The 528121-nt window shown below is 35.7% G+C and overlaps 45 protein-coding genes and 2 long non-coding RNA genes across 68 annotated transcripts; 21 read left to right on the top strand and 26 right to left on the bottom strand.

Moving 5' to 3' along the window:
• Window positions 1-4870: 4870 nt before the first annotated feature.
• LOC132253649 (uncharacterized) lies at window positions 4871-5929 on the top strand. The gene is made up of 2 exons (XR_009465549.1): window positions 4871-4995; window positions 5344-5929. It is a non-coding gene; the product is annotated as an uncharacterized LOC132253649 (long non-coding RNA).
• A 1885-nt stretch (window positions 5930-7814) lies between these two features.
• LOC100261259 (probable carboxylesterase 6) lies at window positions 7815-9109 on the bottom strand. Its single transcript, XM_002278903.4, has one exon. The coding sequence runs from the start codon at window positions 8988-8990 to the stop codon at window positions 7911-7913; it is 1080 nt and encodes a 359-aa protein (XP_002278939.1). The 5' UTR covers window positions 8991-9109; the 3' UTR covers window positions 7815-7910.
• A 2210-nt stretch (window positions 9110-11319) lies between these two features.
• LOC100853244 (protein PLANT CADMIUM RESISTANCE 2) lies at window positions 11320-12799 on the bottom strand. The gene is made up of 4 exons (XM_003631139.4): window positions 12538-12799; window positions 12067-12138; window positions 11757-11969; window positions 11320-11655 (listed from the first exon to the last, which is right to left on the bottom strand). Exons 1-4 carry the CDS (start codon window positions 12797-12799, stop codon window positions 11573-11575), a joined length of 630 nt encoding a protein of 209 aa, XP_003631187.1. The 3' UTR covers window positions 11320-11572.
• Window positions 12800-15068: 2269 nt separating this feature from the next.
• On the bottom strand, window positions 15069-16208 carry LOC100853290 (protein PLANT CADMIUM RESISTANCE 7). The gene is made up of 4 exons (XM_003631140.3): window positions 15865-16208; window positions 15684-15755; window positions 15398-15592; window positions 15069-15280 (listed from the first exon to the last, which is right to left on the bottom strand). Exons 1-4 carry the CDS (start codon window positions 16169-16171, stop codon window positions 15195-15197), a joined length of 660 nt encoding a protein of 219 aa, XP_003631188.2. The 5' UTR covers window positions 16172-16208; the 3' UTR covers window positions 15069-15194.
• A 1294-nt stretch (window positions 16209-17502) lies between these two features.
• LOC100244124 (protein PLANT CADMIUM RESISTANCE 9) lies at window positions 17503-18974 on the top strand. Of its 2 annotated transcripts, XM_019220889.1 has the most exons (5): window positions 17503-17562; window positions 17715-18146; window positions 18247-18318; window positions 18397-18606; window positions 18698-18974. In XM_019220889.1, exons 2-5 carry the CDS (start codon window positions 17996-17998, stop codon window positions 18775-18777), a joined length of 513 nt encoding a protein of 170 aa, XP_019076434.1. In that variant the 5' UTR covers window positions 17503-17562; window positions 17715-17995; the 3' UTR covers window positions 18778-18974. The 2 variants fall into 2 exon arrangements, with proteins under 2 accessions (XP_019076434.1, XP_002278907.1); XM_002278871.4 differs by lacking the exon at window positions 17503-17562 and having other exon boundaries at window positions 17617-18146.
• A 1449-nt stretch (window positions 18975-20423) lies between these two features.
• On the bottom strand, window positions 20424-26401 carry LOC100249239 (transcription factor TGA2.3). The gene is made up of 11 exons (XM_059737986.1): window positions 25712-26401; window positions 25446-25546; window positions 25285-25355; window positions 24979-25191; window positions 24259-24336; window positions 24112-24171; window positions 22372-22449; window positions 22132-22189; window positions 21394-21665; window positions 21024-21269; window positions 20424-20913 (listed from the first exon to the last, which is right to left on the bottom strand). The coding sequence occupies exons 1-11, from the start codon at window positions 25774-25776 to the stop codon at window positions 20767-20769; spliced, it is 1389 nt and encodes a 462-aa protein (XP_059593969.1). The 5' UTR covers window positions 25777-26401; the 3' UTR covers window positions 20424-20766.
• Window positions 26402-31727: 5326 nt separating this feature from the next.
• On the top strand, window positions 31728-38070 carry LOC100254337 (uncharacterized). The gene is made up of 7 exons (XM_002281975.4): window positions 31728-32039; window positions 32120-32598; window positions 35871-36054; window positions 36177-36401; window positions 36525-36641; window positions 37117-37350; window positions 37765-38070. The coding sequence occupies exons 1-7, from the start codon at window positions 31980-31982 to the stop codon at window positions 37978-37980; spliced, it is 1515 nt and encodes a 504-aa protein (XP_002282011.1). The 5' UTR covers window positions 31728-31979; the 3' UTR covers window positions 37981-38070.
• Window positions 38071-40151: 2081 nt separating this feature from the next.
• Window positions 40152-42250, bottom strand: LOC100259452 (protein ASPARTIC PROTEASE IN GUARD CELL 1). The gene has a single exon (XM_002281937.5). It carries the CDS (start codon window positions 41928-41930, stop codon window positions 40455-40457), a length of 1476 nt encoding a protein of 491 aa, XP_002281973.1. The 5' UTR covers window positions 41931-42250; the 3' UTR covers window positions 40152-40454.
• An 18220-nt stretch (window positions 42251-60470) lies between these two features.
• Window positions 60471-68363, top strand: LOC100264625 (GDT1-like protein 5). 2 transcript variants are annotated; one of them, XM_002281903.5, is made up of 13 exons: window positions 60471-60854; window positions 60952-61020; window positions 62957-63016; window positions 63122-63169; window positions 64885-64973; window positions 65115-65151; window positions 65231-65278; window positions 66352-66420; window positions 66507-66551; window positions 66651-66712; window positions 67350-67422; window positions 67510-67601; window positions 68035-68363. In XM_002281903.5, the coding sequence occupies exons 1-12, from the start codon at window positions 60834-60836 to the stop codon at window positions 67579-67581; spliced, it is 693 nt and encodes a 230-aa protein (XP_002281939.1). In that variant the 5' UTR covers window positions 60471-60833; the 3' UTR covers window positions 67582-67601; window positions 68035-68363. The 2 variants fall into 2 exon arrangements, with proteins under 2 accessions (XP_002281939.1, XP_019073690.1); XM_019218145.2 differs by having other exon boundaries at window positions 60522-60854; window positions 65231-65290.
• Window positions 68364-69207: 844 nt separating this feature from the next.
• Window positions 69208-80423, bottom strand: LOC100242343 (ATP-dependent Clp protease adapter protein ClpS-like). The gene is made up of 3 exons (XM_002281848.5): window positions 80217-80423; window positions 78568-78715; window positions 69208-69664 (listed from the first exon to the last, which is right to left on the bottom strand). The coding sequence occupies exons 1-3, from the start codon at window positions 80278-80280 to the stop codon at window positions 69403-69405; spliced, it is 474 nt and encodes a 157-aa protein (XP_002281884.1). The 5' UTR covers window positions 80281-80423; the 3' UTR covers window positions 69208-69402.
• A 4398-nt stretch (window positions 80424-84821) lies between these two features.
• Window positions 84822-87741, bottom strand: LOC100247480 (lysine histidine transporter-like 6). Its single transcript, XM_002281831.4, has 8 exons — window positions 87631-87741; window positions 87372-87511; window positions 86752-87135; window positions 85737-86130; window positions 85533-85638; window positions 85361-85452; window positions 85196-85264; window positions 84822-85110 (listed from the first exon to the last, which is right to left on the bottom strand). Exons 1-8 carry the CDS (start codon window positions 87661-87663, stop codon window positions 85012-85014), a joined length of 1317 nt encoding a protein of 438 aa, XP_002281867.1. The 5' UTR covers window positions 87664-87741; the 3' UTR covers window positions 84822-85011.
• Window positions 87742-88556: 815 nt separating this feature from the next.
• On the bottom strand, window positions 88557-160006 carry LOC100259509 (mediator of RNA polymerase II transcription subunit 25). 2 transcript variants are annotated; one of them, XM_002278809.5, is made up of 15 exons: window positions 159663-160006; window positions 157724-157754; window positions 143474-143537; window positions 142669-142799; window positions 124301-124510; window positions 124140-124205; window positions 116236-116446; window positions 115010-115074; window positions 113663-114511; window positions 110907-110960; window positions 110641-110669; window positions 105443-105511; window positions 105258-105342; window positions 98217-98303; window positions 88557-89276 (listed from the first exon to the last, which is right to left on the bottom strand). In XM_002278809.5, exons 1-15 carry the CDS (start codon window positions 159758-159760, stop codon window positions 88842-88844), a joined length of 2484 nt encoding a protein of 827 aa, XP_002278845.1. In that variant the 5' UTR covers window positions 159761-160006; the 3' UTR covers window positions 88557-88841. The 2 variants fall into 2 exon arrangements, with proteins under 2 accessions (XP_002278845.1, XP_059593958.1); XM_059737975.1 differs by lacking the exon at window positions 88557-89276 and adding an exon at window positions 92211-95140.
• A 10097-nt stretch (window positions 160007-170103) lies between these two features.
• On the top strand, window positions 170104-174950 carry LOC100252587 (uncharacterized). The gene is made up of 6 exons (XM_002281782.4): window positions 170104-170440; window positions 171268-171435; window positions 171786-172047; window positions 172133-172299; window positions 172512-172661; window positions 174348-174950. Exons 1-6 carry the CDS (start codon window positions 170399-170401, stop codon window positions 174693-174695), a joined length of 1137 nt encoding a protein of 378 aa, XP_002281818.1. The 5' UTR covers window positions 170104-170398; the 3' UTR covers window positions 174696-174950.
• A 98-nt stretch (window positions 174951-175048) lies between these two features.
• On the top strand, window positions 175049-180655 carry LOC100247534 (uncharacterized). Its single transcript, XM_002281749.4, has 8 exons — window positions 175049-176289; window positions 176370-176463; window positions 176784-176909; window positions 177044-177202; window positions 178582-178700; window positions 178822-179013; window positions 179099-179189; window positions 180382-180655. Exons 1-8 carry the CDS (start codon window positions 176141-176143, stop codon window positions 180472-180474), a joined length of 1023 nt encoding a protein of 340 aa, XP_002281785.1. The 5' UTR covers window positions 175049-176140; the 3' UTR covers window positions 180475-180655.
• Window positions 180656-183197: 2542 nt separating this feature from the next.
• Window positions 183198-185501, bottom strand: LOC100257723 (transcription factor HHO3). Its single transcript, XM_003631176.4, has 5 exons — window positions 185019-185501; window positions 184662-184927; window positions 184249-184516; window positions 184054-184130; window positions 183198-183830 (listed from the first exon to the last, which is right to left on the bottom strand). The coding sequence occupies exons 1-5, from the start codon at window positions 185137-185139 to the stop codon at window positions 183474-183476; spliced, it is 1089 nt and encodes a 362-aa protein (XP_003631224.1). The 5' UTR covers window positions 185140-185501; the 3' UTR covers window positions 183198-183473.
• Window positions 185502-194832: 9331 nt separating this feature from the next.
• On the top strand, window positions 194833-196185 carry LOC100252639 (zinc finger protein WIP6). Its single transcript, XM_010649605.3, has 2 exons — window positions 194833-195332; window positions 195660-196185. Exons 1-2 carry the CDS (start codon window positions 194958-194960, stop codon window positions 196110-196112), a joined length of 828 nt encoding a protein of 275 aa, XP_010647907.1. The 5' UTR covers window positions 194833-194957; the 3' UTR covers window positions 196113-196185.
• Window positions 196186-198796: 2611 nt separating this feature from the next.
• On the bottom strand, window positions 198797-200458 carry LOC100257779 (allene oxide cyclase, chloroplastic). The gene is made up of 2 exons (XM_002278732.4): window positions 199521-200458; window positions 198797-199439 (listed from the first exon to the last, which is right to left on the bottom strand). The coding sequence occupies exons 1-2, from the start codon at window positions 199759-199761 to the stop codon at window positions 198916-198918; spliced, it is 765 nt and encodes a 254-aa protein (XP_002278768.1). The 5' UTR covers window positions 199762-200458; the 3' UTR covers window positions 198797-198915.
• Window positions 200459-200534: 76 nt separating this feature from the next.
• Window positions 200535-212110, bottom strand: LOC100262904 (methionine aminopeptidase 1B, chloroplastic). Its single transcript, XM_002278712.5, has 10 exons — window positions 211876-212110; window positions 211528-211606; window positions 210345-210582; window positions 208502-208663; window positions 208384-208425; window positions 202475-202546; window positions 202152-202231; window positions 201594-201691; window positions 200955-201002; window positions 200535-200869 (listed from the first exon to the last, which is right to left on the bottom strand). Exons 1-10 carry the CDS (start codon window positions 212015-212017, stop codon window positions 200724-200726), a joined length of 1107 nt encoding a protein of 368 aa, XP_002278748.1. The 5' UTR covers window positions 212018-212110; the 3' UTR covers window positions 200535-200723.
• Window positions 212111-213355: 1245 nt separating this feature from the next.
• On the bottom strand, window positions 213356-214821 carry LOC100262843 (AP2/ERF and B3 domain-containing transcription factor RAV1). The gene has a single exon (XM_002281673.4). It carries the CDS (start codon window positions 214773-214775, stop codon window positions 213639-213641), a length of 1137 nt encoding a protein of 378 aa, XP_002281709.2. The 5' UTR covers window positions 214776-214821; the 3' UTR covers window positions 213356-213638.
• A 7867-nt stretch (window positions 214822-222688) lies between these two features.
• LOC100267996 (Di-glucose binding protein with Leucine-rich repeat domain-like) lies at window positions 222689-239739 on the bottom strand. The gene is made up of 9 exons (XM_002281632.5): window positions 239490-239739; window positions 238375-239418; window positions 237711-237861; window positions 236970-237041; window positions 234974-235042; window positions 229073-229141; window positions 228499-228576; window positions 225106-225314; window positions 222689-223181 (listed from the first exon to the last, which is right to left on the bottom strand). Exons 1-9 carry the CDS (start codon window positions 239569-239571, stop codon window positions 223063-223065), a joined length of 1893 nt encoding a protein of 630 aa, XP_002281668.1. The 5' UTR covers window positions 239572-239739; the 3' UTR covers window positions 222689-223062.
• A 7122-nt stretch (window positions 239740-246861) lies between these two features.
• On the top strand, window positions 246862-248739 carry LOC100245676 (probable galacturonosyltransferase-like 3). Its single transcript, XM_002281622.5, has one exon. The coding sequence runs from the start codon at window positions 247162-247164 to the stop codon at window positions 248197-248199; it is 1038 nt and encodes a 345-aa protein (XP_002281658.1). The 5' UTR covers window positions 246862-247161; the 3' UTR covers window positions 248200-248739.
• Window positions 248740-263025: 14286 nt separating this feature from the next.
• Window positions 263026-266885, top strand: LOC100250816 (potassium transporter 5). Its single transcript, XM_010649633.3, has 9 exons — window positions 263026-263483; window positions 263588-263813; window positions 264071-264319; window positions 264416-264454; window positions 264578-264838; window positions 264927-264979; window positions 265092-265206; window positions 265293-265547; window positions 265627-266885. The coding sequence occupies exons 1-9, from the start codon at window positions 263304-263306 to the stop codon at window positions 266694-266696; spliced, it is 2448 nt and encodes an 815-aa protein (XP_010647935.1). The 5' UTR covers window positions 263026-263303; the 3' UTR covers window positions 266697-266885.
• A 463-nt stretch (window positions 266886-267348) lies between these two features.
• LOC100255959 (serine/threonine-protein kinase STN7, chloroplastic) lies at window positions 267349-274221 on the top strand. Its single transcript, XM_002281527.5, has 10 exons — window positions 267349-267909; window positions 268004-268090; window positions 269888-270007; window positions 270162-270260; window positions 271045-271213; window positions 271304-271397; window positions 272128-272221; window positions 272329-272385; window positions 273375-273788; window positions 273868-274221. Exons 1-10 carry the CDS (start codon window positions 267484-267486, stop codon window positions 274027-274029), a joined length of 1722 nt encoding a protein of 573 aa, XP_002281563.1. The 5' UTR covers window positions 267349-267483; the 3' UTR covers window positions 274030-274221.
• Window positions 274222-281405: 7184 nt separating this feature from the next.
• LOC100266255 (SUPPRESSOR OF GAMMA RESPONSE 1) lies at window positions 281406-289031 on the bottom strand. Of its 3 annotated transcripts, none has more exons than XM_010649657.3 (7): window positions 288978-289031; window positions 288590-288677; window positions 287316-287457; window positions 285649-285835; window positions 284891-285390; window positions 281855-282265; window positions 281406-281745 (listed from the first exon to the last, which is right to left on the bottom strand). In XM_010649657.3, the coding sequence occupies exons 2-7, from the start codon at window positions 288595-288597 to the stop codon at window positions 281692-281694; spliced, it is 1302 nt and encodes a 433-aa protein (XP_010647959.1). In that variant the 5' UTR covers window positions 288598-288677; window positions 288978-289031; the 3' UTR covers window positions 281406-281691. The 3 variants fall into 3 exon arrangements, with proteins under 3 accessions (XP_010647959.1, XP_010647968.1, XP_002281522.1); XM_010649666.3 differs by lacking the exon at window positions 288978-289031 and adding an exon at window positions 288031-288277 and having other exon boundaries at window positions 288590-288971; XM_002281486.5 differs by having other exon boundaries at window positions 288590-288998.
• A 1117-nt stretch (window positions 289032-290148) lies between these two features.
• Window positions 290149-314745, top strand: LOC100245730 (transcriptional repressor ILP1). Its single transcript, XM_059737948.1, has 6 exons — window positions 290149-291462; window positions 300405-300572; window positions 310725-311401; window positions 311738-312020; window positions 312154-312443; window positions 314032-314745. Exons 1-6 carry the CDS (start codon window positions 290266-290268, stop codon window positions 314222-314224), a joined length of 2808 nt encoding a protein of 935 aa, XP_059593931.1. The 5' UTR covers window positions 290149-290265; the 3' UTR covers window positions 314225-314745.
• A 15570-nt stretch (window positions 314746-330315) lies between these two features.
• LAR1 (leucoanthocyanidin reductase 1) lies at window positions 330316-333319 on the top strand. Its single transcript, NM_001280958.1, is given in 5 exon segments — window positions 330316-330513; window positions 330624-330764; window positions 330852-331089; window positions 332751-332954; window positions 333036-333319. Coding segments are annotated over 5 exon segments (1041 nt in total). The 3' UTR covers window positions 333296-333319.
• A 236-nt stretch (window positions 333320-333555) lies between these two features.
• On the bottom strand, window positions 333556-347837 carry LOC100249082 (uncharacterized). Of its 6 annotated transcripts, none has more exons than XM_002281355.5 (14): window positions 347422-347837; window positions 346046-346136; window positions 345794-345878; window positions 345412-345481; window positions 344235-344304; window positions 342031-342100; window positions 340760-340805; window positions 340420-340669; window positions 340125-340330; window positions 339915-339989; window positions 336033-336093; window positions 335784-335864; window positions 334083-334162; window positions 333556-333862 (listed from the first exon to the last, which is right to left on the bottom strand). In XM_002281355.5, the coding sequence occupies exons 1-14, from the start codon at window positions 347556-347558 to the stop codon at window positions 333784-333786; spliced, it is 1401 nt and encodes a 466-aa protein (XP_002281391.1). In that variant the 5' UTR covers window positions 347559-347837; the 3' UTR covers window positions 333556-333783. The 6 variants fall into 6 exon arrangements, 3 of the variants coding, with proteins under 3 accessions (XP_002281391.1, XP_019072989.1, XP_010647974.1); XM_019217444.2 differs by having other exon boundaries at window positions 333556-333989; window positions 347422-347830; XM_010649672.3 differs by having other exon boundaries at window positions 345800-345878; window positions 347422-347828.
• Window positions 347838-356395: 8558 nt separating this feature from the next.
• LOC100250878 (transcription factor bHLH30) lies at window positions 356396-360692 on the bottom strand. 3 transcript variants are annotated; one of them, XM_019217392.2, is made up of 3 exons: window positions 359077-360692; window positions 357955-358378; window positions 356396-356686 (listed from the first exon to the last, which is right to left on the bottom strand). In XM_019217392.2, exons 1-3 carry the CDS (start codon window positions 359644-359646, stop codon window positions 356682-356684), a joined length of 999 nt encoding a protein of 332 aa, XP_019072937.1. In that variant the 5' UTR covers window positions 359647-360692; the 3' UTR covers window positions 356396-356681. The 3 variants fall into 3 exon arrangements, with proteins under 3 accessions (XP_019072937.1, XP_010647981.1, XP_002278697.1); XM_010649679.3 differs by lacking the exon at window positions 356396-356686 and having other exon boundaries at window positions 356883-358378; window positions 359077-359683; window positions 359874-360692; XM_002278661.4 differs by lacking the exon at window positions 356396-356686 and having other exon boundaries at window positions 356883-358378; window positions 359077-360689.
• A 6374-nt stretch (window positions 360693-367066) lies between these two features.
• Window positions 367067-368882, bottom strand: LOC100256020 (aspartyl protease family protein 2). The gene has a single exon (XM_002278641.5). The coding sequence runs from the start codon at window positions 368683-368685 to the stop codon at window positions 367309-367311; it is 1377 nt and encodes a 458-aa protein (XP_002278677.2). The 5' UTR covers window positions 368686-368882; the 3' UTR covers window positions 367067-367308.
• Window positions 368883-390089: 21207 nt separating this feature from the next.
• LOC100261106 (transcription factor PCF5) lies at window positions 390090-391906 on the top strand. Its single transcript, XM_010649693.3, has 2 exons — window positions 390090-390241; window positions 390351-391906. The coding sequence occupies exon 2, from the start codon at window positions 390391-390393 to the stop codon at window positions 391765-391767; it is 1377 nt and encodes a 458-aa protein (XP_010647995.1). The 5' UTR covers window positions 390090-390241; window positions 390351-390390; the 3' UTR covers window positions 391768-391906.
• An 11013-nt stretch (window positions 391907-402919) lies between these two features.
• Window positions 402920-411022, bottom strand: LOC100254193 (uncharacterized). Its single transcript, XM_002281265.5, has 7 exons — window positions 410887-411022; window positions 406507-406569; window positions 406331-406410; window positions 405022-405130; window positions 404214-404373; window positions 403691-403854; window positions 402920-403611 (listed from the first exon to the last, which is right to left on the bottom strand). Exons 1-7 carry the CDS (start codon window positions 410887-410889, stop codon window positions 403249-403251), a joined length of 942 nt encoding a protein of 313 aa, XP_002281301.1. The 5' UTR covers window positions 410890-411022; the 3' UTR covers window positions 402920-403248.
• A 1452-nt stretch (window positions 411023-412474) lies between these two features.
• On the top strand, window positions 412475-413171 carry LOC104878841 (CLAVATA3/ESR (CLE)-related protein 12). Its single transcript, XM_010649700.3, has one exon. The coding sequence runs from the start codon at window positions 412583-412585 to the stop codon at window positions 412925-412927; it is 345 nt and encodes a 114-aa protein (XP_010648002.1). The 5' UTR covers window positions 412475-412582; the 3' UTR covers window positions 412928-413171.
• A 2979-nt stretch (window positions 413172-416150) lies between these two features.
• LOC100852498 (uncharacterized) lies at window positions 416151-416615 on the top strand. The gene has a single exon (XM_003631180.4). The coding sequence runs from the start codon at window positions 416151-416153 to the stop codon at window positions 416613-416615; it is 465 nt and encodes a 154-aa protein (XP_003631228.1).
• A 1634-nt stretch (window positions 416616-418249) lies between these two features.
• On the bottom strand, window positions 418250-420421 carry LOC100249149 (cationic amino acid transporter 8, vacuolar). The gene has a single exon (XM_002278570.5). The coding sequence runs from the start codon at window positions 420282-420284 to the stop codon at window positions 418569-418571; it is 1716 nt and encodes a 571-aa protein (XP_002278606.1). The 5' UTR covers window positions 420285-420421; the 3' UTR covers window positions 418250-418568.
• Window positions 420422-420597: 176 nt separating this feature from the next.
• On the top strand, window positions 420598-423769 carry LOC100254250 (uncharacterized protein At1g26090, chloroplastic). 2 transcript variants are annotated; one of them, XM_010649725.3, is made up of 7 exons: window positions 420598-421497; window positions 422026-422169; window positions 422264-422338; window positions 422475-422668; window positions 422739-422910; window positions 422992-423408; window positions 423508-423769. In XM_010649725.3, the coding sequence occupies exons 1-7, from the start codon at window positions 421306-421308 to the stop codon at window positions 423637-423639; spliced, it is 1326 nt and encodes a 441-aa protein (XP_010648027.1). In that variant the 5' UTR covers window positions 420598-421305; the 3' UTR covers window positions 423640-423769. The 2 variants fall into 2 exon arrangements, with proteins under 2 accessions (XP_010648027.1, XP_019072729.1); XM_019217184.2 differs by lacking the exons at window positions 422026-422169; window positions 422264-422338 and having other exon boundaries at window positions 420609-421497.
• Window positions 423770-424925: 1156 nt separating this feature from the next.
• LOC100259307 (protein CHUP1, chloroplastic) lies at window positions 424926-430366 on the bottom strand. The gene is made up of 9 exons (XM_002281118.5): window positions 429702-430366; window positions 429487-429578; window positions 428618-429385; window positions 426814-428187; window positions 426578-426709; window positions 426264-426445; window positions 425865-425976; window positions 425403-425546; window positions 424926-425205 (listed from the first exon to the last, which is right to left on the bottom strand). Exons 1-9 carry the CDS (start codon window positions 429808-429810, stop codon window positions 425107-425109), a joined length of 3012 nt encoding a protein of 1003 aa, XP_002281154.2. The 5' UTR covers window positions 429811-430366; the 3' UTR covers window positions 424926-425106.
• Window positions 430367-432004: 1638 nt separating this feature from the next.
• LOC100259365 (uncharacterized) lies at window positions 432005-437916 on the bottom strand. The gene is made up of 11 exons (XM_003631141.4): window positions 437492-437916; window positions 437106-437192; window positions 436746-436922; window positions 435228-435313; window positions 434466-434554; window positions 434248-434351; window positions 434053-434155; window positions 433858-433933; window positions 433610-433724; window positions 432861-433392; window positions 432005-432353 (listed from the first exon to the last, which is right to left on the bottom strand). Exons 1-11 carry the CDS (start codon window positions 437748-437750, stop codon window positions 432251-432253), a joined length of 1731 nt encoding a protein of 576 aa, XP_003631189.2. The 5' UTR covers window positions 437751-437916; the 3' UTR covers window positions 432005-432250.
• Window positions 437917-438447: 531 nt separating this feature from the next.
• On the bottom strand, window positions 438448-440464 carry LOC100264480 (probable transmembrane ascorbate ferrireductase 4). Its single transcript, XM_002281057.4, has 4 exons — window positions 440124-440464; window positions 439671-439722; window positions 439398-439594; window positions 438448-438819 (listed from the first exon to the last, which is right to left on the bottom strand). Exons 1-4 carry the CDS (start codon window positions 440277-440279, stop codon window positions 438496-438498), a joined length of 729 nt encoding a protein of 242 aa, XP_002281093.1. The 5' UTR covers window positions 440280-440464; the 3' UTR covers window positions 438448-438495.
• Window positions 440465-447006: 6542 nt separating this feature from the next.
• On the top strand, window positions 447007-448898 carry LOC100264541 (clavaminate synthase-like protein At3g21360). Its single transcript, XM_002278516.4, has 3 exons — window positions 447007-447558; window positions 447943-448196; window positions 448284-448898. The coding sequence occupies exons 1-3, from the start codon at window positions 447190-447192 to the stop codon at window positions 448627-448629; spliced, it is 969 nt and encodes a 322-aa protein (XP_002278552.1). The 5' UTR covers window positions 447007-447189; the 3' UTR covers window positions 448630-448898.
• A 1-nt stretch (window position 448899) lies between these two features.
• LOC100242198 (protein decapping 5) lies at window positions 448900-458255 on the bottom strand. 2 transcript variants are annotated; one of them, XM_059737899.1, is made up of 9 exons: window positions 457844-458190; window positions 456245-456345; window positions 455110-455181; window positions 454006-455019; window positions 451765-451824; window positions 450019-450219; window positions 449806-449916; window positions 449542-449723; window positions 448900-449227 (listed from the first exon to the last, which is right to left on the bottom strand). In XM_059737899.1, the coding sequence occupies exons 1-8, from the start codon at window positions 457986-457988 to the stop codon at window positions 449577-449579; spliced, it is 1851 nt and encodes a 616-aa protein (XP_059593882.1). In that variant the 5' UTR covers window positions 457989-458190; the 3' UTR covers window positions 448900-449227; window positions 449542-449576. The 2 variants fall into 2 exon arrangements, with proteins under 2 accessions (XP_059593882.1, XP_002281060.1); XM_002281024.5 differs by lacking the exon at window positions 448900-449227 and having other exon boundaries at window positions 449310-449723; window positions 457844-458255.
• A 2573-nt stretch (window positions 458256-460828) lies between these two features.
• LOC100242259 (nuclear matrix constituent protein 1) lies at window positions 460829-471232 on the top strand. 2 transcript variants are annotated; one of them, XM_010649745.3, is made up of 8 exons: window positions 460829-461523; window positions 462493-462702; window positions 463609-463862; window positions 463992-464262; window positions 464351-464434; window positions 467312-469434; window positions 470407-470632; window positions 470757-471232. In XM_010649745.3, exons 1-8 carry the CDS (start codon window positions 461218-461220, stop codon window positions 470979-470981), a joined length of 3699 nt encoding a protein of 1232 aa, XP_010648047.1. In that variant the 5' UTR covers window positions 460829-461217; the 3' UTR covers window positions 470982-471232. The 2 variants fall into 2 exon arrangements, with proteins under 2 accessions (XP_010648047.1, XP_059593880.1); XM_059737897.1 differs by lacking the exon at window positions 470757-471232 and having other exon boundaries at window positions 470412-470637.
• Window positions 471233-473977: 2745 nt separating this feature from the next.
• LOC100247391 (piriformospora indica-insensitive protein 2) lies at window positions 473978-477020 on the top strand. Its single transcript, XM_002278478.5, has 2 exons — window positions 473978-474746; window positions 475587-477020. The coding sequence occupies exons 1-2, from the start codon at window positions 474525-474527 to the stop codon at window positions 476814-476816; spliced, it is 1452 nt and encodes a 483-aa protein (XP_002278514.3). The 5' UTR covers window positions 473978-474524; the 3' UTR covers window positions 476817-477020.
• Window positions 477021-488607: 11587 nt separating this feature from the next.
• On the bottom strand, window positions 488608-490120 carry LOC100262757 (protein MIZU-KUSSEI 1). Its single transcript, XM_003631181.4, has one exon. It carries the CDS (start codon window positions 489704-489706, stop codon window positions 488918-488920), a length of 789 nt encoding a protein of 262 aa, XP_003631229.1. The 5' UTR covers window positions 489707-490120; the 3' UTR covers window positions 488608-488917.
• Window positions 490121-490866: 746 nt separating this feature from the next.
• Window positions 490867-499086, bottom strand: LOC100267904 (uncharacterized). 6 transcript variants are annotated; one of them, XM_010649778.3, is made up of 10 exons: window positions 498892-498909; window positions 498291-498382; window positions 497795-498202; window positions 497483-497564; window positions 496320-496395; window positions 496101-496187; window positions 495080-495216; window positions 492396-492645; window positions 492194-492257; window positions 490867-491912 (listed from the first exon to the last, which is right to left on the bottom strand). In XM_010649778.3, exons 3-10 carry the CDS (start codon window positions 498099-498101, stop codon window positions 491179-491181), a joined length of 1737 nt encoding a protein of 578 aa, XP_010648080.1. In that variant the 5' UTR covers window positions 498102-498202; window positions 498291-498382; window positions 498892-498909; the 3' UTR covers window positions 490867-491178. The 6 variants fall into 6 exon arrangements, with proteins under 6 accessions (XP_010648080.1, XP_059593869.1, XP_010648085.1 ...); XM_059737886.1 differs by lacking the exon at window positions 498892-498909 and adding an exon at window positions 498490-498871 and having other exon boundaries at window positions 497483-497555; XM_010649783.3 differs by lacking the exon at window positions 498892-498909 and adding an exon at window positions 498490-498869.
• A 1128-nt stretch (window positions 499087-500214) lies between these two features.
• LOC100250719 (nudix hydrolase 1) lies at window positions 500215-501068 on the bottom strand. Its single transcript, XM_002278360.5, has 2 exons — window positions 500900-501068; window positions 500215-500827 (listed from the first exon to the last, which is right to left on the bottom strand). The coding sequence occupies exons 1-2, from the start codon at window positions 501033-501035 to the stop codon at window positions 500535-500537; spliced, it is 429 nt and encodes a 142-aa protein (XP_002278396.1). The 5' UTR covers window positions 501036-501068; the 3' UTR covers window positions 500215-500534.
• An 8690-nt stretch (window positions 501069-509758) lies between these two features.
• On the top strand, window positions 509759-520877 carry LOC100247335 (phosphoenolpyruvate carboxylase 4). Of its 2 annotated transcripts, XM_002280806.4 has the most exons (20): window positions 509759-510306; window positions 510788-510951; window positions 511590-511704; window positions 512061-512138; window positions 512242-512310; window positions 512401-512479; window positions 512560-512636; window positions 512735-512830; window positions 513519-513660; window positions 514451-514582; window positions 515483-515556; window positions 515688-515969; window positions 516819-516944; window positions 517031-517132; window positions 517206-517352; window positions 518020-518118; window positions 518355-518443; window positions 518897-519023; window positions 519088-519294; window positions 519813-520877. In XM_002280806.4, exons 1-20 carry the CDS (start codon window positions 510151-510153, stop codon window positions 520635-520637), a joined length of 3186 nt encoding a protein of 1061 aa, XP_002280842.1. In that variant the 5' UTR covers window positions 509759-510150; the 3' UTR covers window positions 520638-520877. The 2 variants fall into 2 exon arrangements, with proteins under 2 accessions (XP_002280842.1, XP_010648132.1); XM_010649830.3 differs by lacking the exon at window positions 514451-514582 and having other exon boundaries at window positions 509877-510306.
• Window positions 520878-525090: 4213 nt separating this feature from the next.
• Window positions 525091-526482, top strand: LOC109123524 (uncharacterized). The gene is made up of 2 exons (XR_002031226.2): window positions 525091-526215; window positions 526324-526482. It is a non-coding gene; the product is annotated as an uncharacterized LOC109123524 (long non-coding RNA).
• The last annotated feature ends 1639 nt before the right edge of the window (window positions 526483-528121 follow it).

Below are 528121 nucleotides of genomic sequence, written 5' to 3'. Positions count from 1 at the left end.
CTCTATCTCATTAAAAAAATGTTATCCTACAAACCGTATAATCTTCAACAATAGTCTCTTCTATCATCTTAATGCTCATAACACTAGCTCAGCTGCTCCTATTACCAAACATCTTATATAAGTTGAAGAATATATCATAAGTTGTGGCATAAAACATGTGTTGGCCAAGTATAAAGCACTTGGTCTTTTTATCGGTCTTGTGCCACTTTTGATCTATCTCCCCTTTCTCCTGCAAAAAGTATTCATCAAAGACGATGAGAATAAGTTCCTAAGTTACCCAACTTAGTTCCTCTAATGATATTGATTATTTACATTATGAACAAACATGCATTATTAATTTGAGTATTCATATAATAAAAAAAAATATTAGCAAAAATATAGTACTTTAATTATTAACTACATTATCGCATGCTAGGTATCCTAAAAAAAATAATAATCAAACCTACTTTAGGCAAATTAATATTTTATTACTAGGTGGAACTTGGAACCCGAGGCAGAGAGGTATTTTGGTTAGACGGGGTAAGGTTAAAATATGCACAATAATGTATTCAAATACTTGGATTTTACAATAATAATAATAATAATTTAAAAAAAAACTAGAAAATAGTGAAAAAAAAAAAAAAGAAGAAGAAGAAGAAGAAGAAGACTATTTCTAATAATTCTTGTAGAAACAAATTAAAAAATTTCAAGGATTTAATCATTTTTCTAATAAATTTATTTATTTTTAAAATAAATAAGGTTCTATTTAAAAAGTGTTTTCAAAAATAGTTCTTGAGAATTATTCTCTGAAATTTTGTAAAACTAAGGTATGTTTGAAATTCTAAAATATTTTTTTTTTACCTATTTTTTATGTTTTTAAATATGTTTTGAAAACAACTTTTAGATATAATGTTTTATTTTTAATCATTAATGAAAACAATTAAAAGATATTATTGGAAATATTTTGTTTTTTTATTATCAAATATATATTTTTTTGTTTTTATATTCTAAAGAACATAAAATTACTTTAAAAATTGTTACTGAACAAAATCTAAATATAAAATCAATTAAAAGTTATGAGATTTTTTCTTTAACATTTTCTATGATATGATAATATTATAATGACCACCCCCAAACGCCCACGTGGACGCTCACGTGGCAACCTCGCACAACACTCCCCCAGGAGACACGTGGCACATCAACTCTCTATCCGGACTCCCTCAGGGGGCATACGGCACTCTCAAACCCACGGTCTGGACGATCCCCTCTCGTGTCCGAACATGTTACCCCATCTTGATCTACACTACCAGAAGCACTTTCTACGGGACCATGCTGAGTCACCTTAGACAACCTGTCACAGCCCGCATTCCGCCGCCTGTAGAGCGAAAGGACAGGAATGACAACAAGCCATCCCCGACAATGATGGCTCTACCATTACCCAGTGCCATCATGAAAAGTCAAAAAAGTCCTCCCACCATTAAAGGGGACATGGCTTCTAACACTATAAAAGGGCCTTCATGCAAGGAGAAAAGGTACACCTTCTTACACAGAAAAGGGGGAAGATTGATCATCAGAAGAAAGGCTAACAAAACCATCGGAAGGTGTGTCCGAACAATCGATCCAGACGTCTTTTGCAGGAATCATCTTTGGTTGAAAGAGATCGCTCATCAGGCTGCTGTGAGGATCCTGGTGACACGAGGCTTCAACAACTATTAGTAAAATAAAATTTTAAAGCTAAATCTAAATTTCATAATATGAATAATTAAATATACCCAATCTAATACAATTATTTAATTTATTTCTAAATTATACATTATTTAATTAAGTCTAATTTTTTTTTTTCTAAAAAAAATCAAACTAAAAAAATTAAAGAGAACACACAATTTAAAACAACTATTTAATAAATTAATATTATTAGAAAAGTTATTGATGAAAGAATGAAAAATAAACAAGATGTTGTATGTATGACAAAAATTAAATTAAATTTTAAAAATTCAAAAAATTAGATTTATCTTTATTAGAGTACAAAGTTTTTATTTGATTACTTCAGATACTTTCACACACAAGTGTATAATCATGATCTTTGATATCAATATTAATGAAAATCTTATCTTTAGAATTTATCACTCTTACTATCAAAATATTTAATCTTATCTAAAACAAAATCAATTTCTCCTTATTCCTTGACACAACCCATCTTTAGGTATCTAGTACCTTAATCAAAATGAGTTTGATTATGAAGGTTCTGGGTTTGTCGAGGTTTTCTCCTATTTAATCCTTTGAAATATTTAACAAGTAAATAAAAAATTTTAATTTTAGGGTCGTCTATAGTTTTATTTAAATATTTTAATTATAAAATATTTTTATTTTTAATAATGAAACATATAAAATTTTACTTATTTATTTAATCTTTTAAATATATAAATAATAAATTTATATGAGATAAACGGATGATAAGCACATCAATTTGACACAATTAAGTAAAGTGCTTAAATATATCATAAACCAATTGGGTCATACATAAACGAGGCTAAACAAGTTAGGTAGACATGACGTTAACCGTTGGAGTCGAGGGGTGAGAGAGATGAAGCAGTGACTTAGCAATGGCAAGTTGAGCTGCCAATCCCACGTGAAAGTGGGGTTGAGTTGGGAAGCCCACTACACCTCTACAATCTTCTATACGCTTTTCCCTCATTGTACAAAGCACTTGCCCATCTCAAATCAACTCAAACAACCTTACCAACCAACCACCATAAAAGTGTGGTTGAGAATCGAAGATGCTAAAAAATCTTCATAAATAATTTAAAAAATTGGTTTCTCGTTTCTAGATTCAAATAAGGTTTTTTTTTTTTTTTTTTTTTTTTATACAGAAATGAGTTTCGGGGTTGAAGGAGAGTTTTCCCAAGGGGGAGCCCTCCTCCCTTTGGTTGCGGAGCAGCTACTTATATGTTTCTCCTACATGAAGCTTGGGGAGGGTTTTTGACTACCTTTTTTAGTATCCAACCAACCTTTTACAACCATCGGTAACTTTGATCACCAACCGTCCAAAAAGTGGTTGCAAATTTGTTTTTAATGAAAAGCAAAAAAGTGAATTGGTAACTTTGATCACCAACTACTAAAAAAGTGGTTGCAGATTTTTAATGGAAAGTAAAAAAGTGAACTAGTGATTGAAGGTCATCTCTTGTAATTGTAGGTGTTTTTTTTAGGTAAATGTGTTTTATGCGTTTGATTATAGCTGAATGTATTTTGAATAACATGCCTTTCAATGATGTTTATTTTTGGTAGTATCAAGAATAATTTTGGAGATGTGGAAACTTGTGGATTTGCTTGATGACAGTTTGGTTTTATTATTTATGAATAGGAAAATTTTAAGGTATCCATCGGCTACTATACTGAATTTTTAAACTCAACACTTTTAAAAAAGAGCTAATAAGGAATTTAAGAAGAACAAAAAAATGGAAAAAAACTAAAATTATAGGCGTTATTTAATAATTGTTTTCAAAAACAGATTTAAAAAACAGTTTTTAAGAATACTTTTTAAAAACCATTCTCTATGTTTTATAAAATAAAAACAATAAAAAGTGTTTTTAATCTATTTTTAATATTTTAAAATATATTTTAAATTTTTATATCTAATGTTTTTATTTTTAATTATTTTATATGTTTATATAATTTTGTTATAAAATAGTTCTAAAAAAAGTGAAAATAATTAAAAATATTATTGAAAACATTCAGTTTTCTGTTTTTAATAATAAAAAATTAAAATCAATTTTTTGATTATCAAATATGTTTTTCTAATTTTTTTTTCTGGATAATAGAAAATTATTCTAAAAAATAATTGTCAAACAAACCCATATATTAGACTTTTTTTTCATACAAAATATCAACTTTTTTATATAATATCAAAAAGTTACTCAGCATCTATAACTATGAACACAAAACCAAAAAAAAAAAAACCATTAATTATAAGATACTTATAATTTACATGCCCTACATTCCATTTGTCTTGCAATTATGTTAATAATTATTAGTCTATGATACCATATGCTAGTCATATAGATTTGAGTCTCCAAGATGGACATGTAAGTTTGGGATGGATGTATAATTAATAAATGTATCAAAATATGAAATATATAAGTTAGATTTTAACGAGACAATAGGATAAATATTTTAGCTAAATTAAAGCTTTTATACAAACTCTTGGTATAATATCAACTACCATCAAAAAGCTTCATGGCATGACTAATTCAACCTTACATGTTTAGGAATTATTTTTTGGAATAATTTTTTATTCTTCAAAAAAAAAAATGGAAAACATGTTTGCTAACCAATTTTTTTTTTTTATTATACAAACATACAAAATAATTAAAAATAAAATATTAGATATAAAAATTATTTTTAAAATATATTTAAAAATATTAAAAATAGATAAAAAAATATTTTACATTTCTAAATAGACTACTATTTTACAAAAATTAAAAAATAACTTAAAAAAAACTATTTTTTAGAATTGTTTTTTAAAACAGTTACGAAAGTTACTAACTAGACTCTTATATTTTCTTAGTCGTAAATTCTCATTTATGTATTTTTCTAAACTTGAGCTCGTCTTAAATGTGAATTGGGGTATAGTCGGCCCCTTTGAATCGATTTTTATGCGGATTTGTGAAAAAGACAAAAAAAAAGAAGAAAATTTGACTTATCCAAACACTAAACAATTACAAAATAGTTTCTGTAGCGTGTACAGTAGTATAAACACCATGGGAGCCCTCCGAATATGCCATTGATTATGAAGAGTAGATGAATGGGGGTTGAGGCGCCTGTATTCTCGTGCCCTGATGCCAACCCCCTGGAGGGCCACCTATAAATACATCTCCACCCTTCATAAGGATTCATCCCAGCCCTTCCATATCCTTAAATGTTTGTTTGATCTGGAGTTGTTAATTTCCAAGAAGCATGGAACCATTAACAGCAGAAGAAGAGGAAGATGGAAAGCATTATTATTCTACAAATATTCTGGTAACTCTTCTATTATTTCATACAATTTATATCTGCTTATTTTTTCCCATGGCAAACAGGAGTTCTTGCACCGGTAAGATTGAAACCATTTCATGTATCATGTGGGAGAGAAAATCTTAAAATTAGATTCATTGGTAATTGTTTTTTAAAACAATTTTTTATTTTTAAAAGCAAGAAATATGATTTTTTAGATAATTTTTAATTATTTTTCTTTGTTTGTTAAAATTATTTTAAAAATTAATTATATAAATATAGAGAATGGTTAAAAATAAAATAATAAATATATAAATTATTTTTTAAATATATTTAAAAATATAAAAAATAAATAAAAGAAACCTGGTTTTGCAGGAAATGACTATCCAGGTTGATGTGGAACACTCATTTGAGCAAGAAACCAAGAGCCACTTCTGCCTTCCAAGGACGACGGTAGTGAGCTGTTGAAGAGCCTCGACCTCGGACCTTCATGGGGGGGCTGAGCTGTTGTGGAGCCTCAGCCTTGGACCTTTGTGGGGGCTGACCTGTTGAAGAGCCTCAACCTTGGACCTTCATGGAGGGCTAGGAGTGGCATCAGACCTTCACCACTGATTGCCGCAGTAGTGCCGTCCATCACGAGGGTTCATGTAAAAACAAACTGCTAGTACGCACAATGCTGGGAAAAAAGGCCTCGAAAATGGGACTAAGCAAAAAATAAGGTTAAGGCGTGACAATTACTATCCTTGAAGTAGATTTCCCTTCTTCGGGTATTAAACTCGGTGCAAAGGGACTGATGACCTATTTCGATAAAAGGAAAGAAAAAAAAGAATATCTCTATAAATATTCTATGTTAAAAAAAGTTTCGAGATTGTGAACACGTGGTTTAAATGTGAGAAAAAATTTTGAGATTGTGAACTCGTGGTTTAAATACGAGAAAGAACAAGAGACACTTGTATAGCAAGATGGTATGGTGAATGTTTTCTCTAGGCGTGTTTTTTTATTGAAACTTCTACTAAAACAAATATTAGACAGCATTTAAAGCTTTTGGGGTCGGGTGGCTTAATTAACATATATGCATACTGTTTGGCAAAAAATGGTTGGATCCCTCCAGGTACGTACCTTAATGAAGAAAAGTAGCTAAACGGGGGTTGACGCTCTCCTATCGTGCCCCGGGCACTCAACCACCAGGAGCAACCTTTGTCTCAGCAAAATTTGGGTGCCTTACCTCCCTTAGACTTTATAAGGATTCTTCACAAGCCTTGAAAGCTTCACAAATGAAGCCCTTAATAGGTCTTTCGTAGTTGGCAGGGAAGTACCAAAGGGGCCATGACTGTGAACTGATCCGATAACCCCTTTAATTTTCTAATTGTTTCCATGTGGGAATATCTGTTTAGTAATAAATTTGTTGACTTTTATCTTTCATCTGCCACACGTGCTTTCCAAGGACTCAGGCAACGAGCTGATCAGGAGCCTCACTCTCGACCTTCATGGGGAGCTGACTGCTGAGGTTGGCATCCAATTAACTTCACCGCTGCCTCGGTGGGTTTTGCCGCCACTACGTCACGTCAACCAAAACTGAGCGCAACTCCAACACTTAGTTGGCGCTCATATATTCTGCACTTTTGTAATAAATATTTGACCCATTAAGTACAGCTGAATGCGATAAGATATTCAATTGATTAACGCTATGCATATCAAAGAATTAAGAATCTTTTAATGTGATATGCCAACTTTAACCTTAAGGTGTTTGTTTGATGTAAAGCTACCTAAAAAGGATGAAGATTTCTTTTGAAGTTTTTTTTGAGAAATGTTAAAATCGTTTTCCAAATTAAAATTTTATTTGATAACTAAAATGGAAAACAATTTTTTCATTTTCAACAAAATGCTTTAAAATATTTTTCATTGAAACACTGATAGCACTAAAAAAATTGAAGATATCTTAAATTTGTTTTCAAAATAAATATCTTACAACTTAGATATTTTATATATGAAAGTGATAAAAAGGTGCAAGTTAAAGGATTAAAAAATAAAGATATCTTACATAAATAAAAGGGAAAGTTTTTAATGCTATATAAGTATTAACCTCTCTTTAATTTTATATACATATTTTAAAGTCATGAAAACTCATTTGAATATAAAATGAATAATATCTATATAATTGGATGTAGATTATTATAAATGGTATTAAAATCAATCTTCAAACTCAATGTGGGGATTTGTTTTACATTATGAGAGATATTTGTCTATTTAGTAAAAACACTATATAAGTTTTTCTTATAAATATATTTTAAAATCATAAAGATTCATTTGAATTTAAAATGGATAATATCTATACGATTGGATATGAGTTATTACACAATTATGAATTTTGAATTCATTTTAATTTTATTTTTTACCTATGAGAATTGAATATAGATGAATTTACCAACATCTAAAAGTGATGATGCCAAAAAAAAATCCCTGATTTAACACAACCCATTGCATCTAGTGCCAGTCGTTGTCTAATGTATGGTGCCCGTCTCTTGTTGCTTGTTGGCTCAAAAGTAGAAATAATTAGATTTGACTCCTAGTACTATAACTTTTCCACCTTTGAAAAGGCCCCATGATGTCTCTCCTAAATGCCTAATAAGTTAGAACATCCACATGGTATCCATCCCCTTTGGCCTCAACCCAGTCTCCATTACTAGCTCAGTGGTTTTCTTTTCTTTCTTTTTTCAGGAAATTTTTTTATAAATTTTTGGTACAGGAGAGAACTTTGAGACAGTATCTCCTGAGGACAGTTAGGAAGTGTTGTTAAAAATAGGTTTTATTCTTTGAGACAGAAAATAATTTTGTAACTAAGAAAATACACTGAAATCGTACTCATTGATATTCCCACTTACCAAACAGACAGGAAGTGTATGTACAAAGCGGGGCTTTATCATTGAATATGGGTTAGTTATTCAACGACAATCATGATGAGTAGGAGGGTCCAGGGGCCATCTAGTAATGAAGGAACTGATATGTGACAACATTTCTAGGGTACGAGTTTGTGCGAGGGGTGACTTATTCAGAATCTGGAATGCATGCCCTACACCTTTGTACACAACATGCTCCACCCTCTTACCCGCACTAGCCAAAGCACTGCAAAACTCTAAATTTCTGTCTCTCAATATGTCCATCTCTGAAATGCACACCATGGTGGGTAAGAGCCTCAACTCCAACAATTTAATGGACCCCTTTGACATTGGGTTGCACCATGGATGGTCACGATTTGCACCATATGGTAAGGACAACCTCCAGTATGTATCAGAGGCCGTTAAGCTCAGCACTGAGGGAGATACCATCTGCTTCTCAGAATGAGTGCGTGCCTCTCCGCCGAAGAATGGCTGTATTAGAATTGTCCCCTTGAAAACCAACGGCTTCAAGGCTGTGGCTTCGCTTGCCCTGTTAGAACCTAGCCTTAAAGACAAGTGGTGGGCAATGTTGCCACCGGCACTGTCACCGGCAAGGAAGATGCTGGAGAAGTTGCAAGCCCTAGACCACCATTCACTGGCCCCGGATACAGCTTCTTGTTTCAACCACAGAAAAGCCTTAAACCCATCTTCATAAGCTGCCGGAAGAGGGTTTTCCGGGGCCAATCGATAATTCACGGACATGATCAAGCAACCAGCTTTAGCAGCTAGCCTTGCCAGGAAGTCATGGTAGCAACTCCAAGCGGCTGAGCCAACACAGAACCCACCTCCATGGAAGTAGACGAGCAATGGGAGCTTCCCATGGCACCTAACAGCTGGCACATAAAAACGTGCCCAAATGTTTGTTAACTTGTGAATCACTATGTCTCCACAAGTCACGCCCAGGTCCGAAGGCAACAGGCTTGTCACACATGGAACGATCTGGGGTCTTTCCACGTGTCCATCTTTGTACACTCTGATGAGCCCATGGATTTCCTCAACTACAGCGCCGTGCTGGTGGCTGTCTTTGCCAACTTGTCGGCTCAAACTCGGATCCATGGTGATGGCAGCCATCCTTCTTCTTCTCATAGAGTTGATGAACCAAACTTGGGAGCTGTGGGGGTAATGCCTCCATTGAGCGTGGAGGCTGCCTTCATATAGGAGATGAAATGATAAGGCCAAGGCTGAGTGAGGGTATCAAAGGGAAGAAGGGAACATTCTATCTTTATCTGCCAAGTGGGCAATTGGGAATTCGCCACATGTCTTCACGTGGATTATGTATTGTGGAGGGGCAGGGTTTTGAATCCCATTTTTAATGCTTTTTATAACCCAGTTGTGAATGGGTCTTCTTTAATTTTTTTACTAGGCATCGTTTTTAAAAAAGTAATGTTAAATTATACATATGTTCTACTAAGGGGGGCTATAGTGGGTTGTTGTGGTGGCCTACCCCAAAAAAAATAAGCTCCAAAAAACAAAAACCAAAAAAAAACATGTCACGTTATGATGCATTATTGGTTTGAAAAACGAGTCACACCAAGCTTCTCTTTCCTTAATTCTGTGCTCGGAGTGAGACACTATAATGACGGGGTTCCACCTAAAATTAATGTGGCACAGACCAAACACAATGACGTCGGTTTTGACCATCACTTTGCTTTCTTCTTCAATATTTTATTACCCCCATTTCAATTCACGAGAACAATGAGAGTCTCTATTGTTAAAATATACCCATAAAAAATAAAAATAAAAATAACAAAAAGCCCTATCATTTCACCAACCCCACCTTTTTGTCAATTTCCATCACTATTGTTATCAACACCAACTTCCATCACACTCCATGACAAAATGTACCCTGTTAACCCGCAACTACCATCACCAAATGTAATCGGTGTGCTGTCCACTCCTTGTTACAAGACGAAAACATATATAATAAAAAAATTTGGCAGCAATGTGTATTTATCAGAGTCCGAAACAAATCACGTTGAAGCTCTATGGTCCAATTGTGGTGGCTAATTTGCTTAATAAGTGGGTGGAAGATGGCATATGCAATCATAATATGTCTGAACCACTTCAAGACATAGTGGAGCTGACAATGTTGACAATTAAAGAAACAATACATGTAAGGGAGTCAAAATACAATCGATCCAAGTTTGGGTTGCTTCCACTGACCTCTTTCCGGGCCACTATTAATCCTTTTTTCTGCAAATGTCTAGAGAGGAGCATTCCCGATTTTTGCCCCACTATAGGAACTTGTATGTGGACTTTGACAAGGCTGAGTCGTCCGTCTTGTCTCAGAAAAAACAGCTCATGGTAGCTTTCCAGTAGGGGAACCCTTTATTATTTTCAGGACATCCATGGAACCTGCCCCTAAATGGATGTATCTTTCAGAAGCAAAAAGAAATGTGGATAAAGAGTCATTTGGTCAAACATGCATGCACCTGCTTTCCTGGTTTCTTCCGTTCACATTCACAAAGTGGGTTTTCAGATGTCTGTCTATTTATAAATATTTTTATCCTTTTGGACCTAGCTTTGGTGTAGTTGTTAAATAAGAAATGCAGCTACGTACTTATACATTTAACCCTTTATGCAGAGCCTTAGCCGCAAGCTGATTGGATTTGTGGGGCAAAGAGCTTATAATAATACACAGCTCTCTTTTCTTGATTCAGCCTTTTGTTCCAGCCCATCATAATATCATCAAGAGAAAAAATAAGTGTATTTTAATTTGTAGATCCCTAGCTAATTCTTGAAATGACAAAACGTCTTCTCATGAGTAATGGATTCCCCATAAAGACAGACTAGACTGGTAGAAAATTAATAAATGAAGGGCGTTTCAGTTGGCTCATCTGCCTAGGCCAATGTTGCATCAAAAGAGGTGATCTGGGTCCTGGTAGAGGAGGGGCATGAGTAGAAATCATAGATGTGAAGAAAAAAAAACGACCCCGGGTTCCAAGTAGTGTGCAAGCTGTTTTAAAATAATATCCTTGCTAAGTCAAAACCCGAATAATTCTCTATTGGGTGGTGGGTCGATGTCATTTTTTCCTGTTTCGTATAGTATGACATTGGGAGAGATTACAAGAATATCGACATATATAGTGACTTGAAGATGGAATTCAAACCCAATCTCAAAAGATGTTACCAGTTTAACCAAGTTGCACCTTCCAAAATCCAATTACCCATCTTTGATGAAAAAAAAGTATCGAGTTCTTCTCATCGATGAGAGAGACGTGACCTGTAAAACTAGAAAATGTTGCTACCTTATAGGGCCACGTAGGAGTGATGGAAAAAAGTTTGACCTAAAACCCAAAATGGATAATGCTTCGAATCTGTAGATACTGTCATGTCATCTGCCGAAAGAAAAGTGTAGATATCGTTTAAGAACTAAATCTTACTAGTACACTACATGTGCAAATGGCCATTCGTCTTTATTCTTCGGACATTCCATCCATCTCTCTTCTCTTCTTTCTTTTGACCACCACAAGTAAGATGAAAGAGGGAATGACAATGAGGATGGAAGAATGGAATAACTTCAATTCTCAATTTGAATGTTAACTGAGAAGGCTCGCGTGTATCCTACAGTTATCCCCATCTCTACTCACTACATGAGGGTCTTGGTGTACCCGATTGATGGAGTGGATGGCTGAGGCAAGAATAGTACAATTCCACTATGCTTTACTCTATCTGGTCATGCTGCCTTCAGGCACCACTGGATTCACATCAACTCCTCCTCGCCTCTGTCTTTCCATGTTTCCATGCCATCCTATTCCATTCAGAAGTAGAAAAGAAAGACTCGAGTTAGATCGCATACACAGAAATTAAGGGAGCAAAAGATGAGTTGGGAGAAGGGAGACAGAGAAAGACCTATGGACAAGTCAAAACCACGGTTCTGTAGCTCTCTATACTCTTGACACAAAGCACATCCCTCGCACCAGCAATGGACGCAGCAATCAACACAAGGACTCTCCTCCAACAAATACTGTCCCCTCAATTTGGATCGATAAAAGCACGAGTACAAGCACGAGCAACCAGTCAAACACAATATCAGTGTGTAAAGCGCCCCACTCACTCCACATGCTGCACATCCACATCCCATTTTCAAAATGTTAAGTCCCTCCTCAACACAACAAATTACTGAAAACAATCAATCTAAACACTTTTTTTCAGAACTTACAGGTAGATCCCCTGTCGACGATTTCTGCAATTCGTCCAAATGTAACACATGGACACCAAAATGTTAAGCAACCTGCCGCAGAATACTCCCCACATTTATACAAGCCAAAAAGTACCAAAAAAAATTATGAAAAATGGCTACGAATTATGTATAACACTAGCAACCTTATTAATGTGGACACGATTAAAATTCATAAACCTAAAGATATCAATGAAGATGATATCAATATGTTATCAGTCATTGTCTTCATTACTGATTGTGAGTAAATAAAATATAGCAAGGAGTCCCATGCAGCAGGAAAACTCAAATTCTGTTCAGATTTGTAGAAGGGATATTCATAATGTAGCATCAAAGATGATTCATTCTAGATATGATATAATACTGTGGAGGGCTATATTTATACATGCAACAACACTAGTGTAGTAATTATTATCAGAAAAAACGTGAACATTTGTAAGAACAAACACTCACAACTTTTACAATCGTTGAAACAATGGCAAAGACCAGTGGACCAAGGCACTGGAGTAGAGCGGAAGCTAACAGCGGGAGGAGGGGCAGGGGTTGGAATTGGCGGATTGTATTGATTTGTGATGTTGGCTGGAAATCCAGTAGTTGGTGCAGTGTATTCATAGGAATCAAAGGGAAAGGGTGGTGGTGGCGGAGGTAGTGGAGGGGCCGATGGCTCCGAAGTTGTCGAATCTTTATGAAAATGACTTGGACCCGAAGCATACATGGCCGGAGACACAGAAAAAAGAGAGATGGAAATGGAGAGAGAATGTGTATATGGCCAAGAAAGAGTCTGATTTTGAACTCAAAAACAGTGCCATGGAACGTGTCTGTTCAATTATAAACGGTCGGACAACCGTTAATCCCGTTTCATGGTTTTTATTCATTTATTTTGGGGTGAGAATTACGTGGAATTTAGTTTTTTTTTTTTCAAATCCGTGTATTGCCAATCAAGGCATGCCACAAGGCCACATCTATGGACTTCAGCAAGCGACATTTGGGCTCGGGGTTCTAATCCTCGGGCACCACTTGGGCTTTCAATAGAGACACGAGTGAGAAAATCGACACATAATATACCTCAATTTTCTGAACACACTGATGCTCTCTCAACCGATCAAATGTAATTTGACCACTTCCTTTGTTGACGGCGACCAATTACGGTTAAATGACTGATGGTATTATCGCTTCATTTTTTTTTATGTGAAAACCCAACATGGCCTTTCTTTATTTGATAAAAATATATTTGAAAGTAAAACCCGCCTAACTATAATATCCAATCTTTGTCGCCTGATGTTAATCATATTCTCCATTTTCCGTAGTTCAATCCCTCTTTTACATCTCATTCAAATGGAAATGAAGAATATGGAATTCAAAGGAAAATGATGATTATGTAAACTAAATCAAATTATTATATTTTTTGATAGGAAGAGGAAGGTATAGTCATGATTCATAGAGGTATTTTCAATGTTTTCACTACAGGATTGATCATTACATCAGAAAAATTATCGAATCATAATTTATTGATTAAACTGATAGTCAAACCGTGATTGAATCAATAACGTCATAAATATATATTTTAATAAATCTATCTAAATTTAAACTCAAATAAAAAATTTAAAAATTAATATAAAATTAAAATAAATTACAAAAAATATAAAATTTAAAGATTTTAAACAAAATGTAGAAAATAGAAATGATTCGATTGATTGATTGGATGAATATTAAAAATATGCAACAATGCAAGAAAAAATAAAATATTAAATATTAAAAATAAAAATTTAAAATGCAACAATGGAACAGTAACTTTGCAACTCCATGTGGGAGAGGACAGTGTCCTCGTCGGTCAACAACGTCGGCTCCGACGTGCTACAAGTTGAAATTAAACAACAGGAGGAACCAACTATTGGAAGTTGGAAGCGTGGGGTAGGGCTGCTGGAGGTTCAAGGTAGAAGGCTAGGGCTGCTGGGGGATAACAAGCTTTATAGTGAGCCAAAACGACACTGTTTCGATGCCAAAAGCATTAAAACAACGTTGTTTTAATGACAAAAAAAAAAAGGGAAAAAAATTTGTTAAACCATTCAATTCAAGGTGAACCGGTCAATTCACTAGTGTCAATCTAAAGCATGGATAGTTCAAAGCACTTAATCGAATCATGATGGTGACCGATCGACGATCAGATCAATTGATTTGATCCGATTTTTTAAACCATGAGTAGTTTTTTAAACTAGATGAAATTAGATATAAGTTATTTATAAAAAAATAAAAAATAAAAAGAGTTTAAGGTATGATTTTTAACAATTGCCCTAATTTCTATTTTTGTTGTCATATTCATTATCTACTACGTAAAAAATTGAAAGAATTTTTGCAGGAAGATAGAACTTGCCAAAATCTATCCAAATAAACTATTTATCACCTTTCCAATCAAAAGTTGTAATTTCTTTGAGTTGTAGGAGCCTAATCCAAGTTGAATAACTAAAACAATTCTTCATTTCAATTAGAAGAAAAGGTTCATCTATTGCAGTAGAAAATTTGTGGGAGAGATTTGAGAGATCTGGCCCAAAACCTTCAAGCAATTTGTTACTATATTTACATTTTTAAAATATTTGTCGATGAGAATAATGAATAAATCCACATACGATTATATGAATGTTTGATAGGTTAGAATTAGCCTTGGTAAAGAGGATTTCTAGAACAAATCAATGTTATTAATCATACTAGTATAATTTATTTTACGTACATTTTAATGGACGCTTAATTTATTTTAGCAATGTCATTAAAAATAATCAATCCAATCAATACATTGATCATTATGGTTTGGATATAAGAGGATATACATATGGATGGTTTTTCCACGTTAGATTTTGTGTATTGTACAATTAAATATTTTTGTATATGGGGTTGATCAAATCTCAATCATAACGAACACATCCATTAAAAAACTTTAAAAAATCTTAATATAAATTAACTTTATTCAAGAAATCAAAAAGTGAAGCAAATACAATATAAATCAAATAAGAACAGAACGGGGAGAGCTAAAAGTATCAATTCAAGCTACCAAACAGGTACTGGATGTTGGGGGCATGCATTCTTCCAGGACATGCCAGCTTAAACAGCAACTCATTCTAGTTGATCGTTTGATTTGTTGGTGGCACCATAGTAGCTAAATCTGGCGGATTTTGACACAATTGGTTCATGTTGCCATGATATCCTGCTCATAAACGACATGCTCACATTATATGGCTGACACTAACATATAAGCGAACAGCCACTGCAGATCAATGTGCTTACTAAAATTAACCAAGGTAGGTGAAATGCAAAAGCTTACCAAGAGCAGGGTTGATCCCCCGATTCTTGAGTTCCCGATATTCTTGGCAAAGTGCACAGGGTTCAAACAAGCAGTGAACCATACAATCTGAGGCTGGGGCCTCCATTAATCCAAACCGCTGCCTCAACTTTCCTCTATAGGGCCATGATAACAGACAAGCAGCGAAAGCATAGATGATGCCACTGGTAGCACAAGCTGCAGTAAGGAAATTTAGGAAATGAAAAGTAACCAAAAATATAATAAGAAGAAAACAAAAAATCTAAGCTTGAGGGTTTGGTGAAATTACTTGTGTGGCCATTGTCCAGAACATCTGCTATTTGCCCAAAAGTAACGCAAGGGAAAATTGCGGTTGTGAGAGCTGCCACACGACAATCAACGCAAAATTAACTCTCATGCACTTCAACACCCATGTAAGAAAGTTGTCTGGGGAATAAGGAAAATTAACGCTATAAGAAGGAAAGTACTACCAATGTTCGGATCGTCCATGCAATCAAAGAGGCCGGTGCTCCAATACCCTGTAGCCGTGTTCTCATTATTAGCTTGCAGAGGAGAGACGTGTTGCAGATTGTTTTGAAATGGCGCTTGAGAGGGAATACCAACTGCATAATTTTGAGTTGTCAACGCTGGATCGCTTTGGTGGAACTGTGGAAGTGAACTAATCCCAGTTTCAGGAGGGTGGTAAGAGTGGTGGGAAGGTGAGCGAGAGGAGGCTTGGGCCGTGGCCTCAGGCTGAGAAGCGTGAGGGAGGTGAGTTTGCTCTTGGATTCTTCCCATTTTCCTCCTCACCTCTCTTCGCTTGTGTGAAATGGTGGAAGACCTGCACTTAATAATATTTAAATAGAATCAATGAATTTCTCGATCAAGAGGTCGTAAGCCTGTGGAGTGCCAACCAATAGACAAAGATATCGGCCAACATATGCGGCTTTACCCAGTCAGCCTTGAGTTGACTTTTGCAAACGACATATTTCGTTTAATTAATGCAAGTATTTTAATTCCAAATCCTAAGTCCTCGTTGCTATAGAACTCCATCCACATGTCAACCAACGAGTTGGTGAAACCATGATTATAACAACTTGTAACTTGTTAGAGTCTGACATTTAGCTCAAAAAGTGAGCTTGATTGGAAGGGGGATCCAGACAGTCAAGTTGCCAGTTGGATGCAATTGGCCTTGTCGAACCCACGAGACCACCAATTCTAGTAATAATTCTAATTGACTCACCGGCGCGATACTGTTAATAAGATCGGCTCACCCTCATTTGACGTCTCTGAGAGCTCAAATGTTTGTGACTATAGGGAAATCTGCAAATAATTCAATGTGAATGAACATGTAAGAGAGAATTGAGAATTGGAATCAGGAGCGAATTACAATTCTTGGAATTCCTTGGGCGGCCTTTTCTAAGTTGGATTCAAAAGACTCAAACAAGGTGTCAACATGATCCTAATTAGGTAGTTTGGTCCAGTTGACAATCAACCTGAATTTAATTTGAATTAAGAAATAATTAATTTTAATTTAATTCAATTTAATCTCCAACCTTAAGATACTCATACTAAACTCAATTTTAGTTTTCTAAATTGGAATTGGTCAATTGGATGATTCATATTCATTCATAATATTTTTTTTTAAAAAAAATTATATACTCATATCAAAATTTAAATAATAAATGAAATAAGAGTTCAAGATAATAATAAAGTAAAAATAAATTTATATTTTTTTAAAAAAAAAATTTATATATATATAATTCATTACATATGGTAATATAATTTATAAATGTTGTAAAAATATATATATTAAATTAGGTTTGGGTTAAGGTCAAGTTATCCAAACCTTATCCTAAACTCAACCCAAATTGATTTCAAATAGAAAGAACTTAAATCGAACTCAACTTAAATATTAAAAATGATTGTACAAATCCAGTTAAAGTTGGGATTGGATTTAGGTTAGATCGGGACAAGTAACATCTCATCTAAATTGCACCCCTAATCTGAATACCGTGCCAATTAGGTCAGATTTTGATAAACTTGTACTACTATTCAGCCAATTGGATGAAATTAAAAAAAAGGTAGTATATATACAAGACCCCCTCTCAGAAGATATGCGCGAGATTTGAGAGTGTTATAACGTCACAAGCCTCTGCTCTTTCCTGACATTTACGTTAAATTATCAGGTATTATATCCTGGCTTGTTAATTTATATTAGCATTCCATTGACCCACTAAAAATGTTCAACATCTACTATATAAACCATTATCTACGTCCCAGCTCATAATTGTGGATAGAATTATGCATTTCTTAAATAACCTCAACTACCATCACTCAGGCAGGAAGTGTCCAAGAAGATGTCCCTGATTGCGTGAAATGATTTGGTTCGGAGATGGTCAGTTCAACATTTGCAAACATATCTAACAAATAAAATAAAAATCACATTTGGTCAATTACATCTGCAAATAATGAACCAGAGTTTCCAGGCAAATCCAGCAACAGAGACACTAATATATCTAAAAGTATGATCTCCACTATATAAGAACCAAAGCCATGGCCTAGAGGGATTCAAAAATCTCCATTTTTTACTCATTATCAACACTAGTATTGGTAGCAGCAATGTATCCAAACAACTCCATTAATGCCCCCACTTCCAAATCGGCTGTGCCAGTGCCAGTGCCAGTGCCAGCGCCGGCTCCAGCTCCAAATCAGGTCCCAGAAGGACAGTGGTCTACAGGCCTCTGGGATTGTTCGGAAGATCCCTCTAACTGTAAATGCCTCATAATTCTTATATATTTTTTAAAGTCCAAATAATTTTCTCTCGATTTTTCCTTTGTTGGGGTGACAACTTAATTTAATCTCTGTTGAAGGTTTCATCACCTGCTTCTGCCCATGCATCACACTGGGGCGGGTCGCGGAGATTATCGATAGAGGGACTCCATGTAAGTAAACCAATATGTTTGTAACCCTTCAGTTGGGCTGTTTTAATCATAAACCTGTTGACCTTGTTGAATGAGCAGCGTGCAGGGTGTCTGGCCTAATCTACTACGCGCTTGGCGCGGTTGGTTGTGGATGGCTCTTTGCTGGTACCTACAGGTCCAAATTGCGGGCAATGTTTTCACTGCCAGAGGCTCCATGTGGGGATTTGCTGGTTCATTGCTGCTGCTGTGTATGTGCTCTTTGTCAAGAGTACAGAGAACTCAAGAACCGAGGTGCTGATCCCTCAATAGGTAAACACCATCAAGCCCCACTTCCTTTGGTTAATTAGCTAGACTGTGATGAGACCAGTTTGAATAGAATGCAAGGATAAAAAATTTGCAGGTTGGCAAGCCAATGTGGAAAAGTGGGATGGGGCTGGAATCAAGGTGCCCCCAATTGCTGCACCAGGCATGGCTCGTTGAGCATCTGCCGAGCCCGTGCTGAGCATAAGTGGAATCAGGATTCAATAAGTGGGGCTCTCACATGTTTGTTTTCTTTGTATCATTTGTCCATGCATGCCTCTCTCTCTCATACGGGGCTTGTACTCATTGTAAATTGTATTTCCATTTTATTTATGAAGACAATGAAATGAAAACAAGCAAAGATATATTAAACATTACCCCTTGATTTGTTGGGATGCATGATCCATCCATAAATTTAGTTTTATGAATATACCTTCTGTTTTATTGCTGTTTAACACACCCAAGTTTTAAGGGGGAAAAAAGGTGGGAGTACAAAGAGATCAGATGGAAGCGGCTCATTGCCATCTCTCTTTGATTTAAAGTAAGGTGAAAATGAAATAAATCTATCAAACAAAACGAAGCTTTGAATGTTAAACAAACCTGTCTGGTTATAACAATAGGTACAATGGTGCAGAGAGTTTTATTCTACATGAGAAGGAAAATAATTCAAAATCAACAAACAAGTGACAAATGGTGGCCCATAAATCCTGATCGTTCAAAGATAAAAGCACAAAAGTCCCATGATTTTTAAATTAGGTAATTCAGACCCCCCCACTTGGCAATCAGTTTGATTCTTCTTTTTGGTGTCTACCATAATATACCGTTTTAAAACTCAAAACAAGGCAATTATGCATGATGTCATGGCAAATGTAGTTGGTATCTTCAGTCAAAAGTATTTATTAATGGAACAATTAATAGATTTGCCATGTACTAACCTACAAAAATGGAGATATTCTTTGTATTCTGCGTCCATTTGTAGGCATTTCAAAAGACCGCATCTTGTGACCTGTCAACATTGACCACAAACAGAGCACCTTATTCAAAGTGACCCCTATATTTGGTGTGAACCAATTTCATCAAAATCCAACCACACGGGAATTTCGATCTACCATGGCCATCAATACATGCACCAGTTTTGTAGCTGAATGTGATTATGATGACGATGTTTTCTACACCGAACTCAGGAAGCAGATTTTGCTTTTGACAGATGATGAAGAATTTCCGGAAACTCAACATCCCAGTTCCGTTAGAGTGAGCAGACAAAGCGCCAAGGTGCTAACTGCTGCGGTAGAAACCAGAAGCTATTTCCGGTGGGGGGAGAGTGAGATTAGCACTAGTCCAGCACCAGCCTGGCTTATGAAGCTGTGGAGCAATGGCAGTGGGACTGGGGTGTTCATCCCTCACGTTGCCAAATCCAGAAGAGTGCCAGGTACATGCTTTTCTTTTGTCCAAGATCCGGGTGATGACTTTTAATTGATTCTGTAATGTGTTAAATTCATGGGTTCTGTGATGCCTTTGTGGGGTTTGTGCAGGGAGGTCGAACAAGGCAAGAGGGAGAGCGTACAAGTCAGTGGAGAACAAGTAAATACATTCAGAAGATTTAGATCCCTTCTTATGCAGTGAGGTAGAAGCATATTGCTGTACAAGTTCATTAATAATGGAGGTGTCCTTAGACAACCCCAAAAGTTTGGTTTGATGGAAGGATGAGTATGTCAGTGATGCAAATAGGAAACTTAAAAATCTGGGTTTACCCCACGTTTGGGAACTAAGTACATGCCCTGTAAGTAAATAAGTATCAACCAGTAATGATCTGATACTATTAAATATGTGATCAGAAGGTTTTAATTGTACTCTTAAATGCCGTAAGGACAGAACATGACCTAATTACAACATTAATGTCATATAGACTACCCTAGTAGCCTTTCAGGGACTGCCCATTAAAATACAGGGTTGTATCTGAGATGCTGAAAAATGCAGAACCATGCATGTACCAGTAGAAAATTACAACAGCGGCAGGGAGGGCGCAAAAGGGATACATGTTGGCAGTCTTCAATGCCTTTTTCGCTGTCTTTACTATCATATTACTTTTAATGGGCCATCTTCAGTAGAGTTAATCCTGCCAAATGCATAAGCTAAAATCCAAAGGCTGGAGTGATGCAGGAGATAATGTCAGTCCCTAGGGCGTGCTAACCATAAAGAGCTGAGAGCTCGCAGCCGAGACATGTAATCACTGATGACCAGAAGGGCACGAGCTGCTTGGCGTGTGGTCAAAATTCGATGCATTTGTTGCAAAGTCTGCTGCCTCAGGAGGTCAGCCTGACAAGGGGGGAAATTTACCTTTCATTATCGTCATAGAAAAGGAATTTTGCTTACAGAAAGCCAAATAAATAAATAATAAGATATGAAATCCAATGGCAAAATATTACCTGGTGAAGGAAATTTTCGAGGGTGGCCAGCTTGCCCATTGCAATTGCCATTTGGCCCATGTAATCAGCAACATTTCCCGAACCAGCAGGACCCAGAGAATTAGAGGAAAGTGTTTCTACAAGAGATTGTTGTAGTGCTTCCATTCCTTGTGATAATGCATCCTCAGCTTGCTGTGAGGACTGTTGTAGATTACATATGCCCATCAGCTGCTGATCTGTTAAAGGTTCAAGTTGGTTCCCAAGTATCTGAAACTCCAAAAATAAAATAGAAATAGATGTGAATCAACCAAAAAAACTATACATTCCTTCAGCCATTGCAGAACTGGATAAAAAAGATTCAAGGTCTAAAAGCAATAAATCTTCAAATTACCTTCAGAAGTTCAGATGATCGGAATCCACCCAACCACATGAAACATCTCTCTGCAGGCGTCTTCCACATGCCAGAAAGCATGTGAAACACATCAGATTTTGCCCCCATGCTCTTTAGCCTGAATATTTCATCATAATGTGCCATTACACCATCAACAAGAATGCGTAGTTCATTATCCCCCACATGAGAATTTACAGCTGATCTCAGGTCATTGATCAGCCGCTGATGTTCATCAAGCCAGCGAGCATAATCCATGTCAAATGCTAAAGCCCCTGAACAAAAGAAAAAAATATAATAAGGATATTCTACCTCATTATTTTAAATATTATCACCATATTTAAGGTTTAATACGCTACAAAATCTGGTTCAAATAGACAGCATATATAGCTGCAAAGAATGGCAGAGGCCCCTCTACTGTAGGTTGTCAAGCAAACTCCATGGATTAATTGACAAAATCAAAGATTCTGTTAAGTTAAAAGAGAATGGAATAAGATCGCTTCTCTTTCACTATGTTGTTTCCTTCATCTTTGCAATTTTGAGGAGTCAATGGGTATTGCTAGGAATAAAAAAGCTTTACAAAACATTCCAACTCGAGAAATAAATAATCACCCACTTGGACAGTGAATCAAACTTTTGTGGGTAAGTCATGTCCCCATACAGATAAAATCCTTTGTGTCAACTTAAAACTTGGAACTGAATCTTGCCAAGAAACACTGAACAGAACTCAAAATTGCTTACCATTTCCACCCATGGAATGACTCTGATCCCCAGAAAATCCAGTCGCAATAAAAACACCCTGCATTAAAATATGAAATTTATGGAAGGAAAGTTCTTAAACCATGCAATAGGAAGAAACAGATCAGCCTGCTTTCAGAAATATTGCATTATAGACACATGGAAAACAAAAAGAAAAGAATGACTCACAACCCCCGACCAACCAACCAACCAATCAAAGAGGATAAAATTTAAATTCTTCACCTGCTGGCGTGCTCGTTGAAGCTCTTGCTCTAACTGTGTAAGCTTGAGTTGGCTACACTCCAGCTGCTGGACATATGCCTATCCAAAACCAAAACCTATAAATGATCCAAATATGTTTCATTCATTAAATTAAGATATCACAACCCTAAGAGCAAAGGAAGTGGATCATAATTTAAAATGCAGGACCAAACCCCTGGAGGAAAGGACAAAGGCTTATTAAAAGTTCAAGGACACACCAGTTAACTATCATAGCACCAAATTTTAGTTCAATCCAAAAAGTATATTAATAATCATGGGAAACAAAGAGGAGGTAAAGAGAGGGAAATAGTAGTATAAATTATTAAAATCAGTCTTCACTTAGCATCTAAAAAATTTATGGCAAACAAACCTATTTTCCACATTTCTACTAGGCATTATGTTTTACCAATATATCCTGACAGATATGGCTAAGGAGGCACAGTCAGCCAGATTGATCGAAAACAGAGTCTGACCGAAACAACCGATCTGAGAACAAAAGGAACTCTTGAACTAACTATTAACTCAGAAATTGCAAAATCAGTGAAATGGCTACCACAAGAAGCAGTTGAACAAGACCGTTTAGTACAGAACAGGAAGCAAAATCCTATATAGTGTGCACAGCCAGCTAGAACTTTTTTGGTGGCTGGTTACTATGGATTAATGCAGCTACAGGCAAGACCAGCATTCATCATCCAATATGCTTAAGCATTTCTTCACAGAGAACTCCAGATACAGAGATTGAAGAAAACTCAATTTAAAATCAATGTCCAACTTTGAGGGCAGTGAGAGGGTAAAGTTGCATGGTGTATAGGACAAACCACTACAAAAACATTTCAAGGCATTCATTTGATGATTGTACTAAATATTTATTATTGGGACAGCTCAATTTATTGCTAGCAACCGTACGACAGATGCATCTCGTGAATTAATTTATCAACTGATCTAACTATTTGAATCACTTACCTACCTTATAAGAATTTGAATATGTAGTGGTCTCATAAAATACTTACAGAATAAAACAACACACCCCCTAGCATGACCCTTATGCTTATTACAGAGCAGAAAAAATAAAGACTAGCTAAGCTTCATATTCTGCTCCAATACCCTTTTGGCCTGTAGGGGGAGACATGTAATATCCATTCGAAAAGGAACAAATATCAAGCTCATAGATAACCAACATATTCCATTAAGAAAGTAGTCAATACAAGGTACAATGAGAAGGAAAGTGCCCAATTTCATGACAAATAAGATAGCACAATGTCTAAATCATTACTTCAAACCCAACAATAAAAAAATTCACCAATGTGATGACCAAATTTGTGCTGCCCACAGACACAAAGTTAAAACTTGACAAATATAGTCTTACCACTCAAGCTCATAATTAAGCAAAGTTGTAATAGCAAATGCACAGTATATTTTTTTCACCTCAGAACCTCAAGTAAATAGATAGGCTAACTTTCATATCATAAAATTGATCCAAATCCTTAACCCCATGCACCAGATATTCACTATATGTCTGAGCAATGGGCTTGAACTATGTGTAATTTAAGTACCAGTCTGGAACTATCTAGATAAAATTAAAAAATAGTAAGTTTGAGCTAAATATAACCAAGAAAAAATAGCAGAAGGGTAAAAGTTAGAAATTCAATTTGCAAAAAGAATCAAATAATCCCATGTTTGCTTGGGAAGAAAGCAATGACAACTAACAGAGGGATGCATTACTTTCTTCCTCAGACGACTCTTCCTTGCAGCCTCTCGATTCTGAGCCAGCCTACGAAGTGTCTGCACGTAAGTGAAAACCATATGATTCGTGTTCAAATGCAACTTAATCACACAACCATAAGCTAGAATGGTAATCATTTCAACAACCTTCTGGTCTCCAGTTTTCCCCTTGGATTGGTCCATGGAATCCACAGCTACAAGTGCTCCATGTTGGACTCCATGATACTATAATCAGGTAAGAAAATAGATATCAGAAGTTCCAGTTCAAGCACACTGGAGTGCCAAGGTTAGCAGAGACAATCACATTAATGAACAAGAGCTCACTGGCAGATTCTCGGACTCAGAAGCATAACTTATCCAATAATGAACATATCTCCACAAGATTCCTCCAATACAATAGAAATATAGGAAATATAATTCCAGTTTAAAATTTTCTGTTTGCATCTGATTTGGATGCAGCAAAACTCAAAATGGAAAAATGGATTTATTATCTAGGTCCCATCTTAACTCCAGCTTATTACCACCATTATACAACAAAGAATATTAAAAGTTAATTTCAAACCGAAAGTGCTAACGAGGAAATCTAGAAGTCAAATAGAAGATGATGAGCAAAGATATGATGGTCAACACAGGAGATTCATAAACAAGAAAGAGAGAAAGATTTAAGCCCTCGTTGATTTGCATTAAACTACAAAATTTCTTAGAGTAGACAAAATGCTATCTTAAGGCATTACAAACATAATCAGATTGTTTATGGGTTATTAGCAATGTGTAAGAATTTAGGAATGGAGTCACAGTTTTCCAAACTGACCCACCCAAAGATTCCATTGTACAATATAACAGAGCATTCGTGAAAGAAACAAACACCTGGTTTTTATCATCAGTGTCAACATCTGTGGAAGTGTCAGTCTGTTGGCTGTTGTCACCCATGCCAGACTCACCCCAGTTCTCAAAGTGCCCATTTCCCAACGAAGCTACCGTCGCCGTCGCCGTCTCAGCCGTCCCCTTTGAGAACATGAGCTGCCCTGTGTCCACCACTCCTGTTCCTGATGTTGAAACCATGTCCGACGGGCCAATGTTCTATAAAAGTACCAGCTTTTTTCATTCAATTACCACAACCCATTTTCAAATTAAAGCACAGAGACGGAGAGAAGAGTTGTTGGGTCTGAATACCGTGTTCAAGCCTCCAAAATGTAACGGAGAAACAACACCTACATTGCCCGACTTCAAGCGAAACATGGCGCCTTCAAGAAAATTAAAATAATCAAATTACAAGAAAAAATAATTACGAAATTTGCAGTAGTTAGAGCAGGTGGACGCTTTAGAGAGAATACTTGAACTTAAATCAACAGCATCGTCGTGATGAAACGCAGCGGACTGTTCAAGCTCTCCAAGATCCGGAAAACGCGTTTGATTTCGGCTACTTTCGTCGCCTCTGTATCAAACCACAGAGAGTATGAGAAATCAGACAACTTTTTCGTACTAAAAAAATAAAACCTTTCCGTAAAAAAGTTATCAACTTTTATCAACCCAAAAGCTTCCCACAACAGCCACCAAAAATCCCAAATCGATGAACAGGGAAGAAGGGAAGAAACAATACCGAAGAAAATAGTGAGGGTGGTAATACATATCGGAGGCGGTGGGAGCTGCTTTGAAGCTTTGCATTTGTTCCCTATCTACGAAAACGAAATCATAAAAGCATGATGAATGAGAAGAAGTAAAGAGCAGCAGCAAAAGGAGAAGAAAGCGCAGGGCAGAAGTAAAGTAAATCTTCTGCCATCTTCATCAACAGGATAGCGTATCAGTACGACTCCTTTTTTATAATTTTAAACTTCAGCTTTTTTATTATTACTTTCTGACTTGGGATTTTAGTTTCCCAATGCAATACTCTCTCCCACAGATCCCCATACCCCCACTCTCTGTGCTGCGTCCACTTCTTCACTTCCGAATCAAACTTCATCTCCACGAAACGCAGCGTTTTGGTGCTGTCTCCTCACTCTACTGCTGCGTGTGGAAGTAAGAAACAAGTCCTCTCCCCAACACACATTGATTCTCATTTTTTTTTCTCTCTCCCTGTCATCGTGTTTTTTATATTTATAGGGAAGGGAGACTGCGGGGAAGATGATGTGATGGTGATGAGATGTGATGGTATGAGGGGTGGGGGTTGGGGGCTGGGGGGTGTGGGGGCCTGGGGGCCGGGTTGCCGGGTGCCGGCTTGCGGTTGTTATTGGTGGCGTGTGACGGTGATGGATTAGTGATGGTTGGGAAGGAGGTGCAATGCAGGGGAGAATTGCTAGTACCGGGCCCAGATGATTCTTCTGAAAAAGGGTTTGCTTGAAAGGAACGTCGCGGCGGCCCAGGCCAGAGGCACTGCAAACCCAGATATGACGCACCCTATACGGCATGGTACACTTGGTGACGTGTCTTTTTCCTCTGGGGTTTATGTGCTCTCTGCTGCTCCTTCACCATCTCCCTCTCACGTGACCTCCTTTTCGCGTCTCACATTTACAAATTAGTGACTTGCAGCCCTACAACCTAGGAAACAAATTTTAAAATAAAAGATATTCTTATTATTTAACGGTAAAAAATCATTCAAATGGGTGGTAAATTTTTTAAAAACTTAAAATATAGCTCTATATTTAGTAATTGTCTTCTGAATTCTTCTCTAAAACAAAAAATTATGAAAATACGTTTCACTATTAAAAATTGTTTTATGTTGTTAACAATAAAAAATAAGATATTTTTGGATTATATTTTTAAGTTATTTTCAATTGTTTTTATTTGTATTGTCAAAAATATTTTAAAAAATATTCATATAAACAAAATAATTAAAAATAAAATACTATATATAAAAACTATTTTTAAGTATTTTAAAATATTTTTTTTTTTTTAAAGTTAAAAACATTTCAGATTTTTATTTTACAAAATATCAAAAACAGTTTTTTATTTTTCATAATTGTTTTCAAAAAATGGTTATTAAACAAATCAACAACTTATCAATTTCTCAAACTTTAATTAAAAAAATTAACAATTTGTTTACCATGAAGAAGAGCTTCATGTCCTAAGAAGAAATCTTAAAAGCTTAAACTTTTAATTGATTATCCAATGGTTATTGAATCCTTATTGAGTCATTAGACGGGTGTAAATAAACCCACCCATGGTCAATAAGGGAGTTAAAGAGCTTTATAAATATATGTATTCTCAAAGATATATAAGTTTGATTAGTGTTATGTCAAAAGACAAAACCAATATCTTATATTTAGGGATTTTGACCGGTAATTCATATCATTTATTTATATCTATTTTTATATCAACAAAAATATAAATAAAATAAATAAATAAATAGGATACGTACCCATCATATTTAATTTTTTTAATATTTTATTATTTTAAAATTGTAAATTATATTAAACATAAATATAACTTATAAATAAATAAATATTATCAATTTTATAAAAAAATTTATTTTATATATGTTTAAAAAGTTGAAAAAATCAATTAAAATAAATTTTATTTAATATTATATAAGATTAGATCAGGACAAAATCATAGGTAAACCCGCCCCAAGTTAAAAAAAAAAATCTCAAACCACACTCAAATTTCATTTATACTTATCTCAATCTCATTCTATAAGATTGGTACCGAAAAAACCCCATTATATTATCTTACTACTTATATTAAAAATGTGTTTGAGAGTGATTCTATAAAACGTTTATAGTATTTTTAATATTTGAATGATAAATTTTTTCAAGTATTATAAATATTAAAAGTGTTTCCTATAATCAATACCAAACAGACTCTAGGTCATAGTTGGAGTTTAACTAATTTTGAAGAAGTCAAAAACTCTTTTCCAAAATTTACAAAAACTTTTATACCAATTTCGCTAAATTTATTAAAAAAGTTTATGATTTTGAAAAACTCAAATCCTAATATGTAAATTTATTCAAATAACTAGGTACTTAAAATAATACTCAATATAAAAGTTAAGAAAATCCTATTTTATATATAAATTTTCCTTCAATATGAATTAATTTAGTGATTCTTATTATTGTGTTTGAATTCATATACGAATATAAAGTAGTAATGATTATTTATTTTCATTTTAATATTAGATAATAACAATAATGAAAATGAAAATGGGAAAAAAATTGATAATAATACTTGTACATATAATTTAAAATATTTTTTATTTTTATTTTAAAAAAACACATCTTTTAGACTTTTTTTGCTAAATAATAAAAACCTATTTGGTTGTATAATTTAAAAACAATGTTGTTTCTTGAAATAAATATTTTTTTTTTTTAATTTATAATAGTGTTTACTTGTTATTCTCTATAAATAATTTTTAAAAACAAAGAGAACTATTTTTCATTTTTTTTTTACAAAAGAAATGAATTTTAAATCAAGTGAAAACATTGTATTGAATTTGTTAATGAGTTTAATAATTTTTAAAAATAATTTGAAATATATATATTATAAAAATAATAAACATAATTTATACTTTAAATCCTTGAATAAACTTCTAATTTTTAAGAACAATTTTAAATTTAAAAAATCAATTAATTAATTATAAATTAAATTAAAAAATTTATAGTTGTGTAATTAAGTACTAAATACACCACATGTAATAAAAAATTTGACTCGTTTATGCCTTAACAAAATTAAATTTTATATATTTTTAAATTCATTTAAAAAAAAAAGTATCACCAATTATTAATTTTTACTGAAACATATCAATTATGCTTGTATGAGGATGTTAATATCCAAAACTTTATAATATTTATTAAAAAATATATTACTATTTATATTTTATTAAAAAGTATTTATTTTTTAATTTATTTGTAAATAAAAAATATTTTTTAATAAGACTTGAATTAAATTTAATTTGTATTATATAAATTGAATTTATGATTTTTTTTTTTTTACAAAATCAAATGAAAAAAATGAAAGCAACTTATCCTAATAAAATTTTTATTTTTTTATTTAAAAAAATATTTTTAATATCTTAAATTAAAATCTCACTTATAAATAAGATTTCATTTCCATTATTTTAATTTTTCACTTAATTTTTATTATCACTGGAATTATCCGGATATAAGAATAAATGAAAAGAAAAATAAAATGTTGATTCTCACTCTTCATTCAAAATATGGCCTAAAGGCCATCCCTTCTTTTGCCGAAGGACCTCAGTTTTGATGGAGACTAAAGCATGCACTCCTTTTCTTGGACGCTAGAGACTGTCAATTGGGTTTCAAAGCATTTTGGTTTACTACTTTTGGTTGAAGACTATGGCAAAAGCAACTTGGCTTACCACTTTTGGTTGAAGAATGTGGCAAAGGTCGAGGAGACCAAGCATTATCTTTTTGTCAATTGAAAAGAGGCTTTGAAGTTGTTCTTTGTAAAACATAAGGTGTTGATACTATGCATCTAACATATATTTATGATAACAAGATTAATGTGGCCTTGAAAAGATAATGTTGAAACATATTTTGTGAATGATTAAAGACAACATGTTTTTTCTATCTTATAAAATCAATGATACGTGTCAAATAATTTGGGTTTTAAACATAAAACAATAACAAATGTAATGATGATATATAGAGTAACATTAATCAATACAAGTGAAACTATGATACGATAAATAACACGTATTATTTATAAAACATTTATGTTACAAGATTTTAAAATGAACGAGAAAGATGTACATCTATTGATATTAGCAACAATTAATATAAATACCATATCGGGTACTACAAACTTGATTGGAAACCAAAAAAAAAAAAAAATTATGTTATTAAATGGAACTCTATTCCATGAAAATGATGCTTTATATTTTAGAAAATTCGAGAAAAATAGGTTAAATTTTAAACATATTAGTAGAAATAGGTATTATGTTGAAAACTATACATGAAAGAAATGCACAATATTTTTCGATTACAAACCAAAAAATTTTTAAATGCAATTTTGACATATTAAGCAGGAATTGAGAAAAATTTGAAGTGTTTTCATATGAATGAGACACTTTTTAAGATTTCTAATGAAGTTCAATCATTTTAAGTGAAAAATAATAAATTTGATCGTATTATATTTTAAAACGATATACGCATATATGTATACTTCTAATTGTATACACATAAATATTGTTTTTTTTAATTATTGTCAATTTAATAATGTAATATACACCGAATACATAAAAAAAATTATATTAAAAGAGACAAAATCAGAATATATCTTATCTAAGTTTTATATATATATATGAATTTCAATATAAAGGTTAGATCAAGATTGGTCGTAAAATCATAAAGTTATTGTCAACCTTCATATTTAACACGATACTAAACAAACAAAATTGAAACACGTCGCTTTCATTAATAGAAAATTCATACTTACGTAAGTAAGAAAAAAATATGTTTGTAAAATGATGTTCCCACACTACACTAATTTATCCTTCATCCAAGTTTTTTTTTATTTTATGTAGGACCATATATTTCAAGCAATGAAGGAAAGTTTGAAACCTTCAAGATCCAGCTTCATTGAAATTTCAGGCAACTCCCAATCAAATTAAAAATACGGTGATAATCACACATTCAAAGCAGGAAGCAGTGTGATTCAAGTTATTGACGTGGAATCCTTAGTCAAAAGTACTAGAAATGGACCACGAAAAGGAAAAGCATTTTCTCGGGAAAATGTCAATGACTCGATGGCATTAATCTAAAAGAGAAGAGTAGAATCTAAGATAAAAAAAACCCTCATGATTTGGTTACATAAAAAGCTAGCAAAACGATTTCCCCGTGACGTGACAACATCAAACCTTGCTTTTGTGCATGTATGGAACACGAGAATAGGTGCCCAAAAAAAAAAGAAGTGGATTAGGTTTGATTTTGACATGGAACCCATCCTAGATAACATCTCCAAATCTTGTTATTTTATTTGCCCTCTTTCTTAATTCATAGCAGCCAAATGGTCAAGATTATTACGCACGGTCGAGAGGAAAAAGTAAAAACTCATAGTCGGGGTGAGTCGTCGGTCGGGCAGGCGGCGCTTTTGGCTCACTGCGGTGTCGTCTTTCATGGCCTCATTCACTCATCAGTCGTCCTCCACGCGGAAACCACTATTTTCTTATGCCATGTGGAGTAATGATTGGCCCATCTGAAGTCAAAATCAGGAAAGTATTAAAAAAATTCTTAAAGCAAATTATGAATTTCTTTTTTTCTCCATGATCATTGGTCTTCTTTAACGCTTTATCTCTCCCTCTCTCACTCTCTAATTCTTTTATTTTTGATAATTAATGCCGTAAATAACTTGAGCCACAAGATTTCCATGTATTTGGCATTGCAAGCATTCACCTCGGAGGTTTCAAAATATAAATTGAGTTGGAGTGTTGACCAATAAAGTAGACTTAGAAAAATGCAAGAATGTTGATTTTTTCCTGATAAAAGCTTTAATAGTCTTTCAGAAAAAGAAATGCCCACCTTTCCTCCAACGAAAAATAAGGGAGTAATGGGCCGAGGCCCAGAACAGCATAAATTATAGTAATGTAGCCCACGGCCCATCTCGGCTAATCCGAGTCATGCCCATGCAGTTAACGCAAATCACGAGATTACGACTAAAATTTCTGAGTAAAGAACATGTACAACTATCCCGATAATACCCCCTAATCCGAACTTGTTTTTTTTTATTCATTTTCATTTTTTTTTTGAAATATATATTGAGTCTTCTTCGTAAAAGTCCAATACAATGGCCGTCTATCGCTTAGCCGTTGAGTTTCAGTTTCCGCTCCATATCGGAATTCTACATGTTCTAGTGAAAAAACCCTAGAATCTTCGACTGACCTCTCTCTTCACAGAGCCGATCGACTCAATCGCGCCATGAGCGACTCTCTGAGCCCTTCCTCAGATGATTCGGCGTCGATCGCTTCCGCAGATCAGGTAATTCATGCCCTCTAAACTCCGAAGCCATATGATCAATCTGCGTTTTCTAATGAGTTTTTTTCGGTTTGGTTGTTTAGAATGTAGGGAGAAGTCGAAGAAGCGGCGATGGTAGTCACGGTCTCGGTCGCAGTCATACAGTGACTACCGAGCCGTTGAGGCATTGGAGGGATGTGTTCTGGTTGACTGTATTTATTGTGCATTTGATCGGTTTGGGGTTGATTCTGGCGGTTCTTGGACTCAATAGGTTTAGGAAAACGGATAGGCTTAAAATTGATAGGTTCACCACCAGACTTTCTGAGAATAGTAAGGGCTTGACGGAGAATTATTGGCCGCTCTATGCTGTTGCTGGCGGAGTTGGGACGTTTCTTGGATGGGCATGGTTATTGCTGCTCGGTTCTCGTGCCAATCAAATGATGAAGGTTTCTGTCCACATTTTGACCACTTATCTTGCGGTTATTAGCGTCCTGTGTTTCTGGGGTGAACAGTTTTTCTGGGGGGTTGCTTTTGCTATTGGCGCTGCTCTGCAATTCTTGTATGTCATATCGGTTATGGATAGGTAATGATACCCACTTCTCTTGCATAATTCAATTGGGATCATGTTCTATAGAAATAGCAATATGACCATTGACTTTGTATAGTTTTTGATGGATCTCTGTTGCATCTCAGATTTCCTATAAAAATCTGAAATATCTCAATATAGTAGTGTATAGTTTATTCTTAGTTTACTTTTGGAATTAGGGAAGAAAAGGTGTTCATATGGTAGTTATCATTGTGATCCAAGTGTCAGAATTGCATGTTTCTGAATCATATCCAAAAACCCACTCTCCTTCAAACTCTATAAAACAATCACCTTAAATAGAAGTGTTCTATGCCTCTAAGGATCTTGAATTCTAAATTTCCATTAGATTATAAGAATCTGTTTTTCAGTTAATTGCAATTTCTCTAATATGTTGCAGCCCTTTGACTTTCAGGGTTATTTTGCTTCCTTTGCTTTGCTGGACTAAACTGATTCTTAACAAATTTTTACAGAGTTTATGGCGTATGGATTGGGCAAACTAATCAGATTTCTGAATTGTGTTACTTTATTATTTTATGTAATTGATTATTGATCCTGATGTGGCATCTTCTTCTGGGTGTTACTAGTTCAATCCCTAGTCATCATAAGACATCTAATCAGTTCATGTTTTGAAATTAGAACTTGAAACTTATAGGTGGAACATCAAAGCCAAAGGATTTGAGCAACAGCTTTCCTACACGCAACCTGCAACTTGAAAATTGAAAATTGCAACTGGTAATGAGCGCTTTATACCCTTTTAGATGCATCTCAAAATTCATCTAGGTGAGAAGGGGCCAGGGAGATTGTATGCTTCTAGTGTTCTTTCCTTATCTAATGTGATTTCTTATCTGTACTAGTTTTGTCTTCATTTTTCATAATTTCAAATGCAAGATACTTAAGAATAGGAGAACTTGAAAATTGTAGTGAGGCTTTGATATAAGAATTTTCACAGAGTTAGAAGCATTCAAAAATAGGAAAACTGTAAATTAGATGGAACAACCATAAAGGGTTTCCAACCTGCCTGGTTGGGTGGCTCCATACTTCCTATGTTCAGGGTTAACCCCTTTTTGGCATGTTAGTTTAAAATTTCTATTACTCATTGAAAGAAAAAAACAAACAAAGAAAGAAAAGAAACGGAAGGAAAAGGAAAAATTCTCAAAGGGGTCGGTACTTCAAGGCTTAGAATGTTAGGCAATACATAAAGCTGGTTATGATTCATGCTCAGGATATCAGTTTTATTATTCATTCTGTATTTATTGACTAAGGAAAAACAAAAGATTGCTTTCGTAGAGAGAACAGTGGGTTTAGAAAAGGAAGTTGGAGCTATTAGATATACCAACTTGATTTAGGATGGAAGTATATCTTACATGAGAAGGGCTGGAGGAGACGAAGAGGGAACTTCCCATAGAATTAGCTTGTGTCAAGGATGAGTTTTGTGCCTTATTTATTTATTTTTTGCACCATCTATGGATAAACTAGTATAGCATGTTTGGTGTAAGGACCCATGATCAATCTGTTAGTGATATAGTTTGATTCAAGTGATTATAATGCACAGCTATGCAGAGATGTTTTAGAATTAAACCTTCAGGTTGAGTAGGACTAATATATTACATTAGGTATGGCTTTTCTAATGCCAGATATCAATAGTGGGACAATGATGAGTGAAGAATCATTTTCTTTATCTGAGATAGATTTATCTTTTTATACATATACAAGGAGATAAGGAAATTTGAATCCTGTACTCTGCTGACCCACCCATTTGAGTTATGCCCTCTGTGCAAATTGGATCAATCTGTTCTTAAAAGATAAAACCGATGGCTGAAGTTGACTGGCTTTTCAATAATGTGGCCTGATCCAAAATACCAATCAAGATGAGGAAAAATTTTTAGAGATGCTTCATCAATCAAGTTGACCAGTTATACTTTTTATAAAGTGTTGGCAATTGAGAAACTTGTTCAAGAAAATGGAAATGCCCAAGGACAATCAGAAGGATGAGTGCCAGCACAGCACACAGAAAGATGGAATGAAGGAACATAGACGAATTGTCAGCAGAAGGGGAAATAATTTCTTTTAAGTTTAGAGTGATACAAAGAGTATGGATCAAGATTGAGAAGATGTGATGGCATATGGTTTTCTAGATGATACTAGATAGAACAAAAGGGTATAATATGTATTTTTGCCTTCCATTTTGTGGCCTTGCATGGTAAACACCCTACCAACAGTGGTGGAGTCAAATTTTTTGAGGGAAGGGGGATGGGTTGGCCCAATTTTTTAAAATAGTAGAAATAATTTTTTTTTCTTGCATTACTGATAATTATAAAAATTAAGCATTTATAAATAATCCTTCTGTTCATGTATTTATAATCAAACTTTCAAATTTTGAATTATAAGTACAAAAATATGATATACAAAATTAAATCATTTTAATAAAATATTATTTATTGAAAAAATCAAAGTTGTCAAATTATACACAGTTATATGCAGACTGAAAATTTTTAAAAATCGTTTTCATGAAAGTCATTTTGACAAGAAAAGTTATAGATATAGATTTTAGTAGTTTCAATAATTTAAAAATTGCTGAAAAAGCTTTAAAATGTTTTAGAAAATTCAAAAGAATTTTTTAAAAAAAATTAAAAATTTTCTAATTAGTTTTTGGTAATTTTTTTGCATCAAGAAATCCTATTAAAATTTTGAAAGATGATTATTTCACTAAAAAAACTAGGACAGGAAATTTTAGAAACAGTCTTTGTTTGTAAAATTCTAAAAGAACTTATAAGTTATAAAAGATTTTTAAAATATATATACAAAAATGCACAAATAATAAGAAAAAGTTAAATAATTGACAACATTTATCATGGATGGGTGATGGGCATCATGACAACAAAAATAAATCAGTTTGGAACATTTAAATACATTGTGAGGAACTTTAGCTTGGTGGTAACAAAGTTTGGCATGGTATAATTTTTCTCAGGTTCAGGGGAAGGGAGAGACCTGCCCTCTCAGGCCCCAGTTGCATCTGCCCTTGCCTAATGAATTCTGAACTGCTGATTCTAACTAATTTTATCTGCACAGGCATGCATGCTGGTTGCTGGTGAATGGTTCTATGGTTATTTTGCAATACAACTAGAACTGGATGCATTTCTGTTTTCTTAATTTTTTTTGTTCATGATTATGTGTTACTTGCCCTCTCAAACATATAGACACACATTCTGAGGATAGTGGAATGAGAACAATCACTCTTCTGATTTTCTCTTTGTACTCTTCTTCTATAGACTTCCATTTAGCATGCTGGTGCTCCAAAAAGCTGTGAAGTTGGTATGGAATCTCCCAGAAGTTATGAGAGTGGCATATGCATTCATGCTGGTCATGCTTTTATGGATGGCAATATGGTCTTTTGGAGCATCAGGTGTTGTGGCTTCAAGTATAGGTGATAGTGGACGCTGGTGGCTTCTTGTGGTGAGCTGGCAAGTTTTGCTCTTCATTCCTTCTGTTGTTATTGGGCCAAGAAGAGCAGGAAGGTTCCGGCAGAACTTTCCTTAGTTGATAACATTAATAAATGCTATTGTTTGCACATGCAGGTGTTCTCGGTGAGCTTATTTTGGACAGGTGCAGTCCTTTGTAATACTGTACATGTTATTGTGTCTGGAATAGTGTTTCTTGTTCTCATCCATGGTGGTCCAGAGGCTGCACCAATGCCTCCCAATTCATTGATGAAGTCTCTACGATATGCTGTGACAACATCTTTTGGCAGCATCTGCTATGGATCATTGTTTACAGCTGCAATAAGGGCATTGCGATGGGAGGTACACATGCCAGTGCTTGTTTTTCTATTAATCGGCCCACTGATTTTATCTCACATTTGATTGATGTTTGTAATATGGACTTGATTATATGGTAAGGTTTATTTATCAAATATTATCTTTCAGATTAGGGGATTCCGGTCTAAGATTGGCAACAATGAGTGTTTGCTTTGTTGTGTTGATTTCCTGTTCCATCTTGTGGAGACCCTTGTCCGGTTTTTCAACAAGTATGCCTATGTTCAGGTATCTCTTTTCCTTTGCTTTCTGCAGTCTCTTGCTTGTATCATTTTTTTAAGCACAGTAACTGTTTTATAGATTGTAGTGACATTCAATTTGTGATGGATGATTCATTCCCTTTCTTGTCTTTCCAATTAATCAGCCTTAACATTTGTATGTCAACTACTTAATTCATTGAGATTCAATCATCTTTCACTCTCTTAAAATGTCTAAGATCTGGCCTTTTTTCCATGTTATCTTCTTATAGCACTTCTTCATTTGTTGGCATAAGAGTTACATCAACCTTATGCCTTCTGGGCTCAAAGTTGCAGAGAGAGCTTAACATTATTCTCTTTCTGTTAGAAAGGATGATGATCTGTTCAATTTGCTCTTTTGATAAATAAGCTACCGCTTGAAATTTTAACAGTTGTTTCTAGCTTTGACGTTTGTCTTGAGTACTTTATTTAACTGTAGCATGTCTTGCGACAACTGTTCCCTTCAGATAGCTGTTTATGGAAAAAGCTTTAATCACTCAGCGAGGGATGCTTGGGAATTATTCCAATCAACTGGTGTTGAAGCACTCATAGCCTATGATTGTTCAGGTGCTGTGCTACTGATGGGCACCGTTCTGGGTGGGCTTATTACAGGAACTTGCTCAGGAGTCTGGACATGGTTTAGGAATAGCGACAGAGTGATTATGGTGGGATCTACTGCTATGTTGATGGGAATGATCTTGGTAAGTTTGCCTTGTTGAACTATTTTTTATTCTGCAGTAGTAGTTCCATAACTTATTTATGATTCTTATTCACTAAATCTTGCGGGAATTCTTGGATACATCCCTCTCCCCCTCCTAAGGACCTCATTCATTTAAAAGTAGGTTTCAGGATTAAAATATGAATTTGCCTGAGACCCTTAAAAAACAGCGTAATTTAAGGCATTTGATTCCAAATTTAAGAATACAATTTGTGTTACTTTATTTGCTGTTCCATTAATTGAACTGGAGCATATGCCCAATCAAAAAGTCATCTTTATGCTAGCAATACTACCGCAACTCTTGGGAGATGACTATATATAACCTCATTATTTTGTTGGGGTCTTATGAAGTTTATTTGATGCTTATTATGGGATGGGATGGAATGTACAATTGTAGGTGGGACTGGCAATGGTTGTGGTGGAAAGTGCTGTTACATCCATATACATTTGCTATGCAGAAGACCCCTTATTGATCCATAGATGGGATGCTGAGTTCTTCAACCAGATGTCAGAGACGCTGCACCAGCGTCTCCAGTATAGGAGCGCCCGGGTCAGGGAAGTATTATCTCAAAATCAGCTCGACGGCCACATCCAAGAATCAATTCCTGTGTGAATAATTATACTCTTGTTTAGAAAACGCATAATGTTTTCAATCTTAATCTATTCATCCAAAATATATGAAGAAGAGCGTTTGTCCGTTCCAGTTTTGTTTGAACTCTTCACCATTGTTATGATTTTTGTTCTTTCCCCTTTTGGCATATTATATAAAGTATTGTCCATTATTGGCACAGGAATCTGCAGCGAAAACCATAAATTAAATTTAAGAGAAATATTAATTATGTAGAAATTGTATACTATATAGTGATTTTTATTGGCAAAAAACATAGAATTACCTCTTCTTCAAAAATTTATTTACATAAGAAATATTACTAACTTACCAAAATTGCTCCAGTTGCAAATCAATCCAAATAACATTTATTAAGTGTGTATTCCATGGTATTTCTATTTGAAATACATTCAGTGAAAATATTTTTTCTAGTAATGTTTTCTTAAAAATCACATTGTAAATTATTTTTAAAAAAATATTACAAATGTAAAGAAAATATTTAGATATATTCACGATATATCGTGTACAAGAGATTATGAAAACATATTTGGTGGAGAAATAACATTCAGGTAAAAAATTTCGCCCATTTTTTTTCGATATAATGGTCAATGCGGGTCAACTCGGTCAAGTCTGCTACAGTCGGTCAAAAATGCACTACAGTGCCCTTCTCTACAGTATCTACTACAGTGCTCTTAAAATAACCCCACACAAAAGGTTTGGGTGCACGCTACCTTACCACCAGAGCAAGTTTGTCCCTTGCTCAATATAAGACAAAAAGATATATATTCAATGTTGTAAAATATTAAAAGAATATTTTAGAGAAAAAATTAATTATAATTATTTTATAATTAAATACAAAAATTTATTTTAATTGATTACCAAAAATATAAAAATTATCATAATAATTTTTTTCATAGTGTTTTTAATATCATTAATAGATTAATTAAATATTAAAAAATTGTATATATATTACAATTTATTTTATATTATTTAACATAATTGAATTAAATAAATCATGATTATAATATTAATATATATTTTAAAATTAGATATATTATAATTAAGTGTCATAATATTTGATGTAATTTAATAATAAATATATACTTATAAAATTCATATTTTTATTGATGTATATAATATTATTATTAAATATGATAAATTATATTATATATATATCAAATTCTTTAATAAAAAAAATTAAAAATATCTATTATATTTCTAAATATATTTTTATGAATTTTTTTCTAATATTTTATAAATTTTGATCAATTTTAAGCTTATTAATATTTTTTTTTAATATCCGTTAATATATCTGATATATTCATAAAATCGAAACATCAATATATCCATGATTATTGATATTTTTATTTTTGATGTCTAAAAATACTTCGAATGATAGAAAAGATATATCATATACGAAAGAAGATTTTGGCTATCTGAGGTGGGGAACGAGAAATGTCCCATCTTCTTTAATCATCAATTTGATTGTGTATAAGCTTATCTGATTTTATTAAAAGAATTTATAATTATTATTAAAAAATAAGTTGGTAAATTTTTTTTTAAAAAATTATATCACTCACCTTATGTAGAGTGATTTTATGTTAAATAAAATATTTTTTATAATATTAATATCAAATATCATCTTTTAAAAATTATTACTTTTTATTTTAATTTAACACCTAATTTAATTAGTTGTACAAGTAATCTGAAGAATTTTGCTCATCATCTCTCCTCAATGACGTATAGATACCATGTCTTCGTCTATCTTAATTTGATCAGCCATTCATTGATACATATCATAACTTTTGGATACAGACATCCATACTTATCTTCCTACTGACTGCTAATCATCCAAATTAAAATGGCATCATCAAACCTTTAAGAAACTAAAAATACTAAAGCTAAATATTAAATTAATTTGGAGAAGCACTTGAATGAAGCTATTTAAAGAAAAAAGAAAAAACCTCTTGGGTAGTGCTGGCTGGGTGAGTGGTGATGGTGGGGTTGGGGCTGTAGCACACATGCCATAAAAGGGCAGGCAACAGCTGCCATCCCAACACCAATGCTCCCCCTTCCCAAAAAGCAATCCCCCAAAAAGAGGAGGATTCACAGTAGATGGCTCTTCTATCAAAGATTCGAAAGCTGAAAACCAAACCCCTAATCATTATGCCCCCATGTAAAAAGCATTAGAATTCTAACTTAATAAAATTAGCACACGCACAAATAGACCGTAACGGTCACATTTAAACCCTTCACCGTCCGGCCAAACCCTACCCTTTGAATCTCCTGTACACATGCCATAATGACTCCACCAATCCAGCTGAGCCGGTGAGCCCGCCTCCACCATTCCCTTGCACACTTATTGTGTGGGGCCCACACCAACCTACCTTCCCATCCACTCATTACTCCAAAAAAGACAAAAGGCAAAAATAAAAATAAAGCCCCCGGGGGTAGAATCGGAATACTAAATGGCCTGATTCCTAGCACCCGTTGGGGGAGAATCCAACGAGCGAGTTGCTGAGATCGTAACTGACACGTGTCCCCTGCTGCTGCACATTCCCAATTATTGACAACGCTGAGGTGGTGGGAGCAAATGCGAAGCAAAAGGTTCCCGCTGAGTCAACCGGTATTAGGTAATTTTTAGCCGGTAATGCTAAATATTTACCATCCGGAAAGTGAAACGACACCGTTGGGACCTCCACGCTAGACCTCGATGATAGATCGTAACAAGTGTCGAACAACGCCACACCGCTAGTAGACGGTAAGTGTTGGGTGCCTCTGACGAACGAGTCGCGGAGCGAGTTGTACACGTCGCTCTGTAACCGAGTCACGGCTGTCCCCGAGTCGACTATGATTCCTCCATTTCCGCTTTCGTCCACCTCGAAAGATGATCGAGGAATCGACAGCATCTGCCCGCCGACACCGATTCCCGTCATTCCTAAGTAATAGAATGTGTCGAGCTGGTTGTTCCTGAGTAAGGGAGCAGTAACTGAGTGAGAAGGGATCGGTGAGTTGAACTCGAGGGTCGAGGCTGAGTCTGTGTCACGGTTCACGAGGCAGTAGGAGAACGAAGAAGCGTTGATTTGAGAAGGGAACGACAGCGAGCCGCCGCCGAGTCCGAGTAACCCGGCGGCGCCTACGAACAAGCCTTCGTTGTCGTGGCCACAGCCGATGGCGACATTGTTCAGTGAAGCGGAACCGTCCAGAGTAATCGTCTCAGTGGCGAAGTCTCCAACGGTGTACGATCCATCGCCGTAGGAGACCTCGTAGAGGCACGAGTCGTTCCGGCACTCGGAGACGTCGAGCGACTTGCACTGATGGGTTTCGCAAGTGAGGGGCGCGTAGGAGGAGGAAAAAGACGGCTCGAATATGGGGTCGGCTTGCTGGTAGCAGTCGGCGCAGGGTGCGCATTGTACCCAGTTGACGTCACTGCCGGTGTCGACAACCATGTAGACATGTTTGGGTGGGCTACCGATTCCGACTCGTGAGAAGTACTCACCACTTCCCTGACTCGCTCCGGAGACAAGCGGAGTCTCAAGAGCTTCAGCTTCCAGCTCTTTCTCAACTGGTTTGAGATCCGACTTGGTAATGCCCGCAATGGCCAGATCCATTCTGGTCGCCAGAGATCTGACTCGGTCTGAGTCTCGCTCGAGTCGGGCTAAAACCAGAGACTTGTAGTCTTTGTGCGAAGATTTGTGAATAGAAGTTCGCGAATGTAGAGACAGAGTCAGTGACGAAGAAGAAGAGGAAGACGGAAAACTCCGTTCTTGGTGCTGAAACTCCATTTGCTCATATTGAGGGTTCAAAGAGAGAACATTCAAGCTTTCCCGAATGGAACCAGAGACGTCGAGGACCGTAGTTCTGGGTAAGCTTAAGCGGCGAGCGTTAACAAGAGAGACACCCCAAGTGCAGAAGAAAGCAAACAAAACGCAAAGAAGAAACCCCTTTTCCGCCATTGTAGTCAGAGAGAGAAAGAGAGCGAGAGAAGTGACACTTCAGAAACGCTTGGGAATGAATGGGGTTTTATTGAAGAAGGTGGGGGGTGGTGAAGAGGTAGCGGCATTTAGAGTGATTCACGTCAGGCTTGTTGGGAGAAAACAAGAGCAGTAGGGGAGAAAAGGAGCTTTGAATGAAGGAAACAACCGGAGTGTGGTGGGTCTCATCAACATTTTATTAAGCTTACAGCCTCTCTCCAGTCTCCCCCACAGAGTAAATAATTTATTCAAACCCCCCTCTCTCCATTACATTCCATCTGCATGTTTCTTCTCTACTTGCTCCTCTTTTTTCTGCCCAATTACCATGAATGTTGGTACCGCATCATTATATTAGACTATTAGTTTAGATTAATTGTTGATTGGGCCACGCTTACATGGGTCAAATCTCCAGCTTTTTCCCAGTTTCTTTTGGGCCTGGTCAAAAAGTCCTCCCTCAACTCTTCAACTCCTCATCATCACCGTCCAACCCAACTCATGATCTTTCAAGTCACACTTCTCACTTTTAGGTCCACTCCATGGGTAGCAAACCCTCTCTCTCTCTCTCTTTCTAACTTTATTTAGGTTGAAAAGATAACTTATGAAAAATATAGTGTTGAAAGACATTTTTCAATCATAATGGTTATGATTTGTCTTGGAATTATTTTATTTGTGTGATGTTTATGTAAGTTTATACATTATTTATACGGAAGTTGATGGATGTTTATCACTCGGATTTCGGACAAATGGAAGAATATTCTTTTTCCTCTATGAATTCCGGGTTGGTGCCTCTTGCCACATGGAGAAGTAAAACAATAAAGAGGGGAGTTGGATTTGGGCCCAGGGGGGACCACGGCCACACTGCAGTGCTATTTGGGCTCAGTAAGTGAGCCATCTGAATGCACAAATTTCAAACATCCTACTAAACTAAGTAAAATAATAAAAAAGAAGCCAACAAAATTATTTGTATTAAAAAAATTGTAAAGTTTTATGATAATATTTTTTTGCATTATTATAAGATAAAATATTTATAAGATATTAATAAATTTAAAATGATTCAAATATAAATATAATCTTTTTATCGTATAAATATATGTCATATGAACCTGATCAACATATAAATGCATTTTATACGATTCATATTATTATTTATTAAATTTGATACTACATATAAATTATCAAATATTATTTTACCAAATATTAAATTTGATGTTACATATAAATTATGAAATTATAATTTTACTTTATAATTTATAAATTGTAAATTATCAAATACTAAATTTGATGTTGTATATAAGTTATAAAATTACAATTTTACTTTACCAAATATGATTATCCTTGTCCTAACAACGATCCAACTTGCAATTTGCAAATCCAAAACTCTCTCTCAAATCCCAGTCATAATTGAGGGTCGGAGAAGGAATCTGATGTTGAGTCCACTCAAATTGGCATTAGGGTCTATAAGTCACCATTTACGGGCAACCTTCTAGAGTCTGTTGATTGTGGTGAGGTAAGTGAGCCATCATTCATTTGATCTCTCATCTTATAGATTTTGAAGGAAGTCATGATTGGGTTAAACTGAAATATTTTTTCTTCTTCTTTAATCCTTATGATGGACAAGATTGATGGTTTGAAATTAAGAATTTCATAATCGGACTCGTCATACATGGTATTGAATTCATCATGGCCAATGTCGAGGTAGATACGACTCAACCAATACTTTGAACCCTGATGATGTGAGTATTTTATTGGAATAAAAAACTTTAGCATAACTTATACTTCATCAACTTTGTTGACCTTTAAGGATGATGAGGAGTACTTGTGTGGTATTTCATGCGCTTTTTTCAAACTTATAAGGACATCTTGTGAAGTCTTTTTTAATCCTCCAACATTGAAAGAGGTTACTTTCATTTATAGGTGATATTACATGATTAGATTTGGAATCCTCAAGATTTAATTGTCCAATTCATTGGTCCATCCATGTATTGGACTTCAATGGCAATATGCATTACATGTCATGTTAGTAGATGATGGTCTTAAACATGTACTACGTACTACGTGACGAGGATGAATTTAGACTCCTTTAAATAAGCAATACAAAGCTCGTCTCACAAATGGAAACTCATATCCACAAGAACACAACTCTCGTGTTCTCAACAACATGAAAAAATCATCATTAACATCAGTTTTTTCTATTACCAATTGACCAACCAAAAAGGGACACATGGCAAACAACTTATGTATAAACTCATCCATAATAGAAATAACTTTTTAAAGACACTACACGGTAAGACACGTGATATTTTGTAATTGATCATATCATGACGGAGCTCACATGACATATATTAGACATGTGGCACATTATAATTGATCCATATGAATATCACAAAATAGTACGTCAACAAAGGGTTTGGTAGAAGTAGAGAACAAAAAATGATATGTATAATTTGACCTTATCCATTTTATTTTAAATTTATAATTATTACTATGCAATTATTTACAAACTTAATGACATTTAATTAATTTATCTCTCTTTGTATTAATAAAAACTATTAGTGATAGAACAAATAACTATAATGTATATAATGAGGTATGATAATTGTAGCTTATTAATGCTTTTATTAATAAAAATTTCATCCACACTTAAAATTCACATATTCATATTTTATGATTTAATTTTAATAAATAATAATAGAAAATAGATTATATATTATAAACTATATCACTTTCTAAATCAACATGAATAAATAATAATTAAATTTCACCAATAAATAAAAATTAGATATAACAAATGAAATAAGTTCCTACAACAAATATAAAAAAATAAAATAAAATACAATCAATATTATCTCATGTCAAAATATTTAGGTATAAGTTGTTTAACAATCTTATCATGAATAATTCCTATCTTACTATCAGTGTTTCAAATATTATGACGTTGTAGACCCCTCTCGTGGACCAAGGGATCTTTTCTTTGGACCAGGAAAGCTTGGTCTCTTAGGGTGAGTTGAGCATTTCATTTCCAGGAGTGGGGGATAGTTTCCTAAGGTTAAGGGCTGCATGGGACATGTGGAAAAAAGATATCACCACCTTGCCATGGTGGTGGTTGAGAGAGAGACATCTCTGAACAAAGGAACGGGGGGAACAGGTGGAAGCAGGTAAGCAAAGAAAACAGAGGAGTACCGTGGAGCGGAAAAGGAAGCTAGCTATAGAGAGTGTCTAGAGGGAGCAGAGAGGATGGAAGAAGCTATGAGAAAAGTGATTTTTTGAGGAAAAAAAAAAAAGAGTTGTAAAGAGTGTCTAAAGGGAGCAGAGATGATGGAAGAAGCTATAAGAAAAGCGATTTTTTGAGAAAAATAAGAGTGTAGAGAGACGGTACTAGGAGCTAAGAGCCAGGCATATCGGTGCTTGAGTGAGGGGTTTTTACAATTGTATACTAGGTTGCTACTATTTTGAGGACTAGATACACTGCTCTCGGGTTCTGGCTTGCTGGGCTAAGGCTTTTTGAACAGGCTGAATCCATGGTGACTGATTTTTCTGAGAAGGAGAACTTGAAGAGTTGCATTGCTGGTGCTAGGCAGTAGTTGAACCATGTAGAGAATCCATATGAAGCTTTGGAAACAACAAAAATAGGGCTAATAGAGGATACATTTTCGAGGGACATCTAACTATATATCTCGAGCCTCAAATACCTCAATGGTTGGTGCAATCTAACATCTTGATAGCTGTTGCTACACTTTCTACCTTGAAAATCAACCAATGGTCTTTATAGAAAATAATAATATCACATGAAAATATGTTGCTAGTATGCTTTTGCAGCAATGGAAGACCATGAGTGTGAGTCTTAGATCACGGTCCATACACTCCTTCTCCGACTGCACCTCAGGGTTGATCCGGTTCCTGGCCGTCTATGTAGGCGCGGGCAACTGGTGATTCTTGATTCCGACTTGGCTCCTGAACCTGCCGATCTTCGTGGCTTTGTTGAACAAAGAGGAGAAGGAGTTTGGGCTTCGTTTGAGTGGAGGCTTGGTTTTTCCCCTGTGAAGTGGTGTTTTTCAAAGAAATACTAATGTTTTTGGAGAATGATGAGGTGAAATACGGTGGGGCCAATGTTGTTTTGTGTTGAGTGATGACTTTGTCGGTGATGAGGTGGCAAGACCATTTAGATGATATGTGGTGTCTTTTTTTTTTGTCTTGGAAAAAATGGGAATTAGAAGTTAAAAGAGAAAACTTGGAATTTTGCAAATTCCAACATTCATAGCCCACACAGCCACTAAGCAGCCACCTTGCACCCCGGGCCCCACTTTTGCATGGCCATCCTTCTAGTGCACCACCCAACGACCATATGTCGTTTTCTTAATTCTTCATCTTTTCGTGTCAAAATTTAATTTTTAAAAATTTCATTTTCAATTTTTTTTAAAATTTTAATTTACAAAACTTCTTTTTTTTCTCGAATAACTTTTCAAAATTCTAATTTTCAAATTTAATTTTTAAAAATTCTATTTTCATTTTTTTTTCAATTTTCAAATTTAATTTTCAAAACTTTAATTTCTAAATTTAATTTTCAAAATTCTAATTTTCAAAACTTCAATTTCCATACTTAATTTTCAAAACTTCAATCTTCAAATAATTTTTTAAAACTCCAATTTTCAGATAATTTTTAAAACTTCAATTTCATAATTTAATTTTTAAAATTCCTATTTTCAAAACTTCAATTTCCAGATTTAATTTTCAAAACTTCAATATTCAAATAATTTTCAAAACTTCAATTTCCAAATTTAATCTTCAAAACTTCAATTGTCAAATAATTTTCAAAACTTCAATTTCTAAATTTAATTTTCAAAATTCCAATTTTTAAAACTTTATTTTCCAGATTTAAAATTCAAAACTTCAATTTTCAAAACTTCAATTTCTAAATTTAATTCTCCAAAATTCCAAATTTTAAATAATTTTCCAATATTCCAATTTTCAAATTTAATTCTTAAGAAATCTCATTCTCAAATAATCTTCCAATATTCTAATTTTCAAAATTTTCATTTTCAAATAATTTTCCAAAATCTTAATTTTCAAATTTAATTCTTAAGAAATCCAATTCTCCAATAATTCTCCAAAATTCCAATTTTCAAAATTTTCATTTTCAAATAATTTTCCAAAATTCCAATTTTCAAAATTTTCATGTTCAAATAATTTTCCAAAATTTCAAATTTCAAACTTAATTTTTAAGAAATATCATTCTCAAATAATTCTCCAAGATTCCAATTTTCAAAATTTCCATCTTCAAATAATTTTTCAAAATTCCAATTTTCAACTTTAATTTTCAAAACTCCCATTTTCAAATATATTTTTTTAAATTCCAATTTTTAAATTTAATTTTAAGATTTCAATTTTCAAAACTCTAGTTTTCTTTCAAATAATTTTAATTTCACTTCAGTTTTCAAATATTTTTAATTCTACAATTTTTCATCATTTATTAAGGTTTTAGGTAAAAAAAAATCTCGTTTTTAATAAACTTGCTACATTTTCCTTCTGGTATGCACTTTCACAAATTTTCTTTGATTTTCAAATAATCTTTTGTTTCTCTTAATTTTAAATAAGTATGAATATGATTTTCATAATTCTAAAACAATGGAATTTGTGGAATTAATTCATACAAAATCAATTAGGCTTTGGTGGAGGCCCAACATTCATAACATTTCTTTCAAAAATAATTCAAATGAATTGCATTATTGATATTGTTTGATTTTGATTAATTTTGTGTGAGATATTTTACATCTATCATTGTGCACTAACTTTAATTCATGATAAAGATTTATTACCTGCTGTTAAGGTATGTTCTCACTCACTTTGTTTATTTATTCGTTATCATGACTTGCTTTTGATTTGTGATCATTTTGGTATTCATTGATCTCCTAATTAATTGTTATGTTTGTCTCACCTTATTTAGATGAGACCCGTTTTTAGGGACTTAAAAGGGTGCTTCAGTCTTTCGTCGTACCTTCCTAATTGGTAACTTGACTCTCGAACTTGACTTTGGTTTTCCACAGACTGTCTTTTCCAAATAAGGAGTCACACTTAGAGGGTATTTGGTACGTCGGAATAGGGAATGGAAATGCATATTTTTTTTTCTATTCCTATTTCTTAGTGGATTGAAATGAATTTGATGATTCCATTTCTAGCATTTGGATAAACTTAGGAATGCAAGATTTGAATAATTATTTTTTTCCATTCCAATGTTTGATAATAATAGGAATGGAAATGAAAAAAAAAAAATTCATAGTAATATCCTTCCATATAATTTTAAAAATAATTTTTTTATTTTAAAAAATAAATTTTGAGAGTTTTTTTGTAACTAAATAATAAGACTAAAAGTATATATATATATATATATATATATACTCAATAAATAAAAAATTAACCATAAAAAATCATATAACCAGAATGTACAAATATTCAATTATCATTTTTATTTAAAATTTGAATAATTTGTCATGCTTAAGTAGTTATAAAATTATATTATATATATATGTTAGCCCAAGGGTTCTCCTAATCAGGTTTTGATGATAACAAACCATGGTTAAATGACTAATTGGTTTAATGGTTAAGAATATTAGACATAAACTCGAAAATTCATCAAAGGACCAAATGGATACAAGATTGAGACTTTTGGAAGATTTGTGATCATAGGAAACAAATGTAAGATGAATGCATGAGTGCACTTAGGATTTTCATACCGTTTCATGCAACTTAGAAAACTTGGTATATCATTTAAAACTTCGATTTCATTAAAACCCGAGTTTTAACAAATGTATCTTAGGAAAAATGTTTTAAAATTGGCATAATAATTCACCTAAAGACCTTGCTTAAGTGTTAGAAAATAAATGAATTGAAAAAGATAGGTTTTCGGGGCCAAAAGGCTTAACTGGTCGAGGCTTTGGCCAACTGGCTCGACCGGTTGCCCTTGTCCGGTCGAGGGATGCCCTTGTCAAGCATTAAATGCTCAAACGACTAGTGAACCGGTCGACCCCTAGCTTGACTGGTCGAGGTTACCTTTTACTGTTTTTGGCTCCCAAGCTTAGAAACCTATAAATTGAGAGCTCCACTTCATTTATTGATAAGAGAACACTTGCAATCAATTGTCTACCTACCTGTTCTTGACCAAAAAACTCTAATTTATTTCTTAGTGTATTAAATCATCACTTGCATATCCTTTAGTGCACTCTTGTATGTCATCCTAGCTTTGTCTTGTATTTGAGCTATCCTTAAGCTAGGTTGAGGGATTCATTCTTGTAAAAACTGAGTGTTAAAGCCTTCAAGAGGTTTGAATCTTGAAAAGATTGTGTAAGAGTCCATTGGAGCCGGAATCCAAGTGTAAAAGATTGGATGTTTGATTGAAGCTTTAAGTTAGTGGAACCCTCACTCGGTTAGAAAATTGAGGAGAGTAGACATAGGCAAGAAAGTGTCGAACCATTATAAAACCTGAGTTTGAATTCTCTAACTCTATATCTTTATTTTTGTTTATATTGTGCTTGAACTTGTTGTGTTTGAAAAGATTTTAAAAAATCCAATTCACTCCTTCTTTTGGGTGGTTTTCCTAAGTAAGCATAATATTTATTTTCTCAATATATATATATATATATATATATATATATATATATTTATTTATTTATTTATTTATTATAATATTTAAATTCTCAAAGCTAGCAAATGTTTTTCCTATTTCCAAAAGAGGAAATAAAAGAATTCAAATTTCATTCAAAACCCTAGAAATTAGAAATTGAATTTTTTTTTCTAAATGTTGTGGAAGGTTTGATTGATTCAGTTTTGGAAAATCATTTGTTGCATAGAAGTGGATGATGAATGAGTCTCTAACTTTGCAAAAAAGATAAGTATTGAGCTTGAAGAATGAGATAAGAGGGTAAAATAGTAAATTTAGGTTATTTTATATTATCAAATGAGTTTAATGGATCAAAATACCGCCTACTTTTGATGAATTCAAATCCAACTATAAGTTGGATTTGATTTCTGCTTGAATAATTTTTTATTTCATTTATACATTCTTAACATTTATCCAAACATAGGAATAAGGGAGAAAATGAATGAGATGTCTATTCCCATTCGTATTCCCGTGTACCAAACACCCTCTTAGGGTTTTCTTTCTTATTTTGTTTTCCCTTTAAAAAATAAAACAAAAATAAATGGTGACTCTAAGTTTTTTTTTTTAAAAAAAAATCAAATTTTCACTAGATAAAAAAAGAAGTGAGTTACGCCATCGAGTAGGAATGCATAGTGCAAAAATATGGGGTCCACAAATGCATTTTTAATCCCTTTCAAAATCATTATCCTATGTGTCTTAACATATGTTTGAAATTTTATTTTATTTTATTTTATTTTTTAAAAATAAATGAGAAAAGTTAGACTTCATTCTACTGTGCATTCAGAAAACATTTTAGTTGACTTCCAAAAAAAATCAAATGTTTAACAAAATTTGGAAAGCGCTTATATAATATTTTTTTTTTTATTTTAGAAAAATCACTTGTAATGCTTATCCAAGAAGTACTAGGTGATTTTCCTAAAATTAGGATTTACTTTTATTAAAGCATTTCAAATAGAAACAACAATAAAAACACTCTTTTAAGCCATATTTGATATATGAGAATGGTGAATGAAAATGAATATTTAATTTTCCTTCATATTTTTCCTTAAATGAGAATGAATTTGGTGATTCCATGTGTTTAGAAATGTAAGCTTAAAATGATTATTTGTTTATATTTCAAAGTTTTTAGAAAAACGGGTCAAAGTTGTTTTTATTTTTTTAAAACAAAAAGAAAATAAGAATTAAAAAAAATGAATAAAATAAATTACAATATTCTTTGTCCACCACCCAATATCAATACAAAAAAAAAATAAAAAAAATCTTAAAATATGATTTATACATGTTTTTATGAATTTCTTTTAGCTTATTTAAACTTTTTTTATTAAGCAAATAGATTTCAAATCAAACAACTCTCAGTATAAAAAATGATTAATTTTGAAAAATAATTTGAAATTTAAAATCGATTTAATTAGTATTAAAAAGTCATAAAACTCAAAACTCATAAAATCAACATTAGAAAGTCGCAAACCTAAATTCATTTTGTGTTAATTATATATATATATATATATGTAATAATTTTGTGAAATGTTAGCTAGCAATAATAAGAGTCTAAAAAAAATTAAAAATAAATTTAGATATAACTTAAAATGACAACATGCTAATGAGACTACAAATGAATTAAGAATAAACTGAGATGAAACCTAAGATGATGTCTCTATGACCATAATCCAAATGAACTACGAACAAACTAGCATGGTCCTTAGACAACAAACAACCTTACTACTAATTTTTTTTATAAAAAAAATTAAATTAAATTAAATTACAAAAAAAAACCAAAAATTGAAATTGGAGCTCCAAAGATGTTATTTATTTTCCCTATCCTCCGTTCATTATTGCTATTATTAAAAAAAAAAAGAATTTGAATATATTAAGCAGAATGCTAAACAGAAGTGCCCAAATATATGGATTTGGTCAATGCCTATTTCATCCATTTAATTAATTGGGAATAGAAAGAGTGAATCCTTATGAGCTCACCGTTTAGATTTGATGACTTCATTTCATTCCACAGGGCAAAGTTTGGTGCAATAGTTCTCCAAAATATTCTAATTAAACTCAAAAAATCCCACAAAAGAAGGATATTGAGATTTGACTTTGGATTTTTAGAGACTAAATCTTTTCTAAAGTTTGGATGATAAATTATTATTATTATTATAATGGCATTGGAATAATTCATACAGTGAACAAGGACATTAAACTTAATAAAATTTCTCAAAATTTCATCAATTTAATTTTCAATCTATAAAATAAGATACTCAATTAAAAATTGATATTCCATACTTATAAATTATAAAAAAAGAAAAAAACCCTCTAAGCATAAATAAATAAAATACCTTGAATAGTGTCGTAATTTGAAATTCAAAATCGATTTAATAAGTATAAGAAAGTCATGGAACTCAAACCCGATAAAATTAACATTCACAAACCTAAATTAATTTTGAATATCGGTTATTTTTTTCATTTTACATATAATCATAATTTTGTAATATGTTTTATTAGGTTAATAAACTCTGAATTAAATAAAATTTAATGCATTAAATTGCTGATGAGTTTATTAATTTTAAAAAATAAAAGCAAAACTCAAACAGTGATTTAATAAATATAAAACATTTATAGACAAAAATTGGTTTAAAATAACTTTATTTTTCATAGAACTATATTTTTTTCGAAATGAATTTCAAATAAAGTGAGACTTTATATGGTATTTATTAATGAGTTTGATAATTTTTAAAAATAATTTGAAATTCAAAAAATATATATAATTATTACGAAAAGAAATAAACTAAACTAATATATATGAGTCACGATTTTACTATTTCTCTTGTAAACATAACCATATTATATGAATTTTTTCACCAACTAAATATATTTTAAATTAATTGGGACATAATTAATGCTTTAAATAATTTGGAATTCAAAAAATTAATTAATTAATTAATTGTAAACTAAATAAAAATGTTTAAAATCCTCTATTAGGAATGAATTCCTAAATATATACATGTTGTTAGTGCAAGGGTTCTTCTAATCATGTTTTGAAGATAACAAATCATGGTTAAGTTACTAATTGGTTTGAATTATAAAGAATTTTAGGTGTTAATTTGGAAATCCATCAAATGACCTAATGAATGCAAGATCAAGACTTTTGAAAGATCTTTTAATCATTGGAAACATAAGCAAGATGAATGCATGAGTGTACTTAGGATTTTCATATCATTCATGCATATTTGAAAACTCGGTTTATGCATTAAAGTTACATTTCCATCAAAATCCGAGTTCTATCAAATGAACCTTAGGCAAAAAGTTTCAAAATTGACATATTATTTTACCTAAAGACCTTATCTAAGTGCTAGAAGCAAAAAGACTAGAAAAAGATAGGTTTTCGGGCCAAAACTAATGAACCGGTTGAGGCATTGGCCAACATTTCAACCGGCTAAGGTACCGGTCGACCAGTTACTCCTTCCCAATCGAGGTCCGATTGAGAAAAGTAAAAACCTTATCTCTCTTCCAGAAGCCTTTCTTTCCCAGTCAAGGGATTTGCCTTCTCGGTCGAGGTCCGGTCGATGTTGGGTCAAGATTCTGTCAAGGGTAATAGTCACCTGCCAAACATTTCATGCTCCAACAACTAGTGAACCAATCGACCCCCAACTCGACCGATCGAGACTGTTTTTTGGTTTTTTGGCTTCCGATGTTATAAATTTATAAATTGAGAGCTCCACTTCATTTATGAGTAAGAGAACACCTGTATTTATTTGTTTACCTATTTGTTCTTGTCATAAAAGCTATATTTTTTTTTGGTGCATTAAATCTTCATTTGCATATTCTTTAGTACACTTTTGTGATTCGTCCTAGCCTTAAGTTGTATTTGAGCCATTGTTGAGTTAGGTTGAGAAGTTCAAATTTGTTAATTGAATGTTGAAATCTTCAAGTGAGTATAAACTTGAAAAGATTGTGTAAGAGCCCATTGGAACCGGAATCCAAGTGTAAAAAGTGATTAAAAGCTTGGTTGAAGTTTCAAGTATAAGTGAAACCCTCACTTAGGAGCTTAAGGAGGGTGGATGTAGGCAAGTAAGTGTCGAACCACTATAAATTTGAGTTTGATTTCTATAATTTTATTTCTTTATATTTGAACTTCTTGTGCTTAATTTTATTATGTTTAAAAAAATATATATTTTTTTTAACTCTAATTCACTCTCCCCCTTTTAGGTGTTTTTATCTATTTAGATTAGCCCTTTATTTTCTCACATGTAATGAAAAACTTGTTTCATTTATACCTTAAAAAATTAATTTTTTTTAACTCATTTAAAATAAAATCATATTAATGATTATTATTTTAAAATTATTGTTATTTTTTAACGAAATAAATCAATCATGCTTCTATGAGGATGTTAATATCCATATTTTTATAATATTTGTAAAAACAATATAATTTTTTATTTTGTTATAATATGACTATTTATATTTTATTAAAAACTGTTTTTTTTAGTAATCTAAAAAAAATATTTTTAATAAGATTTGAATCAAATTTAGTTTATATTATATAAATTGAATTTATAATTTTTTTTTCATAAAATCAAAATGAAAAATATTTTTAACAACAAGTTATCCAAACAAGTTTTGGTTTTGTTTTTGTTTGTTTTTTTTTTTTTATAAAAAAAATTGAAATATTTTTTAAAATAACTTGTATCAAATGAACCAAAATAACTCCTCGTATAGATCAATTGAAATTCTACTTCTAAGTATGTAGACTCATATTTTTTACGCACATCCCCACTCGACGATGAGACTCACTTTTGTGAAAAATTGATTTTCGAATTAAAGTAAGAGTTGACACTTATTTTTGTTTATTTCTAAAGGAAAAACAAAATAAAAAATAGAACTCTAAATAACTTCTTCTTTTTAAAAGAAAAAGAAAAAAGAAAAAAGAAAAACATGTTTACGAAAATTGAGTCTAGATCTAGAGGTCAATTATTTATTGGGAAAATACTATAAGGTAATGTTAAGATACAACCCTTAAAAACATAATATAATGTAATAAATCCAATATTCATTATTCATTTAATGATATTATAGGTTTGCTTTTCTCTATTATTGTTCCATGCATTATACTTTATGAGTATTTTGACCTAACATCTCTTACATTATACATGTCTTAGGTACATTATGAGTTACACGAAATATCCAACTCATAGGTTCTTTGCAAGTAGATGATTTGTTCACAATTGGTTTGTGGACTTAAGCAATCCATTTGAAGCATAGTGCACTACCTCTTAATTTGAGGGATGACTAGTCTTGGTCATTGAGATGAGGTTCGCATGTTAAGTGCACTAGTGTGTATGGTTATAAATTGGATGACCTATGGTGTGTCATGACATAAGATTATTGGCTAGTCATGGCTTTACCAAGCTGTTACAATATATTATCTCTCAATCTTGAAAGAATATTGAGTTTGTGCCAAAGTTAGTAGTGATTTTAACCTACGAATGAGATTCTAAAGTGACTATATATTCCTTATGATTTAGTTATTGTTAATGAGAGTGGACAACAATAAATATTCTTAATAGAAGCATCATGATATCTCATGGACTTTGAGACAATGTGTTCCCTTAAGTAATTCTAAGAACATATGATCATCAACTTTATGGGTTCATAGTAATTCCCTTAATGGAATTTGACATATGCTCCTTATGAACTAAAGTATGATAGTTGATTACATAATAGGAGGGTATGTAACTTAAGAATCATAGATGTAATCTTAAGAGGCTAGTAGCTTTCATCTTGTTAGATTACAAACATTAGTTAATCGGGAAACTATATACAATGGATAGCAGGTCACATACCTGAGTACTTGGTGTCTCACTATAATATGCATAAGGTATTAGAGTGTAGTTGACTTTCTATAATAAAATGTTGGGTCAACTTCAAAATTAGATTGTAAGGGAGCCAGTATCGTCCTATGGGTCCCAATGGTCCTTACTTGAACTCATATTCCTTGATGACATGGTTTATGAAAGTTGGATGAGTTTTTAGTTCACTTGTATGCATAAGGGCGTTTTTTATAATTACACAATGTTGCACATGGGTAAGTGAATGATATCTATAGACTGAGCCAATTGATTAATTGGAACCCTATTAATTTAATTAATTGATTAACAACTTTTTTTTTAGGCTAGATTAAGTGATCTAGACCCATGATGGACTTAAATCATTTAAGCCCAATATGAAGCCTATAAATACCCTTCTTAGGGGTTAAGGCTTTAGTCTTAACATTCTTTCCTTATAGTCCAGAGAGAGAAGCCTAACCTCTAACCTTGAGATCTCTACCATTTTAGTGACTAGGTTTAAAGAGGAGTCATCAAGTGGAAGATGACTGCGTTTATGAGATCTTCTACACCTATGAAGTTTTCTACATTAATAAGAATCGTTCAAGGAACATCCGAATTGCAAGTATGACACATTTTCTAGACCTTTGGTTTGTTTTTTTGTTTTTGAATACCAAAGTTTCCACAGTGCTTAGATCTAGAGAGCTTAGGATAAGATTATATGCATGCTAATGATCCAGGGCTTGAGAACAAAGCAATCTAGAGTTCCCAATAGGTAATACCTCTCTAAGCCTTAAAGAAGTCTTTTACTAAACAAGTAGAGAGAATTATGACAATTAACTAGTAAACCATAGATACCAAAAAATAAGAGAAAAAATGTACATCGAAAGACCATAGGATGAGGGCCAAATAAACAAAAAACACTCAAAGCATAACATACATATTAAAGAAATTAAACAATAAAAAATGAAGAAAGTGTATCTCAATAATGCCCAAAATAGGGGCAATGAGCTTACACAAGAGAGAATGAGTTAGTTCACAAGTATAAGAGGTGATATCATACCAAACAGAGATCAAACAATACGAGCAAGATAGATACAACTTAAATTAAAGGTCAAGGATAGCTAGACTAAAACCAAAAGGATTTGATTTACAAACACATGTAAAAATGTTAGAATAAGGTAGCAAACATGCACTTACAAAATAAAATCAATTAAAAGAATTTAAGGAGGGTCATGCTAAATGGGCTAGCTTATTTAATAAGAACAAGATGTCTAGAATGCAAATCAAGACCCGAAAAAGGCTAAAAACATTTCAAGTGAAACTAATTTAACAAGATACACAAATGGTGCAAGAATAGGATTACATGCAAGCACTCAAAAGATCGATTTATTTTAAAAGTATCAAGGTGAGATAAAAATGAAAGAATGTCTAGAACATATTCCAAGAGCATAAGGAACCTAAACATACACCATATAGTATAGATTTCATAAAACACCTTACAACTTAGAAATAGGGTTGTATAGTAAACATGCAAAGATTAAATTATTCAACAAACATAACAAATGATTTTTTAATAGGGTCAAAGCTCCCTAAGTCAATTAGGATGCGCAGAACACAAATCAAGCTTAAAAAATAATTAAAAACGAAAGAATTATGATTGATTTGCAAAAAAAATTTAGTATGTGAAATCAGGACAACGGATAAACACTTAAGAAAATTGAATTATTCAAAAAAAAAAAAAACTTGACACATTCAATATATCTAAAACATGTCCCAAGCCTAAAAAATATTTTAGAACAAACAAAAAAGTCCAACTTGCAAAAGCATTTTGAGGGTAAAAAACAAGGCAACAAGTATGTAAATTTGGAAAACATGACATGTAGGCTTAAACATTAGCTTAAGTTATTTTACATAAATAATCCCAACATCTCAACCCTCTAATGAACATGAGAAGAAACTCATAAAAGTTGGAGATAATTTTATTAATTTTGGATTTGCAATGATAGTCCATGTTTTTAATATCAAGAAAAACTGAAAATTAAGTGTTTAAAAAATGAGTGATGTTGGCTAAGGATTTGGGTCATAGTTCAACTAACTATAAGGTTCTCATTCCTTCACAACTCTCAAATGAACATGGAATTAAGTTCACATGAGGTATGGAAGGCCTAATTAACACCCAGATTAAGAGAAAAGAAAAAAAAAAGACTGAAATGTACATGAAAACATCTATTAGGGGTATACTCTTATGTGAATCCAAGGCTTGTATGCTAAGAAAAGTGGCAGCTATTAACAGTCATAAATTAACCATAATCTCCAGCCCCTAGTGACCATTAAAAGGTATTTACAAGGATTGAAAAATGGTTCTTCAAAACCAATTTAGAAAATCATTTAAAAATCACAAACGAAATGAGAACAATTATTTATATTTTTAAGCATAATGGTAAGACCAAAGTCCATAATAAGAGACTTGACCATTGACTACGGATTGACCATCAAATAGAGCTTGAAACTTAGTTAAAAAAAACTTGAAAACAAGATTTTATAGCCAGTTTCAAAAAGGAGATCAAGAAAGACCAAAAAAAAAAAAAACCTCTAAAAACCATTTCATAAGAAAATCATTTTAGCAAAACCTTAAACACATGTGGCTTTCAATTTTCATTTTTAAATCAACAAAAAACACTTTAGAAAATCATTAAAATAAAGGGAAAACTAAAGTCCGAAGGATAATCAAAACAAGGAAAACCAAAGATGATAAACTTTAATATCATATTTCAACTCAATGAGCTTCCAAAAGAAAAAGAAAAAGAAAACTAAGAAATGAGCAAAACCCAACCAAATAAAGCTTGAAAAATGATTTACACAAACAAATAAATATCTAACAAACACCCAAAATAATAAGAATGAAACAAAGTAGCATAAAACCCAAAGATGAAAAGAAAATATCCAAAATCAACCATGTGGCTTTACAACATCCACAATCCATATAATTATCATCTCAAGAATCAATAAATAGATGAAAACAAATTGAAAATAATATCAAGAAGAACCAAAAATCTCTTTTCAAGTGAAACACTTGACTTTTAGTAAGCACCAAACTTGTTCTCTAAGCCAAGTCATTTTCACATCTCTCAAACTTTCTTTTCTTTTTCATTTCTCTCGAAATTTAGGTAGTCTTTCAAGTGAAATCCTATCAAATCTCCAAACATGTTGAAACTTCATGGTCCAGCGTGTCATTAAAATCACACTATGAATCTAAAACTCATTCCAAAAGGTCTTCAAAAAGTAGTTAAAGGATCGGTGTTAAAACCGAGTAGCCAACAATCCCCCAAGGAATACAAGAATAACTAAGCAAAAAAAGATCCTATATATATACTACATAAAAGCATAAAGCGAGTGGTATTGTGTATGATTAAGACATGTAAAAGTGATATTTCATTTTTACTTGAATGTGTTTTATTGTATTTTCATCATTCCTTGAGTTATCCAAATATGAAAATGAATAAAAAAAAAAAACGATATATCGATTTATACTCATTATTTTCGGATACCAAACATGTGGTTAGCGTTTTCAATAAACTCTATAAAGCTAGTTTTCTTCATAAATTTAAAAAATATTTTATGATAGAAGCTATTTTGTTTTGCTAAGTTGATGTAAAAGCTATAAGCACTATAACAAAAATTTCCTCAAATCTGCTTTAGCAAATCATAATTTGGTTTTGCCGACAAAAACTTGACTTATCAATCACTCCAAAATTGGAAACTTCCATGAAAAACATTAATAAAAAGACGTCTCAACCAGAACTAACTCAATCTATGCTTTTGATTTTTATTGAGAAGAAATGAAAATCAACTCACTGTACCATAATATCAAATTGACACGTTAGGTTGAACTTACGTCTATCTATCTAAGATTTGACCATGTGCCAACCTAAATTTGTGTTACAGGACAGTTGGCAATTTAAATTAGGGAGAATGTATTATTTAATTGAAAATGACACGTCTAACTCCTAAATATGAATATTTGAAAAGGACACGTCAGTGCCTAATTTACGTGGATAGATCTAATTTGACATGATATCAATTTTAAGGAAGCGTTGGAAATTAATTATTAAAAATTAAGTATAAATCAATTCTTAATTATTTTAAGGAAGAAAATTTTATTTGAAAATTGAAATATGAAGAATATATTTTTTTTTTCATCCATCAAGTTATTATGTAATCATGTATCACATAAAAGTTCTTAAATAATTTTATTTTATTTTTATCAAAATATTCTAAAAAACATGTTTTTAAAATAAATTAAAATTTAATTTAATAAAAAATTTATCATTTTTTTAAGTTAACAAAACTGTTTTACATAGTAAAGAAGGTAATATTATTTTCAAAATTAGTCCGTAAGGTAGCAAGGTGTTCGATAAAATTTAATATTTATTATTTAATAACTTAAGTTGATTTTAAATTAAATTATGTTTAAGTTGTTGACTTAAAATTTATTATTTAATTTTTATTTTAAATCATAAAATTAACATATTTATGCACATAAATTATAAATAAAATAAAATAAAATAAGTCGAATAATAAATAAGATAACAAAATATATTATAGAGATAATTAAGACAAATGAGAATCAAATGATAAAACAAAGATATGTACTTAAAATAAGTTAATTAATTTTATTTATTATTTAAAATTATTTTTAATTTTAAGTTATATTATTAAATTATTTTATTAAATATATTTAATTTATTTAATAAATTAAATTAAATTATTAAATAATTATTAAATTAATTTATCAAACCCCGATTCGCTATCCATGTGCCGAAAATTTACCTTTTTAAAATTTTAATAACCGATCAAATTGGCTTGGAGATTTGTGAAATAACTTTTTTTTTTCTTTTTTTAATTTGTCTTGTCCGTCAATCGTTGCAATTTGCATTTGAATTTGAAGTTTGACTTGAAAAAAATATTTATTTTTATAGTTTAATATAATTTTTAGGGATCTTGCAATAAATTCCACACTATTATTAAAAGGAAAAAATTGATTTAAAAAGTGGTTGCCACGATAAAAAGAATGGCGCGTGGTGAGAGCATCGATCCAGGGAACAAACTTTGGTTACGAAAACCTAATCGCAACGCTGCAGAGTCCAAAAGAAGCTTTTGTTTTTATTTTGGCATTCCGACTTTATCGCGGGAATTGAAATCCACGCTCCAAACATAATAATGATATATAATCCACCTATGTACATCCTCGGCCTCTTGTATTTGCTCATCAGCCGACTCGGAAAGTTGAAGGACTCAGCCGACGAGACGACTCAGTCCTCTGACTCGACTCTGGGTCGCGGTCAGAGCCTGACACTCTCTCCTCTGATCCCTGCAACCATCTAGGGTTTCTATCTCCTCTGTGACTCAGCCAAAATGAGCCTCTCCGTAGTCCAGGTAAACAATATAAACGCTGTCGTTTTGTTTTCTTCGTTATGTTGATTTCGTTTTGCATTGTCTCTGATCATTCGTTGTCGTTGCTGCTATTAATTAGGGTTTCACCAAGTCGCTTGCTATGACCGTGCTTTCAGAAATCGGCGACAAAACCTTCTTCGCGGCCGCGGTTAGTGAGTTTTTTTTTATTATTTTCTTTTTGGTGTTTTATTCATTTATTTATTTACGGTTGGATGCTTTTGGTTATATAACTATGTTTTTTTTATCCATTTGAATGAAAAGTAAGTAATCGGAGCTGACATCGCAACGATGAAACAGTAGAATCTACAATTGTTTTGTTGCTAATATATATTTTACTTTAGATTAATCAATTGCGTTCACAATGAATTTGACCATCAGGAAGAAGTAACAAAAGGGATTATTAAAGGATTCATTGGTTGTTGTTGTGTTGAAATTATTTATTTTTCATCTATAATTTTGTTTTCTGCCTTTAAAGTTATTTCCTTGTGATCTCTGTCTCCCCTAATGGGTTTTCTCTGGTGTTTCTACTTCTTTACCTGTAAAATTATAATCCGTGTTTTAAAACAAGCATCCATACAGGCCCTAAAGTTTGCTTTTCCTCAAAGTTTGCTTTTGAATGTCTGAGAAAGGGCAGAGGGTAAATGATGGTTGTGACAAATCTGTGAGGGGAACAAGATGCCTTTCATTTTATACTGGCTATGGCTTTTGGGTATTGATTTTTTTTGTGTAAATTTTTATTCCCATTTGGACTTGAACTTGGAACCTCCCACAAACCCTCCCCATCCATTGACCACTTCAGCTAGGCCTCAAGGGCAGCTTTAAAGTATTGATTCAATCCAAATGTTCTTTATTTGTTCCGGTAAGGGTTCAACATTTTTTTTTTAAAAAGGTAAGTTTTCTTTATTGATAAGTTGGATTCCACAGGGCCCAGTCAGACAAGGATCAATTCTCCTTTGATTGTTTAAACTCCCCTCAGATCACACCTGACTTGGTTGTCCTGTTCTCTCCTTTTATTGCCATACTCATAATGCTGGCTCTGGCAGCCTTGTTTTATTGCCATATTCACAAGGCCTTTATGACTGCCCAGTGATCTTAGCAACTCATTTATGTTAGTCATACTTGTGGTGGAGCTTCTATTAAGTTTGTTGTTTTCAGCTGCTAGAACTTAGACAGTTCTCATCATAGCTATTGAAAATTCCTACAGTTTATTGGTATTTGTCACACTTCTGTTTTCTTACTAGAGTCTAAATTGAGTTGCATCAAAATTTTGAGATGACCAAGTGCTTACATGCCTGGGAGCAAAAGCTTTCTGTGGTCATTAATTATATCATATAATAACATCCAAGCCAATTAAATGTTTTTCGTAGGAAAAGAATTTCCAAATCAGGGGTCTGGCTAACACTGTCATTAACTGGATTTTGATTAAGTTTCTCAGAGATTGAGCTGGCCACTACTGCTGTGACATGATAATGATATTTGCATTACAGAAACAAGTATGAGCTGCTAGTAGTTGCTTTTGGTGACTATTTATCTTTTCCTGGGAACCCCTAAATTAATGTTATGTACATAGAGGAATTGAAATCCTGAATTGGATCAAAGGGAGTCCCAATTGAAAGAAGCTCAGAAGTAGGGGGAATTAAAGGATGAATCTCATTATTACTTAGCATTATAAAAATAAATAAAAAATCCTTAGGTTTGGTTGTGCATGTGGCATGTTGTTTTGAAGGACAACTTATTCTTTGGCTTCTTGAGGAAGATGACAGTTTTTAGTGTCAACTGAATTATGGGTCGGGAGAGGAACTTGGTATCTTCACTAAAATATGATGGGAAGTTGGGAATGAGAATGGGATCTTTTCTTTAGTATTCATCCTATTTTTTACTTGCTTTTTTTTTTTTTCTTCTTCCTCTCCTCTCCACCCCCTCCCCCCTTTTCCCCTCCTTTTTTTGGCTGCTGCTCTTCTGTTGAGATTGCTTTTATTTGCTACCATGAATAACATGCAGCATTCATGGTGCTTGGTTTCTATATCAGTGGTGTAAAAACTGACATTTCTTGTGTCATTTCACATTATAATACTTGTTTTAAGATATTGGCAATGCGTCACCCAAGGAGACTTGTCTTGTCAGGTTGCTTGGCAGCTTTAATTGTAAGTGTTCCATAAATCTATTCCTTTCATGTCTACTTGGTTTTAGGTCTGACTTTCAATTCACTTTTGGGCCTTACAATTATGCTAATTATTCATGACTTTTAGGTAATGACTATCTTTTCTGTTGTTGTTGGCTGGGCTGCTCCAAACCTGGTAAGCAATTGGCTTATGCTGTCCCTGTCTGATAACTTCTGGACAATTGATAAAATCTAGTGTGCTACATGTATTCTTTTTAACAAGGATGCAAGAAGCTCTGATCTATAATACTGATGTAAAACTGTATTTTGTTTTGGTTAGTTCTCCCATTGCTCTGCATTTTATAAGGCTACTTTTTTTTTATTCTGTTCAGATGAACAGTCAACCAATTAACTTATCTTATGTTAAGCTGAGTACCAATTTAACAGGTGATGGTGATATCCACCATGTGGTCCACTTTCCTTGACTTTAGCTCTATGAATGCCTTAAATATAATACTGCTGTAGAAAAACTGCCAGTAATGACCTTGGCTCCTTCTAGCATTCATATAACTCTGTAAACATAGGCTGTAATGCATGCTGTTTCGTTGAAATTTGTATAATTGGGAGTAAAAGTCTGTCCCTTGGCCTGAACAAGCTGTGGATAGATATTCATATTTCAAGAATACAATGTACTGAAGTGTTCAGTACTGGCAGTGATATCAGACATTTATTTTGATTCAAAAGATATTATGATGCCAATTCTTTCTTGCCTCTACTGAAGGTGGAGTTGCATTCCATCCTTTTAGGTCATGGGTTCAAAGATTGGTATAGTATTGCAAACCATCTTGTTAGTGTGAATCATTGGTGGGTGACTGAAATCAACAGCTCAGCAAGTTGACATGCTACTCTTTTGGTGCATCAGCCCAAACAAGATTCTTAAACAGCAAACAACCAGGGGAGTTGCACATTGATACTGCCACATTGAACATCTAAGTGGGCTGAACTCTAAATGTACAAAATAAAAAAGGCTCCTGCAGCAGCTCAGCTGGTCTCTCAAGATTGCAAAAATGCAATATTGTCCCCAATTTAGGTTTCTTAGTGAAATCCTTTGGTCAAGAATGCTCTAATATATATGACCTGCAACATTGGATGGGTATTCTGTTGGAACCTTAAAATCCTCTTCAGTTTAAATGAATTTGTAAACCTCAGGTAATACTTATTTTGGGAGGATTGAGACAGTTCATGCTTTAGGTTACTGGATGCCTTGCATTTGAGCCTATGACATGAAGGTTTGGCTGTCAAACAACTTGACTGAACACATGGAACCACTTTGCTGGTGCAGGACGCTGTATGATGTGGGTTACCATTAAGGACCTCGTCAATGCTAAAATTTAGCATAATTGAATGATTTTGTTATCATCTGAAAAAAGTGCTTTCTTAGGCATCTTTTCAAAAAGCATTTTTTTTTTCATTTAAAATAAGATGGTAAAATGTAACTGATCTAACTGAATTTGGCCTGTCCTAAACCTGCTCAAATTTTTTTCATTAACAGCTTTTGTAGAGTAGTTTGAACTGCCATAAACTACTTGCTGTTTGTCACAAAGTCCATGAAACCTTTTTCCAAATTTGTATTTTTTTAATAGGCATATTGCCAAATTTGTATAGGAAATAAAAAAAGGTGCATAATTGTCTGTGCTTTTCTCTAGTGGTGAATGTTGGGTTTTTGTCTATGTTAGCATTTGAGGTTTCATTCTAAACCACACAACCAAGCTTAGTAGTTACAGTCATTGGGTAAATTGGTGTGATTCAACATGTGTCCAAGTGCATGTACCTATCACATCTCAACCTCCTTGTCTTACTTTTTTGTTCTCATTTTTCTTGTATGCTAACCCTGTGAGCTCTGATATGCAGTTGTCTCGGAAATGGACTCATCACATAACCACTTTGTTGTTCTTTGGGTTTGGGCTATGGTCTTTATGGGATGGATTCAAGGAAGATGGGTAATGGTTTAACCTTTTATCTTTAACTTTTTCATTATTTTTTATTTTTTATTTGTTTTTTTTGGACTTCACTTCTCATCTTCATGCTTCAATAAGATTTATTCTGCTTGTACTGGAGGTTCATTTTGTTTCATCATACAGGGAGGCAGAAGAACTGGCTGAAGTTGAAGCAAAATTGGTTGGTTTATTTTTCATTTTTATGACATGATATATTTGCTTCATATGCTTTTCAACTCCACCTTTTTTTTTGTTATCAGAATGCTGATTGGAAAACTAATACAAGTTCAGCCAAAGGGGATAGCAAGGTAATTCAGGAGGCGAAAACAATTTAGCATGAATTTTTTCACTGCCCACTTTGATTCTTGAAATCACAATTTCATTTTTGTCTTTATTAAAGTTCAATGTTTTATATTGTATTCTAAATTTTTATGCCTTTTATGTTGTACCTATTTTGGCTGTTCCATCTTGGTTGCTGTTGTTATGCACTATTTCCATATACACCATAAGCTGCGTAGATTTATATTACGGTTGTGCAGTAATAATGCTAGAAACATATTTTTTTATACTACCCATGTGGTAGTTCCAAGTAAGGCTATATTGCATGATTGCTGAATGGATGATCTAATTGGGTAAATGTGGTGGATTGATCTCACCAATATTGTCAATGGCTTGATGTCTCTCTCAATATCTCCATGTTTGTGGACCCTTAAAACCTTGCATGTGTTACTAGTTTTTCATCTTTGGTTTCACTTTTTCCTTTTCTTCTCAAAATCTCCTCCTCCTGCAGTTGTTTTCCCATTCTAAAATTTATTTCTTATTGAATAAATAACATTTTGAAACTTGAGATTGGGCTTGAAGGCACTATTCTTGAGAAATAGGTTAGCAGACTGATCCTTGGGGATGTCTGAAGGTGTGCAGCATCTAGGACTTCTTCCCATGTCCATGCAAATCAAGAGTGTCAAGTGGGCTTAGAGATACTGCATGAGAAAAATTTAGCCACATCAATCACTGCAAGAAAAAGTTTATTTATATGCTTCATTTCCTGAATCTTTCATGTTGTCTAAAGGTTGTGGTGGGGGGGGGGGGGGGAGGTTCTTAAATCTAGAGTCAGTGTAGTTTCTTCCTGCCTGAATGCTTTTGTATTTTCTGTTTCATCAAAAATAAAAATCCTCAACGGAGTTAAGGTCATGATACAAATTATTTCTCAAACCCCCTCAGTCATGCTCAACTATGAAAGTTTAGCACATTATCTTATTGGTTCTGTACATCAGCATTTGGGTTTTTCTCATCCAAAAAATAATTATGTACCAAGTATCTGTAGTTCTAATGGATACATGATGCTTGGTGTTTTGAAGATCATCTTTTTATGTTCTTCCAGGATGATGATGAATTGAAAAAGCAGAGGCGGCCTATTCTCATGCAGTTCTTTTCACCTATTTTTTTAAAGGTTGTAATACCTATACATAATTTGGTTCCAGAACTGAGGGAGGCTCATCTATAGTATCTAATCATTTCATTATGCCCATGCTGCAGGCTTTTTCTATTACTTTCTTTGGTGAATGGGGTGACAAGAGCCAGGTAAGTATCACAGCTGAACTGTATATATCTGCATATATTCTGGGGGTAATTATCCCTGTTTCTTTGTCACTATCTTATGCTAGCATGATTGCCTTTCAGCTAGCTACTATTGGCTTGGCTGCAGATGAGAACCCAATTGGTGTGGTTCTTGGTGGAATCATGTAAGTACTACCATCTTTTGCTCTATCCAGTTGTCAGATCTTGTTATACACAGGCATACAACATATGAACACGTCTAGATGCACATATATTCATACATATGCATAATTTATGGATGATATGCTTTATATATAATGGATATATTCCTACAGTATGATCTTTCATGAAATCATTCCCTCAGATGTTTAATGTGGCTGAGGTCTTTGCAATTGTTGGGCCTCAAAATCCATGTGGTTCTGATGATCCCCACCAATCAACCAGTGCAAGTAGAGCATTAAACTGGAGATGTTTGATATCTTGTATGTATAAAGGTTCCTAAAAGATTGAAAAAATTTTCTTAACCAAAAATCATGGCTCCTTCTAGTCCAACCTAACATTTTAACAGTAGAATAATATTTTATTGGACCTTTTCCATCATTCCCTTGGAACTGTATTGAGACTTTTGTCAACTATTGGGAAGCGTGAACTGTCCAAACATTGCTTCTGCTTGATTTATGTCAGTAACTGCCTCTACATCACAATCTAGAGGATTGTTTATTATGATCCTGTGCCTTTTGCAACTACTGAGTCCTCGTGAATTTATAGTTATTTCTTTGTTTATTTTTTCCAGGTTACTGATTTGTTTTCCTTTTTTCTCAGAGGACAAGCATTGTGTACTACTGCTGCTGTCCTTGGTGGAAAGAGCTTGGCATCTCAGATATCTGAGAAATTTGTAACTACACTACTGTCTGCTTTTCATTAACAGTCAGTCTATTTTGTTAAATAATGTCTCATCAATATTGCCTTTGTCATAATGCAGGTTGCCCTCTCAGGCGGAGTTCTTTTCATTGTGTTTGGGATCCAATCCCTTCTTTCAACAGTTGAATCATGATGTCCTTAATCATGCTGAAGGTTAGTATATATCCTTGATAATTCATACAACGCATCTGTGGGAAAATGCTTACTAGAATTGTAGGATGGGATAAAATTAATGTCCTTGCATTTGCTGTAGAGTTGAGGATCACATCATCCTATCCAATTGTGGTAGGAATAAGACTTCTCACTGGGAATATTCAGAACTGATTGGGGGGCAGTTCTTGTTCTAACCTGATCCACTCAAAGTTGTTTTTTAGGTGTAGAATATATAATAGAATTTGAAAGGGACAGTGAGCAGGAGATGCACCCCATTCATCTCATACAAGGGGATCTTCACAATGATACCCCACCTCACAATACCCATGTAGCACAACTGGGTATGAGCACATATGCATATGATGCAGGATGTTGCTTACTGTGCCAAATCTCTAATGGTTACTCTGCCTTTGTGTCCATTGCTCGCATATAGGGTGTGGAAGTTGGTTCGGTGAATTGAAGAGCAAGCACAACTTGAAATTCTGAGAGTGTCTTTCATTTACCAAGTGCAAGTAATTCTAATATCCTAAAGGGCAACGCTTTGATCAGAAAAGAACTGAGACAATGAACCATATAATGTGTTACAACTTCCAAGATCACAGCTATACTGTATTATTGCCATCTTATGCTTGGCTGTTAATTTATTGCTTTTGCCTCTCTATTAATGTTGGTGTATGGAAAAATCTTTGTTGGATCTTGTTATTTCTGATGTGGATTAGATTTAAAACATCATTATAGAAGCTGATTTCACCATTTTTATTACTCTTAGGAATTTATACTATTTCAAGAAAAAGCTTATTTGAAGTTCCAATCGATAACCCCTTACTGGTTCTGTAAAGGCACAGATTTGGCTATGAGACAAATGATACTCAAGCCCAATGCTTCAAAATGAGGTAAGGGAAAAGGTCGTGTTGATGATTTTAATCAATTTCTCAAGGGTCCATTTGAACAAGGGTGTACCAATGTATTATTACCCTTCCAGGTTGCTTGTTAATGGATGTTTTTCGAATCAAATTTTGCCCTGCCATTTCACTGCAATCTATCTGGGCATGCTGGTGTCTGTTTCTGTTCAACGAAAGAAGGGAAGAAAAAAACTGATGGGGCATCAGAAACAATTTGTGTGGTAGGGTGGGGATTGGGAAAGAAAAGAAAACCACCGGAACTGATTTGATGAAGGGTGGGTTTGGGCGGCAAGAGTGAAAAAGATGTAAGAATTCCCACTTTTGCTGCACCTGCAAACTTTTAACATAAACTTGTTCACACTGAATCTAGGTCTGACTTCTGAGCTCAGACTCTGCTGCACATGGCCAAGGGCCTCTCTTTGACCTCTAACTTTTGAGTATAGGCTACGCTTATGATGTTTTGAGTGAATTACCTTTATCCACTCTTAATTTGAATTCATACATCCAAAAATCAACGGTACCGTTTTGAGATTATGGTGACAAGAATTGATATGGGTATCATCTATTTGATTTGTGGCACTTCGTTTTCACCAGTGGCAGTGAGTGGCCTTGTCCCAAATTTCATCTTAATCTTTTCATATGATTGCTTTTTCCAGGTTCTGACTGAACTTTCATTGTGTTACGTATAGAGAGAAAAAAAGGTGTGCAAAAATGAATGTGGATTGTGTAAAAAAAGAACAGGGTGCAAGCTGATTAGTAGCTATAATCGAGCCATTATTTGAAACAACTAGCATCCCCTGTCTTATCTGATCACAGGATGAGCAAGATTCATACAGATATGGCCATTACCAACTTATGTACATCTCTGATACCATGCAGACAGATCTGAATGGTGGTCTTCAGCATCCACCACTTGCAGGTTCAATGGAACTAAGAAGTCCATTTCCCCGCAGCTGCATGCAGTGGTCTTCAGCATCAGCCTGAGCACAAATAATCACCACTGACAAGCCATTGTAGTGTGCTTCTTGCATGATATTAACTGCATTATCAAGGGTCATTCCAGGGATAACCTTCATCAGTACTTGGACGACATATTCCCGCTTATTGTAATTATCATTGTGCAGTATTACACGATAGGGTGGAGCTATTTTTCTTGATTTCCTGCAGAATTTGTGTGACACTATCATTACAAGTTTTGCAAACCATCACATTCAATTATATTTCAGAAACAGAACTTAATACCTCAGAATGAGTTGAGCCAGCAGTCCATTTCAGCAGGAAATTTGAGGCAAATTCAAATTCAACCAGGTGAACCATGGAATGAACAGGGATATATTAATTACTGATAGTTATCATTTAACTTGACAGACAAGAAGGTACAGATCATTGTTCCATATCTCTAGAGTCAATTACCCCTAAAGAATTATATCATTAGGTTAAGTGTAAGGAAATATTTAAATGAGAACACATCAACATTTTCATTGAAATTATAAGACAAATTAATGGAAACTCATCTAAACTACTTGGAATTGGCGAACATTTTTTTCCGTTATTCTGCACTAGCTAGAACTATATCTAACATCAAGTCTTTGCTATCATTTTTTTCCTAACCTGGATCTACCTTCCTTTTGATCTTCCCTTGTTTTCTAACATCTTCAATCTTCCACACCACTCTGTACTGATTTTTAATGATCACTGTTCTTTGTTGTACTTGAGAAAACTCATGTTAGCTAACTTTCCTCATCATCTAGTCAATTGGTTTTAGCATCTCAGAGGTGAACTAACTTCTGACTTTACTCTTTTCATTTCACTCATCTATCTCAACATCCTTATTTCAACTACACTGTTTATTTTTCTGATCACCACTACACTGATTTCTTTTATGGGAATGTTTCCTCACGATGAGTATTTAGGGGATCCTTACCTGTCTCATAAATTTTTAGGATTGCAACTTGGGCAGGTTCAATCTAACCCAACTTAAATCCAACCTGATCTTTTACGGGCTGGAGCAACTTAATTTGTAAATTGGGTTGAGCTTGGACAAAAGAAGTGTCAACCTGAATTAAGGGTTGGCTTGGGCAACTTGACCCTAGCGCAAAACTTATTATATAAGTTGAAGAATAGGGTTTCACGGGAATAATATTCTTTCATTGAGATTATTCTTTTACAGAGTTTACAACATATACAAATCCTTCAAATTAGGAAACTAAATCACTGATTAAAAGGAAAGAATAACTCCTAACAATTACTTTCCTAAAAATACAAAGATTGATAACTAATAAATAATTTACAGCTTTACAAAGTTATTTCTTTCCATATCAATTTCGGTTTTCCAACACTCCCCCTCAAGCTGGCTTAAAGATATCTTCCATAGCCAGCTTGCCAACTAGAAAATCGAATTGCCTCTTGTGTAGTCCTTTGGTGAAGACATCAACCACTTGTTCCTTGGTAGGGATATAGGTCATACAGACCAATTTGTTGTCTATCTTTTCTTTACTGAAATGCTTGTCCACTTCCACATGTTTGGTGCGGTCATGGAGAACCTGATTGTGAGCTACTGAAATTGTTGCCTTGTTGTCATAATACAACTTCATAGGAGATGAACCTGTCATCTTTAACTCTTCCAGTAATCTTCTTCCACATAATCTCACAAATACCATGAGCTACAGCTCTAAACTCAGCCTTAGCACTACTTCTAACAACCACGTTCTATTTTTTACTTCGCCACATAACCAAGTTGCCACCTACAAGTGAACAGTACCCAGAGGTGGACCTTCGATCCACTATGCTTCCAGCCCAGTTTGCATCGGTGTAGGTTTCAATTTGTAGGTGTCCTCGTGACTTGAACAGAAGACCTCTACCTGGTGTCCCCTTTGATACCTTAGAATCCTGTAAACAACTTCAAAATGCTCTGGTCCAAGCGCATGCATAAACTGACTAACCATACTCATTGAGAATACTATGTTAGGGCGTGTATGGGATAGGTAAATCAATCTCCCAACAAGTCTCTGATAACGATCCCGATCCTTCACATTCTTGGCTTTTGTAGGTTGCAGTTTTACATTCAGCTCTATAGGTGTTTCAACAGGCTTACATCCTAACATACCTGTCTCATCAAGAAGATCAAGAACGTACTTCCGTTGATTTACAAAGATACCTTCTTTGGACCTAGCAAACTCCATCCCAAGAAAGTATTTTAATGCCTTCAGGTCCTTAATCTCAAATTCCTCAGCAAGTTTCTCTTTCAGCTTCTCTAGTTCATTGCAATCATCCCTAGTTAACACAATATCGTCAACATACACAATTAAGATGACTACTTTACCTTCATTTGCATGTTTGTAGAACATCGTGTGATTAGCTTGACTTTGAGTATATCCATAATGCTTTATTACTTTGCCAAAGCACTCAAACCAAGCTCTAGGCGACTGCTTAAGTCCGTATAAAGACTTCTTCAATTTGCACACTTTCCCAACTCCAAAACTTTCTTCAAAACCTGGTGGAGGACTCATGAACACTTCCTCCTCTAGGTCTCCATTAAGAAAGACATTTTTAACATCCAATTGGTGTAAGGGCCAATTGGAATTTACTGCAAGGGACAACAAAACTCTAATCGAGTTTATTTTAGCTACTGGGGCGAAAGTCTCTTGGTAGTCTATCCCATAGGTTTGAGTAAAACCCTTTGCCACAAGTATGACTTTGTATCTCTCAACACTTCCATCTGTTTCACTCTTTATTGTAAACACCCATTTGCACCCTACAACTTTTTTTTCCCTTGGTAAATCTACAACCTCCCAAGTGCCATTCTTTTTTAAGGCATTCATTTCCTCAAACACTGCCAATTTCCAACTCGGTTCATCTAATGCTTCTTGAATATTTCTAGGTACCACAAGTTTTGAAATATTTGTAGTGAATGCTCTATAGTTGTCTGAAAGGTTACTATAGGAGATATATTTGGCAATGGGATGTTTAGTGCAGGCTTGGGTTCCCTTTTTAAGAGCAATAGGGAGATCAAGGTCAAGGTCCTGTGTAGGAACAATTGGGGTTAATCCTAAATCGGGTTCGAGTGCAGATATTTTTGGACTTGGACCAAAGTGTGATGGTAAACTTAGATCAGTAATAGAGGAAGAAGCATGTATATGAGTAGGAATAGAAGGAGGGTTACCTGAGATATTTAGAGAGCCATTGCCCAGGGCTTTCGGTTGACCATGTGCTAGGTTGATCGGCTGGTCTTTACTTCTTCTAGGGACTTTTTTCCTTGAATAAACCACAGGCTCAAGATTGTTTCTATTTTTTTTTATTCGTAGTATTTCTTCTTCTGACAAACCAATTTCAGATTCGGATTCAGTAGGCTTAGTTTCCTTATTTTCTTTTTCAAGAGAGATATCAAGAATTACACTAGGCAAAGGTTCAACAATTTCCCAAAAATTTGGTTCCACTAATTTCTCCCTTGAAGTAAATTTTTGGTAAAATATGAGACATTTTCCATAAAGGAAACATCCATAATTGTGTAAAAACGTTTTGTAAGGGGATTAAAACATTTGTAACCCTTTTTATTAGGAGTATATCTTACAAAAACACATTTTTCTGCTCTTGAGTCTAACTTAGATCTTGACCTTTTTGGAATGTGTACATATGCAGTGCAACCAAATATTTTCAAGGGTAATTCAGAATTAATTCGAGATTCTGGAAATACCTTTTTCAAACACTCCAAAGGAGTGGTATACTGCAAAATTTTTGTAGGCATCCTGTTGATTAGATATGAAGCAGTTAATATGACATCCCCCCATAAGTATTTTGGAATATTCATGTAAAACATCATAACCCGTGCTACTTCTAACAAGTGTTTATTTTTACGTTCAGCTATTCCTTTCTGTTCAGGGGTATCAGAACACGAGGATTGATGTAAAATTCCTTTCTCATTTGAAAAGGTTTCCAAAACTTTATTAAAGTACTCGGTCCCATTATCAGATCTCAAAATACTGATTTTTGTTTGAAATTGGTTTTCAATCATTTTGTAAAATTCTTTAAAAATCCTTTCGACTTCAGATTTTTCCCTCATTAAATATACCCAACAAAGACGTGTATGGTCGTCTATAAATGTCACAAACCATTTTTTTCCTGAAATTGTGGTTACTTTTGAAGGTCCCCAAACATCACTGTGAAAAAGATAAAATGGTTTTGATGCATAGTAGGGTTTTGGAATGTAAGTTTTTCGTTGGCTCTTTGCCAATAAACAACTTTCACATTGAAATGATAAAGGATCAACCTTTTGAAATAACACTGGAAATAAATGTTTTAAATAAGAGAAACTAGGATGGCCTAATCTGCAATGCCAAACCATTATTTGATCACAAACAGAAAGAGAACTAATACTACTTAGTCCTTGAGCAATTTTATTACTAGGTAAATTATCCTCGAAATAATAGAGACCATTGATCATCCTAGCACTACCAATCGTCTTCCCCGAGCTCTGGTCCTATAAATACAATGGGATTTATAGAAGATAACACAACAATTAGAATCTCTAGATAATTTGCTAACAGACAAGAGATTACAAGTAAGTTTAGGAACATGGAGAACAGATTTAAGATTTATTCCCTTAGAGATTTTTATTAGACCTTTTCCTACAATAGGTGAGAAATTACCATCAGCTATCCGAACCTTTTTATTTGCAGGACACGGTGAATAGGATTCAAACATGTTTGAGGAATTGGTCATGTGGTCGGATGCTCCAGAATTGATTATCCATGGAGTAGATTTAAAACGACAAGATAGAGCATATAATTCATTACCTGTGTGTGCCAAAGAAACACTAGAAGTACCGGATGTCAAGTTGGATTTCAGCAGTGCAAGAAGATGCTCCTCTTGTCGTATCTCACCAAGTTTGAGGGTTAATTCAAAGATCTGTGATTGATTTCCTAAATCAGAATACATCTGATTTACATTCTCCCAAAGCTCTTGTGCTGTTGGATAGCACATGTAATTAGAGCTAATGTCTTCTTCCATAGAATTCACAAGTCATGTCATCACCATGGAATTCTCAACATCCCATATAGCATAGTTCGGATCATCCACTGCAGGAGCCTTCTTTTCACCCGTCAGGTAGCCCATCTTTCCACGTCCTCTGATGTACATCTGAACTGATTGAGACCATCTCAGAAAGTTGTCACCATTCAAGCGAATCGTGGTGATTTGGATAGAGTGAGATTCCGAGGTGGTAAGACTGATTTTTGAAGAATCAGTGATGATGGGATTGTTCAGAGAAGGTTGAGGAACAGTAGTGGACTCGTTTGAAATATCCGACATGGTTTCAGAGAACAAGGATTGAAAGAAAGGAAGAAGGAGGATTTTGGCAAGCAAATTGCTAGCTCTGATACCAAGTTGAAGAATAGGGTTTCACGGGAATAATATTCTTTCATTGAGATTATTCTTTTATAGAGTTTACAGCATATACAAATCCTTCAAATTAGGTAACTAAATCACTGATTAAAAGGAAAGAATAACTCCTAACAATTACTTTCCTAAAAATACAAAGATTGACAACTAATAAATAATTTACAGTTTTACAAAGTTATTTCTTTCCATATCAGTTTCGGTTTTCCAACAATATATCTATACATGTGTGTCTGTGTGTGTGTAAATGCATATTATTTAATAGTAATTTCATTTATATTAAGACACATTTATTGTTTTAAATGTTAGAAAATGATATAGTGTTGAGGATTTTGGTTATTTTGGTGTCATGAACAATTAATTTATCTTTCTTTTTTTTAATTTTAGTGTATTTTTGCTATTCTGTGAAAGATTGGTCATGAACTTTAAGTTACTATAAGAAAAATATAATAGAAAAATTACCCTTTCTTCTAATTGTGATGGGTTGTAAAAATGATTGTTTATGAGTTGACAAATTCTGGTAGTAGGTAAGGTGGTCTCCAAGGCCCAAAATGTCTTTGTGGAGGGTAGACAAATTCTAGATAACTTCATTAGCCCTTGTTGCTAATGAAGTCATGGATTCGATTTTTGAAGAGTAATGAGGGGGTGGTATTGTGCAAGCTTGATATAGAAAAGGCGTATGATCATGTGGACTAGTCCTTCTTGCTTTTAGTTATGGGTATGATGGGTTTTGGGGAGAAATGACTCCGGTGGATGCAGTGATGCATCTCTACAATGAGTTTTTCCATTTTGGTTAATGGGACTTCCTCAGGATTCTTCCAAAGTTCTAGAGTTTTAAGGTAGGGGGGCCCACTCTCACCGTACTTATTTGTAATTGTTATGGAGGCACTTAGCTGCATTCTAAGGAGACTTGTAAGTGGGGGTTTTTTGTCGACTTGTAAGGTGAGGGGTAGAGGCGGTAAAGGGGCTCATGTGTCCCACTTATTGTTCGTCGATGATATTTTGGTTTTTGTTGGACTTCTCAGGATTAGATGAAGTATTTAAGTTGGATTCTAATGTGGTTTGAGGCTATTTCAAGGCTGAGAATTAATTTGGATAAAAGCGAGTTAATCCCAGTAGGATGTGTGGAAAATGTGAAGGCTTTGGCTGTAGAACTTGGTTGTAAGGTCGGGAGGCTCCCCTCCTCTTATTTGGGATTGCCTTTGGGAGCTCCTTTTAAGTTCATGGCTACATGGGATGGAGTGGAAAAGAGGTTTCGAAAGAGACTGGTAATGTGGAAGAGACAATACATCTCTAAAGGTCGGAGGCTCATTTTGATTTGGAGTACTTTGGCTAGCTTGCCAATTTAGTTCATGTTTGGGCTTATTTTGCCTAGGACAATCAGATTGAGGTAAGAGCAGATTCAGAGAGATTTTTTGCGGGGAAATGGGGCTCTTGAGCTAAAACCACAACTTGTAAGATGGGCGCTTGTTTGCTTAGACAAAAGAAAAAGGGGTTTGGGGGTGAAGTGTCTTTCTTCTCTTAATAAGGTGTTTTTATGCAAATGGAATTGGAGGTTTGCAAATGAGAGAGGGGCCTTGTGGAATCAAGTGATTAGGGGAAAGTATGAGGAGAAGCAAAGGGGTGGGTATGGCATGGGGTTGTGAAAAGCAATTAGGAGGGAGTGGCATGTTGTAAGCAGTAGACTCTCCTTTATGGTGGGCAATGGTCAGAGGGCGAGATTTTGGAAGGATCGATGGTGTGGAGATTCAGCTTTTTGGGTTGCTTTTCCTACTTTGTTTGCTATAGCTACGACCAAGGATGTCTGGGTAAAAGATGTGTGGAGTTTCACTAAGGGAGTGGGGACACACATTTCTCTAGACCCTTCAATGATTAGGAAATGGATGAGGCGAACAATTTTTTATTGGGTCTCAATGGGAAGGGTGTTCAACGGGATGTGGAAGATAGGGTGCTTTGGATAGAGACTAAATGTGGGAAGTTCTCTGTTAAGTCTCTCTACAAAGCCTTAGAATCTAGTCCATCAGCCTCTTTCCCATCGATTGTCATTTGGAATTCATGTGTGCAGCCCAAAGTGAGTTTTTTTGGGTGGGAAGCAACTTAGGGGAAGACTCTTACTTTGGACCAGCTTCAGAAAAGAGGATGACCTCTAGCAAATAGATGCTACATTTTCCAAATGCATGGGGAATCGATAAATCATATCCTTTTCCACTGTGCCAAGACAAGGACTCTTTGGGCGTTGTTTTTCACTCTCTTCGGGGTGCAGTGGGTGCCGCCAGCCTTTGTTAAAATGACATTCTTGGGTTGGAATGGGTCTTTTGTGGGAAAAAAGAGAAAGAAAGTTTGGAGAGCAGACCCTTTATGTATTTTTTGGACGGTTTGGAAGGCAAGGAACTAAAGCGCGTTTGAAGATGTTATGCTGTCCATTCAAAGATTTAAGAGTTCTTTTATTTATCTTCTTTGGTCGGAGACGAAATTGTTCATAAAAGATGGTCCTTTGACTTTAGTTGGTTTCCTTGATTGGATAGGTTCTTGTTGAAGGTGGTTTTTTTTTTTTTTTGCCCCTCCGCTTTTTAAGGCTGTTTTTTGTCCCAGCCAAGGAGGGGGGGTGCTCCTATGCTGTATCTTTTTGAGTTGCTATTTTAGTGTCTCTTTTCAATACAATTTCTTCTCTTTTACTTATCAAAAAAAAAAAAAAAAAAAAAAGTGTTGAAATTTCATCTTGAACATGTAGGAAATATAACTTTTAATTTGATTGTCCACTTGGAAATGGCTTTAAAAAAATTATTTGTGTTTTTATTTTAGAGCTTTTGATTTATTTCATTGATTGTAGTATGGAGTTGTAGCTATTGCATTGATTAAGTAAATGAATGTTGTAAATTTATATGTTGACATTGATTTGCAAAGGTTCTAGAATTACAATTAAATACATGTTACTAATAGTTGATTTAAATATAAGTTTATTGGTAAAATATTTACCAAAATGGATGCTAAGCTTATGTAATCTTTATTAACCAGACCGACTCCCAACCTAATTTGAACCCAAGTTTGGAAAAATAAACTTGGGTTGGGCTTGGGTTGAACCTCAGGTTGGGTTGAGCTTGGGAAAATGAGTTTCATACATGGGTTGAACTTGGATTAACTGTCAACTTGTCCAATGTGCACATGTATACTTCCTGTGTGCTTGGTGTAGCCTTTTTTGGCTCTTTAATATATCTATTGCTCTTTTGCCTATAACAATTATTATTATTATTATTATTATTATTATTATTATTATTCTGTCCAAGTCACATCCCCTATAAATTTTTCATTTGATTTAATGGGTGTGAGTTGACCACAGTCCCACAAGACACCAGTGGGAATGACTAGCAACAATTTCTAGATTTAAATGAGATTTATTTGCAGATTTGAATTGTACCAGTAAGAATGCAACTTGTTTTGGTTCATAGTTTGGCCAACTAAAATTTATTGATACACTAATCCAGTCCAATTTTGACCATTCAATGGCATGCATAGAAATCTTGTGTCCCCTATAAATTGAACTTTAATGCCAATCTTGAGACCATAGAGCAGTATCAGTAAATTTATGGCAATGTACTCATCTTAAGTAAAGAAATTGTTTAATACCACATGGAACGCATAAACCAAAAGAGCATAAAATCCAGTGGATTTACCTTAGATCAAACTCAGATTCACGGCCAGGAGTCACTTTCTCTATGACTGGCCTTTCCAGTAAGCCTCCTTTCCCTGGTCCTGAGGCTGATATGGCCATAAGAAAGCTACGATTGGTGCATGGTCCTTTCAGAAGAGAGTGCTTATCCCCTGTTTAACATATTATCAATTTATCATCCTCTAAGAGAATCAACTTAGGATTATATTGATGATGATTTACCAAAAATAAACCAACTGACAGAAAGTTATTTAACAAGTTAGATCAAATAGATTAGGCCATTGAATGAGAAAAAGGAGCAATTAACAGGATGTTCTACTTGGATTACATGAATGCACAAAATTATGAGTAAAGCCACTTATTCATCAGTCACAAGTAAATGAGATAGTGCATTTATATTCAAGAAATTATTTAAAAGTTTCAGGGCCCTATCAAGTCTTGTGCCTAAGAAAGAAGAGGCAAAACAGACAAACATTTGAGGGTTAAAATTTAAATTGTATCAACAATTATAGTGATAGATATGACTTAATCCTGAAAACTATAATCATTTCTCCTAAAATTTAGGGGATTAATATGGTATAATTAATAATTCCTTCGAGGTGAGGAACATAACATGAGAGAAGAGAGTACCCAAAAGCAACATTACCCAAATCAAATGGATTTGTGGTTGAATGTCCAGAGAATATTCTAAAATGAGCACTAGTCGCACTTGATAAAAACAAGTGGCCATAAACAGCAACAGGTACTCCAGCAATTACCATTACCATAACTCAGTAATCTAAATGCCCATCAAATTTGGAAACTTTGGAACTCCTGATTGTAGGCAAACAACATCCCTTGTTTGAGAGAGCATTAAGAATCATAAAAGTACACAACCACAAATTTGGCCTAGCTTAGCTAATTTTGTAATCCGTTGCTTGTGTTTGGTTGGAGGGGAAATAGTTTTTGAAAAAATTTCTCCCAATTGGTTGTGACGAAAGATGAAAATTAGTCTAAATTTATAGACGATGAACATTATGAGAAATGACAGATATTTATAAACAATTCATTTTACCGACAGAAAAATTAACTGGGTCAAACTCATAATTCATTCTTCATTTGTTTCTTTCCTTGTTGTATTTTCCCTTCCTCACTTCTTTTCCTGAGAACCAAACATAGGCCTGTTTTCTTTTAAAACCTTTTTCTCTAAGCCTCCAAAATTTCGATGAATGTTTACGACCGAGCATAAGAAAAACTGATCAGGAATCTTCAATTAACTTGGGCGAAATATATTCCTTTACACCCAAAAAAATAATTACCTCACTAAAATTTCAAAGCAGACGGAGCCCATAAACAGAAAAGTAGAGGGATTTCTGATTCCAAACGAATTACTAATTCTAAGACCAACAAGTTCAATGCAGTAATATACAACAATAAAACCCTTACAGCTTCAAGATATGTGGAGCTATGAATCGAAAGTATTGGACACAGAGCATACTACACTTGGTCAACGCCCGAATCAAATCAACATTTGATATGAACATTGAAGATTGAGATTGGGCATACTGAGACTGAATTGGAGAAACAAACATCAACAGTAACAACAATCGCATATTCATTATATACATAGAAAGAGAGAGAAGGAGAAATTGAGATAGAGATGAAGAGAGATACCAGATTTGGAGTTGAAAACATGATTGGGTGAGAGAGCTAGTCTCCCACATATCGCATTCTCCATCTCTCTCTCTCTACAAAATGGTGGAGCAGTCCTCCTACCTGGTTTTTTCCCCGTTTTTCATTTTAAATAAATAAATAAATAAAACTGGTGGTTTTGTTTTCCAGAAACGGAAATCTCGCACAAAAACGACGTCGTTTTATTGTTGGCTGAATGGGTCATCTCCTTCATAGTTTCTTATTGCATTTTTGATCGGTTCTTTTTTGGAATTAGTTGCTTTATTAAAGTTAATGTTTTTATTGACTTGATAATCTTTCTTTAATTTTATTTTATTTTGGATGGGAAACAACACATGTACAACTTTTATGTTAACCATATTCTTCTTAATAGTGTGATCAATAATACCTTTGATATTATTTTAACTCTACTAAGATTATTGGAAGGAGATTAAATTTTGTTGTGCAAGTTAATGACGATTTTGTTTGTGAGAATTAGTTATTTCATTAAAATAGGTACCAAATTTATGTTATTTTACCAATATCATTTAAATTAACGATTAGTTAAGGAAATAAACATATAATGATGTTCGAACAGTAACCTTTTATCAAACGAAACTCCGATATCGTGTTGAACCATTGATTTTTCTAAATGTTAGAATTAAAAGGATTTGATATTTTATCATATATAATGTACTTTAACACATATCACGAGAAATCTAAAGTAACGTTGAATGTATGAAATGCTTTAATGATGTGTCGTTACAAGAGATAATGATTACATTTGCTTTATGGAAACCAAATCTAGGGATGGAATTTTTGTATTAGTTATTAAGTGTGTAACTTTGAGGAACAAATTTATTTGGCAAATTAAGCTAGGATGTTAAAGGACATGGGAAGATTGTTAAGCTACTACCAGACTCATTGTTACTACCACGGCACACTTTATTATTTAGATGATGTTACAAACACCATTCTTTTTTATACCAATTTTATAGCTTGATTGCATGATAAATAGTAATAGGATATAATAAAAAGTTATTCTTGTTTACTAAATACAAAGTTTTGTTTGTACCCATTATCACTTAATAATGAATTGTTTTTGCTTTACTTATAGGCTATGAAAGTGTTCATGATTAAATGGATAAAGACTATGAGAGGTCATGTTTGGTACGTAGGGATAAATAGTGATAATGAACATCTTATTCATTTTCTCATTTTTGTTGTTACTTAACTTTGAAATGAAAATAAATAATCATTTTAACTTTACATTCCTATATGCATTCAAATACAAGAATTAAAATCACAAAATTCATTATGTTTAAGGAGAAATAGGGATGAAAACAAAATATTTATTTTCATTTCTAATTCTCATGTATCAAATATGGCTTGAAAGTGTTTATGATTAGGTAGATAGAGATTGAAGACAAATAACATTTCGCAAAGTTTATAAATTATAAGTTTAATTAGTTTATTATTACCTTTCGCATCAACTCTACTTTACTTAATTTGATAAAATAGGATGTTGTACTATATTTGGTTTATTTAAAAATAAAATAAAAATAAAAAACATATTTCATCCCTTATTTTACAAATAAAAATATATTTCTTTCTAATATATTGTATCTAAAAAAATGTTAAATATATTTCATATTTGACATTATTTGAAGATCCCCAATAATTGATTTTTTAATACACAAGTTTTATTTCTTTGTTAATAATTATTATATAAATTTTTATAAATAAATACTATTACATTTTCCAAATAGAAAAAAAAAATTATGATTCATGGAATCATATGTGTAAGAGATATGAAAAAGATAATGGATATCTCTCATCCTTATCTTATCTTAACTTTAAGATAATATAAAAGGTGGGATAATGTTATCTTTATCTTATTATCAATTAAATATGGGGTAAGAGGCTTTGTATCTATCTATTGCCTTGTTTGTGTTATGTGTTCAATATATCATATAAGGTTAAAAGGGAAAGAAGCTAAGCTTAAGCTTGAAGAAGATGGACCTCAAATTTCTATTTTAGAATTCCGCTCCTTTTTCCTTTTCAATGTGAATTAGAACCTCTTGACCAATTTTAGTCCTAAGTCGAAGCATCTTGTTCATTGAAAATCACGTCTTTACAAGGAATAGGGTTTTTTTTTTTTTGGGATTTCATTTAGAATTCCCTTTGTTTCATTACTTTTAAGTGTGTGGTATAGTATAATATCAAATATAATAGTCATGTTTACTTTGGTGGAAATAAAATGAGATAGAATAAAACAAAATAATTGATATGAAAATATCTTATGTTTGATTAATAATTAAATATGATAAGTTATTCTTTCCCTTATTATATCACGTGTTAATCAAATATGAGATATAAAAGGTGGTAAATTATATTATTTAATTTTTTTCTCTTTTATATGAGATATATAATTTTAAGTTTAGATATAAGATATACATATTTTATGGATTATAATTTTTTTTAAACTATTTTTTAAAATTTTTTTATATTACTCATTTTGTAAAACAAAAAATGTTTAATAAAAAAATAAATTTGAAATTAAAAAAATAATATAAATATAGACACACACAAAATGTTTTTACATATTTAATGGATCATGGGTATTATTAAGTATTGTGTTAGGTCCATAATACTATAACCTAGGTAAGCCCAAAAAGGAGGATAAATTGGGTATATGATATCCAAACAATTTTTAACTTAAAAAAGAAGGGAAGGAATTATGCAAACTTCAATTTGTTATGATTCTACCCATTTTTGGTTTACATCTAATCTTCTTTTGCTTCAATCTCAATCCTAGAGATTTCACTATCAACAAAGTTCCTAGAGATTCCACTATTAACAAAGTTTTAAATCAAGTCTTAATCTTATATACTCGAATTCTTGGTTCCGAGAGAAGTTCCATAATTCTTTAAGAGGTATCTTACTCTTAAAAAAACCTTTTAAGTGATATTTTATATTTAAAAATTAATCAACAAAGTAAATTAAGGTAATGGATGCACTAAATGAGAATTAACAAATAGAAAGAATAATGCACTTACTTAACTCTCTTAAGACTTAATAAATGAATGAATGACAATTTGAAATCATGCTCTATAACATAAAAGAAATCTAAGAGTCATTTATAATGGTTTAGGGCATGAACTAGCCATTAGAGGCAACTAATTGTTACTCTAGTGGACAGCTTGGTCGGTCACTTAGTTAGCCATTAGACATCAAATATAGTTGCAACTTGCAAGTCACCATTGCAGTCTTATCTACACCATTGGTCGACTGCCTGATCGAGCCACCAAGTAGACTGTCCAAGCATCTTAGATTAAAAAATAAGTGTACTTGAGAGTCCCAAGCTAAATGCATTCCATGCCTTTACACCTAACGCATTTTTGAAAACCTTTTAGAGATGTAATACATTTGAATGATTCGATCAAAGGTGATAAAAGTTTATACAAAGTACTCATTTTTTTCAATAAGAAAACGAATCAACGATTTAAGTGGTGGATGTGGGTTTGATGAGATTTTGGCTTTGAAGCACAAGTTGATGAATGTATTGAGCACCAAATCTTTTTGTGGTGCACGCACACATGAATGGGTGATGATTGAGTGCCCATGTATTTAAATTCCGTCAACTTTCATTTTCACTATTTACTTTGTGTGTACCCTCAACTTGCAAAGTTTGTGCCTCCACTTTAAACTAATGATTGAATGTAAAGAAGGTCAAGTAAAATGAATCCACTTCTTTATGGATGACAAGTTCACTTCTATCCGCAGTGTGAGTAAGATTCATCAACTTTACCTGCTCTATGGATCCAATGAATCCTCCATTTACAATGACGTAACGATATAAAATCCACCTTTTTTATTCGTTATGATACTGCTTAGATAAGTTTCTGATATGACTCCTTTTTTCAGTCTTTGGAGGACCTCCTGGCTCACTCAAGAGAGAAAAACAACCACATAAGCATAGTTTCTTTTTTCCTGTCCTTTTCAAAGATGTGTAATGATTCTGCAAACATGTAGCAGCATTAATTTCTAAGTAAATCTCACATTTGTCAAGATTGATTTGATTTATTTTAGATGGATTTGTTGAATGCAAATAGGTTTCGAAGGTTGTTGAAAATTCATTTGGGTTTGAAACTTGGAACATATTTAACATTTTAAGCACAAGATACAATGAATATGTCTAAAAATTAATTCAGATTATAATCCAATAGTAATCAACCACTTCAATAGAATCTTTTTGAAAAAGTAAAGGTGTTTGAAGTTTCGATTATAATCTTTGAATATTTGTTTGATCAGGTTTAGGGGACAAAAAATTGCAAATCAAACCACGCAAATCACTTTTCATGATTAAAGAAAGTTGAACTGATTTGATCGATTTTGATTGAATTAAGTTACACCCTTAAGATCATTTTTTATAATTAAAGAAAGTCAAACTGATTTGATCGATTTTGATTGAATTAAGCTACACCCTTATTTGTGGGCATCTACATGGAAGTTATGAAGTGAGTATAGGAATTAAGTAGGGCTTAGTAGAGGAAAATAAAATGGGGTTATAGTGACAACCATAATGGCCATTCCACACAGTGTGTGTTGAAAACCAAATGAAATGGAACTTTTGATTGGACTGATTATTGTAGCATGTTGGAACTAATTAACCAGCTTTTGCAAGAACCACAAATGGTTGGAAATGGCTTCATCCCACTGGAAATTAATCCACCCAACCACTTTACAAACCATATAATATTGTTTTCCAATATTTGATCACATGAACTACCGTTCTTCATGAGTAGAAACTATATGTGGAGGCATCGATAATAATATTTCGCAAACCACCAATTGTCGACGCCAACATTATGAATACTCCGATGAATATGCTTGCCTGAAAAAATGCAGACAATATAGGTTTATATGCGTATTCTTTGAATTTTGCTCAGAAGAAAGGAAGTGTAATTTTGATTAACTACCCAATTGATTAGCCATGAAATGCTGAACATCCTTGGCTTCTTCAGTACAAGCCATATAATACTAGGAAGCTGCAATGCCCCCAAAACATCAATGAAGCTAGTTAAATTAATTTGGAATGTTAATAAGAAAATTGAGTAAAATGATAAATCGGGTGATTGGCTTACAAAATATGAAGTGGGAGCAAAACCGAATCCTCCAAAGAAACCAAGAAGATCTCCAAAGAAAGGGAAGGTGACTCCGACGAAGAGTGTAAAAGCTGCAAAATTTCAAGGCAATCAGAGGATTCCATATGGAAATTCACTGCATGCCAAGAACGGTTATACAAGACAAACTTACCAACATAAGCAGATCTAGCAATGAGTCTCAGAGCAATTCCTTGTGGGAAGTTCAATCTCTTGACCATCATCTTTTCCAGCAAGGCAAACACCGGCATTGCATAAACCTGCAAATCCTCATTTCATTGATCAGCAAATGTCTTTGCATGTATATATATATGGCATGCATGGACGTATATATAACTAACTGTAAATTAAATCATACTTGGTAGCTGCCAATGACATGGATGACCACCATTAAATTGGCAGAAGCAATGAGCCATGCAGGTCTCTTGAGTGCCATCAGCACATTGTCATCAACATCTTGCCCAAATGCCCAGTATCCAACAAAAGCTACCGGAAAATAGCAAATTGCGTTGATAAAATAGGCCCCGATTGCACCTTTCCACATGGGTATCCTTGAAGGTTTCTCAGGAGTTGACGGAATTGTGGCCTGAATTTCTAAGGCCACTGCATGGCCAGCAAATGCAAACGTGATTTGACCCAATGCATTGAAAACCCGGAACATGTAATCGCTTGGGCTTGTGTACTTGTATCCATAGTTCACGTTCTCGATTTGACCTTTACTCAAGCAACCCACCCAGGCTATAGTTGAATAACTGCAATCAGATTAACCCAACTGATTAACAGTGAAACAATAATCAATCTATGCTCAAAATTCCCCTTGCTTAATTCTATGATTTGTTTTTGGCTTTCTTCAATTCCATTAAATCATTGGCTGTGACCGTTTACATGGGTCTGACAGAGAAGATGATCTGCATAAACACATTGGACTATTACCAAAACTTATTCCATCCATCCTTTTTCCTGGGAATTATTTAAATTACCTCAAATTATTACTGAAACAAAATCATAGTGTTTTTTAACATATATAAACTAGATTCGTGGCTATTTTTGAATCACTGCCAGATTTTTTGTTTGGATTTAGGTTGACAGTTGGGAATGAAACTAGGTTCGCTTATCAGGCTTTGGACATGCACACATGAATTAGCATATTAAGAGGAATAAAATAAAAACAAAATAAGAACCCTTTTAGAAATTCCCTTCACTAGAACCATTAATTTTATACCCCACCATTTTTTTTTCTCAGTTTAAATTTCCTAGATTCCCGGCATCACTTTTCGTTAGAAGTTCATTATGCCCACTAACACAAAAAATAAATATCGCATTCGGATAGAATCTACGAGTAAACTAAAGTTGAAGAAAAAGAAAAAAGGTACCATAGTGACATTATGGCAGCCGCTAATGAAACCCCAGCAACAGAATTAAAATTTGGGAGCTGAGACAGGACGAAATGGATGGAGCCAAATATGCAAATCCAGTAGGATTGCCTGAGTCTGGTGCAGTTGCTGCAGGCGATTTCCATGAACTTCTTGAGACACTTCCCCCCAGTGACCATGTACACGATATCACACCCAACCTGTACAATTAGCTGCTGAGGCAGCACAATCCATGGCCCCAGTTTTGGCCCGAAAGCGTATCGACCAAGATCAATGTAGCGATCAAAGCGCATCCCAGGAACACATTCATGGAGTTGTATCATCCGCCACATTGTGTTCAAGGTGATGCACCAAGATACGACCAGAACCATTGCCCCTGGGCCCCTGAGATAGAGAAACACAAATTAGTTTCTATTACTTGTGGTGAACCATTCCATGCAGTTCGGTTTTTAGAGGTTGTTGGGGAGTGATTTTAGAAAGTATTTCTAAGTTTTTTTAACACTTGAAAACAACACTTTCAATAAAAATTTCAAATACTAGAAAAATAAAAAATGCTTTCTAGAATTAAGTACCAAACGACTTAGTCTAGCTTGTAGAATTGAGTTTTAGTATATATATACCATCCTAAATAAGCCATGGCATAAGGCAAGCTGAGAACTCCAGCACCAATCATGGCTGTGACAGTATGAAAAGTTGAGTACCACCATTTGGCCCGCCGAGGTGGACCTTGGTCCGTCCATTCCCCGTCTGGTCCAACTTGCTGCCATAGTTTAACAAGAATGAAGAACAAAAGGAACAAATCAAAACTACAGCAGTTTTCAAATAATCCAGTGGAAATTGTCAGAGGGGTTGCAGTGAAACAAGGATGATCACGCCCACCTTTTGAGGAAGGGGAGGAGAAGATGAAACCATCTCTGAAACTGAAGGAAGAAACAGCTCGAATGTGGGAGAAGAGTGATCATCGTCATGATGTATTTGTAGTGGGTGATGACTCAAAATCTTGGATGGAATAAAGGAGAACTAAAGAGGGAAAAAAAAAAAAAAAAAAGATGCTTCGGCTATTTCCACTAGAAATTTTTTTGCCTGACACATCGTCATGTTACAATCACTTGGGAAAATGAAGTTACGATGGTGGGACGCAATTTAAAAATGGACATGAGTTGCTAATCACCGTATACCCTCATGATTAATCAACCAAGTCAGACCATCAAGGGGTTGAAATCAGCTGTCTAGATCAATGAAACAGTAGACATACATTTCCTCTTTTGAATATAAGGAGATGGTGCGCAATTTTGGTATTCCTGACTTGCAACCAATGATGAAAGGGTTGGTTGGAGGGGTAGCATCATTGGGCTCACAATTCTCCCTTTTATATAAAGGGCAATAGTTTCCGGAGTAATGATTAAAGGGCAACATGGTCCTTATTCCCTGAAGTTGGTGGAGGGTCTTGTTCTTTTTTCCCTTGGAGGGCCCCCAGTAGCTTTGGAGGCCACTTCATACCACAAAATGAATTGATAATTTATTACCATTTTTGTTTCTACCAACGTATGCATATATTTCACTTTTCTCTTCTAATTTATTAGCATAATTTAAACCAAAAGAGAATCCTCTGTTAACATAGTCGTCATAAATACATCATAGTGAATTTGGAGGTGGGTAGCTTCTGTGTTCCATGAATAAACAAGGTCCACCACCCACAAATTGCTGTCACAAAATTTAGTTTCTAATTGCTATGTTGCTAGTAATTAGAATATGAATAGCTTGAGACACATCCATCCAACACTAACTGGTGCAAGCCTTCTTAATTTCTTAAACACGCTATTTCATTTATATAGATGTAAAAATATATTAACTAGGATACAAGATATGACCATAAATAGATGCATTTTGTCAGACATATGTCTTTCCTAAGCTCATGTACGACACTTAGACATCTCTAGCAGCTTTCTACTCTCCTTTAAAAGCTCAAATGAGGGTGTCATTGAGCAGGTTGTGACAATTTACTTTACATGAAATTACAAGGGCTAGATCATAATATAAGGTGATAATATAAGGTGATAAGTGATGGGTACTCTAATTAGTTTTTCATATTAGCCCAGAAAGGCCCCTCCAGGCATGTTTGGTGGCCCTTGTGATGACCGCCCTGGACCTTGAACAAAAGCTTGACCCATTCCTGTCCCAACCATTTGTTGCGGCTGCTGTTGCTGTTGTAGGGGCTGGTGCTGCTGCTGTGGCTGCAGTTGGGAAAGCTGGTGTTGTTGCTGCAGTTGTGGAAGCTGCTGTTGTTGCTGAAGCTGGGGAAGCTGTTGCTGTTGCTGAAGCTGGGGATGCTGCTGCTGCTGAAGCTGTTGCTGCTGCTGAAGTTGGGGAAGCTGTTGTTGTTGTTGCAGCTGTGGAAGCTGTTGCTGTTGCTGGAGCGGTGCAAGCTGTTGCTGTTGTTGCAGCAGCGGAATCTGCTGTTGTTGCAGTTGCTGATGTTGTTGCTGCTGCGAATTGGTTATCTGTGGCTTGAAAACAACCATATCCTGGTTTCACAAGAAATTGGTTTAATTGAGTTCTAAATATATGGAGAAAAGTATACTTGTATCAGTTTAGAATATAATTGAAAATTATTACATTATTCATAGCAGAGTATACATATTTATATAAAAATAATAATTTTAAAAAAGAAGAAATATAAACTTCTTAAATCAGTGCTACACATATTTGTCAGCTGTTACAAAGTGGACTAAATAAAAGAACATCCTAAAATGGTTTTAGACTAGTCAAAGATAGCTAATTAACCCCTAGAACCAAGGGTGAAATCAGTAGATGATTCCAACAATTAAGGGTGAGATCAATGACTGATTTCCTTGAGATCAGTGACTAATTTCCACCACAAGTTGCTTCTTAGTCCTTCAAGTTACTAAGTCACCTCCAACAAGGGTACAGTAGCCAGGTGTGGATCTTCTGTTAGTCATGGATCCGCCCCAATTAGCATCCATATGACCATTTTGAGAAAATAACAATGCTTTTCCCAGAGTAGCTTTTAAGTACTTCAATATTCTTTTGACTCCTTCCATGTGAGGCTCTAAATGAGAGTGCAAGAACCGACTAACCACACTTACAAAGTACGCAATATCGGGTCTAGTGTGAGAAGATTAAGCTTCCCACAAGTCTCTGGTACCTTTCTTTATTCATTGGAGCACCATCTGTAACTGCACCCAGCTTGTGGTTCAAATCAATAGGATTTTATGTAGGCTTGCATCCAAGCATAACAGTTTCCTTGAGAAGATCTAGGACATATTTCCTTTCAGGCATGTAAATCCCTTCTTTTAACTTGGCCACTTCAATTACCAAAAAATAACGCAGAGTACCTAGATCCTTAATTTCAAATTCTTTAGCCAACTTAAGCTTCAGCTTCTGAATTTCCTCTGTCATCACCTGTAATAATGATCATCTAAATAGACAATTAGTATAGCCAACTTCCTTGTGGATGATCTTCTAAAGAGAACAGTATGATCTACCTGACTTTGATGAAAACCAAACTTCAAGAGTGATTGAGCAAGTCTTTCAAACCATGGTCTAGGTGATTATTTCATGCCATATAGGGATTTTTTTAGCTTGTATTTCCTTCCATTATTCTCTCCAAAACTAGGTGGAAGGTCCATGTAGATATCCTCTTCTAGATTTCCATGTAAGAAGGTGTTCTTGACATCAAATTGTTGTAGTGGCCAGTTGTAATTAGCTGCAAGAGAGTAAAGTTCTGGTAGAGTTCATCTTTGCCACAGGGGTAAAGGTTTCTTAGTAGCCTACACCATAGGTTTGTGTGTACCCTTTGGTCACAAGTCACACCTCATATCTCTTTGCAGAACCATCTGCATTGTATTTGATTGAAAAAATCCATTTACATCTCAATGGTCATTTTCCTTTGGGTAAATCAACAATATCCTAAGTCCCATTCTTCTTTAGAGCATTCATCTCCTCATCTATAGCTTTTTTCCACTCCAGGTCAGTCCTCATCTATAACTTTCTTCCACTTCGAGTCAGCAAGGGCTTCTTCAACATTCTTTGGAACTGACTCTAAATTTATATGAGAGGTAAATGCCTTCTACCTTGCAACCCTATGATAAGAAACAAAATTTAGCAACAGGTGTTTGGTGCAACTCCTAAGACCCTTAAGCATTACTATAGGAATATCAAGATCAGTATCAAAGAGAGGAGTAGAAATTGAAGCAAGACTAGAAGGATTACCACCAGATTCAAGGGGTATAGAAACCATACCTTCATCTAAAGTTCACAATTGGTTTTGCTTTGAAGAATTAGCCCCTTCAACCAACCTAGATTGATCTTGAGGTCTTTTGATATACACTTGTATCTCCACTATCCTTTTACCATTGTGAGTAGTCTCCAAGGAATTCTCCAAGTTCTCCCCATTTTCTTGAATACTTCAAATTGGTGTTGGTAATGAAATTAACCTATTCCATGACTGATCTTCTACTCCCATTTGCTCCTAGTGAAGGTGAGTCTTTGTCTAGTATAGTTTCTATTTAAAAAAACTCACATCCATCGCAAAAAGTTTCCTTTTAGTTGGTGGATGGTAACACTTGTACCCCTTATGGGTTGAAGAATATCCAAGGAAAATGCACTTAATGGCCTTCAAGTCCATCTTAGATTTGTCTTTGTTAGGAACATGAACAAAGACACTACTTCCAAAGACTTTCTATGGTAAAGAACTAAATACGGATAGGTGAGACAACATTCTTTCAGTGTTCCAATGGGAGTTTGAAAACTGAGTACCTTTGAAGGCATCCAATTGATAAGGTAGGTTGTTGTTAAGACTACATCTCCCCATAAATGTTTCGAATATTTCTGGCAAACATTAAGGCTCAGGCTACCTCAAGAAAATGTTTGTTTTTATGTTCTGCCGCTCCATTTTGTTGGGGAGTGCCTGCACAACTTGATTGATGAATAACACCTTTTTCCAAGAAAAAATTTCCAAGTCTTTCATTTAAGTATTCCCCACCATTAACCGATCTAACAATATGTATCTTTGTGTTAAATTTCGCTTAGACCATCAAGAAAAAAATTCTAAATTGTGGCAATGGTTTGAGATTTATCCTTTAGTAAGTAGATCCAAGTAGTCTTACTGAAGTCATCAATAAAACTAAGGAACCATCTAGCACCAGAAATACAAGTCACTCTGGAGGGCCCCCAAATATCCATATGTATAACTGAGAAAGGAATTTCGCTTCTTTTACCACTAATGGGATATGACACCCTTTGCTTTTTAGCCAACTCACAAATTTTACACTTAAGTTTGGAAAAATCTAGACTGTTACCTAGATCTAGATATAATTTCCTCGTGTAATGGAAAACAAGGTGCCATAATCTTTGATGTAATAACCAGTAGTCTTCTAAGGTACCCTTTTTCTGAACTCCCTTTATTTGATGGGCTTGAGGTTGTTAAGAGAGAGAGAGAAGAAAACCTTGATTCTCATTCATTGTGTCTACTTACAATTAAGAAAATATATATATACAAGGCTAGGAGTCCTAACTACCATACATGTGACCTATATTAAAAAGGAAATATTGTACACTATAAATTCATTATATTCAACACTCCCCTTCAAGCTGGAGCATATACATCATATGCACCAAGCTTGTTACAAATGTATTTAATCCTAGGACCTCTGAGAGATTTAGTGAAGATGTCTGCTAGTTGATCATTTGAATTAACAAAACTTGTAGCAACACATCCTGACGCGATCTTCTCTCTAATGAAGTGACAGTCAACTTCAATATGTTTGGTCCTTTCATGAAAGACTGGATTGGATGCAATATGTAATGCGGCCTGGTTATTACAGATGAGTTTCATCTGTTCATCCTTTCCAAATCTCAACTCTCGTAGAAGATGTCTCAACCATATGAGTTCACATGTTGTCAAAGCCATAGCTCGATACTTAGCTTCAGCACTAGATCTGGCCACTACATCTTGTTTCTTACTCTTCCAAGATATTAGATTACCTCCAATAAAAACACAGTACCCTGAAGTGGAACGTCTATCTATGGGTGAGCCAGCCCAATCTGCATCTGTGTAACCAACAACCTGAGTATGACCTTTGTTCTCGTACAACACACCTTGGCCTGGTGTACTTTTGATATATTGAAGAATGCGGATTACGACATCCCAATGGCTATCACATGGTGACTGTAGGAATTGACTAACAACACTCACAGGAAAAGAAATGTCTGGACGAGTAATGGTGAGATAGTTCAATTTACCTACGAGCCTTCGATATCTCCTAGGGTCTCCTAAAGGCTCCCCCTGTCCTAGTACAAGTTTGACATTCGGATCCATAGGTGTGTCTATCGGTTTACAGTCTAACATACCAGTTTCTTTTAGGATGTCTAAAGCATACTTCCTTTGGGAAAGGACCACACCGGAACTGGATTGAGCTATCTCAATTCCCAATAAATACTTGAGTTTCCCCAAGTTTTTGGTCTGAAAGTGGGTAAAAAGATGTTGCTTTAGTTTCTGAATATCATCCTGATCACTGCCTGTAATGTCGATGTCGTCCACATAAACAACCAGATAAATACACTGCCCCAAGGAGTTATGATGATAGAAAACTGAATGGTCTACTATACTGCAAAGCATGTCAAACTCTTGAACAACAGAACTAAAACGGCCAAACCATGCTCGAGGAGATTGTTTCAAGCCATATAGAGAACGGCGTAACCTGCACACTAAACCAAGATCACCATGAAGGAAGGCATTTTTAATATCCAACTGATAAAGAGGCCAAGAACACATAGCAGCCATGGAGAGAAGCAAGCAGACAGAAGCAATCTTGGCAACCGGGGAGAATGTGTCACCATAATCAGAACCATAAACCTGAGTATAGCCTTTAGCAACTAAGTGGGCCTTAAGGCGATCAACCTGACCATCAGGACCAACCTTAACTGCATAGACCCAACGACAGCCAACTGTAAATTTACCAGAGGGTAAAACAACAAGATCCCAAGTGCCATTAGAGTGCAGAGCATCCATTTCATCCACCATTGCCTGTCGCCAACCTGGATGGGAAAGAGCTTCATGGGTGCTCTTTGGAAAAGAAACAAAGGATATAGCAGAAACAAAAGCAGAATAGGGTGAAGATAATCGATGATAACTCAAAAAATTGTAAATAGGATGAGGATTATGAGTAGAGCGAGTACCTTTCCGAATAGCAATGGGTAAATCATCAGGAGAAGGCAGAGCCGGGGCAGGAGAAGCCGAAGGAATAGGAAGTGAGTCAGCAGGTGCCTTAGCAAAAGGGAGAGGAGCAGCGACACGAGGGCGACGATGATAAGCCTGAAGTGGTCGAGGAGGCACAACATCAGATGGGGAGACAATAGGAAGGGGCAAGACTTTAGAAACAGAAAGAGACTCAGAAGTGGTGGAAAAGAATGGTGAGTCCTCAAAGAAAGTGACATCAGTGGAGATAAAGTATCAATGAGTCTCAAGGGAATAACAGCGATAACCCTTATGAAGTCTAGAATATCCCAAGAAGAGGCACTTCATGGCTTTGGCGGAAAGCTTGTCCTGTCCAGGAGTGAGAATATGAACAAAACAAGTACAACCAAAGACACGAGGAGGAAAGAAATAAAGTGGTTGGTCAGGGAAGAGAAGGAAATGAGGAATCTGATCATGTAAAACAGAGGAGGGCATACAATTAATTAAATAACAAGCAGTAAGAACAGCGTCCCCCCAAAAACGAAAAGGAACATTACTATGAAGAAGGATAGTATGAGTTGTCTCAACAAGATGTCGATTCTTGCGTTCAGCTACCCAATTTTGTTGAGGAGTATGAGCACAAGAAGACTGATGAAGAATCCCATTATGAGACATAAATGAAGTAAATGGAGCTGAAAAATATTCCCTGGCATTATCACTGCATAACACACGAATAGAAATATTGAACTGGGTTTAGATTTCAGCATAAAATTTCTGGAAAATAGAGAATAACTCAGCTCTATTTTTCATTAAAAATAACCAAGTACATCGAGAATAGTCATCAATGAAAGTGACAAAATACTGAAATTCTAAAGTAGAAGCAGTCTGACAAGGACCCCAAACATCAGTGTGGATAAGCTCAAAAGGAGACTTTGCCCGATTATTCAAACGCTTTGGGAACGAGACAGGAGTATGTTTCCCAAGCTGACATGACTCACACGAAAGCGACGACAAAGTGGAAAAACAAGGGACCATCTTCTCGAACTTGGAGAGATTAGGGTGGCCCAAACGACTGTGAATGAGGAGAGGAGCATCAGTGGAAATGCAAACTGTAGGAGATGAATCCGAGGTGAGGTGATAGAGGCCTTGAGACTCACGTCCTATGCCAATCGTCTTCCCCATACTCCGGTCCTGCAAGGTCACAAATTTATCAGAAAAGGTAATAGAGCAATTAAAAGTACGAGTGATTTTACTGATGGAAATAAGATTAAAAGGACATTCAGGAGTATAAAGGACAGAAGTGAGAGGTAGAGAAGGCAGAGGAAGGGTCAAACCAATACCTTTAGCTACAGTTTGAGAACCATTAGCTAAGGTAACAACAGGTAAATCAGAGGTAGTAGTAATAGAGGAGAAAAGATCCTTATTACCAGATAGGTGATCAGAAGTTCCAGAATCTAGAATCCAGGGTCCAAGAGAAGATGTGTGGGTAAGGCAGGCAGAAGCATTACCAGGCTAGGCAACAGAGGCAACAAAAGCCTGAGATGCCTGAGATGCGGAGGAGCTCGGAGGCTGAGGCAGCTGAGAATCAGAGGACTGGGCCACATGGGCAGTGCGAGGAGGCCGTCCATGTAACTGATAGCAACGATCGCGAGTGTGGCCAAGTTTGTTGCAATAGGTGCAATGAGGACGTTGGCCTCTACCTCGGTTACCACTGCGTCCTCCTCGAGAGGTAGTGTGAGAAACTAACACAGAAGAATCTGAAATGCTATCAGATGGCAAAGTCTGAGTGGACGAGATACGAAGGAGGTGAGCAAACACATCATCCAAGGACGGAACTGATGAACCACCAAGAATTTGATCGTGGACAGGCTCAAGATTCGAACGGAGGCCAATAAGAGTAAGGACCATGAAGAACTTATCAAGTTGTGTTTGTTGAGCCCCAACATCAGGAGTAAGAGGCATCACAGTCAAGAACTCCTCTTGAAGAGAGGCAATCTGGCCAATATAAGTAGATAGATCCAAGTCCTATTGGCTAATATGGACAATAGCAGAAGTCACCTTATAAAGACGCTGGATATCATTCGTGTATAATCCTTTGGCCTGAGTCCAAAATTTAAAACAAGTTTTGTAGGCCCGAAGATGAAGAAGGATCTTGGGATCAACGGATTGCCATAATACACTACATAACTGGGCATCTATCTTTCTCCACTGTACGCGCTCAACCTCAAGGATATCTGCCTCCTGTGTAACCAAGTGATCCTCATATCCTTGTCCCATAAACCAAAGTTCAACAGAGGCAGACCAAGAAAGATAATTTTCACTGCCAACCAATTTCTCCGAAGTAATCATAGGAGATTCAGATATGACAGAGGAAAAAATGGAAGTTTTAGTAGCCATATCCACTTATCTGGAGAATGAAGTATATTTGGATCGAAGAGAGCCCTAATACGGCTTCAGATGCGGTTGAAGAAGGAAAAACCGAAGAATCGCCCGTGTGAGAGACCAAATGGAAAAGAAAAACAACCGTGGCACCATCGGAAAGATAGAAGAACACTTCCCAAGGCACGTGCAGGGATTGGGGTTGAGAAAAAATAGCCGGAGGACGCCGGAAAAACTGTTCGGAGAGCCGGCGGAGGCAAAAGAACCCCAAAAGAGGCATGTGCAGGGCTCTGATACCATGTTAAGAGAGAGAGAGAAGAAAACCTTGATTCTCATTCATTGTGTCTACTTACAATTAAGAAAATATATATATACAAGGCTAACTACCATACATGTGACCTATATTAAAAAGGAAACATTGTACACTATAAATTCATTATATTCAACAGAGGTGTCTCCTTCTTGGTATCTAGGAAGGAAAGGCCATTCTTCTTCTTAGCATTGCTAACCATCCCCCCCAAAATTTGGTTATAAAAAATACAATAGTTAGAATAGAAAATTACAGCACAATTGCTGTTTTTAAGAGTTTATTAACTGAGAGCAAATTATAGAACATTTTAGGCAAATGAAGAACAGAAAAAAGAGTGATATCTGGTGATATATAGTCATTTCCTTTGCCATGAATGGTAAGAAATGAACCATTAGCAACCTAGACCTTTTGATTAATCATGTGTCATTGGCATAACAAATAAATTGAGGAGGACTAGGAAACGTTCCATTGACAAAGCCCAAAAAATCATTACAGATTATAATGTAGGAATTGGGATTTCCAAAGAAATAAAGCAGTTTGAGTCTTTGGTCATGTGATCAGTGGCTCCCGAATCAATGATCCATGAGCTTGAATTTAAAATAGTGGTTGAAAGTAGAGCCATACTAATAATTTCGGATTGAACAAATGTGTAGGAAGTAGGATTGGAGGTCACCTCATTTTTTATGGTGATCTTGTATAAAAGATCAAGTAGTTCCTCATTATTTTGAGGATTTCCTGAGCCTTGGTAGTAGCATTGGTCGAAGGAAGAGTCTTGGCTTGAAAGTGCTTTCTACCCTTTGAGACTTTGCAGGAGTTGTTTGCAGGATTATGGGTAGAAGATTGATCAGCCATATTTGCTGAATGCAAATATACATGAATTGAGATAGGAAAAATAAGACAAAGATGTCTAATAACAAGATTTTTGTGCATGACGTAGGAAGAATGACAAAGCCAGCAATGAAGGCTGGTTTGAGAAAAAAAACTGAACAAGTTACAACAGTGAAGGTTGTATATAACAGAGCAATGAAGGCTTTGATACCATATCAGTTTAGAATCCGATTGACGATTGTTACATTATCTACAATAGAGTATACATATTTCTACAAAATAATAATAATAATAATAATAATCTAAGAAAATAAAAAACATAATCTTCCTAAATCAGTGCTACACATAATCCTCCTATACAAAGTTGACTAAATTAAAGAACATCCTAAAATGATCTTAGACTGGTCAAAGATAGCTAAGCAACCCCTAGAATCAAGGGTGAAATCAGTAGATGATTTCCAATGATTAAGGATGAGATCAGTGGCTAATTTCCTTCAGATTAGTGACTCATTTCTTGGAACCACCAATCATGGGTTTCCGCATCAACAACACCACAAAGAAACAGCAGCAGGAAAAGCATAAAATAAAGAAAACTTTCTAAACTAAAAGCAACTTGTGCGTTTTGCATATGTTCACTTATAATTTGCAGGTTCCTTTTTCAGTTTTCAATAAAAAAGCCAGGTTTGCAAAATCCTATACTGTACTTATTTTCATTGGGTTCAAGATGGACTAAGTTGATGAGAATCTCACCCCAGGAAAAAGCATTCCTATCAAACGGCAGGCTTTGTCAGAAACAGAGAGCAGCAATGTCTGAGATGGTAACTGGATGACTGCACACTAGAGATAGAAAACAGGAAAGATCCAACATTAGAAAAATCTATTTGAAAAAACAGATGGATGCTTGTGTTGTTGATATTTACAAACACACTCAATAGAACCATTCAAAAATCACAAGAAACATTCTCAGATCATTAAATGAGATATTGATGATTAGGATGAAGTAAATTAGTTTCACAAGAACAAGATCATGAGAGGGAGAAAAACTATGCTATCATACTTTAAAATTAGTGACTCAAAGAAAGGTTAATTTAAGAATCTAGTAGGACTGTTATTTTATTTTTGCTATTAAATTTTATGGAATTGGCATGCATCAAGTGCTAGTGGTTAGCATTGTTTGAGATAGATATCATAAGAGCCAATATGTGAGGTTGGATTTCATTACTAGAAGACATTGGCATTGGGTAGAAAATGGTTGATTAGATAAAAGTTTATCTTCCCATGGTCAGGTTTCTGTACTGGTTGAAGGGTTCCAACTGTTTTATTGTTGATATATATATTACACATATTAGAGTTTACAAGGTCCTAGACAATGGAATCTTCTCTCACCTTACCTATTTTTTCATTCTCATGGTGATGAAGGCATTATATCAAGAGCTCCAAGGTGGGGGAGGATGAACCAGAGATTGCTCATTGTTTTTTGCTGATAATAATGCCCTGTTATCCTATGAGGTGTAGCAAGAACAACTAACTCAAGCTGGACCTTTTCGTGCTTTGAAGCAGTTTCTGGCTTAAAGGGTCAATCATGAAGAAAAGTGAAATCATCCCTGTGAGTGAGATGAAGCAGGAGGTAGAATTGGCTTAGGATTTCAGTGTAAAGTGGGTTAGCTTCCATCAACTATCTAGAAATGTTATTGGATTACCCTTTGGAGCTTATATCAATTTGAGAAACAATGGAGGAAAATTTTCCCAAAAATTTTGCTCCTAGGAAAAGACAGTCTAAGATATGTCAATTTACAGTCGTTAAAAATACCCTCTTCAACCTGTCAATATCTTACATTTTCTCATTGGTGATGTGAATATTAATTTATTGCTAATGAAGATTCAAAGATCTGTTCTATGGCATTTGAGGGATCACCAATGAGGAAATGTATACACTGGCGTTTGAGGGACAAACCCTAAACCTGACACTTTTAATAAATTCCTCTCACCCACTCCTCATAGGCTTTCACAGCTCCATTCCGTATCTGTCCCTTGATGCTCTAGAACACAAACCTCCCTCTTCCTCCCAATACTTCCCTAAAATCACCTGCTTCTAGAGGGTCTCACTCTCAATTGCAAATCTCCAACACCAGTTTCCAAGGAGTGCCTTGTTTAGAGTAAACAATTTTTTAATACCTTAGCCCCAACCCTTCTTTTCCTTACAAACTATCGACCAATTCACCAAATGAGGCCTTCTTTGAAGCACTCCTCCCCCCAATAGGAATTCCCTTTGAATCTTTTTCAGTCTTAAGCTCACCTTTCGAGGGATACAAATAAAGACAAAGCAAATTGGAAGGCTAGAAAGTGCATTCTTTACCAAATTTAATCTCCTTCAGTATTATATGTACTATCTCTTCCACATAGTGAGCCATCTCTGAAATTTTCTTCCACAACATCCTAAACATGTGAGGATTTGTAAAGAGCTCCCAATGGGAGACCCAATTAGGTGGTGGGGGGACAACCCACACCACATCTCAGTACCCTAGCCAGATCCTTAGAATCAGAAACCTCCCCTCATGGGATCAATTCACTTTTCTCCGAATTAATTTTTAAACCTGAGATTGCCTCAAAACACATGAAAACCCAACACAAGTACTACAAATACACCTTACCAAAGTCACAAAGAACCAAGTTGTCATCAGCAAATAAAGATGTGACACTTCTGTACCCTCGCCTCCCTTCCCACTGGTCAAGAATCTGCCTATAAAACTGTTGGAGATTATTACAGCTGTATACACAGCTGTAATACATAATTTTGTGTGCGTGTACAGCTGTGTGTATATTTTTGTATATAATCCCTGATTTGTAGGGATCTTTAATAGGATAGTTTTCAATTCTTTCCTTATTCCTTCTTTTCTGCTGTTTTATATAACTCTAGGGCTGTATACTTCTAAAATATAAATGAGAAATACAATTTTTCTCCACATGGTATCAAAGCATAATTAGGCTCCTTGGGATTTTTTCTTTTCAACCTTCATTGTTGAGTTGTAGTACCCTTTTTATTTCTATTTTTTATATCCCAGTTTAACAGCCTTCATTGCGATTTAAAAGGCACTCTGCTATATTTTTCTCTAAAATTACTTCTGAATTCCACCCACCATGTCTGAGATTGTTGACAACTCCAACAGCATGAATCCTCCATCAATGGCAGATTTGTTTAGAACAATGAATAAGGACACTATTTGGTGTACCTACTGCAAGAAGCCGAGACACACAAGGGACTAGTGTTGGAAACTCTATGGAAAACCTCAAACTTTGAGTAAAGATTAGGGTTTCAAGGGTAGACAACAAGGTTTGAAAGGTGGATAACAAAGAGCTCAGGCACACTTCACCAACTCTCAGATCAATGAAAACCCTTCACAAGAGAGGGTGAATTCTAGTGGTAGTGAACATACTGAGCTTAACAAGGAAAAATTTGAGAAATTGAAGAATCTCCTAGGAACCCTTGAGAGTGCTAGTGGCACTTGCTCTCTCATTCAGTCAAATAAATATTCCCCATCTCTTCTTTTATTGTCTCGGATATATCTTTCCTAGGCTCTTGCGTTATCAACTCAGGAGCTACAGAGCATATGACTCATTCCTCACAAAAGTTTAGTACTTGTAGTCCATGTCGTAGTGATAAGAAAATAGCCATTGCTAATGGCTCTCTAACCACTGTGGCTGGTCAAGGGGAAGTTCACTTGAACAAATCCATAGTTTTGAAAAAAGTGCTACATGTACCTAAGCTTTCAACCAATCTTGTTTACATTCATCGACTTACCAAAGAACTAAATTGTCACGTGATTTTTTATCCATCTCATTGTGTATTTCAGGAACAGGGTATGGGAAAGATTGGACATGCTAGGAAAAAGGATGGACTTTACTATCTTGAGTTGTCATTTGGTCAAAATAGGACTGAGAACCAAGTACCCTTATCATTCCTTTCTAAAATCCCATCCACAACAAAAAATAAGATTTGGCTTCATTATTGTTGTCTTGGACATCCGTCATTTGGTGTTCTTAAAATTATGTTTCCTTTATTGTTCAAAGGAATTGATGTAGAAAAATTACATTGTGATGTTTGTGAACTTGCAAAACATCGCCGTGCTTCTTTTCCAATTAGTAACAAAAGAGTTTCAATTCCTTTTATGTTAATTCACAGTGATATTTGGGGTCCTACCACAATTCCTAATATTTCAGGCTTTAGATGGTTTGTCTCATTTATAGATGATTGCACTCAAGTAACTTGGATCTTTTTACTCAAACAAAAATCAGATGTGGAGTGGGAATCAAGAAGTTTAGGTCTGATAATGCAAAGGATTACTTCAATCAGTCTTATCTCCTTATTTTCAAAAAGAAGGTATTATTCATGAATCCTCTTATGTTAGTACTCCCCAACAAAATGGGGTTGCCGAAAGAAAAAATGGTCATCATTTTGTTGTTACAAAAGCTTTTTTGTTCCAGAAAATTGTTCCTAAATCATGTTGGGGGAAAACAGTACTTACTGCTGCTCATCTTATAAATCGGTTGTCATATAGAGTTTTGGGGTTCAAAAGTCCAAATGAAATTTTTTCAAAATACTTCCCAAACTTTACAATGTCTAATGGTCTCATTCCAAAGGTTTTTGGTTGTGTTTCTTTTGTCCATGTCCACACTCATAACAAAGGGAACTAGATCCAAGAGCAATTAAGTGCATTTTTGTGGGTATTCATCTACTCAAAAAGATTACAAATGTTATCATCCACCCATTCGACAATTTTATGTCTCTTCCGATGTATCCTTTGTTGAACATGAAAGCTACTTCAATCATCCCTATTTGGGAGACATTATTCATGGAAGATACAAATATATAGGAGATTTTTTCTTACTAGACTTGCCCCAATCTATATATAAACCATCACAATCACAATCACAATCATCCGCATCTGAGCTTGTTTCTAAGCACTCACAAATCCCTGAATCTACAAGTCCTAACCTTAGAAATCCACCTTCAAGGAAACAAGTTCCTAGTTCTACAAGGCCAACTTTAGTTTACTCAAGGAAGAAAGCAACCATCGTTGAACCTATGCAGGTCCAAGAGTCAAAACCGACCACTTCCTATCAGGTAAATGATCCATCATTTCCCAAGATTTCTCCTGATTTTATTGATATTAGTGATCTAAATCTGCCCATTGCAGTTAGAAAAGACACAAGAACATATGCTCAACACCCTTAATATCCATTTTCCCATTTTGTATCCTATGAAAGATTGTCATCATCTCTTAGAAATTTTCTCACCAGCCTAAACACCATAGCCATACCTAAGACCTTATCTAAGGCGCTAAATAGTAAGGAGTGGAAACAAGCCATGAGGGCCAAGATGGAAGCACTTGAAAAGAATGGGACTTGAGATGTGGTTGGGTTACAATGCGAGAAGAGTTCAGTAGGGTGCAAGTGGGTGTTCATAGTAAAGTACAAAGTTGATAGTTCTCTTGAGAGATATAAAGCTAGACTTGTTGCCAAAGGCTATACCCAAACATACGAAGTGGATTACCAAGAGACTTTTGCACCAGTAGCCAAGATGAACACTATGAGAATTTTACTCTCTTTGGCTGCCCAATTTGACTGGGAATTACAACAGTTTGATGTGAAAAATATGTTACACAGAGAGCTCAAAGAAGAAATTTATATGGATCTTCCACCTAGTTTTAATATGCACTTGAAAAGGAAAAAAAACTTTGTATGGGCTAAAACAATCTCCACAGGCTTGGTTTGGAAGATTTGCCAAAGTCAAGATAATTGTTGGTTACAAACAAAGCCATGGTGACCACACCTTATTTGTTAAACACTCAGCCTCAAGATGAGCAACTGCCCTACTGGTTTATGTGGATAATATAACAGTGACTGGATATGATCTTGAAGAAAGAGAAGCATTGAAGCGGTGCTTGGCAAAAGAGTTTGAAATGAAGAAGTTTGGAAGACTAAAGTATTTTTTGCGAATTGAAGTGGCTCAATCAAAAAAGGGAATTCTTGTCTCTCAACAAAAGTATGTTCTTGACTTACTACAAGAGATAGGAAAATAGAATGTAAATTAGTTGACACATCTATTGACCTGAATCACAAGCTTGGAGAAGCAAGTGAGGATGCAATCGTAAACAAGGGTATGTACTAGAGCTTGGTTGGCAGGCTAATCTACCTCTCACATACACAACTAGACATAACCTATGCAATCAATCTAGTAAGTCAATTTATGCATAACCCAAAGGAAGTTTATCTTCAAGTTGTATACAGAATCCTACACTACTTGAAAGCAACTCCAAGGAAAGGAAATTTTGTTAAAGGAAAGCATTGAGCTATCATTGGAGGCCTATACTGATGCAGATTATGCAGGATCAGTTATTGATTGAAGATCAACTACATGATATTGCACTTTTCCTAGAGGGAACTTGGTAACTTGGAGGAGTAAAAAACAAAACGTTGTTGCAAAATCTAGTGCAGAAGCGGAGTTTCATGCAATGGCCCAAGGAATATGTGAGTTGTTTTGGCTCAAGATTATCTTGGAGGACTTGAAGACTAAGTGGGAGACACCAATGAGACTTTATTGCGACATTAAGTCGACCATCAACATTGCACATAACCCAATACAACATGACAGAATCAAGCATGTGGAAGTAAACAAACATTTTATTAAGGAGAAGTTGAACAGTGGCTTAATCTACACACCATATGTGTCCACTACAGATCAATTAGCCGATGTCTTAACGAAAGGATTAGCTAATACTCGGTTTCAAGAAATCATTATCAAGTTTGGAATGAAATGATATTTATTCACCAACTTGAGGGGGAGTGTTGGAGATTATCATAGATGTATACACAGTTGTACATCCTTCACAGTTGTAATACATAATTTTGTGTGTGTACAGCTGTGTGTGTATATTTTTGTATATAATCCCTGATTGGTAGGGATCTTTAATAGGATAGTTTCCAGTTCTTTCCTTATTCTTTCTTTTCTGTTGTTGTATCAAACTCTAGGGCTACTTTTAAAATATGAATAAGAAATACAATTTTCCTCCACAAAAGCCTCCTTCCTTAGCCCTCTTTAAGTTTCTAAATAAAATGATTTTGCTAAAATATGAACTTCTCATACATTAAATTCTTGCATGATAAACTTCTAAATAAAATGATTTTGCCAATTAGAATCAAGTTTCTACACAGCATTGAAATGTGACCATCCTGAAAGTAGTTGTGCATGATCCCCTTGGAGAGGGAAGATCAAAATCTCTGCATGGTAATACAGTTATATAACTACTATTGTTCATCCAACTGACATACACTAATATGCACCAAATTATCAATACTCTGGGGTGCCTCTTAGGGGCCAAAGGTGTGTCTGAGATGGGTTTGTTTGGTTTGGTGAAGAGAAGGAAGTGGAGAGGGAGTACTGAGATCTCAGTCCTTTCAGAAAGTTTCCTGCTCCCTTATCATACTTGTGTTTATAACTATCACTAATGTTCCAATTCTCATATCATCCTTCCCATACATTTCCATGTAACCCAGATTTTCACACTGTTAAGCAAAAAATGGAACATTTCTATTTCTACAACCATGGAAGAAAACTATGCCACTGATGTGAATAGTAACATAGAAGCAAAACTGGATAAATCAAAATAGGCAAAAATAAATAACAATAAAACAGAACACTGAGAATTGCATAGAATCAATAAGAAAATCCTCAATGGGAAAGCATTAAGCTGAAGTTATAAAAGAAGGAAGCTTAGCGTTCAGATGACTCACAAGCTTCTTTTCCTGCAGCTGCCCAAGAAATCCATGCTGGTTCATTGCTCGAAAAACTAGAAAATCTGCTTTCCCAACGTACTGCCTGATATTAAATAAAAAGAAATCAATGGAACTTAGAAATATAAGAAAGGCAGAGCATGTTTACAATTAGACGCAAAACAGGAATACTAAACAGAGAGTACTTGTTATTCATGTGGTCCTGGGATATAAGCCGTACTATTTGCATCGTCGCAGGCCAGTTTGCTGCAAGCCTGAGAAAGTGGAAGAAGCTCATGCAGTTGCATAATTCATCTTAGTAATCAATATAAAAGAGGACTTCTAGGGGATGCAAAAACCACAGCTAAGCCACACTGAGTAAAAAAGCAAGACAGTTGCACTCACTGATAGGAACTCCTATTTAAAAAATGCACCTCCATGGATTACAATTATGGAAAGCACCTTGTGAAACCTTTTTGTTAATAGTTTTTTTTTTTTTTTTTTTGATAAGTAAGAGAGAAAAACTGTATTAAAAAACCACCACAACAGCAGCTGAAAGTATACAAAGAAGAAGAAAACACCCCCGCTCCCCAGCTGGAACGAATCAGCTGCCAAGAACAGAGGTGCAAAAGGAACCCCACACTCAATGGGTTCCCACCCAATCAATAAAATCAACTAAAGTCAAAGGATCATCTTTTATGAACAATTTCATCTCCGACCAAAGGAACTCTTTAAGTCTTTGGATTGACAACACTTTTTCCTCAAATGTTATTTTGTTCCTTGCCTTCCAAACCGTCCAAAAAATACACAAAGGGCCTGCTCTCCAAACTTCCTTTCTCTTTTTTCCCACAAAAGACCCGTCCCAGCCCAAAAGCGTCGCCTTGACAGTGGCTGGCAGCATCCAAAACCTTTTTGTTAATAGTTGGAAACAACTTAGTATTTTAACAGTTATCTGGAAGTCATTCCTGACATAAATTTATGGATGCACCTTGGCTTATGATTGGGGTCAACCCCTTTGAATGAAATCAAGAGATCAGGAAAATGAGTTTTGGTAGGTGTTCTCAGCATGCACTATAGAGATTATGATAGGATGGATTATGCTGTGAGAATCTCAAAAAATAATTTCTATCAAGTACTATATAAATTTAGACTAAAATAATGTGTTAACTGTACATTCAGAGATTTCTAATCTTATACTTTCTATACTAGCTTTCATGTTTGATCCTAGTTAACCCTTTTATTACAGGGATTGATTATTCTAATTTCTATAAGCAAGGAGCAGATTTGCAGCTATCATATTTAGCTTCTTAATTTTAGGGATTTGATTATCATTATTGCTGATTGTAGGGATTTATTTTAGATTCTTCTTTGTACAGTTTTTCTCTTTTCCTATATTATATTGTACCTGTGAAGTAGATATACAGAAAAAATTTTCCCAAAATCAGCATGGTATCAGGGCCATTTCTGTGACCATTACGTCTGATCTTTTATTGCTGACATATTCCCCCCCGGCTATACTTGCTGTTTGAGTTTGCAAGTAGCCTTGCACAAAGAATCATGTCCAAATTGATGATAAAACTTTCTGGATCTGGTGCACCACCACTTATTCCTCCAATGTGACAGTTCAACATGATAACATACATGTATTAGATAACTTCTAACAAACTTAATGGGACAAGTAACTCTTTGTGGTCTCAGTTTGAAGCTGTGTATTACAGGAAATGGCAAGTTGGGATACTTGACTGGAGAAAAGAAACAGCCAGTTATTTCTAATCCTTTCTTCCTAAGGAGAATGTCATGTTGATGTCATGGCTTCTTAATTCAATGACTTCAGATATTAGTGCCACTTTTCTCCAACTTCTATAGCTCATCCTATTTGGGATTTTGAGGCTCAACCATATTTTGATGATAATGATGCTTCTCGGATTTATGAACTTAGATGTAGTGCACATGAGACTAGACAACAGGGGAAGACATTGACCAGCTAAACTTGATTTTCTCTAGCCATGTGATATGGAGTGTGTTGTGGATACAACAAAACTAAAGAAAAAAATTGAGAATGAGAGGGTCTACGATTTTCTAGTTGATCTCAACCCAAGTTCTGATAAGATCATAGTACAAATTTTAAGGCAAGATCCTCTTCCCACTCTTCATGGTGCATATATGCCTATGTTCAGCATGATGATCTTCATCAAGGTACTACACTTTCAGGTGTCCCATAAAATAGTTTAGCCTTAAAAACTGTTCAAACTTCAATGCACTAGTTATCTCTAACTCTAGGAAAGTTGGAAGCAATCAGTTTTTGCTTTGTACACACTGTAATAGTCTAAGGCATGCTCGAGAGACATGTTTCAAGCTGAAAGGATATCCAGAATGGTTTCATAGGAAGGGCTTCAACTCAAATTCCAAAGCACATCATACATCCTCTTGTACACATTCATATTCCACAGCCCAACCACAACATTCTCAAATCCAAGCAGATGAAATAAACAAGACTGCTCAGTGGTTTTCCCTAAAAGATGCTTCCTGTAATTTAGCCAATACAGGCAACCTTGGATTTGCATTAAGCACCTCTAGTCATGATTGTTACGAGTCATTTGGGATTATAAATTCAATTACTATAGATCATATGACACATGAATCTAGACTTTTTTTTCCTTCCTTTTAACACTCATCCTAGTACAAAAAATGTTAAAACAACAAATGGATCTTCTTCTACTATGATGGGTGTAGGTTTCATTCCTCTAACTTCTTCCATGTCACCCTCTACTGTCTTTCATATTCCATGTTTATCCAGTAACTTATTGTCCATTATCCAGATTACTTAAGCTCTATAGTATTCCATAACTTTCTTTGAAACTCATTGTGTCTTTTAAGATATTCTTAAGGGAGGGAAGATCAGTCTTAGTAGAGAGAGAGAAGTGATCTATACTATTTAGATATGAATTAGCAAGATTTGGATAGACAAGCAAATCAAGTAATGGGCAGGCCAACATCAAAAGAACGTATTTGATTATGGCACAAAAGGTTAGGATATCCCTCATTTAGCTATTTGTGATAGTTGTGTGTTAGCAAACATCATCAAACTTCCTTTACTTTCAAATTTAATAAAATTTCAGTGTCTTTCTCAATTATTCATAGTGATGTGTGGTGGCCCTCCTATGCTACTAATTATTCAGGTTCTAAGTGGTTTGTTTCTTTCATTGGTGAGCATTTCGAAGATCTATTTTTGAAAAAAGTGATGTTTTTCCGCCGTTAAGTCCTTTCATCAAATGGTTATTACCCAATTTAACACTAAAATACAAGTTCTACAATCTGATAATGGAGGGGAGTACTTTAACAAAATATGCTTGTTTCTATGGATGTTACTTTTGTTGAAGATTAGACTTGCTATTCAGGGAAAATTCAGATGCTTCTCTCAAGGGGGAACAAAGGTCTTGGGATGCACTAACACTACTGTTCACCAGTGTATCATTGTTTGAAACTTCTGCACCTACTTCAAGAGGATTACTTGAGCCATATAGATTGGTATATTTAAGGAAGAAGACTTGGCCAATGCAACCACCAGTTGATCAACCCAATGACCAATCAAATGCTCCTACAACGGATAATCATGGGGTAATTCCTTTTATTGAACTCTCCATTGATATTTCTATTGAAGAGTTAATTCAATTCACTCTTGAAAACCGGACTTGTCATCCTTCTAGAGCATAAAAACCACCCTCTCATTATCGTTTGGTGAATTATACTGTGAAATTCCTCATCTCTTGTTATGTCTTTACACCATTTATCCCCATCTTGTAAAATATTTGAAAATTAGTTGTCCTCTTTGTCTATTCTTAATAAGTTAAAAGAAGCTCTTGACAACCCAAAGTGGAAACCTACCATGATTGCAGAAATAGAAGCATTAAAAAAAAAAAAAAAAAAATTGATACATGGTTACAAGTGGGCATTCACAGTGAAACATAAGGTAGATGATTTTGGGGAGAGGTTCAAAGCAAAGATTGGCAGCTAAATGTTATACACAAATGTATGGGTTAGATTATCAAGAAACTTTTGCTCCAATGGAAAAAACAAATGTCATTTGAACCCTCTTATCCTTAATTGTAAACTTGGACTAGCCTCTTCAAACAAGTGATGTGAAAAATGCATTTCTTCACGGAGATCTAAAAGAAAAAGTATACATGGAATTTCCTCTTGGCTTTTCTAACCCAACAAAAGGGGATAAGGCATGTAGATAAGTAAGTCCTTGATGGACTCAAGGAATGACCTAAAGCTTAGTTAGGTAGATTTACTCATGCCATGAAGAAGTATGAATACCATCAAAGCCAGTTTGATCACACTTTTTTCTCAAACATTCACTTAAGGAAAAATAACTTTGGTGATAGGTAGTGATAGTGATGAGATGGGCAAACCAAAACATATTTGGCAGCAGAATTTGAGATCAAAGATCTTGCAGAACACATATGTTGTGGCTATACATAGGATTCTCAGGTATTTAAAATTTGCTCCAGGGAAAGGTTTGCTATTTTCTAAATATGACCATTTGAAAGTAGAGGGATATATAGATATTGATTGGGCAGGATTTGTAATAAATAGAGGAGCAACTTCAAGGTACTGCATGTTTGTGGGAGGGAATTTAGTTCAAGGTACTTCATGAAACAACCTGTTGTGGCTAGATCAAGCACTGACATAGAATTTAGAGTTATGGCCCATTTAGAAGTAGGGAGATATACAAATGTTGATTGGGTAGGATCTATAAATTAGCATATTACACAATACAAATGTAATTGTAACCATTAGCGTGCTCAATTACTTCCCATTTAGTAAAGAGAAATGGCATAACCCTCTTTGTAACAAACAGCAGTCCAAACTAGTATAAGGGTTGGTAAGTCTATCAAGTTCCTCTGAGTAAAGAATGAACTATAGTTTGAATGATCCTGGACATACTCAGAAGGACTGCAAGCACTACAACCCTCTATCAAGCAAAATGGCCCTTTTCCATACACCTTGGAGTAAAGTCAACTCAAAAACAGACCTATTGATGAGCACAACAATGGCATTGTTGAGGAGAACATGATTCTTAGAATAGTAGGCATTTCTAAAACCCACAATTGCCACCAAACCCTCTCTTTACTATCTCACATCTTAGTAAAACTAAATCAGGTCCTGGTTAAAGTCCACTAATTAATTACCAGTTAAACAGTATTTGTCACTCAAAAAAAGGTAAATCACGCTGAATATTAATCCATTTTGATAGTTATTCTCTTTCTTATTAGCAATTATGAGTTAACGATATGAATAAGTAATTACAAGAATGAAAAAAGAAAAAAAAAATTGCAATAATGATAGAAAACATTAATTTAAAGCTACTTCAAATAAGGATGATAATCCCTAGACTTACGACTCTGAAGCCGATGCGCTTCTATAACCCTGCCACAAAGAAACAATATAAAATAATATCAGCCTTTTAGGTTGGGGCTAAGTGAATCATTTATGTGGACTAAAGCTCACATCAGTATTCGTAAATTCTGAAAAAAACAGCAAATTGCAATGTGAAAGTAAGATTGAAGCATCATTATATGATAAAAACCATCATAAAAAATTAAGAAAAAAATAATGGGACACATAATTGAAACAAAATTGATTATCAGGCATGAAGAAACCTACTTCAAGTCTGGTGATGAAAACAGGCTGCCCTTGTCTCTGCCCCGATAAGTTTCCCTGCATGCATTTTGATCATACACAAAATAAATAAATAAATAAATAAGTAGATAAAAAATCAATGACTGCACACTTGCTTTACATACAAAGTGAAGAACTGAGCTATTACTCAGTTCCATGGATAATTTTGAATATATTTGCTGACACTCCAAGAAAATATAAAATAGGCATTACAGAACCATAAATTATAAAATCATAAACCATTGCTCTAAAACAAATAATCGGAAGAATTTGATCACAATAACATATGACATTCTTTTGGATATATTGTTACAACATATGCATATGAAAGATGCAGATGTGTATTACAATGTCTTGCCTATCAAAAAGAAGCCAAAAACCCTAACACATAAGGTGCATACAGAGGACTACCTAATCAGTCTGGAAAAAAAGAAAAGTAAAAAACAATAAGAAACAAACACTAAACAGCAGTTAACACTCCAATCATGCCCACATAGTTAAGAAAAGACATTTTTCCTTTCCCAAAGGCTACAAATACCACAAGAACCAAGACTTAAGGAATGTGTCACTTTATATAGCTCGATCCTTCCAAACACTCTTTGATTCCTCTCATTCCATAAAGCTCTTGATAGAGCAAGGCAAAAACTAAGGCCGTTTCACTATCTCACAATGGAGAAGAATATGATTTGCTAACTCCTCTTCTTTTGCATTAACACCACCAATTCACCAATAAATTACCTCACGTACAATATTCTTCACAATCATTTTTTCTTACCAGAACCCCCTTAGCTGGTAACTCGAAGGATTGTGTTACAACTGTAACCTTTTTTGGCAGATGATAAAGGTTTTTCTGTATTTCTTCAATGTTGAACAGCATATTAGGTTATTTTGTTTCCTTTTGCTAGATAGATCAATGGAACTGTGGTAACAATGTACATTAGTATCAAATAAAAGTGAATTCCAGTCTTTTGACATGCAAGAAATAACGAATTGATTCCAATAGAGGAGAAATTATTTAGGTGTCTCAGTTGCATCTACGCCCCAGTGCATACACCTCACCTTGAATCATCCTAACTCTCCCTTGCAGTCATTTTTTTGCCCCCCATATAAATCCAATGATTATATAGTTCTGTTGGAGAATTGGTGCAATAATTCATGTTTCTTCTGTTGTTCAATTGACTTGATTTATGTCCTGTAATTAGGATTGATTGATTATCTGATTTATTACCTATAATTAATGGCTGATTTAGTGGAGTAATTCTAGGCCTAGAACAGAGTAGTTTCCTTTCTTTTTTCCCATGATAAAACATTACAAATCGGTTGTAAATATATCTGATTAATACACAAGTATGATTCAAAAATCATTCTCTGTTTTCATAATATCAGAGCCTTTTGCTCAGTTTTTATTTTTTTATTTTTTTATTTTTTGTTCCATCTACCAGCTTCAATTTTCAGTGTTTGTCCTAATTTTTTCCAGCCCTAATTGTTGGAATTGTTTGTGTTTTCTTTCAACCTACATTGTCAGTGTTGGTACAAGGGACTGGTTCAAAACCCATTTTTTGGCGTCTATTGTTTCCTTGTTTGTGTCCTTCCCATTACAATAATCTTGTCCTATCTCCAATCAGCCCATGATAACAGAAAAATCTGATGCCTCTTCCATTACTACCCAAATAATCATAAACACTCAAAACCCAGTCCCATTCCCACGAGAATGCCAGATTATTCCAACCACATTTGAACTGAATATAGGCAATTACGTAAGTGGTCATAGTTGGTAAAAACGTAAGTGAAGAGAAAAGGGAAATTGAGCCATTTACTTGGGTAGAGATGAGTATGGAAGACCCAATGCTTGGAATGAGGAAGATTCTCATATGATGTGTTGGTTATGGAAACTCAATGTAGCCAGAGATCAGAAAAGCTTTTATGTTTCCTCTCTACATCAAGGGAGATTTGGGAGGCCGTCCATCAGACTTATTCAAGAGATGCTGCTCAAATTTATGAACAGAAGGATAGATGGGCTTCTTGTAATCATAAGCAAAATTTAACAAACATAATTCTTCTTAAGGGTGTATAGGCTTTCTTCCAATCATCTAACCTACAAGAGATCCTTTATGGAACAAGGACCCAACTAAGGAGCTCAAGGATTCCCACCTAAATGAGGCCCCAAATGAGAAAGGGAACATTGTGCAGTCCAACAACCTAACAGGGAAGCTAGCCTAAGCAAATGGTCTTAAATAACAATAACACCTAAGAAGGTGCTTCTATTTAAATTTACCTTAGGTACTGATATCCATCTAAATGCTAAAAGAATAAGCTTATCATTGCACAAATCCTCAAGTCAGCTCTGGAGAAGACTACAGTTTCATCTGTGAACTATAGGTATGGCCAATTAATAGAACTTCCACCCACCAAGAAACAGTCTAGAATGCCCCTTTTCTTGGCCCTGATCATCATTCTACTCAGCGCATGCACTACTACAGTAAAAAGAATAGAGGAAAGCAGGTCATGTTCTAAAATTAGCAGATATCCAAACCATATGATAACTACACACAACAAAAGGTGCTAGTTTGTACACTGTTACGCTCTCCTAAATCCAATAGTAATGCAAACTTGCAAAGCAAAAGCAAGATTTAAAGAAGAATGCAAATACTGAAAGTTCCATTATATGATAATTTAAATCAAGGACAAATTCTAAAACACCATCAAATCTACCATCTGCAGTTGAATTAATACCCACTTACCTCCCAGACCTTTACATATTTGGACTGTGCTGTTTGCATAGCACCTGATGTCTGCTGTGGTAAGGGCATATTAGCTGCTGCATTGTTGTTCACACCAAGAGATGGCATTCCTGGTTGCACTTGTTGAGACATTCCTGGAGTAGGAATCATTGTGCCAGTTCCAGAAGATATACCTGATGGACCAAGACCACTCATCATGTTCTGGTTCATACCAATTCCACTTTGTACCATTTGTCCTCCAGGAAGATTCCCTTGGCTCATTCCAGGTACTGTTTGGCCCATACTAACACCTCCTTGAAGATTACTCAATGGTTGAGAAATGCCAAGGTTTGAGTTTACTGACATATTAGAAGTTGCTGAAGTGAACGAACCAAGAGCTGAGTTTTGTGCAACCTGTGCAGTTCCTGCTAGTGTCCCTGATCCAGTTATTGATGAGACAGCTGACTGCCCAGATGAGAACACAGTTTGAGTGGCAGGTACAGATGATGCCATTCCACTGGATATCATATTTGACATATGCATAGCCATGGAAGTCCCACCCATTGACTGAAGTCCTATAGAAGTTCCCCCACTTAGGGCTGCAGAATGCATCACTTGCCGTGCTTGAGAGAGGTTGTTCAGAATGCTTACATTTGCTGCAGCGGGAACCACAGGACGTAAGGTCTGTGATATACCACTCACTATAGGTTTCAAATCTTGGACATTGTCACCATTTGAGATCATCTCCTGAGAAGTAGAAGATGGTGAAGAAGTCTGAAGGCTTGGAACTCCTTGAGAAGCAGCACGTGGGACAGATGGAATATGTGGAAAACCAGGTCCAGATGTGATGGAAGTTACCGTGCTTGGTTCCTGAGCAGATGTAAGAAATGTTCTTCAGTCATGACCATAAACACAATCCTAAAGATCAGAAAAATTACAATGGAGCAAACAAGATTTATTTCCATCAAAAGGCCAAGAAAGCTAAAATAAATTTATGTTAAATGCAATTGGTATAAGCATCCAGTACTGTTAAGTGTCAGATTCATTTAATTTCCAATGCTTAAGACATGGAAACATGATAAAATAATCAAACTTACCTTTCCTTGCTTTCATGCACAGTGACAAATTGAAGAGTATATCTAAGATGGAATATCCAAAATGGGTTTAAGGTTAGTTATGATGAAATAGAAATTTGTTCATTTTCTTGATTGAACATACCTGATGTCTGTTAGATACATATCATAACAATGAACATGTTAGACACATAGGTCATACCTACACTCTTTCCTTGTCATGTCCAACAGGGACTTCACAATCCTTGAAGCATTCATGTAAGGTTAAAATTAGAGAATAATTTAAGAATCTTACAACTTTTACAGTAGCAGTCGGGACAGCTCCAACAGCAATTGTTGGCCGGTTCATGATACCATTCACTGAGAAGGAAAGTAGAATGTAAGCACTCGACCAATGTAATAGATATATCAGCTGCAAAATTTAGAGTGTGGCAAATATAGAACATCTCACACATCTTACCCAGAGGATTTCCTTTTCTTCCATTTTCCAACCAAGTTATTTTTTACCATTCTAGTGTGTAAGATAATAGGGTTGTGCAAACTATTCAATTTCAAGCATTAAGAACCTTTTCTCTAAGAGAGAGAGAGAGAGAGCTGAAATTACTAAATAAAAATATCGCTAACTGATATTGATTTATTGAGAGAGTGAGAGAGAGAGAACATACCAAACAGAATGGATTACATCATCTTAATTTTGCAATAAAGTACCAGCCCAGACATGTACCTTATCATTAGCCAAACCGGAACAAGAGCATAGGATGCTCCATTCCAACAAGGAGGTTAATATTTTCAGTTGCCCAACCTATTCTTGGAACTTTCTAAAGGAGATTGTGTCACCTAAAAATTCTTAAGAGCTATAGACAGAGACTAGTCTTAGTTTTTCTTTCCAGCCATACAGTCCTAAGGGAGTAAATTAATACCTCTCTGTAATCCTACAAAATTTTCTAAACTGAAAACCCCGCATCCAACAAAATGTAATTGCTAGTGTAGGCTATTAGAGGCCAAGAATGTTACTAAAGCGTATGTCAAATTAGGAGTTGATTTTTCTTTCTACTGTCAAAACTCCATCCAAATGTAATTTCTCTTACTGGTAGGTCTGATACTGAATCTCCTGGTGTTAATGAATAGCAAATAATAAGAAACTGCTAGCACTTCCAAACACAACAAGATTCCTCCTCTGTAGCTGGTTTCAGTTCCAAACTCAACAACATTCTCTTATTACACAGAATGACAGATTTGAGGCTGGATAGAACAAGCCAAGAATTTGAGTTAACAAGTTACAGAGTTGAATGGATAGCATGCCACAGAACTTAGTCACTGATCCATCATATTGTTTTTTTTCTTTGTTATATACAAAATCCAGTTAGGCAGTTAGCCAATGCGTTATACTGGGAAAAAAGGCAAAAGAACCTAAAAAATCATACAAGTATTAATATGTACTCAATAATCAAGATGGAGTCAAATCTTTCATGCAGGGAAAGGGATTAAAAATAGATCTAAAGAGTTCAATGCATAAACAACCTGATGGAATAGAAGCAGGAGGGGCCGCTGAAACCTGAGGAACTGAAGCTATATCCATTTTTACAGGACTCTGATTTGCTGTCATATTTGAAAGTCCAGGCCGACTTAAAGCAGCACGAGCCTCCATGAAACTATCTGAGATTAGAACCAGGAAATGAGGGTTTTTAACATTATCAACTGGTGGATCTGCTACTCGGGGATTGCGCTTTCCCTACAGTGAACAAGCAATAAATTCAATAGCATGCCTTGCATTCAGTGTCCAGACATGTGTTAGTGCTTGTTTCTAAAAAATATGTGTGTGCATGAGTGTGTGTGTGTGTGTGTAAGAAGGATCATAAACACTCATAGTGGAAAAATAAACTTTAAAAAGGACTATAACAGAGGAACTTCATAAATAACATAAAAAAGAATGTGAAGACTAAGGTGGTGTTTGTTTTTTTGGCTTTTTGCTTAAAGCAATTTGTTTTCAGAATTTAGGTTTTTTGTTTTTCTACTTTTTCATGACTTATTATAAAATTTTTACTAAATAGAAAAAGCCAAAATATGTGGCTTTTTCTAAATAGAAAAAATAACATATTGGTTTTTCTTTACTTTTTAATACTTAATAGAAATAAAATACTACAAAAACAAACAACCTAATATTTAACACTATTAAGCATTAAGGTTCTTGTTGAAATAATGCCAAAGTTAGGACTTTAATTTAGGAATAAAAAAGGAGAGATCATTTAGGATATTTCCTTATGATTTAGTTTCCTAATTTTAGGAGAGAATTAAGTTAGATTGATTTTTTCTTATTCAGTCATTTGTGTATATATATGTGTATGGTGTGTACCGATTAATATCAATAAAGGAGTTCAGAAATTCTTCATGGTATCAGAGCCAGTTTTCTGAAACCCTAATCCCTTCTGGCCACCTCTTATTCAGGTCATCACTCATTCCGGCCAAATCTCTCTGGCCATATCTCAATCCGATCATCTCTCTCTCTCTCTCTCTCTCATTCCGGTCATCAGTCCCTGTTCTCAGAGCCAAGGGAGAAAACGCTTTTCGGTCAGTCGAATCGTCGTCAGAAAACACTCACCGCCGGCAACTTTTCCGGCGAACTTTCCGGCGACGGTTTTTTTTCTACACCGCAAGGAGCGCCTGGAGGAGATCTCCAATTTGTCCCAAAGCACCGGAACCAGAAACCCATCCACGCGCCGCCCACGCGCGTTTTTCCGGCCGGCGACTGCATCTCACGCGCCGGCGTGTGAGGGCGCGTGAGCCACTTTCCGGCGACGCGCTTCCTCCTCCAGGCTCGCCTGACGCCGACCAGCCACCCTTCCTACCTGTTTGTGCAATCCGAGCCCTGCACGTGCCTCTTTTGGGGTTCTTTTGCTTCCGCGGGTCCTCTGATCAGATTTTCCGGCGTCCTCCGGCTATTTTTTCTCAACTCCAGTCCCTGCACGTGCCTTGAGAAGTGTTCTTCTACCTTTCCGGTCCATGACAAAATACGGAATGGCATCATCACAAGTATCCAGCGTCACGTCACCAGAATCAGGGGGTAGATCTGAAATTCCAAACCTTGGTGGCAATGATTCCTCTCCTATTCTCGTCACAGGACACAAATTAAATGGCCATAACTATTTACAGTGGTCACAATCTGTGTTGCTGTTCATTTGCGGTAAAGGAAAGGATGAGTACCTCACTGGAGAAGCAGTCATGCCAGAAACTACAGAACCGGGTTTCAGGAAGTGGAAGATTGAAAACAGCATGATCATGTCATGGCTTATCAATTCCATGAACAATGACATAGGCGAAAATTTCTTGCTGTTTGGGACTGCAAAGGACATATGGGATGCAGCCAAAGAAACTTACTCAAGTTCTGAAAATACTTCAGAACTGTTTCAGGTTGAATCAACTCTACATGACTTCCGCCAAGGAGAGCAGTCAGTTACTCAGTATTACAACACACTCACAAGGTATTGGCAGCAACTTGACTTATTTGAGACTCACTCATGGAAATGTTCGGATGATGCAGCAACATACAGGCAAATTGTGGAACAAAAGAGACTGTTCAAGTTCTTCCTAGGACTAAACAGGGAATTGGATGATGTTAGAGGCCGAATCATGGGCATTAAACCCCTGCCAAGTCTCAGGGAGGCTTTTTCAGAGGTTAGGCGTGAAGAAAGTAGAAAGAAAGTGATGATGGGATCAAAAGAGCAACCTGCCCCAACATTGGATGCCTCTGCCCTTGCTGCTCGGTCATTTAATAGTAGTGGTGGAGATCGTCAGAAACGGGATAGGCCTTGGTGTGATTATTGTAAGAAACCAGGCCATTATAAGGAGACTTGCTGGAAGCTTCATGGCAAACCTGCTGATTGGAAACCAAAGCCACAGTTTGACAGAGATGGCAGAGCACACGTGGCTGCCAACTCTGAGAGCACATCTGTTCCCGAGCCGAGTCCATTCAACAAAGAGCAGATGGAGATGCTACAGAAATTATTAAGCCAAGTTGGCAGTGGCAGTACTACCGGTGTAGCCTTCACTGCTAATCGAGGAGGAATGAGGCCGTGGATAGTAGACACAGGTGCTTCTGATCACATGACAGGAGATGCTACCATTCTTCAAAATTACAAGCCAAGTAATGGTCATTCATCCGTCCATATTGCTGATGGTTCAAAGTCAAAAATTGCCGGGATAGGTTCTATAAAACTTACTAAAGACTTATATCTTGACTCTGTCCTCCATGTTCCAAACTTGGATTGTAATCTTTTGTCCATTAGCAAATTGGTTCATGATCTCCAATGTGTTACTAAATTCTATCCAAACTTGTGTGTTTTTCAGGACTTGAAATCGGGGAAGATGATTGGCAGTGCTGAACTGTGTTCCGGGCTCTACCTCCTTTCATGTGGCCAATTCTCAAACCAAGTCTCTCAAGCAAGTTGCGTCCAGTCTCAGAGTATGTCAGAGTCTTTCAATTCTGTGTCAAATTCTAAGGTCAATAAAGATAGTGAGATTATAATGTTACACTATCGCCTTGGTCATCCTAGCTTTGTTTACCTTGCAAAATTGTTTCCCAAATTATTTATCAATAAAAATCCAGCATCTTATCACTGTGAAATTTGTCAGTTTGCAAAGCATACTCGAACAGTATATCCTCAAATCCCATACAAACCTTCGACTGTTTTCTCTCTAGTACATAGTGATGTGTGGGGTCCCTCCCGGATAAAAAATATTTCTGGCACTCGATGGTTTGTGACATTCGTTGATGATCATACTCGGGTAACATGGGTTTTCCTTATGAAAGAAAAGTCAGAGGTTGGGCACATTTTTCAAACCTTCAATCTTATGGTTCAAAATCAATTCAATTCCAAAATACAAGTCCTCAAGTCAGATAATGCAAAGGAATACTTTACTAGTAGTCTCAGTACTTATCTTCAAAATCATGGCATTATCCACATAAGTTCTTGCGTTGACACCCCACAACAAAATGGGGTGGCCGAACGCAAGAATAGACATCTCTTGGAGGTTGCCCGGTGCCTTATGTTTTCCTCTAATGTTCCAAATTATTTCTGGGGGGAAGCTATTCTCACAGCTACCTATTTGATTAACCGTATGCCATCCAGAGTGCTTACCTTTCAATCCCCACGTCAACTTTTCTTAAAACAGTTTCCTCACACCCATGCCGCCTCTTCTGATTTACCACTCAAAGTATTTGGTTGTACGGCATTCGTTCATGTGTATCCTCAAAATCGTAGCAAATTTGCTCCTCGAGCAAATAAGTGCATTTTTCTAGGGTATTCTCCAACCCAAAAAGGGTACAAATGCTATTCTCCAACCAACAAAAGATTTTACACCACCATGGACGTCTCTTTCTTTGAACATGTCTTCTTCTATCCCAAATCTCATGTTCAGGGGGAGAGCATGAATGAACATCAAGTTTGGGAGTCTTTTCTTGAGGGTGTACCTTCTTTTCACTCAGAGTCACCAAATCCTTCCCAATTCGCGCCCACTGAGTTGTCCACACCCATGCCGCCATCAGTTCAGCCAGCCCAGCACACAAATGTTCCTTCTCCCGTGACCATCCAGTCTCCCATGCCTATTCAACCTATAGCCCCACAACTTGCTAATGAGAACTTACAAGTTTACATCAGGAGGAGGAAAAGACAAGAATTAGAGCACGGATCACAGTCAACATGTGGCCAATATATTGACTCCAATTCAAGTCTTCCTGAAGAGAACATAGGTGAGGATAGGGCTGGAGAGGTGTTAATTCCCAGCATTGATGATTCTACTTTGCCAATTGCATTGAGGAAGGGTGTTAGGAGATGTACAGATCATCCAATTGGGAATTATGTTACGTATGAAGGGTTATCACCATCTTACAGAGCATTTGCTACTTCTCTTGATGATACTCAGGTTCCCAACACAATACAAGAGGCATTAAAAATTTCAGAATGGAAGAAGGCAGTACAAGATGAGATTAATGCACTTGAGAAGAATGGGACGTGGACTATCACAGATTTGCCAGTTGGGAAGAGGCCTGTGGGGTGCAAGTGGATTTTCACCATAAAATACAAAGCAGATGGATCAGTCGAAAGATTCAAGGCTCGTTTGGTAGCTAGAGGGTTTACACAATCCTATGGGATAGACTATCAGGAGACTTTTGCTCCTGTTGCAAAACTGAACACTATCAGGATCCTTCTCTCATTGGCTGTCAATCAAGATTGGTGCTTGCAACAACTGGACATAAAAAATGTGTTTCTAAATGGGGACCTAGAAGAGGAAGTCTACATGGAAATACCACCTGGTTTCGAAGAAAGTATGGCAAAGAATCAGGTTTGCAAACTCCAAAAATCCTTGTACGGCCTTAAACAATCTCCTCGAGCCTGGTTTGATAGATTCACAAAAGCAGTCCTGAAGCTGGGCTACAAACAAGGTCAGGCTGATCATACTCTATTTGTCAAGAAGTCTCATGCCGGGAAATTGGCCATATTGATAGTCTATGTCGATGATATTATTCTATCTGGAAATGATATGGGGGAGTTACAGAATTTGAAGAAGTATTTGTCAGAAGAGTTTGAAGTTAAAGACCTTGGAAATTTGAAATATTTCCTTGGTATGGAAGTGGCTAGATCAAGGAAGGGAATCGTAGTCTCTCAAAGAAAATACATACTCGATCTTCTTAAGGAGACCGGTATGCTTGGATGCAAACCAATTGATACTCCTATGGATAGTCAGAAGAAACTTGGTATCGAGAAAGAAAGTACACCGGTAGACAGGGGGAGATATCAGCGGCTTGTCGGGCGCTTGATTTATCTCTCACACACTCGGCCAGATATTGGCTTTGCAGTGAGTGCTGTAAGTCAATTCATGCACAGCCCCACTGAGGAACACATGGAAGCAGTCTACAGGATTCTTAGATATTTAAAAATGACACCAGGGAAAGGCCTATTCTTCAGAAAGACAGAGAACCGTGACATTGAAGTATACTCAGATGCGGATTGGGCAGGAAACATCATTGACAGGCGGTCCACTTCCGGATATTGTTCTTTTGTCTGGGGAAATCTTATTACCTGGAGGAGTAAGAAGCAATCAGTTGTAGCCAGAAGTAGTGCAGAAGCTGAGTACAGAGCTCTTGCACAGGGAATCTGTGAAGGGATTTGGATAAAAAGGGTTCTTAGTGAACTGGGACAAACGAGTTCATCTCCAATTCTGATGATGTGTGATAATCAGGCAGCTATAAGCATAGCAAAGAACCCCGTGCATCATGACAGGACCAAGCATGTTGAGATTGACAGACACTTTATCACAGAGAAGGTGACTAGTGAGACGGTCAAATTAAACTATGTTCCTACCAAGCACCAAACCGCAGACATCCTCACCAAAGCTTTACCTAGGCCTAACTTCGAAGACTTAACTTGCAAGCTGGGATTATATGATATATATTCTCCAGCTTGAGGGGGAGTGTTGAAATAATGCCAAAGTTAGGACTTTAATTTAGGAATAAAAAAGGAGAGATCATTTAGGATATTTCCTTATGATTTAGTTTCCTAATTTTAGGAGAGAATTAAGCTAGATTGATTTTTTCTTATTCAGTCATTTGTGTATATATATGTGTATGGTGTGTACCGATTAATATCAATAAAGGAGTTCAGAAATTCTTCAGTTCTATTTAGAATTAAGTAAAAAAACAAACACCACCTAAATGTCATATAAGTAATAACTCTAGAGAGAGAAATCAAACCAAATGTCCAAGGTCCATTACTTTTTTATTAATAAATCAGGCATTTGATTAATAAGTCAAGCATTTTAGGATACAAATACAAACTAGGCACCACATGAAGGAACTGTCTGGAAACAACATCATAGAAGGCTTACTCATAATTAAAAATCTAGCCTTAGCCCCATAAGTATATACAACAAAATTGTGTAAATTCCCCAATGATTTTCAATTACTAATATTATGACTAGTGATCCTAAACATTAGGGAAGACTTATGCTATGTTTGGTTCCAGAAAAGTATAAACAAACAAAAAAAATGCTAAAAAAAATTATTTTCTCATGTTTAATTGTACTATGAAAAATACAAACTAAAATCATATATAATTTAAATTAGTTAGAAAACTTATGCATCTTCAAATATTAAATTTTTATATAAAATTGTTAAAATAAGTTAAATGAGTTTGAGGTAATATACAAAAATAATTTATTGACTTTAAATCTATTTTCTATTTTCCTTCACTTTTTTTTTCCTTCTACTTTTCATCTTTCTTTTCTTTCCTTTGTATTTTCCCTCAAATTTTATGAGAACCAAACAAAACCTTACTCTTTATTTTTGTGAATAAAGATGTACAACGCTTTGGATATAATATAAGGGACAAACTCTCCTTCACATGTCAGGTTGATAAGGATTATACTCTTCATTGGGTTCCAACCAAAGGTTTTAAAAATGAAATTATAACCTATGCATTCCAAAAAAACAAGGCTAGATGTTGACAACATGTCAAACCATTTCTTTTATTTTATTTTCTTTTTTCTTCTTTCTTTTCTTTTATTTCTTGATCAAGTAAATCAAGGGAGTGCCTTAGTGTGTGTGGTTGGGGATTGGAGGTTGGGTTGGGGAGTTGGGGGAGGGTAAGGGTGGGTTGGGTTGGGTTGGGGTGTGAACAGGATGGGTGCACCAAGGGGAAAGGGTAACGTCTATTTAGGGTCAAGTTGAAAGCACTGAGCATAAGAAAACAGGCATAAATATTTGAAAAGGTAAGTCACAAAAGGATAAATGTACTTTCCAAATGTTTGGCATTATGCCATCATTTGTGTGCTTAAAGCATGATCTAGAATAGTCTAATAATACAAGTCACAAGACTCACAACCCTTTCCAACATTCCCTCCTGCATCAACATTCTTTGAGGACTGATTTTTAAACTTATTTTTTTATCAAAAACAAAACCAATTCATTTCTATTAAATAGAAAGGTCAAGAAGGAAGTGCAATCCTTCTATGGTATACGAAATATGATCAAGAACAAAGAGAAAAGCTCCACAGAGAAAAGAAATATGAGTTGCACACTTGAGGAAGAAACAAAAAGAACTCCAAAAAAAAACCAAATATTTACTAATTACAATTCAAGGAGGCAAAATATCACCTACAAAAAGACTGATTTGTAATATTGCCGGTGTATGGTATGACCATCATACAGTATAACCATATAAAGCTATGAATCTGTTATTAGAACTTAATTATCATAGTCCGAGATCGCACCCAATGTTGAACAAAGCTCAAGAAAGTAATTTGTAAAATAAATATAAGTTCACATTGTGCTATGGGTACAGTTTTTACAAGAGAAATAGCAGCAATACAAACAAGTAATATTTTTCTTTGATGGATAGCACAAATAAATAATAAGCAGAACCAAATCTTACCGCATTATAAATTGATTTTAGTTTCGGAAGCTGTTTTGGACAAATGACTGACAAAGAAACAGAGCACTGCAAGGAAAGAGAAGGAAAGGCAACTGGTGACATGCAAGAAGCCAAAGAGAATGTCATCAGTAAAGTAGGAAAATAAAACCCTATATGACCACCTGAGCAAATGATTTAGCAACTGCCTCTGCATCAGAAAGACGACTTTCTGTTTGTGATTCAATGCTCTCATTCTGTTCCATGTTTTGCATTTGTGGTTGATAAACTGGTGTGGGCAAGGGATAAGGGTTATTTGCAGCTACTAGAATGCAATGTCGTTGTCCATCCACATTTTGTTGGGTTTGGCTTCCATTTGCAGCAACAGAGAACATCTGAACCATGCAAGAGAAAAATGGTAAACATTGGCTTAACATGTTCATAAGAAACATGGCTGCCAATGCCAAGCAGCTTATGTGCTTTATTGTTGTGGAGATCCTAGGATAAAACTGTTGAAATCAAAGTAAATTCTTTGTTGAGGAGATCCAAGATGGTCTCAATCTCATTACATCATTTTATGCTCGACATGGTTGTCTCTGCTTTAGAATAGGTAAACCAGTCATAAGTTTAACCAAAATCTCAATACTACATGATTATACCAAAAGCATAATAAATCATGTTGACATAATACATAAACATTTAAAACGGTGGCCTTTTAGATATTCCAAAACATGAAATCATTGCCAGTTTTCCATTGCATTTGAAGAAAGATCTGCCCTTCACAGAAACTGTAGATTTGACATGATCATGAATCATGATATAGTAATTTCATTTTCATGTTTTAGCATACACATGAGAACAAGAAATGCATAAAAACTGCAACCATCATTTTTTTTTTGATAGGCAAAAGAAAATTTTATTAAAAACACCAATCAAAAAGGTAGGACCCAACACATAAAAGGTATACAAAGAACACTAAAAGGCCAGAAATAGAAAAGGTAAATATATTAGTGCAACCCACCCAATCCACAAAATCTATCATGGATGGGCAACCATGCTCCCACACAAAATCATAACCAAAGAAAGAACATTCAGATAAAAGAATCTCTTAGTGATTGAATCAACCACTCCAAGCTTTCAGAAGTTTTTTGGTTTCCTTCCCACCAAATAATTCAGTAAAACAGAACAGACTAACCTCTATGCCTTTCTTCCATTTTTCCCAACAAAACCCCTGTGCCCTCATAAAAGCACCTCTTCCACAGTATAAGGCAGAACCAGTACCAGATTAAAAAGTGAAAATAATAAGTGCAATAAACAATGCGCTACACAATAGTGAAGGACATGATTGGTTGATTCCTCATCACTCTTGCACAATCAAGAGTGAATAGCTAGAGCCCAACCTCTTCGTTTTGGCTAGTGTAAAGTCATAGTTTTTTTTCCCAAACCAAAAACTCACCTTTGGAAAGAATCTAAAAACCTCAAACTTCTTGGACTAAAAAGGGACCTTGAGAAACCAATTTCAAAGAACTATAATAGGATTTGCAGAGAACAAATTGGGGACCCATACATGCCCATTGCCTACTAATATAAGTAAGTGAGTTAGGAGAAAGCCAAGTTCCAATTATCCTCTTGCTTATGCCTTTTTTCATTTATTCACTTTGATGTTTGATGTTCTTTTAGTGATGAAGGTTGAAGAGTTTGAAGTGGAGAAAAAGTCCTTCCAAGTAAAGTTTGAAGGTTCCAATGGGAGAACTTGGATTTCAACAACAAAAAGGAGTCGAGGGTTTGTTGTCTCAATAGGATTTGGAAAGGAGGAGGTGGAATGGTTGACGGAGCATTTGAAGAAAGCTGTGGAGTTGGAGGCTTCCAGGGGATTTATGAGAAAGATTAGGGGTAAGACTAGGACTCACTTGATGGAGATTTGTTTCAATAATAGAGGGCGTTTCATGAAAATCACAGAATTTGTCACAAAAAGGAAACCATTAATCCTTGTCGTTCCTAAGGGTGTTAAAGGCAATGGATGGGAAGCCCTTAGGATGGCGATTTCTTCAGTGCAAGTTTATTCTGATCAAGCTGGAAGAGTTTCAAAGGAGACGTTTGAAGATGCTCAGGCGAGTAAGGACATTTACAAAGGATGTTGGTCTTACGCAAAAGTGGTTGCAGAGGATGGACCTAGGAATGGAACTCGGTTGTCAGTTGGAAAATGGGCTAGAGCTGTTGTGAATGCAAAGAAAAAGCTCAAGATTGGGTTCACGTAGGAAAAGCTATTGCGAGAATGATGGGTACGAAAGGAATGGTGTCTGTAACCCCCATTTCCGCTTTCAAGGGGTGTTTCTTTGTGGATTTTGTAAGGAGTACTGAATGGTTCCAAGACCAGGGAAGATTATTAGTGAGAGGAAGGTCTATTCTCCTGAGGAGATGGTCGCCAAGAGAAAACATGGTTGTTGTTGGAAAATTCAAAAGGGGTTGGTTAGAACTAAAAGGCCTTCCTTTTCACTTGTGGGATGAAGATCAGTTGAAATTCATTATGAAGAAGTGGGGGAGGGTAACGAAGGTGGCACGGGAATCTTTGAACCTTGTAGACTTGTCGAAGGTGAAGCTGTGGGTGGAGATGCTTCCAAATGTCATGCTACCAGCGCTGCTAAAGGTAGAAGATGGGGCCTAGACATTCACAGTCACAGTTATAGTCACCGAAGAAGATGAAGATGACGACATTTTCTGGTCTAAGTCAACCCGTAGCAGGGACAAGTTGTTGAAAGCGGGAGGTTGCGTCTCCCAGTGGTCAAAGAATGCAGAGGGGCTACGCGGTAGCACTAAGGATGATGAGTGCTATAGTAGGAGGCTTCTTCCCTGGTCACGTTTTCGGTTTTCAAGTTCAAATTTGGCGTCCAAAAGGGAGAATGGCTAGGGAGGGAGTCTTCTGGGCCCAGAGGAAGGAATCATTAATGGGCCCAATAAGACCTTGGCCCAACCTGTTAGGGCCCAGATAGGGTTGAAAAATAGTGGGCTTCCTGCTGGTCCAGTGGTTATTCAAGCCCACGAGACCGTAGCGCTGTCGTCTTCAACGTCCCAGCGCGCAGGATCTTCTACAAAGGTGGCCCCACTGTTTTCACGGTCTCAAGGTCCAGTTGAAGTTAGGGCCGGTGGGGACGAGGCTTTCTCTGAAGATGATGGTTGGGCCTTTGAGAGAAAGGCCCAGTCTCTTCCCAACCCTAGCCCACCTTCAGCCACAATCGTGGGTTGTATATTAAAAGGCCCGTCGTGGTTGGGCCAAAGAAAATGAGGAACGAAGACCTCTATTAAGAAGGGTTTGTTTCGAAGGGAAGAAGATGATGCAAGGAGAAAAGGAAAAGCTCCTGAGGTTCAGACGAGAGGCTCTAAGCAGAAGGAAGAGAAGGTTGTTTCAAAGAAACTGTGGACTACCCTTTTTCATCCAAGTTTCGATCGCTGACAAGGACTTCAGAGTCGCAACGAGCCTCTTTTCCTCGGGAAGACATCGTCAGTTAGCAAAGTTAGACTATTGGAAGAGGATTCCGGGACGGGATCTCAGCTAGAACGAGGATTCAGAGCGAGTCCTCTCTTTCACTGTCAATCGGCAAGGAATCGAAAGTAGTGTTTGGGGAAAGGGACCTCGTCATCAAGAGGCGAAGCGGCTTTGCGCAATCCCCATTTTGAAGAAGACAAAGAAGGTTCTTTGGGCCAAGTGGGGTCCGATCTTCGAGATTCATCAGTCACGGATTCACCTTCTAGTCCAGAAATCAGAGGTAAAGGGCTCAACTTTGAGGGGATTTGTGAAATGTCGGGAGTGGAAAACTTGGAGGTAAGCCTGTATTCACCTTTTCAGCCACCCGAGTATTCTTCTATCCCTTCTTATGGTTTGGCACTTCCTTTGCCGAGTCCCTCCGGTCCATATCTTCCTAGTTCAGTCTCTCTTTCTCAGCCTCCCATGGAAAATCGAGTAATTTCTGATTTTTTTCCTAAAAAAGACGTTGTTGGCACTTTTTATCAAAAATATGTTGGCATTCCTGTCCGTGGTGAGGAGGAGACCCAGTTGGTGTTATCAAACCAGATGTCTTAAATAGAACACTTTTGATAACCCATTTTTTTGTTTCTTTTGAGACCCTTAAAAATATAAACAATTTTGTTCGTTCTTTTAAAACTGTTAGAACTAGAAAACACTTGTTTTTAAATTTTCGAATTCTTTTTTCAAGTTCTTTCAAAATGGGTTTAAAAAAGGAAGGTCGTTTTCGGGGAGAACCAAAAGGCAGATCAGTTTCCATTCCCCAAACTGTTAAAAAACAAAAAATTTTTACTTTATCTTTCATTGAATCTTTATCAAGGGACCTTTCTTGAGGTTTGTGCCAAGGTTTCAGACAGAAAGGAAATAGGATCTTTATTTGAATACCGTCTCTTAACCAGTTTGAGTGTTTTAACCCCAGTAAGTCTAAACTCAGCTTGTCTAAGGAGGTATCTAACCTGGTTACAGGTAGCCAGGGTGATATTATGGTCTCGGGTGAGTTCCATATAGATGGCATGTCCCCCAGGAAAATGGCTAAAGTGCGTGAGGTTTTAAGTTCTCTGGAAATTAAGGTTTATTCCAGGACGAAGAACAGATGGTCCACAGGAATTTGAGATCTGTTGGAACTGGTTTGGTGGTTAGGGTCTGTGAGTTTCTCCATGAAAATTATCAATTGGAATACTAGGGGCTTAGGATCAAGGAATAAGAGAAGGGTGGTTAAAGATTTTCTAAGCTCAAAGAATCTGGATGTTGTGATGATTCAGGAAACAAAAAAGATGAAGTGTGATAGAAGGTTTGTGGGTAGTGTCTGGACGGTCAGAAATAAGGATTGGGCTGCTATTCCGGCGTGCGGGGCTTCAGGTGGGATTTTGATTATTTGGGACTCGAAAAAACTGCATAGTGAGGAGGTGGTAATAGGATCCTTCTCGGTCTCAGTCAAGTTTGATTTGGTAGGATGCGGATCTTTTTGGATATCCACAGTTTATGACCCAAACAGCCCATCACTTAGGAAGGACTTTTGAGTGGAGCTTTTAGACATTTTTGGCCTATCTTTTCCGTTATGGTGCGTGGGCGGTGATTTTAATGTCATAAGGAGAAGTTCAGAAAAATTGGGTGATTCTAGTTTAACTTCAAGCATGAAAGACTTTGATAGTTTTATAAGAGAATGTGAATTGCTTGATCCACCTTTATGGAACGCATCATTCACTTGGTCAAACATGCAAGAGTCTCCCGTGTGTAAGAGATTAGATCGTTTCCTTGAATCAAATGAGTGGGGGCATCTCTTTCCCCAAGGCCTTCAAGAAGTTCTTCCTAGAAGGACTTCGGATCATTGGCCGATTGTTTTGGATACCAACCCGTTCAAGTGGGGCCCAACACCTTTTAGGTTTGAGAATATGTGGTTGCAACATCCTAGTTTCAAGGAGAACTTTAGAAATTGGTGGAGAGGTTTTCAAGGAAATGGGTGGGAAGGTCACAAGTTCATGAGGAGATTACAATTTGTTAAAGCCAATTTGAAAGAGTGGAATAAGGTTTCTTTTAGAGAGTTAAATGAAAGGAAAAAAAACATCCTCAATGATTTAGCCAACCTTGATGCCATTGAGCAAGTAGGGGGTCTCACTTCTGATCTTTTAGTTCAAAGCGCCTTAAGAAAGGGGGAGCTAGAGGAATTAATTTTAAGGGAAGAAATTCATTGGAGACAAAAAGTTAGGGTGAAATGGGTTAAGGAAGGGGATTGTAACTCAAAGTTTTTTCATAAAGTGGCTAATGGCAGGCGAAATAGGAAATTTATCAAGGTGTTGGAGAATGAAAGTGGCCTAGTATTGAATAATGCTAAGAGTATCACATAGGAGATTTTACTTTACTTTGAAAAGCTCTACGCGAGTCCTACTGGAGAGTCTTGGAGTATTGAAGGTTTAGATTGGTCCCCTATATCGGAAGAGAGTGCGTCTAGGTTGGACTCCCCTTTCACTGAAGAAGAGATTTCTAAGGCCATTTTTCAGTTGGATAGGGATAAGGCGTCGGGGCCTGATGGCTTTACCATTACAGTATTTCAAGATTGTTGGGATGTGATCAAGGAGGATTTAGTGAGAATGTTTGCAGAGTTTCATAGAAGCAGGATTATCAATCAAAGCACTAATGCCTTTTTCATAGTTCTGTTACCCAAAAAAAATTTGACAAAGAAAATCTCAGACTTTAAACCCATTAGCCTGATCACTAGTCTCTACAATATAATAGTCAAAGTGCTTTCAGGGCATCTAAGAGGGGTACTACATGACACCATAAATTCTACTCAAGGCGCTTTTATTCAAGAGAGACAAATTTTGGATGTGGTTCTCAGAGCCAATGAGATAGTGGATGAGAAAAGACGATCAGGAGAGGAAGGAGTCGTCTTCAAAATTGACTTTGAAAAGGCTTATGATCATGTGAGTTGGGATTTTTTGGATCACGTGTTGGAGAAGAAGGGGTCCAGTCCTAAATGGAGGAAATGGACGAGTGGTTGTTTGTCCTCAGTATCTTATGCAGTCTTGGTGAATGGAAACAATAAAGGGTGGGTTAAGGCTTCTAGAGGCTTAAGACAGGGCGACCCTTTGTCCCCTTTTTTGTTTACTTTAGTCCCAGATGTACTGAGCAAGATGCTATTGAGAGCAGAGGAAAGAAATTTGTTTGAGGGTTTCAGGGTGGGCAGGAACAGAACTAGGGTGACCCATTTGCAATTCGCAGATGATACCATTTTCTTTTCTAACGCTAGGGAGGAAGATTTGCAGACTCTCAAGAGTCTTTTGTTAGTGTTTGGGCATATTTTTGGGCTCAAGGTCAACCTGAACAAGAGTAATATTTATGGCATCAATCTTGATCAGAATCATCTTTCTAGGTTGGCTGAGTTGCTTGATTGCAAGGTTTCTGGTTGGCCTATACTCTATCTGGGTCTCCTTTTGGGAGGGAATCCCAAGGCCTGTGGCTTTTAGAATCCAATGATTGAGAGAATCTCAAGAAGATTAGATGGGTGGCAAAAGGCTTATTTATCTTTTGGAAGAAGGATAACTCTTATCCAATCTTGCCTCACCTACATGCCCTGTTACTTCCTCTCTTTATTTAAGATACCTGCTTCTGTGGCTGCAAAAATTGAGAGGTTGCAAAGGGATTTTTTATGGTCAGGGATTGAGGAAGGTAAAAGAGATCATCTAGTTAGTTAGGATGTAGTGTGTAATCCGAAGGCAAAAGGGGGATTGGGATTTGGGAAGATTTCTCTAAGGAATCTCACTCTCTTAGGGAAATGGTTGTGGAGGTACCCTAGAGAGGGTTCAGCTCTATGGCATCAAGTCATCTTAAGCATTTATGGTTCTCACTCTAATGGTTGGGATGCTAACACTTTAATCAAATGGTCACATCGTTGTCCTTGGAAGGCTATTGTACAAGTCTTTGAGGAGTTTTCCATGTTTACTCGATTTGTGGTAGGAAATAAGGAAATAATTTGATTCTGGGAAGATTTGTGGTGGGGGGACCAATCTTTGGGATCCCAATATCCAAGACTATTTAGAGTAGTCTTGGATAAAAATATTCCTATCTCTTCAATTCTCGGTCCTAATCGTCCTTTCTCTTGGAACTTTAATTTTCGCCGTAACCTTTCAGATTCTGAGATAGAAGATTTAGAAGGCCTCATGCGATTCTATCACCTTCGGTTTCAGATACCATATCCTAACCTTTATCTTCTTCAGGGCTTTTTTCAGTCAAATCTTTCTTTCTAGCCTTATCCCATTTTTCTGGTTCTCCTCCGGTTTTTTCTTTTAAGTTCGTGTGGAATTCTCAAGTCCCTTTCAAAGTGAAGTACTTTGTCTGGTTAGTGGCACACAAGAAGGTAAATACTAATGACATGCTACAATTGAGAAGACCCTACAAAGCTTTTAGCCCTGATATTTGTATTCTATGCATGACGTATGGGGAATCCGCAAATCATTATTTCCTACATTGCTCTTTGACGATGGGGATGTGGCACAGATTATTTCAATTAGCCAAGATGGATTAGGTCCCCCCGATGAGCATCTTTGACATGATGTCTATCAAATTTAATGGATTTGGTTCATCTAAGAAGGGGAGGGGGATAGTTTTGTGGCAAGCTGCAAGCATCGCTTTAATTTGGGTTGTGTGGCGGGAAAGAATCACGAGGATTTTTTAGAATAAAGCAAGGAATTCAAAGAATCTTTGGGATTCTATTTTTTTCCTTGCTTCTCTTTGGGCTTTCTGCTCCAAGGTTTTTAAGGGGACTCCCCTTAATGTGATACAACTTGACTGGTTAGCGGTGTGTAATTCCCAAGGATTAGTCTAATCTAGAGTGCTAGCTTGTTTTTCGATGTACTTTCTTGTTTTTGTTTACTTGTAGTTTAGTTTTCTTTGGTGGGAGGATTTCTCATCCTTCTCTTGTACTTTTTTCGTTCAATATATCTCTTTGTCGTTTCCTATCAAAAAAAAATAATAGGATTTGTAGAGAAACTTCCATCCTAATTAAATCTCAAACCAACCTGTACTTACAATCTCTTCAAATCATCGTGTCTTGAATCAGTCACTTCCACCATTCCTACCTTTCAATCTTGAAATTTTCCATTAAAAAAAAAAAGTGGGCAAAGGCAGCGGGCAAGGGGTTAGGGGGCTTGGGGGGTGGTGTTATGGACCTCCAATGCCTAACAACACCCACTTCCTTCCAAACTTCCACTGGCCAAGCATCCTTAGAATTGGCAATGCAGTACAAGGGAAGATAAGAGGAACTCAAAATAGAATCACCACATCACAAGCCATGCCAAATATGTTTTCATCTCTACTTCAAATCCAGTCCGCATGAAACTCTATCCACACTCTACTAATGGTTTTCCACAATTCCACCCTTTACTCTTCCCTCCCTTCACAAGAACACCACCCACACATCCCTAAGATAATCTGTCTCCACAACCTATTGCTCTTCACAACGAACCTCCAACACTATTTTCTAAAAAGGGACTTGTTGAGAAAAGATAAGTTTCTAATGCCTAAGCCACCCCTACTCTTACCCAAGCAAACAATCAACCAATTTACTAAATGAAGTTTCTTCTCCATGGACCACTCCTCTAAAGGATACCCCTTTGAATTTTTTCTTAGCTTAAACATAAGCTTCTTGGAATGACAAAAAGGGACATGAAGTAGATAGTCAAGCAAGACAGCATACTCTTTAGAAAGGTTAATCTTCCACACTTAGAGAGATACTGCCATTTCAAAAAAAGCAACATCTTATGAAATGTCTCCTCCACTACATCTCAAACCAAATAATACTAAAAGGAAGCACCTAATAGGAGGACTAAATAGGCAATTTTCCAACCCCAAATCCCAACAGGAAGACTAACTCTTCTAAATTAGGAACCTCGCATACTAAGATTAATTCACTTTTCTCCAACTTGATGCTTAACCCCAATACCACCTCATACCAAAGAAGAGACCACCTCAAGTAGATTAATTGCTCCATGGAAGCCTAACAAAAGAGAAGCCAGTCACCAACAAAAAGTACATGGAATGTCTTTTTTCCCTCTCACCCATAACCCATGCCTTTCCTCCTTAAAACCTAAGATAAAACACTTATCCCCTGCCTTAGCAAGCAAGCAACTCAAAGCCTTTAACTCCAATACAAAAATACAAGGGGAGTAAGGATCACCTTGTCTCAAACCCCTAGAGCTTCAACCAAAGTCAATAGCAGACCTTGTCTCTAAAACAAATAATCTCACTATAACAATGAAGAATTTATAAATCGAATCCACCTTTGGCCAAAACCATGGTATCCAACACTAACAAAACAAAATTTACAATTAACACAATTGTAGATTTTTTTCAATGTCCAATTTGCATGTCACCCTTCCTCTCAAGTTCTTCAGTCTTCAAATTTATAGCTTCATTTGTTATCAAAGTCGCAATCATAATTTGTCTAACTTCAACAAAATCATTATTAGACTCGATACCACTTTTACACTCTACCTTTTTCAATATGTTTGTAAACACTTTTGCCATAATTTCATACAGACCCCTCCTACAAGATCATAGGTTTAAATCTTTTGAGTATTCCACTCTCCCCCTTTCAGGAATAAACACAAAGAAGGTAAAATTAAGACTTCAGTTAAAAAGCCCTTGACTCATAGAACTGTTTATTCAAACCCAACACCTTACCTTAGCAAATTCCCTACAGCTTTGCCAAAATGCCAAAATGAAACCATCAAAAGCAAGAGCTATATCCTCATCTAAACTAACTAACACTACAAATATCTCCTCCTTAGCCAAAAACACTTTAAAAACCAAGGAATCAACCTTATCCAAAGATCTGAAAGTGATCCCTCCAGAAAAGGCCTCCACTTACAAGAATCTAAGAATAGGAGTTTGAAGAGAGACAGAGAGAGAGAGCCAAACAGAATTCACCTTTAATCTTTCAATAACACTTCTTTTTCAATAAGCATTCATTGTCAATAAAAGAACTTTGTATTTCCATCCCCTTTTGATCGTAATTCTCTAGATTTTTGCCTCCAAGAAATTTCCTCAAAATTAGCCAATATTTGAAATCATCCATAGTGAACAATCTTACCTCCATCTCTTCTTAAGAAAAAGCCCTTTCCTTTCCTCCTCATCCCATTTCCCAATTTGTTCCAAAGCTTTAGTCTTGTGCCTCACCACATTCCTAAAAACCCTTTTATTCCACACCTTCAAGTTTTCCCTCAGAGCTTTCAATTTGGAGACCAAAATAAAATGCTTGTCTCCCTTACATCATAGCTCATCCACCAGTTGTTCACCAAATCCTTAAAACTATCGACCTTAAGCCACATGTTTCAAAGAAAAATGGAGTTCTTCCTTTTCTTTCCCCAACCCGACTAGCAAAACAAGACCATGATCTAAGACAAGTGTAGGCCACAAATATTGTGCTAATTAGAGAAGTAGTCATCCAAATCAATGAACATGTAAAAATTATCCCTTTTCTCATATATTTTATCTATCTACAGACGAGCTCTTTTTATAGGCTAGTTACAAAAAAATGTAAAAAATTGAAACATACAAAATAGGAAACTAAGGTCGTGTTTGTTTTTTTTACTTGATTCCAAATAGAAATTAAAGTTAAATAGTGTTTAATAGTGTTAAGTATTAGGTTGTTTATTTTTGTAATATTTTATTTCTATTAAGTATTAAAAAGTAAAGAAAAACCAACATGTTACTTTTTTCATTTAGAAAAAGCCAAATATTTTGGCTTTTTCTATTCACCCAAAAATTTATAATAGTCATGAAAAAGTAGATGGCAAAAAGCTAAAAAATAAAACACCCTCTAAATATGTATAGATGGACATATAACATCCTAATCAATTTTTCATTCGAGTCCCACAAAATCTGGAACTAAAAAATAAGAAATGGATTCATCCATGATATGATTCTCCACATGCATAAACAAGAACACCAAAAGAATCAAATCCAAGTCCCTCCTTAACCCACCCTACCATTAACACCTAAGCCAAGGCCTAAGGAACAAGAGAAATAAATCTTAAACAAGAGGAAGATCCAATATTTGATGAAAAAGGAATTATCCACCCAATCATAAATACAATGTTGTGTTGAGTTTGGTATTATGATAAAATCTGTAGGGAGATTAGAACATCTTAAGGCCCTTTAAAATGTGCAGTAGTTTTCTCCCAAAAGAACAAATTAAAAACAAATTCAGGAAAACGCCTGACACTGGAACATGAATAACTTGGCACATACACTAAGTATCAACCATTATCCTCATTGCCTAAAGTATGGCTCAATATCACTATTGTATGGTCCTGTCTAAAGAGAATAGCCTTCAATAGAACACAAGATTTGGGAACTATGCCATCTTAGCAAATCTGCTAAATTTTGACCTTATCATCTTCATTCAAACCTTACACCAGTTGTTTTGTGCTAGTTTTTTTTTTATATATAGCTTTCAGCGGCCATGAAGGTGTTCGAAATCAATGGGCATTCTCTCTGTCTCGCCCTCTTCACTGACGTCTCGAACTCCAATTAGCTGGAGATACTGAGATGTCTGCTAAAAGAGGAGGCAAATGCTGGTTTGCAATGGACTCAAAGTCCTTTGGAATTTCTGTGGAGGCGTATGGGGAGAGACTTAAGGGAATCATTGTGGAAAGGAGCAGAGGTTTTACTTCGTGGATCAGGTTTGGAAACCTCAGTTTGTGTTGTTTGTTGGAAGGAGTGGAGGCTTGCTACAGGGGTGTTATTGTGCAGGGTTTTGTTAAAAGTTGGGAAGATGGAGGAAGGAGGTTTAAGTTGGAAAGTCGTGCAAATGAGGCAAGTAGGTTCTTATTGTGCTTTGTGGTTGACTCGGAATCAAAGAGATATTGTTTAGTGTTTCCAGAAGGAAAAGGTATTTTGGGAGGATTGGTCTTGTTGGCTAAAAAGCTTCGCTTCCTTGGAGTTTTCACTCGGGATGAGCCCAAGGGAACTGTTGCTTCCTATGGAACGGGGAGTACAGATGGGGGGAATCTGAGGGGAAAGCCAAAAAATCCTATGTTGATGTGGTGAAAACAAGAGTGAAAAAGTTAGGGGAAGCAATGTGGTTACAGTTGGGGGAGAAAAATATTCTAAGGGAAAGGGAGTTAATGGACCGGTGCTTGGTTGGGAGATGGGGACAGTCTCCAGTGTTGGATCCAGATATGCCCGCTCTTGAAAGTTGGGCGAGATCCCTGTGGAATATTAAAGGAGGGGTGAAGTTTGCGAGGCTGGGGGGGCCTCTCTTGCTAATCAAATTTGAGAATAAAGAAGAGGCAGATAAGGTGCTTTTAAGAGGACACCGATGGTTCAAGGAATTGATCCTGCACTTGGATAGGTGGGACCCAAATGTGGGGTGTCCTCAAAATGGCAAGAGAGCCAAGAGTGTTTGGGTGAGAGTAGTGGGCTTACCGTTGCATTTTTGGAATCAGGAAGTTTTTAGAAAAATCGAAGACTGTTGCGGGGGGTTTGTCGCAGTGGATGAAGACACTGCTAACTTTAAGGAACTACAATGGGCCAGATTATTAGTGAAATCTGAAGGTTTAGAGTGGTCGAGCTCCTTGCAAGTAGTAGTTGGGTCTTTTTGTTATGTTTTCCAGCTATGGTGGGAGGTGAAACTAGGGTTGTCGGAAGTGGTTCTGGTGATCAGAAACGAGAAGGGTAAGGAGCAGGAGGTTAAGGATGACGGAGAAGGAGATTCACGCGTTGGATTCAAAATGGAGAAGGTACAAACGCATAGGGAACCTGCAAAAGTGGTTGAGTCGTGCAAAGTTGGTGAAGGGGGATGCAGAAAGGAAGTTGAGTCCTCTGGTACTGTGTCAGAAACAGTAGCAGAGGCCGATGGGACAGAAGGAGGCCAGCGACCAGTTTGGGGAAAGAGTTCTTGTTTCGGGCTTGGAAAAAAACTTCCGTTGGGTCGGCAAAGGGAGTCGAGGTGGGAGAGAGGGCCCGCTGAGGAAGGCCAAGTGTTTGAAGTCTTTAAAGACTTAGTGGAGTTGGTTCGGCCCATGATGGAGCCTTCTAAAGGCCCGATGGAGGTGGGACAACCCAACTTGGAGAATTTAAAAGGAGTTAAGGCTTGTGATGGGAATATCTGCGTTTGGGGAGAGCAAGGGGGGGAATTGTTTGGTCCCCAGCTAGGGTCGCTTCGTCCAGCCTTTAATCTCTCAGTAATCACCGACGAAGCGTTGATAAAGGAGGCTTCCAGGTATTCTAATCAATTCTCTTGTTCTTTGTTTTCATTGGGGAAGCGGAAAATCTCTCTTTCTTCTACTCCTTCTGGGCGGGACGGGGAAGGTGTTGCCATTGCCAAGGTTTCCGATCGGGGCAGTGGTTCAAAAGTCGTAGGGGGAGCTGTTATGGGCCCGTTAAGGATGATATTGGCAGATGGGAAGGAGGTCGAGGTCTCGGATTTGGCGGGTAAGGAGTCTAGGACTTCCGAGGAGGCGTCAGAGGGGGTTTCGGAAAGGGTCTCCCAAGAGGAGAGGGTCGAAGAGGGGAAACTGTGTTGGCATTCTAGTAGCATGGCTAAGTTTAGCCACTATCTTGGAACGTCGACGGAGGGCTTCGAAGGGGAAATTTTGTTTTTGCTTAAAAGAACGAAAAAAAGGAAACTTCAAAAAGAAAAGTTGAATGGTAGAAAAAGGAAAAAATTGGAGTCGTCAAAATTCAAAAGAGAATTGAGAAAGTTGGAATGGACAGTGAACTATCTTGGAGGAGGACGAGAAGAGGGGGAAGTACAAGCAGATCTAAATGAAGCTCCGACTACTTACTTGGAATGTAAGAGGGGCCAATAATTGCGATAAGAGGAAGGTAATCAAAGCTTTGATAAAGAAGAATAGGGTGGATCTGGTTTGCTTACAGGAAACCAAGATTCAGGAAATGTCAATGGGCATTATCCGTAGTTTAGAAGTGGGAAGATTCCTTGAATAGGGAGCTATAGATTCAAGGGGTGCAGCCGGAGGTATAGTGGTATTTTGGGGTAACAGGGTGTTGGATTTGGTTGACCTTCAAAAAGGATTGTTCTCTATTTCTTGCATTTTTAAGAGCTGCGAGGATGGTTTCATATGGACGTTTACAGGGGTTTATGGCCCAACATTGAAGAGTAACAGGGAGAGTTTTTGGGAGGAGTTGGGGGCCATTAAGGGGCTTTGGAATGGGTCGTGGTATGTTGCAGGGGATTTTAATGCCATTCTAAGTCCGGAAGAGCGCAGCAAAAGAGGGAGCTTGAATTCAAACATGAGAAGGTTCTCAGAAGTTATAGAAGATCCAAAGTTAAAGGATCTGTCTATGGTTGGGGGCCCTTTTACTTGGATTAGAGGGGTGAATAAGCAGTTTTTTTCAAGGTTGGATCGTTTTTTGGTTAATAAGGGGTGGGACAGTCATTTTGGTGATGCAAGGCAGTTTGTTCTACCAAGATTGGTGTTCGATCACTTTCCGCTTCTTCTAGACGAAGGGGGCCTGAGAAAAGGTCCTTCCACGTTTAGATTTGAGAATATGTGGCTAAAAGTGGAAGGTGTTAAGGACCTGTTGAAGTATTGGTGGGAGGAAGGTAGCTTCAGTGGATCACCAAGTTTTATCTTGGCTGAAAAACTAAAATTTCTAAAGGTTAAGCTGAAGGAGTGGAACAGAAACACCTTTGGTAGGGTTGAATATAAAAAGAATTTGGCTTTGGAGCAGATAGAGTTTTGGGATGCCAAGGAGAAAATTAGCAGACTGTCATTGGAAGAGCTGGAAGCTAGAAATGAAGCGAGGGAAGACTATAAAAAATGGGTCTTACTTGAAGAAATCACGTTGAGGCAAAAATCTAGGGAAGTTTGGCTGAAAGAGGGGGATAGAAATACCGGTTTTTTCCACAAGATGGTCAATGCTCACAGGAGGAGGAATAATGTGGACAGAATTAAGATTAATGGAGCCTGGCTTACAAAGGAGAATGGAATTAGGGAAAGGATTGCCAATACTTTTAGGTTGTTGTTGTCCGATCCGGGGGAATGGCGCCCTTCTGTTTCCGGGCTACAGTTTGAGACTTTGGAGCCTTTGGACACTAGTGCTTTGGAGACTTCGTTTACACCGCTTACGGAAGAGGAGGTCTTCGATGCACTATTGGGTTGTAATGGGGATAAAGCCCCGGGGCCAGATGGATTCTTTATGGCCTTTTGGCAACTTGCTTGGGATTTCATGAAGGCTGATGTGATGTGTTTTTTCAAGGAATTTTATGAAAATGGCAAATTTGTTAAAAGCCTAAATGCAACTTTTATGGTCCAAATTCCAAAAAAAAAAAAACAAGGGTTGAAGCCTTAGAGGATTTTAGGCCTATAAGCTTGGTGGGAAGCTTGTACAAGTGGCTAGCCAAGGTCTTAGCCAATAGGCTAAAAAAGGTGGTTGGAAAGGTGGTCTCCAAGGCTCAAGGGGCGTTTGTGGAAGGTAGACAAATCCTAGATGCAGTGTTGATAGCTAATGAAGCCATTGATTCGGTCCTCAAGAATAATGAGAGTGGCATTTTGTGCAAACTGGATATAAAGAAGGCGTATGAAATGTGGACTGGACTTTTATTCTCACAGTTATGCAAAAAATGGGTTTTGAGAAAAAATGGATCAGGTGGATTAAGTGGTGTATATCCACTGCAAGTTTCTCCGTGTTGGTTAATGGAACCCCTACGGGCTTCTTCCAAAGCTCCAAGGGTTTGAGACAGGACGATCCTCTTTCCCCTTATCTCTTTGTGATAGTTATGGAGGTCTTTAATGTTTTTCTCAAAAGGGCTATAGAGGGAGGTTTCTTATTGGGTTGTAAGGTGAAGGGTAGGAGTGAAGAAGGGGTCCTAATTTCCCACTTGTTGTTTACTGATGATACACTGGTGTTCTATAAACCTTCACAAGATTAATTGACTTATCTCAGTTGGTTACTTATGTGGTTTGAGGCCGTTTCGGGATTGAGAATAAATTTGGAAAAAAATGAACTCATTCCGATAGGGAGGGTAGAGAATATGGATGATCTTGCTTGGGAATTTGGTTGTAGATTGGGTAGTCTTCCAACCAACTATTTGGAGATGCCCTTGGGTGCTCCTTTTAAGTCAGTTACAGTTTGGGATGGTGTGGAAGAGCGCTTCCAAAGAAAGTTAGCCATGTGGAAGAGACAATATCTATCCAAAGGAGGGAGGGTGACTCTTATTCGAAGCACGTAATCGAATTTACCCATCTATCTAATGTCATTATTGTGCTTACCAAGCTCAATCAGACGAAGATTAGAGAAAATCCAAAGGGACTTCCTTTGGGGTGGGGGCAATTTGGAGCGAAAGCCTCATTTAGTAAGATTGGAGTTGGTGTGTTTAAGTAGGAAGAAAGGAGGTTTGGGGGTCAAATGTCTTTCCTTTCTCAACAAGGCTCTTCTTGCTAAATGGAATTGGCGTTTCGCAAATGAGAGAGAGGCTTTGTGGAATCAAGTGATTAAAGGGAAGTATGGAGAAGATAGAGGGGGTTGGTGCTCTCGGGAAGTGAGAGAGGCTCATGGTATGGGGTTGTGGAAAGGAATAAGGATGGATTGGAAGTTGGTGAGCGATAGGATGGTTTTCATTGGAGGGTGAGATTTTGGAGGGATAGATGGTGCGGGGATTCTCCTTTGTGTATATCCTTTCCTTCTCTCTTTGCTTTGACTGTTGAGAAGGAAGCGTGGGTGGTAGATATTTGGGACCCCTTGGCTGAGGGGGGTTAGAACCCTTGTTTTTTAAGAGCTTTCAATGATTGGGAGGTAGAGGAGGCGGAAAGATTTTTGGAGAGGCTACATGGTAAGAGAGTTATTGAGGATGTGGAGGATATGGTGTACTAGACTGAAACTAAGAGTGGTAAATTCTCGGTCAAGTCTCTCTATGTAGCCCTTGAAGTGGGTGGTTCATCTCTGTTTCCTTCAAGATATATTTGGAATGTGAATGTGCAGCCCAAGATTAGTTTCTTTGCATGGGAGGCTACGTGGGGAAAAACCTTAACCTTGGATATGGTCCAGAAAAGAGGACGGGCATTAGCAAATAGATGCTTTATATGTCTTGAGAAAGAGGAGACCATAAACCATCTTCTCCTTCATTGTTCAAGAACAAGGGTGTTATGGGATCTACTTTTTACTTTATTTGGGGTGTCTTGGGTATTGTCTTCTTCAATTAGAGAGACCCTTCTAAGCTGGAATGGTTTTTTCGTGGGCAAAAAACGCAAGAAGGCGTGGAGAGCTGCTCCTCTTCACATTTTCTGGACGGTTTGAAAGGCGAGGAATAGATTGGCTTTCAAGGATGATATGTTGTCAATTCAGCGACTAAAACACTCTTTTATCCTTTCTTTTTGGTCCTAGACTAAGTTGTTCATAGATGATTGCCCTCTAACTATAGCTAATTTTATTGATTGGTTGGGCTCTAAGTAGGATTGTGGTGTTGGGCTATCTTTGTTTTTTGGCCTTGTTGAAGGCGGGTGTATAGGTATTGTATACCTTGAGTCGCTTTTTTAGCGTCTCTTTTATATATGAAATCTTATTTACTTATCAAAAAAAAAAAAAAGAGCATAGTATATTGAAGTTAGTAAAATAAGTACAGAGAAGGATGAGAGATCCTCCAAAAAGTACACAAAAAGAAAGCAAGAACCTCCAATTTTAAGAATCCATACAGCTATGATGTTCCACAACCTATTCCCTATGATGGTTTGGATTCAACCATGCTAATTCTGTTTTGTGCTAGTTTTCCAGGGGAAAATCTGCTAATAATTTAAGGCAGCTAATAACCTGATGCAACCCACCTTTCCCTAGGTTTTAAACCAGTAAAGCAGCCAGAAATCATACAGCAATCCTAGAGTCAAAATAAAGCCTATCAATTTCAGCTTCCTATCCAGAATTTTGGGAAGTGCTTCAAATAGAAAGAAAAAATAAAGTAGACAATTATAAAGCACATATAATACAAGAATAAATCAGCATCACACAAATATCACTAAACTGAAGGCTGAAAATATCAAAACACAGGTTGAACATAGAATAATCAACATTTCAGACCATCAGAGCTTCAGCAAGCCCTTCTGCAATTGCAGCATCATTGAAACCACCACCAGCAAAGGGTAAAGCAGACAGCCACTGCAAGAAAAGATCAACATCTCTTGTCCAACCACTTCGTTGTACTAAGCAACCTGCATAAAAGAGGGAGAATGAAAAGACAATATTTTAGTTAGTTGATTACATTTTGTAAACTTAGATTAGGCAGCAATATACATTCACCATCTATGTTGCTACAGCAACAAATAATGAGATAATTAAAAAAAAAAACTTACTGCAATTATAAGTTTGATGCAATTCAAGCTTGGTAACATTTAAAACCATAATATGACAAATTCCCCCATTTAATAATTAAACTTTATAAGGTTAGGAATCTGAGAAGAAAATGTATTTTTGGTTTTGTGCCATCTTTCAGATGCAGCATAAAAATTTGACAACTTTGGACAGTAAGTTAAGCCAAGCTAATGTAACTCAGAGAAGTTCAAAATCCAAACACAAATACATGCATACAAGGTTTTATGACTTTGAAACTGCAAAAGTGCAGAAAAGGAATCAGTCCATGGAAGCATTTGAAATTGCAAAAAGTTCAAAACAATTGGGAAAAATAAAAATCTTCAAAATTCAAACTCTTATGAAGCTTTGTACCACAGCCAATGGGATTGTTTATATATACTTTCTCATGAAAGAAGGGTAGGGGGGGCAGCAATGCATCACATTTTCTTCTAGAAGTGTAGTTTAAACATTTCAATGAAAGATAAATAAAATAAAAAATCTTGCACTATGACCTCAGGAGGTATAAAATACTTACTACAATAAGATCCATGAGCATTAAACATGACCAGAGAGAGCTCAAAGTTAGAAGAAGAGGGCTTCTGTATTTCAAAATTTAAATAAGGCAGTCAGTAATTAGAGAGCAAGAGATATATAATTCATGGAGAAGTTTATAATGCCATCTGCTAGTTTAAAGCTCAGATTCAACAATCACAAAACTAATGACGTAGAAAGTGGAAGTTCCAAGGAGTTATTTGTCCAAGTAAATGCACACATCTTAAACTTAATAAAGTTGATACTTTGATACATTTATAGTTGTTTACAAGTAGTTCAGAGCAGGTCAGTCTGATCAGTTCATGTAGATATAAAGGGTGTGTTTAGTTATGGATATCTTAACTAGAAAATGGATGTCATAATGGATGTTTCTAACTATAGATTATAATAACTTTGAAAGTTGTGATTTCCATAGACATTAGAATCTCTCATACCCATGTAAGAATCGGTGTTTTTTTAATTTCATTCTTAGAGAATGAAGATACTAATGTTTTCATAACCGAATCAGTTCTGAAAATGTATATTTTATCTACGTTTAATACATTTAAGTTTCTAATTTAAAAAAAAAATGCTTTTAGAATCAAATTGGTTATTGAATCGGAAAAGCTACTAGGTCAAGTTTTACTAATCGAACAAGTGGTTCAACCGTAGTCAAACCATGATCTCAACATAACATCATAAATATATAATTTATATATTATTCAAATTAAAAATAATTACAAAAAGTTAGGAATATATGTATATAAATAATTGAAAACTTAATAATTATCTTTAATAGTATCAAATTAAATCGTGATAAGGAAAAATATAAATGTATTAATATTTAAAATTTTATTAAATAAAACATGAATAATATGTAAGTGTGAAAACATATTCAAGATGGAAAGAAAATTCTAATATTTACTTTTATTCACATGTCAAAAGTTATATATCTTAATATTTTATAATTATAAAAATTACTACATTTTTTAACTTAGGTGGTGTTTGTTTTTTGACTGAATAGAAAAAGCTAAAATATTTAGCTTTTTCTATTCAGTTAAAAGTAGCCTATTAACATCATTTAATATAACTTCCAATCAAAAAAACATCATTTAATATAACTAAATTGAACATATTGATAACAAGTTCACTTTAGTTATGTTAAATGATATTAATAGGTTATTTTTAGCTGAATAGAAAAAGTCAAATATTTTGGCTTTTTCTATTCAACCAAAAAACAAACACCACCTATATTATTTTCATACTTATCATTATAAAATCATTACAAAAATAAATGTGGAGTTAAATTTTTATGTTTATTAAAGGGTTTTAAATAATGGAAATTTGAAAAAACAAACATTACTTTATATATATTTTTACAGTATTTGGGTCTACCCTTAGGGGCTCCTAACAAGGCCTCATCAGTGTGGGATGGAGTGGAAGAAAGAATGAGGAGAAGACTTGCGCTATGGAAAAGGCAATTTATCTCCAAAGGTGGCAGAATCACGCTTATTAAAAGCACCTTGGCCAGCATACCCATTTACCAAATGTCCCTTTTCCGGATGCCGAAGATTGTGGTTAGAAGGCTAGAAAAATTGCAAAGAGACTTCCTATGGGGAGGGGGAAATATGGAGAGGAAAATTCACCTTGTGAAATGGGAGATTGTTTGTGGGGACAAAGAGAGGGGTGGGCTTGGGTTGAGGAAGCTTGGTCTCTTGAACAGAGCTTTGCTTAGTAAATGGATTTGGAGGTTTGCTTGTGAAAGAGAGAATCTTTGGAAGCAGGTGATTGTGGCAAAGTTTGGGCAAGAAGATGATGGATGGAAGTCTAAAAAGCCTAATGGGGCATTTGGTGTAGGGGTGTGGAAGGAGGTTATGAAGGAGACTGATTGGTGCTGGGAGAATATAGCGTTTATGGTGGGGAAGGGCACTAAAATCAGATTCTGGACTGATATGTGGTGTGAGGGTACAGGGCTGTCCCAAACTTTCCCGCACCTCTTTGCCTTGGCTGCCCATAGGAATGCTACGGTGGAGGAGATGTGGGATTAGAGTTCGGATCAAGGAGGTTGGAATCTAAGATTTTTGAGGAATTTTAATGACTGGGAGGTGGGCATGGTAGGAGATCTGCTCCTTAAGCTGAGAGGGCTTAGGCCTTCTTTGGAGGAAGATTCGGTCTCTTGGAAGGGAGGAAAAAGCGGTAAATTTAAAGTAAAGGAAGCGTACAGCTGCTTAGTCAGTCCTATGGACACCGTTTTTCCGGAAAAATGCATTTGGGTGGATAGAGTTCCTACCAAAGTCGCTTTTTTTGCTTGGGAGGCTACTTGGGGGAAGGTGTTAACGCTTGACAGACTTCAAAGAAGAGGATGGCAATTCCCTAATTGCTGTTTTTTGTGCGGCTGTGCAGAAGAATCTGTAAATCATGTCTTGATTCATTGTATAGTGGCTAGAGCCCTTTGAGAGTTAGTCCTTAGGCTGGTAGGTGTTAAGTGGGTCTTTCCAGAATCTGTAAAGGAGGTCTTGTTTAGCTGGAGAGGACATTTGGTGGGAAAAAAAAGGAAAAAAATTTGGAAGGCCATACCGTTATGTATATTTTGGACGGTTTGGAAAGAGAGGAATAGATTAGCCTTTAAGGGGGGTGTGCTACATATACAGAAGTTAAAGAATTTTTTTGTTTGTAATCTGTGGGGTTGGGCTAGATTGGATATTGAAGATAACTCTCTCTCCCTTCTAGGCTTTCTAGAGTGGCTAGCTTCCACTTAGGGGAGGTGAGGTTTTCTTGGGCTTTTTTGTTTTTTGTTGTGAGACTATAGCTGCCTTGTATATCTCCTGTATACTGTGTGGCTATTGGCCTCTTTTTAATACACATTGGTTTACTTATCAAAAAAAAAAATATTTTTACAGCATTATCTAACAAAATGATGAATGGCCTAGTGGTCACTTTAGTTCCAATCAAAAAAACATCATTTAATATAACTAAATTGAACATATTGATAACAAGTTCACTTTAGTTATGTTAAATGATATTAATAGGTTATTTTTAGCTGAATAGAAAAAGTCAAATATTTTGGCTTTTTCTATTCAACCAAAAAACAAACACCACCTATATTATTTTCATACTTATCATTATAAAATCATTACAAAAATAAATGTGGAGTTAAATTTTTATGTTTATTAAAGGGTTTTAAATAATGGAAATTTGAAAAAACAAACATTACTTTATATATATTTTTACAGCATTATCTAACAAAATGATGAATGGCCTAGTGGTCATCTTTGGCTTCAATTCTTTGGAGACCAAGGCTCAAGTCCTCCCCACCACAATAGCTGTTTTTGGCATCCCATAAGCTATCCCACATTGAAAATATATGAAAGTGATAGGGTCTTTAAAGAGCTTGCAACACATTTAATAAGCATATTGAGCTGGTTGGAGAGTGGCCTAGAGATGATATTAGGCCCAAATTTGCTTTAGGCTAAAATGAAACCTGGTAAGTCAGTCTTGTTCAACAAACTGGGTATTGGGTTGGCCAATCCAATGTTGATTTAATGGAAAAACAAGTCAATTACATGGCTCAAACCAGAAAGCGGTCCGATCAATGGTTGAATCAATTAAACAAGTCGGTTCAACCTGAGTTTGAAAACAATGGAAGACATAGAGGCAAGTGGATAACCCATTTCTATTGCTTCCTTTATTTTATAAGTAAATCATATTTTTATAGCTATTATTTGAGAACTTGTTATGTAAACTTATATTAATTCCCAAGTAATACCTAAAATATAACCAAACACTAGAATGGGAATAAAACTTGCAAATATGAATTCTTAATTTTAACCAAATATTAAAATGGAAATCTAATATCTACCATATTTCAAGAATTTATTTTTAGAAATATGATTTCCATTCCCAAATTCAAATGTGGATGAACCAAACACACCTAAAAAGTGCAAATTAGTTTTCAAGACAACATAATAAATATTAGTCTTCAAAATAAATCAAAATAACCATAAGAATCTCCATCCATCCATCCATCCATTCATTCATCCATCCATCCATCCATCCATCCATCTTTTCCCCCTCTTTTCAAAATACTAGCTCCCTGCAAGGTATGAATACAATTTAATGCATATCTTCTCTCATTCACCACTCACTTCCCTTTTTTTTTAATGCTTCTATGAAATCCTATTTTCATGATTCCTTACTTTAAGGAATACAAAAGGGTGAGTACGTCATTCCCAACAAGTTGAACACTACACAAAAATCAAACTCTTCCTTTCATCAAGAAATGATGTGGAGCAAGAATTGTCATATATTCTCTAAGAGATGGCTGCTTTCTCGGAGGGGAGAGGAGCTTTGAAGGGGGGTAAGAGTTGGTTTGCGGTGGAATCAAAAACATTCGAAATCTCCATTGAAGAGATTCAAGGCAAACTGAGAGGGGTTATTCTGGAAAGGAGCAAAGGCTTCTCTTCTTGGATAAAATTTGGTGAAAAGAGCTTTAGTTCTCTGTTGGAAGGGATGGAAGACTGGTGCAAAGGAGAGTCAAGCTCGAGGTGCCTTAAAGTTTGGGAAGAAGGAGGAAGAAAATATAGGTTGGAGTGTCGTTCAAATGATGCCAGTGGGTATCTGCTATGCTCAGTGAGGGACTTGGAGGCAAAGCGGTTTTGTCTAGTATTCCCAGAAGGTAAGGGCTTAGTAGGAGGGCGGTTTATGCTGGCTCAGAAGCTAAGAGCCCTTGGAATTACTAATCAAGCCATGAGAAAAGTTGATCTGGGTACCTCCAACTCTGTAAAGGATGATTATAGAGTCAAAGGAAAAGAGAACGGGAAAAGAGCTTATCCAGAAGCCGTGAGAATGGAGACAGGGGAATTAGGGGAAGCTTTGTGGGTGCATGTTGGGGAGCGACACCTGATCAATAGGGAAGAGCAACTTAGTCGCTGCCTGGTAGGATGCTTTGGTGATAGTGTTGAGGTTGTTCCATCTCTATCCTTATTGAAGGAGTGGGCATATGAAAGGTGGTCTCTCAAGGGAGGTTTAAAAATCTCCAGATTGGGTGGAGCCCTAGTGATGTTCGAATTTGAATATAAAGTGGAAGCGGACTGGGTGCTCTTAAGGGGTAGTAGATGTCTTCAGATGAGAGAGTTTTTCTTGCAGAAATGGGGACCTGAAGTGGGGTGTTGCAGAAATGGGAGCCAACCAAAGGAAGTGTGGGTGAAAGTCGTCGGACTACCACTTCACCTTTGGAGTAGAGAAGTGTTCAAGAGTATAGGAGAGAGTTGCGGGGGATTCATAGCTATGGATAAGGAAACAGCCTTTTTCTCCGAGTTGCAGTGGGCTCGTATTTTGGTGAGAGCCCCTGGGGAGTTTAGACCGGGAACGTTGCAGGTGGTAGCCGGGAATTTTTGTTGGACGGTGAGTCTCTGGTGGGAAAATCCTCCATGGTTTTCAGAGGTAGTAGCAAGTTTAGCCTGGTTCAAAGAGGAGAGAAGGGAGGTTAGGGATGAGGGAGGGGGGGATTCACGCGCCAGTGGCAACGTGCAAGAGGTTCAAAATTTTCAAAGTGATTTGCAGGCTCGGGGGACAGGGGAGCAGGTTGTGTGTGACAGAAGGCAAAGGGAGGCGGCAATTGCAGTGGCGGCAGAGGGTAGGAGGCATGCTGCAGTTGATTTGGGCCCTTCTAACAGTGGGTCTGGGCCTAGAAAAGAAAAGAGGAAGGCTTTAAAAGGAAATGAAAGCTTAGGCTTAAGTGAGGAGTTTTGGGCCAAAGGGCCATTGCCCGATAGTATTGAAGAGGCAGATTGGGGGGAGGGGGGGGGGCCTAAGCCCACTTCTGGCACGGGTTTTTTGGAGCATCCCTCCTCGGCTAGGGATTCGGCTGATCCCGCGGAAGGTGTAGGGGGGATGGAAGCGGAGTTAATGGTTGTCCAAGTTGAAGTCGCCATGGAGTTGACGCCGCATTGTTGGAGGGTCACTGACGAGGCTCTGATGGAGGAGGCTTCCAGGTATTACGTTGGTCCTATTTCTCCTTCTGATTTGGGGCTTTGGGGATCCTCTTTTTCTTCTTCTTTTTGGGGCCACGCCGAGGCTGTAGGGGTTTTGGAGGGGTTGGATTATGGAGCGGAAGGGGAGTTGGGTCGTTTTGAGCCTAGTGTGGGGAGGAACAGAGCTGCGTCGGCTTTCGGAGATTGGAGTGGACATTCTTGGGACTCGGGTGACGCTGAGAGAGGCGATGGGTTAGCTCTTGTACCAGTTGGGGAGGACTTTACGAGTCCTTTTGAGAAAAGGAGTGCCTACCACATAGAAGAAGGGAGAAGTGAGGAAGGGTGGAGCTCAAGCAGCCTTGCGAGGTTCAGTCGATGCTTGGGGATGCCGACGGAAGGCTTCGAAGAGGAAATCTTATACTTCTTAAGGAGAATGAAGGGGAGAATTGAGCAAAAGGGTAAGGAAGGGGTGACTAGGAAGACAAGTTTAAAATCTTCAAAATCCAGTAGCAAACTCAAGAAGTTAGAGTGGACTGTTAGTTACAAAAAGGCAAATATGGGTTCTAGCGTGGGTATTTTCAGAGGGGCTTCAGGATCAGGGTGTAAATGAAGATAAGAATTCTATCGTGGAATGTTAGAAGGGCAAATGATAGGGATAAAATGAGGATTATCAAGTCAGTAATTAAAGCCTAGAGAGCGAACGTGGTTTGTTTACAAGAAACTAAAATTAAAGAAATGACTACGAGGCTTGTTCGAAGTTTAAGAATAGGAAGAAATATAGAGTGGAGAGCAGTCAATGCTAGGGGTGCAGCTGGGGGTATTTTGGTGTTCTAGGACAATAGGCTGGTGGAGCTGGTGGGCTGGGAAGAAGGGGTTCTCAATTTTGTGCCGGTTCAAAAATTGTGTGGATGGTGTTGTGTGGGTGTTCACTGGAGTGTATGGGCCGGTTTGCGGTAGAGATAGAGAGGAGTTCTGGGAGGAACTTGGGTCAATTAAAGGGTTATGGAGTGACCCTTGGTGTGTGGAAGGGGATTTCAATTTGGTAAGGTTTCCAGAGGAGCGCAGCAAGGGAGGTGGGCTTATAGCTTCAATGAGGAGATTCTCAGAAGTGTTAGAGGATTTAGAGCTAAGGGATTATCCTTTGATGGGGGGCCCGTTTACTTGGAAAGGAAGATTGAATAACCAGGTTCAGTCTAGGCTGGATAGGTTCTTAGTGACGGATAACTGGGATAATCTGTTCAATGGGGCTGTGCAGGGTATTCTCCCCAGACCTGTTTCGGATCACTTCCCAGTCCTCCTAGAAGGAGGAGGGCTAAAGAGGGGATCTTCCCCTTCAGATTTGAGAATATGTGGTTGGAGGAGGAGGGTTTCAAAGACAAGATGAAGACGTGGTGGGGGAGTTTAAAATTTACAGGATCATCCAGCTACATTTTAGATGCTAAATTGAGGGCCCTTAAAAATATTCTGAAGATTTGGAATAAAGAAGAGTTTGGGTTAGTTGAGGCTAAAAAGGGTGAAGCTCTTAAACAGATTGAGTATTGGGATGAAAAGGAGAAATATGCAGCTTTAAATATGGAAGAATGAGAAGCAAGAAATGAAGCAAGGGAGTCCTACAAGTCTTGGGTGATGAAGGAAGAGATTTTTTTGAGGCAGAAGTCTAGGGAGTTGTGGCTGAAGGAGGGGGACAATAATACCAGATTTTTTCATAGGATGGCGAATGCTCATAGTAGAAGAAACTGGCTGTCCAAGTTGAAAGTGAATGGTTGTTGGCATTCAGAGGAAAATAATTTAAAATATAGTGTGGCGGGGGCGTTTCAAGAGTTGTACCAAGAAGAAAAGGGGTGGCGCCCTAGTATCGATGGGATCTTTTTTATGAGGTTAGATAACAGTGAGGCTGAGGGGTTGGAGAATCCTTTCTCGGAGGAAGAGGTGTTTGCAGCTCTTACAGATCTAGGCAAAGACAAAGCCCCGGGCCGGATGGCTTTACAATGGCGTTTTGGCTTTTTGGGTGGGATGTGGTGAAGGTTGAAATTATGGGCTTTTTTAGAGAATTCCATGAAAGGGGCAGATTTGTAAAATCTCTAAATGCAACCTTCTTGGTTTTAGTCCCTAAGAAGGAAGGTGCAGAAGATTTAAAAGATTTCAAACCGATTAGCCTTGTGGGAAGCCTTTACAAGTTGTTGGCCAAGGTGTTGGCAAATAGAATCAAGAAGGTAATGGGAAAAGTGATTTCGGAACCCCTAAATGCCTTTGTGGAGGGTAGACAAATTCTTGATGCAGTTTTGATTGCAAATGAGGTTGTGGATTCCAGATTGAAAAGCAATCAAGGGGGTGTGATGTGCAAGTTGGATATAGAGAAGGCCTATGATCACGTCTGCTGGAAGTTCTTGTTGGTTGTACTAAAGCAAATGGGCTTTGGGGAGAGATGGATTAAGTGGATAAAGTGGTGTATTTCAACTGTAAGATACTCTGTTCTTATAAATGGTTCTCCTTCTGGATTTTTCCAAAGCTCAAGGGGTTTGAGACAAGGAGACCCTCTATCCCCTTATCTGTTTGTGATAGTTATGGAGGTGTTTAGTTGCTTAATGAGAAGGGTCATTAGTGGGGGCTTTTTATCTAGATGGAGGGTTAGAGGTAGGGGTGGAGAAGGGATTCTAATATCTCATTTGCTTTTTGCAAATGACACCTTGGTGTTTTGTGAGGAGTCTCAGGATCAGTTGACGAATCTAAGTTGGCTTCTCATGTGATTTGAGGCTTGCTCAGGGTTGAAAGTTAACTTGGAGAAGAGTGAGCTTATTCCGGTGGGGAGGGTGAATGATATAGAGGATTTGGCTTTGGAGTTGGGTTGTAAGGTGGGTGGTCTACCTTCTAGTTATTTGGGATTGCCTTTGGGGGCACCCTTCAAATCAGAGGTGGTATGGGATAGTGTTGAAGAGAGGTTTAGGAAAAGGTTGGCTATGTGGAAGAGACAGTATATTTCCAAAGGGGAAAGACTCACCCTAATTCAGAGCACTCTATCCAGTTTGTCGGTTTACTTCATGTCTCTTTTCCTTTTGCCCAGAAAAGTAAGGTTGAGGTTGGAGAAGATTCAGAGGGGCTTCTTGTGGGGGGGAGGTGCTCTTGAATAGAGGCCTCATCTTATTAGGTGGAATTTGGTTTGTCTGGATAGAAAGAAAGGTGGTTTGGGGGTGAGAAACTTAGCGTTGATGAATAAAGCTCTCTTGGGTAAGTGGAATTGGCGTTTTACCATTGAAAGTGAGGCTTTGTGGAAGCAAGTGATCAGTCACAAATATGGTGTAGAGGAGGGGGGTTGGTGTACTCAGGCCGAAAGTGGGAGGCATGGTGTAGGGCTTTGGAAAGCTATTAGAAAGGAGTGGTTGGGTATGCATAGCAGTTTAGCCTTCCGCGTGGGTAATGGTAGGAGAGTGAGATTCTGGAAGGATAAGTGGTGTGGAGATGAGCCTCTCTACGAGTCCTTCCCTTCTCTATTTGCTATTTCCCTGGCTAAAGATGCCTGGGTATGGAAGTGTGGAACCTAGATGGTGTAAGGGATGGTTGGACCCCTCTTTTCTCAAGGGCGCTTAATGATTGGGAAATTAAGATGGTGGAGCAGTTTATGCTAAAAATCCAAGCCTTTAGGGTGCAAAGGGAGAACGAGGATGAGGTGGTTTGGACAGCATCTAGAAGTGGTGATTTCTCAGTCAAGTCGCTATATTCTACTCTAGAGCCTGGAGGTTCTGCTCTGTTCCCTTATGTTGGTATTTAGAGAGCGTATGTGCCTCCTAAGGTAGCTTTCTTCGCTTAGGAAGCTTCCTGGGGCAAAATCTTAACTTTGGACCAACTCCAGAGGAAGGGTTACTCTTTGGCAAATAGGTGTTTTCTTTATCTTTCTGAAGCAGAAATGGTGGATCACCTTTTACGTCATTGTATTAAGACGAGGGCATTGTGGAATCTTCTTTTTTCTCTCTTTGGTGTGGCGTGGGTTCTCTCTGGTACAGTTAAGGAAACTCTCCTTGGGTGGCATGGAGCGTTTGTGGGGAAAATCCGTAAAAAGGCATGGCAAATGGCCCCCTTATGTATATTTTGGTCAGTTTGGAAGGAAAGAAATTTGTTGGCTTTTGGGAATGAGGTGTTGTCACTCCAAAGGCTGAAACATTCTTTTGTATGTAATCTGTGGTCTTAGGTTAGGGTGTTTATAATTTTGAGCCCTCGGTCTCTTGTTAGCTTTTTTGAGTGGCTAGGCTCGAGTTAAAGGTAGGGGTTTCTTCCCGTTTCCTTGGTTTAGAGTCTGTGGGCTGCTTTTGTATACTCCCTGTATACCTAGAGGGCACAAGTTTGGTGTCTCCTCTTTTATTTTAATATACTTCTCTTTACTTATCAAAAAAAAAAAGAAATGATGTGGAAGATCCATGCTTAAAACTTGTCTATTGAAGCTCATATATAAATTATAAAGCGATTAACCATTGTAGCTTGTAGGAAGGCAAAGTTTCTTAATTGGTGCCTACATTGTTACATCCATTTAACAACATCTAAGGAAGTTAAGATTCTATTATAATCACTCCAATTTCATGTAGAGCAAGCATGATAATAATTTTTTTTGCTATCTCCCATTTGTTATTTGTTGATGACACCTTTGCTTTTTGTGAGGCTACACAAGGTCAATTGGCTCATGTAAGCAAGCTAGTAATGCAGTTTTCTTGGGGCTAAATACAAACCTAGAGAAAAGTGAATTGATCCCAATAGGGAGGATAGCTAATGTGGAGAAATTAGCCTTAAGAGTTAGGATGCAAGGTAATGGAGCTTCCATCTACCTACTTGAGGCCTCCGTTAAAGGCTCACTTTAGAGCAAAGTTAGTTTAGGATAGTGTGGAAGAGAGCGTCCATCGAAGGCTGTCCATGTGGAAAAGAAAACATATTTTGAAAGGGAGACTTCATCTGATTCAAAGCACCTTATTCGATATACTTATATACTTTATGTCATCGTTCAGCATTCCCAAAAAAGTCATATTAAGGCTTGAGAAGATTCAAAAAGATTTTCTATGGGAAAGAAAGGCCTTAGAAAAAAAAAAAAGGCATTTTGTGAAATGGACGATTGCTTTCTTCACTTAATAGGGCTCTCCTTGAGATATGTTGTTGGAGATATCCTTTTGAAGGAGAAGCATTTCCAAAACGAGTCATACAAGGAAAGAATGGAAAGGAAAGAGGTTAGAGTTGTTGCAAAGTGAGAGAAGAGTATAGGATTGAGTTACAAAACAATATCAGAAAATGATGAGATTTGTTATGTGATAAAGCATCCTTTAAGGTGGGCAATAGAAGAAGGGTGAAGTTTTGGAAGCATAAGTTGTTAGAGGAAGAACCCTTATGTGTCTTTCCCATCGTGGTATATCTTAGAATCATCAAAAAAACGCTTAGGTGTCGGACATTTGAGATGATCTAGGCGAGGAAGGCCATTGAAATCCTTATTCTTCTCTAAACACTTGAATGATTGGGAGTTAAACAATATACAAACTTTTTTCTCAATGTTTTAAGGAAGGTCCGTGAAGAAGGAAGAAACAAATAAGGTATTTTAGTTGGACCCAAGGAATGGTGTTTTTTCTATCAAATCTATATATCCCATCTCAGAGTTGAGGTGTTCAACTCCTTTCCCAGTGAGCATTCTTCGGAATCCATGGGTAAAGTGAGTTTTTTTGCTTGAGAAGTTGGATGGGGAAAGATATTGACTTTGAATTAGCTTCAAAAGAGAGAGTGGTGGTTGGCGAATACACGTCCCCTTTGCAAAGAGTTTGAATGCAATTTTTTTGTTTTAATTTAAAAAAAAAATGTGTTAAAGATCTTTTAGGCCTATTAGTTTGGTGGGTAGCTTGTAAAAGCTATGGGCCAAGTGTTAGCTAATAGGTTAAAGAAGATGAAAGGTAAAGTGGTGTCCTTGTCCTAAAATGCTTTTGAAGAGGGGAGACAAATTTTGGATTCAGTGTTGATTGCTAACAAGGCTATAGACTCATTGTTGAAAAGGAAGGAGTATGGTATCCTTTGCAAGCTAAATATAAATAAGGCATATGATCATGTAAACTAGAACTTCTTGCTTTGTGTGCGACAAAGAATGGGTTTTAAGGAGAAGTGGATTGGATGATACTAGTAAGGAGAATCTAAAGCACCTAAGTTGGATCTTCATGTGGTTTGAGGCGTGTTCAGGGCTAAGGATTAATCTAGAGAAAAGTGAGTTGATTCTAGTTAGGTTTTCCTAGATTTGGAGGAGCTTGTTGAGCTTTTAAGGTGCAAGGTGGGTTCTTTCCTAACCACCTACATAGGTCTCCCTTTGGAAGCTCCTTACAAGTCTTCCAAGGTTTGGGAAAGGGTGGAAGAGCATTTCCAAAAAAGGTTTGCTTTGTGGAAAAGACAGTACCTTCCAAAAAGAGGAAAACAAACTCTGATTAAAAGCACCTTATCCAGCTTGCTAATTTACACAATGTCCCTCTTTGTCATCCCTAAGAGGGTAGAAACTACATTGGAAAAAATCCAAAGGAACTTCCTTTGGGGAAAGGGGATTTTGGTTAACAAGCCATATCGGGTGAATTGGTCTATTGTCTACTTGGATAAACAAAAAAGGGGCTTAGGTTTCAAAAATCTTTCGACCTTTAACAAGGCTCTTCTAGGAAAATGATCTTGAAGATCTTGAGTGAAAAAGAAGAGTCTTTGGAAGCAGGTGATTGTGGGAAAATACGGACAAGATGATGGGGGGTTGATGTACGAAAAAGGTGAGAGAGTTATGGAGTGGGGGGTTTAGAAGGCAATTAGAAATGGTTGGGAGGCGTTCAAAAATAGGACAAGTTTTAAGGTTGGCTCCAGGGTTAAGGCGAAATTCTTGAAGGATAAGTGATGCAAGGATACACCTTTGAGGGATTTGTTCTCAAATCTTTATTTTATAGCATTTTCAAAAGATGTTCGGGTGGATGATGTCTAGGAAGGTGACAGTTGGGGGCCCCCTAGGTTCTTTAGATAGTTGAATGACTGGAAGTTGGAAGAAGTTGGTGTCTTTTTGGGGAGGCCACATGATTTTTCCATCTCTTCATGAAACGATGATAGTATGGTATGGTTGGAGACAAAGAATGGTGATTTTTCGGTTAAGTCTTTCTACTCCTTTCTACTCCTCCTTGGTAAGTAGGAGAGCGGAGCCATTCCCCCCTCATAGTACAATTTGGAACTCTTGGGCTCCTGTAAGAGCTAGTTTTTTTGCTTGGAAAGCAAAGTAAAAGAGCAGGAAGATTTCTGTCCAGTCCCTCTACGTTACACTAGAGCCAAGAGGTGCAGTCCCATTTATGAGGAGTATCATTTGGAGTCTTTGCGTACCTCCCAAGGTGAGTTTTTTCGCTTGGAAAGCATCATGGGGAAAGACCTTAACATTGAATCAGGTGGAGAGGAGGGGGTGGTCATTAGAAAACAAATGTTTCCTTTGCCACATCGAAGAAGAAACCATAAACTACATTCTACTTCATTGCGTCAAGGCTAGGGTCTTGTGACAGTTACTTTTTGCTCTCTTTGGCATGTCTTGGGTCTTATCCTTGATGGTTAGAGAGACTCTCCTTAGTTTTGGCATGGCTCCTTTGTGGGCAAGCAGCACAAAAAAACATAGAAGGCAACCCCTTTATGTATCTTCTGGATGGTCTAGAAAGAAAGAAATAGACTTGCTTTTGATAACGAGGAGTTTTCAATCCAAAGGCTGAAAAACTCTTTTGTTTGTACTTTATAGTCTTGGACAAATATGTATATAACTGATGGGCCTTTACCTTTGATCACTTTTTTTTATTGGTTGAGCATTAGGTGAGAGCGGGTGTTGTTTTTTGTAACCCTTCTTTTTTTGGTTTTGCCTTTTGGCAACCATTGTATACCTCTTGAATGCTTTGGGACACTTTTTGGACGCCCTTTTTTTTTTATATATACCATCCTGATTTTACCTATCAAATATATATGTTTTTTTGGTCCTGATTTTTTTAGGGGGAACAGCGTCCCTCCCCATGCCCAAGGTAGCTCAACCCCCCTGATTAGGATACATGAATAAGCAATTGAAAATATATGATCCAGACCAAATAAAACTCCCAGTGCATCATATTTCAAACGCAATACTTTCTCGGAATAAATTATTTAAGCAGTAAGCATATTTGAGCAATCAAACCTTAACTATAGATGGTTTATTATGATGCCCATAACTGTTTAAAGAAGCCTCCATTTACATAAAAGAAATTCTGGAAACTTCATCATAGGAAGAAAAAAAAATAGAGGCATACCTGCCCTGCCAACTCATTACCACAAAAGTACCTGCACGGACACCACAACAAATCAAAACATGTATACAACATATTAACAATATATAATTCTGAAAATAATCCTAATAGTTCAATAAGAAAAATGCAGCAATACCGTTTCAATGACCTTAGCTAAGCCACATGACACATCCAGACTTGTGTAAGATCTATTACTGCATAAGCCTACCCACTACCACTAGATGAGAATGCCTTAGGTGACTGTATAAGCTAAAAACATCATGACTGAATGAGTATAGACCTTATGATATGGGAACTACTTGAGATTCTAAGAACATGCTTAAAAGGGTATCCTCCAACTAAGAAAGAAAATCATATTATCCACAAACGTCAAATCATTCTAATATTTTTAACTTATTATGTGGAACCATTTATATGTGTTTTTAATTTGGCTTTAGGTACAGAGAAATGCTTGTAAGCATGTACACAAGAACTTGAACTTAGAGAGTGCAAGAAGATCATAGAGTCCAACCATGAAATGTGCTCCATGATATAAACTTTTACAAGAAAAACAATGTCATCGTTTAATAAATAATACTAAGAGCTTTAAACTTTTAGTACACAGGTGAACTGCACAATGCAACTGCATGACCTACATTTGCACATTCATTCTGGCATGAGCTCCATAAACCGGATTGAACCAAATCTTTTTGTAGTGACAATCAATACTCTATTATGGCATGAGAGAACTAAGAATCCTAGAGAAATGATCTTTTATGCCCTAATTGTTTAAAACTAAGCTTAAGTTTAGATCCACAAGGCTCAATTGTTGCAATCACAGTGCAAATGTAACTTACCAAATGCCCACTTGATGAAGGTTTGTGCTTAATGTGTAATGAAGTCTCTTTTAATTTTTGTGATAGTAACTTTAAAGTGTAGCATTTGCATTAAGCTAGCTTTTACCCATCCATGAGTAGCAGTAAGCTAAAGTGACAACTTCAATTAGTCATGAACATCCACACCATTTTATTTGTGAGGTCCCTATCTAAACTTTTCCCCTAATGAAAATTTTGGAGTATGCAAGTAACATACAAGTGGCAAACTAAAGTTTAATGGATCACAATAAATTGATCTACTGCACAAAATGTAAATATAATTAACACATGGAATATGAATATAATTAACACATATATACATCCATGTACCCAAAATATGACAGCTATAATATGAATATAATTAACACATATATACATCCATGTACCTAAGATATGACAGCTATAATATATCTATACTACATAGAAAGTGAAGAACCAATTCTCTCTTCTTCCTGTCTTCTAAGATTTATGGGTCTCTCAAAGATGACAATCTAAGACTCATATCAATGAATTGTTTGATTCTAATCAAGAAAAAAGATAACAAACAAAGATTCGTTCAAAATTATTATCGTATAGCTCCACTCACTAAGACTTCACAATTTTTCAAACTTCTCACACGATTTCCAAATTTTCCTCTTAATGAGTTTCTTTTTTTTCCACTCTTGAAAACTTGGAAATTTTTATGGGCATATATCGTATTGCTACAACCTCTAGTATGAACTAAAACTAGAGGAAAAGAAAAATACAAAACTACAAGTTATACAAAGATGGTGCCGCTAGACGGTCAATTAAACCGCAAAATTTCCACCCTTACTGATGCTCCATTTGATTGTAACCCTAGGAAAATAACAATAACTCTGAGGTTCATACTGGGCACGAAACAGAATGGTGATTGTAAGATTCTTGAACTTTCTACGGATTTTTCACAATCCCTAAGCAACCAAATAAGTAATAAACAAAATTATTTTCACGCCCTAGCTTAGGTATCCTAGATAAACTAACCTAAAATTTCAAGAACTCGATAAGTAGCATGAAAAATCAAAATCAAGGAAAATTTCGAAAAGAAAATTTTGAGAAGAGGCAGGGACCTGATGATCTTGTCCAGGTAATCGGAAACAACGGCTTGCCAATAGGGACCCATGGCGGCAGTGCCTTCAACGGCCACGACCAGCTGCTTCTCCGCCATGTTCCTGAGAATGGGCGTTGCTCAATTTGGCGCAATGCACATTGGAAAATAGATTAACACCGAGCAACACCGCCCCGGTAAACAGACGATCTCAGATTACGTTTCCCCTTCTGATTTAACTCGTATTTTCAACCTTCTCAATTCCTTTTTGGATATGTGATTTAAAAAGGGCTGAGATAAACCCTAGTTCGGATGAATCGCACGTTGTCAACCTTCATGACTTCATCCTGCCATGTCAAAAGTTTTATTATGAAAAATAAATTAAATTAAATAAATAAAAATAAAATAACAACAACTTTTTAGTGCCTACCCCACATGCATACATACTATAATTTTTTTCTAATTTATTATCATTTATCATTTTATCTTAAAATACGAAAATACAACAAGCAATTTATTCTCACCGATTAAAATACACGAAAATAGGTAAAAGTACATATATAAACTAAATTGATCGAGTTGCGAGATGAAAGTTTTGGTAGATACAACTCAAATATCAGGTTTTGCATATCGAGGAATATATTCAAATAAGAAATATGTATTTCTTAAAAAATCAATAATAAAAATTAGAAGTTTAAAATTAAATTCCAATTAAGAATATGAATCAAATTTCATCACTCTCTTTTTTATTCGAATCAATGTCACCTTGGAGCCTTAATTCATTTTTACATGTCGTTTATCAAACTTTATCTTGTAATTAAAAAATAAATGTGATTGCATTCATTAATTCAAAGTAATCATCAAATATATTGATAGATGTGTAAATATTTCTCTTCTTTTGATATAAAAAATTGAGAATCGAAGTGATTTTGATTTATGATGTTTTTTATTTTCAATATAAATGTAAATTTTGTAAATACAATTCTAACGGTGACTTGAAATTAATCAAAGTATAGCATATTGTTAGTAAACTTACTTAAAATAATAACATCAACAAATAATATATCAGGAATGAGAATCTAATATCGTAACTATTGTTTTTTTGTTTTTTTTTTTTATAAATAAACATGAAGTATATTATAAAAAGACAAACAGCTACAAAGCATACAGGATGTATACAACGTAGCCTAAACCTCTAAAAGCGAGATTTGAAACAAAAAACCTCACAAGCCCTTAAGTGGATGCCAACAACTCAAAAAAAACCTATAAGTGAATAGGATTCCTCTCCAATATACAATCTAGCCCAACTCCACAAGTTATATATAAAAGAATTTTTGAGTTTCTGTACTGCTAAAGAACCCCCCTTCTAAAAGTTAATCTATTAATTTTCTTCCAAACCGTCCAAAAAATACACAACGAAATGGATTTCCAAATCTTTTTCATTTTTTTTGCCCACAAAAGGGCGCATCCGGCTCATTAACACCTCTTTTACTGTTTCTGGGAAAACCCACTGAATGCCAAACAAGACAAAGGCAATCTTTCAAAGAACTCTGACCACTCTACAGTGTAAAAGTATATGATTTACAATTTATTATTCACAGCCACACAAATAGCAACAATTTGGAAGCTATCACCCTCTTTTTTAAAGTCTATTTAGGGTAAAAACCTTCCCCCACGTAGCCTCCCAAGCAAAAAAAGCAACTTTGGTTGGGACTCTAGTCACCCAAATGCAATTCTTCGGGAAATTAATGTCATCAGGTGTAATCAGCAATTTGTACGCATCCTTAACACCAAACTTTCCATTTCTCCCATCCTTCCAAGTAATTGAATCTTCCTCAAAAGTTAGCCTATAGCCCCTCAAAACAGTTAACAACTCTCCTACTAAATCCAGCTCTCAATCATTAAATGCTCTAATGAAACTTAGATTCCATCCTCCCTGTCCAAAATTTAGATCCCAAATTTCTCCACCGTTGCATTCCTATGGACAACCAAAGCATATATTTGGGGAAAACTTTGGGACAACACTGCAAGGCCACACCAATGATCAATCCAAAATCTAATTTCAGTACCATTACCAACTATGAACTCTATATTTTCTCAACACCAATTTGTTTCCTTCAAAATCTCCTTCCAAACCTCCACTCCAAACGTCTTATTAGCCTCACTTGTCCTCCAACCAAGGCCCTTTTGCCCATACTTCACCGAAATCACCTTCTTCCAAAGGTTTTCATTTTCAAAGACAAATCTCCATATCCATTTGCCAAGCAAGGCCTTATTCAAAAGTGTTAGATTCCTTATGTCAAGCCTACCATTCTCCTTATACGCACACACCACCTCTCATTTAACTGAGTGGGCTTTCCTCTCTAAGTTTCCCCCTCCCCATAGAAAATCTCTTCGTAATTTTTCTAGTCTTCTTGCTATTACTTTGGGCATTCGAAATAGAGACATCTAGTAGATGGGCATACTAGTCATCGTGCTCTTTATGAGAATGATTCTTCCACCTTTGGAAATATATTGTTTTTTTCCAAAGTGCTAGTCTCATGCGCACTCTCTCTTTCACCCCATCCCACACATAAAGTGATTTATATGGAGCCCCTAAAAGCAGTCCCAAGCAAGTTGAGGGCAAAGACTCCACCTTACACCCTAACTTCACTACCAGTTCCTCAACCTCTTTCATCCCACCAACTGGAAGGATTTCACTTTTAGCCAGGTTGATTCTTAAACCTGACATAACTTCAAACCAAAACAATGTCCAGCTCAAATAAATTAAATGTTCTTTCTTTGCCTCACAAAAAACAATTGTATCGTCAGCAAATAATAAATGAGATATATTCATTCTGTCCTTCCTCTTCCTTGTATTTTGCACCCTGAGAGAAAGCCTCCATCAACAGCTTTCCTTATGAGAACACTCAACACTTCCATTCTCATAACAAAGAGGTAAGAAGATAAAGTGATGCGAACCTCAATCGACACGCTTTGAGACCCAACAAACAGTATTGGAATAATTGCCTAAGAAAGTTAAAATACAGATTTTTGATAGACCTTTTACCCAACGTTTATTAGTAAAATGCGAACCAAAAGTATAAATAACAGACCTTGACCCAATGATTACAATGAAATCACGAACCGAAGGTATAAAGTTTGAACGCCACAAGGAAGAATCCCTGATAAGCTCACGGTTCTTTTTTCATTTCACTTTCTTTCTCATCATCTTTTTTTGAACACTTAATGTCACATTTTTTTTGCAAGTCATTATTTCTTTTTAATTTTATTTGATCTTCATACACTTGTCGTGGAGTCAACAATACAAGAGTAATGGTTTTATTGTCTTTTACAAAAGAATACCTATTCTTGAATCCGTCATGATTGACCTTTCTGTCAAACTGCCAAGGCCTACCTAATAAAATGTGACCCGCATGCATTAGAACAATATCACAAAGTACTTCATCCTTGTACCTCCCAATTGAAAAAGAAACCAACACTTGCTTATTTACCTTAACCTATCCACAATCATTCAACCACTACAACTTATATGGTATAGGGTATTTTAAGGTAAGTAATTCAATTTTTCAACTAAAGTAGTGCTAGCCACATTAGTACAGCTTCCCCCATCAATGATCATACTACATACCTTATTGTTGACGTGACATCTAGTATGAAAAATATTCTCCCTTTGTTGTTCCATGTCTTCCTCTTTAACTTGGGCACTTAAAGCACGTCTAGCCACAAGTGACTCACCCTCCACTGGATACTCCACATTATAGTCACAAGCATCCTCCAGTGATGGCATCTGGTCATCATCTTCCTCACTTTCAGTTTCCACCTCTCCATCAACACGTGCAATCATGATCCTCTTATTTGGGCATTGTGAAACTATATGACCTACTCCCAAATAACGAAAACACTTAATATCATGATTATGAGTTTAGGATTCATTTTTACCTTTGTTGACATTGAGAGCTTCATTTCTCCTTTTTGGTGGTTCGATTTTGGACTTGAAAACAACCCCTTCATATTTCCTCCCATTTGGCTTCCATGAAGCAGAGGAGTTGAGATTTTGAAATGACCAAGTTTATTTCCTTTTAAGTTGTCGTTCCACCTTTATTGCCATGTGCACCATGTCCTCCAACTCCACATAGTGTTGTAACTCCACCACGTTGACAATGTCCCAATTCAGCCCATTCCGAAACCTTGCCATAGTAGCTTCTCTATCATCCTCTACATTAGCTCAAATCATAGCAATCTCCATCTCTTTGTGATAGTCATCCACACTACTATAGCCTTGAGTAAGACTTCGTAATTTCTTATACAAGTCCCTATAGTAGTGACTAGGGACAAACCGCCTCCTCATGGTGGCTTTCATTTCCTCCTATGTCTCAATAGACCTCTCATAGTTTCTTATTCTGTTTATCACAAGTCGATCCCACCATATAATAACATAGTCAATAAACTCAATCACAACTAGTTTTACATTTTCTCATCGGAGTAGTTATGACACTCAAAGATGAACTCCACCTTCTTCTCCCACTCCAAGTACACTTCTGGATCATTTTTCACTTGGAATGATGGTGTCTTCATTTTGATGTTTCATAGGTTTCTATCAGTCTCATTATGCCATCTTGGAGCTCTTCGGAAACCTCTACCATGCCTTTCTCCCCTTGGCGCAAACCTGCCTTCATGGTTCAATGAAGCTTGATCCTCTTCATCTTCAAACTCATCCTCGTGGTAGTCATCAGAATCATCAATGCGTGCACGTCTTCCTTGCCTTCTAGCATTAGGGACTTTTTGGGTATGCTCCTCACGCAAAGAAGTGATAACAGCGTCTTGCCTATCCATCTGATTCCGAATATCATTAAACACCACGTTCATGCGTTCAAATTGTTGTTCCATAAGTCGCAACATGAGGGATGACTCATCCCCTCCTTCCCTATTTGATGTTTTGCCCCTGGAAGACATATTTTTGAAACTACAAAAAAATGTTAGAAATAATTCTTCACAACACCGCCTCATGTGTTTGCACTCACACTCGTGTTTCACTTTTAAATTGGTTTTTTCCCGATATTAGTCTCACACTCTCTTGCTTTTTTCCACTCGTAATTTTCCATTTTCAATTCTGCTTAAACTAATAAATTTGATCAAGAAATTCAACTTGTAGTATTTAAACTAATACCAATGGCAATAAACTATGACAAAAACACTAAATCAAAGGAAAAAGAAAAAAGAAAATAATATTTTGATTTGAGAGAATTGAAACTTTTTTTTTTTTTTTAGCTTGGTGCACAATTTTAACCTAATGCATGTCAAAAAAATAAGAACGAGGAATAAATAACACAAAAGGAACAAGATAGGATAATAACAGGAAACAAAAGATAAAATGATAGAAAATTGATTTTAGAACCCGTGCTATGATGCCAAATGATGCGAATCTCAATCGACACGCTTTGAGACCCAACAAACAATATTGGAATAATTGTCGAAGAAAGCTAAAATACAGATTTTTGATAGAACCATGACCCAACGTTTATAAGTGAAACGTGAACCAAAAGTATAAGTAACAGACCTTAACCTAATGATTACAATGAAATCATGAACCGAAGGTATAAAGTTTGAAAGCCACAAGGAAAAATCTCTGATAAGTTCACGGTTCTTTGATTCTTTGGTCCTTTAAAGAACCGTGAACTTATCATTTGCAAAGATTTCTAGGTTGTTTAAATTATATTTTTGATTACTTCAAATATTTGAGAATCATTTGTGAACCCTTATACAAAAGACTTATAAAAAATGCACCAGCATGGATTGAGCATCATACTAGTTTGGTCAAAGAAATTAAACAAAGAGTCAAACGTTTACTATGCATTAGTATCCCTCACCCAAATGCATTGCTCATTGTAGAATCAGATGCATCTAATTTAGGTTATGAAGGCATATTAAATCAAGAATATAACAATCAAGTGCCAATAGTTAGATATCATTCAGGGATCTGGTTGGGCGCTCAAATAAATTATTCAACTGTCAAAAAAGAAGTTTTATCAATAGTTTTATGTATTTCAAAATTTCAAAGTGATTTGATAAATAAAAAATTTATTTTGAAAATTGATTGCAAAGCTGCAAAAGATATTTTACAAAAAGATGTTAAAAATTTAGTTTCAAAACAAATTTTTGCAAGATGACAAGCTTTACTGTCAAATTTTGATTTTGAAATTGAATTTATCAAAGGAAAGTTGAATTCCCTTCCTGACTTTCTTACTCGGGAGTTTTTGCAGGGTAAGGATCCTTCTCCATCCTAATGGGCACTCCCGTTATGGCTCAACTTCCTTCATCATCCAAGAAAATCAAAGCTTCATATGCCATGATTTCAAACTTTTCAAACATTCGTCCTACTTTTCCTTTACAAACATCAAATTCCTTTCAAGTTTTGAGTCCAGATTTTCCTCCTCCTCAACCTTCAAAAAGTTTTATTCAAGATTCTAAATCAACCCCTAAAAATATTGATGTTCAAAGACAATCCAGTCCTAACACTATTTCAACATTACTTTCTTATTCTCAGTCTCCTTCTCCTTCATTTTCTTATAGTCAATATGTCGAAAAACCCAAAACCTTAGAAATTGCTTTCATTGAGCTAGAGTTTAATTATGAAGAGATTCCTAAAATTCTTCCTTACATTTTTCCTCAATGAGTCATCTTCAACTCAAACGATCATTTGAAAACTCGTCAATTTTATGAGTTCATCTTGGTGTACACCGATTCAGTTGAAATTACTCATAACACTGATAAAAACAATCCTCATATGATTGCTTTTTCCAAATGTCAAATTCTCAGAGTCATGACCATTGTTGATTGGAATAAAAAACCTTTCACTTGCAAGGCTTTTAGTCAACCTTTTCATCCCATGAGCTACAATTACATAGATTATATGGATGCTTGGTATAATATGTTTTATTTACAAAGCTATCAGCATTCTTGGTTCATCCAATTTTCAAGAAATTGCAATACCAAATTTCCTACTTGGTTTAAAAAATGGTGGACTTTCTTTGGTCTACTAGACTCCTTATTTCCTCTTGAAATTCAAGAAAAATTCAACTTCTACAAGAGCGAGACTTCATCTTAGTCTATCACTTAGCCTAGACTCCTAACTTTATGTTCGAGATTAAGAATTCCATGGATTTTCTCATGGAATATTATCAAGAAGCAAGAGCAACCTCCTCCATTTCCATTATATTTTTCTAGAGAATTCAGCATCAAATGGTGAGACAAATTCAATCATGATTTTGTATGTCAACAGAAGATTTTGCAATTAATTTCAACAAGGTCAGGATCATCAAATTCAAAAGATTCAACTAGTTATTCTCAAGGACCGACTCAAGAATAATTCCTAACTTTGAAAAGCAAATGTCAAGCTTTATTAGCAGCCGCTACTGATTTAGAGCAATATCGTCAATGACTCATTCAAACCCTCAAACAGTTTGGAGATCAAGAAAATGAAGAAACCGAAGATGCAGTTTTATCAGATGATTCATACGTAGACCTTAAGTTTATCCTTTACGGAGGACCTATGGGTCAATCCAAATAAAAGATTTCAAGAATCTTTTGTACATTTGTATCTTTGTAAATTTGTTCCCTTGTGTTTATCCAGTAAAATAATAATAATAAATAAAAAATAATAAAAGAAAAGTATGTAAAGTTGAAAGTGTGAAAAGTTTGTAATGTAAAAAAAAAAAAAATCAATCAAAAGTCATGAATAGTAGTGAATAGTAAAATTTGTCTATTTTTGTCTACTACTTTACTTTGCAAGCAATGTGGAGAATGGGAAAGCAAAGAGAATTTTTTCTCTTCTCAAGTCTTTGACAAGGAAAAGAAAAAATATTCTCCCTCTATAGACTTAATTGCTACAACTGTCTATACACGTGATGGATTTCAAAATTTTCAAGATTGAAGATTCAAGTCCAACTTCATCAATATAAATAGAGCCTCAACTTTCTTCATCGGACAGAGTGCAAAAGAGACAAGAGAGCTTGAGATAGTGAGAAATTGAGAGTTCAAAAAAATATCTCTTGTAATTTTCCTCATTCAGTCTATTGTATTCATCAATCTGAGTCATCTCTTTGCTGTCAACCAGCTTGTATTCATCAACTCTCTGTAATCAAGGTATATTTTCAATAAACAAAATTTTCAAATTCAAATATCTGTGTTTTTATGTTTAAATTTATGCAATAAATTAGATAGAATTAGACATTAAATATTTCCATTTTTATGTTTGGAGATCATTAGAGAAAATTAATTATTGCGTGCATAAATTATACACGGACATAACTTAGTCTAGTAATCTTACGATTTTTATGATCATAAGGTTTTTATCTTTAAATTAATCTTCTTTTGATTTTCTCTTTGGGTTCAAAGCATTATAGTCTTACCATCATGTAACTTATTCCACGCTTTAGTGAACCATTTTTACTCATCATTGTTGATGGCAAAATTCCCCTGCTACAATAGTAGTCACCAACAACGGAATCTCGATCAACGCGTAGTAGTAATTTCTCCTTCCTCCTGCAAAAAGATGTCCGGATGGGTTATCCGGACACACCCTCCGATGATTAAGTTAGTCTTTTGGAAGTTGTTGGAAAATAGAGTTTTCCTCTGGGAGTGTTGTTCCGTGATTTTCGACAAGGATCCTTACCTTCTTGAGAGTCTCCTTAGAGTTTATATATGAGTCAGAAAGTATGGTCCCACTGTGCTAGCGGGTCCTATCGTCATGATTGCGGCTTATAGGGTGGCAAAGCAATCATGACATTTCTGGTGCCAGGTGGCGGCTGTCAGGAGGGTATTCAGGCGGTGGATGTCGCCTCAATTTATGACTTTAAATATCGGGGATGCGTCAGACACTCTGAGAAGATTTGGGAATATCTTGTCGAGCGTATCTTGCATTAAAGACGAGTGACAGTTCAAGAGACTTGGTCGTCAGTATTATCGGAGTTTGCTTTTTGATTGTGGGCGGAAATAGATCCGACGAATCGCGAGTGTTTGACGAGCTAAGCTGTCCGGGGAATATGAATTGTTGGCTGCGGATGCTCTCCAGGTAAGCACTATCAGAGGATCCGGACATGTCTGACCGGGGAAGTTGAATCGCCCTCCTCTCCCATCCGGCGTCAGGCGTTGGATGTGAAATATCCGGAGAAGGTGGAACGTCGGCCGGACAGAATTCCGGATGTGAGATATCCAGAGAAGGTGGAACGTCGATTGGACATAATTCTTTCCTGGGTGGAATGAGCTATGCCGCGCGTCGCAAGGGGGACCGTTTGCGTGTGCAAGGGAGAGAGAGCCACATGACATTTTTTAGGGAGGATCCCACAATCATACTTAATATAAAAAAGTTAATTTTAGTCCATTGTTTTGTTACGGTCAAAATACGAGATTGAACAAATTTTTATTTAATAATATAAGTGTTAAAGAATTTCAATTCCATCGTGTTATAATGGGAAGTTGAAGACGGCAGTGGATTATTTTATAAAATGTAGGACCCATCACATGGATCCATAGCGTATGATCTTCGATCTCACACAGCTATAAAAGTTATACTTCCTAATGGGCCCACTAGATGTAAAATCTAATATTTTCGATGCATGGATCATTGTGGTATAATAAATCAAATGGAAATGGTAATTCAAAATCACTCTTAATATTTCTATGATAGAATAACAAGTTCATTATTTAAATATATTTTTTTCTACGCAAAAATGTCTGTATGTATGGATTTTTGGGGTAGATTTTTTTTCAACGTAGACTAAGTAAGCATTATGCTTTATATTTTATTTAAATTTTTAATAAATTTATCTCATCATTATTTAATATTTGTAATAATTTTTTTTTAAAATTTAATATATTGACATCATCTATCTTTTTTATATTTTCGTTTATATTTATTTTTAAAATATTGATATATATATATATTTTATTATAATTATTATCAAATAATTAAAATAAAAACAGTTTATTAAATAATAGTCCACCACATATGGTGAAATGATAAAATTATGGTAAAACTAATATTTTCGTAAATGTAAAATCATAGTTCTCTTTTAGGAACTGTTTTTAAGAATATTTTTTATTTTATTTTTTAGAATAAAAAAATTAAAAAACACGATTGGACAATTATAAACTATTTCATATTTTATGTTATAAAAAAATAGAAAATAATTTATTTTCATCTAATAATTGTTTTTATTGTTTTCACATATTTTTTATAGATATTTTAAAAAATAATTATATAAATATATATAATGTTTAAAAATAAAATTATGAACATAAAAAAATATTTTTAAAACATATTTAAAAATATTAAAAACATGTTAAAAATGTTTTTATTCTCAAATAAATATTTATTTTATAAAACAACTTTAAATGATTTTTAAAAATTATTTTTCAAAACAGTTTAAAAATAAATAAATAAAGAAGTTATCCACCAAGGCATGACTATCGTCTTCTAATAATTAAAAAAAAAAAACATTTCCCAAAGTCCAGAGGTCGTCGAGGGCCCACAGGCCCACGCAACCGGCTTTCTCAGCCTCTTCTTGAAGCCTTAACGGAGAAGAAAACGTAAATCAGAAGAAATCAGCCGACGGGCTAGAAGCTAGATCTCCGGATCAGTAATTGAATTGGCGTCCCATGTGGATATTGATTTAGGGTTTATATTCCAACCTGGGTTTTTCCCAACTTGGTCCAGAATTTGCCAGCAGTAATGCACCAGTAGCGTCAGTTAAGACGATGCTGCGCTTTGAGGACCCCGCGAAGCTCAAAACTAAGAAGGTATTCTTGTTTTCCGTTTATACGCGGATGAATTTTATTGTGTTTTGTTAGTATCGAATGTTGAATTCAATTTTGGTATGTCAATTGTAGTGCTTTTTTAGGATGTATCGTGTGTGGACAACAATGGAGGGGCCAAAATAATGATTGTCTGTTTTTATCTATAATTGTGTGGATTGAATATGGAGGAATTTAAAACTGGGTAATTAGTTAACTTGAGTTCGTTGCTCAGCCATGGGGTGTTTGTCGCCAATTTATAACAGGAAGCTACTTATTCAAAATGAAAGAGAGCAGGAAATAAGGTTCCTTAAACCCCACTGACAGAAAGTTCATGGTTCATTTTTTAGTTTCTAAGTGAATTACATTTGATGAAAATGATATAGCTTTTTGAAGTGAAATTTTTATCTGGGTCCAAGGTTGACGATGGACTGAAAGGTGGGTAAGCCTTTTCAGAGTTCATTGACCCACAAGCAATCCCGGGTCTGCGTTACAATCTTTTGAGACTGTACCAGCACTTTGGCTGCGGTGCTTTACTATCATTTTAGTTGGCACCTTCCAACTGACCTATGAAGGGTCATATGACATGGAATAACCTTGCCTAGGATGCATTTCAAGGAGAGAAAATAGAGCAGACTGCATACTATTTAATTGCTATATGTAGAAAAATATCATGTGTTTATTCATTATGTGTTTCATTTTCTATGTCCTTTACTCATGATGACTTATTAATGCATCGACTCATTTAAAGGGGAAAAGAAGTTTGCATTGCTCTGTTTTGGATGATTTAACCATTATTTATGATGCTAGTAATATAATATGAATGTCAACAGATTGTGTTCGAGGATGTATATGTTGGACGTGATTCTGGCACACTTGAGCAACTGAAAGAGTTGAGCTCCAAGCGTAGAGTGATTGAGGAGTCTATTAATGAGAGCAGCTTCATCACAGATGCTATTGCAAGGGAAATATCTGGAGGATTGACATCTCCTTGTGAACAGGTACTGTCAAATAATTGCTGCATGCCTATTATTCCCGTTTTAGAGTCCTCTAAAAAAATGTTTCAAGGCATATAATTAGTTTGTTTGCTTGTGTAATTCTGTATTTCTGGGGAGAAAGTTCTTTGAATTTTGATAAATGAGCTGATGTATATATTCCTATTTTATCCTAGTTGTTATGGTGACAATTTCATGTTTTGTGATGAATTTGTTTGTTGATCACACATTATTTGAATCCAAGTCAAATCATTTGATTTGCACATGATTTCCAAACTCCATTGTTCTCCAGCAGCATGTAGCAGGCCATACTCCTGATATAATTTAATTTTTTTATTTTTTATACAATGCATCAGGACCTCCAGAAGCTGGAACAGTATCTGCCATTATTGGAAAACTTGGTTGTTCACTTTGATTTGGTTAGCAACAACCGCCAGATGATTGTGTGGACTACAGAACTGAAGATACGATGGACAAGTGCTCTTAGTGCATCATCTTTTTTCAATCTTCTGGGCCCAAAGTATTTTCAAATTGATAGTTTGCGGTTTGAGCTTTGCATGACCCTTTTCCTTTATGGTGCAATTCTTCGGGAGCGGGCTTTAGAAGTTCTACCAGCAGGTAGGCAGTGCCATTCTAATCCTCAAATTAAATTTGCTAGTGTTTATTGACAGCAGCAACATTACTTTCTTCTGCATTATTGTAGATTTGGTGCAATCTGCTACCCTTTTCAGAAAAGCAGCTGGAGTTTATCAATACCTGGCTCATGATGTAATTCCATCTCTACATCCTGCGTCGACTGCTGAGAGGCCACCTGAATCCACCTCAGCAGTGTCCAGTGTTATGAGCCTTATTTGTTTGGCTGAGGCCCAGGTCAGTGTTTGTCATATATTATAGTTTATGGTTTAGCATTGTAGGGCTTTTGTTAAAGAGTTGTAGCCTTTTAAATTTCACACACTGTTTGCGGAAGATTATAGTTTCCCCATTGTTTTTTCTCTTGGTTTATCTTTATCATTTGATAACAGTTTTTGAGGTAAGCTTGTTGTTTTTTTCATAATCAATGGATTATTCCAAATATGTTTTAGGCTGTGACTATAAGGAAGGCTGAAGAAAAAGGAAATACCGGAGGTCTTTTGGCAAAGCTGCACTATGGTGTCACACAATTTCTTGATGAAGCCACTGGTGTTTTATATTCAACAACTGGAGAGTGCAAAGATATTTCATCACGCTTTTTGGTATGCATTCATGTTACATGATATTTATTAAGGCTTCATTTATTTATCTTCAATAATATTTTGGGCAAAAATCGGTGATTTCTTAGGTCACAGTGGAATAGTTTCTCGTCACCTGTCTTATGTAAAGAGTAGCACTTGCATCATTTTTCTGTTACTATTTGTAACCATTCCCCTATTACTCTTTCTTTCCAGAAATGGTTTCTGTTTCTGCAAATAATGCCTCAAGAGTGCATAAGATTGCCTGAACAAAGTACAAAAAGCTAAGCATTGCCCTTCATAAAAAAAAATTTGGTTCAATTGTTCATCCAACCAACTTGGCATGTCAAAATGAGAGCGAATGAAATCATCTTGATAGGTGATTAACAACCTTGTTAAAGAATTCTGATTTTGATATCCCTGTTTACCCTTTTCAAAGATAAGAGAATCATATTATTGGGGATACGATAACTTAGTATGTTTGACTATCTTCTTTGAGGTACTTTTAGTTGCTGGTATGATCTAAATTTATTGCAATATTTGCTTTCAAAAGCAAGGAAAATTGCTTGAAAATGCCAACCAAATAATGCCCAAGGGAATTGCTATGTATTTTCAGTAGTCTTTGTTGCATCAATATCATCATTGTTCGTTATTGTTTGCACAAATGAGAGTTTTTTCCCTGTCAGCATTGGTTTGCCACACTCTGATGTGGACTTTCCTTAACAATCCTCCAATATCAAGTCCAAACAATTTGTTGGCTTATTCATTAAGGGCAGATGGTTTCACTGGGTAAATCCCTTGATTGGTGGCAGGGTGGCCTCACCATTGTTGCTTGGCAGGATTTGTAGATGGAATGGCAACTGGTTTTTGCCATTGATGCCTTGCCATGCTCAACATGGAGGCTTACAGCAACTTTGATGTGCTTTGATGCAGCTGCTTTTGCCCTTGATTGGTTTTCTAATAATCATTACATGTGCAAACAAATGTGCATTCCCTTTGGAGTATGCTTTGGTTAATACCATGCATTGAGTTATTGAATTTATGATTACACTGTGGTATAAGAATTGGCAATTAATTTCACTCCCTTGCTATTATAACTTTTTAGGTTATTGACCTTGTCTTCCAAGACAGTCCCTTGCCTTGTCCCTTGGGATTTCACTTCTGGGCATCCCTCAAAATATGAATGTTTCTTTCAAGGTTATTATGGGTTCAACTCATCTGTGTCATTTGATGAAATTGGTTCTAATTTTTGGTTGTCATCTTTGATTAATTTCCTTATTTCTGATGTAATTTTGTTAATGCTATGGGCATATCATTGTATAATTTTCTTCTTTACTTGTAAAAATTGTGGTGACCTAAATACATGTGATTTTCATTGCTGGAAAAATGCATCTTCCTTGGAATTGTTCTGTTTGTAATGCTGTTGGAGTCATACTTGAACCCTGGCACTATTTCAAAATGTGGATAAATCTATCTCTGACTGGTGATGTTGTTATTCAACAAGCTTTTTAGTTGGCACCTGTTCCACTCCATGGAAAATAGGATTCTCTCACTGCTTTGTTTATGGCAAATTAGTGGTTAAATCCATGGGAATCTATTACACAATATCTACCGAGTACCTATATTTTCTTATTTTTCCTTCTCCCTTATTGTGTTTTTTTTTTCTGTGTTGCAAAAATGCTCATGGATAGTTTTCTTGGGTCTTTGCAGGATTTCATATCATCTTGCAAAGCGTTACACGAGTTAAGGAGTCAGAAGTATCTTGCAGACAGTCTAAAGATTGCTGGCCATGTAGGGGTTGCAGTTGGAGTTCTTCATCATGCTCTGGTCAATGCAAAAAAGAAAATGCCAGGGGAGGAGTCATGGCGAGTGGTTTTTAGGAAGGAGATCGATGATGCTGCTGATATGCTCAGGAAGTATGAACACGAAAATGAATTTGTCTGGCGTGAGAAGATCCCCACCATGGATGAGTTGCCATTACTGGAAGGTAAGAAAATTGTGAATTTCATACCTTACCATCCCCAGAGATGGGAAAGGGCGCTTGTTTTCAATATTTAGACGTACAAAGAGATACTGTACAGTAGTATACCTGTCTTCATTTTGTGCAAGCAAAAGGTTGTCAAACTTCTTGGAACTTCCAAGCTTTCTTATTGTGTAGAAGATATGTAACATCGAGGAATTAGCAAACTCCTTTCTCGAGAACATTCTTTTTTCTTTTTCCTTTTCCAGAGATTGTTGAAGGCTGTTTTGGGTAATCGAGTTATGTGGATCAAGTTTATATTTGTAAATTGGAACTTGGGTTGATTACTCTCATACATTTCAGTTGGGAATAGCAGGTCAGTGCTTGGTTAAAATTGTGTGGCACTCCGGATAAGGAAAAAAATAGACAGGACATGGGGAGCTCGACCCACCCAATTTTCTGGGAACTTCACTGTTAGGCCATGGTTCTTATCAACTTCTGCTTGACTGCTGTGATACATGGTTTTCTACTCCATCATCCTCCTTCCACTCATGATGCTGTAGATGTGTTTTTTAATTATTAAACAAAACCAAATGACTTTCCAATTTTTTATTAATTGAAAGAAATAATTTACCCTTTCTTCGTTATTAAATTCAACTCATACTTTCAAAAGTAAAAATAAAAAAGATAAAATAGACACGGTTTAAAAACAGGAAGTTGTTTGAGAATTGTCTTCTAAGCTCGAAAAATAGTTTTTGGGAATTTGTTTTGGAAATAAGGTTTTCTGGAGAATGTATTTTAATGAGTTTTAGTTATTTTTATTTTTATTTTTTAGGTTATTTTTAAAAATCATTATGTAAATACGAATAATTATTGAAAACAAAGTGTTGTCAAAGTTAATATGTAATAAGTAAAATATTTTTGAAAGACACCTTTATTTTGAATAATATTAATTCTTAAAATTATTTTGAAAAATAGACTTGCTTCACTGTGATTTAAAAATAATTTTTTATCTTTTAAATATAGTTTTTAAAAAGTTTTAATATTGTTTGATAGTTGTTATTTTTTAATAATTAAAAGAAAATGTGAAATAAAAAATAATTTTTTGAGGATAAGTAAAAATTATTTTCACCAATTTTTAAAAGCAAAAAAAAAAAAGAAAAAAAAAAGAATCATTTGATCAAAAAATAATTTTTAAAAACAAGTTTCGAAACCGCTATTATTTTTTAAAAACTATTTTCTCCACAGTGTTTACTTTCCTTGGTAACATATAATTTTCTTTGAGATAAAATAGGAGCCAAAATAAAGCCCAGATAAAAATGTTCCGATATTTCGCTTTTTGCGGGTAGACCGTAGAGAGGGGAAAGACATGTGGGGAGGCATTTGCCAAGTGATAGAATGAAAGCCATTGGAGTGACGAAGAAGCGGGTGGTTAAAAACCGGTCGACACATTAGACAAGAAGTTCGCGGGAAGGCTCATCACTCCCGCTCAATACCCAGTTGCAGACTTGCAGTCAGGCAGTCTCCATTAGAGTGCTTCATCATGGCTCTTCAATCTACCTTTTTTCCCTACTCATACAAACTTTGTTCTAGAAAAACGCCCTTATCCCCATTCTCAACCACCCGTTTCTTCTCAATTTGCAATGCTCCAATCTGCACTGGTTCTGGCACGTTGAAGCTATCAACACCCAGGTCTCTCTCTTTCTCGTGTTTTGTCGTTGCTTTCAGCTTCATACACTTAAAGCTCTATCATCACTCATACTGATGTACAGGTTGGGAAGAGTTGTTTCTGCTGTAGTTTCTGATAGAGATGCAGTGGGTTCGAGTTTTTCTGGGACTGATGTGTTTAAACTCACTTACTTGGAGGTGGGTTTTGGTTTTTATTAATCTAGGTTTATGGTAATTGTGTGTTTGCCGAGAAAGATACGAAAAGAAAAGGAAATTGGAACTTTGAATCTTAGATTTTTCATTATTTGGGACCTCAGAGAAAAATTATCGATTCAGTTCATCGTTATTAAACTATTTAGCTCTGTTCTTGGGAATTTCATTTTATTGGGAACCGGAAAAACTTACAACTTAAGGACTCTAGGTTTTATTTTATTTTATTTTCCTCAATTTTCTCATTCCCTATTGGAGAGTTAACTACTTCAGAGTTTCTTAATTTGTTTTTTGAATTTTCGCTTCAGGGAAATAGTTGGTTGTGGGATGTTGGTGGGCTGAACATTTTGGTTGATCCAATCTTGGTGGGTAACTTGGACTTTGGAATTCCATGGCTTTATGATGCTGCCAAGAAGTTCTTGAAGAATTTCCAGGTACTTTTTATAGCTATGAACTGTTCTTTAATCTCATAGTAATCATATTTAAAAAAAAAATAAAAATTGGAATATGTTTCTGTTTTTGTTTGTTTTGTTTAGCTAATTTTCATTATTATGCAAATTTAGTGCAGCTTAGTGAACTTCCTGAAGTTAATTGCTTACTGATTACACAAAATTTCGATGATCACTGCCATTTGAAGACCTTAAAACCCCTCTCTGCAATGTACCCAGATCTCAGAGTCATATCAACCCCCAATGCTAGGGAAATGTTGGATCCCCTTTTTAGCAATGTAAGTACTGTGCACTATAATTTAAAGTTTTCTTCTCTTTCTAGGATGTGGTATTATATAGAGATGTCTTGTGCGTAATCCATCAAAATATGCACAAATTCTTTCAATATAGCTTTGTAAAAAAAAAAAAGAAGAACATATGAAAATTGTCCCTGTGATTGATGAAACAGTTCTGATTAACCAAGCTGATTAAATGATCCTAAATTATATTTTCAAATCTTGTTTCCTAGTTGGTCTTGCAAAGGAAGGCACTGGGAACCAATGGTCTTCCACCCTTCCATGCAGTTGAACCCATTTCTCCATGTGAAGAAGTGCAACCTTTGTAGCTTGGGCATGGACATAGACAGGGATATTGGCATTTCTGCTCTCTTGTTATAGGTTATCCTGAATATTGTATTCTACTTCTACAGGGGTCTGATACATGTTCATCTATTGGTGTATGACATGACCACAGCTCCTTTCTAGAAGTGTCTGCTCCACATAGAGTGCAATAGATGTGTGACTTGGGTTTACAACAATTCCACATGCTATGTATGACTGGCTATAGATTGGGAATTCTTGCATGCTTGAATGCTCTTTGCAACAACAATATTGTTGATCTGTTGGACCTGCAAAAGAGGATAATTTTGCACTATATTGTTTAGATGTCTAATTTGCTAGTATCCTGCTTGGTATGTTGGCTGAGCATGAGCAAGAAATAAATTTGTTTTAAATGATACAATCATCTTAGCAGGAGTTTCTGAAACCCTATCCTGAATCCATATTTCTACTAGAAACAAAAGACAGGATTTAAGTTTTAATTCCTGGTCCACCTGTCATTTTCACAAGAAAACAGGGAAAAAAAAGTAGTCCGGTCTTTTTTTCGAAATAAATTGGAGAAGGAAATGTAGAAATAACATAATATCTTTCATATTATTTTCTTATCTGATGAATAAAAAATGGGATTTGGTGATCATGCTTATGAAATTTGGATTTCATGTGCCTCCTATGGTCAAAATGTCATAAGACCTAGAGTTGTACCCTGGTCCAGTCAAACACATCATCTTGGGAACTAGAATAATATTGCTGAAAAAAGGATCTTGGTTGGACTCATGCTGGTGTCATCTGCATATGTTCCCATCTCTCTCTAGTCTCACCCAATGTCTGCATATGCCAATTAAAATATTGGACATGATTGTAAAAAAATTCTACTCCAAACACTAACTTTTGCCAAAACATTGCATCCTCCAACTGAAGCTAAGTGTGTTTCTTCTAATTATATTTTATGCTTAATTAAAATTGAATCTGTTATGCTAGCCATCAAAATTTTCCATTGTTTATATGTTTTGATGTTGATGGATTGCATATTCAGTCCAGAACTTAGTTCTAGAATTGTTCAGGTCACGTATCTGGAACCTGGTCAGAGCTCAAATATTGAAGCAGGAAATGGTTCTAAAGTTCAAATTCAGGCTACTGCAGGGCCAGTTCTTGGCCCTCCTTGGCAGCGCCCTGAGAATGGGTAATTTTTTTGTCCCTTAAATTTTCCAGTTTAACATTGTAATTTATCCCTTAGTCAACTCCATTTCTTGTGTAAATGAAGTCATTTATTTGTTTCCCTTATGGTTTATCAAATGCTTCAGGTATCTTGTCATTTCTCCACAAGGCTTGTTACGTCTTTACTATGAACCCCACTGTGTATACAACAAGAGTCTTCTGGAGAAGGAACATGCTGACATTGTCATTACACCAGTTATAAAACAGCTTCTCCCTAACTTTACTTTGGTTTCAGGACAAGAAAATGCAGTTAAACTTGCAAAGCTGCTCCATGCCAAGTACACAACCTTTAATTTGATTTCAGCCACTTTAGAGTAATTTTTGTTAAATTTATCTGATTGCATCTGTTCCCTTATTTTGTAGGTTTATCGTGCCAATGAAAAATGGAGATCTTGATAGCAAAGGGCTTCTTGCAAGTATAGTTCAGTCTGAAGGGACAGTTGAATCATTCAAGGTCTGATTTCTTTTACATTTGTGGAAACAGACGAGAACCTTTTTCTTTCTATGCAAAAAAAAATCAGGACATGAATGTGTCACTGCCATCGGATGATTATCATTATATGGATAATGATGCTATGCTTTTATTGATGAAATAATTCATGCTAAATGAATGCTTAGTTATGTGTAGCCAAATGCAACATCATGCATGGTAAAATTTCATTTTTCCCAACATGAATATGGATATTTATCTTCAATGAAGTGTCAGTTTTTTCTTCTTGGTGCTTGAGACACAGAAACAATTGTAGGAGTTTTCTGACCTCCTCCTGCTACTTTGTTGTGGTATCAAAACAACTTAAATGGTTAATCTGGAATACTAAACTTGCTAAATTAGCAAGGATTGGAAGTTTGATATCAGTTGAGGAAGTTTGAGAGTTGTGTTTGCTTAAAAATCGATTCAATTGCATACTAGGGAAAACGTCTGTCTTACTACTTTAGCTGTGGATGATTTCCTTGAGAAATAGTTTGAATTACCTGGCAATCTACTGAACTCAAAAAGCCTTAAACCCTAACTACAGTATTTGCCATATAAATCTTCCAAAGCTGTATATGAAAAGTGACCCTTTATTTCTTTACTGTGTCCCTGGTAATGCACCTACTGACTGTTAGTCAGTATTAGGTCATGCTGAGCAGTCTGACCAACCCCTATGTGGTAAACTATTAAATTTACTTGGAGCATATCTTCACAACTTTGATTAGTGTTGGAACATTGTGATCATTTGGGATTCATTGATTAAGTGTAATATGCACAAACGCCCCTAATTGAAGGTGTTACTATGTTACTTAGTTCCCCTTAATTTGTCTTTTGGCTCTTCAAAGTCAGAATGTACCAAATTGATGCCATTGCTTTTGTGCTGAACTGGACTAATATGGAGTTGAAACTAATATATGTTTGTGATGAAGTTTTCTTCTTAATATGGTATCAAACCAATGGAAATTTTAAAGAACCAATGGTAGACATTTATTTTGTTGCAATTGTGGAATGGTTTTTAAAGAATAGCCTTGGAATCAGTTGAAAATAACTACCCAATTCCTGCAATTCATGCTTATTTCTTATGCTTTTACTTGCTATTGTATACTGTTGTATTTGTTACAGTCTTCATGCAAATGCCACAAGAAAATGAATACTAAATGGGTTTTAAATGCAGGAACTTTTGCACAAGGAACTACCAGATGCTCAGATATTAGAGCCAACCCCTGGTGTACCATTAGAAATTTCACCTCCTTCGGATCTTCCATAGTGCATTGTAGCCTATGCACCAACACGGATATATCTGTAGTTCAGTTAGTTGATTGAAGATCTGTTTGTTTTACATAGTATTATTTGATTATTTATTTTTGGCCAAAAATAATAAGCAATATGAGCTGAAAGAATCAGGAGCCCCCAAATATCAAGTAGACTCAGATTCTGGGTTTTGTGCTTGCTGTGATTCATTTAGAGGCTTATGGATAATAATAATAGAATCAATAATGTGCAATCAGTACTGAAACAATAAAACCATGGTTGAAAGCTTTAGGCTGAATCTCAGGGATAGGAGTGCAGCTTGGGTGGTTAGTTCCATCCAACCCAAACCCAATGGGATCTGAGTTCGGGCAATTATTTTTAGTGCACGGGTTGGTTTGAGTTGATTTTTTTCATGAGACTCGATTTGGGTTAGGCTTGACCTCGAATTCAGTCAACTACATCTAATTCGAACTCGATTTAATATTTTTATAATATCTATTTTACACTATTTCATTTTGTAAGAAAGATAAGCCTAGTTTCTCTTTTGTTATTATTTTGAAATAGTATGTCACTTGTTACTTAAATTTTGTTATAAACACATGGAAAATAAAGTTTAAAAATGCACCATACTTGGTTCTTACTCTACCTAAATGTAACTCATCTAATCTTGTTAATCTGATCCATTTGAACCTAACCTTATCTTTAGTCTTAACCCAACTTAAAAAAAATTAGGTTAGATTAATCTTGAATCGATTATAAACCCAACCCAACCTGATGTAAAAATGTAAAAAAGCCCCAACTAGCTAAGGATGTAAAAATGTTCTTAAGCCTGAACCCTGGCTGCCCCAGCCCAAACCCTGGGACTTGAGGCCCATATCAAAGGTGCTGCCCCTTCATCCTTGTTTAATAAGAAATTGGTTTATTTGTACCCTAAATGCAATTTCAATTTATAAATCCATAGCAAGTGGAACGGCCCTTTTTGAAGCAGTACAGGAGGGTTGTACGTAAATGATGTTCCTTGTTCGTACAAACACCACTAGCAACGAAGGTGATCCGTGAGTTGGAATTCAAATGCCCCTAGAGTAGAGCTCCTTTTGGCTGATTCACTCAGGTCAATGTCAAAATTTTGAACCACAGAAAAAGATGAATTAAAATAAAGGGAGGATGCGGGATGCAGGAAGCACTCCCGTGACAAAGTATGTAAAAGTTGACTAAACATGGTATGCAAATCCAGTAACGATCTTTCTAAGTCTACAGTCTGATCATTCAAATGTGCTCCCAAGTTCCAAAACTGGCTGTTTATGACCCAGAAAATAGACTTTTGCGTTTGACTCTCTACACACAGCATTTAGTGGTGTTTTGGTGGATGGCAAGAGTCATTTGGCCCTAAGCCTCAACCAAGAGGCACATTTCCAAACCCCCCTTCTAAATGCATGCCCACGTTCCATCTCTATCCTCCCCCCTTGATACACCAGAAATTGTTTAAAAATGGCAATCTGGGGATCACCCAGATGCCGATACCCTTTTGCAATTTAATTAAGATGATGCATATAGGATGGAATCTTGGACAAGGTAAGATAGGAGGATCAGAATATCTTCCTCACTACACCTTACCTAGAAGATAAGTTAAACAAGTAGAGAATATACTCGGGCATGCATTAAGATGTCAACTAATAATCAACTTTTTAGGTGACTAAAATATGCCCCAGGGTCCCGGAATATTCGGGGTGGACCATTGGTTACTACATTATAGAGAGAGAATGCCATATTTTTCTGTTTGTTTTTATAGAAAAGGAAAAGGAAAAGGCTACCTATGCAGCAACCCTTGTCCCATCTGTTCTGTTTTTTTCTGGTTTTATAAGTATAGTGTTGACATCAACCCATAATATCCTTTTCCCTCTTTGTGCTTAGATTCTTTAGATTCCAACTTTTAATTGAATTCTGGTTAACCCAGCTGGTTTATCTGGTTAATTTATTACCCTTTGTAAACGGACGGTCATGGAGAAATACACGTGGCATGATGGAGAAATGATGTAACACCACATACCAATTACCGAATATCTAATTGCAGAGAGGGTGAGACCCACCGGAGGAGAATGGGGGCATGTGAAAATTTTGTTACTGACAAATGAATTTCTCGGATCCAAACATTGTCGGTTTGTATTTTTAAAATTTAACCTCATTTTGAAAGCATATATGGTGGGGAAAGCACGAGGAAGAATCATAGAAATTCCACATTTTGAGGTGTTGGTTGGGGGAAGACCTGGCTTCCACGCTACCCAAAATTTGTAAGGAATGGGCATCTATTGCCTCGTAGAAAAGATTTCATCTGATCCGCTACTTTTGTTTGATTGCTTGCTGGGTGTTCTTGAAGGGGAAGGTTTCCCCAATGGTCAAGATTCTCGTATTGTCATTCATTGTTTTGGCCTGACTCGTGAGCCAGGATCTGTACCTTCTCTATTACTAAACAAAGCTGGAATATTCCTTCTTTTGTCAATTGGGCCTCTTTCATGCATAATTAATTAGTTGATATCTTATCTGCAAAGGGGAGGTGGATTCCCCCATACTAAATCAATATCGACCCTAACTGCCTTAAATGTCTCACCAATAATTCACGCAAGTTTGTTGGCATTGGTCGAATGGGATGGGCATTGAGCTGGGTTTTCAGTCCAGACCTTCCTAACCCAGCCATGGAGTTTTGGGACTGTATTTGAAGGAATCACTTTGAATTGGGCACCCTTCTGAAAACAAACAATTTATTTATTTACTCACTGCTACAAACAGCAAGGTGGTGAACTACAAGGAGGGTCATTATTCAGCTTCGGCTCTCAATATCACTGTCCACTGTATAACAAGGAAGTGAAAAAAAAAAAAAAAACCATCTAATGTTACAATCCAGAGACATTAGCAAAAATCACGAACAAGAAATAACTCAAAAATGATCATATCTATATAAACGACTTTTGGTTAAGGTTTCCCTCGCAAAACTTCTACATCACTCTCACACTTTGAAAGTTAAAACACAGGGGAAGTTGTGGTGGTATGGGTGGAGGAAGACGTGGCTGGGGAATTAGACTGAACACCCCCTTCACTGTGGCTGCCCCTTTCTTCGGATTGTGACTTTTTGGGCTTCATCGGTTGTTGCCTTTGAGTTGACCCCTGTGGGTGTGAAGGTGGCACTGAAGCCACCGGTGCATAAATTCCATTGGCGGTGGTGACTCCGGTTGCTTCTCCTGATGATGTAGTTGCAGCCACTGCTGTATACTCCGGCGGTGGAACCCATATGCCTCCCACCACTACAAATTGGGGTGCTTGTGGGTTCCCATTATGTTGAATGGCCGGGTTTGGTCTTCTTGTGTGCAACCGATATTTCTGAAACAAATGAAATTTCACAGACCATCAGGCCATGCTTGATCTTTAACACAATGTTTTGGAAATAATTTCAGAAACCAAAATCTATCTTAAGATTACATTTAATATATATAGATAGATTGGCCTAGCATCCATCAGGATCCATACTAAGATGAATTACCAAAATGAAAATGACATAACAAAGATAAAGTTTTTGCTACTTCGAGGAAAGTTTTATACAAACCTGTAAATGGCTTTTGACTTCATCATTAGTAAGCCCATCAACCTTCATCAGTTCCCTGATCTGCTTTGGGGTAGCAACTGCAGGAAAAAAAGGGAAAAAAATCAATCAAATTTAATTCAATTCAATCCCATTTTGAGGGAAATTATGTTAAAAAAATTTAACTAGAATCACAATTGTCTCCAAGTATATACACACCATGAGAACCACCAAGCTGTTGAAGGGCATGCAAGAACCGCCTATGCAACTCCGGCGACCAACACCGCCTGGCCTTTCTCTGAGACTGCCCTTCTTTCTCTTCTTTTCTGCTTCCACTGCTGCATCCGGTGGCCGTTTCAGCCGTAGAACTGGTTGCCGCAGACGGGGCCGATGTTGGGTTGGTGCCAACTGCCTTGTCTCTCTTGAAAGGGTGGAAGGCACCGCCATTTTTCTTCACCTCCATAGATGGTATCTTCTTGGGTGTGTCCTACAACAACAAATTTTCCAAAATTTAGTTGAAATAAACCAAAACATAAACCATTATTCCTTGTTTGATCTCTGAGAAAAAAAAAATGTAGGATTAGAGAGGAGCTAAAATTTCAAAATGTTAGAAATTTTGTTCATGTGGGTACCTCTTTGACGGGTGGATCTGGGGTCTGGTTCCACAACTGAACAGATCTAAGCCAATCCGATTTCTTCCCAGACTTGTCATTATTCTTGTCTTTATTATCATTAGGCTGGTGAGATTGTTGTTCATCTTCATCATCAGACGTCTTTTTTATTGGGATAAATTCTTCCAACACAGGACCATCGCTAGAGGTCTGCTCAGAACATTCAGATTGTCCATGAAAATATTCCTGGGTCGTCCCCGACATCTGTTGTCTGCATGACTCAATCGCTGCAAACCCACGACACACATCCACTCAACACCTCAAAATCTAAAACAGAGAAAAAAAAATAAGGAAGAAAAAGAGAGAGATGGGGTATACCTTGGCTTACAAGCTCTAAACAAAGAGGAAGTTCACGTTGAAAGACCTGAATCTTTCGACGCTCCTCCTCCAATGCTTCGATATAATCATGACACCTCTGCATTTTGTCTGAAAAATCCATGGTAGAGTCTGGAGGGGAGAATTGAGAATAAATGGAGAGGCCTGGACCTCAGAAGCATAGAGAGATCCGGAGAAGGGAAAGGAGGTGTGAATGAAGAATATGGGATCCAACTAGAATCAAAAAACGGAATATAACTTGAAGAAGAAGATATATATATATATATATATAATTGGATCGAAGGGTGTAGGAGAGATCGAGGTCGGGGCGTCGCGTACAAAACGAATCTTTGATAGAAGGGGGGGTGTTTGGAGAGAGAAATATGTGGCTTAGGGTGTTGAATATTCCATGGAGTGATTCTTCTGTAATGGGTTGTCAATGACGTCACCACCGATGTAGGAGATAAGATCAAAGTCCCTCCCTCTCCCCCTCTCTCTCTCTCTAGACTTTGTCTCATTTCTATTCACGGTTTGTGGGTCCCTAGTTTCTTCCAAGAATATCCTTCCCCTTCCCACATTTTCCTTTCCCTTATCACTAATTCTCTCCCTGACACTCCCTAAACTATTTTTAGAACAAAATCTAGATAATTAGACGGTCAAAGAAGTTTCAATTTTCTTAAATAAGATAACTCAAAATTCTAATTACCCAACAAACAAAATAATAATAATTGTGTTTGAAACCTTGAAATGGGGGAATCTTGTGAGTCACACATCTGCCCATGCCCAGTCAGACGAGGGCCGAGGATGGGGCTGTTTTGGGAGTAAATGGCTTTTCACGCTTCTTAAGGGCCAACCATCCGTCAACACCCACCTCCCTTCATTTATTTCTCTTGCTGCGCGTGACCCTCACTTTCCAATGGCAGAGCAACACCAGTAATTTTTTCTGGAAACTTCTGATCTCTATTGGTCGTCCACTGTTGAATTTTCCAATTTTTACTTGGGGTGCAAAAGGGGGCTTGGAGTTGGGCCGCCGGTGCTTCAAATGGGTTTTGACTCTAACGGGTTTTGGTCCAATAAATGGGGGCTGTTCCAAAGGAAAACCGATTACAAAGGTCAGAGGCGAAGGAACCCACTTCACTATGGATGGAAATTTGGAAAGGTTTTTCCTTTTGGTGGTTTATCTTATTGTCTTAAAAATTTTCATTTGACGTCATTTGCGATTTGGATAGGCTAAAATCTTTATGCCTTTGTATTGAATCCCGTGCGTTGGTTTCGGTGGGTCGAGAGCCTCGAATCTTTCTGGGCTATAGTCTATAGAATCATTGGAATCTCTTGTTGGGCGTGTCTGAACAGAAGATTTAAAGGAAAAATAGACTTGCCATAAACCCCTGATTTGGGTTTCAGAAATACGGAAAAGGCAGTTGGGAGATGGAGTTAGAAGGACCAAAACAAGCTTCTTCTTTGAAGGGGCCAAAAGGCGAGGGAGAAGCTCAGAGGTGGGCTGGCATATCAGAGCCTTGAGGATCTCGAGACGGAATCAATCAACAATTCCTTTATGGGTCCAAGGCAAATAAATTCCCCAGCTAAGCTTGAGATTCTTCCATGCCAAAATTTATTACAAAGTATTGGGCAACCCTGCATCCTTTTATGAATATCCTACCATAATGTCGTTTAAGAAATTAAAATTGTAACGCATTGAAAAAAATATTTTGGACGGAAAGTGGACAAGTCACGCCAATTGGAGAAGGTAGGTGTTCATAGCATCAATCAAGGATGGTGGACATCTCTTTCAAGACCATGACCGCACTGTCTAATCACGTGATTGATAGGATTAGGAATATCCCATCTGCCGTGTACGGATAAGCCCAGCATTCTCCGCACGCCGGCTTCACAATCCAATCCCATACGAGTCTACAAGCCCCCCACCATCTACAATAAAATGTACTCGGTTCTGTCAAGGAGAGAAAACTACTAAATATTAACATGGAAAAATTACAAAGGAAAAAAGAAAGCAAATACGAGTTCCCAGCCATAAAATAACCTATGTTTTAATGTGTCATGCTCTATTGATTGTGTGTATCTCCGTGTTGTTGTTAGGAAAATCCTTCGTTAAGAATGGAGTCCTTAACTTGTACATACAAGACCTTTTACAAAGATTATACTTGTAGGATTTTACTTTGGTTTCTTTCTTTCCATAAACAACATATGAGTATGATTAAACCAGTCGAATGTATTCTTTGGTTGTATTGCAAGGGACTTGGAAATCAATCTTGAATGTGATCAAGGTCCGTTCTAAGTTGAAATATGCATAAGAGATCTTTATCATTTTTTTCTATTTCCTATGGGTTATCTAACTCATTATTTGAAGTTCCTATGGTTTTTAGTTTTTGGCTTCATCATCGGAGTGTTCTTTCATGGACCTCGACGATTTTTCTTTTAGGTAAAAGTTTTAATCTCTTATTTTTTTTGAGATTTGCTTTGTTGGTTTGCTTCATTTCTATGATATTTCTTTCTCATTAGCAAATGTATGACCTTTATGTTAGTTAGTCTTAGCCTTGGCTTTAGGGTCTTTAGCTTCTTTGTTTTTCTTTTTTTTTTTTTTTTTTTTTGTGAATGCTTTTCATTACTTCTTGTAGGTTGCGTTAGAGATGGATTGCATTTTTTTTTTCATGTTTCTTTCTTTTTTTGATCAGGCTATTGCAATTGAATTTTCTTTGCAATAGTCTATTCCAATAGACGACTCACTTTTTATTTTAATAAGTTGTTGTTGTTTAGAATGGAAAGAAAGCAAATTCTACCTATAATGGGAAACTCCTTGGTAGGATACTGAGTTTTTGGTATGCTTCAGAAGGATTTATTCCATTCATACTAGAATGTTCACATGCAAAGAACATCATGATTATTTTTTAGGAATGACATGCACCAAAGCTTTAAATTCAATTAAGATAGACTAGAGCCAAGGAATACTTTCTTATCTAGCTCTGAATCAAAGAGAGTGATAGAATAGAGTGGCTCACTATCCTCAAAATCTAGATCAATTGCCTTTTGTAAGGTTACTCGATAACACTTTGATTAGAGCCATTGTTTGTACTCTAATGACACAAATATAATGAATTATGCAAATATAAAAGTCAAATTCATCAAACTTAATTTGAATTGTTGCTAAAACCCTAAACATAGATCTAACATATATCTTGAGTTAAATCTCATGGTTAAAGGATGAAAAGAATGCAAGTTGAAGGAATCACTTTAAACCATGGTAGAGAAGAGATTAAACATGCTTAAAAAGAGCTCCAAGATTGTGAAGTTGATAAGAGTTCTAATAAATGAAGTGGAGCAATTCATAGCATGAGAAATGAGAAATGAAGGTTATGGAAAGAGTTGGAGTGTAAACAAACACAACAAAGAAGGTTGAAGGCCATAACTTAAAGTTCAAATATGAGAATTGAAAATTTGGCAATAACACACACTTTAACTTTGAGGTGAAGTTTGGAGCATTTCTTGAGGTTATTTTTGAGAAAGGTATATATCATTTTAACCTTAGAAATTCAGGAGTTCAATGCTTCAAACGGTGTGAAAATTGAAGTTAAAATGAGGAAGTCAAGCACGTTTAAAACAAGCTAAGTAGAGAGGGATGGTGAGTTCAAAATTGATAACTTGAATTCGAAATGGTTTTTGGCAATTTTGGGCTAAAAGAAATGCAAGTATACTTTTAGTAGAGGCTTAGTTTGAACCCCCTTACCTATTTTGAATAAAAAAAAAAACTCATTTTGAACCTAAAAACATGGTGATCGTCAGCATGAGTAGTAGGTGAGTTTGAAATTGATTGGAAATTTCAAACTCACTTCCCTAGATTTAAAATTCAACAATGTTGGCACTTATGAGTCTTAATTTGAACTCACTTTAACTTCAAACTCAACCACTAGTGGTCGATTCTTGAACTCTGAAATACATTGAAATGAGTTCTAAATGCCTCTATTCAATTCAAAAAGCATGATACTCATTTAGAAGTCACAATATTTTAAGTCTTTTAAGTTATTTATGACTTTTCTTTATAATAAATAACCAATGTAAGTGTGCTACATTTTAGGTTATTGAATTTATTATAAAAATTCTCTTAGTTTTAGATTTGGGGGAAAGAAAAAGAAGTTTTGAAGTTTTTTGTAGAAGAAGATAACAGGTTTGATTTATTTCTATTGGCCTAAAGGTTCTCCTAAGGACATTTTGATGACAACAAAATAAAGTTAATTATACTAATATGTTTAAATCAAGTGAAGTTTTCAAGTTTTATCATTAAATTTTTAAAAAAGGTCAAGCATACTTATTAGAGATTCAAACATTATAAAGAAATGGATCCTTGAAAATTTAAGTGCCTAGGAATTTATGTAAGATGAATATCATGGGTGCACTTAGGATAAAATAAATTTTTACACACTTTAAAATGGTTTTCATTCATCCTTACTTAAGCTCAAAAGTGACATTTTATCTTTAAAATGGATGAATTTGCTTTTTATTTCAAAACTTTAGACTTAATTAAAAAAAATGTCTTATAAAGGTTTTTAAATGAAATACTTGAGTTATTGGGAAGAATAAAATTAAAACTGAAAGCTTTATAAATTTAGTTTTGAAGTCAACTTAACATTCTACTAAAAAAAAGTAATTGCACTCTAATATATTATGAAATTATATTAAGATGAAAATTGATTAAATCTAATTTAATTAATTTCTTAGGTTTATGACTTATCATCCACTAGATGTAGACTTTCCATAAACTAATATTTGTAGTTTAACGGGGTAGAAGTCATCAACATCTCAAGATTATGTCTAACAATCATTGAATTTCAAATCCTTTTATTTTGCAATCAAATGACATATATATATATATATATATATATATATTATAAATTTATAAGTGAACCTATTTTTAAGACAAAATATTTTTAAAATTTTCAATGTTTTTATGTTTCTAAATTTATTTTAGAAGGAAAAATCATGAAATTTTCATATGTTCTCATTATTTAAAATTATTGAACATGAATTATATTTCTATTTCTCTATTTTTTATATTTTAAAAATTAATATTTTATAACTGTTAGGAATTTGAGGCTAATCCAAACTATGGTAATCACCCTAGGAGGGGGGGGGGGGGTGAATAGGGTGATGGTCTCTTTTTCACAAATTTAAACTATGCAAAAATAAGAGACAATTATATGCAAGTATATAATAAACAAAATAAAAACAATTGCATATAATTTAAAAGAGTTAGGGAAGAGAGAGTGCAAACACGAGAGTTTATAGTGGTTCGACACTTCCTTGCTTATATCCACTCTCCTCAACCTCCTAACCGAGTGAGGGTTCCACTATCTTGAAGCTTCAACCAAGTTTCCAATCTCTTTACAATTTGATTATGGTTCCAATTCACCTTCTTGGACTTTTGGCTCCAAGTACCCTTTACACTTCTCAAGAGTTATCTCACTCTTGAACAACCTCTCAAGTGATACCCCTCACTTGAGAAAATTTCTCTCAAAGATATACAAAGATTGATCTCACAAAAATCCTAATAATAGAACTTTAGGCTCAAAGATACAAGAAAAACTAGGATTGAATGGTGCACTAAAGATATGCAAGTTATGAAATAATGGTGCACTCAAAAACACTCTTCCAAGGCTCAAATATATTTAAGAATGATTTGGGAAAGTTAAACTCATGAAACAATGAAGTTTGGAGCTTTTTTATAGAAGAAAAAAGTCATACTAGCCGTTGGAGTTTCGACCGATCGAGCTAGGGGTCGACCGGTTGACTAGCCGTTAGGAAAAGTGACCGTTGGGCCTCAACTGGACCTCAACCGGTTGAGGTTTAACCTTGACCGGGAAGAGAAGGCCACTGGGAGAGAGAGAAAGTTTTTGACCTCCCTCAATCGGTCCTCGACCAGACGAGCACAACCGATCGATCGGTTGAACCAATTGAGCCATTTTTTTTGGCTCAACACTCAACCTTTTTCAACTTAAAACCTTTTAACACAAGTTTGAAAATCATTTAACACAAGGTTTTAGTTGAAAACATGAAATCATCCAATTCTTAAGATATTTAAAACAATATTATTCTTGGATGATTTTGGTGCATAAATAAATAATGAAATGCATGAAAGTTCTAGTGCACCAACAACCTTACAAAGAGATCCTAAGAAGCTTTGGTCTTGAAAAACTCTTCTTTTTGAGGTGATCTTCTTCTTCATGATTTCTCCTTGGCTTGATTTGTCTTTGGATTGCCACTTTGGAAGTCGTCTTGCCTAATCACACTTGAAATATGATCATTAGTTCTAAACTTTGTTTTGTTATCATGAAAATAAAGATTAACCAAATCTTGGTTTCACAATAACTACTATTTGATAAATGTGTGGTTCTATTAATTTTTTATGATATTTTATTATAAAATCTTAATAAACATAAACTTGATTTATATTTTACTTTTTTATTTAATATACTTTAACAAATTGGTTATGTTACTTTCAAAATTTTCTAATGATTACTAAAGAAACTTGGACTAGGTTTTTCCCTATCTATTTCCTTCAAATTTTAAAACCCCAGTACCTCTCATTTTCTAAAACTCTATCTTCTTCAAAACCCATCTTCTGAATTTCATTTTTGTCTTTTTATATGAATTCTTCTAAGGCTTTGATTTATATATGGTTTCTTTAATTGATCTAACTCAATATTGTAGATTATGATATTTATTTCATCCTCTTTCTCCTTTTCTATACCTTGCTTTTGCTTCTAAGAAGTTTTGATTCATCCTTGTCATATATATGCATTTTATATTCCCTATTGTGAAGGTTCGATTCCTAAACTTGTGAAATATATATATATATATATATTATTTTATTTTATTGGAGAATACTTTAATTTAACATTTTCTAATCATGTTTTCTTTAATCATTAATGAGAATCTCTCCATCATCAATTTGAAGGTCCCATATCGATTAAACTCTCTTGATTGGTAACACGATATAATGTAAATAGTAATTATTTTTTATTTTATTTTTTACTTTGTCCTTTTCTTTATCCTATTGTTTTGCCTATTTATTTTTTCTAATTTTTTTCTTGCAAATAATTATTATTTTTTGGTTGAAGATGTAATACATTTTTAATTGATACTTCTTTATACAATAATAAGCTTTTATTATTTATTAGTTTAGTAATGACCTTTTCTATATTTTTTTGATTAGGAAAGAAGATTTACAAAATAATAAATGTAACCTTTAGGGTTTATGTTTTGATTTTTGAGACCCTATGAATTGAATGGATATTTTGTGGTGGAAGAATAATTATAAAAAATTATATTACTTTCTAAGGATATTATTTAAATATTTAAATTTAATTTATATTTGTGTATAGATAAGTTTAAATTTCTACTATTTTCAATTAGTTGAATATAATTTAAATTACTAAAAGTATGTGATATTAATCATATGAAATTGTTTTTATTAATTTTTAAACATTCTATAAAAATTATAAATAATTATTCAATTCGTTTGTTTATTGATTTAAATCATCTTCTTCGACAAATAGTGACATACATTATTTGTTGGTAAATCAATGAAAATTAATTATTAAATCTTTCGGTCTACTTACTATGTTAGCAAGAGTGATGGTTTTGTTTGCATTTTTTCAACCGACTTAATCCATTGGCAATATTGACAATCTTCATTAGCTAATCGTTGCCAAAATTTTTTGTTTTATTTTCATTTTTTAACAAACTTAATCCATTAGTAATAAGGACTATAAAAGTCCAATGAATAGTCCATTACTAAAAAACTTTTTATTAATGACCAAAAAATCCCATCATTGCTCCACCTATGCCTAAGGGTCTTTATAAATCCATTTCAAATTCATAATTTTTTTCTTTGTAACCTAAACAAATATATTTTATCAAATGGGATATGTAGCAAAATATGAAAACTAGACACTTTCCAACAACTATCACATCCATCCTCCCCCACAAACACGACCCATGTAGGTACACGACCGTGTCGGTCTTATTCATCTTGGACCTACCGGCTAACTTTAAATTACGGCTACACAGGTGAGCATGAGTATGAACATGAGATAACAAGTAATGTTTTCTCTGAAGTCATAGTCACAACATTGATTTCCATTACCCAAGCCGACTACAGTCCACCTATCAAGACTGCATGTTGACACCCAATACTGCAGCAGCAAGAGAGGGCCCAGCCCATGCTTTAGCCTATCAACCATAATACGGTTCGACTCTTTCTTCCCAATGGAAATGGAAAAAGTGGGGAAAAAAAATTTCAGTTTCAGCTTAGTGTTTGAACAGAAACTCTGAGAATAGGAACACGATTTATGGCACTGGGAGTACTGTATAGCAAGTATTCAGTTGACAAATCAAGTGGGCAGCATGAGTGTGGTTTCATGGGCACTGTTGCCTTTTCTAACTTGCCCTTTTCATACAAGACCATGAATTAGCAATCTTTACTTTCCCAAACCTCATGTCATACATAGACCAAAGTTGCACACCAAGCCTGACGTGTGCTACAGCTGCTTTCCACTCTATCTACGTTTTGTTCTTTTGATGAGCTTACAGTCTGATGATATCCTTAATTCAAATCCCATTTCCTACATACAAAGGAAAATTGTTCGCCTGTTATTCCACATGCGGCACTGTTCATCTTGGTCCCATGGGAATTCCATATTAGCATATCAAACTTGAAGGAGTGTTCTTGCCAAACCTATGGTTTGTTACACAGCCATGTGGGTTCACCACTTTCTATATGGTGACATAATTTGTAGCGTCCAGTTCCTAATCTGATCCAAACAGCTTGAACATGGAGCAGATGGGGTTGGATTTAAGTGACTCAAAGCCCGCTTAGCCATTTGGTAGCTTGGAAGAAGTCCACGTTCACCAGCGTGATGCTGGACTTTCCAGATGGGGAAGGTATGAAGGGATGGGCATTGATGGTTCAAGGTTAAGTTTTGGGCTGTGTCCAATCAAAACATGGGTCCACTAACTGTTTGGTTTGGCCCATTTCGTATTTCATGGGTGAAAAAGGTGATCAAAATGTTGAAAGCAGTGTTGCATTATGAAAGACAACTGCTCATCTATTGAGTTCTGAGTTTATTAGACAAGGAACCATCACGCCCCACTTTTTTTTTTCACTTTTTTCTCTACAGTTGAAGATTTCCATGGATACTTACCATAATCACAGTCATATGGGCAAGGCCATCATTTCAGCAAAAGGCGAATGGTATTTTGGTAACTCAGGTCACAACAGATGTCCTTTCAGGTTCTGATAATTGGTAAATTGAATATCATATGACTTCATAGTTTGTATACTGTAAGGCAACATAACTCCTTCTCCATGAATCCCCATGTCTCTATCAGAGCCTCTTTTAATAACAAAAGTGGGGAGAGTGGGACTCACGCCTTGCATTCTACAGTGAACACTGCTCCATGTTTACATATATACATCACTATCATTATCACAAGCAGAGGTGGAGAGAGAGAGAGAGGGCCTGGGGGTGGTGGAAGAGGAGATGGGAGAGGTTGGGAATCGAGCATTTGGGGCAAAGGAGGGAGTGTTGGTACGCCCTCCCATGCATCCTTACCCCAAACCTCTCCTTCTTTGCCGGTTCCTTGTCTCCTCTATTCCCAAACACGCCAAAACCAACTTCCTTGCCATTTTATTTTCTTTGACACATCAATTTCCCTCAATTCCACGTGCTTTCTCTCATCTACACAACACCCTATTGAAAATTCAATTCCCACAAATCCAAAGCCCAAATACCCATAACATTTCTTTCTTTATTTATTGCCTTTCTCGTCCCCCACTTATCTTCTCCACCCAAAACCCAAAAACCCAACTCCCTCTCTCTCTTTGTCTCTCTCACTATCACTCTTACCCTCATACATAAAACCTTCACCATGCAGACTCCGTCTTTCGCCTGCATATCCTCCAGTGAGAGTGCCTGTTTAGAAGCTGATGAAGAAGATGAGGATTCCATACTTCTTTCACTTTGCCCTCCTGGACAGAGCACCTCCAAACGTGCCATCTATCATCCATCCTCAAGCAAGCCACAGAATTATCAAAACACTAATAGGGAAGATGGTGTAACGGTAGCTCTTCACATCGGTCCTCCAAATGCCTGTGCCAGCACAAGCAACCCTAATAACATTAATGGTGGTGATCCCGTTGAAGGACAGTACTGGATTCCCTCGCCGGCACAAATCCTTGTAGGCCCAACACAGTTCTCTTGCACTGTCTGCAACAAAACATTCAATCGATACAACAACATGCAGGTTTCAAAAATCATCTACTTTAATTAATCATGGTTCATGTATGACATGACTTGTTTCTGATTCGTTCTTTTGTTATATTCACTTATAGTTACCATGTCGTAGTTAACACTTTAATCAGTAATGCCTGGAAAGGCTTCTCCCATGGCTTCTCCAACCAGATATAATGCATACATAAATGTTTTTTATTTTCTTAAAAAAAATATATATATAGAGGAGATGGTAATGTATTATATTCCTCGGAGAAGTAATTTAGGGAACCTATCCAGGGAAAACATGATTTTACCTAATTATTTTTTCATCTGGTGTATCCTGTATCTATTTCTGTAGATGCATATGTGGGGTCATGGATCACAATACAGAAAGGGCCCGGAGTCGTTAAGAGGGACAAAGCCAGCTTCATCCATTCTTAGGTTGCCATGTTACTGTTGCGCTCAGGGCTGTAAGAACAATATAGAGCACCCAAGATCAAAACCACTGAAGGATTTCAGAACTCTGCAGACACATTACAAGCGGAAGCATGGAGCGAAGCCTTTTTCTTGCCGGAAATGCGGGAAAGCTTTTGCAGTGAGGGGGGATTGGAGGACTCATGAGAAGAACTGTGGGAAGCTTTGGTTTTGTATCTGTGGGTCAGATTTTAAGCACAAGAGGTCTCTTAAGGACCATGTTCGCGCCTTTGGAGATGGACATGCTCCGCACAGTGTGGAGATGTATGGTGTTGAGGAAGAAGATGATAACGATGATGACCATGGAAATGGAGGCCATGGTTCCGTACTATGTTAATAGACATGAAGTATTAGTCTTGTTAGTAATTAAGATTGATTGCTTACTATGTGGGTGTATGGAGAGAGGGGGGGGGGGGGGGGGGGGAGGGGAGTGAGGACAAACAGTATAATGAAGGCCATTGTTCTATGCGTTATTAATGTTGGCAGTGGCAGTTCGATGATCTGATTAAGAGCTTTTTTGTAGTAAATATTTCACTGTGAGCGTGTGTGTGTGTGTGTGAGAGAGAGAGAGAGAGAGTCACAATTTGGAAGGTGGTCAAGCAAATTCAGTCACTGCAGATAACAGCAGACAACTGCACAGTACCCTCTCAGATTCTACTGTTCATCGCTTTGCATTTGGCATAGATATGGCGGACTCTTCTTTCTCTCTTTCTCTCTCTCTCTCTCTCTCTCTCTCTCTCTCCTTTCAGAGTCTCAGAGTGAGTCGCTCTCAGGGCTCAGTCTCTCTGAGCTTCGACTACCGCTACTAACACTTTCATCGAGCCCTTTGTCAGTAGGTAACGAGGGACCACTGATCATTACTGTTTTTGGGGTTTCACCCAAAGAGCTGCCTTTTGCCTTTTCAGACCAACAACAAACAGATACTACGAAAGATTTTCAGACTCCTGTGCTTTGCCCCTTTAATCCTAATTATGTGCACGTCCTTTACACCATTCTATCTTCGCCTTTTTAGGTCTTATCCTTTTCCTCACTTTTACTACTCCTTCCATCTCTTCATTTATCTCTTCTTTGCTTGCTCTTTCTTTCTTTTTAATCTCTGCTACCCCCATGCATGCATCGATCCTCTGATCTCTATATATACCTGCCTTTATTAATCCATTTTCATGCATATATATATATATATATATCACCAGTACTAATCTCATCATCATCATCATCAACATCATCATTATTTCTTGGACGTGTGGGTTTGTATTGCTGGTGATAAGGGTGCATGCAACACTTCATTTGATTAATACAAGGGTATTGTCTTTCTTTTTTGTTCTTTTGTCCCCCATATATATACATAAATATTATAAAATAAAGACAGCGAAGTTGGAGTTTTAAGATCCGAGGTGTTTGATGCAGTTACAGATTCAACAGCTCTCAAAAACAGTTCCAATGTGGGCCCAGTCCTCCATATATTTATGTCACAACCCCACAAACAGTGCCTCTTTTAAGTTTGGGCATTTAAAGTTATGATTTTCAGATTGATCAGAGGGCTGCATGATTTAGGAACTGAATCCAGGGCCATATGGGGGGTGTTTTAAGTGTTGATTGACCCCTCTGCAGCTAGCGATCTTGATCATTCCAGTTAAAAGTTAAGACTCCCTAATAAACAAAAAGCAAAAGAAAGGACTGCAGGATCAATCGTGGAATCAGTCTCTTTTATTTTACATTATCATTATTGATATTTTCGTTTTTAAACCATAGGATTCAACTTCGTCTTTTAGGAGGATCACTTGAGTTCCAAGACCATAAAAAACAATCAAGTACTGGGCATGGCTTTTTTGTAATGACTTTAGTTCAAAGAATACATCAATCTTAAAGATATGAAGATTTTTGGGTGGGGGGTTTTTAAAAAGTCTTAGCTTCTACCTGTTCGTTGTACTACCTTTCAATAGATGTCTACTTACTGTTAAAACAATTACTTGATATATTCTGGATATTGGAAGGGTCATCCCCAATATCTTAAGAGTTAAGATGAGTTAGAGGTCACTTTCTTATCTTCTAACCTCAGCATAGAGTATCTCCACACAATTATCTCCTCCTCGTTCATGAGGCCGGAGTTGATTGAATTTGGTATCGTTGCATCATATTCCTCGAAAGAGCATTCGAATTCAATGCTAAAATGTTTCACTCCACTTGAGTTGAGAATAGAGTTCGGACAACTTAATTGGATTTGGTACACCTTGGTCCGTACATTAGACTTAATGGTCATTATTTCAAAGGATAAAAAATATTGGCTTCCTATAAAATTTTTGGAATATATGACACTATTAAGGATATAAGTATATATTAACTTTAATTTGAGTGTGTATTATCTTCAATTCCATAGCGTATAAAATTTGAAATTTTTGTAAAAAGACATACATAAAATATAGAATACATGGAAATTATACTATATTCCAAAGTTAAAAAGATAAATCAAGGAGTAGTTTTTGTTTTTAATTTTTAAAAATAAAAATAATAACTTATATATAAAATGTAATAATTTTTATATAAAAAATACGAAAAATTATTATTATTTTTAGTTGGTTTTGAAAATTCTAAATTTGTAAAAATAGATAAACAAGAAAGGTATTCAAATCAAACTATGAAGTATCAATGGGATGAAAGAGAATTGGGTGGACAAAAAAACTTAAAGGCAAGTGCAGTAAGTAACGTATAGGTCCCATAAAAGGTGGCCTAGTCCTACTCCCCAAATGTACAGTTTCGTTGGTAGGTTACGTACGTGGTAATTGCGTTTCATCTCTGAAATATGTCTATTTGTCCCTTGTACTATGTATTTCAATATTTGATTGCTTATTTCATACTAATAATAAAGGTCTGAAACTTAATTTCATCCATCAGCTTTTCCTTTGTATTTTTCAGTTTGTATCCATCGATACTTCCTGTTTTCTAGTAAGAGTACACGCGGGCCATCTTCAGATTTCAGACCCCGAAGTCAACTACTGCCCCTCTATGAGGTACACATAAAGCTAAATAAGTATCACTCTCGATATATCATTATATTATATTATTTTCTTTTTTTCTTTTTTTCTTTTTTTCTTCTCCTCGTAATCAATGAAAAAAATAAAGATGAAGAGAAAGATAAAAGATCAGGTGGTGAAGTTTTTGACAGAGGCATGAGGGAGGGTGGCTTTAGCGGCGGGAGAGGGTTCAACGGTGGGAGATGGGGTCACGGGCTTGCCCATCAAATCATGTGGCAAATCTGGGATGCCTTTCAAATAAAACGTGTAAAAGAGCTTGAAAGGAAACACGATCTGCTGTAGCTTCACCTCACCGTACACCCCTTCGAATATCCCAGAGCCGCCCGTCACCGCTAGATACGTGTCCTCATAGGTCAAGTACGGTCCCTGCACCGACACGTGTCCGTAGTCCCCGAAGTAGAAGCTGTATATGGCTTCGTAGCGGTCACCCTTCCTCTCCCGTACGTGTTGGATCAATACGCATATGCCAGCGGTGACGCCTAACCGCTTCTCCAGGTCTCCGGTGTAGATCTTGTTGGTGAAGGGCACCAGGTCCCCCAGTGAGTTGGCTGGCTTCTGACTCAGTTTTAGGAACGCTGGGCTATCGCGGTCTCTCTCGTTGATTTCGTACACGTACAGTTCTTGAACTTTAGCTGCAACCAAGATGATAACATCGTGTCAGATTTATATCATTTGTGAATTACTGGGTTTATTGAAGAGAGATAAGTACTTACTGGGTGTTGGAGGTTTTGGAGTGGTTTTATGGTGGTTGAAGAAGAATGCTGTAGTTGTGGTGGCGCTTGAGTGACGTCTGGTACTTGACAATCGCTGATGGGCTGTTGAGGATTTGAGGTTTTGAGTGGGAAATGAGTTCGAGAGATCAAAACCCAGTAGTTTTGAGGATTGGAAGGGGGGTGATCGTGGGTGGGGTAGCTTCAGAGAGGAGATCGGCTTGAGGAAGCTTGTAGACGCCATTGATGGAGATTGGAGAGAGTAACAGAGCGGTGTCAGAGACAAAAATAAAAAAGATGAGAAAATACTTAAGCTTTTGAGGAGATGAGGATGGAGAATTGAAGTGGCGTCAGAGTAATTTATAAATTAGAATGAGCACGTGGGTTCCATGATAGTGGACGGTGAAAAGAGTGGTCGGCACTATGCATGCTGCCGGAACTGAAGTGGCGGCTGGCTGGTTTTGGCAATTTTAGAGGTCGCATCCATGAAAATCCGACAGAGTTTTCGTTATTTTAAATCCTTAGGAATGGCATCAAACTGTTCACACTGCATGGCTGCGAACATGTGTATCATAATTGGAGATTTTAATATAATAAAGTTGTTTCCTTGTCTCTTAGCCAAATGGACGAATGCTTGCCTTGCCTCCACATTTTGATTTTCTCATGTTTCTTCTGGAAAAACCAACTGCACCCACAAAAAGGCATGTGACCATAAATGGTGGTCAACAAAAGTAATTGCAAAGCAAGTTGGTTGAAGCTTCTCAAATGTGCCACCGGCCAAAGTTCGGAAATAAAAAACACCCTCGTTCTCAAAACATAGTGGTTGGTCGTCCAGCTTCGTTTGAACCATTTTCTATATTCTAGCAAAAATTTCAAAGATAGCATACCAAACTATCCCAAACAGTACCTTAACGACTACTTTCCACCCAACCAGGAATGCTCAACGATGATAAAGGATCATATACAATCAACTCTCTCCAACGAAATTTTTTAACCTGCCTTCTACGGGGAGAAGAATGACCCAAAGTTGATTTCCATCCATGACCATATTGGATATAAATAGATGTTTGAGGCAAATTTTTCAACATAGAATTCTACAGGGAGAAAAATGGTGGGAAACTGATGTCCATTCTTCAACTACGTAAATTTTTTTTATAAAAAGGGGCATGTTTGAGGCAAAAAAACAAATATTAACCACCTGATTTTTCAGTACTTTGTTAAAACTTCTGCACCAGTTCTAGTAATCAAAATGGTATGCTCAAACTGTGCAGCAGGGAATCCATCTGCTGTCACAGTTGTCCAGTTGTCAGACCATGTTATGCATTCTGTGCTTCCAATTGTAAGAATTGGCTCTGCAATAGAAGAGTGAAATGAGCTTGGAGCAATGATAAAAGGTGGCAACTCCAATTTTCAATTCACAGATTGAAATGCACTCACCAATAGTAAATGTTTGACCTTCAACCATGTGACCCGACTTGTCGTTGCCTGTCAAACAATTTAGCATTATACTTAGACGAGTATCAAGAATGGTAACAAAGTGGGAAAACTTTCAACCCTAAAAATTCTCATTTACATTGGGACATGCCTCATTTCAGTTAATTTTATAGGGATCCAATGTATCTAATTGCTCTTTTACTGGGATTTTAAGAGTATCCATCCAGTATCAATTTCAATTATACTCATTAACATCTTAAATCAAGTATACAAGCGCCTAACATCAGAAAGGAATATGCACATACAGGATCAGTCTCAATAATTAAGAGTTGCTTGTTCAAATAGATTAACTAAAGTCCCCAAATCATGAACACAAAACTCAAACATTATCAAGGTAACAAAGAACCATCAAACGCCAAGTTTGCAATCTCAATGAGAGCTCTAACTAGCAAAAATACAAACAAAACAACCATATAAAACAAGTTGTATTTTACTGATATGCGGAAGCCATTACGGGTCACAAGCTGGTGCACTTCTCTATATTGAAGCATTTAAGAAAGGTTTCAACTCTTCCCAATTCTACAAACATGGTAACTTAGGCAAAATAGATTAGAAAACTGTTAAACTCAGTAAGCTACTCACGATGATGCAATATAACTGGTTCAGAATGAAATACGGTCCCCACACCATGCCCCACAAAGCGCTCCACCACACCGAAACCAAATTTTTCAGCATGCTCACTGAGACATCAACCAAATAAAATGTTAAAACAAGAATAATACTCCCCCTCCCCCACCCCCCACCCACAAAATAAATAAATAAATAAAATACACCATTAAATATCATTAGAAATCATCTAACAACCATGCATTTAGTTTTGTCAGTTTACACAAAGCAGGCAGGGGCCAACCACACCTAGAGACAATTGAATGTAGCAAGGGCTTCAATTCTCCATACAACGATAACAAGCAAATAAGATACCAAACATTCCTCAATGTACTTTTGCTCCTTTTCTTTCATGACTTACAATTTCCTTACAAGAAAATTAATTCTTGGCCCATCTTACTATGTTCTTCTCAGTTCTAATAGTTTCATTAACATCTGCTGCATATTCTTTCTTGCCAAAATTTTGACATACGTTTTCATCATCAAAAGAGTAGCCTTTTTTCAGAGTCAACATATCATGAAGGGAGCCAATACCTAATTCTCTTTCCAATTTTCTTAAAACTAGCACCATCTTTGCAACAAGCTATGCCTCTTTCCATACACTCTTCAGTTACCTGCCAAAAATGTAGATAATGAATTTCAAATCAATATCAAAATGGATAGATAGATAAAATGCTTGAAAAGGAATTGATCCAACAAGACAGATAAGAAATTGGAGCAGGACTTGTGCACCCAACTTCAAACAGCTAGTACTAGCACTCATAAAAATTACAATCATAATGAAGATAATTAGAAAGGAGTCAATTATCAACTAGATAAAGGTGAATTGTTATCTTTGATCCACTAACAGACATTACCCTCACAAGGCGTTTGAGTCCATCAGTAACATTGCCACAAAGAAAAGTCTTTGATGTGTCTCCATGATAACCCTAACACCATACAAGAAAAGAAACACATTCATACAGGGAAAGAGATCAGATTTTGCCTTTACTAAGAAAAATAAAAATGAAATCATTAGACAAGGTGGATCATTCTATGAAAGAAATGAATAAAATATATAGTGCCAATTGGAATATAAGTCCTCTTGCTAGACACTTGCATTCTGCTAAAAGGGAAAGAAGAATGAAGTTTTGGGCATACAAAACAATGGAATATATACAGTGCAAAACAGATAATAGTATAATTTGTCTTCATGATGAAAATACCAACATGCAGATCAAATTCTGACATGTTTAAATTTGTAAATAAAAGGAGCAATTATTCGATTCATTATTTGTCAGCAGTTCTTATAATGCTTCATGCCATCAGTTTTCTTTCTTTCCCATAGTAAGGTAAGTATATTATCTTTCTGATTTCAGTTTGTCTTGAGCATGTTAGCCACACCTTGTGATGCACCCCCGGTCCACTGAAGATAGTTTCTTTGTTTGTTTTGTTTTGTTTTGTTTTTGTTTTTTTTTTTCTGAAAAAAGTACAAGAGAAGGATGAGAGGCCCTCCTCTCTTACCACAAAAACCACACAAAAGACCAATGAAGATAGTTTCTTTTAGTAATTTGTATATTTTTTGGTATCCTATTTGTTTAGGTCATGTTCATAAAGCTTTCTTTTAGTTAGACAAGGAAAAGGCATCAAGGTGTGATGGTTTCTCCATAGCTGCGTTTCAAGATTGTTGGGATGCAATAAAAGGAGGATTTATTAAGAGCGTTTCTAGAGTTTCACAATGGTGGGGTAATAACAAATCAAAGCACTAACGCTACTTTCATTATGCGTGTGCCAAAAGGGAGTTTGTCCAACAAAATTTTATATTTTAGACCTATTAGATTGGTTACAAGCCTGTATAAGATCATAACTAAAGTTTTACCATGCCATATCAAAGGAGTCCTTCATAAAACCATTCATATCTCTCAAGGAGCTTTTGTTGAAGGAAGACAAATTTTAAATGCAGTATTGATAGCTAATGAAGAGGTGGATGAGAAAAGAAGTGAAGGATGTGTAGTTTTCAAGATTGATTTTGAAAAGGTCTATGATCAAGTAGACTAGGGCTTTTTAGATGATGCACTAGAAAGGAAAGGGTTCAATACCAAATGGAATGTCTTGAATAAGAGGATGCTTGTCTTTAATAAGTTTTGTGATTTTAGTGACTAGAAACGCCAAAGGTTGGGTCAGAGCAACCAAAGGTTTAAGGCAAGGAGATCTTTTTTCCTAGTTGATTTCTAAAGTAGATTGTTCTTGAAATTTGAGGAGGGTGGTATCTTTGAAGGTCTTAGAGAGAAGTAGAACTAGGTTATTATATGTGTAGTTTGCAAATGATACCATTTTTTTTAAAGGTCTTGTAGAGAAGATTTTCAAAATCCCAAGCTAATCCTAAGTGGTCGTTGTATACATCGTGTGTACTTTGGTGTGCTCTTTTTGGTGCTTTTAATGCATCTTTTATTATCTCTAAAAAAATCTTAAGCTGATCCTATTGGTCTTTGGGCACATTTTAGAATTCAATATTAATCTAAACAAGAGCACTTCGTCATGAATCAACACAAAATGGGATAAGATAATTAGATTGGCTTTGTTGCTAGAATGAAAGGTTTCTACATGGTCCTTGACTTATTTGGGTCTCCCATTGGGGTAGGGAAACTCTAAAATTGGTGTTTTTTTAGGATCCAATGATTGACAAGATTTCAAGCTAACAAAGTTATTGGGTTCCTCCTAGAAGCATAAGCTACATGTGTCCATCTCCTTTAACGGTCAGAGGCAAAGTGCTCGGTAAATCATTCGTTTTACGCTGATTTGGATAGTGCTGTAAGAAAGAAAAGCACAATTTTTTAGGACAAGTGGAAGATTTGGAGGATTTCAAAGATGATATAGGACTTAGTTTATTTCTCTTCGTCCTTTTAGGTGGCTACAACTATAACTTTTGAGGGCACTCATCTCAGTATTTGTTCAACTTGATAGGAATTTGGTAAGTAGATCAAATAGGTAAAAAAGAAATATGCTCCTTATTTGCGTTCTACCTTTAGTGGGTTCATTCAAGATAAACTTTGATGGTTATGCTTTGGGAAACCCTAGTTAGATAGGGATTGGAGTGGTGATTAGAGACCATTATAGTGTTTTGGTTAGACTTTTTTCAAACCAATAGGAGAATGCTTAGGCATAAAGGTGAGGAATTTAGCCTTTTAGAGGGTTTGCTACAAGATAGGGCTCCCTACAAGCCCCAACTTGCTACAAGATAGGTCTCTTAACATTTCTAGCCTAAAGGAGGAAAGGGACTCTGCCATATTTTTATCATGGGTGACTAAGTTTGAAAAAAGATCTTAAGGGTACGATGAGTCACTTTATCAGATATTAGATGTTGCACACATCTTGGACTCCTTTTTCTCTTGGTCTCCTCATTCAACCAATAATGTTGTTGATCTTTTGGCAAAGAGCAGAGCAATGCTTTGGGTTCATTTTATAGGAGATTTATTACCCCCTTGAGTGTCAAGTTGCTTCTCCTTGTATAGTTTCGTGCGGTACTCAAGCAACGTATAGTTCTCCTTAACCTTTTGGAGAATTTTTCTCTACTTCTTCTTTTGATTGGATTTTGTAAATTTTGGAAAGATTCCTCATCCTTTATTTGTACTTTTCAATCCACATCAATGAATATATTTGTTTTTGATAAAAAAAATGAATAAATTACCTCACCACTTACCAATTGACTATAGGATAGTATGAATTGTGGAATAACATATCCTTTCATTTCCATGGAATTTAATAATCTTGGAGAGATAGGATATATGCTATCCCATAGATCATAAATCCATTTCTCACATCCTCTCTCTTCCATTTTTTCAAAAAAATATTCATGTTAATCAAGGTGAAAACAAAAGTTTTTAATTAAAAAAATTAAATTTTTGGTTTGAAAAAGATAAGAATTTAAAAATTTTATATGTACACTATTTTATATATTTAGTATATGTTTAACTTAATATATATTATTTAAGATAATATAATCCTTCTTTTTATAAATTTTAAATATTTTCTTTCTTTATATTGTTAATAAAGAAACAAATAATACGTATTCAAAAAGAAATTTAAGAGTGACCTTCAAATCATACTAGAGTGAGAGATTTCATACTTTTTTAGTATGAAACATCAAGAAGCATTATATTTATTTTCAATTTTAAAAAATTACTTAACATTGGGATGAGATATGTTTTCCATTTTAATTATCATTCCTTCAAAAAACCAAACATTAGCATAGTTTAGCAAATTACATTGGATATAACATTCATAGGTATCATATCTTATTGGAAATAATATCCTAAGATATGTATATTTTATCTTATCCAGTGAACCAAACATGGCCTTAGGTGTTTCATTTCTTTAAATTTTGTATTTTGTAAGCTTCTTATAATTTTAGGTTTCCTATTTATTCTTTTGGGTAACTAAGTTGATTTAATTATAATTCTTTTCTTAATATTGCTAAGACCATAAGATCCATAACTAACTTGTTATAGTTAGGGTTTAAGAGATTGATATTATTATTTATTAATAAACTTAGTTTTTTAGGAGCACTATTAAGACGGAATCAATGGGACTTTAGATGGTAGTCTTTCGGATTTTCTTATTAGAAGATTATGTCTTTTGTTCGTACTCAACTTTGTGCCTACATGCACATTACAATACAATTAGGATTTTTTTGTAGAATCTAGGGTGAGTACCTTAAAGCCATGTTTAGCTAGCTAGATAGAATAGGATAGGATAAGATATATATATATATATATATATATATATATAATATTATTCCTAATGGGTCTATGATATCTTAGAATATTATATCCAATGCGAATGATATCCTAAGATATTAAATCCATTGGAATATATTATACTATCATCCTATTTGATTTTTGAAAGGAAACATGAAATGGGAAACATGCTTCAACCTAACGTTTGATTTTATTTTTATTTTTTAAATAAAAAATATATTGCATCTTGATATTTGATATAAAAAAAAATGAAATCTCTCATGTTTAGCATTATAAGAAGATGTTTCAACAATTTATATTTTAATATGTATTTTTTTATTTCTTTATTCATAATATTTATTATTAAAATATTTAAAATTTTATAAATAAAAAATTACATTACGTTGTTAAATAATATATATTAAATCATATTATATACTAAATATAGAAAAACATTATATATATAGGGGTGTGGGTGTGTGTGTGTGTGTGTGCACGTGTTATTAAGTGATATTACATACTAATATTACTTTAAGTTGTATTATACATATAATTTTTAAAATTATTTCTTTTTCAAACTAAAAATCTATTTTTTAATTGAACTTTTTTTGTTTTGCAAAGTGATTAACAAAACAAGCTAATATTGAATAATTGAAATGGATGAGTGAATGGAATTTATGGTTCATGGAATATGAATATCTCATCTCTTAACATAGCATTATTATATACAATGCAAAGGATATATAAGAAAAATATTAGATAAGTTATCCTATCACTTTTTCGATCTCATTATAAAATAAATATGGGATAAGATAAGTCAATGGAATAACTTATCCTATTCCATTACTAATCAAATAAGAGATAGGATAAGTAACAGGATAACTTATCTATTACCAACAAAACATGGTATAACCTATATTACCCCATGTTATACCCAAAAACCAAACATGGCTTAGGACGATGATTGAGGGATTGGTGGTCAAAACCTACTTTATGATACAATTCAGATAGTTTTATTGAATCTAGGATGAGCACGTTGAGGAAGTGATATTGGAATTGGGGAATAAAACCCACTTCCTAACTAGAAGCTCACCAATATTGGATGAATTTCCAACACATGATGAGTTCTCATATGATGAGAACATGAAATAACTTGCATTACTAACCAATCCATGATGAATTTACAACACTTGAAGAGTTCTCTTATGATGAGAAGGTGAAGTAACCTACTTTACTAATCAATCTTTGATGAATTTCCAACACAAAGAGTTATCCTACCGTATAGAATGAGACTAGTTTAAAGGGAGAGTAGAGGCATAACGATGAAACTGCTTCAATACCTTAAACAAAGATACACAACATCAACAAATCATGGTGCAGATTTATGCTACTCTCAATGCTGCTCGTATTTGTTATGACCAATAAAGGGCAACAATTCACAAATCTATGTTTCATGTGGAAGATTTATTGTACGAAAATTGAAGATGATACATATTCATTTGATTCATGTGGAACAATCAAGGAAGAAGTGAGATTCCAATAAATCAAGGAATGTCTTGCAAATTTGAGGATGAATTCTTTCCGAACACAGACAACCCTTGCAAAGTGAAACACCTTTTAGGTTTCCTATTTGTCTTTAGCAACAAAGTTAATTATGATTAAAAATTCTTCTTCTATTATTTTTAGGACTATGAGGTTTATAAATGCTTGTTACACTTTGTGTCACCTTGTCACCTCTAATAGCTCATTATTGCCATAAAAGAGACCTCAATTATTTAAATTTAACCCAATTGTTTTTCTTATTGGAACCAATTTTTAATTTTTTTTATTTTTATTTTTTGGATAGGCCTTATCAGAAGCAATGTGAAATACTCAGCATTCCATTTTTGGGTTGAAAGACATTGATATGAGGTACAGCCAGCACACATGGGTAAAATTAGGGCAAGAGACAGCATAGAATTACATAAATGAACTAAAATAGCAATTAGGAATATAGAACAAGCAGTATATCATGACTGAGCTAAAATGAAGAAAAAAAGTTAGGAACGTACATTAAAGTAGACTGTTACATCAATGTTTATTATGTCACCATCCTGTAAAGGAGACAATCATTAATAATGAATAATATGCATATCATAAACAGTTATAGGCAATGAATATACCCCAAACCTGTAGCTGGCGAGAATCAGGAATCCCATGGCACATGCACTCATTAACTGAAGTGCACACACTCTTTGGAAATCCTCCATAGCCAAGAGGTGAAGGATAAGCACCAGCCTCAATTATCATCTGATGCACTGCTTTGTCAATTTCATTTGTTGTTACTGATGGCTAATAAGACATGAAACCATGTAAATTACATGTTAACAAGATTTGACGGTAACGAACTTTAAATATCAAGTGACACTAAAAAATAAGCAAACTTGAAAGTTAAAAGGTACATCTATAAATGCCAATTTCATAGTAAACAAAGAAAATGCATTCCCTCAAAATCATCAGAAAAGGAACGCATGCAAGATCATGAGATCAATTCTATTTTGAGAGTGCAACATTAAGAAAGAATGATTACTCTATTCATTAAGGTTGTCAAAGGGAAACTAGTCAACACCAGATCAAATTATGCAAGGTTCTGTTATAAGGAAGTAAATAATTTATGGAGTAGACCTTCCATATCAGAATCCCATATGTAAATTTATGCAGAAGCTCTATCATTGTTAGGATTTTCTCACAGCTGAAAGTATGGAGTTCACTCGCATACATAGAGGCGAAGGATCAGAATATCTAAAATTTAGAAATACAAGGTCCCAAAGTTTTTACTTCCAATGGAACTTCTGTTGCTTTTGAAGTTAAATAAATTTTAAAAAACTTTATGAAATATTTTTAAAATATAAGCATGTTTAGAAATATGAAAGTGGTCTTGGTCAAATGCATTTTGATAGTGATTTATAAGGACCAAGGTCAAAGTCTAAATGGACTAGATGAAACATATGAGCTAACAATGTTTTAAAAGGCTAAAGGTGGTGTTAAGGTGTTTTGCCCAAATGAAGTAAAGCATAAGCCTCGAGGCGGAACAAGACATAAGCCTCAACTTTAATAATAATAGAAAGAAAAAAATTTTAAAAATAAAAAAATACTGATAAAATCACATGAAAGATAAATAATAAGAAAACCATACAATATATAATAATCAAATTAATTGTATGTCATTTTCAATAGCTTCCAATTAATTTTTATTTTTTTTTGTCTCTTCTAAAATCCGACTCTCTCTCATGCATTTATTAAAATAATCTTCAAAACTACCATAACTATCGCTAGTAGGATCTCCTAATGAATCATAATTATATTCGATTGCTCTATTATCCTTTTCATCAATGTTAATGTCAATCTATTTTTCTTCTTTATCCATTAATTATAGTGATTTTTTTCCTTTATCCATCAATAATAAGATACTGATTATATATAAACTTGGTCACTATAGTGACCAACAAATCTTTTATTTCTCCTTCCCAATCTCTTACTTTCATTTCCATTTAAAGGATTAGTTGGTAGTCAAATAAGAGCTTATTTTTTCAAAAGGTTTAACCCTAATCTTGAATGCAAGGAAAAATAAATCTATACCAAAACCCCAGAAAAAGCACAACTCGCTACAACCAGTATTTATAGAGGCTTAACCTCTTAACAAATATACACAAAAAGTCAATAAAAGGCCCTAAAACCATTAAAACCTTTTAAATATTTGAGGCTTAAGCCCCAATAGCCCTGAGGCTACACCCTCAAGGCTATAAGCTTCAATCAGGTGAGGCTTAAGCCTGGATTACTCTCTATTGAGGCTATAGACTCAAGGTTAATTTGCATAGCCTCGCCTTGAGGTGAGGCTCAAGGTGTAAGCCTCAATAGCCTTTCAAAACACTGTAAGCTAAGATTATAAAATCCACCAATCATATGGTTATCAAAATGTAACATAGACAATTCATATTCAAATGCATAATCAAAAGATACTGTAACTCCTCACCCTAACCAACGTTCCTGCATAGTCTAAGACACGGGCAGCTAGCTCACATGCAGCTTTCATGCGACTGATGCCTTCAGAGTCATGAATTTGATGTTCACTTGATAGTTCGGGCAATGAAGTTGAACTTAGATAAGGAGGCTTTGGTATGTGGTCAGGCACAGGAAGACGGGGTGATACCCTTCCACGCCTTAATGGTATCCTTCTTCTAAAGGTTCTTTTTTCTCGAAGCTCTTTTTGTCTACATATAATCAAGCAATTAATCAAATAAGCAAGTTAACCATCACCTCAAATTGCATAGAAAAAATGTGATAAACTAACTAGAAGCAAACTAACAAATTACATGCATAAACAATCTAAAATCTAGTGCCCCATAGAAAACATTTTGATTTTAACCTTCCTCCCTTTTCCAAAGCATGTCAAAAATGAAGGAGTTGAATTTCGGGTTAAAACTTCAAACTTTGATCACAACAATCTCTGGTAATTATGTTAAAGAGGATCCCATTTCTCTACTCGGTACCACATTTCAACCATTAAGCATTCAGAGCTTTTAGAAACTAAGAAAATTAGGTCCACAAGCAACAAATGAGAAGGGCCCAATTCTCTTGAGAACATCCAACACCATTGCAAAATATTTCATTTAGTGCAAGGTGCTGAGTAGTTGAATCACTAAGGAGGCATTTGAACATCATGTGGAAATGAAAACATTCAACAAAATTTCATTAAACAAACAGTATTTATCTTAATTTTTTATTTTTCCTTTTACCCTTGCTGATGATCACAAATCCTATCGCTGTGTGTGTGAGAGAGAGAGTGAAAAAATTTGAATTAAGTGATAGATTTGCACATTCAATCCCATGGAGAACAATATCAAATATTTCTTCTTCCCATTGAACAAACAGACACAATATTCCAATCACAGACTATAACTTGAAAATCCAGTTAAAATCCTCGGATAAGTGAGCAAAATAAAATGGTAGGGTTATTACAAGTAAATGAAGACCAAGAAGAACAGAGAATGCAAAATGCTACCTTCAAGTCCAAACCCCACATTGTCATAATTCCAGCCACAATTTGTTTCACTCGTTTTAGGAAGAAACAATACCGTAATCTACGCTAACAAAAAAAATTACATTTACAAGAGAAGGGCTCTCAATGCCCCATTCCAATTACGCAAATAACGTACCTCTGAATTCTCATGGCTTCCTCCAAGCCCGATATCCTTTTGGAGACAACAACGAGCTTTCGAAAATGTAATTTGTTCCCTAAATTGAACAGAGATACGAAAAAAAATAAAATTATGCCCACATATAAAATTTCAAATTTTCAGGGGAAAACGAAAATGAAAGGCGGCTCAAACTAAGCCAAATAATTGAATTAAAGACCGTTCCGGTTCCAACTAATGAAAAACCTCAGTATCATGTTTTCAATTTGTCTCTTTTCCTGGGGTTTCTGAGCAACCAAACAAAGCAAAAGTAGTAGCAAAAGATGAGGATGGTGGTGGGAACGATGCAAAAGCCAAAGGGTCACTTACCAGTGAGGGTAAAGGGCACGGAGGCGGCGAATGGACCCCCCATAAAGAGGCTGGATGAGGAGGAAGATGACAAGGCCTCGCCATAAAGAGATGAAGAGAGTTGCAGTGGTCGCGCATGAGATAGCGAAGTACCGAATCCCATTCCCAACCCACAGAGATAATCCTACAACTGGAGTGAAGCTTCCTCAGTGATACTGACCACCGAGAATGAAGATGGGAAAATGGGCCAATGGGCCAAAAATCCGCCACCTTTTGGGCCCCTGTGAATGCCAATAGATGAGTCCAAAGCCCACCCCGAGATCATTCTCCTCATATTCGTGGTCACCTTTTTTTAGCATTTATTCTGCTATATTTTTTTATCGTATTTCCCCTTGACATACATCTAAATTAAAGACAAACCCAAAATCAAATGCTAAGAAAATGAGACATTTGTTTCCATACGAGAAATAATACAAAAAATGTGACAGGGAAATGAAGCAATTTTCCAGTCAACTACGCTTCAATAATTCCTAAGGATGAAACAACCTGGATGCCCAAAGCACGAGAATTTTGAAGAATTCAAAACAAATATCCCAACATCATCAGAAGATCATGTGTTTGACTGTTTTCATCTTGGAAATAATTCCAAACAATAAAGGAAACCGGCCCCATGACACCTCTGGACTTGGACCGCTCACCTAATCTTAAATTTCTGCATTAATACTCATATGAACATTATGATCAAATGAAATAGGAAGCCAAAACTAGCCTACAAGTATGTCAACAACCATGGCAAACATTAGCTATATACATGGTTTGACATTTCTTTTTGGGCAGGTTAATTATGTCAAAGGCTCATTAAGATGCAAGCAAATATGGAAAGACCATGAGTATTGGGGATTATTAAGAATAAATGTATGATCCAGATTCAGCCGTGGGGCATGTAGAATAAGATGACTATAGAAAGCAAATAGCATTTCCAGTCACTTTCCTTCATCTACTATAAGACTTGTTTATGATTCATCAATTCTGGTAAATGAATTATTTTAAGGTAGGAAAGAAGAAGATGGGCATTGGGTAATGTGAGAGGATGAAGTTTTTGCTTTATAAAAAAGATAGGGAATATGTCACACATGATGTAAATATAGGGTAATTATAAGAATGTGGAGGTGGATCTTAATGATTTAACTCCACTGAAGTCATTATTATAAAATTTGTGCATATTTTAAGGTAGGCCAAAAGTGAGGGAACATGATGAAGAGACCAAAGTAGCTCTTTTGCATTAGACAAATGAGTAATGCTGAGATAACCTACCATTTTTTGATAACAAAAGTTGTTATCAATATCATACCTACCTCTCTCTCAACTCATCTGCCTATACCCAATATATATATAAATACCTTGTGTCAACATAGAGATATTTTGGGAAAGCAACAACCACAAGAAACCACTGTCTACTAATTTGAAATGGGGAACTCAAAATAAAAGTCTAAACTCCATATAAACAGAACAAAATTGACATTTTTTTTTTTTCATTCTAATTTTTTTAGGGGAAAAAAAAGGAAGAGAAAGAAAGAAAGAAAGAAAGAAAAAAAAGCTTTCTTCAGCTTTTTGTCTTATAATATACAAATCACCTTTTGCAAGTTGCAACTACACCACCACTGACCACCACCACCACCACCTCCACCTCCTCCACCTTCCATCATCCTCTTGCAACATTCACAACATGCCAAGAAAAGGGAAAGAAAGGGAAAGAAAAAAGAAAAAAGAAAAAGAAAATTTTGTTACACAGCTCCGATTACCCTCTGTTTTTTACTACATTCGAAGGACAGGAGCTCCATTTCTATCATTCTCTTACCAGTCCAACTACCATTGTTAGCCACAACCACACTGCTATTTACGGGTACTTTGAAAATGTTGACTCCGAATAACCTCACCATCTCCACCGGCTCTACCGGATTGATCTGATTCGTCGGGCCGTTTCTGGCCTTCCAGTCTATGTACAGCTGCTTGTCCCCTCCCGTCGATCTCTGGAAACTCACAATGTCTCCCGCCTTAAGGTTCTTCTCCTTCACGAACCGGCTCCACCCTTTGGTCAGAACGTAGCTCTGGCTGCTGTTCCAGTACGAGTATCGAAACCTCCATACTTTCCCGCCCATGTCTTCGAAATTCAGAAGCACCCCTTTGGATGTGGTTCCAGTCTGCAAGGGGAAGTGCTTTTCCGCGTGTTGTTTGGGTATCACCAGCCGGTTTAGCTTACCCACGTCGCTGGGCGTCACCGTCTTCTCGAAGAGCTGCTCCCGGGATTTGGTGACCCGGTCTGACCCGAATGGAGTCATGAGGCCTTCGGCTCGGCTCCTCTTCCCATTCGCGTCCAACCCGTAGTTTCGCTTGCTTTGCTCCAGCTCATCATTGTACGTGTGTTTCCTCAGCATGTCCACGATCTCCGCCTTGGAATGAGAATTCAAGAACGCGGCTTCGATATCGTCCTCCTCCGTCTCCGACAATGGTTTGAAGTTAGTAACCGCGTCGCGGCCACGGAACCTCTGCGCCGCGATGTCGTAAGCCTTGGCAGCTTCTTCCTCTTCATTGAACGTTCCCAGCCACACCCTCTGGTGCTTCTCATAAATCTGGGCACCCCACCGTCCGTTGGGCTGAGGCACCACTCCCTTGAATCGGGAGGAGGGAAGCTTCCTAGACTCAGCCTCGATACTGCTCTCGGAGTCCAGTATCACACTCGTCCCACTCCCAACTCTGCACAAACTCTCCGGCGACTTGGTTGCCGGCAGAGCAGATAAAGCGGGCAGCGACGTTGAAATAGAATCACTAGTAGTACTCTCATCTATGCAACTTCCGTCCATGTTCAGAGACACAAGCAAAAGAGAGGAGCGTTGTTCTGAAGATGAGAAAGAGGTATACATGAAACTGGGTTGGGTGGAAGAGTTAGTATTATATATAGGAGACTCGGGGGTAGCTTCTCCTATCTCCAAGTGTTATTTTTATAATAATCTTTATTATAAAAAACAAAAAATTGGGGGTTTACAAATACAATTGGGAGAAGCGAGAAGGAGAGAGAAAGAGATATGGGGATGTGGGTGTGGTGGGTCAACCCGTAAGGAAGAAGGAAGATTCATGGGGGGGATGGTGTGGGTCTGAGTATGTGTGTGTTGTGGGCTGTGTATGTGAGGTGGGGCCCACAGCAGCAACTTGATGGGGTTCACATGAGTGTGGACCGTGTTTTTGTTAAGTTCATCCCCCCTGAGCTTTGCTGCTACTGCTGACCATCAGCATGGTCTCTCCCTCCCCCCTCTCTCCCTTATGTTTATCCCCCTATATTATTGGTGTAATAAAAGCACCCACGAATAATACGCTACATTTTGATCAACTCACCCCCTCTCTGTACCCATCAGATAAGATAAAAAGAATCCCATTATTTTCTTTTTTCTTTTTTCTTTTTTAATATATATATATATATATTGAATCTGTAGTTGTAGACTTGTAGTAGTAGATAGAGAAATGCATACATCTGGTTCATTCCACTAGGATGGGTTGTGGGCCTGCGTTTAAATAAGGAGGGATGGATAGACATGAAGACAAAGCTCATCATCCAACAAGAAATTCCCATATTTCTTACCTGGCGCCCTTCCATTCGTTCTTTTTAACTTTCGTTTGTCTTATTGGCTAGGTTCACCTTAGTATCTCTGAAATATTTAATAGTACCTTACCAATTTCCCATCATTTCCAACCAACGTTCACAAACCTCCTCCCTGTTCCCACATCTTGACCCTCCATTTCTCACCCTCCCCCCATCTCCTACCCTCATCTCACCCCACCCCCCACTCCCATCCCATCAACGGCCGTGATTGGGTTTTGTCCTGGGAGGGCAACCCACGCTATCACATCTGACAACGAATGAAGATGAGCATGAAATGATATTATATTGTGGGCTGCTTTGTACGGATCAGTCCTGGTTTCTATGATGGCCCCACATGCAAGTTGATAAAACCGGGCGCTTGAGACGGTGGGTTGGGTTGGGTTGGGTTGGGTTGAGTTTTCTGCCATTGGTTTGTTATGTGGCCCCCACTGTTTTTGGCAGATTCCTCTCTTTGATCTCTATTTCTTCCTTTCCAAATCAAGCATTAGCTTAAATAGAAATAGTCTTCGAGCACGACATACATTGTCTTTAATTAATCACTAACTCCCTTAATTTTCAAAAACAAGTAGACGTACATTATTGTGGTAGAGTGATACGGAAAATAGAAATTGTGGTGCTCCTTGCTATGGGCCGACGGCCACTCCCCACAAGTGGGAGAAAACGTGTGAATACGTGGGTTGTCATTGAGAGGAGTGAGAGAGAGGGAGAGAGAGAATTATTTCTTGTACATCAACCCTATCATCTTCAATGGACCCCTCTCCCCAACCCCACCTCCCACCTCACCCTTATAGTAAACTAAACAAATTAATTTATCAAGTACATAATTTGTTTATAGTACACTCCAAATAATAAACCAAAAAAAAAAAAAATTAATATTATAAAAAAAAAAAAATGAGGGTATTTTTGGGTTCCACATTTAGGCATGGATGATGTAATTGAAGGGGGTGAGTGGTGTGCCGTGGTTTGGCCATCACCCAACATTAGTGACGTATAATTTGTGTCACAATCCAAACGTGACAATTAACAGACACCATATAAGGGGTTTGTTAATGTTGAGTAATAATCAATATTATCTTGTAGGTGTCACGCGTTTGATCCCACCAATGGTGGCATCAATTGGTCAAAAACCCCAGGACAGCCAGGATTTGGAGGCATGGAGGATAATTTGCTAATTATAAGCATATAAGCCAAAACAATTCTCCATCGGATAGAGATATATGTATTTATATATATATATATATATATATGCCCTGTTTGGTGCTCCTCTACTCATCATTTTTCCTGCCCTTAATCATCAAACATCATCAACTTCACTTTCTTTGCTAATGGGGTTAGATTTTTGAAGCTCTTCTTCTCAATGGTCCATCTATTTATCATGGTTTGTCTCTGGGTATTGTCCATACAAAACCCTTTTACCTTTCTCTTAAACATGACTTTTCAACTCCCTTTTATCATTCTCTATCGATATTTTATTTTTAATTTTTTAATTTTTTAATTTTTAAGTTAATCTACCAAAAAGATATTGGTACATTTCCTTTTCAATCGTGTTGCACACACCCTCTCTGAGGCCCTTTTAACCTTACTTATTGGAAAATGGTGATGGATGAGGGTGACGAACACAACTTCATATGTCATGAATGGATTGCCATTGAGATAGTGCCTAATATGCCCCAAAAGATCTTCTTTTTTTAAAAAAAATAAAAAATAAAAAAGAAAAGGCATGTGCTCATCTATATCTGTTGCTTTTAATTAACTGATATATAATCTTTGTGGTTATCTGCTTTTAAAATATTTGGAATATGTGGGGTAGTGGATACTGCCACTTTAGGCCTCTAGAGGAAATTTTCAGTTGGAGATGACTTAAGATTTGTGTCCACCCAACATCATGCCCAAGTCCTATTTCCATCTCCTGCAACATCACCTACTTTAAAATAATAAATTAAAAAAAAAATGTACCATGTTTGTGACGACACCACAGAATATATAAATGTAATCTTTGATTCCGATTCTTGCTTTTCTGTGGTTTTGGGATTTTGATCCCAAATTTTATACACCCTCCCCTTTGACACGGAAGTTGGGACTACGTGTACATTTCAATTTACAACTCATGCATGGTTTAGTTTAATGCAAGGTGGAGAAAATTGCGTCGAGTTTGAAATGTCTGAAGTTTGTGGTGATTATAATATCATGATATTTTTAGAATCTTTTTTTAATATATAGTAAATTTCATTACACTCGGTTAAATACATTCGAAATTACTTTTAAGTTAAAAATTATTAGATATTTGGTAAAATTTAATACTTATTATTTAGTAATTTAAACTGATTTTAAATTAAATTATACTTAAGTTATTAACTTAAAATTTATTAAATAATTTTTATTTTAAGTATTACAATTATTTGATAAAATTAAAGTAATATAAAAAAATGTAGAATAATAATGAAGATCATGGAGTTAAAGAGATCACGAGGATAATTAGGATAAATTTAAGTAAAAAAGTAAAATAAAGATATAAACTTAAGAACAAATTAATTATTTTTATTTATTACTTAAAATTATTTTTAATTTTATCGATCATATTTAATTTATCTAATAATTTAAATTAAGTTATCAAATCATTTTAAGTTATTAAATTGGTTTATCCAATACCCAATATTGAAATCAAAGTCCCAGTTTTTTAAAGACAATATTATTATTTTAAGAGTTATATTAAGTACGAAAAAATTTATTGTATAAGTCAAAAAACAATATTTTTTTCATAAACTATATGATATTTTAATAAAATTAGTTAAATACATATTAAATTTAAAAAAGTAAAAATTAAAAATTAACTTCTCAAAAATCGGGCGAAAAAAAAAAGAGAAAAAGAAAAAGAAAAAAAAAGGGAGGGGGGGTGGTGGGTTGCGTTGGGGGAGTAGGAGTTGGATTATGTGGAAGCTTCTGCCGCGTCAACAACACGCAAATTATTCGAGGGCTTTTGTTTGTTTCTTTTCCTCCAAGACTCCAACTCGTTTGTTCAACACATTCACACTACAACTACGATTTTAATATTAATTAATTAATAAATTAATAATCAGCAAGTATTTAAAAAATAATAATAAAACTAATTAGAAAAACGAGTGATACCGGTAAATCTTTGACTGATGCTTGATTGCTTGATCTTCTACCGACGTGGACAAAGACCCACCTTTTCGGGTCAACCCACGTGATATTATGTGCGCCTGCTGTACAACTTCATCTCTAATTTTAATTAATATACTAATCACTATTTAATTAAGTCTATGACTCTATTGGCTTAACCACGCTCATTTGGGGCACCTCCATTTCTGACCTCCACGTGATCTATCTATCTTTGCCTCATAATATCTCTTTCATTTTTTCAACTCTCTATGATCCTATTTATGGATTTTTTTTTCAGCCTTTAAGATTTGTTATTATTTTGGACAGGGGGGCTTAATGCAAAATTATAATTATTATTTTTCACTATTTATTCCCTTTTAAATCTAATTACCAATCATTATTACGGAGGACTTTTTCATTCATTTTGCTTCAAAAAAAATAAAATTGAAAAGTGTATAAATAATTACAAATTTTCGCTAGAAAAAATATTTTTTTTTTTGGAGAATTTGTTTGAAAATTATGTTATTTTTAGAATAAATTTAAAATTTTCTAATTATCTTTTACAGAACTATAAAATAACTAAAAATCATTTTTAATAACTATGTATAAAATAACTAAAAATCATTGATAATACCATTTCTAATTATCAAACAAAATCTTAATATTTTTTTAACTTACAAAAAATGTTATTTATATTTAATAAACTTTTTATAGTACTAAAAATTAGTGAAAATGTAAGGATTTTGTTCGAACTTCGACTTGTTGTTAAAGGCAAAAACAAAAACCTACCCCCAACCCCAAGCACACCCATTATTGGAATGGAAATGGCAGTCCAAAAGTTGTAAGCAAGGTATGGAACAAAAGTGGTCAAAAGACTCAAAAAAAAACAGGGAAGCAAGTAGTATTAGAGAAGATTCCATTAAGGAAGGAAAATCAAACCAGTGGGAAGAGCCAGGCCAAACAATTGTTGTAAGGAAGCCAGACAAAAACAATAATGGGGTTTACTTGAGCCACTAGGCAATTAAGTGGGGGCACACCCTACTTGGAAGTTAAGTTGCTTTTGTTGACTAAAACATTAGTGCAATCACCTCCATTGGTCATCCATGGGACCCATCAACATCTGTATGCCACATAACTCTTCCCATTGGTTAAGGGGGTGGTGTCAGAGAGGAGGAAAGAGAGGCTGGCTGCCCTTATAATATGGGGGTGGTGCCTGCTGTGAGTCTGTGAGGAAAAGGAACAGTTGTCTTCCTCTTTTCCAGCTTCGTTTCACACTGGATGATGTTGCTCCTTTGCAGAAACTGGCTCACCTCACCCTCCTATTCTCCTTCTAGATTTCTTCAAGGGACCCACTTCTCAAATCACCAGCACATTTTGTTTGACCTAATCAACAGAGTGCAACTTGGGGGGTGTTTTTTTTTTTTTCCCTAACTGGCTCAATCAAAATCAGACATGGGGGTGATGGGTACACACTTTATTGTGGTCTGAAAATAAGATCAATGGCAATCTGAAGGAATTTCAATCAATGAGTAATGTTAGAATTACTTTGGGAAAGCACTGAGCATGTAAACGACTTTTCAAGTTCAGAAAAACAGGGTATTGGTAGTTTTTGGAAAGTATTTCCCCTTCATGATGGGTTATTTGCCATGCCATGAGGGATGGTGTGCTTCAACAATTCGTTGTTGATTCCATTAATTTCAAAAAGTGCTGCCATCACCTAATTTAACATGAATCAATTCATCATTGAAAAGACCCATCCACTTTCTTTTATCTCATATCATATCATTTCATTTCATTTCACCAATGATGATGATCCATCCATGCCCATACAAGTAACCAACCCTTCCTCTGCATCATACCATATACAACTCTAAGAATTTAATCTTTTAGAAACAAACATATAAATTTGTCCTAGTCCTAGCCCTAGTCATAGTCAACACACAATGCTCCCATTCAAACACATGTACAAAATCGGATGGAAAGAAAGAGAGAATAAAAAATGGCAAGAAGGTCATCTCTGAAGCCATTTTTTTCCAACTCAAATGGGATCCACACCCATTATAGTAATAGAAGAAGGCACTATATATGTTGCCGACATGGCACGCATAAACCCAAAGCCAAAGGTAGGCGAAGTCAAATAAAAACAGGCCACTTGGGGGAGGGTGATTGTAGTTGGCATTGTACTACAAATAGAGATTGCTTTGTTTTCTTCTGTTGCAGATAAGCATTCAATCTTCCTCACTCAGTCTTCATCAACCCCTTTACTACTTGTTCCACCAGTTGCATTATATTCATATTTTTATATAAAAAATTGATAAGAGAAATTGGATAGGAGTCTTGTGAACGTATATCGAGGTCAATGAAGTCAACAAAATGCCAAGATATGCAATTTCCTGGTTCTAATACAGTGGACTTTTCCCATTCATCACGCGTTTGTGACATTCATTGTTTTTTCAAAGTTGGGGCTCTGCCATGGCTGTTCCTGAATTTGGAAATTATTGCATTGCTCTAGAACACAAAGAAAAAGTCAGCATAGTAGTCCGACTTTGCTGTTTGATTTTAAGGTGAATTGGGATCAAGCTTCACCCACCTTTGTGGGGTCTCTGAACTTCCTAACTTTTCATCATCATTCTCATCTTTTTTTCCTTTTTTTTTTCACTTTTGGTGGGCGTTTCAACAGTAACATTCCAAGCCCCAATCTGCTCTCCATTAGTTTAATGATAGTATTTGTTGTTCCACAAGACTACGTGGCTGAATTGGCTCCTACCATAAGTGAAAGTCTTAAATAATTGATTGAAATTTGCTTAGCAAATACATTACAACAAGAAGAATCCACTGGTCTTTGACCAATAAGAGAAGAGATTCAGTTTCTTTATTTTTTTTTTTCCTATTTATTTATGGAATTTAAAATTTGAAATTTTGGGTTCATAGTCAAAGGGCGAACACAGAATTGGGAGCTTGGGGGTGGAAATATAACACACAAGCTCTCCAAGCCATTAATTTGTGTATAGTATATACACACTTGCATTAAAGATCCAACAGTCAACCTAGGGATTAATGCCCATTTGCTGGAGTTCAAAACGCAGAGTTAATATTTCTGACTTCAATGATATAAGCCGAACATGAGTTAGGTTGGGTAGGGTCTGGATCTGGGGTACAGTTTTTTTTTTCCATCAAAACAGGACCCAGTGACCCAGTGACCCAGTGACCCAGTGACCCATGACCATGAAGAAAGCAGACTAAAAATATTAATAAAATTAACGTGGGTGTGGGGTTCTGATGGTAATCTTCAAAGTCTCACCTGTTTAAAACCTTCTGACATTTCAGAAAACCAAATGGGAAACCATGCGAGATTCCAAGATTAGGCTTGAAATTAATGATAGTCTTTAAGTGGGTGTTTCCGTGAAGGGTCTGAGTAGGAATTTTCTAGCAGACCGAGCCACAGAAATGCATGCCCTAGTCCTTGTTTGGCTGCCGTGTGCATTAAATGGGAAAATGCAATCATTTTGACCTTGCATGTTTGTCAAACTACTGAAAATATATTTATTGGGTTTAAAGTTTAATCAAGTATGAATCTGGATCCAAATGTGTTGAATTCCGAAACATAAATGCATCAGTATTTTTCAGTTTCCATAAAGCGCAAGTGTCACACAGTGTTTCTCAGTTTCATATACCAATATGAGGGGAAGCACCTAAAGAGGAATAGGTTAAGCATATTCCAAACTAGTATGGTAGTGATTTCAAATCCAAATCCAGTCTGCAAAAGCATGAGTTCACCTCCACAAAAAGGAAAGAAACATACACTGAATATTTTCGTGTTTCTGCCATCTATTCTTTTATTTATGTATCAACATGTGCACATGTAAAAGAGGTTACAAACAAGCACATGTAGCTAAGCTAAGGACTACGGCAGTGGAGATGGGTCTTCCACTTATTACGACAGAGGCCATCAATGGCATTCCAAAAATGTACTGTTAACTAAAGAAATACAGTGGAGAGCTTGTAAACTTATCTATAATCCAGAGTTCCACCAATCTGTGCATGGAATTGAGATAAGGATCAACGAAACAGAGGGATAATGGATCTGGGCCCACTAGATATAAATATGTCTGTCATTTACATGCATTGAAACTCAGATTCTGATCATATATTCATCAAATGCTGAAAATTTTGGTATGATACATTGGGGAACATATGACTTTTTTGGTTCATTCAAGAACCCAGAAAGGTACATTGCATTTTACAGACAGTGTGGCTTACCAAGACCCCATTCAGGGATGAATTGCTGAAAAAGCCAAACCCATGAAGTCATATCGTTATAAAGCAGTGTTGCCACTCATTGTGTATCTGAATGTTTTGTATTGTTGCGGTTCATGGCCTCTCTCTACACCATCTTTGTGATCTAAGGACTATCAAAATCATTATTCTCCTTTTCAAGAAGACTCTGATCGCAGATTCAAAGTAGATGGGAATCCTTTTGCATGTTGGCTCTCCATTTCAAGGAGCATTAAGGACTTCTGTCTCTGATACTTGTTTCTCTTTGCAGCTAGTGCTGAAAATAAAAAATAAAAAATAAAAAGAACAAAGAGAGTAATCGTAAGTCTCAATGGAGTGACTAGGCACAATGTTCGATTATCTTAGAATGTGAGTGAATCCTGTTCAATTAAAAAACAAAAGCTGGCACTTAAAACTAAGTAATCTAACAGCTAATGTTGCTCCATTTATGGACCCATATCATCCTCAGCTTTTGGGTGCTTAACAGACTAATCATTCCAACCTAATAAAATCCCTGTCACATGCATGTTTGCTATTCTGTTTTCCAATTAAATATATTAAATTAAATTTACTTTTAATTATTTAAAGAAACTAAAAAAATGAAATTTAAAAGATAAAACATTTTAACTTCACTAGGTCTCAGCTAGCTAATTAAGACACCTTACCAAATATATATTTGATTCTATCTTATCATGCAGAATGTCATTATCTATATAAATAGAAGTAGATGGAGGGGACCAATCAGGAAGCACACCCCAGATATAAGACCATAAGGGATGTCTTGTAAAGCAATGATGCAATTTTAAAGTACAAGATTTTTTGGGGCTTCATCAGATGGAGACGAGAAAGACAAGGTGGAAGTAGTTCTGGACAACGACAGCATAGTTAGCATTGTTTCTTAGGTGATGTTGTGTACAAAACTACAACATTCATGGGTACCAAGGTGGTCATCGAAGTCTGAACAGATGCTTCCAAATCAACAGAGAACCTGAGGATTATGGAAGCTGATTTTAATTTATGTTTGCTAAATGAATACTGGGTTGAAAGCTTCAGAATTCAATCAATGCACTGCTACTGTACCAAATGAAGATCTATACACGAAGGAAACTTCAGATTTTATATTTCAATGTTCTTTTATGTATTACTATATCCAGGAATTCCAGCTTTTACAGCAAAGGGTAAAAATTTCACACAATTTTTTCCCGAAGAACTTTAATCAAGTGTATCACTAATGAAAATGACTTGGATGCAGAGGAAGAGTGCTAGTGATACAAAATGAGAATATTTGCAATGTGGTGTGTTGTAGCCTATTTAGAGGTCCATAATAGTTTCCAACTCTGGGTTTTAGCGTATTTTACATTTTAAGTTTTGTGGGTTCAAAGTTCACCTTAAATCTATCATACTATATTATTTGCAGTTCAGAAATTGGGAGAGTATTAGTATTCAAGCAAGTTGAGGAACAAAATCAAGTTAATTGGTGCCATATTTGTGTTTTTTTCATAATTGCAACTTGATTCAGAAAATGATTACTTTGGTGTGTGTCTGCCTGAATGAATTTATCCAATCTTCAGAGAACTATTTTCATTCTTTGGATTCTTCAAGTTGATTTCTTCAACTCAGCTTAAGTGCCAAAGCCATTAAAGCAGTTATCATCACATACTCCAGAAGTTTAAAAGAAAATGCTGCTATGTTTGATTCCCAAGAAAGTACTAAGGAACAAACAAAAAATGGTAAGGAAAATTATCTTTTCATGTTTGGTTTTACTATGGAAAATACGAAAGAAAATAAAATATAATTAAAATTTGGTAGAAATTTATGTATTTTCGAATTATTTAATCTTTATGCATAAAAATTAAAATAAGTTAAATAAGTTTGAAGTAGCACATAAAAATAATTTACTGACTTCAAATTTATTTTTTATTTCCTTCACTTTTTTCTTTCCTTCTACTTTTCATTTAATTTTCTTTCCTTGGCATTTTTCCTTAAATTTTCTGGGAACTAAACATAGCCTTAGTCTTCATATATTTAATATAAGGATGTTTTCTACTCTTGTGAAGAATTACCTGATTAAAAGCCTAAGGTTAACAACATCTGTATCAGATAATAGGGAAGATTAAATGACAGCACACAAATACAAGCAAATGCAGCAAATAGAACCAGAAGACAGAAGATGGTCTGTATTCCCTTGAGATAAAACTTACACATTAAATCTTGGGGTAGACCAAAGTCATAATCATCATTCCCTCTCCTGATGCAGAATATGTATATCACCAATAGAAGCACACAAAAGATAACCGAACATGCTATGCCGATTCCAATTTTACCACCAGTGGATAAGCTGCCATGGTCCCAGAACAAAGGACATGATGGCAGAGGTGAAACACCACACAAGCCTTTGTTACCAGAGAGACTGGTCATGAAAAATTGAGCTCATTAATAAAGAGAAATGACAATGAAAAAAACTGTGCTTTCAAAAGATTTATAGAAGAACCGATATTGCTACAGTAGCATCAGGTGCAGATAAAATGATACTGCATTCATTCCTTAATTGATACCATTTGCACTGCCTCTAGCATTGCAGAAGATATAACACATGTTGATCATGATTGTCATTTTTATATAGTCGCAGACTTTTTTCCATAGTACTACTACTATAATGCTTATGTTAACCCCATTTGGATTTGTTTACAAACAACCATGATGTGTCTACAAAGTATTCAGGCCAAACTTTCATACATTTTCTAAATAATGCCCTTTAGTATGGAAAGGTGTTTCAGTTTCACTATATATAAATTAGAAAATCCATTTTCAAGTTAATTTTATAGATCACTGGGTTCAAATGTAAATGGAGAATGTTGTCTATGAGGGAATGATAGGACAACAAGAAAGACATTTCAAATTAGGTCCCTCCACAGAATCACAAGTTTCAATAGCTGGCTGGGTTTCCAAGGTCTTGACACTGAGAAGCAGTTCAGCAGGAATAACATAGGATCTAGAGTGAGAAACATAAACAATCAGGATTCAGAAATAAGGAATATAGGGAGGCAAACCATTCTTTCCCACCATTAGTCATGATCCTAGGATGCTTAACTCTAAGAAAAAAGTAAATGGAAAGGAAAATATTGTGTAGATTTAGAAGCCTTCAAGATCTCAGAAAAATAAGGCATTATTATTAATAGAGTCAAATTTTACAGGGAAAAAGGAAAATTGGAGATTTATTGGTTTTGATAAGAGAAGACTGGGTTTGATTGATATTTAGATAGAAGGTAAAATGTAATTGATGTTAGAAGGAAGGGTAGAGAGGGATGATGTGGCAATAACTAATTTTTTTAATATTGATTAAATTAAGAAATATAGAAGATGACCAAGAATTGGAAGTTTCTGGTAGCTAGTGGCTACATGAAACAAGAAAGGTGTCAGCAGAGGACTAATTTGAGGTTAGAAAAATATGAGTGTCTTGGTCCCCATGAGGGAAAAGAAAAAGAGAAGAAATATGACAAAAAGGGATGCACAACATTTCAGCATTTATTAGAGGTGCAACTTGGGTGAGTTGGCCCGACTCAACCCTAACCCAACCCGAAATTTGGGTGGGCTTGGACAAAATAGTTTCAATACTTGGGTTGAGTTTGTGTTAAGTTTTTTCAATCCAAACTCAATTTGGATTGGGCTCAGGCCAAGGTTCAATAACCTAAGCCTAACTTGATTTAATGTTTTTATAAGATTTATAATATTTATTATCTTGTCTAATAATATTTATTTTCTTTTTAGATTTTTAAGAAAAGCATCAAATTATATTATATTCTTTTTCACTTTTTTAGAAAGATATATAAGTTTATTTTTATTTTTTTTGTTGCTATTTTGAAATTGTCTTGTTTACTATTTAAATTTTGGTATAAATAAATAAAAAAAGTTCTCTAAAAAACACTAGGGATTGATTTTGAATAATGTAACCCAATCAACTCGACTAATCCAAATCTAATTCAACCAAGCCAAGTTTAACCCAACCAAATTCAATCCGAGTACAGAAAAATGAGATTGAGCTGGGCTTGGGTTAAATACATTGGGTTAGAGGTAGGGTTGGATTGATTGTTTCTAAATTCGGGTTGGGTTCGGGTTAGCCATCAACCTGACCAACACGCCCAAGTTGCAACCCTAGCATTTATTAAGGTTTTCTTTGATGGATTCATCTCTCTGATGATAGATTTACATGAACAAATAACCAAAAAATACATATTCAGAAAAGCTTTGATAGATTTCTCCTCCCTACATACAATAATAAAATTGCATACAAATTTTTTAGCAAGCATTTTCAAAGCCAATTATAAACCATGCATTAACCTTATTGAAAGTGTAGCTTATGTTGGGAGACACAACTTTGAGAATATTTTCCTAGAGAACAATCATTATCTAGAGAAAGTTAAATAGTAATCAGGAACCTTACATTTTATGTTTTGAAATATTACTTTTGGAAAAAAGAAAAAAGAAAATACAATAAAATAAAAAAACCACAAAGGTTTTGAAGGAGGATAGAATAATGCAGCACTGATAATTTGGTAGAATTGACAAGAGGAAACAACACCTGGTAAGTGAGGCTTAAAAGTAGACTGCAAGAAAGTGTGAAACCTTCATTTTCAGGTTGACATGGATAACAAAGTGAAGGCCAGAGGTAAATTGAAGCATCCTAGAAAGATCACTCAAGATGTCAATAACATGGTGAAGAAAGAAGATCCAATGCAGGGAAAATAGTAGACCACATGTCAAGATTGGAAGTGGAGGGGGTAATTCCAGAGGCAAAAAAGGTGATGGGGGACAAAGTGTGGCATTCTAGCAAATATCCAGTGTAAGAAATGGGGGCAAGAAATGGGGATAGGTGGATGCACTGTGATTGCTTACCTTTTAGAAAGGGAGGCATGGCTGGAAAGACCTTTTTCAGAAGAGTGTGGAGGGCTGTCAATAAACTATAAGGAGCCAAAGCATTGGAACGAATCGACATGAATGACTTCTAGTAAATCAATTTTTGAGGAAGATTATAAATAAGGATCACAGAAAAGTTCTAACAGCAAAGTTTGATGTAGACCTTCCTTCCAACCAGAGTCTTTATTTATGTAATATTTACAAAAATTGTATTTACAATATCAACCCCCAGCGCCCCCACCCACCCCCATTTTATGATTTGAACGATGATTTGATTTGAATTTCATGAGGTCATGTTTAATAATACATGTTTAACTACTATAATGGCATTGGTAAGAAGTTTCCACAACTTTGGTTCAAAGCATTTCAAAGTTCAGTAAAAGTAACTTGTTGAATTCCTACTTGAAGAAAATTAACTTTCTAAATATAAATTAATGTTCCCTAAGTTTTGCCATTATTAGTTATAAGCCATGTGATCTGCAAAATGAAAAAAATCAAATATTGAATTTCTAAGCCAGGCTTCCAAATGTAAACCATCAGATCTTTTATAGCTACTCATCAGACTAGCAGTAGGCAACAGAAGAGAATAATACAAGCAACAGAGTTTTTTCCCCGAAAGCCTTGAATAAAAAAACTAAACAAAGACTAACTAAAGCCAGCAAAATTAAAGTACGACGTACTCAATAGATCCACCATGTACACCGACTGAAAAAATTTTGTCTGGTACCTTCCCTTCCAATAAATTATCATTCAATAGCCTGATATAGGAGAAAAAAATATATTAACAAAACAGAATCAATATATGAAATGAAAAAAGAAAAGATAATCTAAAAATATTTATGTTCAATTAATATGCAATGCTTTACTTAATTGTAAAGCATGCCCTTTATCCAGCCTCTTCAGGGTTAAATTAGATAGCTCATTCCTTTTTTTCCATCTGGATGGTCAACAGTTTTTATTTTCAATACAAGTGGAAAACTTGAGAGAATGTCAGCAGAGAATCAGCCAGAAATGAATCAATGAGTGATGGTATATCTGTCTTTTTATTTACTTATTTTTCGGTAGTTACTGTTATACATGAACTTCTGACTGCAATAACCCCAACTAGTCTAGTTTATGCAGTGATTCAGCTCTTGATGGAAATCCTGCTGGTAGAGTATATAAAAGCATACACCATGGTGGAGATCCCTATTTTATCCAAATATGGAACTAAGAAACCAAAGGAGCACTAACAGGTACAAGCATATCACTTACACAAGCTGCAGATTTGAAGAAGCTAGACTTTCTGGTATGGACCCAGTTAACTGATTATTTGACAAATCCCTGCAAAGGCAATAAGAAAAATCATTAAGCCCTTGAGGCTTCACTCAACTGGTAAAGGCCTGGGGTGGACTTGTGGGAGGCTCCAGGTTCAAGTCCCAATGAGGACCAAAAAAAGAAAGAAAGAAAAAAAAAACACCTATATAAACAAAAAAAGGACAATAAGAAAACCATAGAGATCTCATGGTGGTGTCCAGCAGACCAGGAATAGAGTGAAATAAGCTAAAGCCCCAAACAAAGAGGAAACAAATTGACAATTCATTTATCATTCCAATTTAAAGTATCAGTCAATCAAATAATAGATGTGTTGAGAGAGAGAGAGAGAAAAAGGAGAAAAACCTTATTTTCATTCATCTAATCTCTACTTACAATTGAGAGATATATATATACAAGGCTAGGAGTCCTAACTACCATACATGTGACCTATATTAAACACGGAAAGATAGTATACTATACATACATTATATTCAACACTCCCCCTCAAGCTGGAGCATATACGTCATATGCACCAAGCTTGTTACAAATATATTTAATCCTAGGACCTCTGAGAGATTTAGTGAAGATGTCTGCTAGTTGATCATTTGAATTGACAAAACTTGTAGCAACACATCCTGATGCGATCTTCTCTCTAATGAAATGACAGTCAACTTCAATATGCTTGGTCCTTTCATGAAAGACTGGATTGGATGCAATATGTAATGCGGCCTGGTTATCACAGATGAGTTTCATCTGTTCATCCTTTCCAAATCGCAACTCCTGAAGAAGATGTCTCAACCATATGAGTTCACATGTTGCCAAAGCCATAGCTCGATACTCGGCTTCAGCGCTAGATCTGGCCACTACATCTTGTTTCTTACTCTTCCAAGATATTAGATTACCTCCAATAAAAACACAGTACCCTGAAGTAGAACGTCTATCTGTGGGTGAGCCAGCCCAATCTGCATCTGTGTAACCAACAACTTGAGTATGACCTCTGTTCTCGTACAATACACCTTGGCCTGGTGTACTTTTGATATATCGAAGAATACGGATTACGGCATCCCAATGGCTATCACATGGTGACTGTAGGAATTGACTAACAACACTCACAGGAAAAGAAATGTCTGGACGAGTAATGGTGAGATAGTTCAATTTACCTACGAGCCGTCGATATCTCCCAGGGTCTCCTAAAGGTTCCCCCTGTCCTGGTACAAGTTTGACATTCGGATCCATAGGTGTGTCTACCGGTTTACAGTCTAACATACCGGTTTCTTCCAGGATGTCTAAAGCATACTTCCTTTGAGAAAGGACCACACCAGAACTGGATTGAGCTATCTCAATTCCCAAGAAATACTTGAGTTTCCCCAAGTCTTTGGTCTGAAAGTGGGTAAAAAGATGTTGCTTTAGTTTCTGTATACCATCCTGATCACTGCCTGTAATGACGATGTCGTCCACATAAACAACCAGATAAATACACTGCCCCAAGGAGTTATGATGATAAAAAACTGAATGGTCTGCTGTACTGCGAAGCATGCCAAACTCTTGAACAACAGAACTAAAACGACTAAACCATGCTCGAGGAGATTGTTTCAAGCCATATAGAGAACGGCGTAACCTACACACTAAACCAGACTCCCCCTGAGCAACAAAACCAGGAGGTTGCTCCATATAAACTTCCTCGGCAAGATCACCATGAAGGAAGGCATTTTTAATATCCAGCTGATAAAGAGGCCAAGAGCACATAGCAGCCATGGAGAGAAGCAAGCGGACAGAAGCAATCTTGACAACAGGGGAGAATGTGTCACCATAATCAGAACCATAAACTTGAGTATAGCCTTTAGCAACTAAGCGGGCCTTAAGGCGATCAACCTGACCATCAGGACCAACCTTAACTGCATAGACCCAACGACAACCAACTGTAGATTTACCAGGGGGTAAAACAACAAGATCCCAAGTGCCATTAGAGTGCAGAGCAGCCATTTCATCCACCATTGCCTGTCGCCAGCCTGGATGGGAAAGAGCTTCATGGGTGCTCTTGGGAAGAGAAACAGAGGATATAGCAGAAACAAAAGCAGAATAGGGTGAAGATAATCGATGATAACTCAAAAAATTGTAAATAGGATGAGGGTTACGAGTAGAGCGAGTACCTTTCCGAACAGCAATGGGTAAGTCATTAGGAGAAGGCAGAGCCGGGGCAGGTGAAGCCGAAGGGATAGGAAGTGAGTCAGCAGGTGCCTCAGGTAAAGGGAGAGGAGCAACGAGACCCGGGCGACGATGATAAACCTGAAGTGGTCGAGGGGGCATAGCTTCAGGTGGGGAGACAATGGGAATGGGCAAGACTTCAGAAACAGGAAGAGACTCAGAAGTGGTGGAAAAGAATGGTGAGTCCTCAAAGAAGGTGACATCAGCGGAGATAAAGTACCGATGAGTCTCAAGGGAATAACAACGATAACCCTTCTGAAGTCTGGAATATCCCAAGAAGAGGCACTTCATGGCTTTGGCGGAAAGCTTGTCCTGTCCAGGAGTGAGAATATGAACAAAGCAAGTACAACCAAAGACACGAGGAGGAAGGAAATAAAGTGGTTGGTCAGGGAAAAGAAGGGAGTGAGGAATCTGATCGTGTAAGACAGAGGAGGGCATACGATTAATCAAATAACAAGCGGTAAGAACAGCGTCCCCCCAAAAACGAAAAGGAACGTGACTATGGAGGAGGAGAGTACGAGCTGTCTCAACAAGATGTCGATTCTTGCGTTCAGCTACCCCATTTTGTTGAGGAGTATGAGCACAAGAAGACTGATGAAGAATCCCATGATGAGACATAAACGAAGTAAATTGGGCTGAAAAATATTCCCTGGCATTGTCACTGCGTAACACACGAATAGAAATATTGAACTGGGTTTGGATTTCAATATAAAATTTCTGGAAAATAGAGAATAACTCAGCTCGATTTTTCATTAAAAATAACCAAGTACATCGAGAATAGTCATCAATGAAAGTGACAAAATACTGAAATCCTAAAGTAGACGCAGTCCGACAAGGACCCCAAACATCAGTGTGGACAAGCTCAAAAGGAGACTTTGCCCGATTATTCAAACGCTTTGGGAACGAGACACGAGTATGTTTCCCAAGCTGACATGACTCACACGGAAGCGACGACAAAGTGGAAAAACGAGGAACCATCTTCTGGAACTTGGAGAGACTAGGGTGGCCCAGACGATTGTGAATGAGGAGAGGAGCATCAGTGGAAATGCAAACTGCAGGAGATGAATCTGAGGTGAGGTGATAGAGGCCTTGAGACTCACGTCCTATGCCAATCGTCTTCCCCGTACTCCGGTCCTGCAAGGTCACAAATTTATCAGAAAAGGTAATAGAGCAATTAAGAGTACGAGTGATTTTGCTGATGGAAATAAGATTAAAAGGACATTCAGGAGTATAAAGGACAGAAGTGAGAGGTAGAGAAGGTAGAGGAAGGGCCAAACCAATACCTTTAGCCACAGTTTGAGAACCATTAGCTAAGGTAACAGTAGGTAAATCAGAGGTAGTAGTGATAGAGGAGAAAAGATCCTTATTACCAGATAGGTGATCAGATGCTCCAGAATCTAGAATCCAGGGTCCAAGAGAAGATGTGTGGGTAAGGCAAGCAGAGGCATTACCAGGCTGGGCAACAGAGGCAATAGAAGCCTGAGATGTCTGAGATGCGGAGGAGCTCGGAAGCTGAGGCAGCGGAGAATCAGAGGACTGGGCCATATGGGCAGTGCGAGGAGGTCTTCCATGTAACTGATAGCAACGATCGCGAGTGTGGCCAAGTTTATTGCAATAGGTGCAATGAGGACGTTGGCCTCGACCTCGGGTACCACTGCGTCCTCCTCGAGAGGTAGTTTGAGAAACCAACACAGCAGAATCTGAAGCGCTATCAGATGGTAAAGTCTGAGTGGACGAGAGACGGAGGAGGCGAGCAAACACGTCATCCAAGGACGAAACTGATGAACTACCAAGAATCTGATCACGAATAGGCTCAAGATCTGGACGGAGGCCAATAAGAGTAAGGACCATGAAGAACTTGTCAAGCTGCGTTTGTTGAGCCCCAACATCAGGAGTAAGAGGCATCATAGTCAAGAACTGCTCCTTAAGAAAGGCAATCTGACCAATATAAGTAGATAGATCCAAGTCTTGTTGGCTGAGATGGACAATAGCAGAAGCCACCTTATAGAGACGCTGGATATCATTCGTGTATAATCCTTTGGCCTGAGTCCAAAATTTAAAACAAGTTTTATAGGCCTGAAGATGAAGAAGAATCCGGGGATCAACCGATTGCCATAATACACTACATAACTGGGCATCTATCTTCCTCCACTGTACGCGGTCAACCTCAGGGATATCTGCCTCCTGGGTAACCAAGTGATCTTCATATCCTTGACCCATAAACCAAAGTTCAACAGAGACAGACCAGGAGAGATAATTCTCACTGCCAACCAATTTCTCTGAGGTAATCAGAGGAGATCCAGAGAGAACAGAGGTAAAGATCTGATTTTTGGTGGTCATATTCACGTATTTGGATCGAAGAGAGCCCTAGAGAGGAAGAGAAGCAGCACCCAAGCCTCGGAGATGGAGAGGAAGCCCTGTCAGATGTGGTCGGAATGGCAAGAAAGCCAAAAACAGGAAAAAAAGTGGAGATGCAGGGCTCGTGGAGGACTGCCGGAGGGCTAGAAGGCCAAGACGGCGCCGGACGAGCCTGGAGAGGTGTCGGACATGGCCGGAAAGTGAGCCACGCGCCGTCACGCGCCGGCGCGTGGGTGATAGTCCGACGGGGAAGATCGGCGCGTAGGGGCGCGTGAGACTCCAGTTGCCGGTGGGGTTTCCACTGGCGTGTAGATCAGCCTCCGGCGGTTCCGAATATGTGGTCGGTGCCCGGAAAAGAGGTCGCCGGAAAAATTCGCCGGAAAGGGTTGCCGGCGTGGGAGAGATCCGACGGCGATGAGGTTGTCCGGGGTGGTTCGGGAAGGGAATGAGGGGACCGGAGTGAAACACGGTCACTGGGCGGTTCGCCGGAATTGAGTACACGGCTAAACCGAAAAAAAAAATTAGGTTTTCTCCTTTGGCTCTGATACCATGTTGAGAGAGAGAGAGAGAAAAAGGAGAAAAACCTTATTTTCATTCATCTAATCTCTACTTACAATTGAGAGATATATATATACAAGGCTAGGAGTCCTAACTACCATACATGTGACCTATATTAACACGGAAAGATAGTATACTATACATACATTATATTCAACAAGATGGTAATTGGGTTGGTTTGAAAATAAATGAGTTGTTAGTTGTAGAATATTAGAGCCATTTTTTTCATTTATTTTTTTGCTAGGTCCATAGATAAAAAGCCTACTTTCTTACAATTACAAGGTTCATTTAAATATGAAATTGAATCTTGGAAATACGACATCCAATTTTTTTAACTACCTAAAGTTTGAATAAGTTTCAAAATCAAGAAATCTATGCCCCTAAAGCAAAATAGGATTAAAGGAAGAACAATAGAACCAGAGCAACCTACAAAAATGAAATGTCCCTCTATAACCAAAAATCAAGCTATTTGACGCAGATTTGAAATGTTCGTTTGTGCATGTGACAGTGTGTTTGTTTCAATAGAACTGTGACCATGGAACAATTATTTTGAAGAGAAAAAGCGATTTTAAAGCTTAAGTAAAATTGCAAAAAGTATGTAAACTTTTTTAATTAAGAAATGAAAAGTGATCCTCAATGAAAACCATCCAACAAGAAGTCAATGGAGATTCCAATATAAATAAAATAATATAGAAATTGGACCAAAGGTATGTGCTATTAGAAACCTGCAATACTTACAATCTTGCAAGAGACTCTTGACCAAGCCCAGATGGTAGAGTACCTTCCAAAAAATTGGAACTCAGGTTTCTGTAAGAAAAAAAAAATGACATTTCTAAATGGTTAAACCAATCCATAAAAGAACATATTAACATGAATATACACCACAAATATAAATTGAGTAAATAGACCTTTAATACAACGAACAAAAAAAAAATCAACTTAAAATCAACAAATTAAATAAAAATAATAATACAAATGAAAATTAATATTAATATGGAACTCTTTAAAATACAGAAAAATGACCATTAGTAGTTTCCATATATTTCCGATATGACCATCAACCATCTTCATATTTTGCTGGCTTAGGCGCTATAGAATTACACATCTCTTTATTTGGATTAAGTTGGGGCATACTATGGTCAATGATAGACATTCATATAGAATAGCAAAATGAGATGAATATCCCTAATTGAGCAAAGATATAAAGATAATCCCTCCACATCTTTTTGGTTCTGTGCAGGAGTAGAAACATCAAATCTCTACGCAGCTGAGGCTCCCCATGGGGAACTTGAAGTTAGTGATGATAAAATCCTTGTATTTTTGGGCTAATTATGGAGGGGAAGAAGGCCTTTCTTTCCTCTTAATTAAAAAAGAAAAAGGAAAATTTTTTAAGCTTTTTTGTACCGATTAAGATAGTGAGGTACTGGTTGCATTAAGGTACTTTCATCTCAGGTCTTTGCTAAACTCCTTATGTATTGAGTGTTTTTCCCTTCTTTTCTATGAAGATAACCGAAAGCAAAAAAGAGAAAACAAAAGGTTTATCTACTCAAGAAAAGACCATGCAACCAAAAATGAAGAATAGAGAGAGAAGCAAATGTGTTCCCTTGCAGTTAGAGGTAGCAATAATTCAGATAGATTGGGAATGTCCATTTAGAAGTATCAACAGGCAGGGATAACATGGGGTATCAACATGTGATGTGGGGTATCAACATGTGATGGAAGTGCCCCACCAACTGCATCTAGAACAACATACTTTTTGTTAGATCAAACTTTGACCATCTCATTTGAAAACCAACCAGTGTTCAAAAGAGTAGGTCAAACCTTATGGCATTTGACATCACAACCTGTGGGTGTATTCTAGGAGGCATTAACATAAGCATACATCAATCACTATGGCGTTTGACATCACATCCTGCAGGCATAATCTAAGAGCCATCATTCAAGTGCCTCTCCAATTGCTAGCAATGGAGTCGTGCTAAACATATGCATACATCAGCTACAAAATTATAAAAGCATCTAGAACAACATACTTTTTTTTGGATCGGGTTTTGAGCATCTCATTTAAAAACCAATTGGTGTTCAATTAGGGTAGATCAAATTTTTTGTTAGATCGGACTTGACCATCTCATCTGAAAACTAATTGGTATTCAATGGTAGGTCAAACCTTATGGCATTTGACATCACATCTTGTGGGCCTATTCTAAGAGCCGTCTTTTAGGTGACTCATTATCACACCTTGTGAGCCTATTCTAAAAGTCATCATTCAAGTGATCCAATTTTATACCTCATAGGCTGGGCCTATTCTAAGAGACATAATTTAGGTGACCCATCCCCAAGTTTAAGTGGCATTGTTATATCCCAATAATCCATCCCCCAACATGAAACTCCCATGATTCAAACTCATGACCCTTGGCTTTGATACCCACTTGTTGGAAGTGGCTTTGACCATCTCATCTGAAAACTAATTGTTGTCCAATGAGGGTTGGTCAAACCTTTTATGGCACTCGACATCACACCCTGTAAACCTATTCTAAGAGCTATCATTCGGGCGACCCATCCCAGGGCTTAAGAGTAACATTCTTGCACCCCAACACTTTTGTTTGGTTTGTAAGTATTATATCATAAGACACATTATTTCCTATCACAAAACAAAAGCAACTCTTTTCTCAGTATGCATAAGTTATATGCTCGATGAAAAACAGTAAATGGACAAGAAGTTAATTGAGATACTTACAAGCTTACTAAATTTGACAAATGTCCAATTTGATCACTAATAAAACCCTTCAAGCCTTGACTTCCCAGATCTCTGTAAAAGTAAATATACATAAGTATTATGGCATGGCATGTAATCTTGGAGACAATAAAGTAAAGAAAGAAGGAAAAAAAAAAAAGCAAACACACAGATACTGACATGAAGAGAAGAAAAAAAAAACCACTACCGTGATTAACTAATGGTGCCGATGCTAACAAGTACAGCTTATGGTGTGATATTATAGTAAGATGCAATACTACATCCTCCTATAAAAAGATCTTGTCAATGATAGAATACAACTCTTTAAAAGCAATGAAAATATTTCTTACTTAAAAATAAATATAAATAAATAAATAAAACCATAAATCAGCAAAATGCAAAAGGAATAGAAATGTAACTGCTGGGAAAATCATAATGAAATAAAGAAAAGAAAAATAAATTGAAGTAATATAAGACACCTCATGATGCATATTAAGTTCAAGTATTGTGTTTAAAGATCAAGTGCAACTTGTCAGGTTTCCTTGAACTAGTAAACTAGGTTTCTCTAGTGAAAAAGTGCTAGGTGAATAGTGATATAACCATCAGATTTAATATATAAAATCTTTTCAGCTTCACTGTTTTCGAATCTTCTACCTGAATCATATCTATAAATAACCATTTAAATGTATTCCACGCTCTCAGACATTAGTGATAAAATATGGTTAAAGAGAAGAAAGTGCTTACATTTGAGATACCACAAGGGCAGTTTCTTTCTTGTTGGGATGGCAAGTAACACCCTCCCAAGCATCCCAATTAGTAGGAGCACAAGGATCACCATTCCAACCCATTCTAGCCGGAATACGAAGAGATTCTTTCAATGCTCTCATAGCAATCACTGGAGAAACATGCCCAATAATTAAACCACACATCACATTGCAAAATAAAGGGTTTCCCACATTATTAGGACCCATTGGTTTCACATTGACAAAATACATATAGAAATTTCTAGGCATTTTGAAGAGGACAGCAGCAACAAAATTTTTATCAAAACTTGTCAATCAATATCATTTTGTTTCATTTGTAAAAAAGAATGCAAATGAAAATTTTCAAAAAATTAGTATCTCCCATTTCCAGAAATCAAGGACATGTGTTTAGAGAAAATTTTCTAAAAATACAACAGGTTTCTTTTTCATTTTTTTTAACAGTCAGAAAAACAGTTCTTTTAGAAAAATACAAAATATGCACAATGTTTATTTACTTATTCAATTATATGCCAATAAATCAATCACGGAAAAAGTCATGTACCTACTATTCTTGTTTTCTCTATGCTAATCATTCCTAGGGCAACGGCCAAATGATCAAAACATGAAATCAAATTCTCAAGCCCGAAGGACATGTGTCAATATACCTTGATCAGGCACCGTTGAAAGATCCGCCGGAATCAGAGCATAATTCTCAAGCCCACTAAGTATAGGAGCACCAACAACAGGCACAAGCTTCACAGTCAATAGAGTATTACTCAAATTCTTCACAACATAATGCCAATTATCTGCAGCAAAACCCCCAACCCGCTGATAAACATCAATCCTAGTCACATTATTCCCATTTATCACCACTTCGAAAACCCTCTTCCCAGCCGCATTTACACTCGCATCAATCTCCGCAAAATGAAACCACAACAAGTAATCCAATTTCGCATCAACCTGCAATTCATACTCTAATGCCCCATTTCCCGTAACCGTAACGGCCGACTGATACAATCGCATCGGAAAATAATTAGGTAATTTATTCGTATTAGCTATACTTTTCGAAGTCAATAAACGCTTAATATTTGAATTCTTTGCTCGAAATTCTTCATCGGACTGCCAGGACCGGCCAAAGAAATCGGTATCGTTGCTGAACCCCGGCCCCCATTGGTCCGAGCCGCAAGTTAACCGTCCATAATTAACCAGAATCTGATCGGTACCAATTGTGGCAGAATCGTAAGAGTACGCATCGATCTGGATGATTTCGAGCGAGCCGATTACCGGAGGATCGGTTGCAATGCTGTAGAAACAGACGTCGGCCTCGCCGTCGTTGACGTATACGAAAAGATCGGAGTAGGCCCCGTGTTGGCTGACCTCCTCCGGCCACGGCGACCGCCAGCTGAATACTAGGGTTCCCTCCACTGACAAGTCAAAGCTCGGAGAATGCGACTTCCCGTCATAGTTGTCGTACACCGTAAACGTGCGCACGTAGTACCGTCCATTCGGGAGATTGACTATATAACAATTCTTCTTCCCTGACGAGAGAGGGAAGAATCGGATGGTCTTCTCTTGGAGCGGATGGAAGTGGAGAGGCTCGGAAACCAGGCCGGTGGAACCACCGGTGTAGTTGCGGTCGGAGAGCCAAGTCCTGTTAAACTGGTCGACGGAATTGGTGGAGCCGCCGCAGTCAATGTTGTAAGAAACATCTGCACTCAAAAAACCACGGTTAGTTACAGTTAAAAAGTTAGTTAAACAAAGCTAATCAAATATGACTTACTGAATGGATATTGAACTTCAGAGGATGACAATGGCGAGAAGAGGATTGGGAGAATGAAGAAGAAGACCGCGAAAGCCAACATGTTCTTACTCCAACTTTTCGGACATAGAGTCAGAGAGAGTAAAGGCAATATAGATAGAAGAAGAAAAAATGTCTAGAAAGAGAGAGTGGCGAAATTAGCGGGGAAAATGAAGACCGATTGAGACCATTCCCAATTTCAGAAGGTCCGTTTGGATGCGGATCGATCTGGGCCTCGTTGTGAATTGTGATTGTTGGTCGCCAATATTTCCCTTCCCAATCCAATAGGATCCCGCCACGTCGACAAGAAAAGAGGAAGGGCTGTGCCCATTTAATGAGGAGTGGGGCCAAGTGCAAGAGCTGACCCTAAAAATGATGGGGAAGTGACCCGAGTGGGATCAGACTAACTACACAGCAGAGGCATACGTCACCGTGATTCTAGGTGATGTAGCAGTGCAATGAGTCCAGTGCGTGGTGGCCATGCAGGGGTGCTGTGATTTAATGACGGTTAGTTTTAAAATCAAAGTGAGTCAATGTGCGAAGAGTACAGTTGAGGAAAAGGGTTCCATAAACGTGCCACTGAGCTGGCGTAGAAGCGAACTCCTTCCATGATACCCCAGGCCAGCATTACAATTCTACCATTAAGAGCGTTGGTTCTTTTTCAATTTCAACCCTTCATTCATGAGTATCAGGAAAATTAGAATAAAAAGGCAAAATCGAAATATCATCCTAACAGGGATGGCCCATAATGGATAAATATAGAAAAATTTTATTTTTATTTTTATTTTCTTAAAATTTTTAATTTTTTTATTCATATAAAAAAATTTATTGGAAAGTGCCAAAATTATAAAAAAATGAAAAAAAAAAAGTGATTAGACATGTAACATCGATCTAAAATCTAAATTGAAATGTGAGTGGAGTTTGGACAAATATTTAGCCGTGGTGCCAGGATTTCAACGCCATGTCACCTTTTCGCATAGTGCGATGTGGACACGGGAGCAACACATGGACTACTGTCCAACTAAGCATACACCCGTGACGTGCGTTCGTCTATGCTTTGTTCTCTTCCTACATGTTGTCTTCTTCTATGGGAACCCGCTTTCATTTCTTGATTTTAAAAACGACGTCTGACAGGAAGGACAGGAAGGAATATTTTGCAGCTCACACATAGAGAGACAGCCTCCTCGATTTTTAAATCTTTTCTACTTCTAAATTATACTGTAACGCTTATAAACAAAGCCCGTCAATCTTTTACAAATTTTGCAATTTTGCAATTTTGCCCTCTCACTTTCTCCAATTCTATTTTGCGTCCTGACTTGTACCCAGCGCAATAGTTTTCATATTGAAGCCCAGGTAGAGGGAATCTTTGTGAATATGGGTGGACCAGGGAATCCGGCCCATAAGTGGAGTATGGGCCATAGAATTCTCTCGGCAGCATACCCTTGGGGAAATCTTTAGAATCAACGGCAAACGTGGTCCTAAGTAAAGCCTGCAAATCTAGAAGGAGGGGCACCCACACGTACTGCCCACCGAGCCCTGCTTCATAATTTTGGGTCACCAAAAAAAATGTCCCTCTTTCGTCTTCAATTTTTTGACTTTCCTCCTACAAACCAATTTTCTCTGTTCCTAAAAAAATAAAAATAAAGGTTATACGAAATAAATCCCATTTTAATAAAATTTTATTAAGGAAAAAAATATTTAAATAGGAAAGAATTTTTACAAGGATGGTGATTGATATAATTAACTATAAAAAGTATTCTAGATTTAATTTTGAAATATCCGTAATTGAATTCGAAGTTGACTTTTATGGTGCCCATGGTGGGTCAACTTGGTGTGAATTTGACTTCTAAACATAGGTGAAGATAATGAATATATTTTCTAATTCTTGTTGTGGGTCAAAGCATTGGACATGTGAATAAATGAGAGGGGGTTGAATATGACTTCACCCACACCATTTCATGCCATGATTTCAGGGTTCCCCATGTGGAAATGGAACCTCTTTTAAGATGGAAGTTGGAAGTTTCAACCGTTTAGATCAGGCACTATTGAAAGAGAATATAAAATGGGAATGTGAGATCACTCAAAGTTTGCTTTTAGGACAAGTCACTGGGCTTGTATAAGATTTTTTTTCTTTAGTCTTAAATCTTAATGTTATAGATACAATAATTTAATTATGAATTCAAAAGTCCTTCACAAATATTTGTACTATAGTAGATTCGAGATATTATAATCGAGACTCCTTATCTTATCATAGATTCTCAAGCAAAATATTGTACTAAGTTAGAGATTGACTATATATCATTTGAAATGATTCTCTTTATATTATTTGTTTTGAATTTATGGATTTTTATACTTTTAAAATGTTTCTATATAATTAAGGAGTTAATTATATACATTTTGCATGTATGAGCATTTTTTAATATTTTCACTTTGTTTTAATAGGGAGTCAAGATTGTTTATTCAGTTTAAGTTGACGTCTTATCATTTGAAACCAATCGATGCAACCAAGTAAAAGCATCCGGAATTGATATGTTGCCGAAATTTACCATTCAGCATAACTGGAAAGAAGCATCCAAAGTTAATATTCCATAGAAATTAATTGTTGGCATCTGGAAACTTTCAAAATGTGGGTCTTGGAGTAAAAAGGAATGTGACATAATTTTAGGAGTACGAAGATGAACGTGCCCTCAAAGCACATAATTAGAACATGCTTTCATGTGTGCACTAGTAAGTCGAGAAGGTCGATAATAGACATTTGCCTATAAAAGATAAAAGAAGAATATGGACAAAAAAAATAAAAATAAAAAATAATATGATGAAGCATTGAGAATATAAGATTTAAATGTATATATTGTTTATAAATTATTATCTATACCAATGATGTTTGCCTTTACTAGAATCTTATTTAAAATCTACCTAGGCAAATATACTATTATCTATTGAAAAAATATATTTTCATGAATATTGGTTACAAAATATTAATTAACACATATGCATCTCAAAAAGTAAGAAAAATATTTAAGTAATTATATAAATGGATAAATACTATCACAGCATGTAATACAAAAAGCAAGTAATTGAAAATTTGGGACCCTATTTCATGTTGAGTCACCCATGTACTTATACGTGATATACTACCACTATACTATGAGTCATTGTAAACCTGTGGGTCTTAAGGGTAATGGCCAAGGCCTTTATAATTTTTTTTATTCAACTGGAAAATAAAAAATAAAAAATCATAAGAAAATATTTCAATGGTAAATATTTTCTTTTCCCTTGTATATTAAGAAATATCGAGATATAATGTTAATAATTGATGGGTTATGTTATAAAAATAAAATCAATAAAAAAATTACACGTATGCATCTCCCAATGGTAAATATTTTTATGCAAGAAGCAATGATTCAACTTCATCTATTATATATGAATTAACAGTGAATTAATTACCATCATGAATGTGTCATACACTAAGGGTAGCACCTTAAATATAATATCGATGTGGTTTTTTTATGATCGTCCACAACCAACAAGAGCTAAATGATCTACTAAACTATGAATCTTTATAAGAAGATCATTCATTCCAAAATATTTTTTCTTAATGTTCTAAAGTCGAGTCTTATATTGAGTTACCTTAACTCGATTTTGTTCTACGAAGTACTATTCTAGAGTTTTTCAAATTTGACATCATGTGAGAGAAATCCCTAAATGAAATAAGTTTTTAGATAATGGTTTGTTATTACAACTATAAAAAAAATTATTATAAACTAATATTTTAAATAAAGTTTTAGTGATTAAGATATAGCCCTAACAACTTTTTCAGCAACTTAATAACAACTTGATAACACCAAACTAACTACTCTTAATAATTCTAAACACTTTTCACCATATTTTTCCTTTTAATATAACTTTTTAATCAAAGATTCAAAAGATAGTAGATGCAATGGTTCCAAAGATATCGTAATCCACCCCAAGCCTCTTACTTGAGTTTATTAAAGCTCATCCTAACAATGTGTTGATTCACATATTCGAGGGTAAAGAAATTGTGAAATTAGACTAGGTTATTTGGAGCTAGTTGGACAATTATGTTTAAAGGATTAGAAATATTTGATAATATTTAAAACTATTTTTCTCAAAAAAATAAGATATTAGACAATATTCAAAGAAAATGATTTAAAAATGAGTATTTCTTAAAATAAAATAAAAACCTTTTGTAATAATAATATAATTGTTGTTATTAATTTTAATAATATAACTATATATGTTTTACCATCACAATCACATTGATATATAAATTTTTTTTTAGGGTGCAATTACAACAAAGGCATCCATAGAAATTGAAAAAAGATATCAATCAAGTTGTATCATGTATATATTTAAGTTATATTATTTTATATTTTAGTCTTATATTTTATATTTGTTCCCAATTTTTGTATCTTCATCCAACGGTTTAGATTTTTCTATACATTTTCAACGGTAAACATTGAAAGTTCAGTATACACCAAATTGGTCTCTTACTTTTTATATTTAAAGGAAAAATATGTTTTAATATATAATTTTAGTAGTAAAAAAAAAAAACTCTAAAAATAATTTAAGTTTTATGCACCCTAAAGTGAGAGATTGCATCAAATGAAGCCGCACATTATACTTATATCATGAAATAGTATCCATGGGGACTAAGAAATTGTGGTGAGGGAGGCAAAATAAAAAAAATATTATGGATTGTAATAATTGTAGATTAATTTTCATATTTTAGAAATAGTAGCATTGATATTATTCAACAGAAAAACAATTATTGATATTAGCTATAAAAGTAAAGAAGAATTTATAATATGATAAATTAAATAACAAAAATATTAAAAATATTGACAAGATAGCCTTACATTTTATTAAAAGCTTATAAAAAAATTCAAATAATATTTACGGGAAAAGAATTTAAAAAGACAATAAGAAATCTAAACAATTTAAGTAATCAAATATGAATCATTTGGTGATGATAAAATATTTTTTTTAAAGTTATTTATGATGTAAGTACAATATTATTAAAATTTAGGTAGTCTGAAATTAATAAATCCTTGATTAAACCTAAAATATAAACATTTAGAAACATCTTTAAATCAAATTAAAAATGAAAACGGTATTGATAAAATATCAAATACTTAAAGAAAATAAAATTTTAACACTTAAATAACATATATTTAAATAATTATGTAATTATTTATAAATTGGTAATTACTTGATTAAGGGAAAAATAGGTTTTGACTCACTAATATGAAAACTCTTTAAAAAAATAATATTAAATTTTATAAATTAGTTTTACCTTGATTCATTTAAAAATGTTTTAAAATATATACACTTTTATAATTATTTCCTAAAATATTCTTTTATTTGATAATATTAAGTAAAATTATCAAAAAATAATAATTTATCATTTTAATTTGAAAAAAGTACATAATTTTTTAACTATATAATATGAGATATAAATCATTTAAAAAAAAAATTCCAAGATTAAAATCTTTCTACTTCCCTAATTTATAATGGTTTTATATCTTGTATTATATAAATATTTTTTTTAAATAAATAAAACTAAATAAAATTTTGGATAGTTGACATAAATTTTTAAAATTTCTTATTGATCTCAAATTCTCACAGTAAAAAAAAAATTGTTAATTGATGTTAGTAACTTGACCAGCAAAATGTCATTTTAAAAAATAATTATTTTATTTACAAAAAGGTGCATGTATTTTTAAATGGATAAAAATAAAACTAATTTATAAAAATTGAGTTTTATTTTTTCTAAATTTTTTCAAATTAAGGAATGAAAACCCACTTTTCCTCTTGATTTTTAAACCAAAAAGTCTAAATATTTAAAAAAAATCTCAAAATCAAACAAAAAATAGGCTGCAATATTTAAAAATAAAAATAAAATATCAAATACAAAATTATAAAAAAAAATTGATTTTGTTAGATTTATTTCATATATATTATGATTTAAATAAATTTAATTTGATAAACATTAAATAAATTTTAAATATAAAACAAATAAATATTTTATAAAATCTATTATTTAGCTAATATTTTTATTTTATAATTTTTTTTTCACACAGGAAATTAGTTTTTTAAAGCGGCAAATTTGCATATTTACTTATTTTAAACTTTCTACAATTTCTAAATAAATAAAATAAATTTTTTATTTTTAAATTTCGAGGGCCATCCCCTTAAGCCTGTGCTGGCTCTCCTGGTAGTATCTACATGTCATTTATTAGTGTACAAAATCCTATTTATTTTGGGTTGAATATATTAAATTTAGATTTGTTTTTAATTATTTTTTAAATGCTTACTAAAACACTTTTTTTTTTTTTTATACATATATATGGGCTTTGTCGTATATGCATTATGCAATTCATCTGCATTTGACGGTAGGACGAGGCCAAAATGGATGGGAGGGAGCACAGGCCGCAGGTGAAGAGCGGCGCCCGTGAAGCGTAAAGGCAGACACCACTTGTACGGCCGCTCGCTATCATGGTACCTGCTCCTGCCCTCACCCAACCCCCCATCATCTCGTCTTTCGACTTCACGCGCACACTAATTTCCCAGCTGTCCACCTTTTGCTCAACTTTAACTCCATCTGCTCAAATTCCAATTATACCTATTTTCTCTATTTTAAGCTTTAAGTTTATTTATTTTTTGGGTATCTTAGGGTATGAGGCATGTAAAGGTTATAGTTGAGGTTCAAAATAGAGTCAAATTTGAGTCGTGCCCATCACAATGAATAATGAATAATGAATCGGGTGGTTGGGTTTGTGGTACGGGGCCAGACGAGTGGAGGACAGACGAGGAGCCTTGGATTTGGTGACTGGTGAGGGTGGTAGGTCCGAAACATTTATTTCGATTTACTTCTGGCTCAGGGGGACGTCTCTGTAAAATAATTTCTGGCAAATATCGGGGGATTAGACGAGAAAATAAAGGCCTTTGGATTTAGCAAGGAGGTAGGTCCAAACCATTCATGACCATTTAACTTACGATTTTGCGTGTATGGGGACATGGTAATCCTCCTCCTATACTTACTCCCATTATCATTCCACCTCTTGACCACCCGTTGACCCACCGCAGTTTTCAGCGCGTGACTTCAATCTCAAAAGTTACGTGGAAGCGGAATAAGAAAAGACAGAAAAATAAACGGTAATAAAACACAATGAAACGTTGAAATTATGGTATCATTAAAAAACGAAATAAAAATACTTGATTTTAGAGGATGAGTTTCGTAATTATTTGAGATGCCTCACTTTATATATTGATTCCGAAAATCAAATTATCCAATTGGCAAGGAGAAGGCATTGTGTATGGCTGGGCGTAGAGTGGACAGGAATGCAACCGGCACCGGCAGATTTAAACCCATTGTCTCCAAGCCCGCTTTTAAAAGCCATCACACATCACACCTAGAAGACGCGTCTTTCCAGCCTGGCCTTTACACATTTTTATTCTCTTCCCTCCGTGTCACTCAATCTCATGGGCCCCACTCTAGTTTTATTTATTTTTTTATCTATTTTTTTCTAAATAGACCCCACGTTTTGTATTTCGTTTTCATTTACATCCTCCTCTCTATCTATTTCTCTTTCCCCCCACACCTCACGCTGCTGACGCTACCACCGCCACAATGTTGCCGTTCCCACCGTTGGCGATTGTGCTGATCCTTTCCATTGCAGTACATTTTCCGGCGACTGTGACATCCGGAGATCTCCCTTCGTTTAGTGAGGCACCGGCATTTCGGAACGGCGAGGAATGCCCCAGGACGACGTGGTCTTCGCTGCCAAAGGGTTCGTACAACCCTTCTATCATTCACATAGCCATGACCCTCGATGCCACTTATCTCCGTGGCTCGATCGCTGGGGTATTGTCAGTTCTGCAGCACGCGTCTTGTCCGGAAAACATTGTCTTCCATTTCCTTGCTAGTCATCGGAGAGCGGAGCTGCGGCGGATCATCGTCACTACCTTTCCTTATCTGTCGTTTCATCTGTACCACTTCGATACCAACCTCGTCAAAGGCAAGATCTCATCGTCGATTCGTAGAGCGCTTGACCAGCCGCTCAACTACGCCAGAATCTATCTTGCGGACCTCCTCCCCGGCGGCGTCCGCAGGATAATATACTTCGATTCCGACTTGATCGTCGTCGATGACGTCGCAAAGCTGTGGGAGATCAATCTAGGGCCGCACGTTCTCGGTGCGCCGGAGTACTGCCACGCCAATTTTACCAACTACTTCACTGCAAAATTCTGGTCTAACCCAGCTTTCACGACGTCGTTTCGGGGCCGAAAGCCGTGTTACTTCAACACAGGCGTAATGGTGATCGATCTGTGGAGGTGGCGCGAAGGCAAATTCACGGAAAGACTCGAGACGTGGATGAGAATACAGAAGAGGTATAGAATCTACCAGCTCGGTTCACTGCCACCGTTCTTACTGGTCTTCGCCGGAGACGTGGAAGGGGTGGAGCACCGGTGGAACCAGCACGGGCTTGGTGGGGACAACCTGGAAGGATTATGTAGAAATCTCCACCCAGGTCCGGTGAGTCTCCTTCACTGGAGTGGCAAAGGCAAGCCATGGCTGAGACTGGACTCGAAGCGACCGTGCCCACTCGACAGCTTGTGGGCACCGTACGATTTGTTCCGTCACGCATCGCTGATATCGGACAGCTGAGCTGACGATCCCGACCGTCGTCCACGGCGGAGACGGAGGAACTCAGAGAAAGCGTTGAAACGAGGGAAGAGGACGAAACTGTAAAAAAAAATATAACGCTAGTGGGACTGATGACGTCAGCTTTTGTCGGCGCCGGTATCAACATGGCGCCGCTGCCCTTAGAAAAAAAGGAGAAAGGCTGATTAACGGCCCAGATTTCCCGAAGAATGAGTTTTTTTTTTTAAAAAAAAAAAGGTTTGACGGTTGATGAAGGTGATTGGGCCATTGTGACGTTTTTACCGCTCCAAATGGCTGGATTTTGGGGCAATCAAGGATTTTACGCTTCTCAGTTCTCACTTTCACCGATTTGTTGGTGTGATTAAATATTCTTTTTGGGGTAAGATTAAAATGATTTAAATTATTTCATTATTTGGTAGATCATATATGGTTTATTTGGGGTGTCTGTTTGTAGGTACCGGAGGTGTTGTTTTGGTATGAACGAGAATCTTGTGAGGCGGTTGTCCTTGAATTATTAAAATTTGTCCTAGAATCTTTAATTTATCTGTTCAAGATTTTTAGTTGAATTAGTAAATCATATTAATAATTTTTTTTAAATTAAGTGAATAAGCTTAGGTTTGTCCTCAAAATACGCTTAAGGCCTATTCCAATTTGAATGTGATCATTATCTACACCTTGATTACGTTGGTGAGGGACCAGGGTCTAATTCGGTCGCATCTTACGTCCGTACGTATCTATTGTATACGAGCATGTCATGTTGAAGACAATGTGACAAATGGGGATGCTTAAATTTAATTTTATTCAAATCAATTTAATATATTTTCAGTTTAAAGAATTAGATAAAAAATAATAATTTTTTTATTCCTTAAACTATTCATTGAGGATGATGGTGACTAGTAACCTTATTTTTTGTTTTTACTGGGTTAGAATTGTTATATAATTTAGGTTTAATAGGTAGGATAATAAAGATTGATAATAAGATATTAGGTTTAAAGCGAACAATATCGATACGAAAAATGATTGAATTGTTACAAATAATATAAAAGCGGACCATTGGTTTTCTTGTGGGATTTTGAGTGAAAATTGATGTATTGAATTTAATACATTCAAAAAAATATTTAAATTTTATAAAAGAGGTGGTACCATGTTATTTCTCTCATGGATGGCATGAAAAAGGGTTTTAGTGATTTAATTTTTTATTACTTACTATAGTTCTATTTTGGTTTTTTTTTTTTTTGTTGCTTTTGATACCCTTCCTATTTTTGTTTAAAAATACATAGATTAATAATAGTATTTCAATTTGATATAGTAATTTTTTTTAATATATTGTTTTTAAATATTTTGTAAAAGGTTATGAAAATTTAAGTTTTTTACTATTTATATGAGAATCCTTATTATTATTTATTTTAAAAAGGTTTTAGTGATTTAATTTTTTATTACTTACTATAGTTCTATTTTGGTTTTTTTTTTTTGTTGCTTTTGATACCCTTCCTATTTTTGTTTAAAAATACATAGATTAATAATAGTATTTCAATTTGATATAGTAATTTTTTTTAATATATTGTTTTTAAATATTTTGTAAAAGGTTATGAAAATTTAAGTTTTTTACTATTTATATGAGAATCCTTATTATTTTTTATTTCTAAAAACAAAAATAAAATAGAAAAATATCTTGATTGTTGTTTAGGTATATTTTCAGTCCTAATTTTTATATAAAAAGTATGAGTTATTTTATGTTTTTAAAAATTATTTTCAAAATTTTTAAGATTTATTATATGCTTGTTGTAGGAAAATGTTAAAGAAAAATAAATTTCTTATGTTTCATTTTATTGTAAAAATATGAAATAAAATTAAATATAATAAAAATTAATTTAAAATTTATGTATTTTTAAATTACTTAATTCTTATATAAAAAAATTAAAATAAGTGAAACAAGTTTAAAATTACATATAAAATAATTTATTAACTTTAAATCTTATTTTATTTATTTATTTATTTACTTATTTGTCTATTTTCTTCCCCTTCACACTCAAAATTCTCAAAAACCAATCATAACCTTAAGGTGGTAAAAACTTATTCATATCTTAATTTTTTAAAAATATAGTTCAAAGTTACAGTATCGATAATTAACTTGAAAAATATTTTACTACTACAATTCTAACACATTTAACGTTATTCATAAAAGTAGGCTTTTAGATTAAAACTAAAAAGTCATCAAAGCAGGAATTTAAATTCTCAATTTGCCTTTTTTTTTTCTAATCTCCAATACCACATCCATATTAATACATGATATAAAACTCACACCTCCAATAACAAATCCATATAAATACACGACCATATATTCCTATTAATTTCATATGTTATAATACCATATCCATATAAAATTTATATTCATATATGGTATCACCTATTTATATGGTTACGGTATTGAAGGTAGGAATGGCAACGGGCGGGTTTGGGACGGGTCACCCCTATCCCATTCCCGTCCCAAACCCGGGACGGGGCGGGGTGGGGCATTCCCATCCCCGTTATAGAGTTAAAATTAAACCCCATCCCCGGCTCGTCCCGACCAGGGTATGTGTTGTCGGGGCGGGGCGGGGGCTGAAGCAACTCATCACCAAAAGTATTGAAGATATCAGTTGAAGCCATGATAGAGGTCTTGGACAGAGCACTTCTAGGGTTCTTCATGGCCTTCACCAGCACCAACAACACTTTTTCTCTGCAAACACCACAAACATCAACCGACCCCTATCTTCATTTTCTGAAAAACATTTCAAAATTAGAAATTCCCTTACAAGATCGGTGCCATTAGAGTGGAATGATACAGCGCAAACCGCCTAGCATCGTTCATAGATTCACACACCTTGGCCCAATCCTTGGAATCCAATCTCTCAGTCAAACCCTTCATTTCCAAACGAAATACACACAATTAACTCAAATCACAAGTAAATTTTCCCTCCAGAGGAGTCACTGAGAGAGGGAGACTTACAGTTATCTGGGTTTCTGGGTCAGGCATGGCTTTAAGATTCTCAGAAGAGATGTAGTCAATGGTGGCATCTGCAGTTGGTGGCAATGGAGCTTTGTTCTCATCATTCACACCAAAATCAGATTGTTTCTGAATTGAAACTGCAACTTTCGCTTGCTTTTTGGGCCTTTCCGGTGTTGTCGGGAGAGCATTATCCAGAGACCTCAGAGCCATTTCTTTGAGAGAGAAAGAAACAGATCCAAACAGAGAGCGTGTGTGTGTCCGGAAGATTGAAGCATTTGATTGATTTAAAGGAATCAATGGCTTTGACGATAAGATCTGCTTAGCCCCTATTAAGATTCGCAAGAAACGGATTCAAGGATGAATCGAGAGGAAATGGATTTTCGAATGGATTATTTGATGGATTTCTCCATTGAGTGGGAGGAAAAACCCTAGCATCGACAAGAATGAGAACTGAGAGAAGAAGACCTAAAATGAGGAGAGGAAGCTAATATTTATAAGTGGGGGGTAAAGTAGTAATTTCATATTCGGGGCGGGGCGGGGCGGGTCAAATTATAACTACACCCGACCCCGCCCCTAACCCGATTCGGGTTTTTAAAAAAATCCTGAACTCGGCCCATCCCCGATTGCCATGTTCCTATACCCGTCCCAATAGGGGCGGGTCGGGGCGGGTGACCCGGGAAACCCACGAAATTGCCATTCCTAATTGAAGGTACCAGGATTATGTTAAATACGAAATTTATATATAGTACAATTTACCAAATATTTAATTTGTATTTTTCTCGATTTAACATTAATATAATGCCATGTATTTTTCCTATGGTGGTAAGTTGGGTAGATTGGCCCATCCCAACAAGAACACAAACCAGCGTTTCAATAGGATTTGACAATCATTTTTAATACTTGTATTATTAAGTTTTTTCAACTTGAACTCAATTTAGGTTAAAGTCAAATTAAAGTTACAACTCAACTTTAACTCTAACCCAATTTAATGTTCTTATAATATTTATAATGAATATTATCTTGTACAATAATATTGTTTTTTTAAAATTCCTAAAAATAGTATCAAATTATATATTATATTTCACATTATTTTTTATTATTTTAGAAAGATATATAAATTTATTTATTTTGTTTGTAGTTATCTTGAATTTTGTTTTATTTACTATTAAAATTTTCATATAAATATATAGGATTAAAAAAAAAAAATTATAGATGAATTTTGAATTATACAAGCCTACCTCTAGTGGAAGTGTTTTTATTGAAAGTATTTTATTCTTCAATAGTTCCATGTAAAACGCTTTTAGAAATGTGATTCTAATAGTGTCTTTTATAATATATTACATAAGTTCAAAAACGCTTCTAATAATAGCAAATTACTAAAAAGGGTATTTATTAAAAAAGAAAATATTATAATAAATCAAAAACTTTTATTACAAAAAAATATATATAAACATTTATATTATTAAAAAAACTCAAAAAATCATTTTTATGAAAGGGAAGTAAAAGAGGAAAAGGAGAGTGAGAAGGAAGCCGAGAGTGAAAAGGAAATGAAGGATGACAAAAAATGATATTTTATGAATATATGAAAATTTTTAAAATATCTTTTTTAAAGAAACACCACTGAAATGCTTTTTTACAAAACACTTAAAATGTTTTTTAAATATTATCAAACACTTATTTTAACCTTAAAAACGATTTGAAGTGTTTTTAAGCATTACCAAATTGGCTCTAAGTCTAACTTGATCAATCTAAACGGAATCTGAACTTTAATGAAATGAGATTGAGTTGAACTTTGTGTTGTGTACCTCAAGTTAGAGGTCGGATTCCGTTCAAGTTGCAATATGATTATATTAAATGTTCAATTAATATTTTTCTTTATTTAATCCGCTTAATACACTAATATATTATACCAAATCATGCAAATAAAGTCTAGACAAAAGGGTTCGTTTTATTACGCATTAGAAGAAGTTTCCTTGAAGCAACAATTATTTTGTTTTGGCTTTAGTTGTTGGAAGATTCCCTCCTAACGACAATCGCATATATGCTTCGTCCTTAGAGAAATTATCAAGGAAGAATAATTTTGTTAAGTAAATAACTTTTAAGGCAGTTTTTCCTTAATTAAGAAAAAGAACTTGTATTATACGCTAATTATGAGTGAAATTATGCACGTGACAAATGATTATATGTAATTGCTATTTGCTCTATTTGGATAATGATAAGACAATTTAAAATTTTGATTAAATTTAAGTCTAATTTAGACTCATTTAGTGAGATGGACGGTTGAAACATCACATCATCATGATGGGGGAGAGGGAAGTGTCATAATCTAATAATTATGAAAAAGATTATCATTAAAATTATTTAAAATAATAACAAATATTCATATCCATTTTTAATGAGGATGATGATAGAACATTATTTTTAAGTATTTGTCCCATCCTACTTTTAATAAAAAGATTTTGACATAATTTTGAGATTTTTTTTTTTGAATAATACAAGTTAGGTTTGGATATTATTTTATCCTATCTCATCTGTTGGATTATATATATAAATATTGTTAGAGTTGGATTTAGGTGCCCAAGTGGACTAACCTCGATTCAACCCAATAAATAAGAAAATGGGGAGAAAAAGCTCCTACTATTAAAAATAAAAAAGAACTTTTTTTTTTTGTCAAGGGACTTTCTCTTTGAAAATCGGAAGGAGAAATAATACATTTTATCATCTCTTTATTGAAAAATAAAAATAAAAAATATAATTTTTTTAAACGAATAAAAGTTATTTCTCTTAAATTTTTTTTAATTTTATTTGCAAAAACTAAAGTTAAAGTTTTTGTACTGTAAGAAAATAATGATTTTCATATTTGTAGTTCAACTCATAACTTGAGACGGGAAAATTGGTTAATAAAACAACCAAATTTGAAAGCCTTATTTTTTTTCAAATATATAATTAAATAAATAAATTTTATTTTTAATGTAATTAAAAGTTCATAAAAATATTTATAAATAAATAAAATATCACGGGATGGGTATGGTAAATTTCTTTAACCCGCCAGCTCCTCTAGGTTTTTCTTTGGAATGAGGATGAGAATTGATCTAGAAACGGGTCGGGTCGGGTGAGACCCGTTCCTATCGAGTTTTATTTTATCCTTATTTATTTATTTATTTTCACTTAATTTTCAGTTGAAAGGGTTAAGGTGTTCCCACCCACCACTGCTCTTGCCTTAATAATACTATACCAACCTTTAAAGCCTGCTCACTTGGGCCACATGGGCTGGTCCACTAACTGCTTTTAGGCCCTTTTTCACATTTTGCCCTTACCAATTTGAACTAGCCCCTTAAAGTTAAAAATAATGATGTTGGATGAGATTCAAGGAATACCTTTTTCAGATGCATTGAATGGCAAAATATGGTCCAAATTTATCATTGACAAATGGGCAAGTTACATTTTCTGGTCAGGTTAAGACTTATTTTTGTCCAAGAAAAAGTAGTCATAGTTGGAAAAGAGGTTCCTGTCTCAAGCACTAAAGGAAAATTCCACCTTTTGGGCTTTTACATTGGTCTAAATACTTTAGAATCTTTCACAATTGTATTCAGACCTAAACCCCCATGAATCAGCAAAGTGGCAAGAAGATGAAGGCCTGGATTTGGCTATTGGTTTCCCCACTGGCCCGCTGATGAAGAGGCCCTAAACAAAGGATATTTGAACAGAAGGGCTGCAAGCCTGCAACTTATGTGGGTTTGGTCATGTTGGTGTGCTATTCAAGCCCATTCTGAAGAAAGAATTGTTTGATTGAAGTCAAATCGAATCTCACTTAACCAAATTTAGGTTGAACTTGGGTTAAACTCGGGTTAAATTTAGGTTAGTCAAGTTGATTAGGTTGTATGGATCAAAATTGGGTTGGGTTGGGTTGAATTGGTCTATAATTTTTATAATCCATATCAAAATTTAATAATAAACAAGACAATATCTCAAAATAATAAAGAAATAAATAAATTTATGTATATTTTCTTCTCAAAGTAAAATAATATATGATATAATTACAATTTCACATTTTTTGTTAACCATGGTTAGAACTAAAAATGATCCATCCAACTCAATCAACTCATTGAAATTTCCAAGCCTACAATTGTGATATTTGTAAAAGAGAATATCAATCAATAATCATTTAACATACATTATGCCTACAATCGTGAACCAAATTCTTTGACTATATAGCTTCCAATATTACTCCTAATATAACTAATTAGTCCACCATTCGGTAAATAACTCTATTAATAGGACTCTAATTATTTAACCTTCTTGTATAAAGCTCCATTGATTTGTATATATAAATGTATACCATCTGTTAATAAAACAAGATAATTCCTATCCTAGTCAATGCCTCGTTGTTTCTTTTATTTTAAGTCTTAGGTGGTGTTTGTTTTTTTGGCTTTTTGCTTAAAACCATTTAGTTTTAGAATTTAGGTTGTTTATTTTTTTACTTTTTCATGACTTATTATAAACTTTTTACTAAATAGAAAAAGCCAAAATATGTGGCTTTTTCTAAATAGAAAAAATAACACAATGGTGTTTTTTTATTTTTTAATACTTAATAGAAATAAAATACTACAAAAACAAACAACCTAATATTTAATACTAATAAGTATTAAGGTTCTATTTAGAATTAAGTAAAAAAACAAACACCACCTTAGTAATACTCTTAACATGGTATCAAAGCTATCCAACTCTAATGAGTGATCCTTCTCTAATGCCCATTATTCCATTTCTAGGTTTTTTTGTTTTTTTTTTTGTTTTTCCCCTTGATGTCCAAGCATGACAAGGGGTGACACAATGACCATTTGTGTTTTGAACAATAACGTAAGTTCATTTTCCTGCTAAGTTATCATTTCAACATATTTTGATTCAAGTATTTGTTCAAGAGTTTTTTTTTAATCATCAAGGCCGAAGAAGACTTCACAAATACCCAACAAACGCAAAACTCTATTGTTATTGATTTTATTGCTTCATTTGCTCAAGCTTCCTCTTAACTAATTTTGATTAATGTTGTTGCTCAACTGCTAGTGAAGTTGACTATATCTAATTTTCCTATGGTGAGCATAGTTTCATTCTCTTATCTTGATTTCAAGGAAATTGTGATAGTTGTTCATGCCTGTGACAATGTCATTTCCTTCAAGGAATTGCATGGCAAATTGGTTGAACTTGAAGCTTTCTTTAAAAGAGATGAATCACGATCCAAGCCTACACTTATTCCATTCAACTATACTCATGGCAATGATGACAAAAATCAAAATCCAAAAAATCATCAAACCTAAAAGGCATCAACACTAATCGAGAGTGTAGTCTACCAAATATGTGACAAACATGGTCACTTTATGCTACAATGTTTCAAACTCAAAGCTAGGTTGATGTCTTTACCTACTACCCATCATACTATAATGAACAACTCCAATCCCAACTAGCTTATGAACTTTGTTGCCAATCATCATGTGACTAGTGATCTTAACAATCTAACACTACACTAAGGCTATGAGAGTAGTAATAACAACATCATTGGAGATGACTCTAGGTTTCTCATAATCATATTGGGTCTACACACATTTCCTCATACTCTAACTTTTTCCTTTTATCTAGTATTCTAAGTGTGGCTTCTTTTCAACAAAATTTGATTTTAGTTTCTAAGTTTTGCAAAAGTAACAACACATCAATTGAAATTTTTTATTTCTTTCTTTGTTGTCAAGGATCTTACCACGAGGGCATATCTTCTATAAGGCCCAAATAAAAGGGAAATCTATGAGTGACCTCGATTTGACAACATTACTTCCATCCCTCCCTATGCTTTAGTTGGAGTTAAGACTTCCTTAAGTAGCTGACACAATGGTATTGATCACTCTTCTGCTAAAATTCTCCAACAAATTGTTAACTCTTTGCCTTTGTTATCCTTAATGCCATCTAGTTTTAATTGTGATTCATGCCATTTTAATAAGAGTCACAAACTTTTATTTAGTATGTCTTCTTTAACAAGTCATGATTCTCTAAACTTAGTGTATAGGCCTATCACCTATTTTAATTGTCAATACTATGTTATTTTTGTTGATCACTTTATCAAATATACTTGACTCTATCATTTTCATCTTAAACATGATATAATGTCACCTTTCTCAAATTTAAGGTTGGAATGTTATTTTGATACCAATCTAATGACTCTCTACCCTAACTTAGGCAGGGAATATAAAAAACACACCAACTCCCCTCAATCTAACGGTGTTCAATATCTTACTACTTTCCAAAATACCTTAATACAATAGCTCATCTGAACGATGACTTTGACATATTGTTGAAATAGGCTTAACCTTGTTACTTTGAGTCTTTATTTCGCTTCTGTATTGGTCATTTGCCTTTCAAATAGCTACATATATCATCGGTAGATTGCCTACCCTTATCCTTCACTCCAAATCCCTTTTTGAAGCTCTCTTTCATACCTTACCCAACTACACTAAATTCAAAACCTTTGGTTGTCTTTCTTACCCTTGACATAGTCCATATGCTCAACATAAGTTAGATTAGTGGTTTAAACCTTGCCTTATATTTTGGGTATTCTATAGCTCAGTGCATGTAAATCTTAAACTCTCTACTAATAAAATGTACATTTTTCATCATGTTCAATTTGTTGAGTATGTTTTTCCATTCTATCGATCATGATAACTTTATGCAAACAACTATCTTTGATTTCCAAAAAATGGTCATCTTGTTTTTCCTTCCATGCCTTTCTTAGTGGTACTTCTTTCTTAGTTCATTACTTTGAACCTCCTTTTTCCTCTATATTTGTGTCCCCATCATTTACCATCTCATCAAATATCACAATAGTACCTTCAATCCATGGCTCGCCATCAAGTGCGCCCTTTACTTCTACTTATTGTAGGGATGTACACTATAATAGTTGTGAAATCAAGGTTTGGTTAATCATGATTTTGATGATAACAAAATAAGGATTAAAACTAATGATCATATTTCAAGTGTGATTAGGAAAGACAACTTCCAAAGTGGCAATCCAAAGACAAATCAAGTCAAGGAGAAATCATGAAGAAGAAGACTACCTCAAAGAGAAGAGTTTTTCAAGACCAAAGCTTCTTAGGATCTCTTTGTAAGGTTGTTGGTGCACTAGGACTTTCATGCATTTCATTCTTTATTTATGCACCAAAATCATCCAAGAGTAATATTGTTTTAAATATCTTAAGAATTGGATGATTTCATGTTTTCAACTAAAACCTTGTGTTAAATGATTTTCAAACTTGTGTTAAAAGGTTTTAAGTTGAAAAAGGTTGAGTGTTGAGCCAAAAAAAATGGCTCAACCAGTTTAACCGGTCGATCGGTTGTGCTCGTCCGGTCGAGGACCGGTTGAGGGAGGCCAAAAAGTTTCTCTCTCTCCCAATGACTTTCTTTTTCAGGTCAAAGTTGAACCTCAACCGGTTGAGGTCCGGTCGAGGTTCGGTTGAGGTCCGGTTGAGGCCCAACGGTCACTTTTCTTAACGGCTAGTCAACCAGTCGACCCCTAACTCGACCAGTCGAACCTCCAACGGCTAGTATGACTTTTTTCTTCTATAAAAAGGCTCAAAACTTCATTGTTTTAAAAAAATACCTTCCCAAATCTTTCTTGATTATATTTGAGTATTGGAAGAGTATTTTTGAGTGCACCATTATTCCAAAACTTGCATATCTTTAGTGCACCATTCAATCCTAGTTTCTCTTGTATCATTTGAACTTAAAGTTCTTGTGTTAGGATTTTTGAGAGATCATTTTATTTGTAAATCTTTGAAATGAATTTTCTCAAGTGAGGGGTATCACTTGAGAGGTTGGTCAAGAGTGGGATAACTCTTGAGAAGTGTAAAGGGTGCTTGGAGCTAAAAGTCCAAGAGGGTGAATTGGAACCATAATCCAATTGTAAAGAGATTGGAAGCTTGGTTGAAGTTTCAAGATAGTGGAACCCTCACTCGGTTAGGAGGTTGAGGAGGGTGGACGTAGGCAAGGAAGTGCCGAACTACTATAAACTCTCGTATTTGCACTCTCTCTTCCATAACTCTTTTATACTTGCATATAATTGTCTCTTATTTTTATATAGTTTAAATTTGTGAAAAAGAGATCATCACCCTATTTACCCCTCCTCTAGTGTGATTACCATAGTTTGGAGTAGCCTCAAATTCCTAACAATAGTTTTATATTTTTCTTCATTTTTTTTCTCTATTTTCTTTCTTTTAAATTTTTTTCTCTCAATATTTTTTGGGAATTAAACATAGCCAAAAAGTACTAAAGAAAGAAAAAAAATATTTAAGAAAATAATTTTCTCATATTTGATTATACCATAAAAAATACCAAAAAATAAAACATAATTAAATTATTTTAAAACTTATATGTTTTCAAATTAAATCAAATTATTTAATTTTTATATCGAATAGTTAAAATATGTGAAATTAATTTAAAATAATATATAAAAATAATTTTATTAATTTAAAATCTACATTTTTTTATTCTACTTTTCTTCATTATTTTTTTCCCCTTACATTTTCTCTTAAATTTTTTGAGAATAAAAAATAACCTTACCATGTCTACTCAAGCCCTTTTCACCGTCCAAAAGCAACTATTTCAATCACTTTCTTATTCATAATAAATCAATTCGAAATCTCTTTCTAAACATATGTAGACTCATACATATGAGATAACATAAAGCCTCCCACTTGCCGTGATCTCATCAAAACCACAGTGACAATATCATATTTTTAATAAATTTTGAATTATTGTCGAATATTCCAGGAATCTTCCTCAAATTCAGGAAATACTTCGTACTTAAAAATCTTATAATATTCTCTCTCATACCATAATCAAACTTAATTTTTATCAATGATTGATAAAGTCAACTTCTAAGATAAGCCCCCGCAATAAAACTAATACTTAATTTCGTCCCTAGGTTTCAAACAATTCTTAAAAGTTGAAAACGTCAAATGACGGCTACAAAATCCGCGTGATATTTCTAGGGTTTCTATTTTAAGGTGGCGTGAAGAATTCATCAACACAATCTTTGGCTTTGTAACAGCGAAGAAGATGAAATTCATGTGACGAAAATGGAAGGAAAATGAACGAAAATTTTCAAGGCGTGCGTCTGTGAGTGGAGGGTTGCTGTCCTTCATCAGTTGGAATAGCCAGTAGTACTTGACGTGTCCTTTCTCAGTGGGAATAGCCGCTTCACATGTAGATTCCTTCCATGCATGGTAATGGGTTTGCCAGAGGCATAGGCCCAGTTGGGCCAGTTCCATCCGTCCTCCCTGTTCCAGTTCCACCACCAGCACAGCTCTTAGTTTTGGTGATCCCATTTTATTTCTTTTCGTTGACTTCCCACTTATAGTTTCTCTTTATTAAACTGCATGATTTTCCTTTTCTATTTTTAAAAATTTAAGAAAAATACCAAAAATGAAAAATAAAAAATATTTTTAAAAAGTTAAGTTATGTTTGGTTTGTGTTAAGGAAAGAAAAAAATAAAATAAAATTAATTTTCTTATGTTTAATTATATTATAAAAATATATAAAAAATAAAATATAATTAAAAATGTATGTTTTTTCAAATGATTTAATCTCATAAATGAAGCGAGTTTACACATAAAAATTATTTATTAACTTTAAATTTATTTTTTATTTTCCTTTTTATTTTTCCTTAATTTTTGAAACCAAACATAACCTAAATAAATGATTTGTACGTACTCTCTCTAAACATATCTAATTTTTTTTCTCTTCTTTACACTAATTAAATAATTTTAAAATATACTTTTAATTTTAATCATATTTGATCTTTTTTTTTTCTTAACATTTCCTTTCCATTTTTTAATACTTTTCAACAACAAAACATAATATACTTACAATTCTAATTGTAAAATATGTCTCAATTAATAAAACCATTTTATTTGATATTTAAACATTTTAAAAATGGTTTACAACCAACCTATTCTTCTTAAAATGGATTTAAGAAGAAAAAAAAAAGAGTTCTCATACACTCATATAAAAATAATTATAAAATAATAATCCTTTAAAAATAATTCAAGTTTAATGTTTTCATCAACCAAAGATGGTATCTTGATCAAAAAGGTCTAAAATGTTAATTATTTTTAGATGATTATTTAAAATTTGTATTTTATAAATTTAAGTTTTTATTATTTTTTTTTTGAGAAATAAAAAAACAAATTGCCAGCTAGACTTTGAATCATAAACAACTAATTGATACCGCTGGTTGTCCCGTTACCGTACCATGTAAGATATCAGGTCAACCAACCCTGAGCTAAGCGCCCGGGTTTGATTAGTTGAAGGTTTCAAATTTCAATAATGGTGATCGGCTGCATGTGGGATTTTTATAAAGATTCTATGCCGAAATGCTATAATATTGGGAATAATTGCAATAATGCTTCATATAATATATAGTTTCGCTTTCGAGATTCATAAATATGTATTCCAATTGGAATTGACTTCTAAGTAGGGTTTACCAACTCCACTATGATTTGGCATCTTCCTCAAGGAAGGCAATTTAAAAACGTTAACTAGGAGTAGAAAATTGAAACAAGGAATGTGGATTATGGAGAGATAAATTGATACCATTATTCATTAATAATAGTATCTAAGACTTGCAAATTTCACGTACCATGCCGTGTCAAATGCGTGTCTTGAAATTAATATTGTGATAGGTGGAGGAATAAGAATGGATCATCCATCTCAAATGCTTGTAGTACGGAGTTTATTAATTTGTGTTTACACCATGACTTCATATAATGATGTTAAATTAAAGAAGTGTTAGTTAGCATGCCCCTTTCACTCACCATTATTTACTACTATTATTGTAAGGACATCATTTTCATATGCGTGCCACTCTTGTCATTTTTTGCGGTTTTTAATTAATTACACAATTTTTTATCGAATTGTAGAACATTTCCCCTTAAATTATATAGATAACTAGAAATTAGAACTCCAACCCAATCAAATGTCATTGATTACCCTTGTCAAAAGTTTATTAAATGTTTTTATCGTGTTTCTTTGATTACCTCAAACTTGATTTGAATTAGTATAAAACTTTGACATTATTGTTTTTGGGGTGTAATAATGCGGATCTTAGGTTAGGGAATGGTTCACCTAGCTAGATGATAGTGATATCAAATGTCATAGGAGATTTATAGCTTATCTTTATTAGATATTAATTGATTTTAAATAAGATGATTAAAATCAGATAGTTAAAATCTAATTCAAGAATTAGAATTAAAACCAAAATTATAAATTTAAGTCACAGGAGTGTCATATTGATGGAAAGATTATCAGTGTACAATAATGTTGCTTTTAAATCATTATTAAACATCAATTGGTTTTCAAATGATCAAAGATCATTAATTTATATATCTTAAAATAATTCAAACACAACTAAGTAAACTTATAGTTTTAGGAACCGAGCTATTTTGTCAAGAGGATGGAATTAAGCAAAAAGTAAATTAAAAAAAAAAATTGAAAATTATGGATGGTCCCTAAATATAGGTATTTTCATATTAAATTTGTGATAAATTATGGTTGAATCTGAACACTTCAATATAAGTACTCATAAAAAAACATAATGAACAAAATCAATAAATAACATGAAAACAATCTCAATAAATATTTACTTCAATTCCTTGGATGAAAGAAGAATAAAATCAACTGTAATACAGATTAATTCTTCCGTATTGAGTATGTGCTCTCCTGATCATCAGGACTGAAACTGTTTGAAGTAGAGTGAAAATATCACAAGGCACTGCTTGATCAAAACATGAAGTCAACGGCAGCTATGTTTAGATAAAGAATGGACAAACTTAAAAAATAAAGAGGAAATGGATTTTGAAGGCAAAAGCCCGGAAAGCTTGCCGCTATCACGTCTCCACCACTTCATACTTTGGAGACACTACTTTAATAATGGATGTCAACCATACAAAAAACAATATTTGATGCAGACATCACAATAATTGACGGGTTTGTTTCTGAATTTGGACTCTATAAAAACCCAATTCTAGCTTGATTTGTCATAGAGATTAACAAGAAGGAAGCCTATTAACTGGATTTGACAAAGATGGATGAGGAAGAGATGGAGAGAAGGGAGGCAGCCACAGATGAAGGAACAGACACTGCCATAGAAGCAGATGAAAACAAGTTGAAAGAGCGAAAGGTCTCATGGGCAAAGCTCCGCCGTGTAGACTCTCTCAATTTGGAGGCTGGACGAGTTTCTACTGCCGGAGGCCACACCTCCAAGGTCTGTCCTCTCTCTTTATATAAATATAAAATAAAAAGTGACTCATGTGTTTTCTTTCTTTTGTCATGGCTTTGGAAGTAAAATTTTCTGTGTTGGTGGAACAGGTAGATTGGAGGAGAACGTTGAATTTAGCATTTCAGAGCATAGGGGTGGTATATGGAGATATAGGGACCTCTCCGCTCTATGTGTTTTCCAGCACTTTCACCGATCATAAGATTGAGAACACAGACGACATTCTTGGGGTGTTGTCACTCGTCATCTATACCATAGTCCTTGTGCCTCTGCTGAAGTATGTTCTTATCGTGCTGCGAGCCAACGACAACGGGGATGGTGAGTTAACCCAGTTGCTACGTTTACTCCTTCATTCAATCCTTGCCCACTCATATATATAAATATGTGACTAAGAGTGCCTGGATACATGGCCATATGAATGCGGACAAACTGTTTCTTTTCAAAGGACCACGTGAATTCATCTGCTGGGTTCATACCCACACTGGGTTAATTCTTTTAGGGCTGGCAATTTGATATTTTTGGACATTGGTTCTGGTCACGAGTCTGCAATTAATAAGAATACTAATGTGATGTAGGTGGAACATTTGCACTCTATTCCTTGATATGTCGTTACGCAAGGGTGAGCTTAATTCCAAATGATCAACCAGAGGACAGACAACTATCCAACTACAAATTGGATACTCCATCCAACCAGTTGAGACGTGCCCAAAAGATTAAAGAGAAGCTTGAGAATAGTAGAACTTCCAAGGTTGTGCTTTTCATTGTTACCATCTTAGGAACTTCCATGGTGATTGGAGACGGGGTTCTGACTCCATGCATCTCAGGTTTGTCAGATGCGGTTCTTTAAACTTTCCGAAAAATTAATATTTGTTCAGTGAGAATAACAAGTGGAAATAAAATGTAAATTTTCTGTTTTGCAGTCCTTTCTGCTGTGAGTGGGATAAGTTCACTAGGCAAAGGTAGTACTTAATTTTGCACTACTTCAACCTATTTAATTAATCATAGTCCATAGGTTTCAGGATTAATTACATTTTCTTTTTTGAGTGTCAGTCATTAATTGAATTAATGGATGGATTTTCCAGATGCTATAGTGGGGATTTCAGTAGCGATCCTGATCTTGCTCTTCTCTGCTCAACGTTTTGGCACTGATAAAGTGGGCATCGCCTTTGCCCCTGTCATTCTGTTGTGGTTTACCTTCATAAGTGGTATCGGTCTCTACAACCTATTCAAATATAACGTGGGAGTACTGCGTGCATTCAATCCCAAATATGCCGTAGATTACTTCAAAAGAAATGGTAAGAAAGGGTGGATATCACTTGGTGGGGTTGTTCTATGCATTACAGGTGAGTATCTGTCTCAATGCTTTTCATTTTCTTCCATATAATTTGGCCCCCCTTTTTTTGTCTGAAACTCCATGGCCGCATGAAACAGGAACTGAAGCAATGTTTGCTGACCTGGGTCACTTCAACATTCGAGCTATCCAAGTAAGGGCATGCACTACAAGTCTATAACCATGTTGCTGGCCTTGTTATTAGCGTAATAAGATCTCAGAGATGATAGCCATGATAAAATTTAATTTCCATCCTGATGTTACAGATTAGTTTCTCTGGCATTGTGTTCCCCGCATTACTGGCTGCATATAGTGGGCAAGCTGCATACCTCACTAAATTCCCTGGTGAGGTGGAACATACTTTCTATAGCTCGATTCCAGGTAAAACTCTTAGCAGGCTGCAGAAGGGGATCAATTGACGTCTCAAAGAGTTCCTTGTTTTGACTAACACTTCTATATATGGGCAGATCCTTTGTATTGGCCAACGTTTGTCGTGGCCGTTGCTGCTGCCATTATTGCTAGCCAAGCTATGATATCAGGAGCATTTGCAATTATCTCGCAGTCCCTAAGTCTGTGTTGCTTTCCAAGGGTTAAGGTTGTCCATACTTCTGCTAAGTATGAGGGTCAGGTTTACATACCTGAGGTCAACTATTTGCTTATGGTCGCTTGTGTTATAGTCTGTGTTGGATTCAAGACCACAGAAAAGATAGGCAATGCATACGGTAAGCTTACAAGACTATGAATTCTGAATTCTGAGTTCCTATCCACCAACTTAAGACAACTTAAAATGTTTTGGTGCAGGAATTGCTGTGGTTGCTGTTATGGTGATTACTACATGTATGGTTACCCTTATAATGCTTGTTATATGGAAGACAAGTATATGGTGGATCGCTCTATTCTTAGTGGTGTTCAGTTCCATAGAAGTGGTATATCTATCATCTGTCCTCTATAAATTCAAACAAGGTGGTTTCCTTCCACTTGCCTTCTCCTTTGTCCTAATGGCAGTAATGGGAATATGGCATTATGTGCACAAAGAAAGATACATGTTCGAGCTTAGGAACAAGGTTTCTAGCGATTACATAAAAGACCTGGCTGCGAACCCTCGTATAAACCGTGTTCCTGGAATAGGGCTATTGTACTCAGAGCTTGTCCAGGGCATTCCCCCAATATTCCCCCACTTCATTGCCAATGTTCCTTCCATCCATTCAGTACTAGTGTTTGTCTCCATTAAGAACATTCCAATTAGTAAAGTGGCATTGGAGGAGCGGTTTTTGTTTCGACATGTAGAGCCAAGAGACTACAGAATGTTCCGCTGCGTGGTAAGATACGGATATAAAGATGTAATCGAGGGATCAAAGGAGTTTGAGCGGCAGTTAGTAGAAAACTTGAAGGAATTCATCCGCCATGAGGGCTACATTTCTGAAGCAAGAGCCGTAGAACAGATGGCTGAACCAGTGAACCTCCAACATTCTACCATATTAGTAAAAGATGGAAAAGCAGGCAGATCAGGGCGTTCATCCACAGTTCACATGGAGGAAGTACTACAGCAGAACCCACCTCGTGTTTCTTCAGGATCTATCCAGTCAATCCATGTGGGTTGTAAGTCAACAAATTCTTCTAGCAGAATGGTCACTGGTCCCATTCAGGGAGCCGAAGAGGAGATGCAAATTGTGCAGACAGCGCAGGAGAAAGGTGTGGTTTACCTCCTCGGAGAAGCAGAAGTGGTTGCAGAAGAGAAATCTTCCTTGTTCAAGCAGATAGTTGTCAACTATGCCTATAGTTTCCTGAGGAAGAACTGCAGGCAAGGAGAGAAAGTGCTGGAAATTCCAAGAACTAGGCTTCTCAGGGTTGGAATGACATATGAGATATGAGATGAAATCATGAAAATTCAGATTGGCCTAAAAACTATTAAGAATTAAAATGTGCGAAATAAGACATTGGAGGCTGACGTGATATACATGTATGAATGTTTCTAAGTGGGATATGTACTGTGTTGACTAATAACGAGCAGAGATTTGTAAAGCTCCAAACTCCCCTTTTGGAACAGCTTTTGGTTGTGGTTTGACTTAAATTTGATTTCAGAATGTAATGTAATGTTCTTGAAAATGGATTTGAGGCTAGACCGATGTGTGTTGACATCACTTATACAAAGGGTAAGGTCGACACTACATCTTGTGGGGTTTAGGTCCACCAATCTAGTGAAACCACCTGCTAAGAGGGATCTTAATCCTCTCTATTTTTGTGTTAAATTTACAAATGATCCATTAGACCCCTTTATATACAGGTCTAAGACCTGGACTCTGCTTGTGGAGGCCTAGCAAACCCACTTAAGGCCTGGACTCCGTCTGTGGAAGGCTTAAGCAAATTATTATGAACCGTGAACCATGACAATCCAGTGGACCTGAAAATGGTCTACATCACTTAATTGGCTTACAGAAATGTCCAAGGCCCGGCCCTTTAGCCTACGTGGCATCTGTGGAGCGTATCAGCTTTCAATCCGCCAGGGTCCTTCACCTCCACAAAAAATACCCGAAATAACTGTCATTTATAAAACAAAAACACCCAAAGTATCTTATAAAACACACAGAACCAGCTATTTCAGAAGGGCGTGTGGTCTCAAATTGGTAGCAAATCTAACTGTAAACTGTATGTACGGGCATGGCAACTATTGCAACAAGGGTAGTGGAGGGACTAGGTCTTGGCCATGCCAAGCTCCATGCTTTTAGTCCCAAACACCCGTCTCCATTTCTGGGCAAAAAGCTCAGGTCTCAGTCACTGTCACTGCCCAGTAAAAAAGCCGTCTCCAACTTGGTATGTGCGGCAGGAGGTGGATTTTTCAATCTTGTTCACGATGTTTTTTTGGGTGTTGGAGTGGGGCTGCCGTGTACAGTCATGGAGTGCGGCGATATCATATACCGGAGTACGCTACCCCGATCAAACGGTCTCACACTCACGGCTCCCGGCGCTATTTTGGCGCTGGGTGCTCTGTCTTACCTGTGGGCTACACCTGGTGTGGCTCCTGGGTTCTTTGATATGTTTGTTCTTGCTTTTGTTGAGAGATTGTTTAGGCCATCTTTTAAGAAGGTTTGTAAATTGTGGGTGATTTTGGGCCTTTTTTTTTTCTATTGCTTGTTATTGGGTTTTGATGCAGTTCGTGTGGTTTGGTTTGTGTTGGCAGGAGGATTTTGTGCTGGGGAAGAAGTTGGGGGAGGGAGCTTTCGGTGTGGTTTATAGGGTTTCATTAGCAAAGAAACCAGGGGCAAAGGTATAATATGTTCGATGAAAGTCCCATGTGGCCTCTTCCTTTTATTTTTTATTTTTCCCTTACTTTGTGTGTGTGTGAGTGTTTTGTTTTGGGCCGATGTCCCACTGTTTGTGAATTAGTCATTGTGGGATGCTGGTTAGGGATGGCAAAGTTTGATACAATTTGCCAACATGAGATGAACTTAACACGTTTTTTGTGGGTTTGGGTTGAGTTTAAATGAGTTTGGATCAAATTTTGTGTCGACTTGTATAACCCATTTAATAAATAGTTAATTTTTGGGTCAACCTGCATAACACAAATTTAATCGGAATTGACCCATTTAACAGCCTCACTATTAACTTAATTATATCTTTTAAACTATTTAACTCATATTTGACTTATTTTAAATTTGTTTTTAAATAAATAGGTCAATTGAGTCATAATCATATTTGGTTGTGATATTAATCATATAGACATATATAAGACCTAACTTAACTTGATTATTAAATAAGATGACATAATTATTAAATGGGTTAAATGGGTTACACAACATGTTACTTGTTTAATAATTAGGTAGTATGTGGGTTTATGTTTTTTTGCACGATTATTATTCATGTCAGGATTGGGTTGAGCTATATAGTAGAATACCTAGGCTTTGACACGACACGAACATGACCCATCAACACAAATTGTCTCCCCCTAATGCTGCTGTTGTAAAGAGAACCACTAGTTCACAAGCCTGAAACTTGAAACTCATGGTTGAGACACAGCCCCAAAGTGGCTACATGACTCCTTACTTCGGGATCATCCTAGTATTATTAAAGCATGAATGATGATTTATTTCCTAATTGGATATGTAGCTGTTTACTTTGATGGTTTTAACATTGGTTAGATGAAAGACTGAAGTCTTAGTTCAATAAGACTGCCTGTAATCTATCAACACAGAAAAAGTAACATTTCTCAATTCTTGAGGTCTACAACAATGGCAAAATAAACTAGAACAATTCACTCTCAAAACAATGTTCACTGATGAAATGTGCCATTGGTGGCTCTCATTAATGACAGTTGATTAGGTACTATGATCTCTTCTCTCCCAAAGAGAGTTATGTCCTTGCTCCATTAGTCTGAGGTCAAACCAAGATACTGTACTTTGTGGTAAAACCTACAAGATTTGAATCTCACCTATTACAACATTTCTACAAACTAGAACACTCGAATCACCCGCAAGAGTACAAGGTTCATTAATTTTCATGTCTCTCAATAACAAGTTCAATTGGTTGTGCCTCTTTTCTCTCTAGGGAAGTTATATCCTTGCTCCATTAACTTGAAACCAAGGTACAGAAATCGGTGGTATCCTTGCTCCATCAGTTAAAGGTGAAGCCAAGATACTTCAATTTGTGGTAAAATAAACATGCTTTGAATTTGCCTTTATGCATTTGTATGGTCAATAGATTCTTTTGGTACTCTAAACCTCATTTATATCTGTGATCTAACTGATTGGGCAATGCTTTATGGTCATGACAATTCAAGCTTAAGTCATATGACATGAATACATAGGCCATGTACCCATCAAAAGGCTCTGCTGAATAGAGTTAGCATGAGCATGTCTACACATACTATTCAGCACTGCCCAAATAGTATCATGCTAGCTATTTCAATTTGGTTAAATTTACATGAATAAGAAACTGATTTATCTTTAATATGAATAATTATTGTTCTTTTCTTTTTTTGGGTGGATGATAATCTGGCAGATTCCGTCTTCAACCTCTGAAAGTTTGTTTTTGAAATAACATTTTGCTCTTTGGTGATCATTAAAAGGAAGGTGACTTAGTCTTGAAAAAGGCTACTGAATATGGTGCCGTGGAGATTTGGATGAATGAGCGTGCACGAAGGGCTTGCGCAAATAGCTGTGCCTACTTTGTCTATGGCTTTCTTGAGGTGTTGCTCTATTATGACTACTACTGCCATATAAATTAAGGGTATTATTATGTCAGTAAATTAAGAAACTTACTTTGGTAACTTAAATCATTTGGGCCTCTCATTTTTCTCTTGTTAATAATACTACCATGGACTGCCTCGAAACTTGTTTCAGAGTTCTTCAAAGAAAGGAAGTGAATACTGGCTTCTATGGCGGTATGAAGGGGAGTCCACACTTACAGATCTGATGCTGAGTAAAGAGTTTCCATACAACGTGAGTATTTCTCTCATCAGCCCTTAAATCATATAAGTTCTCAGAATTCCTCTTCTCTACCAAGAAATTATAATGGTTTCTTCATCAAACTGAGTATCTTAAGTTTGAGATTTTGTAATTTTTAACAATCTTTTCATCTATCATGAGAAATAGAGCCATAAGAATTTGATTTAGTTGGGACATTAGCCAACTCAGTTTAAATAAAGAAAAGGTAAAAATCTCAAATCCTATACAATGCCAGCACAATAGGAATGGCAACACATGGGAATGTGACACGCTTAGGATGGGGATGATATTTACAGGAACTTACCTGGCCACGGCCAATGGCAGTCCAAAGCAAACTTGGTTTGTATAATCCATTTGATACCTGATATATGCATCCAATCACATCACAATTGGTGATCAAGGGCAGTTTTACCCTGCTTAAATTGGTATATTTAAACATTTTAAGTATCTATTAACATGTAGGAGGTAAAAACAATAATAAATACTCATAAAAATCTTAACCACTGTGATATGAAAAAGACTCAACAACAAAATCCACACTTGGCTTGAACCCAATTGTTATTACTTTTATTCTGTGGATTTCCTACCATGACACAGATCAGAACCTGTTCTCATTTTTATCAGCCAACCCTGGTCACTTTGGTGTCTATTTGAAGGGGAAAAAAATAATATTTGTCTATTCTTAACTGCTTTTCAATTATATTAGTTTCATCGTAATGGATCTTTTATTGGTTAAGCTGCAAGTGCCAAATCCCCTGATTGTTGCATATATGATTAGGTGGAAAGTATGATTCTTGGAGAGGTTCCAGACTTGCCTAAGGGGCTGGAAAGGGAAAACAAAATCATTCAGACAATCATGAGGCAGCTTTTATTTGCATTGGATAGTCTTCACTCAACTGGGATTGTTCATAGAGATATTAAGCCACAAAATATTATTTTTTCTGAAGGTAATAGTAACAAAATGATGGCTGAAAGGTGGTATATTTCCACTGTTTTTATGTTAAATAATTTCACATTCCCAATTAAAACTTGAACAGGGTCTCGCACATTCAAGATCATTGATCTTGGAGCTGCAGCAGATTTGAGAGTAGGGATCAATTATATTCCAAAGGAGTTTCTTTTGGACCCCAGGTATGTTCTCTTTGATCATGTAGTATGGTAACTAATTAATATCCGGCCAACAAAATTGAATCTGACCAATTGCATGTCTGCTCTTTTCCCCAAAACCCTAAATTAGCTGCTGTCCAGAAATTCCAAAAACCTATTTTTTGGAGGCCAAGCAACTAATCACTTTCAAAACCTTACCCTAAACTTTAAAATTTGGCTTCCATATGTGCAAACCCTAAAATTACTTTAGCTTCCTCCACCAAGAGAAATTGCATACAACATCGTTCAAGGTTTAAGCACTGCCATGCATTGAAACCCATGGTATTATTCATTAAAAATTCTTACCAGTGCTCACATGCACTCATAGATTTTAGAAAAAATATGGCATGGAATTTGATGCTAATACTAGGTGGTTCTTGCATAACAAAAATTTTATGAGTGTAGAAACTGAAAAGCCAGTAATCATGTTTGGGAAGTTTGTGAAGGTTTGAGATCATGGTAGCAATGCTTTGTGTTTTTTCATGCAAAAGCTACCAATTTAAAATGTAATTTAAACCCATCCATGGGCTCAGAATACTAATCTAACTGACATCCTTAGGTCCATCCAGAATTCAGAAGATAAATTTCCAATTCGTGAGCTGCCTCTTGAGTCGTAGCTGCAGTTCCTTTTGACATGCAATATATTAATCTGGTTTCACGTCATTCCTCTTTCTTTACCATGTGGCATTGCCCCTTTTTATTCCCCATGCTTCAGATATGCAGCACCAGAGCAATACATCATGAGCACACAAACTCCTTCTGCACCCTCAGCTCCAGTGGCAACTGCACTTTCCCCAGTCCTATGGCAGGTTGAATATCATTTCTTAATGTGCCAACTTGGTTATTTGTCTGACCTCAATTCTTAGAGAAATAAAATTCTTTTTCTGTAATTAATGGTGATATTGTTGTCAAACAGATGAATTTGCCAGATAGATTTGACATCTACAGTGCTGGTCTCATTTTCCTACAAATGGTAAGTAAAAAATACTGGTATGTAGCTTATTGCTACTACTTTTATTTATTTATTTTTGGAAAGGAAACACAACTCTTAAACATGATACTTGGAATTTTGCCAAGGCCTGCCACAAGTTGCATCTAGGTTAAATCCTCGGACTCTGGGCAGTTAGCATAAACTTATCCATGTTTAGGGTAGTGGTGCTTTAAAATGTCACATAGATTAGAATAGCAGTGCCTTAGCTGAACTAGGCTTATTGAAGAACTAGGTGGATCTCAACACCCTGAAACATATATTTGCCTTTTAACTTCAGGTTAAACTTCAGTTTACTTTGAAATGAAATTAATTTGCAGAAATCTAACATTGAAACTAAAACACCAAAAAAAGACAGTTACTAGCAAGCAAGACATTATACTTATAAGAGGTTCACAATTTAAATTTTGGGGTTAAAATTCAGCCACTCTGCAGGTGGAATAAATCTAAGGAAGCTATTCAAACCATGTCAATAGGGCCCAAGCTTTTAATTTTGTAATTTTTATATCACTTTTGAAGATGGTCAACATTGAAATAAAGTCCATAAAGGTCAACATTGAAATAAAGTCCATAAAATTTTGAATATTACATTAAAAACAGAAATCATCCAGAGGGTAAAATTTGGATGGTTAGCAGCTTCAAAATTTTATTTGTCAAACCAAGTGAAATGTTGGAACTTCTGCTGTTCAGGTGAAATTTTAAACCCTGATTCATACAATTTTATGATGTTGCATTCATCTTCTTTAATTAACCCTGCAAATGACAGAATGGTTGTGCCATATTTGCCTAAAACATATTTCCAGATGTAACGTCTATAACAATATTATGCAGCTGCTAAGATACATTTCCAGATGTGATATCCATGGCAATAATATGCGGGTGCTAAATACTAATCCCATCTGCTACATTCACACCGCTAAATTTGACAAAGTGAACTTTTATTCAACTCGGTGACAGTTTTTCTTTCTTAATAGGCATTCCCATCATTGAGGACTGATAGTAGCCTCATACAATTCAACCGCCAACTCAAGAGGTGTGAATATGATTTAGTTGCATGGAGGAAGACTGTGGAGCCTCGTGCTAGCCCTGACCTGCGGAGGGGCTTTGAGTTGTTGGATTTAGATGGTGGAATAGGATGGGAACTTCTAACGTCAATGGTTCGTTTCAAAGCACGACGAAGAACCAGTGCAAAAGCAGCCTTAGCTCATCCCTACTTTGATAGGGAAGGCTTATCAGTGCTGTCCCTCACACAGAAGCTAAGGCTGCAACTCTTTCGAACTACACAACAGGATTATGGGGAAGCTGCCAAATGGATTATTCGGCTAATGGCAAAATCAGGAACAAAGCAGGACGGTGGCTTCACTGAAGCTCAACTTCAGGAACTCAGAGTATGTAACTGATCTATAATCAGAATTCACACTCTCTTGAAAAAAATTTATATTAATCACCATTTTTTTCCCTGTGCAGGAAATACAGCCTAAGAAGAAGGGAAATTCGCAAAGGAATGCTCTTGCTTCCGTTCTTCGGCTGCAGAGGAAGATAGTAAGAACACTGAATGAGAGCATGGATGACCTTAACCGACGCAGGAAGAGCCTTTGGTGGAGCAGGTGGATCCCCAGAGAAGAATGAAGATTGTGAATATGTATATTTGTCTTTCTGTAAATTATGTGCAGCTATCTTAACCAACTGTTTTGGTAGAAGGAAATGATGGTTAAGGATGAAAGAAATTAACCCGGCTCTTAAATGCCGGTTCATAGACAGCAATTAATTACTAAGTTGTGGAAAAAACTGAAACTTCAGAAAAGGATTCAAACTTCTCTATATTGGTCCAAAATATTGCCAAATCCAAATTTCATCATTGCCATAGTTGTTATCTCAGCTAGTGGTTTATTGCAATTAACTGCTCGATTAGCATATTAACCAGAAAAAAAATATGACAGTTTTATTCATTTGATTTTTATTGACTTACATTAAATTACTAAAACCATTGAAGATGCTTAATAGAATTTCATCAAATTGACTTTCTGTGTAGAATTAGAGAATGAATTTCATATGATGATGGGTTCAGCTTATACTTCAAGTTTCCAACTATTACAGAAATGAGGTTTGTGGATTGGGCCTGGCATCCCAACTCCTTTCCCCTGTTCATCATGAATCAGCATAGCCTACCCATGAAGATGTCCATTGACCCACTCAACATGCTCTCATAATGGCCAGCTCATGCCTGGGTATGCTGGCAAAACGGAAGGTTTTGTACTTGATAATTGACATGTTCTGTTCATCTTGCTCTTTGAGCATTGGGGTCCATTTGTTTTAGTGTTGCACCAAAATTAATTTAGTGCTCTGGAGAGTGTTTATTTTTCTACGTAGTAGACTTTCACCATCTCGTCTGAAAATTAATTAAGGTCTAACAACTAATAAGAGAGATCAAACCTTGTATCACATTCGACATCAGCCCAACTCCACACCCATCTGAGGATGACATTGTTGCCTCACCAGATATGAGAAAACTAATTAGTGTCCAGTGATAGAAATCAAACCTATTAGAAGCCTAATTCCAAAGCCATGATATTGGCACCCATCCGGATTGCTCCCCCAACTTTAATCCTTATAATCTATATGTTATCCTATTGCATTTAGCACAACATTTCATGGAACATCCTCTTTTAATCTTTCTTCCCTTACCAAGAAATAAGATCACCACCAAAATAAATTACTATATTTTCTGAAATAATGCCTGAATGGTTCCTCAAAGTCTGACCAACTCTTGTCATTTTCACTTCCTCTTTCCTAGTTTATTCTCTGGTAGGAATAATTTCCGAATCCCAAATTTTGTCATTGCCTTGTCAACTAGTACATTAGCTGGCTAATAAACTAGCTAGCATGCATGCAGATACTATATACTTTAATTTCTTGCTGACAATTAAGTTCATGAAATATTCTTATCTCATAACCAGCAATGACCTTGCTGGATATGGGGTCAATGGCATGAAACTTGCTGTGACGTGCTTACCAACCTTTTTTTTTTTCGTACAAAGAAAAGCTGTAACTATACTGCATGATTCAATGAGGTGTTTCATACGAGCTTCCTCTTAAGCAAACTCTATCAGAAATCGATACGCATGCCATGGGACAACTGTACTTGTAATGCCATGGTATCGTACATTTCACTAATGTTTCCACATGGAAATTTTGTTAAAACCAGTGCATGCTCAATAATCACTCATGGCCATTTAGGGATTGAAGTGATTAACTTGTAAGTGGGGAGAAATTAAATTAAGTATTGAAGCTAGCAAGCACAACATGTGGGGAGGTAGCTCCTCAATAAAGAAACATATATGCACATAGAGAACAAGTATAAATACATAAGGTGATGGAGTAACCAATAAAGTAAGAGATTCAAAGCTTGTAAGTGAGAAAAAGAAATAATATTGTTGAGTGCATCAGAGGCAATGGGCGTGGCAATCACGAGACCTTCACGTGTGCAACCCTGACCTCCTTGAACACTACAACCAGGCTTTCTTTTGAATAATATTATATCCTACAAAGCCCAGCATGGGACACTTCAAACTTCAAACTAAGCTCGCGACACTTGGGAGATGGTGCAATATTGCAGAGGTTAATTTAATCTCCATTGTCTCCTTTAGTATCTCGTGTGAGTTCACAAAGCTTTGGGTGTCTCCCACCTCATTATTTGTGTTTAAATATGTGTGTATATGCTCAAAAATCTTATGTTACGTACTTATACAAATGGTGCATACTATCTTATTATCTGTCCAGACTTTAAACTGCTGAAAGCTCCTAAACCGAGACCGACAGCTAAAAATTGTTCAGGGAGAAAGAGCGGGTAAGATAATTGTTTATTAGAATGAAGGTTGATGGAAGTTGGTGTCCTGAGTGAAATGGGAGGAACACGAGACCAAGCAAGTGGCGCTTTGCTTTGCTTTTCATTAACCAATAGTTTAAATTAATCCCATCACTTGATCGGGGTTTGAGCTCTTGTACTTAATATCCATATACTAAGCTTGTTATTGCAGTATAATTATGGAATCTTGGTCATGACCTTGAAATATATCTCACTTCCATGGCCTTTTGAGGAGTGGCTTTCAAATTGTTGCGAAGCCATTTTTAAGGGTTTTTAATTCCCAACTTGCTTGGGAACCCCTGTGGGTTGTTTCAGAATGGAATGCTCATGTGATTGGTCCTTCACTCTTTCTATATATTCCTCCTATGATCTCCCCACTATTGTGACCAAGCTGTCACATGTCCGGCAAGCTGATCAAACTTTTCGATACCAAAATCCAATTTTCATGTTCAAATTTTTGATGAATCTTGAGAATCACAGCAACTGTTGGAATCTTACTCTTACAAATCTTATCTCATATATACTCCTCGTCTGCTGCTAACTTTACAATGCAGCATCAACATGATTGGGTGAGATTTCAACTTATCCCTTCAAGAACCTGGCCAGCCAGGATCCAGTCAAACTTATGAGTCAAATCTGAAATTTCTCAGAAAAAGTAAGGATATATCATTTTCTCATATTTTTCGTGAACATAAAAAATATGGAGAATTTAGGCTGGCCTTGCAATTATTTTCTGGGTTGTCATCACCTACAAGTTACATGCAAAGAATTTGGTCACATCTCTTTAAAAGAAAAATGCAAAAATAAGCAAATAAAAATCTCCATCTGGTGTGTCATTAATTGAAAAAGCAAAGGACGAACTTTTGGACCACTAGTCTTCATCCAATCACAACCATTGACACTTAACCTACTGCTACACCAAGATTAGGTCGATGGATGCCAGTGACCCCACAAGAATGGTTTTATATTAGAGTCAAAAGCATGATAAGGTGAGCTCATTATTGCCAATAAACTGAGTAAAGGTAGTTAATATGCATTGTTAAGTAGGATTCAACTGAGCCCTCTATGCCTGTTTAGGTGGATCCAACCGAAAAAATTAATTAAAAAGAAGAAAAAAGCAACTAGAAGAAATGGATATGTCATTAAAATGATCAATTCAATCATCTAAGAATTGAAGGGCAGGCCACCAGCTATTGAAATTTGCTACCTTACTGAAGTAATGGCCGACCCATTGTGTTGGTGGGTGATAACCTATTCAAATTAGGATATAGGAGAATGACATAGCCTAGGCGTATGTGTGTATGTGTGTGATTCTTTTTATCTTTTTTTTTTCTTCTTGTTGGGGTATGGATTCCGAAGTGGAGGTGGGTCCCCATTGGTATTTGTCTGGTGAGTTTGGGGGCACTGCACGCTCTTTGATGCCCCATCGTTGGCTCTTTACTAGACCAGTGCGAGCCAGGACCACATCCCCTACCCCCTATAAGAACCCCCCAACTGCTCTTCCCCTTCAATCATCTCTCGCTACCTCTTAACTCAAGCCACAGTCTCCTCACCTCACAGACAAATCTAAGAGAAGATCATGAAGATGAGCAGTGCCACCATGGGAGGCTCCAAGAGAAGGTTGTCCAACAAAGGACTTGGAGGAGTCCTCAGAGAGCAGAGGGCTAGGCTCTACATCATAAGAAGATGTGTTGTCATGCTCCTTTGCTGGCATGACTGAAGCAACTCCTACAAAAAGATTTTCCCCCCCTCTTTTTTTTTTTTTTTTCTCTCTTTTCCTCTTCACGGAGTGTAAATAGCGGCGGCTGAAATTATGGGAGAGTTAACAAATTTTTGTATCTGTTGGCCTCATGGCTAAGATGTACATCGGATAGCTTCAATCAAAACTACATATTATTTCACAAACTGTAGCTCTTGTTCTTGTTCTTGTTAGTTTTCGTTACTTTTTCTCCATTTCTTCATTTTCTTTTTCCTTTATTTGTGGCAATTAATGGGTCTGACTGCTAACATGGCCTTGAATTTGGAAGTTCTGTGCTCCTGAAACCCAACTTCTCTTGGGCATAGGGAGATTTGATCACTGGATTCCCTTCAAGTTTCCAGCAGAAGTTCAAACCTCAAAGTAACTCATCCTCCCATCATTCCTTTCTGTTTACATATTTTACACCTTTTCCATGTAGATCTCCTGAAAAGAACCAGATCCAGAATAGGAGAGGAATTAATGGGTTTCCTCAAAGCATTTCAATACAGAAATAAGTCGTAATGTGCATTGAAACTACTTCATTTGTCATCACTGAGAGAAAGAGAAAGCTGAGGGCATAGAAAAAGAAGGAACTGACGAGAGAGTCGGTCATTCTTGTTACTCTACACCAGAAGGAATAGTCACCAGATTTTTTGTGCCTCTCTTTTTGATCCTTAAACTATGCCTATCCCTTCAATCATTGTGTAGACTTTGACAATCCCTTTTAATAATATACATGTTCATATTGTTGTTTAAGGGTAATGGACTATGAGTAAGCAGGAAAATGGTCTATAAAATAGGAGATAACTGATAAGCAAGCTAAAGAAGCCAAAGTTGAGGAGAAGTGCTATGGTCATTCACATCTAAGGCCATTGGGTAGGCCCATTAATCATTAGAACTCATGATCGATGGGATGATGATCCAATAGTTCAAATTTCAAACTTCAAACTTCAAACTGTTCAACCCTTAAAATTATTTTCTCCCAACCTTTTGGCACTGTTTGGAAAGCCACATTCAAAAAGCGCATTAAAACACAAAAGAGGTTGATGATTAATGTTGTTTGTTTTGCCAGAAATGCATTTGCTAAATAAAACAATAATATCCATCTTCATTTTGTTTTATTGTGTTCGTTTTTGAGAATTAGATGGCAGTGAGGAACATGATAAAAATTGAAGGGAAGAGGGATTGAGTATCTCTCCCTGTCTATCATATATGCCTGTTTTTGATTTCCTTGTCGTTAACCAAACAGCATTAACACATTTTAAATTATTTGAAATCTAGAGATAATGCATTAGAAAAAACTAAAAAAGTGTATCCAAACAGGGAGTTGGCTTGGGGACCTCGGGTGGAAGCGTTGAAATTTTGGCGTTTGTGGTCAAAACTCTGAAGCGTCTGGTGGGAATTATGGGTTCCAACCCATATTCACGTGTGCCACGTGTACGGCTAAAGATGGGCCTGCACAGCACCCAACAGTATACCCTTTTGTTTGTTCTTGGCCTTTTTGGTCCCTGTAAAGAGATGAACAATGTAGCAGATTCTTCTTTCTTCGTGGATGAGAAAAAGCTCCCAAACCCATGATGAGGATCACCGGAAAATGAAATGCACCGGCGGTTACTGTCACCCACATGTCAGTCAAGGGGCAGACATGTAATTTAATCCAGAAAATAGAACATCTAATAGACAGGTGTCAGCATATAATTGGGGTGAAGCAGAGTGGGGGTTGGGGAAAAGAGTAGAGAGGTTGAGGGAGGGGGAACAGGAGCTGAATCAGAAATCTAAAATTCTGGTGTCGGCCACAAAGAAGATGACACCTCAAAGTAGAGAGCCCCGACAGAACGTGATTGGTCAAATGGCAGCCTTATCTTGCCCACGTGCACGCCCTCATCTTCAACCCCACCACTTTGTCTGATTCCTTTTCAATCAGTTTGTGGTCCCCATGCTCTTTTAAAAATCCATCCAAGTTACACTCGTATACATACATATTTTTATATCGGGGAGTGAAACAGAGCAAATACTTTTGTTTTTACACAATCACTTTTCAAATCAGTGGAGCCAAGTGTCGCAGTCTGATCAAATTTTTCATGGCTTGGGTTGAATGAATGAACTGGGTTCGAGTGGCTCGTAGAATTGGAAGGTGGGTTTCTTTTCAATGGCTGCGTCCTGCGTGATTCTAAGGTTGGTGATGGGTTCAAATCCTTACCCACGGGGGCTGTAGCATGTAGTGCCAGAGCATGTGTGAAGTGGCAGATACTGACTGCCAAATAATTTGGATGCTACAGGGGGTTTAGTTTGATCCAGGCTTTTTTGCAGTTCGAGTTTCCTATCAATCATAAGCCACGCCTGCCCATGTCTTTAGTTACGACTCTTGTTGTTTGCATCTCATTATCACAAGAATCGATATTATTGTGAGACCTCACATCATGAACATTAAGGACGGGTTAAAGCCAAAATGGCGTGCATTTTTGTGAGGGCCAAACTGGGCGGAGGGCCTATGTGTCTCTCTGCCCTTTGAGAAGACCCGTACCCAAGAGGAATCCAGAGTCTTTGAGAACATACCATGGCCCATTTTCTCGTGCCAAACACTTGAAAGAGTTCTGGGTTAGGCACTTTGGAAGGAACATGCCGCCAAGCTGCCAGCCAAGGGATCTACTGAAATGGGTTTTCACTCAGCTTCTCCACTGACAATCATGCTGCCCATTCACAAGCATTTGGGCCCTCTGCCTCATAATAAGGCTTGCCCCAGTGGTCTCTCCAGCCATTTTCAAGCCAACCGGAATGACCTGTAAGGCGCAATCAGGTTCATGAATGTGCACTGTTGTAGTTGGCTCTCACTCGGCAAATCTATTAATGTTTTGTTGGCGCTGACAGAACACGACCTTTTGCAAGACCCCACCTCCAATTCAGCTTAGTTTCATTTGAGTTCTTACTACTTACCTAGAATGCAGGCTCCCCACCACCTGATCTGAGAAACGAACCTATGAAATATTAGCCCAACTAGGTCACACTAAATGCAATGTTGGCCACATTACATCCACCATCCAATTGGATCTGTCATTTCTCAGTTCCATGGGCAAATTTTCGGAAGCCCAACAGAGTCTCATAAAACCATGTCAAGCCATTGCCACACTAGAGCTTGCTTGCAACTCTGGCACTTGGATTTTCTCTTGGACAGGGGCATGTTCTGACCTGGACTGTTGGACAAAAGTGTATAATAACCTGGACCACCTAGAATAAGCATCAGGATTCATATGCAGGGGATGGCTTTTGCTCTACACCAAACATGGAGTTGCCCTTCAGCTAATATAAGATGGAGTTGATGCAAATGACCTTAAAACACAAGTTTAACCTAGATATTACAAAATTGGCTGATATCATTATCTAGAATGCAATCAACAAGAGAAGGGTTTCAAAACATATACAATATACTTCATGTTTAATTAAACAAAAGTCTCTGAAATCCACCAGATGGATTTATGCTCAAAGTTCGGGAAGAGCAAACAAACCGTACATTCGAGCTATTCTCAAAAGCAAAGATACAGTTACAGCATAGGTTTTATAAACAGTAATTATGGAAATGCATGTTTGGAGACCCAAGGATAACTTGGCAAGCCACCAGGTTTTGACAAAATACAAAAAGTTCAGCACTTGTTCTGTAACTGAGATTGAAAAACGCTCAAACCAAATTTTGTCAACCACCTTGCTCACCACCCCAGGCAATAAAGCTGTCCTGAGATCCAAATTCCTGCATAACATTTGGTAAACTCATTTCAACCAAAAGGAACTTCTACAAGCAACAATGGAACCCAATAAATTCAAGGAAACAAAATAGCGTAAAGAATAAGTGATCATACAAGCTGGCTCAACCGGAAATCAGGAGGTGTATCGAGTTCTATGTTTGCCGGATCAAGGACCAGATCTTGGCAATCCTCCAGATCCTTCTTTAAGTCCTCTGCTCCTAAGTTAGCATAATCAGAGAGACGGGGTTTGCTCGTCACATGCCCATCATTCCCATTCTCATGTCCTTCCCTATTGGGAGACTGGCTCTGAAGAAACTCATCACAGATGGACAACCCTTCCACAAGTTGCTGTGAATCTAACAGAAACTGCGACTCATTGTCCCACCATTTTGCTTCTTCCTCACCATGATTATCATTATGATCTAAGACTTCATCAACACGATTTTCTGCCTTTAGGATATTTTGGCAATCAATCTGTTCACATTCAGTTTGCACCTCACCTTCTAAATGCCCCATGTCAGGTTGCTTAAGTAGGAAAAAGTGAAAAACAGACATGGAGAAAGATATCAGTATTTTTTTTTGCACTGCATGCTTGTTTGAAAATGTAAAGAGGACATATGCTTGGGAACTACCTTATTACATGAAAATTCATGCAGGTATCTCACTAAAGTCTATCAATGATCAGCTATAGTTCAATGGCATCTGAGGCCTTTCAAAGTGACCTCACTGCAGCCAGGAGTTCAAGCCGGTTATGTTGTGTTGCAAAGTAGAATTATGTCCAATGTATGATATTCTTATATGCAACCAAAAAGGAGAAAGAAAAAATCAATGACAGGATATCACATCCTTGTTTTATTGATTAGGACTTCATTTGGATAATGAAAAGTACTAGGATGAAGAAAAAGAGAACAAAAAAAGGGATCACAAATTCTCTCCCTCAATTTTCCATGGAAAAAACAAAACACAATAAAAAATATTTAAAAAATTGTACATTTTTAAATTCTTCATCCTCTACATAAAAGAGGAATAACATTTGAGTAGCATGGTAGAAAAGAAAATTATTTAGTAAACTTAATTTCTATTTTCTTCCCTTCTCTTTTTCCTCTTTGTTTTCTTCCTTCCCACTCTTCTTCAACTTTCCATGATCCAAATAGAAGCTAGTGTTTGTACACGATCTGAGAGGTTGAAGCTCTATTCAGCCCAAAAATTTTGGGCTATGATCTAGACCTAGCCCAAAGCTAGCCATTGATCCAATGCTAGACCTTACTGTTAGGCCAACATGATGACCTAGCCTTCTAGCTTCCCAGCTAGGGATGTCAACAAGGCAAGTTTAAGGCAACTCACCCTCATCCCAACCCCACTCTGATTATAAAATACATTCCCATCCCTGCGCCAAACCCGAATTAGGGCAGGACATTAAGGAGGGTCAAAGAACTCGCCCTGCACCGTTTATTTATTTATTTTTTATTATTTTATTTTATTAAAATATATAACTTTTAAATAAATAAGTATATTTCATAAATTGTTATATTTTCTTTTTATGAGAAGTAAACTTACAATTTTATTTTGATGTATTCAAATAGGAAAATTTTGAAAAAAAAAAAGGAAAAAAACTAAATTAATTTTTATTTAAATTTATATATAACACGGAGGCATGAGGACCCTAGACCACCCTGAAATGTTAAAAAAAAAAATCTCTCAAACCTACTCCTAACCCATTTAGACTCTTCTCAAACGCATCCTATCAAGGGTTGGACAAGGCCCTAAAAATACATGCTCCATTGCCATCACTAGGCCCAGGCTGTCAGCCACCCAATCCACTACTCTCTCTCTCTCAAACTCCAGATAGCTATGGAGTCTCTCACTCTCTCTGCAAAGGTCTCTCTTGTTATAGAAAGCAAACCTCTCCCTCCCATCTAGAAAGATAGCCCACCCTTCCAACTGGTTCAATTATAGGCTCCAACCCACTACACTCTATCTCAAACTCCAGATACCATGGACCTTTCATTCTCTTCAAAAAGGCCTCTCTTGTTATAGAGATCCCTAATCCACTCATCTATTCCTCTCTTAGACTCTAGATGGTCGTATAGCCTCTCACTCCCTCTAAAAAGTCTTTCTTGTTATAAAGATTCCTTCTCTCTTTTACCTAGCAAGAGGATCTAAACCTTCAATTAGCCCAGTCTATACCTCTCCAAATCCATGACTGTCTCACTCTCTCTTAAACTCCAGGTAACCTTGAAGCCTGTTACTCTCTCCACAGAGGTCTCTTGTGTTACGAAGACTATTAATCTCTCTCCTTCCCCCTCTTTGCTATTGACACAAAGAGACTGAAGGTTTGAAATTTCACTCTCTCTCCCTCTCTCTCTTCATTTTTTCCTTTTTTATTCTAAATCTCTCATCTCTCTTCCTCTATCTATATTTCCTCTTCTTTTGAAATTGATAACTTTTCTCTCTAATTCTCCCTCAATCAAAATATCTACTATCACTCCTCTCTAACATTCTCCCTTCTTTTGAAATTGATCACCTTTCTCTCTCTGATGAATTCTCTCTCAATCTCAACTTTCGTTTCTCTCTTCTATCATCACAAAGAGACGTGATTTGAATTAGTCACTCTCATTTTTTTCTTTTGTTTTCACTCTCTAATCTCTCTTTCTCTATCCATATTACCCTACTTTTGAAGTTGACCATCTTTCTCTCTCATGAATTCTCTTTCAATCTCAATTTATACTATCATTACAAAGAGGCTTAAGGTTTGGAGTCTCCCGCCCCTTTTTTCTCCTTCACACCCACTCTCTCGTCTTGTTCTATCTCCAACCTCACATTTTGAAATTGATCACCTTTCTCTCTCCCAAGAGTTATAGTTATTAGTCCAATCAAAGACCTAATTCCTTCTTACCTAGGATCAGACACAAGCACTTGGGCCTCCCATCTCAATTCCAGCCTAGCCCAATTAACACTCCTACAGTACCCATAGCAAACAATAACAAAATATTCCCAAATAAGGTAATGCCATCCTTTAATTGGTAACTGCAGGAAAAAGACAAGTGAAGAAAATATAATACCAACGCTTAGATCCTTTTATCAAAAACTCGTGGAAAAAACAAAGGGAAAGATGCATGAGGCTTCTAGGCATAAATTTTTTATTTTTACCTGAACCGAGGAATCCATGCAAGCAATAGGAGACTCTTGTCCTGGGTTAAAGTCAGAATTTCTTCTTTCAGTAAGAGGGTGTTCAGGAGTTGCAGATTTGGGAGTAACTGGATCTACTTTTGCAATTAAGGCACCAGAGCTTTCAGGAAAATCTTGTTCAATTTTGTCACTCTGTTTGATTTGTTGCTGCTGATAAAAGACTTTAGAAATAACATATTCCCCATCTTTCTCATCCTCTCCAGTACCCAGGTGATATTGGTGCATAACCCAATTTGTTTTCTCTGGTTTCCCACCCCTGACTATGCTTGCGTAGAGAACCATAATCTTCTTACACCCTCTCTGAACCCCATCCAAAATCACAGGTTTGGTCTTGCCGGTTTTGTGCCAACGAACATCACCGAAAACATCACCATGTATCTTTCGACGCTTTCGAGTTCCAGTATTATAAGCCTTGATTGCTTGATGAAAAAAGTGAGCTGCACTTCCATCTTGCTTTACACCTTTTTAAAAAAAGAAAAAGAAAAGAAAAAGCTCAAGTTTTTTTTTTTTTTTTGATAGGTAAAGAAAAGTAGTATATATAGTAAAGAGGGACACCAAAAGCTGGGCCATCAAAGTATACAAGAAGTATACAGTAATAGCCTAAAGGCTCAACCCAGGGGGGGGGGGAGGGAAAGAAGCAAAAGCTCAAGTTTTAAAACTGACAATTAATTGAGAATAGTTGAACAAACCAAATAACCACATTGGATTCTTATTTTAACCTGGCAGATTCTGAGGATGGGTATAGCAGATTCCATCATCTTCCTCAACAGTTGGGATGAACTCATCAATAAAAGGATGTGCTTCCAAATTCCCAACTCCAACTTTTGCAAGTAAATGCCATATGATCTCCTGATCAGATGGATCAAATTTCACACCTCTAGGTAATCCTGGCCACTCCTGAGTAACCTGCAAAAGGACAGTTTCCAAACATTCTAAATATTAACAGCTGCCAGAAGAAGATCAGGCAAGATAATATAAAAATATAACTTCAATAACTGTACAATCATGAGATTTTCAAACAAATTCCAATATTCTGATTACTTTTTTAATTTCAAATCTCTACAAAGCCCCTATAAAATCTAATTAAGATGTTGATCAGAACTAGTTATAGGACACCAAGTACTGTAAGCCCATCAAAATGAAAATTTAAAGTGGCCTAACACTTCCATAACCTTTTCAAACTAAATGGAAACATTAAACATATAGTGGTCCTGGTCCTCCATCATTTTGCTGATAATCTAGCATGGTGAAACCCGGCTCAGCTCTGGTAAGTTTTGACAACAAACCCCAAATGTCAGGTCATGAAATGACTAGCCCAATTATGAACCCAAGAAACAACACAAACCAGTTCATAAGGTACATCTACATCTTGGCAAATAGATGGGAAAAAGATAACACATATATGTAAAAACATCTAAATTAGAATCAAAGTAGAGTAAAACACGACCAATTTAGAGAAAATACTAGGCTCCAAAAGGCAATGGATGAAATATCACATATATGAGAATATATAAAAGTAGGGGTTGCATCAAAATTTAACAAAATATAATATCCCTTGCATTAATTCATGACGCAATCCCTGATGATAAACTTTATACACTTTCAGGTATAATTCTAGGCTTCAAGTGCTATCAACTGCAAATCAACTGAAAGTTCCAACTAGTGCCTGGCCAATATACTATTGAGCATATACAAGTGTGCAAGCATACCTAAATGTATTGAAAAATTATTATTATTATTATTTTTATAAAAAAAAGCAGTTTCAGATGTTCCTTGAGATATAATTGGTTAACAATGTTATCACCCAAATAAAACAGGGTGTTTGCTTTGACTAGAAGTAAGTATCTGCTATCATCCGAAAAAAAACAAAGTTAAAAATTTTCAACCCTCCAGTATGTGAAGTTCAAAATGAAGCCTTGGGTGCTTCTAAAAGATTCTTTAGTTCAGATGTTTTCTGCACAATGCTATGAATAGAAATATTGTTCTCAAACCAAAAAAAGTGGCAAAATTGCTCATTGACAGGCCTATATCATTTGGTATCCATGGATTATGTCTAACAACCAAATACAAAAATCAAACAAAACAAGAAACTGAGAGAGGAAGATGAGAAGTATAAAAATATGAAGAAATAAGTATCAAAGAGCATAAATATGTGAAGATAGCGGTATAATATCAAGAAGTTCCTGAGAAAAATTTAAAATATGGAAGCAAGTTCAGTAACCATAACTAAAACACAAAAACTAATCAAGATGTACTTTTTCTGACAAAAGTTGTAGAAAAAATATGGAATAAATCTAACATTTATTTCAACAAATAAATGGATCTCCTCTGAGTAGTCTCTTTCACTTAATCAAGGATCAGAAGCGTAAGGGAGTTGGGATTATACATCACTATTGTCAATTATATGCTGGCAATTTGGGCAAGCTCTACTAGGATTGCTTTTCCATTTGACTCTTTCAGTCTCACGAGTGCCAGATGCATTCTTGATTTTTGTTGCAAATCTATTACTGTCAACCAACCATGACATTCTGCATGGTCACAAAATATTTAGAGTCACAAACAGGAATTACTCCAAATTATGGATTATGATATACCAAATACGAATTCACGGGAACAAAACAACCAAAGAATTCAACAAGAACATGAAAAAATAACAAAAGTCAAACCTCTATCAAATTATGAAAGTCAGAGAACTTAAACCCCCATTACATAAGTTAGATTAAAGAGGGTGCCAGAAACTAAACATAAGGTAACCCAATTAAAGAGTCATCCTTCACTGCAAAAAACCATGCCCCATAACATATCCATAAAACAGGCGAAGCCGTGACTGCCTACCCTGTTAGAAATCAAACACTATCATTGAAATCAACATTTGCTAAACTTTGATGTTCTGCACGGTTAAATCTTGTGGAAAAATCTTAAGGCCTTGCAAAAACTATTCAGTTATCCAACAGTGATTAGAGTAACCATCAATAGAGATCCACTTGAGCAAGTATTAACCATTATACCCCATATTTAACAGCTAAAAGTCACCCTTTAAAATAAAAGTCTGGTTCTCGACAATCAGGGTAAAATAACCAAATATGACTGAAGTAACTTACAGCTCATCTATCAATTCCAAGCAAGTCAGTCCTTCACATGATCTTCAAAAATTCAAGAGCAAAAACAATGTCTCCGGAAAAACCGGAGACGGATAGCACCAAAGGCGTAAACAATCAAATGTAAGTTCTCAGTCATAGACCGACCCACTTGCTATTTCCATTATGCATTACATCAGCTATCAACCCCGCGAAATGTGACCAAACGGGTATTCGAAAATACCATCATCGGTTCATCAAAAAACCTAGGCTGAAAAATAAAAAAGAGGTCACTTTGAAATGAAAGCCGATCACCCACGAAGCCTTTGATCCTTTACACGTCTTACAAAATGGGTCAGTTTTGGATGAAGAAACTGCAAAAACTGTTGATTTAGGGTAACAACACCCATCCAGAAAACTCGGGATAAAAAAAGAAGTTATTTTTTCATTTTTTAAGATCTTTTGAGGCGACCCAAGTGAGAATGAGTTAGGGTTTCAAATAAATTCAAATCTCTGTGATTCTTGTGCCATAATTCATGATGAAGTTTCTTTGGCATTGTTTTTAGAGATAGATAGAGCATACCCAGCCATGGGAGATTGACGATCCAGCGGTCAAAACCGCCTGCTTTTCTCCTCTCCCCTTCTTCTGCCCCCTGTTGGGAATCTACAAACTACAAACCATGTAAAAGAAAATTTGAAAACGTACTACTGTAACACATATTCTTCTTTTTAAATCACTGAATCGTACTAAAAGGTGAACTGGCAAATCAATGAATAATAAATTTCAAAACTAAATTTTTTTAATATTAGAATTGAAAATACAATGATGGAGCCGAACTATAAGATTGAGAATGTGAACGGGAATGAGAGTTTCGAAGAAAGATGGACAAGTGTTGCATGAAACTATTTCAGGAATTAGTAGCATTTTCAATTTTGTGTGGAGAAAGACAGAGTCGCTACTCGGCACTCACTTTTGACTTGAGGAAGCATTTAGTCTACCATCCATCATTGATGGCTCTTTTATGAGAGCTGGTCTAGCCCTTTTTGACCGAGATTTATGGAATTTCAGGTAATTTATGGGAATATTTATAAAATTATTTAGAAAAAAAATAATTTACAAAACACTGAACATTTTGTCACATGATCTCTTGGCATAGGGAAAAAAATTAAGTTTAACTACCTTGAAAAAATTTATGGTCCTTTTATCATCATGTAAGAGTAATATCATTTAAAAATTATATATATATTTTTTAATTTAAATTAAAGTCTGGATTTTCAATTAGGATTTTATTTTTTAACCAAAAAAACCTAATTATTAATCACAGCTTCATTTTTTTTAACTCAAAACCTCCATTAAAATTTGAGGTTTTGAGTTAAAAAATAAAACTTCATTTATCAATTGATGTTTCATTTTTTATTTTTTTTAATCTAAATCATGGATTGATAATTTTTCATTGAAACTTTAATTGTTAATTAAGACTTTATTTTTATGAGAAAATGATGTGACACTCACACGGTAAAAAAAAAAACTATAATTGAGGTTTCACTTAAAAAATAAAACCTCAATTAATAATTTAGGCTCTATTTTTAAAACTATAATTTTAATTACCAATTGAGATTTTTATTTTTATTGAAAGATGATGTGGTACTCGCATGACATAAAAAAAATGTCACATTGAATTAAGTCTTAAAAGGGCCCTAAAAGTTATAATTTTGTGTTCAAATAAGTCATTTTGACCCAAATTCAAGTATTAAAATCATATTTTTATTGTTATGAAGTTTATTCGTTTTTTCCTTATATTTTTTTTAAACTTGTATTTTAGTGTTTTTTATTTTATCCATTTTTTTTTAATTTAATTTAATTTTTAATAATTTGATGTATATGAAGTGTAAAATTGTGATGATACTATTCATTAATAAGCTACATTAGCAAGCGCAAATTTTGAAATTTTGATTTGTTTGCTGGAATAATGACATTATGAATTTATGAGGTATATTACAAATTTCAATTAGCAGATCTAAGTACGATAATTTGAAAGATCGACTGCCAAATACATTTTGCCATGACACAAAGCCCAGTCAAACACCAGAATAGCCTGGCCCAATACAAAAGCCCAACTCAAATAGTGGGAAAGGCGGCCTTTTTGAGCCCTAGAAGGCTAGAAGCCTAGAGGCTAGAACTCGCATCTCTCTGAATGGAATCAAGGAAGGAAGGAAACCAGTCCGAGGAGCCGCTGTAATCACAATCCACCATCGACCATGAGCAGCAGACCCAGAAACTTCCGTCGCCGTGCCGATGACGATGACAACGACGATACCAACGGCGACGGCCCTCCTTTAATCAAACCTACCTCGAAACCCTCTACAACCACCGCGACCACCGCTGCCGCCGCCAAGCCGAAGAAGCCTCCGAAGCTCCTCAGCTTCGCCGACGACGAAGAAAATGAATCCCCATCTCGTTCCTCCTCTCGCTCCACCCAACCCCCATCTCGCCCCTCCAAGACATCCTCTCGCTTCACCAAACTCTCCTCATCGTCCTCCCACAAAATCACCACCACCAAGGACCGCCTCACCCCCTCCTCCGCCTCTCTCCCCTCCAATGTCCAACCCCAAGCTGGCACCTACACCAAAGAAGCCCTTCGTGAACTCCAAAAGAACACCAGAACCCTAGCCAGCTCTCGTCCCGCTTCCTCCGAACCCAAACCCTCACTCGAACCGGTCATCGTCTTGAAAGGCCTTGTCAAACCCATCTCGGCTGCCGAGGATGCCGTGATCGACGAAGAAAATGTCGAGGAGGAACCAGAAAGCAAAGACAAGGGAGGGAGGTCATTTAAGAAGGATAAGGAGGATACCGAAACCCGATTAGCTTCGATGGGAATTGGGAAGGGTAGGGATTCGATTCCCGATCAAGCTACAATCAACGCTATTCGAGCCAAGAGGGAGCGGCTCCGGCAGTCACGGGCGGCCGCCCCAGATTATATCTCATTGGACGGAGGGAGTAATCATGGGGCGGCGGAGGGGTTGAGCGATGAGGAGCCGGAGTTTCAGGGGCGAATTGCGATGTTTGGGGAGAAGCCTGAGAGTGGGAAAAAGGGCGTCTTTGAGGACGTGGACGAGAGGGGAATGGAAGGGGGGTTTAAGAAGGATGCACATGATAGTGATGACGAGGAAGAGGAGAAAATTTGGGAAGAAGAGCAATTCAGGAAGGGGTTGGGGAAGAGGATGGATGATGGGTCTAGTAGGGTGGTGAGTAGTAGTGTGCCTGTGGTTCAGAAAGTTCAGCAACAAAAGTTCATGTATTCTTCTGTAACTGCATATACCTCAGTGCCAGGTGTATCTGCTCCTTTAAACATAGGGGGTGCGGTTGGGCCACTGCCTGGTTTTGATGCAATGTCGTTATCTCAGCAGGCTGAGCTTGCTAAGAAAGCGTTGCATGAGAACTTGAGGAGGCTTAAGGTATGAGATTTTATTTTTGTGGCTGAATTGAACTATATGAATTTAAATCCGTAGATGTACACTATTTTCTTTCGTTTTTCATAAATGTGAAAATATGTGGAAGTTCGGATATTATGAATTTATTGCAAACAATTATGATTGTGGAAAAGGGTGCCTTTCTATGATTTTCTTCATTAATTTGTTGTTTAATTCATCCTATCAGTAGAATACCAAGGCTGGTTCCTGGAAGGCTCTCATGCATAAGTAGCCTTTTAGCATTTGATTTTATCTTCCTCTCTCCAAATTCTTATCCTATAGTTACTCTGGAACATAGAATGAACGTCTTTTAATAAAAATTTTACATGGAAAAATGCCAAATCCTGGTAAATGCAACGTCAACAGAGGTTCTCATGGATTAAACTAAAGAACTACCCAAAACCTCCAAAAAGAAAACCAAAGATGGGGTTTTAGGGCAACAAAGGAATAGCAAACAAAAAATTATTTCATTGAGTTAGACAATGGGTGACTGATCTAAAAAATTCTTTGTTCATTTGCTTTTATATGTGCCAAATGATCCCAAAGGAAACAATTTACAAATAGTTCTGCAAACTACATTTCAAATTTTCTACTACCACCCATTGAATAGTTCCATCGTAGTTCTAGGCAAAACCATATAAGCCCTCATCAACAAGAATAGATAATTCCACAGCGTCTGAATGAATGCTATGAGACAAGATGATTAACTTATTCCTCTATCATTTTGTGCATCAAATATCTATTTGGGATCGATAGCCCCCTATTCATCAATCGGTCCATGATGATCCTTTTATTTGTCACTGCAGTCCATACAAAGAAAGGCACTCTGGAGGGTGCACAATAGTCAAACTATTTAAAATGGATATGATGCTTCCTCCTCCATAGTTGGTCCATTAAAAAGACTTTTGAGTTCTTGTAAAAAAACTATGATGGATCACATTCCATTAAGACTTATACGAATCTCCAAAATCCTTGGTCTATCAGTGTAGATACAAAAGCTCTGTGTGGGTGGTGGAGAAAACTTTGTGAGCCTTGTTTCAGAAGCAGAAGAAAAGTTTTCCCCTTGTACCTGGTGTACCCTGGATTATTTTTGATGTACATTAATTAGATAACAGGATTTATCACATAGCTGTGCTCCCTTGTAAGATGCAATGAGAGGGGGAAGGTGTTGGTTTGCGATTGAGTCGAAGACGTTTGAGGTTTTAGTAGAGGAAGTTAGAGGGAAGATACGAGGTACCATTGTGGAAAGGAGCAGAGGTTTCTCTTCCTGGATCAGATTTGGGGTGACAAGTTTGAGAAAGTTTTTGGAAGGTTTTGAAGAATGCTGTAGGGAGGAAAGGAAAGAAAGATTAGATAAAGTGTGGGAGGAAGAAGGTAGAAAGTTTAAAGTGGAAAGACGCGAAAATGGGTCGGGGAGATTCATCCTCTGTTCTGTGATTGACGTAGAGGCTAAGAGGTTTTGTGTAGTTGTCCCCAAAGGAAAGGGTTTGATAGGAGGATGGGCCTTGTTTGCTGAGAAACGTAGGGGTTTAGGGGTAGTAACATTTGAGGATATGAAGGTGGAAGAAGTTCATCGAGGTGAATCAAAGCCGAAAGAGGTGGCAATAGAGAAAATGGATGGAAGATACCAAGAAAAGAAGGTGCAGAGTACGAAGAAGACTTTTGTGGAAGTGACTAAGGAGCAAGCTGGAAGGCAAGGTGAAGGAGAAGCTTTATGGCTTCAAGTTGGAGGGAGAGGGTTGAGTGACAGGAAGGAAGGATTGGGTTGGTGCCTTGTTGGAAGTTGGGGTGCTGGATTAGTGGGGGATTCGGAGTTGCAGTCGGTCAGAGAATGGGGGGTGCACAGTTGGAATATAAGAAACGGATTGAAGGTGAAGAGTATGGGAGGTCCCTTCATGTTGCTGGAATTCGAAGATGAAAATGAGGCAGAGAGAACACTAAAGAGGGGGACACGAAGATTTAATGACAAAGTGTTGCATTTAGAGAGATGGAGCGTGGAGGCAGGATGCTCAAAGGTAGGAAGCCTAGTTGAAAATGTCTGGGTAAGAGTGGTGGGACTCCCGCTTCATTGTTGGAGTGAAAAAGTTTTTAAGAGAGTAGGGGACTGTTGTGGAGGCTTTGTGGAGGTGGATAGAGAAACAAAGAATTATTCTCAGATCCAGTGGGCCAGAATTTTGGTAAAGAAGAGGGGTAATTTATTTCCGGGAACTATGCACTTAGTGGTAGACGATTACTGCTATGATTTACAGCTGTGGTGGGAGAGGCTACCATGGTTTTCAAAGGTGTTGCCGATGAAGAAGATGACAGGGGGGGAGAAGGAGAAGGCAAGGGAAGAATGGGAAGTGGGCTCACGCGCGGAGAGTAGGAGTAGCAAAAGGAAAGAAAGTTGGCGTGTTGCAGAGGATGTGGGGGCAGACCCAGCCAGAAAAGATGGAGGGGAAGAAAAGCCTGTTGAAGATGGGAAGTCTGGTACAGTTGCAGCTTTTTCAGTCGTAGGGAAGAAGTATGGAAGAAAAGGGAAAGGAATGGTGGGCTTAAATGAAGGGGTTATTGAGCCCAACAGTGAAGGCTCTCAAGACCAGCTGGACTGGGCTTCAAAAGTGAAGAAAAAGCCCAATGGACCGCGGGACTGCTGGGAAGAGGGGCAGTCCAGTGGAGTTTCAGGGCGGGCCTACAGTGCTGGCCATTTAAATTCCTTTTGGGTTGGGCCGGATAGGGAGGAGTGCAGGCCCAATATGGTTATGAGAGAAGGACAGTCTTTTGAGGCCTTGTGGGCTGGCACTTCTTTTAGGCCCACAAAGGGAAGTATTTTAAAAGAAGCTAGGGCTTCTTTAGGACAATCGCGTTCAGAGATTTGGTTCGAAGAAGAACTCTTGCCCAGCGGGATGCCGTCTGCAGCGGAGAGAAGCGAGAAACAAAGGGCTTCCCTTGCGGACGAGTGGCTGATGGAGGAAAATTCTAGGTACTCCAATCTTGAGCCCTCTGCGATGTGCTTTTGGGGGGGACGGGTCTCTTCTTCTTCTACTCTCTCTGGGGGAAAGGGGGTTGTGATTGAGATGGATGAAAGGTGCGGTAATGACGCTGTGGAGGAGGAAAGTGAAGGGAAGTTAAACTTTACTCCGTTGAGAGTGTGTCCGGCGGAAGTAAGGGACGATCAGATGGGAGTGGGGGTTTCTTTTATGTTGGAAGAGGGGAGAGGCGAAGGGGTTGAGAAAGAAGGAGACGACGAGGAGAGTTGGAGGTATAGTTGTTTGGCAAGATTTTGTCAGTGTTTGGGAATGCCTTCGGAAGGCTTTGAAAGGGAGATATTGCAACTCCTCAATAAAATTAGGGAAAGAAGGGATTGTTCTGAGAGGGTTACAGGAAAAAAGAGGAAAGGTAAGGGACTTTCGAGATTTGATCGTGAATTAAAGAAACTTGAGTGGTCGGTGAATTATGGAGGAATTGTAGAGGATCGGGGCCATCAAGAGTTTGGTAGATGAAGCTAAGGATTCTGTCGTGGAATGTAAGGGGGGCAAACGACAAGGAAAAGAGAAGGGTGATAAAGGATGTGATTAAATCACAGAAGGTTGACCTAGTGTGTATTCAGGAAACAAAAATCCAGGAGATGTCAAATGGGTCGGTCAAAAGCCTTGGGGTTGGAAGATGTTTGGAATGGGGGTCTTTAAATTCTAGGGGGACGGCTGGGGGGGTGTTGGTGTTTTGGGATAACAGGGTATTGCAATTAGAGGAGATGGAAGTGGGCAAATTTACAGTCTCTTGTCGTTTTAAGAGCTGTGAGGATGGGTTTTGTTGGTGTTTCACAGGAGTTTATGGGCCCACAGCAAAAGCAGAGAGAGAGGATTTTTGGAGTGAGCTGGGGGCAATAAAAGGGTTATGGAATGAGCCGTGGTGCATTGCAGGAGACTTCAATATGATTAGATTTCCATCTGAGAGGAGCAGAGGAGGCCGTTTAACCTAGGCAATGAGGAGATTTTCAGAGGTGATTGAGGAGTTAGAATTAAGGGATTTGCCACTTCAAGGGGGGGTGTTCACGTGGTGTGGTGGTCTCAATAATCGATCAAAATCAAGAATTGATTGATTTTTCATTTATGAGGATTGGGAAACTCATTTTCAAGGGGCCATCCAAACTGTCTTGGCTAGGCCTATCTCTGACCATGCCCCGATTCTTCTGGATGGGGGAGGAATGAGGAGAGGACCCATGCCTTTTAGATTTGAGAACATGTGGCTGAAAAGTGAGGGCTTTAAAGAGGTAATGAGACAGTGGTGGGAGGGGATTCAAGTGAATGGATCGGCTAGTTTCATATTGACTGAAAAACTGAAGGCCTTAAAACCGCTGTTAAGAAGTTGGAATAAAGAGGTTTTTGGACAGATTGATTTAGAGAAACAGAAAGCATGGAACTTAATAGAGTATTGGGACAAGGAAGAAATGGTTCGTTCTCTGTCAATAGAAGAAGAAGAAGTTAGGAAGGAGGCAAGGGAGTTATATAAGAAGTGGGCTCTATTGGAAGAAGTATCATGGAGGCAAAAGTCTAGGGAAATTTGGCTAAAAGAGGGGGACAGAAACACCAAGTTTTTTCATAAAATGGCAAATGCTCATAGAAGGAGGAAGCAACTGAATAGAATAAAGGTGAATGAGAGGTGTTTTACTGAGGAGAGTGAAATCAAAGAGGAGGTTGGCAGAAATTTCCAAGAACTGTTGACAGACTCGGGTGATTGGAAGCCTAGCATTGAAGGGCTAAACTTTGAGAGGCTGGAAGAGAGGGAGGTAGAGAGGCTGGAGCAGCCATTTTCAGAGGAGGAGGTCTTTGAAGTGCTGAAAGGCTGTTGCGGTGAGAAAGCACTAGGGCCGGACGGCTTCTCAATGGCCTTTTGGCAGTTTGCTTGGGATTTTGTGAAGGTGGAGGTCTTGAATTTGTTCAGACAGTTTTATGAGACGGGGAGATTTGTTAGAAGCATGAATGCAACCTTCTTAGTTTTGATTCCCAAGAAAGGGGGGGCTGAGGACTTAAAGAACTTTAGGCCAATAAGTTTGGTGGGAGGGCTTTACAAATGGTTAGCTAAGGTGTTGGCTAACAGGTTAAAAGGAGTGTTAGCTAAAGTGATATCTTTATCTCAAAATGCTTTTGTGGAGGGGCGGCAGATTATGGACGCAGTTCTGATCGCTAATCAGGCAATAGATTCCATCCTGAAAAATAATAGAGGGGCAATAATGTGCAAATTAGATATAGAGAAAGCTTATGACCATGTGGATTGGAAATTTTTGATAGCGGTAATGGGGAAAATGGGATTTGGAGGTAGGTGGTGTAATTGGATAAAATGGTGCTTATCCACTGTCAGATTTTCAGTTCTGGTGAATGGCAGTCCAACGGGTTTTTTCCAGAGCTCGAGGGGGATAAGGCAAGGAGACCCCTTCTCGCCTTATTTATTCGTAATAGTGATGGAGGCTTTCAGTTGTTTGATGAAAAGAGCAGTTAATGGTGGTTTTTTGACGCCTTGTTTGGTTTGGGGAAGAAGGGGCGAAGGGGTCCAAATTACACATTTGTTGTTTGCTGATGACACGTTGGTCTTTTGTGAAGCTAAAGAGGATCAGTTGACACACCTATGCTGCTTGCTAATGTGGTTTGAGGCTTTGTCAGGGTTAAAAGTGAATATGGAAAAGAGTGAATTGATTCCAGTTGGTAGAGTTGAAAATGTGGGAGAGTTAGCTGATGAATTTGGTTATAAGGTGGGAAACTTACCATCCACCTACCTAGGAATGCCTTTAGGTGCTCCTTTTAAATCTAGTGGTGTTTGGGATGGAATAGAGGAAAGATTCAAAAGGAGATTGGCTATGTGGAAGCGACAATACATTTCAAAAGGAGGAAGGATTACCTTAATTCGGAGTACTTTGTCCAACTTGCCAATCTATTTCATGTCCATCTTCCAAATTCCAAGGGCGGTTAGAATAAGACTGGAAAGATACAAAGAGATTTTCTGTGGGGAGGAGGCGCTCTTGAGCAGAAACCTCACTTAGTAAGGTGGTCGATTGTGTGTGATGATAAAGGTAAAGGAGGGTTGAGGGTAAAGAGTCTTGGGTTGTTCAATAAGGCTCTCCTCGGAAAGTGGGCATGGTGTTTTGCTAACGAGAAAACGGCCTTATGGAATCAGGTGATTAGAAGGAAGTATGGGGAGGAGAAAGGAGGATGGAGATCTTGTGAGATTAGGGAGGCTTATGGGGTTGGTTTGTGGAAAGCTATAAATAAGGTGGGACAATTTGTAACCCCTTTCTTTGGCTATGAGGTGGGGGATGGTAAGAATGTGAGGTTTTGGAAAGATAAGTGGTGTGGTACCAGCCCTTTAAGCGAGACTTTCCCTTCTTTATTTTCCATAGCAACGTCAAAAGAGGCATGGGTAAATGAAGTGTGGACAGCCGAGGGGGATAGGAGGGGAAGTTGGACTCCTACTTTCAATAGGCCGTTTAATGATTGGGAATTGGAAGAAGTGGGAAGGTTACTTAGGTGTTTGGAAGGAAAGATGGTGAGGGTGGATGAGGAGGACATGGTGAGATGGGTGGAATCAAAGGATGGGGTTTTTTCGGTAAAGTCCTTGTATAGGACAATGCAGCCGGTGTCGTCAGCTTGGTTTCCTTCAAAGATTATTTGGATGTCTTATGCTCAACCCAAGATAAGCTTCTTTGTGTGGGAGGCGTCGTGGGGTAGAGTCCTAACTTTGGACCGTCTGCAAAAGAGGGGTTGGGCTTTGGCAAATAGGTGCTTTTTTTGCCAAAAGCGCGGGGAGTTGATTGACCACCTCCTCCTTCATTGTTATAGAACAAGGGAGGTGTGGACCTTGCTTCTCTCTTTTTTTGGAGTCTCTTGGGTTTTTCCGCGTTCGGTTAAGGAAACTCTAATAGGTTGGAGAGGTTCCCTTATGGGCAAGAAGAGGAAGGTGACGTGACTTTTGGGACCGTTATGCTTGTTTTGGGTCATTTGGAAGGCTAGAAATTCAATTGCTTTTGAGGACGGGGTGCTATCTATACAAAAGCTGAAAATTTCCTTTGTGTATTTGCTATGGTCGGAAACCAAAGTGTGGATAAAAGATGGTCCTTCGACCTTATTAGATTTTATGGATTGGGTGTGCATGTATTAAGGAAGAGGGTTTTTTGTGCTTTCATAGAGGGGTGGGTTCTTTTGTAAGGGGGTGAGTCGTTTTTTCTATACTGTAACTATTTGAGTCGCTTCTTTAGCGTCTCTTTTTCAATACATATATCACTTACTGATAAAAAAAAAATACGAATCTCGAGTGTCACATTTCTGACTAAACCTTTGCAGAATATAGCTTCTCAAAAAATGGCATGACCTCCTCTAACTACCAATTACGAAAATGTTTCCCAAAATGAAAATATCCTTTGTCCACCCTAGGTGGTTTGCTCCTTGAGCCTTCTAGTTAGTTCTACTTTCAATAGAATAACACTTGTTGGTGAAGTTATACATAAAAGTAGGTTCTATGCTTTTCAATGATTTTGTTGATTGGCTAGGTTCTTGCTAAGGGAGAAAGTTTTTCTTTTTTTTTGTTGTGTTCTCTCTTTTTTGGTTATGCCATTTGATGCCTGTTGGATATGTCCTATGTACTTTGATGCGTTGTATCTTTGGTGCTTGTTTATAAAATCTTATTATTTGTCCAAAAAAAAAAAAACTTGGAAACTGCTACTACAGAGCTACATCCCCATCCAACATGTTTTTGATGGATAAATAATGTAAGATCCTTGAATTCATGCAAAACAATAACTATCCTATTATGAATCAAACTTTATGCTTGACATTTTGCAGATTCATTTCAAATCAAACTCTTATATCCTTTTATCTTCAAGAGTTTGAAATAAATCAACCCTTGTACAAACTCCTTATTAGAATTGTCTTCGACCCTCTCTTTTTATGTCGAGATGATAGATTCTTAACCTCTCATATGGATTTATACTATTAAGAGGGTAGAGACCAATCCAAAGATAGTGATTGATAGAGTGGGTGGTTCCATCAACCTACTCTCAAAAGATGTGAAGGAGTCTATGACCAAATATCTTTATACTGGGTATTTAAAATAAAGATAAAATATAATCTATAATTTATTTTTTTTTTGATTGGTAAAATATAATCTATAAATTACTATTAGACTACTACTATCTAGTCTTCTCAAAACTTACCGTGTTTACCATACACATCTTCAAACCCAACTGTTAAAAGATGAATCTGTTCATTTTGGTTAGCTTCTCCTGACTTTCTTATGCTATCAATGGCCATATTCACTGCCATAATCCAAGAACCACTCCCTTAATGAACTTTTTGTTTCTGTACAAGACCTTCAAAGACATTTTCCTAGGATGGCTTTATTTATCAATGAGGTGTGTCTGCTCCTAAGCTCACTTCTCCCCTGAGGTGTGCAAATAACTCCAGTTCACTGAATGGATTTGAAGTCCACACCAAATTTCCTCCAAAGGAAGTACCTTTCTAACTGTCCAACCCAGTAACGCCTGTCTCTGAAATCTTAAAAAGAGACGATGTATGTTAAAAATCTTCCAAGATTACACCAAATCAAGCCACCTCCCCCACCTTGGAGATACATTGTATCTTCCAATCAGTATCATTTGCCCTTCCATTGATCACATCCCTAACTGCCTGGGCTTTTAAAAAGGAGAACTAGCATCCTCATAGTGCATTATGTAAAAATGGAGAAAAAAACTGAGATGAGTAGCATGTTCATAGTGCATTTTTTTTATGGGTTAGCATGTTCATAGTGCATTATCTTGCCATTTTTAGACTGCTTGAGTATGTATCTATATATATGCAAGAGTGTATCTTTGTGTGTGTGTGTAGTGTAATGTACTGTTTTACATATTTCAATTGAATGAGCTTGTATGTAACAATGTACTTTAATATTGTTCTTATCAGGAGTCTCATGGCAGAACCATGTCATCACTGACTAGAACTGATGAAAATTTGTCTTCCTCACTGTCGAATATCACTACTCTTGAGAAGTCTCTTACTGCTGCCGGTGAGAAGTTCATCTTTATGCAAAAGCTTCGTGACTTTGTTTCTGTTATATGTGACTTTTTGCAGGTATGGATTTATCTAATTACATGGCATGTGTTTCTGTGTTCTTTTGTAATCCTCCTTGTTTGCTCATCAAACTAACATAGATAACTATGTTTCTTGTTATGTCTTCTATAAATCTCTCTCTCTCGCGTGTGTGTGCATGCGCATGTGCCCACACACGCACACACACAAAACACTGAAAATCTCTATGAAAATTGTTATCCTTTTGTTCATGTCAAAGTTAGTGCTTTAGTCTCAAAAGTACCAAAAGATAAATGACGCTCTGGTTTTAAAATTTCAGTTACTATTTATTCCATTGACTCTTTTAGCAAAGTAAGTACTTGAAAAATCAAATTTATCGGATGACCTTTTGTATCTTTTCATCCATTCTTGTTAGATTTTGCCATTTTCATAGGATGATCTTTTTTCTTTTTAGTTGTATAAGCAAATTTTATACGACTTATACTGTGGTAAAGTTGCCCTGAAGAGAGGCTTCATGGACAGAAAAGGGAAAGTAACTAGGACTCCCAATTGATTCTCATACAAGAGTAAGATGCTTTCTTCTACCTTCATTCCCTGTAGTGGTGCACTAATGGGAGAACTCATGTTGCATTGTGTTGAAGCCTTGCTGACCAGTTATCACTGAGAAGAAAAAGCTGTGTTGCAATCGATTGGAAGGTGAAGACTAGATTTGAAAGGATTTAGGACATTTTTTGTGGGAAGGAGGTCAGTAGAGAATAAGATTCACTTGGTGAGTGGTCCATTGTTTATGCTGAAAATTTTGTCTGCCTGGGGTTTGGGTGTCATGAGGCTTGATCCTCTCAATGAAGCTTAATTAGGAAATGACTATGAAGATTCACTACAGAGAAAGATAGCTTCTGGAAAAAGGTGAGTTGTGTGGAAGTACGGGGAATTGGAGGGGGGTAGTGTTGACAGGAAAGGGAAACTTATGAATCAAGCTGATGGAAAGCCATTAGAAAGGGTAGGGGTGATGTTTTCATTAGGACAAGATTTGCCATCAATAGTGGTCTTAGGGTCAAACTTTGGCAAGATCCTTGGTGTTGTGAGAACATTTTAAACGTTCAGTTGTCAAGTTGCTTCAATCTTGCAAGCAATAGAGAGGTTCCGGTGGAACATTTTTGGGATGAGAATTGTTGGAATCCTAGGTTTATAAGGATCTTTTTGGATAAAATGTTGTTGGGAGGTGGACTGCTTGCTGCAACTGCTGAACCCATTTCTTGTTTATATTGACTTGAAGGATATATTGGTTTGCAAGATTTATAAGAAGGCTTCCTTCTTCATTATAACATATTACTTGTCTCTGGTCCTTGTTGAAACCACTTCATTCCCAGCTAAGATGATTTTGAATTCAAAAGCACCCTTCAAGGCCTTCTTTTGAGTGTTTATTTGTTTGTTTGTTTTGTTTTTTTTGGTTTGGGAAGCAACTTGAGAGAAAGTTCTGACTGATGACCATTTTAGGAGAAGAGGGTGAGGTATGGTAAATGGGTGTTGCCTTTGCAATGACAGTAGTGAGTCCACGGATCACATCCTCATCCATTATGAATTGATATCTAGGTTATGGTCTTTGGTGACTTCCTTGCTAGGTGTTCCCCTAGTCAAGTAGAGATGTTGTCCTGAGTTGGCATGGTGAATGGGAATCAAGTGCAAGGTAATGTGGGCACTGATTCCTTAATCTCTTTTGGATCATTTGGAAAGAGCCTAATATAAGAACCTTTGAATATGTGAAGCTTTCATGCTTGGTGATGAAGGATTTACTTCTGACTTTGTTTATATGGTCAGACAGGGATTTGGATCCTACTTGTGTCTTTTTGGACTTTGATGGTATTATGGGGATTGACTAGCTTGGTAGTAGTTTTGCTTTTGTTTTCTGTTTTTATTTTTTTTTGGGTGCGCTGCCTTGTATATGTTGTATGTACATGGGATGTAGCCCCGTCTCCCCCCAACATCCCCCAAGAAAGAAAAAAGGAAAAATTGTAATCAAAGATATACTTTTGGTTAAATTTAGAGAAACAGAACATTTTCTAGGTGTTCTCTGTTTACATGTGTAAGAGTTGTTATCTGCCTATCATAGCAGTTTGATGAGTTTCCTCTTGAGGTCAAGTAGAATTAAAGGACATAGCTGATTCATAATTTAAACCTACATATTGTGGGCATGTGCAATGACCTTGGGGTCGGGTATATTTAGAGACTCATTCTTTGTCCTTGTTTGACTTTATAGAATGGCTTTTGTCTAGATAGAAGAAAGGTTTTTCTTTTTGGCCTAGCTCCTTGGGCGTTGCTTGTATACTTCGTGTGTACTCTTTTTGCCTTTCTAGGCTTTTATAATACATCCTCTTATTTGCCTATCAAAAAAAAAAAATTCTGGATCTACAGTCCTTGTATCATATTTCATGCTAGCATTCCATCCAGACGAATCTTCATTCTCTGAATATAACATATATAATTAGAAACAACATTTCCATTTCATCATAATAAAAAAGTACAAGGAAATGAGCTGCACTTCATATAGAGACAAAACATCAAGAAGGCTGCCAAAAGTGTGCCAATATCGATCAATAGTCATACAGAAGTAAAATTCTCAAGGATGCAAGGATATCATTACAAAATCTTTTATACTAGAAGTACTTCACTTAGCCAATGAATTTGCTTAGTAGTTTGTTGAGCATTGTATCCCAGATAAAGGAGCATCCCAACCTAGTAGACAATGTAAGATCTTATGTAAAATGGATACAATTTCAAAGGCCCCATTTCCCTTTGGAAAGTCCAGGAACTAACTATGGGTGAATTACTGAGGTCCAAGGAGCCTGCCTGGATCTGGCCTTCCAAAAGTGTTACTAGCTCAACTCTATATCCAGACCCGATCTAGTTTTCTTTGAGGGAGCTTTAGACACAACTGCACTTTGATTGTGAAATACTCAACCAATTCCTATCGGGCCTGGGATATGCAAAGAACAACAAACAAAATTAAGTTACTCATTAGGTGTGGAACCCACTCACCTTACGCCTCCATGAGCCTCATCCTCATGCAACAAGTGGATATCCAATCTGATATTCTCATGCTTAATGGGATTCTGAAAACATTTTTTTTTTTTGGATAGGTCTGAAATATCCATAAGGAAGCAAAGTAGTAGATCAAATCCCATAAAGCCTCCATCAAGCTCCATCCCATCTCAAATATTATGGCATTCTTCTCAAGCCTGAGTGCCCAAAGTGAAATGAGAATAGCCATACCTGATTAAACCCTGCTCTTAATGCTGCCACCAAAACCCAATGTGCCATCACCATCATATCCAAGATCCATCTGGAGGACCTCAATCTTACCTGCCAAGACTGAAAAGTCTATCGCACAAATGCATCAACTCTTTGGTAGTGTAGAAGATGATGATGATTTTCATTGTTCAATCGCATTACAGAGTGTTTAGGGCTGGGGGGCACATCAAACAAAGATCAGGATTGAGGGCACTATAAGGTTTGCTCAGTTGCTATAGTTGGTTTTTTTTTTTTTTGATAAGCAACAAAAGCAGCTATATTAAAGTTGCTTTACTTGGTGTTAACCTTCTATTATTGGTATTAACCTTTCTATTAGGCACTAGCTAAGCAAAAACCTTGACCTTAGGTAGGAGCTTTGATTTTTCAAATGAAATTAGCCTTCAGAAAAAATATAGGCTCCTTTGATTTGGTTAGAACCGAAAAGAAGGAAACAAAGGAAAATAAACGAGAGGGTGTTAAAACCAAATTCTGATTCAGGAAAAGTTGGTGACAACAGGCAGAAAGCATAATCGAAGATAGGTCATCGCTTTCGTTGGGAGGGAAATAAAAATTCCAAGATGTGGGAGAATCGATCTAGACAGAGAGAAATAGTAGAATTTTTAGACCTGACAAGCAAATACAAGTTGGGTAATCGAGGTCACAAGTGTTGATCACCACTTCCTGTCGAGTTCTTGTACCATCCCCAACTGAAATCCATAACCCTGAATAAATCTGGCATACTAGCAATTGCTTTCCAAGGGCAATCATGACAGAGTGTTGCTTGGTTCCTTTATTTTTTAATAAATGTTTAATTCTCTTGTTGCTCATGCAAGCAGTGCACTTGATTCATATGGGCCTTCGCCATTTTGGGTGTTTTCTACCGCTCTGGTCGTTTTTCTATCATTGTGATACGATCTTTCTGTTTTGACACAATGAGCTTTTATTTACCAGCAAGTATATAGGGCTTTTGTGGTGGCAAAATTGCTCTGGAGAATGGGTTAACGTGGATATAAAAGAGTGAGAATAAGGACTCCCAATTATCACCATGTTCTTTCTCCTTCATGCAATTTGGTGATGCTGATGCCTGGAGTACTCGTGTTAATATTAGCTGAATCTAAACAGTGGTTACAGGGCATGGAATGGGGTGTTGAACATTTACTGTGCAAGCACAACAATTTTGTGGTTATAAACAAGGTTTTCAAAAGTGTTTTTTAGGTGCACCTTGGGGCTAGGCGTGGCAAAAATGCCTTGAGGCGTTGAAGAAAAAACGGAACTCCAGAAAGGATTGAGGGATATGCCTCTGTGGGTCTCTGAAACTCAAGTGGCCATGTTAAAAAAAATAAATGAATAAAAAATTGAAGATGACATCAACATTTTAACCCAACAATCCCACGGAGAGTGAGTGTGATCTGAGAATAGAGAAGAAAAAGGAAGAAAAAGGAAGAAAAACCCCTGACCTTAGATCTGTGAAACCCTTACCTCATGATTGCGACTTCTCACTCTGACAACACCCTCTCACTTCGGCAGCACTCCATCTGTCTCATCTTGGCAATCAGCGCCTTCTATGTCTCACCTCTTTTTTTTTTTTTCTTTTTTATCAGATTCTCTGTCTCACCTCTTCCCTTCTTCCTTTATCCTTTCTACTTTCTTCTCAATCCATGCCTTCACCACCACAATCAGTATTGTTTTTGTTTTTTTGGGCAAAACCAAGACATTGTTTTATTGTTTTTACATCTCCACCACCATACCTTCTCCACCATGGCCACATTTTTACATCTTGTTTTATTGTTTTTAGTTTGACCACTATGAGTGCTTACCTCCCCTTACTAGCATGTCCAATTTCTATTTTCTCACCTTTCATCATCCTTTTTTCCATTTTTTTTTTCTAATGGAAAGTTGTAAAATTATATAAATAATCAGGTCTTTATATTTATCTTAATGATTGGTTATGCTAATATTTAATTTTTAAAAATTTTATTATTAAAATTTTATACTTTTATGTTCTAAAATAATTATGTAATTTATGTAAAATTCTTTCTGTAATTTATTGAGTATTATATTTTTACATATTTATTAATTATAAAAACTACGCCTTAACGGCGTTAACGCTTCGAGGCTTATGCCTTAACACATTGCCTCATGGGAAAAAAAAACAACTTGCATTATACTTTTGCTTTTAAAAACTTTGGTCATAAACATACCAATAGTTCTAAACTTAGAACAATATAGATTTTCTAGGCATTTCTGCCTATTTTATTTACGAGCACTGATCCTATGTGCTAGCCTCATCAGCTTGATCAGTAGTCTGTATTATATTGGTTGACGTCAAACAAAACTAAAACAGAGATAGCTGACTCAATTTCAGTCAATATTTTTGAAATAAATTATTTATCAAAACTAAAATAATAATAATAATTTTATTCTTAATTTAAGACAAAATATCGTGGAGATTTGCAGTAAACCTGAAATGAAACATTCGTAGCCTCAGTGGCTTGATCAGTAGTCTGTGTTATATTGGTTGACGTCAAGCAAAATGATTTTTTTTTTTTTTTGATAAGTAAAAGAAGTATATTAAACGAAAAGAGGAAACACCAAAAACCGGTGCCCTCTAGGTATACAGGGAGTATACACACCACCTTCCCTAACTAGGAGCCTAACCAGTCTACAAAACTTACAAGAGAAGAATGACTCTTTGCTAGGGAACCCCTGACCCAAAACCAAAGATTACATACAAAAGAATATTTCAACCTTTGAAGCGAAAGGTCCTCATCCCCAAACGCTAACCTATTTCTCTCCTTCCAAACTGACCAAAAAATACATAAAGGCACCATCTGCCAAGCCTTCTTGCATCTTTTTCCCACAAACCCTCCATTCCACCCAAGAAGGGTTGTCTTCACTGTACACGAAAGAGTCCAAGATATTCCAAAAAGAGAGAAAAGGAGGTTCCATAGGACCTGCGTCTTGACACAATACAGTAAAAGATGATCCACTGTTTCTTCTTCAGATAGACAGAGGAAGCACCTGTTTGCCAAAGAGAACCCCCTCCTTTGAAGTTGCTCCTGTGTTAAAACTTTACCCCAAGAAGCCTCCCAAGCAAAGAAAGCTACCTTGGGAGACACTCTTGCCCTCCAAATTCTTTCACTAGGGAACAAAGAAAGCCCCCCCCCCCCCCCCCCCGGCTCCATCATAGAATAAAGGGATCTAACAGAGAAAGCCCCATTATTTGAAGCTGTCCATATCACTCTATCTTCCTCCTCCCTTTGAACCCTGAAAGCTTGGATCTTCTGCAACAACCGCTCCACCAAATCAATCTCCCAATCATTAAACGCCCTTGCAAAGAGAGGAGTCCAACCAATCCCATCACCAACAGGATTCCACACCTCCGAAACCCAAGCAGTCTTCGACATGGACATGGAAAAAAGAGATGGGAAGGACTCACAAAGAGGCCCATCACCACACCACTTGTCTTTCCAAAATTTCACTCTTTGCCCATTACCCAAATGGAAAACTACCCTGCCATCAAACAACCCCCACTTCTTCCTAATTGCTTTCCAAAGACCAACTCCGTTTCTTCCCATCACATCCCGAGTACACTAGCCCCCCTCCTCTACGCCATACTTGAGGCTAATTACACTCCTCCACAACGCATCTCTCTCATTAGCAAACCTCCAATTCCACTTACACAAAAGGGCGTTATTCATCAAAGATAAATTTCTCACCCCTAGTCCCCCTTTTCTTTTCTCCAAGCATACCAAGTTCCATCTTACAAGGTGAGGTTTATGGGCTAAAGTTCCCCCACCCCACAGAAAATCCCTCTGAATTTTCTTCAATCTCAACCTCACTTTTCTAGGCAAATGAAAGAGAGACATCAAATAAATAGGCATACTGGACATAGTGCTTCTAATTAGGGTGAGTCTTCCCCCTTTAGATATGCACTGCCTCTTCCACATAACAAGCCTTCTACGAAAACGCTCTTCAACCCCATCCCACACCGCCAAAGAGTTGAAAGCTGCCCCAAGGGGCATTCCCAAATAACTAGAAGGGATCCCTCCCACTTTACACCCCAACTCCAAAGCCAAACCCTCTATATTCAGCACCCTTCCAACCGAGATCATCTCACTCTTCTCTAAGTTGATCCTCAAACCCGAGCACGCCTCAAACCACATGAGAAGCCAACTTAGATAAGTCATCTCGTCTGAAGACTCCTCACAAAAAACCAACGTATCATCCGCAAACAACAAATGCGATATATGCATCCCCTCACCCCTCCTACCACTCACCTTCCACCCAGATAAGTAACCCCCACTAATAGCCCTTCTCATCATACTACTAAAAACCTCCATGGCGATCACAAACAAATAAGGGGAAAGGGGGTCTCCTTGTCTTAGCCCCCTCGTGCTTTGGAAAAAACCGGAAGGAGACCCATTAACTAACACGGAGAATTTCACTGTGGAGATACACCAATCAATCCACTTTATCCATCTCTCGCCAAACCCCATCTCTTTAAGGACAACCAGCAAAAAGCTCCAGCTAACACGGTCATAAGCCTTCTCTATATCCAACTTGCATAACACCCCTCCCACATTGTCTTTCAATCTTGAGTCCACAGCCTCGTTTGCAATCAGCATTGCATCCAAAATCTGTCTACCCTCCACAAAGGCATTTTGAGACTCTGAGATCACTTCCCCCAACACCTTTTTAATTCTATTGGCCAACACCTTGGCCAGCAACTTGTAGAGGCTGCCAACAAGGCTGATGGGCCTGAAATCTTTCAAATCTTCAGTTCCTCCCCTCTTTGGGACTAGAACAAGGAATGTTGCATTTAGAGATTTTACAAATCTGCCCCTCTCGTGAAATTCCTTGAAAAAGCCCATTATTTCAACCTTTACTAAATCCCAACTGAACAACCAGAAGGCCATGGTGAAGCCATCCGGGCCGGGGGCTTTATCCTTGCCAAGATCTGAAAGTGCCGCGAACACCTCCCTTTCCGTAAAGGGAATTTCCAGCCCCTCAACCTCACAGCTGTCTAATCTTATGAAGGGCAGCCCCTCAACACCAAGACGCCACCCCCCTTCTTCAGTATACAGATTTTTAAAAGCACCCACCACACTATTTTTTAAATCTAACTCCTCCGTATGCCAACAATCATCCACTTTCAACCTAGACAACCAATTCCTTCTGCTATGCGCGTTTGCCATCCTATGAAAGAATTTAGTATTATTGTCCCCCTCCTTCAACCACAATTCCCTTGATCTCTGTCTCCAAGAAATTTCTTCCCTCAACACCCATGTCTTATAAGCCTCCTTAGCCTCCTTCCTTGCTTCACAATCCTCCAAACTCAGAGTTGAATGATTCTCCACTGCATCCCAGTACACCACCTGGCTAAGAGCTTCTCTCTTCTTAGTCTCAATTACCCCAAAAACTTCTTTATTCCAAGTCTTTAAAAGCCCTTTTAAGGCTCTTAATTTTGCATCCAAAACAAAGCTAAAAGACCCAGTAAAAGTTAAACTGCCCCACCACCTCTTCATCTGATCCATGAACCCCCTTTCCTCCAGCCACATATTCTCAAATCTGAAAGGTGACGGACCCCTCTTCAAACCTCCACCTTCAAGTAGGATAGGATAATGATCAGAAACTGGTCTAGCAAGAATCCCCTGCATGGCTCCATTGAACATTCTGTCCCACTCATCTGTAACTAAGAACCTGTCGAGCCTAGATTGAGACTGATTGTTTAACCCCCCTCGCCAAGTAAAGAGACCCCCCTATAAGGGGTAGTCCCTTAGCTCCAAATCCTCTACCACTTCAGTAAATCTCCTCATTGATGCAGATAACTCACCCCCCCTACTGCGCTCTTCCAGGTATCTGATCATGTTAAAGTCTCCCCCCACACATCAAGGATCTCTCCATAACCCTTTTATTGACCCAAGCTCCTCCCAAAAAACCTCTCTGTCCCTTCTGCACACCGGCCCATAAACTCCGGTGAAAACCCACCTCATCCCATCTATACAATTCTTGAACAGACAAGACACTGAAAACATCCCTTCTTCCACCTCCAACAAATCAATCACTCTGTTGTCCCAAAACACCAGAACACCTCCAGCTGCCCCCTTAGAGTTAATTGCTCTCCAATCAATATGTCTTCCCACCCCAAGGCTGCGAACAATCCCCGTACTCATATCCTTGATTTTAGTCTCCTGCAAGCACACCACGTCTCTCTAGCATGTCATGGAGATTTGCAGTAAACCTGAAATGAAACATTGGTAGCCTCAGCAGCTTGATCAGTAGTCTGTATTATATTGGTTGACGTCGAGCAAAACTAAAAGGGAGGTAGCTGATTGCATTTCAGTCAATATGTTTGAAGTAAATTATTTGTCTATCAAAATGATGACGATGATGATGATGATGATAATTTAAGTTTATATATTGCTGAGATTTGCAGTAAACCTGAAATGAAACATTGGATTGATCTGTTACTGTTTTGTTCTTTTGAATAGAGCAAACAAAACCTAATGGGAACAATATTGATACCTCTTCAATCTATCAAAAAAAATATATATATTGATACCTCTTCATGGTCCTCTTGATTGAGCTGCTACACCTCTACTTTTAGGTCATATTGGCTTATATCAACATGAATGTTATGCTTGAATTGTCAATGCTTGAGTTAAATTGCATTCCTTTTTTTATAATTTATGAGGGCTTATGTCAGATATTTTATGTCCATATTGTCATTGATCCTTAGTTTTCCTAACCCAATATGCCTAAATAGCATGCTCTTGGTCCCTCAATTTTTAATAGATTTTGATGTTTTATTCGCCTTTTCTTATGTGCCCTTCTCAAGTTCCTAGAAATAGGCAGTGCCTTTGACTCATGCTAATCAGTCTCATATTGTAACTTCCCTTTCAGCATAAAGCTCCTTTTATTGAGGAACTTGAAGAGCAGATGCAGAAGCTTCATGAAGAGCGTGCATCAGCTATCTTAGAAAGGAGAGCTGCTGATAATGATGAGATGATGGAAATACAAGCATCTGTTGATGCTGCAATGTCAGTTTTCACTAAAAGTGGTTCTAATGAGGCAATGGTTGCTGCTGCCAGAACTGCAGCTCAGGCTGCATCTGCTGCCATGAGAGAACAAACAAATCTACCAGTGAAGCTAGATGAATATGGTAGAGACATAAACCTGCAAAAATGCATGGATAAGAATAGGAGATCTGAGGCTCGACAACGTAAGAGAGATAGATGGGATGCTAAAAGAATGACATTCTTAGAGAATGAAAGTTCCCATCAGAAAATAGAAGGAGAATCAAGCACTGATGAGAGTGATAGTGAGACTACAGCATACCAGTCAAACCGTGATTTGTTGCTTCAGACTGCTGAACAAATTTTCGGTGATGCAGCCGAGGAATATTCTCAACTTTCAGCCGTGAAAGAAAGAATTGAAAGATGGAAGAAACAGTACTCGTCAAGCTACCGAGATGCTTATATGTCTCTAAGTGTACCTGCTATCTTCTCTCCATATGTGAGATTGGAGCTCCTAAAATGGGACCCACTTTATGAAGAAGCAGATTTTGATGATATGAAATGGTAAGTACTACAAATTTAGTGATGTACACTTAGGTCGATCAAGATATCTTGAACTTCATTTAATACTTGATTCTTTGCATAAGGGCAACATACTTGGTTAGGTCATTTGAATACTTGTCTATAAGTTAATCCACTGATATACATATGTGTGTGTGTGTGTGTGTGCGTTAATTATCAAAAAAAAAAAAAAATGTGTATGTGTGTGCGTGTTTTCTTTTTCTTTTTCTTTTTTTTTAATTATTTTCCATTTTTACACTTACATATATGGTTGTTTGCTTCTTCTATCCACCATTTGATGCTATTCTCTTTGCTACTTTCTTTTTTTGGTGGGTACAGGCACTCATTGCTTTTCAATTATGGTTTGTCTGAAGATGGAAATGATTTCAGCCCTGATGATGCTGATGCTAACCTTGTTCCTGAACTGGTGGAAAGGGTTGCACTTCCCATTTTGCATCATGAACTTGCTCACTGCTGGGATATTTTCAGTACCAGAGAGACAAAGAATGCTGTTTCTGCAACAAACTTGGTTATTAGGTACATCCCAGCTTCCAGCGAGGCTCTAGGGGAATTATTAGCTGTTGTCCACAAGCGTCTTTACAAGGCTCTCACTAATTTTATGGTATATATTTCACACCTCTATTATATTTTTCTAAATTTTTTACAGTTATTTGATTTTGCCAATGCAGGAAGCTATAGCAGATTATTACTTTTTTAGCTTTGGTATCGTTTCTCTTATGTTTTCCTGCTCATAGGTACCACCATGGAACATACTTGTAATGAAGGCTGTGCCAAATGCAGCACGAGTTGCAGCATATAGGTTTGGCATGTCTATTCGTTTGATGAGGAACATCTGCTTGTGGAAAGATATCCTTGCATTGCCAGTTTTGGAGAAGCTTGTACTTGATCAGCTTTTGAGTGGACAAGTTCTTCCTCATATTGAAAACATTGCATCTGATGTTCATGATGCAATCACAAGAACAGAAAGGATCATCTCTTCTTTATCTGGGGTGTGGGCAGGTCCAAGTGTCACAGGGGAGCGCAGGTACAGTAATTGTGATACTCCATGCTGCACATGTCCTAAGTTATCTTGCTTCTGTTTTTGTTGCATTCTAGTATTCTCCAGATCTTGGATCACTTTCATAGGTTAATTTGCTTACATTTTAAAACTCCAATTTGGTCCTCTGCCTCTTTTTAATGTGTGCAAAAATCTTTCTTTAAGATGAGTTTTAGTTATAGCCTGCCCACATGCATGCGGATGTATCTTCAATAGCGTAAAGGCAATTCAGCTTGAAATGTCTTGGATTAGCATCATCAGTCTAATTTTCCATTTTGTATTAATTCCTTTTTAATTTTTGTATTTTTTTTCCAATTATTTTATTTAAGCTTCCACTTTTTTGAACGGCAATTTAGTGTCAGCAGAGTGCAACTTTATGTTTTATATTATTTTAGTACTCATCATTGAGAATTACCTCTGCTTCCTTTTTGCTCTCTGGATTTCAAAATATTTGACTTTGTTTCTGTTCATTCCTCCCTATTCTGTGTCAGCTACTTGAGCAAGAGTGACAATCAAACTAAAGTGTTTTAAATAGCATTTGAAGGCAAACCCATCACCACCATAAATAGGCTATTAAAGAAAATCGGGTTCATTACACTCATGGTATAGAATTGGTTCTAGGATTTCATGCAATGCTCATTGGAATTTTCTGAATTATTTCTGATTTGACCATCATTTTCTGTAATATCTCCACTGCTTATGGTTTCCATGTGGCACCTGAAGGAAGGAGCCATGTTTCTTTGCTTGGTTCTGTATTGTTTATAATTATAACAGTCAAGCATGATATTAGTTTGATTTTATTGATGACTATTGTACTCACTGCTCCATACTGAGCATATCATAAGGTCTCATAAGATAGTGGGGTGCTCACCATGAGGCTCCACATTCCAGCTATCTCATAGAGTCCTGGACTGCAATGATCATCTTGCAGTTTTACACAAGAAATAGAAATGGATGTAAGTGTTCATACAAAAGGCTAGAGCACAAAAGGGCAAAAAAGGAAACCGAGTCTGAAGCTTTTATTTCTTCCCACACTAATAAGACTTATTTAAGAGGGAAAAAATGGAAAAATGAATGCTGATATCATATGAAGAATGGAAAAGAAAAGTGAGAATGTTGAGGCTGAGAAAATGTACGGAATATAGGGATCTTAGTGTTAATGAATTCTGTTTATGCTGTCATCATCATCATTGCTGCCTTAATTTGTTTGATCTCTCTCTCCTTTACAGTGAAATCTTTAGGAGCATTTTTTTTTTGTCAGCACACACTGGGATGATGCAAATTCACAAATATGGGGCATGCACCTACATATATATCTTCCAAACTTATGTTGTTCATTATTTATTGCTATTGTCATCATTGTGATTAATTTAGATCTTCCCTCCCTTATAATATAGGGCCTGAACAATTTTGATCTCTGTTTGAAGCATTTATTTTGGCAATGAATATAATATATTGCCATCTTTCTCTTTCGAGTGTTGGAAACAGTTTGTGTGTGATAATTAAAGAAGATTTTTTTGTAGATTAACACATGACATTATCTTGATAATTTTTATTGCAAAAATAAATTGTGCAGCAACAAGTTGCAACCTCTGGTGGATTATGTTCTGAGACTTGGGAAGAGGCTGGAGAAAAGGCATTTGCCAGGCGTGACTGAGAGTGACACTAGCAGACTTGCCCGTCGATTAAAAAGGATGTTGGTTGAGCTCAATGAGTATGACAAGGCCAGGGATATATCTAGAACTTTCCATCTCAAAGAGGCACTCTAAAATAAGAGATGTTGGAGAGCTTAATGAATAGGAAAATGGCATGGGAAGATCCAAAACCTCTCGTCTCCAGCAGGTGCTGCCAAAGGAAAGATGTTGGTTCAGCTGGCCAGATATGTTAGTCTCCATTATGGGAGGATAATTTTTTACCCACTAGAATCCAATGAGGATAATTTCTTGAGGATGTGTCACTCACCAATGCCGTGCTGCAACATAGTTCACTTCCCTGCCAACTTCCCCCCATCAAAATAGGGGATTTGTTTTTTTTTTTTTTTCAAAATTAATTTTGTTCTAAGCTGCATGTCATAGTTAGATGCAGTAGCTAGAGTTGTCTAGGTGGTACACGGATGGATGCTTAGGCAACTCTTAGTTCGTGACATGTAGCTTCAAATGGATCTAAATTTAATCTTGTAAAATTTTTGTTTGAGCGGTCAATGTTTCTTTTGATAGTTGAAAGTTTCAACCGTGTAACTAAGTAAAGATGCATCAGTGCCTTCTGAAATCAAAATTTTATTGATTAAACATGTATGATGCTCAATGTACTAGTGAATATTGTTGTGTGGTGGCAGTTGATTGGATTGGATATATTCCTCCTCAAAAGCATGCTGTGAACTGCGTTCTTCTCTTGTCCATCTTTGGCCTTTCTCGTTGTGTTCTTCTCTTACTTACAAGAAAGAGACTGGATCATGTCTTTGGGAATGGCCAGCCATTGACCATCATTGGTGCGAGAAGCGTGGATTACAGTTGAAACTAATAAATAAGAATTCCACTAGCTAAAATTACTGTGTTGATGTTTAGGACTTCGATTCAACTAGCTAAAATTAATTGCACTAATTTCCTTAGGGAAAAAAAAAAGGAACGAAGAAAGAGGTGGAGCCGACAGCTGCAAGTGGGGCGAATTTGAAGCTCAAGCAGAGCATGTGCGTAGATGATCCAATGAATTTGTACCAGGCTCGGAACACGACGTGCCACGAGTCAGACGCATAATAATGTTCCTGTGCCCCGTCAAAAACGAAAAAACATTCCTACCATTTCTGGTTTTATAAGAAATGAACAGAACATAGTATGAAAACATTAAACAATACCAGGATTCTATTTGTCTTACTGTCTCGTCTCTCACTTTATCTAAGCATATCTTTTACAAATTTTTTATTACTCAAAACTCTTCCTCCTTCATTCTACTGTCAGTAACCACTTCAACACGATTTTTTTTTTTTTTGTCTGTTTCAATTCTTCCCCTTTAAAGCTCCTTCCTTGTCTAGTGTTTATTTCTTTTATTTTTATTTATTTATGAAATCCCGTGAATAAGTATTTATTCATTTAATGTATTTTTTTAACAGCTCATAAGACATAAAGGTATTTATGTGAAAAATCATCGACATGGTCTCCCAAAAGATTTTGCGGATGTAAAAAATAAAAGGGAGATATATAGAGATTTATTCGGTTGATACTTTGAGGGGATGCAAATCTCTTTCATGAATATAAAGATAAGAGTTTGAAGGTTTTAAGAATAATGACTTAAATGTTTATACCTATTGAAATTACTTTTCGATTAAGCACATATGAAAAAATCTAGTCAACTAATTTAAAAAAAAAAAAAAAAGAATGATTTCATATTTTAAATTAAAAAAGATTCAAAAAGAATTTCCTTTTAAAAAATTCTTAATTTGAATTTCTTAAAAGATTTAAAAAGATTCTCTTTTTAAAATTCTTTATTTATTTATTTTTCAAATTAATTTTATTATTTGGAAAGATTTTTCTTTTTAAATTCTGAATTTAAAATTTCCTTCTAAATTAATTTTATTTCTAATTTTCATAAATCCACTTCATGTATTGTGATATATGGATTAAATGAAGTCTAAGGTTACCTGTGGTTTTTAAGAAAATTAAGGGAAAGAAGGTAAAAGAGAAAAAAGTCAAATGAAAGGAAAAATAAAATATAAATTTAAAATTAATAAATTATTTTTATATACTACTTCAAATTAATTTCATTTATTTTATAACTCTTTCATATAAAAATTAAAGAATTTGAAAATCTATAAATTTTTAATTAATTATAATCATATTGTATTATATTGTATTTTTTAATATTTTTCATAATTCAATCAAATATATAAAAAAATATTTTTTAAATATTTTTTTTCTTTTTTTAATATGTTTTGGGAGTCAAATATAGTTGTGGACCCCGCATTTTGGCTCATGCGTTTCCCACTCGATGGCGAGCTCGATTTTTGTTCGAAAAATGATTTTATTTATTAAAAGAATGACTTGGAGTCGCCACTTATTTTTGTTTTATTTTTAAAGGGTAAACAAAATAAGAAAGAAAAACCCTAAATGTGACTCCTTGTTTTGAAAAAGGTGATCTGTGAAAAACCGGATCGGGTTCGGGAGTTAGGTTACTTATCGGGAAGGTACGGTACAGACCGTAGCACCCCTTTAAATCCCTAAAGTCGGGTCTCTACTAATAAAATGAAGCAATCATGGCAATTGATGAGGAAATCAATGAATACCCAAAGTGATCATGCACGTATGAGAGTTTGAATATGCATAGACAATGACCAGAGTGAAAGTAGGTGCGTACCTGGGCAACGGGCCACCATGCGCTATCAAGAGAGAGGTTAGTGCACAATTAAGGAATAATTTCGAGCATGTCATAGAGCAGAATAAGATCAATCATGCATGACAATTAAATTAATCAATCAATCAATCAATTATAAAGTCACTTATGTGGGGCCCCCACCAAAGCCCGTTTATTTTTGCATGAATTAATTCCATAAACTCCATTACTCGGAATTACGGGATTGAATCTATGCTTATTTTAAAACATTTTAAAAAACAGAAGAGTTGTGAAAATTGCTTGCTAGAAAGAAAGATGACAGCGAAATTTTGCTGGAAATGAGACTCTTAGGTGATCTTAAAAATTCTAAGGATGAAAGATAGGATGCTTTGAAATGATTTAAAAAAAAAAAAAAAAGTTATAAAGCGAGGATCCAGACATGCCTGACGGGGGAAGTTGAATAGTCTTCTTCTCCCATCCGGCGTCAGGCACCGGATGTGAGATATCCGGAGAAGGCGGAACGTCGACCGGACAGAATTCCGGATGTGAGGCATCCGGAGAAGGTGGAACGTCGGCGGACAGAATTCTGGATGTGAGGCATTCGGAGAAAGGGGAATGTCGGTCGGACAAAATTCCGGATGTGAGATATCCGGAGAAGGTGGAACGTCGGCAGACAAAATTCCGGATGTGAGGCATCCGGAGAAGGGGGAATGTCGGCCGGACAGGATTCCGGATGTGAGGCATCCGGAGAAGGTGGGATGTCGGCCGGACAAGATTCCGGATGTGAGGCATCCGAAGAAGGTGGAATGTCGGCCGGACAGGATTCCGGATGTGAGGCATCCCGAGAAGGTGGAATGTCGGCCGGATAGAATTCTGGATGTGAGACATCCGAAGAAGGTGGGACGTTGGCCAGATAGGATTCCGGATGTGAGACATCCGAAAAAGGTGGGATGTCGGTGGACAGAATTCCGAATGTGAGACATCCAGAAAAGGTGGGACGTAGGCGGACAGAATTCTTCCCCGGGTGGAATGATAAATAAATAAAAAGAAATGCAGGCATGACCCCACAAATCAAAAGCATGTGATGAATCTTCTCTCAAAATTTTCCAGAATAGAGAGAATGAGTAGGTATACTCCAGGCATCGAGGATAACCCGCAAACAATCAAGAAACAAAGGAGAGCAGTTTAAAATAGTCGGTGTAAACAAGTTGAAAGCCAAGTTAGAAATCAAGCACAACATGGAGGCAAACGAACTCAAATTCCATAAGAACATAATAAAATCTCCAATGCTCGCATCCAAACACCAAAATAAAATCTTATCGATATCCAAAAACAAAATAGAGAAGGTAATGAACAGGGTCCATACCTGAAAAGCTTCCTCGCAGATGGAAGCTTACTTGACTTTGAGCCTTGTTTTTATGACCCTTTTGGAAGATGCCCAGATCAGGACCTCTTTTTCGAAGGCCACTCTTCGAACTCTCCTCTCTCCTCTCGTTCCCCCCTTTCCTTTTTTCTTTGGTATCCTCCTCTTCTTTCCTCTTCTCCTCTCGTTCCCTCCTCCAGCAAGCACCTTCTCTTTGCTGTCGTTTTTCTTTCCTTTTTCCCATTTTCTTCCTTCTCCCTTCCTCTCTTCCCTCTTTCTTTTTTGGTGTCCTCTTTCTTTCTTCTCCAGCCGTTCTCCTCCTCTTAGTCGTTTTTTTCTCTCTTCCTTTCTTTCCTCTCTACGAGCCCCTCCTTACTCATTTTCTTCCTCTTTTTTCTCTTTCTTTCCCAACTGCTCTCCTATTCCTTACTTAGCTGGTCACCATCCCAACTAACGCCATGGCCCCGGTCAATTGCTCCGGCACGTGTTTCATGTAGCTAGCTTGAAGAAAATAGGTCCCCCCCTCCCTCTGGCAACTGGCCCTCTCCATAACAGAAAGAATACGCTCCTGTAGATTCCTTGCCAGGTGTCGCCATTTGGCTGCTTCTTCAAAAGCACTATTGTGATTCCTTACCAATCAATCAAGAGACAGCATGTGGCAACTTGAGAGTCTTCCACCTGCAAAGATGAGCTCTAGGAAAAATGAGGTATAATGAATCCCAAACGGGGTCTACAATAGTTTAAATGAAATTTGAATTGAAGGAATAATTTTTTGTTGCCTAGCACATGGATATCATGGTGACTTTGACCATAAGAAAAATAAAGGTCAATTTACATATCAAATATGATTCCTTAATTAGTGCATGGAATTTAGATCTGAGACTAAATAACAGTTGGTAGCAGGTCAGCTGTTGCCACGAAAACAAACATATGCACTATACTATTATTATTATTATTATTATTTAAATAGAAAATATAATTTAAGTAAATGTATTTCTAATGATTTTTTAATTTTATTTTACAGTCTCGAAAGATAAGTTTGAATAAATATTGTAGATCTAAAGTAATATTCAACATCATTCAATATAAAAAGTTTAAGGTCTCATTTGAATAGGGTTTCTTTTATAAAACCTACCACAAAATAATTTTTAAAAACTTAAGCTAAGTGTTGGTTGAATTAAGTATTACATCTTTGGTATACCATCAATTTGTTAGTGCATGGTGCCAACTAACTTACAAGAAACAGACTGTATACATAGATTTGAGTCTGGATTATGTCTTTGGGGATGAGCGGCCAGAAGGGTAGATTCCAGTCGAAACTAATAGATAAGAATTCCACCTTAAAGGACCAGGCTGTCTTTGATTGGACCGACCGCAGCATCATGTGTATATCCACAAACGTTGAAGTTGTGCCATTGAAATTATACCAGGCCCGGAGCACAACGCACCAGTAATCGAGGCATAATAGGATCCTAGTGTCCCTAAAAAACATTCCTACCATTTCTTGTTTTACAATAAATGAACAAAATAGTATGAGAATACGAGGATTCTACACATTGTCTCTTGTCTCACTTTGTCAAGCATATCTTCTACAAACCTCTTATTACACAAAGCTCTCCGTCCTTCATTCAAAATTTCTACCTTAAGAGTGAAAATGTGTGGAAATTAACAAAATGATCTATCATCATTCTCGCTTAAAATAAAGACTATAAAGCTTAAAAGCAAAGACAAATTTCGAACTATATTTAGCTTTAAATGTTAGTATTCTTTTTAGTGGAGTGACCCACGTGACGTTTAAGTTTTATATCAATTATGGTTTAGTTAATAAATAAAAACATTTACCAAAATTCTTTTCATCAATTTTGAGAGAAATCTTGATAATTAATCGTGCACTTTAATGAAAGTGAGATAATGGTTGTATTTAGAATTGGTCCCCTCTCTACCAAAAAATGAGATATCGGTTTTTTTTTTCTCAATCAAAAAAATATCTACTAAGTTTAAGGGTTTTTCTAGTTTGCTTTTATATTAGATTTGTTTTTTCTTTAATAAATCTCTCATGGATCAATTCCGATTTCTATCAAATTTTTAATATGAAAATCATATTATTCCATGATTTAGGGTATTATGATTTATAAAAAAAATTAGGGTTTTTATTATTTTGCATTATGAGAATTTAATAAATTATTAATATTAAAAAGTGTAATGAAAATATACAAGAAAAATAAATAAAATAAAGATTTATCTAAGACATCTTTATTTATTTATTTATTTTTGTAAGGCTTGACCATTTGCTTTTATATAGAAAATTGTAGTTTCAAGTCATATAAATTTAGAAAAATTTTAAACACATTTGAGGAATAAATATAGTAACTTTTCCATTCTATTTACTTTGCATGAATGATGACCATGCTCTTATATTTTATTTTGATTCAAGTCTTTTGAATGAAAAATATTAATTAAAATCACATGAATTACAATTATAAATTTGAGATTATAAAAATTTTCATCTCTTTAAATTTATTATTTTATCTAAAAATCTAACTTACTACAAATCAAAGCTAGGTATGTTTGGTAATCATTTTCACAAATAGTTTAAAAAAATAATTTTTAAGAATAATTTTTGAAAACTGTTATTTAATGTTTTATAGAACAAAAATTTGTTTAGAAACTTGAAAATTTTATAATATATTTTTTTTTATATTTACGACTTGATTTTTAATCATTCTACATGTTTCATTTTTTAAAAACACCCTTTAAAAAATAAATGAAAACAATTGAACAATTGAAAAATATTCTCTTAAAATACCATTTTTTTTCTTAAGAACAAAAAATAAAAAATAGTTTTAGTTACCTAACATATTTTTTTAATTTTTTATTTTTAAAAATAAAAAATTATTCTAAACACCAACTACCAATCACACCTGTAATGTTTTTATTGCATCCTTGTCACACCAATGTTTATATCTTATTGTTATTATCTTTAATTCAAAGTCAGAATCAACTAAAAATCATGGTTTGTGACCATGGTTTCATAACAAAGTAAACCCTCAAATTATTTTCAAAAGTAATTTAAATTTAGATTTTTTTTTTTTTTTTTTTGCAAAAGATTAATTTTGTTACAAATTCCATGGAATGTATATGATGCAGCCATTAAACCTCACTCCTCACTAGGCAAAAGGTATTGCCTAGTATCCGGTAATGAGGCATCACACTCAATGGGGTTGGCAGCCGTTGGCCCTTAAAAAATATTGTCTGTAAGCTTGTCCTCGATGGAAATGACAAAAAAGACCCAAATACAGATTCGCCACATTACAACCTTTATGAGGACTGAGGAGGAATGATAATTAGGGTCAAGGTTGAGAATAGAAAAAAAATTTTAAAAATTCAAATCATAAAAAAATTATAATTGAATCCATAATTTTCATTAACAGATTCATTTTTTATGGTTTAGTGTTAAAGACATATGAATGAGTGTATTAAAACGTTGTGCTAGTTCGAACTACAATCGTGAAGTTGAAAGGACTAAAGATTCCCAAAGATATAACATATAAAAATGTACAATCGTGATATCGACAAGATTAAAGATTCTTAAAAATATAGAATCGTACAAGTTTTTTTGGTCAATCAACTAGATAAAAAAAAAAACCAGTAATAACTAAATAATAGTATATCATGTGGATCAAACAATATCAGTATACTTATAATAAAATAAATTTGAAACTCAAATAAATGAATTAGAAATAAATTTGAGATTTTTTCAAAAAATAAAAAGGACTAAAGATTCCCAAAGACATAGCATATAAAAATGTGTAACCGTGACATCGACAAGATTAAAGACTCTTAAATATATAGGATTGTACAAGTTTTTTTGGTAAATCAACTAGACGGAGAAAAAATCAATAGTAACTAAATAATAGTATATCATGTGGATCAGACAATATCTGTACGCTTCTAATAAAATAAATTTGAAACTCAAATAAATGAATTAGAAATAAATTTGAGATTTTTTCAAAAAATAAGTCTATCATGTGGATGACGATGACAAATGAGGTGGATTTTTTCAAGGGTGAGGTGCTCACCCCATTTGTTCTTAATGGACAAATTTAAAATTAAAAGGGTAATGAAAAGATTAAAATATATATATATATATATATATATATATATATATATATATATATAAAAGATATAAATATAAATTCATCTTAATTTGTGGATAAGTTTTAAAACAATGAAGACCTTTTGGGTTTAGAACGAATAATCTTTAACCTTATTATCGGAATTTATTTGATCCCCTGAGGGATGTTGAGTACATTATAATGCATTTTTGTCATATAATATTGTCATATGGGTCATAATACCCTTTTTAATTAAGGATTTTTGTAATATGGTGTTGTCGTGTGGGTCGTAACACCCTACTCAATTAACGAAAAATAAAAAAGCAAAACAATCTTTATCCAAGACCACAAGCAATCAATAATTTTAATAAGGGAAAAAATAATCTTTATGGACAACGGTGTCAACAAACCTAGTGTTACGCACCCAATTGAAATGATATAAAATATATAAAATTCTATTTTTCTAGTTAAAAAAGGACATGACCAGTCAAGGCTATAGTAAAAAAAATGTTGAATCTTAACTAAACTACTTACAAAGATCCTATTTTTGTAATTGAAGGGAAAGTTGACGGCAAGCAGATTACAAAACGTATCCTACACTTGCCTTCAGCCCAAAGGCCTCTCCAGTCTCCACTTGTCTTGAGGAAACCCAATAAATAAATAAATAAATAATTGTAGCACAAGAGCTGCAGTTCAGATGTTACCAAAACACCCTTGTATAGTTTGAGAGTGAATAATAAATCTCAAAACAAGGAAGCGGATGGAGGGAAGGCTTATCCATAGCATTTGGACCTATTTTGAAGTCGTGAAACATTAAGGTTATGTTTAATCCCCGGAAAATATTAAGGAAAGAAAAAAAAATGTAAAGGAAAATAATTTTTTCATTATTTGGTTGTCTTATGAAAAATATCAAATATAATTAAATATAATTAAAACTAATTAAAAACTTATGTATTTTTAAATTATTTAATCTTTATATTGATGAGTTAAAATAAATAAAATGAGTTTGAAGTAACAAAAAAATTATGAATTTTTAATCTATTTTTTTATTTTGCTTTATTTTTTCTTTCCATCTACTTTTCTTTTATATTTTCTTTCTCTTACATTTTCCTTCAAATTTTCTAGAAACCAAACATACCCTTAAGTGCCTAATGTTAACTATTTTTAAAAATCGTTTTTACTTTTGAAAAATGAAAATTAAAATATATTTAATACCCAAAAAACCCTACTAAATTTTAGCTTTAAATGTTAGTATTCTTTTTAGTGGAGTGACCCACGTGACGATTAAGTTTTATATCAATTATGGTTTAATTAATAAAAAAAACATTTACTAGAATTCTTTTCATCAATTTTGAGAGAAATCTTGGTAACTAACTGTTCACTTTAATGAAAGTGAGATAATGGTTGTATTTAGAATTGGTCCCTCTCTACCAAAAAAATGAGATATCGGGTTTTTTTTTCTCAATCAAAAAAATATCTACTAAGTTTAAGGGTTTTTCTAGTTTGCTTTTATATTAGATTTGTTTTTCCTTTAATAAATCTCTCATGGATCAATTCCGATTTCTATCGAATTTCTAATATGAAAATCATATTATTCAATGATTTAGGGTATTATGATTTATAAAAAAAAATAGCGTTTTTATTATTTTGCATTATGAGAATTTAATAAATTATTAATATTAAAAAGAGTAATGAAAATATACAAGAAAAATAAATAAAATAAAGATTTATCTAAGACATCTTTATTTATTTTTTATTTGTAAGGTTTGACCATTTGCTTTTATATAGAAAATTGTAGTTTCAAGTCATATAAATTATAGAAAAATTTTAAACACATCTTAGGAATAAATATAGTAGCTTTTCCATTCTATTTACTTTGCATGAATGATGACCATGCTCTTATATTTTATTTTGATTCAAGTCATTTGAATGAAAAATATTAATTAAAATCACATGAATTACAAGTATAAATTTGAGATTATAAAAATTTTCATCTCTTTAAATTTATTATTTTATCTAAACATCTAACTGTACTACAAATTAAAGCTGGTTTTATTTGGTAATTATTTTCGCAACGGTTTTAAAAAATAATTTTTAAGAATAATTTTTGAAAGCTATTCTTTAATGTTTTATAGAATAAAAATCTGTTTAAAAACTTGAAAATTTTATAATATATATATTTTTTATATGTAGGACTTGATTTTTAATCATTCTACATGTTTTATTTTTTAAAAACACAATTTGAAAAATAAATGAAAACAATTAAACACAATTGAAAAATATTCTCTTAAAATACCATTTTTTTTCTTAAGAACAAAAAACAAAAAATAGTTTTAGTTACCTAACATATTTTTTTGATTTTTTATTTTGAAAAATAAAAAATTATTCTAAAAACCAACTACCAATCACACCCTTAATGATTTTATCTAATACATCCTTGTGACACCAATGTTTATATCTTATTATTATTATCTTTAATTCAAAGTCGGAATCAACTAAAAATCATGGTTTGTGACCATGGTTTCATAACGAAGTAAAAGCTCAAATTATCTTCAAAAGTAATTTAAATTTAGATTTTTTTTATTTTTTTTATTTTTGCAAAAGATTAATTTTGTTACAAATTCCATGGAATGTGTATGATGCAGCCATTAAACCTCACTCCTCACTCCTCACTGGGCAAAAGTTATTGCCTAGTGTCCGGTAATGAGGCATCACACTCAATGGGGTTGGCGGCCGTTGGCCCTTAAAAAATATTGTCTGTAAGCTTGTCCTTGATGGAAATGACAAAAAAGACCCAAATACAGATTCGCCACATTACAACCTTTATGAGGACTGAGGAGGAATGATAATTAGGGTCAAGGTTGAGAATAGAGAAAAAAATTAAAAAATTCAAATCATAAAAAAATTATAATTGAATCCATAATTTTCATTAACAGATTCATTTTTTATGGTTTAATGTTAAAGACATCTGAATGAATGTATTAGAATATTGTGTTATTCTGAACTACAATCATGAACTAAAGATTCTCAAAGACATAGCATATAAAAATGTACAATCGTGACATCGAAAGGATCAAAGATTCTTAAAGATATGATTGTACAAGCTTTTTTGATAGAATTGTACAAGTTTTTTTTACTCGAGTATACAAATTTTTTTGGTAAATCAACTAGATAGAGAAAAAACCGGTGGATCAATACGCTTCTAATAAAACAAATTTGAAACTCAAATAAATGAATTAGAAATAAATTTGAGATTTTTTCAAAAAATAAGTCTATCATGTGGATGACAATGACAAATGAGGTGGATTTTTTGAGGGGTGAGGTGCTCACTCCATTTGTTCTTAATGGACAAATTTAAAATTAAAAGGGTAATGAAAAGATTAATATATATATATATATATATATATATATATATATATATATATAAATTCATCTTGATTTGTGAATAAGTTTTAAGATAATGAGGAACTTTTGAGTTTAGAGTGGATAATCTTTAACCTTATTATCAAAATTTATTTGAGCTCATGAGAGATGTCAAGTACATTATAACGCATTTTTGTCATGTAGTGTTATCGTGTGGGTCGTAACACCCTTTTTAATTAAGGATTTTTGACACAAAGTGTTGTCGTATGGGTCGTAACACCCTTTTTAATTAAGAAAAATAAAAAAGCAAAACAATCTTTATCCAAAACACAACCTGCAATCAACAATTTTAATAAGGGAAAAAATAATCTTTATTCACATCTCTGTCAACAAACCTAGTGTTACGCACCCAATTGAAATGATATAAAATATATAAAATTCTATTTTTCTAGTTAAAAAAGGACATGATCAGTCAAGTCTATAGTTAAAAAAAATGTTGAATCTTAACTAAATTACTTACAAAGATCCTATTTTTCTAGGCTTGCGTGGTTGTGAAAACAATTCAAGACAAAGATCCTACTTTTGTTACTTGTAAAAAAACAAAAAAAAAGCTTAAATTAAATAAGTTTTTTTATTAAATTTTTGTTCAACTTGCATTATTTTTCTTTTCTTCGGCATGTATATAAAGTCAACAAGAAAATGAATTCATATATCTTTTTATTTGGTATTTAGATCTAAAATAATATACATGGAAAACCATCCCAGAACATGGTCCATTGGTATTAATTGAGAAAAAATTTTATTGGTCATAAAAAATTTCAATTTAATTATTAAAAAAATTCCGAAGGAAACTTGAATTAAAGGAACAATTTTGTATTGTCTAGCACATGGATACCATGATGACCGTGACCACAAAATAATAATAATAAAGGTCAATTTATATATCAAATATGACTCTAGATTTGTTAAAACAAAGTTGATTTCTATATTAAAATTTATTAAACAAGTAGATGAGGGCGGTGGTTTCTAGAGTGGGTTATTAATTATTTTTATTTATTTTTTATTTTTTTGCATTATACATGGAGAAATAGAATGATGTTGTTGGTTGACCCATGATATTAGGAATTTAGTGCATGGCATGAAGCAGTGGAGTGATGGAATTTATTAATTTCTTCTCCAACCAATAGTTGATGGCAGCCCACTATTGGTTTAAAATTTTTGATATAAAATATAACATTTGACCGGCCGAAGATCAAACTTCTTACCTGCTCTACTTACTACATACGTGGGTAGTAATTTTAATAGTCCGTATTCAAATCCCAAAAAAAAATTCAAGGATGATAGAAGCGACCCAGCTTCAAACACTGCAATGGGGGTGGCAACAGGATTCTCTGTCTGCAATTTTTATATGTAGCTAGGCTGGATATCACATGCAAATAATCAACTAGAATCATGGTCATCCACTCCACTCATTCACGTATATGCGTGCAATATTATAAGGATTGATATTAGAAAGAGCTTGTACGTGGAATGTCATTATAGATGCTGGGTCTACTCTACAATCAGCCATACCATGCCACGCCATGCCATGCACTATACATCAGCAAAGATATATGCCTTGGCAAGATAATAATTGATTTTGATCAGGGCAACTACAAGTCAACCCTCTGGTGTTAGGTGAGACTTGAGACCCACCCGTCTCCAGGGCCGGCTCTTCACTTTTTGGAAACAAATTTTTACTTAAAATGTTAGTGTTGGGTCTTCACTTTCATCTTCCTTAGAATATCTGAGATTGGGCCAGCAACTACTGTTACTTACATTACTATTTTCATCCATGAAATTTGGTGGTGCTCTGCCTCTGCCATCCTATTTTGACCATTATGATTCCCAAAAATACATATATATGTCACACCCTAAGGTCCCGCATATCCCTAGATGATCATACCATCCACTTTTAAGTAGATAATGCTAATTTTTTATTTTGCACTACTACCATGTATGAATATTAAAAGGGGGAAAAGTTCATTAAGTTTCTATGTTCACTTTCTTACCAACCCTCCCAAGAAAAAGGTGAGAAGAAGAAAAAGGCCAAAAAAGAAAAAAAAAAAAATGGTCAACACGTCTTTTGCCCATAAATTGACTTAAGTAGAATTCATGCCTTTGAATATTTCAAATTTGAATTGTTCACCAAACACTTTCCACTTCCCAGACTAGCTGATGGGGGTGGAGTTCTAAATATTAGCGCAAAAACTAAACAAAATTACCGATATACTATAGCCCAAAACTTAAAATTGTTTAAATTCTTATTTTACAAGTAATTTTCCTAAAAACACCCTATGAGGAAACATTTTATTAAAATCACTTCGAGTAGGACACTATCCATTAAAAACACTTAACACTATAAGCGATTTAATTTTTTTTAAATTTTATCAAATATCTAAAATTCTTTATTTTATTTTGTTTTTAAAAATTAGAAATAAAGAATAATAACCAAATAATGTTATGAATTTTTAAAATCTATTTTCTATTTTACAAAAATTAAAAATTGTGTTTAAAAGCTCCATCAAACAAATTTTTTTTTTTTTTCTTTAAAAAAACACTTTTTAAGGTGAATGTCTATCAAATTTGTTACAAACAAGACGAATTTTACTAAGGTGAAGCATAAACGATATTAGGGATGACAATGGAGTAGGTTTTTTCGAGTACTTGTCTGTCCCTAATAGAAGTTTGAATTTTAACTAAACGGGTTTCAGATGGTTTTGAATTTTTTTTTGAAATCCGGGGCAGGTTCCATCCTATCTCGATTATATATAAAATCAATTTTAAAATTAAATTAAATCAATTTTTATTTTACTATTTTTAATATATAGATAATAATAAAATATTTTTTTAATAAAATAAGTTATAAAAAATATAATAATTTAATTATTTACAAAATATATTTATTTTAATATAATTTAAAATAAATAAAAATTCAAAAAAAAGTTAAATGGGATGGGGTGGGTGTGAGAAATTTTTCATACTCGATCCGCCATGCCCGTTTAATTTTTTAAATGAGAAGATGATAAAAAATATTTTAAATAAATGAAACGAAATTGAGGTAGGGACCAAACACGTCCATTATTATCCTTAAAGGGCATAACGCTTTAGGCTTTGTTCACCTCTCAGGAGGCTAGGGTCTCCACTTTTTAGAGAGGTTACTTTTATTAAATTTTTTTGTCTTTTTTATTGTTCTCTTTCCACCAACTTTCTCTTATGGGGGTACAGGAAAGAAAATGTATAAGTAGTAATTCCATTTAGGTTAATTATTTTCAATTATATTATTATTCTAAATTGTTTGTCATAAAAAATTTTAAAAATTCTCATGATAATTTCGGAATAATTTCATAGGGCTTTTCAAAAATTGAATATTTAATTTCTTTCTAACTCGAAATGACTTATTAAATGTTCATAATTATATGCTCTAAATTTTTTTCTTGTGTAATGAATTAATAATTGATTTAAACTTTTCCAGACTTTAAAATGATTCTCTCATACCAAAAAAATTAATCAGCCTCCAAAAATGATCAAATCAGTAGGAGAGAACAATCCAAATGAACCTCATTTTCACGTATAGAAATATTGGAATGCATGAAATACCACTAGAGTAAAATTTCATGTGTCGTACGTAAAGCCCTTGTTCTTGATTCCAATACATTTCCAATTTAGCCTGGATTTCATTGAAGCAAAACATAAATCCGGCCTAGGTCCATAAGAAGTCGTTGGGATCAGTTGGTCATTCTACTATTAAGATCGACATTCAAGCCAATCTCTATGATCTATCTGATGTTTGATAAATCATGAATGGTGAGTCAAAAGAACTGTAATCGGGCTTATCATGGTCGGTAGCATTTTTTGTAAATGAGTCGTTGAGGCACATGATTTTTTTGTTAGGACGTGTTATGTGAGATGAAATGAAGTTGCTGTGTAGAACTGAGGTTGATGGAAAAAATTAACCAATACGAATGCGACATGCATTTAAGCATGCGAATAGGAAATTAAAGCTGAGAAGCAAGACCTTGTGATTTGATCATTTGAATAAACGAGAGTGAGAAGTGGTGGTAGAGGCGTTGGCTACTTTTCAAGCATGCGGCTTACCAAACCGCTCGATCACATTTCCCCCAGAGTAGTAGGTGGTGCACACAAACAGGGAAACCCTACGCGTCAGTGACTCATGAGTCTATGACACAGGGCCCAGGGGGACCATCAATGGGGTTAAGAAGAGACATTTTTTCCATCGTTATATGGGCACCAAAACACTTGTACGGGAATATTAATAATTTCTAAATTTAGAATTTTTGGCAGACACGGAACCATATTGGCCTAGATGGGAATTGGAAAGGGAGCGCCACGTTAGGAGTTTACGGTCCGTGAGCTACCCTCCGATTGTCTCGGAGGAGTTTGTAGCCGGTGTCAGTGATCTTAGCTATCAGTCAAGGGTGGTAGCCAATTTGACCGTACTCAATGGACAGCGTTTGTTGAAGGGTAGATGAAATGCCAGGCCCCAATCCCAGCCCTATATGTTCTCATCTCGATGTCAGCTTTAGTACCAAATCTCTTGGGAGACCATTTCATGATCCATAACTCCGTGTGCTGTGTACTTGGAATAGAAAACAACATAAAGCAAAAAGAATAGTAGAGAAGAAGCATCATCAGAATGACTGTTTCTCCGGTTCCTTCGCCCAAGGGTCGTGTCCTCATTGCCGGAGCAACCGGTTTCATTGGTCAGTTCGTGGCCGCAGCAAGCCTGGATGCCCATCGACCCACCTATATTCTCGCACGTCCAGGCCCCAGAAGTCCTTCTAAGGCCAACATCTTCAAGGCCCTCGAGGACAAAGGCGCCATCATCGTATACGTACATCTCTCTCTCTCTCTCTCTCTGATTGATAATCTATGTCTAGCAGCAATAGGTGTTTACCACTGTATGTGTGTGTAATAATCCGAGTGGTCCGTTGTGATTTTCAGGGGTTGATAAACGAGCAGGAGGCTATGGAGAAGATACTAAAAGAACATGAGATAGACATAGTAGTATCAACCGTGGGCGGAGAGAGCATATTGGATCAAATCGCCCTAGTGAAAGCCATGAAGGCTGTTGGAACCATTAAGGTATTCCGTAACTAAACTACATATATAACAACAAAAATCATAAACTGATCACCAAATTTGTGACTTTTCCGGTCTCCACCGTTGCAGAGATTTTTGCCGTCTGAATTCGGGCACGATGTGAACAGAGCTGATCCAGTTGAGCCAGGGCTCAACATGTACAGAGAGAAGCGTAGGGTCCGACAATTAGTGGAGGAATCGGGCATACCCTTCACTTACATCTGCTGCAACTCAATTGCTTCTTGGCCATACTACAATAACATTCACCCTTCTGAGGTTCTTCCTCCAACGGATTTCTTCCAGATTTACGGTGATGGCAATGTCAAAGGTAAGCAGAAGAAGGAGACGGGTTGAATGGCCTTAGCCGGTAGCCACCCCTTCTGCCCTTTTTACATCGATTTCCTTTCAAAGCCGCCTCCTCTCCATACAAGTAGAATGTTTTGAAAAAGAGTTTTAATAATTAAGATCAACAATTTGCCGCGCATGAGAGAAATATTCTACCATAACATTATTTTCTTTTTTTTCAATTTTTTTTTTTTTTTTTTTTTTTTTGTTGTTGTTAATTTTTTTTTTTTTCATTTTAATGGTTTTATCATTTATGTAACACGTCAAAGTCACTTTCACCTCAATAATTTCAACATATAGTTCGCTAGAACGGGCCCCACGTTTGACAAAATTAAATTTAATGGTGTATTTGTATCTATTTTTTAAAACCGTTTTTGTTTTTTTTAAAAAAGATTGATAATAAAAAATATGATGGTTTTAGAAAATTTTAAAAAATATATTTTTAGTTACTTTTACTTGTTTGTAAGACTTTTAAAAAATAATTATATAAATTCATGAAATAATTAAAAATAATACACTAAATATAAAAAATATTTTTAAAACATATTTTAAAAAATTAAAATAGGTTAAAACATTCCAAATTTCCAAACATTTGTTGTATAAAATATTAAAGAATAGTTTTAAAAATTTGTAATTAAAAATTATTTTTGAAAACCGTTATCAAACAATGTCCAAATATTTGACTACCCAACTTGAAATGTGGTCTTTCCAAATATTTATAGTATTTTTTTCATCCTTTTCTTTTATATATTTTTCTTTCATAGTCCCTATTTATAATAACAATTTTTATTTTTTACTTCCTATATATATATATTTAATAGAAAAAGTAATTTTTTTAAACTTAAGTCTTAAATCAAATTAAACTTAAGGTAGGAAAAACAAGCAACTTACTATTTATTCGGATATTTTTTATGTTTAAAAATAGAAAATAATAATAACTTTCATATAAAATATAGTAACTTTTATATGAAAAGACTTTATATTTTAAAATTTAAGATAATTATTATTTTTAACATTTTAAGTTTTTTAAGCAATTTAAAAAAAAAATTATTATCTATTTGTGGTAAGTATGAAATGGGTTTTCGCTTTACATATGAGGAAATGTCATTATTATATTAGAGTGGAGTAATGATGAAGTGAAATAACTAACTCTCTGATTAATTATTTTAAATAAATATAAGTAATATCATTTATATTCATGATTCTATTAATTTACTATTTTTACTCAGAAATCATTTGACCCCTACAAATGTTAGTCATTGGGACCCAATGAATAAATCATGGAGCGACCGAAGGTTCTGTCCATGTAAACGATGTAAGTTTGTCTCGTGGGATGGTGGCCCAATACTTTGGGCCAAGGGGCCCACATGAACTAGAAATAGGCAGAAGTCTGGGCCAATCCTGAGAGTTGGCCCAAAGCTCCGAAGTTCACAGCCGAGATGCTTGCGACTTGTCGTTAGCTACTTGAAAGTGACGTGTTTACCTATCCTTCTCTTCCCCATTTTTATCCAATGGTCAACACAATACGGTCAACTATTTAAAAAACCAAAAAAAGCTCAAACACCTTACTCTACTCATAGAAATGCTTAGATGAGTCGTATTTTATAAATATTAATAATTTATGGGATAATGTTTGTTGTGCAGCTTACTTTGTTGCAGGCACAGACATCGGAAAATTCACGATGAAAACAGTGGACGATGTCCGAACACTGAACAAATCAGTGCATTTCCGGCCATCTTGCAATTGTCTCAATATAAATGAACTCGCATCTGTGTGGGAAAAGAAGATTGGGAGGACACTTCCCAGAGTAACCGTCACTGAAGATGATCTACTAGCTGCAGCCGGAGGTGGCGTTACGTTATTTACTTTCATTTTATAAAAATTTTGCAGGGCATTCGTCACTGAATTTTGAGTTTAATTTTATGCAGAAAACATCATCCCACAGAGTGTGGTAGCGGCGTTCACGCACGACATTTTCATAAAGGGGTGTCAGGTGAATTTCTCTATTGATGGCCCGGAGGACGTGGAAGTGACCACCCTCTACCCTGAGGATTCTTTCAGGACGGTGGAGGAATGCTTCGGCGAATACATTGTGAAGATAGAGGAAAAGCAGCCGACCGCCGATTCTGCTATTGCCAACACCGGTCCTGTGGTTGGGATGCGGCAAGTCACTGCAACCTGCGCTTGATCACATGCATGCGATTAGTCCTCCTGCTAGTCCTAATATTTATATTGTATGGTTAGAATGAAGCATCTTTTCTACTCCTTGTCGTAACATGGGTGAAATTCGTTGAATAATCTAGGGAGGCAATTTGTGGTTTTATTTAGTTTTGGGAACTTGCTTGATTGCCTAAATAAAGATCTCAAGTTGAAGGACTTAAGGGAATTAATTAACCAATGTTTTTGTGATCTTAAAAGTGAAGTGAGAAACTTTAGTTGAGATCAACATCATCCAATCCGATGATAATATTGAAGAGGCATCTGTTTACACAACTGGGCAGTGCTTTCTTTACACAACTATGGACTTGGTACATTTACATTTCTTTGAGAAGTATCATGATATTGCGAACTGACTAGGGAAACCCCATTTGACATCTCCTCTATGCCTGCTTCTTTTGCATCCGCAAGCCAAGGTTGATGAAATGCAAGGTTTTATTTATAGGTTGACAGTTGATGCTACACATCGTATACAGGCAATCTCTCTTCGATAAAAACACGGCAAATGGGGCACCTCTTGCACTTCTCACAACAAGTGCTGCCATGCATGGAAAAAAAGTGACAATAAGAACAAGTGAGAATCTGCTTTATTTCAACTGGAAACAAGATCAGCAAGATGTGGGAACTTTGAAGTGGGGTGGGTGTCGTCTATCCTTGTGGGACCACTGGGAATGAATGCAATTTGTTCTGTTACTCTAGAAGTTCATGAGAGAAAGCCCATCTTTAAAAAGATAGCTACATTGGGTTGATGCAAATACCTGCAAAGGACATGATGCCTACATGGAAGCAAGACCATATTTATCTGTTCATCAAAGCAAACCCTACAAAGGATCTTTTCCTGGTAAATAAACAAAAGAGAAAAAATGTCAGAATCAGGGTAGACCCTACTCAAAAACAGGAAAACTAACATAAGGCTTGAAAACAGCTGCTTGTTTATCAGCATCTGAATCCATATTATCACAAAGCAGAACTCCAAACACATAATCTAGTACTGATACTTGAATTTCAGTAAATAGTACTACACTGATGTTTTTATTGAATGAAATATCCTGAAGTTATGTTTAAGTCCTAATAGCTGTCTTCTGGCGTAAAATATAAATACATAGACATTAGGCAGATATTTGTCATGAAGAATCCTAAATAGATAGATAGATATTAGATAGACATGTCATGAAGGATCCTACAAACTAAAAAAGCAAGACACCACTGCCTTGGGCACACAAGGGGCATATGAAAGTCCTGAAAAATGTTTTACACGGCATCTAAAACTAGCCCAATTTGTTTCCTATGGCATTCTAAATGAGTCCCCTTTTAATATCATGCATTCCATTCACTTTGATAGAGCCATCATATCTGTGTCTGGCTCCCACACTAATTATCTTATCATTACCAAAAAGCCAGAAGAGAAAGATGGCTATTCAAAAATACATTAGTGTTTGTCTTAGAATTTTTTTAACCTGCTTGCTCATTTTAATATAGAACTGCCAGTCCATTATAATGCAGCACTCACTGTACAATTACACTCATCAAGAGTAGATACATTTTAAGCCTTTGTCACTTGAGTCTGGCCTCAAGAGCTTCTTGAGCATTTAATTAAATGCCTTGAATTTCCAAAGTTATTAATCTCAACTTAAATCTGTTTTGGCTCAACATGATGACACTCAGCCAGATGAAAACATGTTCTTGAAGAAAGTCAGTTGTTTTTCCACTTCTGCTCCTCATGTTAGCACATTTTCACCCTAAACAATGTTTGTTTGAGGACAGTGAAGCTGCAATGACATTTTTTATTGTTATAAAAATAGAGTTTTTATAAATAACCAAGTCCAACCCAATTTCCAATAGCGTGCCTCTATGTTACATGGAAAATGACATGCATGACCTTTGAAGAAACTCAAGCAACAATCAGAGACATTGATTTGGATAAGTCCTGAATTTTGAAAAGAATACACCCTTTTTATGGTTTATATCAATCTAAAATTCAACACTAACATGCACATATAAGAGAGCATAATGAGAGCACACATCTTTTACTACATTTTGCTATCCATTCATATGCATGTTCTTGTTTTAGGTTTTATGAATTAATTGGCTATTCCAGTAGAAGGACAACTGATGCTTTAACGAAAATCCAGGCTTCAGCCATCCTGTAGAAAGGGTACTAGCAGAAAGAGTCAACTGGAATCTGACCTTGCCAGCATCAGTTCCTAAGGGATTTCAAAGAATCCTAATTTCTGTTAATATCAACCGCTTTTCATTTTACTGTGTATTTAATTATTATCATTATAGAGTTTATGGTCAATACAGGACCTAAAGAATCACTAGATCAAGAAACATGATAACCAATCCCACATATTAAATATGAACTGACATTTTTGCACTTGTGGTATGTGATGCTTTGGAAGTTAATGAAATCTCTTATTCACTGATAGAAGCCAATCAGTCAAGGTTGTGAACATTACATTTTGAAGCCTTTCAAACTCCTGCTGGCTAAATTTTGTGATTTCTGTTTGCTCACCTAGTGCTGCTTGTAATCTCCAAATCTGATATAAAAAGAATAGAAATGCACAGTAAGTTGGTATAGAATGATACTGAATTTAGTAAATATCAATTCAAGTAAGCATATAAGTTGCCAGATCATGACAACAGAATGAGAGATAGAGCTACAACTTTAGCCTAACATAAATGAACCGTGAAAATGTTGTGCTCACCTCCTCAGCAAGGTCTGATTTAGGCAATTTCTTCACAGTATCAGGTGAGAAAGTGTTGTACCTGAATATTTGCAACCCAAACAAATATCAGTGGAGAAAGGGTGGTCTTTGAACACCTCTATTGTTTCCTCCTACATATATATCATGCAGTATACAGCAAAATAACATGCACCATACATTATACATCCAGATGTATTGAATGATCTTAACAGCAAAATAAAACATACAAGAGGACTCAGAAAGGGGAGAAGCTCAAGAATCCATTCTCACCTGTCATTTCCATACAGTTCCAGAAACTGTTTTCAGTTATGCTTGGAGAGACTCTTCATCTCTTAGTTCATCAAAACCTGATGCAGACCTGGCTCATAATTTTTTATTTTTTTTTCAGAAAAACAGTTCTTATTATTTTAGATTTATTTATTAGGTGCTTTACAGCTTTAAGTTTGCTAGTCACTAAGATTTCTTAATTGTTTTTAGGTAATTAAGCTACTGAAGACTACAATTCTTTTCCTATTCTTTGTAGGGTTATTAGGTCTATGAACACATTTTCTCAGTTATGATTTTGGGGGAGACTATTACTTTTTATTCTTCAATAAAATTAGTCTTCTTAGATTTTTTTCTTTGAGAATCTTTTTACCTATTTTTCTTCGTCATGAACAAGACTAAAGATATCTGGTTCCTGGTACTTTCTTTAAGGAAATCAACAAGATCTACAAGATGTTACTTCGTCTTCTTCTTCTTTTTTCTTTTTTTTTTTTTTTTGTTATTCAACTGTTACTCAATCTGAAGAAAATTAGTCTTCTAGAACATGTTGCCTTTTGTAATCAACAGCCATCTAATGTGAATGCAAAAGTGATATTAGAACCAAAATATATGCTGCGTCAAGTGGTATGAAAGATCAAACCTTGAAGGTCATGAGTTATTGGAGGCTGAAAACAGAGAATGATTTCTAAATAATACTTGTATATTCTTTGAATATATTTACAGCATATTTATAATGTTTACAGACGAAAAAAGAAAAGGAAATTACTCTATTCTAGGCCTAGAATTATTCCACTAAATCAACCACTAATTATAAAAAAATAAATCAGCTACTAAGTCAAGCCCTAAGTACAGGAAACAAATCAAGTCAACTATACAGAAAAAAAAAAAAAAAGAGAAAAGAAATTCAAATTAAATCTCAGTTTATATAGGTTGTATAATCTGGAAATTATGGCACCAATTCTCTTCCCTCAAGCTGGTGAGTAAACGTTCTTCATTGCCAACTTCTTGCAATAGATTGAAATGGTTGAACTGCAAGTCCCTTGGTCAATATGTTGGTCAACTGTCTTTCTAAGGGATATATCGGGGGTGCATACCAACCCAGTACCCAATTTCTCCTTGATGAAATGATGATCAATTTTAACATACTGAGTTTAATCATAGTGAACTATATTGTGAGCTATACTAATAGCCAACACAGTAAAGCTTTATATGACCTTTCCAACTTACTCTAAGATCACTATGAATAATTTTTATCCAGAGAAGCACACATAGTCCATGAGCCAAGGTTCAAAATTCTACTTCGACACTTGACTTGGCAACCACGGACTCTTTCTTACTCCTCCAAGTTACCAAATTGCCTTCCAATAAAATACTTGAATTGGGTTTTTGAGTGTTTATGGTTATTTGTGTAGTAGTGGAAGAGGCATCAGATTTTTCTGTCATCTTGGGCTGATTGGAGATAAGATGATATTAGTGTAATCTATAATAGTGAGGACACATGCCAGGAAAAAATAGATACTGAAAAATGGGTTTTGAACCAACCCCTTGTATCAAGTCTGACAATGAAGGTCAAAAGGATATGTGAACAATTCCTACAATTAAAGCTGGAAAAAATTTGGACTCATGTTGACAATTGAAGTCGATAGATGGAAGGGGAAAAAATTATTAAGATTAAGACTCTGATACCACGAGTACAGAGAATGATTTCTGAATAATACTTGTTTATTCTTTGAATATATTTATAGCCTATTTATAACGTTTACAATCGAAAAAAGAAAAGGAAATTACTATTCTAGGCCTGGAATTACTCCACTAAATCAACCACTAATTACAGAAACTAAATCAGCTACTAACTTAATCCCTACTTACAGGAAATAAATCAAGCCAATTGTACAAAAAAAGAAACAAATTCAAATTAAATCCCAGCCCATACAGGCTATATAATCTGACAATTTCTGCACCAATTCTCCAACAGAGGCTATGAAGATTTCAAAAGGCAACTATAATTCTAATAGTTTCATAGATTAGGATTCTCCACCATAAATCGATGATGATGACTGATCACATCTGAGCCAATCATTGTACAATGTTTGATTGATATGAGTAAGCCGCATATTTTTTTATGAATAGTCCTTCACCATGGAAGAAAATTTGCACCAAGTGATTTTCTACTAAGGAAAAACATATTATACTCTGACTACTCTATTGGTCACCAATATGATGATCATTTTTGGCTCAACTTGCTCCAATTCACTCCCTTTATAAGTCATTAGAAAATTAATAATAGATTATTTTGTTATGTCATGCTGGACTAATTGAATGAATATTACAACAAAGCATGGAAAATATACAGTTCTTCATCAAATACAACACGATCTCATGTTTGATGGGAAAGTTGAGACAATTTTAAAACACATGCCGTGGAGGAAAGGACTTACAATATATTAATGAAGCATTTTATTTTATTATCCAATCAAATTTGAAGGCCAATTATTTGCAACCTAGGGATTCATGGTGCTCTAACGGATGAAGATTTTTTTTTTAAAAAAAAATAATAATTCTTATTATTTTAATTGTTATATTGCTTTAGGTTTCTTATCCAATTAGGTTTTTATCTATTTTTATATTTTATCCTTAGGTAATTAAGTTAACTATAACTTTCCCTATTCTTTTCAATATGGCTTAGGTGAAGACCATATTTTTTTCATTCATTGATAGAATTAATGTTTTTTTAATGTAATTTCTTTTGAGAATTCATTTCACCCATCATTCTTAGTATTCTTTAGGTTAACAAGACCATACATACCTAGTCATTGTATTTTTTTTTTCCCCTTAAGAAAATGAAAAAGTTTTAGAGAATGTGATGTTTTGTCATTACTCATCTATCACGAGCATTACATCGATCGGTACCAGAACCAAAATGCCCATTCTGTCAAAACCTAAGCAGCTGTTTAACAAAGGAGGAACAACAAAGAAAACAAAAAGAAAGTTGGAACAAGCAAAATCACCAGAAAAATATAATGGAGAGCAACCTCTCAGTGTTTGTTAGAGCTAATGAAAATCGGAAAGGCAATGAAAGATGACAGAAGAATAATAGTAGAAGAAAGAGAAGAAAAGCACAATCATCCTCATCATTATAATACTGCTTGCACTACATATTAGAGAGTGAAGAAAAACACATAATGCCTTCAAGTAGTTATAGTCTTATGGTTAAAACTTCCATTGCTTCTTGATATTTGACTATCTAATAATAACAAATGGGTATGTTGCAGAGGCATTAATAAAGGATCATAATTGCTAATGAAAATATTTCAAGATGGTGGAACTACAATTGTTGCCACTTGGGGATACAAATTTGCTAAAATTTCCTTCACCACAAAAAAGTGTAAAAGATACCCAATCCAACTCCAACTTATTGTTAAACAAGTTATTTTATAATAAGCATTACTGTCTACCACTTGTAAAAGGGCATTATGGTAAAGAATAAACACTAACTAACTTAGGTCCTTAAGAACCTCAAAAAAGTAATAATCAGGCTATCAAATTTGCACTCCTAAAGTAGAACTGAAAGAAGATGTCATCTGGAAAGACACTAAATGATGGTATAGAAATACTAACCCAGATGCCCCAGCGTAATAAAGTCGAGCCTGTTCTTCTCGACTTCCTTCATCAATTGACCACCAACCAAGCAACCTGTTAACAGGAATGAGTCATATAATTTTCCCAATTACAAAGCAGCAATTGCACAATTTTTCTAGTTTTTGTTGGTCCAATAAGGATCCATATTGCTCATACAAAATTTTTTAGATGCTTAAAAATAAGCATTACCTTGACCCATGGTGCAAGAAACCAAAATAACTGCGAACTTTGGAAGATATTGCAAAGTATCTTTCTGTACCAGCTGCACTATGTAGTAAAAGAACAATTTTCTCCACCAATCTATATAATGCAAACAAGACCCCAATTCCTTGCAGCAAAAATAGAGGAGCAAAGAGAAGTGGAATTGGAATATGCCTAGCACTAGATGGGGTTCCCTGAAATGAGAGAGTACTAAGGATGAATACCAACTTGTTAAGACACTTGGAGACATCCACATATAGGCACTATTTAACACCTAATATACCTCCAAGCGCATAAAAAGCAGGATCTGGAAGCCAACAAGAGGAATTTTCATAATATGTCCACCAATGTCCTGCAGGTCACATAGTCGACTTTGGTGCTGATCTTCATCTGAAGAAACTACTAAGCCACTATTCCAGTCAAGATATCTAATAATCATTGAAGATGAACCAGTTTGTCTGATATGAGAGTTCCTATGAATTGCTGGATTGTACCACCTTGTGCAAACAATAGAAGCAAAACACTCTGCAATCCTGTAAAAGAAAATACAAGATCATTCAACCAGGCAAAGGAGAGGAAAGCCACCAATACTTTTACAAGATGTGAATGCAAAAGAAGTGTACCCAAAATTTATAAATAAATCCCACCAGCCTAGAGCTGCTACATCACCTACAAGTGATTGTAAGGAAAATTGTCATAAAAAAAATCATCATAAATATTGGAACAAGCAAAATTCGTTAAATATAGGCTAATTAGCACAATGCAGGAAGTGTTTGTCAAGTAGTCACTGTGAATTTTGAGGAAGAAAAAAAAAATAAATGGAAAGAAAAACCTTAGATTACAGGCTTTTCTCCACTAGAAATCTTGAGGACCATCTTAATTCCCCCCCATCCCTTCCTCAGATTCAGCCTCTTTAAGGTGCATGCTTATTGAACTAGGCTTTCATAAAGCTATGACAAGATGCTACAGTTGTAAGGATATGAACCAGACAAATTTCCCATTAAAACCATGATCAGTTGTTACATTTTCTGAATGCTTCATTAACCAGTAAACCCCTACCTTTTGTTTCTCCAACTAACACCACAGTGGACTATCTAGCACCTATTCAGTTAAATATAGCTTTCATCAACACAAAATGAGAACACCACTTTTTCCCTTTTTCTTGCCATGTCTATTCCTCACGCAGATGTTGGACCTAAACATCCTTTCTCCATCTTCATAGCTATATTGCTTTTCCTTATTTTTTATGGTCCTTCTGTCAAATCCATGTCAAATACCAAAAATCATGTTTGCATTTGTTTAGATGTTTTCATGATTTCAGATTGCTATCACATTTTTCTCATTGGAGGCCCAATCAAGCGTTCAAATAAGATAACAAAACAAATGAAGATGATCATAAATAGCAGTTTTGCCACAATGAGGTGAAATATCTCCACAATAACCAACCATAACAAAATAATTGAATATCTACAAGGCTACTGCATTGACTATGTTTGATTAGTCTCCAACATAGCATTCAGAAATAAACATAGCTACTGCAGAGAACCCGAGAAGAAGAAAGAAGAAGAAGAACTGTGACCAACCACAATTTCAGTGGTACAGTCACAAGAATCACCTGTTATAAAGGATGATGATTACTATGAAGCTGTATATCATTGAAATTATCTATGTGGAGAACATATTATAACTTGTAATAAGAATCGATTTCTGCAATATTTTTATAGCAGAGTTGATAACCACCAAAAATCTATTTTATTAAGAATCAATAATCTAAAACATAAGGAAATTAAGAATAGGGGTCACTGAAGTAAAGATATTCAGAAATGTAAACTAAAACAGTAAAATGGCAACACAGGAATTAATTATTCTTTAAATGGAGAAATAAACAAATTACCACATAGCTTCAGAAGAGTGAATGTAGTTGCAGCGATGAAGAAGACCATAGAGATAGCAACCCAAAAGTGCTAAAACCAAGTCGGTGGTATCAATTAGTTAGGGGGAATAGGAACATACATCACAGAAATAATTCTCATCTTCATAACCAATCAACTATAGTCAAGCTTAGGGTAATATCATTAAAGATTATTCACACATCATGCAATATTCATCTGTGAGGAAAACAATTTATCTTAAGCTTAGATTGCAATCTCAAAAAGAAAAAGAAAGGAAAAAGGAGAAACCTTTTGTCAAACCCATAATAGTTATTGCCATGATAAGCAAAGAAAGAGAACACAATCCCAACTGGAAGAGCAGAGAGCAACACACATATATTTGTATGCATATGTAATTTGTATAATAGGGGGCATTGCACAAATTGAGGTGCTAAAAGAATGAATTAACATATCAGAATTTGAGTGCCTGATTTAAAGTTTTTGAATGAGGCGCTGCTAATTTGACTGCCAAGGGGGGATCAACACCACAAGGCAACTTAATGCAATAAACCCATCCTTAGTAGCAATGCATAAAAGCCTATTGATGTGTGGACCCTGGAGCTTTTGAGCTCCATCATTAGTTTGGGGTTAAGAGAAAAGGAAACAATAATTTCTTTTTAATCTTTTTAGAGAGACATGGAAACAATCAATAATTTAAACTTCACTCTTTAGCAAATTTGGCCACTTTGAGAAAGTCTAGACAAGGCACTGCAATACTGACAGTGCAAAATCTACACAATAAACTTACTCTAGTCCACAAAGCCTTTACAACTTCTGGACTTTGGCACCTAAAAGCAGAGTAACTGAATTAATGCAAAGTAATAAGAACAAAAGAATTAAAATCAGAGTTTTCATCTAAATCGTCAAGCTTGGTCACTTGGAAAGTGGAATTACTCCATTGAATTTCCAAACCAAAACTTCAAGTTGCACTAAACAAGGTTTGTAGAAATTGAACTTCCACTTTGAAGTAGTTGAACTTCAGAACCCTGTTTGGGAACTATTTTTAAAAACAGCTTCCTATTCTTAAAAACATAACTATTTTCCAAACTAGAAAACACATTTGACAACTTTCGACAAAAAAACAGTTTTTTCAGAATTTGTTGTGAAAATAGGATATTTTTTATAATATATTTTAATTGTTTTCAATTATTTTCATTTGTTTTATGGGGTTGTTTTAAAAAGTAATCGTATAAATATAGAGAATGATTTAAAATAAAGCACTATAGGTAAAAGTTATTTTTAAGAAATATTATGAAACATGGAAAATATGTTAAAAACATTTCAAGTTTTCAAACAAACTTTGTCCTAGAAAACATCAAAGAACTATTTTTGAAAATTGCTCTCAAAAATTGTTTTTCGAGAACTATTTTCAAAAGCATTCCCAAACAGGCCCTTAACAGTTCTAAGTGAGGGAGGAAGTGATTGTTTTCCGGATGCCTTCTCCTTTTAGGGTTGTGCCTTTTGGTACCCTCTGAATATGTACTGTATACCTTGGTGTATAGCATCCTTACTTGATATTTATAAAATTGACCTCTTTACTTATCAAAAAAGAAAAAACTTTAGAACCTTAAGCAATAAAATATGGTGAAAGATGCCAAATAAATCACTTTTCATATAAAAAGGAATCAAGAATACAGGTTTTATGTGTGTATAATATATTGTTAACAAATGTAATAATAATGTTAAATCCATATGAAAAAGAAGATCCATTCTGTATCCTTTGGCTTAAAATAAATATGTAATTGTTTTGCTCATTAGCATAAATCTTTACCAAATACTATATCATGAAGATATCAATGCACTTTTTCCAATCCTGCATCATGAAACAAATAATAAAAAAGGACATTATCCAATGCTGACACCTGCCAAAGTGAAGTCCTAAGAGAGGGTAAGTTGGATATGGTCCTTCGATATGGTCCTATTTTCTGGCACTTTTGCACAAAGTGGCTGTGTTCATGCTTGGCAGCCGGAGACATTTATCATTGCACCAGATATACATATACATATATATCCAGTTTAGGGTGGTTTTTTATAACAAAGAATCAAATAAATGTTCCTAACTATGGATATGGATCTAAGCAGTCATCTAAGAAACTATTTCACCACTAATCAAACATCAGATCTTGCAGAACAATTAATGAATTAATAGAAGTAGTTAAAAACTCACAGGAAGGGTCTCCCATATTGCTTCATCACTAATGCTTTCATCATCTCCAGGCATTAAAGCCTTACACATCCTAAAATAAAACATGCATTTGTTAATCAGGCTGATGCACAATTTGACAGAATTATTTTACTATTACTTGACACTAAGTAATACAACTGCAAAGTAATATAAATTCAAGTCAAAAAGGTGGATGCATCATCCAGCTCAAGCCATTTGTGCAGCATATCATGGGTGTTCATGTAAGCCATATCCCACGTTCATTCTTTTACTTTTGATAATTGGGTTAATTTCACTCACCTCCCCTAAAGTTTTAGCTAAATACAAACCCCATTAGTTTGAAATTTTGTCATCCCTCCCTTATTTTGAGTTAAAGAGGAGGTGAATGAAAATAACAAATAAGAACAGTAGGGGTGGTATTTGATGAAATTTCAAAGCAATGGGGGCTTAGTATATTTAGCCAAAACCTTAGGGCAAGTCAATAAAATTAACCCTTTGATAATTTTAGGAAACAAAATAAGGGAAGCATGCCACCCTTATTAAATGTCACAAAATTAAATTGCAAGAAAAAAAATTGAAAGTAAAAAGGAGGAAAAAAAATGAAAAAGGGTACAAAAAACCATATAATTTCATTGGTGGTCAACCCAATCCTTCCATTTAACTTTATAGAATTTATTTGTAAGAGAAATATCTGCTCTTGTGGTCTGACTTAGGTAGTAAGGGGGTTGGGGAGTGATGGAGGAAATTCCAGACCTGATTCCATGTAGACCAAAGAAAAAAAATCCTTTAAAAAATTTTAATATCTAAAAAGAAAATGACCAACTCACTATCAATATCATACAAGTAAAAAGGTATTATGAAGGTATAGAAGAACAAAATCAATGGAAACATAACAATGCATACTACCGTGCTTTCAAACTTCCATGAAATGATTCAACTTGTGAAGAAATTGAAGTTTGAAAATATTAGTAGGAAATAGACAACACAATGAAGTATAATTTCATGCAAATTTGATGCATTCACTATTTGTGTCTGTTTCTTCATTGGTAGCAGAGGACCATCACAAGATATAAAGATCTTTTCTGTTTATTATCTGAATACTAAAGATAAATGATCTGTGAGTAAATATGTACGGACCCAAAGTTTTTACCAACACTAAATTGATAAACAAAAATAATACCTGATGTTGTCAATTAAAATAGCTGCTTCTAATGCCAGCAAGGGCAGAAAAACGATCTTCAGATTTACAGCTGCAATGCATTTAATCACTAAAAGTGAATTGACAATTTCTGAAGAAAAATCAAGACAGGTATTGTAAACCAGTTATGCAGATGAAGGCACTTAATAAGGCACATCAATATGGTATATAGCTGACTACTATTCTGTTTTGAAGAAAGAACCAGATGATTCAATCCAATGGCTCAAACTTCAATTAACAAGGCTAATTCCCATACCAAACAAAAATGTTAAAACAAAAAAATAATTATTATAAATAAAATGATTCAACAAGCAGCCCAAGAGTATCTTTTGATGATTATGCATTCAGGGTGTTCTCTGTGTACCATAACTGTGCTGGAGATATATACAAAGGAGTAGTTCAAAAGCAACAAGCAACGGCGTCGCTGTGACGGCATGAAATGGTGCCCACTGTCCATGAAAGAGAAGTGTGTAGTTTTCTGTCATTATAAGTGATCACAAACAAATTTCATATTTCCACAAGAATAACACAACAGATTGTCACAAAATAAAAGTAAAATTGAAATAAAGTTTTTTGATCGGAATATTCAAATGAAGTTAGAGATATCCAATCATACATGTCGATCATGAGGCATTGATGGGGCAGGTAAGGAGAATCTGCCTCTTGCCACAACTGCATGAAACAGCCAGAGAGGAGCAAAAATGATCCTACAAAACCAAGCCAAAACTAGTAACAATGCAAAACTTGAAGAGGAACAATATAATTCTATTCTTTAGCAGCCCAGCACTGGATGCAGCTGAATAACACTATAGACTGCTACGCATGCTTAAATGTGGATGGCTCAACCCTGAAAATGCTTGTGCAAAACCAATATATTATAACAATAAGATATTTACATTTTTGCATACACATGAATCAAAATCAGGTCTTGGAGGTCCCACTAAAAGATAAACAAGGTGGCTCTGTTTGGTGCTTGGCAACTTGGATCTTCGAAAGCTAATTAAAAAATTGTCACTAACTGTTGTTCTTGCATAAAAAAGTGCAGATACTACATTTTTGGGATGCAATTCTCTAGGAACTGGAAATACCAGCTTCATTCAGCTCATGTATATACTATGCATCATTGATATAGGTTAGTAGTCTTACAATATGAATCATAGAAATCCTTATCCACTGGCCCAAGCAAGTTCTTTCCCTGATTTTGTAATCAATCAGAACAAACAGAGCCTAAGACCTGTCAATATGGAAGTCCTACAACTATTTCCTCAATTAATACAACACTGACTGCAGCATTTACAGATTTCTTATCCAAAAGAATGCACCAAACAAAATAACAATTCAAGCATGATTTGATAGTTCGACAATTCAAAGGGCACCCCCATCAAAATCACCTTTTAACTCTAATTTAAATTGTTCTGTGACAAAGCTTCAGACTCAGAGAAGAAGTTGAAGGAGGAAAAGGCATCACAAAACATAAATTTACCAAATTAAAAAAATATGAAAATTCAGAAAACCAATAAATATTCAATGAACAAGAAAGGGGACATAGCATTTCAAAATAAATAAAATCAATCCAAAAATATCAAACGGACAATGAAATAAACAAAAACCAGAAAACGGGCCCGTTTGGTTACCGACCCAAAAGTAAAACAACAAAATAGAATCCAAAATCATACAACCTCTCATGGTTCCATCATTTTTCTTTGCAGAACCCAAATTTATTTTATTTTAATTTTTTTTCCTTTTTACTACTCTCTGCAACAAAACAAACGTCAAAAGCATTTCTTTCTGACAGAGACTCAACCCGCACACCGACAGGCAAAAACAAACCCAAAATTCATAACATGGGCCCGCTCCGTTCAACAAGAAGATAAAAATAACTCAAAACCCCACAAGTATTGAAGGCTGGAAAAGCTGTTACGTTCCAAATTTTCTTACATTTTCTTTCATTTTCTAGGCAACCAAACAGAAGTATGAAAAGAAGATACGAACCACCATGAATAGGACACGGCGTGATCTAGCTTGAGAACGAGCAAGAGCGTAAAGGTCAAAAGCAAACCATGAGCCGCCGGAGCCTGAAGGGACGTCGCCACCCTCCTCCAGCTCATCACCCGCCTCTGCACCAACATTCTCGCCACCCAATTGCAGAGAAACAATCTAAAACAACCCCCTTGAACTGCAGGAACTGTGCGGACCCAGAATTGGAGAAAAACTGAAACTCCGCGGAGGTTTCCAAGAATGCCAATTGACTTCGCTTTCACGCTAAAGCTCCTGTTTGTTTATGCACGAGGGGTTTTCTGGACGAAAATGGCCATCGGAATTTGAATTATGTTGAGCAAAAAATTAAGGTCCAATGGGGGCAATTTCGTCAAAATGAACATAAGTGTGAGCCGTTGCTGGTATATTATGAAGTGACCATCGGTTTGGTGGAACGGGCATGGGGTTATGTGTTGAAAGTGGAATATTTGCAGTTGGAAAGTACACGTGGCGAACACCCACGTGGCCTGTGATTTTTCATACTTTTTCAAAATATGGTGGCTTGCCCTCGTTGGAATTGCACATTTGGTGAGGATTATCTAGTTTACCTAAGTAGGCCATTTGGGCGTCAAAATTGACCCTTTCCCTTATTGGGCTTGTGTGACATTTTAGAATCCAAGCCCTTATATGGAATTTTCTTTTTATTTATTTTTATTTCTAGTAAAAAAAAAAAAACATTATCCAAAAAAGGAGTCGTAAATTTAAGGGAAATTTCAAATTTTATTAAAATATTAAATGTAAAGCCCCTCCACCCCACAAAATAAATAAATAAAAATAAAAACAAAAACCCTTTTGAATTTTGAAGATTGATAATGGAAAACAAAACCCCCCCTCTCTTATCTTCCCTCTTTTTCCTTCCAAAATGCCCACTTAATTACAAGAAGAAAGTGAGCACCTCGCTCACTTAAAGAAGAAAAAGGAAGATGGAGGGAGACAAGGACCATGTGCCCCTCTTAAGAAAGAAGGAGACATTCAAAAGGCAGGGTGTGACATTTGACATCGAAGGTTTCGCCTTGTAGAAGAACCCCACTTGTCCATGGCCCAAATGTTACATAAAAGGCAAAGAACCCTTATCAAGTTGAATGCTACGGAGCATATCATAGATTTTTATGGATGAGATGGGCAATTGTTGAGAAGGACCACCATGGATATTGTATCAAAATAGAAAATCCCCCCATTTAGTGACTACCTCTCCAGTCATGCACCAAACCCCTGCCCCAATCACATGCCTGGACCATGCTTAATCACTTAGCCATGCTGCTGTCTACCATCCCGTTGTAATTATCTACATTTCAAGAAGCACAATCATTTGAGATTTATTATTTAGATTCATTATGGATAAAATAAAATTTCATTTGACCAGTGCTCCCCATAAAAAGTCGTCCATAATTTTAATTAATCCCAAATTTCAAGATCGTGATGTGATGTGGAAGGGATAAGATGGTATGCCATATTTAAATTTCAGGATGGGTCTTGTGGGTGACGCATGAATGAAGCTGGCAAATGAATATTCCAAAACATGTGACCATCCACCTTGTACTTAAGAGTCTGTGGGGTGCAACCCTCCATTGCATTCCGGGCATTGATGAGATGGAATTTAGTGGGGAGCTTGTCTGATAAGTGATAAACTTCTGCTTAAAATAGGAGACTTTAGCTGAAGGGTAGAAAAAACTTGGAGAAATGGAATGGAATCGATGATGAAGAAGCAGAGGGGGGCTACAAATTACACAGTGGGCCAGGGATGGATCCTAGGAGGGACAATGATTAAATTGGTAGACAAAAGGAGTATAGGGTATTGTCTGTGACTCTGTGGTCAGTGGTGGCTGGTGAATTGATGGAAGGAATACTGATACGATGCATCTCGCAATATCAGTAGTGGGGTATGTCTACATTCACAATTAACTGGTGCGGCTCAAGTCATTTTCCTTTCCAGTTTCCTCTTATACCCCTATGCTCAATTCTCCACGGCTCTCGTACGTGGGTCTATCAATATCTTACGGAAAAATTAATCCAATCCATGATATCATACTCTAATCAGAATCGAAATGAAAATGGTATCAAATCAAATTTATGTAAGTTCGGTTCGAATTTGAATTACATCTCCAATTGAAAGTAAGTTGATTTACATCTTAAATCGGATTTGTTTTTTAAAAATAATTAAAACCAATTTTGTTTCAAATTTAAAATACATTTAAATCCATAGTCTCATAATAAAAATGAATTTTAAGATTTGATTTTTATTGGTCATGAGTATTATAGGAATGACAACGGGACGGGTTTGGGACGGGTTGCCCCTATCCGAATCCTGTCCCGTTTATTCAGAATAATTTTTATCTTTGTTCCATTTAAAAAATTAAATGAGACGGGGCGAGACGTTCTGTTTAACTTTTTTTCTTTTTAAATTACTTTTAAAATTTTAATTACATTAAAATAAATATATTTTATAAATACTTAAATTATTGTATTTTTATAACTTATTTTATTAAAAATATTTTATTATTATCTATATATTAAAAATAGTAAAATAAAATTTAAATTAATTTAATTTTAAAATTTAAAATTAATTTAATTTTATATATAATGGGGGTGGGATAGAACAATATCCGAACCGTTCTGAGTTTTTAAAAAAAATCTCAAACTCGTTTATTAAAATTAAATCTCATCCCATTAGAAAAAAACTCGTCTTATTGTCATTCTTAGATAAGTACACCAAAAATTGAATTGATAAAATATTATTAAAAAATATTATTATTATTATTATTATTATTATTATTATTATTATTGTTATGATTTATAATTTTCTTTTTAGATGATATGTGGAAGTTATGTAGCCTTTTCTAATTGTACGTGTACCCATCACTTGTCTTATGGGAGATAATACCTAAGATCATAAAACTATTTTAACAAAATTCTTCTTAATTTTGTGATTGAAATTTTGAAACTTTAAATTCAATTTTAAGTATGGGTACGATCTAGTGTGTGGTTGCAGTAACGAAATTTCAACAAAAATATCAACATAAAAAAAATAATGGAAAAAATTGATACATTTTGATATTGCCAAACAACATTCAAATTCAAAAGAATGATGCGAAATTGTTAATATATACAATAATTCATTATTTGAAATTATAATATCGTTAAATTCATCATTCCACGTGTTGACTTTGCCTAGGAATTAGGGTACGAAAGGATGAGAAATTGTGAAGATCTTGAAGGAATATCTACAAGTTTTTGAGACACGTTAATTACAATAAAAGTGGGCTTTGTGAAAGGTCTTGCGGTGTAGAAACATTTTCTTGAAAGTGTTCTTGGATAATAGTCCATCAAATGCTCTTTTTTTTTTAAAAATATATATATATATATATATATATACTATCAAGTGATTTTTTAATTGTTTATAACTGTTTTCTAAATTTTATTAAATATTTGATTTGTTTTTAAAAAACACATTATTTAAAAAAAACTACAAAATTAATAGACTTTAAACATTCATGACATTGTTTCTATTCAAAGTATTTTTATTAGGTGTGTGTTTTTAAGAGAATCACCGGTCAAATGTTTCTCCAAAAAATATTATAAGTAATTTCTCAACACTTTTATTATATATGTGTATTTTTTATTTTTTAATGGATTTACATTTTTGATGTAGCGAGTAAGGCTTTGATTATTCATTGTTCAAGAATTTATTATAAGCAAATTTTCAACACTTTTATTATATATGTATATTTTTTATTTTTTAATGGATTTACATTTTTGATGTAACGAGTAAGGCTCTGGTTGTTCATTGTTCAAGAATTTTTATTTAGGCGGTTTATGTCATCCATATATAATATTTTGATATAAGATTTCAAGTCTTTCATGTTTCAACAATAACAAATGATTTGATAAAGGTAAGATCCAAAACATGGAAGAAACTCAACGGAGTTGATGGGGCTTACATGCAGTGTGTGGTTTAATTCAATGGAAAGCAAAGAACCTTACCAAAGATTGACATGTTGCGAATCTTCTCGGAAGAGAGGGGTGCATTCAAGAACATGGACCTAGGTGGTGCATGGTTATCATTAGTTCATGTCATAAGGTGTTGGGTTAAGTGAGCGCAACCATCATATTTAGTTGTTATGAGATTTTTTATTATATATTTTTAAAAGTGTTTTCTAAATTTTATCGAACACTTAATTTAAAAAAAATATCAAGTTAAAAACACTTTTTAAAATTATTATCCAAGAAACTCTAAGTTATATAAACGTGAATGGATATTCCTAGTTTGTGAAATGAATAAAAAAAATAATATGGAATATATATATATATATATATATATATATATATATATATATAAAATATTTTATAAATATATTTTACAATATATTTTATAAAATATTTTTTAGTTTTTTTTTTTAAAAAAAAACCATAAATTTAATTTTATAATAAAAAAAATTTATTTTTCAAAATAAGTAAGATAAAAAAATAAAAAATTTTGATTAAAAAACTAAATTTATAATATATGAGATATACATATTCAATATATTATTATAAGATTAATATATCTCATATATAAGGGAAATAAAAATAATAATGAATAATATATTCCATTACTTATTTTATCTCATATTTTGTTGAATATAAAATATGATAAGTGATAAGATAACTTATCATATCTCAACATCAATTAAACATAAGATAAAATATAACATCTCATTTTTTATCATATCTCATGTTATATCTGATTAATTAAATATAACCTAGGTATATAGGTAGGTGCAAGTCGAGATCCTTTATTTATTTGTTTACTTTGTTTTTTTTTTCCAACTTAAGTTTTAAAATGTAAACAAAATTGTCTTAAAAAAAAATGATAAATTACAAAATAAACAATCTTAAAAGGAAACACTAAAAATAGGAAAAAAAAATTATTGCTAAAAAAATTGGTTTTCTCATGATTTCACTATGAAAAATAAAAATGTATATATATAAAATATAATTAAAATTAGTTAAAAATTTATGTATTTTAAAACTATTTTATTTTTATATGCCAGAGGAAAATAAGTGAAATAAATTTAAAAAAATATATAAAAATAATTTATTAACTTTAAATTCATATTTTATTTTTCTTTTACTTTTTTTATTTTACAATTTTTTTCTTCAGATTTGACTGAAACCAAACATAACATAAAGAATGTCCATATTGATATGCCACATTCCTATAACTTCCCTTCTCCCCTATTACAAAGACAAAAGTCGAGAGAAGGAAATAAACGCAGAAGAACTATTTTATATGGTGAAAAGAGAGTTAAAAGAAAAATGTAATAAGTTTTATATAATTTTTTAATTATACTTTGTCTCTTTTTAGTTTTTATATTGTTGTTGATTTTTAATTTCCCTTACTCCATATGGCCTTGTGGACCCACATCATGTGCTCTAATATGACCTGTCAACCTGCCTGTAGCACATTACCATCGGCCCATCACCACTTGTAAGTTTCAATTCACAGGTCTCCATGTCTTTCATTGTCACACACACGTTTTACATGGCATGTGATACGCACTTGACATTGATATGCTATGTGTTGGGGTAAGGTGTTGGGTTAAGTCTTATAATGAGCGCAACCATCATATTTAGTTATTGTGAGATTTTTTTTTAATATTTTTAAAAATGTTTTCTAAATTTTATTGAACACTTTTTTTTTTAAAAAAAAAAAAATTTCAGGTTAAAAATACTTTTTAAAATCATTATAAAAAAGACTCTAAGTTATATAAACATGAATGGATATTCCTAGTTTGTGAAATGAATAATAAAAATAATATATATTATTTTTTTATAAACATTTATAAATATTTTTTTAGTTCTTTTTTTTAAAACCATAAATTTAATTTTATAATAAAAAAAATTATTTGGCAAAATAAGTAATATAAGAAAATAAAAAAAATTGATTGAAAAAATAAATTTATAATATATGAAATATACATATTCAATATATTAGTATAAGATTAACATATCTCATGTATAAGGAAAATAAAAAAAGAGTGAATAATATATTTCATTACTTATTCTATCTTATATTTGGTTGAATATAAAATATGATAAGTGATATGATAACTTATCTCATCTCAACATCAATTAAACATGAGATAGAATATAACATATCATCTTTTATCCCATCTCAAGATATATCATATCGATTAAATATAATCTAGGTATATAGGTCGGTGCAAGTTGAGACCGTTTATTTATTTGTATGTTTTTTTTCAAACTTAAGTTTTAAAATGTAAACAAAATTGTCTTAAAAAATATGATAAATTAAAAAATAAACAATCTTAAAAAGAAGCACTAAAAAAAGGAAAAAAAAATTATTGCTAAAAAAATTGATTTTCTCATGATTTCACTATAATATATATATATATATATATAATTGAAATTAGTTAGAAATTTATATATTTTAAAATTATTTTATTTTTATATGCCAAAGGAAAATAAACAAAATAAATTTAAAAAAATATATAAAAATAATTTATTAATTTTAAATTTATATTTTATTTTTATTTTTTTTATTTCACATTTTCTTTCCAGATTTTATTGAAACCAAACATAACATAAACAAATCGATATTGATATGCCACATTCCTATGACTTCCCTTCTCCCCTATTACAAAGACAAAAGTCGAGAGAAGGAAATAAACGCAGAAGAACTATTTTATATAGTGAAAAGAGAATTAAAAGAAAAATGTACTAAGTTTTATATAATTTTTTAATTATACTTTGTCTCTTTTTAGTTTTTAATTTTTATATTGTTGTTGATTTTTGGTTTCCCTTACTCCATATGGCCTTGTGGACCCACATCATGTGCTCTAATATGACCTGTCAAACTACCTATAGCACATTGCCATCGGCCCCTCACCACTTGTAAGTTTCCATTCACAGGTCTCCATGTCTTTCATTGTCACACACACGTTTTACATAGCATGCGCCCCTATCACTTACGCACTTGACATTGATATGCCATGTGTTACGTTGAAAGTACTAAAACTTTGTACAAGTGTCTACTCCCTTAATGTTTGCACACATTTTGAATACCTAATTCCAGTGACAGCCACCATTTCTAAGTGTTGAATGAGGGATGTTTTCTTCTGTCCAATGCATAGACTTGTGGAGAGGTGGAAGTGATTCCATCACTAGAGCTTCATAGACTTGCTTTACTTCACATGGGATGTGTTGACTTCACCCTTGTCACAAGGTTGGTGTCAACCCGACTCCCCTAATAGGGGCGGCGTCAATTTTGCCTCCTCATAGAGTTGGCGTTGACTCCATCTTTTATGAGATGTGTCAACTTAATCTTTTGCATTGGCGGTGTCAACATATGCTACCTCATTTCATTTGGGGAAAGTGGGCATTCTTCAATTCCATATTATTCTCTCCCTTTTTATCATATGGGTGTTGGTCCTCATCATAGGGTTGATGTCTACCCGACTCCCAAACAGGTCATGTCATTAAATTTATCTCCCTCTCAAGATTGACATTAACTTGACCTCCCATAAGGTGGTATCAACCTAATCTTTTGCACTAGTGGTGGGAGGGCGGGGTGCTTTCTTGAAAGTTTGTGTCCCCTCATATCTTCTTTACTTTGTCTCCAACACTCTTATTCCACTTAGGGTATTATACCCTAATATTATTACAACATACCAAGTAAGAGCAAGGCTTGAGAGTAAGGATGACAATTGGGTGGATAGTTTGTACGCTTGCACCATTCTATTCTTAATAGGATAGTTTGAGAGAAATATAAATGAGTTTTAAGATTTTTTTAACTCCGATCAAGTTTGGATTTATCTTGTCCTATCTCGTTCCACCTTAATAGAAATAATTTAAATTATTTTTCATTTTCTTTTAATTTTAACACATATAAAATAAATATATTAATTTACTTCTCATGAAAAAAAATTATAAACATTTATAATATTTATTTATTTATAAATTATATTAATTTAATTTTAATATAATTTTAAAAAAATTTAAATAAGATGAGAATGACATGAGAAATTTTCTTAGTTGCCTCATCTTTATATTTTTTTGAATGGATATGAAAATAAGTTTAAATAATCAAGATGAGGTTGACTTAATGATGATCCACCCCAATTTCGTGCCATTATCATCCCTACTTGAGGGGTCTTCATCATAAACTTGGTGCACCTATATAGTGAATATGGGGCAACTAAATGGTGAATTAGGCCTTCCTATTATACCACTCTATACATTGGATGTTGATACAATGAATGATTACTACAGACAGACGCATGAGGTTTTTCAGTATTGATTCATATTGACTAACCAAATTCAACCTTGAGCTTAAAGGATCAAAGGTTCATATCCTTTGCAACCTCTTTTTCGATCATTTTCACCTATCTCTTCTTAATTTGCTAGGCCCTCAAGCTTTGATGATAACAACCTACTTCCTTCCTTATAGATATTGTTTGCTCGGAGTTTATATGAAATTCTCTTAATAATGTGAATGTGTTTTAAAAACCATGATGATTAATTTATTATACCTAAAACGAATAATATCTACATGGAAATGAGAGCATCATTACATATGATAATAGAATTGATCCTTAATCTTGGTACGAGACTTTACTTGAGTGGCTAGTTAACTAGTGTTTGTATATTTGAGTGGCCCCACAGTTTCATTGGATGCAAAGAATATATTGTACCTGCATGAGAATGATCCGATTAAAAAAATTTCCTTATATTATATATACATACACACACACGGAGGCTGATTGAGTCTAGAGCAGGAAATATCCACGTGGGGGAGAGAAGGTGTTACATGGTTCTAGCAACTTTCAGGACAAATAAAATAAAGGAACTTGAGAGATTTTTATTTTTATTTTTCTTATTTCACTATTTTTTTGACATCTAAAGATGGAACAAACCTCAAGAGTCTAAAGCCATGAGGTGTTAAAACAAAAGCCCAAAGGAAAACGGTGAAACTGAAACTCAGTGAAATTAATTAGTCTGCAAGAGGAAATGGAGTAACTCAAATTGAAAGGGTATCTGGCGGGGTAAAACTAGAAAGTGAATCCCATTGATTTAGTGCAAGAGTGTAGGAAACGAAGAGACTCAAATTGAGCGAAAGAAGTTCCAGCGATATCTTTGGAGTTCTTCGTTGCATCAAAATAATTAATTACCTTTCTTCAATTTCTCTTCGACCAGTGATATAAATTTGCCATGTCTCATACTGATCAGACCATCAATGTGAGTAGGACCCATAAGAACATAGGAAGACATGCCACCGAGCAGGGACAAATATGTGGCAATAAGTAGAAGACCGTTAGAATTTAGAAACATGGACACATGAAAACACATTACATTACAATTTACTATGCTGGTCTGGGAAAGCATATTGAACGGTTCATACACATATTCAGACTATATAAAGGTAGATAGACATGCATGCAGTTACTATTATGAATTGAAAGAAGCACCGGTTCATGTACTCCCCACGACAATAGTCGTATAAGCTTGTACATGTCCTTTAGGGCTTTGAGGAAAAAGTAAGGAAAAAAGATAAAGAGTAAAATTACAGAAGAGAATATAAGCTAGGAACTGTCCCCTCATAATGCATGTCATGTAAACGACAGATGACATATCAAACTCTTGACCAGAGTTTATATTTCATATGAAGGGGAAAGAAACAGTACCCATGACTCAGATAAAAGAAGAGAAAAAATATATATCGAAAGTTCAATATCATATGTATACTATAGTAATGAGAACAGATCACTAGCTCTCGTGACACTGAACTAATGAAGTTGCATGTCTTGTTAGGGTTTTTGTTTTTTGTTTCCTTCTGTACTGAAAACCAGAGCTAGAAGTCTGAAACAACATATAAAATAGTACGGATATAGGAAGAAGTTGGTGAGAGAGTAGCATATTCATGACGAGAACAACATCGTCACCATTATGATGACAGTTCCACTCTGACGAGAGAAAGAGGGAGGAGCTCCTGAACAAACCGCAAACTGCGTGTATGTGTCCAAACCAGATTGGAAAGCAATCAACTCCATATTTTCTATGTTGGGAGTTGATATAAGGTTTCTCTTCCCACGAAAAAGATCCTTCACTGTTTTTTTGCCTTTGCTAACAAACTAAAGTCTCTCTCTCTCGCTTGCAGTCTTCTCCACAACCAAACCAAAAAACAAGAAAGTGGGAATTCTCCACAACCAAGATACATTCTCTCCTCTTTCACTGCATTTTTTCCCCTCCATTCCTATTTCTTGAGTGATGTAAATACATGCATAAACACACCATTTCCTATTCTTTTTTAGTAATGGAAATACATAAACACACACACACAAACAAAAAAAAAAAAAGCACCCAAAAAAAAAGAAGTAAAAATTGAACACACAAAAGAAGTAGAAAAGAAGAAGAAGAGTGAGGTTTTAGTGGTTTAAAGAGATCTGTGTTCAATGATATTGATATTGGTTCTTTGTCTCTTAACACTACCTGATGAAGACTCATCACCACCTGTCTTCTCCATCACTGCCTTAAGTGCTTCCTGAATTGAACTTATAGAGTACTGTTGCTGTTGCTGTTGCTGCTGCTGCTGGTTTTCACCACTACTACTAGAATCTTCCTCTCCGGTGATGAACAAGACGTTCTTCACACGTCCCCCCAGCGTTGTGATCTCAGCTTTCAGTGTTCTTAACCTTAGAGCTTTCAAGGTCTTGATAAGGTCGGGCAAGAGATCCGTTCTGTCTTCACAGCACAGTGAAGCCTTGATCACAAACTTACCATCCTCGTCAGATGTATCCACCGTTAGCTCATCCATTTCAGTTGGTACCGGACTAGACTCTGCAATCAGAGATGTCTGTCGTTTAAGTTCTTTAACATGCTGTATCACTTCTGCTAGCAGTGAAGCTTTGTCCGTCTACATCCATAAACGAGAACAACACATCAAAATTTGATTAATAGCAAGTTTTAAGTAATGATTCCTCTGCTAATTAAACATCGCTTGCAGTCCAGGATGTGTAATATGTATATTAAAGTGGCGTTATGGTGTGAAAAGAAGAGATGAGGCTTGAAGAAGCTAGTTTGATCTTGGAGGAAGGTTTTAAACAGTAGGGTTTTGAAGGCATGTTATACAAAGACTGACAAGGATGCTAGTTTGTCTGGCTTTATTTCTTTTCATTCTCTACTTAGTTTGACTGGTGTCCGGCAAGAAATTTCCATGGAAGCTTTTCAGCTGCTCCGTGGTTTCTCTTTATCACATCAACTGAGCGACATTAACGCTCATTCCCTTTTCATTCTTTTTCTCGGAATTAACACAAGGCTCAGAAGAATAAACCAAACGGAAAATAAAGGTGGAGAAAAAAATGTGGGAACGAAACTGCACTTGATATCTAATGGTGGGGTTTGATTTGAAGGACTAAGATTGGAATATATCCATCAACCCACCTATTGAAGAATCTTAGGAAGATCTACAGAGATCCTTGAATCAAAAAGCTCGATAGAAAACAAAACAAAAAGTGTAGGGAAAAAAGTGTATGGTATATAAAATCTACATGTTGTGGGCGTGATAATATACGGATTTTAAGGAATTTTGGTTGATGGATGATCATGACTTACTTTGGTGGTGCTGGGCAGTAAGCTGCGCAGTTTAGCTAGATGGTTGTTGATTCTCTCTCTTCTTCTCCTCTCAGCCTCACTGTGGCTCTTAGAAGCTGCAAGGGCCTTTGCATCCATAATCTCCTGAGCAGTCATCTTACCCAACTCAGCTTGAAGCCCAAAAGGGGAGGAACCGGGTTGAACCACCGGTCCAAGGGTGTCTGAAATGATTCTGAGGTGCTCTGATGATGGACCCTCATATGCAAACTGTAGGGCTGGAGCTCTTCTGTTGAATACACTCCCGTATGCAGATGGGGGAGGAGGAACAAGAAATGGGTCGTGGTCTCGAACCGGGTTTGCAGCGAAGTGAGCCGGGTTGAAGGCGTGGACCGGAGGGAAAGACCATGGCTGCAGGATTGGTGAGACTTCAGGAAATATCAATCCAGACCTTCCTCCTCCACCTCCATATGCATCATTGTTTTGTTGTTGCATCTGATGGTGTTGTTGGAGAAGTAATTGTTCTTGGTAGCCTTGTATGTTATGGATGGTCTGAGAACACTCTCCTTGATCTTCTTCCTTCTTTCCACACATCTCTCTTTCTGATGATACTATATGTGCCTCTATATCTCTAAAACCATAAGACCAATTAGTGGGGAATTCAAACAACTTTAAGCTTGTTTCATGTTCATGATCTCTCTACCTCAACATGAAAAGGAGAGAATTTAAAGAAAAGGAGACTTATGGGGGGCTATTACTTTCTCAGCGTAAAAGGAGGAAAGGGGCAATAGGGAAGAAACATCAAAGAAAGCATCACAGACCTTCCTTGATAAGAGATGGAGCAGGGTCTTGGACCTCTTGGTCGTCTCTCTTTTCTCTCTTATCTCTCTCCTCCTGTGGTGATAGAAAAGAAGAAAAGCCAAAGGCTTAAGACTTCTCTGTAAACTTTCTCTATCTCTTTCTCACTCACTTGGTAGGTTTTTCTGCCACGCCTTTGTGGTGATGACCCCTTTTTATCCTAGCTCAACCAAGCTTTCCTTTTCTTTTGTGGTTTGTGGGTATCTTTTTGGTTCCTTTGTTTTTTTGGCTCTGATCATCTGCCCCATCCTCTCTCCATATATATTTGTATATATAAATTGAGTCTGTAGTACTGCTAGTCACCTTTCCTTTCTTCTTACGGCATTCTCAACCCCCTACATCTCTCTCTCTCCCCATCTCTGTAGCTATCAGGCTGAGGGATCTTTTACGCATTAATTATTATTCTAATACATTAAATAACAGTATATGTTGGGTTGTGATTGGTTCAAAGTGTATAATTACACTGTGTGAATGCCTGGGTCAGTAGCAGGGGATAGAAAAAAGAGAGGGTCTAGAGAGAGAGTGGGGGAAGGTGGGGGGAAACACAAACACAACACAGTGAACACACAACACACCGATTGTCGACCGACCAAAGACCAAAAGCAGTGATATATCATGATAAAAGGCCTCTTTTTTCACTTCCTACCTCTTCCCCTACCTCGGTCAAGCCCCCACGTTCTTCCATACCCCTCGCTATTTCCACGCCACCCTTTCTGCTTCCCCAAGACCATGTAATCATTGTGTCTTGGAACACACTCCTCCCTAGTCTTCTCCCCGTTCCTTCTCTCTCCCCCTCTCTCCCTCTCTCCCTCTCTCTCCCTCTCAGTTCCTTGGTTTCAGTTACACAAATTCATGGCTTCTACCGGTCCTTTTGGAATTTTGGCCTTTTCGAAGGCGCGAGTGATCGGGCACTTTGTACTTTTCTAGTGAAAAACTTGGGTGTGGGGGGCATTGGAACATTTGGGACTCCCCAATTTTCTCTTTATCATGTAGGGGGTATTGCCATGGTTTACAATGGCAATGTTGCCCTTTTGCAGGAAAGGTGCCCATGTACCAAGTACCAACCATCTAACATCACGAGTGCGCCACGTTACTACTGCTCCTTGTGAACTAGGATGATACCAGCATGACTTGTATCTTAGCTCTTAACCACAAGATACAAAAATATGTTTTTCTCTCTTTTTCTTTTTCTTTAACTGATCCTCTTATTCTCCCTAGACACAGTCATGGTCGCTAGCTTTTTAAATAGTTGCAGTTGAAGCATCTCATCTCAATTTTCTGACTCAATTTTGAGAACACACATAACATTAATTAATCTCCTGAATTAATCCTGATAAAAAGAAAAAGAAAATGTGAAAAAGGTGACAGTAAGAAGAAGAAAAATGCAAGACATACACTTCATTTGGTTGGGTGGTTGGTAAGATTTGTCCATTAAAGGACGATAACATAATGGGATAAAAGGATGTTTTCCCATCACTTTTGATGTGTGGCACAATGTCCAGTGCTTTTAGTCCCCAGTTTACTCATCTTACACCAGGAGCTCTAGTTTTTCCCACATCTTGTATGCTGGTTGGGCCTAAAACAGGTTTAAAGCTCTTTTAACCTCTTCTTGTGTTTTATGGTTAAAACAATAAAAAAGGCTGAAGCAACCAATAAAAAGTTATGGCTCAGAGGTCTTCACCGGCAAGGCCTGGGTAATTACACAGGCATAAGCATTTAGGCTAACAAAAAGTAAAACAAAAATCATCAACCCTACTCACCTTTTCTTTTTTCTTATTTTTCTTTTTCTTTTCTTTTCTTTTTTGCCTTTTAACACCATAATTATGGAGAGAGACTCTGAGAGGGTTTTTTTTTTTAATTCAATTTGCTTCAGCCTATCAGAATATGACTTCAAAAAAAAAGAAAAAAAAAAAAGAAAAACCCATCAATAACAAGTACTAACAAGGCCAACTTCCAATGTCTCCTATGGTCCTCTTCTTTCTTTGTACGGACACATTCTTTAACCTCTTCAAGCCAGTCTCCCAGCCACTATCGTTCCTTTCTCTCTCTGCTAAGTTACTATTTGCTTCCGCATGGAAACTTGCAGAAGGGTTTTTTTTTTTGGACCTTTAGGTGGTCACACGCATGGCTGCTTTGGTCCCCATTCTTGCATCCCTTTTTTTATCTTTTTATTCTTTTTGTATTGTGTGAATGTGTTTTTTTTATAATCTCTTATTCAAAGATTTGATGATAGCTGCACTACCACTACACACCCACGAGAAGCATTTGGGTGTGGTGTCTATGATGACATCAGCCCCACCCTGTCATGACGTTTTAGTGCTTATGCCTCGCTTCTTCTTTCCTTCCCGTTCACCCCAATTGCCATTAAGTCTGGCTTATCTCATGGGCCTTAATTTGGCTTCACAATAATTGATGCTACAATACATTTCAAATTATTTGCTATCAAAGCTTCATTCTTCTTTTTATCTCAATAATCATTACTTTTCAATGGAATTTTTTTGTAGGGTGTCAATGTAATATATTGCTGCATTCTCAGAAGTTTTTCTCTTGATTTGGGAAAAAATATGACTAAAGAATTTTGTAAAAAAAAAAAAAGTTTCAACAGCACCTAGATTGTGTATATATGTTATCTAGTCTAGACCCAGATATTCAGTGTTTATTGTATGTTTATGTGCCCTTAACTTAATCCATGAAACTTAGCTCCTGGATTACCATTAGCAAATTAATTATCACAAGGCCATAACTCATGAGCAATTAAGTAAGCTTGAGTGGTTATTACTCCTAGCCATTTTATAGCTGAACTCAACCCAGGCTTGTACTTATGATCTGAAATTGTTGTGGGAAATCTTAAATTCTTGCTCCTCATCACTGTCTTTGGAAACTCTTTACTCCAACTATATAAAGTAGAAGACATTTTGGTCTCACACATGATCATGGAAAGGCATTTTTGTCCCACAGATGATCATGGAAAGCAGAAGCCTGAGTTTGTTGGGCACCTTGTTCATCTCTTTTTCTTTCTTTCCTTTTGTTTTTCTTTATATATATTTTTTTCCACTAAAAGCGCCCATTCACCTAGTCCAGACTAAGTTAGTTACGTGACAGCATCTTCCCAAGGATTCCATTTTAAGTCTTTTTCTTAGTGGTTAGATACCACTGGAGACAACAAAAAGCCTGTGTACATTCTATATATTTCTTTGATCCATCTTCATCCAACTTGAGTACAGGGAGAAGAGAAATCAAACTCACCACTCTTATTCTTTTCTTCATGTACTTGGTAAAATGACAGATATCCGAACTCACAAGAGGAGAGGAAGTGATGATCAATGCTAACGAATTTTCTTCATCAAGTAGATTAAACTCAATATAATTCTGACTTTAGCTGATGATGCAGAATCCGGACCACTCACTATTTCATCATGCATGTAGCCCAAGGGCAAGTTCAGTGATCACAAGGACCACTGCTGATACGTACATAATGTTGAGGAGTGTCAAGGATGAAGAGAATAATGATGGGAAGGTTCATCCGATGCTCAAACATACCAAAACTCAAGTTGTGGTCCATAAAATGAATGGCCACAAATGGCATGGCATGGCATGGCATAGCTAAAGTTTCTCCTATTTGTAAATTTTTTATATGGAGTGCCTACTAAGAGAAGAAATGCTTGCAACTTTGAGCTTTACACATAAGCTCTACCTCAAAGTTTCTTCGCCATTAGCCATGAACTTATAAAAAACAAAAATTTCCATGTCATAGGCAAAAAGATTATCCCCTTTTCTTTAAATATGTCTCATTAATCTTTATATTAGTTTTTTAATTTAAATATCTTCATGCATTATTGATATAAAAATTCCACCCAAAGTCATTTTCATCGGTTTCCAGCTTGGAAGTCTCTTGGACTATCTACCAAGTACAACATTTTTGCCTTTAAAATTTGCTTCAAATATTGGAAGAAACTAAGGCATGATGAATGTAGACATTGTTAATGATGGGGACTGCCCCCTTCATGGAATATTGCATGATCTAACAAAACTTGGGGAATAAGATTATTGATTGTAATATTGATATCATAGTGTCACAAATTGTGTTAGGTTCTATTAATTGTCTTGGCGTGGAGTACTTTTCGCGGCGATGATTATAATTAATCTCCTTTTTTGTTTGGGATAAGCATATAATTAAGTCAACTAGTATTGGAGGGTCATAATCATCCAATGGTTTTGAATCTCCATCAAAGAGAGATCTGAGGGTGGGACCAGACAAAAATCTCAAAGCTTCACCCTTATTTCATAAAGCTAAGAACCTCCCTGTAAAGCAATGTCATGGTGCATTTAACTCAGGTTGTGCTTTTCGTTTGCAGCTGTCCTAATCCAGGATGAGTGTCTATTTTAACTTTGTTCTAAGGGAGTGTGTCCACAATTAGAATAGTGAACGTCTGCATCCAATCATGCTCTCCACCTCCAACACGCCTCTTTCCATCACCAAGTACAGAAATACTCTGAACTTATATTTCTTCCATACCCAAAAGTCAAGTCCCTGTTCATCATTCTTTGTCTTGCCGGATAAGCTCTCAGATTCTAATCACAAAGCAATTCAAAAAAGAAAAAGAAAAAGGGAGGTTTGATTTTTATTCACCTCTTCAACTAAGCTATGTCTAAGGTTTTTTTGGTTTTTTATTAAAAGTAATTTGTTTTCGGAATTTAGATCGTTTATTTTTCTATTTTTTTATAACTTATTATAAATTTTTTACTGAATAGAAAAATTCAAAATATGTAACTTTTTTTAAATAGAAAAATAACATATTGGTTTTTCTTTACTTTTTAATATTTAATAAAAGTAAAATACTACAAAAACAAACAACCTAATATTTAATAGTATTATGTATTAAGTTTCTATTTAAAAATAAGTAAAAAAACAAACACCACCTTAATGCTTACTCTTAAAAAGAAATTATGGATTCAATTTGTTCAGGCTATGGGAGGGTCATGTTAGGATTAGGAAAGGGACTCTTGGGTTGGCCTTTAACGAAATGAAACTTTGGGCCTCAGCTAATCCATTATAACTTGGATCTTATCACTTCATTCCATGTGGTCTTACTTTGGTGAGATGGACTTGGAACAGGGTGGTAAATAAGGCGGGCTCTTTTCATGGGTCATGAAGCCAGTTCAAAAGTGACTGATTTGAGCCCATTTTTAGTCCAGAAGTCTAGTGCAAAATAGATGGCCCGCTAATGGGCAGTTGCAGACAGGCCCATCTCTATTAAACCCAGGCCAAAAAAGACGGTTTGGTTGTTCGACCGAGTTGGGGGCATGGTAGGTCCGCTTGATATAAATATCAACTCAATTAATCATACTATATAGTAAATTCAGGATTTATAAAGCTATAGTTATGACAATTATGGATGAAATTAAATGTGTCATATATCCATTTGAATGTTACTAAAAGCAGAAATTGAACAAACACGAATGACTAAAGTTCTGCAATTATGGGTAAGTACAAAATGGAATGAGATACGGAGAAGATATACAGGAAGAGTGTAGACCTCAAGTGGATTCGTATGACAAGTACATGAATAAATGAAACATTGATGGGGTGAGAAGATAAGGTGTCCACCACCATTGTTGCAAAAGAGGCTTTGGAGAGGAGAGAGACTGTGTGGGTGGGTATGGGTGTGTGCATGTGTGGGTGTTGGGGGAATCATGTGAGGGGAATTAGTGAAGCCCAAGCTTTGCCCGCATCGTTACAGCTGGCTCTGTACACATCGTAGCTGCCATGACTGCCTTTTTCCCTGAGTAGCCCCCTCATTTCCCTTTAATGTTCTTTTTCTCTCTCTCTCTGAATGACTTGGACAGAGAGCCCCAATCCTAAGGCTTTCCAAACCGAAGTTTTAAACCAAGCCCACCTTGTTTGACTCATGTTGTGAACCATCTGCAGTATTACCTTATGTGGGGGGTGTCCCAATCTTTTACTATTGTTTTCTGGATCCGTTCTAGGTTTTGGGAAAAACCTCATAAAGTGAGAGTCCACTGGAAGAGGGCACCGCACCACACCACACTAGCCAGTACGGTACAGCTTCTCACTCTTACTGAAACTTTTTTCTTGTCTTTAATTTATCAGCCGAGTCTAGGCCTTGAGTTGAGTAACCTACACACTTTGTATCCACTTTTGTTGAATGCTGTTTCATAATGTCACGTACGGCTTTTCCAGTGACCAAGATTCAGAACTCAGGTGGTAATTGCTTCAGAGAGAGAGAGACCCACAAAAACAATAGAGATCTCATTATGATCTTTGCATATCCCTGGAAGGCATATTTCCTCATCAAAAGTCTCTCCACAGTCCATCCAACCAACCAGATACATATACTGTTTTGAGAACCATTTTTCTGGGGTGGGACCGTGGGAATTATGTCATGGAGAAGCATTCTCCAATCTCCATTATCTTGCTGGAACCCACCAAGATTCAAGAAGAGACAACCAACCTCTACCACTCTCACACTCTTGTCTTTTAGAAATAACACTTCTGAGCTCATCAAACCTCTCCTCATCTTAAAGTCGGAACAACTAGCATAATTGCTGGCCATGGAAGCAACACCTGAGGGCTGAGTACAAATACAATGAGGGTCTGTTTTTGTTACCTATTTGAAACAACAATGGTGTTAAAATTTCAAGGGAAGATTAGGGTAAGTTGTGATAGTATTAAAATAACTGAAACAATGTACATTTTTTTTAAAATATAAAATAATTAAAATACATTTTATTTAATACGAGGAGACTAATCATCACTCAAAATTATATTTATGAATGATAATTTTTTTTTTTTTTTTATAAGAATAAAATGTCACATATGTAATTTTTTTAAATTTTATTTCAGCGTACATTCTTCGATTTAAAAAAAAATACATTTATTCTAAAATAAAATTTGATTTTGAGAAGTCACGTCATCAAACATAGCTGAATAACTCTATAATTCTTTTATGAATAAATAAATATCATTAAAAAAATTACATGTGATTAGTAAAGTAATGACGTGGAGAAGAGGATGAGGAGGAGAGAGAGTGCGGGGACGTGACCATCAGAATGTCGCTCCACGTCCCCTCAATTAACCTTCACCATCATATAAACCTTTCCGATTCTTCATGTGTATAGATTGGACATGCTTAGATTAGTAAACGCGTTGAACATTTTTGGGAGAACAAATACTTCGAGAACAAGTTTTGATTAGTACACGATTTTTTTTGAGAAGCATTAAACAGAGGTGCCCGCATCGATAAAATAAATTCACACAATGTCCAAAAATAATTAATTATAACTTACAAATAATTAAAATATAACGATTATTAAATTTGAAAAAAATAGGAGAGCTGGTTCAACTGACTCAGTGAGTCAGACACTCGGTTGTTGTCGTCAAGGTAGGGCGCAGCCATGCCGTGAAAAACCGAGCCTCGTCCTGTCCTTGTCGAACTCCAACAAAAATCCTTGTTGCATTAGATTCCCAATCACCGAGAACCCTGACGGGGTCATAACGGCCTGTAACGCCAAGCACTTCACGTCCTCGTCCGTATCCACGAAGTAGTTTCTTGGAGGTGGCGAGAACACCGAGTCACCTCCGAGTTTGAAACTCAGTTTGGGTAGACGCGGGTGTTCGATTTCTGACACGTTCACGCACAGATCGAAACCCGGAGTCGGCTCAGCTGGACTCGGTAACCTCACGCGCCGTTTTATAACCGTTAGGATCTGGAGGTAGGCTGGTTCGGGGAGGAAGGTGAGGGTGGTGCCGGAGTCGACAATGGTGCCGCCGTTACCCAGTTCGTCGAGGGCCCAGACGGAGGGGTTGATCGGTAATTTGATGCCGTCGACGGAGACGCTTTCGATCCCTATATAGTAAAATGTGGGGGAGAGAGGGTTGATATGGAGTGGTGTGAAGCGCATTCTGCGTTTTCCGGGGGCGACGTCGTTTTGGGTGCTGCCGATTAGAAGATAGCTCGTTGGAGATGGTGAAATGTCGTGATCCATGAGACAATATGAGAACTTGTTACCAAATCGGTGACCCAGTTGAGAAGATAGGGAGATGGGTCCTCTGCCCAGGCCCATGACTCCGTGCGCACCGTTGAAGCTCGCACCCGAAACACTGGGACCAGAGATCCGAAACGCACACCCGAAAGCTATCCCTTTCAGCTTGGCTTCCCTGCCGGAGCTGGTGTTCAACGTCGTCGTTTCTTTGGAGAAAAACCCACTAGTTTTGGATCCGTCGCCGTAGGAGTACTCGTAGCGACAGGGACTGTGGAGGCGGGCGTGGTTGCAGCGATGGTGTTTTGGGAGGGGAACGAGTTGACACGCCGAGTCGTAACAGTGGTTGGGGGAGAATGTGGTGGAGTGGCGAGCCAAGAAGGCTGATCCCGGTGTGTGTCTGGTGCAGTTTCGGCAAGCGGAGCACTTGACCCACACTAAATCGCTGCCGGTGTCGGCCACGAGGAGGAGTTTCTGAGGTGGGGTTCCGAGCCTAAGATCAACGAAGTACTGGCCAGAGCCGGTGGAGGCGCCGGAGACTACTGGAGATTTGAGCGATTGAGGGGTGTGCAATGCGGAGAAGAAAAAGGAGAGGCGGTGGGAATCAAATGAGAGAGCTTGGGAAGGGGTAGTGAAAGGCTTAATGTGGAGCAATCGGAGCTTCAAGTATTCAACGGTGCCATTTTGGGCAATGGGTAGTGCGTTGCAGATATCCGTGAAGAAGAAGATAAGAAGAAGAAGAAGAGAGAAGAGAGAGGAAAATGGCAACGCCATTGTTAGAGAAGGAGAGGATGAGAGTGAGACTGTGAGAGTAAGAGCGAGCTCAGAGACGCGTTTTTTGGTCTGGAAAGGCCGTACTATATACGTATTGGGTTGGGTATATGTGTGTGTATGATTTAGTGTATATATACGTATTTAATACGGTGTATGAAATTGAAGCAAAGCTCGTTTTCTTCAAAGTACAAGACCGGAGCTGCGACTGCATCGTTTGACGTGTTTCTCTGAAATCTCCACCTTAGAGTTTGGCAGCACCCAATAATCATGTGCCACGTGTCTCCTTCACCTCTCATGTCCGTCCTTGTGCCTCCTACACGGATCCAGTGTAAATTCAAAAAATGCTTTAATAAAATATGATTTTATATATATATATATATTATCGTAATATACTAATGTCAGCATTCATTGCCCCTTTGAAATTTGAAATTCAATTTAATTTCCATTTAAACTTTAAAAAAAATAAAAAATAAAAAAATTGGCCCCATCAAAAGGGCAGATAAGGTATCCCCAAGACAGGGTGGAATGCCTCTTGTCCTCCATGGTGGAACTGGAAAGCATAACACATAAAAACAAAAATCCAAAAGGTGAATGAATTTTAGATATATATGCCTGGCTTCGGATACTTTTAGGGTAACGCCAGGTATATATTTCTATATACAAATGTCATCTCAAATAAAGGAAAAAAAAATCAATGGCCTCCCCTCAATTTCCATTTCGCCATCATCATCTTACATAGAAGACAGAATCAAACCCAAGCCCAGTCTCACATGCACACATGGAAAAGGAAAATCCAAGATGATTTTAGATCCTTGTCCGATGCTCATGAAAGTTCACATGAGGTGTAACTAGTCAGATTCTATTAACTATCTTTAATCATTTTGTTTATATGCTTAATTTCTTAATCTAATTAACTTTATGGGAGACTACGTTCATTTTTTAAAATTAACAGATTATGCACACGTATTCTACACGTACGTTAACGTCATAAACACTAATTCCACGGCACCTCATCTTGGCATTATTAATTTGTACACATCCCCATGAACTTAAAAGCATGTTGTGTGATGGGTCCGGGGCACTATATCAATTATTGTTATTGTCAGTGAATGCTTCGTACGTATCATTATCCCGCCAAATTCCGGAGGGTTTTAATTTGTTGTGTTATGTGCTGCTAAGTGTGTAGATGAATTCATGTTAGGTTCGGGTTCACTTCGGGTTAGGTTTGAGTTACGCATGAGCTGCTGACCTTATCTTCTAGTACTTGAAGGTCAAACTCAACCATGAGTCTAATAAACATAACCCAATATTTAAATTGTTAAAAGAGTGTTGATTCGTTCATTCTTGTAAGTGGATTTTATAGTTTGCTAAAAATTTTAACAGAGAAAAATAAGAAAAAAATAGAAAAGTTACGATCCTTCTTTGAGAATCATTTTTACATGATAAAACGCCTATTCACTCTCCTTTATGTGTAATCTATGACCGAGATTAATTTATAATTGGTATCAGAGTAAGGTGGCGTTTGTTTTTTTGGCTTTTTGCTGAAAACCATTTAGTTTTAGAATTTAAGTTGTTTGTTTTTTAACTTTTTCATGACTTATTATAAACTTTTTACTAAATAGAAAAAGTCAAAATATGTGGCTTTTTCTAAATATAAAAAATAATACAATGATTTTTTTTACTTTTTAACACTTAATAGAAATAAAATACTATAAAAACAAACAACCTAATATTTAATACTATTAAGTATTAAGGTTCTATTTAGAATTAAGTAAAAAAACAAACACCACCTAAATCTCTATTTAAATATATTTTGGTTCTTAAATAAATTTCAAGTATGGATCCACGTTAAGAGAACAACTCTACTATGAGACTAGCCTATTTCAATGGTGAGATTATTCAAATTGGAGTAAAGCTTTTAAGTTTGGTTAGACTCGAACAAAGGTTTTGATAGAAAATGTAATGCAAGGGTCATATATTCCTTCTTTAATGCTATTAGTACAAATGAACTTTGAAGGACCGTGACATACATTTTGATTAAGAAGGCTTGACATACTTTCTTAATAATGTATAAAATAAGGAACTAATTCCATTAAAATAACAAACTTCAAATGTTAATCTCTTGATTCAAGACTATCAAGATGAATGAACATGGGAACTTTGATGATTTTCTAATAAATATTATTAATTATGGTAAGCTCATTCCTAACTCTAAAGTAGTATAGGGCCTTCTTGGAGAGATTTAAAGTTAAAGCGATCATTAAGGATTTCGATAATGTACATTTTCTAAAGATTGATGAGTTTTAAATTATTTCTAAAAGTTTGAGATGACCATTAAATCACCTGGGAAATTGAAAAAGAAGGTAATTACTTTTAAATGTTATCCAAGAAGACTCCATAGGATCCAATGACAAGGATCGTGATAAACTATTGGATGGAAAGTTGATTAAGTTTCCTAGAAAATTCAAGAATTATATGGAATTTAAAAAAATGAACTTCATTCCCAAGATGCTACAAAATAGAGAAACTCAATTGAAAAATCTTATAGAAAAGACAAAAGGATGGAAAATATTTAAAATGGAGTTTGAAATTGTATGTTAATTATTTCAACATATATATATAAATTATGGGAAATTATCAAACTTTTTGGTTGATTATGTGATTAATTTTTCAAGGATCGGTGATCTATTAGATAGTGAAGCTTGAATAAATTTTGTTGCGTTTCATATGAAATTGTCAGGTGGGGATGTGACGAATAAGGAGTTTGCTCCTATTGTATATTTAAACATATTATTATTTAGGATCCTTTTAGAGAGTTGGACAACAATTAAGAGGAGAGTAAGAGTTTCACCATTATATTTCTTTTTTTGTCATTTGATTAGTGAATTTTTGAGTGTTGGTGCACTATGTGGACATAGTAATCATATCCATAATTGAACTATATTAAAATCTTTTATTTTTCTTTACTTTCTATTCATGTTTGTGATTTTGGTTAACATGATAATCCCATTAGAATGTAAAAAACCATTGGTCATTAATGAAATGAATAAGTAAGAACCCACACACACACAAGCTCTAATATAACCAATCTAGCACCTATTGGAGACTAACTCTACTCATGTAGTTAATTTAGTTGCCCATCAGTGATAGTAGTGGGAAAGGTTCAGATATTCATGCATGATGGTTGCCTCTTTTAACCAACTAGTTTTAGTAGATTTTATATATCTTTTAGCCCTTTATATTGCAAAATCATTTTGGTAGATTGATTTTTTTTTTTTTTTAACACTTAAAAGATTATTATCTAAAGTAGTTTAGAATAAGTTTTTTTTTGAAAGAATATTGAAAACAAAAGTATAAATAGAAAAAGAAAGATAGATATGAATATATAAAGTACTTCAATGTATTTTTAATTATATCTTAATTTAATTAGTTATATTGTATTAATTTTTAAAAAGCATTTATGGATAAAAAGGGATTAAATGATTAAAAATTTGTAAACTTAACCTTTCATATTTGAATTTGAAAATTAACTTATGTATATATATTACAAGAAAAAAGTGTAGGTATTTTTGTTAAAAATGGATATTTTTTAAGTTGATAAAACGTGGAGGGTTAGATTTATAAATTGAGGATTATTTCATCACTTTTAATCAAATAACTCTTTTAAAAATCTTTACATTTTTTTTTAAAGAAATATCAATAAGATATATATGTAGAATGCATGAGACTCATAAGAGCTAAAAAAACTTTTTCTCTTCTTAAAGTTGTCTTTTGAGAATTATGTCGAGTTATGTTTGTTGAGAACCTCCCATTTCCTCTATGTTCATGCTCTATGCTCTAGTATTAGTGAATTTTTCTTATTGATCAATGTCGACTCACTATAACAAATATGATGTTTCGTCACAAATGTTTTTGTGCTAAAAAGTCAAGTTTTTATAACTAAAACATATTTTTCATGACAAAAATTTCTTTGTAGTTGTCGCAAGACTCGCAACGAGTCCATCATTAATTTTTTTTACCCATAAATAAATTTTTTTGTTGCTCTAGTGTTAATGACCCTTTTTTATTAATCAATGTTAACACTTTTTCTTTAAAATGGAAAATTACCACTAATAAGCTATTACTCTTTAGAGAGATCAAACACATTCCCAAAACTCACATCAATGTTCGTACTCAGGAAAATAATACAAAATGAGTATATATATACTAAGTTGTTAATAAAAGTTAGTGTTCAATGTTGGTGTGTGGGGAAATAACACAAAATAAGTATATATATGCTAAGTTGTTACTAAAAGATAGTACTCTTTGGACAAATCATACACATCACATAGTCAAAGTTGATACTCTTTAGGTTAGGATAAAACACTCTTTGGAAATCTAAAAGTTAGTCTTTTTCTACTATGATCTTAGTTAATGAGTCCTATATCATACAAATAGAGGAATATTCAATGTAGCGTATCCAAGGTAACACAATAGGAAAATGAACTTTGGCCTGAAAGAATTGGATCATTGTATGTTCTTCCTCATAAATTTCTAAAAAATTAATGATTTGTTAGTAATTAGTATTTCTCTTTTATATTTAAAAAAAATAAAAGTAGAGAAGAACATCACCTAGGAAGATTTAGGAAATTAATGTTTATCATTTCATCATATTTATTAAAGGAATTGAAAAGATTTCCCTTGATATGTTACATATGTGTAAAAATATAATTTTCAATTTTCAAAAAAAAATTCTCTAATGTTTTATTATAAAAAATATTTTGACGAAAGATAGGTATAAAAAAATTTAGATAGGGTATTTTTATCTTCAAAAAATAGTATGTCATATCCTCAAAAAAATAATCATTATTTATTTGATTTAGGTATTATTTTTATACTTTTTAATCAAATATCTACTAATCCATATATTTTAATATATCTCAATCAAAAAATTATTTTAAAAGGTGGATGTTGTTCAAGGTGGTGGTTTGAATTGGTTGAGTAGCACGCTTAGTGGTGGTGTTTTTATAATAATAATATTATAAAATATTAATTATCGTGATAAAAAATACTATGGTGTTTTACAAATAATTTATCTTATAACTTTTTAGCTTACAATAAAAAATTGTGAAGTATTTAAAAGATTCATGAAATATTTAAATTAATCCTTACTTGTTGAAGAAATTATGAAAACTTTTTGAAATTGTTTCATTTAAGAATTCATTAATAATATTTTGTGGCTTACTCTCTCAAATCACATGATTACTATAATATGATTAGCATGACATCTCAAAATACTATAAAATTTTCAAAATAATAAAGAAATAACAATTTTCTAAAATGTACATATAAATGAGTGAAATATAAATTGAATTAACATTTATTTCTATAATGTGATAAAAAATTAAGAAAATGTTAAATAATTATGTTTAAAATATTTCAATAATATATAAATGATATTTCTTGATTTTCTCTCAAAAAGCAACTATTAGAAAATAATTACTTTCATATATTTAAAATATTTCCATAATATAATAATGATCTTTCATGTTTTTCTTTCTAAAATGAAAAAACTACTGAAATCTTAGATATATTAATATTAATAAAAGGTATCATAAAAATTTCAATGTAAAATAAATTATGAAAATTCTATAAATATTTAAAATGCATGTTATTGATATTTTATAATTTAGTCTATTAAAATAAACCATCTAATTAAAAATCTTGAATGACTATATTTATGAAAATATGTTGGTAGACATTTACAAATGGTTAAATTCATTGAAACAATACCATTTTACCATTAGATATTTATTGTTATTGTAGTTATTAGCAATAAGTTGTATACTTACAACAAAAAATTTTATTTGTAAGTGATTAATTTTATTGATTTTTTATTTATTTTTATAATATCGGAGACTTCACTCCAGTGTCATTTAATTTTGATTATCTAATCAATTTTCTCCAATCTAGCCTAATGTAATTTCAAATGTGATGTGATTTTATCATTCTAGAACCAATGTGATACTTCTAGTCTAATTGTTTTTCTTTACCTAAATTACATTATTATGGAAGAATGTTATAATTTTTTTAATTATAAGAAATAATATAGTCTTGATTCTTAATTATTTTAAGAGATTTTAATGTTCTAGAACCAATATGATTTTTTTTTGTTTAATTTTTTTACTTTAACTAAACTACATTATTGTGGAAGAATGACATAATTTTTGCATGATGAATAACTTTTGAATTGTGATAAGTTAACATTTTTTTAACTATATAAATTTTGTAAGATTTACATTTCTTTTAAGAGTTTTAATATAAAGTCTATTGAGTTTCTTACTCTGGAGAAATAATATAATTATTTAAAATGTGGTAATAAATTTATAAATTCTAATGGTATTGAACACCATAATGTCTGACTGTATTAGAAATTATACAATGTTTGTTCTATCTATTATAAAGGTTAATACATGTGTGAAAGTGCAAATAAGTTTCTTAATTATTTCATGAGATTTTAATATTCTAGAACCAATATGACTATTCTAGTCTAAATATTTTACTTTACCTAAACTATATTATTGTGGAAGAGTGTCACAATTTTTGCATAATGAACAATTTTTGTATTATTGCAAGTTAACATTTTTTTTAATCATATAAATCTTATGAGATTCATATTTTTTGTTAGAACTTTAATAGAAAGTCTATAGAGTTTCTTAACCTGGAGAATATGTATAAGTGTTTAAAATGTAGTCATAAACCTATAAATTTTAATGGTATTAAGCACCACAATGCCCGTTTATATTAGAAATTGTACTATTTTTGTTCTATTCGCAATAATACATTTGTTATAATTAAGAGTTAACTTGCATATACTATGCACATGAAAGTGCTATGCATGTGAAATTACGTGTTACACATGTGAAAGTGCACATGTTATGCACGTGCATTGTTATAATTTTTGCATGATGACCAACTTTTGCATTATTACAAGTTAGCATTTTCTTTAAACTATATAAATCTTGTGAGATTTGTATTTCTTATTACAACTTTACTATGAAGTTTATTGAGTTTCTTAATCCAAATAATAGGTATAAATGTTTAAAACGTAGTAATGAATTTATAAATTCTAATAATATTAAGCACCACAATGTCCGATTGTATTAGAAATTACATTATAATTGTTCTACTTGTTGTAATACATTTATTATAACAGTTAATACATATGAAAGTGCACGTACTATGTACGTGAAAGTGCATGTGCTATGCATGTGAATTTCTTAATTATTTTATGAGATTTTAATATTCTAGAACCAATATGACCATTTTAATATCAATTTTTTACTTTACCTAAACTATATTATTGTGGAAGAATGTTGTTATCTTTGCAAGATGAACAACTTTTATATTATTACAAGTTAACATTTTTTTTAATTATATAAATCTTATGAGATTTATGTTTCTTGTTAGAACTTTAATATAAAGCCTATTGAGTTTTTCTTAATCTAGATAATATGCATTAGTGTCCAAAATGTGGTCATGAATTAATAACTTTTAATGGCATTGAGCATCACAATGTCTGACTATATTAGAAATTGCATTATTTTAGTTCTACTTGCAATAATACATTTGCTATAAATGTTAACTTAAATATGTCATGCACGTGAAACTACATATGTCATCACTACTACAAAAATAGAAAATTATGACTCTTTAATCCTTGACGCTTTCATAAAGTATCGTTATATTGGGATATACAATGACACTTTTCAAAATAGTCGTTTTTTACAGTAGTTTTTTATTATTTCACAATGCTTATTTAAAGTATCATTGCCTTATGTGACCTATATAAGAATAACTAGTTATACCATGACGTTTTATAATAGTGTCATAGTTGTGATATTTTACATTGGCGCTTATATCATGTGACATTAAATAATAGTATATATATATATATATATATTAAAAGTTTTTCCCTTTCTATGAGTACCTACCAAACATTTCCTCCACCATTTTAGAACTCAACAAACCCCAAAACCTTAGAGCTCTCACTAAAGTCCACCACTAAAATGCCTAATCCGTTGGAATGGCCATGTTTAACTTCCATGGGAGGTCACCATTGTCAAAATCTACTATGGTGCATCATAGAGTTATAGGTAAATCTCTTTCTCAACTAATGTTGTTTTCCTCATACTTGAATAGATTAGTACGAATGAAGACAAATTGAAGAGTTTTCATTGTTTCAAATATCTTATATTATTGTTTCATAGATGAGGAAATTATTTTGGGAGGACGAAATCAGGAAGATGTTATCCCAAATAAATACAGTGCATTTTTGTTATTGTTTTTCCTTGACTTGATATGATGTTACAACCAATTGTTGTATTCTACTCAATTTTTTTTTCTCCACTTTGAAGGACTAATTGTTGTACCATTTAATCCTACTGCCATTGGATTTTTTCATTTGGGGGGTGGAAGGGAAAGATGGAGTAGTGGTTTGCAGCACCAACTGGAAGATGAATGACTTGCTTTATGTTGCAGTTTGATCATATTTGGGTGGGTGGGGTTGGCAGCATGCTAGTTTTCCATCATAGCATGAATTTCTGTTTTCTTCTTCTCATCTCAAAGATCAGTTTAGTTCTAGAAGCAATATGACTGGTGTGCTGCAAGTTGTAGTAGGTAGTTTCAACTTCTCCTTTCAGTTGTGGTGGGAAGTGTCACCCTGTTTTTGGCTAGTTGTGTCAAGAAGATGTAGGAACATGGTGAGATGGAGGTTAGAGCTAATGTGGTGGGTGGCTCACGCACCAGCATAGGGGTGGGAAAAGAGGTGCAGCCTTCGCCGTTTGAAGATATGGACGTGTAGCTTTCGTACACCAAGGAGAAAAGATGTGAGGCTGCAACAGTTGAGAAAGCTGCAGAAGGGGTGGATTTTCTAAGCAGTATTGAGAGGGGAACAACTGGCAAAGGAATAACGTGTTTGGAAGAGATGAGTTTTAAAAGTTTCTCTAGTGGGCTTGGGTTTGAATCTTATTTGTTGGGCATTCAAGGGTTGAGGGAAGCCCTAGGTCTAAAAGATATGAGCTTGGCCCGGTTGGAATCAAGCTGCAGGCTCCAAATCTAGAACTATAATAAAAACAGAGGTTCACCAAACCAATGCACAACCTACCAACCCAAGGTGCAAGTGGAGTGCCAAGTAGTTTAGGATATCCCGTTACAAATGTCAAAATGGAGTGTCGTGTTAAAAATAATGCCATTTCAATGTGTGTCAGAAGAAGATACAAACCTATAAACTTTTTGGTCAATTTGATGTGGATATATATCACATCTAGTTTAGAGGTGGTATGTGTTCATAATCTTGAGTGTCTTAAAGGTGTTGTAATTGGTTATGGCCAATTAATACCATGGTTCTAATACTAGTATTGTTTGCTGCAACCAATTAATGTTGGGCTCATGGGTAGGCCTCAATCATGTTTTCCATGGGTCAAGACACCTAGGCTCATGTCTAGTGTGAAACTAGTCTTTTGACAAGTTATTCTTAGACATCTTGTCTGTTCCTCTCTTATTCTAGGCTTCAATAAAAAGTGTCTGAAGGAACCCATGAATTAATTATTTAATTCCATGCTTCTACTTACAATATTCATTGTAAGCAGTCATCAAGAGTTGCATTGTAGAATTTTCTATCTTCGCTACCCAAATAAAAGAAAAAAAAGGTCATTGATAATTAATGTCTGCAGGCTACTGATATTGAAACTATTTTGGCAACCCATGCTGATATGATTTGCAGCAACTTGGATACAGTTTATTTATAAAGAAGCTAGAGTTCAATTTCAATCTAACCATGTTTAGTAAGTATAGATGTGGGGAACCTTTTGTGGGATTTATCTTTCTGACTACACCTAAAGCAACCTAGGACAATATTTAAGGTTTTCTATATGATCATCACCAAAATTATTTTATTTTATTTTATTTTTAAAAATTGATTATTTGGGGGGCTTATAATCTATCTAGCTAGTCTTGCTAATTTTCTTTGGTGATTTATGATGATCACAAAGCTTGGACACCTATATCCTACCATTCCCTTGATGGCTGAAGATAACTTTGCACTCTTAGGTTGAGATAATTTGGTGGATGTGGTAAACGATAAAGGTAGGTTAGGAGATAAATAATAAACACATGATGATATGTTAGATGCAATTGACAGAAGTGGAAATTAAGGAGGTAATCCAACTACATATTGAGAGGGTTTAAGTAAGCTTTTGGGGAAATATATATATACACATTGAGTAATGGTCCCACTACGCTATGATAGGACTTGGAGCTCTAAGTTTTCACTCTTAAAGAAAAGAAAATGATGGGTTTTCTGAATTTTTTGTTCCAAACTAGCAGTATAGGAGAAAAACAAGAAAAAAAAGGAAAGTGTTTCTATAAGTAGCATTTCATATCATGTGTTGTTTGTGTATTTAAAATGCAGTTTTCTTAAGAGTTTTAATCAAATTCATTTTTATATTATTTAAAATTGGGTTCTACAGTTTTCCAAATTGACAGCTCGCCTATAATTATTTCTTTGGGTTTCTTTGGCATCATGCTTCATACTCCATGTGGGTGAGCAACCCAAGTTTTCCCTCAGAAAGCAGAAGTAAAATACTCATCATCCAGCTTGTTCATAGGGGAGGCTTTGGCCGATTGGCCCTCACCCTCCTACAATTATCAACTTTGAAAAGACATAGGCCAGTTAAAGCCATAAATCTACCTTTGACTTTTTTCTGCTATGTTTGTGAGGAGAAGTATCGTTAGTTTTCAATCCTAATCTCTTCAGTATGTTCAACTATCCATCATTCTCCAAATTTTCTAGATTTGCTGAGTCATTTTCCCACTTCTGTCTAGCCTTTTCTTCCCTATACTAGGCATCTCTTTGGCTTTTGTGGATTTAGGTAATGTGGAGAACAAAATGAAATGACTCCATTTCCATTTAGCATCCTATTATTATTATTAAAGAAATAAGAGAGCCTAATTCTGATTAGTTTGGAGAGACCCTTGAGAATGATTTATATGGGCCTTCATGGTTATATTTAGTAAAGTAATTAGAATAGTGAAAATGTGATAGGTTATGAATCATTTGATACAATGGATGACTCTAATGTCATTTGCATTTGAGGAAATTGTGAGGGATTCTGGATTGATAACAAATCTTCTATATAACTAAATTTAGGACCTTGTTGTTTTGATGTGAAAGTCGTAACTATCCTATCAACTTGTTAATATTGAAATTCTGTATTTCAGTAAATAGTTGTTTATTTCTTTTCTAAGGCCATTAAATTCATCATTTCTATTAATTTATTGATTCCCTATTTCATGATTATTATTATGCATATATTTTTTTCAAGAAATAAAGACTTTGAAAATACTATCTAGCTAAACAATGAGTGACATTATAAAAATAAGTATGAGTGATAATTAAAAAAAATTATGACTAGAAAAGAATTTTTTTTATTGCTTTAAGGTTTGTTTTGAATTTTAAAATTTCTTCATTAATGTAAGAAATATGAATAAATGGATTCATGTGGCATTGAGTCAGTGTTATAAAAATTATCAAGTCATGAAGTTTATATGGATTTTTGAATGAGTGGATTTATGCGATTAGTTTTTGAAAGTAATTGTTGTAATTAAATCATTGAGTAGATCTCTTTTATATTGAATATCATGATTTTGGATATCAATTTATCTCAAAGTGATCTAAAAGGTAATACTTCAAAAAACCAACCTCCACTCACAAACGCGCTACCACATTTTAAAACAACCTCTCCAAAAAGGCCACATGCCTTTCTAAAACTCCACCATTTGGCAAAAACAAATGGGTGCAATAACAATCCCAAAATGGGGTCTACAGCTCTATATGTATTATGTACGTGTGTTGTCATAATTTTTGCATGATTGACAACTTTTGCATTATTGCGAATTAGCCTTTTTTTTTAACTATGTAAATTTTACAAAATTCATATTTTTTTGTTAGAACTTTAATATGAAGTCTATTGAATTTCTTAATCCGGAGAATAGGTATGAGTGTTTAAAATATGATAAATAATTTATAAATTCTAATAGTATTGAGCACCATAATGTCCAACTATATTAGAAATTATACTATGTTTGTTCTACTTGTTATAATATATTTGTTATAAAGGTTAATGCACGTGAAAGTGCACATGTTATGCATATGAGTTTCTTAATTAATTATTTCATGAGATATTAATATTATAGAACCAATATGATCATTCTAGTATAAATCTTTTTACTTAACATAAACTAGATTATTGTGAAAGAATGTCATAATTTTAGCACGATGAACAACTTTTGTATTATTGCAAATTAGCGTTTTTTTAACTATATAAATTTTATGAGATTCATGTTTCTTATTGGAACTTTAATAAAAAAACCTATTGAGTTTTTTAATTTGAAAAATATGTATGAGTGTCTAAAATATGGTCATGAATTTATAAACTCTAATGGTGTTGAGCACCACAATGGTATTGCACTATTTTTGTTCTACTCACAATACTACATTTGCTATAAAGGTTAACTTACACATGCTATGCATGTTAAACTATATGTATTATGCATATGAAACTACACGTGCCTAATACAATAATACTTAATAGTATTGACGATTGCACTATGATTGTTCTACTTGTTATAATGCATTTGCTATAAAAACCAACTTGCAAGAGTACAATACAAACATTTTATACATATTTTCAAGATTAAGAAACTTTGCTATAAAGGCTAACTTGCAAGAGTATAATACAAATAATTTATATATATTTTCAGGATTAAGAAACTTAATAGGTAACTTGCAAGAGTATAAAAATTTATGTTAACTTTAGATATGTGAGTACAACAATCAATAATTTTAATTTACTGTTTGAAAATGATTTTAAAATAATAAATATAGTATCATTAAGTTAAAAAAAAAAAACTAACATGCAATTTAGAAAAAGGTAAATATTCTCTTATTGCAATTTAGCATATTAATACTCTAACTATCTGTTGCAATTTAACATACTAAAATACAATAATCATTTGATGGCAGAGAATAGGAAATGAATGAAATTAATTTATAGGTTATCAAGAAATATTATGGAATTGATTAAATAAAATAGTGTTGGATACAAGAGATGATAAAGTCATTTTAGGAAAAAGAGAAAAAGTCAACAAATGCTTCAATCTTTTATATATAGTATAGATATAGATTTTAAATTTTAAATTTACAAATATGTGATATCTAAAAATTATTTTAATGATTTAAATGGTTTGTTATTATTTAAATTTTAAAATATTATATAAATTAATTAAATTATAACTAAAAATAATCTAATTTTAAAGAATTAATATTTGTTATTATTTTAAATTTGTAAATATTTAATTTTTAAATATTACTAGAAATGATTCAAATGGATATAGTCGAGATTATGAAGCTATCTTAGGAAAAAAACTGACAAACACTTAATTGAAAGTACTCAATGAATATAGTGAAGATAATGAGACTAATTTAGAAAAAAAAAAAAAAAGATAAATACTTTGCTCTTTTATATATAGTAATTGATAATTGATAAAGTCATGGGTTGCATTTTGCTTTAGAGGCTGTCCTTGCTCAACATAGTGCACTAAAAATTGAAAGAAATTCTTAACAACAAAATATTCACCCACTCATATCAACATGAAAAATATTTATTTTACCTTACTTTGTGAAACTTTGGTTTCACAATCATAAAACCCATTACTTCATATGCATGCCCTTCTAATTTTGTACTAGAAATTTCTTAGAATTTTGAGAGATATAAAGACTATATATACCTTTCAAAAATAATAATAATAATAATGATTTTGAAATTATAATGCACTTTCATCCATTTATGGGTATACATTAAAAGTGGTCAATTAAGAAGAATATTAATGACATTTTGTCAACTTTTGTAACTTTAAGTAGTTTATTGGTAACTTACACCTATTGCAATGATATGGACTCACACTTTATATTTTAATAGGTTAATTAAGTTTATGCCTATATAGTCTATGCTAGTTCCTTAGAAGTTGTTTGACAATTATTTTTTAAAATAAATTTTTATTTTTATTTTTAAAAAAGTTAAATAATCACAAAACAAAAGATAGTTTCTCTTTTTTTAAATTAGAAAATATAGTGTTTTCAAAATATATATATTTTTTATTTTTAATTATTTTTACTTGTTTTAAAAAATAATTATATAAATATAGATAATAATTAAAAATAAAATATTATAAATAAAAGTTATTTTTAAAGTATAGAAAAAAGGTTAGAACATTTTAAGTTTTAAAATAGATTTTCATTTTATAAAAACATCTTAAAACAATTTTCAAACTCTTTTAAAAGCAACCATATTTTGTATTTGATTTATTTTCTTAGCTTTTAAAGTGTTTTGGAGCAATTTTTAGTGTAAAGGATTTAGGAACGATAAGTAGGAGGCAGGGTTGAAAAAGACGAAGAACTTGAAAAGTGAGGATTCAGTGCTGTGTACAGAGTCATGCGTACGCACACTGGGACTCGGCGCACAATAAGCACAAGGCTAGGGCCCAAGCTCTGGCAACAGTTCTCCAGGCACATTGTCTGCGCACAAGCTCAAGCCCAAACCTCTACACAACCTGGAAGAGCTCCATTGCCAGTCGCAAGTCTGCCTACACAGACCCCGACTTTTTCAAAGTGTAGACTTCTAGGGCGTGGAATTTTAGGCACGACGGTCAGTCCCGCAAGCTAACACTTGGCAAGCGACACTTCTTCTATAGTCCCAAATCAGTTGCCCCGGCTCCAGAGAGAGGCCACTAAGTGTCCATTCTCCGAGAAGTTGGTTAGATCTGATTTTGGAAGCAAGAAAGAAAAAAGGTAATCTCCTCGAGACCACGGGAGAGAAAGATGAGAAGCGGTAAGTTTTATAGTACTTTTAGGAGCAATTTAGGGAGGCTATCTCAGCATAGAAGTAGGTAGCTTTAGATTGTGGCTATCTAAGGCTAGATTTTGTTCTCAAACATTTTAAATTCCCCGTCGTAAAATTTTGATCTTCAAAATGCCTGATCTTCACTATTTTATTGTTACCGGTCCATTTCAAGAATGATCAGTAGTTGATTTTCCAAGGTACCGAGAGGGGGGTGAAGCTGAGGTAATTCATACCTCATTTCAGTTCTCCAATTGCCTAAAGGAGGCATGTATCTGTTGCAGTGGTTATAAGGGCTAAAAGTTAGGCAACCTTAGGAGTAGATCTGAACCATATCAACATGGATTCACTTGAGCTAAGCATTATCCTTTGAATGTGGATTCCTGGTCTGAACCTAAAGCCAAATGCATTGATTCAGTACCATTTATTCCCCCCTCAACCTTGGGTCAAAAGCATCTTGTTGATTGGCACTCACAACTAGTGTCTTGCTATGGATAAAAATAGGTTTTTATAAAGCTTTTATGTGCAAATCATTGACTTTAAATTTAAATATATGTTAAGCCCTGTGTATAGACTAATCCTTGAATCTGGTGAGGAATGTAACAAAAAAAGGATAGAATGTGCATAAATGTGAGTATCAAAGCAAATATGAAGATATAAAGATGATGGAAGAAACGTGAAGAAGCTGGAAATCCATGAGAAAGGGTTTCAATAGAAATCCGAGACAAGGTGGTCATTTTGATACCCAAAATGACAAAGGGTTCAACATCTGATTTTTGGCAGAAAGAATAGACCTTCATCTATTTCCAATCCAATACCAAATGGCCAATCCGATACAAGAAGATACCAATCTAATGCCACCTTAAAAATTAGATACAAGAAAAAATCCTTCTGTTTTATGCTTTTGAGAATTGATATTCAGAGATATATGATATAAGAGGGAACACCTCCATAGTTCCAAATTTAATAAAATTTTATTTTTTCATTTATTTTCTATTCTTCTCATTCATTCATGGTTGTAAAGAAACATCTTTTCTCCATGTGCAGCCAAGGGTTTTTGAATCAGAGAGTGAATGCCTCTTAGGGGAATATCCTTAGCCAAGGAGCGCATCTTTAGGTAAGTAATGTTGTTTTCTTATTCAAGATGGCAGCAACTCCAATAGCAACCATAAGGCACATTCCAAAGAAAAGAATAACTTCTTTTCTTGTTTTAAAAAATTCCAAAGGTGGTTGGAAAATCAATTAGGTCTTCCAATGTGATGGAAGTGGTCATTTTCAATCTATTGAATTTTTGTATCACTTGGATTCATGTGGTATAATTAAACAAATATCTTGTTGTGGAAACCCTTAGCAAAATGGGGTTGCAGAAAGAAAGTATAATATGGTGTGGGGACAAGCCTAATTATGATGTTCATGCTAACTTACTTGCTAAACTATGGGTATAATGATTTAATTATCTCATGAATAGGCTGCCATATTCCATAATCAAACTACAAATTGCAGTGGCTTAAATACCATTGGCTATAAGTGTTTTCCATATATAAGAAACCATAGTACTAGTAAATTTCTAAGAAAGAGCTATCCATGTGGGTTTCTTGGCTAAAGTCTAGTTCACAAAGGATTTAGATGCTTACATCCTCAAACTAGTAGGGTGTGCATATCTAGACATGTTATTTTTGAGAAAAAGAATTCCCATTTGTTAATAAATCTTGTTTGGATTTTGTTATACAAGAAGGGCAGCTAGCTATTAACAACATTCCTTAGTTATGATGAGTGGTTCAGTGTGAAGCAGTGTAAGGAGAGTAACATAATCAACATTATAAATGCCATTCCCAAATTCTCCATCCATTAGATACACTTGTTGTACTAGAAATGATGAAGTTTAAATTGATCAAACTGATCAAGTTCAAATTGATCCAATGGACTCATGTCTAGAAAATAAATAAATAGAAATAAACTAGGTTACTAATACCAATGATATAGATTTGTAATAATTTATTTATTGATCTGTGAGTCTCTCCTCATGAACATATATAACACATTGAATGATTCCTAAAGAGTAACACTGCTGGAACTTGAGCTTTGCAACATGGAGGGCATGATGCTTGAACATTTAGCCTACTGACACAAGCACACACCCTATGCTCACCAAGCACAAACTTAGGCACGTAAAAATCTTAGTCTTGCTCTCTAAAGTACCTATGCTCCCTCATCTACTAAATAAAAAACTCTTCAAACACCTTGAAAATTCCATAACAGGTCACTACCCTAAAAGAAGAGTTGAAGGCCCTACAACAAAATGATACATAGGTGCTTGTCCGTAGGCCACAAATAAGAATATAGTTAGACAAAAAAATGGTGTACAAAATCAAGTACAAAGAGGATGGGAGCATTGACAGATTCAAGGTTTGCTTAATGCTAAAGGCTTCACACAAGTTCCGGGTGTTTGAAGAAACATTTAGCATTATTATAAAACTTACCACCATTAGATTACTTATCTCTATAGCAATCGGTTCCAAGTGGATAATGAAGTAACTTCATGTCAAGAATGTATTTCTATATAAAAATCTTAAAGAAACAATATATATGGAGCAACAACTTGGATTTGAGGATTCTAAATTTCCCACACATGTTTGTCTATTGAAACCATCTCTTTATGGTCTCAAACAAGTTATGTGGGCATAGTTTGAATGTCTTAACTCAAGCTCTACTCCAATTTCGTTTTTATCGTAATAAGGATGATATTTTTCTATTTATTTATAATAATGCTACTAACATTCTTCTAATTTTAGCCTATGTTGATGATCTCATAATAACAGGAAATAATGATAATCTTCTTCAAAATGTCATTCAACAACTCAACTCCACATTTGCCCTAACAGACCTTGGGAACTATAATACTTTCTTGGTGAAGTTTGTTCATTCTAAGAAGGTATCTTCCTTTCACAAATGAAGTACATCGATGATTTGCTTATCAAAGCTTATATGCACGAATGATCACCCATTGCCGCTCCTATGTCACTCAAAGATTCAATTGCCAAATGATAATGATCTTAAGGATGCCATTGAATAACGAGGTCTAGTTGGAAGTTTACAATATCTTACTTTCACTAGATCTTATATAACATAGGTTGTACACCACGTTTGTCAACACTTTCAAAGCCTGCCAAGTCCAATTCAAGATTTGTAAAATGAATCTCTTGTTATTTAAAGGGAATATTAGACTTTGGTATTAAACTTTTAGCTCAAAGTCCTACAAACCTTTATGGCTTTGCTTTTTGATTGACCAATCTTTCATAATTGCTCAATCCTGGCAAACCGAAACATTCCTTCCCATATAGCCTTCCTCAAAAAGCCAATTGAAGTTGAGTACCTCCAATATCTATTTTTTTATGCACTTGTATATATTATCATGACCGGAACAAATCAAATATAATCCTTCTTAGTCTTTTCTCTTACTCTTAATTGTTCTAATATTTTTCTACAAATTTGTTCAGTCTATTACTTTGAAATAGCATGGGAGCAAGGCAAGGTAGCTAGTTTCAGTTGATCATTTGAACCTCTCTACTCCCTTGTCATGAATGATAATGGAAATTTGTTCATTTCATGCATCAAATTGTATACAGTATATGCCGATTGTGATGGTGAATGCATGAGAGGGAGGGGCGCCTCTAGTCTTTTACACACCCTGACACTTCCATATTCACTTAAGGTCAAACTCCAAATTTTAATTAATTTGTAACTACAATTCTACAAGATTGATATATAGGGACTCGATCTGCTTAAATATTATTTTGAGGCACGTATTAAGCTGGCTATGATTGCTTCCTGCTGAAAGTGCTTGTGCATTTTTGGCTTTTAGCAAGGAGAAGTCTGGTTTTAATAATTAGGCAAGATGAAATCATTTTTGGGCACTGCAAAACCCCAAGAAAGCGTGGAGAGGATTAATTCTAGATGATTACGTTGAACCCGAGCCTGATATGCTGGTTGCAGTCTTCAAGAATTTTGGCTCTGGTGCATGCATGGGGACATCGAAATTGCAGAAAAGCATGTTTTTAAAGCTCGAGGCTCCAAGATCTCTGACATTGAACGGATGATGTGTTGACATTAATGAGCACTCTGTTTGAAAACCTTCTTGCAATGACTAAGATATGGATGAAAAGTAGAAAGAATGAAGTCGATGGAACAGAGTTAATAAAAAGTTGGCAGAACGCTTATGCACATTGATTAACCAATTAAGACATTAAACAGCTGTTTATTAATTATGAAGGTACTGCACGCGTCTATTTATATTGAATGGTCTCCATTTAGCGCATACTTGGCACTTGACCCACTGTTTGGTATCAAGCAACCTTCTGACCCCTCTTTCTATATATACAAATCAAAATTCGGGAACATGCACAAACCCAACCCATTGATTTAAGTAGACCAAATATGGTAGGAAGGCTTATAACCTTTCTAACTCTTCAAAATTTTTATTAAAATAATAGTTTTCAAGTGTTAAGAAAGGGCTAAAAACGTTTACTAAAATCACTATAAAACAAACAAGCTCTTAATTCGGTTAAAAAATCTTGCTGTCAATGAAAAACCAACTTCAATCTACTGAACGGCGTAGCCTTCAACCTTCTTAGCATGCAGTACTATATCCTTGACGGGTGAATGAGCTATGCTAAAAAATCCATAGTTTGGGAAACAATGTAGAAGATTCATGGGTGTGGGTGGATCTTGTCCAAATTGAAACTAGCCCGACTTTAACTAATCACCATCGGTGAGACTCTTAATTCATAAAGTTAAGTAGGGTAAGCAAGTTTCCAGGTATTCGGGAAATGGAAAAGGTCATATATAAACACCAAATGGGTGCTTCATTTGTAAAATATTATAAAAACGAACATCCATGATACATGTGTGGTTGTGCCAAACATCACAAAGGTGCGGAAAAAAACATAGAACAAACCTACCAATTAATCAGTTGTCTCCTGAAAATGATACTTCTGGCTGTATGCGTCTCAGATCTAGTACTGTTCAATTAGCATCAAACTCCACCACAACCAGAAAAGGATAAAGAAATGAAAATATTGGTCTTTTATATACTTTTTATCTATTCAGATAGCATTTGTGCGAGTGAAACAGACTGTTGTGCACAATGTTCCATCTATTCTGTTCAGCTTTTGAGAAACAATTATTGCTTGACAGTAAACCTGATAGCGAATTGACTTTCAAAAGCCGGTTATGAGAGCTTAATAATCTCATGAGCTACTCAATGATAAGAGAAGACACCTGATTCTTTTTTAAGGTTCTCCACTCATCTCCAGCATCACTTAATGGGTATTCTAGATTATTATAAAACATTCATACATCTATAGACAAATCTAACTGATCACCAACGATGTGATTTCATACATGCTATCAAGTATTGAAAACTGACATTAAGTGGTAATTACCAATATAGAAAAGCATGGAAGGAAGAACTTCCCCAGAAAATTCAATGTAGTTAAATTGTCCGCTGGCCAGTACCTAATTAAAGTTTAACAATATATGCAGCTGCAGTATTTGGTCTGGGATTTCGCTATACAAGGAAATGAAAAGGCCCTGAGCAATATATTAATGGGCTCAACCATGACCTTTTATAACTGTTCCCTTCAACTGGAATCATGTCCTAGAAAGTATAGTTGGTTCCTCGGAGTTATGCCCTTCCCGGAGGTAAGGTACAGATGGAGAGATTGAGGAAAGAACGACGGCATGTATAAATGGAAAGAAAATAAAAAGGCATGTATAAATGGAAAAGGAAATTGTAGGGTGGGATCCGGAAAGAGGGGAATTGGGTCTAGGACCATTGCATTTTCACATGAAATGCGGATGTGAGGTATATGAAGAATTTTATGGGTTTGAAGATGGTCTCGTGAACATGATGGCAGTGGAAAAGGTACGAATGAGTGCTGACTCTTTTTTGACAAAGCGGATGGAGAGAGAGAGTATTACTTGTGGTTATATGGGAATCACACATAAGCATAAGCAGGCGGGTGGGTGGGTGTAACTGGAGGAACTAAGGATGCAAAAATACACATAGGAGACATGGGGGTTTTTCTCTTTTGAGTAGAAAGTGACAGTGGTCGTCCAGTCAAAGAGCCATTGCCTTCCATGGCGGAAAAGGGGGGTTTGATATGCACATGCCTTCTTCCATTGAAATAATTGTCCTTGTCTAGGTTTGCATAGATGTGCCCATATCTATCCTCCTCAACACCTCATAGCTCCCTTATACTTACTGCAGGCATTTTCAAATGGACTCTCTCTCTCTCTCTCTCAAGGACGGGTTACTATCAAGCTCTCACCTGCTCCCACGTGAAGTGTCACTATTATACTATTTGCGTTTCGTATCAACTCACTCTCACTGTTCCACTGCATCTCTCTCTCTCTCTCTAGTCTCTCTGTCATGGGCCAAATTGCACCACGGTTCACTTTTCCTCCAAAAGATGAAGATAAAAGAAAAGCTCTTGTCCGTAATAAATACCAGTTTCTGTGTTATATTCCTCCTATTCCTCCACCAGCTTTAACACGCCCCACACCATCACCACCACCACAACGACCACCTCCTTCTCAGGCGCCGCCCAGGCTATCTATCAGTAAGTACTACTCAACTTGTATTATTTCACAGCATAAAAGCGAATACCCCTCTCTTTTTCCCTTCATATTTCCATTTCCTCCTGAGCCACTTGTTCTGATCACTTGCAGAGTTAAAAGGACTCCCACTTGTCTTCATCACCCGCTGCGGATGTTTCCTTCCAGCAACCGTTCTAACCCTTTCCGCTACATCGATGATGAAAACCCTAACTCAGGAGAGGACCAACCACCCTCATCCTTCCTACACTTCCCTGCCGCGTTTCTTGATGACTATGAACTCATTCCAACTCACTTATTACCACAACGACAACTCATGTTAGTAGACAGATCAGGTGCCCAAGGTGATCAGAGTGAGATTAACGCGGCAGCTTCAAACAAGACAACAAGTGTGGACAAGGAGACAAGTAGCGATGTTGTAGCTGATCAGCAGCAGGAGCCTTTGGAAGTCCCGCCGATGAAGAAGAGCGATAGTGCGAAGAAGTCTGTCCCCAGAAAGAGAACTGGGAAGAAGGACCGGCACAGCAAGATCTATACAGCACAAGGTCCAAGAGACCGGAGAATGAGATTGTCCCTCCAAATTGCCCGTAAGTTCTTTGATCTCCAGGACATATTGGGCTTTGATAAGGCAAGCAAAACCATAGAATGGCTCTTCACCAAGTCCAAAGCAGCAATCAAGGAACTCACCGGAAATCTTCCACAAATAAAGCACATTGGTGGTGGTGGCACTAGTGGTGGAACGAGTGCATCCTCTATTTCCGAAAGCAAAGGAACATCGAGATTGAAGGAGATCGCCCACAATGGAGAGCCCAAGGGCATTGTGACAAATGGTGAATCTTCAGTACTGACAACTCCTAAAGAGAAAAAGAACAGAAAACCTCGTAGTAAATCAGCACTTAATCCTCTTGCAAAGGAATCTCGCGAGAAAGCAAGGGCAAGGGCAAGGGAAAGAACAAGAGAAAAAATGATTATGAGAAGTCTTGAAAAGTCGAAACAATGTTCTGAAGCAAACCCTAATAATTTGGAACAGTTAGTCCCTTCCAGTCCACTCGAAACTGGTGAAGCATCGGGTTCTCGCAGCCAAGAAATGAGTGCTTCCCTCGAAGTGGTGGCTGAAGTAGAAGAACCCAGCACCCACTCGCTGGAACATCAAATGGCTACTGTGGGCATCATTGAGAAATTTTTGGGCATTCCAAGCTCTTCAACATCATCTTCCATTTTCAATTATTCCCCCAACATTGCAGTATCAAGTGGGGTAAACTCCAACAATTTTCCATGTTTTCCTGGAAATTGGGACATAGACGATAGTAGAATTCATTCCGGTTACTCTGCAATGACAAACATGGGTCCATCCACAGGTAACTTTCAGGATCAAAACCCTACTTCAGTTTTCATGACCACCACAAATGTCCGACAACAAAACCCTACTTCTCTATTCATGACCACTTCAAATCGTCGACTGGAGTCTCAGTTTCAAGACCAAAACTCCCGTAATCCTCTGGATGGCAACAAAAATCACAGGCTATGTTAATATGGATTACATTGAGCTTTTTGAAGTTTGTGAACAACAGAAAACTGTTTAGCTATCCCAGACTTGTGTTCTGATGGATTTCTGTTGCGTTTCTTGTCTGAAATTTTAAACAATTAGATGTTATTTTGTGTTAATGTCATCCTTGCTTGTTCCATGTCTTAAATATTATCCTTTTGTTTTTGGTCGTACCAATTACGATCTCATTTTTACTATTATATTAATTATCATCTGTGCTTTCTTTCAGTTCCATATCTTTCACTCACTCTCACAACAGATATAGTAACACAAGTAGCTAGCGATGAGCAAACTTTAAATTTGAGCAGGAATACCAAATATGTGCTCCACAAATGAAAATTGCATAAGCTAGCTACTTGAAAATACTAATCTGTTTTGTACACCATTTTTCTTTTAATATTTCCTCTCGATTATATCTGTTCACAGTAGAAGTTTGAAATCGCTGCAAAAGGATGTTGTAGGCATTCACATGAACGATAAGAGTGTCAGAGAAAATCCGGTATATCAGACGTCTGAGTGTCTATGCACACAAAGTAGGTAGATTTCTTTCATGTGCCATTAGATTTCTCTTGCATCCTAGGAAAGGAGAAAATCCGGCATATCAGACGTCTGAGTGTCTATGCACACAAAGTAGGTAGATTTCTTTCATGTGCAAGTTTTCTCTTGCATCCCAGGAAAGGAGAAAATCCGGTATATCAGACGTCTGAGTGTCTATGCACACAAAGTAGGTAGATTTCTTTCATGTGCCATTAGTTTTCTCTTGCATCCTAGGAAAGGCATGAAGCTCAAGAATTGGGAAAACCAAGCAAGAAGACCATCCAGACATACACCAACACCCATACGATGGTTGTAGTTGGTTTAACTGGCGATTGATGCCCTTCTTTGGGACTGGAATATACGTCTTAAGCAGTTCATAGAGACAACAAAGACACTATGGCAGGCCATAACATACATCAAACGTCATTTTTTTTTTCTTTCTTACCTTTTCCCTTCTTTTTGTTGTCTAACTCCAGATAAGCGCAACAAGAAGTACCTACTCAAAGATTCCTGGAGGTTTCACAGCCTCGCAGGCTAGATGAGCATCAGAAGCACTCGATCCCATCATCTGTGATGTAGGTGCGCAACAAGGATGTCAGTGGCGAGATGTGCTTCCAGGTAGTAAGTTCTTTATTTGTTCTTTATTGTTTTTTTTTTTTTTTTTTGTACTAATTCTAGTTGAAATATTTTCGTAAATAAAGTTAAGATAGTTGTAGAAACTGAGTTTCTTATACATAGACAAAGAGGGGATCAACCAATGGTTATCTTATGAACATTTACTTTCTTTTGTGTCAAATAATAAAAGCTCCAAGCACACAAACTCCCATGAAACTTCCCTGGTTCCTTTATTTAATAAACTGTTATACAACTGACGACCAGTCGACCATGGTGATTGTGGGTTATAAAGCAATATTCCTTACCTATCATATCCTTTTCACAGAGGAACCCAAAGGAGAGAAGATTCCTAATTAAGGCAAAAACATGTACACAAAAGGAAACCACGCTAATCAAGCATGAAAAACAAAGAGAGAAATTAGCAGGTTTCAGGTAAGAGGTTCTGACTATGTTGATTATCTTAAGGTTATAATTGATTTATTCTTTAGCAGTTTGTAGTCGCTGGCACTAAGCATTGTGATGATGTTCTTTAGATAAACAATTTACCTGCTAGAGCAAAAAGATACTTCAAAAAATTTCAAAATTATTTGAGGACACTATCCAAATGTTCTAGCAAAAGTATAACCTCTTCTAGGAAATTAAGTTTTGGAAGAAATTGCTATGAATATTACTGATTAAGAAACTCCCATGGGTTCTGTAAAAAGCCCTTTATGTGCAATCAGTGTGATTGGAGGGCTCTGCATGGATTTTAAATCTGCAAAAACGTTCAATGTTATGCAAGTTATAATATCTACCCTCTTGCTGTTCCAACATAATGATCCAGGATTAATTGATCGATTAGTCATACAAATTTGATAAGGATTGTTGTGAGAATCGTTTTGATTAGTCTCTCTCTCTCTCCCCCATTTCACACTTTCATAAAAACCTTTGCCCCCATTCCATCTAAGAAATTATCAATAAAGTAAGCTTGTCTCAAGTGAAGAGTACCTAAGACCAACCATATGATTGTTCACCAAGAAAAATAGGATAAAGATGATTTGGCATCAGTCAATTTGAGCTCTACTATGAAGTAGATTGTTATGAACCCTTTCTCTAAAAGTTCAAATCCTATTATGCATTGTTTTTGTTATTATTTGTAATGACTAATCTGGTTTTTTATCACTAATTTAGCTGTTGTATCCACAAACTAGCACTAAATAGTTGAAGCATAAACTTGCTCAATCATATAGGGTAAAAGCATATATACTGAAGCTGATATTTTGATCCCAGTGACAGATAACTTGAAGCGTGTACATCCCCATTAACCTAGCGTATGTTAATGACAGACAATCATTGTGTCTATTGTAAAGTAGAAGCAGCAAAGAACTTTAAAGAAGTATCTAAAAGATCATTAGAGAAGCTAGTTATTTAAAGACAAGTTCTTTTTCCAAGTTGAAACCTGAAGATAAACCACTAGGTTTATCAAAAGGAAGACAAGATTAAATTTTTCCACAAGTTTCTGCAATTTTTTTCCCTTTGATATAGCTATTTCCTTTATATATCGGTCGACTAGTTCAGTGCCAAGTGTTGTGATGCTTCTTCTTCTTCTTCTTCTTCTTCTTCTTCTTCTTTTCCATTTAAACGACTTCGGTGGAAAGCCTTCCTCGGAAAACTTAAAACCACTATACATGCGAAGCACCAATTTTCTTTTATGACCTAATATCTTCTCTCTCTGTCATGTCATGCTCATGGTAACCTAACAAAACCAGCTCCACTCATGTCAGAGTCAGTCAAAATTCCTTTCGCTAAAGTGCAGCAGACAAAAATATCAAAAGTTCCAATACTAAATAGTGTCCCTCATGCCCAGGAGAATGATGATATGAAACTCCTAGACCACTCCTTGTTCTTCCCATCTTGTCAATCATACTTTCTCCACAATACCCTAAAATTTGTCTTGCCTAGGCCATGTCTATGAACATGTTCCTAATTTCTAATATTGATATACAAACCTTCAAACCTTTACGGTATTATCTTCAGTAAATTGGAGGCCAATCATACTGTATCTCACCTACTTATAGTAAATGGAAAATGCAAAGTTAGCGTATAACTGCTTGCTTATATTAATTTCAGTAGGGTTCAGGTCACTTAGTACAATCAAACCACAAATACTATGCTTGTGAAGATGATGATAAAATTAATTAAACCTAGTGCTTGACCTAGAGATCACAAATCTCATTGAACAAATTAAAAAGTGGTCGAGTGTGGGCTTCTATACAAGGGAGCAGACAGAAACTCAAGGACTGCACTCTACTAGTTAACCATATATCTTTATTTTTTGATAGGTTACTAGTTATCGATATATTTTACATCATGCATAATAATATCAAGCACATTGATAACGAATGGACTAAGGAATTCAATGCAGACTTAACAAAACTAATGGATTCTTGGATTTCCAGTTTGATTAGTGGGAAGACTTTTAGCCTTTTGCTGTAAGACTCTTTGGAGATACTTGAATATATCTGAAACATAGATGTGATAAAATAATGTCATTCTCCTGCTCTGCCCCTAGCTTCATTGTCATTGTCTCCATCTTAATTTTTCTCTAATACTCACATTTCAACATGGAACTAAAATATCAAATGTACATAAGATTTGAGCTCAGGTTATATATATATACCAACTTTTTTCAGGAGTGAACTCCTTGAAGAAATTAAGTTTAAGTTTGATTACCATATATCAATTGGGTGTTCACTAGATAAAATTAATCTGTCTTGCTAGTAATATGTTTGCCAATAGTTTTTTTGGAAAAGGTTTGTTTATGGAAGAAAAGAATATAATCAGATTTAGACACTTGATTGCCTAAATACCGTGATTTGCCTAAGGCTAAGTTTGATTAACAGGATAGAATATGATATGCATGTCTCATAATATTCTTCGACATCACATCCTGAAAATAATATCTTATGATAATATGTCTAATGAGGTATGCAATATTATATTCATGTTTGATTTGTAGAAAATATCTATTAGGAAATATTATTCGATGTCCATGTTTAATCTATTGAAAAATAAAAATTGGAATGGAAAACATATTGTATTTCACTATTTGATCATTTTTAAAATAAAAATAAATTGTATTCCTATGTTTGTTATTAAAAAAAAATGAAATCTCTCTCATATTTAATATTATTTGAAAATCAATCAACAATTTATAATTTAATAAATAATTTTTTATTTCTTTGTTAATAATCATTTATGATTAAAACATTTAAAATTTACAAATAAAAATATTACATAATGTTGTTAAATATAAGAAGTATTTTCTATATATTAAATAATATTGTGTTGTTATTATTTTAGATTTTACCATTCACATTGCTTTAATTCTTTTTAGCCAAAACTGAATATTTTTAACTTTTTTTTTTGTTACAAAATAGCAGTAAAAAATTAAAAAAAGAAGAAGAAGAAGAAGAAGAAGAAAATGAACCAAAGGAATAAATTTATTATCAATAGGACAAAGTATTATTATATGGGGATATAAAAAAGAGGTGGGTTAAGTTATCTCATTATTTTTTGTATCCCATACTTAACTAATATTATTTTTTTATCCTAAATTTGACTGATAGGATATGACATGTTATCCCATCTCTTAGTCTATCTCATACTATACCAAATAAAGTAGGGTTTGATTGCATAACCAATATACATCCCAGACCTAGTGAAGAAAAGAGATGAACTAAGAAATGAAGTTTAAATCTTTTTTCAGTGAATGAGACAACTAACAAGAAAATGGCTGAGAGTTAAATAAACTCAAATGATTAATATAGCATCCTTATTAATAGAGGATGGCAGGAATGGAACTGAAAAATCTTCAGTCATGCTTCTAAAAAGATGCCAATTCTGGCATCCATGGGTTATTTTTCATGCTGGACATACCTGGCCTTCAGTCAATAATTCTATCTAGAGATTTAACAGTGAGATACTCTAAATTGTTGAGAATTGGCAGATAATTTAGTAACTCTAAACAGATTCAAGATTTGTGACACAAAGAAGACACCATGATGGAAGGGTAGAACATTTACTTGTATACTAGTATTCCCTTTCCAGGTAAATATTGTTACATATTTTTCCAAATAAATAAAGCCAACTCTCACAAAAATGTACACATGTTGCATTAACCTGAAGATCACAGCCACACGTATATATGCATACACAGATTGATGTATTAGGGTTGTAGAACAAAATGGAGAAACCCTTACTGCAAATATGGTGAGAAAAGCACGAACCCACACATCCAATTTCAATATCAGTGGAGAAAGGAATTCCACAGAAAATTTGAATAGAAACTGCTGCTAGCTGCTACACTTTGCTCTTCTTATTCTGCTAACACCACCCAAACCTTTGTTTCATGGATTTTGTTATGTTTCAAGATGTTACGATAATAAATATTACCTGCATAATATTTTTTCTCTTTATCACAGAAGGTCATGTAAAGCTTTCATTTACAGGAAAACGTACGTAACATGATATGAAAACCTTGATTTATAGGAGATGACCTACTCAAGCTTGTGGGAGACGAGAAAAAAAAAAAAAAAGAGGCCATGAAGGGGTGTTAGAACTAGACTCCTAAAACTTCACACAAAGTGATGACCCAAACTATGACAAGTCCAGCCCAAACAAAATTGGGCCACAAAGCAAATTTGAGCCCTACTTACTGACCATCAAATGGGTCCTATGAAAGGCTCATTTCTACTTGGACTGGATCCTCTGTAGTGGCCTTGTGGATTGACATGGCCCATCAGATAATGGTAGAAGAAAGTACATGCTTTGAAGTTCCAACTTCTCTGTCCTCCAATCTCATCTTTCTTCCTCTTCCTTTCACTCGTCAAAAACTCCATACCATCCATTTGGTACACCTAGTCTGAGCGCTTGATATATATAATTCAGTTTTGACCCTGAACAAAGCTAGAAAAAAATCATTCTTTGACACATGACACTGGATGAAAAATAAAAAAAGAAAAGAGAAAGCAGCCAAGGAAGACAAAAGTCTGGTTCATATATAGCTAGTTTCACAGAAATCTTTCATTATAGGAGTGTAGTATGATCATATTAAACCCATAATAGAATCCACATTAAACCCATTCCCAACTTCTCTTCAACATGATCCAGATGTGAGCTTGAAGAGTAAAGGGAGTGGAAAACAAACATGGTCCTGGTGGATTGGGACCCGACTAAATTCTGCTGCTTCAACACTTACATGTTAATCACTAGTTTTGTGTTTTAATTTTCCTATGGAAGCTCATGATTGAGAAGCATCGCAATCAAAATATGCCCAACACGGGGAAAACAAGGACAAAAGCATAAATTAGAAAAATGCAGTACGTACCCATACCATACACCATATCTCCTGAAAGCTTTTCCATCATATCAATCACTGAGCCTGCTGATTTACATTGGCATCTCAGTATAGAAAGTTTTCCCTCACATCATGTAGAACTCAAGCCCACTTTTCTGATATCCTGACGCCCAGACACACCTTGGAAATGACAAATGCCCACTGGAAAGGGAGAAATTCTTACAACTCCTATGCCCCATGGACATATACCAGAAATGCAGAACAAGAAAGCAATTAGCACTAAGCCCAAAGCCAGATACCACCCGTTCATCAATGGATTCCAATTATTCCATAGCTCAACAGTCTGTATTCAGGAGCTCCTTATCACATTGTTGAGTTCTAGCATATTGCAGGGGAAAAAAAGGAAAGGTAAAAAAAAAAAGCTAGTTACTAGTGGGTCAGTTTACTAGAGATCCATGACTTTTTCTCCTTTTTCTAACCTCTATGACATGCATGCTGCTGAATAACTGCTGTGGGTGTCATTAGAATCTGCAAAGAATAACTGCTATAATGCATGCAGAGAACTGCTTTCCCAGAAAAAAGAAATGCTGTTTTTCACATGACTTCCAAACAAAAATTATGAGTGCCATTAGTTTTTAGAATCATTTCAAGATGAATTATACTATTTTATTCATGACTTTTTTAAAAGGGTTATCATCTGATTCACTCTGAAGACTGTTATCATTTTCTTTTTCAAATATTATCACTACCAGAAGAAAACAAAGGACAATCCTCCTACATCGGTGTATGTGGTTGCAGGGTCCGTATTGCCTAAAGTTAACAAAAGGGCAACAACTTTATTGTCCCCTTACTGACTGATACCACTGGTAATCGGGAAATCCAATGTCTTTATCAACCTTTAAATTTTATATATGAAGATATATCCTTTATACGTAAGAGAAATAGAAAAAAGGAGAAAGCAACATGACGGATAAATCATAAATTATTAAATCTTGTGGTTGATTAAACAGTTGGGGTCATTACTTAAGCTTTCAATAAAATAAAATGAAAAAAAAAAAAAAAAATTGCACTGTGAATGCATGCATGAAAACATGATACTCTCTGTTAAGAATATTTGGGGAGGAGAAGAAAGGAAGCCAAGTTCAAAAATCACAGTACTTCATTCTGGGACAAATGGGGATGGAAGCAGTCTTATCATTTACCCTAGGTTTAGGTTTAGGTGTAGGTTTAGCCATGACAAAGAGAAATCTAAGTGATCGCCCTCCACCATTTATGAAAGGCGAAACTGGGAATGATGTGTTCTTACTTCTATAGAAGGTCAGTCATGAATGAAGTCCTATTTTTCAACCAATCACAGTTGTATCATTGTCTTCTTCAGAACAGTCAGTTTCCAAAACGAACAGTCAGTTTCCAAAACAAACAATCATCGCCACAAATCAGTCACTCATTGCCAATGTATGATTTAGATCAAAACAAGGGGAAATCTACAGACAACAGTGGACCCACTTGAATGTGGAGATGTGGGTCATTTTCACTTGTTCAACCAATCATGAGACACACACACAATCAAACTACCAGCTATAAGATGATTGTAACAGAGAGAATAAACATGGTTCCAGGGTTCTGATTCAACTCACCGGGAAGGGCATCCAACTTGCAGAAGTGTACCTCTGAATTACGCCGGTTGCTTCGTTGCCATATTTGGAAAATGAAGTCCACAAGCAAAGACCATGAGCCCCATAAAACAATGGAAACAGTAACTGTGATATTGATGTTGACGCGGTACCAATAAGAGTGGGGGGAGAAAAAATAAAAGGAAAACGACAAAGAAAGAGACTGTTCAGGAGAAGGAAATCACGGAGGTGGACTGTTAAAGCGACAAACGCGGAAAAGAGAGGAAGGGAGTGCAGCGAAACATGAGAGGGAATGGGAGACAGAGAGGGAGGCACAAGAAACCCAGATCCTAAGGGAGTGAATAATAATGATGGCCTGGTACCAGTGAAAATAATAATAATAATAAATGAGAGAGAACTGGCTAATCTGTCTCTCTTTCTACAAGGTTAGTTACTTGGATTTGCTTGTTTTGACTCACTTGCGTGATAGGGTTGCAGTGTTAGGTGGTATAGTCTATAGAGAGTACGAAGATCTGGTGTTAAATACACAGAGGGTGGAATCGGTGGATGAATCTAGCGATGCAGTATATTAAAATGAGAAATCCAGTGCAGAAGCAAAAGTGAGGGAGAGGGAGGACATGGATATCTAAAGAAATCCCAAACAGGGGACACAACAATCTCTAGCGTAATGTAGGGTAATTGTTATCCCCACTTCTTATCATCTCTCTCTTCTGCTCTGCTTTGCTTTGCTTTGCTTCGCTTTGCTTTCTCTCTTTTTTCAATCTCTGAAGATGAAAGACCCGAATTTCAGTCTCTTTTGTACCGTACGTACTCTACAGTCTCCAGTCTCCACTGCAGACCGTCCCCCTCTCTGCATGGTTTACGCTTTTCACACTCACCGTTATTTATTCTATATACATAATTACGTTTTAACTCTGGAGCATACATGTTGATTAGATTAAAATATAAGAAACCAGCCCCATTCTTTTATCTTATGATCAGTTAATTGTGTGACAGGGTCGACTGTGGAAATTGTTTATATAAATGACTAATACATGGGGAGCTAGCCCTTTCTGAACTGTCCTTGTGAGTTGCAGAGAAAAGAGGATCTCAGCGGGCATATTTTGGGATTTAGAATAAACCCTTGTATTCTCAGTCACAATAACCCCCCCTTTTTCTTTCTTTCCAGGTGGGGAACCAGCTCCTGTTCCATGCGTTTGATGCATGCAGCTCCATTGTGTATCTGTTTGGATTAAGACTCCAAAACATCCTACTTCCAGGGATCAAAGTTATATCGCTGCAAAAACGAAAAGCAGGAAGAAACTCGGACAGCAAAAAAATGGGTAAAAAAACTTTTATTTTATCCAGAAAATCGTCGAGATGACAAGATCGAACGGCCAGCGTGTAGTATCGTCGAAAATGTCAAAATATAACAAAAAAATCAGATAATTATATTCTTTTTTTTTATCGCTTTATATATTTTATGTTAGAAAACTAAAAAAATAGAGAGATTGAAATCAAATAATAATAATAAATATTTTAATATCTGATAAAAGGTAAGCTTTAAGTGAAAATTAATTTGAGAAGATAAATTATAAACACAAATTTCATTCATTTTAATAATTTAAATAAAATAAAACTAATAACAAAAAATAGTCAAAGAAATTTTTTTAATGGAAGTTGTAGAATCGACTTTGAAATAAAATTTCATCCTATCATTATTTTATTTAATTAATTTAGATATTGTTTCCCATCTTTTTTTCAAGTACATCTGAAAATTGATTTTGAATAATTTTTTTTAAAAAATATTATAGTTGAATTAAAATAGTTTCTGATTTATATATTATTATGGAAATTTCTTGATGAAAAAAATGATTCTTTTGTTATTTAAAAAAAAAAACAAACCTATCAAACAGTCTAAAAAATTATCATAATTTAATTAAAACTTTACATAATATTTTAAAATGATATAATTTTTCCTCTTTAAAGGTGATAATTAATTATGTTCCATTATGATTAATTTTACATAATGATAAGCATTGTTTTCTTTTATTTCAACATTAACCATACAAATATGTTTTGGATTATTTTTTTCAATTCTATAATAATAATAATAATAGTAGTAATAGTAATAATTTTCATTTTCATTTATTCAATTAAAAATTAGTTTGGATAATTCTTCTCTTTTAATTATTATTAAAAGAAATTTTTTGATAAAAGAAAATTGATTTGGAGAATGATTATTTAAAAATAAAAAATTATAGATTAAAATAAAATAAATAAAAAATATAATTGTTTTGAATTAATTTGTTTTTTCCAAATCCAAATTTTAAACAATAATTTTTCTTAAATTTGTATTCAATTCCCATAATAATAATATACTATTGTTTTGTGTTTGTGAACTTTTTTGGCCCTAAAATGCACTTATCATCTTACTTACCATGCTCGCATCCCATCATTATTTTATTTAATTATAATATTTATCTTTTTTCGAAAACAACCTAAAAATTGATTTAAATAATATTTCTCTAATAAGTTATCATAATTTAATTAAAATAATTTTAACTAAAGGAGTTAAATATTATTATAGAAATTTCTAGATAAAAAAATAAATGGTTCATTTTTTTTTCTTTTAAAAATGCAAACTTATTAAACAACCTAAAAAAATTATCATAATTTAATTAAAAAAGTATTTGTAAACCCTCCTCCATTTTGTCCTCAAGTGCTTTGATCATAATTAATGCCCAGATCATATTTGATACTCCTCATTTTATGCCCTTTTTAGTATGTGTGTATGATCGATCTACCCCCTCATTTTATGCCCTTTTTGGTATGTGTGTGAGATCTCCCTCATCGGCCACTCGGGTTTTGTCAAATGTTCCTTTAGGCTGGTTTTGTTTAAAAAACTAGTTTACTTCATTCAATATACACTTTCAAAATATGACTTGACTAATTATTTTTTTCGAAATTTGGTTACTATTATTTGGAGAGTGTAATTCTTTACCTTTTGGATCAAATATTGACAACGGAAACATTAAATAAGGAACTGCCTACAGCCATCTTTTATTGCAGTTCTCACTGTTTAAAAGTAGTTACGGACAGAAGCCAATACACTATTATATTTATATACCACACCCAAGTTCAGTATTGGATTCACCCACATTTACTGAACAATAGTTTACAGAAGGGCAGGTGAGGGGAAAAAATAAAAAAGAGAACCCAGGAGTAAAATAATCCTCAATTATGGCTATCCCTATATGTATATAAGCTCCACAGCCAATTTGAACAAGGAAAATACGGGCAGCCTTTAAAATCTCATCTGAAGAAATACAGCTGTTTGAAGACTTTCTTAACAATTGCTACCTAGAGGTGTCTTGAAGCCACTGACATCCCCCTACTCTGGCTCGAAGATACGGAGCTCTTTAACCATGACGACGGTTTAAATCCTCTTGTCAGTAACTCAGATGCTGTGCCTGCCTTGATTTTCCTTCTCTTTGATCCTAGTTCCAAACGTTTCTTATCAGACAGTGAAGACCCAGATGACCCAGGGAAGATTGAAGCAGCATTAATTAATGCTCGCTTCTCCTTCCTGTTCCTCTCAAACTTGGAAGAGAACTTCATGCGTGCTGCAATAGCTGCATCTTCTTCGGTTGCTGGTAGCAATCGAATGCCAAGCCCAAGTTTCTTCGAGACAAACTCCTCTTCAGCAACTCTCTTCTTTTGGTTCTGAAATAACAGAAATTTTTTAAAAAATCTTGCAGAAGAGAAAAGAAGATAAGAACCAAAAATTAGCTCGATAGCATACTCTAAGTTGAGCCCGGAGAGCCTTGTTAAGGGAATAGTCATCTGAATGCCTAGCATCAGATACCCGCTGGAGGCGAACTAGAACTGGCTCAGCTTCTTTCTTCTTCTGCAAATCCTCTCCCTCATGTTCAAGACGGTAAAATGGATCTGCAAGCTTGCCTCTTTCTGGAAAACAAAGAATTAAATTAAGCTGTTGGCATTTTAATCCAAACAGTAAGAAATAAGAAGCTTTTCAGACATCCCGTAGAGAATGAATGGAGTGAATGAATAAGTCCATCACGTTTCACATTAGTTTGTGAAATACTAGTAGGTGATCTAACAATGAGATGCCATAATCAAGAAAATAATGCTTGCCTATCAAAAAATAATAATAATAATCAAGAAAATAATGCATAAAGAAAATATTTTATTATTTGCCCCAGAGTCCTTATTATCCTAATATTCCCTTTATTATATACTCCAGATTTGCTACGTGTGTGCCAACACACAAACCATACAACAAAATGGACCACGTTAATACCAACCTTCATCTGCGGGGAGTGCAAAGGTTTCAGCATCCTCAATGTCAAACTCCTCCGTTTTCCGTTGAGCCCCACTGATAATCACATACTCGCAGTTTTTTGGATCAGTCTGAATAACAATCTCATGTTTGCAGCATGCAGACTTCATGGTAAAGCTCCATATCTGGAGGAGAAATAGCCAAACACAAACAGGAGTAAGCACCCATTGACTAGCATAAAAATACATAACTAATTAGTTTGAGCTCAGAGACATATTTCAGTAGTATACAAATATAGGACACAAATGTAGGATAGCATAACCCCAGCATGACAATCAAATTAATCCTTACTGTTCGAGGATATCAAGATATAAAACCAGTATCAGTGATAACACAGCAGCACATAAATAAGTGTACAACTTTACAAAATGTTCATCATATGTAGAAATGGGCAGAGACATGACAACCTATAAACTAGATTATTACCATACAACCAAAGAAGAAAAAGATTCAACAAGTCATAACCTTAATATTCAACTTGGAAACAATATAAAGGCTCTCCTCTGCATGCAAATTAACTATATGATAAATGCATTTCGATACCCATTCTCAAAATCATGCAATACTATTTTTATGCAATATGATTACAAATACACGGCTTAGATGGGAAACATTTGACATAGCCTGATAAAATATTTCGCCCTCCCTGGCCCACACTTCAAAACCATGCAACAACCTATTTCCTAAACATTCAATTAGGTCACTCTCACCCTTCCCAATAATTCTACATGAAAGAGGCAGTTATGAATCTGGAATCAGTTTGCATAGGATACCTTAGTAGAATAATAATTTCCAACTTGCTTTTTCTCTGCATTGAACCGCACACCCTTTGCAATCATAGAATTGCATCCACCACACCATATATTGAAAGGCATCTCAAACCTGAAAGAAAGGTAATGATGTCAACCAATTATAGTAATTAATGGTTGGCTGAAGAACCTTCACCATTTTACACAAATACACTTATATGTTGAATCTATAAAGCAAATAATAGAACATTTTATATCTACTAATTAAGATCAACTCCTAAAATTAAGATCAGTATCTTATTGGAGACTTGTATTATAAATCGCTACAATGGGAAGCACTATAACACCCTACATTAAAACATCTTTCTAATACAGCAAATTTCCTTTTGCAGCTTTTCTTTAAGCTTGTGAACATCTTAAACACTTAATGTAGTTATAGAATCACAAATTTCTTTGTCAAAATTGATAATGTCCTTTCGTGGTTCTTATGTGCTGTATGCAGAGTCTTATGTACAGAATGTTTTCTAACTAAAAATGAATTCTATATTTCCATTAGCACTTTCTTTTTTATTTTTTGTAAATTCCATTGCTTTTTTTTTATTTTTATGAGTAAATAGCAATATGTTAAAATAAGGAAAGGCACTCCAAGAAAACAAAGTAGGCCAAAGAGCACCTCAAAAAGAAACAGGGTACCAACAAAAACAGAGCCCCCTCAAAAAGAAACAGGAGACCAACTTTTTCATTGCTTGAAGTTGAGTTGATTAAGCATTGATACTACCATTGATGTGCATGTTAGAATGCAACCACATAATGTGAATCAATACTCACTACCTAATTGATATACTCCCCTTACGAGAAGATTCAGTCAAATGGCTTAATTTGTGTAACAAATAAGATCTAATAAACAAAAACCATGCTTGTCTGAGCAAGAATTAAATTAAGGCACTTATGTGACTAATGAATTATTCAAATATCACTTTAAAAGCAACAGAAACTAATGATTTACTTTCACCAACATTGATCATCAGCTCCCTAAAACCAAACCCCAAATAATTTTTCTATATTTCAAGTGTCCATTATTCTCTTTAAAAAGGTTTAACCCAAGGAATGGCTTTTTAACAAGTGGAACAGGCACCTTTTCTTTCCCATGTCCAATTGCTGGATGTGAACACCAAGTTCCAGCACCTAAGCACTTAAGCACTCTCTTACTTCCCATTATAGCACAAATACTTTTAGAGAAGTAAGTAAACGTATGAATTATATTTCATACAATGATGAAAAAACTATTTGGAGGTATGATCAAATACTCAACAAAATGCATGTGAGTCAGTACCTTATAATTAAGATGCCCTGGTCTATTTTTCTTGCTCGCTCCCTCAAAGCATGTTGACCATGAAACTTGTTCAAAGAACCCTGAAAAGAATGTGATGTGAGAATCCAAAATACAAATGTCTCATAAACCGATTCAACAAGAGCCTTTATAGCCTTTATAGGATCATGTAAACATACCTGATTCGGTGTCCATTCTGGCGGGTAGTAAAAATTGTCTGCTCTAGCAGCTGCAAGTGACGACTGCAAAAAAATACAAATTAAAATTTAGCATCTTAAATAAATGTAAAAAAAAAAGTCTTACAAAGAACTTACTACTGGAAATAGCAAAATAGCATAATTAATTATGGACATATCATCATAGCTGCATATTGTATAGCACATTAACTATTGGATCTAAACAGAGTTTGCCCCTACAGAAACTGATCTTAAAGTTATAGTGTGTGGCCCAGCTAAAAATCCCAAATAATAAATAAATAAATTCTCCATTGCTTAAGGTGCCCTGCTGCATGCCACTAGACCAGCATCCCTCACTGAACCTACACCAATAAAAATGCTTTTGGAGGATTGGGATGATTTTGCTAAAATGGGCTTTCCATTCCAGAAGATTAATCAAATATATTCTGGCCAACCAAACAACTGATTCAACCCTGGTTATCATAATTTTTGTGAGTAAAAAGTATAAAACCAATACATGAGATACTGTATGCTTTTCCATTTATCGTATATAAAATCACTACATAAAATACTATTTATTTTTCTATTTCTCATAATTCCATTTAAAGAGGTCTTGGCGGCTTTCCTATTTTTCCTATGGCTTTTTGGCAGTTCAATTGGGATTTTGTGAAGAGGTGTTAGATCTCTTTAAGGACTTTCATGAAAAGGGCGGGTCGATTCGTTGAGAATTTGAATGCAACTTTCTTTGTTTTAATTCCTATGAAAGGGAGACCTAAAGACCTTAAGGGCTTCAGGCCCATCAGTTTGGTGGGTGGTCTCCACAAGTTGTTGGCTAAAGTCTTAGCCAATAGAATTAAGAAGGTGGTGGATAAGGTGGTATCCAATTCTCACAATGCTTTCGTAGAGGGAAGACAAATTTTGGATAATGCTCATTGCCAATGAGGCCATTGACTCCTCGTTGAAGAGCATTGAATGTGGCTTGCTATGTAAATCAATATTGAGAAGGCTCATGATCATGTTAATTAGGATTTTCTACTTTCAATCCTAAAAAAGATAGGTTTTGGGGAGAAGTGGATAATTTGGATAAAATGGTGTATCTCTTTAGGTTTTCGGTTCTTGTTAATGGTGCTCCAGTGGACTCCATTCAAAGCTCTAGGGGACTAAGACAGGGAGATCCTCTTTTGCCCTATTTGTCTGTGATTGTTATGGAGGCTCTTAGTTGTTTGCTTAGGGACCTAAGATTAGAAGTTTTTTGCCAGGTTGGAGGGTGACTGGCAGAGGTGGAGGAGTGGAAATTTCCTATCTTTTGTTTGTCAATGATACGTTAGTTTTGTGCAAATTGACTCAAGATCAGTTGACTTATCTTAGTTGGTAGCTTATGTGATTTGAGACCATTTCGAGCATAACATTAACTTGGAAAAAAGAGAGTTAATTCCAATGGGAAGGGTGGAAAATTTAGAAAAGCTAGCCTTTGAGTTTGGATGCAAGGTAGGAACACTTTCATCGTCTTACTTGGGTCTTCCTTTAGGTGCTACTTTCAAGTACGTTGCGGTTTGGGATGGAGTAGAGGAGAGGTTTTGAAAAAAGCTAGTTATGTAGAAAATGCAGTATTTATCTAAGGGTGGGAGGATTACCCTAATCTGAAGCACATTATCTAGCATGCCCATCTATTTCATGTCTTTGTTCTGCATTCCAAGGATAGTCAAATGAAGTTGGAATAGATTCAAAGGGATTTCCTTTGAGCGATAGTTTGTGCAGATAAGAGTAAGGGTGGATTGGGGTTAAGGAATCTTGCAAAGCTTAATAAAGCTCTTCTAGGAAAATGGAGTTGGTGGTTTGCTAAGGATAGGGGGGCTTCATGAAAGCAAGATATAAGTGGTAAGTACGTGGTAGAAGATGGAGGAAGGCGCTCCAAGGAGGTGAGAGAAAGTTATGGGGTAGGGTTATGAAAAGTCATCAGAAAGGATTGGGATCTTTTAACTAGTAGAGTTGCTTTCTCAATTGGTAGTGGGTGAAGGGTGCAATTTTGGAAGGACAAGTTGTGTGGTGATGAAGTACTATGTACCACTTTACCTTCTCTTTATGTCATTGTTGATTTTAAGGAGGATTGGGTGAAAAATGTTTGGCACTCGACAGTTGAAGGGAATTATTGGGCCCATCGTTTTTCTAGGCTCCTAAATGATTGGGATTTGGACTTGATAGAACATTTTCTTTTGAGTTTTCAAATGAGGAGTGTGTACAGGGAAAAGGAAAATAAAGTGATTTGGATAAGGTCAAATAGTGGGAAGTTCTCTGTTAAAGTCCTGCACTCAACTTTAGAGTTAGAAAGTATAATGTCATTTTCTACTAGTGTGATTTGGAACTCTTGGGTTTCAAAGGTGACTTTTACGCTTGGGATGCAACTTAGGCAAAGGTGTTAACTTTGGATCATTTAGAAAGGCGGGGGTGGTATTTGGCAAATAGATGTTTCATTTGTCTTATGGAGAAAAAGTCCATTGATCACATTTTTATCCACTACGTCATGACAGGAGTTTTATGGAATCTTTTGTTCTTCCTGTTTAGTGAGCTTTAGGTGCTTTCGTGTTCAATCACTCTTTTAGGATGACATAGGTCTTTTGTGGGAAAAAAAAGCAAAAAAAGGCTAGGCAGGCAGCTCTGCTGTGATTATTTTGGACAATTTGGAAATAAAGAAATAGAAGATCTTTTGAGAATGAAGAACAATCCATTCAAGGACTAAAACACTCTTTCATTTGTAATCCATGGGCTTGGTCTAGGTTGTTTTTAGATTTTTGTCCTTCTGCAGTAGATTTTGTGGACTAGTTGGGTTCCTTCTAAAGGGGGGCGTAGTTTTTTGTTGGTCCCTCTGTTTTAGTTTGTGCTTTTAAGCGTTTGTTGTATACTTCATGTGTACTTCGGAGCACTGTTTTAATGCTTTTTGTCTATAATACACTCTTGTTTTACTCATCAAAAAAAAATTCTATTTAAAAAGGTAAATTGACTTATATTTGTATTAAGATTTAGTTACTTTTAGATATGTAAGAGTTTCATTAGTTTTTTGGAAGATTAGTCTATCTTATGTCGTATGGCTTGTTGCAACGCAAGAAAGAAATGGAGTAGAGGAGGCAGCAACAACTCTTTGTGAGCCTCAGATGGCAAGGCCAAACAGGTACTTCTGTGAATGAGAAATCTTTGGGCATGGTAATCCTTCTTAAAAGGATAATGAACCGTCATTATGCATGCTATTTCAGATGGTGATAAAAAGGATGTCATGAAACAATGGATGGAGAATAGATTGGAAAAACAAACTGGACAAGGTAAGCCATATTTATTTTTCCTATTCAACATGAGGGTGAAAAACCAAAGATCCTTTAGGTAGATTTTTAGAGCAAAAAAAAACAAAAGTTGTGATGATAACCAGATGCATTATTCTTATTTTTCTTATTATTAGTTTTTTTTTTATGGGTGATGATAACCAGATACATATAGAAACCATCTCAAAGGAGATACCACTTGTTCTCTTGGCAAAGTAACATTGAATTAATCAACCAGTTCCAACATTTTAATCAATTGTCTAACAGGTTTCTTAATCCATGGTTTTCATTTTTCTGACTTATTTTTGTTGAAGGGGTAATAAAACTGTATCTTCCAAACCATCATCAGTTTATCCGCTACCTTCATTACGATCAAAATCATATAATCAGGAAAAATATTCAGAAAAATAAATTTGAAGAAAAAAAAAGGCTCAAGTTCAATGTAAACTAATGATGAAACCTAATTAGTAACAATTATTACCAGGAAAATCTTCTAAACTAACAAGAAACCCTAATTGCAGAAAACAAGACATACGATCTTCTAACCAGGTTTCTTAATCCACAGCATTCATTTGTCTGACTAATTTTGTTGAAGTGGTATAAAGAACAAGACCTACGACATATTACAGCAATTTATGTATAATGACAGGAGAAGAATGTTCAATTATTTTGCGCATAGAAAACAATACATCAATTCTAAAAGCGCCGACAGAGAAGATGAAATTGATTCAAAATAAAAACCTAGTTAATTTATTATTTTTTTATTATAAAGAAAACTATAAAATCGACAAGATTATGCACCGATCCTTCGCCTGTTTATTCGTTATGAATCTTATGATAAAAACCATGTCTTCAGGAAAAAGATTTCAGAAAAATAAATAAAAATAAAAATAAAAATTTTTAAAAGGCTCGTGTTCACTGCAAACTGATGATGAAACCCTAAATCGTAACAATTATTACCAGGAAAATCTTCTAAACGAACAGGAAACCCTAATTTCAGAGGAAAAAAAAGGAGCAGGAAAAACCCTAATTTAGGGGGGAAAAAAAACATAGATATTCAAATTTCAATTACCATGTTGTCTTCTTCGTTCTTTCCAAGATTTGATGCTCTCGATTCGGTTCGCGCTGAATGAGAATGAGGAAGAAACCCTGTATATCACCTCTGATCTATACCACCTAGAGGTGTTAAACAGAATTTCTCAAAAATGCCCTTAATCAATTGAACAACCCAGTAGAAATAGCCCTAGCCCACACCCCAAAAAGCCCAAAAACCATCAAAAGCCCAATAAGACAGTCGAGAGGAAGCCCAAATACCATTTAAATTGCCATAGCCTATCAAAGCCCAAAATCTAAAACCCACACCAGCCCACACGAGCTCAAAAAACTTACCTCTAACTATTTTAGAAAGATACGCCACATAATCAAGGATGAAATGAGACGGTTCAAGACGGGTCACCCCGTCCCAATCCATTCCATTTATTTATATCTATTCCCATCCTTACCCCAAAAATAACAATAATAAATAAAGCGAGAGTTGGATAAGGGCAATTATAGGAAATTTTCATACTCGTCCACCTTCCTCTGTTTAATTTTTTTCAATATTTTTATTTTTAAAATTTTAAAATTTATTAAAATAAATATAATTTATAAATAAAAAATATTATAAGTATTTATAATATATTTTAATGAAAAGTAAAATTTTATTTATGTTTAAAAAGTTGAAAATTTTAAAAAAAAAATTATATTCAAATATTAACCAATTATTTCATAAATACTATAGATTAAAACAAATACACTCTACATGGCCTTTTAAACATAAGGAGGTTCGCAACCTTAGGACGCTATCTCTTGTGGGACTATGATTGGTTGGGGCATAGAAAAATTGTTTTGTGAAGCATAAATAAATTAATAAATAAGGAAGGAAACAAAAAAAAAAAAAAAAGGGCCTATACTACACTGGCCCATCCAAATAGTCATTTCTTTTAAACCTACTTTTGGGTGGGCGATCCATTGCACCCAATAAATAAAGAATCAAACAAATTTTAAATTTTCATAATATTTCAAGTTGTTAATGTTGGCATTGAGCAATTGAGCAATTGAGGAATGTATATGATTAAGAATTAGTAGTATGAATGAAGTATTAAAAAACATTATTACACCAAGATGAAAGAAAATTAAGGAACAAGCAGTCAATACATTGCTTTGTGCAACATTTATCCAAACAGTCCATACATTGCTTTGTCCATAGAAAAGGTAGAGTGGATATTCCCCACCCCTTTTAAATTTAGTTGCAATTCACTCAAAACCACCATGGATGGAGCTTCCTTTATGGAAAAGAGTGTGCCATTCTTTTACTATTTAACAATACTTTTCCATTATATCAATTCATCACAGAAAATCAAACATATATAATTCAAGGTTTGACAAATCTCATACAATGACCCATTCTCTTCCTTGATTTCTAAGGATGTCTCATTGGGGAAAGGGTCGAATGCCCCTCTCTCTTTCTCTCTCTTTCTCTCCTTTTCTCGCATTGACACATTAAATTAGCATAAAAAATATGCTCACAAGACTCACATAGACGCAACACGAACACCGATTCATCCCTCTTTCTATTCTACTACAAATCTTATATTGCCCATTAGATTCAAGCTGTCAAGCCTTCTTACATTGTCCATCTTATACTAAACCCTCTCCCCTTCCTCAGCTCCTCCTCATTTCATGCTCCATGCTTCCTCTTCTCACCATTCTCCTTCTCCTCCTCTACCATGGCCTTGAAGAGGATTTCCCATCTACTCTTTGTTCTTCTCTGGCTTTCTATCCTCTTGTTATTTCTTCATGAATACTACAATGTCAAGCCCAGAAGCATAAGCTACTACTCATCATCATCAGTCTCTCGCCAACCTCCCATCAGCAGAAAGGTTCTCTCCAGCAAATTTGACTTCACCCCATTCCAGAAACAGCGCCACCGCCACCGCCACCACCACAGCCACCGCCACGGCCGCTCACCGAACATGCAGGTGCAACCGGAGCCAGCTGGAACCGAGATCGACCCGCGTTACGGCGTCGAGAAGCGGCTCGTCCCGACTGGCCCCAACCCATTGCACCATTGAAGAAGAAGGATATACATGATGGGAGGTGGAAGAAAATTTGAAAATGGTTAGTGAGAGAGGTTTCATATTTACTTGTATGATTACATTTCTTTTTCTTCTTCTGTCCAAGAAACCTTTATTCATATCATATGGATCATATATGTGGTATGATCTTGTGAGTGTGAGCTTGTAAATGAATATTGTTTCCATAACAAAGAAAAATTAAGGAGGGGAATATATCGGATTTCAGGCTTTAATTAATTAAGTGAATGGTAATTCACTTTCTAATTCCTTAATCCTTAATAATACACTTGTGATTAATTAATCAGAATGATAATTGAGAATTATTAGGTGGTAATCTTTTGTGGGACTTTTTACTTTGAAAGGAACATGAGTAGTTGTGACGGCACGGCATATGTATATTAAGATGCACACCATAATAAATATATTTATCAATGAGAGAGAGTTTGGTTAATATGGAAGTCTTTGGTTTCTTTGAAGAATGAAATTCAGTGTGTTCATGGGTTTGGTGTCATCTGCCACCTCTATGGTCCCACTCATGACTCACCCATGGAATCAATCATCTTCCTTTTCTTCTTCCCTCTTCCTCTTCCTCTTCCTCATCACCCCCCACCGGAAATTAATCCATTTCTTTTTCTCTATTTGAACTTTGATTTGTTTTAGACATTAAATGCAGGGTGTTTACCAAATGAGCTGTTTTTCTGAGCTTGTGTGTCACTTACGTTATGGATTACATTATAATATGGCCATTGACTTGGATATATAATAAAGTTTTTGGGGTTCAAATGTAGATGGATTGAGTAACGTAAAAAGCACAGCCTCTTTTTCAGCCCTCTTAATTGGGTTTTGTGACTGCCTTGAGGGTGCATTGACCCCTTTTTCAGCCCTCTCTGAATTGGGTTTTTCAAATGTGAAGTTGTGAATAGTGACTGACAATGGTGATCAGATTTCCCAAAATTCGATCTACCAGAAATATTGCCCATCTTTAAAGAAAATTTCACATCACTGGGATCTCGACCGAAACGCATAAAATAAACAGAGTGACCTGACAACCAGCCAAACATTATGAATTAGATTAGAGAAAGAGTATATCAGCGGAGTCGTTTCATGGTTTCTCTGCTTAATTCCAGCCTTGGATCACAGATAACCAAGAGGTTGCCCTCTTGTGAATTACATCACGCTTGCAGGTGGGCCATGGTTCATCATTTCTTCAGGAGTCGAGGAGAATGGATCCCCACTACATACCCTTGATTTTTTTAGTACAATTATTTGTCATGATTTCACAGCATCAATCATGGAAATCCATTCACTCAAACCACAAATCAGAATGCAGATCAAATTGTGACACTGCAGTTGAGTAGAGGAGGAGGAGTAGTAGCTGGGGGCTCATTTCAACCAACCTGAATTTAAACATCAGTTACATCCATAATGGTTGGATGATCTAGGATAATCTAATATTTACGCCACTAAATCATATAATCACTTTGGATTAGTTTGAGGGGCAAGGATTAATTAAGGGAAATTGATCGCTAATCCAACCCGCAATTATAGTGACCATGACCCACCCTGTCCCTGTCCATGAGATGGGTTATCATAGTCTGATGCACCACAATTATGGTTGCTGCATAATGTGTTTCATATCATCCTGAGTGTGAACCAAGACAGGAAATGTCCCTTTTCTGCCGTACTAAGACGGGGATTTGCCGACTTCTCTATTTGATGCTTTAATTTACCGGTTTCTCGATTATTTTTGCTTAGTCAACTACGCGTTTCCAAGCTAGGAAAGCAACATGTTGAGTATATCCCTGGGAAATATCAGCTAAGTTGTTGTCATACTTTATAGAGGTAAACGCTTTACAAAGATGCTCATCTTTTAGTGTGTTAAACAATTGAGAAAGAGTCAGAGTTATCAACCTTCTAATAATGGGATCAGTGGAAAAGATGAAAGATACCTAACAAATTCCAATCAGAAAATTGAATGTGAAAATTGAGTTCAATATTTGCTTGAAAGGTGTTTTCCCCCATGATGATTTGGTGAAAGGACATGGCACCTTACAGGAAGTGCATGTTGAAAAGGCAAAATCTTGGAAAATTTAAACCATTTGCATGATGAACTCACAGAAATTAGCCCCTTTTTTGGCTTTGTTGAATTCAAAACAAGTTCTAGTGGAGCATTAACACAAAATGAATTTGCTTGTTGAAATCAAAGAAGCTGAATCGTGCTTCGACAGATACAGCTTCAACACGTACGAGTCGAGCTTTCGCACTTTAAAAAAAATGAAACGAGTCATCTACAAATGAATTATGAACATTATCCATGACATCAATTCAGCCTCCAGCTGAATACATTAAAATTACCTAATGGAAAAGGGGTCAATGCTTAAAAGGAAATAGTACTGGAAATCATGATGATTTCATCATTATGAGAACTTGGATCACATCCTTTGGATTATCAACAGAGTAATCAAGAGGGTCCTTTCTCACTAATTTGTGGGGTTTGTGATCATTGCATCAGGGTTTGTTTCTGTGCCTTATTTTGGAATTTTACTAATTGCATAGGAGGACAGACACCATCACAATTCACTTCACAGCCATGGAGTTCAATCAATGAGCAAGATGACTACTGCTCTGATCTTAATACATGACTCGCAATCAGCCAACGTGGTGATCAACACTATATGGGAAAATTCAAAGAAAGGAGGTAGGCCCGAGAGAGAAGAGGAAAACACCCAAGTTGCAGCCTGCAAATCAGTCAACCTCGAATAAGAAAATAAAGAAACAGAAATTGGTGACCCATACATGGCATTCATCTTGGCATGTCTTCCTCACAGGCTTAACGTTGACTCAACTACTCCTTATAATACTGCAAACACAAAGATAATTGGCATTCATGATCTGGACCATCCATGGATGAAAAAAATATATATATCAGCTAAGAAGAATATGTATCAACATCTGAGGGAAATTACTTGGATTCAGCTCTCATTAATAAAGGCGGTTTTTCTACAAGTTGAAATTACAACTCTCTCCTAACCAACCAAAGCTTCATTAGATTGAGCTCAGGGTCATATTAGTTAATTGCAGAGAAAAAGTGAGCCTTCCTCCTCTCAACCTCCACCAGCTGCCAACCTATAAACACATGAGACCACTAGATATATAAGTATCTTTGTTCTTGAGGGCTTCTATCCCTAACCTTGCGTTTTCAGGCAACCATTGTATAGAAATGGTCCCAATATTAAACTCTGGTAATCATTTGGGATATGTGCTGATAGGATTTGGCTTGTTCCTCTCAGCAACTGCTATAGTAGCTTTGTGTGCCAAACATGCAGGCTTTGTTTCAAGAAAGTGCAACAAAACCAGTAATCCAAAACTGGTCCCTAAATCACCATTAGCTTCCCCCAAGGAGCTCCTCACAAGTATCAGCAACAAGGCTGTCCCATTCATCTACAAGAAAAAGGGAGGTGATGAAGCTGGAGCTGAAACTGGGGCCTGCAGAGTGGAGGAAGGAACCGGGGAAGGTGGCTTGTGGCAGAAGTCAATCTTGATGGGTGAGAGGTGCCAGCACCCAGAATTTTCAGGTGTAATCTTTTATGATGGTTATGGAAATCAAGTCTCTGAGCCTCCAAGGACACCTAGGGCCAGCCCCTTGCCAAGTTTTTCTTATCCAATGGCTAAAGGTGCAAGCTAGGGGGCACTTCTTTGTGTACTATATGATCTCAACAATCAATAGGAAAGTACTCCATAGTTTTCAATTTTTTGTCCCTACACCATGATTATGCTCCATTTGATTGCAGATAAGCAACAAGAACAGAAATAAGAACTTTTAAAGATGGGTGTTGCTCTTAAAATTTCAATTTTTCATTTGTTTAAATTCCTCTATGTTTCTTGGCAAATCCTACTCTGTTTCCCAACCAATTAGACCTCCATTCTTGAGTTTCAGGAAGGATTGGACTCAACTTCAGTGCAGTGACTGCAGCACAGAAAGGTGGGTCACTTCCTTTCACCAATTTCTGTACAAAGAAATGATTCAAAGTACCCATATGCTTTTCTAATGGAATGATGAGAACATCTGCTATTCCCCAATTTACCATGATGTCAAAAGAATGTGAATGATCAACTTCACTGCATTGGAAACAACAAAAACAGCTCCAGCTGTGCCACTACTCAATGGATGAAAAAGCTGGGTGCACCCCCACACCCCACACCCCCCACCCCCCTTTCTTGATGACAGTAGGAGTTTCTGGTTTTTGGGTATATCCAAGAGCCAGAAAGCTAGGCAAACACGCCCTTATCCTTTGTTTGCATTGAACCCCGCCCTATTTTCTATGGTAACAAAACCCACACAAAATTTAATCAACACATAAACAAGCCATGCATCATGCTTTTGCCTATTCAACGATACTTTCTGGCATTAACACTGTGTTTGGTTTGGGTTTTTTTTTTTTCAACTGTTCACTTTCTTTTCCTTTTGTTGCATTCATCATCATCAAATCAATTTTTTAATCTTTAATATTTTTTAATAATAAAATCTTCTCAAATTTTTATTTCAAACTAAATTTGCTGCCATCCTTGAAGTATTTTCTCATCAATAAATGATGATATTTCACTCATTTATATTTGCATTAAATCTTTAAGTTCAACATGAGAAAGAATTCATAAACATCAAGGCGTTATCTGGGCATCGTCTTCGAGAGAAGCTCTCGGTGAAATAGACATATCTGTGGAGATGCAAATTACATGTCTCAACCTATGAAAACCGTGGGATTGGTTTGCACTCAGGGGTTCCTTTTAGCACTCTTGAGAAAGTGAAGATGAATAGTCAGGCCGCAGGGAATCAAGAGATCTTTGTTAGTGTTGACTTGGGTCTCAGGAGACGGAATAAGGTGGCTAGAAGGATGGTTTGGATCTATGTACCCGGGTAGAGATGATTTGTCTCCAAAATCTACAGCACATGAATATGACAATTTTGTCCATCTTACATAACCAGAACTCCTGATCCGGTAGAATCAACCGTTTGGATGATGTGGGATCATTCTCATTCCAATTGGTATTTCATAAACTCTAAAAATGATGTGGGATCATTTTAATTAATTTGATTTATATAAAATATTTTATTTGAGATTTAATTTTTAAAATTTTATTACAAATAATTTTTATTTATTAACATTAATTTATTTAAATAATTAAAATTATTAATAATTTATCATATCAAATTAATTTTAATTTATAAAATATTATGATTTCATTAATTTTTTATATTGTTGCAAGGCAGAGCCAAGAGCAAGAGGGCCATTTCTTGTCTTATGAAATGGGATCCAAGAGTCAAGCAGCAAATTGGCTTTGGCCATTTGTGATCCTTGTTGGTCACTTGGCAAAATGAGCAACTTAATGATCCAGTCCGACAAAAAGAAACAGGGAAAGCCATCTACTACGTTTGGAACAGAAGAGACAGGAGTGAATTAGACCTGACCTGAACTAAATCCTTATTTTTTCATTCCATTACCAATTAACTCCACCATGGTGCCTGAGGGATTAATAATGCCTGTAATGAACTGCCTAGAATCCAGAACCGCATCTGCAACAACAGTTCAACAGCCTTTCTCCATTAGCTCCTTCAGAGCTTCAGGAGCTCATCTCGAATTTATGCTTGTTGATTCTGACGAGCCATATCATAAGTTGCATGGAGACCAACAAGAAAGTAGTAAATTAGCATTACTGCACTGCAAATGAAGAACCTCAAGAATGCCTGATAACCCAGTGATCCTATGAGAAACAGGTTCATCCCAATTGACAGTGATGGCAACCAGGGGACAAGTGGAACACCCCAGACATTTGTAACTCGCTGCTTTGGAAGCAACCCCATCCCCAAAGTTCCGAGAAACCACAAAAATGCTCCCACTGCATATCCAACCCATTCTGTCGTGTTTGAATTCCAAAGCACTGCTATTCCAATCGATGATCCAATGATAACAATTAAACAAGCCAGAAATTTGACCAAATCACGCTTCGCAGTGGTATCCTTCACATAATATCGCCTCACGAGCAGTGCAACAGCGACCAACATAAAGATTAAGAGTGTACTGAATGAAAAAATACTAGACAAGACATCCAAACTAGAGAAAAGAGCGATCGTAGCACCGGGTATGGCCATGAGTAGAGTTGCATTTATGGGGGTTCCGGTCCGTGGGTGAACGAGGGCAAACCAGGGGGGAATCATATGAGCTCTTGCGATCTGAGTCATGTATCGAGCTTGCCCTAGGCCTCCAATTAGCATGCTCGTGGTCATGCCCTTGAGGGCGCATATGCTAACAAGATACTTAGCCCATGTCATGCCAATTTTTTCAAACACAACCGAATAAGCAGCATTTGCATCTACCTCGTTGTATTTTTGCATCATGGAAAGGACCAAGGCCATCAAGCAATAAACAACAGTGATCATTGACATCGAACCAACCAAACCCAGTGGTATGTCTCTGGTGGGATTCTTGGTTTCTTCAGCCATGGTCGCAACCATGTCGAAACCGGTATAGGACCAGTACACAACTGCCGCAGCCCTGAAAACCCCTCTTGCACCATACGGAAAGAAGGGGACCAAATTTGAAGTCTTGCCACGAATGAACCCAATTACAATAATAAACAAAATTACCATAAAACTCAACACAGAACTGATCCAGTTCAAAATAGATGTCCTCCTAGTCCCGCTCATGGCTATACCGTCTGCAATTAACAAAACAACTGCTGCTATTGGGTCCAATAGATTGAAACCATCTGCAAAATAACTCACCCGAATTCTCAAAAAATCGGTGTCTGTATTGATCATACTGGCAAAGTAGGAGGACCAAGACCGAGCCAGACCAGCAGCACCAACAATTGCCTCCAAGAGAATGTTCCCGGCCGCGATAAATGCAACAAAGTCGCCTAATTCTACTCTAAGATAAGAGAAAGACCCCCCTGCAACGGGTATTTCAACTGCGAACTCGGTGTAACAAAGCACGGAAAGCAATGCAGAGAAACCCGAAACAGCATATGATAATATAATGGCGGGTCCGGCATCGTAACGAGTTTCCTGCCCAGTGATCACAAATATGCCAGATCCAACAACTGAGCCGAAGCTCATCCAGACCAAGTCCCACCAGGTGAGGCACTTTTTCATGGCGTTTTCACTCTCCTGGAAAAGAAGCATCTCATTTGCAACGGAGGATCGGTTCAGAAGACGGTCCTTGAGCCTGAAACATGTATGGGAAAGAGCAGTTTTGTATGAAGCCAAGTTCTGGAAAGACTCTTCTGGAAAGAAGTCTTGTTTACTCCATCTCCAATAGCTTCTTGTGGGTTTGTGATTTTGGGTCTGCTCGGCCATGGTGGTGGAGATTGGAGAAGAGAAGTGAGGAGAGATAGGAACGGGTGTCGGCGATGAGAGGTGAGATTAATGAAAATGAAACATAGGGAAAAGAGGAAGTGGGATTGGTTGGCCCCTTGACTGGCCCCTTGACTTGCGGGTTAAGTGATGTGTTGACAACCAAATCCTAGATGTAGCCGTAATTGAATGGCCTAGCTGTAATTGCGTGCTTTGAGGAATAATCCATCGTCATCAGTCATCACATCATAATTTGATATCGCAATTATTTACCATCAAATATATAGTTGAGATGCATCACTTGAAAGCATAAATCTGTAATCAATCATACCATCAGATAACCAAGTAGTTTAGGTACTAATGTCACTCACTCTTAACTATTTCAACCAGCTGCAAAGACGCAACTGCATAATACCACACGAAGGCGAAGAACCAGGTGAAGGGTGGACTCCTTTTATATGTCGTAATCAGCCAGAGTCCTTTTGCAAAAATACAACGAGGTAGATACAAATGTTGCTTATTCGGTTGTGTTTAAAAGACTTGGCAAGAAATGGGTTAAGTATCTTGTTAGTATATGCGTTCTTATTGACATATGCATATTATCAGAGGTCCACGATATGGTATTAGAACTTGATTTAATGAGAAGTCCTCGATATGGTATATTGACATGAGCATATTCTCGGAGGTCTTGGGTATGGTTTTAGAATTTGATTTAATGGGAAGTCTTCGATATGGTATTAGAATTTGATTTGATATGAGGTCCTGTCAATTTTTTTGCAATTTGCACTTCCCCAATTCAAATTTTGTATGTATTCAATATTCAACCAAAATTTATAAGTTTTCCAATCTCATCCATCCTAAGAAAAGAAACAAAAAGATAAAAAATGAAAGTTCTAACGAATCACATGATGAATACGGGAGATGGGTATATGTTTTGGAAAATCGTACGAGAGGCCCTCTGGCGACTACAACATAGTGGGGAGAGCGCGTGGATAAAACTCAGTGAAGCTGGGTTTCTGGGGAAATGGCTTCTTCACCTTTGTTGCTATCGTCAGCATTGTCACGAAACCCTAATTCCGGATTATCTATCCGAAGAAGACGGCATGGAGCTCTGGCCACGACAGCATCGTCGGAGGAAGATCATTCCACCAAATTGGTCACTTTTTTGGGCAAAGGTGGTTCCGGCAAGACCACTTCCGCCATCTTCGCGGCTCAGGTGATTCTCCTCTCAATTTCTTCCCTTTTCTCGCATTTTGAGTTTTTGGGATTTTTACAAGAGAAGTAACGGTTGTATATATCTGAGTGGGATTTTTTTATTTTTTTTTGTGTGATTTGGAGTTGAAAACACTTTAGTTGAGCTGGTGCTGTCTACCAGCAGATTCGGATCCAAAACTTAATCCAGCCGCATTTCTGGGGGAAATTCTGCGCTGGGTGTGGGGATATGTAATTATTGGATGGAAATTCTTTACTTAATTGTGAGGAAAATGCAACCATTTGATGGATTATCTTTGTCATTTTTATTTGGTGACGCTGAAATTGTTTGGGCTCCATTTGGATCCTGAAAAAGACCAGAGAAAAAGAGAAAGGAAAAGGGAAATGCTGGATACTGTTTGAGAAAGGAATATGTTGTTAAGCAATTTTTTAGTATTTTCATTTTCTCTCCTGAAATATGTGAGATCCAAGCGCAGCCTTCATGTTTTAAATCAGTGTTCTAACGTATCTTCTCTCCTGTGTGTGTGTTTAGCATTATGCCATGACAGGGTTTAATACATGCTTGGTGATACATTCCCAAGACCCAACTGCGGAATATCTTCTGAACTGTAAGATTGGAACTTCTCCCATAATCTGCAACAATAACCTTTCGGCTGTTAGGTTGGAAACCACTAAAGTGTGTTTTTTTCCTTCTTTGTATTTTGCCTTATGCTCTATCTTGACTTGAACTGAAGTAGTAAGCTCAAGAAGATCTATTCTTGATCATGCAGATGCTTCTTGAACCACTACATCTGCTGAAGAAAGCAGATGCAGAACTTAATATCACCCAAGGGGTTCTCGAAGGGGTGGGTATGTAATAGATACATAGGTCTCTTGATCTTAATTATCTGGTTGAATGTCATCTGTAAGGGATAGTGGGCTGAGTGTTTCACTTTCATCTGTGAAGGAATTTCTTATGCATTTGTCTTCATTATGTAGTAGGTGGTGGGAGAAGAGCTTGGAGTGCTTCCTGGGATGGATTCTGTGTTTACATTGCTCGCACTTGAGAGGCTGGTGGGATTCTTAGGGAATTTGGGTCGAAGAAATCTCCGAAAAGATAAATATGACATAATCATATATGATGGTATTAACACTGAGGAAACCCTACGCATGATAGGTGTAACCAGTAGAGCAAGGTTGGGGAACTGTCTCTTTTTCTCTTTCTCTCACTTGGTGATTTTTATGCAATCGCATGACTCTACACAGATTGTACTTGAAATATCTGCGCAACATGGCTGAGAGAACTGATATTGGAAGGTTGGCTGGTCCTTCACTCTTGAGGCTTGTTGATGAAGCCATGAGTTTAAGCACCAGGGGATCCAATCTCAATGGGAAAATGAGTTCCGAAATATGGGACATACTGGAGCGTGCTCTTGAGGTGTGGCTCCCATTTCTTTTATAATTTTACTGGGGTTAATGTAGCTCAAATTAGATTTTGCAATGGTTACATGCTTTGCAGAGAGGATCTTCTGCTTTTGGAGAACCACGTGAGTTTGGCTGCTACCTTGTGGTGGACCCAAACAATCCAGCATCAGTGAGCTCTGCATTACGATACTGGGGTTGTGCAATTCAAGCTGGTGCACAGGTTTCTGGTGCATTTGGCACGGCTTCTCCACATTCTGATGTTGAATCAGAGGAAATAGTCAAGAACTTTTCACCCTTGCCTTTTGCTTTGTGCCCACATGTCCCAATGGGTTCCCTGCCTGATTGGAATGCAATCATATCAAGCAATCCCAGTGAAGACGCACGAAATCTTCTTTCTGCACCAGCAAGCAGCAGCAGCAATGTTATGGAGCCAGTTAAGTTTGATCCATCCAAGAAATCAGTCAGCCTTCTCATGCCAGGTTTTGACAAGTCAGAGATCAAGCTATACCAAGTAAGTCTATATCTTTCCATGTTTTCACCTATCAAGCTATATAAAGTTGATGCCATTTTGAGGATGATTAATTATTCTTCAACATTATTGTAATTGCAGTATAGGGGAGGATCTGAATTGCTGGTGGAAGCAGGGGACCAGAGACGTGTCATTCGTCTGCCACCAGAAATTCAAGGAAAGGTTGGAGGTGCCAAATTTGCAGACAGAAAACTTGTCATCACAATGCGATAGTTTAGTTTCAAATTTTTTTTCTCTTGCTATAGAGGTCAAAGCAAGTAAGCACTGCAAATTATTGTTAACTGATAGTATGGTTACCATAGGAATTCAAGAAGATACAGAAAGACCCTATTATTCATGGCTAGTACCTACCTATCCTCCAAACTGCTCACACTGAGATTTGAGTCATCCTTTAATCAAACTAGGTTTGAGATGGAAAATGTAGGGGAAAATTATCAGATATTGATATGTCAAAACACCTGATTTCATATGGAGGAAGGAAAGGTAATGAGAGGTCAAAGAAGGGTAAAGCTGGAGGGATTCCAAAAGAAGATTGTTACTGGTAGAATACTTTTGACCACACAATGTGAGAGGGGTCAAAGTTGCTTACAATCTTTTGGCTTTAAATGGGAGGAATGCAATTTATAAGTTTGAATTTGATAAATTTTCATCCATTGTTCTTTTTTCTTCACTACACTGATAATTCTAAACTACATAGATTTTCAGTCATTCCTTATTATTTGTTCTTTTCATCCCTGTTTCTTTTTTTTTAATCCAAAATTAATAATCCAAACCTAGCCTAAAGGGAGAAACCATTAGACCTCTACTTTTGAACCCTGTTCCTCCAGCTAGATGCACTGAAAAAAAAAAAAAAAAGGCATCCCAATTTAACTTGGCAGATGGAACCTTAAATATAATCATGTAGCGTTTTATTTGCTCAGCACTGAAGGGTTTTGTTCCCCAAATCTAAGAACCTGTGCCTCTGCACCCAAACAAACTGGAACTTCCAGTTTCTCTTTCTCCCAAGGCTGGACAGAAGTCTCTTTCTTTGTTCTTGATGCAAACATATTTTCTTCTATTGGCAAAGAAAATTTATTAGACGAGCCTTAACAAAAAAGGGGGGCAACCCATATACACGACTATAAAGGGACAGAGTGGGAAAACACACACACCAGGCCCCAGAACACTGAGGAGTCCCCAGCCAGTTTATGCAATCAAACAAGGATAAGCTGTTAGCATCTTTCATCTGAAAGCATAGTAGGAAAATGGTTGAAACAAGGGAGGCTGTAAGAGAATGAACCACTCCACCACCCTTCAAAAGTTATTACAGAAAACAACAAAACCCACAAACTCCTTGCTTTCCCTAGAAATCCCACATATTCTTGATGCATATATTGTCTTGAATATTCCGCAGGCAATAACTCAAGCTAGAATAATTTGATTCTTTAGCATAACATTGTGCTTTCATTACGATTTCAAGATTTCTATTCACCATTGGTGTAACTATGAACCTTAAGAACTTTACCCTATAAAGACTTTATACTTTTTTCTTTTCATTTAATCATAACTGATGTTTGTACAACATATAAACCATGTCTTTCAATATCCCAACATGGAGATCAATATGAAAGATGAAATGTTAAACATAAACTTGGATATACATAAGTGAAGGGAAAAAAAAAATAGAAAGAGAGAAAAACCTCATGTTTCTAGCTTGTTGTCTTCGCCTGTTTGTGTTTTCACACGGCTCCTCAGTTCTTCAAAAACCTTCATGCTCTCCGCATCAAAGCCTCCCGCGAACTGGGAACAAGTCCAATTCAGAATGTTGTTTCCATACTTGTCACAATTTTCAACTTCTTGTTATTCACATTGCTACAAATTTTACGTTTTGTTCTTCCCAATTTGAGGGAAAATAAAATACTTCTATCATTTGTTCTGTAAACCGTAGAACATGTGAAGTATAAATTAACAGAAACAGATGCAGAAACGAAACATACCTGATGAACACGGAAAGCAAAACGCACGCCTTGCAGAATCAAAAACTCTCGGTTTGGTTCCTTCTCTGGTCCACTCAGTGCATCAAGCTCTGATGATACACGCTTCATATACTTTCTTGCCAGTTGTACAGACGAAAGTTTAATCTGCAAGATGGAAAATATTATTTTACCGTTTGATAACATTGGTTGATAGGATTCCACATATTCATACAAAGAAGAAAGAGTTTTGTTTAATCACATGGATGATTGCAGTTGTGGGTTCATTTCATAATACAGTTGGGAGCTTATAAATTTGCTTATCCTTTGCCATGACAAGGCATGAATTCAGAGACTAGCCCCTAGTAACTGTGATAACTTGCTTATCATATGAAAATGAAGTTCCAAAACTTAAGGGATATATAACGTTCAGAGCTCCAAACATCTCCAAGACCATGAATTTTTGTTTGTTCTAATGTTGCATACCTTGCCAACAACTCCAGAATCTAGAAGCCAGTCAACAGGAATTCCAAACTCCCTATATCTTGAAATGGCCATGTCCCGCGTACGTAGGAGTGCATAAACACTCTGTTCCACTCTGGAAAAACAAAACTCAAAATTAACAAATCAGCAACAGGTCAAGGTACTGAAGAAAATGGATGATTTTTGAAAGTCTTTATAACTATGAAGGTTTCCAAGGCAACTGTATAATCCTTAAAGAAGATTATGGAATGCTAAATAGATTGTTGCATATAAAAGAGAATGGTTCTTTTCTTTAGTCATGCAGCATTTTGTTATTGAGTTGCTGAAGTCCTTTTCGCCACCATGTAGCCATAATGTTCTATGTTTTAAACTGATGAACATGCAAGAGAAGAAATCACATACTTTTCGAGCAATGAGTACATTTTCTTTAGAGCAGCTTCACATGACAGTTTGGGATCATCTTCAAAAGTAGAGACTCGCTTCTCCAATTTCATCAAGTCTTGATATTCAAAGGCTGCTTCTCTTAATGCATCTGCTTTCCCTTCAGGCCAATCAAAGTGCTTGAGAACGGCCCGTTCATCAACCTGATGGGAAAAAAATTGATGAAAAGGGTTGGAATAAATGATCAAATTAGGAATACCATGACATAGAATCATGTTTAGCAGCTATAAAAGAAAAGAATAGCCAGTTTAACAGATGAAGTTTTAAAGGCATACCAAGAAGGAGAGCTCTTCATCTAACCAGTTCACAAAGGCCACCAGATCTTCTATTTTGGTAAAGGAAGCAGCTCGAACTTCAGTTGCCAATGACTGGACAAAATCACCTTGAGTTTCCACATCAGCTTTCACCTGGTTCCAGTCCATCCAGTTTCAATATTTGTTAAATTTGAGAAATGAACACCCAAACAACCTGCCTGAGAAGATAAATGGATGTATGGGAAAATTTAACGTACAGCTAAAAGGAATGATGATTTGTTTGCAATTTCACCAATCATGTTGCTCCTGGCATCTGCTGCATTAGATGTTGAAGAGACCAAAGATGGTGTGTCCTTCTTCGCCTCACGTTTCATCAGTGTCTGATAGAATTCAACTAGTTCAGGAGCCCGATGAACTTTATCTCCACTTCCTGCCCCTCTTGGGAGGCTTCCTGGTGGGGGCGGTGGACGAGGCGGTCCACCAGGTGGGGGTGGGGGTGGCGGGGCACCTGGAGGAGGAGGTGGAGGAGGTGGTACTCCACTCGAAGGATTAGCACCTGGACCTGCAGGAGCCCCTCCTGAAGGTTTAGGAGGTGGGCGTGGCACTCTAGGAGCCCTCTTTTCAATGTGAGCAAGTTTCATCTTGCTCGCCACTTGAGAATCCTCCATCTTGCTGTCAATGGATTGATCACTTGAATCAGCAGAAACAAGGGGTTTTTCCTTTATCTTTGCTAGTTTTGGAGGCAAAGTGACAGATTTGTCTCTCTCTGCTTTGGCCCTAGACTCATACTTCAAATCTGAACTGTCACCAAACCTCTCTGCTCTTGCTTTCTCAGCTTTTTCCTTAATTTGTTTCTCCCTCTCTAAGGCCAGTTTATGACGGTCTTTATATGCAGGATACTTTTCATCTAAAACTCCTTCCACTGATTTTGACATCAATTGGAATGATGCTGCAACATTATTCAGTGAGTCACTAGAAGAAACCCTTGTTCTAATGTGTGACAGATTTGGAGTTTCAGGAGATTCAGGAGCTTCCTGATCAATCTTACCAAATGTAGTGATGGCCACACCATCACCTGCATTTCTTAGCATTAAGGCTTCTAATGGACCCCTTGGACGTAGGCTTATGCTAGTTCTGCCTGGGGAGCCTCCCCCAAAGGATCTAGCTGGTGATGAAAGAACACTAGAATCATCTCTACTTTTGCCCCATTTCTTCAGCTTTTGAATTAAGCTAGGTTTCTTACTTAGACTACTATATCTACTAGTTGAACTATCTATGGAAGCATTGTCGAAATCCTCACTTCCAGGAGAGGATGGATGGGAAAAGTTGCTTTCAAGATCTGTGTCCCCTTGCCCACGTTCTGATCCTGCGTATTCTAACATCAGCTGTTTAGCCCTCTCTTGCGATCTGGGGCTCAAGCTCTTGCTAAGATCACGCGCTGATATCTTTCCTCCAGGTGTCTGGTAATTCCGAAGTTCATACCTTAGGCAAGCATTGACCCAACGAAGGTACACTAGCTCTTCAACCTCACTGAATCTGTTCATCTGGAGCCCTTCCACTTGCTTTAAAAGGTCTTCATTTGCATGTCTTAAATTATTCACATCTTCTCTTGCCTTGGCGACCATTTCACTCTGAAGATACATGAAGCAAAGTATGGCAAAAATGAATTAAATTATCACATGCTCAAGAATTTAGGTATTGTCAGTTATATACTGGCTTAATGGTGTCAATCTCCACTCCACTTAACAGAACTAAACAAGGTCAAGTGATTCTTTCTATTTAATTTCAGTATCAGAGGAACCATCCACTGAGTTTCTTAAACCAAATCATCTGGCCATTATTTTCTGCTCTCAACATGGCTTCTAAGTATATGCTTAAAAAACTCGATCAAAGGTGAGTTTCCCATTAGCAGAACATTGAACACCTAAAAACTCATTCGTGCATCAAATGATACACACAGAGTGAGATGCCAACTTAAAAAGTTTCCCAACAAAAATAGAAGAGGAAGAGAAACATTAATGGAAGATAAAAATGAGCACAATTGAACTATAAGAGTCTGACCTCTGTCATATTTGAGAGGGCTGCTACTCTAGCTTCAGCACCATCCAGCTTAACTAGTAGCTCTCTTTTTTCATGCTGAAGTTCTTTGTTCCTCCTCTTAAGCTCCACAACTTCTACCTCTAACTCCTTTGCAGCTTTAAGCTTCTTCTCAATCTCAGCATCTTTCTTGATAGCTTCCTGCTCCTTTGTCTGAAGACCAGAAACTTGTTGTTTAAGCAACAACAAATGGCCTTTTGTCTGGTTAGCTTCAACCTGAATCTGCCTCTGCAATTCCTTGATTTTATTCCTTGCCACTTCAAGCTCCTTCCTTGCAGAAACACCCAGTGCAACCTCATCTTGAAGCTTCTTCCTCTCAGCCTGCAAAGAACTAATGGTGATATTCAGCATGTCAATTTCAACAGTCTTGATCTTAAGTTGCCTTTGTAACTCAGCAATGTCCGTCTCCTGCTCCTTCAGACCATAGTACTCGAGCAATTCACCTTCAAGCTTCACTTCCCTCTCTTCCAATTCCTTCACTAGGTTGCGCAGCCGCTCCAGTTCATTTGCATTGTTTGCCATCTCAGTTTCATAAACTCTGTCTTTCTCCACCTTGGCAGCGGTTTCTGTGTCAAACTTGTCACTAGGTAATGGAATATCAATCTCCCCAGACAAAAGGTCTTCAAATTCAGGTAAAATTTCTTCATCTTCGATATCAGGTGGAATACTCAGATCCCAGTTTATTTCACTACTAATTAATTTAACCTCTTCTTTCTCCTCTTCCTCCTCCCCCTAAACATATAAAGCACCTTATTAATTATCTAAATAAATATCTAAAAAACAATAGTTGTATATATTCATGAACTAGATGTATGAGGTCAAGAAATACTTACATCCACCTCTTTGAGGTAATCATCAGAACATGTGAGCTGCTCTTTACGTTCCTCTTTATTCTGGCCCTCTTCAGAGCTTGCTTCACCATTTTCTGAGTACCAATAACCAATTAACCATTGACACAATTCTTACAGGAGGTTCTTTAAATAAAATTAGTATCAGCATCAAAAGATTGAACAATCTATAAGAACAAAGAACTCATAGAATTAAGTACCTGAAGGCTTGCCTAGAGAGGCACGCGACCTTGAGTTTTTGATGTTGAACTGCTGAACTCCATAGGCTGCAATTGAAGCTGCAACCAAGAAGCCTAACCTTACTATCATGTAGGTAATGTCAATAGGAAATTCTCAGGCTTCCACTTATCTACCAGGACAACCCAATTCCAAAACACCCCACAACCCATTTCTCCCAACCCCCATAACTGATAACTCAAACCATCCAGCCACTAATACGCCGTGCTGGGCCTCCATAACTCAATATAACAATGCTAGCTCAATCCCAACAAAGCCTAAGTTAAAGAGTAATTGTAATCATGCAGATTCAGTAGCCTCATATCCAACTGCGAGCATCCCCCACAACATCAGCATTATCATCTTATCAGGTCTTGTAGAGCCCTCACAAAGAGACTTGCTTTTGTACACCAAAAGTATATGACAAAGAGAATTCCAGCACAACTCTCTCATGCTAAGAGCTACAGAGACCACCAATAACTAGTGGCCAGTTTTTTTGCCAGAAGGATTAGGAATTCACAGATGGGTGTTTTTTCCTTCATGGGAATATACAGTCAAATAAGCAGATAAAGAGACTGAAAAAGGCACCACCAACTGTAAATTTGAGAAGCGTTGCTAAGAGGCAAGTTACACCATACAATAAATGTTTCTGGCGGCTATCTTCCAGCTAACGGCATGTTTCTATCCTATTGAATTTGATTGATTTCAAAACTAGGGTATATTGTCATTTAACATAAGCCTCAACTATGAACAAATCCTAACCATTGACTGAAGCAAGTCAGTGTTTTTTGGCAGTAGACCCCACACAGGACCACTTTGAGAGTTGTTCTTGTTTTGAGTTGGCTTGCCACACAAATAAGAAAAAGAAAAGTAGATGAGAAAAGGTGGGGCTGTCCTTTAATTCCCAACCTTTTTCCTCACTGGTGCAAATGGAAGCAGCAGCCAAGCAAAAGCATAAGTAAAAAACCCACTTTTATGTATAGATTTGTCTCCCAGACCATATATGTTTTCAGCCTTTTTCGGCTTCTGAGAATTATTCTTTTGAATTTATTTGGTGAAATCTCCTTCTGGAGCTTTTTGGACAATAATCAGGATGAGATGAGGAGGCTTCGTAGCTGAAATGTTTGTAAGGCCAACAAATGGACCCCTTTGTTTCTATCAATTGATCAATGATTTGAGTGGCACAAATCAATACCTCACCAAGGAATCTTCTGCTGTGAACTTTGTCACAGTTCCAAAAATACAAATAAACATATCAAAATCTAAAAACAAAATAAAAATCATTTTCCAGGTCAGAATGATGTACACTCCTCCACTGGGTCAAGAGCAGCGAAAGTGCTATCCAAAAACTAGTGGTTCATGGGATTTGATTAGTACTATCTAGAAATATAGGGTTGTTCCTTGACCTAAACAATCATCAAAATTTTGATGAGAATGAAATTTAATTTTTGCAATAATTAAATTTTTATTTCTATTCTAATTCTATAAAAAAAAAATCCAAGCATACTAATAAATGGGAGTAGAATTGATTTTCCCTCTCCATTCCATTCTTATGAGTAATGAAAATGAGTGTTTCATAACTCGAGGCAAATTTTCTTCGTATCTGCGTAATCAGATTTAATTGCACACCTTAGATTACCCCCACATGCTAGTCCCATCAATAGAAGGATAGAGCCCTTCATTTCCATTCCATTCTCGCCTCATAACCACCAACCTCCACTTCCTAAAATAGGCTAACAGTATAACAGGCAATCCCATCACCGCCAGGGTTGTGTCCATTGCAATACTAGTCCAGCCATGGGCCACGGCACATCAACTAGGAGATCTTCAAGCTGTTGCGGATCGGCCATGACCCCGATTCCTTTTTCTTCTTTTCACAATAGCGAAGTACATTGACCCACACTTAATCTAAACACGGTAGGTAACTCAAATAAGATTGCAATGGGTGTTCTCACTTCCATATTTCAAGCTGTCAAAAGGGATTCCATTTGTAATTTCCCCGCTGTCCTGAGAATCTAGCCGGATTTACATCAGCAACTCTTGGCGGTTGCACCCAATATCATTAACTAACTTATGCTGCCCAGCACCAATTTCTCGGTAATCTCTATAAATATTGATTAGAGAAAATCTGAATTATAGCATTTTCCGCAAAATTAAAATGAGTTGGACGATTCTCCATCCAGACAACTTATTTCTAACAACATGATCATGAGGAGCGAACAACATTTCTACAACCTCTTTACAGGAAAAAAAAAACTCCCTTCCATGCAATTGACCTTAACAAGAGTGAAAAAAGGAAGCGCCTCAAAACATTGAGATCCATTCATCTTGGTTTGATTATATGATTATTTCATTCCACATGTGACAACATATGATCTCAGCACGGAAAGCTGCTAACTACAAGATGAGGTGCCACATTTCCATTTAGCTAGCCTGAGTTTCACATGAATTCTTGGTCCTCAAACAATCAAATCAAGATTCCAGATTAGCCTTTCTTTGAACAATTCATTGAAAAAACTCTGCCTTCAGGGGTTTATGACATTTGGGCATCACTGTCCCATTTCCACCGCCGTCCTACCTCCTCAAGAACCTTGGCACGAGCTTGGTTTTTTCGTGCTTCATCCTCAACCCAAGATCTGCATCCATTGCCTCCGTTAGAGAACTTACACATATCAAGCCCAAAATTATAAACAAAATTATTATGGACTCATCCTAGCTAACAACAATTTCCAGAAGTAAAAATATGGCATCAGCAGAAATTACTTTCTAATCCATTCTGGAAAGAAATATATATATATATATATATACACATCATCAGATCAAAACAATTCAGGAAAAGGGGTCTGCACTGACAATGCTCTTACCATTCAAAGTAAACCCATAAATTTGGGTAAACACTATCAGAGAATGTTCAATTTTAATCAGAACAAAAACCACCTGGTGTAGATACACCAGTAGGCATGAACACACATGGTGGTCACAAACATCATCTAAGACTGAAATCCTAATTTTCAGAATATTAGCTACGAGTAACAGGTTTTATTGTAGCATTAATGATCATATTTGTTATGTTGGCCAAGTTCCCTAGGTCACAAACAAGTATTAGAAAAGGGAAGGGAAGAAAGATACAACTTTGATTTTACCTGAGAATTCGAAGAGCTTCTTTCTCAGCTTCCAGTATAGATTTCACATCAAGCACTCCTTCCTGTTTGTTCTGTAATTCATTGAGCATGTCCTGCAAATTGCGCTGCTCAGCCATATAACCCGTCCTCTCACATGCAAGCCGCTCTGACATCTCATCGACTTCATCTTTGAGCCTGAAAAGAAGCTGACTCTGGCATTCCATAGCTGCCTTCTCCTTCAAATTCTCAGTGAGACAATTCACATGAACAATCCTCTCCTCTTCCAAATCACTAACTGCAGCAAGATAGTCCTTCTCCACCTCAAAACCACGGATTTTCTCATCTTTAATCTTCTCACTCCAAAAGCTTTGTATGTCTCCTCGGTTGAGCAACTGAGACCTAATTTCTTCAGCTTCAGCTTCCCTTGAGAGTTTCTCAGCCTCTAGTCTCAACAATTCTGTATGAATTACTTCTGTCATCCTACCACTTGTCAGTGCAACTGCTGATTGTGCTTTTGTTGAAGGTTTATTTGGTTGAAACCGCTTGCTCTGTCCTGTAAAATGTAGATATTGAACAGGAAGGGGTTATCATCATTTGAAGTGAAAATCTTATTCTTCCAAGTTAAGTTCAGTTGAATGTTTCATATAATGCAGATGGCAGGCAAAGAATCAACAGAGACATCTTCCATCTGATGAAGAAATTTTTGGTTCCTTTTTAGGGACATGAAATCTGTGAGTGCATGCTTGAAAGGGAAGGTGAAAAAAGCCTACCAAAAACTTTTCTGACTATACTCCTGTCACCAGCCAGCATGTCTATAAAAAACTCTGGTGATGCATCTGAACTGATCTCCTTCATGTCCATAAAATCCACTTTTGTTCTGGATATCTGGACTGTAAACAAGTCAGGTTTTAAAATCTATAAAAGACTAGTAAAGTGCATCAGTTTCAAGTTTTATCAATATGCAAAATCAATCCCAGAAAATCCTATAAAATAGAAAATTTATTAGAAATGCTAGTACCTTCTCTTTAATTCCTGGCATGAATTTATATTCTAATTGAGCCTTCCAGTTTATCAGATCTTGTCTGGATATAAATCTGCAATACCAGATATAACCCACAGGATGGAAAGGACATACTCAGGAACAAAAAGAAAAGAGCGAAGGGATTTTGAAGGAGGGAAAGGATAAAAAAAAAATGTGGTATACAACAACTACCTATCAGGGGAAAAATAGACCTCTCCCTGGACTTTCGAACTGTCAAGAGCAGAGTTGGAGTTCCCTGATAGCTTGCTAGGTATAATGCCAGCCTCTGCTAGGGCTAAATTGCATATTCAAGAGCAAAGATTCAAACTTCCATCTACCTTTCAAATGCACAAAGAAAATCAGGTGAGCATTAAGATCAAGCCTAACCTTGAATAGACCCATAATCTCTGTCTTCAGCATTCACATCATCAAATGCAGAAATTATGGACCCAGAAGGTAAACTGGAGGAAAATATCCTGTGTCTTGGGTCCCTACAAGCCAGATAATAAATTGCTGAGTGATCAAGCTTAAGCATTTACAATTTCACAGTACAGCGTATGCATATTTAGAAAATGTTTCAAAGTCCTGATATAGATCAACACTACCTTTCTAGTAACAAATTTGCTCGGACCAACCATCTTGCATACTCCCTCTTAGTGCATAATTCATCTGCACTGACATCATCCTCAATTATCTGTACACCTTAATTACAATTGACAAATTCATGCTCAGAACTGGACCTAAAATTTCATAAATATCAGTATAAAATTCCAAGGCTAAACTATTTACACAAAAGCTTGGAAAATGTGGGGCCTTCAGTACTACATTTCCAAAAAAAGAAAAAAAAAATCAAAGCATATCTATTTTAACAAATATTGGCCAATTCAACACTAAGATGATATCATGATAATGCAATCTATTGATGTCATTATGCACCTAACGCCCAATTAAAAAGACATTAATGTTGGGTGTGTGCATGTGTGTGTGTGTGTGTGTGATGTTGGAGAATATGGGGTGTTCTAAAGGTGCTCTTCCAGAAACATCAGATCATGACAAATAATAAGGCCACATTTCATACCACCACTAGGACCAGCTGCAATTGAAGATCACACTCTTTAAGATGATAAGAATCGTGAGAGTGATTCAAAACCAACAGTGCACAACCAAGGCATTCAAAATAATCACTCTTCAGAATTCTAAAATCGATCTTTGAAATTTGACAGTATAGCAATTATTGATAAATGAAAACAAAAGACCATCATGCAACATCTTAAATCACAGCCATAACATAGTTTAGTGGATAATTGACTAAATGTTGGTCAGAATTTCTAATCTCTTGCATATTAAACATGCTTCTAGAAACAAACCTTCAGTTTCTTCAGAACCAATAGAGCTTCTTGTTGAGTGGAATCTGCAGCAACTGGGATCAGAACATGCTTAACCTTTTTGGATGCTGAACAAGATGAGGGAAACAAAATGTACAAAAGAAATTAGGGCATTTCTATGATATTTAGCTATAATTTTCTTGTGGAAATGTAAATCAAGAAAAATATGGTGAATATGTGAACCATAAGCTCTCACACACACTACTCGCATGATCAAATTATTCCTGGTATGAATTTATTCTTACACCTCTTGATAACTCCTTGGAAGTCCACATTTAACAGAGCCTACTGCAATATAAAATGTACCTAGATACTTTTCAGTAATCAAGCTGGTTCAACACATGCACACACGTGATCAAACTATTCCTGGTATGAATTTATTCTTACACCTCTCTATAACTCCTTGGAAGTCCACATTTAACAGAGCCTACTGCTATATAAAATGTACCTAGGTACTTTTCAGTAATCAAGCTGGTTAAACACAAAAACACGCATGCAAACACGATCAGATTATACCTGGCAGGAACTTATTCTTACACCCTTTATTACCCTTTGCAGGGTTTCACCTACACAAATCCTACTGTCATATAAGATGTAACCCCTATACTTGTCAATAATCAAGTTGATGAATGACTAAGAGCCATCCCATCCATATAGTGCTTTAACTTGGGAGGTTTATTTCAATTTTTAATAGAAAGATATGCAAGTTTATGGATTTAAGAGCTACCAATATTTAATCAATTTGATATTTCACAAGCCTCACTAGAAAGAGGAGCATACCTTTGAGAATTTTCTTAAGGAGAAGATGCATGTGAATACCTAATCTATTCCCATTTCTCATGTATCTCATTAATGTCAGAATTCCCAGGGTTATCAATAGCCAGACAGCCAAAATTACTCTAGCCACAACATATATATATTCAGATTGGGCATACAAATTTATCTGGTACTTCATTTTGTATATCAATTTCATCCCTTTACTCATAATTTAAATTCCAAAGCATTGGCGTAGCATACAAGCAAATCGGTTTCCAGATTATAGAACTTCATAAGTTACCAAAATACATACATTGTAGCCTTGGAATGAATTGCATTTTTATAAAAAATGAACAGAGTGAGTAGATTGCTTTACAAAGTTGAACATCACACAGAAAATAAATCAGCTGATTGAGTCCCACAACTCATTTGTATGAGCCCATCAAGGTCTTCATGGCATTTTGTATAATTTAAATCGTCCTTCATGAACCTTTAAGATAAGGCATTTTGGGATTTAACTGATGACCTTATTTCTACTCTTCTCACGGTGACTATGCTCATATTTCCTAGCTAAAGCACCAACTAATGTGCTCAAATTACTAAATTCTCCTAATTATATTTCTGCATGAACAGATTTTAAATTCCATGCAATGCTAACAGCTTCAATTGCAAATCCTAACAGTTTAAAATGGCCAATGCATAAACCAGACAATAACATCCAACAATCATTTGCTTTCAAACTACCTGATGCCACATCTTCATCAATTTCATTAGATGCACTCTCTGTGCCGGCCTCAACAATGTTGGTGTCCACATCAGATGCATTGGAGTACACAGTGTTGCTTTGACCAGCTTCAGTTTTAGTTCGCACAAAGATTTCATGGATAGAATGCATCGGTTTATTAAACTGAAGCCTAAAACCTGTGAAACCAATACACAATGATTAAATCCCAATTCCAACAATATCCGAAAGGAATTGATACCCGAAATAAAATCAGATCCAAGAGCCTTTTGGGGTTTGCCAACCAATATTAAGCATTTTATAGAGAAACAATACCCAATCACACAAACCAGCTTATCATCAAAATAAGAGAGTATACTAGCCTTTTCTTGATAATGAGAAGTAAGCAATGGCGGAGAGTAGAATGGCAATCGAAGTCCCAGTAACCACACAAAAAAGTGCACTTGACCCTGCACAAGAAAAAGTTCATAAATCCCTAATTCGCAAAAAATCTCGACCCCATCAAACTAATCAAGAAAAGAAATTACATGCAAATTAGATCACCCTCCTATTTGTTGCCGAGGAAATGGGAAAAATTCATAGAGTAATACTATTAAAACTAGCCCAAATAGTTATACTTTTGATAAGAGATGCCATTTTCTGGACAGCCAATTAATTAAATAGCTAAGATCCAAGATTTTGATTTTCCTACTGTTTTCTGATTAACAAAAGGAGAATGAGGGTTTAGAAAACCGAAATTGAGGGGAACCTTTCTTCTTCTTACGACATGGAGACTCGACAACCGCCCAGCCACCATAGTCGTCGCTTGCATTGCGTTCAGGAGACACCCACGTGACCTCGAAGCTTGTCTCGGAGACTGATGAGGAGATACATAACCTAGGGTTTCTGAATCTGTGAGAATTGATAAATGGGCTAGAAGAACTGAAGATTGGAACGATACGACTTCGTAGAATAGGAGTGCCGGTGGAGAGGAAAAGAGACGAGGGAGATGCAGAGGAAGAACACATTTTCTTCGGATTTTTCAATGCAAAGTAGTACTGAAAAATTAGGTTAGGGACCTAGGGTTAGGGTTTGTGAGAAGAGTATGGTGCGACAAGACTGCAAATCAGTACGTCGGTATGCTTTGCAAATAAAAGAAACACGGAAATGAAATTACTGGTGGTTTCCCTTCGGATTATTCGGTTAAAAGGATGGGATCGTATCAAATTGTGAATAACCCTTTTCATTTTTCATTGTTTATTTTTTTTACTTAAATATCATTTTTTATTTTAAATATTTTCATGTATATTTTAAAAAGAATATTATTTTTACAATAAAATAATAAAGACATTTTTGTCCAAATCAAACAATAAAAAATTAAAAAATTAAATTTCAAAATCGTACAATATCAAAGCATTTGTGTAAAATACATGTCAAACAGAGTCTTAAGGTCTTAAACCTTGAACCTCATTGTTTTGTGTCTCGTAAATAATTCTTTTACATTATACATGAATCTTATTTTTTTTGTAACCCGATTTCATTACTTTGTATTTTGATCCCACATATTTACACCTAAGTTGATTTTATTTGGGTTTGGAAGTGTTCTTCCAGCATTATTTGGTAGCTTTCAAAATCCCTCTTTCCAACACATGGTTATGATAACATTCAAAATCACCAAAAAATTTGTTCATCAACCTCCATTTTTCTATGCAAAAGAAAATCCTCTAGATCAACCAACAATGCAATAAATTTGGGAAGGGAGTGACAATTGGATTAAGAAGACAAGCACTTGGTGTCTGAATACATGAGTTTACTTGGTAGAGTTTGGTACTTGGGGCAAACAGCAGCCAGTATCACAATTCCGCTGAGCAGGGCCAGTCCCACTCCCACGCCATTTACAACCATCGACTCTGTACAATGTTTCGACACATTTCTGTTTGTTTGAAGGAACGTTAACTTCTCCAAAAGTCCTGTTTCAGCTGTGGCCACCGCCAGGCCATAGGTGTATAGACCAAGGAAGACATGCCAAGGCAAGACGCTTACCCGGGTTGTGCGCATCTCCCCTCTGTGCCAAAAGCTCAGGAAACCTATCAACCACTGCACCAAAATAAATCATTAATTTTTCAATCATAGAATATGACCCAATTACCCCCATTTACACCACTCTAGGAAGAAGTTACAAATATTTATGATTTTTTTTCCTAAGAATTAAAGTAAAGATTTAGCATCAAACCATGGGCTGACAAAAGTTGAAATGCAATGGGCTAATGTTTAAGGCCCGCTGGGTCTCTGCACTGCTGTTTAATTCTATAGGCTTATGTTTAGTTAGCTGAAAATGAAGCTCTTGCTTACTTAAAAAATAGTACAAACCATTGCAATGATATAATTTGAAATCGGCAGACTGTTGGCATTAAACAATAATTGAATTTATGCACCAACTCAATCCAAAACATTTAAAATAAGAAAAGAGACAGCAATGGATGGTGTAATTCTGCTGCCACCCCAAAAGGAAATTAAAAATCAACATGGAGGGGCCACAACCCACAATGGCATCATCACACTATTGATGTCAACTATGGCACATTGATATTCGTAATGAATAAGAAACAGATTGCTCACTTTCTCAAGAAACAAACAAGAAATTTAAGTAAAATTTTGGGAAGCAAAGAACAAACCTGAGCACCAAACAAGAGCATACAGATCAGACCCATCCATGAATGCAAGCTCCAGAAATTAGCCACAATCCCATCTTGCCCATGGAAATTTGTCCAAATCCCAAAAACCCCAGAAGCCAAAGCCAGACCTTGCATGGATAGATGCACTGATTTCTTCAAATTTCTTGAACCAGGCAACCATCTATGAACAAGAATAGCTGTAAACACGACCAAAACATTTTAAAAATCACTCTTGTTTGTTTCAATTTTGTAAGTTATGGTTTGTCTGACTACCTTCTCCACTGATGAGGATGAAACCGATCACCATAAATAGAGGATGAAGAACCTGTTAAAATAGAAAGCCAAAAAAGCCCAGCATTTTCAGCTCCAAAATGAATTACATTTTTGTGGGTTTTCTAAGACACCCTGTTTGGTTGCCGAAAAAACAAAGGAGAAGAAGAGAAGTAAACTCTTAGATCTCATGTAAAAATTGAAGAAAAAAAAATACCCAAAAGCAATTTCTTTCCCCACACTTTCTCAGCAACAAAACAGAACTTCAAAAAGAAAATGCAGATAGAAAGAGTTACATTAGGCTCAGCTGAATGAACGTTTCATCTACTTCAGGGCCAGAAAACCCCAAATCAATTTTTCTCCTTTTTCTTTCCCCACAATTCCTCAGCAACCAAACAAACAATAAAAATGAAAATGCAGATAGAAAAAGGGGAAGAGAGAAAGAGAGAGAGTTACAGCATAGACTATATCTTCCTGGGATGAGTGATGAGAGATGAAGCTAGACTTAAAAGCAAGAGCCCAAAACAGAACAAGGAGGGCAACAAAAAGAGCTGAGACTCTGGCAAACAAAAGCAGAGGCAGTGGCAGTGAAGCAGAGGAGGCTGTTGCCATGGGGTTTGAGCAGTCTCAGTCACCAGTCACCACACACTCTCTAGTACTGATTCTCCAACAACAAGAAGTTCCCACCGACACATGAGTCCATACTATTATTATAGATCTTATCCTGTATTGTACCACATTCAACAAATTTTATAATCTAACTTTAGTTATTCTTTATTTGGAAGGGGTGGATTGCTCAGAGTCACATCCACTGATCCACAGACTCAGACTGTTACATTTATTCTAGTAAGTCAAGGGTAAGGGAAAGGGGGCCGTGGGAGTAAAGTAGTAGGTTGAGATGTCATTAATGAGGGTTTTGGGGATGGTCATGGACTGCAAATTTGCATTATTGAGTGTCGTCATTACCCAGGTCCCATGCCAATGTCCCACGGGACCTTGTAGGGTGCCTTTATTTTAGTATTTCTTTTGTCCTTTGTGAAAGTTAAAACCGATTGAAGTTTTTTAATGGTCCGCAAAGCATAAGATTTTGCGTCATTCTTCAACTTTTTCTTTTTTTTCTTTTTCCCTTTTTTCTTTTTCTTTTTTTTAACCCATAAGATTATACACATACATTCCTGTAATTTTCTTGGATTAATGCCAACTTGTTAAGCTTTATCGTCGTAGTTTGGGACCTGCCTTTCTCGGAAGGGCTCGGCCCTAATTTCAGTTGCTTTGGGGTTAGGCTTGGCTCTAGGCGTTAGTCGTTCATGCACATGCTGTGAGCCCAACCAGACGTTGGCAAGGAGAGGGAGCTCAGCCTATCCTTCAATTTCCCCTATTTCCCGAGCTCTACCCGTACAAAAGTATTGAACATTTTTTGATTTGATATGACTATTTGTTGTTGGATCGGCCTTTGATAATTTAATTTGAAAAATTGATGTCCAAGGTTAAATCTTTTATGGCATTTGATATTATATCCTGGACTTATTTTAATAGTTATCATTTAGGTAACCAATGCCCGAACCTAAAAGTAATATTATTATACCCCAATACTTGTAAATGTAAGGTTGGCTTGCCTTATTTTGTTAATGAATATTTTCCTGTGAAATTATATGTTATTCAAAGTGTTACTTCAGTGGTTTATGAAAGCAACTATGTAGAGGAAGGTGAATAGGTTGTCTAAGCACTTTTTTACTAACTTTAAAATTTTCATCAAAATTTTAATAATATCAATTAATCCAAATCACAAACACTCCTTCGATAAAAAAAATTATTGGTTAAATGACCAAAAATAAAGTAACTAAATCTAAAAATCTAGATGTTCTTAATCTCTAAAGTCACATATTGACTAAAATTATACAATCTTTCACATCCTTAATACAAACACTTTGTTCTTTTAATGAATACTTTAACACTATACTGAAGTTAGCAAATCAAACATCCTTTTTTTTGCAAAAGGATTCTTTTATTAAAATCAATCTTGAAAATTGGAGAAATAGAAAACTAGAACTATGATTAAAGTCAGCATATTGAACATCCCTTTTTCATCATAAGGATTATTTTTAAATTGATCTTAAAAGCTTAAGAAATAGAGAACTTAAACTATGGAGATGGCTATGTTTTAATGCATGTAATACAACTCAATAAAATTATCTACTTGTACCAACACCGAGGGGAACACTTTTGAAAAGAATTCTAAATTTGAATTTACAAAACACCTTTAAAATGTAGAGAACAAACTTAAAATATGAAGAATGGACTTAAAAACACAAACAAAAGGAAAACATTTGAATGCCCTTCAAGGCAACATTTGAATGCCCTCTAGGATGTTTGAACACTTTAGAATATTTGAATCAAGGATGGCAAAAACATACATAAGGGCATGGGCAAGGAGTAACAACCAAGATCGAGGGTGGGAAAATTTTTAAAACTTGAATTAGTGAAGGGAATAGGCACTATATACATATATATATAGTAAGTATAATTTAATATTTTAAAATTTACATATTTATATTTAGTATATTGATTTATAAATAATTTTATATTTAAGGTTTTTTTAAAATAAATATAAAATTTTGAAATTAAAAAAAAAAAATCAATAGGAATTCATTTGTTCCACTAATGAGTCCTCATCATGGCCCTACTTATTCTAAGATGGGAAATGACATGAGAATATAGAATAAATTTACAAATAAGGATGGCGTTAGAATAAGGGAGCCTTTCTTGACCTTGCTTTATCCCTAGTTACTTGTCAAAATGTTTAAATAACAATAGTTGGATTTCCCACATTCCTTTTGAGATCTGGATATTTTTTTTTTCTTTAAAATTATCAATTAACTAACACACCATGGTCATTGTGTAAGCTCTAATTACTTTAAATGCATGTGTACCTCGAAAATTAACCAATTTTGAGTTAACTCAAAGTCGACTATAATCAATAAGACACTTAAAGATAAGATATATCAATCTTAGTGAGAAAATGGAACAAAATTGCCAACAAGATAGTTGGCATGTATACATTTGTTGGAATCACAACTTCCATGTCATAGGCTAGGCAATAAGGGTTTTCTTGTTGGCTTTTAGGGATTATTAGATAACCCCATCAAGACATAATTCATCTACTCACTTTCCATTAGCTAATTTAAGTTGTTTCTTCATGCAAACAAGAATGGTCATGTTGATGATCTTGACTTGTTCATTTCTTCGTGGGTAATAAAGTCAAATGGCAATTTTTGATTCCTAGTTATTTGGCAAAAAATTTGGAGTGCCTTATAATCTAGAAAGGTTTGGTATTTTCAATTTTACAAATCCACCTTTTGCGGTCATTTTAATCTAAGTTTGCCTTTTCATGATAGAATAAGGAGTCCTCTTCAAGGATTGGAATTTTTTACTTTACTAATCTACTTTTTGCAATCATCATAATCCTTTTAATAATAGAATAAGGAGTCATCTTTAACATTCTTTGGAAGGGTGTCATATAATAAGTTTTATTTTGATTCCCCTCAACATGCCAAAGAAGGATGTTTGTACTTCTCATTGTTTGGAAATCAAAGTTAAAAGTGGAATTTTTGTGCCCCATGACTCAAACTTATGATTGTTGGCTCTAGTATTGATTCTTAAAGCAAACTTTGATCATCTTATCTGAAAAACCAATTCTTGTCAAGTAAAGGTAGACCAAGCCTTTTATGGCTTTCAACGTTATCATCCAAAATTAGTTAAGAGTGGCATTAGTAAAGCCCAACATATTTGACCTAAGCCCCTAGATGTATCAATTTGATTGTCTACAAGTTAGGAATTAACATCTAAAACATGTAAACCTATATTTTCAACTAGAAAGATTTTGACAACAAGGATTTGATAAGTTGCTTCCTTATTCAAGGTTGGTGACACCAACTTCAACAATTGCTTTATGCCTTCTTAGTGGAGGAACTTCAAAATTGTATTAGCCTTGCCTACTTGTATTTTGATAATCTATTCACAAATAGCTATCGCTAATTCCAAGGTTCAAATGAGTGTTTTTTAATATTACTAAAAGCGATATTTGGCTATGGCTCATTTCATGAAGGCTCGACCAAAAGTCTACCGTGACTTGCCTTTCAACATATATGCAAGGCAAGTATCTTATTTTGAACTCTCCAAATTCAATGACTCACTTTAACTAACCAACCAAATAAATCTATCTTATGAAGGATGCCATAGATTAGTTAATTTACTAGTGTACTAATAAGGTGTGCATAGAAATACATGCAATCTAAACACCATCCTCAAAGCTAAAAGGGTTAACATTGACCCTAAGCTTCATTTTCTTTTACTAAATTTACATTTATCATCCTTTTAAAGATAGCTAAGTAGATAAATAGCTCCTCCTTGGACTCAAGCTTAGTTAAAACTAGCAAAGTTAAAAGATACTCCTTAATGGCTTAAAAAGGTTGCTTGTAATCTATTGTCTAAGCAAATTTTCAATAAACTAAGGACAACTATTTGGCTAGTAAGCTTCTAAACTTCTTTTATATTAAAGGGAGACTATACTAAAGTGTTAATAATGTAGGTTTATTATTCTTCAGACTAAAGGACATGAAATTCTGATAATGAACTTGTCCAACTTGAATCAACCTAGTAACTTGTCTACTTCTTCATTGATCATTGAAATTCATTTACAAATATTTAGTTGTTAAAATTTTAAAACTATGGTACAATAAAAGATATCTTAATTGTTTTTTCTTCATTTTCAAGGATACAATTATATAAAATATTATAGCCAACTCCTGGCCAAAAAGATAAAATATATTGCAAATAATGTTTATAATAGTTGACTTCAACCTAAGGCTGAAGATAATTCACTAAACTTCAAATACTTCAATCAAGCCCTTCTCAGTATATCTAGATATTGATATTCTAATGGGTCTTCACAAAGCTTTAAGGAATATCTCACAACCCTTTTTTCACTCTCTAGCTGATTCAAGATAATACAAGAATAATTTAATCACTCCAAGATGATTTCACAAAACCTAACACTAGAACAAATGGAGTACAAGAAAATGAATAACCAACTAGGATTTCAAGATGCAATCAAAGGAAGATTGTAAGTTTGAAATCACTGCACTTTTTAATTGATTTTGACTTTTCACAATAAATAATGATCAATAGTCAATTGGTCAAAAGTCATAAATATGATTTATGGGTCATTGTTATATGATTTTGAAGGTAACTAGTTATTAGAGTAAAAAAAAAAAAAAAAAAAAACCGTTGGTCTAGTCAAACAACTAGCTAGTCATTGAAGTATTAATTGCATTATAGCTGACTATTGAAGGGTTGAACGAGCCAAGGGTCTCCAACGGGCGGGCCGGGCCGGGCCGTAAATAGGAGGCCCGTGGCCAGGCCTATGAGCCCGCGGGCTAGCGGGTCGGGCCGACGGGCCGGGCCGCGGGCTTTTTTAAATAAGCCAAAATGGCTTTTAAATAAAGGAAGGAAGAGGGGGGGATTCGAACCCCTCCCCTCAAGCTTAAATTTCAAGGCTTTAACCAACTAAGCTATATTTCTTTTATGCTTATTAAATGAGTTAGTTATATATATATAAAAATATAGTATATTATTTTTTAAAAAAAAATTAAAGGCGGGCCTAAGGGCGGGCCTACGGGCTGGGCCTAAAGCGGGCCGCGGGCTTTTTGGAGACCCCTAGAACGAGCAACCAGTCAATAACTGTCTAAGTAAAAAAGGAAAAAAATTTCTCATTTTAAGGAACACTTATGGGCACCTCAATTGACCGTGCCTACTGTCCTACACTCTAGCATCTAAAAACTACTTCCATAAAAAGGTATGAGGCAATTAGTCCTTATGTTTTAAAAAACCTTTTAAGTTTTAGAATCTTGTGATTTTACTATTTTCAAAACGATTTTAAGATAAATTTTTTAAATGATGTTTTTGTTGAAAAAAGTGTTTTTAAAGACCATCTTGGATGTTTAAGAAAAGTTAAAAGAGAATTTGTTCAATTTTAGTACACCCTTTCCTAGCTTTACAAGAAATCAAGCAACTATAAAAAATCACAAGCTTTGATCTTGATATCTTAATCGTGACTTGCACCTTCTTCTTAATCAAGAGCTTTATAATTCTGAACTACACAATTCATGCATAGACAATATTTTGAAAATCGATCAAAAATAATTCAACCGATTGGATCACTAATTCAAGGTTAATTTGGTTCAATTCACCATATTAGACCGAAAAAGAGTTAAATCGGCCTTGAACCATCCACCCAACAATCTAACCGATTCATGAGTTGTCTTTTTTGTTTTCAACTAGTGGGATCATCTGAAGGCTAATATAGTTCAATTCATGAGCTAGCCTTTTTTTTTTTTTTTTTTGGTTAAATGGGTTAAAATAACCTCATATTTGCAAAAATAACCTACCAATCAAAAAGCCAAAAAATAAAAATTGTTGCTGCTAATGCTCAAATTACTTGCCTAAGTTCACAGCCAAACTCTCATGCTAATAAATGACAACTTTATAGGCTACTTTTGCAGTCTACTTTTTCGAAATGGGATCAATATAAGCGGAACCACTAGGCTATGCTTACATTTTTGCAAAGGAAATCATTTAAAAATTATATGTACATTAAATTTAAAATGAATATAAATATTTATAATTTTCCTATAATAAATACTAAAATAATATAAATAAAATAATAATAATTTTGAAGATAATAAAATATATAACTATTGAAATCTAAATAAATTTAAATAATTAAATCTTATTTTACCTTAATAATTAAAAACTTCATATTTAATAAAATTATAAAAACTTACAATTTAATAAATCTTTGTGTTATCCTTATTATAATTAAAGCTATCAATATTAGTGAAAATTAAATGATGAAATAATGTGTTTAAATTTTTTAATTATTTATACATTTTAAATTACTTTTAATTTTAGTAATACATAAATTATATATTTATGACATCATCAATTTATTCAACCATCGTTGATTACTAAACAGTAAATCGATAACTTTTTTCGGTTCAATGATTGGTCCAATATGAAAACACATTATGTATAGGTTTTATTTTTAAACCTATTAGTCTTTAATTCTTTATGTTGTTATTACCAAAATATTTTAGTGCTTCCCGTTGATAATCCTTGGGCTAATAGCCCTAAACCCGACTCAATCAAGGCTGACTCGGCCCAACCCAATAGCTTGTCCAATTCTTCATTATTCATTGAAATTCATTTTCAAATATCTAACCATTAAAATTATATATATATATATATATATATATATATATACAGGGAACTTAAAGCTGTTGATTCGGAAAACCCCATGTGTTTTGCAGCCCTCCACAAAACGACGTAAGGAGATAATCTCTAAGCAGGTCTTGCACAAAGTAGGAGTTGTGTTGTCTTCTTCATGGTGACTAGCGATCAAACCGATTACCAAACTCCTTATAAACATCCCCAAATGCATTGAAACCCACAAACCAAATCATCAATGGAGTTCTCTTGCGAGGAATTCAAGGTAGGCAAATGTGAGGGCCAGAAACTAGTGCATGGTGAAACCATGCCATTGGTGCTACACTCTCCGGACCCCAACAACAGCAGTGACTTAGACTCCCTTGTGTCGAGTCTGAAGAAGAACAAGGACTGGTTTGAGCAGATGATCATCAAGAACAGTGCTGTCCTTCTTCGAGGCTACGACGTGAAGAACGCGGAGGACTTCAACCAGATTGTTGAAGCCTTTGGCTGGGATGACATCCGGTATGTTGGCCCTGCACCTAGGACTCATGTGTATAAACGTATTTGGACTGCCAACGAGGGACCTCTCGAGGAATTCATATACTACCATCATGAGATGGTTTTGGTGAGTGAGATATAACTTACAGCTTTCTCTGCAGGTGTTTGGTTGCTTATTTTTCTATCTGTGATTTTCATTAGGAAGAAACTGAGTTTTCCCTTTTTCTTTCCAATTCTTTCTAGCCAACCAAACACTCCATTTCCTGATTTCCATTTTTTTTCGAGTCGAACAATCTGAGGACATCAACCACTGTATGTTGAGCACCTCCCTATAAATTATCTAGAATACGTGTCAATAAGCAAGCAATACCGAGGGTGGTTGATGGAAGAGAATTCAAATATAAAGTACCACTCTCGTCACCTGAACTTACATAATCAATAATAAAAAAAATATGAATTTGCGGTAAGCAGGTGTTTGATTAACTATATTTTATCGTGTTTGGCTGGCCAGATAAAAGAGTACCCAAAAAAAGTAATACTTTTCTGTGAGGTTCCGCCACCAAAAGGTGGTGAAACACCCTTTGTGCCAAGCTTCCGAGTAACAGAGCGGATGCTGGAGGAGTTTCCGGGGGCTGTGGAGGATATTGACAGCAAGGGGTTAAAGTATACGTTCACTGCTCTCAGCAAGAATGATACATCTTCCATGAGAGGTAGAGGCTGGGAGGATACATTTGGAACATCGGACCGGGCAGAAGCTGAGAAAAGGTATGCATACATATATATCTAGAATGCTTGAGAGTTTGCTCTTTTGTGACTACTACGTGGGGGATCTAACAGAAAGAATTGTTGCAGGGCCAAGGCTCTGGGGATGGACATGGAATGGCTACCGAATGGTGGGGTGAAGACGGTCTTAGGTCCTCGAGCCCTAACCAAGGTGTTTGATGGAAGAAAGGGGAGGAGGATGTGGTTCAACACCATGGTAGGGATGCATGGGAAGGAGCACAGCTCTGCCATGATGGCAGACGGGACAGAAATACCGGCAAATGTAGTGAAGAGATGTGAAGAGATAATTGAAGAAGAGAGCATACAATTCAAGTGGGAGAAGGGTGATGTTCTCGTCCTAGATAATTTAGCTTTGCTTCATGGAAGAAGGCCTTCCCTTCCTCCAAGGAGGGTCCTGGTAACAACATGCAAGTAGCTTGAATTAGGGCTGCATCGGTATCTCGGTTTCGGGTTTGTGGTGTTGGTGTGGAAATTGAAGTCTCATAAGTTCACTCGTGGTGTCTTTGTCAGAGTTTGAGCGTTATAAAATAAAACGATGAACCATTATGGTTCACTTTGTACTCCTTTCCATATGATGTCAACTGTTTTTTTCTATGTACTCCTTTCCATATGATGTCAACTGTTTTTTTCTATATAACCACTTGGGTTACTGTTTTTTAATCTCTTGAATTGAATCTGTAACCACTTTAGCAAATCCAAAATTAGCATCTTAATGCATTGTTATCGGATCCACTCACATCTCAAGAAGTTCTTACAACACACGTCTCTTAAGTTTTTTTCTTAGAGGGGCGTCTATATTTTATCAACTTATCCCTCTAAAGAAAATAAACAAACATACGTAAGCAATTCAGAAATTGTAGAAGAACATTGCTAATCTTCTCAATGCAATCCCCTAGATACTAGTTTCATGGCAATCAAACCAACAGACCCTCAACATTTCCAAGAGCGCTGCTTCTGACATTTATTACAGCAGGCCATCAGATGATTTTAATGATTTGATTACTGGTTTGGAACTGCAATCACATATAAGATAATTTAATTGTTTGATCACCCAATAAACCACCAGTAAAGTATATTAGAATTCACTCATTGATATACTAACATAACCGCAAAACCAAATGCTTCTTGATTAGCTCCAGGAAAGGATTGTTATTCAAAGACAACAAATTAACCAAGTCAGAAAACCACAAAGCATATCATACTCTTATTTCTAGACAACCCAGAGAGGAAAAGGAAAAAGAAAAAAAAAAAAAAAAAAAACAGACATTACAAGCATAGTCCTAAATCAGTTTGATGCTTTGCTGAGCAATTGGGCTATAGGTTTTACCTAGTAGTATAACGTTAAGAGATACCAAGCACCACTTAGGGACCACGACTGGGCATAGCCCGTCCACGGCCCCTCCCAACATAGCCATAACCCCTTCCATAATAAGGACCCCGACCACGCCCTCCACGATTGGGCCCACGCCCACCTCGACCACCCCGATGTCTAGGAAAATCACCGAAAGTCTGCAACCATGAACAACGAGAAACGTTCAAGGAAAAAAAAATATGAACCTTGGAGACAGAAGCCAGTTAAAGGGTATTTTACCTCAGTATCAATCTTCATTTGTTCGGAGAACCTAGTCCTTCCATTATGTGAATCATGGTCAAGGGCATTACAAGAGAGGGAATCAAAGAAGTCATCCTTATTATAGATGGGCTGTAGAACAACAAGGCCAAGTAAGAAAGAGATAGATAACAAGCTTCCCTATTTATTGAAATTCAAATTTAGCGTCCAAGTGATGCGTGGCAGCAACCCCACCTTGACCTCAAACTTTGGTAATTCAGCATCATCTTCATCTTCGTAATCATCTTCATCGCTGACTTTTCCATCAACTTCTTTGTCCCTTGACTGAGATTTATTACCTTTACCAAGATGACCCCATACTTCATCCTTCTTGAATTTCTCATTCATTGCCATGAAATCAAAATCCTCAGTGAATTTTGTCACTGGACGTGAGCCCTGCAAGGCAAATGTTAAATATTCCATGCCGTCAAATTTCCAATTAATTTTGGAGAAACTCATTGCAAATATTCTCCCCATAAAATCAAACCTATAATAGATTCAAGATAAGTATGAAGACTAACTCAGAATTTCTTCAACCATCCAACAGTGACATCAGGAAATATTTTAAGCCATAAAAAGATTGCCCTACTAGAATGGGACATACTGATTAGACATATCCTGAAAAGGTTATTGAAAGCTACCAATCTCCTAAAATAACTAGAATCATCCAGACAGACTTAATCTGATACATCACTAGATTGAAAAGCTTCCATAATTACTCAAAAGAAAAGCCTGCGACAGAATTTAAGCTTGCTTAAGCAAATTACATGGTATAACACCTTACACAATGTGTATTGATGGCGGCGCCCCATTTTTTGTTAGGGACCTTAATTGTATATTATTATATTTTGCCTATCTCAAAAAAAAAAAAAAAAAAAAACCCAAAGAACATCTTCCGGAACTTTTTTTTTCTCCATACTGATTTAAAACTCAAATAGATCTTTCAACTGACAACAGCTGCTGAACATGGCCCATTTCAAAACTAAATAGATTGTTCCCAATCCACATTGATTTGTTATTTCCATGGCTCATCATGCTTTCAGCTCAGAGTCTTTCTATCCCCACATTAACAGTAACTATTATAAAGCATTTTCTCTCTTTAATAATCCAACATTAACTCTCTGTTTGTAGCTACCTGCAGTTACACTATCACAGTTGCAACTTAAAATCTTTTTATCTTAACAGTAACTATAAAGGGCAATTGTCATATTAATCATCTTTAATAATAACAAAAACAAAAACTAAAGTAACAAAAAATTGTGAAGCATGCAGATAACATTTGCAATACATCACCCTGGATGACTTTATTGGATCCTATAACTTAATTCCTCCACCCCCAAACCCCCCTCTTCCCACTCTGCTTCTCAAATGAATTAGATTGAGCTTTAGGATTTCAATCAAATTCATATCTTTCATGCTATGAAATTCATTCGGTTCAAGTCAACCAAATGTTTTTGGCATTTTGAACAAAATATCTAGACTGAAAACCGAAATGAAACCAGAGCTACAAGTTAAGAGCTTGACATTAAAGAAAACCCTCTTTCAATAATTTGATATAGAACTCTTCGACTAAGTTAACAAGTTATCATGTTGACAGAAATCCAGTAATTCCTTCTTGATCTTTAAATGCAAATGTAATCTTTTGGGAATGAGGTGTTGTCAATACAAAGGTTGAAACATTCTTTTGTATGTAATCTGTGGTCATGGGTGAGGATGTTTATAGTTTTGAGCCCGCGGTCTCTGGTTAGCTTTTTTGAGTGGCTAGGCTTTTGTTATAGGTAGGGGTTTCGGCTCGCTTCCTTGGTTTAGAGTCGAGGGGCTGCTTTTGTATACTCTTTGTATACCTAGAGGACACTAGTTTGGTGTTTCCTCTTTCATTTTAATATACTTCTCTTTACTTATCAAAAAAAAAAAAAAATGCAAATGTAAACAGAAAATTACCCCTGTTCCTCTTCCACGTCCCCGGTAACCATGACGACCTTGGAAAGGAGCACCATTCAACTAAAAGGGAAAAGGAAAAAGAAGAAAAAGGACCATGTTAGAGAGGACTAATTCAACTCAATAAAGCATCTATATGAATTATTTCACAAAAAAGCTCATTCATCTACCATGAAGTAAATATTGTTCATTGGGATTCATGTTATATGACCACATCTCACTGCACCTAGGTTTCAGATTTTTTTTCACCTGAATCACCAAGGGTTCACTCCTTGAACAACCATCAGCATTGATGAAAATTGAAGTCACCAGCAATCAGAAAATAACAACTAAAGTGGTTCAGCAGCATGCCTAGACCCACAAAGATGGGAATGAATTCACTTCCCCCAAGAACCAACATTAGAAACTCTCACGTCCAAGCCTCTCACATCCTATTGATGCCCCCAAGAGAATATAAATAAGGATAGCATAAGGTAATAAAAACCATCAAAAGTGGCAGATATCAGTCAGGGAAGAGTAGGCATTGCCTATGTAACCTGATAACTGGCAGATTTAACTGTCAAGCCCACATCATCAGTGATTAGGATTAAACATAACAGAACAAAACATTACTCCCAAATGTATTATTCTTAAAAAGCAAGAATAAGACCAAATTTTTAAAGAGGCCAGAACAAGACTAAATTTTAGTATAGCATTACTCCCAAATGCACAAAACGATAAAGGGTAGATGCTATTCAAACAAGGAGGCAGCAATAATTGGTACAACTCACACACCAGGCCCCTAAAAACATGATCAACCAACCAAAATGATAAGTGTGTGAGACCCAAAAACAGACAAACAGGACATAACATGTATCGTGAACAGAGCAGGGCAACAAAATAGTAAGATGATCCATCAATTTGAAATCTCCCTTACACAAAATGTGGATGAAAATAACTCATCATCCCTTGCTTAACCAAATAATCAAAAGTGAAAATGTTAGATGGAGCAAAAGATAGTCAAACTTCCACAAATAGGAGTCATGCTCTTACCACCTCTGGGATTCAACATCCGAGACAACAAGTTCCCTGAAAACAACCCAACCCATCTCAATTCTTACCCCAACACAACCCACACAACTGCCACCCCACCCAAGGAGTTATACATAACAAATGACATTTAGCATAAATACACACTCACACAACCACAATCAACCCCCCCCCCCCCCCCCCCCAACCCAAAAATAAAAAATGAAAAAAAAATCTCCAACACTGGGCCAGCACCCCACAAAAAAAAATGCTTAGTACGGAGGAAAAATTGATGTTAAGATTAATTATATAATGAAAACAACCAAAGAAGAAACTAAAACTAAATTTTGAATCAGCAGAAAAGATGCGCACATGCTCAGCACAACTACAGTCCAGCTTCAAAATGGAACTCTACTCGTCCTCAAAATTTCTTATAATTCTCCCCTACATGGTACATTCCAAAACATGATATGGAGAAATGATGCTTAAAACTTCCTTTTTGCTTTACTTAACACAACTGACATCCCATCCAACATGAACTCTTTAACACTCCGAGGCCCAATGTCAAACATAAAACTTAAGGCAATGTGTTTTCCTTTTTCTCCTTTAACAAAAAAAAGAACAAAACAAAACTTAAGGCACATAACTCCACTAAACCAATTCCCAATTATCAATAGGAATTTATCTAACAGCCCCATTTATGTACAATGCCTCTCTAAAAGGAACTGCAGTGTTTCAAACTTCCATCGCATGGACCTTTGTTACATGGGCTAATGTACCAGTGCCATGGCCTTGGGTGTGCGTCTAGGTGTTGGATTTTGTGGGTCATCAAGTTTTAGGATACCAATGTAAAGCTAATAAATTAATGTGTTGCAATGTCCAAAAGTTAGGTATAAATACTAATAGCAAAAGGCATATTCAATAAAGAAATAATGCATATTATGTGGATTGAATTATAAATTATATTATAGGGTCACTAAAAGATCGCAAATGCATGGTTTTTAAAAAATTACAATAATAAGTTAAAAGTTTCCATTTGAAAATCCCTAAAGCTACAAGATAAGCTTGACCAAATATATGCAGACAATCATGCTTATCAGCCTTCATCACCCCTCCCTTTAGGCAGAGACAATGATTGCAAACCACAACATCTAGGTTCCAGCTCAGTTATTCCAGTACACAAAGATAAAGGCATAAAATGTGGAGAATAAATGAACAATTAAATGAGAGAAACACCTTTTGAACAGTTCGAGAAGGTACTGGTAGAGGTAATATCGGTGGTTGAGCTTCTGCTGACACCGGAACTGATGATTCTTGTGAGGCTGATGATGATACCTGAACCACCTCCACATCCTTGTGAGCTGTTTGTGAAGACGGAGATGAAGAAATTGTGGTTGGTCCAGACTGCAACAACTGACCTGGGGTTACCAGTGAAGGTGCTGCTATTTCTGGATGATTTGGACTAGATGTCCCAACAGAGGGAATGGACTGAGATATGGTTTGATAAGGCAATGTTGGACCAGAAACTGCATTAGGCTTGTTAGAAATTGGTGGTGCAATAGCATTTATCTCCGAACTGGATGTATTCAAAGGAGTGACTAATGGCAAGCTAATACCTAGTGTTACTGAAGGAAGAGTAGGATTAGGAACCTTATTTGGCATCAAACTGGATAAGGTTTCAGAAGCTAAAGCAGCAGATGGTACAGGAGGCAATGCAGAAGGCAGAGTTGAGGGCAGAATTGAAGGCATGCTTGAAGGTAGAATTGAAGGCATACTTGAAGGCAGATTTGAAGGCAGAGTAGATGGTGATAAAGAAGTAGAGGTTAAATTAAGGGAACCACTACTGGTTGGAAGCAAAGGAGAAGAATATTCCGGTAGATTCGAACCAGGCAAATTTGGAGCTCCTGGCTGTAAAGAGGCATTGAAACCAGGATATTGCATTGGAGGCATTGACAGAACAGGTGGGGGCCGAAGCAAAGATTGTTGGTGTAAATGAGGAAGCCCATTTGGGGGACCATAGTATCCTTGCCAATACATAGGCATGGTAAGGCCACTGCCATTTGCGGTAGGGGGAGGCGGTGCAGGGCCCCAGGATCCTAAATTCCCTCCAGGTTGATATAGAGGCAGACCACCTTGAAAAGTTGACCCAGGAAGTCCCAACTGTGCATTGTGGGAACTAAGATCTGGCAAAGGCCCACTAACAGTAGATGGCAAGCTTGCAGATGTGGTAGCTGGGCGAGGATAGTGAGACTGCATAAGAAATTAAGGTTAATTCAGAATCAAGTTTACTTGATTTGATGCATCACATATATAAAAAAGGTGGGTCATCCTTTTATCCACCTGAATAATAGCAGGGTCATTGTTTATAGGTGGTGTAGCCTGAACAGGAGGTGAAGACTTAACCTGCAAATCCTGCAAAGATGATCAAAAAAAGAAAGAAATCTTCAGTGTTTAACAAATTACATTAATGTGATAACATAAATAAATAGAAAAGAAATACAAATACACTCTTATTGAATACCAAGCCTGCAAGGTTCACTATAGTTCAAAACAGAGGTCAATTACAAACAGTCATAAATGAATGCACTATCATTATAAAAAGACCATGACTCTTAAGTTTTCCTCACTTGTAACTTCTGGAAGTTTGTATATAATTTTTGTCTCCTTCCTATTCCAAATTGACTTTACAACTCATAATATTAGGGCATCACTCAAATGTAAAGACCATTTTTTTAAATAGGTGAAACAAAGTTTTTAGAAATTTGTCATAACAGGGCAAACCTAGTACAGAAAATGTATACAGGGAAAAGCCCAGGAAGCAAGATAAAGTAAGAAAAAGAAGACCATAATAGAGCCCCAAAACAACCACAATCTATCAATAAAACCAGAAAATGCATAGAAACCATCCTATTAGAAATCAAGAGAGTAAAAGTGAGAAGAGAATGAAGGTAGGAATACCTTAATTTTAAGATCAACAACTCAACCCTAAAAAAATGCCAATGCTACTACTTACAGATAGATCAAAGCGTGGGAAATATTGTAATATCCCAAAACCCTCTGATTTCTTTTCCTCCACAAAGCCACCTTGCCAAAGTGAAGGTACTCAATGTATGCCAAAAACGTACAGGCAAAGAGTCCAAAGCAAGCCAGCCCCTCACAATGAAGGAGAATATCTAGAAACCCACACAACCTAAAGGTAGTTTCAAACTTCAATATCCCAGGTACAACTAAAAGGTAAAAGGATGTGCTAGAACTAAAAAGTTAGAATGTTTTCATTTTGACCAGAAAAATCTCAGTTTAACCATCACATATCATCAGTCCTTTCATCTCATTAAACATATAGTCTCAAACTATCCATGCTCAACCACTAAAACAAAGTTTCAACTATGGTAATTCACGACTTGAGATTATTCAATCATCCAGGTCAAAATAGGCATTGAGAGGAGACATTCAAATTATTCACATATATATATACCTTGATGTCACTTCCACGAAATAGGATGTATTCATAAACTTTGTCACTTGGAGGGACTTGGGGACCATCCTTCTTTCGTCCTTCTGTACCGAATGACCTTACTGCCATGTGACAGGAGATAGATTAGAAAAAAGGAACCATTTTTTTTACACTAGGTTGACAATTACTTGACAAAACAGTAAGTATAAACATGAAATAATACATGAGATTAAAGAAACCTTAAACAGAAAAATGATTTTTTTTTTTTTGATAGGTAAATGAAACAAAAAAAAATATTATAATTGATGACTGTGCATAATAAGCTTCAAAGAATCACTGAGTTAAACATATGCAACCACTTCTCTGTGAATGTTCTTTCACAATTTTTCACCCACGCCCTAGCACAGGCACAATCATACACCCCAATTTGCATTTCACTTCTACTAAGAGCAATTTCACAATTACATTTGGGCACATTTCAAAAAATCCCTAAAAAAACTTTCATATGATGTTTAAAAAACCAGAACCATAAATCCCAAACTTTTCTTCTCATAATACATAATGTATTGGCTTTCCAACAGCATACAATGTACATAGAAATTATAGTTTTAAACAAAATGGTTATCAACCATATCAAACTATTCCCCACATGATTATTACTTGAGAAAAAGATAAAGCTCAACCCACACACATCAAAATCACCCGACCACCTCATCCTCCAATTTCACCTTTCTTAGAGAAAGCCCATCATTCAACATGAGTCACTAGCAGTCTGGTTCCATAGTGAAATTTTAATAAGAAAGTGAAAATATAATAATAGATAATTATTAAATAATGAGAATTGCAGACAAGCAAAAGCCATAGGATTTAACAACGATGAAATTGACCATATTGCAATAGTAAAGAGGGATCCACAAGCCCATCATTCAACATGAGTCACTAGCAGTCTGGTTCCATAGTGAAATTTTAATAAGAGAGTGAAAATATAATAATAGATAATTATTAACTAATGAGAATTGCAGACAAGCAAAAGCCATAGGATTTGAAAACGATGAAATCGACCATAGTGAAATATTAGAGAGGGATTCACAAGCACAGAGACTTAATGACAACATCTCTTATCACTAAATTTCGAATTTCAGAATCTCGAAGATAATTCTGTCACTCCTTGAAAATACGGTGCATATCAGCAAGATATGTTCCCCTACACCCCACCCCCCAAAACTTTCCCTGGTTGCACATCTCCGGCTATTCAGCAAAAACTAAATGCCGATGAGTCAGTGGCAGTTTTGGGCAACCCAAATGCAAACGTTAAAGCTATTCCTGTGAGTCCTCTATCATGCAATAGACGCATCAATACAACTCAATGTCAACTTATGATATAAATTCCCCTAAAACCCCAATACCTAACAACACAAGAATACTCAAATCTGTAAGAGACTTCAAGGACAACTAAACCCTTAAAACCAAGACAAGCGCAACAATAATTACAAAACCCTTTGTTTTCCCCCACCTAATTCACCAATTGGGAAAAGTTGAGAGAAAACGCAGCGAAAAAACACCGAAATCAAAGAAAATAAAACGAAAGTTACGAAACCCCGCAAGAAATAACGAAAATACCGTTTCGCAATCCGATGCTGGACTCCTCGGTGTTGATGTTGTAGAGAACGCCCTCGTACCTGATCTCGCTTTTGGATGTCAAACTAATCAAGCTCCCGATGTAGGAATCGGCCGACGAGCTCGATCTCGAAGCTTCCACCGCCATGGAAGCAGAGCATGCGAAGAGAGAGAAGCCAAGGGTTTTAGAGAGAGAAAGAGAATAGCAGAAGGGGGAGAGCGAGCGAGAGAGACAGACGGTGTGTTTGGATTCGGATTTTTGTTGACTGCCTTGAAGGAGGTGCGATGATGTTAGGGTTAGATTGGGTATGATTCGGTGCTCGCGTTTAGGGGAGTAGAGAGATCTACGGTCTCTGATTGGGTAATTTATTTTTCTGGGTTTATCTACTATTGCATCCAATTAGAGCGCGAAACGTATGTGGTGTTTGGACGTTATGGTCTTTTTCTGTAAAAACGTGAGAGTGGTTTAGTCCAGTGTGCCCTCAGAGTCTCCCTCGAGGATTTTGCTTGGGCCGGTGGTTTTGACAAGGCCTGTGACTTGGATGGGCTTGGCCCGACCTAATGTCTAGTCTAGTCTAGTTAGAGTTTCCTTTTTATTACCTTAAATGCCCTATTTATGAACGAGCAATTAAAAAGGAAAAAATGTCAAAGTAAAATGATTTTTTATATTTAATTTTACTATAGAAAATATGAAAGTAGGTTGGATATGATTAAAATTATTAAAATAATATTGATTTTAAGTTTATTTTTTCTTTTTTTCTTTTTTTTTTGTTTTTTTTTTTTTGATATTTTCCTTTTAACTTTTTCGAAAACTATCGAATATTTTGTTTTACAAAATAAGTAGTATAAAAAAAATAAAGAAAATAAAATAAATTAATAAGAATAATAAATTTATGATCCATGGAATACACTATATCATATCTTAATGTAAAATCATCAAAAAATATGTATGACATGTTTATTACATAAAATTTAGTTATTTTTTACATTACTAAAAACAGAAAATCAGATAAGATTTTCCCTTTTTTTTTTTTAATTTCACTTTTTTGAATCAAACACTTTTTCCAAGTACGAAACCATAAAAAAAACAAAACCTTTTTTTAAAAAAAACAAAAACTCAAAAAAAAAATTCCAAACAAGAAGCAACCTAAGGTTTTTTTGCAAAAAAAAAATCAAAAATAAATATGTTAGGGTGCTTGTGCATCTTCCAATATTGCCACTTGGCCACCTTTCAATAATTAAATTGATTCCATTTATGAAAATATAAAAATTTTCTTAATAATCTTTGTAATGAGTTTTTTTAATCACTTGTATTGTAATTAAATACAAATGATACATAAACTAATAAATAAAATTATAAGCATTTCAACAAAAAAAATAATTACACATATGCCATTGTTTTTTATATTTTAAAATATTTTAAAATTAAATAAATCATCATTTTTTAATATTATAGAGAATGGGTTATTAAATATGATATAGTCTCATTTGATGGAAAATCATATGATATTTATATTTTTAGGTCAATGTGTATCTTCATCTATTTATCGGTCCTTTAAAAAAATAAAAATTACTTATTTAATTATCACTAATTAGAAGTTTTGGTTTCAATCTTAAGAATATTTTTAATCACGCAATTTCATATATCATTCAAATATATATAAAAAATGTTAAATAAATATTCAAAATGTAAATAAATCGACATACATAATGTATTGTTACATATACCAGTAAGAATTATTTGAAAAGGGATGTAATTATTCCAAATTCGTAAATTTAATATCTCCATATTTGGACTTTAAAATTAATTAATTTTTTATATAAATATTTATATTTTCAGTTTTTAATTATTTACATATAAATTTTAAAATAAAATACTATTTTTAATTTTTTTAAATAATAATATTTTTACTAAAATTTAGTATTTTTAGGTTAAAAAAGGTGGAGTGTTAAATTTATAAACCGGGGATTATTTCAACCCCTTTAATCAAATAATTATAAGTATAAATATAATAAAAGACCAAAAAAAAAAAACCTTAAATCCAATTAAAATTTGTAAATAATTTTTAAAACTAAAATTTTAATTTCCAACATTTGTTACAAGAAGGACAAATCTAAAATTATTTATGAGTTAAGTTTATTATAATGGCTTAGTATTTAAAATTCTATAGAGTGATAGACTGATATACTATTAACTTGGAAGATCGTGGTCAATTATAAATTTGTTTGGCATAAAAACTTTTAATATGAAAAATATTTATTTATTTATTTTAAAAAATGGTGTTTGATAAAATTTTAAAAATATTATTAAAAATTTTAAAAATATTATTAAAAATTTTAAAAAATCATTTATAATGTGTGACTGTAGAGATGTCTCCCCAAAATGGGGTCTACAGTGACTTTAAAAAAAATATATTTATAGAATTTTTAAAAAAATTATTATTATTTAAATTATACTTATTTATAATAATTAATTAAATAAATATTCAAATTAACTTAGTAGTCATTTGGATGCATTTTTTATTTTTATGTTTTTTAAAATTAAAAATATTAGTAATTTTATATAAAATGTAATAATTCCTTTATAAAAATGGGTTGTTAAAAATAATTTATAAGAAAAAGTATGTCATTAAAAATGATTTTTAAAATTTGAAATAGTAATTTTTATTTTTATTTTTATGTCGTAATTATAATTATTTTTTGTTTTTTAAAAATAAAAATCGGTAAATACATTAAAACAAAAATTGTATAAATAGATTCCACAAATAAATTTGAATATTTCCTTAATTATTTTTATAAATTTATTTTCCTTCTTCAATTTCTCCTCAAGCGGCATAAACACATCCATCTGGCATATTCCAAGTCTCGACCATGCATTGACTTCAGAACCCTCAAGTCATCAAATTTAGTTACCCCACCTTTTTCTCAACGGCTCGCGAGGGTAATTTGGTCATTTAAATTGGATCTTCTCGACATCCAACGTGCACGCTCCGAAGCAAGGCACCTAATCATGAAATGACGTTACTACCATCACGCGCACTGAAAAGACGACCAAAAGCGAGGGCAACATCGTAATTTCAAGAAGCACTATTCGCGTCGGACCAAGAAATAATAGAGAGAACGAGAATGGCTGCGTTCAAAGAGAGGAACTCGGAAAGTTTCGGTCCTTTCTATTTTTTTCGGCATAAAGTTTCGGTACGTTTCGGTTTTCTTTATCCGACTCGCCGGAGTATTGCAACTCCGTAGCCGTCAAGATCCTCCGTTAAGTCTGAGTTGTACGGAGCAACGGGAACTAGGGTTTATAGGTTTATAGGGTTTCTTCGATAACATTTCGTCTTAAGATCTAGAAATTTGAGGGATTTGAATTCCTATTTCTGATGTTTACGCCTCAGAGGAAGGCGTGGACTGGTTTATCGCTCACGCCAAGAAGCGAGGCTCAGAAGAGCGGTGGTGGGGCGGTTTCGAATCCTGTAAACGGCGGAAAGGGGAAATCTGTGGCCTTTGTGGATGGGCCACCGCCTCCGTTGGGTTCTTTGAGTGGAAAGGCGATGTTAACAGGGATTGATGGCGGTGACATGGAAGATTGGAGGCGGTTAAGGGAGGCGGGGTTGTTGGACGAGGCGGCGATGGAGAGGAAGGACAGAGAAGCGCTTGTGGAGAAGGTTTCAAAACTCCAAAACGAGGTGAGAGGAAGTACTGTTACATTTGAGAATTATTGTTTTTGCTTCGTTTTTCAATTTTTAGTGCTTTTTGAACCAATTATTCTTTTTTGGCAACAAGAGAGCTTGTGGATTGTGTAAGTAGAATTTTGAGTCGAGAAATATATATTTGAACACATTTATTTGGGATTTTGCTGGTAATGTCGTTATATATTTCGAATCTGCCTCTGCAATTAGAGAGATGAAGAACCCGTTGGAATCATTATTCGGAATTTTCATATTTTATGATTGTCTCATTTGCTGTATTTTATTTTTATTTTTTATTTTTGGGGGTTTGTAATGATGAAGATTTGGGGTTTTAGGATTAAACATGAAAGGGCTGCAGGAAGGAGAGTCTAATCATGGTGTTTGTAATTACTTTTGACCAAGGTTTTAAAACTACCAAAACTCCAGGACTCCAGGAAAACAAGAGGCAGACTTCTAAATTAGAATCGAACCAATTCTAAGTAAAAATGGTTAAAAATTTGGTGATCAAACTCATTCTGTAAAATTGTCAAAATCATGGTAGTCAGAGGCTCAGAGATTGCATTCGGTTCAGTTATGATGTTTAGGCAAAATATGATAAAAATTAACTTGGAGAAACTTGATCTGAAATTCAGCTTCTTTCATCCATAGGAATGAATGCGGTGAAGAGCTTAGGAAACTCAAAAGCAATATAGATCGTGGAAAGCTCTTCATGCTTAACTTTACTACTTGCTTGGGAACTAAGAAGATTAAAAAAACTCCTTTTACTGAATCAAAAGAATAGATACTTGAAAGTTTGGTGGAGCATGGTGATTAGTGAGCTGATGGGCCTTGGATTATTCTCTTATAGATTTGATTTTCTGTAATCTGAATCCCTGATAGTGTGGATTTAACTTCCTTTTCTTCCTTCATATTTACTTTGGTAATACTCTCTTGTTATCTAATTAAATGTTCTGGTTTCCTTTTCAGCTTTTTGATTACCAGTATAGCATGGGACTTCTCTTAATCGAGAAGAAGGAATGGACTTCTAAGTATGAAGAACTCAGCCAAGCATTAGCAGAAGCACAGGAGATCCTCAAGCGTGAGAAGTCGGCACATTTCATTGCGATATCTGAAGTTGAGAAGCGAGAGGAGAATTTGAGGAAAGCTTTAGGCGTTGAGAGGCAGTGTGTGGCTGAGGTATGTTACTACTTGCCAATTTGACCAATTTTCTTCAAGACTTTTGTTGTATATTTGCATACGTATGTATAATTATTATGAATATTTAGGATATGTATTTGGTTATTTTTCTTTTTCTTTTTCTTTTTTAATAAGAAGCAACAGAATGCATTGATTAATCATCACACTTAATGGATGATTGGTCCTTCAAGAAGAAACTAGGACCCAAATACAATTGAATCTACAAAATACAACTGAAACACTAGAAGACAAAGATGACCGAATCACTAAAATGACTAAAATGTCCAGATCTTAGTTTGCACATCTAATATATATTTTTTTTAAACCTTCGACAAAAAAATGTGTGGATCCTTGTCTTACTACAACATTCAATCTTCATTACTATCCTTTACATCCACCAACTCTAATAATGGAGTTATTTGCTGGGTTGGCATAAGAGTTCTTTGGTAGGAGTTTTTTCGCGGCTGTGGAGAGTTCATCTGTGCAGACAAAAAGTTTTTTAGTAAATATATATAGTTTTTGGGCTAGTGTATCTTTGGACTTTTACTTTAGCTTATTGATACTATTGTCTTATCTTGGGAGGGGTAAGAAAGTTTAGTTTGTGAGCTCTTTTTTTCTCTCACCTTTGCTGCATTTTTTAGACTTTTTATGTACTTATAAATATATACTATCGTTTTATCTTGGGAGGGTCCAACAATGAAGTCTGAACATACTGAAACCCACTGAAATAAATACCAGATATTATTCCTAGTGCATGAGCATGCCTTTGTATGAGAAATTCATGAACTGACCTTCCATTTCTGTTGAACATATTCTAAAAGATTTGATGATAGGCTGGTCCTTTAGGCCTGGCTAAAGTGATAAAAGGGTTGGGAGGGTTTGTGATTGTGTACTTCCTCGATGCAGCTTGAGAAGGCTTTAGGTGAAATCCATGCAGAGCATTCACAAATCAAGCTTTCATCTGAGACAAAGTTGTCTGATGCTAACGCTTTGGTAGCCAAAATTGAAAAGAGATCTTTGGAGGTGGAAGAAAAGTTGCTTGCTGCTGATGCCAAGCTTGCGGAGGCCAGTAGGAAGAGTTCAGAGTTGGAGAGGAAATTGCAAGAGGTTGAGGCTCGTGAAAGTGTTCTTCGAAGGGAGCGTCTATCCTTAAATGCAGAGTATGCTTTCTTCTATATTTCTTTTATGTCCATGTCATTAACTCGATGATGTTACATTCTCCTTGAGTTTGTGACTTAATATGGACAGTTTTTGACAATTTAAAAATGCATTTGCTCCATATCTTTCAGGCGAGAAGCACATGAAGCAACTTTCCACAAACAAAAAGAAGATTTAAGGGAGTGGGAGAGGAAACTACAGGAAGGGGAAGAGAGGCTATGTGAGGGTCGGAGAATCATCAACCAGAGAGAGGAAAAGGCAAATGAGATTGACAGGACTCTTAAGCTGAAAGAGAGGAATCTTGAAGAGGCACAGAAGAAGATTGATTTAGACAGCTTAAATGTAAAAGTCAAGGAAGATGATATAAATAATAGATTAGCAGAGTTAACTGTGAAGGAGAAAGTGAGTTTCTCATCTAACTGCAATATTTTTAATTTAATTCAGCAGTTATTTTATAAGAAATCTTCTCTTACTTCTAATTTGGTTGCAGCAAGCTGAATCTATGAGAGGCATTCTTGAAGTGAAAGAGAAGGAATTAATTGTGTTGCAAGAAAAACTTAGCGCTAGAGAAAGAGTGAGTTCCATCTCCTGATTTTCTGTAAGTTGTACTTTGAGATGTTTTCTATGGATGGATTTGTGCTTTTATGTCTCATTTGCACAGTTATTACTATTATGCAGCATGATATGTTTATAGTGTTTAGCTGTTAAGAAAAATAACCCACATATGGTGTAATCTCTCATATAACTATTTCTTCAATGATTGGCATGATACACAATAAGATATGCATGATATGCATGGCTCAACATTTTTGGGGATATTATTTTTAGAACAAGGCCATACTGGAAAGTAAAGAAATTCATTATAATTTTAGAGCCCATTTCTGATCTGGTGCAGTCCCAAAGGGTTTTCTTTTTCCATTTCTTTAATGGTCTTGATTTTGTTGGTTTCGCTTTTGTAAAGTAGAATATCTCTTTTTGTAATGCTTGAAATTAATGTTAATATGTATACTTTTTTCATGTGATAAGGAATCATTCTTACTAATAATATATGAGTTCAAGGGGGTTGGTGCTCTAAGGAACCTAGAGGAGGCTACAGTGTTGGGTTATGGAAGACCATAAGAAAGTTAAGGGATTTAGTTAGTTGTAAATTGTCCTTTTCGATGGGCAATGGGAAAAGGATAAAGTTTTGAAAGATAAGTGGTGCGAGGATGAGCCGTTAAATGTTTATTTTCCTTCTTTATTTGCCATTTCTAACTCTAAAGACGCTTGGGTGGCAGAGTTGTGGCAGAGTTGTGGCAACATTCTAATGAGGGGGGTGGCTGGAATCTTAACTTCCTGAGGCCCTTAAATGATTGGGAGATTGGTATTGTGGAACACTTTTGGGCAAGACTTCAAGATAAAGTGGTTGAAGAGGATAAAGTGTGTTGGGTTGATACGAAGAGTGGGACTTTCTCTATTAAATCACTTTATGCTAGCTTAGAGACAGGAAGGGTAGTGCAATTCCCTTCTAGTGTTGTGTGGAATGCGTGGGTTCCTCCTAAGGTGTGCTTTTTTGCATGGGAGGTGACTTGAGGAAAAACTTTGACTCTTGACCAGCTTCAAAGGAGGGAGTGGTCTTTGGCAGTGTTATCAAAGGTGATTGCTTGGGTCGCCTAGGCCATCAGGCCAGGTAGGGTAGATAAAAGTCGCCTTTTGAAGACCTAGGCAAGACAACTTCAAAGAGCCAATGCCTAGGCAATGCTTAGGCAATTGCCTTGGGCAAGGCATAAGGCATAGAGGTGGGTTGCCTTTGATCATGAATTAAAATTAAACATACTTAGATTATAATTTCATTCAATCTAACATTGGATTAAACAAAGTATAAGATAAAATATTATATTATCATAGAGATAATAAGATAGAGGGTTATCAATCTAGTCTTGATGAAAGTAATGATAATTTTAATTTCAATAATGAATATGATGATGATTGCCTAAAGCTTCTCTAGAATGTTCACTCTCTTATTTTGTTTTTTATTTTACTTTTTAGATGTTTGAAAAATTAGAATATACATTTAAATAGGTGGATATCTTTAAACAATATGATGTTTTTTATAATATGAGGTATAATATTTAACACTTTCAATAATTATTACTAGTGTTGATGAAAAATTAATAGTGTTGATGGTTGAAGACAACACTTATATTGGTTGAATATCGAATAGGTAAATATATGTATATTTTTTATTGCCTTGTTTTGTGCCTTTCGTCTTAGGCTAAAAGGAGTCTTATTGCCTTGATATCGCCTTTTGCTTTTGACAACACCGGTCTTTGGCCAACCGTTGTTTCCTTTGTCTATCTCATGAGGAGTCAATTGACCACATCCTTTTGCATTGTGATAAGACGAGGGTGTTGTGGGAGCTTTTATTCTCTCCCTTTAGAGTTTTTTGGGTGATGCAGTCCACAGTTAGAGAGACTATGCTAGGCTGACATGACACTTTTGTTGGAAGAAAGTGGAAAAAGGTTTGAAGGGCAGCTCCTTTATGCCTCTTCTGGACTATTTGGAAAGAGAGAAATAGAAGATCTTTTGAGAATGTGGAGTTCTCAATCCAAAGGCTGAAATACTTGTTTTTGTGTAATTTGTTATCTTGGACCAAACTGTTTATAGGTGAAAAATTGATGTCCATGGTAGATTTCATTGATTGGTTAGGGTTGGTTTGAGGGAGGGAGTAGTTTTTTGTTTCCTCTTCCTTTTTTTGGTGCTTTTTGGCTGTTGTTGTGTACATCGTGTGTGCTTTGGTGCGCCCTTTTTGGCCTTTAATACAAATCTCATTTACTGATAAAAAAAAATAATAATTATAATATATGAGTTGAAGGCATAGAGAGACTTTGATTGATGGTGAAATCATACACATTTACATGTGGGAGTTGAAAGTTAGAACTTGATGGATGTATGTTGTTTTACATTTAGAGTTACTTGGTTTCTCTTGGATGGCTTGAAGTAAAAGGTCATGACCCTGCCTACATGTCTGAATCAGTGCAGTGATCTGTTATGTTTTAACTCATAGAACTCCAAGCTAACTTTTTTATTGTTAGAGGTGCTTTAGGTTATGTCTCTGACCTTTTAATTTTTATGAAAATTATCATAAATTCTATTCTTTCAAGTGTTAAATGCTTTTGCATGTATGATACATTTTGTAGTCAAATGTACGATATAGTTCACGAGATGCAGAGGAAAGGATGCTCAAAGAAGGTGCTTGTTGAGAATGGTCTTTCTGCTGTTTTATTGATGGTGTTGAATTTTTTTTCTTTTTGTTGATTTCATAGTTGCTAGGGACCTGTTTTGGATGGAGATCTTGTACTGATTTTTTTGTTTGTTCAGAAGGTCTTTGATTGGAAGGCAATAGTGTGGCTGGTTTAAAAGTCTTAGAATTATTTTAGTCTCACATTTTTATTGCTGGGATCTCTTACAGGTGGAGATTCAGAAGCTCCTGGACGAGCACAGGGCTATCCTTGATACAAAGAAGCAGGAGTTTGAGTTGGAAATGGAACAAAAGAGAAACTCTGTTGATGAAGAATTGAGAAGCAAGGTACATGAAGTGGAGCAGAAGGAAGTTGAAGTCCTCCATAGGGAGGAAAAGCTAGGAAAACGAGAGCAAGCTTTAGAAAAGAGATTGGAGAGAGTCAAGGAGAAGGAGAAGGAGCTTGAAGCAAAGTTGAAAACATTGAAGGAGAAAGAGAAGTCCCTCAAAGCTGAGGAGAAAAGGGTAGAGGGGGAAAAGAAGCAAATGCTGGCTGATAAAGAGAGTCTGCATCTTCTCAAAGATGAGCTTGAGAAGATAAGGGCTGATATTACTGAACAAGAACTGCAGATTCATGAAGAGACTGAAAGACTCAAAGTAACTGAAGAAGAGAGGTCAGAACATCATCGGTTGCAATTGGAATTGAAACAAGAGATAGACAAATGCAGACATCAGGAAGAGATGCTTCAGAAGGAACGTGAAGATCTGAAGCAGGAAAGGATTATGTTTGAGAAAGACTGGGAAGCCTTGGATGAGAAAAGAGCTGTGATTACTAAAGAGATGAGGGAAATTGGTGACGAGAAAGAAAAATTAGAAAAACTGCATCTCTCTGAAGAAGAAAGGTTAAAAAAGGAGAAACTTGCAATGGAGGAACATATTCAGAGGGAGTTGGAAGCTGTCAGGATAGAAAAAGAATCATTTGCAGCCATAATGAAGCATGAGCAGGTAACTTTATCTGAAAAGGCTCAAAATGATCATTCCCAAATGCTTCGGGACTTTGAGTTGAGAAAAAGGGATCTTGAGATTGAAATGCAGAATAGGCAGGATGAAATACAGAAACGCTTGCAAGAAAGGGAGAGAGCATTTGAAGAGGAAAGGGAGAGAGAACTTAACAATATTAATCACTTGAAGGAAGTTGCTCGACGGGAAATTGAAGAAATGAAAACAGAAAGGCGTAGAATAGAAAAGGAAAAGCAGGAAGTTTTGTTAAACAAAAGGCAGCTGGAAGGACACCAACTTGAAATGCGTAAAGACATTGATGAGCTTGGTATTCTTAGCAGGAAGCTCAAAGATCAGAGAGAGCAATTTATCAAAGAAAGAGATCGTTTCCTTACATTTGTTGACAAGCACAAGACTTGCAAGAACTGTGGAGAAATCACAAGGGAATTTGTACTAAATGACCTCCAATTACCTGAAATGGAGGTGGAGGCCTTTCCTCTTCCAAATCTGGCTGATGAGTTTCTGAACAGCCCTCAGGGCAATATGGCTGCTTCTGATGGAACAAACGTGAAGATATCTACAGGTGAAATTGATTTGGTGTCTTCAGGTTCTGGTGGGCGCATGTCTTTCCTCCGTAAATGTGCCACAAAGATTTTTAACTTGTCCCCAAGTAAGAAGAGTGAGCATGTTGGTGTTCAAGTTCTAAGGGAGGAGTCACCTCTCTTAGACTTGCAGGTCAATTTGGAAAAAGCTGAGGGGCCAAGTATAGTTGGGCAAAGTATTGCTGAAGATGAACTGGAACCATCCTTTGGGATTGCAAATGATTCCTTTGATATTCAACAGCTTCACTCTGATAGTGTCATGAGAGAAGTAGATGGTGGGCATGCTCAATCTGTTGATGGTGTGAGCAACATGGGCAGCAAAGAACAAGAAGGTCCAGAAGATTCCCAGCAATCAGAGCTGAAGAGTGGTCGACGGAAACCTGGGAGGAAACGGAGGACTGGAGTTCATAGAACACGATCAGTGAAGAATGTGGTTGAAGATGCTAAAGCTTTTCTAGGTGAAACCCCTGAAATACCAGAGCTGAATGGTGATGAGCGACCTAATGATTCTACCTATACCAATGAGGAAGGTGAGCGAGAAACCAGTCATGCTGAGAAGGCTGCTAGCACCATTACAAGAAAGCGGCAGCGTGCACCATCCTCTAGAATTACAGAGAGTGAGCAGGATGCTGCTGACAGTGAAGGACGTTCTGATAGTGTCACAGCAGGTGGGCGCGGAAAGAGGCGGCAAACTGTTGCTCCAGTTGTGCAAACTCCAGGAGAAAAACGATATAATCTCAGGCGGCATAAGACGTAAGTTCCTTCTTTTGTATCAGTATGAAACCTTTACACACAGAATGGTCAGTACGGTTAGTGGTTTGTGATGATTGGTTGGAAGAGAATAAACCTAGTTTGAAGACATGTTGGAAATTGGCTTTGCAGCTCAATTTTTAAAAATATTCATGGGCAATTCTCCTTGCTGACATGTTATCAAACTCCTGGGTGCTTGAATTCATCAGTGCTTTAATTAATGTGTGATCATAATATTCTGTGCACCCATTACAGGGGAATTTAGAAGTCATAACAAGTCAGTCCCAAGTTCACAATTAGAAAAAAAATAAATACACCCCTGAAAAAAAGTGTTCAGAAATCCTTTGTCCATATAAGCCTAATAATGACACTTGTTTTAACAGTTTTCTGTTTTCTGACTTAGAAAACACGGTTGACAATTTTTTGACAGAAAACAGTTTGTCAGAAAATGGGTTGTTTTCTAGAACAATTTTGAGGTGTTTTTGGTTGTTTTTTGTAGAGTTTTCCGAGTAATTATTGAAAAGATGGGGAATATGAGCTGTTTCTCAAAAACTTCTTTTTTAGTACTGTTTTTGAAAGTGTTATTACAAACAGGCTCAAAATCTCTCCATGTTTATTTAAAAAGGTGTTGCAAGGAGGTTGTATTTGTATTTTTGAACTGGATAGTGGCAGTGGCATTTTGGCCTAAAATTTGGATAATTGGATATGTTTCAAGTATTTTTCAGGTTAATAATAGGATAGATATTATCCAGGGGTATAGGATGTGAATAATTGGTTTGTTTAGTTTGAAAACTGGAAAATATTTAAATTAATTAGATTGAAGAATTAAAAATATCTTACTAGAGATGATATTTTTTTTTTATATTTGGCCAGGCTTGAAGCATCATAGAACTTGATTTATGTTTAATTGTGTTGGAGACTTAACCCCCAAATTAAGAGTCATCATTCTAAAAGTGTATCTAAACAAATGATCAGTGCAGGAACAGTTGCGACAGCACAAGCCTCAGCTAACCTGCCAAAGAGAGATGAAAAAGGAGGTGATGGTGGTGACGATAATACACTGCAAACAAAGGCAAATCCTAAAGCTGCTTCTTCACCATCATTAGCAGATAGTGACAATCCCAAAACAACACCGTTAGTTCATGTTACAACATTAAAAAGTGTTGAAATTCGTGAATACTCACCAGATCGGGTTGTTAGGGTAAATTCCACCCTCCTGTCTCTTTATGCAGTAGTAATAGTTATTGGATGACACTCACAGCAAAGATTCTAAATTAATGTTTAATTGTGTTGGTTTCTTTTTTTTTTTTTTTGTTGGAATGCAGTTTAAAACAGTAGACATTGTTGGAGGCAACAATGATTCAGCCAGGTTGGCAGAAAATATGGAGTTGAGGCAGGAGATACCAGGTAATCCAGGTGATACTCCAGGGTATGAAGATGAAAATGGGAGCATGTCACATGAGGAGGATGACAACAGCGATGAGGATGAATCCGAGCATCCGGGTGATGCTTCAATAGGAAAGAAGCTCTGGAACTTTTTCACAACATAATCAATGCATTGTTTTGAGTGATTTTGGGAGGTTCTGATTCTTTCCCCTATTGTATTGGACATTTTGTGTAGTAGCATAACTCAGGAATTCTAGCTTCTGTTGAGGGGAAAATCTCTTTGGGGTTCCTTGTTTAGGATGTCAGGACTGATCTTTGCTTCTAGTTACATCAGGCCCTAGTTGATACTGTATTGTAATCGATGATGTAGCTTTAGAACTCAGATTTGCCTCTAAATTGTTGGTACCGAATCTCACCTTTTGTTTTCTCTCTTGCAGACTTTTCTGGTCTGTGATCTCACTTTCTCCTGTTTCATTTTATCTCTGAAAGTTTGGATGTTAAGAAAATAGGGACTAAAAAAGTTCTCTAGAATGACGAGCAAAGAAAATGAGCTGTTTATACTCTATTCTAGAATAAGAATCTTAATATCATTTCTGAAAGGACAAGCACTTTTCACCAAAAATCTGGTGTTTGGTTAAAAATAACCTCTTTTAACCAAACAAATGTGGATTTTGGTCACCTTTTGAATCTTTGGTTCAAAATGGCCTCTTTCTATCCCATCAGCGTATTTTATTATTATTATTTTTAATTATTTTTTTAAAAGTGATTTAAAAAAAGGAAAAAAGAAAATTGAAGATGGAGGTGTGGGTCTGGGTGGGGGCAACCATGGGCATCATCAGCAAGGACGGCATGACATCGCTGGCTGGCAATGAGTAGCAGCCGGAGTTGGAGGAAAGGAAAAATGGGTATGATGGATAGGATGGAGAGAGAGAGAGAAGAGAAATAGGGAAAGAAGGAAACATGCGAAGGGAGCAAGGGTTGAAATCGACCGAAGAAGGGGGAACGGAGTGGCCGACAGCAACGTCGCCAGCGATGGATGGGTCCATGGTGATGGGTGTGCGGGTGGAAGAGAAGGAAGAAATGCATTTTTAATTTAAAAAAAAAAAGAAAAAAAAAAGAAGGCTAATTTGAACGATTGTTTCAAGCTCAACACAGGCCTGAAGTTGATTTTTTGTTTGGATCAAAAGCTACTTTGACCCAAAATTCAAAAATCTCAGCTGGAATGGTTATTACTCTGTTGCCCCAATCTTGCATGTGGCATTCCCCCTCCTCCCCTGTGATTGTTCTCCGTCAAGTCAGATCAAACTTCTTTTCACTAGGTGAAACTGAAACATAGTCCTGCCGTGTAGGAATTGAATCTATCTTTTTTTTTTGCTATTTTTCAACGAGTTCTATCTCTTTGAAAGCTGCCTTTGACTCAAGCATCTCATTAGGGGAATCATATCTGATTTATTGAAATGATTTGAAAGTAGGCTTGATGCAACAAAGTCAGGTGGTAACTATAATTTGCATTTTGAAACAGTTAGAAGACCCGCAAACATAACTACCCTGCGACATTAGTTGTATGAAGGACAAGAAGTTTAACATGTATGGGAGGTTCTGGCTCGGGTTTTAATCATCTTATTTGAAAATCATATGATGTCTAATGAGGATGGATCAAACTTTTCACAACATTTGATTTCATATCATGTTGGTTTGTCCTAACAAACATAATTTCAGTTACCTATTTTCGAATTTAAGAGAGATATTATAGAACTGAAGCATTCCCACCCCATTGATATTTGATTTCTGCTTCAAGTTAATGTGAAAAATAATTTAATATCATAACTTAAATATTAAGTTTTATCAAATACCCATTTATTCAATCCTTTGGTTTAAAGGCCAAACCAAAACTGAGGCACTTTGTTCAATCTTGATGGGTGAAGTGGTGCAATTGAACCAATCAATGTAAGTGGAGATGAACTGGCTCTGGTTCATGTGCTACTTAAAAAACCACAAAATCTCCCGTCTCTCTTTCTCTCTTCCCTCTCTGCAACAATTAGAAAGGTCGATGGAAAGTGACTACTCGGCATATTAGGCCTGCCAAGGCAAAGATGTAAAGGTGGGGGGTGGTGGCTATCCCATCTCAGAATTAACTCTGATAGGGTGGTCCAAACTCCAAAGTCTCCAAAGCCATTTGCTGCTTTACTTTTAGCCGTAGAACAAAGTATGGGCTTAGATGGGTTATGGGTCTAGGTTGTATTGAGTTCGTACCAGTGGGTCTTTAAGCAGTACTGACATTTGTGTTTATAGCCTTTGATTGCGAGCCGTAAAGCCACCTTACAAACCCATGTACCAAACAGAGTGATGATTTAGATGGGCTCTGGCCCACTGTCCAGGACCACTTGATTGATCTACATTAGGCAAGCTATAGACTTAAGTTGACACTAGACTTCTAGTTTTTGAACCAATTTGGTTGGTGATATGCCACCCCAAATCCCACTTTACTTTGACTTCCTCTGGTCAGCTCTCACCACTCACCACCCAAAAAGCAAGCATTATGTTTGGCCTAGTTGAGAATCCATGGGCTTTTTTGCTTGAGTATTGGGTAATTAAATATATGAAATTAGAGAAAGTGGAGGGCGGAGCATCCAAAGAGGATGTGCCAGCCCAGTCAGTCAGATGGAATATGGTTTTGTTTTGGCTTAGTTGAGAGTTCCCTCACAGGCCAAATTTTTGTGACCCATTGCAGTCGACCAATGTGCCCACTTTCCAAGGCTTCCCTCAGCCCTAATAGCAGCTTTTGTCCTTTCTTCATTCCCTATCCTCTTCCAGAGAACTGTTGAAAACCCAACAGCTCAAAGGGAGGGAAGAAATGAAGGGGTAAAAAAAACTCAACTTTGTCTTGCATGCACTTACATGCATGGGAAATGGTCCCCTCAGACCCTAAACCCTAACTCAAACCCTAACCCCACCCCAGAATCTAACCTAAGCTAACTAATTTGACACTTGAACCACCATCTTAAACCATTAAGGCCCCAGCAACCAAGCCCTTTAACCATTTTTGGAAATTTTTTTAATGCATGTAATGTAGCAATGAATTGTAGTAATTATTGTCATTAATGTCTAATAGGAGAATCACAGGACAGCATTGCAGAGCCGCACAAGCTTCAGCTTCCTTTCACTTTCATGGCCCAACCCTATGCCCTTCACTTACTACTGCTCTTATTATTGTCATTACTATTATTACTTTTAGCATTGAGAACTGTGCTTCAATCTTGTGTTGCTCTGCTCTATACTTCGTTTTTCTATAAACATTAGCAAGAAAATGCTTTGCTTTCGAACTTTGCTTCTCCTCCCTCGTTGTTTCAACATCTTTGGAGCTTTCTCTCTAAACGGTATACGATTTTCCTCGAAAACCAGTGGTTTCTAGGGGGACCCACGTTGATTTTTCTCATGATTTTTGCATCTGCATTGGTGGGGTTGTGTCCTCCGTTCCTTTGGTCTCCTGGGTCTGTATTTTTTCACTCTCATCTGAACTACCTCATGAGCCCAAAACCTTCGATTCTTGTTCATGAATGAGAAAGTTGAAGACCCTTGTGAATTAATGACTAGAGTGCTCTACTGGATTCAAGCCAAGGCTCTTCACTCTGGCATCCCCTGTTTCTGCTCTGCCTCAAGTTTGTTCTAATCTTCCTTTCTTTTCTTTTTCCCCCCTGAGATTATCCATGAAGCCTTTCACCGCCATTTTTCACACCACTTTAGTTCTCTTCATCCTCTGTTTGGGAGTGTATTGTGATGGTGATGGAGACACAGAAATGGCTCCTATGGTGGCTCCTATGGAGAAAACAGAGCAAGAAGCCCTGTACTCTACTATTCAGGGGTTCGTGGGTACGTGGTGGAATGGCTCAGATCTCTACCCAGACCCGTGCGGGTGGACTCCTATACAGGTATGATTACCCTATGAATGGCTTCCTAACGATACCCTTTTTCTTTGTACTTGATACAAGGCTTTGAGGTTTTCTCTTAGTCCAATGAAAATTACAGATGTGTTTTTGTTACCTGCACCATTTTTGGTTAAATTAAAAGGAATGGTATAAAATAATTAGTTAATATTAACAATTCTTTAATCGAGACAGACAAAGATAATAATCCATTGACGTTTAGATTCCTCCAAAATTTTCTTGTTCTCTTCTGAGGTTTTTTTTTTTTTTTCCCATTTTTTAAAATGTTTTAAAATGTTTTAAAATGGGTTGCAGAGAGAGTAGACTTGTTATCGGAGATAGCATTTTATGTAACACAAGCCAATACTTCTCAAGAAATAGCTTCAAAACCCACTGTAAATCAACATGCAAGCGCTTGGAGAACCTTTGTTTGTTTGTTTCTCTCTCTGTTTGTTCTGAAGTGTATGGACTATTTTTCATGATTGTTATTCTAGGATTGGTAATGAATTGTAAGTAAATATATGAAGTTGGGAGATAGGAAATTTCCTATAACCAATTTAATCATAACCTACAATCATTTGCTTTCTGCTTCTTCAGTTGTTTGTCATAAATATGCAAACGCTCAATCAATATTTTTATATATATCTGACGGTCAACCAATAAATTCATCCACAACTTTTCCCCAAGGTCTGATCACTGTTCTCCAGGAATAGTACATTATCGATTTAAATACACCTGCAGAGAAGATTATTGCTTAATCTCTGAAAGTCTTGAGCTTTTACCATTACAATTTGGTTTAGTATCATGCTAACATCCTAATTGTATCTTTTCAATCTTCTTCTGCAGGGAGTCTCTTGTGATCTCTATGATGGTTTCTGGTATGTCACTGCCTTAAACATTGGACCTGTTCAAGACAACTCTCTTGATTGTGCCCATAATGTGGAATTTAAACTGCATTTGTTCGAGCTTAAGCACCTGAAAACCCTGTCCTTCTTGAATTGCTTCATCTCACCCCGGAAACATCCTGTGACCATTCCTGCAAATATTTGGTATAAACTTGCTGGCAGCTTAGAATCACTAGAGTTCAGGTCCAATCCGGGTCTTGTTGGGCAAGTCCCTACTGGTTTTGGAGACCTTAGGAAGCTCCAATCTTTAGTGCTATTAGAAAATGGATTAAGTGGAAATTTACCAACAATTATTGGGAACTTAGTCAGCTTGAGGCGGCTAGTCATTGCTGGAAACCGGTTTACAGGTCATATCCCTGATAATTTTGGTGGATTGGGTGAACTTTTAATCTTAGATTTAAGCAGGAATTCTCTTTCTGGGCCTTTACCCACGAGTTTTGGAGGTTTGAGTTCACTCTTGAAGCTTGATTTGAGTAACAACCAATTGGAGGGGGATCTGCCTAGTGAACTTGGAAATATGAAGAATTTAACTCTGTTGGACCTCAGAAACAACAAATTTTCAGGTGGGTTGACGCAGTCACTTCAAGAGATGGCTTCCTTAGAAGATATGGCCCTATCCAACAACCCAATAGGGGGAGACCTCTTGAGCTTAGAATGGCAAAATCTACAGAACTTGGTCATTTTGGATCTCTCCAACACGGGTTTGACAGGAGAGGTTCCAGAGTCACTGGCAGAATTGAAGGGTCTGAGGTTTCTGGGTCTTAATGACAACAATCTCACGGGCAATCCCTCACCAAAGCTTGCAGCTCTGCCTAGTGTTACCGCGCTCTACCTAAATGGAAACAATCTGACAGGGGAGCTTAAATTCTCTGGATGGTTTTATGGGAAAATGGAGAGGCGATTTGGGGCCTGGAACAACCCAAATCTTTGTTACCCAGTTGAGTTAATGTCATCAAGTCATGTTCCTTTTGGAGTAAAGCCATGCGACCAGGAGGTCACATATCTTGAACCTGATACAAGGACCAAGTTGGGTAATGAGAATGGGAATGCGGATCAGAATTTCCATTTCATGGCCTCTTTGGGATTCTCAAGCCATGCTATTGATGGGCTTTGGTGGGTTTTTCTGGCTGAGATATCAACCATGATTCTACTCTGGAATTTTTTCTCATAGGATTTGTTTACTACTAGCCTGCAGGATAACCCTTTTTTGATGTAACAATAACATAACATCCTTTTAGTTTCCCTTGTGACAGAAAATGAAAGAACCTTATGTGGTTGTTCATTCCCATTTCCTTTGAGTTTATGCTCGTGTAAATATTAAACTTAATCCTAGTCTTCTGCAATTCTACCATTTCCCATTTTATCTTCTGGTAAACTCACAATGAAGTAAGGATGTGTGGTGATATTATTTTTATATACAGTTGCTTTTTCAAGGCATGGCAGTTCAGGGTTTAATAGATTGAAAGCGAAGTGTGGGGTTTGGGGGGAGCAGACTAATGGGGTCTGCACTGTGCCCATAGCCAGTACTGAGTGGGTTGATTGTAGGCTCATAGCCCATAGGTTGAGGACAGTATTAAATTAATTATTAATACGGGCCTTATGTTTAAAGATGATGATGAGTGGGTCCCCTTCCCATTGTTAAAAAGGAACGAATGTAGAAACTTTGTCAGCAAATCTGAGGTAGATCCCTGTGTTCTGGGTCGGTTTCTGGCTTGCCCTTACGAACAACCATTAAAGGGCTCTGAAGATGAAATTGAATGTTCTTCACCCCCTTTGGACTCTCTGCTGTCTCCTCATCTATCTCTTCCATCTCCATCCAAAGGGGCTTCTGCCTTTGAGCTTTTGGGCCATTGCAGGTCTTAGAAAAAAATAAAAAGAATGCAGCAGTTAGACTGACCTTTATCTTCAATAAAGAGAACCTAAATTTTTATCTACCCATCCAAATGTATAAAATGGATTAGATTGAGAATTATTTCAGAGTTGGATCTAAGTGTGGGCTTCCTTTTTAAAAGCAATTGTTCTGATCCCAAACTCAGCTTTTAATAGCATGCTTCAACCTACTTAAAGTTTTAAGAGTTTGATCTTCATTTCCATTTCTGTCCAATGGACCCAGTGTGCACTAGTTGGGGCTGTTGGGGTTAGAAGATATAAATGCCTCTCATTTAAAGCCAAACATTTCTTTATTTATTTTTCTTTGTAGAAAGTCACTTTGATTTGTATACTACTTCACGTATCTAGCCAATTAATCAATTATTGGGCTTGAAAGTTGAAATTATTGTCCTGCTCTTGACATGTACATCAAGATGGGGAGCAAGATTTTGCTCCAACACGGCACCCTTTAAAGATGATAAGATGTAAGAAAATAAACATCTAAATTTTAATGCAATTCTTTAACGTGCTAAATTGTATAAATAATTCATGTAAAAAATAATAATAAAATATTGAGATAGATATTTGAAAAGATGAGTGAGAAGTTTCCAGTGTGATACATTGATAGCTTTTTTATGAGGCCATAAATAATGTGAACCTTAAGGATAAAGTTACAACAAAGATTTGCATGACTTATGTATGATTGAAAATACGAATTTACTTTCAATCACTTGACTTAAAATGCGTTTAGTAGTAATTTTAGAAATTATTTTTTATATTTATAATATTTGAATGGTAAAATTTTTTAAGTATTAAAAATATTAAAAGTGTTTTTTAAAATCACTGTAAATCGAACTTTTAATAACTACTGTAATTAAAGATAATGTTTGAAGCAGAAACCGAAAATTTTATGTTATTGGTGTGAAGTTTAAGTAATCAACTTAGTTACATGCTAAAAAAAAGAGGGGGAGGTGTAAATTGTGTGGTGGTTAGTTTTAAAATTTGTATATAGTATTAGATTATTTGACAATTTTGAAGCTTAATTAAAATGAATTGCAATAATTGAATAGAAAGTTGGTAAAAGAGAAAGGAAGGAGAAAATGCATATTACAATTTATAGTGGTTTGACAACCACTTACTTCCACTCCTTTTGACTTTCTTTTGAGCTTGGAGATGTATCCACTAAGCCAAGAAGTGTCTTTACAGAAGCTTTTGATATTCTTGTATACTTGGATTTCATGATTGCAATGGATATTTACAATGTAACAAGTTTTCTTTTGATACTTTAGAACTTTTTCATAAAGATACATATGGAAAGGTTTAGAAAGAGAGTAATATCTAGCTGTAACCAATGAATGCACAAAGAAGAAAATGACTAGGATCCAATGCTTTGATTAATGAATTATGTAAATATGATAACAATTGCACTTGGAGGAGATGAGGCTTACACAAGATAATTATTATTGGTTTTTAGGTATACAACTCCGAATATACCTAAATAATGAATAATGTAAGTGATAAAAATGCGAATGCTTAGATAATGAATAATGTAATCAAGGATATAAATGGGAATCGGAAATCATAATAAATCAATTTATTAATAAAAACTTATTATGTTACATCATGTCATTATTTCTAGAATTCCATCATAACCGACACTTAATAATTGATCATTTATTTGTTTTGTTAATGACTATTCAAGAAAATTATAGGTCTCTTTTATAAAGCATAAATAAGAGGTACATGTTTGGAATATTTAGAGAATCGAAAAAAGAAGTTGAACAACAAATGAACAAAAAAAAAAAAGATATTTCATATAATGAACTTGAGTACAAAAACAAAGGGCTTCACACAGGAATTCACATATTACTTGATATCTCATGTGTAGAGGAACTCCATAATAGAATGAAGTGGCTGAAAAGATGAATAGAATACTCTTGGAATATGTCAAGTGTATAAAATTGAATGCTAGGTTACTTAAGAATTTCTAGGTTGAGGTTATCAATACAACACTTGTTATATGGGTAATTGATATTCATGTTCTACAATTAATTTCAAGATTTTTTTTTTTTAAAAAAAAGAGAATGGTCAAGTAAACAAATTGATTTGTCAATTCTTAAAATGTTTTTTTTTTTTTTACTTATATTCCTATGATCCAAAATTGAAAAAGAAAAAATGCATATTCCTTAGGCTTGAAAAAGGAATTAAAGATTTTGGGATCCAATAATTAAGAAAAAAAAAATGGTGAGTAGAGATTTGGTATTTGATGAGAAATATATGTTGAAAAAATATTAGGAACAAATGAAACTGTTAATGAAAATATTCAACTACAAAAATAAATTGTTGAGATGGAATTTGAGAAAGAAAGAATTGGTAAAGTTTAAAACAAAAGTTAGTAAGTGTAAAGGCATTCATCCAAACCCAATCCAATGATTCTTATTGCATCACCAGAGATGGAGAAAGACATCCATATAATGTCTTGTTAAGGTATGGTTTTGAAAACATGATTTCTTTTGCATCATTTACTAGAAGATAAGGTCCCTATTGTTTTCAAGATGTATTCAAAAGAGATGATAGAGACTAATGTCTTAGTGTTTTGCCAGAGGAGATGAAATCATTACAAATAAATAAAACCCAAGAAAAAGGAAAATTACGTTAATGAATCAATAAGGTGCAAATGGGTCTAAAAAAAAAATTAAAATTCAATTGATAACATAAGTATTTTTGGAGAAAGAAGAAATTAATTAAAATGATTTTTTTTCTTTTATTGTGAAACATAATGAAATTTAATTTCTTCATGCTATGTTTGTTATGTTAGACATGAAGTTGGAAATTTGGAGGAGAAAATTTATATATAATAACCTAAAGATTTTATGGAACCATGAAAAGAGGCCTTGTATGTAGATTGAAAGGGTGTTTATATGATTTGAAGTAAGTTCCTCATCAATGTTAAATACGTCTTAACATGTTCATGGTGCCTCGTGGATATATGATGTTTATTTTATAATACTTAATGATGAATCTCTTATTTGTTGATTGTTGTTCATAGTAAGTTAGAAAATTAAAATTTTGAAGCATATATGGAGTGATGAGTTTGATTTGAAAGATCTTGGGACTATAAATAAAATACTCGGCATTAAAATATAAAGAGATACAAATATATATATATATATATATATATATATATATAAATGGATATTTCAAAAGAAGTATATTGATAAAATATTGTAAAGTTAACATGAATGAGTCCAAACAAGTGACTACCCATCTTGCTACATGCTTTATATTATCATCACAATTATGTTCTAGTACTAAGAACAAAGTGAAGCTTATATTAAAGCCCTCACTATAATGCTATTGGTTGCCTAAAGTATTTAATTGTTTGTATTAAATTTGAAATTACATATGCAGTAAGTGTAGTTTATAAATATATTAAAATGTTGTAAAATAGATTCTTAAATAATGCTTATGTTGATTTAGATCACAAAGAGCTTAATTTAAAATTTTTTTTTATCTCTTTAAAGATTTTATTAGAGTAATGAAAATATTAAAAGAGAAGTAACGAAGGTAAATAAACAAAGAAGGTGGGTGCATATTAATTTTTAAGGTTAATTTCATTCACCTCTCATAAGATTTCGACTAAATATATCTAACCCTTATAAATTTGAAATTTTATTAAATACCTGTTTATCCTTTTAATTTCTTATTTTCACTTATTTTCTCTCCAACTCAAAATAAGGAAGACGCATGATGAAATTTTAAACCTATAAGGACTAAATGTATTTAACCAAAACTTCAGAAGAAGTGAATGAAATTAATTATAATTTTTAAGAGCATCTTACCTTTTTTGTTTATGGGTATTTTTATCCTAAAAAGTTTTACACTTCATGTTGATGCATGATGAGTTTTGATTAATGCAAGTATATTTTTACATCTTTTTTAATTCTAATTAAACATTTAAATGAAAATTTAACAATCACATTTTAAAAGTAAAGAAAAAAACTCAATAGTAGACTCATTTTATATTTATAAAGGGTTTTTGTCACACTCAACTTTACATTATGAAAGAGAAAGAGACTGCATAAAGTCCTAGGTCCCTCTAGAAATGCCACTCTTTTTATGGGTTTAATTAAAGTGATAAAATTTATTACCTCTTCAAAAATATAATTTTGAATTTAACTTTAATTAAAATAAAATTTTAAAAACAATCAAACTCAACTTTAGTCCCCAAAGTGTGGATGAGCCAGAGCCATACTCACCAATGGGCAAATACAAGAACACTAGACTTTAGCACTTGCTTTTATGAGTTGCTTTCCTTGAAGCTATGTGACTTGAGGCTTGCAGAAAAGCTTGTGCAGAGTTTTGAAAAGGTCAGTTACCTAATTTCATTTCAGTTTAAGTTATCTACAAGCTATTCAAATGGGGTTCATGCACCTTTTGAAAATGTTAAACTTTTGAAAATGACATCCAAATTTTATTATTGGTATATTAATGGTGGCTAATGTATGCATACGAGGAGGCAACAATCTGATTAGGTGAGCGCCCAAGTTTGGTGATTGGTAGGCCCATTCATCTTAAATGCTAGAAGTTTACCCTACCCCAGTATGTGAAAAGAAAATTGCTTATGACTATGACCATTTTATAATCTTTACTTTGTGATATTGATTTGCTAAGTATCAAACTTGTAATACTAACCATTGGAAATATATGATGAAATATAGACGGTAAAACAAAGGTATCAATGCACGAGATTAAGGTACCAACCAATAATATTAAAGTTTAAAGTAATAAGATATAAATGACAATACGACTGAATTTTATATGTGACACATTATGATTAGATGTATTTTTTTAATGAGCTATGCAAATAGTCTCTCACCTTTCACATTAATTTTGACAATATTGGTAATTACTTTCGGCTCAACCTAATCATACACCACTTTGTCAAAGGCAAATTGAGATTTTCTTTAAAAAAAACTTAGAAGAAGTCGTCGGTGTTACATTATTAGCTCTACTATTGAATTGAAGGCATGATGAGAAAAAGATAGTTTTCCTAAAGTCCCCTTAAACAAGTACCACATTGATAGTTAATACATTCTTTTTCTCATAGAATTTATAAGAAAATGAATAACAATTTCAGGATTATAAAGCATTATTTTTTATGTTCTTCCACACAATTTAGAACCTTATTGACTTATCTTTATGGATGATTTCATTAAAAGTTCTTTCATCCAATTGTAGTACTGAATTGATCCCCCAAAAATGATGGTCATAGTAGACCTCTCCCAAACGTAAATGCCTAAAAGCTATGAAGAAAACCATCAACATGACTTCAAAATGGGCCCAAAACATACCAAATTCTCATCCAAAAAGCCTTGACTCCTGAGCCAGCCACTTGGACGAGGCGGAAGCCACACGGTCCACAGTTCACGGCGGTGCCTGAGTCCATTTGTGGAAAGATGGCACACCACATGCAATATCAAACAGTGTTTTCCACGCCCAAACCACAGACTTTGACTCTCAAATTCTCTATAAACGAAATAGCATCTCCATTTTCGTCCTCAACAACCCTTAATCACCGCCTTTGTCTTCTGCTCACGTTTAGTTGCCCTAAGAGCGTTGGACCGATTGTACGAGTATTATATTATCAATCATTGTCAACCTTTCTCCCGTTCTTTATTCAATGTTATATTGAGTGTACGGTTGAGATCAACTCCATCTTGTTGACTTTGGACGTACAGCCTCCACCGCCTAGATCATGACACATAATCAACACGTAGCCACAGTTCAAAGTCATCAAGTAGACACCATCCATTTGCTTTATCTTGCCCTTTCTCATCTCTCAAAATATTTAATTTAACACTTGGGTTTTGGTCAATAAAGTTGTACAGCAGTGAGGAGACGAACATTTATGAGACCAAATTTAATTTGTTTAGATTTTGTAGACATATGGTAGATTTTGATGAATTTAGAGAAGACCCATTTGAATTGGGGTAATAAAAAAACAAGAAGTGAGTGATAATACTTAGGATTTCAAATATAAATAAGGTATATCCAGATGTCAAAGTTGAATATTGGACAAGGGATAAGTAGTAGTGGACCCAGAAAGCTTGTTTTCTTGGGGGACCTTCACACGCAAAAGATCCCCTTAATAGTAATACATTGTTGAGAAATTATTGATGCCATGATCTACAAGTTTTTGGGGAAAAAAAGAAGAAAAATCATACATTATGTATAGGTTCTCACACCTTTATAATTTTCTGCAATTTTCCCAAGTGCCAAACAGCATTCAAAACGTGAAAGTTGGGATTATTGATCACTTTTTTCACTGATTCACTCATTTTTATGATCATTATATTGGTGCAGTGTACTATTTTACACGAAGAATGGACATAGAAACAAAAAAGTCATTTTCTTGTCTGAAAATTATTGCCTTCTTTCTGGTTGTTAATCTTAATCAAGTTCCATCAACTATACTGCATCCTTATGTTAATTTTCACCATTATTCATAACCATACCAACATTAAATTACAAGTAAATATGATTTTCCCAAATGGGGTTTCAATTTTTGCCATTTATACATTTTTTTTTTTAAAAGATAAAAGTTGGTGGAAGGAACATGCTGCAGTTTTTCCAATGGACCCAAGAAAAAAAATGAAACTAAAATTGGAGGATGGTGGAAGGCGGCACTCAAATTCCCTTCATTGGGTTTTAATTTTCCAAAGCGTTGACATGGAAAATCAAAATTCAATAGCCTCTTGGCGTGCAGTTCACTCCTCCTCCCCTCCTTCCTAACATTTACATACCAATTGCCACGCATTTTTCCATCCCCATGCAGTATAAAAACCACTCATCTGTAAAAAACTAAAAAGGAAAACACAAAAGCCTCTCCTCTCCTCTCCTCTGCTCTCTAAAACCCTAATCCAAAGACAATTCTCTCCAAATGGCTGCTGCTGCTACTTCTTCTCCTTCTTCTTCTTCTTCTTCAAAATCTCCTTCCATGCACCTTTCATGCAAACCCATCTGCCTTGTCTTTATCTTCTTCCTTGTTGTAGGCTCTTGCACTGCAACTCGACCAGGGAGAATGATGATGGCGGAGCAAGAAGAATCAAACGAGCGGGCGCATATGAATCCCCAGGAGCATAAGTTCAAGACGAGTTTTCAACAGGGAGGCCAGATGTTCAACTTTTTCCCCAAAGGAGTCCCTATTCCTCCTTCAGGTCCATCTAAGAGGCACAACTCATTTGTGGACTCCACACCAAATAATTGATCAGTAGAGGCTCTCTCTCGCGTTTCTTTCCTATACATATGGTTGCTATCCTTCTCCTTTTGTTTTCTAGGGATTTTGTTGGGTGGATCTATAGCATTAGAATGATTGCTTTTTTTCCCTTTTTTTTTTCCTGGATTTGTGATTCTAGATTACACTGTATAGAAAATTGATTTGTTCAATATACCATTATACAATAGATTATCAGAAAAGTGTAAACTTTTTCAAGTTCTTTCTCTTAATTGAGCATTTCCATTCCATGTCCAAATTGGGTTTCCGATTTTGAAATTGGCTTCATCTCTGATCTCTCCTCTCTCAGTTTTTTACTTGGGGTGATGTGGATAAAGCCAGCATTTGGTTTTCTTACATTATTCCACACCCCAAAAGTCTTATAATTAATTCAGCAGGTACATATTCAACACCCTCGTGGGTCAGGCTTGGGTTTGGGTGGCTAGGCCGGCTAACTCTTCGAGACTACCATTATGGTGTGGAACTGGAACCAAATAATATTTATTCCCAAATATTCAAACCCCACATATGCATTTCTGATACCCAAATGGCAAATGGGTCTGGGTCCCTATTTTTTTAATCAATATTGAAATATTAGTTCCATATTCCAGAGAAAAATAGAATTCAAAACATGACATTATACATTCACGCCTGCAAAAGTCTTTCAAATGAGTCATAAAAAATGTTAAAATATCACATGCAAAGGTCCACACTCGAATTCCATATGTAACTTTCTTAGGTCTCTGAGATGGAGATGTTGTCCCATTGACCACCATCTCAGATTTATTAAATATTTCAACCTACCTAAAATATGAAGCAAACCCACAATAAATACCGGTACGGCATGTCAAATTTGTCAAATTTCAACATAATTAACTGGATGTGAGCTGCCAGATATGCCCCAGGCCCATCCAATTGAAACGCGTTTTGCAAGCATGGAACCCACCACCATCCCAACCCCACCAAAGTGTTCACGGCATTCCCAAAATTTCAGGGCATATGAACCACATGGGCAGGATTAATTTTTACCTACATCTTCCCCAATTCTTTTCGCTGTTGAGTGGTGCCATGACCTGAGTTTGGAGTACAGTCTGCAGTTTTCAAGGGAAACTCAAATCTCTAGAGCATGAATCCTGGGAACAATTGCTAATATTGAAAGTCATTTTCCCCTCTTTTTCTCTTTCTTTCTGGGCAAGTAAAATTGTTTTGTCTAGGTGGATCCAAAATTCTTCGCATGTTGTAATGATCATTGGGATTTGTCTCTGCAAATCTCCCTCACGTGGGGGTTTGTTTCTCTCAAATCTCGATGAGCCCACCAAGCATACAACCACTATAAGACCCAACTTTGCATTAAAACTTGAATGACACAACTTTCCATGTTTTTGTACGCTTGCATTGAAATCTCTTTCCCAAATCATACACAGTTACCACGTATTGATTTTGGATTAGCGACCGACCTAGTCCTAGGGGTTGTTTGGGGATGGGTTTTGATGGTAACCATACGCAAAGTTCAATTCCAAAATGAGTTAGGTGCAAACCCATTAGCAGGCAGCTAGAGTTGAAAAATGATTGGTGGGCTTCTCAAAATAGGTTAGACCGGTGCCAATTTTATGAAATATAGAGGCAAATTAGTAGGGCCTAAGGTTGTGTAAAGAATTGTGTTGTTTTTGATTAATCACTTTCACTTCATCGGTGCATCCACTAGTTTTTTTTATCACATATTTTTATGTGACTTTCATGGCATTAAGAAATTATAGTTTGAAATATGAAGCAAACATACCTTTTAGTTAAGAGTGGGGACATTGGGTTTCCCACAAATATTATATACAGCTTAGGTAAGCTTAATCAAATACTATTACTAGTAAAAAAAAACAATCTACCAACGCCCACATCTCACACATCTTAAGATGAAGTGCCTAAAAATTAGAGAAAAAGCAAAGCTCTTTTCTTATTAAAACACAATATGGATCCCCTAATTAGTATAATGCTTTGGGTAAATGCTACAAGGCCTTTGATTTGTGTGCAACTTTCACTATCCCAGCCATGGCAATACAGAAGATGATCATCAAAACCTTGGAGGCTGCAAAATCACCCCCCAGTCCAGACTAGTTTTAGACTCAGTCCAGTTTTGTGGTTTTGTATGCCATTCTTGGTTAAAATATGGATTTCAGTAAGAAGTTTTTCTGGGCTTTTGTTATGGGCCCCTCGTTAGTTTGGACTTTGGATTTGCTTTCCGGGCCTTTCATCCAACAAGGAGAAGTGGGTCTTTTGTTAAGATGGGTTAGACCTGTTGACTGGTCTGGCAATGCCTTGCAGAGGCTGGGACCTAGTCTTGTGGCAAGGTTTGATTAAACTAGGGTTTGCTCTCCACGTATGGGGAATTAGGCTTAGCCGGCTGTCACCCTTTTGGAATGGACACAAACTCAACAAGTTGCATCTTTTATGGGCTCAAGCTCAACCCACCCAGGCTCTCTCCTTCGGCTAACTCTTCCCAAGCCCATCAACTATTAATCTCTAATCTTTTTTGGAAACAAATTAATTTAACAAAAAGAGTCAAAAGGTGTAGATGGTAAACACCAAATCTATTAGCTTGCTAGTGTATCTGCAGACATTTATCTATGTTATCTTTGTTAAGAACACACGAAAACCAAAGGGATGGTTGTGTTGGAATTTGAGTTATTCAAACTTGTTTCTTTCTCATGGGAAAAGTGCAGTCTTGTTTCATTGTAGTTAGTGCTGTATTGCCTATACCACTTCACAAAGAAAGGGCCTAGGCAGAAAATGACATATAGAAGAATGCAACACATTTGAACTTGCATCATTTGACATCACATACCCATTTGGTGTTTTGCATCATTACATATTAATTTTTCCAAAGTGATAAAAATGATTAAAACCCTGTTCAAGTCAATTATTGGAGAGCATTACCATGGTACAATATTAACTATTGCTGATGGGTCGTTTGTCCTCAAAACCCAGTCCCTCCTTGTAAGAAAGAATTTTTCAGAGGTGCAGAGGGGGATGAAATGAAATGAAATGAGCTGGCTATGGATGGTACAGGGACTTAGGGAGCAACATGGCAGGAGACAGTCAGAATTTCTTAGGGAATAATGAGTCCATCAAACCAGCCTTCACAATTCGAATCCCAATGGATCCGCCTGCCCAAGCTGTTACCAACAACCTCTGAATTATATTCTCCCTTTCTTCCTTCTTTTCGTCCTCCATTTTTTTCCCCTCGTTTTGAAAACACACAAGAGAAACCCATGTACAAATAGTGGAGGATAAATTGAAATAGCTGCTCTATTCAGTCCGAATAATAACAAACTAATTTGACAACATTATGAAAATAAAGTTTCTAACACTCAAATCACCACTCTTAGGCATCAAGTCATAATATAAAAGATTTGGGTAGGCATCCCTGAATCTCCTCGTGGGGGGCTTTTCAGTGGGCGTGTGTGTGTATCATATATTCAGGGAAAAGAAGAAAAAAAAAAACAAAAACCTCTGGCATAATGATTTTTATGATAATGGTTGTCTAAAGGCATGTTGATTTTTATGATGGATCATTGCCCAGAGGCCTAAAGCAGGCTTCTACTTCAAGAATTGAGTGACAAATTGCCACTTGTACCAACTTTATAAACCCCCTCTCTGTCCACTGACATCTTTAAATATATTTGCAAAACCCCCCACATAAGAAAGCAAGATGAGAAAATAGCAGTGATGTTGTATTGAATACTTTCTATTATAATTTAAGGTAAATGGACCAAAATGCTATATTCAATTGAAAGCATTTCTAAGAGAAATGGAAGAACAAATATTTCAAAATGAAAGACAAGGTGTTTTGATTAGCAAGGGCTGGTTTTCCACTTGCAGAGAAAGAGTAATATACATGGTTATAGATGCACCCCACCACCCACCATTCTATAAAGGCTCTTTGCCACCATTTCCCTAATGCTATTTTCTCCCACCCCACTACTTAGAACAAGCTAAATAAAGCACCGTACTTAGTGTTACACTGAATGCAAGAAGAGAAAATGGCAAAACAGATAGAGAGGACCAAACCTCCAAACCTCTGAAAATGAAATTCCAAAGCTTAAATGAAGAAGAAAGTGGATGAAAATTCAAACTTAAACTCTAAGTAGATAAATACTAAGTTCAGGACCACCGGTGCTATCAGGGTTCATCATGTAGAAGGCCTCAGAGTCCTTAGACCCCACAACCCTCTCAAACTTGGCTCTCATGTACATGAGCTCTCCCTCGGACCCAGTTTCTCCATTCCCTGGCAACACCCCAGCGCCCATTGAAATTGGCTCTACCGCCTTCAACACCTTCCACTCCTCCGCTCCACATTCTCTCTTCATGGCATACCCACATTTCTTGCCGTTGCAGTACGTCCTCCAGAGAGGCTCCTCCAGCAATCTTGTGCCTTTCTTCATCTCGACCTTCTTATCACACTCCAGCGCAATTCTGACCAACCCAGACGCCATTTCTCGAACCAAAACGCTTGTTGAGGTCGCGAGTTCCATCAGGAAGGCAGGATGCGACTTGGGATCCTCCTGAAACGCGAAGTGAACATGCCCACGACGATAGCCAAAGAGGGTGCCTATAACTCGGGTGCCAAGACCAGAGGATAGGTGTGAACGCCTCTTACCGAAAAGGGTAAGAGCGAGAGCCGAGCGGAGCTTAGAAGAAAGAGCAGCTTTCTTCCTGGGAGCTGCCAACGACAGCGAGGTGCTAATAAAGTCCGCTTCCTTCTCCTTATCCTCATCATCACAGGCATGTGAGGAGGAACTAAAGGTTAAGACTTCTTCATCGTTGTCGTCATCATCGTCTTCAATCTTTTTTTTCCAGTGGAAATATCTCCTGGAGAAAGAGAAGGAAGAGTCATGAGGTGTCTTGGCCAAGATTGTCTTCATTTGCGAAAACCAACCTGGGAAAAGGAGAGTATGGAGGGAGAGGGAGAGAGAAGGAGAAATTAGATGATGATCATGGATCCTTGTAATTTGTGGGGAGATGTGGGTGGGGATTTATCCTTTGCTTCTAGGCCTTTTTGTCAGGGTTGTGTGAGTGAACGACTGTGTGGCATGAGAATCCTGACACAAGGACGTTGAGCAGCCCCACCTAATTGGCAACAGGAAATAAGAGACAAGAGTAGCAGATAGAGAGAGAGAGAGAGATTGGCATTGACAAGATAAGCGTCGCGAAATGGAAAAAATAGAGAAACAGTGGAGTCTGAGGAGGAGACAATGGTGTGGTGTGGACTTGTGGGGGAGGGGAGCTGAGCTGAGAATGCGGGGAGAGAAAGGAACCCTTGACTGACTACTCTGACTTGCGTTGGAAACAGTTTTTAAGGGGCAGGTAAAGACGCACCAACCGTACCAACCAAGGCTCCAAGCCTCATCACCTCTTCTTCAGTCCTTTTCATACTATCCCAATCTATGTGTTACCCCACCACCAGGCGCCAACACCCACCACTGCTGCACATACATCGATGAGCCACCATTAGCCTCCCTTGTGTTTTGTATCAAGCCCTATGCATTACCACCCTTTTTGTGCCGACTGCATGATTATTAGTCTGATAGTTCGCAGCTAATGTCCACTGGCACTGCTTTTCTCAGTTTCCGGGATGCTATACAAAATGCCCATTATGTGATACGAATGATTAAAAAGCTAACAGAACCATCTTTTATTCATTGGGTTTGTGTGGAATTCATATGTCCATAAAGGACTTGGGTTTTATGGCTTACAGTTCATGCCTGTAACCATCGAGCCAATAAACCCATTCCTGCAAAGCAATGTGGCAGATATTGAAATTTTAGGCTCTGTAGATGATCCCTATGTAAAATACTCATTTTTTGAATCACTGACCTGGCCTCCATATGCACCACATGTGCTGCAGCCCACCCCCAAAGTCAAACTTGGTTGAATTTTCATGCCCCATGATTTGCCCTTTAACCTACATCTGCATGGAACCAATTAGAAAACCACTATTCTAGACCTTCTCTTTTAATTTTTTTCCCTTTTCATAGGACAACCAAATTCACAGATCAACAAACCAAGATCTAAACCCAACAACTGAAGCAGAAACCAAAGATTGGGCGAACCCCACAGATTTTTAAACTTAATATGTGGAAGGAACATTAGATATACATGCCAGACAACCAACCAACATGTCATCAGCATACAACTGAATAAACAAACAACTTTGTCCCAGATCATGTATAAGAGAAGAATATTCAAAACTTATTCAAGAAACCAAGATCCCTAATGTTAAGTAAGAAACTAAGAATTGAGGATAACAGTTCAATATCCTTTATGCAGCTGGTCCTATAATCTGGTGGGGAATTCATTCGCTTGCCATTATAAAGACAGCAGTTTAGATTATTGGTCAGTAGGGACGCCAGTGCCCCTCATAAGCTGGAGCCTCAAATCTGAATGAACCATAATCATGAGGAGACTGGAGCAGGCCTGAGGATGCATATGGTAAGAGAGTGTCTGTAGTATGGCTAGAACCTTCAAGAAACAACGAGCTCCTCCCTCTATCGGACATAGACCTTCCCAAACTTGGGCCTCTCATCAACAGGTCACCTCTTGGACTGAAGGCGTCCCCTGTGATATTAGGGCTGAAAGGATTGTAGAAGCCCAAGTTATCACCTCTTGGACTGAAAGGATCACTTGCATAATTGGGACTGCAACCACTGTAGCCATTCGGGTTATCACCTCTTAGACTGAAGTATTCACTTGGCCGACTGAGACTGAAACCACTGTAGCCACGTGAGTGATCAAACATGGTGGGGCTGTAACCAGGGAAGCCACCATCTCTGTAGTCCCTGGGCCCCCTCTGATTATGGGGGAGGCCGTTGGAGATAGATTCTGAGGAACAGTTTGATCTAAGGTTCGCCCGGTTCCTCAGAGAATCAAAACTTACTGGAAGCTGAGAAGTTGTCCAGCGTCTCTCATCTGCATGCTCTGGGATTGGTGCATTTATTCCAGGGAAATCAACAGACATTGTCTTCTGCAGTATTGAAGTGTTTAATTTTAAATTTTCCTTATCCTCTTCTTCCCTGGTTTCCTCATCTGCATATATTATAATCCCTGAAGACTGGTCTTCATCTACAGCATCTGATTAAATACCAAGATATCAATTCAAATGGCAAGGAAACATTAAAAGAATATAATATAATAAAAATTGTCTCTTGTGGTTCTTTCGGAGGTGGAAGGTATGACAAAAATCAGAAATAAGAAACTCAATGAACAGAACAGCATTACATCAAAAGAAAATAACATATCAGCAAATGATAATATGAGAATCCAAACTGCAGTGTAAGGAAATGGTTATACTGCACAAAATGCCATGTGTCATTTAAGCATTGATGAATTTAATGTGAGATATAACTAGTTACCTAGATATCCTGGTGGGTATCCTATCTCACGCATCCTATTAAGCCATGGAGGTGGATCAAACTCCTGAACAACATAGGAAAGAGTCTTAATAGTTTGATTCCAGAAGAAAAAGGAACAGCAATTTCATTAGGTCAAAAACAGTACAAGACCTGCAATTTCATTAGGTCAAAGTTTCTACTTGAAATCAGTAAGCCATATTACCCCAAGATTCAATATTTTCCTTGTTTCAGGACCAAGAACACCTGGTTTTAGTCCATCATATTTCCCCCCAGGAGAATTTTGGTAATAGCGAGTTGCAATACGAGGACCAACAGGTTGGTTTCTCTTGGATTGGTGCTGCTTCCGAGCATTATTGACAGCAACAGTATCTCGAGGCTTAGGGCATTCCTTCAGTGAATGGTTATAGGAACCACAGTTGAAACAGCGAGAAGCATCAAGTGTTTCCAAGCCTCTATAACAAAAACAGAAGAATGAGAATGTACTTTATAGATACAGTTTGCTCAGTAAAAGGAAAACAAGGTTTACATATGGAGAAAAGAACCATAACACAATTGTGGAACACCACATGAAAGTTGTTCATCAAATCTATAGACAACAGAACAAGAAAAGATGCACTCAGCAATTATGCTCATTCAAACAAGTTTTCACTCTTGCTGCTCTCTATACTATTCTACTTCCATAGAGAGGCACTACCTTTAGTTTTTTCGATAGGTAAATAAGCAGGAAATATTAAAGGCGCTTGCAAAAAGGAGCAACAAAATACACATCAAGTATACAATTGAGGCCAAAAGGCAAGCAGGAGAAGAGAAAGAAGAACCAAAAACCCACCACCCTCACAACAACCAGCCCAAGGAGCTGGGATGCTAGAGAAAAACCACCCACTCAATCCCAACAGAGAAACCCCTTCTGGACACCAAAACTTCCAGAGCCCGACTCCTACCCCTCCCCTTTCCCCTGACAGTGGATGGAGAGCTATTGTAGTTGACCGAACACTCCAGCTTTCGGATTTCCCTCTCAAAACATGATGAGGCACTACCTTTAGTTGCCAACCATATGACTTTTATATAAAGATATCCTCCATTAAAGAGATGTGGATGCCCTTTGGTAATGGACAAGATTGTTGGGAATATTCAGCAAGACATCCTATAGGGCATGTTGTTTGGTGATGATACAGTTTTAGTTGATGAAACTACAGTGGAGGTTAATTACAAGTTAAATATATGAAGACATACTTTAAAATCTAAAGATTCTAAAATATTTTTGACGACAATAAAATATATTATAGGAAAACTAGAGAAGTAAAAATGAGAATATAGTGGAAACTGATGGCTAAGAGATGCCTAAACCTGTCCACTTCACTCTCCCGAGTCAATCATCAACAAGGGAAACTCGACCATCTTAAGTTAAGCCTCCCTATTCTCTTTAGTGTTCACATAACAAGAACCAATCCAGTAAGTCAACAACCTACATGACACAATCATAAGCAGCCCACTAAAAAATATAGCAGGAGATAAAGACATCACAATCAGGATTGCACAAGGCATCATAGTAGTACAATGTGCAAGGATTACACATGTCCAAGATTGTAGTATAATAGGCCAATCAAGGCTAGCTCTTGATACAAAACTCAAATACTCCCAATGATAGGTACCAACCACCTTGTACGTTCAAATCCTGTGTACTCTCTCATGGGTTGTTCTTTTAATGTTTATAATATATTATCTTGTTTGCCTATCAGAAAAAAAATAAAAAATAAAATAAATAAATAACCCTGCATGTCCAAGGATCCCTGATATAAGGAAGTCCTTCATTGGAATATAGAGAATCGTCGTTTTAGCACCATATTAAAAGGCCAAAATAGAATCCTCAGCCAAGCAGGAAGTGGAGAATAGCAATCCCTCCCTTTCAAGACTAGGGAATTCTGTGGAGGACACGTTTAGGTAGTTTTCCTCTAATAATGTATTTAAAAATTTCTTATTCAAATATTCTATTATCAATATAGAATCTTATAATCTTCATAAATTTAAATGAACACTTTTTATACTCAACAGCCAAGAGAGAAGCTCAAAGAAAATGCTTTATTTCAAGGAGATATCAAAACTGTATAATCCAGTGGGTTTCTCACTACCTGGTGGTCCCAAAAATTCAAATTTTCAGTCATGTCTAGATGGAAAATATTTCTAAATCTAGGAACAGTATGACAAGGCTAAATTGTTGAAATTGTCACTTTTTCTTCTTTTCCTCAGGAGAATGAAATGCCTATGAAATATGATATGGGTTATAAGGGAATTTCACTCATTTGTTCAAAATTCACATCATGCAGGAATAGCATGAGAAAGTATTCTAGGGGATTCCCCATGAACTAAGATTCTTTCTCAACTTGTTGTCGTGCATGCCTGCTGGGTAACATCTCTGAACATGGGCATGGGCACTTTTAACACACATCTCATTCCATGCTCACTCGTCATGCCTGAAAAGGTACTCCACAAAATCTGAAGCATCCATGTAATGTGAACAAGTCACAACCCTATCCCAGGCAGAGCTAAAATAAGGGGATCGAATATTTAGAAACACAGTAGGACCAGGGGAGCTAGGGATCTGATGGTAATGAGCATTAAGATTTTTTCAACCTCAGAATATGATATCACCCAAGCATGCCAAAGTTTATGCAATAAAACTGTCAAACTTTTCTGTGTCACTCACAACAATCTTAAAACCAACAGTGATATTGCAGCACACAGAAATATTGCAGGATAAAATTCTAGAGGTAACCATGTCAAACACCTATATATATATGTTTTAATTTTTTATTCTTTTTTTTAATCTTTCATTTGCATATATATCTGAAGAAGCAGCAGTACACATATTAAATGTACATCCATTACCTTTCCAGGTTATTCAAATCATCCATTGAAGTTAGACCCAATGCATATTCTCGATCATATAGAGGAATAGCATTGTCATTCAATGAGATGAACCCCTCGTTTTTCTTTTCTTTCACTTGATTATCCATCCAGAAAGACTTGCATGAAAAGAGCAGAGAAAAGGAAAGATTAGAAAATTAGAAAATCGCAAAAATATACATATTGTCTTCATGATAATTCATGTAAATTCCCTAAATGACAAAAAGCAGCTAATCATACCCTCCTTTTTATGGACCTATAAATTCAAAATCTATTGCAGATTCCAGTATAAATGAGAAAAGAGAACTCAATTCAAATAAAAGAAAATTCTAAATTTGAAAAATCTAGGTTAATATTAAATAGAAACCCTTACAGATTAGGGACAAGTGCAAATGAGAAAATAATTAAGCTGTACGCAAGCACTACCAAACACCTATTGTCTCCTATGTTGCATGGGTTCAGATGTGTGTCCTGGATATGGGTAAATGTTTAAGTGTCCGATCCTTCTTACATAAAATAGGATAAAGGAACTTGCTCAATAATAGTTAGAGCCACTTGGACACAATTAAAATTTAATCAAAAGAAAAGATATCCTTGATTAAAATATTCCTCCTTCCTCTTTCTTCAATGCAACTATTTGCTTAAAAAAACTGAAAGTAGAAAAAGAAATTAATTAAAATCAAATAGCTATATCCAAAGCAAATAAATAAGAATACCCAATAAGGATCCCATACCTACACCTATGTCATGTAAAAATGGCATACTAGGTCAAGTCAGAGAGTCCAGGTATCATATATTTTCTCAAGGCTCTACACGCCAAACAATTAATACCACATCTTGTCAGGTGAAATTAAGAATGATGTGTCTTACTCTCATAATCTTAAATAAAACTTCAATTCAAGTTCCAGAAAAATTTAAAGCCAAGCTCAAATCCAACTAACAATGCTTCCTCAGAAAAAAATTGACGTGAACGCATAACAGTATAACACAGATGTCAACCTACCACTATAGAGGTTTTCTCAGGACCAAGACCAACATGTAATGCTGGAAAATAAGTTTCATCACCCGACTCCAAAACTTCATCAGAATCCTGATATCCAGAAAATGGCAGTATCATTACTTATACTGTTGATAATAAAGAAGGAAATTGAACAACGGATGGAAGTTGCAAATAAAAATGTAAAAGCACAAATGTCAAATTCTTAAAAAGAACAGGGAGTACTTTGGATGAAGAACATTGCTGAGCATGCCATTCTGACCAATGATGTAAAAGCTCCTCAAGCTTCCTTTTGCTTTTTCTGAAATTGAAAATGATATTGAGGTTGCATATGGAAAAGATTTTTTTGAAAGGAAAGTAAACTTATATTAGAAAAGATGCATAAAACAAGGGGGCCCAACTGATACTGCAAATTAAAACATATCGGGATGAACTATCATAATTCAACCTGCCAAATTCATCATCTGATTATCTATGATTTATGAAAGGAGCATTGTGTATATGCACAACAAAATTTGTTCACTTAATAAGGTCAAATGTTCTCAGAATGACATTCAGTCAAAATACAATCAAGAGAAAACTAATGAAATAACTGATAACCTTCAAGACATTTGAGATAAATTCCTAAAGAATTAGTAGCAATGGAGGCAGAACAATTGACAATGGTAACCATTTTGGGGACCTGGTGAGGCCTTTATTCTGATGGATATAGTTGTAGCCATGTAGGGGCATTGGAGGTGGCAACAACAGTGCAGGTGGTCTTTGAGGTGGTAATCACAATGGAACCATGGTGGCAACAAAGGTACTTGCAGTGATTGACGTAGCAGCAGTTGTGTTGGAGAGGCAATATTATAGTGAATATGTTGGCAGTGGTGGTGGTGTTGATGGTGGCAACAACAGTGGTGTGGCCGTGGTGATGGCAGTGGTCAGACTGGCAACAGTGATGGAGTATGTGGAGGAAGTGGGGGACCTGGTGATAAAGGTAGTGATGGAGTATGTGATAGTGGTGGCGGTGGCAGCAACAGTATGAAATGGTGGTTCAAACAATGGTGGTGTCTTTATCAAGAGTTAAGAGACTTAGAATTAGGCATGGGCTTTCTAGAGGTTTTAATTGATTGTGACATGTTTCATGACCCATGCACATAATTTCAGTCAAAAAATAATCCTTCAAGAAAAATTTATCAATCCAACATAAATAGAACATAATTCACCAAAAGCCCATTCCCAACTTGACTAGCTAAATCAAACTTTTTGTTAAGGATAAATTATCTATTTTAATGCATTCCCACCAAACAGATCCTGACTCTCTTTGCAAACAATTCAAAATAAAGTACAGAATTATTAGGTTGAACTGCTGAAAAGCAAAATGTTATTCATTACATCCCCACCTTGATAAGGAATTATATATCACATGCACAAATGGTTGCTGATCATCACATGTCATCCGGGATCTCTTAACACCTGTTACAGCTAGCATATCCAAATTATGGAAAACACGAAATCAGAAAAAGATAACATGGTCATTGCTGACACCATGATATAACATGGACTCCACATTTACTTCTATGGTAATTATATTGCAGACAACTTAGGTTCCTAATCCAGGGCCGATTCTACACCAACATTTCAAAATTTTATTGATAATAGCACTGAAAATGGATAAGGAAAAGCTGAGAATATCTATGGTAAAAAAAGGATACAGCTACCATCTATCTTATGGCTGCTAAAAACTTCCTTTTGGAGAATCACATCATTATTGCCACCATGCACAATGGATTCAATCCCAGTCATCTTCTCAGCAATGGTAACAGTTTCTACCAATTCAACATTCCCCTGCAAAGGCGGCGGTTTATCAACTAAATCTTCCTCAGGGTATTTTCTTTGGGTGTGCTGCTTATCTAAATTTCTGATTTCACCCTTAGCCTGTTTCACATTCTCCTTATTGAAGACGCCGTCCTTAACTTCATCATTCAATGCATGGAGTTCAATAAAATCCTCGTTGCCCATAATTTGGTACTCAAACCAAGAAAGCCCTGTTTCAACAGGACCTGTGCTTTTACAAATATAAAAAATTTGTATCACAATTTTTACCACCCTCTGAAAGCACTCTGCATAATCAACCACCGTCAGTGGAGTACACAACCAAGTAGGTATCAAGTTCAATGAAGGTGATAAAAAAACCAACAGTACCCAAACCTTGTTTTTTTTTCTTTTTTTCTTTTATTTTTCCTGTTTCTTTAGAGAAACATGTCTGCTGGCAGATCAAAATTCACTCCAATGAAAAACATCTGATGAGTCAAAAAGATATTCATAATAAAAATTCATAGAATATTTTAGTTTCCATTCAAAACATTAAAGCTACTAGGTTGGGCTCAATATTAAACATAATAATTACCATTTCTATGTACACAAGGCAGCAAAAGATGACCTCATGAACACCTCTGTGAAACAAAACCCCTACAATGCATCTACAATAATTACAAACATATCACTCTAACCACATGCTGCTTCATTAGCATTCTGGAATTACTTTTCTTGCTTCCAAAGCAAACTTTTGGTTTCCAAAGCAAGAAAAGCACTGCCAAAATGCTAAACCAAACAACTCCTTAATCATTCATTTGTTTCCAAGAGAGAAACGAACAAGATTCCCATTGAGTAATTAAAAACTATTCATTCAAGCAATTCAATCACGAAAAGAAGAAACCAAAACGAGAAAAAATCAAAGCAAAACGTAAGCTAGGGTTTCTAGAAGGGACGAAACTTCAAGTTGATAAGTGAAACCACGAGTTAACCCTACCATTCAAACAATCCAATTGCGCTCAACCCAGAGAAGGAAGAAGAAAAGTTCGAAAGAGTTTTGAGAAGTGGCTGGATCGTACCTTGGAGCGGAAAAGCGTTGTGAATTTTGAAGTGAGAAATCGCCCGCCAACCTCACTGGAATGACTTCTGGATGGAAAGAGAAGCCGAACAGGAGAGGAGGAGGAGGAATTGGGTGGGCCAAGTTACATGGGAGTCCACCGTAGGGGACTGTACGGAGATGACGGTCTGCCCTAGATCGAGAAGACCGTGTGGAAGATGGAATCACGGAAATATGATAACGCGCACTGAGAAGTAGAGTAGTGAAATCACAGTCCAATAAGATCAATTTCTCGTCTCTTCGCTTTCCCGAAATACCCTCGCCTGTCTGGAGTACAATAATGGTACAATCTGTAATTGTTGCAAAATTTGTGTTATGTATATATTAATGTTGTTATGCTCTTGGAGATTCTTTTTGTCCATTTTTGCAAAATTACAATTATAGTATTATTTCCATTTTTAATATATTTTATAATAAAGTAAATATTTTAATTTCTATGTTTATTTATACCCATAGTATCATTCCCCTTTTTTATTTCTTAACAATTTAAATATTTCATCTCTTTATGATTGCTATGATTTTAAAAAAAAAAAAGAGAGAGAGAGAGAGGAAGGGAGGAGAATTGTGCTTTAAGACCTTGTATAATTAGACAAAGTCCATGAAATTTATAAAATTAATCAAAGTCCTTAAGGGATTTATGAACAAAAACACCTTCCTAATTATGATATTACATAATCTATTTAAAAAAAAAAAACCAACTTAGAAATATAGCATATAATGTGTCAAATGGGCAATTAAAAGAATTTGATACATATGTGACAATTCATATTAGTGAATCGTATTTGTGTCGTGTTAAAAATTAGGTATTCTATTATATAACTCAATCAAAATTCGACACGAATAATAATTGTGTCAAACACATAAACCTAAATATTACTTTTATTAAAAAGGTAACCTATCATGCAACTCATTTAATAATTAAATACTCTTATTTAATAATCAAATTGACTTATATCTTACTATGCCTATATGATTAATATTTTAATCAAATATATTTATGATTTAATTGAATTATTTATTTAAAAATGAATCAAATATAAATTAAATAATTTAACGATATAATTAAATTAATAACTAGATTATTAGATGTGTCAATTTGAGTCAAATTTATGACATGTAGATTAACTAAAAAATCATCTATTTATTAAATGAGTTATGCATGTCCATCGTTCAAACTCATTTATACTCTACCCAAACAAATACGTAAAGGTTCTGTCATGTTGGCAATTTGTATTAAACTTTATGAACGTAGAAGCAAACATACCCTCCATAGGAAGAGCTTCATAAATTGTTCATATGCTAAGAAAAAAGAAAAATCTAAAACAAACTTTATATAAACAGCCCTTCATCCAGCTTGAGAGAGAAGCATGAATCTCAAGACTCATTAAATCCCCAGAGTCTATATCATTGGCAATTTCAGCAGCCAATTACAAAATTTGACCAATCTTAAACTAACCCATCAAAGAGAAAGGAGCAAGAAGTGGAGCAAAACCCAGGAATTAATCACTCTCTCAGCATCTTAATTAAGAAGTTGGGAAGGGACTAAAACCCCCTTGTACCATCTTCTCCAATGGTCCGAAGAGTGGCTCTGGGAGGTTGTTCCATTCATACCAATCCCAACCAGAACACTTGTGAGGCTCAAGATTTTGGGGCAGTTGATGAGGATCGGCCGAGACTGCGCGCATAAGGATGGTGACATAATGGGATTGGTTTGCCGGGAAGACGTTGTTGGTGACAGTTAGGAACTCTATCCTGTCAATGTCTAAGCCAGTTTCCTCCTTCACCTCTCTGGCAGCACATTCCTCAAAACTCTCCCCTGAAATGGGACTATCTCGAGGTCAAAATCAGCTAATAATATTATAAACGAAGGACTGAGAGAGGGACTGACCAAACTCCAGGTGGCCTCCGGGGAGGGCGAAGGTGGAGTAGCCGTTGGAGGAGAGGCGCCGCCCCAACAACACGGCGTTCCCCTTCAACAGAAACACCACTACGGCAACTCTTGGCACCGGCGCTCCATTCTCCATTTTGTGTCACTAATCTTCTTGCCCTCGCTTCGATTTATATACACAAGGAGACATTCCAAGGTTTTAGTATCTGTATGACCGAGGTTGCATTGGTCCAAGTGTTGAATTAAAAACGACGTCGTTTTCATATTTCCTTGTCCCCCAAGTTTTCAATGCTACACTTCACTCTTTCTATTATATTATATTATTATTGATATTGTGGTGATGATTAATTTATTATTATTATCATATTATTTTTGTAAGTTCATATATACAAAGTAAGGGTCTCCAAAAAGCCCGCGGCCCGCTTTAGGCCCGGCCCGAGCCCGTTTATGGGCGGGCCGAACCACGGGCCTAAATTTAGGCCCAGAGGGCCGGCCCGGCCCTTAGGCCCGCCCCTTTAAAAAAAAACTACAAAAATAAAAAGTATTAAAAAAAATATTCATTTCAAAATTTTATTCATTGAATGTATAATTACATTTGAAAATGTGGGAAAAGTTTACATCACTACAAAATAAATACATCCCAACTAGGTTGACACCTATTTATTTGTCAATCATCTATATTTTTCAACCACAAAAAATAAAAATAAAAATATAATATACATTTAGTCATTATTTTCTGATGGTGATGGCGAACTATCATGCATCCATGAAGATCTTAATAATTTTAAAGATTCAATATTGGCAAGCATCTCTGTTTCTCGAATGGAATCGAACATCCTTTTATCTGTTATTTTCCAATCTTTCACACATATCCCTGCTTTAATAACATCTGGCGCTAAGTTGCATCGTTTTTTACTAACTACTCTTCCACCTGCACTAAAAGCAGCTTCTGATGCAACTATACTCACAGGAACTGTTAGTACATCACGAGCAATTATAGAAAGCACAGGATATTTGTGTTGATGTGATTTCCACCATATTAAAATATCAAAATCTTCTTAATCTTCAAATGAAATTATATCAGTAATAAGATATTTATTTAAATCAGATGTATTATTTGGAGAACTATTTGTTGTCTTTTTTCGACTTTTCAACATTTCTAGAGCTCCTTTATAAAAAGATGAGAAGTTTGTAGATGTAGGTGGTAATTTAATACTATTAATATTATTACCATATTTTTCTTAATAATAGTTATATAAATTATATAATAATGAATTTATTTCATTTTTAATTTATTCAATTTTTATTTGGTCATTAAAATAAATAATTGTTAATCGTTCATCCAAAGCTTCAAATTTCAATTTAGGGTCCACAATTAAAGCAATATAAAAAATTAAAGGTATTTCCCCCTAATATTTTCTAAATTTTTCTATCATTGCAAATATTGTATCATTAAATATTTCAAAACTTAAATATTTTTGAAGTACAATAAAAATATTAGTTATTTGCATAATAACTCGATTTGAAGTTGGATAATATACACCACAAAAAATGTTTGTTGAAGTATCAAAAATTTCAAAAAGATTTCTTAAAAGATCTGCAATATGCCAATCATAATTACTTAATGCATAAATATTTGCTTCACAATCATTGCTAATTAATTGTATTTCATATAATTCGACTACTTTTCTATATTTTGTAATATTTTGTAAAAGTTTATATGTGGAATTCCATCTAATGGTCATATCTAAATTTATATTTTTTTCTTTTCATATTTAACACTTTGCAACAATCAAAAAATAATTCATGTTTTGCTTGAGAACTATTAATACTATATGCAATGCCTCTAATTTTTTCCAATGTATTATCAACATTTTTTAATCCATCATTTACAATTAAATTTAAAATATGTGCACAACAACGCACATGAAATATTTTAGCATGATCTTCTTTTACTTGCCAGTATCGTTTTAGTCTATGTATTGCTACATCATTATTAGCAGCATTATTTAATGTTATTGTCAATATTTTATCACAAATGCCTATATCTATAATTTCATCATTTATTAAAGATGCTATATTTTTACCACTATGTGGATCATTTATTAATTTAAATGAAATTATTCTTTTATTTAATTTCCATTCATTATCAATGTAGTGAGCAGTTATACATAAAAAACCAGTGTGAGTTAAAGATGTCCAAATATCAGATGTTAAACAAATATTTCCTTCAAAATTTGCAAAAAGAAATTTTTAAATTTCTTTTTGTGTATAAATTTTTTTCATAATATCTCTTTTAACTGTATTTCCAGACCAACCTTTAAATTGAGGATTAATACCTTGTTGAATTGTTCCTACAAAATCATGAGTTTTCATCATGTTGAAAGGTTGTTCTGCTCTTATTATATAATCAATCATTTCTTCACGATAGTTAGATTCATCATAAGAAAATGTTTTTAAATTTCCACTTTCATTTTTACCTAATTGCATATAATTTATAATATCTACATTATTTTTAGTTTTACAATTTTCATGATGTCTTTTTAAATGACTTGTGTCTGCATTTGAGCCACCAGTAAGAAATTTATTACAAATTTTACATTTTGCTTTTATTTCTTTTTTATTATTTTCTAAAATTATTTCTATTCTATCAAAAAAATTTCATATATTTGAAGTAAATTTGTTATTTGATGATATTTCATCACATGAACTAGATGAAGAAGCACTTGTCATATTATAATTATTGATCAAATATTACGCCAAAAATAATAAAGTAATAAATATAAAAAAAATGTAACAAAAAGATAAAGTAGTAGGGGTGAAGTATGTTACTCAATTAGAGAACCGATGTAGAAATTCCGAGCAAATTTGAACTCTTGGAGCCACCAATACTTGTTTTGCACCACCAACAATATTGTATAATTTGAGGGAAAAATAAAAGAATTTGAAATATTGTAGACTGTGAGAGAAATAGAGAGAATTTGATGAAAAAATGAAAAGGAAGAAAATCTATTTATAGGAAGGTTAAAAAAAAAAAAAAAAATGGTCATGTGACCGTTGGAGGCTTAGCTCCAACAGTCATATGACTCACATGGCCTAGCTAGGCTCTAACGGTCACATGACCGTTGTTGCCTTTAATTTTTTTTTAAAAAATAATATACTTTATTTTTATATATATATAATTAATTCAATTAATAAGTATAAAAGGAATATAATTTAGTTGGTTAGAGCCTTGAAATTTAAGCATGAGGGGAGGGGTTCGAATCCCCCCTCTCCCTTCCTTTTTTTGAAAGCCATTTTGACTTATTTTAAAAAGTCCCGCGGACTCATAGGCTGGGCCGTGGGCCTCCTATTTACGGCCCGACCCGCCCGTTGGAGACTTTTAAGGCATGTACATTTAGTGCATTTTTTATTAAATCTATCCCTTTCAATAAATCAAATTATATTGAAAATTTGTACACAATTAAAAACTATTTTATTAAATTTAGTTATTTTATTATTATTTTAAATATTTGATATATTTAAATGGACCAATTTTGAGGACAAAATTAAGAAATAATAAATAAAAATGTTATTAAAATTAAACCTTTTTTTTTTGTATTTTTCCTAATTTTAAATTTTTGAATCATAAAAGTTCTAAAATTTTGATTTATTAAATAAATAACAAAAATTTTCAATAAGACTATTTTGACATGATATTAAATTATTTTTTGATAAATAATGAAACTATGTAACATTTTTTTGAAGATGTAACCTTTACAAAGTTTTTATTGATATAACAAAAAATCAAAAAATTTTTGATAAATAATGAAACTATGTAACATTTTTTTGAAGATGTAACCTTTACAAAGTTTTTATTGATATAACAAAAAATCAAAAAGAAAATATTGTTAGTTTTCATGCAAAATTTTTGTTTTTAAAATAAATAATAATAATAATAATAGCTTTTCTATAAGATACGAGGACTTTATAGTTTTAAAAAAATTTTAAATTAATTTTTAAAGATATAAGGTAACTTGAACAAGATATTCTAGTAATATATGTAAATTGTTAGCAGAACTTCACACACGAGCAAAAATAAAGAAAATAATTAACATAATTCGACAATTAATGTAATCCTTATGTCCATTGAGTACATCAACACTTAAAAATCTACTTATCAAACAGGTAATTTTTCCTCGACCTGATATAATATTTTTTTCATTGGGTGGTTTGTGCAGGTTGAACTTTATATTTTGATATATCGGGGAAACATTATTCCATTTGTATTTAATAATATAAAAATAAAATAATTTTAAAATATTGTTTGTAAAAATAAAAACAACCATCAAATTCTTTATTTCATCGTAATTGACTCAAAGTTGAATGCCCATTTGTATTTGTTTAAAAAAAATCATTGATGTAAAAAATCGTTATTTATCAAATTTTCGATGGTCACCGTTGAATATTTATGGTAAACTTTAGATCATTGTATAAGGTAAAAATAAATAAGATAAAGATACAAAAAAATGAAATTAAGGTACAAATCAATGGGATGAACATGAATACAAAATAATAAGATCTATAATGTAGACGTCATACAAAATTATTGATCATATTCCTCGATGGGTATCAATTCAGTATTGTAGCATTTTTTTTCCCTCATATAATTGGAATATATTTGACAACAATTATAGTAAAGAATTTTTAAAACAAAATCATTTTTTTAATATGTTTTGGTTATTTTTTTCTTTTCTATTTTATCTTAGTTCTCAAGAAAATTTAGATGTAAAATCATTTAATTTAGATTATAAATTAATATAATAAATTTACAAAATTCCAAAACCGAAATCGAATTTCTACTATGTGCATCTACTATTTTTGCTTCATATTTCATTTAATTATCAATGAAATTTAAATTCTTTAAAGTTTTGTAGATTCTTACTAAAAAAAATGAAAATAAAAGATATTTAAATAATAAAATTAATTTTAAAAAAATAAAAAGTTTGTATTTACTAGTACTTCCCATTTTAAAATTAATCTCAATAATAAATTCAAAATTATATTATCTAAAAACAAGAATTAATTTTAATTTTTTTAATATCTTCTTAGTAACCAAGCATGTAATTAAAAATCATAATTACTGTATAGTTATCAAAATTTCAACCAAATTGAGAAAATAAAAGCTATACTTAAATGAGAAAAACACCAAAGAGAGGGCTGAATTGGGTTTTTCAAAATATTTTTTAACACAACAAATTCAAGCACAATAGAAGCAAAAATAAAGAGGTAAAGTTTAGAGAAAACAAACTCAGATTTTATAGTGGTTCGACACTTCTTTGCTCATGTCCACTCTCCTCGATCTTCTAACCGATTGAGGGTTCCATTAACTTGAAGTTTCAACCAATCTTTCAATCTCCTTTACACTTGGATTATGCCTTTAATGAACTCTTACACAATCTCTTCAAGATTCAACTCACTTTAAGACTTTAACACTCGTTTTTTACAAGAATGAATCATTCAACCTAATTCAATGATAACTCAAATACAAATCTAAGTTAGGATAAAACACAAAGGTGCACTAAAAGATATGCAAGTGTAGATTTAATGCACCTATAAGGAAATGAGAGTTTTTAAGGCAAGAACAAGTAGGTAGACAATTGAATACAAATGTTCTCCATATCATAATTAAAGTGGAACTCTCAATTTATAGGTTTCTAACCTCGAGAGTCGAGAAAAACAAAAAGCAGTCTCAATCGGTCGAACTGGAAGTCAATTGGTTCACCAGCTGTTGGAGCATTTAATGCTTTGGCAGGCTACCATTGCTTCGATCGGAGGTCGACCGGGAAAGGAAAACTACTGGAAGAGAGATAGTGTTTTTTACACTCCTCGATCAGACAAGGGCAACCGGTTCCCTGGCCGGTTGAGCCGGTTGGCTTGTGCCTCGATTGGTTCAGTCTTTTGGTTCCAAAAACCTATATTTTTCAGTTCTTTTCCTTTTTAACATTTAGGCAAAGTCTTTAGATAAATTAATATGCCAATTTTGAAACGTTTTGTCTAAGGTATATTTGATAAAACTTGAATTTTAATGAAATTGTAACTTTAAACAATAAACCGAGTTTTCTAAAGATGTATAAAAAGATATGTAAAACCTAAGTGCACTCATACATTCATCTTACATTTGTTTCCTATGATTAAAAATATTTCAAATGTCTCGATTTTGTATCCATTTAGTCATTTGATAAATTTCCAAATTTATACCTGAAATCATTTACAATTCAAACCAATTAGTCACTTAACCATGGTTTGTTATTATCAAAATCTGATTAAGAGAACCCTTGGACTAACAAGTTAAATGTGTAATTATTATTACAAATTTTTTAATATGTAATGATTTGGACATTTTATATCTGGAAATATGTTAATTATTAATTTTTTTTCACATTATTAATTTCCAAATCGAAATTAGAAGAAATATAATAATTTGTTTTATTAATATTTTTAATATATAAAATAAATAAATTTAATATTTTTAAGAGATTAATAAAAACAGGTAAACTTAATACTTAATAACAATCAGATATTAATCAAAAGCAACTCATGTAAATCAAGTTTAGATCTATTTAAATTTTTGACAAAAAAAAATGCTTACACATTGAAAAGATCAACCGCCACGACCATACACTGTTTGGCATTTGTTCAAGGAACCTATGATTGAAGCAGCATTATTAAGAATAGGGATTTGGGTTCAGGACGTTGAATAGCTGACTAGGCAAACAGACCCATACCAGGTCAGAAAATAAACACATGGAGTCTCCCTCTTTCCGGGACCAGTTCGAATAACGCATTTGTATTATATCATCTGATGTCTGATCAAAGCCAAGACATCATAGCTTTCAATGGCCAAAAAGCTGAGTGGGCGTTGGGCGAATGTCGATAGAGACCAGTGTGTCCTTACATGGTGAATCTAATCGGACCATGCCCCACCACTTACACTCGCATGCACTTCCCTATTTAATAATTGGCCAAGTTACATCAACATTAACATTCTTTTCTCCTCCTTGGTTTTGTGTGTTTTAATATGACGGGTGTAATAATAATGACTCCTTTTGGTGTGACATCGTATATTATAAAAAGTTTCTACGAAAATTAAAATCTAATACAAAAATTGATATGGTGATTTAATGACAAAATTAATGATAAAATACAAAAGCAAATTATTTTTTTTATGTTTTATTAACATTAGCTCCCTTTGGATATATGTTGACTTTACTGATGCCCTAATTAAGGATCATAGGTTTAAACCGGGGAATGTTATATTAAGAGAGATTATTGTAGTGTTACAAAATCACTTATAAGCTTGATATCATGAAATGTGCTGTTGTAGGTAAATATATTATCTTAATCCAATTCAACTTATCTTTTGATTTAGTTGCCCACGTTATTAATAGAATTATGATTTTTAAGTTTTTAGCCAATGTAAAGAAGTCAACTCACCCATTATTTATTTTCATTATCTTTAAATTTATTAAAAAGTATAGAGGAAGATGTTATTAGGATACAACAATATTGGTCCACAAAATATAATATGAAATGAGAATATACTATTTTGAGTTGATCCACCTTCTTATTTGATTTCTAGTGGCCAATGTTACAAATGAAATTATAACTTTTAAGTTTTCAACCAATGTAAAAGAATTTAACTAGTCCATTATTAGTTTTTATCATCTTTGAGAGTTATTAGAAAGTATAGAAGTTGTTGGTGCACGACCAACAATGAGAGTCCAACTAGCTTCTAAAGTTTAGACGACAATTCAACTTGCATGCATGAATTTTGGAAAAATGGTAGCATACTTTTCTTTGTAGTTAAGGGTAACTATTTATTCTTATCCAACTATAACGTCTTATTTAGTGTATTTGATTGTGTTCGAATGTGTGTTACCATTGTTAATGTCAATGGTTGTCGGCTCATAACCGTTATCAAGCCTTTATGAGCCTAAGACTAGTATTTTGGCTTCGTAATAACTGTGTCAATAAAGCCACTTAATGTGCATTACAATTAATACTTTCAAGCGTATCAGACGACGTATTCAATATTCGGTTGATTGTATGTCTGTATATTACCATTAAATTATATGAACAAAGTTACTTGACCTTATATTATTATATTATGATCCAGATGGCTCGAGGGGATGGTTGTAAGTGTCCCATAGAAATGAGAGGTGTTGTCCATACCAACGTTTTCCTTATCAAAAGTGATGAAAATTGAATTGCTTGTCACTTGTGAAAGGAGACCAATGCAATCCTTTTCAAAGAAGCGAAATTGTACAGTACAATATATGTTTTGATGATATCAAGGAGACAATGTGCTTCACTTAAAATTTTATTTCAACAATTAATACGTGGAATAAAATTTGCATTAATATTTAAAATATAAAAAAATTACAATATAAATAAATAAGACTTGTATATAAAAGAAATGGCATTTAAATCCAAATATAAATAAGTGAGATTATTTTTATTATGTATAATTGATTTTTGGATAGAAAAAGAAAACTATTACCTATGAACCAATCATAATATAAATAAATAAAATTAAAAAAAATGGATAAAAGAAAGCAACTTAGGATGTATAATGTCCTTACATCAAATTATATACCTAAAATATTATAATTAAATCAGAATTTGCTAGAGGGTGATTTTAAAAAATATTTTTAATTTTTTTTAATATTTAAAAATTTTTATCTTTTAAATTTTAAAAAAAATTAGAAATACTATTTGAAAACGCTTTCTAGAATCATCGTGAAAAACACCTATGAGATTGGAGGAGGGAATTGCTGTATTTTTTAAATAAGAGACTGATACTTAAAGCATTGAAGTAAAAGAGAAGATATGATTTCTGTAAGGAGAATCCATGGGTATAATGCCTTGTATGGGTGTAATAATGTCTAGAAGTCCATGGAGGTATTGAATCAGGTGGTGGTGGGAGACGACAGAAAGTTGAAGGACCCAGAGCTTACCACTGATATCGCTGTGATAGCCACATGGCGGAATATCCGCGGTGGATTGTACGGTGAAGCTCGGCCCCACATCCAAACAGGAACCAACAGAAAACTCGTAGTTGAGGCTAGCTCCCTTCCCACACTTCTCCATCGCCACCTCTCTCTCTCTCTCTCTCTCTAGCTCCGTTTTTTTTTTTCTCCCTCTTTCTTCTCCGTTTCTCTCTCTAGTCTCTCTATTTGTGGTTTTTGGAGTGTTGTGTTGCTTCAACAATGACGGACACCACAGATGATATTGCTGAGGAAATCTCTTTTCAGAGCTTTGATGACGATTGTAGGTTGCTGGGTAGTCTTCTCAACGAGGTGTTGCAGAGGGAAGTGGGAAGCAATTTCATGGAAAAAGTTGAAAGGAATCGGATCCTTGCTCAGGTCGCTCTGCCATACCCGTTTCTTTGTTTTCTCCCTGCTTTTACTCTTCTTCTCTGAAGTTCCAGTTCATGCTCTGGATCGTCTTCATTTAGTTGTTTTGTTGGAGATTCCTTGGATTCATTCCTTTTTTTTCTTATTTATTTTCTGGGTTTCTGTCTTTTCTTTCGAATTCTGGTTTTTCTGGCTCTTTGTTTGGTTGCTGGGAAAACAGAGGAAAATGGAAGGAAAGGAGAAAAGGAGATCTGGGGTCTGTGTTTTTTCGTTTTGTGGTTTCCAAAAAGTGAAAATTCTACTTAAGTCAGCTAAAAGGTTGTGTAGTGAAGCTTAGTTGGGTGGAGGTCTGTTTCTTTTTGGTTTTATGTACTCGATCGTCGTGCTTCACAATTTTGTTTTTTGTTCTTTCTCTTCATTTTCTGAGCATCCAAAAAGAGAAAAAGGTGCTTTTTTATGATGGTTGTTTCTGGGTGGTTTGTACTTTCAGAGTGCATGCAATATGAGGGCGTCAGGGATCGAGGACACTGCTGAGCTGCTTGAGAAGCAGCTCATATCGGAGATATCCCAAATGAATTTGGAGGAAGCGTTAACCCTCGCTCGAGCATTCAGCCATTATCTTAATCTGATGGGTATCGCCGAAACTCACCATAGGTAATTCAGCTTCACCATCATTCGCCTTAGGTGTCGCAAGTTGTTCTGATGAGCTGAAATGGATTCATTGTTGCTGTATTGACAATTCAGGCGTGTTTGGTTTAGGTTGCTGACATTCATTCTCAGTAGTTTCGAGAAATTTCAGGAAGTTTGTGAATGAATAATGCAGCAACATGTGGCAATGAGTGGTTTTCAATTGTTTGGGTTTTCTTTAAAAAACAAATTGGAAAATGAATGCATGAGGAACTGCAATTTTCAGAAAAATCTTCAGGTGCTGTCTTCCATGCTGTGCTATTTATTATGTTTGATTGTAAGGTTTTGGAAAAGAAAATTGTTCTTGGAAAAGATCAAATTAATTTTTTATAATTTTTATGCTTGTTTGTTTGGTTTTGTTAAACAAAACTGCATTTTTGAATTTGTCTCTAATTTTTTATTTGCCTTGCGTAATTTTCTGGAAGGAAGAATTCACTCTTTTATCTTGATGATGGAGGTGCCCTGATTAGTGATCAGGAATATTGGTAGAAAAAGAAAACGATACTCGGAAAAAAAAAAGAACTATCCGCAATCTTTGATTCTTGCTACAATCAGATCTCATATCACTAAAGAAAACTCCATTTTTTCTGATTTTCTTGATGCAGATTACGTAAGGCACGAAATGTGGCACATATGTCAAAATCTTGTGATGACATTTTTAATCAGCTGTTGCAGGGTGGAGTTTCTCCTGAGGAGCTTTATAATACTGTTTGCAAGCAGGTGTTGTATAGTTTTCTCTTTCACTTTCAATTTTCTGGTACTCCTTGTTTGATTGTCAAGAAAAGTGAGCAAAAGAAAAGAGTTACAGAAACTTACTCTGTTTTTACTGCAAGTGAAAAGCTTGCACCTACTGAGCGAATTATTTGTCTCAATCTTCTTGTGGTTTTTTCCAGGCAAGATAGAATTTAAGTTTCACAATTTTGTTTTTTTTTTTAAATAAAAAAATGTATAAATTTCCTTTTTATTTATGCAATAAATTGGAGCTTAATAGTGTTTCAAATTTTAGTATATTCATGTTTTATGAGCTGTGAAATCCTGTAGAATTGGTTTTTATTACTAGCTTTTTGTTGCTGCAGGAGGTTGAGATCGTTCTTACTGCACATCCCACACAGATCAACAGACGTACTTTACAATACAAACACATCAGAATTGCCGTATGTTTGTTAATGATGCTAATTGATTTTTACTAATACATAAATATGTAATTTGTTAATTGTGTTTACTGTTTTGTCCTTGTTTCTGAACTTTGTCTTGCAGCATCTTTTAGACTATAATGACCGACCTAATCTTGGTCATGAGGACCGGGAAATGCTGATTGAAGATCTGGTAATTGTCGCTTAATAATAATGCAGGAAAACCATTGCATATAATTAATATCTTCCACTGATGTATAACAGTTTGTTCTGGTTTTTGTAGGTGAGAGAGATAACTTCCATATGGCAGACAGATGAGCTTAGGCGCCAGAAACCTACTGTTGTTGATGAAGCTAGGGCTGGTAAATGACTCAGAGCTTTATATATCTTTAAAATTTTATGCTTTGATTCTTGGTAAAAGATGTTTACTCTATTCTCCCAGGATTGAACATTGTGGAGCAGTCTCTTTGGAGAGCTGTACCTCATTATTTACGCCGTGTTAGCAATGCTCTAAAGAAGGTTTGTCTTCAATCTTTAGCCGCTAGATTTGATGGATCATATACTTTGTTTCATGGTTTTCATTATCATACAATTTGCTCTGTATTTTGTCCCTTCAGCACACTGGGAAGTCGCTTCCATTGACTTGCACACCAATAAAATTTGGATCTTGGATGGGAGGTGATAGAGATGGAAATCCAAATGTAACTGCAGAGGTGAGGCTTCTGACATTGATGCCTTTGGTGAATTGTCTGCTCCTTGTATATGGTTAAATCTCCCTCTTTAGATGGTTATTAATTTAATTTAGCTTATAAAAGTAAACAATCTGATAATGGTGAAATTATGTGACTTTGTTGAGGTAGAAGATCTAAATGATGAAACAAAGTTCACCTTGTTGAGAGTTGTTTTGTCATTTCAAATGACACATGTGATGCATGGGCGTGCTGAATTGTGTTTTGATAGTACCCTCCTGCTTGCATTTTGGTGTGGGTGTGTGTAGTTTTGTCTTAAAACAGGGGGATGGAAAGAAAATTTTCTACTGGATTCTCTTTTCTAGTTTCATGTCTTTTTTCCTCAGGATTGATGGATTATTTTTCCATCTAGATCATGGATATTGTTAAGCTTAATCTCAAAATATAGAGAACAATTATAGTCGAAGTTTGATGTGATGTGTTTTGTTTCCATATTATGCAAAATCTTTCTTCAATGCTATATTTCTTCAAGAGACCAAACATTCCCATTGCTTCCTTTTTTGATTTGCACATGAGGAAAAGAAATTACTTAGTTCGTAAATGAGAGAAGCTGGTTTGTTTACTGCAACTTTTAGCTCATTATAAAACCAATTAGGACTGGTTTTATTTTCTCATAGTAGTTGTTATAGCAGATAGTTGTCTGTTGTTTCAGGTCACCCGAGACGTATCTCTTTTATCTAGGTGGATGGCTATTGATCTCTACATCCGGGAAGTTGATAGCCTCAGATTTGAACTTTCCATGAACCGTTGCAGTGATAGCTTGTCCAGATTGGCACATGAAATTTTAGAAAAAGGTTTGGCTTTGGCTTGTCAAAGTTTCTACTGAAATTTGGTGCATTGAGGAATACTTTTGGATATTGTAATTGTTATTTCTGTTTGTCCTGCTTTTATTTTTATAGATGTCCCCTCTCGTCAGACCTGTTGTTGACAATTGGCTTGTTCACAAGCATAGGAGGAACCGTCACCTGCCAGGGTGGCTCAGTTGGTTAGGGCGAACACTGGCAAGTGTGGTCCTAGTAAGTGACATATGGTCTTAGATTCGAATCTTGCCACTGATGATACCTTGAATTTACTAGGTGTTGGTTGTTGTGGGGTGGTCAACACCCCGAGGTTTGGGTCCCCATGGAGAGTCCTAAGGGCTTGACCATGGAAGGTTATTCAATTAGCAAAATAAAAAAAAAAGAAAAAATGAAAAACCGTCCAGAGGAGCCCAGAGTCATTTGGAACCTAGAATATTTGATATTATGTAGACTTATGTGCTTAAGAGATTAGTTTCTTAGTTTATGATCTAACCATGTTTGATTTCAAGATTGAAAATCCAGATACGGGATTGTCACCCCGAAAAATGCATTTAAAATTCAATGAGTGATAATCATAAGTTGTGAGGCTAAATATCTTTTTACATTAAATTTTCTGTTTGAGGATATGCGTTTTTACACTAAAAGTCCACAACTCCTGTATGTTTATATTGATTTTTCTACTACAAATATGAACAGAGGATCTCTCTTTGAATTATATGAGGCTCCAACTAGAATACTTTTGAGCTGCTTCTATGGTTTGATAGTGGTCAAAATTTTTCTCCAGAAACTTCATCAGTTGATCGGAATGAGAGTCGGAACCAACCACTGAACAGGAGCCAACTGAAACCTTACAGTCAGCTAGGTCCTACCCTTCCAAGACAACTTCCTGCAGGAGCTGACCTACCCTCTTGCACAGGTCAGAAAATGGTTTTGGCACTTTTCTGTTTAAAAACTTTTTGAGATCTCTTGTTGCTTACGATGTTCTATTCATCTGAAAGAGTTTTGTTTGTTCCTTGGGGAACACCCCAGGTTGACTTAGTGGCAAGTGTAAGTGCAAGTGCAAGTGCACCTTAGTGCGACTGTGTAATACTTTTTTTTTGAACATATGTTGCTTTTTGGATGAATGTTGGATTTTATGTTTCATTATTGAATATGAGGAGTTTGCCAAGGTTTGACTAAAAGAAATTCTATTTCTGTTATATTCATTATCCATAGTATTTAAATACACATTCTGCTCTCCCTTTAATTGTTCCATTGATTCCTACAAGTTCAAAAAATTTATTTTAGTTTTCTTGTGATAAAATTGATGGTAAACACACTTCTGATGTTTTTGGTGAATGATTGGACTTGCCACATCATAGCCACGTTGTTGTTGAACTTCTATTTCTGCTTAATAGCCCTCCACCAGTGATAACTTTTGGTGAATGTTTGACAAAATTTCTGAAGTTTCAAGGCTATATTCCAATTTCTATTTTCTTTGTTTCAAGATTTCAACTATTTCTTTACAATGATATAAGTGCATGCTTTCAAACTATGGAATTTCTTTTGGTCCTGATCAACGCTAAACCTTAAGCCCAAACTGGAGTCTATCCTTTCTTTTTAAGGATCATTGGGTTCAGGGTCTACAGTGCAAATTAACTGTTATTTTTGTCCATTCTCAACAGTTTCCTTGTGGCATATGTTTTGGCAAAGTGATTGTTTCTTGCCTGCATTTCATAACTGTGCTTTCACTAATTCTTTGTTTGATCTTGCATTTCATGTAATTGCTAATCCATATGAATACAGTTGATAGTTCATTTTTTTTTCCTCCATGTAGAATGCAAGGATGGGGAATCTAAGTATCCCAAATTAGAATTTCCTGGAACTGATTACATGCCATTGAATCGTCAGGTGAAACAAATTTTAGGAAAGCTTATATTTTTATGTGGCATTTGTTTACCTTCTATGGTTCTTCCTTCTACTACCTCTGCATCCTCTCTAGCAAATATTTATGGAGTTCTTTTTTATTTTTAAATTTCTAGGATGTTAAGGCTGCTTCAAGTTCAGATACTTCATTCCAGGATTCCAATAAGGACTTTGGCAAAACATATGGAAATGGAACTGTAGCTAATTCTAGCAATTCTCAGTCAGCTGCGACACCCCGAACTGTTTCTTTCAGCTCTGGTCAACTCCTTTCTCAGAGGAAACTATTTTCAGAATCTCAGTTGGGAAGGTCCAGCTTCCAGAAGCTTCTGGAGCCAAGCCTACCTCAACGTCCTGGAATTGCTCCTTATAGGATTGTTCTTGGAAATGTAAAAGACAAGGTAATCCTTTCCTATTTAGGAACGCCAATAATCAATATGTGGTCATTAGTTACATGGTGAAGCTGGTATTGAAAACTTATGTGCTGTTGGTCTTGATAGAGAATAAAATTGCCTGTGACTGGCATAGGAGAAGCAATTTGCCCATGATATGCCTGGTTCTAATTTGACATTTTCATGGTCTCAGTCTGTTTTTCAGAATGATGACTTTTGATGCGCTTTTGAGAGGAAATATTTTGGGACACATATTTTAGGAATGCACAGTAAAATGAAAGGAAACTGGGATAGAATCTCCTGGTAGAAGAATCCAACCACTCTGGTGGTTCAAGCTCTATATTTGGTTGACATTACTTTAATTCTTGGTTTTGCATCTTCTCTTGGTCTTGGGTTTTGTTCGGACAAAAAACATTAAAAATTAAGACAGAAAATGATACATAACTTTTAGGTCAGGAAACAGTATTGAAGATAAGAAAGGGTGCTTGGCTACCCTTCTCACTATTCTTTTTCAGTGCTTTTATTTTGATGCCAAAACAAATGCATGAAAAAATATTATTTTTTTCCCTACAAAACAAAACAGTGATATGACTACAGAGCAGGATTTAAATAAATGCAGCCAATCTAAAAATCTGAAATTATTCAAATGGGTGATAAGTTGTTGAAGCATCTTTTTGACATAGTTTGCAACTGTACAATGATAATGCTTTTGAGGAGTGAGTATGCCATTTTGATTCTCTTGATTGCTATTGCATGGTTGTTGTTTTTCTTATTTACAAAGGCTGAAGCATTCTAACCTTTTATGTTACCTTAATGATGATGAAAGAGTAAATGTTTGTGTATGTTGCATCAATTCAGCTTATGAAAACACAAAGACGGTTGGAGCTTCTTCTTGAGGATCTTCCTTGCGAACATGATCCTGGGGATTACTATGAAACAGCAGACGAACTCTTGGAACCACTACTGCTGTGCCATGAATCTATGGTATTTAAGTCAACTAGCTTCATTTTCTTGTGTTAAGGTTTTTATATTGGTATATATCATTGATGTAAAATTATCAATGTTTGCAGCAATCATGTGGATCTGGTATCCTAGCTGATGGTCGGCTTGCTGATCTCATCCGAAGAGTTGCTACCTTTAGAATGGTATTAATGAAGCTTGACTTGCGCCAGGTATGTTTTGTTTTGGGTTATAAGCTGCAATGTTTATAGGTTATTTGTTTAACTTCATTTGTGCAATGGACAGGAATCTGCTAGGCATGCTGAAACACTAGATGCAATTACAAGTTACCTGGATATGGGTATATATAGTGAGTGGGATGAAGAAAGAAAACTGGATTTTCTGACAAGAGAGCTGAAAGGGAAGAGGCCTCTGGTTCCTCCAACTATAGAAGTATGGTGATTTGATATGATGATCCCAATCTAAAATAATATTTAAAATGTGTAAACAGTTGAAATGTTGGTTTTCTAACTGTTTTCCTGATTATTGCAATGTCATAGGGATTTAAAAAATCTGAAGTTAAGTCACCACTATTGAGTGGCTTATATTTCATCTATAGTTTTTCTGAGACGTGAAAACATAGGATGTGGTTTATCATCATTTCCAAATGATGGTAGTATGAAATCCTTTTTATTGGGCTCCTTAAAACATTTTATCATTGTTGTAAAACGCTTTTGTAGCTTACCTTGAGAAAACAAACACTATAAAAATTCTCAATAAGGTGTCTTATTTTTATATTCTGATACTTTGGCTCCCTTCCTTGTTCTTCCATGTGTTAATGGTAAATTGGGTTTTCCCTTGGGATTTTTAGATGTACATTTAAAAAAAAAAAATTATTTTTATATTTTCAGATGTCTTGAAATTGGTAGTGCCACAGGTATAGAATGTTATCGAGGAACTTCTCGGATAAACTTAGTACTGTGTAGGTGATCCAGTATCACATGTGTGAGCAAATTTTGAAGTTTATTAAGGTGTTTGAATGGTCCCTACCATATCATGTATTTGTCCCCCCCACCCTTCTTTTCTGGCTTCATATTTTTGCTTTATTGGGTCTTTTCAGGTTGTTGCTGATGTTAAAGAAGTGTTGGATACCTTCCGAGTTGCTGCTGAGATAGGGAGTGATTCATTTGGAGCATATGTGATTTCTATGGCCTCCAATGTATGATTAGTTATTCCTAAATTTTCTGCACAAAATTTATGATTATTACCAACAAAAGTTCGGCATTTGGTATTAAAGCTACATAATGAGGAGCAGTACTTGAGTTTCTTTTGATTCTTTGTTCTCAGAGGGATTACTGATGCATATTTTCATTTCCGAATTCTCTGAGGCGTTATTAATACACAAACATAACACAAATTTGATATATTGATATAACCATACCGTTGGCCTTGCAGGCAAGCGATGTCCTTGCTGTGGAGCTTCTGCAAAAAGATGCCCGACTTGCTGTTTGTGGGGAGCTGGGCAGACCATGTTCTGGTGGAACGTAAGATCACTACCATCACTCCATTGATAGGCAATCTTAGAAATCCCTCTTGATAGATTTTAACAAGTCAAATTTGTGCTTTTGGACTTGTTCTATGGTTAAGGGAATCTGAACAAAACAGAGAAATAAAAGTAGTTGATTGGGAATCCATCTCCCTAAAGAAAATGATTCTCATCTTGATGTTACTGTCATATTGGGTAGGATTGTGAGTTTATACACTGAACTTTCCTGCAGTAACAGATTAAAAGATGGATAATAGGACTAGCTTAGAGTACTACTCCTGGGGAAAAAGCAAACAAGCACTTAAGAAAAATGAAAATTAAGAAAAATATCTATGTATTCATAGCATAATATGTGGGATTAAAGAATTTAGCATTTTCAGCCTTACTGGGGTTTACATTGTTGCACAAACAAGATATAATTCTTACTAAATTTTCATATATCTTGGAATAGGCTACGGGTGGTTCCTCTATTTGAAACTGTGAAGGACTTGAGGGGAGCTGGGGCAGTGATCAGGAAATTGTTATCAATAGATTGGTACCGGGAGCATATTATAAAGAACCATAATGGGCACCAGGAGGTATTTATCAACAAAAAGCATTAGGATCACTTCTCCATGAGCTTATTATGGTTATTGTGAACAGGTGATGGTTGGATACTCTGACTCTGGTAAAGATGCTGGGCGCTTCACTGCTGCTTGGGAACTTTACAAAGCACAAGAGGATGTTGTAGCTGCATGCAATGAGTATGGGATTAAAGTTACTCTCTTCCATGGGCGTGGAGGGAGTATAGGTCGTGGTGGTGGCCCTACATATCTTGCCATTCAATCCCAACCACCTGGTTCTGTAATGGTGAGTTATCAATTAAGTTCAGCACCTCAAAAAATAACTAATCTTTATTTTCCATTTTTTCAATCAACAATTTTATGTTTTCCTTCTCCATTTGCTTTGTTACTACACTTCCTACTCCATTCTAAAACTAGGAAAAGGATATGCTAGTTCCTTAACTAACCAATGATCTTTGGTCTGGAACTTGTGTGGGGTACAACATTTGAGGAAACATCTAACTGCAGTTTTGAAAACTTGGGAAATTTAATAAGCTTTTATGAGAACCCTAACCAATGTGGCTGAATTTTGAAAGGAACTTGTAGTAGAAAACTATAAGCACGGCTTGAATTGTTGTTTCTCTTTTGAACTTCATAAATTTCCTTTAATTCCTTGAGTTCATTTGATATCCAAATTGACCCAAGTTATAATCCACATTGGAGTTTACGACCTTGCTTTCAATGGTTAAGAACAGAAGGTTATATTCTCAGAAGGGATAGCACTCCCTCCTAAATCGCATTGGGTTTTTTGTTTTGAATTGGCAGGGTACTCTCCGGTCAACTGAGCAAGGAGAGATGGTTCAAGCTAAGTTTGGGTTACCACACACGGCTGTGCGGCAACTAGAAATATACACGACTGCTGTGCTGCTTGCAACCATGCGGCCTCCACTTCCACCTAGGGAGGAAAAATGGCGGAATCTAATGGAGGAGATCTCGAAAATCAGTGGCCAATGTTATAGGAGTACAGTTTATGAAAACCCAGAATTCCTAGCCTACTTCCATGAAGCTACACCACAGGCTGAGCTTGGTTTCCTTAACATAGGAAGCCGACCCACAAGAAGAAAGAGCTCAACAGGAATTGGACATCTTCGTGCAATTCCATGGGTATTTGCATGGACTCAAACCAGATTTGTCCTTCCTGCCTGGCTTGGAGTTGGGTCAGGTTTAAAGGGTGTTTGTGAGAAGGGGCATAAAGAAGACCTAATCGCAATGTATAAAGAATGGCCTTTCTTCCAATCTACCATTGACCTTATAGAGATGGTCTTAGGGAAAGCGGATATTACCATAGCCAAGCATTATGATGAAGTTCTTGTGTCACCAAGTAGGCAAGAGCTTGGTGCTGACCTAAGGAGGGAGCTCTTGACAACAGGGAAGTTTGTCTTGGTGGTTACTGGGCATGATAAACTCTCTCAGAATAATCGAAGCTTGAGGAGACTGATTGAGAGCCGGCTTCCTTTTCTCAATCCAATGAACATGTTGCAGGTTGAGATACTGAGGAGGTTGAGACGTGACGATGATAACAATAAACTCAGAGATGCCTTGCTTATCACAATAAATGGGATTGCTGCGGGGATGAGGAACACAGGTTGAGTGAAACTGCTGCACTCCAACGAGGCTCACTGTCAGCTGAAAGTCTTTCTTTTTGTTTCCAAAACAGCAATCATGTTAAGAGTTTGTCTACTGTATCCCTATCAGTCATTAGGTTTTGTTAAAAAACATAAACATATAGCACAACCGAAGTGGAACTTGCTCATCAGGATGGAAAAGTGTCGCATTATCTGAAGCGGACATGAATTCTCTATTATCTTATACGAGGAGGTTGTTGACATATATGTTGCTGTGCTAGAACTGCAAGAGGTATTGTTGTCCCTGTAAGAAATGAATTGCCAACTCATATGCATGCACTGCTGGTCCCAGGCCTAGAAAAAATTAAGGATCAGAGCCGATCCGGAGCCTAAAAGATCTAAGGTTGATGAACAAATTTATCAACCATATGAGATGGTGAATTTTATAGATTTTCCATCCTGCCAGGGTGTTGTCTAGAGGGGTAGAAGCAAGATGTTGTGCAACAACCTTGGTTGGTTGATCAACTTGGGTGGTGTAACATCCGCAAAACTCCTCTTGGTTGGAATTTTTTTTTCCAAATATTATATTTTTTAAAAATATTATTAAAAAGTGAATACAAAAATATGACATTTTTGTCATTAATTTTTTATATTTTATATTAAACTGTCTTTTAAAAAGACAATCATGTGTTCCCATTTTCAATATAAATTATTTTTAGTGGTACTATTTTTTTAAAAATATTTTAAAGAATTAAACTACTTGTAGAGAGCATTCCTTTTTATCATAGAGGCTTAAATATACATTGCTGGATGCACACTCCCACACATGTGACTCTCCATTTGAATTCAAACAATTTAGTTGAGGAAGTTGGGGTACTTCCGTACTTCAAGTCTTGTCTTGACATTCCACATGGCTGATTCACATTGGTGCTAATGTTTTCACAAGTCATTGAATAGAAAAGCTATTAGGGTTTACTAGTTGCAAGAATTGAAATATCGGTTTTTATGGATATATCGGTACTTCGATTTTGTAGAGATATTGGATAAATATTGATGGAGCGAAAATTATTTAAAATTAATAGGAATGCTTGAAAAAACTTCAAAAAAATAAAAATAAAATAAGTAAGAATACACATTTTAAAGTTATCTTGTAAGTGTAATTGTCATATATATATATATATATAATTAAGAAAAAAAAATTAAGATATATCGATAGATTCGATATTTGAATTTTAAAAATAATATATATGAATTTTGAAAGTGTATAAAGTTAGAATTAAGTTAAAAAATATTTGATTTTATTGAATAAAAACAATTTATACATAAATATAATATATATGATTGCAATAGTTCTTAGACAATATTTATTTAAAAAAATTTAAAATATTTTTATTAAAATATATTTTATTATATTTTAAATAAAAAATTAAATTAATTTATATAAAATATCTTATTTGAGATTTAACTTTTTAAATTTTATTAAAAATACGTAGTAACAATTTTTTCTATTAATATTAATTTATTTAATAATGTTGATAATTAATAATTATTTATATAGAGAGTGGAAAATTGTTCTCATCATTTTTTATTTATTTATTTTATCTCTACTAAATCAAAAAATCAAAAGGGCACCCACTTCTCCCTCGGGCATCAAGAATCCTCCAACGAGAGAATCCCTAAAAAAGCCCTATTTTCCTCTGCTACTCTCAATCCTCGCAGGTACTAATCTAATCATGGTATTATTTTTTTTTTTTCAACCCCCGTTTGATTCCCTAGAAAATCCTTCCCCCATTCGATATCCGGGAAAATTCATCCTTGTTTGATTTCCGAGAAAATCCATTCAAAACCCCCAAAGAAAACCAAAAAATTGCTTTTCCTTTGCTCCCTGTGTTTTCTGGATCTGTTTTAGGGGTCTCTTTGCGGTTGTGCCATTGGATTTAAATTTCACGAACCCTAAATCCACGATTTTTGAGCCAGGCTGAAAAACACAACCTTTGCCTGCAAATCATGATCAGATCACCAAATAGCATTTTATGTTTTTTTTTTTTTTTAAAAAAATTGGACAGCTGTGCGCGGGCTGGACTGGTAGGAAATATCGGGAAATTTGCCGAAAAATCGGTAAAAATACCGAAATATCGGCGATATTTTCGGCGATTGGGCTCCTCATCCGGCTTCTCCGCGCGCGTGCCTCCACTCGCGATTTTTCTCCGATTTATCGGTGCGATATATAGGCGATTTTGCCGATTTTTTGGCAATATTCCCGTGGATCAATAATCGGTGGCGATTATGTTGCATATGTGGGTATATCAATAATCGGTGGCGATTATGTTGCATATGTGGGTATAGTTTTATAAATATATAATTTATATTTTTTTAAAATTAAAATAATTATAAAAAATTAAGCTTATAGATAAATATTTTTAAATTTGGATATTAATTTTTTTATCTTTGATATTAACAAATTAAATAATAATAATAAGGATAAATATAAATATGTTTATATTTTTAATTTTATCAAATAAAACATATATAATATTTATGTGAAGATATGTTCAAAATGAAAGAAAAATTTTATTATTTAATTTTATTTACATATCAAAAGTTATATATCATATTATTTTATAATTTTAAATCTTATTACATTATTTAATTTACATTGTTTTCATATTTATTATTATAAAAATAGATGTAGATATACTCAAATTAAGATAATTATAGATAATATTAAAACTAAATATTCATAATTAATTTAAGTTGTAATCAATTGCAAATTGTCATGCATCATAAAGCATGTAATGCAAGATTTATATGATAAAGTAAAATTGACACATGATAATAACTTCCTCAAATTAAATTGTGATACATGTCATATGAGTCCATAGAAAGAGGCAGACAAGTTGCCTTCGGTTTAAATAAAAAATGTATATTCTAATAATTTAAATATAATTATTAGAATAAATAAAAATGACAAGTTTGTTAATTGGAAACATCATCTTCTAGCCTTCGATTTGTGCGTTGAGAAAGATAAAAGATGACTTGTGCGTTGAGAAAGATAAAAGATGACGCTTTGCTAAAAATCATCTTCTAACCTATGATTGTAGGTTTTGAGCAACAATTATATTTTAAAAAAGCGTTGTTTTTTATTAATGCTTTCAAGGATGCTTTTATGAAACACTATCTTTGATTGATGTTAATAATTATACTTGTAGAACCGTCACCTTTGAGCATTTTCTATTGAATTAATTTTTTTTTCTTCAAAATAACCAATTTTGACTCTAATAAAAGTGACATCTTCCTTACATATGCATACCAAGTAGCCCGTTGTCTGGTACCAACCCAGGTGAGATGTGTAGCCCAACTCTGTTGCATATCAGCACATGCCCAATATTTTGTCCTTGCCCAAAGGCCTTACAATACCTCAGCCCGTGGTCATGTCTGGCCTCAACCCCATGATTGCCTTGATCCACACCTTGCCTCAATTCATGCCTTACTTGAGCCCATGCCCACGTCATGGCTTTGTCTCAGCCTTACTCTGATGCTCCAACATGTCTATGCCCATGTCTTTGTGCCTATGAGTCATGCCAGTCTTACCATGACATTGCACCCATGGCTTAACCATGATGTTGCCTATGGCTTGGTGCCCGCCACAGCCGCCCTTACAAAGGCTTTCCATGCTTTACATGTGTTAAGGGGCAGGATGCCATGCACCCACATGCCTTTGTTACCCACACTGATGCTTCTATAACCCAATTTTGCTATAGTCTCGTGCCAAGATGCACCATCCCATGTCATTGTACCTACGGCATTCATCTCTGTTGCATGAGGCATTACGCTTTTGTACCAAGCCAACCGAGTCATGCCCATGCTTTAGGGGTGCACCTAGGTGTCTTGAGGCCTTAGGAAGCCAATCAAGCCAATGCTCTCCACTAGTATTTTCTTTGCCTCAGCTTCACTCTAATGCACCAACATGTTCATGCCCATGTCTTGGTAGCTATGAAAGAGATGCTAGCCTTCATGAGTTACGAGGCTTACCATGGCATTTCACCTATATATGGCCCTCCATGTTGTTACCTAGGGCTTTGGACCCATAGGGCATCCCTTATAAAGGCTTGCCACTCCTTGCATGTGTTGAGGGTTAGCGTTCAATGCCCAAACCGTGCGGGTACCCTTGGGTGGGTCTTGAGGCCTTAGGAAGCGGACCAAGCCATCGCCGTCTGCATGGTCCTCTGAACATCCTCCAAAAAGAGCATTTTAGCCATTTTGATTCTAGTAAAAGGAGGTATCAAGAATGCTTGATGAGGCATAATGGAATTTTCTAAAATTCCATAAATTATTTTTGTGAGCCCAACCACTTCAAATCCTTTTTCAAAATCAAGCCATTGGTTATTATAGCCTACCTCGGCCGTGCCATGTCGCGACTCATGTATGGGTATGAGGACACGTTGTTGCATGACTGTGGCCTCATTCCCGAGCCAACTTGCTGACATGAGGCTCCATTGGTGCACACCTATGGCCTCATGGGCCAAGTGCTGTCAATGTTGCAGATCTCTAGCTATGCATCCATCATCCTCAAAGCCACCTTGTCTTAACTTGGGCCATTTGTGCCAGTACAAGGTCCCACTCACAGGCCTAACAGGTGACATGTGGAGGCCCAATTCTTAATGCACAGTATCCTTTCTTTTTAACCTTTGACATGGTCCAAACAGCTCTAATCTTAAGTTCCATTGGGGTTTATATTTGAACCTTAAGATTCCACAAGTTGATTTGCTTTCACATATTCTCATCCATCCACAAGTGATCATCGCAACTGAATAGCAAATGCAGCAAGTATACATGCAAATATGGGAAGGAAGCATTGGTCAGAAACATGCAAACATCATCAATCAGCAAAAAACTAGCATTAATTAGTTGAAGGCAAACTCAGAAAAGATTTTAATTATTTTCTGACAAGTTTGAGTGGGAGTATAAAAGAATAAATAAGCTTAAAACATCGTGTTTACAATTAATACAGAATCACTAATAGACCTAACACCAAATCCACCAACCTAGCTAACCCATAAAATTAGGTGAGTGTCGTGTCTAAGCAACATAACTGAAACCCAAACCCGAATTATTGCCGCCCATAACTTTGGCTGCACCATGGAAGAAGGCACCTCTAGTGTTCCCATCTAATGTAAATTATGTAGCTACAAATTAAAGTAAATCTTAGTTTGTCAGCTCAAAAGACAGCATAGGCTTACCCTAATCACTGCATTGATCAGTATCTCAGTCAAATTATCGTTTGATTTGGAAAGAGGGATATTCTTTTACTCCCACCAAAAATGGAATCCGATGTCCTAAATCTGCAACCTTGTGTCCTGCATTTTTCCCTTTATCTTTTAAATACAAGATGCCATATGTTCTTTAAAGGAGATACCATACCTGCAGATATGGGAGTGAGGTTCAATCAAGGTGTCTGCAAGCAGGCTATAGTTGGGCCTTCCTCCATCTCTTCCTTTCCTTCCTAGTGGTGTCCAGCTTATTTTTTTTGAATCTCAATCCAAACTCTAGAGCTATGTTCATTGTGCCTGCCTTCTCATTCACAGCGTGTACGGGACTACCTGGTAGGTTATTTTTCCTTTCTTTTGAGTGGGAAGTCACTTCATTTCTTTTCTTTTCTTCTTTCTTTGGATTCTGACTTCCATTAATATCTTGTAGTATTTCATTTTCAGGTGCAAAGGCATGATTGAACCTCACATATTTTTGGGCAGTGCTATCCGGCCTAACTTGTTTAAATCTGTTATTAAAGCTAAGGTTCCATGTCGCTTTGATGCTACCAAACATGCAGATATGCAGATTTTCTTAAAATAAGTAGTATAGTTTTTGAGGAATTGGTTCTTTAATATCTACATAATTTCCAAAATGGAAAAAAAACCAGAGAATCCAGCCTACCGTTTCCGGTAATTCAAGTCCAATAGATCCATGGAAACAAACTGTACTACTTTTTCTTCTTTCTGTAAAACATTTCTAGTATAAAGATCAGGCATTGGGGTTTTCTAAAAATAATCGGACTCGTAGTACCCGACCAAGTACTCAATGGAGAGTGGAAGTGGAACTGGGCCCATTGGTGTGCTTCAGCTAAAAATCACAGGGATCATCTTATTGGCCAATCGTACCACACTGATATAATTCGTAACCCCAGATGCCCTTCCATTTTTCTCTTTTTCAATTCTCAATAGTGCATGTCCTCAATGGCAGGGCTTGTTTTTTCGGTGATGATCAGTACGGTTTCCGGACCGATTGCATTAATCCAACCTAGCCTACATGCCAACCTATATATTTCTCAAGTTCTAGTTCAGCAAAGTATAATTCCACAGTACTCAGGTATGGATGAATGCAGAATGCGTCCATAGAAATAGAAATAGACATGACATGGTTGATGGGACCAAGCAGCTTGGAGTTTCAGTGAACCACAGCCACATTCCATATCAACGAATTGAGATATTTCTTTCCACAATGTGGACTCTTGACAACTATATTTGAACAATGATCTGCAAATTATTGCTTAGCCGACGCATAAAAACATTGACTTTTGTCCTCGGGCAGCTAGCATTAATGTAACTTCTCTCCTTGAGGCCACGGCAACACTCCTCCCTAGCTAGTAAAAAAGGCCAAATGCAGGCCAAGTTTGATGGAAAATTTGATTGAAGTGTTGCCAAATGAAAACGCGCGTATGACGAGGATTGAGGAATGGAGGGGGGATCTTATGAGATCTATATACAAGGGACAGGCCATGTTAGATCTTAATTACAATGCAAGTTGTAGAAGTGATGCCAGTCATGTAGCTCCCTCCCTTGAAACAAAGTTTCATCTTCAATCAAGATTCCGGATACCATGTCCCTTTTTATGGCACCTTCCTCTGTTGCGTTCCAAATGGGTAATGCAATAGCTCCTCTTATCCCAATAATTATTCGTCCAGATAGATGTATATGTATGTTCAAGTATTAAAGGCCTTTTAGCTCTGGTCGGTGGCAATTAATGTCAAATGGGAAGTACTTCAAATATGTTTTACTAGCTTCATACATTGAATGCAAATGTTAAAATTAACATTCGAGGAGTAAAAATATTGAGATTTTGATAAGGTGCCTCTTAGGTGCGCGATATATTACAAGGGAAGGATATGGTCATGGGTAAAGGAAAAGGGGGCCTGGGCCTAGGGGGGTAGTAGTGATCACGTGCAAGGCATGAAAATGACTGCAACCATATCAGACCGTCGAAGCAAGGGACCCAAAAGGTCAAAAGATGGACGTCCCTTTTGATTCAAGATCCTCCATTGGCCACATCTCCATTCACCGGTGTATAATTAAAATCATCTGGAAGGGTACGTGTGGTCAGTGTGAGATCCTCCTGTGGGGGCTTGTGTCAATTTTTTTGAGAGCACAGGTGCAGAACACCGCAGTTGTTGACAAAAGGCAACATAAAGCCAAGATGATGAAGGGCATCTCTGTGAATAGAGTTAAGAAAATGCTT

The sequence above is a fragment of the Vitis vinifera genome, chromosome 1 (assembly GCF_030704535.1).
Source record: "Vitis vinifera cultivar Pinot Noir 40024 chromosome 1, ASM3070453v1".
Lineage (NCBI taxonomy): Eukaryota > Viridiplantae > Streptophyta > Magnoliopsida > Vitales > Vitaceae > Vitis > Vitis vinifera.
This window is presented reverse-complemented; position numbering and strand designations above follow the sequence as displayed.

Excerpts from the sequence above, each read along its gene's own strand:
- LOC100242198 (XM_002281024.5), bottom strand. The coding sequence starts at position 457,988 with ATGGCGGTGGAAGCTTCGAGATCGAGCTCGTCGGCCGATTCCTACATC. Across the intron at positions 455,182-456,244 it reads TTCGTGGAAGTGACATCAAG|GATTTGCAGGTTAAGTCTTC; the intron begins GTATATATATAT and ends TCATCTTTGCAG. Across the intron at positions 449,917-450,018 it reads TACCAAAGTTTGAGGTCAAG|CCCATCTATAATAAGGATGA; the intron begins GTGGGGTTGCTG and ends GTTGTTCTACAG.
- LOC100267904 (XM_010649761.2), bottom strand. The coding sequence starts at position 498,101 with ATGGGCAACGAGGATTTTATTGAACTCCATGCATTGAATGATGAAGTT. Across the intron at positions 497,565-497,794 it reads CCATAAGATAGATGGTAGCT|CTGTAACAGGTGTTAAGAGA; the intron begins GTATCCTTTTTT and ends TGGATATGCTAG. Across the intron at positions 496,188-496,319 it reads AGCAATGTTCTTCATCCAAA|GATTCTGATGAAGTTTTGGA; the intron begins GTACTCCCTGTT and ends TCTGGATATCAG.
- LOC100247391 (XM_002278478.5), top strand. The coding sequence starts at position 474,525 with ATGAAGCCTTTCACCGCCATTTTTCACACCACTTTAGTTCTCTTCATC. Across the intron at positions 474,747-475,586 it reads GCGGGTGGACTCCTATACAG|GGAGTCTCTTGTGATCTCTA; the intron begins GTATGATTACCC and ends CTTCTTCTGCAG.
- LOC100247480 (XM_002281831.4), bottom strand. The coding sequence starts at position 87,663 with ATGGTTTCATCTTCTCCTCCCCTTCCTCAAAAG. Across the intron at positions 87,512-87,630 it reads CTCCTCCCCTTCCTCAAAAG|CAAGTTGGACCAGACGGGGA; the intron begins GTGGGCGTGATC and ends AAACTATGGCAG. Across the intron at positions 86,131-86,751 it reads GCTGCCATAATGTCACTATG|TTATTCAACTATAGCCTGGG; the intron begins GTACCTTTTTTC and ends ATCTGATTGCAG.
- LOC104878841 (XM_010649700.3), top strand. The coding sequence starts at position 412,583 with ATGGCCTTGAAGAGGATTTCCCATCTACTCTTTGTTCTTCTCTGGCTT.
- LOC100262757 (XM_003631181.4), bottom strand. The coding sequence starts at position 489,706 with ATGAAGACAATCTTGGCCAAGACACCTCATGACTCTTCCTTCTCTTTC.
- LOC100244124 (XM_019220889.1), top strand. The coding sequence starts at position 17,996 with ATGTATCCAAACAACTCCATTAATGCCCCCACTTCCAAATCGGCTGTG. Across the intron at positions 18,147-18,246 it reads TTCGGAAGATCCCTCTAACT|GTTTCATCACCTGCTTCTGC; the intron begins GTAAATGCCTCA and ends TCTCTGTTGAAG. Across the intron at positions 18,319-18,396 it reads TATCGATAGAGGGACTCCAT|CGTGCAGGGTGTCTGGCCTA; the intron begins GTAAGTAAACCA and ends TTGAATGAGCAG.
- LOC100261259 (XM_002278903.4), bottom strand. The coding sequence starts at position 8,990 with ATGAGAAGAAGAAGGATGGCTGCCATCACCATGGATCCGAGTTTGAGC.
- LOC100267996 (XM_002281632.5), bottom strand. The coding sequence starts at position 239,571 with ATGTTGGCTTTCGCGGTCTTCTTCTTCATTCTCCCAATCCTCTTCTCG. Across the intron at positions 239,419-239,489 it reads TGAAGTTCAATATCCATTCA|ATGTTTCTTACAACATTGAC; the intron begins GTAAGTCATATT and ends TTTTGAGTGCAG. Across the intron at positions 228,577-229,072 it reads TCTTCAAATCTGCAGCTTGT|GCTATTGAATGATAATTTAT; the intron begins GTAAGTGATATG and ends CTCCTATATCAG.
- LOC100252639 (XM_010649605.3), top strand. The coding sequence starts at position 194,958 with ATGCAGACTCCGTCTTTCGCCTGCATATCCTCCAGTGAGAGTGCCTGT. Across the intron at positions 195,333-195,659 it reads ATCGATACAACAACATGCAG|ATGCATATGTGGGGTCATGG; the intron begins GTTTCAAAAATC and ends CTATTTCTGTAG.
- LOC100252587 (XM_002281782.4), top strand. The coding sequence starts at position 170,399 with ATGCTGCGCTTTGAGGACCCCGCGAAGCTCAAAACTAAGAAG. Across the intron at positions 171,436-171,785 it reads TGACATCTCCTTGTGAACAG|GACCTCCAGAAGCTGGAACA; the intron begins GTACTGTCAAAT and ends ACAATGCATCAG. Across the intron at positions 172,300-172,511 it reads TTTGTTTGGCTGAGGCCCAG|GCTGTGACTATAAGGAAGGC; the intron begins GTCAGTGTTTGT and ends AATATGTTTTAG.
- LOC100250878 (XM_010649679.3), bottom strand. The coding sequence starts at position 359,646 with ATGTGTGGAAAGAAGGAAGAAGATCAAGGAGAGTGTTCTCAGACCATC. Across the intron at positions 358,379-359,076 it reads TACTGCCCAGCACCACCAAA|ACGGACAAAGCTTCACTGCT; the intron begins GTAAGTCATGAT and ends TTATGGATGTAG.
- LOC100853244 (XM_003631139.4), bottom strand. The coding sequence starts at position 12,799 with ATGTATGCTTCGGGTCCAAGTCATTTTCATAAAGATTCGACAACTTCG. Across the intron at positions 11,970-12,066 it reads CGTCGACAGGGGATCTACCT|CATGTGGAGTGAGTGGGGCG; the intron begins GTAAGTTCTGAA and ends GTGGATGTGCAG. Across the intron at positions 11,656-11,756 it reads TGGTTTTGACTTGTCCATAG|GATGGCATGGAAACATGGAA; the intron begins GTCTTTCTCTGT and ends TGAATGGAATAG.
- LOC100242259 (XM_010649745.3), top strand. The coding sequence starts at position 461,218 with ATGTTTACGCCTCAGAGGAAGGCGTGGACTGGTTTATCGCTCACGCCA. Across the intron at positions 463,863-463,991 it reads CGTCTATCCTTAAATGCAGA|GCGAGAAGCACATGAAGCAA; the intron begins GTATGCTTTCTT and ends CATATCTTTCAG. Across the intron at positions 469,435-470,406 it reads AATCTCAGGCGGCATAAGAC|TGCAGGAACAGTTGCGACAG; the intron begins GTAAGTTCCTTC and ends ACAAATGATCAG.
- LOC100256020 (XM_002278641.5), bottom strand. The coding sequence starts at position 368,685 with ATGGCGTTGCCATTTTCCTCTCTCTTCTCTCTTCTTCTTCTTCTTATC.
- LOC100250719 (XM_002278360.5), bottom strand. The coding sequence starts at position 501,035 with ATGGAGAATGGAGCGCCGGTGCCAAGAGTTGCCGTAGTGGTGTTTCTG. Across the intron at positions 500,828-500,899 it reads CGGAGGCCACCTGGAGTTTG|GGGAGAGTTTTGAGGAATGT; the intron begins GTCAGTCCCTCT and ends GTCCCATTTCAG.
- LOC100245730 (XM_059737948.1), top strand. The coding sequence starts at position 290,266 with ATGAGCAGCAGACCCAGAAACTTCCGTCGCCGTGCCGATGACGATGAC. Across the intron at positions 312,021-312,153 it reads AGGCTCTCACTAATTTTATG|GTACCACCATGGAACATACT; the intron begins GTATATATTTCA and ends TCCTGCTCATAG. Across the intron at positions 312,444-314,031 it reads AGTGTCACAGGGGAGCGCAG|CAACAAGTTGCAACCTCTGG; the intron begins GTACAGTAATTG and ends TAAATTGTGCAG.
- LOC100254250 (XM_010649725.3), top strand. The coding sequence starts at position 421,306 with ATGGCTTCTTCACCTTTGTTGCTATCGTCAGCATTGTCACGAAACCCT. Across the intron at positions 421,498-422,025 it reads CCGCCATCTTCGCGGCTCAG|CATTATGCCATGACAGGGTT; the intron begins GTGATTCTCCTC and ends GTGTGTGTTTAG. Across the intron at positions 423,409-423,507 it reads CAGAGATCAAGCTATACCAA|TATAGGGGAGGATCTGAATT; the intron begins GTAAGTCTATAT and ends TTGTAATTGCAG.
- LOC100259365 (XM_003631141.4), bottom strand. The coding sequence starts at position 437,750 with ATGTGTTCTTCCTCTGCATCTCCCTCGTCTCTTTTCCTCTCCACCGGC. Across the intron at positions 435,314-436,745 it reads TGATGAAGATGTGGCATCAG|CATCCAAAAAGGTTAAGCAT; the intron begins GTAGTTTGAAAG and ends CATCTTGTTCAG. Across the intron at positions 433,725-433,857 it reads TGCCAGGAATTAAAGAGAAG|ATATCCAGAACAAAAGTGGA; the intron begins GTACTAGCATTT and ends TTTACAGTCCAG.
- LOC100254193 (XM_002281265.5), bottom strand. Across the intron at positions 406,411-406,506 it reads CAGAATGGACACCGAATCAG|GGTTCTTTGAACAAGTTTCA; the intron begins GTATGTTTACAT and ends CATTCTTTTCAG. Across the intron at positions 403,855-404,213 it reads TGCACTCCCCGCAGATGAAG|AAAGAGGCAAGCTTGCAGAT; the intron begins GTTGGTATTAAC and ends TTTGTTTTCCAG.
- LOC100259307 (XM_002281118.5), bottom strand. The coding sequence starts at position 429,810 with ATGATAGTAAGGTTAGGCTTCTTGGTTGCAGCTTCAATTGCAGCCTAT. Across the intron at positions 429,386-429,486 it reads ATTACCTCAAAGAGGTGGAT|GGGGAGGAGGAAGAGGAGAA; the intron begins GTAAGTATTTCT and ends TTATATGTTTAG. Across the intron at positions 426,710-426,813 it reads AATCATCATTCCTTTTAGCT|GTGAAAGCTGATGTGGAAAC; the intron begins GTACGTTAAATT and ends GACTGGAACCAG.
- LOC100852498 (XM_003631180.4), top strand. The coding sequence starts at position 416,151 with ATGGTCCCAATATTAAACTCTGGTAATCATTTGGGATATGTGCTGATA.
- LOC100249149 (XM_002278570.5), bottom strand. The coding sequence starts at position 420,284 with ATGGCCGAGCAGACCCAAAATCACAAACCCACAAGAAGCTATTGGAGA.
- LOC100257779 (XM_002278732.4), bottom strand. The coding sequence starts at position 199,761 with ATGGCGTCTACAAGCTTCCTCAAGCCGATCTCCTCTCTGAAGCTACCC. Across the intron at positions 199,440-199,520 it reads TCCAAAACCTCCAACACCCA|CTAAAGTTCAAGAACTGTAC; the intron begins GTAAGTACTTAT and ends TCTTGGTTGCAG.
- LOC100242343 (XM_002281848.5), bottom strand. The coding sequence starts at position 80,280 with ATGGAGAATGCGATATGTGGGAGACTAGCTCTCTCACCCAATCATGTT. Across the intron at positions 78,716-80,216 it reads TGTTTTCAACTCCAAATCTG|GGGATAAGCACTCTCTTCTG; the intron begins GTATCTCTCTTC and ends TATGTTAAACAG. Across the intron at positions 69,665-78,567 it reads GAATCTGAGTTTGATCTAAG|GAAATCAAGAAAAATAGCTC; the intron begins GTAAATCCACTG and ends CAAATTCTGCAG.
- LOC100266255 (XM_010649657.3), bottom strand. Across the intron at positions 285,391-285,648 it reads CCATCCTCAGAATCTGCCAG|GTGTAAAGCAAGATGGAAGT; the intron begins GTTAAAATAAGA and ends TTTTTTAAAAAG. Across the intron at positions 281,746-281,854 it reads ATTTCCGGTTGAGCCAGCTT|GAATTTGGATCTCAGGACAG; the intron begins GTATGATCACTT and ends AATGTTATGCAG.
- LOC100853290 (XM_003631140.3), bottom strand. The coding sequence starts at position 16,171 with ATGGGAAGAATCCAAGAGCAAACTCACCTCCCTCACGCTTCTCAGCCT. Across the intron at positions 15,756-15,864 it reads CATGGACGATCCGAACATTG|CTCTCACAACCGCAATTTTC; the intron begins GTAGTACTTTCC and ends GTCGTGTGGCAG. Across the intron at positions 15,593-15,683 it reads TCTGGACAATGGCCACACAA|CTTGTGCTACCAGTGGCATC; the intron begins GTAATTTCACCA and ends TCCTTACTGCAG.
- LOC100255959 (XM_002281527.5), top strand. The coding sequence starts at position 267,484 with ATGGCAACTATTGCAACAAGGGTAGTGGAGGGACTAGGTCTTGGCCAT. Across the intron at positions 268,091-269,887 it reads CAAAGAAACCAGGGGCAAAG|GAAGGTGACTTAGTCTTGAA; the intron begins GTATAATATGTT and ends GATCATTAAAAG. Across the intron at positions 272,222-272,328 it reads TTTCCCCAGTCCTATGGCAG|ATGAATTTGCCAGATAGATT; the intron begins GTTGAATATCAT and ends GTTGTCAAACAG.
- LOC100250816 (XM_010649633.3), top strand. The coding sequence starts at position 263,304 with ATGGATGAGGAAGAGATGGAGAGAAGGGAGGCAGCCACAGATGAAGGA. Across the intron at positions 263,484-263,587 it reads CCGGAGGCCACACCTCCAAG|GTAGATTGGAGGAGAACGTT; the intron begins GTCTGTCCTCTC and ends TTGGTGGAACAG. Across the intron at positions 265,207-265,292 it reads TTTCTATAGCTCGATTCCAG|ATCCTTTGTATTGGCCAACG; the intron begins GTAAAACTCTTA and ends ATATATGGGCAG.
- LOC100249082 (XM_002281355.5), bottom strand. The coding sequence starts at position 347,558 with ATGTTGGTGCAGAGGCGGGTGATGAGCTGGAGGAGGGTGGCGACGTCC. Across the intron at positions 340,806-342,030 it reads CACTCTTCTGAAGCTATGTG|GTGATGTAGCAGCTCTAGGC; the intron begins GTAATTTGTTTA and ends AATCACTTGTAG. Across the intron at positions 334,163-335,783 it reads AGTTTGAAAGGCTTCAAAAT|GAAAAGATCCTTTGTAGGGT; the intron begins GTAATGTTCACA and ends TTTATTTACCAG.
- LOC100249239 (XM_059737986.1), bottom strand. The coding sequence starts at position 25,776 with ATGCAAAGCTTCAAAGCAGCTCCCACCGCCTCCGATATGTATTACCAC. Across the intron at positions 24,337-24,978 it reads ACACTGATGATAAAAACCAG|TATCATGGAGTCCAACATGG; the intron begins GTGTTTGTTTCT and ends ACCTGATTATAG. Across the intron at positions 24,172-24,258 it reads GGAAAACTGGAGACCAGAAG|ACACTTCGTAGGCTGGCTCA; the intron begins GTTGTTGAAATG and ends ACTTACGTGCAG.
- LOC100247335 (XM_002280806.4), top strand. The coding sequence starts at position 510,151 with ATGACGGACACCACAGATGATATTGCTGAGGAAATCTCTTTTCAGAGC. Across the intron at positions 511,705-512,060 it reads ATAATACTGTTTGCAAGCAG|GAGGTTGAGATCGTTCTTAC; the intron begins GTGTTGTATAGT and ends TTGTTGCTGCAG. Across the intron at positions 512,311-512,400 it reads AAATGCTGATTGAAGATCTG|GTGAGAGAGATAACTTCCAT; the intron begins GTAATTGTCGCT and ends TGGTTTTTGTAG.
- LOC100262904 (XM_002278712.5), bottom strand. The coding sequence starts at position 212,017 with ATGGGATTCGGTACTTCGCTATCTCATGCGCGACCACTGCAACTCTCT. Across the intron at positions 208,426-208,501 it reads CTGATTCTCGCCAGCTACAG|GATGGTGACATAATAAACAT; the intron begins GTTTGGGGTATA and ends TCTCCTTTACAG. Across the intron at positions 202,232-202,474 it reads GACTCAAACGCCTTGTGAGG|GTAACTGAAGAGTGTATGGA; the intron begins GTAATGTCTGTT and ends CATTTTTGGCAG.
- LOC100257723 (XM_003631176.4), bottom strand. The coding sequence starts at position 185,139 with ATGGATTTTTCAGACAAAATGCAGAGGTGTCATGATTATATCGAAGCA. Across the intron at positions 184,928-185,018 it reads TTTAGAGCTTGTAAGCCAAG|CGATTGAGTCATGCAGACAA; the intron begins GTATACCCCATC and ends GTGGGTTTGCAG. Across the intron at positions 184,131-184,248 it reads ACAGCTTGGTGGTTCTCATG|TTGCTACCCCAAAGCAGATC; the intron begins GTGTGTATATAC and ends TTTTTCCTGCAG.
- LOC100264541 (XM_002278516.4), top strand. The coding sequence starts at position 447,190 with ATGGAGTTCTCTTGCGAGGAATTCAAGGTAGGCAAATGTGAGGGCCAG. Across the intron at positions 447,559-447,942 it reads ACCATCATGAGATGGTTTTG|ATAAAAGAGTACCCAAAAAA; the intron begins GTGAGTGAGATA and ends TTGGCTGGCCAG. Across the intron at positions 448,197-448,283 it reads CGGGCAGAAGCTGAGAAAAG|GGCCAAGGCTCTGGGGATGG; the intron begins GTATGCATACAT and ends GAATTGTTGCAG.
- LOC100264625 (XM_019218145.2), top strand. The coding sequence starts at position 60,834 with ATGAGCCTCTCCGTAGTCCAG. Across the intron at positions 64,974-65,114 it reads GATGGATTCAAGGAAGATGG|GGAGGCAGAAGAACTGGCTG; the intron begins GTAATGGTTTAA and ends TTCATCATACAG. Across the intron at positions 67,423-67,509 it reads CTCAGATATCTGAGAAATTT|GTTGCCCTCTCAGGCGGAGT; the intron begins GTAACTACACTA and ends GTCATAATGCAG.
- LOC100247534 (XM_002281749.4), top strand. The coding sequence starts at position 176,141 with ATGGCTCTTCAATCTACCTTTTTTCCCTACTCATACAAACTTTGTTCT. Across the intron at positions 176,290-176,369 it reads TTGAAGCTATCAACACCCAG|GTTGGGAAGAGTTGTTTCTG; the intron begins GTCTCTCTCTTT and ends ACTGATGTACAG. Across the intron at positions 176,910-177,043 it reads AGTTCTTGAAGAATTTCCAG|CTTAGTGAACTTCCTGAAGT; the intron begins GTACTTTTTATA and ends AATTTAGTGCAG.
- LOC100259452 (XM_002281937.5), bottom strand. The coding sequence starts at position 41,930 with ATGGCGGAAAAGGGGTTTCTTCTTTGCGTTTTGTTTGCTTTCTTCTGC.
- LOC100264480 (XM_002281057.4), bottom strand. The coding sequence starts at position 440,279 with ATGGCAACAGCCTCCTCTGCTTCACTGCCACTGCCTCTGCTTTTGTTT. Across the intron at positions 439,723-440,123 it reads AGGAAGATATAGTCTATGCT|GTTCTTCATCCTCTATTTAT; the intron begins GTAACTCTCTCT and ends CTATTTTAACAG. Across the intron at positions 438,820-439,397 it reads TGCTCTTGTTTGGTGCTCAG|TGGTTGATAGGTTTCCTGAG; the intron begins GTTTGTTCTTTG and ends ATTTTGGTGCAG.
- LOC100262843 (XM_002281673.4), bottom strand. The coding sequence starts at position 214,775 with ATGTATACCTCTTTCTCATCTTCAGAACAACGCTCCTCTCTTTTGCTT.
- LOC100245676 (XM_002281622.5), top strand. The coding sequence starts at position 247,162 with ATGTTGCCGTTCCCACCGTTGGCGATTGTGCTGATCCTTTCCATTGCA.
- LOC100254337 (XM_002281975.4), top strand. The coding sequence starts at position 31,980 with ATGAGCGACTCTCTGAGCCCTTCCTCAGATGATTCGGCGTCGATCGCT. Across the intron at positions 32,599-35,870 it reads GTCATATCGGTTATGGATAG|ACTTCCATTTAGCATGCTGG; the intron begins GTAATGATACCC and ends CTTCTTCTATAG. Across the intron at positions 36,642-37,116 it reads ACAAGTATGCCTATGTTCAG|ATAGCTGTTTATGGAAAAAG; the intron begins GTATCTCTTTTC and ends TGTTCCCTTCAG.
- LOC100259509 (XM_059737975.1), bottom strand. The coding sequence starts at position 159,760 with ATGGCGGAGAAGCAGCTGGTCGTGGCCGTTGAAGGCACTGCCGCCATG. Across the intron at positions 110,961-113,662 it reads AATATGTAAAGGTCTGGGAG|GGAAACTTATCGGGGCAGAG; the intron begins GTAAGTGGGTAT and ends AAATGCATGCAG. Across the intron at positions 95,141-98,216 it reads TAGGAATGCTTTTTCCTGGG|GACCGGAGTATGGGGAAGAC; the intron begins GTGAGATTCTCA and ends GTGACCTTGCAG.
- LOC100261106 (XM_010649693.3), top strand. The coding sequence starts at position 390,391 with ATGTTTCCTTCCAGCAACCGTTCTAACCCTTTCCGCTACATCGATGAT.